The sequence below is a fragment of the Rattus norvegicus genome, chromosome 4 (assembly GCF_021556685.1).
Source record: "Rattus norvegicus strain SHRSP/BbbUtx chromosome 4, alternate assembly SHRSP_T2T, whole genome shotgun sequence".
Taxonomy (NCBI): Eukaryota; Metazoa; Chordata; class Mammalia; order Rodentia; family Muridae; genus Rattus; species Rattus norvegicus.
In genome coordinates this window covers 21,140,453-21,547,500 of record NC_141537.1, presented here as the reverse complement: position 1 = coordinate 21,547,500, position 407,048 = coordinate 21,140,453, and the positions used below count along the sequence as shown (strand labels likewise).

General features: G+C 37.9%; 1 protein-coding gene, 2 long non-coding RNA genes and 1 other non-coding gene across 14 annotated transcripts; 3 read left to right on the top strand and 1 right to left on the bottom strand.

Moving 5' to 3' along the window:
- The first annotated feature begins 61,287 nt into the window (after nucleotides 1–61,287).
- Nucleotides 61,288–312,973, top strand: Sema3e (semaphorin 3E). Of its 8 annotated transcripts, none has more exons than XM_087656439.1 (18): nucleotides 61,592–61,726; nucleotides 61,803–62,000; nucleotides 190,574–190,734; nucleotides 208,012–208,071; nucleotides 210,924–211,043; nucleotides 260,423–260,516; nucleotides 272,587–272,706; nucleotides 273,782–273,924; nucleotides 275,411–275,525; nucleotides 275,948–276,017; nucleotides 279,477–279,621; nucleotides 281,976–282,198; nucleotides 286,412–286,503; nucleotides 289,025–289,066; nucleotides 289,255–289,421; nucleotides 293,232–293,299; nucleotides 294,455–294,594; nucleotides 308,747–312,973. In XM_087656439.1, exons 2-18 carry the CDS (start codon nucleotides 61,886–61,888, stop codon nucleotides 309,197–309,199), a joined length of 2,328 nt encoding a protein of 775 aa, XP_087512565.1. In that variant the 5' UTR covers nucleotides 61,592–61,726; nucleotides 61,803–61,885; the 3' UTR covers nucleotides 309,200–312,973.
- Nucleotides 96,851–96,969, top strand: LOC120102552 (5S ribosomal RNA). The gene has a single exon (XR_015687300.1). It is a non-coding gene; the product is annotated as a 5S ribosomal RNA (ribosomal RNA).
- A 16,580-nt stretch (nucleotides 312,974–329,553) lies between the features above and the next one.
- Nucleotides 329,554–376,508, bottom strand: LOC147994708 (uncharacterized). 3 transcript variants are annotated; one of them, XR_015685922.1, is made up of 4 exons: nucleotides 376,444–376,508; nucleotides 374,457–374,546; nucleotides 331,111–331,213; nucleotides 329,554–330,654 (listed from the first exon to the last, which is right to left on the bottom strand). It is a non-coding gene; the product is annotated as an uncharacterized LOC147994708 (long non-coding RNA). The 3 variants fall into 3 exon arrangements; XR_015685921.1 differs by having other exon boundaries at nucleotides 329,554–330,642; XR_015685920.1 differs by lacking the exons at nucleotides 329,554–330,654; nucleotides 331,111–331,213 and adding exons at nucleotides 361,596–361,852; nucleotides 366,676–366,722.
- On the top strand, nucleotides 371,403–392,670 carry LOC108350655 (uncharacterized). Of its 2 annotated transcripts, XR_015685924.1 has the most exons (5): nucleotides 371,409–371,953; nucleotides 378,578–378,699; nucleotides 381,944–382,149; nucleotides 391,503–391,584; nucleotides 392,435–392,665. It is a non-coding gene; the product is annotated as an uncharacterized LOC108350655 (long non-coding RNA). The 2 variants fall into 2 exon arrangements; XR_015685923.1 differs by lacking the exons at nucleotides 378,578–378,699; nucleotides 381,944–382,149 and having other exon boundaries at nucleotides 371,403–371,953; nucleotides 392,435–392,670.
- The last annotated feature ends 14,378 nt before the right edge of the window (nucleotides 392,671–407,048 follow it).

Sequence of the window (407,048 nt, the reverse complement as noted above, 5' to 3'; positions counted from 1 at the left end):
TCTTCAGTTAAGCTAGGCTTGCTGACAAGCTAGCTGATAGACAACAGATGATTTATAAAATATTATTTTGAGAGTTTAATAGACTCTCCATGAGTCACTTGGCATCGATGCACATGGTGAAATTCTACCAGAATTTCTTTACATCACACTGAATTGTTATTTAAGTGGTACATGACACATTATATACAAGCTATCCATTAGGACAATTTAAATCTCAAAGCTTCCTTCTCCAATTTACTTTTCTCCCCCGTTTTTGAGTATATCCCTTTTAAGTATACTAATTGTGTCTGTTGAAAGTAAGGTAAAATGAAGTTTTATTTCTAATTTTGCTACCATATTTTATTTCATTTTTACCCAGTTGAACACTGAATGTTACTAAAGTTAGAAAAAAAAATTTTAAGCCAATCTATCTAGAAAGCAAAGTAGAAAAGAGGATAATTTTAAAATTGCATGTCTTTTATGACTATGTGTGCCGAGTGATATACACCAAGTAACTCACAACAGAGCCTTTAGATAGCTCAACATGTAACTCAAATATTCTACCCAAAATCCAAATATCTACCTCAAGAAAAACTATTTCAATCTCAAATATGTCTGTCTTAATGTGTTTCAAAATATTCTTTATTATGTTCTAAAATTAGATTAAGGTCCCGTTACAGTGTCACATGTGCTCTAAAAGTGTGAATCACAGACTTGGAATGGGTAAATTATAAGTGTATCCAAGAACACTTCTTCACAGTTTTTCTTATGTCTGCTATGTCACACCAAACTGCCTTTAACACATTTGCTCATGCCTGTCTCTTATTATCTCCTTCTCTATACATCCCAATTTATGCATATCAATTTTATTTATGGCATACTCACTTCAGAGTTATCTACTTAATAAATATCAACTTCTGACCATTCTGAAAATATAAATACAAGTTTATTACACTATTCAAACTAACTTTGAACTGAAAAGTCTCTGTCCTCACTCAATGAACTTCAACCTACAGATTATGAGACAGAAACCTAACTTGGAAACTGGCTGTTACAACTAACAGCTGTCTCTCAGACAATGATTGAAGTGGGGCTTCAGCCACTGTTCAAACTACTTTCATATGAGGGCAATGGCCAGCTACACCTAACACAGCTGTCTGGGACATGCTTAACAAAACCTGCACACATGGTGCAAACGACTTCCCAGTTCTAAGATGATGGATAAGAGCCAACTGAATTTTGCAAGAATTGATCTATTACAATTTTTATCTCTTAACCTTTCAAGCCACCAGAAGCAGAAGCTGAAACTGAATGTACACTATGGTTAGATTTCATATTAACTGGATCTAAAGGTATATATTCCACACATTAGTGATATCAAGTCGCCATATACTACTTGCTAGAAAAAATGTTTGTTGCTCATAAAATATGAGAAAACAATTGAAGTAATCAAGATTACATTTTGGAAGAATCAAGAATTCTTAGTGTTATACACGTGAAAGCCAAAAATCAGAGACAAACCAATAAGGCTATAAAACAAAGCAAAAGAGCTAATATTTTAATAGAGTAAGATTTGAAAAAAAAACTGTGATACTCTGTGAGGTATTATCTTTTATGTTGCTGAGATGCAATTACGTTTGTAATATTATATTTCAAGGAATCATAGTAATATAATTGGTAAGGTCTAGTTTTTGCAGAAGAAAGTGCATGTAACTTTAGAATTAATCTGTTTATAAGTCATTAATACTTTTGATTACTTTAATGTCAATTTTTCCAAATGTATTAATTTGTTTTGGTAACTATTTATGTCTATTTGGGGGGAAAAAGGTGCTTAATTTTAAAACCCATTTCCAAGTGGAAACCTACAATCTCTGAAATAAGAAATGATAACTGGAGCTTGGTCCCAAATGAATTTGAAACAGTGAAATCTATTTCTAATTATCCATTGCTAAGCAGATCCAAATACTAACTCAAAACACGACTATGTGCCATAGACTTGATCATATATGACCAAAACATGTGATTTAAGGTTATTAGACATTACTATTATCTTGTCACAGAATTGTGCATGCTACCTACTGTATATTGCAGTTGGGACAAAGAACTCAGACCTCAAGGTGGGAAGGGGGTGGGGGTGGGAACAATCAAAAGAAGAGAAAATCTTGCTTTATCAGAGTTCAGTTGTAAAACCTTTCTAAGAGGCCCAGATATAAGAATCAACATCACAGCAAACTTTGACTTACAGGTTTAATTGACACAGAGCCGTGACATATGTTAGGGATCAACACAGAAAAACAATGCATTCATACGAGGTTGTGGTGTGAAAGGGAAAAAAAACCCTCATGTTCCTAAAATGCTTGCTAAACGTTCAGTTTATTTGTACACAAAATGAAAAATAATCCTGACTTCTTCTGACCAATATGTATTCTCGATGAAATATTATTACTTCAAATGCCACATCTGATTTAAAACAAAATAACAATGCAATAGAAACTAGATGTAACTTTTTTTTTTCATTTCGCAGCAAGAAGAAAGGTCTCAGCAAACACTTCCTCTGGCAAGGGTCTTCTCCCTGTGAATCACTAGCAGGTGCTAATTGGCAAAAGAGAAAACAGTTTGCAATAGACACCTTTCTCCATAAAGTGTTGAGCTGCAAAAATCAAGTTCTTTGAACTTTATTGGCTGTTCAACAAATAGGCTTTTCATGGAAATAAATGCTCTGCTTCGTGTCAGCATCAAGGGATATCATTGGTAACCGTTCAAATGGGGTAAGTTCTGCTGACTTCCTTTCATAACAGGCTTAAGTCCTAGGGCCAGACAAAGAAAACCAAACTGTATTTTAAGTAGTTAAAAGATATATTTGGACAGTGACTAGTTCCACTGAACAGCAATGGGACCTGAGATACAGGAGTAGTTTCACATTTATTATGCAGTGAAAAGGTGTGCCCTATATAGAAATACAAGCCTCTAACATCATTGAAAATGTATGCAATATCTACAATAAATTCTTTGAAAAGGAAACCTTTTAAACACTATATCTAAACCCAAATGCTAAATGACTTCATGTGTATACATTTTGGGTTCTAAAAGTTTTATTCCCCCATTTCATAACATAATTTTATTTTTTATTTATTTATTTTATGCATATGAGTACACTGTAGCTGTCTTCAGACACACCAGAAGATCAGATTTCATGACAGACGGTTGTGAGCCACCCTGTGGTTGCTAGGAATTGAACTCAGGACCTCTGGAAGAGCAGTCAGTGCTCTTAAAAACTAAGCCATCTCTCCATCCCATAACATAATTTTAAAATGACATTTAGGGAATGGTTACCATTTCATTTAATAATCCATAGTTCCCCACTTAAAAACTCATCCCAGTAGGAAGTTTACTGTTTTGTCACAGTAGATATAAAGCAAAATCATTTGTTAAGATGTACCTATAATTTAGAACAATTTAATCAGTGTTTACCTGTGTCAAACGTTAGGCACCCTTTATAACAATAAACTCAAGCTCCTAAAGATAATAGAGATTTCTTTGTTCAGAACTACAAAGTCTTCTTCTTTGTTGGTTGGGGTGTTTTGTATGTTTTATAAGCCATAGCTTATGAATAAACATTTGTTCAATTTCTATCAACTGGATCCCACCTGGATCTTGTCTAGAGACGGGAGTGAAATGAGTTGAAGTTTTACAACAAGGCTGTGTCGATAATGATATCCTATGGAGCTCTGGAAATATTGGCTATGGCATACTACGATTCACTCTGAGTCATAGCCCAATCTTACTGTAGATAGGCGAATATGTTCTAAGGGTAGACAAACTATATAGAAAACTTTCAGCACCTCTTTTCAAACAAAACCGAAATGAGCTTTCTGGGAGCTTAACATCCGGCAGGTGATAGTTGCAATCTGCTGACTGATGAATAATGCAGTGTGGCTGTGCATATAGATGTCGCAGCACAACATTACTAGTGCACACAGGATGACATGTGGCGGATAGGTTCGTGTCTTCAGTGCGGTTACTACTGAATTAGAGTAAGAGCTGCTTTTGGACAACTAAGCCCAAAGCAATGGGAGATTGGTATTATAATGATAACAGAAATACAAAAAGTTCATCTTAGTAGGTGTGTTGTCCCAGGAAGCGTTTGTGAACCCCAAAGAGCACCATGGAGCTGATTCCAATCCAATCAGACCAGGGTCTCTTTATTCAAGCAGGAGCTTCGGCTACACCACCTGTCAGAACGGGATAGTGCAGCTGCGAGTCTATTTATAGTGCAGGTATTTATAGAGGCACAGGTAGGTATCTGGCTTGGTACTCATCTGATTGGAGGGCCATTATGGCCTTCAACATGATTGGATGGTGCTGGGAGCCAACCTTAACTTCTGTTTTCCTCCTGATTGGTGGTTGTTAAGAAATGAAGTGCCAGAGGCAGGCTTGTAACCTGTAGGTGCAGATTTGTTGGGGAGTAACTTGGAAACCGGTGCCAGATTCTGGCTTGTTGGGGAGTAACCTGGAAACTTGTGCTAGGTGCCAGTTTGTTAGTTAACCCGAGTTCAACCTTAGGTCAGGTTCTCTAAGATAGAGTCTGAACCCAAAAGATCTGGTCTCTCAGGTATACATTAGTGTCAGAGCTGATGAAGGCTAGCTTTAAGTAAACTAGGATAAGATGCCCCATGATGCACACAACACCAGAAATGTCATATAGAATCTAAAATATCAAAAGTAGACAAAAGCAATGGCTGGAGGAAAGGTAGCTCTTACACATGATGTCTATCAACATTCGCAAAGTGAGCTGGGCCTGAGGAAACACCAAGTAAAAATAATTACTAAACCCACCCAACATACACAGATGAAAATGTGGGTGAGCTTGATCTGGGAATATCAGTCAGTGGTAAATGTTTCCATTCTCTGGTTGAGGGCTCAGTTTTAGTCTCCAGGTCTTCAGCAGGGGAGGAGAAAGAGGAGGAGATAAGTTACGCTAATGCATCCGTACAATAGCATGTCAAATATAACTCTCTGTCTTACCTGAATGGTGACATTCCTAAGTTTAATTATACATTAAATGATATGGAGATAGTTAAAACTAAGCAATGGAAAGAAGATTAGGAGAAATGGGAGAGAGAGATGAAGAAAGTATTCAGGAAATGCCAAGCAAAGAGGGAAAATGTGAAAAGAGACTAAAGGCACAGAAAGTAGATTGAGAAGTTCCAACACTCATCTTTCAGCCTACTAGAATGATAAAATGAAGAGGAGGAGCTTGCAGTGAAACCAATACATTCTGAGGATTATAATATTCAAGTTAAGTATAAATCTTCTAGTTTAAAAGATGCATAATCGCCTTGCACATATGTACCAGATATGTAGCTTGGTCTTCATGTGGGTCCCTAGCAACAAGAACAGGTGTCTGTCTGTGGAATCTGTTGCCTTAATTTGACTGTCTTGTCTTGTCTGGCCTCAGTGAGAAAAGAAGGCCCTAGCCCTCAGACTCGACGTGTCAAGGTGGGGGATATCCAAGGGACCCCCACCTGCTCAGAGGAAAAGGGAAGGGAAGATCGGGAAAGGAGCTGTGAGATGGAGAACTAGGAACAGGGACAGCGATCAGGATGTAAATTAGATTAATTAATTAATTAATTAATTAATTAAATGAAGAGGTATATGAAAAATGTAGCACTGGACATGTAGAAATCTATAATGTTTCCTTTTATTTTCTGTTGTCATTATTATAAATAAAATGTTGGGGATTGAAATACATCCCCAAAAGTTTTACCTTAATTTATATATGTTTATAATATTAATATTATTATATATTGTTAATAAAATATTGATTTATTGTTAATTAATATGTGTGTTATGTGTAACATTATATATAAGTTATATCATATGTAAATATGATTATAAACATAACTGCATATATACATATATATTGTAAATATTTTATTAAATAATATTATGATTTGCTTTAATGTTGCCTACACAGACTGCAGTCACTTAAGAATAAGCACCGTTTTAAGGGCGATAGTTTTGAAACAGAAAGCTATATGTGAATTGATACTTTATCAAAAGCCTTAGTATCTCAGACCTGAAGGTAGGAAGAAGGGAATTCACTAGCACTTGAAAGGAATGCCCTTGAAAATCTCCATGAAAAGGGCTTTCTGTTTTCTTAAAATAGATAATTCAGATAAGTTAATTTGAAAACATGAATCAAGAGGTAGACTTAATTATTCATACTTTGAATTATATAATGAAATTTTATAAAGGTAGTATATCTCATTGAAGAATTCAGAAATTGTCATGAGTACACTTATAATTTTCTAAGAATGATTTGAACATATTTCTCAAAGGCTTACAATTCCATAAAGCAAAAAGTTTCACCATGAATAATGAAATGGGACACTAAGCTGGAGGAAATCAAGCATCATCTATAAGTTGAGAAACATTTTCATCAGACAAAAACGATGTGGGTATATGAAATTTAAACAGAGGATGGAGTATCTTACTGTGACATATGTTCCAATGAGAAAGGTCAAGATATGCCCTTATGCCAAGGCACCCTGCTGAGGGACTTAGATTCTGACATTAGTGTTCCTTTGAGGGAAAGCAGTTGTTTTAGTGAAAGTATTATCTGGTACATTGTTAACCCAGTAGCTTAAGTTTGCTGAAAACATTAATTATCCCAGCATCCTGTGAGTCACTGAAGTAATGAAATTCAAGATGGGTTGATTTGACATTGTTAAGGGTCTTCAAAGAATGTGGAAGGGCCAGTGCTGATTTGAGGGACCAGGCCAGCAGGAGGAAGTATAGAGAATGCTACAGGCAAAAAGGCAGTGAGTCATCTCCAGGCGGCTGTTGGCTGAGTCACTCCACTGGGCTTCTCAGTAGCTTGTATTTCTCCAGGCAGTCATGGCCACTCTGTCTTTCTCAACATTCCAAATCCACCATCTTTTCCTGTCCTTCCTTTTAAATGATCTCTTTTGATGATATCTATACGGTTCTTTTTCCCTAATTCCAAACAACAACAACAACAAAAAAGATGTGTGTACAAAGGTCAAGGAAAGTTGATAAAGAGACAAAATATGTAGGTATACCTAAAGTTTTAAAAGTCTTAAGCCTTCAACACTGTGACAATAATTTGGAACAATTTAATAAATTATGAAATCAGATTGTGTAAATTATATTAAATGTGGAATTAGAACATATTTATAAAACCATCTCATTTGCAACATGTTAAATACATATTTATAAATTATTTCCTAAATTTTTTAAGAACAAAAAGGAAAAAATGTTATTTCTTCTACCATTTTCAGGGTGTTTTCATTTTGAAAAACTAAATGTAAAACCATATATACAACTTTTAGTAAAGAAAGCTACAACATACAGCATAGATATCAATAAGTATAAATTTAAATAGAATGTATATCTAGACTATTTCATCTGAGGATGTGTGTGCCTACTGATCTATATCATGTCTATATATGTGTAGCACCTATGAAGAACAGGCCAGAAGGGGACTTTGGATCTCTTGGAACTGCACTTGCAGGCAACTGGGAGCTCCCAAGAGAATTCTGGGAACCAAGTTTGGTTCCACTATAGGAGCTCTTAACTTCTGATCTATCACTGCAACCCTAAAACATCGCCATAATTTAACTAACTTTTATTGTTGTTTATACTTTGAATAATAAATATTCTAGTTCATGTGAAGTATTGTTTCAGTGTAACTTTTACCTTCATTTCCTTAATGATGATAATAATAATAATAATAATAATAATAATAATAATAGTAATTTTCTATATGGTTGTTGAACTATTCTTGGACAGATGTGTACAAATCCATGTATGAATTATTACTGCCCTTTTGAAAGCATCTTGGTATTTCTTCGAAAAATTATGCAAAGTTACCTTGTGATGCACCGTTCTACTTCTAGACTTCTATGGGTGTGTCCAAAAGAAATGAAAATAAGTGACACTTGTATATGAATGCTCAGTGGCATTATTGATAATAATCTAAAGAGTAACCACTGAAAAATATCCATTAACTGATAAGTGGATATTTAAATATACTAGCTATAGTACTGAGAAGCATTCCACTATTAAAAGGCGAGAAAGACTGATATTGTGTGTGTGTGTATGTGTGTGTGTGTACATGCACACACACACACAAAAATAAATATGATAAAAATATTTTAAATTAGTTATAGCTATGCAATTGTGAATATAACAAGAAACACCACACTGTACTGATTTAGTGAATATTGAGTGTGAATATTCAGTGTAAATTGTATCACAAGCAACCTGTTTTGCAAAAGAGAAAATCCAGGTAGTCTGTCTTGACTCAGTTTGGGCTTTATTGCTGTTAAGAGACACCATGATCAAGGAACTTTTATAAAGGACAGCATTTAACTGGGGCTGACTTATAGCTACAGAGGTTCAGTCCAGTATCATCATGGCAGGATGGCAGTGTCTAGGCCGATATGATGCTGGAGAAGGAGCTGAGAGGTCTACATCTTGGTCTGAAGGCAGCTAGGAAGAGACTTACTTCAGTGAACAGCCAGGAGGATACTCTCTTTCCCACTGGGCAGAGCTTGAGCACAGAGGAGAACTCAAACTCCACCCCCAGAGTGACATACTTCTAACAAGGATGCACCTCCGCCTATAAGACCACACCTCCTAATAGTGCCACTTCCCACGGGTCAAGTGTATTCACACCACCACACTATCCCATGATTACATAAGGACTACCCATGCACATGACTTAGCTGCTCAGACGCCATAAATAGAAAGGTCACTATAAGCTCTTTTGTCTATAGTCAACTGGACTATAGCGAGACCTTGTCTCAAAAGCATTGTCTCAAAAGCATGATGTTATCAATTACATCTCTTTAGTTATGACATACTGTGATGTGTAGAGGAATGACTAGGAGGTAAAGCTGATAAGTGAAGTGTATGTGTCATGAGAGAGACCAAATGAGTACTGGGTTACTGGAACTGAATTATGGCACGTTAGTCCTAGACGTTGAGATATTGATGAGGTATAAAAGATTTATATGGAAAAAAAATGACACTCAAATTGGTCTCAAGGTATCATAGGAGCCTAGCTGAGTAAAAGGATACAGCTTGCTACAGAGTATTGCCCTTCCATTCCCCAAACCTCCAACGATAATTTACTGCTGACAAGCGTACTGTTATTATTAGGCCCTTCTGCCAGCCACAATTGACTAGACTATAAATAAATCCTTGGCCAAAACTGCTCCAGATGTTTTCTCCAAGGAATTGAGAATTGGGATTTAGGTGGGTGTAATGTGAACTGAGGGCTGTAAGTTTAAGAATTACATGTCTGCCATCATCTATTATCTATACGGAGAGGACAAGAAAGTCAATCGGGGATGACTGATATTTAAAAAAATGGTACCCAGAGAGAAGAGACAAGATACAAAAAGCAGGCACTACTTGGATACAGAGGGCTCTGTGGTCCCATTTCTTGGTTTAAGTAGGGGTTCCTCAATTTTATTAGTTACTCCCAAGTCCTTCAACACAATTAACCTTTCCAAAAAAGGAAATGAATTGGAAGAAGGGATAGAACATGAGGCTGGAATACTCCTTCCTAAAGAGTTAATATGGCACGACCACAGAAGTTTGAAATCAAGCAGTGCAGTATTTGCTTTAGTAAATTTTATGACTTTATATTACAATTATTTACTATGATATTAGAATAGTACATCTAATCACTTCCCACTAAACAATATGTTCTTATTAATATCTAACAAACTTCATTCAACCCATGATGATGATTTTTCCCACCCAGAAACTTTTAAATATCAATGATATTATAAGAAATCAGGACACAGAAATCCCTAGCTATTGGGCAGGAAAATTTTAAATATAAGTGAGGTAAGCACACATGACTACCTGAATTTATTGCTAGAGTACACACACACACAAAGACCAAAAAGTGTAGCATTTATAAGTTATCCCAGCAACCCTGCGGTATGATGGGAGGCAAAGAAAGGAGCATCAGGAGAATCCTCTATCATCTAGAGCTAGATAGTTGAAAGCCACCTAGGCTAAGTACTCAGTAACAGTAGAAAAGACATCAAGAAGGTCCTATCCCATCACGGTGGTAGTCAAGAACTCTCTGAATGTTGTCAGTTTTGCTCTGAACTACACACACACACACACACACACACACACAGAGAGAGAGAGAGAGAGAGAGAGAGAGAGAGAAATCTAGATGCCCTCAGATGCACACAGCATGTATACATACAACAATGACAAACACTTTTTAAATTTTTGTAACTCATTTAACTTCGAGGCTTAGATTTTGTTTCTCTCAATGTTCAGAGCAATGCTTTAAAATAGTTAATATTCAGTCCGTATACATATTAGAAATTTCAATTTAAAAAGCTTTAGAAGCGAGAACTGATAAGGAAGCAGTCCAATTAAAATCCTTAAATTGAACAAGGATTTGAAAAGTTACATGAGAATATGGAGAAAGATTTTCAGAGCTTGAATTAGGTAGTATGAATAGAAAGAAATGGAATAACATTAATAACTTTCTTAAAATTTGCTCAAAACTTTTATAGTCTTCTAGCCAAGAAGGAAAAATCTTCCAGTTCATTTTACTATCTGAAACTTTGCCCGATACCTTTTTTGCTTGGATTGATCCATATGCATTTTAATTAACATTCAATTCCTCTTTCTTATTATCATTCAGAAGAACTTAGCAAAGAACATGACTCCATGCCATTCATCTTAGTCCCTCATACACTCCTCACAATAGTGGGAGCAAGTCCCTGACACCGGGACAGCTGCCATGGTTGGCATGTGGTAGATAATAAAAGGAGGACTGAATCTCAGCAGGACACAAAGTCATTTGTACTTACAAATGTAACTTACACAGAGTTTTGAGCTCTGTGTCACCCATGCTATTTTTTCTAAATAGGAACATTTCACAAGAGCAAGGCTGATGGATGCAGACAGTCTAGTTGTTAATTTTCATAGCTGATGTTTTTATTATTGTTGTTCCAACTGAAGTAAAGCTGTCAGTTCACTCTTCACAAGCAAATCTATTAAAATTACATATAATTTTATTAATGTGTTGCAACATGGTTCTGAATCTTAAAAATGATTATAACCTTTCTTACAGTATGGCTATGAGACTCTTTCAAAATGTTTATCAATTGCTTGAGGCAGTACAGATGGCATACTAGCAATTGCTCCACAGCCCATAATTCTAGATTTCTCTATAACTCTAGAGGTGACATAGAGGAATAATTGCTCTTACAGAGAACATAGGTTCTGTTCTCAACAGCCACATGGAGTCTCACAATCAATCTTACTCTAGTTCCAGGGAGCGTTTTCATCTCTGTAGGGACCAGGTCCACATTATGGCACATAAATGCAACCAGGCAAAATACTCATACATAAAATCAAACAAATATATCTATTTTTTAAATTAAAACATCACTCAATGTTATTTAGGCAAACCTTAATTTTTGGCATTGATGAAAATATTAAATACAAAATAGCATCATATGTACAGTACAATTCTAAGTCTAATTTTACTCAAAGGTACCTCTTTTGACCTTCTCTATCTTTGCATTTGTCCTTTGGGCCTTTTAGTTGGTGTCTAGGTTTTCCTGATCATTTTGTCTCCAAAGCCTGACGTAAGGTCCATAAACAATAGATCCTCACAAATGCTTGATAAATCCATAATTTTAGAATATGTATTTCTTGGGTTCAGGAATATGGCTGAGCGGGTGAAAATGTTTACCAAACAAGTGTGGCAGGCTGACTTTGGATCCCGGAAACCTTTGCAAAAGCAAGGAACAATGGTACCTATCTGAGATCCCAATACTCCTGTGGGATGGTGGAGTCAGAAGAGGGGAATTCCCTGGCAGCATGCAATCCAGCAGCAAACAAGAGGGGACTCAACTTGAGGATGATGCAAGATGAGGAATGACACCATATCTTGGGTTATCTAATATCCAACCAGGGAAATACATGCACCAGCACACGTACACATAAGCACACAAAGAATTAAATAAAAAGTTTTCAAGTTTCATCTATTGTCAGATCCCTCTCTAGGTAATATATGATAGACTGTAGTAACCTAATTTAGCAACAAACAAAACGAAAATCCTACTCTCATGAAACAAATATGTTGCATATAATCAAACAGGTAGACATCTGCTTGATTTTCATCCCAAGCATTAAGATATAAACTCTATGTTCTGAAATATTGGTATGTAGGTGTTTTTCAGTTCCTCTACAGTCTTAGTTTTAACCTCATCCCCTTCTGTTAAAAGATGATTATAGTCTCAAAAGGCATAGGTTGCTGAGGTAAATGAGTAACACAAAACACTTGAGTAGTGTCTGACATGCCTAAGAAACACTGCATCATTCTGATTTTTCCTAGAAGCTATTGAAATGGCTCAGCATTAGGGCAGGAAAAATGATCGGATAGAGAACTTCAATAAAACTCTGAGGTTCAAATCTCTGTAGGACTATGACCTAGGAGCTGACAAGAAAGGGACTTAGAGGTGGGTAGTACAAAAATGTTGCAGGATCAAGGTTGCAATTAAAGGAAAGAAAGACATGACAATGAAGGTGACCAGGACTCCAGCAGTGTAGAGGACCAACTAACAATGAAGGGAAACCAATGGCCTCAAGCTTTGACCCTCTGAATCACTCAAGTGTAAGTCATTGAGGCTTATAAAAAACGTTAAACAAGAAATTAACTTATTCCTCTGAATTTCTACCTGAAAATTCAGTGTTCTTGATATTTCTGCGCCCCCTGTACTATCCATTTGAAGTCTCTCAATTTGTTTCCATTTTTATTGTCACCAACTAGAAGTAGGTCTTTGTTGGTTAATTTTGTATTATTCTTGCACTTGCTTTACCTATGGTCTAGTTTATATTTTGTTCTATCCTATACATTTCTATCTGAAATGTGTCTCTGTCTGATTCACCCTCTCCCCTCATACTTGATCATAAAAATTAATATTGGTTACTATGTCAGAAGAAAGCTAACTGCTTAGGCCTGATGTTAGAGGTCTTTCTATATTCATACTGAAGACCCCCCCCAAATGTACTGTTAAAAAAAAGAGAGTATTCTCTGTTCAAAGCATCAGCCCTTGCCTCTTTTCTCACCTTAACTGAATTTTCCCTCTACCCTCAACGCTTTACAACTTCTATTGCCTTCCAGAAGTTCTGCCTTTGCCAGCTGGTCCTCGGGATGCATTGTGATTTAAATTTTGAGGAATTATGCCAAGAGAGGAGTTGGAGAGGGGTTGCCATACTATATGGGTGGGCAAAGAGTTTTGCTTTGATGGGGAAAGGGGGAAATAAGCAGGTTTTTATATGAGAACACTCAGCAGGAGAGAAAATCTACAGCTTTGACACCCCTTCTTTTGGAGGACTGTCTCAGGATTCCACTAAAACCATCTGGGAAGAGGATAGGAGATGAAGTTTAAACTGTAACCATGCAATTAGCATGTGTATGACAGGTCTGAAAGAGTGCTGCTGCAGTGTTCTTCCCCCAGAGGCCAGCAGTATGGCTTTGCTTTTAAAAATGGGTGACCCAGATTTGTACATGAATGACTTAGTCTCTGCCTTGGTCCTCTACATAACCTCCCCACCCATGGACTCTCTGAATTCCTACCATTGTTGAAACAAATAAGGCTGAGGTAGAGAGAATGGCTACTGTGCTCCCTGCTCAATAAACAGAGCTGAATGCCCTGAATGCGGGCACTAGGGACCACCTCCAGGGTAGTCAAGCAGTGGGAAGTGATCGCAGATGCATATGCTTTTCCATTGTGGAACAACTAGCAAGGTCCTGATGACTGGGATTACATTTTCCATTACTGGTCACAGACCTCCCGCCCCCATCGCCCCCATCGCAAGTCAATCTAGAGTTCAAGAGGAGGCCTCTGCATCCCTGCATTTGTTTCCATGGAGGTGTAGAGTGTAACAAGTGGGTTTGCCTTAGTGACTGTGCACCGATTTGTTGATGTTTTAAAAACAATAGTTCTCTTGGGCTGAATCCAATGTTTATCTTTAGACAACTGAAAACACTGAATAGGCTTAGCATTTTTTAAATTGTGTCTCAAGTATCTGAGGGCAATCTGCCCCTCTGAGGGAAAGAACTCGGAATGCAAACAATTCTTCTTAGCCTGGGAAGCACATAGGCATTGGGAGAAAATGACTTTAAATTTTAATATTAATTCATTTTTTCTCCCTTTAAATTTCTAAGAGAATTTTTATTAGGTCAAGTAAGAATTTCCATAGGCATTTTAGGAAATACCGATGGAGAAAAGATTAGAGCACAAACACAAAGTATCTTGATATGGAACAAAAGGAAAGCTTGCCATTCTTGCATTAAGAATGCAACTAACTGGGCTAGAGAGATAGCTCAGTGGTTAACTGCTCTTCCAAAGATTATGAGTTCGAATCCCGGCAACTACATGGTGTCTCACAACCATGCCTGAGCATTGCCTGAACAACCATCCTGTAATGAGATCTGATGCCCTCTTCTGGTGTGTCTGAAGACAGTTACAGTGTACTCATACATAATAAATAAATCTTTAAAAAAGGAAAGAATGCAACTGGTAGAAGCATTGTGAGTTTAAGGTCACCTGAGCTATGAAGTGATGAGCTGTGCAGTGCAGGTGGAAAAAAAGAAGAAATGAATAAATGAGAGAGACAGACACAGAAAGACAGACAGACAGACAGACACACACACACACACACACACACAGAGAGAGAGAGAGAGAGAGAGAGAGAGAGAGAGAGAGAGGTTTGTGAAATATGAGAACATATGGAAAGTGAGAAGAAAAGATTTATTCACCTGTGCACTTTGCCCCTGTCTTCTCTTCCCTTTGCTAATGGTCCTGCTTCTGCCCTGTCCTTTCTCTCTTCTAGGGCCTGAATGTTCTTGCAATTCTTACAAGATCTCTGGATCCAGCAGCCACAAAAGGCAAGGCTTGATTGTCCATCCTAACACAGCAATTATCAAATGCCTAATGCTGAAAGCAGGGTGAGAGTTATTCATTGTGGCCATAGAGGGAAGATGAACAAATAGAGTGCTCCACAAAACCCTTGTCTATCTTCCGGGTACTAATATGGGCTTTGTTTATGTGAAGAAACAACTGGGGTGGGTAGGCCAGAGGTATGCTTACTGAGCAACCGCAGGCAAAGTGTGGTCTGGTTCTGCAAGGTCTGGTTCTGCGAGGTGGTCCTGAGGAAGCTGTTATCACAGTCATTGCTTGAGGGAAACAATCTGGTTCTTTTGAGATGATTACTTCTGCTCCAGGATACAGCCTCACTATCATGGATAATTGCCCCTATTTGGATGTCCTCTGTCCTGCTGTCTCCTTGATTGCTTGGGAGTAGTTTGAGTTATATACCACAAAGATGTTTATCAATCAGTCAGTCCCCTTGTCCAAGTAATCCAAGGTGACTCAAGGGGGAAAGGTTAAGAAGGCAAAAGAGAACCACAAAACAGAGTGACCCCAGTGACCAGTGAAAAGCTGTGATAGCTTCCACAGCCTAGGAATCTATAACAAAATGTAAGCAAGAATTAAAAGAAAAAAAAAAAAAAGCACCCATCATGTCATGCCCAAAGGAAACTCTAATCTGCAGACTCCAAAAGGCAGTCTGGGACTATAGGAAGATCTCTGGTAGGTAGCTTGTTTTACATGCAAAAACAGAGCCCTGCACACCCAAGGGAAACTACCTTTACACATAGTTTTCCTAAGGAATGCACAGCAAGGGAGATATGGGATTGCATATGGGAGTAGGGGATTTCCCTTTAGTAGAATGAAGCAGGAAAACAGGTAAAGCTCTCTGTTCAGATTCTCCCTGGTCTGTCTATCGCATTCACCCCAGATGTGGGCCAGGACCCCTCCCAGATGGCTTGTAAAGAGAACCGAGAAAAGGAAGAGCCAGCTCCTTCTGTTTGGTTTGCTTTAGGATAGCTGGGTTTTAGTTTTTACGAGCTACATTTGTGAAGTAGAAGTGGTCAGAGAACAAACTGTGGAAGTCGGTCCTTTTCTTCTTTCATGCATGTTTCAGGAATCAAACTCATGGCAGCAGACTTGGTCACAAAAGGCTTTCTTTGCCTGCTGAGCTAACCGAAGAGTTCCCGACCTTTCTCTGAACGTTTTGACCATGTGACACTGGTAACGTTCTACTACTGTCTTCTTTCCTATCAGTTCTGAATTGACTTAGCTCAGCGACTGCATCTCATTCATATCTGAGACATGGAGATAAGCTCCAAACCATCTTCTTTATAGACGAAGGCACTGAAGCAGAGAGAGCAGAACTGCCTGACTAGAAAGCATTAAAAACATCAGACGTGAGACCAAGTACTATATCTTTTGACTCAAAGTAATACAAATACCTAAATGGCTCTTGAAAAAAAAGTACCTAAGCATAATTGATGCGTATAGCATTCAACAGATGGTTCATGAGTTAAGATAATAATATAATAAAGAAGTTATAAATCAAGAAGTTATGATTTTTTTGGCAAATCGAATCTAAATGTGTATTTAAATTAATTTAAAACAATGAATAATCCTATTCACATTTAATGGCTAAGTAAAATATGTTGACTTTAAGAATTTCTGTACATTTGTAACGTAGTGAGGTAATAAGTATATTACATTTAGTGAAAAGATACACATTTACAGAACATATAATGGTGTGAAATTCTACAGCCACAGAGAAATTGGTAATTTTACACCATAGTTGGAAATCATACTGTTAAGGCCAGCTGTATTTCTTTTTTCGCCATATGAAATTTTAACTTATACTCAATGAATTTCAGAGGTTTTATAAAATTCTGGAGACATTCATTTCGTGTTATATACTTAATTTTTCATAGTGACTATTTTTATTTTCTTTGGAAAAGATGATGTAAATATTAATTTGATAAATGACAATAGAAATTATAACCTGTTTTTATTTTATTTTTGTAAAGTTGATTGTCAGCACAATAGTTAATCATCCAAACCAATCCACATGATAAATACATAAAGTTACATATTTATAATTTTATTTTTCTTCATTATTACACATACTAAATATACTGTCATTTTTTTGTAAAGTAGCTCCCTCTTTTAGTGTTACAATTAACACTGTTGTTTCTAAATCTGTATATGTGAATTATAATTCATGCAAACATTAGCAATGCAATGCATGTCCACGCTTCAATGTTTCCTATATTCCCATTCTAAAAGATAAGCTCCTCATACAAATGTAATATCTCAAACTCGTGATTCAACTTCCTGGTCTCTATCTCTTTTATCTTATGAGCAGATGAGCCTATCTGCATATCTTATACAATCTCTTCCTGTTGCCTTTCTCGCAGTTAGAGAGCTAGCTATAATCTCTCTAATTAGACCTGCTGACCCCACTTCCTGTACCTATCACACAGCTATGTTGACTAACATCCCATGTGCAGGATCCCTTTCCATCACCTTGCTCCCGTCCCCTGGGTTGAACGTAGGTGTCCTAGATTCCTTCCTTTTCCCTATGAAGTATGCTACTGTTTCCCTCTGGGGTCTGCAAGTCATAAACTGTTGCAGCTGCTTCCTGTGTTCTGCAACGTCTCCTCCTCCGTGCCTCACCTACCTAACATACAAGGACATCTTTCCCAGTCAGTGTTTTCCTAGAAAGGAGGAATCTTGGTACCAATAAAGTGGACATAGGTCAGATGAGAGCTACAAAGGTGTTTGCCAGTATGAGCAATTTTCTTGTGAAAGTGATCCCTGGTCATAGGTCAAACAATTAAGCTTTGGCTGTCTGCCAGAATAAAGAACTATCCCATGAAAGAAACACTATAAACATCCATGACAAAAATCCCCCTGAATCCCATCAGAGAAGGATTTGAGTTTATAGCATTTCCCCAAGAGAGTCTACAAATACAAATTAGTGAACACACACGTACGTGCACTTGTATATGTTCATACACGCATGCATGCATGCATACACACACACTCATACACTTAAATATCTTAAATCATAAAATGTAAAGTTTTTACATGGTGCTTCTTTTCATATGTTCACAACATCGTATAGGATAACATCAAGGAATGGGAGTCCAGAAAGATCGGGACTTTGAATACATTGCTCTAGAATAAATCTGTGCTTACTTGAATTCCAGTGTAACTAACATTAAGAATCCAGATCTTTCAAATCTTGAAATAGATTTTTTTTCCTATACCTCAAGTGGTTCAACACCGTGTGTTTCTTCTTCTTCTCCAGAAGGCTTGAGAAGTTCAGGTGTGGCACTAAAGGATCTGACTTTACTCAAAGGGACAGTAAAGTGCTCGGTATTCAGTGTAACTTAGTTTTCTTCTCTTTCTCTTCTGCATTAAATAAAGGTCAAACATTTCCAGCAAGAAATTGTTAATATTACACTGGACTGTAAATATTTTAACTTATGACCTGAGTTTATTTTAAACGTTGTGTTTCACAATGTGCCGTCTGTGTAACACACCATCTTGGAAAGGTGTAGGAATTCAAATAACAAACACCACACTTATCTCAGCCCTTTGATTTCTGTTTGAAGGAACTGGGTATTTTAGACTTTCAGGCAACCAAATGATTTGCTTTAATGAAGGGTGGCAACTATTTTTACAACGTAACACAATTTCACCCTTGCAGCCAGTGAGTGTTATGCTTAACACAAAACACACTGCTCATCATCTCTCCTCTAAATGGTGCTTCAGAATGTTTATTTTAAGTAAAGAAAATGTCTTAAATATTTCTGGAGCTCACTATTTAAACAAAAAGTATACAAAATACACGTTGGCATGGATATTACACAGACAATTGTCATCCCAGCAGGCAGGCAAGGAGAGAGTGAACGGAAACTTAAAAATCAAAACTAAACAAAATAAAAGCCACATACTACCCCAAACTGAGACACAGACTCCCAAGAGATAAAGAGCCACCGAGGTGGAAATGAATTACTCCAGTACACATTTAAAAGCTTCTCTCATCATACTCCTGCTCTTGTCCTTGAGCAGAACTGGAGAAATTTCACCCTTGTCTTACATCCTATTTATTGAAAGTTATTTTCTGATCGACAACTTCAATAGCTTTCAGATCAGCTATACTTACATGTATGAAGAATATAAATTTTTGGTAAGTACGTAAGACAATCTGAGTATGTAGCATACAGTAAGTAGTTTCATTCAACTACGTTGTTTTAAAACGATTACAATTTTATTATTGAAAAGGGATCTTATTTAGGTTTTAGGTCTTTAAATTAAATAGGTTCTATAGGTGAGTTGCCGAATAATGTTGGGGAGGATAGAATGCTTCTCTGACCCATTGCTCCAAACCATTTACAGAATGGGGAAGCATTTATGCATCTACCATAAGATAAAGTAATCTTATCAGTAGCTCCTCAGACTCGCCGTAAGTTTTCAGAGAGAAAATATCTGATTACTCATTGATAGTTGTTATCATTCTGTCTAGGCTTTGCTCCACAGTTACCTGGCAACTGCCAGGTATGCCTGATTCACTATGAAAGGGGCTGCTTGCCCCCTCCTCCCTCCCTCCCTCTCTCTCTCTCTCTCTCTCTCTCTCTCTCTCTCTCTCTCTCTCTCTCTTTCTACTACCCTCTCAATTCCCCTCCCATGCCCTGAGTAAGCTCTATTCTATACTATACTATACTTTTGTGTGGCTGGTCCCTCACGGGGAAGAGATGCCTCAGTATGGGCTCAGGGAGGCAGCCCCTTTCCCCACACCCGACTACACATCCACCAAACATTCTCTTTCCCTATCTCTTTATAAAACACAACAATAGTCTTGAGATATTTTTGGACTCGTGAGGGAAAGAAATCATCTCTAAAGTAATTACTGACCAAAACAAAGACGATTGAAAACCATAAATTAACTAATAGGAGTGAGATAGGAAAGAATTACAATATTTAAAAACTCAGAGAATTAAAGTATCCGAAAAATCAGAATAGGTGATGAACTCACCTATTATCAGTTTGACAGGAAAAGAGTAAGAAACAGACTTCATCTCATGGATTCTTTTAGCATGCAAGTGTATGGAACCAGTCATTGCAAATGATAAGAAGTGCGAGGATAAAGCTCTTGGTTTTGTTGAGTTTCAGATGATCCTTGTAGTGAGAAAATGTATGCTGTAAATTTGCTCTAATGAAAACGCCATGACTCCTGGAGTGGTGAGGCATGCCTTTAATCCCATCAGGAAGGAGGCAGAGGCAGGAATTTCTCTGAAAGTCTAAGTCCAGTCTTAAAATCTTCACAAAATAAAGAATAAAGTAAAATATCTATTTTCTAATAGCTTGCTCTACAGAATAAGTTAGAGGACACCCACAGTTACACACAGAGAAACCCTGTCTCAAAACAACAACAACAAAAAAGTATGAATTAAGATAAATGAAATAGTGGTTCAAGATTTCCCAGACCTCATTTTATGCCTCATTTATAAACTTTTAAACTTGAAGATATTGTTTTAAAACTTTATTCCTCAACTTTCACATTTAAAAATTATGGCTTTAATAATATTAAATAGGATGGTGGTGGTATTGTTACCTTTGTAGATGTGCAATAAATTATTGTTGATTATTTATATTCCACACCACAGGGGGTTAGCCAACCTTCTGATCTTTGTCTACATGATTTTGGCTATTTTAGAAACCTTCTGTAGGTATAAAGATGTGTTGGTCTTTCTGTGCCTGAAGTGCCTGATAGACAGTAATATCCCGCAAAATACATCTTACATAGGTATAAGGGAACCTAGAGGATGGCATTTTTGCTTTCTTTTTTAATCCATGTAAGTTTAATGAAAATATGTGCATGGTGCTTCCATGGATACTGTAAAATGTTAGTTCTTAGTAGTCAGGTTGTTGTGTTCTACAAAAAAAGGAGGAACCAGGAATATGTTTTACAGAGCCAGGTATGGTGAGGTGGAAGGGTGCTTCACTGGGCCCATGCTGAGGCATCCCTTCTCCCTGAGGTACCAGCCACACAATTGGTATAGTATAGAATAGAGTTTATTTAGGGCCTGGGAAGGGGAGTTGAGAAGGGAGGAGAGGGAGAGGGAGGGGGAGGGGGAGGGAGGGAAGAGGGCAGGGGAGAGGGGAAAGGGGAAAGGAGAGAGAGGGGTGAGAGGGGAGAGGGAAGGAGGGAAGGAGGGAAGAGGGAAGAAGAGGGAAGAGGGAAGAAGAGGGGAGAGGGAAGAGAGAGAGGGAGAAAGAGGGAAGAGGGAAAAGGGAGAGAGGGAGTGAAGGAGAGAGGGAGAGACAGGAGGGAACCAGAGGGGAGAGGAGATGGTGGCCAGGAACACGTGAAGAGAGGCAGAAGGGAGAAGAGAGATTGGGAGAAGGGAGTAGATGAGAGAAAGGAGTCAGAGAGAATAAAAGAGTAAGAACGCGAGGAGGAGGCACACAATCCCTTTTAGAGTAAGCCAGGCCTATGTGGCTGTTGCCAAGAAACTGTGGAGTGGAGCCTAGAAGGAATGCTAACACAAGAGAGGCAGTATCCTGAAGGACAGATGCCTTATGGACACATCTTCAAACCATCTTTTCCTTTGGCTCCAGATAACACCTCTTTAGATAAACGCAACTGAATATACTCAGGACTTGTGCTGTCTACTGTAGTTATGATGAAAGCTAAACATATTGTGAAGCACTCCAGTTCACCACTTTAACCTCTCCAACCGGTTTCATTCCTATTACATAAAGTTCAAGATGCTCAATTAATAGAGCTAAACATTCATTGAGATGAATGCAGGATCTCTCGTTTTTGAACTCTGATCTTAGTTGGAACATGCTTAGTAACGGACAACTTAAACTGAGCACACCCAGGAACATGACCTCCAAGTGCTGCTTTGTAGACTGTATAGACTTCTTGAATCAAATTCCCATGTGCCCTTTGTTTATGTATAGCACTGAACTGAGAATGATCACAGTGTTCTCCTCCTTTCTACATAGTAAACTTTTCTCTACTTTTTTAAATTATCAAGTTGTATTCTCTATTTAGTATTAGCCTACATTGTATTTAGTTATATATATTAATTCCTGGCTAAGGACAATTTACTAAGTGGCTGTCAACTAACAAGGAGCTGATTAAATCCTGATACTTAGACTACTAAAATCCTCTAAGCTTATTGACCTGAAGGGTATGAAAAGGAAGGAGAAACGAAACCTCTAGAGGATCAGAGTGGGAGTTCCAAGACTCTTTACAGCCTTAGCAGCCCCACCGGGCAAAAGGACCTGCTTGGTGCTAATCACTGTCTGCTACTCACTTAGAGCTGGAATCTAGGCTGCAGTCCCTTCTAAAAATGTTTATTCCAACAACATACGATTTTACCAGTTATTTTGTTCTTCGAATTGCTCTTGAACTTTTTATATTAAGCTTAACTGACAATTTCCAAAACTAACAACTAAAATAATCACATTACAATTTGTGACTTTTTCAATACTTACCACATTTAAAACAAACTTATAAGTTACAGTTTAAGATGTTCAAAGAATACAGTTTTAAGTAATTAGTCTAAGCTCCACATTTTTCAAATACTGAACTGGTGCCCAGAGTGGCAAAGTTATCTCCTAAGGTTTCTGCTATCTAGCGCAGAGTGCATACCTATCCTCTGATCCAATAAAGACCTTAAGTTTGCGTTCTTCATTGCATAATCAGGTAGCTGTTACAGATGCTTCGATTATTTACGCTCAGAATAAAGATTACACCACGATTTAAGCAATACTGTAATCTGAGTAAAGTTACCTGGTTCGGGCCAAATCTGTAGATACACTTTTTAGATAACCTACTGCTTGACATCCTCCCTGCTCCTCAATTTGTTCTTTGTTTGGTTTCGTTTCAGAAATGTGTGTTGAAGGAACGCCAGGAGGACACAAGCACTGTGATTCCGAGAGTGTTCAGTCTTCGCTTTGATTTATGGGCAAACGCTGGCCCCCGCTCCTACTGAGTTTTGAATATCTCCAGTCTGTAGAGCCCTGGGAAATAGGGGAGAACTGCCTGCTGCTTCAAAGCCCTAGGTAAAGTGGAAAGTCCACATTCCATCCATTCTTCCCTGGGAGGGAGTCTGTTCCTGCTTCAGAACAGGTTGCAGCTGAAACCACGAAAGGATTCCCACAACCCTTAGGTTTTATTAATCCCGAAGCTCTGCCCAGTACTTCTCTAGATCACACCTGGGCACCTGCCCCTTTCACCTCGGGCAAATCAGATGTGAGCCCCTGGTGCTTTGTGAACTTTCTCACAGCTCCTTAAACAAGTGTTGCTACACCCTTAGAATTTCAGTACAGTGAACTTTCAAAAATCTGAAATTAAGGAAGTAACAATGGAGCCAAAGCTGTAATTAAAACGCATGACTCCCTGTAACTTTTAATAGAACTTTGAGATTTTTCTTTTTTTTAAAAGATAGCCAATAACTCACAGTATGCTGGAAATCCAATAGGATTTAAATTATTTGGTAGCTAAAATTGATTTAGTATTTCTCTTGAGAAAACATGCAAATAACGAATCAGTCCTACCAAATCGACTCAAAACTCTAATTATTAAAATACAGGCTATGAAGATAATAAAAACTTCTCAGTTCAGTAAATCATCTCAATAATTATATTAAAGGAATAGTTTTGACACAGAGATGTATGATATTAACACAGTACTGTCCTAACTAAAGATCCTAAAATGTTTGTGAGTACAGGGAGCAGTAAAACAATTGTCCATAGATTCTATATTTTCCAAAACTAAGGGGTTATTTTATTTTTAATTTGTGGTGTGTGTGTGTGTGTGTGTGTGTGTGTGTGTGTGTGTGTGTGTGCGCACACACACGTAGTTAGACTCACAGGTTAGTCACCTGATATGGGTGCGGTGGAAGTAGATGGTCTCCTAACCTTTTTTTTTTTTTTTTTTTTTTTTTTTTTTTTTTTTTTTGAGCTGAGGACCCAACCCAGGGCCTTGTGCTTGCTAGGCAAGCGCTCTACCACTGAGCTAAATCCCCAACCCCAACCCCGGTCTCTTAACTTTTGAGACAACACTTTATCACTAAGTTTTCAAAAAAAAAAAAAATTGCCCTATGAAATGTTCAGGTTCAAGAAATGGTCTTTTATGTTTTGCTTCTTTGCCCATGAAGGTTTATGTATTGACACTGTAGTTCCTAGTTATAATCATCTTTTTCAATGCCTTTATCTTTATATATTTGGGAGTTTCGCCTGAATGTGTGTCTGGTCCCTGAGTGTATGCCAGATGCTTTTGGAGGCCTGGAGGCCGGGAGACAGTGTTAAATCCCTTGGAACTGCAGTTAAAAATTGCTGTGAACTGTCAGGTAGGCACAGAGAATGAAATCCAGGTCATCTGGAAGAGCATCCAGTGTTCTTAACCACTGAGCCATATTTTCAGCCCAGTCAGTTTATTTTTAAGGGAAAAAGGAACAGACTTACCATTGCTACTATTTTGACTTATTTTAATAATTTTCCATTTTGTCTATTAATTAACAACTCCTCAGTTAATGCATATTCAATATTTTTCTCTAACTGGTGGAAATTACAGAGAACCTTTCTGTATAAATGTTTCTATGTAGTGGAAAGAATTTCTTAGCATATCACATATTAGTGCTAAGTAATTAGAAATTGTCACATTATACCAACACTCCTAATTTATTTTATGTATGGAATTCAAAAGTTTTGATTTTGAAACTGATAAGTACAATAGTATGATTTAGTATCTTTGTTTTTCTTACAGACCTGAGAAAGCTAGTCATACAGTACATTCAGGTTGAGGGGTCTTTTGGGAAATATGGGTTTTATATGATCCTAATATTATATTACATTTTCAACAATCATAATGTGCTTTATGTATCTATTAAATGAACAATGAATGTACCATTAAGCAAACCAGCGATTTCACACTGTGATTGCCAAAGTCAAAGTATCGTTTGGATTTTCTATTTAATATTGGTTTGTACTACTGTTATATTTTCATCTACTTTCTTGAAAGCTTTCATTCTTCTCTTGGATCTTCTATGTTCAATATTTAAATTTTTCTTTCTTTATTCATTCAGAGTTCTTCTGTATGAACCTATTAGAACATATTGCCAAAGTCAGTAGGAGGCCAAGCAGAGCAATTCAGGAGAAGCCAAGAGAAGCTAGATTGAATCAATTAGCTTGGAGAGGAGTTTGAGCCAGAATAGCTGAGTTGAATCAGTCAGCCAGAGATCATACAGAACTAGGAATGGGTGAGCTTATTCAGCAGTAAGATTCAGAAGCTGAAAACATTCTAGGCCTAGATAGGATTGTATGAAGGCTAGAAGCTTCCAGGACTTGGTCTAGGTTAACAGACAGATGCAGTAAGCCTCAGAGACAATAATTTCATAATGTGAATAAAAGTTATTTTATTCTTCTAAATGAGTATATTATCTGATTGATGTATAGCACCAGGACACAGTCTCTTTATCATTTCACAAGGACCAATCATTTCTCTTTCTCAAAGTCTTTATTCTGCTGTGTTCTTTGACAATGCACTTGATAGATGTGCATATTTTCCTTGGCTTTTCTGGCCATGTATGATCATTTCAGAATCAGTACATTAGGCCCCAAAATATGGCGTAGATTTTCAACTAAGGGCTTTGGGACTCATAACAGAAATGGGTAAATGATGCATCTATTTTGTGGGTTACCATGGTAGCTTTTGAAATGAGTTACATTGCTTCTCAAAGTTAAAGATATGGTGAATATGTGGAAGTAGAAACACAAGCCCTCTCATATGATATTGGATTTGCTAAAACAAATGTTTTTATTATCTTTTATATTAAGAATGGCAAAAAAAACTCAAGTTTTTTTCACATACTTTTGACAAATACCAGATACTATCAGTAATTGGTGTGGGTAGCCACTTTTATATAGAAATAATCCAGAAAATTTGTCTTGATATAGAAGACAAAAGTATGGAGAATTTGTGTAAATCTTCACATTTTTCACATTTGCTTCTACATTACAGAAAGATCATGAGTAGGCAAGAAACAGTGAGAGATGTTGAATATAAGCACTAACAGTAAATTTCAACTATTACTTTAAAGCAAATATTGGCCACATAAAATCTATATTACAACTAATTAGCACTACAAAAATAGTTTTAGAAATACTTAAAAACAGTATGTTTTTATACATGGAAAACACTAGTTTTGTCCCTAAAGTCTCTCCCAGTATATAAAAAATTTTCGAGTTGAGGGTACTGATTATTTTAGATAATAAAATTTCTTTTCCAGAGAGCAGTGCTATAAACCTTTCTCAAACTTTATAAGGAATCATAAAGGAATATATAAGGAATATATAAATCTAAAAGTATGTTTATTTGTTACATTAAGCTTTTATGCCAATGAACCCCATGTATTCATGAGCTCTCTGGATAAAAATAATATCCATTTTATATTTTGTAAAAAATGACTACCAGCAACTTATATTCTTTAACTTAAAATTAAAATGTTAAGAAAGCACAATTTCATCTAATTTGTTTTATAACAATCAAATAAAATTTATAAAATGGCTCATAAAAGACTGAACATGGTAGTGACAATCTTAGGATTTTGGTTTCTTTGAAAATCATATTATACAAGTATGTTTTTGTTTTAATTTCAGGTGTGGGATATGAAAGTGTTTCATACCTTTTGCCTCAGCTGACTATGATTTGCCTCGTGCTTTAGCAGAAGCATTTTGTTTGTTTGTTTGCTTGTTTGTTTGTTTTGCCAGCTGCAGATAGTCCTGTGACTGTGAAACATCTGAGAGTCTGAAGACTGTTGAGAGGGTGTATAAATGCTAGGGTCCTAATAGGTGGAATTGTTGTTGGGAGGTTGTTGATTGGTTGTTGTTCATTATTATTCGTAGCAGTTTGTTAAGTAGTTATTAAGAAAACAAGAAGAAATTAGGTATCTCATGGTCAAGGTTAAACTTGTCCTAAGGAACTTGGCATTCCTAATCAGTAGGAAATAGTCTACTGATAATGTTGTTAACCCCCTTCTATTCCCCGCCTTTATTCAGGGATGTCTTTCCTCTTCCTTCTATTCTTTTTTTTTCTCCTCTTGCCTAGTGCTAGGGGCATTGAAAGAGTGGAAGAAAATGAGTGTAGAAAGGTGGAAGAGAGACGAACCCATAACATAGCAAAAGACCAGCTACAGCTTATTGTTAGGCTTAACAATAAGATTTTAATACTTTAGTAGGCACACAACCTACACGTTAGCGAGGGAAAATAGGAACCTTCACATCTATATAGCAGTAACATTTATTTCATTTAAAAAATTAAAGGAGATATATTTATGTTGCTGTATAGTTTGAGAAGGAACACTCTAACACACAGGAGAAAAAGAAGCAAAAGGAGTGTCTGGAGGAGGATGCAGAGAAAGGGAATGCTGGGAGAGTTTGCCCTCTTATTTTTCCCTGTTTGTTCAGTTCAGGATCTCAGTCCATGTGATGGTCTGTTTACATTCAGGGTGAGAGTTCCCTTTTCAGTTATGCTTTCAGGATATATTCTCTCTCTCTCTCTCTCTCTCTCTCTCTCTCTCTCTCTCTCTCTCTCTCTCACACACACACACACACACACACACACACACACACACACACACACACTTAAGTTGTGCCTCATAAACGCCTTGCATGTTTTAATTCAATCAAGATGATAATTGAAATCAGCTCTAAAAGTGAAGTTGCTTTTAACCCTAAGCTGGAAATGCAAGTATGAAAGCATTGTGTTGTTGTTCCACTGATTAGATGATGATGTCACCAGTGCTATGATGATATGCTATGATATCATTGTTCCACTGGAAAGGAGATTTCACCTCCTAAGTTATTTCCTGTGCTAGAGAAGAAGCGGATGTGTAGGATCTATAAGCTCATGAACTGAATTTCCATGGAAAAGCATTTTTGTTGAGGATTCTGAAGACTTATTGACTGACTGGAACTTTGTGATCCTGGAGAGTTGTAATCCCTGTGATGCAGTACCAAAATTATGTTGGGCTATTGTGGAAATAAAACATTGCTTTGTTTCAATCTACCCCAAACTATGTAGACTTCCAGTCTGAGCTTTGCTTTGAGTGACTACATTTTACCAAATAACATTTGACTCCATTTTGATTGTATATTCAAAGGCAGAATGACCTTTTATTTCATTTGCACATATACACATCACCACTTGTTCACCATCAAACATAAAGCATAGACTGATAAATAACTTATACAAGTTAAAAAGGTACCATTTAGGAACTTGTCAAAGTAAATTAGAAGCATATAGGCATACTAACTTAATTTTGAAGTTACATCAGAAGGCTGGAGAAATCATTCAACAATTAATAACATTTTGTGTTCTGCCAAAAAAAGTGAGTTCAGTTCCTGGTAGACAAATTGCAGTTTAATAACATTGCCATGACAACAGCCCCATCAACCTGTCATCTAAACATCCAATGAGGGTGAATAACTAACAGAGAGATTGTCAGATAGGGAACAATTCACATTTACATATGGCTTCAGATTATCAAGTTACCAGACTCAATAGCTTCCATGTAATTATTGGATCAACACTCTTTACCATTTGACTTCGACAACAAATATTATTCCACCTTACATCAAAAATAAAATGAAACAAAACACTCTCTGTGTTTTATAATAGAGAGACAGAGGAAGAAAAGGAGGAAAGAAAGCAAAAACAGCAAGAAGCTAGAGAAGTCAAAAGACAGAAAGAAGAGGAGGCTAGAGACTTAAGGAGAGATAGGAGACAGGAAAGAAATCTTCACAGAATCCTGGCCACCAGAGTAGAAGAGGCTAGAGGACCGAGAGGGTCTGAGAGGATAGTACCTGGCAACAGAAGAGAGACCTAGAATAGGGACCAGTGTGTGTGCTGCAAGGAGAAAGGGCACTGGGCAAGAGAATGCCCTAATAGGCCCAAGAAGAAGAGAGCCCCACACCCCAGAGTGCTGGCAATGCAAGAAGAGGATAGTGAATAGAGGGGTCAGGGTTCAGAACCCCTCCCCAAACCCAGGGTAATTCTCAAATGGAGGAGAAGCCCACCTATATTTTAGTAGACACAGGAGCACAACATTCGGTCTTACTTCAAACCTCTGTCTTACAAGAAATCATGGTTTCAAGGGGCTACAGGGAGTAAGCAGTATTCATAAACTACCTGAAGAACGGTGGACCTAGTCATGGGCCAGGTATCCCACTCATTCTTTGTTGTACCAGAATGCCTCTACCCATTGCTAGGATGGGACCTTCTCACCAAATTTTGGGCCCAAATCCATTTCCTCCCCGAAGGGCCTGTGGTTAAAGGGCGGAGAGGCCAGCCCTTACAGGTCCTGACTGTTAAGCTAGAAGCTGAATAAAGACTCTTTGAACAGGCACAGCCATCTTGACTCAAGAATCAGCTAAAGCAATGATAAGCAAATGCATCAGTGGACCCACTTGGGAGTGAGCAAATTGACTCAAACCATCTTAAAGACTAAGTACCACGTTCTAGGGCTAAAACACCTGGTGGAGCAAATTGTCCATAACTATATTACCAAGGCAAAAGGTAAGTATTTGCAGGAATAAACTTGACTCTGGAAGGAGGCTCTGTGGGGACCGGCCTGAGACCTACTGGGAAGTGGGCGTCACTGAAATAAAACCAGGAAAATATGACTACAAGTATGTCCTAGTGTTTGTAGATACCTTTTCAGGATGGGTAGAAGCCTTCCCCACTAAGCAAGAAATGGCCTCAATAGTTGTCAAGAAGATACTGGAAGAAATCTTTCCCAGGTTTGGGATACCCAAGGTAAACGGGTCAGACATCGGCCCTGCCTTTGTTGCCAAGGTCAGGTATTTAGAGGATGATTGGAAATTACATTGCATCTGCAGAACTCAAGAGCTCAGGACAGGTAGAGAGAATGAATAGAACTCTAAAAGAAACCCTGACCAAGTTGACCATGGAGACTGTGTGGTGGTCCTCCCCTTGGCCCTTTTCTGAGTTAGGAACACCCCTTTCCACTTTAACCTAACTCCTTTCAAAATTCTGTTTGGGACCCCTGCACCCCTGACAGTGTTGGGAGACGTATTTAAACCCACTTGTCATAGTAACAATGACTTATATGCTAGGTTGAAAGGACTACAGCTGGTACAAAAGGAAGTGTGGTCACAGCTGGCAACTGCCTTCGAGCCAGGGACCCCGAGACATCCCATCCAGTCCAGGTCAGAGATTCAGTCCACCTACAATGACACCAAGCCCAGACACTTGAGCCTTGCTGGAAAGGACCATACCCGGTGCTGCTGACCATCCCAACAGCTGTCAAGGTAGATGGAATAGCTGCCTGGATCCACGCATCCCACATAAAGATGACTTCTCAGGCAGAAGAGAAGGGCAGCAGTCAAGATTGGACAATTAAGGCCACTGATAACTCCCTGAAGCTAAAAATTATTAGGAAAACTGAAAATGGGGCTCATCCCCCTGACGGTGGTACTGTATCTTAGTTCTTATACTTAATGTTACAAACCCTGAAATGAATAAACGATGTACTGAGTTACGATTTTAAGATTAAAACCATGGCAAAAGAAAAAAGGGGGGAATGAAGAAATATGTGCCAACCTGACCTTATCCGACCACCCAGCTGCACCACGCCCCCCCCCTGGACTTTCCGAGGCCAGGTGCAGAGCGGGATGAGATAATTGGCTAATTAAGCCAAAAACAGCCCCTTGAGCAAATCAACCAATGCCTGAAGACATCCTTTCTCCTGTGTTACATCAATCAGAGTAAGCCAGCTAGCCTTGTTGCTGAGGTCTGCCCTCTGTAAAGTATAAAAGACGTGTGCTTTTTGAATTTGGGGTTGACTCTCCCTGTGAGGATGAGCAACCCCACATGCATGGATCAGTAAACCTCTTGACATTGCATCGGTCCATCGTCATATTGTGTGCAGTGGGTCACGCTCCTAAGCTAAGACCACTTTGGGGTCTTACAACACAGCATTGATCTTTCTATACATACCTATTGATGAGGAGCACACATTCTTAGTATAATCAGTCCAGCCAGTTAGATGTAGCGTAAATCTAGATAGTAATCATAACTTTATACATATAACAACTAACATCAACCTATCCCTACGTTGAATGTCCATTGCATGTTGATTACCTCAACTTAATATTTATACAGAAAAAGCAAACCCCTATGAATGTGGGTTTGACCTAATAGGCTCATCGAACCTTTCATTTTCCATAAAGTTTTTCCTTGTTTTCCACCATTCAGTACAGCTCACTGGACTCCTTATTGTCCATCCATGAGCTTTATCTAGGTGGTCTGATGCTTCTATGGCTCAGCTTGACCCTATGATCTTATGGCTTATTTGCTCTAGATATCCCTAACAGGTCTCTGAATGAGTGTGTTAATATTCTACCTCTCAGTTTTAAATGCTCTCTCTCTCTCTCTCTCTCTCTCTCTCTCTCTCTCTCTCTCTCACACACACACACACACACACACACACACACACACATCCAGTGAATTATAGTTCAGTTGATTTGCTTCAACAGGAACAATCTATTTTTTTTCAGGAATTGTCAAATAAATTCCAAAACTAACTATTATTCAATAAAGACTAAGTGTTAAAAGCTGAAGATTTTATATTTTAGATCATTTGAAAATTATGTAATTCTGAAATAATTTCAAGAAATCAAAACTTATCCGGAGATGACATTGAGATGGAGCATTTCATAGGTCCAGTACCTTCTACTAGAAATTGGGATAGCTCTAATGAAAAGTTTTCACTTGTGGGAGTCAGAGTTTATATTGGTCAAATTAACCATCTTTTCAGTGCTGACTCTAAAATCATATCCTTGCCCTTCCTGTGTGAGCCAGTGCCCTGAGCATACCTTGGATGTTGGCTTCATATCCAGTCCCACAACACCCAGAGGAAGTCCCACTCCCACATATTCTAACACACCCAGGATCACAGGACCATGGGGAAGCTGGAATTCTAGTAGATCAGACACAACCAGGAACACTACAGCTCTGATACACTCAAGAGCTCTGTTGAGACCACAACATCTTTCCCAACACCCAGCATAACTGGGACCCCCACCGCAACAAGGAAAACACAAATGCCTGCCCAGCCAGAGGCATGGGTTCTTTTCAGCTTGCACCTGTGCCAGGAGCAAACCCAGGGCTCTGGCTCCCCACCCACTAGTGCAAAACCCTGAGAAAGCTAGACCATCAGGGGCGCTGACAAAAAGAGAATCTCAGGAGTTGGTCACACTAGGATTTCTGGATCCCAGAGGCAGCTTGATTCCCAGGAGTTCTGACACTCCCAAGATTTCAGGATCCTAGGATCTCAAAATCACAGGATCACAGAGACAGTTGGATTCTGAGGAGTTCTGACACAACCACGATAACAGGAGGGACAGGCTCCAGTCAGAGACAGCAAGGGCAGGTAGTACTAGAGATAACCAGATGGTCAGAGGCAAGAACAGAAATAAAAGCAACAGAAACCAAGGCTGTTTGGCATCATTAGAAGCCAGTTTTCCCACCACAGCGAGTCCTAGATACCCTGGGACTGCTTTTCACACTGGAAAAGCAAGATTTGGATTTAAAATCACATTTAATAATGATATAGAGAACTTTACGAAGGACATAAATAACTCCCTTAAAGAAATACAGGAGAACATAGATAAACAGTAGAAGCCCTTAAAAAGAAAATATAAAACCAAATGTAAGAATAATAGGTATAGAAGAGAGCAAAGATTCCCAACTTAAAGGGGCTGTAAATATCTTCAACAAAATTATAGAAGAAAACTTCTCTAACCTAAGGAAAGAGATGCCCATAAACATACAAGAAGCCTACAGAACTCCGAATAGATTGGATCAGAAAAGAAATTCCTCCCATCACATAGTGTAGTCAAAACACCTATCAAAAGCAATAAGGGAAAAAGGTAAAGTAACACATAGAGGCAGACCTATCAGAATTACACCAGAGTTCTTACCAGAGACTGGAAAATCGAGAAGATTCTGGGCAGATGTCATACAGACCCTAAGAGAACACAAATGCCAGTCCAGGCTCCTATAGCCAGCAAAACTCTCAATTACCATAGATGGAAAAAACAAGATATTCCATGACAAAATCAAATTTACACAATATCTTTCCACAATCATTGTATTGACACCAGGGCCCCCAATGGAGGAGTTAGAGAAGGGACTGAAGGGGTTTGCCACCCCATAGGAAGAACAGCAATATCAATTAACCAGATACCCCAGAGCTTCCAGGGACTAAATCACCAGTCAAAGAGTACACATGGAGTAACTGATGATTCTAGCAGCATATGTAGCAGAGGATGGCCTTGTTGGCTAACAATGGGAGGAGAGACCCTTTGTTCTGTGGAGGCTTGATGGCCCAGTGTAGGGGAATGCCAGGGTGGGGAGCCAGGAGGGAGTTGGTAGGTGGGTGATGGAGCAGGGAGAGGGGGGATGGGATAGGTGGTTTCCCGAGGGGGAACTGGGAAAGGGGATAGCATTTGAAGTGTAAATAAAGAAAATATCCAATGAAAGTAAAAAAAAAAAATGTGCTGTACAAAGCATTCTGACAAAGATTATAATAAATCTTTTTTTCAAATTTTACTCTGAAATAAAATATATAACTTTAGAAAAGAGACTCATACATAGAGAAAAGGTAATAGAAATGTTTGTTTTATATTACATTTACTTAATCCCTCTTACCAAGTAACAAATTTATTTTCAATCAGTCCTATTATAAATCTAATTAATTGACTTTCCTCCTGTGCTTAGGTCTTTTATAAAGAGCCACTGTCCTTTTAAAAAAGTACAAAATACCTCCAACAGACTCTGTGTATTCTTTTTTTGTTGAAAAAGTTATATTTCATGAAATTTGTTATAAAGTGTCAAAATTACATTGCCAGGTAATTAAAAGCTTAAAATAAAAGCATACCTTCTGCCTTCCCATCTTAAGGAACACTTACTTTCCTTTTCCCAAGCTAGGTGATAGGGCAAGGTCCAACCTGCATTCAAAGGGGCTCGATTTTTTCTGTATAAATATTCAGTTGACAATCGTTATGATCAGTTTTATATTCCAACACTTTTGTTTCTTTCTTCCTTTCTCTAAATTTGCCTACCAAAAACTCTATACCTAAAACCCTTATCGCTTTAGATGACTTAGTCAATAAAACTTGTTCTTCCAGATGTTTAGGCTATACCCAGCTGTTTACCTCATACCCCATATCCAGTGGATTAGTAAATTCTGACAGTTCAAAAAAATAGGTCTAGATTCCAAGATGGTTTTCATCATTTTCAATACTCTGTCTTTTTCTAGTCCAAGAAAACGTCATCTTTTCTAGACAAAGAATTTGGTTTGCTAACTGGGTTAGTTTTTCCTTGCTCTCTGCTCCCTTTAGACTATCCTCAAAGGTCAGATGAGTCAAGCTAAGTTAGAATTACTCTCTATCTACAACACAGTCACCCTTATTTTATCCTGAGCTTCTACTCTGTCTTGATCCCTCAAGAAGTATCTCCTTTACTCTTGGCTATTTCTCTGTCAATTTCCTTTCCAGGTCTCCTCACAGTCTGATTTACCCTATTATTTCCCCAAGAAGCAGAGTAAGCATAAAATGATGGATGTTTTTCTTTCCCCTTCAGGCCTTAGTTCAACATTATCCTAAGGGACAGCTTTACTGTCTACATGATATTTTATTGTTTGTTTGTTTTTTTATCACCTTGGTAGCCCATATGAATTTATTTACTTCTTATAAAAGTAAGCCTCAAATACACAAGCTGGCTCCAAACTCCCTAGACAGTTGGAGATAACTTTGAACTCATGATCATTCTTGAGTGCTTGGTGGCAGGCACACAAACATGTGTGCCCCAATAACCCAATTTTTCACTCCAATATTTTCCCTGTATTTCAGTAACACAATATAATCTTATTTATTGTGCTTATTGTCTTTTCCTTCTTCATAAGAATAGTTCTTTTAAGTTTCCAGGGACTAAGCCACTACCCAAAGACACTGACCCTGGGCTCCAACCTCATAGGTAGCAATGAATAGCCTAGTAAGAGCACCAGTGGAAGGGGAAGCCCTTGGTCCTGCCAAGACTGAACCCCCAGTGAACGTGATTGTGGGCGGTAATGGGGGAGGAGGGGGAGGGAACACCCATCTAGAAGGGGAGGGGGAGGGGGAGGGGTTAGGGAGATGTTGGCCTGGAAACCGGGAAAGGGAATAACAATTGAAATGTAAAATAAGAAATAGCCAATTTAATAAAGATGGAGAAAAAAAAGAATAGTTCTTTTAGGACATTGTTCCTTGAGTCTATTGTCCATCTCTCACTAACTACACAACAATATTTCAACATAGTTGGGGGTTAATGTATGTTTGGCAAATATATTATAAAATTTCCTTTTTGTCTATTCTTTTACTTCATTAAAAATTGAAATATTTATTCAGAAAAAAATGTGTATGCAGCTTAACCTTAATAATTTGAATTAATTTGGAATCCAGAGACAAAAGATCTTGTGTTCAATGTTTTTATTTCTCAAGATATAAACTACATATCTATAAGATTAAAGAAAATGCCCACTTCAAGGCATGATCTAGCTATATTGAAGGAAATTAATCAAGTCAAGGTGTTTTGTAAAGTTCCTGCTTACACTTATCATTGATTGTACTAAAGATACTGGAGTGGATGAGAAAATGTGACTTATATCTTACATAGTGAATCTAAATTTTTGTCTACAAATAAGACACGAAGTGCTGTTGCTTCTGGAGACTCCCTAAAACCTGGACTACTCCAGTCTCAAGAAAGGAATGGCAAGATTCCTGTTTTATCTGAGACGGTGCCATGGTCAAGTGCACACTGGACATGTCTTACTCTATTTGGTAGTTACTGGTACTAACTAGAACCTACTAGAAATATAAACAAAGAATACTATTCATTCTGATGAGTATGATGGGAGACAGAGGAAAATAAAATAGTGTTATAAATAAATTCTCTCTGAAACCCTGGGCAGTTCAGGAATAGTGAGGATACTTTGAGTGGATTCCAGCTCTACAGATCCCTAAAGGCCTTCAGGGTGTTTACTTTCCATCAGGTGTTGGCCTGTGACTCAGGTTGAATCACCAGAAGGTAACTAATTCAATTATTTCCATTTGTAAGGCTGCAGTAACCTCTTTGGTCTCAGGCTGTTAGATTCCTCTTTTATGTTGGTGAAATGACTTCAAACTTTAAAAAGTAAAACATAATTCTGAACTGTTTTAAGACTTGTAAGTCTACTGAGGGCCCAATCCTCAATTACAAAAAGTGGAAAAAATTATTACTCCAACTCTCCACTTAGAAACCACTCACACTGCTACTAGCTTGAAGAAAATGAAAAATGAGGATGTTAACCAGCAATATGGTAACATTTCAAAAACAGCTTTACTCATAATACAAGAGTTTAAAAAGGAATTAATCTCTTGTAACTCTAATGTTTATTTCTGTAGGCTTGTTATGATCTGTAAATATAGTTGAATGGGTCTGAGTTATTCTGGAAGAATATATTTTATTGCTGTTTGTGGAAATGTTTGCAAGGCAATGGCAGTAATGTATTCGAAGACTAGAGATGACTCTGGCTTAGTTCCCGGAAAATACAATATTCTGTAAAGAAAAGCAGAAATAATCAGTTTCTTATGCTACCCATTCAGGTGCCCTGTGTTTCATGCAAATTTAAACCAGATACTAAAGAAAATGTATCTAAATAGGAAGAAATGTATCTATATGTATCTAAATATAAAGAAATGTATCTAAATGTATCTAAAACACACAGAAATAACTAAATATCTACTAACTGAACAATGTTTTGGGGATAAGAAGTTTCAAAGCAAGAAATACATAATTGTCATAGAATTGGTGGGAAGTGAATGTTTCTAGAATTGTTAAACTAAAACAAATTTGGAAGATTAAACAAAAGATCAATTTTACCTCCATGTACATCATCATCAAATAATTCCTCTCTGAATTCAAGGGTAATCAGAACTGCTAACCCCCACTCTAGTGGGAATGTGCCTCCTTTATAGAAAGCAGTATTATTCCAGGTAGGTTAACTTCAATTAAAACTATGTTATACACACACACACACACACACACATGTACACACACACACACACACACACACACACACACACACTATATGTAATTTTAGGCAAACATGAAATAAGATGATCGCTATTCCTGGTTGTCAACTTGACTCTATCTGGAATGAACTACAGTCCAGAATTGGAAGGCTCATCTTTGATCCTAATCTTGACTCAGGGAGATAAAAGTTTCTGAGCTGGATCTTGGCATGGAGATCTTGAGGCAAAGGTAATCTTAGGAGCCTCAGGCAAGGAGATCTCTGAGTTCAAGGTCATCTGGGATAAAGCAAGTCCCAGATCCAGGCGTGGTGGTACACACCTTTAATCTGGGACATACCTTCTGCGGGAGATCAACTTAAGGATATTGGAAGAAGGAAGATGCTCTCTTTTTTGCCTGCCTGCCTTGTGGGACTGAGCCACTGCTAGATCCTTGGACTTCCGTTCACAGCAGCTGCTGATCACTGTTGGGTTGTTGGACTACAGACTGTAAGTCATCAACAAGTTCCCTTACTATATAGAGATTATCCATAAGTTCTGTGACTCTAGAGAACCCTGACTAATACTGGTTGTAGTGGTATTGTACTCGTTGGTTTATGTGTCAACTTGACACAAGGTGAAGTTATCAAGAAAAAGGAGCCTCAGTTGAGGAAATGCCTACATGACACCCAGCTGTAAGGCATTTTTTCAATTAGTGATCAAGGGGGAAGGACACACCCCATTGTGAGTGGTGCCATTCCTGGGCTGGTAGTATTGGGTTCTATAAGAGGGCAAGCTGAGCAAGCCAGGGGAAGCAAGTCAGTAAGAAATATCTCTCCATGCCCTCTGCATCAGTTCCTGCTTCCTGAGCTGCTTGAGTTCCAGTCCTGGCTTCCTTTGGTGATGAACAGCAATGTGGAAGTGTAAGCTGAATAAATTCTTTCCTCCCCAACTTGCTTCTTGGTCATGATGTTTGTGCGGGAATAGAAACCCTGACTAAGACAACAGAGTTTTAAAACACATTTATTGTTATTGACCCTCCCTCCTTCCACCTCTCTCTGTGTTGCCCTCCCACTCTCCTCCCCAGGTATATCTCTGACACATATTTTTCCCATTTCCATGGCACCCTTATCCTATTTCCTTCTTTAGAATGAATTCCCTTCCCACTCCCCACCCCTGTCTTAGTCCATTTATGTTTTTCTGATATCTGTAGTTACTCCAGCTTAGACTACAAAAAACACTCCGGTGTTAAGCGTGGGAAAACACCTTTCCCCTTCTAGGTCGGGGGAGTCCAAGAGACCTCCTATCCAAACAATATAGGCCATTGCTGTAGTCCTTAGCTCACTTTCACGGGGGGAGGGGGAAGGTTAGGACTCTACTGCTGAAGACACCACATACTTCAGGCAGACTTAAAAGCATACTTCCTTACAAGTAGCTCATAGTGTCAGAAAATGCTATGCAAGCTGCCAAGGGCGCGGAGGTGGTATCGTGTTGGTAACCAACAGCTACCTTATTGGACTTCTGTAGGAGGAAATGCAGCATCGCCCAGGTCTGCCTACACTGCGCTTCTAAGTAAGCAGCATGGCACACCATGCTCCTATAGTAGGCCCGGAAGTCAGAAGGCTGACTCCCCGCCCTCCCGCCCGCTGCATCCTTCGAAGTCAAATTGACTTCTTGCTCCTCCTCCCGGAAGTCAGATCACTGACTTTGATATCCACTCTGTCCCCGAGGTCAGACCACTGGCTTTCCCTTACAGAATGAATGCCCAGACAAGTGGTCAAACTGAGAACAAGTGATAGTGCAGTGACCAGCCCCAGTTGATACATATATAATACAACTACACCTATGGTTAAGAGACAGTTGTGGAAGGGAGGAGTGAGGGAAGACTGAAAGAATCAGAGGCCCAGGACAGTTGCTATAAAATAGTCTCAACTTTTTTTTTTTATTAAAAACAAACAAGGGGTTGGGGATTTAGCTCAGTGGTAGAGCGCTTGCCTAGCAAGCGCAAGGCCCTGGATTAGGTCCTCAGCTCCGAAAACAAGCAAACAAACAAACAAAAACAAACAAACAAACAATAACAAAAAGAGGACACAAAGTGGAGGGGTAAAGGGAGGACAGAATCGATATGGGAGCAATTGAGTACGGAATTCTCGAATGACTAATAAGATGTTTTATTACTGAAAACAAAGGGGGAGGGGGAGAAATGTGCTTCATAGAAATTGAATGAATATGTGTAAAAGTATCTGTCAGGCAAATTGAGATTTGTTGACACTCAATACCTCAGCAAAATGCCTAAAATTAGTCGGATGGGTAGATTGTTTTGTTTTGTAAAATGGTGATATAACACCATGGGTGACATGTTGGCACATGCTGAAGTCCCCCTAAACATCAATACATGCAACAGACTTAGTGCAAAGATTTATTGGTGGGGGAAGGGAAGAGATCCTGGAAATGGCTAGAGACAGAGAAAGGTGGGGAAAGAAAAGGACAGGAAGAGGGAGAAGAGAGAGAGGAAGAAGCGGGCAGGAAAACATAGGGCATGCAGAGGGAGAGAGTAAAGAAGGGAGGGAGGGGAGAGAGTATAGGAGATGGAGAAAGACAGAGTGTGTGGTAACAGGTGGTTTTCTTATTCGCCTGGCTTGTACTGGGCCAGCAGAAACCAAGCTGTTGCTAGGTGGAGCCTAGTGGAATTGTCTGTAAACCAGTGTAGAAAATCCCACATTATTGTTCAAATATTTAATTTCCAAGTACAGTCTTCTGGGTTTTGCATTGCTTTGTTTGGAGTTGCTCTGTATGGCTCTGGCTGGGCTGGAACTAGCTCTGAGGAGCAGGCCACCCTCAAACTTGGGAGTTCCCCCTGCCTCTGCCTCCCAAGTGCTGGGCTTAATTAAAAGCATGTGCCACCGCATCCGATGTAGGTCTTCTGTTTATAAATGAATGAAAATGGGATATATAGAACACTCAAGGTATTGAATTATGAAAACACAATAAAAATGATCAGTTCTGATTCATGAATCTGTAAGATAGGTTCTTAGTGAATTATTTATCATCAGGAGTTCCTTAGCCTCTGTGGGCATTTCTAATTTTACAGTTACTGGGGCACACTATCTCATCTGTTATCAGCTGACAGCCAAGGTTGGTGGTCAACCCCCAATGAAGATGCTACTCCAAGAAAGATGTCTTACATCACTTTGTAATGCTTTGTTTACTTTTCCTTTAGTCAAGACCCTTCTAGTTATCTTAATCAAAAATCTCACTCCACTTTACAGCTAAACATTCTTTGCATATTATCCCTAGGCCAGGTTCTCTGGGGCTACAACTACCGACTAAATAAAATTGTCTATTTATTTATGCATGTATTTACCTGCTTTATGACCTACAGATTCAACGAAGTCACCACTCTCTGTATAGTTTAAACTGGAATTCAATATACTGATACCTTTCTGGACCTTCTTTCTTAGAACCACCATCTTTGTTAACCAGAGGCAAGGAATCTTGGTTGAGGGAATGGGGATCAGGGAGGGAGAGGAAGAACACTTCTTGCAAGGCCTCGAAGTATAATAACCTGGGCTCTGTGCCTCCCTTCCCCGGTTATGCTAAAGGACCTCCCAGGGAGATGTAATTGCAAGCTCATCCTTAACACCTCTCAGCCTGAGGGGAAAGAAAGTAATTTCCACTGTGTGGAGAGTCCAATCAGGGCAAACTTTGTAACTCCTTTGTTCCCTCAGCCTCTTCTGACACAATTGTTTTGTGTCTCTTAATGGTGAGAACCAGCGGCCTATCAAGGCTGCTGTAGCAGAAGGCCAGCACATATGTGTACCAGAGCTACTCCTGTTGTTTTGTAAAACAGCTAGGAGAAAAGCGCTTGAAAAGAGAAACCAAAATTTCAGTAATCGTAATCTAATAGCTATTATACATTTTACAGGTATATGTGTCACTATTTCATTATCCGTGAATATTGTAATGACTTTGTTTTATGTATCAGCATACTGAAACTTTTAAAAATATCTTTCATTGAAAATAGATTCCCCCCACCTTACATAATGTATCCTGATTCTAGTTTCTCTTTTCTTTATTCTACTCACTTCCTACTTCCCTGCCTGTCTGAATCCACCTCCTTTTTGTCTCTAACTAGGAAACAAACAGACTTCTATGGGATAATAATGAAGTAAGATAAAAAGAAAACGAACCTGATAAAGATATTTTTCCCCCAGTTGAAATGAGCCAATTCAAGCCAGATTAGATTATATTACATGTAGGTTTATTGGGAAGCTGCTCTCAAGCGGGTTCACTGATGCCAAGGACTGAGGCCAGGGAAGTCTACATCTTCAGAGAAAAGGAGTAGGGTGGGGGCGGGGAGAGAAAGAGAGAAGGGGATGCTCACAAAGAGAGCTAAGAGGAAGAAGAGAGAAGTGAAGGAAACATCAAAATGATGGGGTTATATAGCCCTCTGCGGGAAGGGCACGACAGCCCCTGGGCTGGAAAGTTCAGGATTGTGGGTATACAAGATAGGAATTAAGGAATGATGGGAGAACCTGAAAGCCAGGTCTGCTTTGATATGTAAAATATGCACCTCAGTCCCTTGTCTGAGGGTCTGAAACTAAACAGACAACACCAAGAAGAAGAAAACTCGACTAATCAACCAACCAAACAAGGAAACCCAGCTCATTGGAATTGAACAAAATAAGAGAATCCAAGAAATGGCACAAAAAACAAAGACCCACTCCTTGGCATACTCAAGAATCCCATGAAAACACCAAACTGAAAGCTATAATCTACATATATATGTGCAAAGGGCCTGTTGTGTAAAAAGTGAGACAAAAAAATATAAATACAGTGTAAAAGTAAAAGATAAAAAGGTAAAATTAGAAAAGAAACGAAAAAGGAAGATTCCCAACATGACACTGAGACAAGGAAGCCCCGCGGTTGTGTAGCTGAGTTCTGTTCTGTTGGCCATCTACTGCTGGGCATGTACTTATCCTAAAGACTAGTTTGTGGGCGAGGTATGGAGGGCATGTTTCCACTTCTTTTAGGTCTAGGACCCCAACAGGTACAAACCTGTACCGATCCTGTGCATAGTATATTGAACATTTTATATATGCTAGAGTGTTTAGAAATTTTCCAGCAAAAATTTACAAGAGAGCAATCCATACCCTATTCCTGCTCATTTTTAGTGATTTTCGGTAAAAAAGAGCTGTTATATTTTACATAAAAACACACATAGACACACACAGATGTACATATGCAAAGACTACACCATGATCCTGGAACTGGAGCTTAGCTTATGTATTTTACGTATTACATCAACACAGTTTCTCAAGCTTGGCTGACTGCAGTGTAGTTTATAGATGCTTCAACAGCATTAACATCACCTGGAGTTTGATTGAATTGCTGAGGTCCAATGCCCAGCCTCAGAATCGGCATTCTATGAATTTTTCTAAACAGTTTTTAAATACTCAAATTTAAAAATGAATGACAGTGAACATAGATCAGCAAATTTCTGCAGATGGTTTTTGTAATTATTCTTGGTTCTGTGAACCGTCCTCTCTCTAAACTACCCCACCACCGGAACTTTGTACCAGAAAAGTGCCCATTGGTCACTTGTAAACAAATAAGCAGCCTCTGACCCATTCTCCAATTGTATTTTCTGAGCATGAAACTAGTTTCAAGAAATTTACTATTTATCCTGTCCTTTTTCACTAGAGTGTAAGATTCCTCTTAGCCCATGTCCATTGCACTGACAGGCAATCTGGGTACTCTACTTGCTGACCTTGGAATTGAAGCACGCTACTCTTCTGGAAGGTGATTATTTAGAGAGACAGCTGAGTAACTGAGAAGATGAAAGAACAACTGCAAGTAAAAGAGATCCAACTTCGCATGCTGACAGGAACCGGATATAGATCTGTCTTATGCTGATGGGAACCGGATATACGGATATAGATCTCCCCTATTCTGACGGGAACCAGATATACGGATATAGCTCTCTCCTATGCTGACCGGATCCAGATTTAGATCTCTGCTATGCTGATGGGAACCGGATATAGATCTCTGCTGAGAGATACAACCAGAGCATGTCCAATACAGAGGCTAACACTAGCCGCAAACCACTGAACTAAGAACAGGACCGCTGTTGGAAGAATTAGAGAAAGGATTGAACGAGCTGAAGGGGTTTGCAACCCCTTAAGAACAACAATGCCAACCAACCAGAGTTTCCAGGGACTAAACCACTACCCAAAGACTATACATGGTCTGACCCAGGGCTCCAGCTGCATGTGTAGCAGAGAATAGCCTTGTTGGGGCACCAGTGGAAGGGGAAGCCCTTGGTCCTGCAAGGTTGGGACCCCAGTGCAGGAGAATGTCAGGGGGAGATAAGTGGGGATGGATGAAGGGAAAACCCTTACGGGGGAGGTGGAGGGGAGGTATAGGAGGCTTATGGGAAATGGGAAAGGGAATAACATTTGAAATGTAAATAAAGAAGTATATCAGAGAGAGAGAGAGAGAGAGAGAGAGAGAGAGAGAGAGAGAGAGAGAGAGAGAGAGAGAGATCCAACTTCAAACATCTGAGGACATTAAGGTAAATCGACAATAAAAAGACAACTCGAAGAAAAGATTATGTCCTTCATGATTTATAATCAAAGCCTTGCATGTACTACATGCTAATCCTAAAGGTATTGAAACATATGGTGGAAAAATTGTTATGTACATTGTTCCCCTCAGGGACTCACATGGTTATTTTATTTGTATACACTTATACAAATATTAGTACAGTTATAGTTTTATGCTACTTTCAAAAACCATGAACCTTAAGGACATGTTTGAAATGATGTGTCTTGGCATTTTTTAAAAAGGCTACAGAAAATAGATGTCTACATGCTAGGAGAATGAGTGATATTCAACTTAACATGCCAACCCTAAAAATTCCAGGAATGTGTGTGTCTTCAGGCACGACTCTATTTACAGGATCCGTGAAATAAGTAAAGGGATCAACTGAAGCGTAATGTTCAGGCATGCTGGGCACCTGTACAGATGATAGAAGGATAATGTTCAGGCATGGTGGGCCAAGGGAGGGTAATGATCTATTTTTTTATTGTCAAGGTCATTCACTCATGTATAGAGAGTATAACAAGCAAGAAATGTCTTAATACTTCTGGTATTTTACTGAAATGAAAAATAAAAATAAAAAAGTAAAGTTAGACACAGCAACCAGAAGAATGCAATGTCAGAGTTACTGTGACCAAGAGTGTCAAGACAAGAAGTTTGCTGACGCCATCCAAAATTGCTGCTAATAGGGACTGTACACTTTGTCCTTGAACACAAAGTATGTGCTAAAATAAAACTTCTTTACAGAGGGATAAAGACAAAGATGACACAGCAAATACTAAAATACCAAAATGAAATTTCTAATTGTGTGTGCTGCTGGGAAAAAGCTGTACCATTTACTAGCTCAATTCATCATGAGCAAGAAAGTGAGCCTAATCATCTTCATTTTAAAAAATATAGTGTTTCTTTCTAAGTCAGAGGTAGAAAGAACTGACTAGTGGGTGGTTAGTTAAATTTTATGCATTTTCAAATCTAAATTCTAAAAACATCATTACTTTATGTAATTAGATTTGATTTTCACCTAACAAGTTAAGTTATAAACATTTATTCAAGTTATCAGAGTTTACAGAGAGGCACAATGTACATCTGTGAATTTTTGTTTGTTTCTTAACATTAAGCTACTTTGGGTGTTTACTATTCATAGATGAACCATTATTAAAGGTCTGACTACTAACATCTAAGTCGATGACATATAACTTTCAAAATGTAATTTTGCACAATTTCGTAGGAGACAGTTTTATTTATGAAAAGGGAAATACGTTATTTATTTATTCATTACATCCCAATCGATGCCCCTCCCATGGTCGCCTCTTCACAGAGTCCCTTTCTCCCTCCCTATCCCCTTTTCCTCTGAGGCATGGTGCCACCCTGGTTATTCTCCCATAAGCTCATCCAGTCTACATAGGGTTAGGTATATCCTCTGCCACTGAAACCAGACAAGGCAGTCCTGTTGGAGAATGGATTCCACAGAGACTTAACAACCTGAGGGACAGCCCCCGCTAGAGTTGTTGGGGAACCTACATGGCAACTGAGTGGCACATCTGCTATATATGTGCTGAGGGGCCTCAGTCCAGCCCCTGTATGCTCAAAAGGCAAATTAGTAAGCCAGCTATGATAGTTACTCATTAAAATTACTGGTAAAACACTAAAAAAAATTTTTTAAAATTAAAAATTGAATATAACCGAGCTAATATTTTATTGTATATAAAGTCTAAACTGAGTTAATTATAATAAAAAATATTTCAAAGAATTTATATAAATTATCTTAAAAGCAAAATATATCTTAAACGACATTATTTCAATTTAAAGTAAAAACACTGAATACAATACACAGATAACATGAAAAACTAATTGTTTATAATGAAAATAAATCATACATGACTTTAAAAAGGTTTCTTTTCTCTTATTTCATTAGTGTCTTAGTCAGGGTTTGTATTCCTGAACAAAAAAGCAAGTTAGGAAGGAAAGGGTTTATTCAGCTTACACTTTCACTTTGCTCAAGTTCATCACCAAAGGAAGTCAGAATAGAAACTCACACAGGGCAGGAACTTGGAGGCAGGAGCTGATGCAGAGGCCATGAAGGGGTGCTGCTTACTGGGTTGCTTCTCCTGGTTCGCTCACCTTGCTTTCTTATAAAACCCAGGACTACCAGCCCAGGATGGCACCACCCACAATGGGTTGGGACCTCCCACCTTGATTACCAATTGAGAAAATGCCTTGCAGCTGGATCTCATGGAGGCATTTCCACAAGGGAAGCTTTTTTTCTTTGTGATAACTCAAGCTTGTGTCAAGTTGACACACAAACCAGCCAGCATAATTAGTGGTTGTAAAGTGGCATACAATATATTCTGATTATATTTATTCCAGTCTCTCAGTTCTTTCCAGTTCCATCTCCACTTTAATATTTACCCAACTTTTTGTCTCCTCTCTCTTTCTCTCTCTCTCTCTCTCTCTCTCTCTCTCTCTCTCTCTCTCTCTCTCTCTCTCTCTCTCTCTCTCTCTCTCTCTCCGCCATAAAGTCAAATTTGCATTGTCCAAGTACTCTTGGCCGTGTTGCCTGACCTGCATGATAACCTACGCTGGATCACAACATTAAAGAACATTCACTCTTCTCTACTAGCAGTTGTCAAGCGCATGTAGCTTCCCAGCTAGAAATACAGCATCATGCCCACTTCACCCACTTCTTACTGGGATTTTGAAATGCTTGAGTTTGTGCAAGTCTTAGGCATGCTGTCACAACATCTGTGAGTTCAAACATGCATCTGCTCTTTAAAGTCTAGAAAACACTGGGTTTCTTTTTGTAGCCATCTGCCATCGTTGGCCCTTACAGTAATAATTCTGCCTCCTCTCTTTGAGATCCTTGAATCTTGGGGAAAGGAATTTGATATGGAAGTCCCACTTGGATCTAAGTACTCTGTACTCTGTTATTCTCTACACATTGGCCAGTTGTAGTCTTCTGTATTAACTGGCATCTACAGCAACAAGACGCTTCTCTAAAAAGGATGGAGAGATGAGGGTCTAACAGTATGTTATTAAGATTTACTACTTGTTTTAATACTCTGCCTGTTTTGCAGTGCAATGCAACTAGGGTCTCCCCTAGGTCTCATGATCTAGGCATATGTCTTGGCCCTAAGTTGGCAGCAGCTATGGGTTCCCTTCCATCACACTGGCCTCATATCTAATCACAGAGTAGTTTGTTACTCCCATAACATGTGTGCCACTATTGTCCCAGAGGCCGCCGTATCTTACCAGGACAGTCTCCATGTTAGCTCATAGGGTTCACAGCTGAGTGAGAATGATGGTTGATTTTTCTCCTCAGGTAACATATATTAACATTTCAGTACTAAGAAAGCTAGAGAGTAGGTATGAAGTTTCCAGGTTAGCCCAACTTTATTTTCTACAACTCAAGTATGTGGTATTTTATCAATAGAGTCTCACCATCGAATTCTGGAAGGTAACAAAGAACACTGGCTTTGTGACTCTCAAGGCGTTTGCTTTTTATAGGTAAAAAATTAAGCTCCATATGGAGAGATTTTTCGTATCAACTCAAGTGTCTAAAAATTTTAAGTTTTTAAACAATTTTAATTGATGGAACATGTAAACTGATGTTACAGATGATCAGAAATGTCAGAAAGTCTGTCTTGACATTTTGTTACTTTGTATTTTTTTCTCTGAAAGGAAAAAAATAGTTCTAGTAAGCTGTTTCAGTTTCAGTTTTAGTAAGCCAAGTTTTAGAACAGAACATGATGCCTTAACTTAATTTTCTTTCCAAATTTTTCCATCATAGGACTTCAATGACATAAATCTAAAAATTAAAGAAGTTCAATTTTTATATTATTCTACTTATCTTTAACCTTTACTGAGGCCTAAATGTCATACAATAAAATGCATTGAATACATATAATTTGATAAATATGACACATGAAAATCTTTATAATCACGATCATGGTGCTGGAGACAGTGACTCAGCAGCAAAGCACATTTGGTCTTACAGAGGACCCAGGTTCAGTTCTTAACCCCCACCCCACATCAGTCCATAGGCACAGACACATCTGGTACACACATATCCACAGGCAAAATACACAGGCACACAAAATAAAGTAATTAAATAAAAATATCTTTAAAAATAACAAATATTTTCATCATCTACAATATTTTGGTTGCGGTTTCTAATATTTGTAACAGCTGATTTTTAAATGTTTTTCTTTTAAATTTGTCTTGTGCTGTGGTGTGTGAGTGTATGGATGAGTATGTCCGTGCGCTTGTGTGTGAACATGCATATATTTTTTTATGTGGATGACTTTGGAGGTCAGAAAATGGTGCTGGATCCCTTGATTCAACTGGACTTACAGGCAGTTGTGGGTCAGTGGATGTGGGTTCCAGGAACTTAACTCTGGTTCTTGGCAGGAATGGAAAGCACTTTACACAACTTCACTATCTCTTTAACCTACTACACAGCCCAACTTTAACTTAGTGTACTTGATATATTTTATTTTATTCATTCTTTTCATTTTACTAAGTTTGTATTACATATCGAGATACATAAGTACCTAGATTTTAATGATAGTAATGTAATGAAGGAACACAGATTCTAATAGTAATTAACATTTCCCCCAACATGTAGCTAATTGATATTTTTTTAGATTTCTTTTTTTTTTTTTTTTTTTGGTTCTTTTTTTTTGGAGCTGGGGACCGAACCCAGGGCCTTGTGCTTCCTAGGTAAGCGCTCTACCACTGAGCTAAATCCCCAACCCCTTTTTTAGATTTCTTAATTGGTCTTTTTTTTTTTTTTTTTTTTGCAACAGTCAAATTCTACAGAAAAATACTCAAATAGACCAACTTTATAGAATACATTCTTTTTAGCAGATGTATTTCTCCAGCAATTTTTTCCAAAGGCGTTTTATATTCTGATATTCTGACCACATGGAAATGTGCTAAGGTTATTCTTCTATTGATTGTGGGATATGAGCTGATTCATTCTGAGAGCTGTATTGTCTTTCTGTGAAGGTCATTCACTTCATTAATGGGACGAAGAGGTGTTGAGTTGCCTGGTGCATAGATCTCTTTAACACTACATAAGAGTTACTCTATACCTTCAGTAATGCCTCTGAAAATATAAAACGTTTGCAAATGGCATAAGAACTACAGTGCTAGAATTATGAAAAAAAATCACTTATGCTTCCTGTAAGGCTATTTTCAGAAGTACTCCATAGTGGTAGTTTTAAGAAAAATAATATTTTATTTCATTATTCATATGGCAAAAATAAACCTTGTGTTCATAAACCTTCATGAAGATCTTTTTCTTTTAATCATGTATTATTATTATTATTATTATTATTAGTAGTAGTAGTAGTAGTAGTAGTAATAGTAGTAGTAGCATCAGCAGCAGCAGCAGCAGCAGCAGCAGCAGTAGCAGTGTACGCTCTCATCTTGCACACTGAGGTCAGATGAACTTTTCTGAAGTTGTTCTGTCTACTTTGGTTCCATGAATGAGACTCCAGAGATCAGATTTGCAAGGCAAACACTTTTCCTTACTGAACCATTTTGCCCATTGAGCTATTTTTCATACTTCAGACAGAAGAAGGTGAACTTATTTCAATAATTTAGAATTCCCACTGCAAAATAGAATATAGACTTTATAATCTCTAAAAATAAATATTTAAGTGCATTTATATCTGTCTCAGAACACTTAAGTTTTTCACTACATTTTACATATGTTCTAATGTTCCAAACAGATAAATATTTTGATTAAGGACACCATCCAGCTGCCTGATATTAAAACAGAATTCATACCCTCCCTTTTACTCCAAATATTGGTCTAGGAATTTTTCATATGTTAAAACATCACTGTAAATATTTTCACATAGTTTAAATATAATAAATTAATGTTTAACATCACAAAGAATAATTATATTTAATGTTTTTTAGTGATTATGTGTTCCTGAATCTTTTGCTTTTAATAAGAAGACTTATTTTCATATGAACATGAAAGCAAACAGATCACAGGCCCTGAAGCAGGAATGTGCTTAGTGAGGCACAGACTTTGCAGAAAGCCCTAAGTGTGGCATGGGGAGCAGAAGAAAGGGAGATAAAGATAAAGCAAAAACCCAAAGCAGTGGCCTGGATCAAGATGGAATTCTTAGACTGTTATATGGGTTTTACTCTTTGGATTGGCACTGAAAAGAGAAGAGATCTAAATATGAAGACAAGTAGATGAAGACAAGTCTTACAGACAGAAAGAAAGTTACAGATCAAACTCGTGCTTTGAACATGCTAAGGTAAAGTTGTTGATTGAGCATCCAAACAGCGATGTCTGGAAGATTCTGAACGTAAAGATCTGGACATTAAAGAGCTGCGTGTTTGTGTTTGCAGATACAGATTGGTATCTCATCTCTTAGATATGACGGAAAGTCATGGTTTTGCTTGGGATTACCAGTCGTTGAAATCAAAGGACCAGCATATCTAGGAGATAAACATGGATTTGCTACAGGGATTTAACATGAAGCCTTTGTGGAGGTTGGCCCATAAATCTTTGTTGGGTGGTTTTCTTCTTGCTAGGGGCTTGGATTTAGCAGCCAGGGGAGAATGGAAAATGTGGAGACAAAAAGCAAGCTGGGACTAACAGGCACGAACAAGAACGCAAAGACGAATGGAAACCAGCCTGGCTCTGTTGCCTCTGACATCAGTAACGCCGATGTTTTGCAGAGGCCTCATCAGACCTTCATCCTGAAGCTAAAGACACACACCTGGCCCAGGAAACGGAAAAGCTGAAAGAGCAGCTATGTAACTAACCCATCAGTTACCCGTTTCCACTCTCCATACTTCCTAGGAACGCCCTTTTTGATTTATGTGCCCGGAAATAGGTAAGAAACAGAAATCTTAGAAAGGTAGACCACTTTGGCAAAAATGAGGGGTTGCAAGTCTATCCAAAGGGGTTCGGTCCAAATGGAGAAGAGGTTAAACCACAGTTCTAAACTTCTACTACTAGGACATTTAGACGTGAAGAGCACAGACATTTCTAGGAAGATTCTTCCCTAGTAAACAATGCATCATTTTTTATTCCATCATAGTTATTAGTGCTTGGAAAGACGTGATGATTGGCATCTGTGTTGTGATTTATTGGAGATGAACCATGAGGATGGGAGAATTCCCCTATAGAGAGTGCTTGTATCAGACACCTGGACATCCATGTCATCGCCGCACTATTCACGGTAGCCAAGTTATCGAATCGGCCTAGGTGCCCATCAATGGAGGAGCCGTTAAAGAATACGTTAGTTTTACTCAGCCATGAAGAAAAATGAAGTCAAGTTGCTTGTAGAAAAATGGATGGGAATGGAGACCCGCAAGAGAAGCATAGGTTTCTTCTCTCGTAGGTGGACACTAGGCAAAAGCCAACTGGTGGAAAAGAAAGTTAAAAGGGATTATCAGCCAGTGGTCATGGCACACACCTTTGATCCCAACACTTGGGAGGCAGAGAGGCAGAGAGGCAGAGAGGCAGAGAGGCAGAGAGGCAGAGAGGCAGAGAGGCAGAGAGGCAGAGAGGCAGAGAGGCAGAGAGGCAGGTGGATCTCTGTGAGTTGGGCCTGGTATACAGGGCAAGTTTCAGGACAACCAGGGTTACACAGAGAGACCTTGTCTCCAAAAGCAAAATAAAACAAAACAACCAACCAAACAAAAAGGTGGGGGTATTATGAATGTGGAAGGAAAAGGAAAAGGGTCCGGGGGAAGGCAGGCAAATAGAGTAAGTACAGGAGAAAAAGGCAAAGTGCAGCACACACACAGATGGGAAAGTCACGATGCAGCTCCTTATTTTGTAGGATTATTGTTAGTACAAAACAAAAAGCTCACACCAGAAGCCACCGTCACCATGCCACAACCTGAACGTACAGCATGATGCCTTTATAAGAAACAAAATGTATCATAATTATATCACTATTTTTTGTGGGTCTGTGTATCTGGTGGATTAATTTATTTGCGTTTTTCTATTGCTGACATTAAATAAAAAACTAATCACAGAACCGACTTAAAGCAAAGCGTGAGATGAACGAGCGAAGACAGCATGTACCCACCCAACGTTTTGCATGCTTTTTTTTTTTTTAAATCAAAGTTTTAAAATGGAAAATAGATACTTATCTGAAAGGTAAGTTAAGAACGGTTCATTTTGAAGGTAGAAAATGTAACATTTGTGAAGCGGAATACTTCTAAGACAGAGGAATCATTTAATTTTATAAAAAGAATTAAATTAATGCAAGGAATTATGCAGAAGATTGTGGTAGAAACGGGACATTCTAGGAGAAATATTTAAGTTGAAAATTTATTCAGACTATGAAAATTTATACTTGAATTATTTATACCTTAGGTCAATGGTAATATTGTTACATACAAAGAAAACTGCACCACACAGGCTTCTGAGAATTTATACTCGAGTGTGAGAAAACTAAAGGATGTGTCACATTGTAATGCAGTAAGATGCAAAGATGGCTGTGTTGGAAATAATTGGAAAAGTAGTCGCTCTTGCTTTAAAATTCACAGCATGCAGTAAATATTTAATTTGATCTTCACCTTTAGTTTTTAAAACACATTGTTTCTTGTATTTCAGAGATTTTTAGCTATTTGTAGGAGTATGATGCACTCATTACATTTTTTACTTAAGTATTAATATTTCATGTGGCTGTTTTTGTGAAATTCTATACAGCTTCTCTTACGATGATGTCAAGCGATCCACCTTCAGATGATTAAAAAATATGTAAAAAATTCTTCTGATTAATTCTAACCACAGTTCTAGGCTCATACACTAATCTCTCCCTGGAAACATGCTAGTTTTTGGCCTTGTGCACCTCAAAGTCAAACCGTAAATGGAAACATTGGTGTTGGGAACATCGGGCAGTGACACTGGTTTTATTTTTACTATTTGGCAGGTGAGTGAAATGACATGAGGCTTAGGGTACTTGATACTTTCTGGTTTTAGTTTTGAATTATTTATTTCCCATTAGGAAGCAGATTACATAAAGGATACATGTGGCAATTACATAGTTATCCCAGAGAGGAGTGCTACTAGAGGTGGTGTGGGTACCGGTATTGTACTCACCAACCAGGCCTTCTTAAATATAGAGTTTTCCAAACTACCAACATTTCGACTGAATTTGTTTAGGTTAACATGTTAACCCACACACCCTCACAAAGTGTACTTCTGTACCTAACACTTTAGTTTATGACTTATCTATGATTATCTTTTAATAATTCTAAAATAGTTAGTCAAAATTATTTCTCCAGGAGAAATTGTAGTACTCTTGGGCCTTAAATATTCTATTCAAGTATTTAAATGCTTGGCTTCTTACCTGGAAATCACCCATTCTAAAAACGTGAAGCACAGCTATATTCAAAACATATACATTTCTGTTCTCACTGGACAATGTATTTTTTTTAATTTTGTAACAGCAAAAACACAAAAATTGAGTGTACAAATCAGTTAGTAATAGTCAATTTCCTTAATAACTAAAACCACGCAGTACCAGGCTTTGCCTGCGTATGGTGCTAGTGCTATGTTCAGACATAAGTCTCAGAAATACCTGGCAGTGCAAAATTATCACTCAGCGCCCATGGAAAAGAACCTTAACAGATTTGACGGCACCGACAGCATACCTGAGATCTGGCTTCATGTGGAATCTGGCTAATTCACAGTAATGATTTTGCTAAGTTATTTGTAGGAATTACAGTGAAGTCAAAGGTTATATGAAATGTCTATTCCAGATTTCCTCTCCCATCTCTGGATCTAACTAATGGCTTCACTGGCACTTTTATTTGCTCATACATTGTTTTCTCTCTTCAGTGGATAGTTATTGGTTATATGCTAAGAAAAGCAAGGTCTTGCAGGAAAAAAGGAGTCACTGATTTACATGTGTGCCTATATTATATTTTTTTTTGTACTGACTATTGCAATTGTTTTGAAGTCTAAAAATTACTTTCAAAATCAAAACGTGGCTTATTTAAAATATCTTGATTTTCCATTACAGCCTTTGCGAATTTTAGTGTTGGTTTCCAATCTGGCAAGGTACCTGGCTGTAGGAAAATATTGACTATCCGTTTCCCTAATTAAAAAAAAAAATTTCCAACGATGTGCGGCTTGGTCTTCATGTGGGCCCCCCAACAACTGGAGCTGGGTCTGTCCCTGACTCTGTTGCCTGCCTGCAAATTCTATTTCCTTAACTTGGCTGCCTTGTCTGACCTCAGTTGGAGAGGATGCTCCTAGTCCTGAAGTGACTTGAGTTGCCAAAGAGAATTGGAACCAAGGGGGAACCTCCCCTTTCTCAGAGGTGAAGGGGAGTGGTGAGGAAAAGGCCATGTGAGGTGGTTACTGAAAGGAGAGGGGGCTTCAGTAGGGATGTAATATGAATAAATAAATATATAATAAATAAATAGCAGTATGGGTGTTCTCAAAATCTACTATGAGATTCTAGACAAAAAGGGTTAGACAACTCCATTGCTACAGTTTATAGTATTTAACACTGGTTTCATACTTAATCTACTTTTAAGCAGATGAAACATAAAATATTGTCTTTTGGTTAGCTATTTTAGTAATAACACTGTTGGAAATTGTTGAAATTTTTCCCATAAAATATCATAAGTATCAGTAAATATACATGATTTATTATTTAAACACTTTCTTGGAGACATCTTTCTCTCTTTATAATTCAACAACACATATGTATATCTGGGTGTCCATACAGTATGTCAATATGCTTATAAAAACACAATAACCATTATTACCTCATGGTTCTTCCTAAAACTTAGTTACTTTAGAATGTATTCTTTCATAGTTTTCTCCTCCGTCTTCAGTTCCAGTAATTGCTAAGTCAAGATGACTAGTTAAAACATGCTTGCCTAAAATGGTCAATTTTCTGCCTTCTGACTCAGCCAGGAATGGAGGAACATCCGATGATGTCAATCCCAGGTGATAATTGTTGAGAGGAGAGCAGCAAGCACCTAGAGAACTTTTTGTTTCAAAACTTAACGCAGTGTGTTATTAACATGTCTTAAGGCTATATTACCTGGGGTGGGAGGACCTGAAGAACCGTGACAAAATTTTGTCTCCATAGTATTCTCTGAAGAGTGAGAGTCTTGGTTAGAACTCACACTCTGGAATCAAGTTGGATTTAAGATGGGAGTTGTTTCCCCTTAGAGAGCTTCACCACAGACAAGCTATCGGTATCCCTGTCCTAGAGCCTCCTTATGTGTATGAACCAATGAAAAGGCAATGCCTTGCAAAGGGCTGCTCTCAGAGTTCAGTCAGATTCCACACAAATGCCCCTCATGTGGCGGTGAGCGTGTAGAAAACAACACATCAACAGTAATCATTACTTTCACTCTGTGACGTTGAACTCAATGCTGTTCATTGAGGAAGTTAGCAACGCCCTGGGAAAAGCCGCTCAGCAGAGACAGCGCCAAAGCTCAAAAGGTCACAAACAGATGCCACAGCTTTTATGGAAAACACTGTGCAATATTCTTTCAAAGTTACTGTGTAGCTTTTAAAATGCAGAGCTCTGTCATTTAAAAAATAATTCTCTGTGATCCCTACAGAAATAAAACCTGTGTCTAAAAATTAAAGGCTTTCCAGAATGAGTCACATCCATAGTAATTTCATTTTGCCAAAGAAGGGGGCACAAGTAAACACCGTTCTTAGATTAAAAGCCATTAAAGACTTGTTTTACATTATAAAATACCTCAAAGGAGATGAAACCAAAGTTTAAGTCATAAGCAAAGAATTTGAAATTTTTATAAAGTATTTTTTTTTAATTTCCCACTCCTCTTCCTAGTCCTCATTTCCTTTCTCCTCTCCCTCTTCCTCTCCCTCTTCCTCTCCCGCCTCCTGGAATGGTTAGACTCAATCAAGGCTGATTTACTGACTTCTCATCTAAATGGTGACATTAGAATGATTGTCAACCTCATTCAGACAAGTGAGTAGCTTGGGCCCTGAGTGGCATTCATTGATGTCTTGCCTTTCCTTACCACCAGCAGAAGCATACAGCGGAGAAGAGTTTAGGCATCTATTTTGTCCTCTACATTTTAAGTAACAGGATGGGGGAGATAGGTAACATAGTCACACATCTTATGAGACAAGGCAGCGTAAATGAAAGGCCAATAAAAAGATCAACAGGTTTGGTCTGTAAAATTTAGCCTTAGCAGTGGGGAGCAGCAGCTGCTGCGTTGATGAGACACTTGAGATGCTCTGCACTGGAGATCCTTGGCATAGCCGGACTAGCACAAGTAGAAGAGGGATTACTGAAGCCCAAATTCCACGGCTACCAGGAAGAAATTTTATCTTGAGGTTTGAAAAGGCTCAATACCACTGCCATTGTGATACTATGATCTATTAATAGTATCATGATGTTCTTGAAGTGTGGTTCCATGTTGCTTGTGGATAAAGAGTGTTTGTGACATTATTTCTGAATACAGTCCTCAACTGGAAAAGCTGAAGACCCATCCCACCATTCTAACAGTGACTCCAGAAATCAACCAATCTCTTGTTTAGCCTCTAGGAATCTCAACCACTTTCTGGCTTTATTAGTGACATCTGCTGATGTCAGTGACAGACAGCAAAGGGAGATGATGGCTTTGGGATGGATTGTCTGAAAGCATGATTACCAAAGGAGTAGGTAAAGTATATACATATTTAGCCAGGGGAGTTTGTGCTATGATATGGTAAAAAATTAAAAGCAAAACAAAACAAAAAGCTTAGCATAAGTTTTTGATTCCTGCTCATATAACATCTGTTATACTCCTGAGTAACTTTCTCAGGAAACTTCCTCCAATATGATGATCCAAGATGCTTCAGTTTCCTGCCCCAGCATTCATTGTTTAGTCTTCCACACCTGTCTCAAAAAGACCTGAGAAAGCAGAGTTTTGGGGCATGCCTGTTCCACTGTCTCAGGCTTGATGTAATACCTATAGCTTCTGTTTGTATTTCTTTGGTCAGAATTAGGCAAATGTTTTCACAAATTACCCAGAGACTAGGCAGATTGTCCTTCATATGTGAAGGAAGAAAGATGAGAAATTTCTGGTTCTATTGACAAAGTATAGTCTCCCAAGGTGCACAATATACTTTTTAATTTTTTTAAAAGATTTATTTATTTATTACATGTATATGATTACACTGTAGCTGTCTTCAGACACACCAGAAGAGGGCATCAGTTCCCATTACAGATGTTGTGAGCCACTATGTGGTTGCTGGGGGTTGAATTCAGCACCTCTGGAAGAGCAGCCACTGTTCTTAACTGTTGAGCCATCTCTCCAGCCCCACAACATACTTTTAAACTGTGCAGACACACATGCTCTCAGCTTGTATTTTGTTTGGCCTATATTTTGAACATCTTAGTAGCTCATCAATGCTATGAGGTAATTGTTTCATTTTATATAAAGTTGTTGGATTTTAATTACTTATGCTATAAAAATAAAAATGACTAGTGAAGCATCCTGACGTCTAATGCTTAGATAATACTGGTGAGAGGATTTCCTAAACCAAATTCAAAGTCTGAGTATAACATAGGAATCTGTCAACAGATATTCCACATGATTCACAAGATGGGCAACCACTATCTCAGTGAAGGATTGTGTGAAAGTCCAGGTGCTTTTCTGCTCATAAGACTGGGATCCAGTGATTGACCTGTCTATACCAACACACTTTGGAGGGAACTGGAATGTCTGATCTTTATTCCCCCAACTTTACCCCTTATATCTAGTTTGAAGTTGTTCTTCATATAATAAGATTAATATTGCCAGGTGGTGGTGGCTTATCCTTTAATCTTAACGCAGAGGAAACAAAGGCAAGCAGATCTCTGACTTCAGTCTGATTAGACTACAGACTAATTCTATGACAGACAAGGCTACACAAAGAAATTTTGTAAAGAAACAAAAACAAGGGGCTGGAGAGATGGCTCAGTGGTTAAGAGCACTGACTGCTCTTCCAGTGGTCCTGAGTTCAATTCCCAGCAACCACATGGTGGCTCACAACCATCTGAAATGGGATCTGGTGTCCTCTTCTGGTGTGTCTGAAGACAGCAACAGTGTGCTCATATACATTAAATAAATAAATCTTAAAAAAAAACAAAAACCAAAACCAAAACAAACAGAAAACCCCCAAAATTAAACAAAGAAAAAACAAGCCAAAAATCCAACCAACAAACCAACCAAACAAAAAACGAGATTACCACCAGTGTCAGATTTAGAATGAGACATTATGTTTGACAAGAATAACTTTATTACTGGCATTGTTTACCTGTAGCAACATGGCTGCTCTGGCAAGGAATTACATCCAAATATCTTCTCTGTCTGGGTGATCTGCCTGAAAAACACATTTTTAATCCCTCTGTTTGAATATAAACAAATCCTTAGTACACACCTTGAATCCCAAACAATGAAGATAAAGTTAGTTTGAAGAAGGATGCATCCATGTTTGAAATCAATGTCTACCTCAGGGGCAGACAAAGTGATGAATCAGAGAAAGAATTGACAGAATGAGTCAGAGAAGGTATTGCAGAAAATCTTAAAAATATCCATAGATCCTCGCTAGCCAGGATCATCCAGCCATATGGCTTTAGCAAGGCAAATTCATCTCAGAGGCAGCTGGTTCTAGGGCACCACGGCATGCTTCTTCTAGCTATTCTCTGGTCCCAGCAGCAGCGCTCTCCTGACTCTCTGCTGCCTAACTCTGCTCACATTCCCAGCATCTGCCCCCTAATGGTTATAGTATCAACTCCTTGCAACCCCTTAAAATCAAGACTCAAATAACTTATATTTAGCAATCAGATTTATATCTTAAATTCTCTTTCCACAAAATGTCTATACAATAAACTCACAACTATTGATAATGATATAAACTGCCCACCTAGATAAGATAAATTTACCTATAAAAATCCACCCTGTAAGAAATATTCATAACTACCTGTGGTCCTTTGAGTCCACAAGGATTTGGGTTGTCCTTCTCTGCCTCCATCGTGGTTCTTCCCCTTTCTCTCTCTCTCCCCTTACAAAAACTCTATCCCTGCCCTACTGTCTCACTGCCAAATCACAGGCCCTGCCTCACCTGCCTAAAGACAACAATTCACAGATAGGATATACTCAATTCTTATCAGGAAAGCACAGGAAAGAGAAGGTATTTAAGAGCAGCACAGGAAGAAGGGTGAGTCAGTGCGGTGACTACAGAGCAATGGAATTGAGATCATTCATGCAGTTGAGTGAAGGTCAACAGAGGCAGTTGAAGCCAGAGAATGAGAAGGAGCCAAAAGATTAGAACAAATTGCCAGAGTTAATCTGAGGCTAAGCAGAGCAATTCAGTAAGAAGCTGAGAGAAGCCAGACTGAATCAATCAGTTTGGAGAGGAGTCTGAGCCAGAACAGCCAGATTGAGACAGTTACCCAGAGTTCAGGATGAACTAGAAAGGGTAAGCTCATTCAGCAGCAAGCTTCCAAGACAGCAACTACGTCAGGTTAATAAAAGATGTATTTTGCAGTTACCCATTTTATTCTCCCACATGTTTATACAGCCCAGACTGACAACCTGTAGCATCCCAAATCAAACATGGAATCATCAGATATTTCTGTTTATCCAAAATACCCACAATTCACAGGGATACTTTACTTACTGTTGAATTTATTTTAATTTTTCAATTTCAAATTATCCACAGTACTTGGGATTCTTCCTAAGTATTGTGCCTTTCATGTCCTGATATGTCTATATTATTCTTGGATTATACATAATTACTTTAAAAAAAATCCACTGCCCAAAATGTCATCCTGAAATGAGAATATGAATGGCAAACCCACTTCTGACTTTTTATTTTCTGAAACTAATTATTCTTAGTTTCTTTCAAAAAAGTGAATGGCCAATTTTGTCTCAAAGACTATTCCAAAGGATTGTCTGAAAACACATGGTGGAAGCTGGAGTTTCAAGAGTACTGAATGTTTAGTTTAACAGTCATTTCAATTATTAATTTATTTCACATTATCTGTATGCTTTCTATAAAACACACACGGAAAGGTAAAAGGCCATAGAAAGGACTAGAAGGAATGCACAATACAAACATGAGAAGAACAAAACAGAGCATATTTTGTGGTGTTCAAAAAAAATGGATTACTGTGGTAAATGTTTTGAAATTGCCTCATCCTTACTTTGAGGAAGTAAGAAATATCAGCATCAATAATATTTATTCTCCCATTTACTTTGAGTCTTAATGAGATGGCTGTGATGGTCTTGCTTTAACTCTATAGCAGACACAGAATAGACACTGCGATGTTAGGTAGATGTCAGTTGAATAAGGGTATTAATTTTAGTAAGTAATGCACAGACCCTACATTTAATTTCCCTGCCCTTAGATAATGCTGAAAAAGCTATCTGTGCTCTTGTTACTTGGATTCTGGAACAGAGTGAGATGATTGTGAAGTTACAGCATGTCCCAGTTATGTCTGTAGCTAATCTGCCTGGCTTTTAAACTATGCAAGTGCCTAGGAAGACCACCCCGCGTTAGAAGTCTCTACATTATGTTGTTTCAGTGGTAAGTACTGTCTAGTGTTTGTTATCTTCTGTGAACCTTGCAAATCTAATTATTTATAATCTTTCTCGACATTTACCTTTTGTTAAATATACTCTGCTTGTATAAGGACATGATATCCTTTAAACATGGGTAAAGAATGCCTGGTTGGACTTCTTGCTTATATACAACGTAGGATATTGCAATGACCTAATTTATGTTTTCGTTATAATCACATGATTTTAGGCACATAATTCTGACAACCTGCCCACAGCCATTGCTATATGTAATAAAGAATAAGAGGGAAGTCATCGTAGCTGATATCGTTTATTTACCATTCAACTCTCAGCTGTCAGACCAAACAGCGATTGCAGTTTATTGCTGTCTTGAAATAATACAACTCGTTTCCATGCCAGCAGCTCTAGAATGGTTGGTTTAGTTTTTGGAGCGGATTGAAAGTAGATTGAAAAGCTGGCCTATTGTGATAAGTTTATTTACACAAACACGGCGTTATGAAAATAAACTCTGAGAGTACACAACACTGACTTCCCAGGTATTTCAAGTTCATTAGCCACCAGGTAGAGAATTTCAACTTCACCCACAGACACCTCATTCAGAAGACCAACACCTTGACCTTTAATCTTTCTTAAATGTGAGGGGAGATATACATTTTTGCTTTGGGAAAGTGAATCTACGGCAGATGTTTTTTTTCATACCAACCCATTTTTGAAACGATGGAAAAATGACATTCCCTCTTCCGCACCCCCAGGCTCTTGAAATATGCACTTTCCTCAAAAGAGTCAAAAGTAACATTCGTAAGATGGAAAATACAGAAAACTTGAATTGTGTGGAAACAGTGAACAAATTAATTTGGCTCCTGGAGAGTGGCAGATTTAGACCGTGGTTTTATTCAAAGATCACTCTTGGTGAATGAGCATTTCAACGTCCTTCCCGAGGCCACGTCTCAGCCTTTCACAAGCTCAAATAATCGGAGTATCCTGCAGGTCTTCCTGGCCCCGCCCCGTCAGGGTGAGGACCTGTCTCCCTAGGCTGGCGGGCGGGTCAGAGCCCGGGAGATGCGGCGAGGCACGTGGGCTGGAGACACTTCCTAGAAACGCGCACGGGCTCAACCCTGCCTGAACTTTCCTGTAAACAGAGCGCTGACAGGCGGCATCCCCACTGGGTGGATCCCGCGCTCCTGGCGCAAGTGGCACTTCTTGCTTTTAATTATCGAGAGGAGAGGCGAATACGAACTAGCTGCACGGCAAGTCAGTGCAGGAGGCTGACTTCTGCGAGGCTTGCGGGGAGGCTGGGGGAAGAGCTGGGGGAGGCTGCTGCTCTGCTCCGGCTGTTTTCTCAATGAATAGCTGGCGGGGAGACTGAAGCTAGCCACAGCCTCCTCCTCACTCCGCGGCTGGGTGACGGCGACAGCTCCAGCCGGGACCTGGCTCTCAAGACGCGCTCCTTGGAATGTCCTCTTGCTCTGCGCTTCTAACCCACGGGTCCCCAGGACAGAAAGGCTTTCCGGATCCAAATATTGGTCGGCAAATGGTACTTGGGAATGGTATTTTCTGATGACAACCCCTTCTGTTTGTGACAAAGCCTGTCGCCCGCAGTTGCCCCTGAAGAGAAGTACGAAGTAAAACTCAGTCCTGCCTTAAAGTGTGGCTGAGGGACCAGAGGAGAGTCAGCACGCACCATGGCACCGACCGGACACATCCTCACCTTGCTGCTCTGGGGTCACCTGCTGGAGCTCTGGACCCCAGGTTACACTGCGAACCCCTCCTATCCCAGGCTACGACTGTCTCATAAAGGTAGGTTACCTTTCCTTATCCTTTTGTTAGGAAAATGCCCAAATAGAAAGTCACTTAACATAGGTCCACGATCCCCACCCCCAAGACCCCCAAAGCGCACCTGAAACATATTGCGACACTTCACCCAGGATTGTAAGCACCTCTAGTTAACATATCCTACCTCATCTGGGAAAAGTGTTACATCGCATGCCAACTTGGAGGTGTTATTTTTGCCCTAGAAATATCAGATATTATTCTGGAGAAGTTCACTCACCACTGTGCAGAACTGAGAAGGTGGGGCGCAATTGCTCAAAGCTGGAAAGGCTAAGTCCACCAAGGGAGCTGTAGGGATTGAAACACCACTACTTGCATTATGGCAGGTATATGGGACCGGCTTTAAAAGTAGAGGCACACTTTGTTGTTACTGCCACCGTTGTTCTTGGATGTTTTGATTGTTTCCTTTATAATGAGATTGAGAGGAGAAAAGAAAATTCCTGAGGAATAAATGATATCCCCGTGTAATTTAAATGACTAGCAAATAATAGAAATTAGCCTTCACGCTGAGTTGGTTATTAGAATATTTTAATGTGTGGCCAAATAAAGTAGTTTTCTGGCAATCATGGTAAATTGACTTATAATGATTAAATATTGCTATGCACTAGCTATTTCTTAAGTGTGCATTCATGTATTTTTACTGAATGTCTGGCAGAGTGTTTGTTTTATTCTATGCACAGCTACATCATATTCATAAATAAATGATCAAAAGATAGGTTTTGCATCAGGAGCAGTCAAAACCAATCATGAGTCTTCCTGTCACCAAACAAATAAAGAGCAAGACCTGTTTTAAGAGGAAGTGATTTTGTTGACTTAAAAGGAATTTGGAATAAATTATTGGGAATGAAGTATTCATTGCCACCACCAATTAAGGCAGAGAACAGATGCAATAATAAGGATTACATAAGAGCCATTTTATTCAACCGAGTAAGCTTTTAAATTGTCTTTCACTACGGAAAGAAGAGAACCTGCGTTTTTGAATACAAGACAGACTATTTAGCAGAGGATGGAACCAGGAGGTCTGAGTTTTGTATGACATAATTGGCCTTTTTGTTTTTTTATCGTACAGCAGTAAATGTAATGGTGACTCTAGAAATTTCCCATCTTAATACTTAAAACTACGACTATCTTCTTGATTTAAATAATGTCCTTGTAACATTATGTACTAGGTACCAAAAATGGATTAAGCACAAATCACAACACATTTGTAACATGTTTAGAATGTAGTGTCCTTTAGCCCATGCCTTTTGAGTTGGGATGATATATTATGATGGGTAGCAAAGCCTCTATTTCTAAGAAGTTATAGCCAGACACATCAAAATGCAAAATTTGATGGGATGGAGAAATGAGGATGCCAGAAAAGAATGTTTCTTATAAGTAGTATTTATCCTAGAGCTATTATGCATGAGTTATTTCTTCCTAATTTCTTTTCCTGAGTGTACACTGTTGATATCACAAAAATTACAGGAAAATGTATGGACTTGGTAAGTGCACTGTTAAGTGAGGTGAGCCAAACTCATGCCAGAAAGCACTGGACGTTCGTTCTTTCTGAAGTGTGGATCCCAGCCTATAACATGTGTACTGTGTGTCTGTACACAGCAAGCAAGTGTGACCAACTCTAAGTGGAGTGTAAGATTTAGAAAGCAGAGCAAGAGAGGGTGACGTTAGGCAATGAGGAAGGATGGAATGTAGGCAAAGGGACACGTGAGTCATGAAAGGATACAGGGCTTGTTTTTTTCCCTTCTAGTTTCAACTTTGCCATAGTTTTTTCCTTTTTTTTTTTTTTTTTGTAGTGGATAACTGAAGCAAAACGTAGAGAAAAGGAAAACAACAACAGCAGCATAGGCTGTTGGTTTTGACATGCTGCTCTTCTGTTAAGCCTTCTATTAACCTTTATACCTCAGGCAGACTTGGCTTTTGGTAGCTTAGTCTCAGTATGTTTTCCAAACTGCCTCATTTGGTTCTGCACGGGAGAGCTTATAATTGGGTCAGCATACTAAAATTCCATGGTAAAGTTGATCTCATTTAAATATATATTTTTTTAATCAAGCTCGTCTTCAAGATGTCTCTCTTCATCAGGGAGATAAGTGTAACTGATTTTATGAGCCGTGTCATATGCTGTGGAAAGGATCTTCATGTATTTGCGTGTAGCAGACTGAAAACTCTCACAAGATTTTTCTTTGGCATTTCTTCTCTGTTTATTGGGACTGGCTAAACAGACAATTTTATGATGCTGGTTTTATATGAAGACAGTGTAGCGATATCTGTGAATAAAATGTTCTTACTTGTGAAATTTAGGAGAGTCAGCTATGAGATCACACCAGAAAGGGAACCTGGAGCAGCAAATGCTTGCCGTACCACAGGTTCCTCAGTGACAGGAAAAGCAAGGAATGTCAGAGCAAGGACATCCAGTTCAGTCAGCACAAAATGAACCATTCTCCACACTCTGGAATTCAGCAGACCTTCCAAGAGTCTTCCAATATTGGGAATCATGCAGTGCAGATTAATCTTCTGAGGTATTGAATGGTGACAGTAATTTTGGGTTTTTAGTAGCAGGAGGAATTAAGTAATTAATATTACCAGTGGTTTGTTCAGTCTTTCAAAGTAAGATATGCAGGTGTATGTGACATAGCACCTCTGTGCTGCTGCCTGACCCTATGGGATGACACTGTCAGGTCCCTAGAGGACCCATGTTGTGTGTATCCATCATTCTTCTCATGGCAGTGGTCTATGTTATGTGTCAGGTGGGAGAAGGGCAGCCAGTTTTCTTTTACTCTCCACTTCCAGCAACAACAGCAGCAACAACAACAAAATCTCCCCTCCCCCATCCAGGAGGAGATTTAACTGTCATATACAAAGCTTGAGTTAATTTCTACAAAAGTATATTCACAAACGTGTCTAGAGGCCAACTGGTCCTTTCATTTTTTGTTTGTTTGTTTGTTTGTTTTTTCTTTTTTCTTTTTTTCGGAGCTGGGGACCGAACCCAGGGCCTTGCGCTTGCTAGGCAAGTGCTCTACCACTGAGCTAAATCCCCAACCCCATGGTCTGCTCTTAAACCTTTGAAAAAGAAGGCTTCTAAGTAGGAAGGCAATACAGGATAGAGAGCACCGTCTGGCTAGTTTCTAAGCATTTTTCACCTGTGATGGGACTGTCTTCAGGCCTCAGTTTTTCTTACCATCTCAATCTATCTTATTATTTAGAAAATGTGTCAATTTAGGGCAAATATAGGACATGAAAGGATAAGACATCCTCTATTCAGAAAATACATGTATCTCTTGGTGAGTTTTATAAGAACAAATAAGTTTTGTTAACAAGTGAAAACATAAAAAAAAATTAGGTGGCAAGATGCTATCTCTCCCTGAAAGAATATTTTTCAGTCAAGATTAGAGTTGAGGTTGACTATGTAAGGCAAAAAATTTAACATACAGTGGTAGTCATGCATCATGTGCATCATAGTGGTTTATTCTAGCTAAGGAGCCTAATATTGGTGAGATTAATGGAGAGTGAACTTTCTGTTCAAAGAGTTTTCATAGAAACTGTTTGCAACTCTCCTCAAAGACTGAATGGAAAGAATGAGGAGGAGCCCTGGTGAACTGAGTTTCTCCATAACCGTTCTTTCCTTATCTGTCACCATCCTGCATTAATGAGGTTACTGGGAAGGCAAAAATAACCTTCTCGAGAATGGAATTGAGAGAAGGAACAAACAAAGAAACAAATTAGCAAAGAACCAATCACGAGAACTGTAGAAAGCCCCAGTTCAACAGAGACTCCCATCAAGGACAGTCAATCAGGAGAGTCTAGAAGATAGGAGTTCAAAGTCCCCCTGAGGAATGACAGTCACAGAAGACAAGGAGTGATTGCTTCAGCAAGACAGAGTTCTCCTAGGATGTTTGGGGAAGAGGCAGTTAAGTCAAGATATGTTGACATTATAAATGGAGAATTAGGCTTTCAATAGATACCCATGAACATAAAGCTTGCAAGTGTTAATCAGTATGTCTGAACTCAGACATGCTAACTCTGAACACCCAGGTCTGTGATAGTTCAGAGAGCTCAGGATTTGACATCAGCAGCCTCCACATCAGGTCCTCCTCCTCCTCCTCCTCCTCCTCCTCCTCCTCCTCCTCCTCCTCCTCCTCCTCCTCCTCCTCCCCCCCTCCTCCTCCTCCTCATAATGGCAATTCCTGACTCAATGAGCAAAGTACTGACCGCCATGGTGCCTTCTCACAGAGGGTTAGAGAGCATCTTCTGTCACTATACTTGTGAATGTTCTTCGTAATCTAAAATTGTGTATATCATTAATAGTTCTTAAGCACTACTGGGAGTTGATTATTTTGGAAGGCAGCATGTTCTAACCCCAGGGAGTGGTAGGAAATTAGATATGGGTGAGTGTTAAGTTAGTGCCGCCCTACAAGGAAGAATTAGGTCTAAAGTAATATTAAAATGTTGTGGTTGGTCCTCAGGGACTGTTCATCCTAAATGCCACCTTCGGCCCTTAGTTATGCCATGTTAGTTATGTCTGTCTTCACTTTCAACATTTTCATAGCCAATATTGACTCAGATTTTAAAATTCTTTACGTTTATCAAACCAGGGTGCTAAAATGCAATGTTAAGAAAAGCTTTGTCTGAATGTCCTAGAGACTGGTGTTTTATTTTCTCTCCAGAAAAAAAATTGAAAGAAAATTAAATATAATAAACAAGGCAGTGATTAAGTTGGTATTTTATGACCCAGCTCAGAGTTTTGGTTTTAGCCAGTAACTAAGCATTATCAATAGTGATATTAGTCACACATCTCTGGGTGTTAATAAATAAAAACTGGTCATAAGGCATGATTCATAACCACAGTAGTTAAATAGGACTCGGGAGTAAACATTAACCCACATGCCAGACTCCATTAGGGAGTGTTGGTGAGAATTAAATGATGGTTTTATTAACAAATAGTTTATGGTAAGAAATAAACATAGAACGAAATGTGAGGAATTACAGTATGTTTTGTGGAGTTGGACTTACGGAAAAAAAAAAAAGCTTTCTAAGACGAAATCTATGTAAGGGTGTTTTCTTCCTTGACTAATTTCAAGAACTGACATCTTTCAACTGAGAACTTGCCTTCCTGTGATGAGCTTGTGGCGGTCACGGCAATTATTATTCAAGAACAGCTCTGCCTATTCAAGTTCTCTTGTGTAGATCAAGCTCTTCCCACCTATTACCTGGGTGCTCTAACCTGAAATCTTACAGGTTAAATCCCAATGGCCCCTAAAAAGAACAAGAGAATCCACTGATTTGCTTGAGTTTTTTTTTTAAACTGAGAAGTGAATTTCCACATCTATAGCTGGCTTCTTAAAATTCTCAGTCATCTCTGCTCTGTGCCTAAGGGTTTAGCAGTGCAGGAATGGTAAACAGAACAAGTACTTTAGGCTCAGACATTCCAAAAACACTCACACATTCTTATTTTGATGGGCTCAGTCCCCCTAGGTTTTGACAAAGCATGCCTAACTTAAATCTTGCTTGTGGTTCAGCAAGTAACTTATGTTTTGTGACCAAGAGCCTCCTCAGCTTTAAAGCAGGGCAGCATTTAATTTGCAGATGGGGAGGGATCAGGGAAGACAATACAAATCGATGTGGCACAATACTTTAGCCTTAGGAAGCCTTTCAAAAATAACCCAGTGAACCAGAAGAAACTTGAGAGAGCATCATCTTTGCTGGTTCCCATTTTAGATGTAAAAGGAACCACAAGCAAACTCAGCTTTCAACTTAAAGTAAGGGAAAATACTTACCCATCACAGGGTTTTTTTTTTTTTTTTTTTTTTTTTTTCTAAAAGCAAGAGTTTTCCAGTTCTGACTACTGTAGGTGCCTACAAATTGTTGGGAATGTGGGAGTCCCTTGCATTTATAAGCTACTGTAGAATTACTTTGTTAATAATTTAAAGGAAGTTGGAACTTTACCAGCTGGCACCTGGGAGACAACAGACCAAATCCTAAAAATACCTACCCAACAAAGGTAATTGTGGCCCCGCCATTGTAAAGCACAATAGCGCTGATATTACAAAAGCCAGACCACACCGAGTCATGGTAGTCTAAACAGTGTCCGGCAGGCGGCTATCAGCTCAGCATGTGTTGTTTGCTTTGAAAGTGAAAGAGAACCTCTGCTCTGTCTTTCCTGGCACAAACTAGGTAAGGTGGCTGGGACAGGACTCACTCCTTACACTTAGGTGGAATTCGGTTAATGCCCATTGCCATACAAGCAAGGCTAAATGGCTTAGACACTGATTTCCAAAGGTGAGTGGAATGGGGTGGGGTGAGAAAGGTTCCAACGGAAACTGAGGTGTCCTGATGAGTGTTTATGACTTCTTCAGTAAAGGATACTTTAGAGGAGGGGCTTAGCCTGGTCTTCCCATTCATCTCCTTTCCCCTCCTGAGCGAAACAGCAGGGCTTCAGGAAGTCCTTGGAGGCATCTCTCATTTTCCCACCGTTGCAGCACAACCTTCTATGTTTTTAAAAACACTATTCTGCATGCACGTGCCAATCTTGGGTGATCACACTCCTCTTTTTTGCCGGCTCGATCCCCTGCTACCCAATGCGCACTTTGGCACCATCTCTCTCCCAACTCTTTCCCCAGACAGTGATTCCTTATCTTTACCTGACTTTAGGCCAAAGAAATGAAAACAGGTTGTAGTGGATGAAACATATTCATTCATCCTCAGTTTACCTTGAAACTTCATCTTATTTTTGTTCAATTTGATAACCAGAAAGTAAGATCTTTTTAATTAGAAAAAAATGCAATTATTAGGTACTCAAAATTTGCTGTAACGCATCTTATAATGAAATACACACTAAACAACCAAAAATTGTCCTGTGTTTTCAGGGCCCGACGTAGCTGACGCTGATAGGTGCCCTGAGATTGAGGCAGTGGGAGCACAGGGCGGGGCCGATGAGGATAGTAGGAAGCAGAACCTGTTAACTGACATCATCTGTTAAGGACACTTGATTTTAGGTGACAGAATATTATCAATGCAAACCTCTATGCTCTGTGTTTTGAGCTTTAGCTTGGAAAAAACAGAATGAGAAGAAGGTTTAGTCGGAGGTTATTGTGGAGGCGTAGAGTCTCTAAGAAGAAATTCCACTGGTGATTTCAGGTAGGCATAGCTCCACCGCCAGATAGAGCGGCCACAAAGTATAAAGAGAATAAAAGAGGGAGAGAATAGCAGTCAGCTGGGCCTGCTGACCCGTCCTCTCCTGGAAAAGAGGGAAATGAAGAGGCCTTTAAATTGTGAGTTCAAAACATACTGTAGATCAAAAGGCCAAAACAAAAACGTGTTCACAACGTTGCTCCCAGCTATTTACTGCTCCTGATTGCTCTTTTCCTGAGTGAAAAGTTTACTGTGGACCACGTGCTGTCTCAGGCCCCTCCCAACTTCACAAATGCAAAGACTCCTTTCTTCTCCCGATAGACCTCCCTGTGTGTTTGATTTCTCCAGAATCTTTAAAACCTACACACCTGGGAAACAGTGTGCTCTATTGGGAAAAGCACAGATGAATGGTGTTTAAGTTTCTGGATTTGAACTAATAGTGTATCTTATTTATGCTTCGTTTTTCTTGTAAGTCACTGAGCTCTGAGACTTATTTTCCTCAGCGCCAAAAAGAAGCTAATGGAAGTGTTTTGTCCCTTGTGATCATTACAGAAAAATGTATCACATCATAGAAATACAACTTGATATTGTCACCTGGATACTGTTCCTTACTTTATAGAATTTTAAGTGCCTTTAAGCTACTTGAAGTCAAGGGAGAATATTTTGTGATGCAATTGTATAGTGAATAAAATTACTTATTCAAGTCATTTTCGAAACCTATAGTTATTGAGTGGGTGGTTACTATGGTGGTTTTCTTTGTTTTCAAATAAAAACATTTTTAGTTGACTTCTGCCTTATGGTCAAATGAAAGGCAACTTGATTTAGGGCTACTGCTAAGTACAGTATTTGTTTTGTTTTGTTTTGTTTTGTTTTGTTTTGTTTTGTTTTGTTTTGTGATAGGGTTTCTTGGGGTAGCTGCGGCTGTCCTAAAGCTCACTCTGAAGATTAGGCTGGCCTTGAACTCACAGAGAACTACATACTTCTGTCTCCTGAGTGTTGGATCACAGGTGTGAGCCATGACACCCGCTAGTATCTTAATGTCCAAAATTGTAGGATTGGGGGTTGGGGATTTAGCTCAGTGGTAGAGCACTTGGCTTGCAAGCTCAAGGCCCTGGGTTCAGTCCTTAGCTCTAGGAAAAAAAAAAAAAACAAACAAACAAAAAAACCAAAAAAACTCAAAATTGTAGGATTGGTCATGATAAATACACTCAGAAGTTGAGCAATCTTACTATTCCCTGGTTTTTCTTTTTTTTTTTTAAAGATTTATTTTATTTATATGACTACACTGTAGCTGTCTTCAGACACAGAGAAGAGGGCATCGGATCCCATTTCAAATGGTTATGAGCCACCATGTGGTTGCTGGGAATTGAACTCAGGACCTCTGGAAGAGCACAGTGCTCTTAACCGCTGAGCCATCTCTCCAGCCCCTGATTATTTTTAATTAAGCATGATGCATATGTATTTACTGAGCACAGCATAACATCTAAATATGTTTTATTCATTACTGATGCTGTAAATTGGGGCACATATTGCTATACTAAGTGCAAAACTTTAGTCAATTTCAGAGAAAGAAGCATCCTGTGAAATTCCAGAACATGTATATCTCGCAAAGATACGTTTTCTTGGACTAATGACAGTGTCACCACTGTTTATCCCTAGGCTCTGAATCTTGGTCTCTCACCTTGGAAATTTAGAAAATTTTAACCATTCAAAAAAGTTGGATTCATTCAACACTACCTTTTTCTGCGAATATTTGTTGAACTTTATCAGTGTTTTAGAGACTAAGAAGGTGGCTAGGGTTTTAGGACCTAAGGAGACAGTTTTCTTAATATAAGCGGTATGCTGGGTAAGTTTCTGGAGGGAGTAAAGGTTTGTCAGGTGAAAACCAAGGAAATACAAGCACAGTATAGATTTTAGTTAGTAATTATGTATCAGTGTTGGTTTATTAGTTGAAGTTACCATTAGGTAAACTATTAATAAATGGAAAACTGGGTCTAAGCATTATGGGAAACTAGTGTACTCGTTTCAAAACTAATCTTCCTGTTAACCTAATATTATTCTAAGATAAAGTTTTCTCTCTGTCTCTTTGTCTATCTCTTTCACACACACACACACACACACACACACACACACACACACACACACACAGTCTTATGCCAAACCCTATTCCCAGAAGGCTAAGATGTATTTGTAAAGAGACTTACAATGATGAAACAAGAGATTCTAATGTATTAAGTATTAAGGTGAGGTCTACAGAGACAGAGCTTTGATTGATAGGGGAGCTAGAACTTTTATCTTGATGACGAGTGGGTGGCGGGCAGGTCAGAACCCACGAGCCAGTTGCTGACATCATTTCTCTAACTTCTAGCCCCTGGCTATGCTCCCACAGTTCTCCCAGTCTATAGGATGATCGCGCCAGAGACATGCTCTACTATATATCTACTTCCCCATTTTGTCGTTTGTGTGTTTACCACACACACTAATATCACCTATGCTGTTTGCCCAATCACACTCCTCCCCATACAGTTTCTGTGAGAATTTGAGAAATTTTTCTTTATTTAGTATGAGGGATATATAATTACTGAAACGAACTACTTTAGTTACATTTATTTATTTATTTATGTACATGTATGTAGGCCTATGTGTCATGACAAACTTTTGGGAGCTAATTTTCTCCTTCTATCGTGTGCTGCTGGGAATCTGACCCAGATTGTTAATGTTGGCCACTTGTACCCCTGGAGCAATCTTGCCTGTACAGGTGCTGAAATTTTTGGTAGCAGTTTTTATTGTTTAGTTTGTCTCTAATGAATGTTCGTTATGTAATATGACTTATTACATATTGTAATGTCTATGATATAATTGCTGTATATAATGACATTTATATTACCTATTAAATTTTTGGCTGGATGACACTCATAAATATGTTCATATCAGACATCACAGAAAAGGAAATGATTGGTCTTGGGAGCACATCAGTGAAAGGAAAGATAGAAAAATTTATTATTTACGCCTTCTTCAAAAGGGTTTCTATTTGTAAAGTTCTGGAAAGGAGCCCAAAATGCTTTGAAACAACCCAGAATGCACTTGGAAGACCTTGTCTGAGGTTTGCACTGAAGCAGTGCACATGTGGGCTACACACGTGATTCCTTCACTTGCTCCTCAGCTCTTGTTTGTTCCAGACACCATCTTCCAAGGCCAATGCAACATCCTGCTGATTCCCACACTGATACATTCTGAAGAAACAGACACAAAGAAACCATAAAAGAAACAAGTGACTTCAACTCAAGGAGTCTATGCAAAAGAACAGTAACTTGTTCAACACTTAGGTTTTTGAACATGTCCTTCATAGGCCAAAGCATTTTGTTTTGATTTGATTGTGCGAGGATATTTGATGAACAATTTGATCATGGTACTCTGATTTTTCATTCTAAAGATCTTAAAATAAGATATTGAGATGGAAAATATTAAGATATTTTCATTTTTACTGTTTTTGTTTAAGGATTTTGTGAGTTTAAGATAAGATATTGATGGTCATGGTTGACCAGTTATACTGTTTTTTACAAGCTAGCAGGTGGTAAATGGAACTCATTTCTCATCCAATTTTAAGAATTTACATGGAATTTTCTGATTGTATAAAATAATACGTCAAGAGATAATTTTGTACTTAATTCATCATAGTCAGCTAAGAACATATTTCATTATCTCTAATATTTTTCTCTATTTTTAAATTTTGGTAGCAGATTAATTAAATACAATCTACATAAGTACAGATATAAACTAATGGATTTAACCAGTTTAGAAAAAGTGTACATTTTCGCTGTTCTATAAAAAGTAAATAAGCACAGAATTGAGAATCATTTAATTAGTTTTAGTAACTAGAATAAAAGATTTAAAAATAACTCAAAAAATTGTTTGTGTGTGCAGGGGTAGCTTGGAGAGAATTGTGGGTTTCTGTGGTGATTATACTTTGTGCACCTGTTCATGGGGAAGCCAGAGGTCAACCTTGTTTTGTTTCCTCAGAAGCCACCTACCTTGTTGTTTGAGTCAGGGTCTGTCAATTGTCCAGAGCTTGAATGAATCTAAAATGGTTGACTAGGGAATTGCAAGGATTGTCCAGTCCCTGTCTTCTCAACACAATTACAAATAGAGACACCACACTCAGCTTTTGTAAGTAAAGTCTCTGTGAATTTGAGACACTCCCTGGTCCCTGTAGCAACTTATTTTCAGGCTGATATATCATATATGTTTATCTATAATCTCTGTGTGTGTGTGTGTGTGTGTGTGTGTGTGTGTGTGTGTGTGTGTGTGTCTATCTATGCATCTCTCTCTGTAAAATGTAAAACTTCCATATATAGAGAGGAATTTTTCAAAAGATAATAAAAGGCAACAATGATTGAGAATAATTCTATTATTGATGAACATGTAATACTTTTGCACTCATCTTATGCAAACTCACGAAATCCTTATGCAAAAACAGTAAAAATGAAGAAAGAAAAAAAGATCTTTTCAAACGTAACAATGTAGCACTGGGTATGTTGTACATTTTTCTGGCTGGATAAATAGTATCCAAATGGCCAAATTTGCAAAATTGGGAAGAATGAATACCAAACACTAAGCATGGTGTCAGCTTAGAATTTGGATTAATGTGACATAATCATTCTTAGAAGAACCAGCACATCACTAAATTGAAAAGAACACTAAAGAAATGTTCACAGTCAAATGTTAAAAGTTTTACTTGTCAGAATATTCAATTATCTGTACCACTGCATATTTTCATTACGATGGAATCTCAAATTAGTTCTTTTTTTGTGTCCAGAAAGAAAAAAGTGAAAGAAGATATAAAACACTGGAATGGATTTCACAACCACTTTAAATATCAATTTCAATACTAATTTGTTAAAGTCATGAGAAATGAGTGTTTAAATGTCTATGATATTAATATACTTTAATTTTATGATAATTTCTATAGCAAATTTCAAAGAACTATAGGAAGAAGAAAATATTATCATTCAGCCAATTATAGTCCATTTAACAGAAATAAATTTTATCCCCATCATTATATCTCTCACTTAAGACTAAGGTTATGCATTGAACATTACTTTTTGACAGATTTTCTTTTTTTGCCTTTTTTTTTTTACTCGCTCCACAATATGTATACCCAAATTGAAATCAGGTGTATCGTTAGCGCCGTACAGAGACTTTTTATATTTGAAGGGGGAAAAAGACAATGATATCAATCTTAAGAATAAATAAAATGAAAAAATAATGAAAATTGGAAATAATAGGGAATTGCATATCAACGTCTTTAGGCTAAAGACGGAATAATTGTTTAGAAAGACATCAGATCCTTTATAGTGCTGTAAAATAAATGATGTACTAGGATTTTATTATGTGCAGTTTCATTTAAGCATGCGTAATTACCTTTACTAGATAACTGCATTTCTGCATTAGTCAACATGTAATACACACCGTTTGTGGTTCTGGGTTAGAAATGCTCTTTCGCCATTTACTGCTCATTTATCTCCACTGGATCATTAGAACAAACTTTGGTGTTGCTTACTATTGAATGTCTTCATAGTGATCAGTAATAAATAGGGAACTGCTATTGGTTTAGTTCTGTGGTGGGTGAGGAACTGCTATTGGTTTAGTTCTGCGGTGGGCGGGGAAAACTCCGGCCAGCAAATGGCCTCCTGGGTATGCTTGTCAGGACCACCGTTGTTGTAATGTCATTGTAGCATCCCACTCCTGAGCCCACCCGCACCCCATCGCCCAAATTTCCATTCATACTGCTAGCCACCGAAATTAGCCTTTGTCTTCCCAGCCTGCTTGCATACTCTACAAATAAGCCCAGCTGCTCCCGCAGCAGGTTGTTTGCGCAAACTCCCCCGTCCTGCTCTCCAACAGGATGGCAGCCAGGGTAAAGAGTAACAGCTGGGATTGGCTTACTCTGGCATTCAAGTAATTTGGGGTGGGTCCATTCCTAACTTTATTTCATTCAGATTTATACTCCTTCCTTCTGCTGATCATTACAGACAGATAAATGATATTTTTTCCTAAAATGTTTTTCGCATCTGCTGATATATCTGTCCATTCAAGGCAGGAAAAAATTATTTTTCGGATAGCTGTCTTCGTCCCTATTTAAAGACTATTTAGAAAACAATTAAGGGAAGATGAATTAGTGTGACTTTTAGACATAATAAACAGAAGTTGTTTCATTGGTTGGATAAGGATAAAGTGAAATAATTTTTAATGTCTTCAGAATAGGGCTTGACACATAGTAATTGCTAAGTTAGTATTTGATAGGAAGGAAATAGAGAATGAGGGAAGGGAGTGAAGAAAAGAGGAAGGGAGAGAAGGAGGGAGGAAAACAGGAAGGACCCGAAAGGGGAGGGAGGATGGAGCTAGGTAGGGATGCAGAGTTGAGTAATAACTGCCTGATTGAAAACCTAACTATACCTAGGCAATTAAAACCAGTATGACATATTTAACGTTTTCTTTATTGACTTCAAAAGTAAAGGAAAATAAAATAAAATCACAAGTGGAAAAAAAAAAAGGCATTGGTCTAGGAAAGCCGTTCCACTTTCATCCATGTTGAGAAAGTTTTTGAATGTGCAAAGTCCCCTGATTCCTGCCGGTTTTGTGTGGCAACCAGGTCTGTGGCCTCTGAACAATGGTCAGGTGCCCACACACCTGCTATTTGTACTGGTTGAGGGTGGCCGTTAACAGTCTAGTGAAAAGAAAACAATTGCCTACACAGTCTGCAGTGTGAATTATTGCCTCTTGGTTCACATCACTCCATCTTAAGTTATCCTTTAGTGTCTCCAGGGCATGAGTCTTGTCGGATTGACAGATGTTTAAAGGTGCTTACTGTGGTCCTCTCTTTATGGAGATTACGGACATGGGCCATGCTCGCTCTGGTCCTGTTCCTGTTTTGCCAGTGCTTGCCAGTATTCCTTGTCACCATAATTCCTCATCCAGGAAGGCCTGCCTTGCTCACAGGAGAGTCGTGCTTTTTAATTAGCAACCTTTATTTCTCAGGGCTGCCTGTAGTTGACGTGCCTTACTTGTCAAATATGCTTTCTGTTCATTTACACTGAGATGGCTGTCAGCCCTTCTGAGAGCTTTGCATAGCCCAAGGAAAGCCAGCTTCTTTCTTCTTTTATTTATTTTATTTTACATGTGGGGTTTCTTCGTTGAAGTTAAGGGAAACCCTCTTCTATTCTTGTCAATCTGTGTAGATCCTAAAAGCCTAGTAACCACACGTGGTTGTTTTTCCAAGGAAAGACATGAACTTCAGTGAGAGATCTTTCGTCAAAATTGTATGTTTTGCTTAATTTGCCTAGCATCAGTTTTTACATTTATTATCTTCAGAAAGTTAGAAATGACAAGGCTTGCACTAGTTATAAAAAATGCTTTTAAAGTTACTTTCTCTAATATAAAATATATTGATTATTGACTCTATCTAAATAACAGTAATCAGAAAGAGACGCAAGAGATTTTTTTTCCCACTAGATTATGTATCATATATGCTTTTTATGTTTATGGGATATGTGGACCAATAAATGACATTGCTTTTTGAAATAGATATTGTGAAATTATATAATTATAGTTACTGAAATGTGAATGTAAAATTCCTTAATATGGAGAGACAGAATCTTTCTTCATAGCTAAAGTAAACAGGAGACTTTGAAAATGTCTGAGCAAATTTTTATGTGAAAAGAATCTGGAATGGTCACCACACCAGAATGGCAGAATTAAAATACCATCATGGCTGTGATTGCTTAATTTCGTAACTTTAATTTGCTGTCGTTTTGTAGATTTGCCAGTCTCTCTGAGTATTCATAGCAAGTCCTGTGTTTTAAAAAGAGGCATATAATTTCTTTCAGAAAAAAAACCATTTTTTTATTAACTCCTTGTAATTCAGACAGAAAACTAAAGGAACTCACTCTTGAGATTTTACACGTGGTAAGTACTCTGAATCTCTTCTGAATTAAAAAAGTTCTAGTCTAACCCAATTTCCTTGTAGTTCTGATTCCTTTTTTCTTCTAATACTTTGCTTCACTCAGTGCTGGGTCTCTATGTTAGTGGTACACACTTTGCACGTAGTTTTCCTTGTTTTGATACACAGGAGCAATGCTACAGGACTGTTCTGTGAGTAGTCAAACATCACCATGATAATGTTAGTTTCATGTAACTACGCTTTCTCACCTTCATACTGTCCTTTTTTATATTAATAAATTAACGAGGGCTTCAAAATTCTACACTGTGATAAAGAGATTTTAACATAAGACAGACACACCCATGTGCAATGTTCCCATTTTCTTCAGAAGGTGAAGTTTATAATCAGTAACACTAAGGAGTTTTCAGCTGTCTTCGGACTATTTATAATTTCTTCCTTACACGTTATGCGCATTGTTGAAAAGACTGAGCCTTTGCCGCTCTTTCCATGTTATTTAATGTGGCAGTCATATAAGTTTGAGGAAATGGAAAAAAATCACACACATTCATATTATTATAAAAACTGTTCCTTTTCTGAATATACTATCATTTATGCATGCATTTTTATTACTATTTTTATTTACTGTATAAATACTCATATGTTCTTATTTGCCTAGCTCCTAACACCTAACCTGCTATCAACTGAAATGATGCTTTTGCCATGTCCCGGTAGAAACTTTTAATAATATTTCTCCATGTTTTTATCCAAACATTTCTTCAGGCACTTTAATATACCTACTTTCTATAAGCAAATTGTATTCAAGGGTCAACGCTAAGTATATGCCAGCTTTGATTTATGTGGGTATTAAATATAACCCATAAATATATCAAGGTTGGCGAGGAAAATTGTCTTGCAAAATATTGCATTGCGTTCATCATCTGAACTATTCTGTTCAGGAGTCTGCAGAAATTCCTACAGAATGCAGAACAAAGGCTTCGCGTCTATTATTCATTTTATCCATTATCAGCTGTGCAGGTGATGGGAGTGCTACTTTCCTCACGATCCCGGACATCTTGCTGGGCCAACCGTTATTGTAGTTCATAGGCTTTGTAGTGGGGTAGGGCTCCCTCGGCGTCTTGCATAACACCTTCTAATATTATGAGAGTCAGTTTTCAGGGCAGAGGCTTCCAGGTCAGTTCCAGATAGATTCCTTCAAGCCCTGTGTTTAAAGTGTGACATGTTCGCAGTAATCTTTCCGTTAATTTCTAGGAGGTGACCAAGGTAGTGGCAATTCAGGGAAATTGCTCAAGCTTGACATTATTTTGTGTGTATTGTGTGATAGTCTATTGCTCTTGGGAGAAGCATTATCACATTGGGTAACATAACTCCACTTAAACTATATTCACATGCATATGTATATATTAGCATATTTATTCATATAGATATAAATTATAATACACACCTATATATGTGTGTGTGTGTGTGTATGTATGTTGTAAAAATCATGTTTCCCTATGGTATTTTCAAACACCCATGTGCTATTCCCTTCCCTCTCAATCCCCTCTTACCAATTAAAGCCTCTCCTCCCCATTTTTCCCTTTTCCCTTTGTAGCACTCATGTAATATCCTCTCTCTAGGGCCTCTTCTCCGGCATGGGTCTGTTAGACCTTTCTGTGCCTGTTGTTACTCTGTGTTGCATGCTAAGAGTGAGGATTTGGAGCTAGGAACAGTAGAAAAAGAGAACACGTGACATTTGTCTTTATGGGTCTATATCTGTCTATATAGGTCACATGACTCATTATGCTTTCTAGTTCTATCCATTTATCTGAGAATTTCATGGTTAATTTTTTTTTATAGCAAAACTAGTATTCCTTGTGCATGTGTGCCACACTTTCATTATTCAGTCATCGGTTGAAAGTCATTTGTGTTGTTTCAGTTTTCTGGCTTTTGTGAATGAACTGGCAATGTGCAGGATTGAGTCAGTATCTCTGTAGCAGGATGTCAGGGAATGGTAGAGCTGGGTCGGATAGGAGATCTACTTGGAGCTTTTTGAGATTTTCCCACAGGTCTCTACAATAGCTGCAGTAGTTTCAATCCTACTAACAGTGAGGAGAATTCCCTTTTCCTTGAACCTTGACCAACATTTGTTCTTAGTTTTATTCTCAATTTATGCATTTGAACTGAGGTAAGATAAAATTTCAAAGTTATTTCAGTTTGTATTTCAGTCATTTTCTAAGGATTATGAACGCTTTCAAAGCTGTTCCTTTGCCATTTTAATTTGTGCTTTTGAGAGCTCTCTGTTCAAATCCGTAGCACATATTTTAATTGAGTCATTGCATATACATATTTTCATAAATTTTAATGCTTATTTTTATTCACCTATAGGAAGCAGCGTATGAATAATTTTTATTTTCTCTTTATTATATAGTTATACTTTTCATTGATATTTATAATTAGAATGCTAAAAAGTATTACTTTTATTTTAAAAACCAAAGTCATAGACCAACTTGCCTTCCTTTAGCTGACTCAGAGACGGTGTCTTCATAATTGGATGTTGTCTTCTATAATGATCGTCTGTCCCTCCCTTTTTGTGGTTCATGAACTGCACATGGATTAACCCAGCTAGCCCAGTCCCAAAGGAACCGAGGATAATTAATCTTCATCTCCTTACTCTCCTCCTGCCACCGTCAGTCCATCTGCTCCTGTAGAGTGAGATAGCTGCTTAGGTGGCTGCTGCATTGTTTGTCAAACCCTTTTGTAGCCTTCGTAGTTCCATCAATGGTTTGGAAGGTGAGCATTATAGCGGGTGTTTCACGATTGATATTGTCCTTACCAGTAAGTGAATCTCCTTTGCATAGTATAAGCAGAGCGATTATTAAAAATTCAAAACATTTCTGCTTCCGTTCCTCAAAATAACACTAATGGAACAGTGCATAATGCATTTTTACAAAGATGCATTCTTGGCACGATTATGCTGTGCTCTTCAAGATTCAAGACCTGTTTATACCTTGACTTCTTGCTGTCTATCTCCTAACATTTCATTTGGTTTGATATTTAGACAGGGTCTCCTTCAGTTGCTAAGGCGGTTTCTCAAACTCATAGGCAACCAAAAACCAAAAACCAAAACCAAAACAAAAAACCCCAAAAAACAAAAACAAAAAAACCAACCTCCGGTATTCAGACATCAAGTAACTGAGATGACATGAGGTGCCATGACAACCAGCTTGCTCTGCATCTTCTTCTTCTTTTTTTTCTTTCTCCATCTTTATTAACTTGAGTATTTCTTATTTACATTTCGATTGTTATTCCCCTTCCCGGTTTCCAAGCCAACATCCCCCTAACCCCTCCCCCTCCTCTCCGTCCTCCCCTCATTGCCGCCCTCCCCCCAACAATCTAGTTCACTGGGGGTTCAGTCTTAGCAGGACCCAGGGCTTCCCCTTCCACTGATGCTCTTACTAGGATATTCATTGCTACCTATGGGGTCAGAGTCCAGGGTCAGTCCATGTATAGTCTTTAGGTAGTGGCTTAGTCCCTGGAAGCTCTGGTTGGTGCTCTGCATCTTCTTTACAGAAGACTTCTCTGGTGATACTGAACTTGAGACCTGTCCAGCATTTCTTGCCTCCAGGTCTCTGTGCTTTCTGTCTTTGCGCCTTAAAATGCCTCTTGCTCTTCTCCCCACACTCCCTGCCACTATGCTATATATTACCACCCTCCTATCTTTTCGACTTGATGTACACATAACCAGTGCACTTTGTACCTACCTCAGTTCTGTCCCAGGCATACTTTGTAAACTGAATACTGCTTTGCATCATGTTTACCTAGTCTTCCTTACCAGCAATCCAATCTTCTTTGCACAGTATACGTGGAGGGTTCATTAAAAATTCAAACATTCTGCTTCCATTCCTCAAAATAACACTAATGGAAGAATGCATAATGCATTTTTAGAGAAATGTAGAGTAAACTCGTCAGGTATAGGGACAGTACTTTATCCACTGGTACGTTTATAGGCCCTATTAGAAGACCTATGAGAAGCAGCAGTGTAATAAATATATAAAGTCATCGAATGGGCTGTGCAGGGCTAATTGGCCTCTCCACAAGAAATGTGGAGAAGTATCCACATTTTACACAAAAGATTCTTTTCTCCAGCTCAGAAGATAAACAGCCTATTCATAAATAGCTCCAGAATTACCCACAGTTATGTGCCCATATACTTAATCATCTCTATGTTGATATGACTTTTTTTTCTTATTGTGAATGAAAACTTTTCAAGCATTACTTTGTGTGAATTCCAGACTTTGCTCTGTCTGAGTTCCAGATCAATATCTTTGGCAAGACCTGGTACGTAAAGCGAGCTTGTCAAAAACTCTCAGTGGCTAACAATTTTCTCTTTCATAAAATCATTTAGTTACTAATGTATTCAAATTATAAATTCCACAAATGAAATGGAAGCTCTTTATGATCTGTGACTTGGTTACGGAAGAATACTTTGGGGGTTAGTTTTATCACTCTATGGTTAACCTCCTTAGAGTTTATATTAACCTTCATATAGGAAATGGAGATCAACATTCTCAAAGGAGGGTTATTAAATTTACGCTTGCAAGGTGAGCATTATACAGGAGCTTAAAGCATTAAAAATATGAAGATTATAATGGCTATCAAATATTTTAAATTCTAGAATATATTTACACATTTTTATTATTGTGTTTTTTATTGAAAAGATTGATTTTTAAGATATTTAAAATTTTAACCACATTAATTATTAAAACAGACAAAGTATGTTATTGGTTAGAGTCTTTGAAGACTGTTTCTTGGTATGGGTGGGATCTCTTCTAGACCTTGATTGGTAGATTGGATTTGAGTCAAGAGAAAACCAGCAAAAGGGCCTAACTGCACAACCAAGAGGGAGAAATTGACTCTCTAGTTGTGGGTTTTCAGGGAAAGTTGCACACTTGAAAAAGAGCTGGACAGTCTCTGGAACTAGTAGATCAGAGGTACTTTGTCAGCTTTTTCCCTTTAATTAAAATCTTATAGAGGCGTTAAAGTGTGACAAATTTGTGATTTTTGTAAGCATTAAAATTACCATTGCTTCTTCATCTTTTTCTGGTTAAATATTTCATTGTAGAGTTCCTGAGTTCTGAGAAGTTTGGTATTTCTTTTTGATGAAGAATTTCTGTATACAAAAGTAGGAAAAGTGAGAAAAAAAGTGCACACAGTTTAAAAAAAGATATATAATGATGGTTTACCTTGGCTAGATCACTGTAATAATCAAAGACTTATTAGTCATCATAATAAGTTTATGATGACTTTTGTCATGGCTTTTGTACACATTTAATCTGTTTCTCAAAAGATAGGAAATAGAGTCATATCCAATTAGCAGTTACAATTCATCCCAGCTTAATATAATTATTTAAATGATAGCATCACAGATTTAGAAGACCCCCTGCAGGTTGTGCAGTATTTTCCAAGGTAGTGTTTAACCCCACAGGACACAAGTGCCTTTTTCTTTTTCTTTGTCAGGCTTATCTGCTGGGCTACCTTTAAGCAGGGTTGTTCAGAAGATCTCCTGATGATTAAAAAAAAATGTTCCTTTTAGTGGTTAGATATAGTGGGTATGTCTGATGCTGCTTGTATCCTATAGCTAAAACTGGTTCCTTAAGATGTGATTGCCCCTGAAGAGCAGATGCTCCCATATTCAAGTAATGCCATGTGAATCTTCTCCTCATTTTAATTGGTCAATAAAAGGCTAGGAGAACTTATGATTGGGCTGTGAAAGGAGTAAGGTGGGACTGGAGGTTCAAGAGGAGGTCACAGATGGGAGAGAGAAGAGGATAGATGGAGACTACCATGGGCCAGAATCGCATGGTCAGGAGAAGCAGCAAGTAACAAGGGGCTTTGTAGCTGGGGAATAAGATAGAATAGTATTAGATCTGCCCAATCTAGACATTTGGCTTATCAATAAACTATCTGGATTATGTGTCTTTTATACTGGCTTATTAGAACACTAATTCCAACAACAGTTGCAGAATCTGGAGATAGTCTGTTCTAGCTTAATGTTGACCTCTGGTTTGTCTAGCAAATCTCACAGAACAAATTATTTATGATATTTAACTTAGCCCTTATGTGTTTGCCATTGAAATCCATTTTCCCTAGCACTGTATGGCTCATGCATAGTAATAGAAGCCCTAATTCATATTTGATATGATGTGCCTTTAAGGTAGATGAGTGTGGTAGATCTGTGCAAATCTCTCTCCTCTGTTTAAAAACAAATAAGAATGAAAAAGAAGTAGAGAGGGGTATAAAGGAAGTAGAAAAGTAATAACAGCATTAAGACCAATCCTGTATTCCTTTTCCAAAACTCAAATATCTGCCTTTTCCTCCCACGGTCTGGTGGCTACTCTATCTGTCCATACCTAGCACCCACCCATCTGAAGTCAATTTTTGTTAAACTCAAGTTTTCTATATTTTTCTTATCCTTCTTTTACGCTGTTTCCAGGTGCCTAGATGATGTACTTTTCTCTCAGTAAAGAATCCACAAAACCTTTCACAAGAATTGAATGTTATACTTAGGTGATATAATTAGAATATTTGTGTTCAAAATATGACTATTTTGAAGAGTCGAAATTAATGGCAAAATTAATGATAATTAGGTAAAAACTTAGGATGCTTGAAAAGTACAGCATACACAGTAAGTATAGAAGCATTTGAAAGGCAAGGCCACTTCGCCTCAGTTGTAGCTTATTGTCTGTAATGTGGCAACTGCTCCTGTAATATGGTCTAATTATGTCAGGGCAGGAATTGTGTCTGGTCCTTTGTTTTGTTTCCTTGGACTGTAATGTTTTCTTTAATGAAAGATGTTTGTTTAGTGGGCTTGTGTTGATTCAACCAAAATAAATTTTCTTTAATAGCACAAAGTCCGAAAGTGTTTTACATTTCTGAATCTTCTCATGTTTCACTGGGTATTCTTGTTAACAACTTGCTGTCTTTTGTAAGTTAGTATAGTTTTGTAGCTTGTTTTAACCAATTGAATGGAAACAAAAATTATAAACAAAATTGATGAATGCCTCCTTGAACATAACCCGGGAGCCTCATTGTTTAGAGAGTTACTGTTACATTTTCTTTCTCCTACTCCTATAGACAGTTTCAAACACATGGGCCAAGGATAAATCTTTTCTGCTGTGTCTAGAGTTATTGGTAAAGCACAACTGAATTGAATACCTGTTTGGATATGTCAAATGTGATACACATGTGTGTTTGAAACCATTGAGGATCTGGTTGTTATTTTTTTTTTCTGCCATAAATTGTCCCGTCTTGACTGACAACTGGCAACATACTTGTTCACAAAGACAATATTTTGGCAATTAAATATGACTAAGTAAACTGTTTTCTCAGCAATAGGATCTGATGTTTTTTGAAATTTCCTTGGTTTCTGTTGTTATCTCTTCCTTTTCATTTTTGATTTTGATAATTTCGATACTGTCTCTGTGCCCTCTGGTTAGTCTGGCTAAGGGTTTATCTATCTTGTTGATTTTAGCAAAGAACCAGCCCCTGGTTTTGTTGATTCCTATATAGTTCTCTATGTTTATACTTGGTTGATTTCAGCGCTGAGTTTGATTATGTCCTGCAGTCTATTCCTCTTGGGTGAGCTTCTTTTTAAACGTTCTAAAGCTTTCAGGTGTGCTGTCAAGCTGCTAATGTATGCTTTCTCCAGTTTCTTTTTGCAGACACTCAGAGCTATGAGTTTTCCTCTTAGCACTGCTTTCATTGTGTCCCATAAATTTTGGTATGTTGTGCCTTCATTTTCATTAACTTCTAGAAAGTCTTTAATTTCCTTTTATTTCTTCCTTGACTAAGTTGTCATTGAGTAGAGCGTTGTTCAGCTTCCGTGTGTATGTGGGCTTTCTGTCATTTTTGTTGTTATTGAAGACCAGGCTTAGTCCGTGGTGATCTGATAGGATTCATGGGGATTATTTCAGTCTTCTTGTACCTGTTGAAGCCTGTTTTGTGATCGATTACATGGCTACTTTGCAGAAGGTACCATGAGGTACTGAGAAGAAGGTATATTCTTTTGTTTTAGGATGAAATGCTTTATAGATATCTGCTAAATACATTTGGTTCGTACTTCTGTCAGTTTCACTGTTTCTGTTTAGCTTCTGTTTCCATGATCTGTCCATTGATGAGAGTGGGTTGCTGAAGTCCCCCTATTATTGTGTGAGGTGCATGCGTGCTTTGATCTGTAGTAAAATTTCTTTTATGAATGTGGGTGCCCTTGCATTTGGAGCATATATGTTCAGAATTGAGAGTCCTTGTTGGATTTTTTCCTTTGATGAGTATGATGTGTCCTTCCTTATCTTTTTTGATAACTTATGGTTGAAAGTCGATTTTATTCGATATTAGGATGGCTACTCCAGCTTGTTTCTTTGGACCATTTGCTTGGAATTGTTTTCCCAGTCTTTTACTCTTGGGGACTGTATGACATCTGTCCAGGATCTTCTAGCTTTCATAGTCTCTGAAGAGATGTCTGGTGTAATTCCAATAGGTCTGCCTTTATATGTTACCTGACCTTTTCTCTTACTGCTTTTAATATTATATATATATATATATATATATATATATATATATATATATATATATATATATATATATATATGCTTTCTTTGTTTTGTGCATTTGGTGTTCTGAATATTATGTGACAGGAAGAATTTCTTTTCTGGCCCAATCTATTTGGAGTTCTGTAGGCTTCTTGTATGTTCATGGGCATCTCTTTCTTTAGGTTAGGGAAGTTTTCTTCTATTATATTGCTGAAGATATTTACTGGCCCTTTAAGTTGGGAATCTTTGCTTTCTTCTATACCTATTATCCTTAGGTTTGATCTTCTCATTGTGTCCTGGATTCACTGGATATTTGGGGTTAAGAGCTTTTTGCATTTTGCATTTTTGTTGACTGTTGTGTCAATGTTTTCTATGATATCTTCTTCAACTGACATTCTCTCTTCTGTCTCTTGTATTCTGTTGGTGATGCTTATGTCTATGACTCCTGATCTATTCCTAGGTTTTTTATCTTCAGGTTTGTCTCCCTTTGTGATTTATTTATTGTTTCTATTTCCATTTTTAGGTCATGGTTTATTTTCTTCAATTCCTTTACTGGTTTGGTTGTGTTTTCCTGTAATTCTTTAAGTGGTTTTTATTGTTATAGTTCTTGTTTCCTCTTTAAGGGTTTCTATCTGATTACCTGCCTTTTCCTGTATTTCTTTAAGGGAGTCATTTATGTCCTCCTAAAGTCCTCTAACATCATCACGAGATGTGACTTTAAATCAGAATCTTTGTTTTCCGTTGTGTTGGCGTATGCAAGTCTTGCTATGGTGGGAGATCTGTGTTCTGATGATGTCAAGTGGCCTTGGTTTCTGTTGCTTAGGTTCTTATACTTGCTTCTTGACATCTGGTTATGTCTGGTGTTAGCTGGTCTCTGACAGTGGCTTGACCCTTCTGTAAGCCTGTGTGTCAGCACTCCTGGAAAACCAGTTCTTTCTTGGCTGAATTTGGGTCCAGAGAACTGTGGCACAGGGTCAGCTCCGAGCATAGACAGAAACTGGAAGCCCCCAATGCCTTCATTAATTTCTATCATTATTTATTTTCCTGATTTCATGAAATGTGAGGAGTTTGACTTACTTACATGATCTCATTTTTATAAAAATAAAATAAAACTCTCATTTGAAGCATTACAAAGGGCTGGGGTGTGTTTTTTAGTAGAAGATTGCTGAGTTACCACACCCTCCTGGATTCTTCTGCTGCAGCAACTAAAAAACAAATGAAAAAGCAAAATAAGAAGCTTGAGTACGGAGGGAAGCTCTGAACTGGGCATTTAACTTGGTATGTAGTAGGTATGATATAGATCCTTGGGGATTTTAGTCAGCAAGAACTGCATTTTTTGTTTTTTCCTTTGAGCAAAAGAAACTGCATGGTAGAGGAAGCAACCCTCCTCACTTCCTCCTCACTTCCACCTCACTTCCTCCTGACTTCCTCCTGACTTCTTCCTCACTTCTGCCTCACTTCTTCCTCACTTCTGCCCCCCATTTTCTCATCACTTCCATTTGTCTATCTCACATTCTTGTATTTTGCTTAGACATTCGATGATGATTACCAACTTCTGTTCTTCATTTCAATATGTGGATATTTTGTATCTCAATTTCTCTAAAAGATATCTCATCCTTAGAAATGATTTGATTTAAAAAGTAAAATTGTTTTATATTTTTAATGGAAATCAGTGGGAAACCAAGATGAAATATTTAGTTTTCAGAGCAAAAGAAGTTGTCTTTGGCAAACAGAATTCTCTGAAAGGTATGTTAAGTTAAACGAACGGACTTTCAGAGTTTGTTTCTGTCTTTTCTGAACTACTAATTTTAAGTTTATGAAATCCTTGCATACATTTGACTGCTTGGTGTTAGGACCAAAAGTTTTTGTTCTAAACAGTTGAAAAAGGGACTGTAGATGACAAAAGAATAATTAACACGGAAAACTGATACACTTAATGCAAGAGCATTGCTAATCGTATTCTCCACTGATTATTTTTAGACCTGAATGCTTGTTCTCATGTTTCTGTAAGTCTGTTGCTCTATGCAGATGGTAAATAGGGCTCTTGTTGGTTCAGTGTTGGATGAAACGAGTAAAGAAAGGGTACTTTATAAAACAGTAACCAATTCATATTGTATTGTGGTTTTACAGTGGTCTCCTTAAAACAGTGCGATACTGTTAGCCTTGTGGTTAGCTTTCATAAAGTTTCATTCAGAGAGGAGAATTGATAATTCTTTCCTATGCATTATTTCTGTATATCATTAGTTGTTTTCCTTTATTTTATTTTCTTGTTAGGAGGAAGGCAGGATGGGTGAAACGCATTCAATGGATGCAGAGAAAGGACAAGTCTCCATTGCTTTCAGAGTGGATGAGAGTTACTGATATTAGGCCACTTTTCCCATCTGAATAAAAGTAGCCATTATTAAACATCTATTTTGTGGTCAGAGCTCTAAATGACCAGTGAAAAACCATAACATTTTATTATCCGCTCATCAACTAAAAAAGGGTCAGTTTAATAAAGACATATAGCCAACAGATGACATGTCTATACGCTGAGTTTACTGGGTTCTTAGGAGAAGGCTTTAAAGGATTGTTCACACTTAGTATATCAAAATGCCTTCCCCAATGGTAGGAAGGCTGCTCTTCATCCTATTTTTCTGAATGAAGCACTAGCTATGGGAAATGTTACAAGGATGGAGAACTCTTACTTATGAGGTTACCGTGTGAACTCCAAAGCATCAAATCTAAAGACTTGGTCCTCTGAGTTGGAGTGTGCCTATCCTAGAAACAGATGCTTATCTGACTTACCAGCCCATGGAAACACTTGGAGCCCTCTGGTTCTTAATACTATGCAAATAAGGTTTTAGTAGAACAAACAAACATCCAAGCTTACTTTTAGTATTAGAAAGGAAGTGGGACTGAGGGAGAAGATTTTGCTTGCCTGGTTTTCTGGTTAGTTGAAGTAGAGTCATATATAGCTGTGTCACCTCCAATATTGACTATTAATCCTGTGTTTCAGTCTGTTCAGAATTGAGTTAATTTAAACATTACATTTAATGTTCGTATTACAGAGCGAGGCATAGCACAACCTTAAAATTGTAAGCATGAAAATTAGCAATAGCATGACAGCACAGTTAAGGAAGGAAATGCTTTACTGTGAGGATCTGTAGAAAATCTAATAGAATTACTGCCCGGATTAAGTTTATATTTCTGTGGGAGGAATAGACTCTTCTCTCTTCTCCTTTCCTTCCCTTCTCTCCTATCCTCTCTTCACTTTTTCCTCTCCACCCCCATCCAGCCTCCTCTGACTTTACTTTTTGAATAGTATGCAGAGTGAAATTAAATATTAAATCAAGCAGTTTCAGGCCAGAGCACTGCAGGGATTCTCACACACAGTGTGTCAGGGAGAATGTCTCTGGTAAAGTGGTATTCAAGTAGATATTAAGGGAAATGACATAAGTGATGTCAGAGAACATCATAGGTAGAAGAACTGCAAGTGAATGCTTTGTACATCTGTCATCCTTAACTTTAACAATAAAGTAATCTCTGCCACTGACTTATTCTCCCAAATAGAAGCCTTCCTGTCAGATACTTAAAAGAACGTGTTGGTTCACACCCAAGACATATCCCAAATTCACATAATGCAGTCACAAAAAAGAAAAGGCAAAAGCTGGGTAGTGGTGGCATATGCCTTCGATCCTAGCACTTAGGAGGCACAGGCATGTGCATCTATGAGTTCAAGCCCTGTCTGGTCTACAGAGCTAGTTTTAGGACACCACAGCTACAAAGGGAAATCCTGTCTAGAAAAAGCCACCACCACCACAACCACCACCAATAGCAATAACGTCAACACAAAGAGACAGAGAAAGAAATGACAAAAGAAAAAGAAAAAGAAAAGAACAAAATTCCACCAGAATAGGTAGCTTTTATAAGGAAGCAGGACTGACCAGTCATCCATGTATGTGAGCAGAGACATTTTAGTTTGGTTTAGTCTCTCTAGCTTGTTTTTGTTTTGTTTTGTTTTGTTCTTTCTTGTTTGCTCTCATGATAAAAACTTCCTTGTCAAGAAAAAATATATATTATAGTTTGTGGTTTATTTGACTCACAGTCAAGTTTAAAAACTCTACAAAAGTACTTTGACTTATTTTTAGTTCACTGTATAGCATTCACATGGCTGTACTGAAAATCTATTAGATGATTAATACAAACATTTCTTTTAACTATCATTTTGAAAATATTTCATTTTCAGATTAACTGGGTAGGGATCAAATATTAATTTTACTTTATATGAATGGGTAAAAATACATATTTAATTTCAAGAAGGAAATAACCTGTTGGGTGTGGTGGCCCACACATTTAATCCCAGTACTCAGGAGGCAGAGGCAGGTAGAGCTCTTTTGAGTTCAACATCAGCCTGGACTGTAAAGTGAGTCTAGGAGAGCCAGGGCTATACAGAGAAACCCTGTGTCAAAGAAACCAAAAGAAGAGAAAGAAATAACAATCTGTAATGCCAGATTGTTTTTCATGAGTCTTATGTCACAGAGAAAACACGTGACTTGACAAATGAAAATGACCACTTGAGTGTTGCTTGTCACTCATGGCTGGAAAGATCCAACCACCTTAAAGAATGGGCTGGTGTGATTTTTGTTAGCATCATAAGCTAGAATTTTGGTATTTCCTCCAGGATAGAATAATTACTTCTATTCAGAATAGTCTACTTCAGTCAAACTTTAAAACTCAGTGAAAAACCAGCCACCTACAAAACTTTTCATAATTTAAGTGTCATACGATGTGATCACTTGTCTTTGAAAACATGAAGACTGAGACAAGTTAGGAACATACATTTGTTAAGGAACACACATATTACTGAGAAATTATTACACATATTACACTTTTTCTCTTATTAAATAGAATTTATATCTTTAAATTGAATCATCAACCCATTTTATAAAGTTGGAATTGATGCACATGACTTCTACATAACCTGTTTGTATTGCTGGTGTAGCAACCTTCATGATGGTGCTGTATGATAAAATATTTATGTAATGAAAGAGAGAAGATATAGAAACAATAACATCCTGTTTAAGTGACACAAAACTGTCAACAGTAATTCTATACTTTCTCAAAACCTGTAGTTGCTTTCCAGGTCTTTTGTTTTACGTATTGGCAAACTTACCTTAAGTTCTTCAAATGAAAGAAATTTTAAGCTACAATTTGCACCACCATCTATTAATTCTAACATGGTTTATCAAACAATGACATGACATTTCTACCAACTGTGAAAGCGTTTTGGATCTGTAACTATTTTGGGTTGATATCATTTGAAACATTTGATTAATATACTATTGGTTCTGCAGAAAGATTCAAAGCTTTGTATATACATTAAATATGTGACATAATCATCAAACAATTCATGTGTTTCTGAGGGACAACATGACTGCAAGTTACAATACTGCTCATGAAGAGAAAAATTGACCAATCAATTTTGGTTTATCATCATGATTTATTATACTCTACAGAAGAACTAAGAAGGTTGTCCTTAAGAACAATGAATTCCTACAGTTTGGTATTTGTATTATAATGAAAAGGTGCATCCTTTGGACAAAAACATGAAAAAGCTCATGCATATAAATTAGTTTTTAAGGGTAATGAGATTATAGATATTTTAGTGCTCCTTTTAGAAACCCTTTACCATTTTGGTTTTAGACCTCTTCCTCTTACTTTATGCATTTAAGCGCTTTGCCTGCATATATATATATATATATATATATATATATATATATATATATATATATATATATAATGTTTCTACTGCCCATGGCATTCAGGAAGAAGGATCCCATGATGCCGGGCTTACAGATGGTGATAAAGCACCTTATGGATGCTGGGAAAAGAACCTAGGTCCTCTGCGAAAGCAACAAGTGCTGTTAAGCACTGAGACGCCTCTTCAAGGCTCCTCAGACATTCCTTTTAATGCTATTAAAAATGATACAGTAATACAGATTAAAAATAACACAGTGATATGAGCCTCAACGAAAAGTGACAATTTACAGGTTGACAAATGTCACCATCCCTTAATTGTTCATCAAGCACTCATTCTGTCAACTCCCTTTCGGTGCTGTTGAATGCAGCTGAAACGTTTGCCTGGAATGTCTATCTGCTCATCTGTACTTCTGAGTAAAGCTTCCAAGGGCTTCCAAGTCTTCCCAGGATAAAACCCCTAATGTGATTTCCAAGGCTCTGCTTGCTGAGATAGATGCCTTGTGCCATTTCACCATCATTCCCAAGAGTCTGCTACTTTATCTCCTGGAGAATTTCTTTCTGCTTTACCTTGTGCCTTTCCATGTTCTCTTCATTGCCACTCCTTCTCTTTCCTAGATCCTATTCAGCCTTCAGAATTTAGCTTCAAAGTCAGTTTCTCAGGGAAGGTCCTGTGGGTTTTCCCCTTTGATCACTGAAAACCTTCTGTTTCTTGTTTGTTATAAAACGGGGTCTTACTATGTATTCCTACATGGCCTGGAACTCACAATAGAAAGCCTTGAATACACAGAGTTCCCTCTGCCTCTTGAGTACTAGAATTAAAGGCATGTATCACCATGTTTAGCAGTGATGTGTGTGTATGTGATATAATATCTATCATATATATATGTATATATCTGTGTGTGTATAAAATGAATGATTATATATGTGTATATACATAAATAGAACATAATCTAATAAACCAGCTTACATTTCATTGCACACTAAAGCAGCAGACTAAAAATTATGGATTTTGAAATTTCTACACATAGCTAATAACAAGGATAGACCATTGAAGTTTTTTAATTTACTCCATTTAATTCTTTCTGCCACTCCTGTTTGTATCTAAAGGTTCTTTGAGATAATTGCTAGGGCTGGTTGATTGCTCAGCAGTTAAAAACACATATTTCTATTGTAAAAACTGATGTGATTTTTACCATTAGCATTAGTAGACTCATAAGACTTTTAAAACTCCAGATCCAGGCAATCCATCACAGTCCATCACTTTTTTTTGTTTGTTTTTGTTTTTGGCCGGCACTATTACGTGCACTCATGTACACACACACACACACACACACACACACACACACACACGTGCACACGTGCATGCACGAGCACACACATCTTAAAAATTTGTAAGAGAAAAAGTCCTCAGTGATGTGGAGAAGATACTTAAAACATTCAGCATCGACACCGCCCGGATCTAAAGGGACCTGATCAAATAGCTCCCTGCACCCAAATCCTGTGGGAGGGAGAGCTAGACCTTCAGAGGGGCAGACACACCTCAGAAGCCAGAGGAGACTACTCTTTGCCCACATTTCTGAATCTAGAGGAAAACACCTAGCACCATCTGGGCTCCCTGTGCACAGGGTCCTGAGAGAAGGTGGAGCAGGCCCTATGGTTGCTGCCTTCACGGAGAGCTGAAACCTGGCTCTGTGGAGTGACTTCAGGCCTGATACCAGAGGTAAGACCAACTTTTCTGCTCCAAGTGACCTCCCTGGTAGACTCAGGACACACGCCCACAGGAACACCTGAAGACCAGTAGACAGGAACGACTACACGCCTGAAAGCAGAACACTCTGTTCCCATAACAAGCTGAAAGAGAACAGGAAAACAGGTCTACAGCACTCCTGACACACACGCCTGTAGGATGGTCTAACCACTGTCAGAAATAGTAGAACAAGGTAACACCAGAGACAACGTGATGGCAAGAGTCAAGTGCAGGAACCCAAGCAACAGAAACCAAGACTACATGGCATCATTGGAACCCAGTTCTCCCACCAAAGCAAACACTGAATATTCAAACACACCAGAAAAGCAAAATATAGATTTTAAATCACATTTGATCATGATGATGGAGGACAGCATTTTTAGCAAATGGTGCTGGTTCAACTGGTGGTCAGCATGTGGAAGAATACAGATTGATCCATTCTTATCACCCTGTATAAAGTTTAAGTCCAAGTGGATCAAGGACCTCTACATCAAACCAGATACACTCAAACTAATAGAAGAAAAAGTGGGGAAGCATCTCAAACACATGGGCACTGGAGAAAATTTTCTCAACAAAACACCAATGGCTTATGCTCTAAGATCAAGAATTGACAAATGGGATCTCATAAAACTGCAAAGCTTTTGTAAGGCAAAGGACACTGTTGTTTGGACAAAATGGCAACAAACAGATTGGGAAAAGATTTTTACCAATCCTACAACTGATAGAGGGCTTATATCCAAAATATACAAGGAAATCATGAAGTTAGGCTGCAGGGAGACAAATAACCCTATTAAAAATGGGGTTCAGAGCTAAACAAAGAATTCACAGCTGAGGAATGCCAATGGCTGAGAAGCACCTAAAGAAATGTTCAACATCTTTAGTCATAAGGGAAATGCAAATCAAAACAACACTGAGATTCTACCTCACACCAGCCAGAATGGCTAAGATCAAAAACTCCGGTGACAGCAGATGCTGGAGAAAAAGGAACACTCCTCCATTGTTGGTGGGATTGCAGACTGGTACAACCATTCTGGAAATCAGTCTGGAGATTCCTCAGAAAATTGGACATTGAACTACCTGCGGACCCAGCTATACCTCTCTTGGGCATATACCCAAAAGATGCCCCAACATATTAAAAAAACACGTGCTCCACTATGTTCATAGCAGCCTTATTTATAATAGCCAGAAGCTGGAAAGAACCCAGATGCCCTTCAACAGAGGAATGGATACAGAAAATGTGGTACATCTACACAATGGAATACTACTCAGCTATCAAAAACAATGACTTTATGAAATGCATAGGCAAATGGATGGAACTGGAAAATATCATCCTGAGTGAGGTAACCCAATCACAGGAAAACACACATGGTATGCACTCATTGATAAGTGACTATTAGCCCAAATGCTTGAATTACCCTAAATGCACAGGACACATGAAACTCAAGAAGGATGACCAAAATGCGAATGCTTCATTCCTTCTATAAAAGGGGAACAAGAATACCCTTGGGAGGGAATAGGGAGGCAAAGTTTAGAACAGAGGCTGAAGGAACACCCATTCAGAACCTGCTCCACATGTGGCCCATACATATACAGCCACCAAACTAGATAAGATGGATGAAGCAAAGAAGTGCAGGCTGACAGGAGCCGGATGTAGACCTCTCCTGAGAGACACAGCCAGAATATGGCAAATACAATGGCGAATGCCAGCAGCAAACCCCTGAACTCAGAATGGGACCCCTGTTGAAGGATTCAGAGAAAGGACTGGAAGAGCTTGAACGAGCTTGAGACTCCATATGAACAACAATGCCAACCAACCAGAGCTTCCAGGGACTAAGCCACTACCCAATGTCTATACATAGACTGACCCTGGGCTCCAACCTCATAGGTAGCAATGAATAGCCTAGTAAGATCACCAGTGGAAGGGGAAGCCCTTATCCTGCCAAGGCTGGACCCCTAGTGAATGGGATTCTTGGGGGGAGGGCAGTAATGGGGGGAGGATGGGGAGGGGAACACCCAGCTAGAAGGGGAGGGGGAGGGGTCATGTGGCCGGGAAACCAGGAAAGGGAATAACAATCGAAATGTAAATAAGAAATACCCAAGTTAATAAAGATGGAGAAAAACAAACATTCAGTATCTCTTTCTTGAAATTTAGACTGACAGCATGGCCCCAGTCTTTCTAGTGATCATGGTTTATTATATATTCAGAGAAAGAAACTGAATTTCATTGAAAAAAGACGGGCAAAGCATACTGTTTGTTCTCTTGTGGACATAATAGTTGTCTGAATCTCTACTTTTTTAAGGTTATGTATGTTAGATTTTCAGTTATTTCACATGAGGATGATTCAAATACAGAATCAAAGGAGCCCGGGGCAGGCCCTCAGCATTTTCTCAGCTGTTGGTACAGCATTCACCTCTAAGCTCCTTTAAAAGGGCCATCCTTCTGAACTATTTTCTGTTTTATTTCAGCAAGCAGAACGTGGCATTATTGTCACCCATGTGCACTTAGGACTAAAGGAAGAACTGAGAGCATTACCGCCATCATTGCACTTCCCAAAACCTAGCTTCCGGGAAAGAAAATAAAACCATTCAGTTTTTAGCTTTAACTTCACAAAGTTCGTGGAATCTCAGCTTAACAATCTTGTTCTCAATCTAATATTAGTCACACAATATGCAGATGAATGCACATATTTTAAAATAAGAAGGCCAAATATTTTTGAAAATACTGTATTTCCAACATAGCAGATATCCCATCATCAATTTGAGGTTTTTAAAAAGAGTGACTGATTCGTTGCTTGATTGTATAGATGTGTGTAGTATGCTTGTGCCCATGTGCTTTTTGTGGTTCCTTGCACAATAGATGAGTGTGAAGGCCAAGGGTTGACATGGAAATGTAATGTCTTTTTTAATCACTTCTTTATGTTAATTTTTGAGGCACAATCTGTCCCGTAACTAGGACCTAGCCTTGACCCTGAAAACCTACCTAAAATAACATTATATTTATGAAACAAGTTGCACTTATATATTTTGGAATATATATATGCTTGTAACAACAATCAATGAAAAAAGAGGGATTTTATATGCATGAATTTTAAAAAAGAGTAAAGATAGGTACATGGGAGGGATTGGTGGCAGAGAAGGCACAGGGAAATATGTAATTAATAATTGTTGAATTATAATATGAAAAATAGTAATAAACACGATTAAATATTTTTAGATATGAAGATTAACCTAGTGAAAAATGTCCTTCCTTTATATACTTATTCAACGAAGAGGCATAGCACACTGGAGAGACCATTTTTCGGCTTAGCGTACTATCCCCAGTTTGTCTGTTCTCGTACATTGCCTTCAGATTGATCTGTCAGTCTTCTTGCAACCCCACATTCTACTCATTTCTGCCTGTCTGCCCTTTTTTCAGCTGATGCCCCCTGTTGAGCAAAAGGCATTCTTTGATTTGTTTGTTTAAGGTGTACAATTTCTTGAGACTCTCTGATATGCTCCCAATAATTGACATATTCTGTTCTTGATAACTCCTGGACTATTATGTTTTTAGGTTGATTTATTCATTATTTGAAGTAACCTTTGAAGCCACACTCAGATTTTAGTAGGTGCGCATTGAGTTGCATTTCTTTATGAAGAACTGTGGCTTCATCTTTGTTGGAAAGATGAAAGAAGAAAAGGCTATGGCCATACCACCCTGAACGCGCCCGATCTTGTCTGATCTCGGAAGCTAAGCAGGGTCGGTCCTGGTTAGTACTTGGATGGGAGACCGCCTGGGAATACTGGGTGCTGTAGGCTTTGGGGTTGGGGATTTAGCTCAGTGGTAGAGCGCTTGCCTAGCAAGCGCAAGGCCCTGGGTTCGGTCCCCAGCTCCGAAAAAAAGAAAAGAAAAAAAAAAAAAGAAGAAAAGGAAGTAAAGATCAGCATCAAAGGAGTTTTCAAATGAGTCTGTGATGCAATCACACAAGATTGATGCGAAACTGATGCTTATCATGATATGGAGCATTCTATAAACTTATCTTGTAAAACGTTTATTGTTTTAAAAATGTCTGTTAATATACATGGGTTTACCCCTCAAATTTAGAGACAATTAAAAATTGCGATATTAACCACTTCTTGTTTGGAAACACCCACAGTCTCCAACACGGACTGACAAAGCTTCATGCGAATCAGGCTGTACCTTGAAGTAAAGGTTTGATTTATTAGGTTTATTTCATTCAGTCGTTCTGATATTTTCATAGCATCAGCTGGTTGTGTGAAAATGGGATACATGCACATTGTTAAGTAGCAAGCAAGTAATACCCAGAACATATATTTGTTTGATTTGATTTAATTTGATTGAACTTGGATAGAACTATTTTCAACTTAAATTCAATTACTCAGGACCAACCATGTAAGCATTTAATGCCTCTATGTCAAGTTTGGGGCAAAGCTAGGTTACTTGCATTTGAACACTTGGTATAAATGAACTATTTTGGCGTCTGTTCGTTTCAAATGATTAAATTGTTTCTCTCCTGTGTCTCATAGTCACATAGTAACTTTTGAAAACACTTTACCCTCTAGGTGGGATAACTAGTTCCATAGCTTCTTAATGAAAGGAACATTGTGCTACATGTAGCTAATGTCTCCTCTAGATTTACTGTTTTAGCAAAGAGCCAGAAGTGGAAAATATTAAGCATTAGCAACTTACAATGACATCATTCTGTGTTTAATTAAAATGTGTCCTCTATTTCACCAAGGTGTTCGCTTCATACAGCCTTATCTGATTTCACTTCTCTTAAACTATTTTTAGTTTTCATATTTGATACTTAATTTCTGAAGACTAATGAAATGGTACCTCAAAACATTTAGGAAAATTGAACTCAGGAATATCTTGCATAAATTTTATCTTTGGAGAATCTGTTTATAAGGAAAAAATTATACTGTTTCTTATACATCACTTAGCCGTGTATATTAAGTGCCACATACTTTTAGGTCCTATGGATAGAAAGGTATATAACACAAGAAGAAAAAAATGACATAAAATTAAGTTCATGACTTATGATGGAACAAATGCTGAAAGACATTGAAGCATCAATAGTTCCCATAGGCTTTCTGACCATACCATTTCCATGCAGTTGACCCCTTTAATACAAGGTTTCCCTAATCCCTGTGTAACCTCTGCAGTACTTGAAGCATCAGACTGGTGTTCTTAATCCAGGATTGTCAGTGAGGCTGTGTAATAGCATCATCTCACCATTGATATAGATACAGAAACACTGAGCAGAATATATATATGGGCAAGCAAAACATGGATGAAAAAAAACCCACAAATTTACCTTATAAAAGACATTTTGATGTTTTCTTTCAATAGACTACAATGGGATATATAGATACTATTTTGCTTATTGGTTTTTGTTTTTGTTTTATCTATTGAGAAAGGGTCTCTTTAGCTCTGGCTGTTCAGTAACTCACTATGTAGACCAGGCTAGCCTCAAACTCAGGGATCCACCTGCATCTGCCTGCCAAGTGCTGGGATTAAATGTCTTAGCTCTGTTTTTTTGCTCATGTGATAGTAAGATATCAATGTTAGAATAAATATATGGATTCATCTCTAGTAAGGAATATAGTTATTTCTTAAGTGAACAATGGTACTGATAACTCTAAGTTGAGCATTATCATTCTGTCTCATAGAGTCAAATGGTCAGTAAGTGAATTGGTCTACCCATTGGTCTATTCATTCACTGAGATATTTGACTAGCATGTGGTGTTAAGTGGGCAAGCTATAATCAGGGCAAATAAAAGGAATGCTGGTGCAGAAACTTTAAGGTGAGAAAGATTCCTATATTCCTTCTTGTCAGCAGTCATTTCACCTAATTAGACTGACTCTTGATAGCTGTACTTCTGTGCCTAGAATGATTTTCGGGAGCACCCAACAATATTCACAGGTTCAGAAAAATATTGAAAGATCCAAATTGCACAAAGGAGATTGAAAATCACTAGAATTGGATAGAAGAGAGACTGATGGAATCATGGATTTGAATGAGGAGCTGGGCATTGCTGAGTAACTCAATGCTGGAGATGGGCAAAGCCAGGACAGAAAGATGGCTGGTAGGCCACGTTTTCTTATAGAACAGTTATTCTTATAGTATGCACATATACATATCAGAGATAGAGAAATAAAGTTTTCCCTTATACATACATATTATATAGTTAAATTACAATAGTGTTTGTGTGTTTCTGTCCGTGTCCGTGTCTGTGTGTGTGTGTGTGTGTGTGTGTGTGTGTCTGTGTGTCTGTGTGTCTGTGTGTCTGTGTGTCTGTGTGTTTGTCTGTATCTGTCTCACTATCACCTGTGTTGATTCACTAAGGGATCCTGGAAGTAATGACACTTAAATAGCAATACCTTTATTCACCAAATACCAATCTTATTAAAAAGAATTAAGGATCCTTGTAGAAGTGGTTTGACTAAAACATAGAAAACATAAGATGAATCTTAAATATTCATGTACAAATGAAGAATGGAAGGAAAGCAGGGAGGAATACAAGTAAGAGATTAAGAAATGGATCCCTCCATCTCTGGAGGACTGGAAAAATATGTAAGATCGATGAAATGTGTTATACACACACACACACACACACACACACACACACACTATTGGGATCACATTGAATTTTAGAAGTAATCACTAGACAGTGGATTTCTCCTCTTAAGATGAGAGTATGGTGTTGAGCAATTTAAAGTTGATTTAAATACATAGACAAACATAGGCCTAGGAAGGAGAAACGTGTATTATGAAATAATCCTTACTGCCCACTTTAAAATATTTTTCAAACTCAATTCATGGGAGTCATCTGATAAAATTTTGATGTGACATAAAATGCTAGGCTATCTAAATTACATACCCTAACAGACAACTGGCAAGGCTGTGTGTTCCCTGTCTGCCCCACAGTGCTATAATTATTTCATTAACCTAGGAGGTAGTTTTATTAATCTTTGAAATTCCATCACTGATTAGCCTGATTCCCTTTCCACATTTCAATCACCATCCTTGGAAATAGTCCCTTTGTTTACACACATTTGGCACAATTCCCACCTCCTAATTTGATCACCTGCACCTGGAAAAACTGGTAATTTCATTCGACAACTCAGGTGCCCTCATTAAGGAACAAAGCGTTACATAAATGCTACCGAACAAATTTGAATTGTTCTCGCATGAGCGCCCCACTTTCCGACACACAGTATGTTCTGTGAAAAACACAACACAATCGTATCTTTTGGCCGAGAGTAGAAACACTCCATACTGTCTAGAGGAAAACACTGTGGAACTGGAATGAGCTGGCAATGTTCTTTCCATTTTTGGCATAGTTCAACACGAAGGACAACCTCTGCCACCAAAGTGGCTGGCATGATTCTGTGTTAAAAGACAGCTGGCTTATGGACCTTTAAACACATGCATCGGCTTTCCCCAAATGTGAAATGAAACAGTTTTGCTTGTGACTTTCGCCATTGAAATATAATTTTGAGAACTATTCATATGCTGTACACAGAATTTGCACAACTCCACTTATGGACTGCGTTTTATGCTATGAATTGCCACGGTCCGTTTTGACAAGTTTTAAAATATAGTTGTTTCCCCTGCAAGGTGTGTGTGTAGCTCTGACTTGATCCTCGTTTTTAGATGCAGACTTGATTCTCAGGGTCGCCCTACTCCATTAGGGAACCGTTCAAGCTGTAGTGAGTTGCAATATAATCCAAATCTATAGCTTCCTCTTGTACCTCTTGGTAATGAAGTGGTCGTGAAATCTTCAAGGCAGGAAATCAGTGCTCATCAGTCATTTTCCCTGCTGCTTCTTACCTTCAAGACGAAGTCACCAGGTGCTATTGGCTGTGTATCCAGAGTAGGGAATTCTCTTAATCCATGCTTTGTTGTCTGTTCCTGCAGTCCCTATCTTTACTGTGGACTATGTACTTCTACCTGGCTCCAGATTCTCCCTGTTCTCTGAATACCCTTCCCCTTCCCTCTCCTCGTCCTCTTTCTCATTCTTTTCACCTCTTCTCCTCCCCTTTCTTTCGTTTTTCCTCCTCTCCCACCCAGCCTTTTGACTTCTCACTCTTCTTAGCTTAGAGAGCTGATTCTCCCTTCACATCTGATGGCTCACTACTGTCTAGTGAGTACATTTAGTCAACAAAGTACCCCCAAAGTTAGGACAAATCATCTTGACTTCTGTTTACCACGAACACCTGCTTCTCTGGTATTCCAGAAACCTTTACCTCTTGCAGATACATTTTGAAAATATCCGCTTGACTTTGTCATCGTTAGCAAATATCTTTCTCTGTTTTCTAGATATCCTCCACTTCTGCCTCACATCCCTAATTGATTAGGATTTACTTCCACCTGCTCTTCCTATTTTAGCCACTTCCTCCGTGAAAATTGCTCCCAATTTCCATACCATCATCTGAGTCACTTTCATGAAATTTAATCGTGTACACCAACCACATACTATTAAATATGTATTCTTGGACAACAAATCCGACCTATCACACCGTCATCCTTTTATGTCCATTCATCAAGCTACAACAAATAAAACTCATAAATAATATAGTAGTGTCTGGAAGCTTCAATGCCTTTATCTGGATCCACCCAATTGAAAGGAGATGGTAACAAAAACAAAGTGCCTTAGGATATTTTGTTTGAAAAGGACATCTCATAGACTATGGAGATTACAGAATAGACAAAAAAGCACTTTAAATTATTGAGATCTTTTATGTAAACATAAAGATTATCACTCAAATAGAAATGCAAAGTAACTAAATCCTAAACATCCCCTTTGTACTCTTTCCTTTTTGGACGTATGTAGTGTACATGTGTGTATGTATATTTTTGCTTTTGTGGGGCCACCCATGTTTTTGCGCCTGTGCGCTTATGTGGAGGGTAGTGTTGGAAATGATCCCTTGCTCTTCCACTCATCAGTTTAGGTGGTGTCTCTCAATCAAACTCAGAACTCACAAATATGGTTTGCCTTTCCCAGCAGATTTCTAGGGGATTCCCTGACTCCATCAGATTATGGAGAGTTACGAAGCCCATCTGTGATAAAAGTGGGTTTCTGGGATAAGACCTCACTCAGTACAATGCTTGAAGGACAGTTGCTTAACCATTGAGCCATGTCCCCAGCCTCCCTCCTCCCCCACCCCCTAGTTTTACCATTTTCCATGTAAATGATATGTTAATGGCATTATTATATTTAGCATTCAGAGTTTATGCTAGATATAATTTTATTATGCTGTTTGCAAAGTGCTAAAACACACATTAATTAACCCCACGGTACACTGGAGCACAAATACTTCAATGAGAACAGAACACAGTGTAAAACAAAAGAAAAGCACTGTTGAGGTCGCATTTTCTTATAATTTTATGTACAAGAATGAACTAGTGTCACATCCGGAGTTAACATTAAAAAAATGATTTGAGTCATTGCTATTGAACCAAATCCTAACATTACTTCTGTTCTATTGCTGCGTTAAAGTTATCAGGTTGAATGTATAGTTTGCTTCCTGTCTCAAAGTATGTTTTTAATGCAAATTTTTTTCTGCATGATTAAAGTACATGGATACAAGTATTCATGATACCTGTATCTGTTAGGATGCTGTATGTTTCATGTATTTCAAACAGGACTCAGTTGTTTAACGATGAGTATGTTATTACCTCAGAAGACACCCATTTTGCATAGGTAGGAATGATCCAGTTTTTTTCCATTCCTTTGCCCTCCAAGTCTTGATTCATCCACTTGGACTTTTAAGTTGGTTATTTAAGAACTGCTCCATAGCTTCAGGCGTAAGAGGTTCAAGACAGACAGAGTATTTCTTTCATACAGCTGTGTTTTGGTTTTATTACAAAAACTAATCATTTCCTTGTCTTTTGTTTTTACTGGATAGAAGTATAGCACATACCTCTGGCAAGCCAGTCATTGGCTAGAAAAAGGTAATACCTAATTGGCTTAGACTAATCAATATTCTTTATTTTAGTGTTTCTCTTGCACATGGTAATTGGAAAGTGAGCTGTAGGATTCAATGGTGGCTTTGTCATCAACAAAGAAAGCAGTGCCTACAGGTAGGCAGTCTGCTGTTCTGATAGTCATCAAACATGTTCATTCACTAGGCCTTGCTAATGAGCCTACAAGTCTTCACCGCAGGGAATAAAACACACCGAATGTTATAAATGAATCTAGGTATTAAATGTATTTTTTGGACATTTATAGAAGGGTACACAGTAAACCTCTGAGTAACTAAAGAACAGAAGAGATGTTCTAAGGGACTACATTTGCCTTCTTTAAAGTTATATATTTCTGTGTGTCAGACTTTTTACAATGAGATCGTGTCATTAGTCTTGTAAATTGGAAACAATGATTATAGTGTGCCTTAGCTGTATATTAAAATATAAAAGCTCCTGGATTAAAATATTCTTCCTGCAATTAAAAAGTTAGAATAAAGCATAATGGCAGACAGTGTTCTGCTAGTCAGTCATCCAAGAAAGCAGTTTCTGGAGGTGTAGGAGGATGCTTATTAAATACAATGGAGAGAGATATGATACTTAAAAAATATTAAAGGATTTATACCAGTGTAAGCCATCAAGTCACTTTAAAACTAGTCATTTCTGAACCTATTAGTTCTTGACCAAACAGTATGTAGCCACTGTCCACATGAACCTATTTAACACTTGAAGTCTAGCTAGTTGAATCGATATGTGCTTGTACCATAGGAAACAATTAATTTCAATACACTAAAATATGTCTTGAAGCAATATTCTGGATATATTTGGCTTCTCTAATACAATATTAAAATTATATTTCTCTGCTCCAATGTATTTATTCACTCATCACTTACTATTTATTCACTTGTTTCTTTGCTCCTAAAGATGTAAAGTTATACAAGTGACTCACCCTGTATCTGTGTCATTGTGTCAGGCTAGACCAGTGGTCCTCAACCTTCCTAATACCACAACCTTTTAATACAGTTTCACATGTTGTGGTGATCCCCAAACCATAAAAGCATATTGCATTAAAGCATAAAAGCATAGTACATTATAACTGTAATTTGGTTAGTGTTATAAAACATAATGTAAATATCTGATATGCAGGATGTCTGGTATGTGACCCCAAAGGGGTTGTGACCCGTAGGTGGACAATTCATTATTGGTCTATAAATGTCATGATGTGAGTGGATGAGACTTCAGGTGGTAGGGATGACTGACCTCAAGTCAACATTAGTAGCAACAGCTAGATATCTTGGGAGCAATGTCTATTTTAATAAGTACAGATAAAGAGAATCTAGACGGATGTGGTCTATATAAAAACTAGATAGGTAGGGAAGGAACACTCTCAAGAAACCAGAAGGAACTACTTTTTAAAATCTGAATAAAGGAATGTTACTAAGAATGCTGTGAGATTCCATCAATCAGATAAACTTTTGGGTATGATAATAAAGAAAAATCCAAATGCAATTAATTTAATTTATCGAAATGGTAATTGAATGGGTCAATGTGTTATACTCCACTGCACTTGATTCCGACCTAATGATGACATTGAGCTTAACAAGTGGAGGGAATTTCTACCTCTTCTCAGTTCAAGAACTGTAAGCTTATGAGGTCCCATGCTTAAAAGAAAAGAGAAAGATACATTCACTGGGAATTTCTGATAATATTAAGCCTGAGACTCAGGGGCTTATTAGGCCTCATGAGGCGCATCTGGCGAGCAGAATTCTAGGACAGAAGGATGCCCTGGGAACCTCAGGAAGTAACCGTAGGGATTTCAGAATAAGCTGTCATCAGAAGCAATATTTTGTGGATATATTTCTAAAATTATATCCATTTATTACTTATCTACTCATTTGTATATTTTAGCTCTGAAAATATGTGAAAATACGTACATGATTCATCCTATGGCACCGCAGCTAAGATTTTATGTCCCCCCTCCCCATCAGAATCACTTTCACATGCTTTTCATGATAATCACATCCAGAGCAAATGTAGGCTTCAATTTACAATATTTGGGAATGATTGGGGGGACATGCGTTGCAGTACTCAGGAATGAGGGACACTGAATATTCAGTGTGTACATTCAGGACTCTAATTATACAAGCATCTCCCTCTTTAAAACCTTCTGAGATCAACTAGTATTTCCATCTCCTCCACAAAATAATTTCTGGATGAATTTGAATATCAGCTTCTTAATATCCATTTGCTTAGTGTCCTAGTTGTCTCTTGTTGCTATGATCAAAATCTTAACCAAAAACTATTTGGGGAGGAAAGTTTTATTTTGCCTATACTCACATTTCATAGTCTATCATTGAGGAAAGACGGAAGAAACTCCAGGCAGGAACCTGTATGCAAAAACCATGAAGGAACGTTGCTTGTGGGCTTGCTCATCAAGGCTTGTTGAGCTTGTATTTTATACACTGCAGGATCACCTGTCCCCGAGTTTGTGAACCTTCCCACATCAATCACCAATCAAGAAAATGTCCCACAGACATGCCCACAGTCCAAACTGACAGAGACAATTTTTCCATTGACGTTTTCTCTTCCCAGCTGAAACTGGTTTGTGTCCATTTGACAAGAATATCAGTTTCAAACCCAGGGATTCAATTCTTAAATTGTTCTTACCGATGGTTGTGAGGTGCCATATGGGTGCTGGGAATTGAACCAGACTCATACAAATGCAGCTTGTGCTCTTATCTAGCACCAAACTTCATATCTCAATACTGAAATTTGACTCCATTCCTTTCATATAAAAGCTGACTTTAAGTATTAATAATCAGAAAAATTAGATGCTTTCAGACACTTTATATGATATATGTAAGATACAGAAATCAGAATATTTTTATAATCTCTATACATATAAATACGTGTATATGTAGATATTCATGCTTTCATAATGCATTAATGCAATCACATAACTATATGTTTTTAGACAAATGTAGTGTCTTTATCACATCATATAATAATATAGAATTTATGAACTTGATCGTCAATAAGCAATGTATCTAAGATCATTCCATTTAAGCAATATATATCTACATCATTCTATGAAAGGTTACTTAGGTTTATTTAGTATGTAGTATTTAAAATGTCCTTCCACAAAGTCTGAGGGAAGCCACTCTGTTTACTTATGAATAAATAAACTATATTTTTATTCATGCTCTTAGGCAGTTCTGAATTTGAGAAGTTGATGTCTGTTATTCTCTATACTTACAAATAAAGCAACAATTTCCAGCAAACATCAACCCAGATCAGTCGGAAATATGTCACTCTGGCATCGGAGTATACCTGGCAACCTTTCATTTCTGTCAATTGGATTAGAGCAAATGACATTGAATGAAGGATGTAAGGAAAGGAAGACTTCCAAACTGCATAAGTAGCTGTGATAACAATTTACTATTGAATAAAAATCTCAAGACTCTCTAGATTTTGTGAAATACAGGCTGTGGTTGTTAGAATGATGGAATCTGAATGTCAAGATGACTGCGGCAGAATTTCAGCTTCATTCTATAATACACAGACACCGGACTAACTACCACCTCTCTGCCTTTCTGGTAAAATCATACAGTTCTAAAAATAGTGGAAGAAATTTCCATTTGTTTCACAGAAGGTCAAACAAACAAATGGACTATGAATTCCCTTAATTCCCTCTGATACCTATAAGAACATAAGACTGAAACACAGTATATAGTATATGGTGGAGACATTTGTGTCCAAGTCATTGCTAGTCACTGCTCACCATGGCCAATATCTGTCCTTAATCAACTAGTTTGACAAGCACCAGCAATTTCTTTTGGTAGGGGATAGCAATCACTTCAAACACACCATGTTGTAGACATATTTGATACATTTCACAGGGGACATGTTATTTATCAAATAATAAACAACACTTACACTCCATATTGCATAAGCTGTCAGATTTATTGCAAGTGGTCTTCATCTAGTATCTAAGTTGGCCTTTATTCTCTTCACGTATTAGTATATTCCTAACGAATAAATGTGAAAATTAAGTTTGTTTTAATTTTCAGGAGAGATTGCTAAGAAATCTATAATATATTTCCTGTAAGCCTTAAGCTACCTAAAATTATATTAAATCAAAAGGGTCTTTGAACATAGGTAATGTCTTTGCAGGAAGGTTTACCATACAATTAGTGACATGCTTGCACTGTTGACATTTGCTTGTTGTGATGTACAGAAGATAGTTTCTGTTTGTTATTTTAGGAAGGAGTAAAAGAGAGAAAATCATTTCTAAGGAGATCATCATATCGAATCATTCTCATATAGATGTCTATTTTAACCCATGTTTCGTGGGCTTCAGGATACAATGTAAAGATGCAGATGCTTCAGTAAGTACAACCTTGAGACTTCTAGTGCTGAAAGAACTAAGGAAACCGTGTATTTGTCATTTGTTTTCCTTTCTCTCTCTTCATGAGTCTCTGACCCTTTAACTTGAATATAGCAATTTCAGAGCTCAAGGAAACCTGGACTCTGTATTTATGTTGTTGACTATAGAGATTACTTCCTTTGCTGGAGCATGGTGGGTAATGACAGGCCGTACACAAGAAAACGGAAATCTGTAGATTTTTATTATAATGTTTAGAGGGAGATAAGTTTACTTAAAACAACCTCTATTATAGCCCTTTCTTTTTCTTGCCCTTTGTATGAGGAAGGGTAGTACTGGTTAAAATAGCATGCTAAACCACTTGGGTTGCTCTAAAATGATATAGACCTGATATATTATATCAACATCACAAACAGAAAAGACATTCACCATTCTCAGAATCTGTGGTTTTAAGGTCCCAAACTCATCTGACATCTGATAAAAGTATGCAGATTCTCCTGAGGAAGAGAGACCTTAGGTTATACATAACATTTGGCAGTAGGCAGTGAGGGCTTCAAGACCCTCAGATGTCCTTCAAAGCTACTGCTAGAATCATAACTTCTATTTTGGATCAAAATCATTGTTTCAGAGATAATAAGATGATACAATAAGATAGATTTGAGGACAGAAGAAAGAAATACAAATTATCTCTACAATGTAATGTGTGTATCTATTTGAATAAATATATGTAATAATACATTTACCTTTTTAATGTATATAAATTGTGATCAGGTAATCCAGCCTCTGCCTGTCAATTTTACAGACATCGTTACTCCTTATGACAGTACTATGGGATGGAATTTAAGGTGATGTCATGATGGATGTCTTATTTATATCTACAAAGATTCTTCCCCTAAAAGGTTGCCTTCATATGCTTTAGTACATGAAAAATGTGTTAGGGGAGGTATGTCATTTAATACATTATTATCACCATTTATGGATCAATTGCTAGTAGCAAGACATTGATTGTATAATTTCCATATATTTAAAAAAACTCTTAATAGCTCTAGTTAATGGTAGAGTTCTTGTTCATCCTGTGTTCATAACTATTTGAATATGAAGAAATCTCAAAATAGATATCCCCTAGAAGACTATCGATTATTGAGCTAGAACAAATATCAGCACAATTACCAGGAAAAAGTATATATATATATATATATATATATATATATATATATATATATATATATATATATATGCCCTCAACATGTATTGAGTATCCTATACAGTAACAAACTTGGAGGGTTCATTAGTTTAAAAGAAGATAAATGCTGGATATATCATCATGGACTGTGTATTGCAGGGACAAAGAAACTACAAAGAAAAGACATATCTGAAATGAAATGTAGTTCTGGATAGTACAGTGAAAGCTATGGAGGATTTGTGGAGAAGAGCCTTGTGTAATTGTGCTCATCAGAGAAGATTACTCTGTGAGTAGAGCATTGTAGCAGAGACGTAAACAAGGAGAAAGACTTAACTAAGAGAAAAGGAAGAGATCAGTGATGAATAAGGGAACAACATGCCCGTGTGGCCCAGTTCCAGAAACTATTTAACATTTGCAGAGAACTAAAAACAATGTTCAGTTCAGGAGCATCAGATAATATGATATTAGATAAGCAGTGAGGAATATTGTCAGGTATACTAGAAATGCAAAAGAGATCTCACTTAGTTCTTCTTGGAAACAATGTGTATGCTGTTTTATGAAGAGCGGATGGGAGAGTGGCCAGATAGGAAGAAGAACAAAAAAAGAGATGATGAGAAACTGAATGTATTTCAGTAATCTAATTCACTTAACATGCCCTGACACCTATCTATGAAAAATGCATTGTATATCAAACTATAGGAACTGGTGACTACGTATGGTTTCTTTGGGAATTGATGTTGACATCACCCTCATGGCTAAGTATGTTGAACATTTTAAGTGTTTCTCAGCCATTTGAGATTCTTCTAATAAGAATTATTTGTTTAGATCTGTACCCTATTTTTAAGATTGGCTTACTGGGTTTCTTGAATTCTTTGTATTCTCTGGATATTAGTCCTCTATCAGATGTTGCGTTGGTAAAAATAGTTTTCTATTCTGAGGGCTGATGTTTTGTTCAGTTGATGGTGTACCTTGCCTTACAGAAGCTTTTCAGTTTCATGGGGTTCCATTTATTAATTGCAGATCTTTGTGCTTGTGATATTGGTATTCTGCTCAGGAATTTGCCTCCTGTGCCAATGTGTCCAATGCTACTTCCCACTTTTTCTTCTATCATGCTTATTGTATCTGGTTTTGTTTTGAGGTTGTTGATGCATTTGGATTTGAGTTTTCTGCAGGGCGATAAACATGGATCTATTTGTGTTCTTCCACATGGTGACAACCAGTTAGACCAACAGCATTTGTTGAAGATGTTTTCCTTTGTCCATTGCATACTTTTGGCTCCTTTATTAAAAGTTAGGTACCCATAGGTATTTGGATTTATGCTCAAGTCTTCAATTCAGTTTCATCAATCAACTTGTCTGTTTTTATGCCAATACCATATGGTTTTATTACTATATCTCTACAGTAAAGCCTAAAATCAGTGATGGGGATATCACCAGCAGTTCCATTATTGTCCAGGATTGTTTTCGCTATCCTGGGTTTTTTGTTTTTCCTTATGAAGTTGTCCATATCAAATGCTCTTTCAAGTTCTGTAGTTCAAGAGTTGTGTTGGCATTTGGATGGGAATTGCATTAAATCTGTAGATTGCTTTTGGTAAGATGGTCACTTTTACTGTGTTAATCCTACCGATCAATGAACATAGGATATCTTTCCATCTTCTGATATCTTCTTCAATTTTTCTCTTCAAAGACATGAAATTATTCTCATACAAGTCTTTTAGTTTCCTGGCTAGAGTCTCTACAAGGTATTATATTATTTGTGGCTAATATGAAGGCTGTTGTTCGGTTGCTTTCTTGTTTTTATTCTCATCACATTTGTCATCGGTATATGGGGGGGTCACTATTCTTTTTTATTTTTTAGTTAATCTTTCCAGCAATAAGTGGTGAAGGAGTTTATCAGTTCAAGGAGTTTACCAGTTGTAGAAGTTCTTTGGTAGGAATTTGGGGGTTACTTCTGTATACTAGGATAGCAATAATTTGACTCCTTCCTTTCCAATTTGTATTGCCTTGATCTTCTTTAGTCATCTTACTGCTCTAGAAAAAGTGAAACCCTGTGTGGACAAACAAACGCAACCAACCAACCAAACAACCACCTAAGGAAGGAAAAAGAAAGAAAGGAAGAAAAGAATAAAGAAAAGGGAACCCGTATTACCATCGAATACTTGATTTACGGTCTTTCCCCTCTGCTTTAGCTATGCTGTAATATTCAGGGCCTGCTGTGGTAAAAAAGGTGGCCTCTAGTGGAGACATTCTGTCCTGGTTGTTATTGTGTTCTTAAGCTGGTGTCTAGCATCTGACTCTCAGGCAATTATAGGTCTAGATTTTGATTTCTGCATTTATCTTTGTTGGGTAGGTATTTTCTTCCTTGGTTTCTGCTTCCTCTGAATATTCAGGGAGTGAGATTGTTGCTCATTGCTTGTTTTAGTAGCCGGGTATGTTCACACGGAATGCCTGCTTGTGTTGCTGTGCTAGGGGCTAGCCTGGGGGGATTTGGTCTAGAACAGTGAGAGCAGAGAAGGTAGTGGGCAGGCTACCTGGTCTTCTAATTGGAGTGGTCTGTGGTTGAGCAGGGGTGTCTTTTTGAGGTTCGGACTGGGACATATTGAACAGTGTGGGAGGGAGACCCAGAGAGATATACAGGAGACATAGGCATGGGGTGGGAAGCCACAGCTAGTGATTTGTTGCAGTTCGGGAGGAGACTGAGGGATTGGGTGTAGGAAAACAAAGAGATTATAGAAGGTCTGTGCACAGCCCAGTTAGTTTTCTGGCAGGTGTGACCTCTTGTTGACAAGGGCTTCTGATTGAGTTGGGGGCTGGAGTGTCTGAAAGAGTGCAGGCAGGGAGTTAAGTAGGGTATACATACATGAATGAGATTCATAGTAGATGTGAGCAAGGAGGAAGGAAGGCTGCAGCCAGTCTTCTGTTGCAGAACTAGGACCAAATATGAGAAATTAGGTCTAGGGGATCAGAAAAAGTGAATTAGGTCCAAGGGCAGCTAACTTGCTTATAACAGGCAGTCATTGCCTGTGTCACGAAGTCCTTAAGTTGGTTTTAAAACAAAAATCAGAGATAGGAAAGTCCAAGAGCCTTCCTACATTCTAGTATGTCTTTGTACATATTACTAGGGAAGACTCAACAATATGAATAAACCCTTTATATAATTTCCAAATCTACGATTCAAGCTCCCTTCCTAAATCTGATTCTCCTAACACAAGTGCCTTTGCTGTAGTAAGAAGACAACACAACAAACGGCATATCTCTTCTCGGAGGTCTCCTTAGAGCATTGAGGAGATTTCACAAGAGTAAGCCTGCAAAATTTCTTTACTATTTCCTAGTCTAACATGCCAAACTTTAAGTGAGTCACTGAAAAGGATGGCATTGACAAGGTAGTCAGAAGTAGACATTTGACTGCAGAGCTTGGAATGCAATGCAGTGACTCAGCGAACTTGGGGAGAGGCAGGACAGGGTGAATATGGCTGACAGAATGCAGGTCCTGGCACCAGGCAACATCTTCCTTCTTGTGTGTTTGTCCTTGGGTCTTCACCCTAGTACTGCTTTTTGTCTATCAGAGATGAGCCATTTTTCAATATCCATGAACAAACGGAATTCCAAAGATTATATAGCTGAAGGTTTTAAAAAATGCATCACACTAACAGTATGTAGCCTTGCAAATGAGCTAAGACCATATAAATATTGCATATAAGTACTGTTGACTTAATTAAATGGTAATAAATGTTTAATCATATTCTAATGTCGAGATCAGAGAAATTATTATTTTCTGATTAATTTAGAATTAATTTCTATATTAATGTAGTTATGTCAGAAAAGGAAGTCGTCACAAGGAAAGGGTAATTTTCTTTTTAATGTAACTGTACCTATAGACATTGAAACTAAAATTAAGATATCTTATTTTGCATTACTTATCTTCCAGTGTGTGTATATTCATGTGTACAGGTATCCTAACATCATCTAATGAAGCAGAATTCTTATCATTGAAAGATATGGTTGAATGTTGTTTTGGTGTATTGTGCTGGCAAGATCTGGTAGAATTGACACTTTGTATCCAGCAGTGATAGGCAGCATAAGGGGCTATAATTTGCATCTAAGGTATTATACTTCCAAATCCATCTTTAAAACCACAGACTTTATTCCTTTATTAAGTTGTATCTACTGATTTTTATTATTTGTGTATATAATCTTACTTAGATGCCTGATTTTAACCCATTGTTTAAAATTAAACTTTACTGTTTCATTTACTGTTTCTGTTTTTTATCCTTGAGCATTTGAAAAGGATATTTGCATTTATGATTAAAAACGGAAATGCTATTCTTTGTACTCCTGGACCATTAAGGGTTCTTTAGAAAGTAATAATTCCTTACAGACTTCCTTCTAACAAGTCAGCATTCTTTAGATTTGAATTCTCTTCCGTTTCTTAGCACATCAAGAATAATAATATTGGGTCTGTGTAGTTAATTTAATTACTTTCCACTTTGAAATGGCAATAGGATTTCCTAGTATGGTGGGAGTCCTCCAACCATTGCCATTGATAAGCACGGGTCACAAAGTTTGTGAATGAAATAGAAGCATGCCAGCTCATGTCCAGCCACACACGGTAGCAGATGACGTCACGCGGAGTTTCAGTGCATTGCCTGAGCTTTTTACTCCAGTAGCAGCATGATGATCAGTGGGCTAACTCATCATCCTTCTCCAGCTCTAGCTCATTGCTTGCAGTGGTCTGAAGATGTAATATCATTTTATATCTTTATTGTTTTTTAAAAGAATTTTATTTATTTTCTTTTTATGAGTACACTGTAGCTGTCTTCAGACACACCAGAAGAGTGCATCAGATCCCATTAAATGGTTGCAAGCCACCATGTGGTTGCTGGGATTTGAACTTAGGACCTCTGGAAGAGCAGTCAGTGCTCTTAACCACTGAGCCATCTCTCTAGCCCTGTCATTTTATAACTTATTTGCACTTAGGTATGTTAATTATCTTTACAGTTTTTCATGCTGAAAAGGTCAATGTTCATTAAATTAAAAACTCTCAAGATAGTAATTTGAAAAAGATTCTAAAATGTTAATTTAATTAATTAAACTATTATACTATGGATAAAAAACAACCAAAATGAGATATGTGTAGTCAAAACTCAGATGGCTGTATGGATACCACAGGTCCTTCAAGTGGGGAATTTGTGATGAATTTACTTCTCTTTCCTTGTGACACAGAACTTTAAATTACAAAGAGACTATTTCTGGACCCTTAAAAGGGAAAAGTAAATATTTTTATGAGTACTGGGTTTCAAGAGACTGTGTTTAGAAAGGTTTTAAAAACAGTTTGTAGTCTTAATGGTAGGATAATGCACACTATAGGAACATAGATAATACATAGATAGATGCTTTTATGTTTAAAAAACATCTGAGAAGTCGGACACATTAATTTTGATGCAGATTTTGGGAAAGATGCTGAATCTTGTGACGTTCTAAGTACTTAAACCAGGTACATTATGAAATAAATTAGTATTTTCATATTGTTTTTGAGAGGTAGGCATAACAATAAATTTCATAGTAGGTACGTACAACGTTTTTATTTATAAAACTGTATTAAATATTAATTTAATTTTTCTTAAAATCCAAATTCATAAGAAACCTACTACTTTAAGTTCTATCAGCTTCCACAGATGCACACATATATGAAAGACATTTGAATGATGTTACCCTATAACTTGGGAATAATCCTTCCCCACGACACAATAGGCTGTAAAATTAAAGGTTTGGGGCCAGGAATGGATTACTCCATTTTGAGTTATTACACATCTAAGACTCCCAGACATTACAGGCCATTGCGATTGCTCTTAGTAACTCTCTAGCTTGATGGTAAGATGCTATTTCCAAAGCCATCCTACACTTGAGTCATAAGGTATGGGGAAATCAAATTGGTACTGACCCTGAAGCTTCATCCCTGTTGGCTAGGTATCACAGTCCTGGAATGTGCTATTTACTTGGGAAAATAATCAACAGTAGTCTTACTCAACTGTGAACCTTGTAAGCTGTAGTCACCAGTGGTCTGGCAAGATACACCAGCTGGTACAGCAGTGATGTGACTGTATTGAACACAGCTGACTACTCTCTAATTAAATGGAACTCATGTCTGATCCCACGTACTGCAACACGTACATCCAGTGCAAGCTTTTTGTGATTGACTAGGTTCTAGAGGAAAGCTAATACTATTATTTGATGGATTTACAAAGTTTCATGAACCCAATGTGCCAATATTCGAATAAGTTCATTTCTGTTACGTCTATATTTTAATCAAATTTATACACAGGTATGTCTATTCTGAAGTCATCTGCTTTTAGTTACAGTGGATCCTTGGTTTCCATTTTTTTTTCTTTCCAAGGAAAAGGTTTGTCCTGTAATAGTTGTGGGAGAAATAAGATACATTTTAATTTTATTGAATAACAACTATTACATATGTTTTATGAATTTATAGGGCTGTTTAAAGCCTATCTTTGCTTTGGATGGTGTCTTGTAATCAACCAAATTATGAAGTCTGTATTTTAATAAACAAAGAAGGAAAAACTAGTTGGCAGAGCGATAGAAACAATGCAAATGTGACAGGGCCATTCATCCAAATCAAATTATCAGAAGCTTAGGAAATGCTTAAAGCTATGTTCTTTATATGCTTAACGCTATGCCCTTAAGTATCTGCTACATGGTTAATGGAATGTGTTCCTTCCTTCTTTGGAAATCACAGAATATATCCCTCTTGTTCCATGAAGAACTTATACATTGGTGTATTTTCCTGCCTTCCGTGTTGCAATATGGTAAAATAATTCCTCCTTTTCAATTAATCAAAGTCAGAAAAATCAAAAGACATAGTCTTATATTTGGCCTTCAGCAAGAAAGTAAGAACACTGTATGTGGTAAGGCTTGCCCATCACTGACAGTAGGTCCCCTTCACAGCTGTGCCATTGACTATGCCCCATCCCAAGGAATGATATAACTTATAGCAAGTACTTTGACTTGAATGTCTTATAGTGAAATGTTTCAGAAAGTAGAAAACATAAATATTAGCAAGTTGTTGAGTATGCTGAAGATTCTTTTGATAACCCTTTCCATTTAATTTTAGAAATAAAGCTGGTTATTTCACAGCCTAGGTTAAGTAACATCAAATGTTACGGTATTAAATCTTATAAAATGCTTTCCCATTAGTTTGTCTCTATAGTCATGTAGTGGGAGCTTCTATCTTTGATTTGATTCTGTCTGGCATGGAGTTGCTAACACTGATACACTCCTCTCCAAAGAAAAATTTTATGATTTTCCTCCATCCCTCCTGTTACTCTCTACAAATCTAGCACCATGATGAAGATATATTCTTTCTTTTCTTGCTTTTGTAGTAATGATATTTTTCAGGATAAAAATAAATTCATGAATAAGATTTATGAAACCAATGCACGTTCCTAACAGAAGTGAAATGGTCACTGGTTCTGAAGTCAACAAACATGATGAACCACTAACTAGAGAAATAAAAATAAATTGGAAAAATAAACATTTCTCACCTTGTTACTGCTCCCTAGTTCAGGTTACCATTCCTTGTATTAGTTAGCTTTTGTTATTATAAAGTGGCCCCTCTTCCAAATGTACTGACTGAAAACACTTGCCTTCTGCATTTGGAGTTCATGATTCTGCTTTTGGGATGAGAGCAGCACATGTGTTTGACGATGGCCTCACTGGTCTTTGCTGGCCCTGACCAGCTGTGAGGATGACTGGAGTTAATGATCCAAAATGACCTGAAGCACGTCTGGCTGTTTGCCTGGGGACTCTCTGTTGTTGTCTGAGGTGCTTCAGTTCTGAACAGAGCAATGAGTTCTGTTACAGAGTAATGCAGGGTTGGATTCAAAGTGGTCCAAATTGGTCTAAAGATTAGAGCCGGAGCAAAAAAAGAGAGAGATGCCGTAAAGGTGTGGGCTTGTGAAGACTGCTCGTACAGTCTCTTCCTGCATTTGACTAAAAGTACATATGACTAAGCTCAAGTTTATGCGGATAAACATGCCCTAAGGTGCAGATACCAGACAGCTTACTGTCTGCAATTTACTTCACTGTATGTTTTACTTCCATTTGCTTTGTGTGCGTGTGTGCGTGTGCGTGTGCGTGTGCGTGTGTGTGTGTGTGTGTGTGAGCGTGTGTATGAATGTGTGCATATGCCTACATCCTCTCCTCCTCTACACCCACCCAACTTGAAGTTCTTTCTCAGAAAAGAAACCCTAACTGCCCCAAACCTAATATGACAATAATTCCTCCAGAAATAAAGAACACAAAATAAAACACCCCCCCCCTAGAAAAGCAAACAAGTAACACCAACCCTCATCCCCTGTCAGATTCTAACCAAAACAAATGCACTGCCAGCACATAGCAAAATGGTGGGGTACATTATGTGTTGTCCGGTGACTCTTGAACATGAGGCCTGTCTAGGAGTGGCTGATATGCCCAGTGTCACTAAGTGATTTTCCCTCTCCCAGCAGATATAAGTGGCAGGCCCATTATTAACCCTTACCCTAGTGGCTAGGTTTTCATTCGTTTATTTTTTTTAAGTAAACAAAATAAAATATAAAAATATCATGTTGAAGTTAGACAAGACAAAGAAAGAGAAGGGAAAAGAGCCCAAGGGAAGGCACAAGAATAAGGGACTCACTATTTGCACATTCAAGAACCCATAGAAATATGGGTTGGGGATTTAGCTCAGTGGTAGAGTGCTTGCCTAGCAAGCGCAAGGCCCTGGGTTCGGTCCCCAGCTCCAGGAAAAAAAAAAAGGAAGAAGAAGAAAGAAAAAGAAGCCATAGAAATATAAAAGTGAAAGCCATAATATATACACAGATGACCTGATACAGTCCCATGTAGGCTTTGTGTATGTTGCTTCAGTCCCTCTGAGATCTTATGAGCTTTGATTTGTTGACTTAGAGCACCTTGATTGTTTTGTGGTCATCTTTCCCATGCTGACTCTTAAACTCTTTCTGCCACCTCCTTTTCCTGGGCTCTGAATGGAGGGATTTGATGGAGACCTTCTTTTTAGGACCGAATGGTTTATGGTTTCTCCCTCTTAGTGTAATGACTGCTGTGGGTCTCTGTGTTTATAATCTGGACTTCTTTCTCCCCTCTCCTGTGGGCATTGCTTTTTTTGCTGTTAGTATTTTTGCTTTTGGAGTCGTTTTGTAACAGAGATTTCTTTCTCTGGTCCTATTTGTCTGGTGCTATTCCTTTGCTATTTCTTCCTTTTCTCAAATTCTACTGAAATGCTTTGAGAAGAAAAACAAAATTATTCTCATTCAATAGCTTCTTTCTTTAATTTTCAATAGTTCTGTGAACAAACTTTAGGCAGAACTTTTAGGCAGAACTATTCCCTAGTGATACACATTCTGGGTTAAGGGTTTTTTTCTCCATTAATTAATTTACTTAATTAATTTGCGTCACTGCCTGCCCTTCTGGTACCTTCCTCACAGAGTTCCTCTCTCATCCCCTTCTCTTCTGAGAGCTACCCTGGGTATCTCCCCAACCCTGGCACATCAGTTCTCTGAGGGATTAGATACACCCTCTTCTACTGAAGCCAGACTAGGTAGCCCAGATCGGGACTGGATTCCACATTCTGGCAGAACTAGTCCTAGGGATACAAATTCTGGGCTAATGTTATTCAATTCAAACCCCCGTGGGACTTGAATTGCTTTGATATTTGTTTGGTTCCGGAAGAGCTGAGAGAAGTCAAGGTTAATACTTGAAGATTAAGGGGCAGGTTTAGCATTTACATAAAAATAGGCCACAGGAAATTTTAACATTCGTAATTATAGTTCATTTAAAAAACCTTTCCAGGAAATTGCACGTAGCTTTAAAAATGGATTCTAGAGGGGAATAATAAATCGATCAGGGTTCTAAAGATCATTTTTTTCTATAAACACTAAATGATTAACTATTTTTGTAATAAAATTATGAGCCCAAGAAGAATATAGTACAGAATTGTGTATATGAGCTAGTATCCATTTTTATCATTCCCTAAAACTAAGGATATTCCGAAGCATATAGATGCCAATTTGCTTAAGTATGACTGAATAGTTACCTGAAAATGCTAAGGTCAGCAAGATGTCACAATAGGTAGTAAGCAATAGAAATTATCCTAACTTTGAAGAATACTTAATTTCAAAGAACAAATGAAATTATAAGATCTGTACATCACTGATGCCTTAAAACAAATAAATACTTTATCCTCCTGTTATATAACTGTCCAGACACTTTAAGGCAGTCATACACTATTTTCTTCTATTTCCAGAACTTAGAAGTTCTGGACACTAATAAAACACTAATAATTTCAACTAGTGTCATTTTTATGCAAGAATTAAACTGCTGCATATTTGTACAGGTACTGATATATGTGTTATAAAGCTAAAAATCATTAAATATAAAATTCTTTGAGTGTGTTCTATTTATTATTAGAGTAATTCCAAATGGAAGCGAGTGACAAAAAATGACAATGAAACATGTCCTGTGTCACATAGAGTCATGGCAACACTGTTTTCTCCCTTCATATTCCCCCCACGTGTGGCCTTATTGGTTTATAGTGATATAGGTAGATACTGGGATACATACATACTTTAGTTTAGACAACTGGCAACAGATATTAACAGGGATTAAGTTCCAGCTTTTAGTCATAGGATTGTCTGATGTTTCTAGTTGGTTGTTCCTTGACGATAGAATCTAGAAAAACCCAGGAGAGAAACTTCTGGCATGCTGTGAGGGATTACTTAAATTAAGCTCATTGAGGTAAGAAGACCTAAGCTTGATGAGAGACATCATGCTGTGGGTGGACCTAATGGAATACAAAGGAGAAGATGAACCATGGGAGGAGCATGAACACTCCTCTCTAGCATTCAACTGTAGAACCCTGCAGTCACAAGTTTAAGCTCTTGCCTCTGTGACTACTCGTACCCTGGAGTTGCCACAATAAACCTTTCTCTTCTGTTGCTTTTGTCCAACTATAACTCTACAGGCACAAGAAAAGAAACCAATAGCCATGCTAAAACTATACAAGAGACAGAAATTTCATAGCTAATTCCCTCCCCTGATAAAGTTGCTCCGCTTATGAGGACAATTTCTCCTGACTAACCACCTCTTAAGATGGCACAGTGGGAAATCAATGTTAACATGAATTTCGGTGGCAATGTTCAAACCGTAACAATGTGCTTATTTTCCATTTGAATGTGAGACTTACAACACCACTATCACCACCCCCGCCATTAGTTGTTCTTTCTTTTTGTGAGTATCAGTCTCACTGTGTAGCTCAGGTTACCCTAAAATTCACTTTGTAGCTTAGGATGGCCTTGAGCTTCCTGTAATCCTACTTCCTTGTCTGCCTCTGTTATTTCACTAATATCATTTCTTGACAGTTATAATACTTAGGATACTTACAGAAATGTGGTTATAACTGAAGGCTGAAGGATAAACTTTTGCTAAAGATCACCTTAGATTTTTGCCTAATGTTAGAGCCTTTTGTATATAACCATCTTCTAATCCAGTTAAATAGCGTAAAGGGAATATTTTAAGGAATAGGAAAGCTAGGCATAAATATATCAATTTCCTGAAGTCCCGAATGTAGCAGATGTCCCAGCAAGGATCTGGGTTCATTCTCTTTTGTTCTGTGCCATTTGATATTTCTGTTCCATCAAGATTGACCGAAAGTGGAACCATAATTATTTGTGGGCATTTATTTGTTAGTTCTGAACACCAAAACTGGCTTATCACTGTGCAGCTGGTTTAAGTTCTAATTTTCTTTGTACCCCATAAGCGGCAATGTATCACCTAACTATCACTTTACCAGAGATAGAATTAATTCAATGAAAGCAGGAAGAGCTTAAAGCCTAGTACCGTATGTTTGACTACTGTTGTAGTTTATATTCTTAAACTATTATATTATATTCTTATTTATTTTTTATTTCATGTGGATTGGTAATTTGCTTGCATGTATATCTGTGTGAGGGTGTCAGATCACTTGGAACTGGAGCTACAGGGATTTTTGAACCACCGTGTGGATGTTAGGAATTGAACCCAGGTCCTCTAGAACAACCGGTGTGCTTAACCTCTGAGCTCTCTCTTCAACCTGTGTCTCATATATTTTAATAAAGAAAATATTTTACATATCTCAAAAGTATAATTTGGTGGTGACATGACATTATTAATCATTATTAATGAAGTTACTTGTAAGAGTTCTACTGTTCCAATTTTAGGTTATAATAAAATTTTATTATAATAAAAATGTCATTTTATTATGGCCTGTCATAGCTTTGGTTTTCAAGTGTGTTTTTATTAAAATACATCAGAATACTTGCTTCATCTCTGAACTCTAGCCATAATGTAAGAAACCCATCTGGTATATATCTTTGCTAATGTTAGTAGCACTAATATTTTTTATTCAGCATAATTTAGTAACTGTAGTTTTTAAAATTAGGTAAATATACATTCCTTATGATGTTTTCCCTCTTTAAAAGCTATATTTCAAATTTTAAGGGGAAATTACTAAGTGAGTGCTCTCCGAACAAGTCTTTATTTACCTTTTGAAATCCAACTCCAGTAGCGCAGAAGATCATAAAACTGTTTGGTAAAATATTGGTACCAGTTTCTGTAGGTGAAAGCAATAATGGGAAAAACTTTGTTTTGAAATGTCAAGATTGGTGGATTTCTCCATATTCATAATTACCCAAATCATCTAGATATGGCATAATCACTCATGCCACAATTGATCTCTGTGATTTCTTCAAATCCTTGCTTTTATAGAAATAGTTGTAGTTGTTTCAAGGCTCCTTCAGCCATACACAACTTATATGGCGATCATCTACCTCATTCCTTCTGCTTTGCCAGCTATGAACTTACAAATGTAGCAGTTACTGGGAATAATATATTTTCAATAACAAATCAGTGCATGGTGTAATTGGACAGTGGCGTCAATTTTGTGCTATTCTCTCAAAACCTAAAAAATCATATTTTGCAATGCACTCTACTTAATAGAAAATTCCTCTCTCTTAGTTTCATAACCTGTTCAGGCATAAGTACAAATAAGAAGATAGATATACTGGAAATATGTTTTGGAGATTCCAAACCAAGTTCAATCCCTGTTTCTGTGACTAAAACAAGAGCTGCGTTTCATCCCACCTACCCAGCAATCTTAGGGCCGAAGCATGGCAGAGCAGCACACGTTGGCCTACCTGACTGTTAGATAAGCTACCAGCATCAGTAAACTCTTTTGTCAGAAAATCAGGCAAGACACAGGAATATGTTTCTCTTGCTTATGCGATTGCCAATATCTTTATTTTTATAACGTGCAGAATTAAATTTATTTTAATGTATAAAATATCTTGAAAATATTTCCTGAATAACATGTCAAATAACAGTCAGTGTGCCTTTTCCGTACTTTGTCACTGACACTTTGGTGATAGCAAGTGACACTAAAATGAGTGACCACCACTTGTTAGTGTTAATTTTACATGGCAATGGATACTGAAATGTTTATAATATGAAATGGAATGAAGTTTAATTAATAATGTTGGGTAGATTAAATTCTATTTTGATGTGCCTTATTGACCTATACCCTTAGTGTGTGTACTAATTAGTGCTCCTTTTCATTATGTTCTCTTTGCAGATTCACCTAAATTAAGTTTTACTTATGCAATAAAAAGGGAAAAAGTTAATTTTAATTATAAATCATCTAATTGGCATGCAGACAGTACTTTAGCTATTTCCCACAGGACTCGAGCTATTTTGTGCCTCGTTGCAATACAGGCCTTAAGCTATTCTTTTAAACTGCACCATATAATTGAAACGCCACATTTGTTAAGTACATTTTGTATAAAAGCAAAAACACTTTCAAATAAAGTGCAATGTCATAGGCTTTATTAAATTTTCAATGTACGTCTTACATGTATTCACTAATTTATTAACTCAGTAATCAATTTAGTTTATTCATGTCATTATAGGACATCCGGACATGTCTTCCTTCCTTTAAGATGTTGGGTTGGGAGAGTTAGAGGAAGCAAATTGGATACCCTGTGTCCAGTGATTTAAAGGTAGAGGATGGTAAGATGGGGTGAGGTACTTGCCCAGCTCTAATCCCAGTGGTCTAGAGGCAGTGGAGAGCAAATATCTCTGAATTACAGGCCAGTCTGATACCTACTGTGAATTTCAAGCAAGGAAGAACTCCATAGTGGGACCCTGTCTCATAGAAAATAAGAAATTAATTAAAATTCAGGGCTGACAATTTGGTATTGGATAAATAATTGGGGTGGTCTTCCCCAAAGAAAATTGTCCCCTCTCAGCATTTCTTAGTTTCTTGTAGTGTTGTTTTGTACACACACACACACACACACACACACACACACACACACACACACACTCCTACAATTAAAGGAAAAGAGGCCATAAATTCAAAATAAAGCAATTGGCAACAGTGGAGTGTAGAAAGGTTTGGAATTGGGGCAAATGATGTAATTTACATTTTAATTTTATAAAGAATAGGAAAATGTCAGGGAGAATGACAGGGACCTAACACACATCCTCAGGCAAGTTCTTATTTTGATTCTCCTACTTCAGGAGGTGATCAGTTTGGAGTAAATTGACCCATATTAACAAACATGGCTACAAAGAAGCAAATAGGATTCACTAATGCAGAGTGAAGTTAACATTCTCTAAGATGCAGAAAATTAAAAGGCATCATGAGAATAAGAAACAGAAATCCAATTTTCAAAATAGTTTAAGCCATTATTTCAGTAGGGTTTTTTTTTTTTAACATGTCCAAATTATGTGAAGGTTCATTTATTGATTTTCAGCAATATACAGGCGATGATGATGATGGTGGTGGTGGTGGTGGTGGTGGTGATGATGATGATGATGATGATGATGATGATGATGCATCACAGCGAGACAGTCATGGACATGCTGCCTGCCAGCGTTCTTAGGTTCAGTCTCCACAAGGAAAACATGTTTGCCTCCAGTTGAAGAAGGAAATAAAGAAACTGGAAAGAAATAAGAATCATTTAGAACATGACCATTTCAGCTATCAAAGCATATATTTTATGTTAATGATGGGAAATGCTGTGTTTTCAAACATGATTCTTCTTTTTAATTTTTTAAAAAAGATTTCTTTTATGTCTGACTGCTCTTTCTTTTATGTATACCTGCATGCCAGAAGAGGGCATCAGATCCCATTGTAGATGGCTGTGAGCCATCATGTGGTTGCTGGGAATTGAACTAAAAACCTGTGAAAGAGCAGCCAGTGCTCTTAACCATTGAGCCATCTCTCCAGCCCCATAACCCCTCTTCTATAGGTGCATTAAGTGAGAAATGAATCAAGGCAAAGTAACTCATCATTCTCTTTCACCGTTTTAATATAGAAAGTTGACTCCATGTAGATTCACTCTGTGCCTATCAGGAGAAATATTGTTCGTTCACAAAACGACATGAACTGAACGGGAAGAATAATTTCAACACGTCAATTTAAGTGGTTTCCATTAATTTGAATGGTTTTCTGATAACAGCTCATCTTAAAAAAATAGTGCTTAATCTGGCTACAAAGTGAAGGTTTTAGTAATAAAATTCAAAAAGGTATAGTGCATGGGGGTTGGGAGTTTCATTGAACTTGTACCATGGTAATTGTTTTTACATTAATAGGTTTGGGAGTGCTGACAGTCTATTACATTTATTTGTCCTGAATAAAATTTTCAAGTATCATGAACCTTCTTAGTTCCTGTAATTTTCCTGATTGTTTGTGAATGTGTAGAGCAGTAAGGATTAGCTCTGTGTAGATGTTGGAAGTATTATTGTGCACATATCTGTACCCAGAGCCTAGAGGGATGTGGTACTCTCATGTCAGAGACTTTCACCTCAGCATTTCTCCCTGCATTTATTACTCTAAATATTATTTGTAAACTGACAGCTTACCCTTAAAGTTCGCTGTTGCAATTTAAAAGGAACTTGTGGAATTTTACCTTTTAAAGTCTTAAGTTAGGACTAAATATTAATGAAACAAAATAATGTTTCATTTTTGCATTTTTAAACATCTGTGTATTGTTTAAAAAGATGTTACTTAACCCCTCCTATCCTCCCTGGTCTTTCCTCTATTGCCCAGCTCTTTCCCTGTCTACTTTTCTACCTTTCTTTTACCCATGCAGATTTCCCACATTAGAGAATGCATGTGATACCTAAGTTTATCTTTCTGGCTCATAGCACTTTGCATGATTTCTCTTGTTCCATTCATCTTCCAATTGATTAAAATATGAAAAATCATCAAATCATGGTTTCTTTATTCATTTGTTTATTGATGGGCACTTGGGCTAATTGAATAATGTGTGTGCATGTGTCTGTGTGTGTGCATGTGTGCGTTTGCATGCACATGCACCCAAGTGTAACAGCATATTTAGGCTACAATGGGAGACAATAGGAGGTAGAATTCACAAAGCCAGAAAAAGAATAAATTCTTAGTGAATCAGAATGACTCACATTCAGAAACATTATTCATAGAAGCATTCATAGATATAGAATTCATAGAATTCATAGAAGCATTGTTGAAAGTCAGACAATATGTGCAAGTTTGTGAAGAGGTAAGATTTCTTGATGTCTACATTCTGACATCATGCATTTCACTGACTCTGAATCATACTTCATGCATAATGTAAAAGCATCTGATGAGTGAAAAATAGTATGATTAGTATTCCATGTGTTCGTGTGTAACAGTAGCTGTTATAAGGGTTTTAGATCCCTAAAATATAACTTTTTAATATTAATATTTTATAGTACTTAAGTACATGCAATATATTTTTTTTGCAATTTCACACAACCTATTCATACAAAACAGTAGATCTCAAGTAGATACAGTTTTGCCCCACAGTTTTGGTACTGCGTGCAGACATTTGCTATGTAATTTCTAAGGAATATGTCTTATAAAATGTCCAAGGAAAATGAGGGTGCTATCCTGATGTGAGACTTCTATCTGAATACTCCTTTCTTTTTCCATCTTACCTCTATTCAAAAGTTCTCTTTGTGCTGAACTTTATATTTTTCATTCTTATTGCTCGTGCTTGTTTTATACTTTAGTGACGAAGTGTATTCCATATGTTCTTTCATTATATGTCTTTATGATAGCCTGCTAGAGTTTTAAAATACTTCATACTGATGTGAATAGCCATATTTCAGTGTTTTCCACTACTACCTGTTACTATCTGAGGACGGCTGTATTACCTTTGTAAAGGCATGAACCTATGCTTTTGATGGAAATTTGGACTGCTCTCAGAACGTTCTGGGGCAAGGAATAATTTTTCATCACTATCTTTGTAAGTTGTAATGTGTTTTGTTTCATGATAACTTTATATGTGTGTATGTATGTATATATATATATATGTACATATATGTATAAAAGGCTATATGTGTATAAAAAATGTGTGTGTCTTGGTAGCATTTAAGTTTCCTATGAATGCAAATATTTATGTATTTATGTGACCTCTCTTTCCTCTCCCTTTCTCCCCCTCACTCTCTTTCTCATTCTTTCTCTCTTTGAAGATTTCTGTGGAGTGTCTTGTAGGCCAGGCTGAACTTGAACTTGTGATGTAGCGTAGGAGGAACTGGAATTCCTGATTCCCCTGTGTATATTTCTCAAGTGTTAGGATTAGAAGCATGAATCACCAAATCCAGTTCCACAACACTTTCTTTAGGACATATGCTTCTGAGTAGAATTTTAAACCCACAGGACATGTGAATGAATGTTATGAACAATATTTTTTCAGAAGTTATCCTCATCCTAAGGCCACCTATGTGTATGTGTGAATGTTTCCCTTGGTACATATGTTCATCAATACTTTAAATGATCTGATTTCATCAGTTTTTCTGATTTTTTTTTATGTCTCAGACAAATTCTTGCTGGTCTTTAGTATGTTATTCTTTTGAGGTTGCACATTTTTATAAGTTTATTCCCACCCATATACATATTTTTGTAGTGAAATTCCAGCCAAATTTCTTTTAACATTGGAATATTTCGATTTTATTAGGACTTATTGCACTTTTTATATGTTTGCCAATCCTCTTGTGCAATGTCAAGGATTAATTACCAGAAATACCAGTGGTTTCTATTTCTCAGTTTCACTAGAGATCTTTAATGAATGAATGAGATCCCTAATGAATGTATCATAGAAAAATATATACAATAATAGAAAGATATTCAACCTGGTAGTTATTCTGTGATTTAAAAAACACACATAAAAATGCCTTTCCTTAATAAGTAAACACAGTATTTCTCATTTCATGCCAGCTATCTTTATACTTCTCACATCGTAATTTCTTCTTTAAACTCAGAATATGTTATGATGCCTATTTGTGACAAACAATTGTTTAATCAATTTTAACAGTCAACTCAGGTAAAGAGACTAACAACTATAATGTCTCCAGCATGGGGAGGGGGTAAAAACTCTAATGAAATCATTCCTAATTTCTTTTCTATGTATAAGGAACCCATTGATATTACTAGGTACCACACACATGTGCACAGAGATCAGAAAATTAGCCTACTGGAATTGAAAAAATAGCAAAACAATTTGATTAGTTCTTTAAATCAAGGGTGTTGGATCCATGCAAAATATCATTACATATTCAATTGGGATTACAGGTGTTCCCACTTCTTCAATTTATGGGTGACTTTCCTAGTCAATCCCGTTCGCGTTTAATATTACCAGGAGCTAGATAAATGGAGACGGTTGATTTCCTTGGCAGTGGATGTTTCTTTAACGTATTTTCTGTGGAAGGATTTGTGTAACCTCAAACAATGTAAATAAAACTGTGGTCTTTACTTTGCAGACTAATGGACAAAAGTAAATGTACTGCAGAGTAGGGAGAGGGTGCTCAGACATGCCAATGCTAACACTGTAGATGGCTGAGCTTGTTGACTTAAACTACAAGCTCCTTGATTTTGAAAATGAAAATGGCCGAGTATAATTACTTAAAATTCACAGTTGAATTAAAATTGGTAAGGCAGTGGATACACAAAAGAAATAGAGGATGAAGGAATAAATCTCTTTCCCTAGATACCCCATGAACATTTTATTCTGGGGGAAAACATGAGCACCCATGCTTGTGGCATTGGTGCTGAAGCAAAGACTTTGAGGCATTTGTCTGGAGTCTAAAAGAAAAAGGATAAGGGCGGACAGATCATTTAAATACATTATTTTATCTTTGATATTGTGATCATAGCTCATAGATTTTGGGTGTAAAACAAGAGGAGTAATACATACAGATACAAAACATAACTGGAGACCAGTGGAGAGTTAAAGAACAATACCTCCACTCCTTTCAGTGATAAAGAGAATACTGAGTGATGAGAATTAAATCATTTAAACAATCCTGCTTTCATGTTGAGAAAATTACATGTCGATGAACTTAAAAGAGGAGAAGTGTTTTGGTCCATTTCGTTATCAGATTAAGTCATGAAGATTCTAGCCCAGAGTTCTTTGAGAACAGATTCACTTGACACCTAGCTACAGCCTTATGGTAAATAACAGCATCAAGATTTATAGACAGGGAGAGTGTATGAGTTTGTTGAGGAATTAAGGTTGGATGTTGAAAATATAAAGTAAAGCAATTTACACAAGTAAAATTCCAAAAGTGTATTTACGATTCAGGACTGAGCTGAAATTTGCCAGACAATATGTAGAGAAAAGTGGAGGTTAGAAAAAATGATATAGAATATTGGTATGAATGTTTCCTTCTGACTTAAAAACCAAAATTTCATGGTGTGAAAAAAGTTACTTTCCAATGTAAGAATTTTGTCTTAGACTGGAAAAAAGTCTTTTAAAGTGAGATGTTAATAAGTTTACTATGTGACAGTTCTGAAGGGCCCACGCTTCTGATTCCAATGTCTAGGAGACACATTGTATTAGCAGTTGTTTGGCAAAGGTAAGTTTTCTTCCTGTATTTGTTTTCAATCCAATTTAGACAGTAAGGAAGAGCAGTGGGAATCAAAAATGTGGTTGAGTCATATCCACAGGATCTAATGGGTCAAGGCCTGGAAGCATTAGGAAGTAATTGGATTCTTGCCTTTATTATTTCTCTTGCTCTGGGAATGTGATGTTGGTTTTCTATTCAGAAGACAGTATATAATATAGGTAGGGGCAATCTCCTAGTGCATCAGGGATAGTGTATGTAGTACCTACTGTTTCAGGAACTATGATTCTTAGCCTTCATAAGAATCCCGGTTCCCAAGTTTGCTGACCATCAGAGGGTCACAATCTAATAAGGTAAGGTAGTATGGGTCTTGAGGTCACATACATTAGAAATGGCAAGATAAACTCAGGATCAGAAATCAGAGGACCTACTCACTAAACATTGAGTGTAGATGTGAAAGTCGTAGAGATCTCCTCCAGCCTTTCTAGTAGAAGAAAGCATCTGAGTAATCCACCACACTGAAACCCACCTTCTTGTTTACCAGAGTCTTAGTCATACATAGGTTGGTGTGTTTTTAACTTCTATGAAAAAGACAAGTCCTGAAAAATAATAAATTATGATTGTGTATAGCTGGAGGTTTGTTTTTCCTCGTGACGTCTAAAGTGGAGAAAATGTAAAGTCATGGCATATTTCAGACACCTAAGGAGTTACAGCATCCATGGTGATGTGAGTTGTGATCAAATTCATCTCATTATGTTTATCTACTCTTCTACCTATTCGTGTGAGTGGAGAAGGGAAAGGCCTGGGAGCAGACTGTGCTGTAACTGAGTTAAAAAAAAGATTGATCTAGGAACAAAGACAGGAGCTGGTGAGACTGAAGCCAGGTCCGGAAGGGACTAATATACTACCCAGGGCAGCAAAGTTCATTCCTCCAGTTCTGGGTGCTTTATCTAGACTGAGAAATGCTACCAATTCCTCATTCCTCCGTATTTTATTTTCTGTTGAAAGATTGATGATTACTTTAGTATCGGAGTGGGTGGACTCTCTCATATGTCTGCTGCGGTAAGCCTGCTGGAGTCTGGCAGTGTGCCTCACCTGGCAGCTAAGAGGCAGGATATACCCTAGTGAAACTCTGTGGGTGGAAGAAAATTTGTCTTGGCCCATGTTTGCCTTAGAGAAACCTACTAACCACCATTTCTAGCAGCAACCCAGAAGTTTGGGCAAGCAGCCAATTTCCAAAGGTTAAGTATAAATCTTTAAATATGATTTGATAAGAATATAATACCATGCATTCTTCATTCGGGGAGCATTTGAAACAACATGTGTCTGTTCACAGCAGACCATGAAAGCCTTTGTACCATAAGTTGTCCTCCTTATTTAGGCTATGGATGAGGACTCTGCTGTGAAGATTAAAATTCATATAGTAATGGGGGCTAATGGCGTTGCTGCATTAAGTGTAGACTTTGTTAAAATGCTAACAGCAGCTTAGCAAGTGGGATCAAGGCAAAAAAAAAAAAGAAAAAAGAAACAGACTAATGATTGCGCTGATGGCATCTCTCAGAATTGGACTTTATGTTGTTCATGGGGGTGAACGATGCACTTTTCTAGTAACTATGACTTCTCATCGTCTAATTATTAGTAAATAGTAATTTACAGGGTAATGGATTAATAATTGCATACTATTCAGGAGATAATTTTAATGTTTATTAGAACTCAGAATTCTTATATGATTATTTGGATCCAGTTAACGTCTATGGGCTTTTAAAATCGTTAATGTATCTATGCACACACAAGTGACTGAGCTGCTCTTGGCTCTGTTGTTGCTGTTCTTCTTCTGAGATGAAGCACTATGTTTGCTCATGCTTCTTCAATTAACTCCACCTTGCACTTATTTTAAGAGCAACTCTGGTATTACCAATGAATATCAACCCAGACATTAATTTTAACTACTTTGCTCTTTGTCTTCCATGCAAACAATTCATCTCTATTGATAAATAATTGTACACACAGAACACAAACACTGGAAATCATGTTTCCTATTAATGTACTTATGGTTATCCTATCATTTCTTCAATTGAGAACCCTTATTAGATAATAGCAGAGACTTAGTATTGAGAATGCTTTGTATATCACCATGACTAGTTCTGTGAGTTTAGAAAGAAAATAAGCATTGGATTTTTTTCAACAATTATTATTTGTTCAAGTCAAAGAAACCATTAAATCTTGATTTTTTTTTTTTTAAAAAAAGTAGCCACTGGGTCTGGAGATATGATTATTGGCTGCTCTTCAGAGGCTCTGAGTTCAAGTCACAGAACTACGTAATGGCTCACAACTCTCTGTAATTCCACTCCCAGGGAATCTGATGCTTTCTTCCAGACCACATAGGGAACCTGGCACACATGTATGTGGTGCACACATATACAAGCAGGCAAAACACACATACACCTCGGATAAATGAACAATTGATTACTTAAAAATATCATCCAATCCAACCAATCATATAGGTGCTATGAAACAATGATTTGAAGTGTCTCGCTTAGATAACACACAAATATTTTAAAAATATGTCACATAGGCCCCATCACTTTCATGGTTACAAAAGCCAACTTGAAGGCTTAGCTTTGGCGCTTCTTATGTTATCTCACTTTTGCTGGTGTGTTAGCAATATGTCTTTCAGAAAACCAATTAAATCCTGGGTCAGGTTCCCCATAAAACCAGTACTACGTGCCTGCCCTTAGTAAGGCAATACATACAAAATAGTTAGAAAAAAAAGGGTACATGTTGGTGCATGCAGCTTTAATACCTGACGCTTGTTAAATTATCTGGGGTTCAGAGAACAGCACAGTGGAAAGTTTTCTCTTTTGTCAATGAAGCTTTCACACCTCCCAAAGTGGAACAATTTTCCACAAATCCCACAAGTAAATAGTAATCAGCCTAGAGTTTAGAGATGATAATTATTTATGTGTGCAGCTGTTCAAATGAGGAATTAGCATGGCTTCTAAGTGATATCATTATTTGATATCATATACACTGGATTTGTTCAAGCACTGTGATTTTCAATTATCTTCAATTAAGGTTTTAAATAAATGGTGACGGAAGGAAACAATATGAAGAATTTACAGATCCCTCTTAAGCATGTTTTAACCTTCCTGTCATTAGAAGCCCATAAAGAGTTACTATTTTCTACAAGGCAATTATACAGATGTCTGCGTCTAAGATGTCTTATGAAATCACAGGAAATAATTTAATTGGCACTTTACAGCATTTTTGGTTAATGTCTTCATTCTAAATGAACCTGTTATGTGAAGCAGAAAAGAGAAGTAGCAATTGAAGTGCTCTTCAGGGTGAGAGACGAAATGGAACATAGAACAAACCAGGGATTTTTGACCTATGTAACGTTTAAGGGTTATGGAGCAAAACAGATGAAACCAGACTGGAACAGAACCACTCTTGACTCTGAGGTTTTTCTCTTCTTTTCTTTTTGCCTGACACTTAACACAACAGTGCTTCTCAGCTCTGAAGTCAGCATGCCTGGTGCGTCATTTTATAGGTATGCAGAACAAAGAAAACAGTCATTCCCCTGCCTAGGAAAAGAGCCACATCTACCCAATCCCCCCCACTTCTTTCCACCTATGTCATTTTCTTTTCACCAGGAGGAGTTCACTTTACTGGTTTAGTACAAGCTAAGCTGCCTTAGCTTGCTGGTTTCCTCCAAGCATTTTTATGAGAATATATCACCGTGAACTTCTCTACCCATGAAATCACAAGCTTCTCATTAAAAAGGAGCTTGTTAAGATGATAGGAGCTGGAACTTTACCACACTAAGAGATCAGAACTGTAGACTTGAATTAATATGAGTTGGGCACATCACCACAGGCCCAACAGAATCAAAGTAAAAGTGTTTATGTGGTTGTAACCCTTAACTACATTTGTTCCTTTCACGAATGTAACATAGAAATCTCTAAATTTTTTCTTATTGATACTTTTGGCATAATATATTACATATGTTAGGGTATACATAAAATATGTGGGTCTTTTCTTTCTTTAAAACAAGATTTCATAGTCTATTTTGTGATGTAATGTTATGTGTGTGTGTGTGTGTGTGTGAGTGTGTGTGAGTGTGTGTGTTTGCACTCCATTGGTTTTTGTGATGTGTGTGTGTGTGTATGCTCCACATCATGAGTGTGAAGGACAGAGGGAGACAGTTCTCTTTTCCACTATGTATGAGTCAGAGATCAAACCAAATTTGCCAGGCAGGGTAATGAGTTGTATTTGCCATCTGAACGGTTTAGTTTTTTCGACTGATTCAGTCAAACAGCTTTACATTTCTTTGTGCCAGTTACCCCACACCAAAATTCAATTCATTCTGTCATTGTTATCACTAAAATACTGATAGCAATGGCAGCCACTTATTGAACATATACTACATAGAAAGTAGTATAAATTGTTTGATATCAGCCTTACAGGTTGTATACTTTGGGGAAATGAATTCTGTCAACACATAAGGTACTTTCCCTAAAGTCTTAAGATGGGTAAGCTTTCAAAAACAAATCTATACAGATGTAAAGAAGTGGATGTATTTTGAAAGTACAAGCTGCACAATTGCTTTCATTAAATTTTTTATTATGTCTTTTCCTGTTTAAATTTTTATCTATAAATTCATATCCATGACATACCATCAGAAGTCTATTTTGAAAACAGATCCACAAACCATCTAAATTTTATCATTTAGTAGTTTAAAGTATAGTGACAGACATGTTTTTAAAGCTGATCACAACACCAAGTAGTCTAGGGAAGAAAAAGGCAAAGCTAGGTGATGCACAGTGGTGAACACATGAAGTCACAGCCCTTGAAGAGAGAATGCAGGAGAATCATAAGCTTAATTCCAACCCAGGTTACTTGGGAACACACTGTCTCTGGAGGGAGACAAGATAAAATTAAGACTATAATCTTTGACAGCAATAAAATGACTATCTTCTACTTGCATTCTAGGCTGAATTGTTAATCTTATTTTTAGTCATGCTTTGGAAAAGGTCAACTTTTCTCTATGCATTTCATTTGCTTATTCAGATATTCAACATTTTAGAAGAAAATCACATTGATTTCTGTGTGCTTGCATCTTAAATCTTTGCATCTTTGTAAATATAAAGTAGACTTAACAAAGAAAACGATTTCAACAGCTACTAAGTCTCTAAATGTCCTTGGGGTTTTCTGTTGGGTTAGCTAACTTTGTATTGGAAAGTTCTGCTTCCTCCCTGGTTCTCAGGAAGTCCCTCCAAAGGACTTTTAGAGAGCTAAACCCTGCAGGGATGTGACTGACTGCAGCAGAAAGCTGATTTTGCCAAGCTCATCCAACCTGCTCTCCAAAGACTGTGCTTCCTCCTGTTTGCTCCTCTAGGGGCCTCTTCAGCAGTCTGTTTTTGTGCCCTCCCTTCTAGGAGGGCTCTTTGGGGAAATGTTTTTACCCTAACTTAGAAAACCCAAGCCACCTGCACTTAGTATATTTGACTCTCTTAGGATGCCAGAGTGCAGCTGTCTTTTTCCACGTTCTCTGAGGAACTGGAAGGTTGCATGAAGAAACGAATCCTATTTTGCTTCTTTCCAGCAGAGAGGAAGAATTGATGGAGAGAGCAGGACTTCCAGTACTTGCTGACTGCTGTAGCATCTTCTTCCATAATTTTGTGTACTCTTGCTTTCTTGACAGTGCAGCCTCTCATTCTCAGGTGTAATTTGTTTGCTTATTTATTCATCTTACTGACCTCCGCTGTGTGGAGAGGCTGGCTACTCTGCTGAATGCTGAAACAAGGCAAGGCACTTGACAGATATGGCCCCAGCTTCCCCTACTCTTAGAAACGTTAATTACCACCCTCATGCCACTTCAAAGCACTTCTGAAGAGTTGAGAGATGAGCCCAGCCCAGGCCCTTTAGCAAGAAACTCAGAGGTATAGCTAAAAATCTAGAGACTTCTTGTACTCTAGTACTTTCTCTAAAGTAGTGACATTAATATGCAGAATGTCTTTGCCTATCTCTCCATAAGCAAATTAACCACATGTATAAATTAATTTATTGCTTATGGATTTGCTCATCTGAAAATAACTGTCTTCATTTCAAGCACAGGCAATTCAGATAGGATGTAACCATTCTGATCGTGGACTCCATTTTTTTTTCCAGAAAAATAAAAAACTTTGTATTTACCTGAAACCTCTGTGTTTTAGATGACTTGGGATACTCAAGGACCAGTAGTGCTATTGAACTTTGCAAATGATAAAACACTATAAATTAATAGGATTTAGTAGATGTGTTCATTAGCTTTTGACTGCTGTAATTTAATACATGACACAATTCAAAAGGAGGAAAATTTGAGTCACGGTTTCAAAAGTCTATGGTCACTTGACTCTGTTGTTTTCTGAAGCTATGGTTGCACATAATGCCACAAGAGAGTCGTGTGGCAAAAAAAACCATACAACATCAGGTAGTAGGAGACAGGGAGATGTTCCTTTGATGGGTCAGGAGCACCAATTTGTTCTCTCTTTAAAATATGCAAAGATATATAGAATTTTAAAGCATTCCATTTATGTATTTGTTTGTTTGTTTATTTACTTATTTATTGTGAATCTGTATATGTGAGTGGGCTTGCACATGCTGCTGGGAAAATATGGAGGTCATCGGAGAGCTTGCAAAAGTCCATTTTCACTTTCCACCAAATGGGTACTGGGGTTTAAAGCCAGCTCACCAGGCCTGACAACACACATCTTACCACTGAGCTGCCTCATCAGCCAGATATATACTATCTTAACTTTGAGCTGTTTTTATCCATTAAAATTCATGTTTTTAACTTAAAAGTAATGGAATATCCAGTTTTGTGTAATTAAGAGAAGACTTTCCTCAAGTGTTGACAAACTGTCACCTTCAGATTTTCAGAAAGTTCTTTTTCCACCCAGTTGTTGTGTTTCGCCTAATAGCAAAGCTGCTCTCATCCTCTGTGCAATAAACTGAAATGTTCTGGACATACAGGAAACAGTGGATATCTGCTTATAGAAGAAGAAAGGGAGAATCTTTATTTTGTAAATAGATTATCAGCAAATCTCAGGTATTAGGCAGGTATGGTAGGTGCTTTTAACCCCGGAACCATTTCACTTACATCATTGTAGAGCAGAAAATCTTCACAGTACACCACCTTTATGCCATCATTCTACTGTTTGTTATGGGTTGGATATTTTGGGAAGACAGTCTCTGTGACTGGCTTGGACATGCTTTGTAGATCAAAATGAATTCACAAAGAACCACTTACCTCTTTGTTTTCAGAGCTAGTATTAAAGGCACTACAATATCCAACAGTGATTTGGATATTGAACCTCTCCCAGGGACATATTTTAAGACCCTGACAAGCAGTGTCTGTAACCACAAGGAAGGGGTAGAACCTTTAAGAGGCAAGGACTACATACAAAAGGAGTTAGGGGCCTAGGAAGACAATCTCCAATAGAAGGGAGGAAGAGGATCCTATGGATCTATCAACCAGAGATCTCCAAATAAGATGTCAGACTCCATGGCTCGAAAAGATATTTATTCACAAGAAGATAAGATTTCCTTTGATATTTTGACAGGGTATTACAACTAAGGAAACAAATATAGGTATATGGCATTGAGAACTACACAAAAATTACAGTTATATGGCAATCATTCTAGAGTAGTAAATGTTATTATTTTGTTCTTTTTATATTCCTTTCCTCAGTTTTATTTACTTATTTGTTTTTTGTTAAAATTTATTTCCATACAATATATTTTGATATGTTTGTCTCCTCCAAGGTCTTTTTCACTTCCCTATCCACCCAACTTTAACAAGACCAAAGCTTTTTTTTTAAAAAAAAATTGATATACTTACATAAGCAAGTTAAAAATTAAATATTGGTTTCACAATTTCAGTATCTTGTGAGAAGGAGAATGGGATTTGCAGATATGCTTGATGAAAAACATTTGGGGTATGTTGGGAGACAGACATCTAGAGTAGAGATTCCCCAAAAGGGACCTACAGACAGCCAACAAACATGAAAAGTTATTTAAGTGTTAATCAAAATCACCTTAACTAGAATTACGAAGCTTTAGGGAGAATGTGAAGAATCAGAACTGTCACAATGCTGGTGGGAACCTACAAAGGTAAAGACGTTTGGGGCAGCTTTTTCTCAAACATATGGAGTTGTTACAACCATGCAATCCTGCTAGATAGATATGAAAACATGCCTACATAGAGACTTATATTCAAATGGTTATAACAGCATTACTCAGGGTGACTGAAAATAGGAAGTTCCCAAATTTCCATCCATGAATAAACAGACACAATGCTATAGAGTAGCTACTCAGCAGAATGAATACTGACAGAAATGTTTCTTTAGATGAGTCTGGATGCAGGTTGTTGAGTTAAAGAGGAGAGGCAGAGAGGTTTTACTATGTGTCTCCATTCACAAAAGATACCAGAATACAGAAATTAATAGAGACTAGTTGAAAGTGGATTGTTTGCTTAAGGTTAGGAGGAGGATTTGGAGGACTCCTTGCCCTATTTACAGCAATAGTTAAACGACAGGAAGATTGTGGTTGAGGTTATAGAAATGTGCTAAACTCATCCACATTGGTGGTGGCATGTAGATCTGGGGCTACGTTGCAATCCAAAGGTCACTAAGAGTGATGGGATGAAATATGCTTTCCTCTAGACCACTGTTGCTCATCCTACGACAATTGACACCTGAGAAGAGATCACGATTTGTTTTGCATAGTTGTCTGGTACATTTAAGAACAGCTTAAACATTCTTTCTCTCTATCCATTAGAAGGAAAGAATCTCCACCTTTTGTTTTCTGGTTTTGACAATTTAATATGTTTCTGGACATTGCCTTGGGGCACAAAGAGAGGGAGGGTTTCTCAGTTAAAACAATTACTGTAGGGTTTTGGTTCTCTGAATCTATGACTTAAGACCCCTTCGACAAATGTCTCTAAAAATATTTAGATTATGATTCATAGCAGTAGCAAAATACAGTTAAAAAGTAGCAATGAGAATAATTTTACAGTTGGAGGTCACCACACCATAAGAAACTGTATTAAAAGGTCACACCATTTGGAAGGTTGAGAAGCACTGTTTTAAGGCTTAGAAATTGAAGAGGTGGAGAGCTACGGAGTAGAAAACTGCATGGCTATTTTTCAAAACAAATATTGAAGAATTTGATGGGGATATTTGACTATTTAAAGCATGACCAAGTATGTCTGAGTCAGCTGGGGATAACTCTAACAAGGTATTACAATGGCATGTCTTAAGTAATGGAAAGATATTTCTCACCATTCTGGAAACTCAAACCCAAGATTCTCTAAAGGAGGAAAGTAAGGGTGAGTTATCTGTCTTCCTGTTGGGCTGCAGCCTCTCCCTAATGATCATAATTACTCCCATCATAATTACTTCCTATGGTTCCTATCTGTTAATAGTCTTTGTAATTAGAGCAAATAACTTCACTATATTATGTGTGTGTGTGCATACACACATTAAATATAAAATTAAGTATAAAATTATGATTCCTTATGGCTTTTTTGGTACCAACCTCCTTACTGTTGTTTATTCCTCCTCATTTCCTCTCCTTCTGTACTATCCTCTGTCCTTCTTCACAACTTAAAGAATAGCCCTATAGTCCTCATTTCCTTTTCATATTAACTGTATCCTGCCCTTCATATCTCTAGGGCAGTGGTTCTCAATCTTCCCAATGCTTCCACCCTTTATACAATTCCTCATGTTGTGGTGAACCCCGCAACCATTATTTTCATTGCTACTGTAATTTTGTTGTTACTATGAAATGTAATGTATCTGTTGGTAGTAGGTGACCCCTGTGAAAGGTCATTCAACTGCTGCTCTAGGGCCTTTCCTCCACTCCTCATGGTCCCTTTTTATTTTCCTGTCTTCCACCATTACTCAAGGCTTTATACTCAATATGTAAAGAGTTGGAGTTAAGAAATACAAATAAGAAAATTGTGGCTTTTCATTTTATAGGTCTGGGTTACAAGTTCAATATAATACTTTCTAGATTCATACATTAATCTGCAGATTTCTTAACTTCATTTTCTTTATAGTTCCATTGTACTATGTATTGAATTATCAGTATCAATTTGTCAGCAGAAAGACATTTATGTTGTTTCCATTCTCTAGCCACTGTGAGCACAGCATCAGTGAACATGGCAGAGCAGGGATGTGTGGATGTCTTGGTTTTGAGAATGTGACAAGGGGTGGTGTTGCTGGGCCATAGTTTATATTGTTTTTAGCTTTTTGAGAATTCTGCACACTAATTTTCAGAGTGGCTGCACCGGTTTGCAAACCCAACGAAATATATGAGTGTCCCTTCCCTCACCTCCTCACCACCATTTGTTGTTGGTGCTCTATTTATCTTTGCATTCGGACTCCGGTAAGATGAAATCCTAAAGTTGTTTCTATTTGCATGTCCTTAATAGTTAAGGATGACAAACACTTTTTGAGATATTTTTTAGTCGTTTTTCTTTCCTCTATAGCCCATCTTTAAAATTGGGTTATTTGTATCTTGGTTTTTTTTTTCTTTTTTTTTTTTTTTTTTTTTTTTTACTTTTTAATGTAATCTGGGTATTAATCTTCTGTCAGATATGTAACCGGCAAAGATTCTCTCCTAGTGTATGGACATTTTCTTCATTAAACTTTCACTTGTTTTACAGAAGCTTTTGAGCATTATGCTGTCACAATTGTCAATGGTTGGCCCTAACCACTGGGCAAAAGTCCTTCCATACGCCTATACCAGTAGGGCATAGCATATGTTTTTCTTGCAGCAATTTCAGCATTTCCCAATTCATCTTGAAATCTAATCCATTGGAGCTAATTTTTGTGCATGACACTGAATATGGGTCTAATTTAATTCATCTACATGGGGACATTCAGTCTTCCCCAGCACCTTTAAAAGAAAATATTGATTTTTCCTTGAGCATGCATTTTTGCATCTTTGTCAAATAGTAAATAGCTTTTGTTACCTGCATTCATGATTAGATCTATTTTGTTCCACTGGTCTATGCTGTCTTTATTCTAGTGTCATCCTCTTTTTCTTACTAAAACTCTACAGTATATCTTGAAATGTGGAATTTTAATCTCTCCAGAATTATCTGTGCTGCTAATGGTTGCTCTGGTTATATATGATCATTTGTAATTCCATATAAATTTTAGGATACTTTATTTCTGTCAAAAATGTTGTGGTAGTTTTGGTAGGGATTGCAATGAATCTGTGAATTGCTTTTGAATGGGTAGTTATTTTTCACAATATTAATTTAGTCCATATTGATGCTAGTGCATAGCAAGATGTAAGTGAATAAAATAAGAATGAAATGTTGGATTTTGTTTAAAAGAAAACACTTTGAAGAAAAAGTCATAAAAGTTACTCCTCTCTAGGGTTCCTTGTGAGGATATTAGTGCATGGGTATAAAGATTCCACTCTCATGGGACTTTATTGAAAATGGTAGGGATTTCTCCCCATCCTTAATTTTTATAATGGCTTTATTTTCAGTTGTTTTATTTCAAAGTATGGTGAATTAACAAAAAATACCTACCCCAACTTATCTAGAGTATTTTTTCATATCTGGGGTGTTTAAGAGACATGAGAATCATTTTAATTTATTTGCTTTATTGGTATTAAAATATATTGGGACACAAATTGCTATATTTTTTAAGAACAACACTAGAAAAAGTGCCATAAGTGAAATATATACTTAATTTTATGTCAAGCAGTTTTGCAGTAGACTTAAAATATACATTGCTACCCATTGCTCAACATCTTCACATTGGGGCGAATAACAGATAATAGTGTCAGTTGACCAGGACACTCTTCTTACAAACTAAGTCATGTGATACAGTGATTTTTCACAGACATGGATTCTGTTACAAGCTGTTACTTCATCAAATCGTTGTACAAATCAAAGCTTTTGGTCCAAGTGATCAAAGCTTCATTTATATTTTTAGCAAATTATTCATCTTTTTTCCCCTCTATACATTCATCAACCTATATAAGAAACAACAGAGCAGGTATGTTTGCAGGAATTACCTCATTTATCAAGTTGACATTTTGGCTGCTCCACAAAATAAGCAGATTCCATCACTGGTATAGAGAGAAAAACTCAAATCGAATCTTGTGTGCCATTTGAGGACACATGATTAATGAGCATGTGCTCGGTTTTATTAATCTTTCTGAATTCTTGACATCTTACTCTCATCACATAACCTTTCATTTTGGAAACCACCTTTATGTTTAATGTAGATTTAATAAAAATGTAGGTTTGGAATTTTTCCTTGAATTTTAAAAATATACTGCTTATGAGGCTTTTATTCTTATGTTAAATATATCTATCTACCCTGTGCATATTATAAATAGCCATTTATTTCCCTAGGCTCTTATTAATAAAATACACTTGGTGAATCATGTTTAAATGAGTAACTGGTGCTAACACCTGAAGCATATATTTCTGGCCATAATTTCAGAATATGTAAAGCTATAATTGACGCTTTAAATTTTAGTATCAGAACAGCAATCATTTTAGTAGCTCCCATAAGACCTAGGAGAGGTTCTTGAATGCAGTCTTTGAAGCAAATGTGAGCAGTCTAAACAACCCTGTAAAGATGTGGTGGCAGCCATCCTTAGCCATTTTTATCTGAAGTCCAACAATGTGAGGGGTACTCAAATGGTGGAAACATTTAGAATATCTGCCAGTAAATAATTAACTGTTTGAAGAAAAGAAAGATTTTTTTTTACACTTTTAATTTGATAGGTTTTCATACACCATAGGGAGCTCAGGCAGAAAATGACCCATCACCAATACCATCTCTAAGAGAAACAAGTAAAAACTCCTCTAGTTAGATACAAATACGTCTAAGGAACATAGGTCAGCATTATGAACAGCTTAATGAGACTCAAGACTTGTTACAAATAGGAAAGAAGTCCTAAATTTTGGGACTGTCATATTTTAAATTGGAAAAGGTTACATTCACATTTAGTGGACTCACAAAGAATCAATTGCTGGAGTCTACAGAGGCACAGAAACAAGATGTAACTAGATTTCTCCTCAATGAGCTGTTGTGAGAGTTTCAGAACCTGTGAGAGACCACTGAATGGAACAGAACTTCACCCACAATAGGATAATTCATCATCACCCTGGAACCTAGCCTTTATTTTACAATGATAGGATAATTGGATTTTGTCTCCTTTTCAGCCTAATCCTTATCTTAAACCTAACCCTCCAAGTTGAAAGCCTTAATTTAAACAAGAACTAGACAGACATTCTGTAGAATCTGATACTACGTAGATTAGCCTTTGATGCCATACAGTTGTCATTCTTAGCCCTGCTATCCTTTCCAGGTTAGGGTCAGGGTCAGGGTTAGGGTTAGGATTAGGGTTAGGATTAGGGTTAGGCTTAGGCTTAGGCTTAGGCTTAGGCTTAGGCTTAGACTTAGGCTTAGATTTAGGCTTAGGCTTAGGCTTAGGCTTAGGCATCAGCGTAGGCATTGGGGCAGATAATGAATAAAACATTAGCAAAGTTGAGCCATTACCAGTACAGCTTTATGTATAAGAACAGGTAGCGACCTGCTTTAGTGGGCATACAGATTCCTGCTCTAGGCCAATTTGCATGTCGTGGGTTGTAACTATTTAACAATATGTGCAATCAGTCCTTTATGTCAGCCAGCCAGCTTTTGGTTGTTTTTACTGCTTTAAATAGGTGCTTAATTTTATTATCATTTTACATCATTTTGATAAGTTTCACGATATAGAAAACAAATAAAAGTACACTGAATATTAATTGAGATGAATCTATTGCAAGTTACAAATTACAAGACCACAACCCTAGAAACTGGAAGGCAATCTCCTAAAAGCTTCCAGAATAATAGTACCTAACGCTACCTGAAAACAGGAATCTCTGGAGTGTCATCATCAGTAAACAGTGGCATGCCTGATCTAGCTGGTATTTGAAAGAATAAAAATTCAGAGTACAAAATGTCCTTTTAGATACTCAGGTAGATTAAGCATACCCTTGTTTTGGATGGTGATCACACATAACTGTGCATATTAGATGATAAAGAGATTCTCTTAACTGTGTCTACTTGTGTGTGGAACCATAGGAAGTTTGAAGGGAGGAGGGGAGGGAGATAGGGAGGGAGGAGGCTAGTGGACAACCTTAGACTGTAGATATGGTTCCTTGGGTAGCATCTACCTTAGTTTTGAAACAGATTCTCCTTGGCTTGGAACTGGCTGATTAGGCTATTCTGTTTGAGGGCGGGGGAGAGAGAGAGTGGCAGAGAAAGAGATTTCCCCATGATTATGACACAGAGCAAAATTTAAGTAGTTAATATAAGTGTGACAAAGGGCATCTCCGATGTAGGGAAGCCTTCTAGAAAGGCCACCTTAGCTTAAAGCACAGCTGTGCAGCTAGGCATGTCTGGCCCCCATCTGCACTGCCCACATCAGCCACCCAGGCTCACTAGTTCCATAACACAATTTCCTTTTCTGTTACTTGGGTCTCTGTAGGTAGACTGGTAAAACTAAAAAGAGATTTTTTTTAATCAAAACTTCCCACTTAGAAAGTAACTAATCTTGTTGGAACATACAAAAGAGAAGGAACTCCTGGCTTACTGTCTTAGGGGAAGGAGCTGCGTGACACTAAGTTCTATTGTTTTTTTTTTTCTCTTCTCCAGCTACATAGCTTTTTTTCCCCTGTGTCTGTAATAAAAGGGTGCCTTAGGGTGAGAATGAGTTGGCGCCATATTGGTTATATCTATTGCACTGTATATGATTCCCTAAGGAAACTGGACAGATGAAGGAGAGAACGTAGGAAGTGACTGCAGGATTCAGTAAGAATTTTTTGTGTCTTGGGAAAGATGAACAGGAACGTTTAACAGAGTAAATGAGGAAGGACTGGAAAAACTAGCCGTTTATCTTGGAGATTGTGTGTGTGTGTGTGTGTGTGTGTGTGTGTGTGTGTGTGTGTGTGTAAGGTGAAAATGCATATATGCACATCTCATATGCAAGGAGGCTAGTGGACAACCTTAGACTGTAGATATGGTTCCTTGGGTAGCATCTACCTTAGTTTTGAAACAGATTCTCCTTGGCTTGGAACTGGCTGATTAGGCTATTCTGTTTGAGGGGTGAGACACCTCCCCAGCATGTACCAATATGCCATGCTTTTTATATAGTTCTGGGGATCAAAGTCACATCCTCATGCTTATGCAGCAAGCACATAGGTTACAAACTGTCTACACACCATCCACAGGATCTGCGATTGTGAGATTGTGTTTATTAACCAACACAAATGTGCAAAATAAAATATGGCGTCATCTTTATTTTTGTTGCTTTTTTGTTTATTTAGACATGAAGTGATTTCATCTCATTCTGATCTTAAAACTGGGAACATTTTCAAAGCCTACAAAAACCATATAATTTTTTAAAAAATCTTCCTTTTCAGCTGATGTTAGTGAAAGAATTATTCAAACAATAATTAGATTCCAGATATCAGGATTCCTGGTTGGGTTATTTCAACCAGGGTAGAACAAAGAAAAGAAAAAGTGGTGCCTTGTTAGCCTGGTAATAGCCCATTCAACCATTAATTTGGTTTTTTATATGTGCTAGTCCCTCTTCTAAGAATGAGATACGATTTGTGTCTGCCCTCCTATATTCATCTCTAACAGGGAAGAGGAATGGTAAATCACCTTTCCAGATGCAAAGTCTGTTGAATATGGCTTTCCATGGTCAAGGATCTGGATATTAATTCAACCTGATTATTAAGAATATGAGAAGAGCTCTTTTTCTTCATTTATGTTTTCAAGTTCAAAGAAGATGTGTCATCAACTTAGCAAGAAAAATAGTCTAGTAAAATGGAGACCCTTAAACTCTGAAATGAGTTTGTCCTTAAATATCTTAAAGTTTTCCTTTGATATATCTCTGTCAGGCTTCTCTAATTTGTGCATGTTTTTCCTGAGAAGAAACAGCAGACAGCAACATATGATGGCTTTCAAAACTCAAATTAATCACACCGGTTTGAGAGCCCAGAGCCACATGTCCCAGCTCTTGAGAATCCTCGGATGTAACAATGTCTAATATTTAGACTCAAGTTGTTTTCATAGGTGCTAACCTTTTGTCTTAAGATGATTCAAATTAATAAAATAATATACTGTAACACAATTTCCTATCATAATTTTTGCAGCAATAAAAGTAAAATACTTGTTAAATAGAAAACATTTGGACACCTTAAAATTTATGCATTTTTGTACTTAACATCTATTGGAAATTAAAATTTAACTAGGTTAATAAAGATTTGTTAGAGATATAATTATTTCAATGAAATAAAATAAGTGCACAAAACTAACTTATTGTTTAAAAATAAATTAGCTTTGCTTTTGAGGTGTGGCATGTTAAGAAAATATAATAATATGGACTGAGTGTATACATTCCCAAGATCTTTTCTCCTTGTTTGATTTTCGCTACAAATAAACAAATGCAAAGAAATAAACAAAATATTGTCCTTCAGTGCTTACTTATGAGTTGTTATAGTGGACATTAAGACAGGCTGCTTATGTTATTTTTTTTATTATAGTAGGTACCAAGATAAAACTTTATACTGGACTCCAAACATATTCTTTGTCATAAGAAGATGTATAACAATTTGAATAAAAACCTGTGTATACACACAATATATATATATATTGCATATATATATGTGTGTGTGTGTATGTGTGTGTGTGTGTACACGCAAAACACAATAGACTCCTGCTCACTGAATTCATGAATACTTGTGTTAAAACAATATATATCAGAAGTTGTTGTAAGCAGAACAAATGGCCCTCAGTTGTGCTTTTCAGTGGCTATATAGTGTGTCCTGGTCAGAAGATCCCATGATTTTATATTAATCAGGATCTAGATTTACAGCTTAGGAAAGGAAATCCAGACTAAATATGTGAAGCTTCATACACTGTATTGATAAACTCAGGCACGTAAGTCTTCAAAGGAGGCAGGATTGAGTGATGATACTCCTATGCCAAGCTGAGTACCTGCCAGGTTCATTTGAAGTATATTTAGGTAACTGAATCTTCACACAATTTTGTTTGATACATTGATGGTATGTGAACCATTATCTATGTCAATAAAATTAATTATGCATTTTAAACAAAATATGACTATTTTAGGATATATTTGAAGCCCTCATAAAACCATATGGTCCATAAATTAGATTGTTTATGATACTGTGTTAACTGAAGTCCCACATAAACATGGGCTGAGCCCATGTACCCATGGCTGAGTCACTAAGTGGGGATTAGTAAAGCTCATGAGAAAAAAAAGTTAGTGTTTGTTTTAATAATAACAACAATAACAATTGTATTCTATGATATTTTTATCCTTATGCTAAATATTTCTACAACATTGTTTTATTTAATGATTATATAAAGGCCACTTTAATTAATGTTCTCTTGAAAGTTTCAGAAATAAAAGCAAAACAGTCTCATGAAAATATTTTGATTACTCTTTGAAAGACTAAAAATATGTTTTGGATAATGTTCTTTTAGTTTCAGCTTAATGTTGCAGTATTTTCTGTGGAAGCTATAATCTAAACCACAATCCTAATATTATTTCTCTGAGTAAAAATTTTCCAAGTACTAGAATCATTTATCTAAAATAAATACTTAAAATATGCCTTAAAATAGAAAGAGCACAGTGTTTGCTAGTGAATACAGTTAATGAGTATGGTTCTGTTACTCATCATTTGTCCAGAAATAAAAACAACAAAAACAAAAAGAGAAAAAGCTGTGGAGGAATTCTTATTTATTCATTCATTCACTTTACATCCCAATATTAGTCCCCTTCTCAGTTCTGCCCCCCAATTCCCCCTCCTTCTTTAATAAAAGGGAGATTCCCAGGGTATCACCCCCATCCCAACTCTCATTTCTCTACCCCCACCCTCCCACCCTAACCTCATCTTTGGCACATGAAGTCACTGCCAGAGTAGGCGAATCCTCTGTCACTGAGGCAAGACAAGGCAGTTAGGGAACAGGATTCAAAGGATTCAGGGATAGTTTCCAATCCGGTTGATGGGGAAGCTACATGAAGACCAAACTGCACCCTGCTACATATGTGTGTGGGATAGGGGAGGCTGAGATCCAGCCTATGATCACTCCGGGAACCCCAAAGGTCCAGGTTAGTTGACTCTGTTGAACTTTCTTTATTCTGTAAGAACAATTCTTATGCCTAAACTTTGGTGTGAACTGCTTTTAAACCCCTGATATGATTTGGATACATGGAAAACAAACCCAAGATTAGGGCTAAGATAGTGCAGTGTTCTACTGGGGTGAAATGATGTTACATTGTAGGCTTAAATTTTTCAAAAGCTACTTTAATTATCCAACAAAACCAGAAATTCCCACTTCACGACACACAATCAGGGAAAGAAACAGCATAGATAAAATAACAAGCAAAACCTTTTCACCCTGATTGCTCCCTCCTCCTTCACTGGTCAAGAGGAGAGGGAAAGGCACTGCTGCTGCCTGTTTCCCCTGACATTGACCATAGCCTTACATAGTTCACTGTGTTTAGAGGAGACTCGTTGACAAATTACATTTCACCAAACTGGAATTGATATTGGGAGGTAATTGATGTAGAGTTTCCAGAGAATTGGTGTTGGGGAGAGTGGTGAGTTTGCAGAGTGATCTTAGAGACCACAGGGAAGGAGTGGAAGAAACAAGGCTGGGCGAGGAGAAGCAAGGGGATGCATGTGATGCCAGCCACTGCGTCCCAGAGGGAGACCATTGCTTTCACCCGCTTCTGACTTTTATGGAGCAGTTGCAGATGTGGGCTGCCCAGGGAAGGAGCTTGACCTTGGGCAAAGTGCCTCTCCCTCACAGACATCAGTAGAAAGCTTTTACAGCTGAACATTGTTGGCAGTACTCTCAAAATCTACGGGAGTAATTCCCTTCATTCACATAGGATGTCTTCTATCACATATCGTAGTTACTGTCATTCGACAGAGGCAAAGAAGGAAGAAATAACCCCAGAAACCCAACAAAGAAATCAAGGCAATTTAAGAGGATGGCAGAATAGGAGGTGAAGGATTACTGTAGGGTCCTGGATTCTGTGCTTATCCACTCCAGACACTAATAAATACTTTCTAAAGGAACAGCTCCCATTATTTGTTTATAATCAAGAGATTATCCAGTTATACGTCACTCAGCAAATAGAACATTAAGAAAAGTCACTCTGGTGTTTGTTAGTAATAAGAGGAACTTCTATGAATTGTTTCAAAACAAATATGCTGAGCCAAGATTCCTGTATTATTACTTGAGAAGTTTCATAGCGAGCACTTCTATTCTACTTTCTAACGGAGAAAATGAGATGGCCTACCCCCAGGCTATGTAAAGAACAAGCATATTAATACTTAGTAGCATGTCCCTTAGAATAATGATGTGCATCAAAGCATAAGGCCCACTCAGACATCATCTCCTTTTGATCAGTGCATTAATATCGGGCCAAGAAAAGCAGACATCACAAAGTATTAATGGATATATAACTTGATATTGTGTTTACATCATAATCACAAGATATAAAGAAGTATATGAGCTTTGTTCTAAAAGAATAAAGTAGACTCAATGTATCTTGATTTCTTCTTGTAGTTCATTTAAAAATGTCAAATATTGGAGGGATTCTTAGTAACTTAGAAAATGTTGACTCCTCCACGTTTGTGGCATGTGCGACTTTGTTTCCTGTGACTATATTGAAACACTAGAGGCAGTTTCACTCCATAAAGAAATGATTCTTTAACTCAGTTTCAGAGGTCCAAAAGGTAAAAAGTTTGGTAAGGTAATAAATTGGTAAATTGCTAATTTCTCCCCTTCCTCATATGACCCAACCTCCTACTGCACATCAGCACTTACTGAATGCTGGGATCTCGAATGCCAAGAAAATGATCACATTGCCAAAACAGAAGCAAAGTAGTGGCTGAGTCCCACAGTTCTGTCATTTGACCCAAGGTTGCCTGTTAACTTTTCATCTTCAATGGGCCACAGCTCTTAGTGCCAGCACCCTGATAACAAAGTTCCCAACCCATGAACACTGGGGAACAGCTCACTTCCAATCTCCAGAGTCGACAGATCTATATTTTTATTTCTCCCTTCTTTACTTTCTTCTAATTTATAGTTGAAAAGAGTTTGGGGGAAGATATGTAATATTTCTGTAAACTCTATATACATAATGCTTTTATCCATTAACCCATATTTATTGATTTTTTGTTTTTATTTATTCAAGATACATTTTATAAGTCTTCATTACTGTATTTATGATTATTTCCCTTTGTCTATCTCTTGAAAAACTTTGGTGATTGATTTTTACAAACTTTAACAAGCACACAAGCCCCACTTTCTGTCCATGAAACTCAATGTAAGAAACCAAACCGTGGATGAATGGGCTAGATGTGCATGGTACTCTCTCATCATTAGAGGTGACAGTTAAGCAATCCAATTAATGAGGGAAACTGCAGATGAGATGTGGTAAAAAGGGAACTGCTAAGTTTGTCCTCATCATGAGTGTAGCTGACAAGAATAGGTATGTTGAGGCCAAAGCTGCAGAACCTTTGAAAAGAGATATCCAAAGAATATATAGAGTTTTTGTGATGGAAAAGCATCCTGAACATAGTTGCTATATCCTTCCATCTTCAAACTCAATTTTCCTAATAATTTTAAACAGGATTTATTCCAAAACTTTAAACCCAATTTTTAGATGTCTACAAGTACACAAATATTAGGAAATTCATCTTCTTGGAAAAAGGCTAGGTTCAAGCCTATTAAGGAATGGTATAGAAATTACTGTTAATTAGTAGCCATTTTCTTCCAGACACCTTGTTTACCCAGCTTTGTGCTTTGCAATGTGGTAGAACTATTTTACCTTATTTTATTTTTGCAGTTAGTTGTAACCCTTCATTCTCTGACACTGAGGGGCACTTTTGCTGACTTGGAGTTGAAGGAGGTCTGTCCAAGCCTAATTACTGGCCATTTGCCAGCTCATTTTGTCCCCATTTAGTCTCCTGTCTACAGACAGAAAGAAGAGAGTGCAATCATATACAAAACTAGGGGAGGAGGAGGAAGGAGGGAGAGTAAGCAGGAACTCTTGAAGGTTTTTATTTTTAATACTCTGCCCAATTAAAGAAGTATTTCGATTCCCGATTTCTACTTTAGTGATCACACCACACATTTTCTTTCTTTATTTTTTTTACTTAAACCTACTGTAGCTAGTTCCCATCATTCATTAGCTTTGTCTGGTGCTCTGCAAAGCCACAGTGGACTCTTCTTTAGTCAATATCTTTTAGTAAATGGTGAAATGTTCTATACCAGTTGGATTACATACAATATAGCTATCTACCTAAACATTATAAATGTTAGAATGAAAACATGTACACATTGGGTTTGACCCAATGTTTGATAAATTTGAAAACAACATTTAGTCTAATGAGATACTTTACCTTCTTAACGTACTGTGTTATACATAATTTCTATATTTAGCTTTTGACAGTGAGATTTTCTACTAATTATCAAGAGCATGCAAAGAGAATATTCAGCACTCCTATTCTTCTGGTGCCTTCCTGGGTACCTCAGTACTGGTAGAAAGGTACAGGCATAGCCAAATACATTGACACAATCCCTGTGGCATTGTGAGATGGGATGCTCTCCACTGAGTATGTGTACTTACAAGGAAGGCTATGAGATAGAGGAGAAACAAGTGCACAGCTTCCAAGCACCTGAAGGCCTACTTCCCAGAAAGTTTTCAGATTCTTTAGTTGCTGCTAAAAGTACTTATGTCACATTCCAGTGATCACTATGTGAACGATTTCAAACAATCTCTTAGACTGATAGCCCTTCACATGGGGTAGAATGGGCAACTTGAATACTCTTTTAATCTCAAGCTTTGTCTGGGGGATTTCTGTAAAGACACAAAGGACTCACTATCTAAAAAGTATTTACTTCATCACTTCAGAGCATATTTTCCAGATACTTAAAGTCTTTACAGTTAGCACAGTGCACTAGGCCTCCCCTCCGGAAGACTTACTGCATACAGAAGATAATAAATTTTCATGGAGTTTCATTACATTATTTTGTTCTCATGTTTCCTTCTGAAATGTATTTGTTTTTAACATTAAAATTAAATTAAAAATTAATATTTAAATAATTTGATTTTAGTCAAAACATTTTGCCAGTAGAGTCAGTAAATGAAATTATTTAAACAACTCCTGGTTCGGAGGAGAGTTGCTTTAATAATAAGATACTTAATTTCTCTCAGGCTTTCAGTGCTGATATTTGTAGTTGTATGCATCCATACATGACAATTAAAAATGACTTGACTTGAAGAAGAAGCTTGACTGTAAAATTTATCATGCCGATCTTTATGGGTTTTGACAGTAACAAATTTAATTTTGTACTTGGCTATTCACTCTCAGATTTGAACCTGTAATATTAATTGCTTAATAGGTTAAATAATTGAGGTGAAATAGGCAGAGATTTAAACATTATACTCAACTGAACCATGGTTTCTCTATATCATGTTTACAATAGTACTAATGGACTAGTAAATCTTTGTCCTCTATGCTTACCGGCTCCAAGAAAATAGTGAAGCCTTGAAATCAGATGTTCTTGCACCCCAGGAACTACACAAAATGCTCCATGAACTTGATTCTGTTAAACAGTAGAAATCTGTTCTCTCATGGTTCTTGAGATTACAAGGCCAAAGTCAAGGTGCCTAGCTGGTCATGCTCCTCGTGAAGGATCTAGGGAGGCATGTTTCCTTGTCACTAGTAGACGTATCACTCTATTCTTTTCTCCCCTTGTCCCGTGGTGTCGTACAAAACATAAATTTCCTTGATCCTGTGAGCCTTCCCTCCCCAGCCAAGCTAATATTCTTTCACTTACCTTGATTGTTTATGGAACCATAATGAATCTAGCTACTGCTAATTAGCTGACTGATACTTTTGTTCTACTTCTGTAGAAAACATAGAAAACAAAGCAGAAATCTTGACTCGTGGCTTTTGTTTCCTCTGTGTTCAAGCATGTAAGAGAAAGCAATAGTAAATGGTGCCCTTCAGTGTTGTAATCTGCTTGTATGACTGAAACACAGACTCCTTTGCCCTTCAAGAATCTCAGTTCCTGTGAAGGCCTCAGGTATTCTAATAACTTGGCCGTTGGCAGTAGTCAAAGTTAACAGCTCTCAGCCATGACAACTCAAGACATGACAACTCCATGGCTATCAATGCCTTTGTGTTTTCTTCTATGAATCCTTTCAGCCTTTTATTAGCTCTTCATTTTCCTCTTGTTGTCTATTTCATGCCCCAGTTCCTCTTGGGATGTTGAACGGCTTCTTCATTTGTTGGGAATCAGGCTGATTAATTAACTACTACACTCAGTTGCTATTTTCAAGGTGACCTTAGAAACCATTACTAGGAATGTGTTTAGCAGCTGAAATAAAAACTTGGGCACTCCACTGGTGCTCAAGAATTATGGGATACTTAGTAACCAGACAAGCAGCACATATGACATCAGAATGGCAGAGAGCCGAGCCTTTTATTAACCCACTGACTGCCAGATCCTCTTTGTGGATGGTGCCAGGAAGGTTCAAGGGTTGGGGAGGTCCTCTTGCTTTTTAAGCTGTTGTAAAGGTGACTACCTTTAAGTCACCTGATGCTATGAATATAACACAGAGATTGCCACTTTTTGCTGTATTTGATGATCAATTTTTCAGTTTCCATGTCACCATTGTCATTGTCCTTGCTGCTATTGTCATCTCTATGTCCTGGTACCTCTGCTGCTTCCACTTCTTAATTCATGTTACCATATAGGATTGCTCTACTGAAAAGAGGCAAGAAGAGACAGCACAAGAGACATCTATACTGGGCCTGATGTTGAAACACCAGGCAGGCAGCACAAGGAAGTGTCTTTCAGCCCAGTTACTTTGGAATCCTGAGTAGCCTGTTTATACAGCAGCGGAAGGGATGGGTAGGCTGATCATAGCGACTTAGTGGCCCAATGATGGATCTTTCGTTTACATCATCACAGTTAGATTTGTGTTTGGGGCCAGTCATGGCCCTGTAGTTATCGACAATGACAGTAATCTCTCCAGTAGGGGATGGACTCACCTCTGGCCATATTGGAAATGGTTTCTCTAGGCACAAAGGATTCCAAAGAAATCTGGCAGAGGAAGTGCCTTTCAGAAACTCATCTTGAGGCATGGTGAAGGTGTTTGAGAAGCCTGATCCTGGCATGATTGTCTAGATTGATATTTACACTGTTAGCCCCTTTGCTTAAGTTGTGTCCACATTGGACACAGGTCTCTGACTGTGAAGTTGGGAAGAAATGCACATAATCGGCCTTTATGATGAAGTTCATGACAGGGGCAGCCAGTCATTGAGGACCATCTACCTTTTCCCTCATAATGATTCAGAATGTTAGCTGCTTTCTATAACACTAGTAAGCTACTCACAGAGAACATAGTGTTAAGTTATGATGCCTGGATTTCTTAAAGAAATAGTCTGCCAACGCCATCTCAGTCATTCACACAGTTGTCAGGTCTTGACCTGTGGCTTTAAAAGCTAATGTTCTTGATCCATTAACTATAAGCATGTAACTCAAGAAGGATGGAAAATTGAGAGGGGCTTCTAAAATGGAATACAGAGATAAAATTATTTGAATAGAGAGACATAGAGGGAGCAGAATTATATTTCAAGAGAGAACTTCTTACAAACTAGAGAAGGCACAGTATCCAGGAACCAAGGTCAAATTCTATTTACATGGGAGTGGAAAAGCAACGCTCTGTGGCTTTTAAAATAAAGACTAAATAGCCCAAGCACTGTTTTAAAGGTTAAAACTGAAAAAGTAGCCCATGAGTAGAGAGAACAACCAAAGGAAATAAATGAGAAAAATGTGAAAAATTGATGCCACTCAAAAGTTCAGTGAGGAGAAAATGTGGAAAGAAGGTATGCCATGTGATAGAGAAGTATCTGTAAAGTCACTGAAGGAAGAAGGAAGTTTCTTCTTTTTTTTTAAAGATTTATTTATTTTATATAGGTGTGTATACTGTCGCTGTCTTCAGATACACCAGAAGAGAGCAACAATGTTACAGATGGTTCTGAGCCACCATGTGGTTGTTGAGAATTGAACTCAGAACCTCTGGAAGAGCAACCATTGCTCCTAACTGCTGAGCCATCTCTCCAGCCCCAGAAAGTTTCTTCCTGATATGGAAAGAAAAATGATGTGCTCAGGTGGCCAGGTTTATTAAAGGCAGCATTCTAACTCAACGGTCATTACTGTGACACTTTAGGAAGAGATTCCCTGAGGCACCAGGGAAAAGAAACAGTACTAATTTCTTAGAGTTCAAAATTGCTTATTGTTTTACCCACAGATTCAACTCCAATTTCAGGAGACAACAAAAATTGTCTTCAAAGTTCAGTGAGAAATGATATCTAACATCGAAGTCTTTATACAATCAAATTATTAATTAACCCAAAGGAGGGTAATTAACACAAAACATAGGACAAACATGCAAGTCACTAGGGAGATCAGTTTCATTTGCCATTTCATAGGACACTGTCACATGATGTACCCTCCCAAGACAGGATAATAAACTACAAGAGAACCATTGAGTCAGGAAGGACTTAAAAGACCCTCTGAGCTCTCAAGGCAGGGTGCAGGTCAACAGTGGGTGGTGCAGTGAGCTGCTGCAGGGCAGAAGCACAGGAGACATCTCAGGGCAGTGACTCTGACGGACATCCTGATCCATTTGGAATTGCTGACAGAAGGCCTCAGACAACAGCTGGAGAGTTGGGAAGTGCACCCATGAGACAAGGAAAACAGAGAACCTCGGCCCACAGAAATGAGGGGTAGGTGGAAAGTACAGTGTAAGAGGACAGAAAGAGGGGATATCGAATCCCAGGACTGAAAGATCAGGAAGAAACTTTATTTTTATGTCTTATAGAGCTTTATTCAGAGATAACTTTTAAGAACTCACACTGCCATAAGTAACCAGGAGCCTTTTGTTCTCCATGACACACACTGATTGTTTAAATTCATTAAACATGCCACCTGCTTCTTGGAATGTGGCATAGCCCCTCACAAATATTCTCTCCAGATTCCTAGAATTGCTAACTCGGTGAGTAATGAGACAATTTAGCATTTCCTCTCCCTTTCACTAATACTCAAACAGCAGAAATGTCTCAGCTTTTGGCAGAATTATGCCACCTTCCCACGGATAAAATTTGCCTGAGTTTCACCTTTCTACAGTTTCTCTTTCTCCTCCTCTGCTGTGAACACTTTGTAGATATCATCCCTTTAAGTCTCCGAGATAGGCTCAAGGTAAATGTCTCTAAGGTTTGAACTCCCAGTTATACAAAAAATTACTGCTGTAGCTTTCATAGAGCACACAATGTAGCTAAATATAAGTTAAAACATATGCTTTTCCTGTAATCTATTTTTACTGAAATAAGTTTGTTTTTAATTGTTCACAAATATTGGATAACAGTTTTTAATTAGTACATAAATATGTTTATAACTCACAAATGTGATTAAGCAAAAAGAACGTTTAAGTGTGAATTTTGCTATTTGAGATACCGTTTCTCTGTATAGCTCTGGCTACTCTAGAACTTGTTCTGTAGATCAGACTAGCCTAGGCTAGCATAACTCTACCTGCCTTTAAGTGTAAATTTTTCAGAATGAATTTAAAGACTTTTTTCGAAGAGGAATGTGTGAACTAGTTTTGATAAAAAATTCATAATAACCATGCAAATTATTCAAAATCCAATTTCTGGTTGCCTTGTAGATATTAAGCAAAGGGAATTTTTACAAGCAAGACACATCCTTGCATAGCTGTGAAATAGTATCCTTCTAAGCTCTTTTGTTTGTTTAGGAGAATTTCATAATGTAACATTTTAAGTGTAACACTTTCTACCACTCTCTGACTCCTCTCAACCCCTGCCAATCCCTCTCCCAATATTCATGTTCTCTTTTTGTAACTCACAGCATCCAACAGTTTCCCATATGTGCATGGTTTTATGTCCACCCAGGAAAGAATAGCTGACCTACCAAGAGTCATTTTCCTATAGAACCTGACTCTCCCTACTCTAGGCAGTGTCAGATTTATCAATTTGTAGTATTATCAACATTCCGTGAAATTTCATAAGATATACTTAAAATCATAGATAACATGTAGAAACACTAAAGAAAAACACACTCAATAGCAAAGTTTGTTTTTTTTCTTTTTTATTGGATATTTTATGTATTTACATTTCAAATGTTATCCCCTTTTCTGGTTCCCCTCTGCTTCTATGAGGATGCTCCCCCTCCTACCCACCCAGTTCTATCTCAACACCCTGACATTCCCCTACACTGAGGAGATGAGCTTTCTCTGGGGACCAAAAGCTTCTCCTCCTTAACTATATAATAACTCATGGAAAAACTAAGCAAGAAATTTCTGCCAAGGAAATACAGGAATTTGCGGGTTGTGGGGGACAGAAGAAAGGCTGACTTCAAGGTAGCAGAATGACTCCCTCAGTATGAGAGAGCTGATGACATATAAGTTACTAAATGTAAGTAAGAAGAGGAAAAAAAAAGAGCTATCTTCCTAGATGAAGTTTCAAGTACTGGTAATGAAGATTTTCTGTTCATACAGGAATTTCTTTGTACTCCTCAGATTCCCCACTAGCCATATTGTCTAACCTCTTCCTTGAATATTTTCCTTTGTGTCTAACTAAAAGCAAACAGTCCATGGATACATCTAGAAATGATTCAATATCTAAGCCATAAGTATTTGAAGGCAGAGAGGCCAGATAGATCTCTCAACCCTCCTCAGTACTGTTAGGCATAGTGAAAAATCTGCAGGCTATGCTAGGTGCACTGGAGTGCAGATACAGATCTGCAATCTCTGAGTCTCAACTTCTATGCCATATTCTCTCTAGCTCTTTCGCCTGCTGCTGTCTGCTCTCCTCCTTCTGTATTGTTGTGCCTGCCTACCCTTTATGACATCTCGTGCTTTTCATGAATCTGTACTTAGCAGATGAAATGTTGCAGATTTGCATTTCTCTATTGTCCCAACTGCATTTCCATCAATTCAGAGAATGTCCTTGGGAGTAGACCGAAGACAGGAGGACTAATTTTCTTGAAAATAACAGAAAAACACCCATCAGGCTGTTAAGTCCAAAAGACAATATAGTAATAATCTATAATATGCTATCTTTCTTTTTTAAAGATTTATTTATTTATTTATTATATATTTCTTTTATATTATATCTCCTTAAGAAGTGGTTGATGTGATTTCAATGTCTGTGGAAGGCTGTATTCCCTCGAAGATTCTTTTAAGATTGTGATATGGTTTGTCCCTAATGTGTCCATGTACTGGAGACTTGATCATCAAGTGACAGTGTTAGAGGTGAAAGAGTCTTTAAGAGCTTAGACCTAGAGGAAACAGTTAGGTCACTGAAGGATCTGCCCTTGAGAAACTTTACAATGGTTTTCTAGGTACTTAACTGTTGAAATATATTTTTAAATAATGAATCCCTTCAGCAGGCTCACTACCTGCCTCAATGGCTTATGTTTCCAAATGAAGGACTTTTCTATTTTAACATACCTTAAACAGCACAATAGCTGGGCCACTGCCTAACCTCCAAGCAGTGAATCCCAGTTATTACTTACCAATTCTATGTTCTATCTTGGCTGCCCTGGACCCAGTTAGGCAGCCCAGTGGGCTCAGACCTCTCTGTACTTCACTTTTCTCAGACATGTCTTTCCTCTCATCCACACTTTTCCAGCCTGGTGGATCTCTCTCCCTTCCTCTTCCTCCTCTCAGTTCTAAACTCGAGAATCCTAAAATCATGCCTCTCTCTGTCCTTTCCAGCCACTGGATGTTGTCTTCCTTATTTTCCAATCAAAACCAACTGGGGTCAGTTCCTAGAAGCTACATTTAGTCATTCTCAAGCAAAAAGTTTTAGAATACAAGGACACCTAACTTAATTAATTCTCAAAGAATTGTCTATGAAGTGGTCTATGAGCTCCTTTTCTAATTCATTGTTGTGACCTAATCAAGGGGCCCTGAGGTTTCCAATACCATGAGTTAAACATACCTCCCTTTTCTCTTTTTCCTTCCTTCATTCCTTCTTTCTATTCTTCCTTTCTTCCGTTCTTCGTTTCACTTTTGATTTTTCTAGAAAGGTTTTCTCTGTGTAGTCCTGACTGTCCTGGATTCTTTGTAGATGAAGGCTGGCTTCAAACTCATAAAGAGTTCCACCTGCTCCTAAGTGCAGGCCAATACCTCTTTTCTTTATGATTTCTTATCTTTAAGCATTACCTTATAGCAACAGAAAGTGCACTAAGGGAGACCAAGGCATGCATACTGGTGTGTAAATGCGTCATGAGAAAACCTTCTAGGAGAACCAGGTCAAGTTGAAGGATTAATACAAGGAAAGATGAGAAAAGACAGATAAACATGTGATCACAGGAGAAAATGCCCCAATGTTCTAACTTCCTGTGAGAAACTGTAGGATATAAATCAAGTACAAGACATGCCAGATTAAGGAAAGGAACTTGGTGTTTTTATACCCATGAGCTGATCTCATATGGGTTACTGACTGAAATGTATTTGTGGGTCCTACTCTAGGTCTTTTTCATATTTACAACACAGCTGGGTAACTGAGAGCAGTGGCCTGAATAGACATGAATCTAAGAATACAGGAATGAAAGCCTACTGTGTTAGAAACACGGGTAAGAATATGCAAGCAGAAGAATAAACAGTGGCTATAAAAATAAAGCACTGATAGGCACTTGGGCTAACATTATTGCTTAAGACAATGAGAAACCTGATTTGTAATTTCTCAAAGAGCAGCCAGGAGAGATATCATCCATCTGAAGATACTTTTGACTTAAATACTTCTCTGTGAAAAATGAAAGCATGTACTCAATAATCAAATGGATTATACATACACACACACACATACACACACACACACACAGATACATATACATATACTTCTTGTCTCTGTTCTGAAGGTCCTCATACTAGGGAGCTTAATAATTTATTAAGGTTTCATCAGTAGTCTGAATAGTGTGTTCCAAATTCACATAAGAAAACCCTAAGTTCCCAATGTGAAGTGAAAATACTTAGGGTAAGTAAATATGAAAATCATGTGGGTTCTTAATAGGATTAATATCCTCTGTAGAAGTAAGTGAAAGCAAGCCCACTTTCTATGTTGTGCAAGAAGCTGTAGAGATGGTATTAGAGGCCATGTAGATATCCATCACTGGGAAATGCATTAAGTGACACTTTTGGTCTTGGGTCTTAGACTTTCTAGGATCAAAAATTCTGAGAACAGAATTTCTGTTGTTTTATCTATCTTGTCCATGTTACTCTGTAGGAGAAGCATGAACATTCATCTTTGAACATGATTTGTTTTATTAAAGATAAAATAATACTTGAAACAAAATTATGCAATCTTGTAATACTATCTCTTTCCTACCTAATGAACAATAATGCAAATATAATTTATTTTGTATATAATCTTAGTATATTTGTTATTATAAATTGTACAAAAAGTCAGAAATGTGTGACTTTTTTCCCCCAAGTTGAACCTGTGTGTTACATATGGTATTTCTATGAATCTTAGTGGAGATTGACTTTCGAACTTTCCAGAAAGGACTATGATTTACATATTGTCAAGAACTACTGGAGAGGTACCTATTAAACTCTCATTGACATTTTGAATATTGATACATGGGTCCTAAAGGTCTTAAATGTCCAGGTATTTAAAAAAGAAAAGAAAAGAAAAAGACTGGAATTTCTTTTTACTGCTATGAAAACATTGCATTTACAGGCACACCATAGAGTGGGTTAGCCATATGGTCGACACATTCACCCCTCAACCCATGCCTCATACTCATAGAGTGTAAAACTGTGTAAGGCAAAGTGCTATTGGTACCCAGCTAGCAATGCTGGAATGATTTCAACTTACTTTCTAAGTCTGGTGCCTGTTACTGATCAGTTACACAGAATGTTATCTGGCCAATTTGTTGTTACCAGAAAGCAAATCCTATTTTGGGTTTAGAATTCTTCTTGGTGGTATTATCTTTAAATGAACTCAACAATACCTTCTATACTATTTATCCCCCAAAATGGTTTCTGCATTATGTAAGTGATACTTGTATCCATTTCTTAAGTTGGAGTTAGCAAACAATGCTGAAGGCATAAATGACTGGTTTCTTACGATCTGTTCCCCTTATCACTGCAGACTGTCTTCAGCTTTTTTTCACTGATGCTCCCAACACTCTATATCATGAATACGGGATCTTCTTACTTTGTTCTATTTCCATGGGTAAAAGGAAGTGACGGAATGATAGGTGTTGCAGAAAGTACATGAGCTTTCATTATAATTGATAAGGAGGGAGGAAAAGAAAATGAAAGAAAACCACCATTGAGTCTACTGCCAAACTTTTGTCTCCAAAGTATTTTCAGTGGTGAGGGGCCTTGCTAGCAGAGACAGAAGCAGCTGGCCTCTCAGAGCCATTCTTGACATTCCCTATTTTCTAATGACCTGAAAGAAGAGCTGTAATTGGCAATAAATGTGTAGGCAGAGGAGAGAGCTCTCTAGCCCATGATGTCTTGGGAGCTAATTCTACACAGAACACAGATGAGACATATTTCTCAAGAAGGAAATCATTCTGGCAATACCTAGGACAATGAATAGAAGATCTGAACTTATAAGCCTCTCTAAATCTAGCTAATTCATTAATTTGCCATCCACCCAGTTAAAGAGAACCTATATTGACAAGGTCTTAGGCTTGTGTAGTATTTAGAGCCGAATGAGTATATTAGGTCATACCATTCATGTCTCAGTTCTGAACATACCCATCATGCTTATGTAGCAATGTTCTCTGAGATTAGCCCTCTGTCTTGGAGGGAAACTCATTACAACACAGGATGGATCAAGAAAATTCCTTTTGCACAGAATGTTCTAGGAGGAGGCAAACATTCTATTCTTCAAGGAAGCTAGTTAAGCTCAGAAAATAATTAAAATGTTAAGTGGTAGTTATTCAAAAGTAAATAATGTGAAAGAAAATCCCTGAAACCGACTACATACATTAGATTCCTCAATTCCTACACATACATATGTTATAAGGTCTGCTGAGAGGTCAGTCAGAGAAACTGAGCTCTCTGGAAAAGACACCCTCCAACTTGTCGTAGTGACCTTAGGTTGTGCAGTATGTTCCAGGTCTCCAGCTTTGTTGAGCTGTCACCTATGCTCTGAAGGACTTTGGGGCTGTAGCTATCCAGATCATTTCTGTTCCTGTAAGTAACCCCTTGCCCATATCCCTGCAAGTAAGCCCAATGAAACTCAGGGTTCACTTAGTTGGACTTTAGTGGTCTCTTCGGAATTCCATTGCACTGAGACACCATGATCAAGGTAACTCTTAAAAAGGACAACGTTTAATTGGGGCTGGCTTCTAGGTTCAGAGGTTTAGACCATTATCATCATGGTGGGAAGCAGGTCAACATCCAGGCAGGCATGGCATTGGAAGAGCTGAGAGTTCTGTATCTTGATCTGAAGGCAATCAGGAGAAGACTGTCTTCCAGGCAGCTAGGAGAAAGCTCTCTCAAAGCCCACACCCACAGGGACACACTTCCTTCAACGGGTCACACCTATAGATACCACTGCTGTTAGCAGAACACTTAACACATTATGTCTTATTGTTTTGTATTATCATTAGACCACCGAAACTAATGAATCCTGCGTGTATTTATCTTGATTTATATACACACAGAACCTGAACCTAGAATAATCTGAGATAGTAATAATTACTTCATTGAAGATGTGCTATCATGCGCCAGATACAACTTACCTAAAAGCAATGGACCAAGGGAGACATTTAAGGAAGTGAAATAAAAATGTGTAAATAATTTTTACGATTCAAATATTAAATAAAATAAAAATGTTAATTAATTTTCTCCAATTTGCGTCCAGTGCTTCATGTTTCCCAGCAAACTTTCTGCATACCTCCCTTCCATGCTGTGACCCATTACATGCAGACTTTGTTTATATGTACTAACTCCAAACTCCCAAGTCACAACTTTCACAACTATTTTTGCTTTCAAAACAAAACATGTATTTCTTTAGATTTCTGATCCTTCTATACATTCTCTTTTCTTTTCTTTTCTTTTTTTTTTTTTCGGAGCTGGGGACCGAACTCGGGGCCTTGTGCTTGCTAGGCAAGTGCTCTACTACTGAGCTAAATTCCCAACCCCACATTCTCTTTTCTTTTTAATTGCATACTCTTGCCCCTTGTGTTTCCCTGCTTCTAAAAAAAAAAGCTGTGGAAATTCCAGCCTCGAATAGAATTAGCTACTCTAGTTTCTCTAGTTTTCTCATCAGAATCCAAATCCATTCTTTTCCACCATAACCCTCACTGTACAGACTTGTTCCCATTCACCTCCCATCAAACCTTGTGTTCTTGCATAGAGTGAAGTCACACATAAGAAACATGACATCTCACTTTTTTTTTTTTTTTTGGTTCTTTTTTTCGGAGCTGGGGACATCTCACTTTTAACTGCATGCCCATGGGCATACATCTGAGCCTTGGCAGATTTGTATGTGCATTCAGAGTGTGGTGTCCAGCCTGAGCCTTTCCTTCATAAAGACACCTTCATCCATCTATCCATTCTCGTTCTCTTATGCCTGCCTTTCCCCCGTCTCTTCTACTTAAGGAAAATTTGCTTATTTAGCCTTCTATCCTCTCTTTATTCTTGACCCCATTCTCTATCACAAAGGCAGTAACTAGGCAAAAAAAATCCTATCTTTCAGAGTGGAGAGATGCCCGTAGTTAGTGCACTGCCAAATTTTTACTTAACAATGGACTTCTTTTGAGGAAGTGTAGCAAAAGCAGCATTTCCTGAAGTATGATTGTAGGGAATTTTTTCTTTTAAATTTGACTGTTATTTCCTTTTCTAAAACTTCTGGGTGAAGGAAGGTTTCAATGTTGTTGAAATTAGTTCCAGTTCTTAAAGTGATATCACATCTCCATTAGCTCTTCCTCCGTAGCTGCAAAGCCAACTTGTATGGAGTGCATGAAGGCCACAGAGAAAAGGCTTTCATGCTCTGTCTAGCATACGGCAGCTGCAAAAACACATGATTTGGAGCACCAAGGCTATTGCTTATGTCTTTCTCCACTGCTACAGATGTGCTGTCTAAATGCATTGGCTTGTAGACCCTTGAAGTATAAGGTTGAGCCTCTATGGGAACGCTGAAAAAGTGTGTTCCTTTAGTTTTTCAGTCACAAAGCTAAACTGTATTCTGGGAAGTCAAATGTTCTGTGGGGCACACACAGTTCTCTGGCTATAGAAAGTTCCTTTATGCAAACTACATGATGCACTATTTATTACATGCTGTGTGACCATCCAAGGTACATGTATGTCATGCCTATGACTTTACAGCCTTCCTTCTATGTCTAGACTTGAGTGTTAAAGTTTTGCTGGAAGGAATCAATGGAAACAAACCCTCTCAAGCATTCCTGGAGTCTCCGACAAAGTTAAAGCACAGTTGGGCTGGGGAAGGAGGAAGACTCTATTTCTACTTCAACAGATATTTTGCCTCCATTGATGCTTAATGTTAATTTGTGTGCTGAGAATATCAGAACTCACGGCCTAATCATTACATTAAGTGTATTCTCTCTCTTGTAAGCACTTACACGATTACTTTCTAAAAAAAAAGTTTACATAAAACCGATGTATCTTTTTCAACCAAGTAACCGAACCTTATCCCTTGACAATACATGGGCCAAATGCTAAAGCAGGCATTTGTTATGATTTGCTGAGTGCCATTTCCATACTGAAGTGTTAGTTTCACCTTGTTCTTATTTGAAAAACACATTTCCTCCTAAGGAATCAAGCCTTAGTCTTAGAAATGTTTTCCAAGAAAAATCACGTTGGAAAAAGTGAGTCATAAAGTTTTAATTTTTTTATCGTTCACCTTTCTATCAAAAAAATGTTAAAGGCACCTAGTTTACGTGCTTATTGAGAAAGAAGTTTTAGCTCTTTAAAGGAGAGTACAGCCTTTGCTTTAAAGGATAAAGGCTGAGGAGCCAGAGTCTATGACTATTTTTCATCAGTGGACCTGAATATAAAAGTATGAAGATGCTCTTGAAATTAATAACTGAAACTATGGTTGGTGTCTTATATGTTATTGTAGTTAATAACGTTGGCATTTCATCTGGGCTCTGCCCCACAGTTACCTGGCAACAGCCAGGTGTGTCCCACTCATCATAAAAGTGGCATTTCCCTCTCCTCTCTTGCTCTTGTCCCTTATCCTCTTCCTTTTCTCTCCCTATTCTCCTCCCCCTCTCCCCATTTTTCTCCACCCTCTCTCTCCACATGCTCATGGCCTGCCTCTATTCCTCTACTCCTCTGCTTCCCCTCTCTGCCTTTCTCTCCCCTCCTCTCCCCTCCCCATGCCTTGAATAAACTCTATACTATACCTTCCTATGGCTCCTCCCATAGGGGGGTAGGGATGCCTCAGCATGGACCCACAGAGGCGCCTCCTTCCCCCATACCTTACTGCACCTCCACCGAACATTCCTTCTCTCTATTGTTTTATAAAACACAACAAACAACCTAAGAGAACCATTGAATTTAAAAAATGCTTTATACAAAGATTCAGTATTTGGACAAAAGCACAGGTACAAATGCAGGTTATGCAATGGGACATTTGGCAAATATCCACTTCTTCAGCGTTGTGGTGTGAAGATGCTCAGGACAGGGATAGGCCAGCTCTCCTAGCAGACAAGAGGGAAGCATCTAGGCTGCCAGAAGGAATTTCAACTATATTTCTTGATACTTGGCGTTGGTGTTTTAATCCGTTATGAAAGAGTATCCCACTCCTGTTAAGCTTCCATTTACTTTGTCTTAACCTCTTTTCCTCCCGTAAGTGAAGCCCTTTGGTGAGTTTTAAAACACCTGCAGAGCAGCTGTTCCAGGAGGTGTCAGCTCCTCTCCAGGGACCAGGACAGGGAAGAGGAGAAGGAAGGGGAGAAGGGAACGCTTAGTACCAGGAGAGGTCACAGTGTGAGCTCAGAGCCCTCACCCTGCTCCAACCAAGGCTGCTGCTTAGTTCAATTATCTCCTCTCTGCCTTGGCAAGGTTAGAATACTGTTCAATTAGCAGACCTTCTGCTGGCAATAGAGGTCTTCTTGAAGGGAAAAAAGCATGGGTTGGGGAAATAGATTTTATTCATTTTTTCTATATTTTTGTTTATTGTGTGTACACAAAGAAAAAACTATATACGCTGACAAGGGAATTGTGTCAGTGATAATAATTGATTATTCAAATAGAAATTCATTTCACCTTCCACTTTCTAGCTCTTTTGATTAACACACACACACACACACACATTCACACACACACACGTGTCATATGTGGGGTGTGCGTGTGTGCTAATGGAGTCAGATCAAAAAGAAAATTTCAACTTCATTAGAAATAGTTGTACAATGTCTACTTAATAATGCTATGTAATATAATCTTACTTCATTGAGAATAAGATTAGGATTTTGTGGGTGTTTTGTTATTTATTTATTTAATTTATTTATTTTTGATGTTTTTTTTTTCGCCACACAGGAAGTTTCCAGTTAAGGAGGGAAACAGAATGTAGGCTGTGCATTTACTGTAATATTGAGTCTCCCAAGAGAGCACATATCATGAATGACACTGCAGCACCTTAAGTTTTGTTCTTTGTGTTTTAAGGAATCCAATGCTTTAAAAAAAAAAACAGTAAAAATATTAGAAGCTAATATCCTCCCAACCATGAAGCAGGGGTGCCTTTACATTAAATGCCTGGAAGAGATTTTGACAGCTCTGAAGAAATTTGGATCAAAATAGCATGACAGTTATCGGAAACACATATAATTGGTTACTGGGAGTTGAACTCCTAATTTTATAAGACCTAAAAGTATATGGAATGATGGCTTTTCTAATAGTTCATACTGTAGTAGTTACTGGGGGTGTGGGGAAGAGGGTGATCTTATGTTGATTGGGAATACAGCTGCCCGGGTTGTTTAGATTTTTAAATAATACTCACCAATAGTTTGCCTTTAATGATAAAATATAACCTAATGCTGGTTTCGCAAATTTTACATTTTGTAACAAAGTCATCTTCATTTAGAAAGGATGCCTTCTAAATGCATAAACTTTAAAAGGTGTTTGCACTCTATATCTTTAACAAAAATTGTACTCATGAGTTCTTGTTAATTTTCTTTTGTAAATGTGTAATTCTGTTTTGCTTCAAACTTATAACATTTGTGGCTCCTCCAGTCCGATTACCCTGGGAATCATACATGGGTATTTGGAAGTGCAATCGGAAGGGGCAATTATGCTCTTCAGAGGACTTGTCAGGGAACCGAGCTGAAGGAGATTAAAGTAGATGTGATGGTTGCAGGGGTCACAGCCTTGATTTTGAGCCAAGACTTACTATCACTGTTTTAATTGAGCCTGAAAACTCAAAGGCTACAATGTGGTGGCCACCTATTACCATAGAAGACATGGCTCACTAATTGGAAACGAGCGATCACAGGCTTCTTCCAGGAACAAAGACTCAGAGCAGCCAAATATGAGTGGCAGTTCATTAAAGCAAATGTGCAGAGACTTGCAGGCTGCAATTGAGGCGGAGCTTTCCTTTTTACCTCTCAAAAATATGAACTCCTCACTGACTCTTTCTTAGAGGCGTGCACATTCTCATCCTAACTTTTATCTTAGTTTTAGTCTTGCTATAAGAGGATGAGAAAAGTCTTTTCCATTAGCGATGATGAAGAAATTTCCCATTAAATGTAATTTTGTATCTCCCAAATACATTTTAAAAATTATATTGGTAGGTTATCCTACCATATTACTTTCATTGCCATATCACGAAAGAATTAAAATCCAGGAAAATGTATGTAGTACGTTCTCACCCAAAGCACAGAAGTGGGCACAAGGTGGCATTTAGAGCATTGTACTTAGCAGAATAAGTGCATTTTGATTGATACACTTCTTTTCTCACCACATTCTCTTATATGTACAAACCTCACATAACCAAGTGCTAATGTCAGCTGCTATTAAATAAGACTAAGTTTTCAATTAAAATAATTTGTGGTGCTTTAATAGGAGACATATATTTTAGGCTTACTTCTTCACCTCAAAGAGATGTCAAGCACAACTATATTTAAAATATAATTGAGATTTTTTACTTTTCTCTCTTTAACATTATATAATATAGAATACAATATAGTTTATTTTTGGAGTGTGCTAGCTTTCTCTTTGCTAGTCCATAACCAGTGCTTATGCACTCAGGGCTGAGTGAGCTTGTCCACAGCCTGCATTTCATCTTTCTTGTTGATTAATTCTTGATGTTGATTAATTTTAAAAAATTCTGTCCCAAGTAATTTAGCAGGGATAAATGCTTTTTTAGGTTGCTTGCCCATTTTTTCCCAAAGATTCTTTCTACTTTAATGAAGAGTGTCTGTGCATGCTTTCTCCAAACATGGGGTCTGAAGGAGATCATATAAGTGTTGCATGTACCTACCAGCCCCTGCCCAGAGATCAGCATATGAAACACACACACACACACACACACACACACACACACACACACACATTGTTCAATTTCAACCTGCCTTATTAGCTCAATTGCTGGGCACTGCTAATCTACTGTGGCTAGCGTGCTGTTCCGAATACTCTTAGCTCATCACCTCTCAACCTACCCTAGCTTCAGTTGTTCAGCTACCTTCAGTCCCATTTCAATAATCCAACCTCCCCTGTAGAGGAGGCCTATAGCTGCTCTGCCGAAGATCTCACATGGCTGGTTGGCTTTTCTCTCTCCAAAGCATGGCAAAACTCCTTTCTTTTCCCCAGTATCTGCTAGCTTGCCTGCAGGTAACCTGAAGTCCCGCCTCCCCTCCCCCCAACAATTAGCCTCTAGCATGTTTATTGATGGATCAAGAACCAACTGTAGAACAGGACCTTAGCATCAGAATCATTCCTACATATAAGGATGAACAGGGAAAAGGAAGGTGATCAGCTACCCAATAACCAACCATTGGTCACCTCAGAGAACACTGAATACCCCAGTGACTACCACCCACGTCAGCAGCCTCCAGATCTGGGTAGTAACAAGATTAGTGGATAAAAGTCCCAATAAATAATCTATATAATACTCTTACACCGATGGCTCAGGAACAGTGTGAAAGAGGTGTAGGAATGATTTAAATGCCAGATGATGAGGTATGGGGAGAACCCATGAGTACTCAACCCTACAAAAGACTACATACAACAGTGCTGTGAGTGGAAGACGTGTTCCTTCCCAGTCAAGAGCACACCAAATTATTGTCCAGTACTAAGCAATCTTCCCTAAAACAATATATACAAGTAATATTATATGGATTCAACAGATTATATTTGGAAATACATGTGAATATACAAATGAATATATGCATATAACAATAACTGAGGGAAATAGGGAAGGGGAAGTTAAAGGAAGAGAAGGGAATATAGAAGCTTTGAGAAGGGCGAGATGTAATTAAAATATAACATCATAAATAAGCAATCATCCAAAAAAGAATCATTAGGCAAATATACTTTACAGGGTTTGAATACATCCTAGTTACCATTTTACTGATCATCAACTTTGGGATAAAAAAAATGAGATTAACAAATTATATGCTTTTATCTCTGGCATCATATGTATATTTCTTGATCATGAAATCTTTGTCAGAGTTTACAACACTAACAGTAGTCATTAGTCATTTCTTTGTTGTTGCTATCAGAAAATAGATGGAGGTTGTCTTCTTCATCCCAACCTCAGTTGGTGGAGATCCTAATTATTTCCTGCTCAGAAGTATTGATGAGATTAGATAAATTTAGAGCTTTTAAAAATGCCCACCTGAAAAACATTTAGCCACTGAGACTAATTAAAATTGTTAAAGAAGAAAATAATGGCGTTAGAACAATCTCATGCTTCTATTTCTTGGTAGTCTAAAATACCTACATTATTTTTCATTATATAGTAAACATATTTAAGATGTTTGCTGGAAGCATCTCAGTGTAATATTCATGTTAATGTTCATTGTGATAAAATACCTGAGGCAACCGATTAAAAGGAAGATGTGTTTATTGCATGTTATTAGTATCACAGTTTCAGGCCAAGGTCAACTATGTTGAGTTTGTGTCTATGGTGAATTGAGATATCACGAGAGTGAGAATTTGCTAGAATGGAGACCCTTACCTCATAATGGCACGACAATGGAGAAGAGGGACTAGCATCCCAGTAGTATCATTGAAGACATCCCTCCAATCGTCAAACTTCCTTCCACTGAGCACCTCCTACCAAAGGTTCTACCATCTCCCAATAACACAACACACAGAGGATGCAGCCTTTATTTACTACCTAGATCTTGGATGAACATGAAAGGTTCAAAACATAGCAATTGGAAAGTATTCCCTCCTGTTATAGTATGACTTTTTATGACTATATTATTTAAATGTGGCCTCAAGTATTTTAAATTATTAGTTTTATTAAATCAAGGATTATGTTAGTTGAATTTTTGTTTCTTGATATCTAAATGAAATAAATTGCTCATATAGAGGGAGATGTATTTCTTCAGAGTCTCAGCCCATGATTGGCTGCCCTCACTGGTATGTAAGAGAGAAGGTGTGTGAAGCCTGTGGAAGAGGTGGCTGCTCTCTGTAGAGTGGCCGGGAAGCAACAGAAGGGAAGACATGAGAAGCAGAGGGCAGAGTTCGGTCCTTAAGAGCAACTCACAAGAAGCTATTCCTTTCAGTGAGGTCTCATCTCCCAAGATTTTATCACCTCTCAATAGCACATAATATTTAATATATTATGTATTAAATATATATTTAATATATAAGGGATAAGTCCATTAGTGATGCCGGAGACCTCATATCCCAAACATTTTCCAAATCCAAAGGCCACATCTCAGAACAGTGCTGCATAGTGGACCTAGGATGAAGCCCATGAGTCTTGGAGAGTACTTTTAGAATACTAAAGTATAATAACAAAAATTAAGTGTTTCAGAACACAAACATTTATTCTTTAACTTACTTTTTACATAATTATGAATGATTAAACACCCTTTCAAGCAAGAAGAAAATAAACCTTCTGTCAACTGAAATAAACGTTAGCTGTTATACAAATATGTATTTTAATATAAGTACGACTATTTCTTTAGTCATTGTAAAAATGGATTCATTCACAGATTTATACGTGAGAGCTCTCTTATGGGCCATATGACAGACAGTCCACCACATGTCACCCAACCAAATTAGAGAATACACAGAAACAGTTAGGGAAAGCCCCATCTCCTCTTCAGATTCCAAAGTTCAATTTGGCACACATCATAAAGAATTTTGTCATTTGAGCAAAATTTTTGATTAGGGTTAAAAACACTAGCAGTGGCACTGGGATAATCCTATCAAAACTTTATTTTCTTCATGGAAAATAGAGAAATTCAGTTTCCTTTCTAGAAGATGAATGTACTGGAAACCTTAGAAATAGTGTGGCATTTCTTTTTTGTTGAAAAATGGAAGTTTACAAGTACACTATAGTGACACGTTCCTACTCCATTGAAATACTGACCTGTATACGAAGATGACATGTTAAAAATCAAATAAGTGCAAGAGTTCCCTAGAAATAGGAATCCCCAAGTAAACTAAAATATAAAATTATGCTAGATTTTTCTTTCAGAAATACCGATCAAAAGAAATGAAGAAACTATAGATATCATTTATTAAGCCAGCACTCTTCCCTTGAAAATCTTAAATAGAAAAGGAATGGCTTATTTTTTATTTCTCTAAGATAATATTTATTGCTTGCCTAATTAAAAATGGAATGGATTTGGCAGGAGCATGTCTCACGAATAGGTTTCTGTTTGAGTTTTTATATTCTATCTTAACATTCATTCAGAACACTGGCAGCACCTCTCAGGAATGTGCTCTTAACATTTCTCTTCTCATATTACCATGTTGATATAACCTCTTCTTGATCTTTTATGCAGTTTCAAAGAGAGATCAGTCTCACTTTACAACTGGTATTAACTTGGGATTAGAAAGTGGTTAGAATATTTTTACCATGTCTGGAATTCTGGCAATTCTTTGTACCTCATTGCCAAAAGGGTAGGCCCTCTGATTGTGTGAATACGTATTTACACCTATTTAATAGAATTTTTCTATGTAGAAGTTCCAAATCTTCATATCATACTGGAATTTTGGGGGGATTTTTTTTAAAAGCTCAGTGTCAAACCAAATACACCTCACATTCTTGGAAAGGAAGGCAGAAATCAGCGTTTTAGGGCTGTGGGCCTGCTGCAGTGTGCAATCTGAAGTAAATGTTCTAGAATTAGTGAAGACAATATCAAAATTAACACGAAGGATCTGAACACAAAACAAACACTGAATTTACTGTAAATATAGCATTTTTTCCTACCAGATTGAAGGTGATGAAGTAAATATTGTACTGTGTCATGTAGGATTTTGACATCATGCAGACATGTATACATGTGTCACAGAGGGTGTCTGCCTCCAGAATAGAACTCTGAGAATGTAGGTAGGAACCTACTCTGGCGATACATCAGATATATGGATCAGCTTGACCTTGAGACAGTATCACGAACCCTGTGTTTGTGTCAGCTTCCGTGGTCTCCCTTTCTTTCCTCACAAACTGACTTCTAACCTGACATTGTCACTTACTTCTCACTTGGGAATCACCCTCCCTCCCGTTGGTTCTTCTATTTTTACATTTATGGTAGCCCTACCTGAAGTGTTCAGAGGAAACATAGTTATCAGTTGACACAGGATTATGACATAATCCTTCCCAAGGTTTTCAAAATTGTAGTAAGTTCTTCTGAAACAAATAGCAAGCTTGTAAACGTTTAATGACAGGAGTAACTCCGAAGGGATTAAATGATTAAACAGTTGATCTTAAGGAATCTCCTCACACATCTTTCAAATTCTACAACATGAATGGCCCCACCCTTTCCAAGATCACATGTATGGGATGTCACTATTACATTAAAATGACACTATTAGTGAAACAAAATGCAAGTTAATTGTCATCTTAAAGAAGACTATATTGTAGTCAATGTGCACAAAATTTCTTTGTCATATTTTACACTCTTCCTACATAAAATACTAAGGACATAATGAAGTAAATACTGTAGAGTGAAACTTTGAATAAGTCCTTAAGCTTTGGCCAAAAAGAACTATGTTATTATGTCAATCAAATGTTTAGTTAACCTATTAGAATTGTTCATAGTTCTCAGCATAACTATTTTAAAATCAGAGGTTTTTAATAATTTAAGAACAGAATTTTGTAAACATATGAATGGTAGAGTCATGGAACTCTGGGTGTTATAATTGTGCTTTACTAAGCAAGCTGAGACTTCATTTTGAAATGGCAGTATTTTGATTCTTAATTCATATTAATCCTGCATCAATAGTAAGAACTGAATCTGAAAACTCATTTCTTCATATACTTGCATTAATTTTAACTGTCATCTTCCTTTTCCTGATTAGGGTATTTAGCAAAACATTAACATGCATGAAAGTTTATATGCCATTTGCTTGCTTCTGATAGCTGCACCACTGAGGTACACCTTTCAATTTTTCTGTCTGTTGTTATTGTTTGTCTCCCTGTGTGTCTATGTGTCTCTATGTCTGTCTCTGAAACACACACACACACACACACACACACACACACACACACACACACACACAGGCATGCATGCATGAATGCGCATACACAAATACGGATGCACACAAATGGATGCACACACACATGTATGCACACACACAGATGCCCGCACACGCACATGCACGCATGCACCTCCATTAAGATAGTAAATCTTAGTCCTTAACCAGGAACATCACAGAGAATTGCACCATTGCACTACCTCCTTACTGGGCAACGAGGGTTAATGCATTTCTCTTTGTTCTTGACAATGGCATAAAAAGAAAATTGACTTTTTGTTCTCAATTTCATGTGGAACTTCTTTTTCCAGATAGGAGCAATGACCTTGCCAGAAGGATCCAAGATTTTAAAATCACATTTGACTGGATGATGGATGGCCAGCTACCTGGTTGCACGCATCTGTTCTGGCAAAATCAAGGCTAGGAGTTGGGCAGCTCCATGTTTAAATATTTTCCTCTTGCCTTCATCTGGCAGAAACAATACTTTCAGAAATTCGCTTGACATGTTCAATGGCGATATTGTAAAAGAAACAAGTGTCTTGGCATATTTGGCAAATCAGTTTTTTTGTTTTCAAGGATATACTATCACCTTTATTTATTGGAAATTAATAGAGGTAGATGTTTTAATTCATTTTATTTTCTTCAAGTTTTATGCTGTGTGGTATTTTCTGAGTTTACGAAGTTGTCAAATTTCTCTGGAGTATCTATCTGCTGGTCTGTGAAATGGGACTGGGGCCAGTGGTGGAAGCGACATAACCCCTTGCAGACCGCATCTCCCAGTCTCTATCACACCACACAGGAGACTTTCTATGAATAAAATTCTCCCACAGCCTCTGGATTCCAAAGAATTGATGGGTGGTCTTCTAGCTATTATTTGCTTTGTGACAGGGTTTTCTGGGAAGGGAGTTGGTGCTGAGAACATGTAGAAGAGGTAAAAACAGGGGAATTTGTGAACAGCTTAGTTACTAAGGCAACTTTTGTGAAAGAAAGTCATCAGTGAGTTGTACACATAGGGGTGGCTTGTCTCTCCTCTTCGTATTGATTTCAGCCTCATCTGAAGAAAACCCACGCACCCATGGGGCCGATTACCTACCAGGTGGCATCTGGCTCACTGAGGAACAACTACAGTAATTGAAAGACATGTGATGGAAAAGGAAATAAGGTTTCTGTGGCTGTATAGCATTTCCAAATCAATCAATCAATCAATCAATCAATCAATCAATCAAGTAATTACAAATACCCCACAACCTCATTTTGACACCCCCATAAATAACCACTGCCAGTATTATTTTCTTCCGTATTGTGATGTGAGCAAGTAGGTTTGATTTTAATTTCATTAACAATATTTACAGGATCATAGTTTTTTCTCAGTCCTCATGGATTTGAAATTCATTACACTTTTATCACTTTTGTAACTATGAGAGTGAAGTGTTACTATAAAAAAGTATTTAAGATGTACACTAGTCATTACTGTCTACTATTACAAAAATTTAAAAACTATTGCTATTTAAAGATACAAATGTAAGACTGAGTAGTCCTGGAACTATTCATATAAAAATATTTTTTGAGATAAAATTATTTGAGTTGAGGAATGATTTGTTTCGATATACATGAAAGTATGGCTTTGTATCAGAGATGGAGATTGTAGCATAATGGTAGTTTTGTTATGATGCTGAAAAGCCACATAAAACCATCCACCTGTGTGGAAATGGACTCTGTTCCTATCCTTACAAAACAAAATAAGTACCAGGTTATATGTAGAAAAATCAATAACAATGTAAGGTTTAATAGCAATAGTAAAAAAGCTTAAGGAATATTTGGCTCCTTTTTGTACTTAGAATTTAAATGTGATGCGTAGATTGGAAACAGCTCTGTGTGACTGATTTTAGATAGAATTTCATAAACAAATAGATAATGAAATGAAGCAAATTTCCTGGAGATATAGGACAGATTTCTTCCTGTAAGCTGAGATGTGTATGAGGGGAAATAAAAACTATGAAGTTAACCTAAACATTTCTTTGTAACCAAATCAAGTTTTCTCTTTTAATTTACACACACACACACACACACACACACACACACACACACACACACACACGGTATTTTCACTGATACAGTGACTGGATACTTACAGAATTTCTATTTAATGTTTAGCCATATTGTGAGAATAATGATATCTTTATAACATATTCAAATAAAAAATGTCTATTTCTATAGGGTATTTGCCATTATTACCCTTTGTCTTTTTAAAAATATTTTATTAGACATATTTCTTTACTTACATTTCAAACATTATTCCCCTTCACGGTTTCCTGTCCATAAGCCCCCATTCCCTCCCCTCCCCTCCCCCATATGGGTATTCCCCCTATACATTCCCCTTACTGACCCCCATATTCCCCTGCACTGGGGGTCCAACCTTGGCAGGACCAAGGGCTTTCCCTTTACTGGTGCCCCAACAAGGCTATTCTCTGCTACGTATGCAGTTGGAGCCCTGGATCAGTCCATGTATAGTTTTTCGTTGGGTTTAGTCCCTGGAAACTCTGGTTGGTTGGCATTGTTGTTTTTATTGGGTTGCAAGCTCCTTAAATTCTTTCAATACCTCTTCTAATTCCCTCCAAGGAGGTCATATTCTCAGTGCAGTGGTTTGCTACTAACACTGACCTCTGTATTGGACATGCTCTGGATATGTTTCTCAGGAGAGATCTATATCTGGTCCTTTCAGCATGCATTTTCTAGCTTCATCAATCTTATCTAGTTTTGGTGGCTGTATATATATGGACCACATATGGGGCAGGCTCTGAATGGCCATTCCTTGAGTTGTTGCTCTAAACTTTGCTTCCATATCCCCTCCTATGGATATTTTCCCCCCTTTTAAGAAGGAATGGGAGCATCTGCATTTTGGTCATCCTTCTTCTTGAGCTTCCTGTGGTCTGTGGATTGCATCTTGTGTAATTCGAGCTTTTTAGCTAATATCATTTATCAGTGAGTGCATACGAAGTATGTTTTTCTATGATTGAGTAACCTCACTCAGGATGATATTTTCTAGTTCATTCCATTTGCCTATGATTTTCATGAAGTCATTGTTTTTGATAGCTGAGTAGTACTCAATTGTATAGATGTACCACATTTTTTGAATCCATTTCTCTGTTGAAGGGCATCTGTGTTCTTTCCAGCTTCTGGTTATTGTAAATAAGGCTGCTATGAATATAGTGGAGCATGTGTGTTAGTTGTATGTTGGAGCATCTTTTGGGTATATGCCCAGGAGAGGTATAGTTGGGTCTGTAGGTAGTGGAATGGTCAATTTTCTGAGGAACCTCTAGACTGATTTCCAGAGTGGTGGTACCAGTTTGCAATCCCACCAACAATGGAGGAGTGTTCCTCTTTCTCCACATCCTCACCAGCATCTGCTGTCACCTGAGTTTTTTATCTCAGCCATTCTGACTGGTGTGAAGTGGAATTTCAGGGTTGTTTTGATTTGCATTTCCCTGATGACTAAAGATGTTGAACATTTCTTTGATATTCCTCAGTTGAGAATGTTTTGTTTAGCTCTGTACCCCATTTTTAATAGGGTTATTTGGCTCTCTGGAGTCTAACTTCTTGAGTTCTTTATATATTTTAGATATTAGCCCTCTATCACATGTAGGATTGGTAAAGATCTTTTCCCAATCTGATGGTTGCCATTTTGTTCTAATGACAATGTCTTTTGCTTTACAAAAGCTTTGCAGTTTTATGAGATCCCATTTGTTCATTCTTGATCTTAAAGAATGAGCCATTGGTGTTTTGTTCAGGAAATTTTCCCCAGTGTCCATGTGTTCGAGACTCTTCTCCACTTTTTCTTCTATTAGTTTGAGTGTATCTGGTTTGATGTGGAGGTCGTTGATCCACTTGGATTTAAGCTTTGTACAGGGTGATAAGCATGGATCGATCTGCATTCTTCTACATGTTGACCTCCAGTTGAACCAGTACCATTTGCTGAAAACGCTCTTTCTTCCATCGGACGGTTTTAGCTCCTTTGTCTAAGATCAAGGGACTATAGGTGTGTGGGTTCATTTCTGAGTCTTCAATTCTGTTTCACTGATTTATCTGCCTGTCTCTATACCAATACCATACAGTTTTTATGACTATTGCTCTGTAATACTGTTTGAAGTCAGGGATGGTGATTCCCCCAGAAGTTCTTTTATTGTTGAGTATAGTTTCGCTATCCTGGGTTTTTTGTTCTTCCAAATGAATTTGCAAATTTCTCTATCTCTATAAAGAATTGATTAGGAATTTTGCTGGGGATTGCATTGAATCTGAAGATTGCTTTTGGCAAATTGGCCATCTTTACTATATTAATCCTGCCAATCCATGAGCATGGGAGATCTTTCCATCTTCTGAGATCTTCCTCAATTTATTTCTTCAGAGTCTTGAAGTTCTTGTCATACAGATCTTTCACTTGCTTGGTTAAAGTAACACCAAGATATTTTATATTATTTGGGACTAATCTGAAGGGTGTTGTTTCCTTAATTTCTTTCTCAGCCTGTTTATCCTTTCAGTAGAGGAAGGCTTCTGATTTGTTTGACTTAATTTTATACCCCGACACTTTGCTGAAGTTGTTTATCAGGTTAAGTGGTTCTCTGGTGGAACTTTTGGGGTCACTTAAGTACACTATCATATCATCTGCAATAGGTTATCAATGCTGAAGATAAGAAAAACAAGACTAGATGCCTAGAACAAATGAAACTCAAGATGGATGATCAAAATGTGAATGCTTCACTCCTTCTTTAAAAGGGGAACAAGAATACCCTTGGCAGGGAATAGAGAGGCAAAGATTAAAACAGAGACAGAAGGAACACCTTCAGAGCCTGCCCCACATGTGGCCCATACATATACAGCCACCCAATTAGACAAGATGGATGAAGCAAAGAAGTGCAGGCCGACAGGAGCTGGATGTAGATCGCTCCTGAGAGACACAGCCAGAATACAGCAAATACAGAGGCGAATGCCAGCAGCAAACCACTGAACTGAGAATAGGTCCCCCCGTTGAAGGAATCAGAGAAAGAACTGGAAGAGCTTGAAGGGGCTTGAGACCCCATATGTACAACAATGACAACCAACCAGAGCTTCCAGGGACTAAGCCACTACCTAAAGACTATACATGACTGACCTTGGACTCTGACCTCATAGGTAGCAATGAATATCCTAGTAAGAGCACCAGTGGAAGGGGAAGCCATGGGTCCTGCTAAGACTGAACCCCCAGTGAACTAGACTGTTGGGGGAAGGGCGGCAATAGGGGGAGGGTGGGGAGGGGAACATCCGTAAGGAAGGGGAGGGGGGAGGGGAATGTTTGCCCGGAAACCGGGAAAGGGAATAACACTCAAAATGTATATAAGAAATACTCAAGTTAGTAAAAAAAAAAAAAAAAAGAAAAAAAAAAAGAAAAACAAGACTATTTATATGTGCTGCCTTCTAGATACTTTGGGATTCTTTTTATATACTGTAAGAGATAATGGGATTCTTATAACAAATCTGTCAATCAATTATCATGACTTCACAATAGGGAGTTTAATCACTTATCATTTAACACATCTTTAGTATCCCTTAAATAAAATGTATGTAGTGGTTTAAGTCCGAATGATACCACAGTATTCAAAGTGAAGTGTATGTCACTCCTGTGAAACTAATTTTATATAAGAAGAGAGAATAAGTATATATGAAGAACAAAATGAGAAAAACAAGGGCAGGTTCTGCGTTTGATAAACATTGGAGTCCTCTGAGACCACTAACTAAAGTTTGCAAGTGTGAAGCTGCATAAATAAATACAGATCAGGAACTACAAATCAGGATTAAAACTTTAAGGATGAATGAGCTTTAAGAATCTGTCGTGCCCACCTCGGCCGGCAAGGAAGATGTAACACAGTTGGATTCTTCTCAACAGCCTTTATTGCAGGACCACCTCATTGCTGATATGGGGACCTTGAGCGTCAAAAGTGCTCGCCTTATATACATAACAGGCTGGGGCTATGCTAATTGTCTTTCAGGGATTGGCGGGGCACGAATCACCCCACTAGCACCCCTGCTACTTGTCCTCTAGGGATTGGCGGAGCATGAACCACCCCATTAGCATAATACCGCCCTGGCCAGATTGCCACCAGGTGCAAACCAGCGCATGCGCAGTACTGTTATTTACCACAGGAGGACGCAGGATCACCTCATTATCCTATGGCCCTGGCAAGGGGACAAGCCTGTGCATGCTGATAAGTTGTTTACATCCAGACAGGGCTGGATGTTGGTGCCATCTTTGTTTTACCGCGCTGTACCCTACAAGAATCAAATATTTATTTTCTTTGTTGATCAACATTATTATTTTATCAACATTATTAGAAAAGTTTGGTGGAAAGGTCAGTATAGTTGTTGCTACAGAGAGGTGTAGAATTCTCGTAAAACCTTTTAAAATGTATTTTCTATATACTCATAACCTATATACATCACTTTAAGATGACTGAAATGATCAAACTTAAAAATAAAGAAATATTTGATACTTGCTCAACTAAGTTGATAGTGTGTTTTAAATTCAAATATGAATATAGATTGTATGAAACTTTGCTGGTTTATCACATAGAATGTGTGTGTGTGTGTGTGTGTGTGTGTGTGTGTGTGTGTGTGTGTGTGCATGCGAAAGCACATGTGTATGAAATGTACACCTGAGTTCAGGTATGTGCCTTCCATGAGGTAAGAAAACAACTTTTGGGAATCTGTTCTCTCTTTTCGCCTGGCTGAGGAAGGGACTCTCTTCTGTTTCTGCTGCAGCTTCGCACACTTCAGGTTAGCTTCCAGATGATTCTGCTATTTCTATCTGCTCTCCCATCATGCTGGGGCTAGCATTACAAGTATACTATGCATCTAGTCATCAGGCTGTGTGGCAAGCACATGTGGCACTGAGCAATCTCTTCAGTCTAACATAGAATATCTGTGAATTAAGAATAACCTGTAATATATTTACATCATAAATAATAGCGATGATTTCAATTATGTATATATTAGTCAAATTTCCCCACATATATGTATTTAAAAAGTGAATTTTTGGTAGTGCTAATTGCCAATAGTATTAGTTGTTAAACATGTATATTAATTAAAACAGACAAATATTAAGGAAACTAGCCATGATCCACTTATTTTAAATGTAATTTTAAGTATGATACAAATTTATAAGACAATAGTATCCTACTATTAAGTTAAAATGTGAGATAGATTCATCTGTGAAGTGGCTTTAGGCTAGAAAAATGGGATTTTAAATATTCATGTAAAATTAATCTTGTCATAAGGTATGGTCCTATGTATGCCTATAATCTCAGCACTTGAGAGACAGAAGAAGGAGGCTTGCTCTATGTCAGAGCATATTCTAGCTGCAGAGAGAGTACATCAGGTACCAGGTCAGCCAGGACTATATCATAAGGGCCTGACTAAAACAAACAAGCAAACAAACAAACATCTGCCTCACATTTAGATATCTAACTCTTTCAAATCAATAAAATATAAATAAAGGCAAAGCTGTATTCACTGTTGCATAAAGCACATATACACTTTTGAAAGATAAATGTTTAGATAATGGTGAAAGCCAAACTATAACATACTATTAATACTGAATGCTGCTGTGTCCTTGTCCAGTTTCAAATGGCACCAAGGCAATGAAGAAAGGACAGACACAGGGACACAGAAAAGCTGGCATCATGTAGTCTGGACTCTCCAATGGAGAAACATCAGCAGCACTGGAAGCTCCGGTCATATATTACACACAGGGAAACAGGTGGGAAGGGTACCTGCATACAGTGTGACGATGAGGTAGATTTAGATAGTCTCTGTGGGAGTTATCTCTGTAAAGGAGCAGGCTAGAGACATTGAAGTGGGAGGAAGCCGTGGTGGGAATTTTCTGAACTTTCCACATTTGCACAAGGACTGCCATCCCTCTAGGAAGAGTACCTCATTAGGTCGAGAGAATCTTTGCCACTCCCATTAGACTGAGGCAATGGGGGGGATCTTTGATATAGCGATGCCCATGTCTATAGCCCATATTCACACAGGCCCGCACTCAGGGCTTTCCCTCTTTCCCACAGAGAAAATCTTGTAAAGGCTCTAAAAATCTAAGTGTTTCCTCAGAAAGTATGAAAGACTGACTTTATAGAAAATGTTATAGCTTTTCACATATGTTCCAGGCTTCCTTAATCTATGTTTTGGTTATGTAATATTTTATTGTACATTTTCCCTCAGAATTCTGGAATTCTCTAAACAAGGTATAGTCAAGAGTAGGTTAAATGTAGACTTTGAGTCATTTTTTTCTCCTATGTTGAATAATGAGTTTACATTGTGGGTAAGACTAAACCCTTCTCATTTCCACTTAATGCCACAGCTGAACAAGTTTTTCTAGTATTAACTTTTCCTAGTATTCCAAAAGCTGGAAATCTTCCTTGTCTGCCTTATAGCCAGAACATTTTGTGTATAAGTCTTTATTAATTCAGTATGTCTTGAAAAGTGTTCATTGCTGAACAGGTTGATTATGTCTGATAATAAATACCATTTGAAGGCAAAATTGAAGGGGAAAAATCATTCTATTTACTGAAGTAAAGACACATCGCATTGAAATACTCTCCAAACATTGTCAGAATGCAAATTTTAACACCTATTGAAATACCTTCCTTCATCCCTCAACTGTAATCTACAGAAAACATAAGTGTTTGAATATCTTATTCCTTAGTTATGCCACAATCAATGGAAAAACAGCCAATGTGTACAATGAGGGGAAAACAATCACACAGCATGAATCTTTAGGCACTAGCTAACTTTATTTAGTGCATCAGACAATTTATATATTGAGAGTTAACGAGAGACACCTGAGTAAGTGAACCCAAGGCAAGCCATATGTGGTGTTTTTCATAGAGGCACATGAATGAGAACAGCTGAAGAAAACTGTCTTTTAACCACTACACGGAGAACAATTCTGTTTTGAAGAAACACTGCTCTTGTTTTCTTATGAGCACTCGGCATTCCCCTTGCATGGTTCCATTCTTGGACTGTGTTCCAACACACTTCCTCTTGCTTTATTTTTAATAATTAATCTTGTTTTTCTGAGACAGCTGTGTAGACCAGGATGGCCATGAACTCACAGAGAGACCGGAAGGATCCTGTCCCCAGCTGCTATGCACTTCCTGTGTCCTATGCGTTCCTGGCGGGTCCCTCTCTGGCCAGTTATTGAGGAAAAGTGTTGGTCTCACCTGTGAACTTAGGAGTGACAGCGCTCCTGGGAGACCAGCTTTCTCCGGGTGGGATTTGGGTACGGAGGGCTGTGGGACAGCCTTAGTTCTGGGGCACAGATCATTGCTGCACTGTTTTAAAAGCAAAATAGAAAGAAAAACATTCCTGCTATTAGTGATCTGAATGTTCTATAATTACTATCTGTAGTCTCTATTTATTTCTACTTAATAAGTGTTCAAGCTATTAGATATCACTAGATAATTTTCAAATAAAGTGTGTTTTAGTGGATTCTGCTTTCCCTTTAACATTCTTCCACACTTCTTTTTAATCCTTTTAATGTCCCTCCTCCACTGTCCTTTCTGTTTTCATGTCACATGTCACACGTCACACGTCACACGTCACACGTCACACGTCACACGTCACATGTCACAGATTGTTTCCCCAATTCTTTAGTACTTCGTCTCACCCTCTCTTGGTCTATTTCTACCTTTTTTTGCTTTTCCTATTTCCATTAGTTGATAGACACACGTACATATAACTTTCAAATGTAGGATCCACATTTGACAGAGAATATGTGGTTTATGTATTTCTGAGATTTAGGGACAATGCTTCATGTTATATATTTCAGATTCATCCATTTTCCTCCAAGTGTCATAATTTTGTTTTATTTAGATCTGAGTAGAGTCTTTCTCCCTCTCTCTCTCCCTCTCTCTCTCTCTCTCTATATATATATATATATATATATATATACATATATATGCTACATTTCATCATCTTTATTCATGTGTTAGTGCATATTTATGCTGCTTACATTTCACAAATAAACATGGATATGCAGTTGTCTCTGTGATAGAGTGTGAATTTCCCTGGGTATGTTTGGTTTAGAATCATAGTTATATTTTTTAACTTTTTGAGCAACCCCAGATTTTCTTAATGTCTCAACTGCTACTAGCAATAAATAAGGGTTCTTTACTTCCCCAGACACTCAACAGAGTTTGTTGTTACATTTCTTCATGGTAACCATTCTGATTTGGTATACTGAGCACCATTGAAAATGTCTATTGACTATCTCTTCCACTTAAGCTTTCAAGTTCTGTCCTCACTATGCTTACTGCTTCGTTTCCCTCATTCTCTCTGTTTGCTCATTAAAGAGCTATCTGCAAACACTCCTTCATTGCTCCTTTCTGATTTATAGTGTGCACACCCAAAAGTAGCCAATGATTTTAAAGGAAATATGGTAATACCATTGGAGAATTCAGAGCATATTCTTTCCAAGTTTATAGTAGCATATCCTAGGTACACGCCCCTCAAGGACCACAGAAGAAGCTCCTCCCTGGATACAAGTAGAGAATACCACCAAGATATTCCCATAGAATTCCTTCATTTGGTCTTCAGTGAAATAAAATATACTCATGATTAAAGGCATAGATGGCGTTCGTAAAAACCAATTTAACTAATTGACGTTTAGGTGGTATTAACTCTACTGCTTGATTTTCCTCAGTTAAATGATTCAAATTCATGCATTTGTACGTATGTTTAATGAAAAGGTAGACAGTCATTCTGTGTAAACATGTCCCCAGTGTCTTCCTGTTTACAGAATTCAAAGATCAGAAAGCCAGAATATTCCATAAAATATTAAATGCTTACCATGTGTGTAAGATAAGAACTCAAGGAATCTTAAAAGACGATTTACTGTGTACCCTTATGTACATTGAGATTATTTTATTGTGTTTGAAAGTAGGAATTAGGGGAGTGGGGAGGGAGGGGAGAAAAAAAAGAATGTAGGAATTAATTGAAAATTTTAGTTCACTGAAATGCCTGTTGTTACATTTGATTTGTGACAAAGAATTTAAAAATTCAATGAGTGCATGAAAGGCTAGCATTGCCTATTAAGAAAAGAGCAATTTACAAATCATGGCAATCCCATTATTACAACTTTCAAAAAGTTAGTTGATAGTATTTTGGCTTTTTGCACAGTTTGGGATACATATATGTGAAGGAAGAACTCTGCTAATAAACTACATTCTCAACACAACAGTTCGTTCCATTTTTAAAAATTTAATATTTTTCAACATTGTTACTGGCTTTTATTACTCATCTGTCCTGTCTGTTAAAATCATCAAAACGTGATGCAAAAAAAAAATTTCCCATTTTAACTGTGAAATTGAAGTTTTTATTGGCTATTTCCATATTTTGTTTTAAAATATGATTTTGGTTGAGTAAACTTCCAGAAACACTAAATAAATCATTGATTTGGGAAATAATGGCATGTTTAATTACAGGACCAATTCTCACAGAGCTCTTACTTTGTGAGTTGACAGTGGAATGGGAAGTGTGTATTTAAGAAGGAAGCAAATCTATTTAAACTTGTGAGTTAGATAATATGCATGCTGTCCTGCAACTGACGCCTTACACACAGAAGCGCAGCACTTAAATACATTTTAACTGTGGAGAATGGTGCCTTAATATATCTATGTCAGTGAGTTTTAACACGGTGAGCCTTGCAGGTTAACAAGAAAGGCCCGGAGAGGAAATGACTAAATCCTCCGTGTAAATCTTCATTGACAGCTGATAATTAGCATGCAGCTTAGCTGCAATAATTAGTTCCCTCTTTAGAAAATTTCCGGATGAACTCAGAGTTGGTACATTTCGTTCTGTCTTATTTCTTTGTCCTTCTCTCCCAAGTGATTCATGTTATTTTTAGGAAGAAAGAACTTAAGATGCCACTCGTCTCCAGAGTCAGCACTGTCCATTACTGATGCCATCTTGTGGGGATTGACTGGGATTAGAGTCCCTTTGTCCCGTTCTTCCTGTAGATTTTGTCCCTTTCCTCCAGACAGCTTAAAGGCCATGGGGGATAAAGAAGAGAACCACTTCCTGGTAAATATGTCAAGTCCATGGGATATCTGAGGCTAAGATCAGAGAGAAAAGTCCTCAGGAGAGAGGGAGCCCCTTCTTGCCAGTCCAATCTGCCTCGGTCTGCATCAAAACAGATTTTGAAACTCTAGCAAATTAGGAAATTAACATGTTTTCTAAGAAACAAAAACATGTAAATCTGAATATGACACAAACTGACAAGTAAAAGCCATGTGAAAACCCCCATATTGTTATGCAGCTCTTTGATAATGCAAATTAAAGGTATATAAAATTGATATTAATGTGATTTTCTTGTTTTCTTTTTAATTATATCGAATCAAAAATATTAAATTACAGGAGAGCTTCCATTCTAACTTGTATTCTCTATGAGGCGGTGACAAAAAAAATATTTCAGTTACTGATACAATATAATTCCATCATCAACTACTATTTTTTTGAGATCTATTTATTTCAAGTATTTTATGTATATGGGTGCATTCTCTGCATTTCCGTGTGCATATCAGAAGAGGTTCCCTTATAGACAGTTTTGAGCTACCATGTGGGTGCTGGTTATTGAACTCAAGAACGCTTAAAGAACAGCCAGTGCTCTTAACTCATGAGCCATCTTCCAAGGCCCCACCCATTTTAAATAATTTATTTTTTGTTTTATATGCAGTGGTGTTTTGCCTGAATGTATGTCTGTGTGAAGGTGTTGGGTCCCTTGGAACTGGAGGTACAACTTATAAGTCACCATGCGGGTGCTGGGACTCCCACCCAGGACCTCTGGAGGAACAGTCAATGCTTGTAGCCACTGAGCCATCTCTCCAGTCCCAACCAGCCTTTCTTATAGTAAATTGTAAAATATGCATTTGATGCATCATTCATCAAATCTTTATTAATAAAGGACAAACATTTAATAAATTCAACAACTGTTTTACTTTTGGTGTCAGGAACAGTGGAGAGACCGAGTTGCCTGAGCTCACATTTATGACTTCATTTGCAGTTTAAAAATCTGTACTTAGACATTTTTCTTTACATTATGGCATAAGCACATTTTTCCTTCCTTTCAAACTTCAGTATGTGACTTTCTTTCAAATCTACCTTTTACTTTAATTGATGTTAAATGCATACATTTTCGTGTCTATATGTATGTTTATATTCCTAAAGTTGACAATCAACAATTCTTGCTCAAATTTTGTACCAAAATCAACCAAATAACGTTAGCCATGCACTGATTTACTATAACTTCCAATTTTTAAATGTAAAAAATAGAGTTTTCCTGAAGAACAGTAATATTTATTTAATGCGGGAATATATATCTAGCTCTTTGAAGATGACCCATGTCATATATTTATTAATTTAATTGAAAATATTTATGTATAAAATTTATATATAAAATTTCAGATCCATAGGTGAAGAAGTTAAATTTGTAAATAAAATAGTGTAGTTAATGCAGAATAAATATAAAATTAAATAGACATATCCTTTTCAAAAAACAGTTTGATAATGGAATGCCTGGGTCTGTTATTACAGACATATGTCTAAAGCTAAGTCTTTGTTCATAATCAGTACTGTCAACTTCTGAGGCTAAGTCAAAGATGTATGACTGCATTTTAGGAAAGACAGCTAAAGTGTACTAAAAATGTTAGAAGGTTAATGATAAGAAAAATCGGGGTCTTTGTCCTATGAAGACGAGTAAGAAGATGTAAACCATTGCAAGGATAGGTTTTGCTTATTTTTCTGGTTCTGAGATGCTAGGTCAGTTGACCAGCCTAGGCTGCTTGGTGAATCATAGCTGGTGCTGTTCTGTTGTATGTGATGATCACGGTCAGCAGCAGTTGATACATTTGACACACTTAGGGTTTAAAGAACATAACATATAATCCTTTGTTCTTTTAAAATGTTTTTTTTAACTTAAAATTTTAAAATCCCTTAGGAATTATTATAGGAAGTATCTACATTTCATAACATAGAATTCTTTGGGCTGGAGAGATGGCTCAGTGGTTAAGAGCACTGACTGCTTTTCTAGAGGTCTTGAGTTCAAATCTCGGCAACCACATGGTGGCTCGCAACCATCTGTAATGACATCTGGTGCCCTCTCCTGGTGTGTCTGAAGACAGTTACAGTGTACTTATAAATAAATAAATAAATAAATGAACAAATCTTTAAAAAATTCCTCAACTTGTTGCTTAAGATGTGTGGAAATTCAATTTTATTTATCATAACTGTTCTGGCATCAATTTTCCCCAGAGGGAATATGAGTGAGTTGGGATAAGTATGGCTCAAATTGTGTAATACAAGAAAACACCTCATAATATAATCATCCATTAAAAATTATAAAGGTAGAGAAGGATAAAAATATAAGGAATGCAACCCAGAGAGGTTTAAAGGCTGATCTTTAACTGAGATCAAACTCATGACTAAAATTTGTTTCTTCAGATTCTGTATGTAAGAATTTGGTTGTAATGCACATGTATGCTGTACATTGATTATTATGTTTTAATAAGTAATCTGACTGTTATATTCTTGTAATAGCATTTACCTTTTCAAGACATTAAATTTGGGGTTGCCTAATTTTTTTCACTAATAAAATAAAGTCAATGGTAATTTAAACTATTATAGAGTGGCAGTTCATTGTGTATGTGGGAAATAGTAAAAGTCATTACAATTTAGCAAGTACATCATTCACATGGGTTAATGCATATTCCAGTTCTTTCCTTTTGCTTCACTTTGTCCAATCTCTATCTACAATAGCATACGTGTACTTTTGAATCCTTCGGGTTCCTTAGGACTACAGAGAAGCAAAAGGGGTTAGAGAAGAAGTTAATCCAACACAGTAAAAGATGATTGGTGACACAGTAAATGACATTTCTTACTATTCAAAAATAAGTAAGAATCTTTAATCATTTAGAATTATCATAAGCTTACAGAATTGGAAAACTCATAACAAGTAGAAGTTAATATCTATCTTTTCTTGTATATGGAGAGGTAATGAGGTGGTAATGACCTCATTCAAAACTAAACAAGATGCATAGATGGACTTAATTCATGAAATAACTTCATAGGTTCTCATTCCAATTGCACATTTTCAATAAACAATCTTGACTTTATCTAGTAAACTCTGATAATAGTTCAGGCAAGGAAACTCCTATCAGAAACCTTTTATATATTTCATCTATTTTTCCAAGAAATTTAATTTCCTGAGCACCTCTATAGCCTAAAATGTAATAACTAATGTGCAGTCATTCTTCATTTGGACTTAATTATTATAGAGAAACTTTTATTGTGAACAGAAAATGGTAAATATCAGCAAATTATCAGACTACCTGGGGAAATTGTATGGAAAAGAGTCCACTTAGTAGGGTTCACATGAAATTAGGAACTCTCATTTATAACAACTAACTCATAATGTCATCTAAGAGCTTCTTTCCATGTTTCTCCCATGATATTAAAATGTACTTTCTAACTGTTGAATGCCTAGTAAGGAAAACAGGATTACTTGTAACTTTAAATACAGCACCTGGGTTTTTTTCCTTTCTTCTGTAATTCATGGGCCTCTATCAAATCTCTCTTGAATTCCAGTTTTCCTTACCAACAAAATACTTGGTACTCCTTCAGTCCTACCCTCAACAGAAGTGCTATGAAATTGATCTGGGGCTGAAAAATGTGCTTTCTCGTGTTATTCTAGGACTCACAGATGGTCCATCTAACAATTCCTTGTAGATTAAGTTGCATAAGTTCTGAATAGTAAAGAAGAGAGTTTTCTAGTAGAACAGCTTCATTCATAGATTCTTTTCAATTTAATACACATTATAATTGCTACTATCAGTAGAAATTTAATGTCAAGCCATCAAGTATTTTGTATACACTTTTTTTTCATTTATAATGTTTTTGTTGTATATATTAGTTAGATGTAGTATCTTTTACAAGGACATTTTTGCACAAGGATGTTTTGTATGTTGAAAGCATTCCTCACATGCCGCTAATCTTCCTCCACAAAAGCTGTTAAGGCTCACTAAATTCACAAGAATTCACAGGTCTAGCTCAATCAGTGAACTCCAGATTCAGTGAGGACACCTGACTCAGTAAATAAAGTGGAAAAGGGTCTTGGAAAAATCTAATATTAACAGAGAGCCTCCACATGCACACAGTTGTGTGTGCACATATACCCATATTCAAATGAATGCATATGCATATGTGCATACCATATACATGAGCATGTACAAACACATAAATAAGAATATAACAATAAAATAAAATATGTTTCTTCTAAATGTAGTTATTTCACTTTCCTTTTATCTAGTTTGGGTCTTCAACTATTATCATCTCGTTTCCTGGCTGTTTTGGTTGGAGATAATGGGTCTGATGGAATTTCTATGTGCTTCTGATACATCCCTCAGAGGAATAACTCATTAAAACTGTTTTAGTTACAGTTGTATTGGTTTGAAAAGACTCCATAACCAGGACAACTGTTATAAAATAAAGCACTTAATTTGGGAAAAAATAGCCTAAGATTCTTTACTTAGGCCAAGTGGTTCAATAGTTCATACAAGATGTATATATGGAATTTTAGAATCTTCCAACATTATTTAATTTAAACCCTAAATTTCAAGGTAACTCTACTCCACAGAATTTTGAGCAGAAAACCAGATAAGAAACATGTTCTTTTTTGTATTATTGTTTTCATTTTGTTCATTTGAACCAACTCTCACTAAGTAGCCCAGGCAGGCCTTGAACTCTCAACCCCCTGCCTCCTAGATTCTTAAAAGAGAGTAAAAGCAATTTCATATTTAGTGTTATATTTCATACTTGCATTTACTGCTTGTGAGTGTCCCATTCAGTAAGGATCTGCATGCTCCATGAGCTGATTGGTATTAAATTCTTCAAGATGAGTTTCGATTTTCACTATTTCCGAAGGAAACTTCTGCCATTCTGTACTCAGTCTGGTTGTGGGGCCACTATTCCTTCACATCACCTAAACCTCTCTCAAATGTACAGTTTGGAAGTCCTAAGCACTGAACTGGCATATTAAATTAAAGATAATACCCCAACAAACAAATGTACAGATGAGAATCGCCGAATTCTGGTTTCTTTAAATTTAATATATGTACCCCAAATATATATTGTTTGTAATTCCTAACATAGACAAGAATGCATGAAGATAGACTGAATCCCAGTCGTAGATTCCCAATGGGTTTCACAGTAATCAGAATTGTGATTACAATTCGGTTCTTGCCAGGGTCATGCAGTTTGATTTGTGTTTGATTTTCAATATCAGTTTGAGGTCGAAATACGATTTTTCAGAGTTGGAATCTAGTTGGTAAGTAGATAGACTTGGGTATACTTAGTCTAATTGCTATATCTTCTTATGCAAAGAAAGGCTTTAAAATGCCCTTGCACTGTATTATTGTACAATTATATATAACTGCACTATAGAGTACCTATTGTGATGAATAGTTTCGTCCATATTTTAAAAGCATCCAATATTTACGTTACAACTAAGTCTTATTTAGTTATTCAGATTAATAAATTAATAAACATCTTAATGCTCACATATTAAAATATTATATCATATGACTATATAGTCAGACTCCCTTGTATCTGTGGGTATTGTTTCCAAAGATTCAACTTCAGACATAAATTTTTTAAGGTGTTATATCTATCCAGAACATACCAGCACTTTTCTGCTTATTCACCAGACAGTAACGTGTGACAGCAACTCACAAAGCATTTATTTCGCATTAGGTAGCTTAAGATTTTAGAGATGACTTAAGAAATATGGAAGAATATGCCTAGGCTATAAGTAAAAAATAGTTCAAATTTATAGAGAGGTGTTGGAGCAGTAGAGTATTAGGAGACCTAGGACAAAATCCATGTGGATACAGAGGACTGACCGGATAATTTTTATTTTCCTTGAGTAATTCAATTTAAGGATTCTTATTTATGGAACAAACATGCTAACTGAGCTTTGAGAAAATCATTATTGGCAGCATTATGTGTTTTTATGTACCTCTTAAACCTCTGTTCATTTCAGAACTCTTGGAACTGAACAGGACGTCAATATTTCAAAGCCCATTTGGTTTTCTTGATCTCCACACAATGCTGCTGGATGAGTATCAAGAACGGCTCTTTGTGGGAGGCAGAGACCTTGTCTATTCCCTGAACTTGGAACGCGTCAGTGATGGCTACAGAGAGGTATTGAAACACCAAGTGTTTAAAGTGGGGAAAGTAGAGGCGGGTGGTATAAGTGTGTGTTAGCTTACGTTTTTCCTGTTGTCTACTACTTTGAAGTTTTGAGTGGTTACGTAATTGAAATAAAATATTCATTAAATAGGAAACAATCTGGGGAAAACTTGTAAAGTATCATATATGAATTTTCTAGCCCATCAATGATATCAAGATGCACAGAGAATTATTTTCCTTGTGATTTAATCTTGCCTAGTGAGTGAGTTTTTTACCACACCCACTGTCTTGAGACCTGGTTTGCAGAATCCTAGATAAGTAACAGCGCCTCTAGACTCTAGTTATTGTTCTAATATCCAAACATGGCTCTGTCAGTATAACTATCTGGGTGTAGTTGTTATCAAGATTGTTAACTCAGATAAATGTTTCTGAAGCTTGCTAGAAAGTAGAATATTAAAAAAGTGGTGGCATATGTCTTTAGTCCCAGCACTATGGAGTCCCAGAGGCAGGGGACTCTCTGATTTCAAGGCCATTGTGCTTTATGCAGTGAATTTCAGAACAGCCAGGCATTGTCATGAAAAAAAAAACAACAACAACAAGATAAGAATGTTGAAATATATTCCAAGAATATGTTGAATATGTTGAAAATGGTTAACTGTGGGGAAAAGAACAGCTTATACAAAACAGAGTTGGGTTACATTTTCAAGGTTGTATCAACGTGACATGAAATATGAAGACGTTTAAATCCTATTGTTTGGCATTAGTATGTGTTTGAAATAATCCACTTGGTTTATGTTTTATTTTTATGTTCATAAAATTGGGCCAAGTATGCGTGTTTTCAAGTTTGAAAAAAAATGACAAAAAACAGGATCCCCTAGTCTTTGCCAAATCCTAATCCCTAGAGGAAATAATTTAAAATGGTTTGCTATTTTTTTGGGGATCTTTTTTAATTTTGTGTAAGATGTGCACTAGGATTTGGGCTTAAAGCTAGAGCTTAAAGATAAAAAATATAGTTAGCACTCAACATCTTGGGTTCAACCACAGCCTTCCTCATTCCCTGCAGACGTGAAAGCCAGCCTTTTTGTATTGTTGTCCATTGATAAAGCTGGTGTTTGAATTTATGTACTATTTGTTAACTTTCAAGGAGATGAACACTTGCTTGCCTCCTTTTCACTAGACACATTCAAGCATCTTTACACCATCTGTTGCTGAACCCCTTGACCGATCCTTCCTTTTCCCAATATGCAGAGACTGAAAGTTTGGTTAAATAATCATAGCCTGTTAGAATGATTAGAACAATGAAGATAGTTCGTAACATCTTCACTTCCTTCCACACATCCTTCTTTTCCCTTTTCTCCTTCCTTCTCTTCCTGAAACATTCCTGTTTTTTGGGAAAAGTAAAATTGTGTTTCATATCATGCTTTAGTTTTTGTTTCTTGACACACCCGTAAGATGATTTGGATCACAAAAAACTAAGAGGTTAGATTAGACTTCTTTCAACATAATTCAGATCATATGTTATTGGCATACCCTTCTCACTTATGAGAATGTTCAGCTGTTTATGTAGATGTTCAACTGTTTAGAGCTACATCCTTCTGGCTTTAGTCTCACATATCCGAATCATATCCTCTTTGACCATTCTGAGAAAATAATTCAAAGTCAACTTTGATTAATTATATATACATATATTATATCTACATAATTATTTATTATATAATGCACTTATATAATATATAATGAAGATATATTTTATTTATATATCTTCATTAAAGTTAACAGATACTGCCTAAATTTAAACACCAAATATATGGATGCAGAGAGTACATTGAGTTGGATTTTGTATTTTAGAAGGAAGAGAGTGTTATTAAATTTAGGACTTTATGTCATATATATATATATATATATATATATATATATATATATATATATATTCCTAAATGTATAAATACAGTCTACTCTATTATTTTATGGCTGATCACTTGTTTTGGATAACCAATGGTACTCATTTGACTTGAGATAAGCATATCGACTTCCCTCTTCTCTAAATGCTTTTGTATCTGGATCCATATATATCCACATGACCTTCCCACTAAGTTGTCCAGATTATTCCCTCACTTATTGGATTGTCTCCTTCACAGCTTATTCTTTCTCTTTCCATGTTACTCTCAATAATGATATGCCTGTTTACTCAGATTTTCTGTAGTGGAATCTATAATGGAGAGGCAAAAAAAATAAATTAAGTCTTATAATAATAAGCCTGTCAACATCCAAGCATTGATTTATGAGGAACTGAAGAGGCCCTACCTCCCACTGCTGAACAATTTGCTACTGATAGGTTCAGAGAAAGTGGGACTCATTGCCAGCAGTTGGATTCCCACTGAGATCCCATAAACCTCCAGTGGAATTCAGTGCACATAAATGGCACTTATTAAATTAAGTAGTCACAAGACCAAAGTGAAAGTCATGAATATTGGAAAGGAGGCAGTAGGGATGAGAAGACAGGCCTTGACACAGGAGGGAGATACGATGGTAGAGGGGAAAGTAATCAGATTTAATTTTATGCACGCATGAAATTGTGAAAAAGTAGTATCATATGAAGCCCAATGAACCATTATTAAAGTTGCTAGTTTGTTGATTGAGGGGATGGGGTAGCAGGTATAAATTTGTGGGATAAACTTGCCAACACCAGTTCAGTCTCTGAAAAACTTAGGATTGACTCCTACAGTTCTTCTCTGACTCCGTATGCATTATGGGACATGACCGCCCCCCTTCACAAGATAAAATTTCTTTTTCAAAATGAAAAAGGTAATTTCTAATTTACATGTTCCATTTTAGTCTTGTAGACTGTGAGTCGTATTTGCATGACAGACATGGTTCTTACATGGTAAGCTTTGGACTGGATCAGGTCATCTCACAGGAAGATCTTTCAAGTTACAGTCAGCATCTTAGGACACAGTCTCCTAGTGATTTTCCTCAGCTGTTGTCTTCTGAAGCCATCACTAACCTGGTGTGATGTCCCTTCCAAGTAGGGAAAATTGGATTTCCTTCTTATTTCCCATTTATTGTTTTGTCCTAATTGTACCCTCAGGTCTTTAATGCCAGAAGATGAGATTTTAATGGAAGAAATGACCCGTAAAAATAATATAAGAGTAGGGGACCTGGAGCACACTGGGGTTTTATGAACTGATTCTCAAGAAGGCAATAGTGTAGCATGAGGCCATTGCGCTTCAGGGCGCATCTAGTGAAGATGCCAATGAAAGTATTTTATAACACTATTAAATTGAATGTCTTTTCTGGACTGAAGGAAACATCTTGATTTTTGTGGTGCTTAAAGCTTACATGTTATTTAGAGCTTTTTCAATGTAGATAATTCAACAAACATGTCAGGCCGCTAAAGGTTCCTCTCAGGGCTACAGCAGGGGCAGATACCAAGCAATTGCACCAGGGTTTATGCCTACTTGACTCTAAGGTAACGTCTTCAGTACACACTTCTTATTCTGCACTTGTCCTGACCATTTCACTCAAATAATGAGACAACTCCTGGGGACCCAGTAAGTCCTGTTCGATTGTTTCTGCTTATAGGAGCATCATGGTGAAGTACACTTCACGGCCTATCAGTTTAAAAGGAATGGGCTTAGCATAAGTTGAGTTTTTCAGTGCTCTCAGTTCTGAAAATCTAAATGGTCTTCTGATTAAGCTCTCCCACTGACTTTCTGATTGGATAAATGTCAACAGTTAGAGTCTCAATGCTTTCTGGTTTGTCAACATTTGGATTATGCCTCCGTTCTCTTGAACCAGTTCTATTAGGAAGGGTGGTTTTCTGTGTATTTTAGGATGTTGAAATGAATCCACAGTCTTTACCCAGTAGATACTAATAACATGTGTGGTCATTTGAATGAGAAATATCCTCTATAAGCTCAGGCATTGGAATGCTCTGTCCTCAGTTAATGGAGAAATCTGGGAAGGCTTAAATGGGGGAATCTTTCTTTGGAAGTATGTCATTGGGGCAGACTTTGAGAATATGTACCCTAACCCAACTTTCAGTTCTCCCTGTCTCTGTTTCTCTGCCCCCGTCTCTGTCTCTCTGTCTCTCTCTCTCTCTGTCTCTCTCGCTCTCTCTCTCTCTGTATGCATGTATATGTCTGTCTGTCTCTTTGTCACTGTCTATCTGTATCTTTTAGTCTATCTGTCAGGAGACCATATCTGCCTGCCGGCATGACTCATCACCACAATATATTCTTATCATTCTGAAACCATAAAGCCAAAATACCTTTTTCTTCTATAAGCTGATTCTGATCATTGTGTTTTATCACCAAAAATTTGCCTCTAATGGTGTGCAAATAATCTCCAATGACTTGATAATATAAGAAATATCTCCAAACATAGTCAGATAAAGTATTACCCTCAGTCAGTCTGATTATGTAAATGCAGGAATAGACCCTTCCATTAACATTGTTACAACCACCAAAACCAACACATAGCCTAGCTGTATATCTACTGATTAAACCACATCCATTTTTCCATTCTTTAGATCGAGGACTTTGAAAAATACACCCAAAGCCTATTTTTATTATCACATCTTACTTCTTTATTTCTTAATTTAAATGTGTTTAAGATGTAATAAATGTGATATGTAAAACTAAATAAGTAGCTCAGATACCTTAGAACAATGGTTTTCAACCTTTCCAATGCCGCCATGTGTTGTTCCTCATGTTTTGTGACCCCCACCACAAAATTATTTTCATCTCTACTTTATAACTGTACTTCTGCTACTGTTGTAAATGGTAATATCTATTCTGATAGGAATGTAAATATCTGATATGCAAGTATCTAATAAGCGGCCCCATGAATGGTTCATTCAACCCAACAGGTTGAGAACCGCTGCCCTATATGATATAATAACCACTAATCACCTCAAGATGAGACTATCACCAATCTTGTTACATAGGTGACTGTATTTTTCTTCTCTCTACATCTCTATCCATATTTTGCCAAGAAAAGTAGGTTCTATTCCTTGTTTTTAGAATTATTTTGTCATGTACTTTCTATACATTGCTTCTATTGGTATAGGTAATTTTAGCTATGATTAAAACTGACATGCAACAATATATTGTAATTTCCAGGGTTGTTTCTTCCTTTCTGTCAGTTAATCATATTTTGTAGATTTAGTCCCATTCATCATTCTTGTTGGTTCTTTGCAGTTAGAGTTAGGAAGGCAACCAGGGTGTCTAGCTCTGATTTCGAAATTCAAATCTTGACTTGGTCTATATAACTGTGGGTGAATTGCTTCACTTGGTTTGACCTCTGTTATACACTTGTAAGAGGCAAATATTAGTCTCCTTTGAGTATACAAAATTTGTTGATTTTAATGAAAGACCATCTGAGGTTTTTAGTTATGTAATAAATAGTAGTTATTATTTATTTTGAGACTGTGGGATATTTTCCCTCATGTAAATATAACATACTTTTCATTCCCAGGTCAAATGACAGTAGGTGAGTTCTAGTTTTTTACTTTATTAGTGGTACTAAGATCATTCGAGAATGTGTCCCCTGCTACACAAATATAGGAAAACATCCAAAGAAAGCATGCAGTAGAATCACTAACTTAATGATACATGAATGTCACTCATACATGAAGAGTGATGCAGTTAACTTTGCCAAATCTTCCCCAACTAGTGTATGAGGTGCCAGTTCACTGCAAATTCACCCACATTTTCCCACTGGTTTCTGTGACCCACATGTTCTTCAACATGTTTTTGACTCATGTATCACTGCATGAGCATATTACTAGCTTTAGAACTCCAAATCACATCTTAGTTATTTTAACTCACTTGATTATAGTTTTAACATTTATATGGATGATATATAGTGGAAAACTTAGAACTAGTGGTGAGAAAAATAAAATAACATTTTATAGTATCAAATATGATAAGTGCTACATGAAAAATAAAGCACTTTGAGATGGGGAAGGGTATAGAGGATGCTATGGAGAACAGGATGCCAGAAAAGATACTTTCTAAAGAAGAAACTTGATAACACACTGTACCTCAAGGCTCAGTAACTAACTTTGGCTACTGAACTAGACTAAAGGGCAGGAGAAAGAGGTTATGGTTGATTTGGAAAACCAGATCATTGAGACAGTTAAGCATCAGGAACTGACTGGCTGCTGTGGTAGATGGTAGGTCATGTTTGAAAAGAGAAAGACAGGAATATAAAAAGAGAATTTCCCATTTAGAAGAAGGAGCACCAAGGAATGATTTGAAATGATTACAAGCGTGTAGGGGTGATAGGTGTGTAATTCTACAAACTTCTGAGTACAAGTTTCTTTGTACTGCTCTATTTCAAGATTTTATTAGGAGAAATTTTAAAAATTTAGACAATATTTAAACCAGAAGAGGCAAAAATCAATAGAAACATCTTAACCAGAATAAGAAAGTCACCATTCCTAGTGACAGCTGGTAGGGAGCCACTGGTCTCAAGGGGGAAATTGGTTTTAATTAGAGGAAGATAAAGAGGAAAAATGGTCAAGGTAGGGGGAATGTTGTTAATGGTATTCCAGAGGATTTAACAAAAGGATTTAAGGCATTTAGAGGGGTGAGGTCAAATTAAAGGCCATACAGTTGTGACTCTAAGTATTGATTATTGACCCAGGGTAAGGGTCAATGGCCCATCGTGACCATAGTCATCAGTCAACAGTGATGTGTCATGATGAATTAGCCTTGACAATCTCCCAGGAAAGATGAGGAACTACTAATCTTCCTTTAGATTGTTGAAATCATCAAACACCTTGATCCTCACTGTCAGCCATCAACCATTTCTGTGATGCTTCCCCCCCTTCCCCTGTTACCCATAGAGGATCCCTCTTCTTCCATAAGGTGACAATTGTTTTGTATGTGATATGAATTCTCCTATGCTTATCTGTCTTTACAATTGGTTATTTTCGATCCTCATTTATATTTTTATATCCCCCCCTTTCTGTAAAAATCAAACAAACGTACATTTGTGTAGGAGTTCTTAATGTTTTGGGGTTCTGTTACTGTCTGTCATATGTTGAATGTCCAGTAATACTTACAAGTGTAAAATAAATACATAGAATTGCCAAGGAAATGTTAAGATTATTGAGATATACAGAATTCTAAGATTTCTGAACAAACTTGGAGTGAATATTCTGAGTAAAAGTTAGATCATGAAAAACTGTTACACTTAATCTTAGCTTGTTCACACCCACACATAGCTAATTAGATCACTTCTGTTTATTCTTCCTTTCATGATGTTTTCCCATTTCGCCTAAATCCAAACATTTTTCATCATCATCATCATCATCATCATCATCATCATCATCATCATCATCATCATTATTATTATTATATTATTATTATCATTATATTTGCAGAACGTTCCCTGGTCTTTCCTCACCCTTCTGTATAATTTTGATTCCCACATTGAATTAAGATTGACTATGCTCTGGTCCATCTGCATGATAAAATGGCTTCTACGTGAAGAGCTTGAATTAGATCCATCTACAAAGATGTAGGCAAATCAATTAACAGTGTGATGGTTTAATGAGAATAGCATCCATAGTGTCCTATATTTGAGCACTTGGTTTCCAGTGAGCGAAACAAAAGGATTAGGAGGTGTGGCTTTTTAGGAGGACATCTAATACTCTCCGTCTCACAGTTTGTGGTTTAAGATGGGCGCTCTCAGCTACACCTGCTTACCTGTTGCTATGTATGGTCTATGCCCACAACATGTTGATACACTCTTATTTTTCTGAAAGTGTGCACCCCAAATAAACTCTTACTTTTATAAGTTGCCTAGGTTATGATGTTTTGTAACATAAATAGAAAAGTAACTAATACACATAGACAGTGAAAGAGTAAAAGTGTGTGTGTATACACATATATATATACACATACATGTATGTGTATATATACATGTATATTAAATCTAAAACAACCCTATAAATCATCATCTCTGCCATCTCTTATAAATCCTATTGTATTTATTGCCAAAGCTACTTTAGAAAATGTGTTTTCTAATTTTCATTAGGCTAATTACATCTGCCTTCTGTGACTACCACCTTACTCAGTTCTTATCTGTGCACTTCCTGCCCCCTCCAAATACTGTTTTACTTGTACCAGTAATTTCAGTCTTAACTTTACATTTGTAAACATTTAATGATCTTATAAATCATGTCCATGCCTTGACCCCACCCCTGAAATGAATTGAGGAATGCATGTTACTACTTAAATCAACCCAGGTTACTGGAATGTATATGTAGATCTTATGACTATGAGAAACAGTAGTCAAATTATGTAGTTATAAGTATTTAAAAATATATTTTAAACAGAAATATGTGGACATGTACGAGTGAGTTTTTCCACTCACATGTAAGAACCTATCATTTAATAAGCCTTCTGAGTTATGCAGTTCTTAGGAATTGCTATTGTTTGAAAATTGATTTCATTCATTATACTTTTCTAAGCACGTAATAATTTTGTTTTTAATCTGTAAATATCACGCTGCTCAATTCTTGTCATATTCATGAAGCACATTTAACTTTCTCTAAAAAATAAAATTGAGTCCTAACGCAAAATATTTCATCCTAAGATTTTCCAGTTATAATTTGTTACTTTACCTGAGAACTCTGCACTGTTAAAATTTGTATATCACTCTCTCCAAAGTCTCTAAAATACCCCCAAATGATGTCAGCAATTTTAGATTTCAACTCTGTTCTCATCATCTCATCCCTGACATTTTAGAAAAATTTAAAAGGCAGGCAACCTCCCACTGTTTAAAGAAAAATACATCTAAAACCCTCTTCTCTAAGAGAAGATTTGGCTGAACTGGAGAAAAACATATTCTGGGTGAAATATATTGCAGCATCCTGACATTTCTGATCAAGATGTGACAATATCGTGATACTAACATTGACAGAAGAGAAGAGTTAAAAGAGAGAAAACATTTCCTTTGCTTACAGAGCAGCATCCTTCCCTGGCCTTCTGCACCGGTGTGGTCTATGACGATGCTCAATCCTCAGATTCTGTTCTGGGATTGGTCTCCATTTACAGAAAGTCAGGGTTCCGCAGGCTTAATATTAGACAAGTTTTGTCACAGTTGCTACCATTTTCCAGTTACGATTCTGTATTGAGGAAGAAATTCTGATTTAGATAGTCTGAAACAATACGTATACATCCTTCCATTCTACTTTCAATGTATTTATCAGTGTGGTAATGTCAAGTTGCAACCAGAGAAGATAGTGATCGTTTATATCATGTTACATTTTCTGACCAGCAGATTCATACATAGCGGCGATACATTTTGTTTTGCATTAATATTGAATGTTGTTAATTTATTGAACCCTAGGATTGTTTGTTAAATATTTTAAGGCTTAAATATGTAATTCATAGATAATCCTTGATATGTTCGACAATATAATAGCAAACCCACAGATTCTATAACTAGATTGCCTGGAGTTCCACCTTAAGTCTACTGCTTATTAGATTATTGATTCTCAACCATAGACAGACTGAGCCTAGTACCGTTTTCTTACCTTTTGTGAGAGGTTTAAATGAGTTAGTACATATCAAATAAAGTGTCTGAAATGTAGTAAACATTATGTAAATACTTGCCATCAGTATGATTTTAAGGCATCTGATTTTAATGTGTCACTATTTCTAAGTGAGAGGTAGGAAAGAGAGCCGGGGTTAGAGATACAGATGAGAGCAGGACCCAAAGTGAGTAGAAGATGGGAATGAAGCTGCAAATGAGTTAGATAACTGACGGCTTTGCTGCTGGGACTCAATCTTATGATTCATGTCAGTGTAACTGGAGCATCCTGAACACCAGGCAAACATAAAAAGAATGAGAGTTCACTTGTGTTTATGCCGCAGCAGCATGCTGAATAAATGAAAGAAAGAGACCTGAGACCTGAAGGTAGGCCGTAGTAGCTAGACCAGGAGACCAGGCACAGCTCTTCCCATTGCACTTCATCTCTAGAGCTCTGTAATTACGGCCCTGGTCTCCTCTGTTGGTCTCCCGTGTGCCATCAGACCTCCTGGCTGCACCGTTTGTGATTACGTAGCTTCCCTTGGTTTTCTTGCCTCGCTGAGCTGCCTTTTACCTTAGCAGTGCTTAAGACCCGATGGAGTAGTGTGTCGGTGATGACAGCATGAAGAATTAACAAAGAACTTCACTACTTTTGGTTATTTATAGCAGAGCAGAACGGAAAGCCCTAGGAGGCTTCAGGGTCTAAGCCCAGGTAGCAGAAGGATTATCTGGGTCCTGTCCTTATCTCCTGTAGCTGTCTCTTCCAGGAAGACAATTACTATGACTTCCTGAGAAGCAAACATAACCTCTAGATAACATCAATTTTGGGCTAAAGCATAAAATTTTCTCTTTCCTATGAAACATCAGAAATGGATATTTTCTTTATATAAACTATATTTTATGAAGTCACAATTTAACCAATATCTATCAATAAACCTTTAGTTAAAAAGCTTTGGAAACATATTTTGCTCTCTAAATTTCTAAGTCTAATCTCGTTTTGTTGATTTTGAGCTAAAATTGTGTTATGTAATTTGGATGTCTGTACTTATGACTGTCCTTAGAAAATTCTGTTTTAGAAAACTTTACACAGTTTTCACATTTGTTCAAGGTTAAAAAGAATCATGTAGTTTAAATTTAGTTTTTGACTGAGTGGATGAAAGCATTAAAATATAATTTGCATATGAAATTTTAGAGGGTAATTCACATTAATGATAGCAATTGAGAAAGTTTTGTATTTAAAGGAGGACATTTATCAGGTCATTGATGTTTGTGTAACGGGCAAGTTCTGTTTGAGACCAAATACTTTGGAAAATAAGCCTTTCAAGTATTGATTTTATCTAGAGCCCAAAAGATCATAGTTGTGACTTATAAACAACTTGGATAATGACAGTCATTATAATTAAGTGCAAAGTCAAAAGCCCTAGGAGTGATAATGTGTGTGAGGTTAAGGATTACCATTTATAAGCCATTAGAATTATTTTAATGTGTTATATACAAACATTTTTCCTTTTAATGATATTTATGACATATAATTTAAGTGTATAGCAACAGTTCCTTTTATTATACATAGATAAAAATATATAGAAAGTAAAATCAAATTACAAAGCACTTACTAAAATATTGGAAATCTGAATATAATATTGCATGGAATTATAGTAGCATCATAGTTGTATAATTTATATGAATTATAATTTATGATAATTTACTTACTTTTAAGTATAACAGACATTCTAAAATTTTTAAATGATCCTATCTTTGTTAATTTGTTTTTGGTCCACTAAATCTGAATGCATTACAACAGTGAGCTGTTAAATCCTTAATCCTAGTGTAATTATGAAACTCAATAGGGAGCCCAGAAAAATGACTTAGTAATTTAATTTATATTTTATCTTATTCCCCTCCTTTGAGATGTGCAAGAACAGCAAATGGCTGTTAACGTGGAGGGATGACTGATTTATACAGCAGAAGTATTGTGATAAAATGATGTATATTTAACCTTTTACTTTTTGTACTTTTTTTTAGTACAAACAACTTGGAAACAACATTACACCCTGTTGTTTAACTGCCTTTAAAATGTTTTGTGCAGAACAAATAACTTAGTTTTATGGGGATTTTTGGATGCTAAATAGTGGAGCAGAACCAAAAGACATCCGGACTGCCAAAGCAAACGGAGGAATGAATTTCCTTACTGCTTGGCAGAGCATTTACACATGACGACTTTAAAAATATAACTTCTTATTTTCCTTGAAGTCACTTTGTCTTTTTCTGTCATCCAGTCAACTTTTGTACAAAGTCCTGAGAATGTTAAGCTATTAAAATGTGCAAACAAAATCCCTCCAAAATAAACCCCAGAACAAACAAAAGTTTAGGGAAGAATTTCCCATGCATGGACTTTGCTACACTGTTGATAAGCCAGTCTCATTTCCTTCTCTCTTTTTTTTTTTTGGTTCTTTTTTTCGGAGCTGGGGACCGAACCCAGGGCCTTGCGCTTCCTAGGTAAGCGCTCTACCACTGAGCTAAATCCCCAGCCCCTCCTTCTCTCTTTAATTAGAATGATTTCACCATTTTCCCCTGGTGATGCTACTGTCATTTTTACCAGTTATGATCCTAACAATCTCTTGAAGCTTGATTCACTGTAACTATGCTACAGCATCCCCCTACCCCGATAAACCTGGACATTTTTACTTTTCAGTTGACTTTTGTTAAGACATTTTCATGTCTGTGAACTGTATGCCTCAGAGTTCATGGTGAGATCTTTTTAGCTGTATTGTCTTTATAAAGAATGTGATAAAGATGCCAGTCATCAGACACTGAATAAATAGACTATCTAAACCATGGGTCCAACTGACATTCACAGGCTTTGTTCCCTGGATTGTAGTAAGAGAGCTAAAATTAAGTATATAAATCATTGTAGTGTTTGCACAAACAAGAATGTCAAGAGGGATCAAAGTAAGAGAAATATTGTCTGATGGAAAGATATCTGGAAAGGTTTAAGTTGAGAATTGCTCCGTAAAACATGCTTGCAAGGTTGGCTTTATCATCTTTAGAATAATTGCCCCTAGTAGATTTGCTCGAGGACCAATGCTTACTGTGAAAATGTTAGAAAGAGTATTTATTGTCGTGACTCCTCCATAATAAACCCCCCCTTTTTTGTTTGGTTTAAACTGCTAAGGGCCTGAGGTTTTACATCATATTTGATGCATGCATAGTTTCATGCACTTCGTCATAAAGCATTACCCTCCTGGGGAAGAGACAAAAGGACACTGACTAGTCAGAACTATCAGGGAAGAACATCTCCGGGTTAAGTTCTCTAAGCAGCAATGCCTAGAAACCTCAGCAGACTAAACAATGGATGCTTTACATTTAAGGATCTCCAGCTCAGAAAATCTTTTCCTTTAGATAGAGCAGCGGGCTGTCAGCAAAATGTCTAAATTTTACTCAGAGAGACATCTTCCTTTTCCTGACCAGGGAACAAATTTCCCTTTTACCTTGCACAAAAATTTTGTCTGTGTCTCTCCTACCTATTTGGAAAGATAGTCTACAGTAAAAGTCATGAGAAAATAAGTAGAAATGCTGTAGGGGTTTGCCATCAAAACAGTAAGCTTGGAAATAATCATTATGAAGACATAAGAGAATATGTAATAATGTTCTCAGAATCTGGTTTAAAGAAATCAACATTTTATAATGAAGATAAAGTTCATAAGGAAGGATGATAACATTTTGATGAGTCCTATATATTCTAGGTATGTTAAGGTTTAACTCATTATTCTGAGTTACTGACCTTTATTCTAATTTGTTTATATCAGTAAACTGTTATAAAATGGCTAACATAGGAAAATGAGCTTTTACCCTGTTTAAGATGTATATTCGTACATATATATGTATAGAAGTCTATACATATTTTAACACATCAATTTGCATAAATTCTGAATCCACAGCAATGTTATAATTATCAACTTAGTAGAATATGTTTCATAAATCATTGGAGAAGATATCTTAGGGCAATTTTTTAAAAATATAAATAAATACTAGGTAAATTAAAGATCATAAATACTGCCGATTCACTTCTAGGATCCACACCATCAACACTTTTACATTATGTCTTGTTTAATTGAATGTGATCCACTGAGGCAGAAACGTGGAACAACAATGATAAGATTTTATGTATATGCTTTACGTTATTGTTTGTTTGTTTGTTTGTTTGTTTTTGAAGGTGATTTTCTTCTCTGGGTTACACTGATCTTTGTCTTGTCTTCTTATATACCAACACCAACAACCACTCCAAAAAAACCAATAGACTTTTGTGTAAGGTTCGTATGGTATACTCTGAAAGGTACAAATAAAATAATGATCTGAGTAATTGTCTGCAAGAAACTCTTGGGAAATCAAGGACAGGTCGAAATCACAGCACAGAGTGCTCAGTCAGACGATAATATACTTAGTCACATACAATGCCATTGCTACTGTTTTGTACATTCTCAACATGACTACTGCTTCAAGCCTGGATCAGGCTGTATCCTATGTGACTGACATGAGAAGGCCCCTGCACCCACTTCTGGAATAGAATCCCTTTTCATGGTGCATCAGCTTTTAAAAGAATATTTATATCTTAAACATAGGTGGGATTCAAATATGAGCATCGATTCTTAAAAACTAAACTGCTTAAAAGGGTGATTGGTGAAAGAAAGCCAGCCAACAATATTTTAATGAGTACAGGCCCTGCCGAAACATGACTACAAAGAATCCTGGCCGTGTTGTTACAAAAGACATACCCTGTACAGCCTGCTGTTTGATTGTTTTAGAGGCATCCCCAAAACTTGTTATTTAAACATTAATTCTCATTCTTGATGTTGACCAACTGTTTAATAAAAGGAAATAGCAAGTGTTCAGCTTGATAATCAAAATGTTTTTGCAGACAAATTTGACTCAGAACACAGACAGGAAACACGAGAAGTCTAAATGAGAGATGCGAGGCACAAAAATATTTCCTATCTCACATAGACTTCGTTAAAACATCTACAAGGTTGAGCTATGATTACCTGAATTAGAAATGTGAACACAATAACAATAGTAAGTATCTGTAAGAATATATGCAAGCATGAAAAATGTATGCAGTTACAAGTCACAATATTGTACTCCTGCATGATAAGTCAGATGGACAGAATAGAAAGAAGGAAAGAATGAATAGCTAAAGGTTAGGGGAACAGTGGAAGGAAAGAGTGAATAGCTAAAGATTAGTGGAAGGATGACTTTGAGTTACCCAGTGATAATGAACAATGGCTTTAGTAGTGTTACAAACTAAAACCTCTGTGTATACATTTATAGTGCCAAAGGAAAAAATAAATTAAAATTATCAGTGCAATGTGTGGCCCCTTGTAAATTGATTCTGTAGTGCAGAGAGGGGGGGAGGTAGAGGGGGAAGGGGGAGAGGGGTAGAAGGGGAGAGGGCGAGAGTGAAGGGGAAGCTGGGGAAAATATAATGACAAGGAAAACCACTTCTTTTAATAACCTAGAAATTATGAAAAAACTAGTTTTGTTTTGTTTTTTGTTTGTTCATTTGTTTTCCTTCTGTTTGCTTCAGTTTCAGCTTGTTATTGCTTGATACTGTTGACAAAGAGAAAGAAGGTGTTTTATTTCGTTTTTATATTCTTCTCTTTAAGAAAGAAACCAACACACTTGAGATATCGTGACAACTTCTTCAAATCCATGTGGAAGCAGGAGGGTTGAATAGTTTTGTTTTTTAAGGCAGTACTGAGACACAGGCCTTGTAGGCATGGCTGTCCATAAACAAGCTATTTAGCCACTCAAAGCTGTGTCTATGAGTTGTTAAGACGCAGCGATGCTTTTAAGAGCCATCCATTCTTTCATACTCGCCTATAGCAGAAACATTCCTGAAAGTCCAGAACATTCTGATTTCTGTGCTTGGTGGTATAAATGCAAAAGGAACTTGAAAACCAAAGGGGTTGCTTGCATTTGCACCACAAGTAGTCTGGTTGTCCAATAGAATTGATGGCAGAGGTTACAACAGGTGGAATATGGAGAGGAGCGGGTTCTAGACCAGTAGTTCTCAAATTTCCTAATTCTGTGAGCAACATAGTTCCTCGTGATGTGGTTACTCACAACTGCAAGGTTATTTTGTTTCCACTTCATAAAATGCAAATCAAAACAAACCTGAGATTCCACCTCACACCAGTCAGAATGGCTAAGATCAAAACCTCAGATGACAGCAGATGCTGGTGAGGATGTGGAGAAAGAGGAACACTCCCCCATTGTTGGTGGGATTGTAAGCTGGGTACAACAACTCTGGAAATCAGTCTGAGGGTTTTTACCCTCAGACATAGTACTACCTGAGGGCCCAGCTATACCACTCCTGGGCATATACCCAAAATATGTTCCAAAATATAACAAGGACACATGCTTCACTATGTTCATAGCAGCCTTATTTATAATAGCCAGAAGGTAGAAAGAACTCAGATGTCCTTCAACAGAGGAATGGATACAGGAAATGGGGTATATTTGTACAATGGAGTACTACTCACCTATTAAAAACAACGACTTCATGTAATTCGTAAGCAAATGGATAGAAATAGAAAATATCATCCTGAGTGAGGTAACCCAATCACAAAAGAACACACTTGAAATTCACTCACTGATAAGTGGATATTAGCTCCCAAACTCGGAATACCCAAGATACAATCCACCGACCATATGAAGCTCAAGCAAGAATTTGGAATACCAAGGAGTGGTTACTTCAGTCCTTCTTAGAAGGGAGAACCAAATAATCACAGGAGGAAATACAGAGACAAAGTTTGGAGCAGAGACTTGGGGAAAGGTCATCCAGACAGATCCATCCTATCTATTGTCACTAAACCCAGACAATATTGTGGATGCCAAGAAGTGCATGCTGACAGAAACCTGATATAGCTGTCTCCTGAGAGGCTCTGCCATAGCCTGAGAAATAGGGTCAGGTGCTCTCATCCAACCATTGGAAAGACGGGCCCACAGTGGAGGAGTTAGAAAAATGACTGAAGGAATTGAAGGAGTTTTCAACCCCTTACGAAGAAGAACAATATAAATAACCAGACCACCCAGAGCTCCCAGAGACTAAACCACCAAACAAAGAGTACACATGGAGGGACCCATGGCTCCAGCCACATATGTAGCAGAGGATGGCCGTGGGCCTGTGTAGGTTCAATGCTCTCATGTAGGAAAATGCCAGGGCAGGGAGATGGGAGGGACTGGACAGGTAGGTGAGGGAACACTCACAGAGGGAGCGAGAGTGGGGAAGGGATAGGGTGATTCCAGAGAGGAAATCGGGAAAGGGGATAACATTTGAAATTTAAGTAAATATCAAATAAAAATACGAAATATGCAGCATAAAAAAGAATTATTACTACGGCTATGAATCATAATGCAAATATCTGATATACTTGATATGTGATATTTGACCTCTGAAGGGGTCGCAATCCACTGTTGTTCATGCACATCCGGCTCTGGAGGCCTAGGCCGTGCAATGGACTGCCAGAGTAAGGACTGCTAAAAAGGTTTAGCGTGAAGTCAAAGCTCATAGCTAAGTTTCCTCAAATGATTATCTGAAGAAAATGAGATTTCATCTATCTTTTCAGAAATTTGAACAAAATGGGAACAAATGGAATTGTGGAAGAAAATGATGTGGTTTTTTTAAAATATGTTTTACTTATAAATACAGTTGCCCTAATGATACATTATCTTCCATTTCAGATATACTGGCCTAGCACAGCAGTAAAAGTAGAAGAATGCATAATGAAAGGAAAAGACGCAGTAAGTACTATTCACTGTACATTAAATAAACAGTCTATTCTTGGTTGCCTATAAAGAACTGAATTACCAAAGTTTTACTTTCTTTTCAAAAGATATATACAATTGTGTTCATAAAGGGAGGAAATATGCAATAGTACATTCTTCTATGAAACTAATTTCAATGTATAGTTGAAAGAACATAGGGCACCATCCTGACTGGAGCATGTACTTTTTAAATTCATTTCTTTTTATTGTACACACACACACACACACACACACACACACACACACAGACACACACATGTTTTGCTTACATGTCTGTCTGTACATACATGTATGTATGGCCCAAAGAAATTGTGTGGTTCTCTAGAATTCTTAACCGCTGAGCCATCTCTCTAGCCCCAAGTTGAGCTGTTGATTTATTATATTTTAAGAAACTTAGATTTATAAATTCCTTACACAAATGTTTTTCTTCTGATAATTTGGGAGAAAATAGTGATTCTCGGAGGTTTGATTTTTGTTTGATGGGAATAAAAGAAGACACACTGTTCAGATGATTTTGCTTCACTTTGATTAAGTAGTTACGAAAGCAAAAAGAAAATGAGACCATAAAGTGTGAGAAGATATAGCAGGAAAAATGCTTGACTCATTTTACAAAGCTTCTTGGGTCGCCCCTGGTGTTTGAAGCAAAGTGTATCTCATATCAATTCAGAGTCCATGACGTACAGGAATGAGAGGTGCTGTTCTCAATACTCCAGATTCTCTCAGACGTGGCAGAGAGGCTTCCACATGTAAGGAGTGGCCATCCCTGAGGGAAAATATATGCCTTGGAGAGAAGCCATAGGTATTTCCTTGAAAGCAAATGTATCTTTGTTTCTATTAAGCTAAAATATGTAAACGACTGACACATTATTAGTATCTCCCAGTGCTCTGTTGCAACTGGAGTGTAGCCAAGGAATGAGTCAATGCTCTTGCTGCTTTAGTCCACACCGTGATGCTGAGAAGGGAACATCCTCTCAGCCCATGTCAATCTGTGCTCAACTGAGCCAAAGTGTGGTCTAATAAGCTTTTCCCAAGGACAGTGTGTCAATAGAGGAAAAAGCAGATGCTTCAAGCTATGTGAGGACAAATACTTTTACCTTGTCTGCATGGTAAGATTCTGTTAACTGTGTGGGCTCACACTCTAAGCAAAATGTTACACATATATGAGAAGTCGAATATATATACATATATATATATATGTATACATACATACACACACACGTGTGTGTGTGTGTGTGTGTGTGTGTGTGTAACATCAATTAATGAAAAAAGAGTTCACGAATTTAAAAGAGAGCAAGGAAGAATACATGGGAGGGTTCGGAGGGAGGAACAGGAATGTATAAGTGATATAATTGTATTATAACATCCCCAAATAAACTAAATAATATACAATATTGCTGTGGCAAAAATAGGTTATCTGGGAAGAGATATATTTGCATGAGGGCATGGATGATCGAGAAAGAATGAAAATAGCAGAGGCACAGTGTCAGCAGAGAAAGAGTAAGTGCTCCCATCAATGTGAGGGCAGATCATTTTCACCATGTCTACATAGTCAGGCTCTCCTACAATCTTTAAATTTTTATAAAGAACCCCATCATTTTGCTCAATGAGTCCATTATCTTGAAAATAAAAATATAGTATTGATTATTACAAATTCAGTGCAATTCTGGTAAATTTTCTCATTGTTTGAAGTCTACGCAATGTCACTAAAAAGAAATTGTTGAAAATTGGGAGGAGAAACAGTGTCAGGCAAATCCTGTGTGTCAGAGTCGATGTTTGACTGTTAAGTGAGCTCAACAATGAATGAGTTAAATATTGTTCTCTGTAAACTTGAATTTAAAACTAGTGTTGCCCAACTAGAGCCCCCTGAAACATGGCCTGTGTGATTCTCTGATAAACAGAGTTGATCAGATGCAGCACACCCTCACACACCCCATTCTCTGTGGCTTCTTTCCTTCTGTTGCTGGTATCCTGGGGACAAGCACGAGTTGGCACACAGTCAGTATCTTTATGTACCAAGATGGTTGACCCTTGGACTATAACATTCTGCAGCAACAAGATCCTCAGAGTAATGTTACAGTCAAATGTTATTTCTAGTGGATGGTCTTATATATTTTTAAAACATTTTCCCCAAATTACATTTTATGTAAATTTATCACTTTGAGGCTAAAAGTACTATTTTGCCTATGAAAACTCTTTAGTGCCAATGGAAACTTCTACACCTGAGGGTGTATTTTAGTTTAAAAAATAAGTATTGGATTTTCTGTGTTAATGCTCACTGCAGGGATTATGGCAAATTGGTATTGTGGTTCAATCTTCATCAGAATTACCTTCGCTAGTTAAAAACCTTAAGAGTATTAAAAAGTTCTGTAGTACCCAATATCTACATCATATATTTTCTTAATAATAATGCTGTTTTTCTAATTACTGACTTTCTAATTTTATTCTGGTTCACTGTTTATATTGTTCTTTAAAAATGTCAGCACTGGGAATAATTTAATTACATGGGAAACATACTGGATGCAAATCAGTATAATTGAATCATTTTTAGATGCATTTGTGACCCTTGTTTTATTTCCTCAGTGTGATAGACTACCATAAAAATGGCCTACAGTATTATACAAATTATAAAAATTATGTCATATTTCGGTGCACTTTAAAGTGTGACTTACTCTAGCTCCTTTCTCCCAGGTCCTCATCTTCTTTATTCTGTTCCTTTTTTTTCCTCCCGATTCATTCTCCCGTTCTAGGACTGAGGGACAGCAAAGATCAAAGGCAGGTTAAACATTTGTTTTATTCTCACTCTGTGTTTCCTTTTGAATCTTTTTTAGAATGAGTGTGCCAATTATGTCCGGGTTTTGCATCACTACAACAGGACACACCTTCTGACCTGTGCTACGGGAGCCTTTGATCCACACTGTGCCTTTATCCGAGTCGGGCACCATTCAGAGGTAAGAAATCGCCTCAAAAAGAAAGACTGTGCTGTTTCCCTTACAAAAGATAAAATCACTGAGTTGTATTTATTTAATGTACGTGAGACAGAAGACTGATCTCTCGGTATCTTTAAAATTCCCATCAGCTCTCAACCTGTGAGCTAATTAGCCTACTCTGTATTTATTTGTGAATTTATTCACCAAACAATTTCATCTGCTTAACTTGTCTGCTTGGAACAGATTTTGCAAAACCAATGTGTGTTGTCTGCCATGCTCTTACATATATTTTACTAAATAAATTAAGCAAAACAGAGTCTATGTGGTGTGTGTTTACAGACAGATTCAGAAAGAGCCACACATAAACAAAGAGACATATGACCTCTATGAATAAAAATTTGCATGCTGTGCTTTACAAATGATACATAAAGCCTTTTGATTTTATAATTATGTTCTTTCCAGTCAGGCGAGGTAAGGAACACAGCAGAGGGAAAAGATTTCAAAGCAATAAAGGATGAATCTCAGTGTGAGAAAGACATGCATCTTATCCCCAAATATATCGACATTAGGCAATATGATGCTATATTAGCAATGACTCCATTACCACAGCTACTCTTAACAAGACAATGTGTGCCAACAAGGAGTCTCCAAGGTTAGGTAAACTCCTGGGTCCCGCAAGCCGAGTAAGCTCTGCTTTATCTTGCTCATAATTTGTAGCATGTTCCACCCCAATTTCATTCAGCAGTGTGTGGAATAGTACTCTGATTTCACGAATTGCTGCCTGTCATTTACACAAGAAGGCATAATTGAATATATTCCTTGATTTATCATGGCATATATATAGGTAAGGCATTTAATACTTACATCCTATTTATGAAAATGCAGTAGTGACTATAAATTTATAAAGAAGACCATTCATTTATAAGAATGCTTCTTTCAGATGGTACTTGTACTACTTAGTACAATAGGTATTAATAGCAAATACAATTAGCAATATCAAAGCACTTAATAGTTTCCTCTAGAGACTGCCCCAGATTGAGGTACTTTAGGAGTACCGAAATAGTATAAGTATCACACACAAAGACACCTCAATGCACTGCTTGGTACATCTTAGAGACACGGGGATGGGATTGGAGAATTTTAGTTAGAGATACAGAAGGGAACTCAGACTAGTGCAAGGTCAGATTGCATAATTGCACAGAATAAATTAATCAATATGCTTCCATGCGGACATATGCACATACATATTCTCTGTATATCTGCTAGCCATGTGATCTCTGCTGCATTTAGTTACTGGTACCTTTATTAATCCTTGACTCTCTGAGCAGAGGATTCATGATTAGATCTGCGTTATTAATCCTTTCAGTATTTTAAGATGCTTTGTTATCTCTATTTTTTGATTTTATTAGTTTTTTGAGAATTTCATGCAAGATACTTTGATCATATTCACCCTCCAAACTCTTCCTTATCCTCATCAATCCAACTTTGTGTCTTAAACCAGCAACAACAAAGAAATAAAATGATCAACCAACAAACAACAAAACCCAACCATGACCAGTTGTGTTGCCCCAAAATTCTTGGATGTGTGTGTCATTTAGAGAAATTGGCCTCTCCCTTTCCCAACTCCAAAGTTAGGCATGGGATTGTGTGCCCACCTCCTCTCTCCATGATGGGACATGGTCTGGCTTGAGTTTTTGCATGCTGTCACATCTACCATGTGTTCACAAGTAGAGCTGCCATCATGTATGCAAAGGATTCTAGCTCTTGGTACTCATTCACAACCTCTGACAATGATTTCTGGACATTGGGAGGAAGATGAGTGGTATATGTTCCATTTAGAGGTGAATATTTCCTCTGTGTTTGTTTGTTTTCAGAATAGTGTCTGTCTTTGCTTTTCAGCAAGTCATCTGAAATGCATCTCTATGTGCAGAGGTCTTTGACAAAAACATACCAATATTTCCTAGGATACCAAGACATGAGGTTCATCTATCACCTACCTTTATGTTTTACAAGTGAATATCATTGAATAGCATCATTTCTCCTGTCAGTCTCTTGTCCGTTTCCTGTAGAGGCTTCAGCATGCGTACATACATGTCACCTCACATGTCACTAACTCAGTTCACTTTTATGCAGTCATTTACTCTCCTTCTATCATTATGAGAATTCTGGGAACGGAAATCCAGTGATCAAGCTGGTGTTGCAGAAAGTCATCTCATTCAAGAAGTTTACTTTTGTTCCGGAAGATCAAAGACTATCCACCACTTCAGTTGAAAGTGTCCCTTTCTTTGTTGTCTTAGCAAATGGGTAAAATGTCTTCTGATCACTGGAGAATACTCTGGCAGTCATCACTCTGCTGCTCTTCTTTTCTGCTTACTAAGTGATAAAGACTGTTACTTTGCATCATAGCTCAACTTAAGGTCAATGTTTTTCTCTTTCTAGTCATTGGTGAGGGTCTGCTCACACACACACACATATGTGTGTGTGTGTGTGTGTGTTGTGTGTATGTGTGTGTCTATATATATATATATTATATGCATGTGTGTCATGTGTGTGTTTGTATGTATGTATGTATGTATGTATGTATATATTTCATGTATTGGATGACTTCGAACACAATTTATGCACAGCATGTAGAAATTCAGGGCACAACCTCAGGTCTTAGATACTGTCCTCATTTTCTAACTGAGTTAACATTTTAAGCCTTGCTGGTGATTTCTCAATAAGTCTTCCACATTGGTACTCACTACTACCATCCACAGGAACTAGGTATGCCTCAGGAGAAATAAGTCTTCGCCTTGCTCTTCAACAATCCCCAATGCATCCAAATAGTTTTTGTTAAAGTTTTTTTCCCTTGCTTCAATCATGCTGGAAAAGTTATTTCAATACAAAAATCTGTTGAATTAACAAAATAGAAGCATATGTAATTAAGCTTAATATCCACAGCATTGAATGTTTGATGTCATGCAGTCCAATATGAAAACTCTACATGTCATAAAAGGAATTTGTAGCTCCATGATAATAAGCGGTGAGGGATCTATTCCCACAGCACCTCTTGGAAGCTTGGAGCACTATGTGAGTAAATGCAAAGTTAACAATTATTGCAATGAAGGAAATCACTTAAATTAAAAGACTCAGAGAGGGTCATTACGGATGAGTTTGCAAATATTTGCCTAAGTTATATATGAAAAAATAATGGTGGGGAAACCTAATTGTGACCTCAATGGCATATGGTGGTACTTGAAAGTTTTCAGTATTGAGAAGACAGAATTTTGAGCAGAGTACTGGGCTGACCTGACTTTAATTTGCATTAATTCAAGCAGGAAAGATGAAGGGCACAGAAGCACTTGAGGAGCCTATCATAAGCATTCTGAGAGATCACAAAGTGTTTAGCAGTGTTGCTGTTATAGCTGAGACACATGCATGGAACTGAAGGGAGAGACTGCTCACCAACAGACTGTATACAACAATTTTTATTTAAGTGATAAAGGTAAATGGGAATGAGAATTAAAAGCAGCTCCAGTTGTATTTCTTGTTAACCAGGGAGAGATGTGGCCTTTAACATAGAAGCACTTAACTCTGCAAATGGTGCATTCCTTGAGGGCATCACGAATGCTCTGAATTTCTTAGATTTTTTCTTCCTTTTCATTCTCATTTACAATATGATATGAAAGATTTGATCTTGACCAAAATGGATGTTAACACAGATTTTATTAGTGAATTATCTAGGATGGAGATGATGGTAGTCCCTGAATGTCTACTATCCAACTTCAGATTTATTTCATCTCTCACAGATTATTTCATGTATATCCATGGAAACAGAGTGAGAAGAGATGTGGCATAATTAGGTTGGTATAAATTCATACTCGTATAGGAGAAATGACGATCATGATTAAATTGGCAGGCAAAGATCACCAGTCAGTTCTACAGGGAGAGCAGTTTTGATTACAGGAAGCCAAATGTGGCTGAAATAGTGACAAATTAAACAGAATACTAATGTCCATTTAACTTAGTAAGACTTGGCCATGCATTCAAAGAGTTAAGGGAAAAGGCATGGGCAAGTACTGAAGTGCAGAAATTACTTTTATCAGTGTACTAGATACAGATTTTAACTCTTTTACAAAATCAGAGGATAAAGGTACCATCTTAGATGTAAGGAAGGTCGAGAAGAAGCAACTGGCCAGAGACAAATACCAGAGACTATTCAATCAATACAGCCCAAGCGTGGCATACTAAGGGTTACTTCTCAGGACTGAGACTCAAGCAGGAGGTATATTTGATCATTCATTCCTCACTAGTTTGAGTGTTTTATTGTGTCCATTTATATTTGGGAGTAAGTGTATTTGCATGCCTACCAAACCTTGAGTATGATTCCTTGCCTGGGAGAATTTGAGAAAACAGCTAAATGGAAAGCAAGGGGTCCCTGGAGTTTGGAAGGTGATAGAGAATGAAAGTCCACAAAGATAAGTAAGGAGGGAATAGGAAGGTTGGCAGAAAACGAGAAGAGTGAGGTGTAAAGAATGATGGAGAATCTGTATGGTTTAAAGCTTCCCAGGACTGCCACACCCAGGAGACCTAGAGGTACTGAAGAGGGAGGGCATCTTGCTGAAGTGCGCATGCTTACGCCAGCCTCCTAGACCAGAAGACCAAGGCCAGGCAGCTCTTGGATCACTTGTATCTCTTTGCTTCGATTATTTTACTTTTAACTTTTATTTAGTACATAATATAAGTACGGGAGTACAAAAATGTAAATGTTGAATTACTCAGGACTGCTGGGATAGCGTAGTAGTTATGATGGGGCCTGTTCTTCCAGAGGTTCTAGATTCCGTTACAGATCGTGGTTAAGAAGCGTCTGTGATTCCAGTTCCGGGGGATCCAAAGACGTCTGCTGGAATTCACAGGCCTTAGACTGAACACTGTGTGCAGACATATGTGCAGTCAAAACATACTCCATACACTTAGAATAAAAATAATAAAAATAAAGAATAGGTCCCAGACCCCGTGGGAAAGAGACCTCACCGCCTGGTCAGGTGGGCACTCCTGAGGCTGCAGAGCAGAAGAGACCACCAACACTGCCCACCCCTGCCCACATCCCTGGCCCAAGAGGAAACTGTATAAGGCCTCTGGGCTCCCGTGGGGGAGGGCCCAGGAGCGGCAGGACCCCTGCCTGAGACACCGCCGGAACCTGAAGGAAACAGACGGGATAAACAGTTCTCTGCACCCAAATCCCGTGGGAGGGAGAGCTAAACCTTCAGAGAGGCAGACAAGCCTGGGAAACCAGAAGAGACTGCTCCCTGCACACACATCTCGGACGCCAGAGGAAAACACCAAAGGCCATCTGGAACCCTGGTGCACTGAAGCTCCCGGAAGGGGCGGCGCATATCTTCCTGGTTGCTGCCGCTGCAGAGAGCCCATGAGCAGCACCCCACGAGCGAACTTGAGCCTCGGGACCACAGGTAAGACCAACTTTTCTGCTGCAAGAAAGCTGCCTGGTGAACTCAAGACACAGGCCCACAGGAACAGCTGAAGACCTGTAGAGAGGAAAAACTACACGCCCGAAAGCAGAACACTCTGTCCCCATAACTGACTGAAAGAGAGGAAAACGGGTCTACAGCACTCCTGACACACAGGCTTGTAGGACAGTCTAGCCACTGTCAGAAATAGCAGAACAAAGTAACACTAGAGATAATCTGATGGCAAGAGGCAAGCGCAGGAACCCAAGCAACAGAAACCAAGACTACATGGCAACATCGGAGCCCAATTCTCCCACCAAAACAAACATGGAATATCCAAACACACCAGAAAAGCAAGATCTAGTTTCAAAATCATATTTGATCATGGTGCTGGAGGACTTCAAGAAAGACGTGAAGAACTCCCTTAGGGAAACACAGGAAAACATTAATAAACAAGTAGAAGCCTACAGAGAGGAATCGCAAAAATCCCTGAAAGAATCGCAAAAATCCCTGAAAGAATTCCAGGAAAACACAATCAAACAGTTGAAGGAATTAAAAATGGAAATAGAAGCAATCAAGAAAGAACACATGGAAACAACCCTGGATATAGAAAACCAAAAGAAGAGACAAGGAGCTGTAGATACAAGCTTCACCAACAGAATACAAGAGATGGAAGAGAGAATCTCAGGAGCAGAAGATTCCATAGAAATCATTGACTCAACTGTCAAAGATAATGTAAAGTGGAAAAAGCTACTGGTCCAAAACATACAGGAAATCCAGGACTCAATGAGAAGATCAAACCTAAGGATAATAGGTATAGAAGAGAGTGAAGACTCCCAGCTCAAAGGACCAGTAAATATCTTCAACAAAATCATAGAAGAAAACTTCCCTAACCTAAAAAAAGAGATACCCATAGACATACAAGAAGCCTACAGAACTCCAAATAGATTGGACCAGAAAAGAAACACCTCCCGTCACATAATTGTCAAAACACCAAACGCACAAAATAAAGAAAGAATATTAAAAGCAGTAAGGGAAAAATGTCAAGTAACATATAAAGGGAGACCTATCAGAATCACACCAGACTTCTGGCCAGAAACTATGAAGGCAAGATGATCCTGGACTGATGTCATACAGACCCTAAGATAACACAAATGCCAGCCCAGGTTACTGTATCCTGCAAAACTCTCAATTAACATAGATGGAGAAACCAAGATATTCCATGACAAAACCAAATTTACACAATATCTTTCTACAAACCAGCACTACAAAGGATAATAAATGGTAAAGCCCAACATTAGGAGGCAAGCTATACCCTAGAAGAAGCAAGAAACTAATCGTCTTGGCAACAAAACAAAGAGAGTGAAAGCACACAAACATAGCCTCACATCCAAATATGAATATAACGGGAAGCAATAATCACTATTCCTTAATATCTCTCAACATCAATGGCCTCAACTCCCCAATAAAAAGAAATAGATTAACAAACTGGATACGCAATGAGGACCCTGCATTCTGCTGCCTACAGGAAACACACCTCAGAGACAAAGACAGACACTACCTCAGAGTGAAAGGCTGGAAAACAACTTTCCAAGCAAATGGTCAGATGAAGCAAGCTGGAGTAGCCATTCTAATATCAAATAAAATCAATTTCCAACTAAAAGTCATCAAAAAAGATAAGGAAGGACACTTCATATTCATCAAAGGAAAAATCCACCAACATGAACTCTCAATCCTAAATATCTATGCCCCAAATACAAGGGCACCTACATACGTAAAAGAAACCTTACTAAAGCTCAAAACACACATTGCACCTCACACAATAATAGTGGGAGATTTCAACACCCCACTCTCATCAATGGACAGATCATGGAAACAGAAATTAAACAGTGATGTCGACAGACTAAGAGAAGTCATGAGCCAAATGGACTTAACGGATATTTATAGAACATTCTATCCTAAAGCAAAAGGATATACCTTCTTCTCAGCTCCTCATGGTACTTTCTCCAAAATTGACCATATAATTGGTCAAAAAACGGGCCTCAACAGGTACAGAAAGATAGAAATAATCCCGTGCGTGCTATCGTACCACCACGGCCTAAAACTTGTCTTCAATAACAATAAGGGAAGAATGCCCACATATACGTGGAAATTGAACAATGCTCTACTCAATGGTAACCTGGTCAAGGAAGAAATAAAGAAAGAAATTAAAAACTTTTTAGAATTTAATGAAAATGAAGGTACAACATACCCAAACTTATGGGACACAATGAAAGCTGTGCTAAGAGGAAAACTCATAGCGCTGAGTGCCTGCAGAAAGAAACAGGAAAGAGCATATGTCAGCAGCTTGACAGCACACCTAAAAGCTCTAGAACAAAAAGAAGCAAATACACCCAGGAGGAGTAGAAGGCAGGAAATAATCAAACTCAGACCTGAAATCAACCAAGTAGAAACAAAAAGTACCATAGGAAGAATCAACAGAACCAAAAGTTGGTTCTTTGAGAAAATCAACAAGATAGATAAACCCTTAGCCAGACTAACGAGAGGACACAGAGAGTGCGTCCAAATTAACAAAATCAGAAATGAAAAGGGAGACATAACTACAGATTCAGATGAAATTCAAAAAAATCATCAGATCTTACTATAAAAACCTATATTCAACAAAACTTGAAAATCTTCAGGAAATGGACAATTTCCTAGACAGATACCAGGTATCGAAGTTAAATCAGGAACAGATAAACCAGTTAAACAACCCCATAACTCCTAAGGAAATAGAAGCAGTCATTAAAGGTCTCCCAACCAAAAAGAGCCCAGGTCCAGACGGGTTTAGTGCAGAATTCTATCAAACCTTCATAGAAGACCTCATACCAATATTATCCAAACTATTCGACAAAATTGAAACAGATGGATCCCTACCAAATATCTTCTACGAAGCCACAATTACTCTTATACCTAAACCACACAAAGACACAGCAAAGAAAGAGAACTTCAGACCAATTTCCCTTATGAATATCGACGCAAAAATACTCAACAAAATTCTGGGAAACCGAATTCAAGAGCACATCAAAACAATCATCCACCATGATCAAGTAGGCTTCATCCCAGGCATGCAGGGATGGTTTAATATACGGAAAACCAACAACGTGATCCATTATATAAACAAACTGAAAGAACAGAACCACATGATCATTTCATTAGATGCTGAGAAAGCATTTGACAAAATTCAACACCCCTTCATGATAAAAGTCCTGGAAAGAATAGGAATTCAAGGCCCATACCTAAACATAGTAAAAGCCGTATACAGCAAACCAGTTGCTAACATTAAACTAAATGGAGAGAAACTTGAATCATTCCCACTATATCAGGGAATAGACAAGGCTGCCCACTCTCTCCCTACTTATTCAATATAGTTCTTGAAGTTCTAGCCAGAGCAATCAGACAACAAAAGGAGATCAAGGGGATACAGATCGGAAAAGAAGAGGTCAAAATATCACTATTTGCAGATGATATGATAGTATATTTAAGTGATCCCAAAAGTTCCACCAGAGAACTACTAAAGCTGATAAACAACTTCAGCAAAGTGGCTGGGTATAAAATTAACTCAAATAAATCAGTTGCCTTCCTCTATACAAAAGAGAAACAGCCGAGAAAGAAATTAGGGAAACGACACCCTTCATAATAGACCCAAATAATATAAAGGACCTCGGTGTGACTTTAACCAAGCAAGTAAAAGATCTGTACAATAAGAACTTCAAGACACTGAGGAAAGAAATTGAAGAAGACATCAGAAGAAGGAAAGATCTCCCATGCTCATGGATTGGTAGGATTAATATAGTAAAAATGGCCATTTACCAAAAGCAATCTACAGATTCAATGCAATCCCCATCAAAATACCAATCCAATTCTTCAAAGAGTTAGACAGAACAATTTGCAAATTCATCTGGAATAACAAAAAACCCAGGATAGCGAAAGCTATCCTCAACAATAAAAGGACTTCAGGGGGAATCACTATCCCTGAACTCAAGCAGTATTACAGAGCAATAGTGATAAAAACTGCATGGTATTGGTACAGAGGCAGACAGATAGACCAATGGAATAGAATTGAAGACCCAGAAATGAACCCACACACCTATGGTCACTTGATTTTTGACAAAGGAGCCAAAACCATCCAATGGAAAAAAGATAGCATTTTCAGCAAATGGTGCTGGTTCAACTGGAGGGCAACATGTAGAAGAATGCAGATCGATCCATGCTTATCACCCTGTACAAAGCTTAAGTCCAAGTGGATCAAGGACCTCCACATCAAACCAGACACACTCAAACTAATTGAAGAAAAACTAGGGAAGCATCTGGAACACATGGGCACTGGAAAAAATTTCCTGAACAAAACACCAATGGCTTACGCTCTAAGATCAAGAATCAACAAATGGGATCTCATAAAACTGCAATGCTTCTGTAAGGCAAAGGACACTGTGGTTAGGACAAAACGGCAACCAACAGATTGGGAAAAGATCTTTACCAATCCTACAACAGATAGAGGCCTTATATCCAAAATATACAAAGAACTCAAGAAGTTAGACCGCAGGGAAACAAATAACCCTATTAAAAAATGGGTTTCAGAGCTAAACAAAGAATTCACAGCTGAGGAATGCCGAATGGCTGAGAAACACCTAAAGAAATGTTCAATATCTTTAGTCATAAGGGAAATGCAAATCAAAACAACCCTGAGATTTCACCTCACACCAGTGAGAATGGCTAAGATCAAAAACTTAGGTGACAGCAGATGCTGGCGAGGATGTGGAGAAAGAGGAACACTCCTCCATTGTTGGTGGGATTGCAGACTGGTAAAACCATTCTGGAAATCAGTCTGGAGGTTCCTCAGAAAATTGGACATTGAACTGCCTGAGGATCCAGCTATACCTCTCTTGGGCATATACCCAAAAGATGCCTCAACATATAAAAGAGACACGTGCTCCACTATGTTCATCGCAGCCTTATTTATAATAGCCAGAAGCTGGAAAGAACCCAGATGTCCTTCAACAGAGGAATGGATACAGAAAATGTGGTACATCTACACAATGGAATATTACTCAGCTATCAAAAACAACGAGTTTATGAAATTCGTAGGCAGATGGTTGGAACTGGAAAATATCATCCTGAGTGAGCTAACCCAATCACAGAAAGACATACATGGTATGCACTCATTGATAAGTGGCTATTAGCCCAAATGATTGAATTACCCTAGATCCCTAGAACAAACGAAACTCAAGACGGATGATCAAAATGTGAATGCTTCACTCCTTCTTTAAATGAGGAAAAAGAATACCCTTGGCAGGGAAGGGAGAGGCAAAGATTAAAACAGAGACTGAAGGAACACCCATTCAGAGCCTGCCCCACATGTGGCCCGTACATATACAGCCACCCAATTAGACAAGATGGATGAAGCAAAGAAGTGCAGACCGACAGGAGCCGGATGTAGATCGCTCCTGAGAGACACAGCCAGAATACAGCAAATACAGAGGCGAATGCCAGCAGCAAACCACTGAACTGAGAATAGGTCCCCCGTCGAAGGAATCAGAGAAAGAACTGGAATAGCTTGAAGGGGCTCGAGACCCCATATGTACAACAATGTCAAGCAACCAGAGCTTCCAGGGACTAAGCCACTACCTAAAGACTATACATGGACTGACCCTGGACTCTGACCCCATAGGTAGCAATGAATATCCTAGTAAGAGCACCAGTGGAAGGGGAAGCCCTGGGTCCTGCTAAGACTGAACCCCCAGTGAACTAGACTATGGGGGGGAGGGCGGCAATGGGGGGAGGGTTGGGAGGGGAACACCCATAAGGAAGGGGAGGGTGGAGGAGGGATGTTTGCCCGGAAACCGGGAAAGGGAATAACACTCGAAATGTATATAAGAAATACTCAAGGTAATAATAAAAAAAAATAAAGAATAGAAATAAGAATAGCTAAGTCTTTTAAGATATAAAACTGATATTTTTTTCTTTCTTTGCAAATGAGGTGTTAACCAACACTCTAATCTTTTTTTCTTAACCCCTTTCCGTCAGGGTGCAATATTTCCACTTTTTTTGCCTTTGTTTTCTCTTTTCTGTTTTTCAGTATTAGTAGTTTTCAAACTTACATTTCCTTTAATATATTTTTTCTCTCTATGACTTTCCGCATTTTGTCATGCTGTGTCTTGATGAGTTTATAATTTTGTTCCACATTGTTTTAATCCTAATGCCATTTTTCTAATTTAAGTGTCTATGTAAATACTAAGTTATATTTCTATATATTTTCTGCTGTCTTTTCATTAGCTTCCATTGTCTGTCTGTATTCCTTGTTTGCTTTTCTTGTAGCATTGTACTGGATTCAGTCAGAAACATTTCTGTTACTTATTTTGAATAAACGTTTAGGAGGGCAGTAGGGTTCAAAATAGATGTCCACCTTCACAGTGTGGAACTCACCATTCTTTCTTTTTGGGACTCTTCCAATTTGTGGACACGTATATGTATATTCTCCTTGTTCTTATTCTCACTTTTTTAAGCTCAGTATTAATTTTCCCATAACTTTCTATATGTCTTCCTTGGATAATATCTTTACAACTTCCAGAAGCAGCTTCATGGAGCAACATGGACCTGATAACACAGAAGCTCATGTGTTCATATCCTACTCCAAAAGCCCTTGCCATCACGTGGAGATTGGGCAGAGCTGATGAGTTTCAGCTGTTTGTCTAGAATGGTGTTTCGGTTGTTCTTGTTCTTGTTGTTTCTTCCCTCTGTGCAAGCCTTGCCTTGACTCTCTTGTCCGTTCATTGTCCCGGTGCTTCTGCTGTGTTTTTTGGTTATAAGAAATCCCTTCCTGCATCTGTTCAGCCATTAAAGGCAATTGCAATAGGTGTTAGAGAGACTGATTGTGGGAACCTGATCGCTCTGTTTTTATGGAGAATGTACGGAAACCAGAATGCATGTCTTTACACAAATATAATGCATTCCCTAAACCACACATCTCTGTCTAGCTCTAATCTCTTCTTAAAATGGAACCCATGCAGGGAATGTAGAGAGGTTCACAGAATAAAAGGGAGAGCTTCTGATATAAAACCTGAATTTATGTGTGTCAAGGTCTTGAGACTCTTGAAAAGTTACAATGGTTTTCAGAACATAAAAGCTCTCTTACCACAGTGTTTTGAGTACAGTGGTGCAGCATTAGTATAGTCCTATTCATATGAGCTTTATTTTACATAACAAATTATTAAAACGGTAGTTACTTTCAAAACTACATGTATTTTTTTTCATAGTTTTCATAGGGTAGGCCATACGGTGCCACTTGCCTGGTTTCTCTGCTCAGCTCTGCCAGGCTGAAATGGTAGTGTTGCCGAGACTGTGGTATATTTGGTCACATTTTTGTTGATACTAGTTTGATTTGGTTTTTAGTTCTAAGACTGAAGTCTTCATCCTGTCGATAGCTGGCCTTACCTGAGAGAGGTCATAGCCTGTGAGCAGGCTTTTCTATAGCATAGAAAAACACTTGTCCAGGGTCAGAGAAAGTCATGCAATAAAAATTATTGAGGGGACTTACTTTCCTGTCACCCGTGCAACAGGAAGCAATAACAATCCAGGTCTGGACTCCCAGCCATTTCAAAGGACCCACCAACCACACACAAGGAAAGGGAATTTCCCATGGAGTCCTTACCTGGGAGTGGAAATCCTGCCTGACATTGGCAGTGTTCCCACCTTACACCTGCTCTTTTCATCTTTTATGGACAAAGAGAAGGTTTGATGAATGCAGATGGTTTTAAACTTTTGGGGAAAAGGCACGTAACGAAAGGCCTGAAAAGAAGCGAATCTTTTTGAACTTTATTTAGAGCTCCCCTTTCGGATTTTTACATGGGAAGTTGCATTTTTTTTCTTACAGGTTTTCTGAAGATTATGGGATGACTATATTGGCCACCTCCCGAGTCTGTATACCCAAATAAGGGAAATTTTGATTGTCTTTGAGGGCATATGTTTTTAAAATGGAGACTGCTGTCATGTTTTATAAGTAGAGAGTATTTTTTTCAGTGTAACTTTATGTAAAGTGTATTTATATCACTTTTAAAATATGCAGACAAGATTAGTCATGCAAATGTATTTTGCACCAAGGAAAATTAAAAATGAACTTTAGGAATTTCAGCATGTGATTTTGATAAGTTTCTCCTCCTGCGGAGAACAGCAGCTCAGCTATTTAAGTTTGTATGTTTGCTGGCCCTGCAATCACTAGAACCGTAAGTCTACCTCCAGAAGCCTACATACGTATTGGAAAATATGTTATAAACAGTACCTGTGACATTTTTGCCAGAGTGCATCTGAACCTTGTAGTCTATAAATTATTTCTTTTTCTTCTTGTGTATAGTTCCCATAACTTCATATATTTTTAGATATTATCTTGCATTTTTTCCTAACTTTGGAAACTATATTTTAATGGAACCTGAAAGAATGTATATACGAAACATTGTAAAAACATATTCATTATAAATACATACATTTTGTTGTTTTTTTTTATGTGCTTTCATACAGGGTTTCGATATGTAGACCATGTTGGCCTCAGATTTATAAACCTCTTTTATTTTTTTCCGAGCTGAGGACCGAACCCAGGGCCTTGCGCTTGCTAGGCAAGCGCTCTATCACTGAGCTAAATCCCAAACCCCTATAAACCCCTTAACACAGTCTCCTGATGTCTAGGATGACAGACATGTGGCATCCTGGCTAGTAGTGTGGCATTTTTATTGGGATATGTTTTTCTTCATGGTGTTTCACTGGTGCTGTTTTTTCAATATATTAACTTTTCCCTGTTAACAGTGCACACTAAGATCCCCACTGCAATATTAGTAAATATTTTATAATACTTTTAAGTATTCAAAAGTTGTCCACTAGCATTATCTACGTAAAGCAAGTATTTTATTTTAAACAACTAAAGTTAGTGTAGTCATAAACTTAATAGTATTTCTTTTGAATTTTACAAAGAAATATACCCACCCTGATTTAGAAAATTATTTTATTATTAACTCTTGTTTTTTAACCCATAAAACATGAGATTTCAAATTTATTCTTTTGATGTGTTTCTGTAAGATCTATTTAGTTTTTGGACTGGAGAGATGGCTCAGCCGTTAAAGGCTAGGCTCACACGCAAAAATAGGATCTATTTAGTGTTCTATGCTTAGATAAATATTTTACTAGTAGCTTAAAAATAAAGATAAGTAATTAGAGATAACTTTAAATTATTGCAGTCACTAACTACATGAATAAAATAGTTCTACACAAATATGCACTTGTATTTAAAAATGTTTATACTTTCACACATTTTTTAGATATTAAGCTATTCTTTGTTTAAGAGAAGTATGCAAAAACATAACTTATAAATACTGTAATGATTATATGTTGATACATATGAAATGAAAATATTTTGTTGATTTTCGATAGATAGCATATGGGAGTGGTTTATAAGTGTATGTACTGTTCAATACTCTCTTACATTTTGTTTGAAATAAGTGATAGAAAGGCAAATTGGTATTATTTTAAATTTATAGTTTATTTGGAGTTCAGTCTATGAAGTTTTTGTTCTCCAGTGTAGGAGGCATCTGCAAGTGTATGTGTAACTTTGACTAGACAATGTAATCCCTATGAAAAGCAATAACAATAGTGATCATTTGGGGCTGGAGAGATGGCTCAGTGGTTAAGAGCACCTGCTACATTCAATGTCCAGCCACCGCGTGGTGGCTCACAACCATCTGTAATCTAATCTGATGCCCTCTTCTGGTGTGCCTGAAGACAATCGCAGTGTACTCATGTACAACAAATGAACAAACAAACAAATAAGTAAATAATTCTTTTTAAAAATAACGATCATTTAGTGATATATTTTTAAGGTAGACTGTGTTGTACATTGGGGTAGATAGCGAATGTTAACTGCAGAAGAGGAAATTACACTAAGTCTGCCGCTATCAAACATAAATGCTAAAAGATTAGTTCTGTAAAAGGAAGACTTATTTTCTCCCTTTCGGCCATTTCAAATCTTATCATATCAAGGTATATTTGCTATAAGGTGGAACTGGAAGATGTAAACAGTAATTATCTAAGAGGTTATACATCTTCTCTATCAGAATATCAGTCACTCACTATACTGTTCCATTTGCTGCTTGTACATAAAATCTCAAATCACTCTGCATTAAATAGTAAGGAGGCCATGGCAGATGCCCATTATTTTTGGGATTTTTACAATCCCTAAAGTTGTGTTAAAATGTCTCAAAAGAAAGAGATTGTTCCTTGACACCTTCAGCTGTTTTCAGTCTCATCAGTTGTAAACTGGTTAAATTTCCTTTCTAGGGGAAAGGGAATCAGGGGTCCCCCTGCTAGGTTTTTGCCCATGAATGATTATCTTGTTACTGGGGAGGCAGTCCCCACTTTGCATATTCTCTGTGTGTGAGGCAGTCAGTGTGAAACCTCCTCTCTGTGCCAGGAGCCTGTGCTTTGAGATTTCAAAGACCAGTAGGATGTTCAACAGCCTTCCCATTGGCCACTGGAGAATGAGGGTCCAAAGGAGACGTATGCTGAACCAGAACTGTAGCTAATTAAACAACTGGCAGGCCCAATACCCAGGGAACAGTGAGTTCTTTTGTAAGGACATTTTCCTAACTTGAGTAATGAATGCATGGAAAGGGTCAATAAACAAAAACTTGAAAGTTTGCCAGTGCCAGCTCCATATTCACCACCTCCTGGGCACTCCTCCATCGGATTGTGTTATCATCCCTCAGAACATGAGCGCACACACACACGTGCACACATGGAGGAGAAGGCATATTTCTATTCCAATCATGCCAATGGGTCCTTTTATGTCATTGGGAGACATAAATAAAAAACTATTAATCCTGAAGTGACAGTGAACCAGGAGGAGAGCAGCGTGCTCATGCGGCTGGCCATCGAAAGGCCAAGAAAGCACTTGTGGCTGCTGCCCAGCCAGCATTGTACCTCAGACTTTATAAACCGGCAGCCATATGCCTAATTCGGTTCACAGATGTGCCCTGTTTGTCGCAGCCAGCATTTCTTGTTTGTTTTCTTTTACAGAGCGTATATTCGGAAAACGCTTGGGTTCACATAGTGAATTGTGATTTCTATTGGACCTGCATGAAAAGATCAGTGGGAACCCAAAGCTTGTCAGCACACTCCCCACCCAGAGGTCTAAGCTTCACAATGCCCCCATAGTTCGAGGTCCCCACCACTGCCACAATAAAGGCTTACCGGATCCAGCCTGCCTGTTTTCATTCCCACCTGGTTCTGACTGACATTGACATTTGTGACTTAAGCACTAGAAGGACAATAAACTTAAAACTCTTAAGTACTTGCTTAACTAAGTTAGCCACTAACTTTTGAGTGAATGAGTGAACTGTGACAGCCTTTATACTTTGATAACAGCGTGGTATTCTTTTAAGTTTCTATTTTGTAGCAATATTTTTTTAATATTATTCTTTAATCTTTTCTTTACAGTCCAGTTATTGTCCCCTTCTCCTTTGTCCCCTGACTGTTCCTCATCCCATAGCTCCTCCCCCCCAACCTCACCACCATCCCCAAGAGAATGTCCCCAACTCCCCCATAAACACTAGACTTCCCCACTTCCTGGGACCTCAAATCTCTAAAGGGTTGGTGCATCTTCTCTCACTAAGGCCTCACCAGGTAATCCTCTGCTGGGGGCTTCGTATCAGCTGCTATATACTGCCTGTTGGTGGCTCAGTGTCTGAGAGATCTTGGGGGTCCAGGTTAGTTGAGACTGGTGGTTTTAAATATGGTATTCTCAATAAGTTCAAGTTAAGATCCTTTGTTTTCGTTGTTGTTTTAATGCATAAAGTTTTGGTTAAATTTAGAAAAATTGGCAGAAGTATATGTAAAATATAAAAAGTAACAAATATAAATCTTCCCAATATATTTTGTTATATACATTTTGTATTGCTCTTGAAGAGCTTTGGTAGTAACAGGATAAACATTCATTTATTTTACATTTCAGTCTTTAGAATATGCATTATAACATCACAAAGAACAGAAACATTCTTTAGGTTCACTGCTAATTAAATTGTTAAATGCATGAATAAAAAGTTACATTCTTTTAAAAGAACCTGTGAAGAGGTTTCAAAATTTGAATGTATCTGTTAACCAACATTAGACCAAGAAGGGCATACCTAATGCCTCACAAGGTTATACCTCTTTCCTGCAGTCTCCTGCCAGAGAAGCACTTTCCTGACTATACCACTTTCCTGCATTCCCCCTGCCACTACCACACCCCCCCCCCATCCCAAGCAGGCACGATCCTGACTCTGTCACCATGAGTGGTTGCAACTTTTAGAGTGCAGTTGAATGGATCATATCACATTCTTGAGTTCAGCTTCCTTTGCTCAAAAACGTGCTCAGATTTTCACACTGTATAATCGCAGATCACATGCTACTTTGCTGTAGCATTTTGTAGAGGATAAACCTCAATTCATTTGCCTTCCTTCTTTCCCTGACCTTGCAGTTCAGTCTTATTATCAGTTTGTTGCTGTAAGCATTCTTTTTTGTTTTTTTGGATGTTTTCTTTATTTACATTTCATATGTTATCCCATTTGCTGGTTCCCCTGTAGAAACCCCCTATCCCATCCCTGTCCCTCTGCTTCTATGAAGGTCCTCCCTCACCCACCCTCTCCCTCCCACCTCCCTGCCCTGGCATTCCCCTACACCTCAGCATCTAGACATCACAGGACCATGCCTCTCCTCTCAGTGATGTCCAACAAGGCCATCTTCTGCTACATATGCAGCTGGAACCATGGGTCGCTCCATGCATAGTCTTTGAATGGTGTGTGGTTTAGTCCCTGGGGACTCTGGGCAGTCTCATTAGTTGATATTGTGGTTCTTCATATGGGGTTGCAAATCCCTTCAGATATTTCAGTCCTTTCTCTAATTCCTCCATTGGGGACTCCTTTCTCAGTCAGTTGGTTGGCTGCAAGCATCTGCCTCTGTATTTGTCATGCTCTGGCAGAGCCTCTCAGGAGACAGCTTTATCAGGCTCCTGTCAGCATTTACTTTTTGGCTTCCACTATAGTGTCTGGGTTTGGTCACTGAATGTGGAACTGACTGATCCCCAGGTATGGCAGTCTCCGGATGTACTTTCTTTCAGTCTCTGTTCCACACTTTGTCTCCTTATATCCTCTTGTGAGTATTTAGTGCCCCTTTCTAAGATGGACTGAAGCATCCACACTTTGGTCTTCCTTCTTCTTGAGCTTCATGTGGTCTGTAAATTGTATCTTTGGTATTGTAAGCTTTTGGGCTACTATCTACTTATCAGTGAGTGCATATCATGTATGTTTTTTTTTATGATTGGGTTACCTCACTCAGGGTGATATTTTCTAGCCCCATCGATTTTCATATGAATTTCATGAAGTCATTGTTTTTAATAGCTGAGTAGTACTCCATTGTGTAAATGCAACACATTTCCGTATCCATACCTCTGTTGAAGAGCATCTGGATTCTTTCCAGCTTCTGGCAATTATAAATAAGGCTGCTTTAGCACATGTCTTTGGTATATGTTGGAGCATCTTTTGGGTATATGCCCAGGAGTGGTGTAGCTGGGTCCTTAGGTAGTACTGTGCCCAAATTTCTGAGGACCTCCAGATTGACTTCCAAAGTGGTTGTACCAGCTTGCAATCCCACCAACAAAGGAGGAGTGTTCCTCTTTCTCCACATCCTCACAAGTATCTGTTGGCACCTGAGTTTTTGATGTTAGCCATCCTGACTGGTGTGAGGTAGAGTCTCAGAGTTGTTTTGATTTGCAATTCCCTAATGACTAAGGATGTTGAACATTTCTTTAGGTGCCTCTCAGTCATTTGATATTCCTCAGTTGAGAATTCTTTGTTTAACTCTGTATCCCATTCTTTTTTTTTTTTTTTATTAACTTGAGTATTTCTTATATACATTTCGAGTGTTATTCTCTTTCCCGGTATCCGGGCAAACATCCCCCTCCCCCCTCCCCTTCCTTATGGGTGTTCCCCTCCCAACCCTCCCCCCCATTGCCGCCCTCCCCCCACCAGTCTAGTTCACTGGGGGTTCAGTCTTAGCAGGACCCAGGGCTTCCCCTTCCACTGGTGCTCTTACTAGGATATTCATTGCTACCTATGAGGTCAGAGTCCAGGGTCAGTCCATGTATAGTCTTTAGGTAGTGGCTTAGTCCCTGGAAGCTCTGGTTGCTTGGCATTGTTGTACATATGGGGTCTCGAGCCCCTTCAAGCTCTTCCAGTTCTTTCTCTGATTCCTTCAATGGGGGTCCTATTCTCAGTTCAGTGGTTTGCTGCTGGCATTCGCCTCTGTATTTGCTGTATTCTGGCTGTGTCTCTCAGGAGCGATCTACATCCGGCTCCTGTCGGTCTGCACTTCTTTGCTTCATCCATCTTGTCTAATTGGGTGGCTGTATATGTATGGGCCACATGTGGGGCAGGCTCTGAATGGGTGTTCCTTCAGTCTCTGTTTTAATCTTTGCCTCTCTCTTCCCTGCCAAGGGTATTCTTGTTCCCCTTTTAAAGAAGGAGTGAAGCATTCACATTTTGATCATCCGTCTTGAGTTTCATTTGTTCTAGGCATCTAGGGTAATTCAAGCATTTGGGCTAATAGCCACGTATCAATGAGTGCATACCATGTATGTCTTTCTGTGATTGGGTTAGCTCACTCAGGATGATGTTTTCCAGTTCCAACCATTTGCCTACGAATTTCATAAAGTCGTTGTTTTTGATAGCTGAGTAATATTCCATTGTGTAGATGTACCACATTTTCTGTATCCATTCCTCTGTTGAAGGGCATCTGGGTTCTTTCCAGCTTCTGGCTATTATAAATAAGGCTGCAATGAACATAGTGGAGCACGTGTCTTTTTTATATGTTGGGGCATCTTTTGGGTATATGCCCAAGAGAGGTATTCTTTAATAGCATTATTTGACTGGAGTCTAACTTCTTGAGTTCTTTGTATATTTGGATATTAGCCCTCTATGGGAAGTAGGATTGGTAAAGATCTTTTCCCAATCTGTTGGTTGCCATTTTGTCCTATTGACAGTGTCCTTTGCCTTACAGATACTTTGCAGTTTTATGAGGTCCCATTTGTTGATTCTTGATCTTAGAGCATAAGCCACTGGTGTTCTGTTCAGGAAATATTCCCTTGTGCTTATTTGTTTGAGGCTCTTTCCCCGCTTTTTCTTCTATTAGTTTTAGTGTATCTGGTTTTATGTGGAGGTCCTTGATCCACTTGGACTTTGGCATTGTACAAGGCAGTAAGAATGAATTGATTTGCATTCTTCTACATGCTGACCTCAAGTTGAACCAGCATCATTTGTTGAAAATACTATTTTTTTCCCACTTGATGGTTTCAGCTTTGTCAAAGATCAATTGACCATAGTGTGTGAGTCCATTTCTGGGTCTTCAATTATATTCCATTGATCTTCCTGCCTGTCTCTGTACCAAAACCATAAAGTTTTTTTTTAATCACTATTGCTCTGTAATACAACTTGAGGTTAGGTATCATGATTCCCTGAGAATTTCTTTTATTGTTGAGAGTAGTTTTTGCTATCCTGAGGTTTTTTTTTTTCATTTTTTTCTTTTATTAGATATTTTTTAATTTACATTTCAAATGTTATTCCTTTTCCCAGTGTCCCAGACATATCCTGAGTTTTTTGTTTTTCCAAATGAATTTGCAAATTGCTCTTTCTAACTCTATGAAGAATTGAATTGGAATTGCATTTTGCAGACATGGATGTGCTTTTGTTGAGTCTATTGTAGGAGTACAATTGCTGGGTCATAGAAGATGCCTGTGTTGGCCTTCAGTAAATTTCAGTAGATGACTCTCAGTCATCATCCACTCATAGTCAATTCCCAGTCTATTGCACCCTCATACAGTGGCTATGTCTTCTATTTACATCGTATACCACAAGCTGACTATTGTCTCTTTATTCTGATGACTTTCTGGTGATATCACATTGTGGTTTTAATATTCGATGACTAAGAAAGTTAGGCACATTTTCCATTGCTAAGGTTTAGGATTAAGTAACCTTTGAAGCTTCAGTTTAAGGGCTGTTGGACATTTGCCGAATGACAATGTTGGTGAGACAGTTCATGGAATAGCTCATTGGAGTATCCAGTGTTGTGTGCAGTATACAGAAAGTCCTCTGTGAAGCTTACTTCCTCTCACAAGCAGTTCCATTTGTCTTTTTAAAAAGAGATAAAATTTAGGTGAGCGTTATACTAAAAATAGGAAGGGGGTAATGAAAGTGAGCCATAGAGTTAAATATAGGAATATAGGAACAGGGAGTGGAAATAAAAGCAGCACTAGGCTGGTTTGATGTTCCTTGTTTCCAGACAATAGTACCTGACATAAATCCCTGACACCCACATGGTGAAAGTAGACAGTGAACTCCCAAAAATTGTCTTCTAATCACCACATCATGCATTGAAACACAACACAACACACACACACACACACACACACACACACACACACAAGAAGTAAGTAAATGTAAAGAGTTTAAAACAGTATTTTTCAGGCATGGCATTTAAATTCTTCACTATGCAGCTAAGTCCAGAATAATGTGTGTTATACAATCCTGAGTGTAACATTAGGATTTAAAAACATCTGAGCTTCAGGGACAGTGTTTATATTGTAAAGAATATCTAAAGGTTCTCTGTAATATATTGTGTACATTACAGGGATTCAATAATACTGTCTTTTTAACATCAGTGCTTCTATTTACCTTTCTAAATTTGTATAAAATCAATACTATCACGAAACAGGATTATTAGAATCTTCTTAAACGTCACATATCTTTCAGTGATTAGTAGAGTAGTAATTACTACTTCGAAGTGTGCATTTTATTTAACCTTCCTTTCTTTACATTTGATATGTAATAGTATTTTCTTTGTAAAAGGACCCATATCTTCAGTGAACATTGTTCAACCTTTGTACTATGCAAAAAATCAGTAAAAACTTTCTGTATGTGGACCTCATGCTCATGCCAAGAGCTCACTGTTATTTCAGTTTCTAACTTTCCTACTTTGTAGGAAATACTATGGCAGCATGATAGTTTATTTCCGTTTTCCTATGGATATCATAGTAGAGGTTTAGTCATAGCATTATTACCTTACAGTGGAAATGGCTGATAAATTTAGATTTTAAGTAAACTACATAAAAGTAAGTCTTAAGATAGTAAAACTCTAATTTAAAAAAGGTTTGCCATTCACTTGAAGTCCATGATTATAAAAGGATACATTCTACCCTGGTGAAAGTTTCTTATTTTTGATCACATTTTTCACTTAGAAATTTGAATAATATCAGGTAGACGAATATATTCTTTTTCCTTACTACCAATATGGACATTATTAGTGAAGTGTGATAAAAGTTCTAAATTAAATCACACACAGTGTGATAAATGACAGACATGATATAGAACAGATGTTCATGGAGGAGAATTTGGTGCCCTAATTAAATATTTGCCCATCTAAAATGAGTTGCTAGTTCCAAGAGAGCAGTCAGAATTTTGTCAGATGATTTTTCCCTCAAATGAATAACAAAGCTTATTTTAAATGTCACTGAGCTCTGATCTTACTCACTCATGTTAACTATCCTAATTCTGTGTAGATATAGTTTCTTGAATGTGGATGAACTGAATAAGAGGACAGGACTGTGCAGCTGATCACTTGACTTTCTTAGAGGAGAAGCAGAAGCCATGGAAGACCCTTATTATCCTGCCGCTGGGATGAGCATTATTGGCCAGGCACTTGTGTTACTGTACATTGTATTAAACTGACTTCTGCATCCCTGCCACTCACAGTATCATCAGGTGTCATGGAGCGCAGGTTGATTCTCGATTTGAATCATGCTTCCTAAATACCTTTTCTTTATTTGCATTTAGAACAAATAGGCTCCGATGTTTACTGTTCTCATAAGCCCAGCAATGACCTTGTTTACTTCTAAGATTAAAATGTTGAACATGGTTCCGTGTATTCCCCCAGGTTCTCACGTGTCTGAAATATTTGAATTGGTATTCTAAGCTGAACTTACTACACAGATTCAGTTTTTGTTTGTTGAATAAAAATGTTAGGCCTTAGGGTTCAGGGGAATGGTACCGGAAAGGTATCAGTATGTCTTCTCCCAAATCTTGGTCTCATTAAGAGGCACCATTCAAATTACCACTGTTCAGTATGGTGGATGACAGGAGATTAATGCAGTACAAAACACAGGCTCTGGAACTATAAAGATGCAGTTTAATTCAGTAGTCTCCTACTTATTGTTTAACTATGACCTAACCTCTCTAAGCTTCAATTATCTCATATTCAACCTGAAGCTATTTTTTAATACCTAACTTGCAAGAATTCTGAAGTCTTACATGGGAAACTGTTGCCTTGGAACTGGGAATGTATTAAATATACATGAGAGTTAATTTATTTTCTGTGATGCTTACATAGATAATAATTCTGAGCTTTCAAATATATTCCTATTTCTAAGAACAAACAGGGACAGGAGATATGGCTCACCTGGTAAAGGCTTGCTTTGTGAAATCAAAGAGAAACAAATCCAGATGGCCAGCACCTGTGTCAAAGCTTACCATGGTAGTATATATCTGTAATTGTACCGAGGAAGGAGGGACAGATGAATTCCTGAAGGTCACTGGCCAGCCAGTTTAGGAGTTATAGAACCGGCCTCAAAACATGAGGTAGAGAATGGTAAATTAAGTTTCTCTCTCTCTCTCTCTCTCACACACACACACACACACACACACACACACACACACACACACACACACACTAATGTTCCCTGGGGAGTGCATAACATACAAGTTTGAGACTTCCTTCTGTTTGACACATCTAATTTAAATCCTTTTTTCCATTTGTTTTGACCTTATCTTCCCAGTTCTTTTCCCTCGTCTTCCCCTTACTCTTTCCACCAAACTTCATATATTCTTCCGAACAAAGCAACACCACTGAATCTTTATAGTGCTGCCAGTAGGAGTGGGATGTAGGACGATGGACTGGAACATGGGTACCTTTTCTGGGGCCACATTCTTAAAGAAAACTGATCTTCCCCCCGACCCCCAGCTGCCACCAGTAGCCAGTAGCTCCTCATCTAGGGGTGGAACTTGTGGACTACTCCTTATCCATGTTTAGATTTTGAATGGCTTATTCTTTTTTGTTTCACCTTTATTAACTTGGGTATTTCTTATTTACATTTCGATTGTTATTCCCTTTCCCGGTTTCCTGGCCAACATTACCGTAAACCCTCCCCCTCCCCTTCTCTATGGGTGTTCCTCTCCCAATCCTCCCCCATTACTGCCCTTCCCCCAACAATCACATTCACTGGGGGTTCAGTCTTGGCAGGACCAAGGGCTTCCCCTTCCACTGGTGCTCTTACTAGGCTATTAATTGCTACCTATGAGGTTGGAGCCCAGGGTCAGTCCATGTATAGTCTTTGGGTAGTGGCTTAGTCCCTGGAAGCTCTGGTTGGTTGGCATTGTTGTCCATAAGGGGTCTCGAGCCCCTTCAAGCTCTTTCAGTCCTTTCTAAAATTCCTTCAACGGGGGTCCCATTCTCAGTTCAGTGGTTTGCTGCTGGCATTTGCCTATGTATTTGCTGTATTGTGGCTGTGTCTCTCAGGAGAGATCTATATCAGGTTCCTGTCGGCCTGCACTTCTTTGCTTCATCCATCTTATCTAGTTTGGTGGCTGTATATGTATGGGCCACCTGTTGGGCAGGCTCTGAATGGGTGTTACTTCTGCCTCTGTTCTAAACTTTGCCTCCCTATTCCCTCCCAAGGGTATTCTTGTTCCCCTTTTAAAGAAGGAGTGAAGCATTTGCATTTCGGTCATCCTTCTTGAGTTTCATGTGTTCTGTGCATCAAGGATAATTCAAGCATTTGGGCTAATATCCACTTATCAATAAGTGCATACCATGTGTGTTTTTCTGTGATTGGGTTACCTCACTCAGGATGATATTTTCCAGTTTCATCCATTTGCCTATGAGTTTCATAAAGTCATTGTTTTTGATAGGTGAGTAATATTCCATTGTATAGATGTACCACATTTTCTGTATCCATTCCCCTGTTGAAGGGCATTTGGGTTCTTTCCAGCTTCTGGCTATTATAAGTAAGGCTGCTATGAACATAGTGGAGCATGTGTCTTTGTTATGTGTTGGGGTATCTTTTGGGTATATGGAATGGCTTATTCTTATGCAGGTCTTAATGCCAGTCATAGCTTCTGGGAGTTTATGGGTAGTGGGGTCTTGTCACATCTGGAAAATGCTGCTTAGTGGAACAGTGTTTTCATCTAGTAGCTCTGGTCCCTAAAATCTTTCACACATTCTTGCACATGATCCTCGAGCCTTTATGGATTGAATGGCTGATGTAGACGTGACATGTCATTTATTGTCATATTCTGTGTGAGTTGACCAGTTGTGAGTCTCTAAAGCAAATGCCATCTACACCAGAAAAAATCTCTAATGAGAGTGGAGAGCTGCATTAATCTATTGGCATAAAATACTTAGGGCACAATATAATACTAGTCACACTTAACAGAATAATTGTTGTTCTCTAGGGTCTATGACCTACCAAGCCACAGGTTCCAGGTAACAGTAGCAGATTTGAATTCTTTTGATTGTTGAAAGTTTTAAATCCCATCAAAAAGTCATCGGCTAATTCCATAGAATTCATACTGTACCTATTTTGCCAGTTAGTTGTGATCATACAGTCAACAATAATTACACATGGATGTAATTATTGATTACTTCCTTCCTCTAATAGCATGCACTGCATCTTCCAATACTCTGAAAGCTAGCCAGTAGACATGTGTCTTCTATGCCATTACCCGCTTGATGTCTTCATGCCTATGACTCAAGTCTGTTGTATATTCAGCAAAATTATCTTACTGTCTAGTTCTGGGGGGTCATCAGCAGCGATGGCAATAACCTAAAACAATTGTGGGTATCTGAGATACCCCAGTAAACAATGAGTTGAAAAGAAGTAATTCAAACATGACACTGGGCCTCTTGTTCAATATCCTGTGGAACTGGCAAGAGAAATTGTCTACCCATATAGAATAACTCAATTTAAACTCATTTACGTGTGTGTGTGTGTGTGTATGTGTGTGTGTGTGTGTGTGTATTAGAAAGCTGCTGAGTAGTTGGGTGTCCATATAGATTCTTCCAAATTACTTAGTCTTAGTAATCCCTATTCATACAGGTTCCTCTGTTCTGCCTTTCCACCACCATCACCACTAAACACTTCAAGCTCCATTTTTCTTCTTTCATCCCAAAATTATTTTAATGCTTTTTACTCCAAATTAGAGAGAAATTTTTGCTCAGTCTCTACTTGACCTGAGTGCTTGTTTCTGACCTCACTGTATCCCTAGCAGCAGCCTTTTCTAGTTTGTCTATGCAGTGTTTACTCTGCCCACATCTACATGCTTTGAAGCCATGCATGCATGCATGCATGCATGCATGCATGCATACATACAAATACACACACGTATTTGCATACATGCACACACACAAACACACACACAAACATCACTTTGTGAAGAAGTTTCATTTAACCCGTTCACTTTCCTTAATCTCTGCTACTGTCAATAGTATTTATAATCTTTCTCTGAAGGCTTTCCTCATTTAGCTTTTAGGACCATATCTCTCTGTGTTAAAAATAATCCCATGCATTTCGCCTTTGCTTTTGACATTGATGATCATAGGATTTTAACCTGGTGTGTACTCTGCAATTTATGCTTTCCTGGAAGTACTTTGACTTTATTATCTACTTTTAACTCCCACATTTTATCCCCACTCTTAGTCTCTCTGGAAAATCAGAACATACGTCTTATCATTATAGAATTTACAGTAATTTCTAAAGGACACTGTCAGATAATACCTTAATAAGAAGAAAAGTATAATCATTTTTAAAAGAATTTTTTTGACAGGAAAGGAAATGAATCAACATCCCCCTCATGTCTCTTTTACCTAATAAGAGAGGCTTAGGGCACACCAGCCAAATTGTACACCACATTTCAAAAACATTGTTTTCTCCACCGTCCCATGTTTTTCCACTTGTCAATCCTCATACTTGGACATCACAAACCCTCATTCTCTGCTTAGAGCACCCTAACTCATCCTACAGGACTCCAATCGAATGTCATAGCCTCTACAATCGGTGTCTTGACGTGTGCTAGTTGAAGTTAAGGACGTCTTCCCTTATGCTTTAGTTTTGAGGAAAATCCTAATTGCTAACTGTTATTTTCATGAACATCAGCCTATCACTAAGGAAGAGACTGGGATTTCTATCTCCATATCTTCATGTCTAACCATAACTCTGGCAGTAATTATGAAAGCAATTTATTAAAAGTATACTAAGCAAATATGTAAAGCTCATTATTCTGTTTAATCTGGTGATTCAGAATCTTTTATATTCTAGAAATTCTGCACATTGTGGAATTGATCTAAATTTGTAAAAAAAATGTTCTGAATACCCTTGCGGGTTTATTCTTTAAAATTAAGAGCAGGTATGATCAAATATTAATCTTTATTGTCTTGCATTTAAACTACCATTTATTGAACTATAAGAAATCTACACATATACACGTATAAATATGCATGTATGGTTATCTTCCCAACTCATTGAACTTGCTGCTCTGTGAATTTTCCCTCTTCATGTGACTACTTATAACTTTGTTCTGTAGAACTTCTATGGTGAGGTACTGTGACTTCTTCTGCAGCATCTCTCTGTACTTTTACTTGATATGGGTTGCAGGCTAGGCAAGGAAAACTTTCTTAGCTAAAATGTGTGTGTGTGTGTGTGTGTGTGTGTGTGTGTGTGTGTGTGTGTTTGTGTGTGGTGTGTGTGTGTGTGCTTACATACCTTAGGAAAGGGTCTCCAATGTGCCACCTGTCTCCCAATATTTAGTTTTTTCCCCCTGATTCCTTAGTCTTTTTAGTTTTATCTATTTCCTTAATCTTACCTCTGCTTCCTCTTTACTACACATTGGGAGAAAGGACCACTTGTACCCCATCCTTTGTCTTCTTGAATTTCTTGTTGTTGGAGTGTGATAATGTGTCACAGGATGGCCACCTTACTGCTGAGTATGTCTTGTCTTACTTGCTTTTCTGACTTTACCATCCTGCTGCCGAGTGAACTACTGGACTGCAGTCTTGAAAATCTCACGTGTTAGTGATATCCTCTTGTTCCTCCAGTCACTGGCACTTTCACCTGCCCATCTCTACACTAAGTACGCCTAACTGTCCTCTCCTATTCAATGACTCAGAAAACAAAAAGAAAAGCAAAACAAACAAAAAACAAACTTTTCTTTTGCAGACCAAATCTAAACTTTGATAGAAGAGATAGCATGAATCAGCTAGAGAGAGATGAAAATCAGCTTTTACAAAGGAAGGGAAACTATTGATTTCCCTTCGAAAATGCTGACCGATGCATCATGTTCTAGACCTACCGCAGTTTGGTTATCCCTTCACCGCTCAAGGGACCTCTGTGTCATTTCCTTTAATTTGATCATCTACAATGCACCGCGGGGGAAGACTGACTCTAACGCAGTCTTCCAAGACTTGTTTCCTTAGGCCATCCCCTCCTTTCTAATGAGCACAATGTGTAACTTGCTTTGGCTGCATTGAATATGACAACTGTGACAGGCTATCATTACTATGGTGATCTTATGTGACAAACACTGAAAAATCTTGTAGACTAGTTCCTAATCAGTTTCACATTGAATAACAAATTTTGTCAGTGTATGGTAATGAGACACCTTCTAGAAAGGAGAAGCTCTCCTCGTGCCTGGAGAAGGACATACTTTCACCAAGCTTCTAGAAAAAAACACCTTTACAACGTTGCTTAGCTCGTGTGGTTTTATTCAGTGTTGAGTACCTGAGACACAGCCTTCTCCCACAAAATTTCAGAGCTGACCATTCTGATAAAGGCACTGTGGAAAGCCCTGAGTTTCTTTGCATCTGCTTATCTGCTTATCCCAGTTCCTGTTTCTCACATCTTACCCTTATTTGCCGTATATGTGCATCACACACACACACACACACACACACACACACACACACACACACAGAGGAATGCTGAGGTCATGGACTGTGTATCTAGAGAACCACACATGCCCAAAGCCTACCAGTATATTAGTTACTATAGAGGGGCAGACTTCTCTCACTCCCAATGCCTACAGTAGGATATTGACATGCTGTGTGAGCAAATCACCATGTTACACTGAGGGAATTTTTGTTTGCCAAGCAGCTATATTATTCACTTTTTCCCTTTCCTCCATCAATAATCTTTTCATAGAGTTTTTCCTCAACCTTTGGTCATTTCTATATTCAATTTCCTAGTACAATTAATAATTGTTCATGTGAGTCTGAGCTTGCATAATTCACTTTATCATTTCTGGCCTCAACTCATTCTCAAATGATACAAAAAATAACCTACTCTATAAAACTTAAAAAAAAAAATCAGTGCCTTGCTAATCTTATCGAAATGAGTGAAACAATTTTATCAAAAGAGAAAGCTTGCATGAGTCTAACACACTACGCAGACCAATACTACCATGTGTTGGTAAGATCGTGGACATTTCATTAGATATAATACAAACCCAAACGTTAACTAGTATTATGCAGCAAATCAGTGGACTCCTCACAGGAAGAGTAGACAGTGTCACAATTCATGAGGCTTTTCCAGGAACACCAGCAAGAGACAAGCAAAAAGGTGGCAGTCTATCTAATATATCTGTTAACCTAGATACAAAATAGTATGTGGACATGGACAAATCTAACACAGGCTCAGACTGAAGCTTGACCCTGTGTAACAACTTACACCAAAGATAAAAACAGAAACAAAAACAAAGACACCAAACCCCACAAACAAACAGAAACAAGTCAAGAAACAAATGCTATTGGTATTTTCTTAAAACTATCATTTCTTTAGGTGGATAAAGTGTTCCTGTAGTAAGAAGAATTTCAGGGGACTATGGCAAAGAACAAAAGCAGACGCTTAATGGCAGTAAGATAATTGATGAATGGGAAGTTACTCACCTTGTTTCTAGACAAATCCAGGTCTAGTGGATATTCTAGCGAAGTTCAAATAGTATCAGAGAATCCTGAGACTGAAGCAACTCTCCACATCAAACGTCATCATATTGGAGACTAAAAATGGATGAGAATGGACCCAAATTTTTAAAAGAAAGTGAGGTCAGGGCGAGGGAGATAGCTCAGTGAACAAAAACATCACCATCAAACCCGAGAAACTTACTGAGTTTAAACCTTGGGACCTACAAGTTAGAAGGTGACGACCGGCTTTCATGAGTTGTCCTTTGACTTCCACACATGTTCCGTGGTCTTCACACCTCCCATTAAATAAATAATCTTATTAGGGTTTCTGTTGTGGTAAAACACCACGATGAAAAGCAACATGGGAAGAAATAGGTTTATTTCACCTTACACTTCCACACCATGGTCCATCATGGAAGGTAAATCAGGGTAGAAACTCAGGCAGGGCAGGAGCCTGGAGTGGAAGCAGTAACTGAGGCAGAAGCTGGGGAGGAACAGTGGTTACTGGGTTTCTCATTTTTAGCACTCACAGCCTATTTTCTCACAGTACCCAAGGTGACCTTGGGTGCCACCAGACAGTGATCTGGCCCCTCCCACACCAAGCATTAATCAAGAAGATGCCCTGCAGGCTTGCCAATAGACCAGTAATGACTGGATTGAGGTCCCTCTTCCCAAATGAATAGTTTGTGCCAATTTGGTATAAAACTAGCCAGCTTGTAAGTGCATAATGAAATAAAAATGAAACAAAACAACTAGTTTTTACTTCAAACAATAAGAAAAATATGAGCTCTATGAAATAGGAGGTTAAAACATCAGAGAATTTGATATGACTTCAACGGCACTTACCTATCAATATTAACGAAAACCATTTTCAGCTTTTTTCTGTTTATGTGCTATTATCACCTGCAAACAGTGAACTCTTTCACCCATCCTTTAAAAGAACTCAAAGAACAGAGATATATTGAAATCTCATCTGCACAAATTGTACAAGATATCTTAAGTTTTTGATATCTGTCATCTGTCTGTCTGTCTGTCTATTTTCACTACTGTGTACAGCCAGGTATGTTTTTATCTCACATAGGGCTATTTTTATACATATAGCTCTGGGTTTTTCTATATCCATTTCCCATAGATATTTATGGCAAAATTCTTAAGAAGATATAATGGTTTCCAACTGGTCATGTCATCTGGGACATGTTCTGTTTGTGGCCCAATGTCCTCCTGGATTGAAGAGGAATTATAGAAGTGTGTGATGTGTAGAGTTGCTGTGAAACTGAATAAAGGTAAATAAACTACCTAGAAGTAGTACTTGGAAAATAAATGCTCAAACATCAGCTATTGCCATTACCATCTCCCCTGTACTTATAATATCTTACTTTCCCCTGCAACATCTCCCGCTACCATCACCCTTTACAAATCTGAGTTTCGTTTTCTGTTTTCCTTTCGGTTATTAGGAGACAGGTTTTCTCTGTGTAGCCATGGCTGCCTGAGAAAAACCTCTGTAGACCAGGCTGGCCTTGAACTTGAGAGACCTGCCTGGCCTCTGTCTCCCGAGTACTGGGAATAAAGATGTGTGCCAGCACTCACTCCTAATGTGTGACATAAAATTCTTTATCTGCCTTCACTTTAAAACCACCCAAGCTGACAATCATATAGTCAATGTGTAATTTCCTTAAAAGCCCATTCTTCCATTCCTCCCTACTTTATACCCTGTCTGTTTCCTTTCTGCTTTTGCCTGTAATCTCATTTGTCACCTTGTTCTGCCAAGTGCATAGAATCTGACTGTATCCAACCCTCTCCCCAACCCACTTCTCTTTTTGTCGGCCCCTGCGCCGCCAGTGTGTGAATATCGAGCGTAGGTCTGTCGGATTGAAAGAAAACACGTACACGTACACGTACACGTACACGGGTCACCCATTTTCAGCGAGTGCCACCAAGGCTTTACTGAGATCTCCTTATATACCCGAGGCAAAAGCATTGGAAAACAACAAGGCAGGTGAAAATCCCCAACCAGGAAAACAGGAAAAGTCTGTGTGGTGGAAAGTTCAGGGCCCAATCAGGGGCTAAGAGCAGCTGCCAAGGGTGTAAACAACTTCTTGCTATAGCAGGCTAAAAGGCTCGGCGAGGGGGAAGGGAAACACCAAGGTAGGGCCCAACATCTTTTCTTTTTCATGTCAGAATCATTATCTTAACTGTCCTGTCAGCATGACATACTTTCCCCAACATTATTTCTGATGTCAAATCCATCTTCCTAATCATTGAGTCTCTGCACACATTTGTGAATTTCTGTTGGATCCCGAGTGGAAGAAATCCAAATGCTTTATCTCCAAATGCTGTAGCCAGTGCCCCTTGCAGCCAGGGTTTTTATGGCTGCTCAGTCTTTGTTCCCGCCTGTTTATTAATCTTGTGATATGTGTGTGTTGAAGCAAACAATATTTATTGTGACTGCTCTCCTTAATCTTTCACTTCTGTTTATACCGAAATGACTTATTTATTCTTCTAGGTTATTGTGTGTGTGATTATGGTAGTGATGAATAAGAGCTTTCTCTTAGTACCTGTGAGTTTGGATACGTTCGTTAAGAGATCTGAAACTATCAACACAGGATAAGATTACCTATCCTATTGTAACAGCAATGCGTTAAGTAAAACGTTAAGAAGTGAGAGAGAAACTATTCCCAATATTGGACTTTTAGCAAACTAGTGTTATTTAAGTCTTCATTAAATCATCTTATAATATTACTAATATTCTCCCTCCTCTCAAGACAAACCACCCTAATCTCAGGGCCGGAGATAGCTTCAAATGTTCACGTGATAGTTTTACTTAAGTAAGATTTTATTATAAGAGATTACATATATGGAACCCTTCATCAGACCCTTTCAGTTTAGTTCCTGTTTAATGCAGAGCTCGCTTTTTGTCTCTGATGTTCATTGGAGGATCATTGTACATTTAAATTATTATATTTAATGTTTGTTATCAAAACTAAAGAAAAACAAGCAGGGCACAGTGGTACACACCTTGTAACCTCAGTTCTCAAGGAGCTGAGGCAGGCAGATCTCCGTGAGTCCTTTGATACCAACCAGGTCTACATAGTGATGTCTTGTCACAACCAAAGTGGGGAAAGGAGGACAATATAAGAAAGCACTTAGTGTTGATGACATGCTCTGAGGAAATGATTAAATGACCATTTGTATAATAGCACAGTGTTGTACACAGAGTGCAGCACTCTTTGATTTGAAAAGCTGACCTATGGCGGAGTGGTCATTGGCGAGATATTTACTCTGCATTGTTTGTTCTTTACCCACTTATCAGATGCTTCTACTGAAAGGTCCTGGTCACCTAACTCAAAGAATTTATATAATTCTATTATATATAATAATCTCTTTCACACACACACATAATACAAATGTGTATATGTGGCAAGAGAAACAACTATATAGAGAGATTAGTAAATATGTAGAGAGACATAAATCCTTAAAATGAACTATGTTAAGGAGGTTGTTATTCTGTTTCCATACTAAAATAGCTCTCTTATACTTCGATAAGATGAGGATTTGGGAACAAAGAGAAAGGTTGGAAATTCAGGCTCAGGCCTTGTAGCAGGTGCTACACACATAGACTTTGCCCCACATACGGACATATGCAAAAATAAAATACCTCAATGCAGGCACATTTCTTGTTCTATTTCTTCTTTCCTTCAGAAAAAGCCAGGAGGCCCTTTATCAGGGCTCCTCTGAGTATTATAAACATCTTTGTCCATTAGCCCTATTTTTTCTACTTTTCTTTGTTGACACTATTATGTCCAGAAGCTCTGTGGCTTCAGCCAGGCTGAATGACAAGTCGACTGTTATAGAAGGCATGCTTTGCCATGCAGCTGTCCTGCCCCTACTGCACAGATGGCGGATTTATTTTCCCTTTTACCAGCAGTCCCTTTCTTCTCCGCACAGGACTGGGATCCTTTGTGATTGCGTATGACTCAATGCAGTAGTAGCACCCAGCCTTGAGGAGTTTTCAAATGTGCCCAAGTAAAGGGAACAGGGAGTGCAGAACTGAGGCCATTTAGAAGACTGTCTGCATACTAAAAAGGGGTATGACCTCATGAGAAGCAGATATTCATCATTTTATAAAAAGCATCTTTGTCCTAAGAGCAGAATTATGATCTTTCCTTCATTCTGCATGGTCAGAATAACAGTAGAGAACAGTCACATTGAGGGACGGTGCACAGGAGCAGCCAGCAGCAGAGAATACCCAGATCTCGCCACTCAGTTGGAGCTAAGATTAGTGCTTTCTTGCCATGTGTACAAGTCTGAATGACTATCAAAGGAACAGTTAAACTTTTGAATGTATAAATGTTCATTTATCTTCCTATATAATCCTCCTATATTATGTCAGAGATTATCATCTACAAATGATTTAATCTCATCCATAGGTAGGCATATATAATTTATATATTACACATATCTTAATGCCCTTGTGTATCATATGTTTAATAAAAAGCAGGCATATTATAACTCAGTTATTCAGTACTGACTTGCCAGTTATCTTATGTAATGAATAGAGAAATTGAATACCTTAAACTAAAAAACTAGTAACTATAATATGGTTTCTACAAAATTATGTACACAATAAACATATATCAAAAACTGTTTAAACATTGTCTCTAGTAATTGTTAATGTGCTTGGTATTTTGCTCTGTAAATGAAATGATGGTAGTTGGACCATGAAGCCAGTTATAAAAAAAGCTTGTTTTCTTCTCCTGTTGCACACATAGAGAACCTGCTTGGATATTGAGTGATTTGTTTATGTAAAGAGAATCCAGATAATCTGCCTATGAGGCTTCCTATGGAATGGTGTTTCTGTTTCAACTGAAGCTGCAGATCAGAGATCTTTACGGATTGGTTACCCATCAGTGATGGATTTTTTTTTATCCCATTAGTTAGTCATTCTCCAAAATCAAACACAGATGATAATAAGATGAATAAATCAGAGTCAGATGGATAATACAGTTGAAAGAAAACTGTGCTGGTATTTCAAGTAATAAAAAAATGCATTTGTTTTCTTAATCTCAATAATAGATATTTAATTGTGATTTTTTAAATTTATCTTTATTTAATTAAAACACAATTACATCATTTCCCTTTCTTTCTCAATTTCTCTAATCTCTCCCATTTTCCTTACAAATTCATGCACCTTTCTTTAATTATTGTTTTAAACACAGACACACAACTAAACATGTAAACCTAACTAAAGAATCCGTTAATGTTGCTCGTTTGTGTATAATTTTGGGGTGGATTGCTGATTTTGAATAACCATTTATAGGATTCTTCCTCAGGAAAGACAAATTCTCCCTCCCTTAGTACTTGTTAATTGTCTGTAGCTCTTCATCGAGAGGTGGAATCCTGTGAGATTTCCCCCAACCACATTATCATTGTCAGCTGATGTGATTATTGCTCAGGTCTTGTCTAGGCTGCCATATTGTTGAGAATTCATATATGCACCTTTCCTGTCACATCTAAAAGATACTCTCAAAGCCTGGTCCTCTTGGCTCATACACCCCCCCCCCTTCTATGATGTTTTCTGAAACTTAGCAGGAAGGATTTTTGTTGTAAATGAAATAATACAACTGTTTTCCGTATTTTCACCAACTATATCTTCCTTCTGCTTCCAAGAGAAGCTTGTTTGATGAGGGGTAAGAGCTAGACTTGTATGTATTTAGACTACAGTTAAGAACTCTACAAGCTTAGAAAAGTGGCCACAGCAAGTTCTTCCCTAAGATCTGTGATCTCACCAGCCTTGGGTAGCTGGGTAGGTTTACAGTGCCAGGCATGGCTTTCTTTCTGTTTAGTCGAGCTTAAATCCAATTAGACAGCTGTTGGTTGCTAACAGCATGTAAGTGCCACTGTTATATCATGAGAGCTGTCTTACTGTTTTGGACACTACTATTGTTTGTAAGCATCACAGCTGGGTAGGACTCTTGATTACATTCTTCCTTTTGTCAGCTAGCATAGCATAGCATAGCATAGCATAGCATAGCATAGCACCTTGCATAGCATAGCATAGCATAGCATAGCATAGCATAGCATAGCATAGCATAGCACCTTCTGCTATCATGACTTAGTCCTCAGGAGGAGGTTTTCAGGGCCGAACAGCTCCATTCCTGGATCCTCTTTCCAATATATATGGTTCCAAAATACTTCCTGAAGGCAACTCGGAAGGGTAACAGAATCCTAATAATGTTTGCAGTCTTTCGGACTCTCCTTATCAACAACCCCAAAGATGGTCTCTCATGCCCGTCACTAGGCTTTCTGGTGGGTAGTCTATGGCTCGTGGGAAGAAACATTATATCCTCAAGTGGTACAACTTTATAGGCAAAATGGACACACAGACACTCACACACACATTTTATATAATTGTAGTAAATATAGAATGATTAATGATTGCCTATGACTATTTCCAACATCCTCAGTGTTATTTATCTTTCCTTATTGCCCTTCCTTCTCTCTCCCAAACAACAGCCCCTTCCTTCTAAGTATAACTTTTAAAATGTGACCGTGCTGGCTAGTTTTACAAATACTACCCATGTATGCCTGTTTATTCTCCTAAGCTTGTTTATTCTTACTTCCCTCGGTCAAGTTGGCATCCTTTTGGTGACCCAGTTCATTTGGTCCTCATAAAATGATAGTATGCAATGAAAATGTCATGAAGATAGAAATCAATTGGAATGAAAGATAATAAGATATAAGTTAGCTAGAATATTAATGTTGAGTTCAAAAATTATAAAATTCTACTGTTAGAAATGATTTTTTTTTTGTTCTTTTTTTTCGGAGCTGGGGACCGAACCCAGGGCCTTGTGCTTCCTAGGCAAGCGCTCTACCACTGAGCTAAATCCCCAACCCCAGAAATGATTTTTATAATTTGTTGTGTAGTATATGTTAAATTAATTTATGGCACCTGGTTGTGAACCGAGAATTACTATGAACATATTGAAGAATACATACAAAACCTAAGAATTTTCCAAAATTCTGCAGTGTCTTATGGTGAACAAGAAGGTACTTGTACTCGAACAAATATTTGCAGAAGTTTCAAGAAGGACATAGTTTCTGTGAGCATGCTGGTACAAAGGATCCCATAATTGCTAATTTAAAAAAGATTTATAAACTAATAGGAAAGTGTTTTAAGGACATTTGTGTGTGTTGAAGGAAGGTTAGGGGCTTGTAAGAATGTTGATAAAAAACATTTGAAATCAGTAAAACTGAAGTAGGGCAAAAGTCAAACTTGGGACAGATGTGGCCCAGCTGTTTCTTCTTTGGAAGCTCTGAGACAATCAGTTCTCTTTATATTAGCTTAAGCAACCTCTCCAAGTACATATTCTTGAATTTTAATGTCCCCTTTACTCTAATAATCATAGTTCCTACTGCTATCCAATAGTGATTATAACTTGATTTTTAACTTACTTAGAATAAAGCAAGTTTAATATATTTTATATAACACACACACACACACACACACACACACACACACACAAAGAATACTTTATTCATATCCAGAGTAGACTTATGAGGTCAGTATTTATGGTAGGCTCACTGAGGTATTATGTACACATCATCATGCCAATAAAAATGTGGCCCTGGTGTGTTTAAATAGCTACTGTTCCTTAACACCTGAGAGGAACAGCATTCCTTCTGCTTCCTGAAATCAATGTTGAGAGAATATTTGGACCATGGACAATTAAAGATGCTGTAAAGTGCCTATTAATACAACAACATAGCCGCCTTAAGTAATGCTATAGGAAAGGTAGCTTAGACTCTGAAGAAAGTTGCATAATAAAGCATCGCAGGATATCAAGGATGTCATTTTAAAAGAATACATTTTTATGGGTAAATAGAGAAAAGGTATAGTGGGATTCTGTTTCCAACAGGAAAATCGCAATACAAAAACTGAAAATATTATAAAAAAGAATTTGTAAATTAATTGGGATATACCAATCCAGTGTTGATTAGATAGATGGGAGAATAAGGAGAAATAAATATGGGACCAAAGAAAGGTCCTGCCTGCTGCATGATGGGTTATGTTTGCTTGTTCCCACACATGCCCAGTAGGCAAGGGGCGCAAATTGAAGCTTAAAAGAATTTGAAAGGAGTGAGCACAAACTACAGGAATGGCATAATACTATTAAACTAAGAAAGAGGAGGAAATGAATACTCCAGGAAATAATTAAGAGAGATCCAAAAAGAAAGATAATTTTGACTTTAAATATAGATTAAAGTGAATGTTTGTATAAAACCTGAAAATTTACTTAGGTATGTTATACCTATATGATGAATGCTTTTAGTGGCAGTTTAGTGGCACTTGCCAAGCCCTTCCAAAAATATTGAATCAGATATAAACAAATGAACACACGTCTATCAAATTATGAGATAAACATTTTCTTAATTAAAAAACCCTAATATTCCTTTTTATGACAATTATGCATTGAGAACCTCTTAAAAGATACCCAGAAATGTTTGGCAAGGCAAACACATGCCCCTTCTTGTTTGCAGTGACAGAAATGAAGGAGACTAAAATGATTATGGATATAGAATAGAAAACACTCACTGAGTATTACAAAGCCTCCCATTGCTTCTGCATCTGTGGAAAAGTTGCTATTTACCAGGAGTGCTTCCTGACTTTTATGTGGAAGGAACAAGTAATTTTTGCAAAATTTCTTCTTACCTTTTAAAGTGCTATACAAACATTAAAAATTATCAGTGGTGAAAAAAATAAAAGAACGGAATAAAAAATACAATAGTATTAACTTTAAAGTCTAAACATTTCTGCACAGTTTTACTTCTTTCCCCCCTTTTGCTTGCTTGTGTTTGGAAAAGACTTCAAATATGTGTCAGTGTTTGAATTTGAACGTGAGAAGAGCAAAAACAAATAATTAACTCATATTGCACAAGTACTTGTGATACACATTGCTATCGTCCTCTCATGAGAAGAGTTAAGGTCTAACTTTCATGACTGAAAGTGCTGTATTAACATGCGATGTATGTTAGGAACTTCAGCTCTACCACTGCCTTACCCCTAACAATAGCAAAAGCTTGAAATGATTGTCAGATTTCTCCTGTATTCATGATACTTCAGTTTTCCCCCCCACATTTCTTTGAGAATGTCTAAGTGACACACAAAGGAAACATGATGCTATTAGTTTGAGAAACTAATTATTAGTTGAAACCATTTTATTTAATTGACATTATACTTCCCATCTGACAGAATTACTTACAGTTCTTGAATCAAACAGCTTTTAGGCTAGCTGGATTCTACGGGCCTGGTGCAACTTTGATAAAGGAAAAATCCTGCAAACAATTACCATTCATATTTAGACATATTTTTGAGGTATATATGTAAGCTGTCTGCTCATATTACTATGCTAAATGTTTTGCTTATTTTCAATGGTGGGAGAAATTCACAGGCAAATGGATGAAACTAGAAAATATCATCCTGAATGAGGTAACACAGACACAAAACCACACAAGTGGATATTATCCCAAAAGCTCAGAATACCACGATACAACCCACAAACTATATGGAGCTTAGAAGAAGGAAGTCCAGGGTGTGGATGCTCTAGTCCTACTTAAAAGTGGGAACAAAAAAAATAATTGGATATAGAGGGAAGGCCATGAGAGGGAGAGAGAAGAGGGAAAGAAAAAGTGGAGGCAAGACCAGGTGTAGGAAGAGGGAGAAGAGAGGTACAGACAGGAAATTGAACAGAAATATGTAGAAGTGGGAAATAGGCAACTGGGGGTAGTCACTAGAAAGTCCCAGATGCCAGGGAAGCAAGAGGTTCCCAGGACCCAATGGGGATATTTTTAGCCGAAATACAGAACAAAGGCTAGTTAGAACCTGTAGAGACCATATCCAGTGGTTAGGCACAGCCATTGGTTGAGGATGGAGCCACCCTCCCATCCCAAAAATATTAACTCAGAATTGCTCCTAGGATTCTAAATTCTACAATTGCTGCATTCTAAAGAAAATGCAGGGACAAAGAGTGGAGCATAGACTGAAAAAAAGGCCATCCAGAGATGGCCCCACCTGCATCCATCCCATCTGCAGACACCAAACCCAGACACTATTGCTGATGCCAAGAAGTGCTTGCTGACAGGAGCCTGAAAGGCTCTGCCAGAGCCTGACCAATAGAGATGAGAATGCGTGGAGCCGAACATTGGATTGAGCACAGGATCCCAGTGGAGGAGTAGGGGAAGGTCTGAAGGAGCTGAAGGGATTTGGAACCCCATAGGAAGAACAATATCAACTAACTGGACCTCCCATACCTCCCAGGGACTAAAGCACCAACCAACAAGCACACCTGGAAGCACCCATGGCTCCAGTTCCATGTGCAGAGGATTTCCTTATCTATCATCAGTGGGAGGGGCCACCCTTGGTCCTGTGGAGGCTTGATATCCCAGCATGAGAGGATTTTAGAGCAGTGAGGTGAGAGTGATTGGGTAGGTGAGCACCCTCATAGAGGGAAAGGGTGGGGGGATAGGATAAAAAGTTAGTAGATGGGGAACTGGGAAGGGGGACAACATTTGAAATGTAAATATATAAAATAACCAATAAATAAAAAGAAAGTATTGACCATATCACCCTGAAGCAAAAAAATATGCCCCCATGCAAATGCTGGTGATATCTTGTAAATTTAAACTATCTCATTCAGACTAAATTCCAGCTGTTAAAACACAGATAATGAAAAACCAGTGTAAGTAGTGACCGACATCCTCAAGAAGGTTAACTCCAGAATTACACATTGCTTGAACTGTGAACTTGATTGCTTGGGGGTCATGACAATGGCTCCATGCCTCAAGTTCTCTGGTTTAGTGACTGATTTTGTGGAAGACAATCGTATTTCTTGATTATCAGCATATATTTGTGTGCATGCGTGCGTGCGTGTGTATGTGTGTGTGTGTGTGTGTGTGTATGTGTGTATGTGTATTTATATATATACACACATGTACACACATACGTATACATACATAGATATATTTGCTACTGACATGGTGAAGACAGTATATATATATGTACATATATATATACACACACATACACACATGTACATACATACATATATATACATAGATATATTTGTTACTGACATGGTGAAGACAGTATATATATATATACACACACACACATATACACACATGTACAGACATATATATACATAGATATATTTGTTACTGACATGGTGAAGACAGTATATCTATATGTATATATATATGTATGTATATATATACACATACAATACATATGTATACAATATACATATATTGCTTTTATCACAACAATAGCAAATGATAGAATTTTGAAAACTTCTTATACAAACTTCAAATTACTTCATGCTGTTTTCAGCAGCATCCATAGGGAAAAGGATGTAATCTGTACAATTCCTACATCTTAAGTCTTTAATTTCATTTTTAAAAACTGCCGTGACTCACTCCGTTATTATCTGTTCACTTCAAACTTAACATTAATCCTGGAAAGAATCCATCATAAGTTGCAAAAACACCTATAAAATATATTATCTTTGTTGAATCCCTGGGGCAAGGAAGAACATATCTATTCTTTCATTGATTTAACAATCTAATCCCACAATGAAAGCCTAATCCATTAATGCAGAGAAGAATAGGACCATATTTATTGGCATTATAGACAGCTACATTAAGTATGCCCAAGGTACAGATGGTCTAATTTAGGTAAACACACACAAATCACACCTATGTTTTATAAGGTGTTCTGTAAGTATACTCTGAAGAAATCAGATAGGGAAATTGTCTTCTGGATGGGCAGCATTGAGTTGAAGAATATAAACAGTTGTGAAGCGTATACTTGGTGCCAGGTATTTATTTGACATAGGAGTTTCAAAGATGGCCGTTGGAACATTTCCTCGAGCCCAGAGACCTGCAAGGGAAAAAACAAGTGGATAAATATAATGTTTTTTTTTATATTGATAGATAAAAAACCAGTAGAATGCTATGAGCAGAAGTTAAAAGAGCATTGTGATAGGCTGTGGAATGACAGGGAATCCTGGGGTGCAAAGGGAAGACAGGTTTTGATAACTACATGGGCAATGTTATCCTAAATGCATGGTTGAGCTCACAAAACAAAAGATCCTTAGAAACTGGCAAGTCCTTCAGGATATCTGGTTTACAAACTGGAAGAGAAAGTGCTGGAGGAGGAGAAGCACTCCAGTATGCAGCACTGTGTATCAAAGCCAAAGGACTTCGGGCTGCACTAGAATGTGTGCAAAGTCAGCAGAAGCGGTCATGGGCTCTGATACGAAGACATTCACATTTCTGAAAGAAAAGGTCCTTAGGGAGCAAAGGTCTGAGATGTGGGTCATAGAATCTATCCATGAAGCTGGGTTAAAATCGGGAGGATAATTCGGAAAGGAGTGAGACAAATAAGTTCCAGAGAGCAGGCAAGGATGCTAAGGAAGGGACAGTGAATACAGAGGAAAATGTGTATGTATGTCTGATGACAATACAGCTACTGTCCTGTTTGGTTTCATCTCTGTACTAGTCTTTTACCTTGGAACATAAATGGTGAGAACCAATTTTCTGCATAAGGTAATTTGGCCCAAAGAGTGAATTTCAATAACAGATTTGTTCTTAATACTTGAAAGTTTATTAAATTAAATTAAATTCTTTATTGATGTTGAATGAAGATCAATTACAGATGAATTTGTTTTATTGTTCTTTAAAATATTAATGTATATAATATGTAAAATTAGACATTTAAGGATTTCCTATGATGCCTCAATTTGGATACATATAGTAAAATGTACTAATCAGGAAAAAAATGTATATATCTCCTCAAATACTGTGTTTCTCTCTGGTGAGAACATTGAAATTTTTTTCTTCTAACTTTTTTGAACAATGTTTTTCAATTGTCATTATAGATAGTTCCTATTGTGTAACAAGACCCCAGAACTTCCTAGTTTTATTGTGACTTAGTATTCATTGTTTCTATTTTTTTCCCTCTTTACTCTTCTCTTTTCACTGTAGTCTTTGTGGGTATTTGTGGGGTGCTAGGCGGATGTAACATGGTGCACTAGACTGCATTTACTCTGCGCTGGCTCGAGCAAAGCATCAATACACCCTCAGGGGTAAAATGCAGCCTAGGATGTGGGAGGCTGAAGCTGGGGTTCCCAAGCTTCTGGGTCTCCGGTCTCCGCTGAAAAGTGTACGGAATCCGGAAGGAAGGGTTGGGGGGTCCACGAGCCTGTGGCAAGGAGACTGAGCCGGGGGTCTGGTCCCCAAACTCTTGGACATCCAGATGTCACTGGATCACCGGGAATCGGGAACGGAGTGCACGCACAGACTTCCGGACATTCATTGCTGCTGGAAGTCACAGAAGACCAGAGAACCGAGGATGTCTGCAGGCTAAGGATGAGCCTGGGGTTAGCGAGTTGGGGAACTGTGGCTTAGCTCATGAGCAGAAGTCCTTAGCTAGTGGTGGTTATCTGAGAGCGCAGGGGAGCCTTCTATGGGAAGCTTAGACAGCAGGGCCCTGTAGACAAAGGTCTTCTTCATGTTCCCCATGGAGGTTCTTGATGAAAGAAACAGTCCTTGGTTCCGAACTGCTTATTGATTGCTCGTCATGGAAAATGGGTACATTTCCATCTTTTCAGGGTGGACCAGAGATCAAATTCCTTTTGCAGGAAGGAAAGTCCAGGAAGGTAACGTTATTGGCTAAAACCTCAGGGTCTCTAGATACCTCATTAGTACGGAGAACTCTGTTCTGGGCTACATGACCATAGGTCCCGTTTCCTATTTGGGAAGTGTGCACGTGTTCTAGGCCAGGAATCTGGCAGGGAGCAAGAAACCAGCTACCGTCTCAGGTGTGTGTGTGCCTGGGTGCTGGGGACTCTGAACCTGCTCAACTTTAACAAGTTTCCTGCCAGGATTCTCTGTCCCACAGTCTTGAGTGTCATGAGTCATTCATGATATTCTCCATTGTCATTATGAGATAAGGTTTAATGACATGGAAGCTAGACACTCAGAGAAGAGAATGATGGAAAAAAGACATGAGGCTGATGAATAGACAGAAGGAAGATGAGTGCTTTATGCCCAAATCTTGGGGACTGTATGGGTTAAAGAATATTTTTTACATTATGGATAACTTTGCAGCAAAGTTTGGGGAGAAGATGGTTAATCTAGGTCAATAGACCATTCAAGCAATTGCAAGGATGACAGAGATGTACATCTGTGATATGGGTGAAGGCTTGTGGGCTCTCATGCCTGGCAACTGAAGGGATAGGACCGTCAGACTAGATTGTGGACATGAAAATTTTCTAGTATAACAGCGAACTGAGCAAAAGAAAAGCACAGATAATTAGCAATTTTGACAAAATACAGATGTCATTGTGTGACTGAAGCAAAGATGTTTGAGGGATTGGACAGTGACAAGGAATTTTTTTAAAGATTAATTTGTTTTATGTATAGGAGTACAGTGTAGCTGTCTTCAGAGACACCAGAAGAGGGTATCAGATTCCATTACAGATGGTTGTGAGCCTCTGTGGTTGCTAGGAGTTAAACTCAGGACCTTTGGAAGAGCAGACAGTGCTCTTAACCATTGAGCCATCTCTCCACCCCCAGTGAAATGGATCTTGGTAAGAATGGGTTTGATTGTTCTGGTTTGCAATGCACATTGTGTGGAGAAAATAGTAATATTCTTAGAACACAGTGTATAAGAGACAAAAGGACAGGTAAACACCACGTCCTCTTGGGAGCTGAATTACTTTTTCTATGCTATTGTAACAAATTGGTTTTGTGGCAGAACTCTCCATATTGTCTAGCTTATAATTCTCTAAATGAAAGCACCCAAAATGCATCTTACTAGATGAGAGTCGAGATATCAAGAGGACTGCCCCATTGGGAACTCACTTCATCGTCATTAGCATCTTCAAGAGATCAGCCTTGAACTGGTACTGTCCCATTCATCCATCATTAAAGCAAGCATTGGTGACCCACACTTTGCCTATCATAAATTTCACCGGCTAATCCTGTTCTTAATCATCAAATCTCCTTTCTCAGGGCTTATGTTATTATATGGCATCCATCTGGAACATCAGGTAGTCTCCACTTCTCAAAATCCTTAAGTTGTGCCATCTGTAAAATGTCTTTGGTAGTATTGGTCTAGGAATTAAGCAAGTCAAGATTTCTGTGTGTCTGATTTTTTTTTGCTTGTTACAGTATCTGTAACTTAGTTATAGAAAAGAGATTGAGACATACTACAAATTGATTGCAACTGTGTCATTTTAGAAGACATCCTGAAAAGTCCCAGAAAAGATACAAAATTGGAACAAAATTGAGGCATTTCTATTAATAGTAGAGCCGATAGGATGCGCCTTCCAAAATTATCTGTCTCCTGGTTTGTTTATTAGGAACTGTATACTTGCTATCAGCAGACTGGTGGGTTTAAAATTAGACTGTTTTCAGTGTGTCCATAAAAGAGGCAAACTCTTTTTTAGGGTTATTTGGCCTTAACACTCAAAAACTGTTTTATGTCACTGACTCTGTATGTGACATTTTTATTTCTGATTTATTTCTGCTTTAACTTTTAATTGCTTTAAACTGTCAGAAAGCTTGTGGGTACAGATAACTTGCTTAGGCAAAATGTCTGACAGCCACTTATACATTTGTCATAGGCAACTGTGAGGTGGTGATGAAGTTGGTACCCGAAAAGGAGCTGAAATAATGACTTTTAAATTGTTGCCTATGGTCAGAGACTTAATTCAGAACACAGATCATCATAGTCAACTGGGTCCTTAGTTTCCTTTTACTATCAGGTGCTTAATAAGCTTATTATAATAGCTCTTGTGACATAAAAAGTGAACAAAGTGTTATGACTTCATCTGATTCAGTAATTCAAGAACAAAGTTAAAAGTAGGCATATAAAAATTAGATACAGTATTATTTTAAAGGCATTCTACAATTAACATAAAAATACTTGGAGCACTCATATTAAAATTCTGCAAGAAGACTTCCCCATATTCTAAGCAGCAAGTGTGGAAACAAACAAGCAAACTTCAAACAAACAATGACATTTCCATTAGTGGACAAAAAAGAAATTACAAATCTTTTTTTTTTAATTGAAATGATAGATTGAATAGACTTTTAGGGTAGCAAGGATATAGACTTTTATTAGAGAGGTAAAATCAAATAAAGAAGTTTAATTTGTTTGTTTTTTAAAGTGAGCATTGTTGAACCCAGGTTTCGCCATGATCAAATAAATATGAAATCTCCACGAATAGGGGAAAGTGTTTTTGGTCACAGTCTTTCTGAATATTGTCTGGCATGAGGTGTTGATTTCTGTCTTAGTAAGGGTTTTACTGCTGTGAATAAATACTAAGACCATGCAAGTCTTATAAAGGCCATCTGACTGGGGCTGGCTTACAGGGCTAGAGGTTCAGGCTATTATCATCAAGGCAGGATCATGGCAATGTCTAGGCAGGCATGGTGCAGGAGGAGCTGAGAGCTCTACATCTTCATCTGAAGGTTGTTAGCGGAATGCTGACTTCCAAGCAGCTAGGATGAAGGTCTTAAAGCCCACACCCACAGTGACACACCTCCAACAAGGCCACACCCACTCCAAGAGGGCCATCCCCTCTAATAGTGCCACTCCCAGGGCGAAGCATATACAAACCATAGCAGTGTCTGAGACTGTATTAGGATTCAGTGTTAACATTCATCTCTTCTCGCTGTGGAATTTGATTTAACGAGTCTGTCTTCTCACAGCCTCTGACAGGGCTAGATGTTGCATTGGTGTGCCCCACATGGGATGAACATTCTAGCATTAGTATCCATTAACCGAATTATTTTCAAAATGTCAAGGCTATGGGTTTCTTGGTTAATCAGACATGTGCTGAAATCCAAAATTCAGTGTAAGCCTCAGGAGCCTATATGATGATTTCCACTAGGGAAAACTCTCAAAATGTAAAGGAATTTTAACTTCATTAACTCCTGTTCCACAAAGCTAAGAAAGTTTTGATGACTATTTCTTTAGCATTTCCTACTTCTCTCACTTATGTGAAATTTAAACTCTTGGTTCTTCCTCAAAGAAATCAGCACTGTTCTTTTTACACTCCCCAACTCCTTCAGTGTTTGTGCTAAGGTGTCTAGTACTATCTGTTAGAGACAATAGCCTCATTAGCATCTTGAGACGAGAAGGTAAGTACTATAGAGGTTCAGCTTATGCAAGATCTTGACCTTAGCAAACATGCCTGTATTTTCTTTATGAGTTCTCTATAACCTTTAAAATGTATATGCTTTATGTTGTTTGTTTTTTTCAAATCCGTCACAAAGTGACAGGACTTAAGGGGCAGGCAAAACCCACACTCACACACTTGCTATCTTGAATGGTGTGCATGGGTTTGCACTGTAAGTTTATACAAAACTCTCCCCATCAACAATAGCTTGTAAGATCAACAATTCCTTCTCACTTGGCCAACTTTTTTTTCTCTGAAAATTATTTTCCGTGAACACTTAAAGAAGGAGCTCCTAATTTACTGCCACCCATACTGTCTTCTACGTTGTGCACAACACCTGAACAAGAACACATTTCTGCCGAGCCCAGTATGGCAGCCACAACTCTATGCTTTTCTACAGACAGTGTTTCACATTCAAAGGAAAGACTCGATAGTCACAGGGGTCAAAGGGTTTCGGCATTTACTGGAAGGGTTTTGAAATGGAAAGGCCAGGACAGTGATTTTAGATGACCATACAGAGAGAAAAGGCAACATGTAGAACAGGAAACAGGAGGTAATTGGGTGACAGGTAACTCAAAGTGAAGCTTAAGAGAAGCATACCCAACTGTGGTCAGTTGCCATGGGTGTGGGTTCACTGCTCTAAGTAGACTGCACAGACCTTACTAACAGAATGTTCTATTGCAAATTACGTTTTTTCTACAAAAGTTTCCACAGTTGTTGTTATTGCTACTTTCCTATATGCCTTTCATGTACCCAAACCACTTATGACAGACTTGCTGGATATTACATGTGTATAGATATAGAAAGATATAGATATGGATAATATAGATAGGCTGGATATATAGATATAGAAATAGATATATATAGAGAGAGATATAGATATAGAAATAGAGATGGAGATAGAGATGAGGGTTGTGAAATCTAGAAACAGCCAGAGAAAATTTCTGTAAGTATATTCATGAAATCGAAGCCAATTATATAATAGTATTTTTGTGGAAATATCTTATGTAATTATGTATGTGAAATGTGAAAACCAATATATAAATTAAAAATGAAATAGTGACTATGACATTGACACATGCATTGAAATGAACAAATTATGAATTAATAATTCTAAATTATCAGTATTGATTATTTAAAAATAACATTTTTATTAAAATAAATATTCTAAGCTATTGGTAGTAAATTTTATTATTACTTTTTTCCAAATTATTCCAAAAGTTAATAAGCCACATTAGGGATAAAAACCTCAATTCTCCCTTTATCACTGGATCTCTTTTTCTGTACCGTCTTCATCCTGTTTCTTCTCTGGACTGTTTAATTGACTTATCTCAGTGTAGCTAACGTTATCTGACTGATGGAGAAAACCTGCTAATTTCTCGCTTCCCTCTGACAACAGTGAGTCTGCCTGAGGATCTGCCAAGCCTTTGCTTATTTATAAAACGCAATGTGTAACTACACATCTTCCTGTTATCAGGGTCCTGATGAGACTGTGTAAACTGTTAGTGACCTAACTTTACTGTGTTTTCTGTGTGCAAATAAACTCTTACCACAATTGGCACCTTCACAATGTCTTTTTCTGTTTTCTTTCCAGGACCCCCTGTTTCACCTGGAGTCACACAGATCTGAGAGAGGAAGGGGCAGATGTCCTTTTGACCCCAACTCCTCCTTTGTGTCCACACTAGTTGGTAATTATCTTTGACACACACATCAGATGTCAGTCATGGTGATTTAGAGTGTATTTTTCAACTTCCATACGTTCTTAGGCATTTCTTTATATGCTTTGCCTTGCGGAATCTGTCAGCTTAGGTACCTGGAGAAATGTACTGAATTTCAAGTCCTGCTGTCTTTGGTAATCTGACTCTGAAATAACTGCACGTGCCATAAAGTACCTGTGTCTCATGATGAAAATCGATCACCTACAAATACTCAAAACACAGTGATCTTTATGGATCTTTATTTTTGCATTCAGAAAATATAACTTGATAGTGGCTTTATAAAAACAGAGCCAAGGAAAATCAACTGTTTTAAAATATGTCTGAAATACCTTAAAGAATTGTGTGTGTGTGTGTGTGTGTATGTGTGTGTGTGTGTGTGTGTGTGTGGCTGTTGTATGCTTATGTTGCATTTTGTTATCCATAGTGTTCAGCAAAAACTCAATCTAAATTTACTTATTTAAATTTTTATCTTATATTTATTCTCTCTCTCTCTATATATATATATAGAATAAATATATATAATATATATATATAGAGAGAGATGTGTGTGTGTGTGTGTGTCTGACCACTTGTGCACATGCATACAAATGCAGAGGTCAGAGGACAATACACAAGTGTCTACTCATTTTTCTACCATGTAGATGCTAAGATCTAAGTCATGTCATCCAGTTTCCTGAGCCATTTCCTTGTCCCCACTCATCTAAATTCTTCATAAGCTAAAATGTAAACTATAGTCTTATCAGCTCAAATTCACACTAAATGTGTACATTGAAAGAATTCAGTAAGATCATGCAGTGTGATAGATGTTTCAGTTTAATTCGGATTAATTAAGTGACTTGGCCAAACACCTCTCTTGTTACAATGAAGAAGCATGCTTTTCTGTATTGTTTAGATTTGAAAACCAGGCCCTTGTCAAAATACTTCAGAACTGCAACAATGGAACGACTTGAGAATTTCTCTACTTAAAATGAATGGAAGCAATTCCTGATACCTAACATGTGAACTAAGAGTCCTCAGTATTGAAAGGCTCTGAGGGTCCCTATGAACAAAATGCTATTATTATATTTTCAGTGTATATTTTCAGTATATATGCTCATTTCTCAGTACCATCAACATTCATTTCTCTTTGAAGAAAATAAGAAACTATGAGTTGTAGGGTCATCATATTCTAAGTAAACTGATAAAACTTGGAATACTTTGCTGATGTTCAAAAATATACTCTGAAGGGCTGAAGAGATGGTTTGTAGTTTAAGAGCACTGGTTGCCTTTGCAGGTTCAAGTCCCAGCACTCACAGTGTCTCACAACCTTCTCTAATGCTAGTCCCAGGGCATCTTGGTGTCCCCGACAGACACCACACCCACAGGTGCAGACACACATGCAGACAAAACACCTACATAATAACAATTAAGATTAAAAATGTAAAAGTAAAATATGCAATACCTGATTTCGACTGTACCCTGGTGAATCTTCGAGTGTTGCAAGATTTTGAGCTTTGCCTTCTGCTCACTACACTTTTCTTTCGGGATCATTGTTCTCAGATACAGACAAGAAAAATTTTATAGAAAAATAAAATCTGATGTTACCTTTATTAGTCAGAGGCTCTAACATTAACGTTATCATTAAAAAATTCTAAAATGAGAATTCCGCATAGTTAAGTTGAGACTTGACTAAATATGTGTTTTTAAAAATGTACACTTTTTAAAATTGTCTAATTGAAATTATTTTAGCTCTTTCATAAATTTGTACATAAAATGTGGGGTGTGTGTATGCTTGTGTGTGTGTGTGTGTGTGTGCATGCATTTACATAGACTGTGAAGAGACCCTAAATATAAAACCAGAGATGTAAGACACCTTAGACAGTAGTAATCACAACATTAGGAATGGCATTCTTGTTGAATACTATATCCATAATTGCTAGACATTCCACAGGAATTGGCAGGGTCTGAGTAAAAATGCTTACATTTGATAAACTGAACGTCTGGATGGAGTACAGACTGAGAAACTTTGGCAAACAGCAAACAAATTTTGAGATATTTCTCTTATTAAAAAGAAATTGGAGTTTGGATATTGCACACCGTGAGTTCCTATACAGTGAAATCCTTAAGTGTTTGGAAGTGAAGACCAATCATTCCAACATTTTGTTTAAGTGGGGAACACAGTCATTTCCATAGTGATCTCTGCCACTCAAGAGACAGTCTCTCTGGGGCTTGTTTATTCATGGAATCAGGAATTTAAGGCTGAAGTATTTAAGTGGGGGAGGATTACTGCAGGGCCATTGCCAAGTGAATTTGATTGAACTACTAAATTGAATTACTCTGTGCTGAAATGTGAAGTGCTTGCCATCTGAGGGCTGTTTTATTTATTCAGAAGAGAAATCAAATAAAAAATAGCTTTCCAAGCTAAACACAAGCTATAGAACAATCTCTCCAATGAGAAGAAATAAAAATAAAATTCTTCACGTTTGTCCAATCTTCCTCATCCCAAAAGTACTTTGGAGAGATCATTTACTCAGTGTGGAAAAGCTGTAGCCACTAGACTGGAAACCAGATAACCTATGTGAGCCACCACTCTTTACAAGATAGGAAATAAAAATAATTCACTTAGTTGAAAAAACAGAAGAAATTGAGCTGAAAAAAAAATTGGAGCTCCCTAACTTGGAATCTGACAAGTTTGGTGTTGCTTGCATGGGCAGAGAATAATGTATCAATCATTCCTTGTGACTTTGCTCAGTGTGTATCACACGATGGATAATACCTGTTCTCGTGAAGGTCAACATAATGAGAAAACACTGATAGCAGTATTCCTGAGACTACGAGGTCTCAAAGAGGAATAATATAATTTTTATTAGTTCTTTGAAAAAATTTCATACAACATGTTTTGGTCATGCTCACCCCTTCCCTGTGTCCTCCCAGGTCACACTACATCCCTAACCACCCAAGTTGATGTATCCTTTTTTCTCATCCCCATCAACTCCAGTTTGTTCTGCCAATGTATTCTTGGAGGGGTGATGTTCAAGTGGCAAGGAATCAACTGCTCATATCTCTGCCTGTAGGGGTGGGACTCCTTGTCCATCTCCCCTGTCCATGTTGACATTTTTGTCTTGTTGAGCTTACACAGGCCTTATGCATACTCCTAGGACCACTGTGAATTCAGATGTGTGTATGTTCCATACATGGATGGAGGCTTCTATAATAGTATGTATCTATATGACTTCTTCACATGGCTTGCAATGTTATTTACTCTTTCCTGTGTTCTCTATTCTGCACTTTACTCCCCAATCCAAATATCCTTCTAAAACAATTAATATTTTATAGTATTTCTTAAAATTATTTATTGATCCAGAGTCTCACTATGTAGCCTGGCCAGTCAGGAACCCAATATGCAGACTACACTGGTCTTAAACTCACACGCATCCATTTGTGTCTCCGCCTCTCAAGTTCTGGGAATAAAGGCGTGTACCAATCCGTTTGTTTATGTTTTGACTTTAGAAACAACTTTAATTTTAGTGTAGTAATTCACTTTACTTGAGATTCTCAGGAGGAAAACTGAATATTATTACTAGGCAAGCAAAAAGAATTCAATATGCATGCTTTCATTAAACTAGGAAATAAAATGATAGCAGTTTCTATGTTAAAAAGAATTCAATAGTCATATGGAGTCATGTTCCCTATGATCAGAATCTAACCAAACTGAAGTTAAACATTAGTATAGCTTGTCCCCAAATGTCATTAAGACCTGATTTATTTTGGTGACCTACATAGAAGTTCATGCTTCAAGCACAGTATTTTTTATGTGTTTAACCAATGTCTTCCCCCAGGGTACTCGCAAATATATTATCAAAAGCTACTTTAATAACCGTTAAGTATTTAGCAGTTTAAAAGCTATTGCCATTCTGAAATTTGCACTAAACTCAGTTGCTGTGTTACTTCCTTGTGGCTTTCTAATACCTTGAAGAAACTTAGCACTTAGCTTACTTAATAAGATAAAATAAGCACATTATTTGGTAGTCAGCAAAATCAGAATCCATGAACTGTTTTCTCTGTGTCCCACATTTTCTTTTCAGCCGTTCTGTTCTGTTTAAGGCAATGTACCTTAGGGTCTCTTGAACTCTCTTTCAATCATATGGATACTTACGTTTCACATATTGCTTTTTCCATTAATTTTGTTAGAATTTCTGGTGTATTGTAATCCTATCACACTTGAAATATGTGTCCTTATTAAGATGAAAAGAGCTAGTTATAGAAGCCACTTGACTGTGTCACATTGTGTGTGTGTGTGTGTGTGTGTGTGTGTGTGTGTGTGTGTGTGTGTGTTGTAAGCACATATGTTTATGTGTGCCTGTGCCTCTATTCATATGTGTAGCAGATGGAGGGTGTTGGTTGTTCTGCTTTAACAGTTTGCGATTCTTTCCTTTAATGGATGGTTTCTCATTGACCTGGAGTTAGTCTGGTGTCCATCCTGTCTCCAGTTGTCCAGTTCTGGCCCACTAGGCATGTGTGAGGGCATACCAGATTTTTGCATGCGTGTCCCAGATCCAAATTTCTGTACTCATGCCTGTCTAGCCACTGCCCTAACTCACAAAACCATTTCCTCAGCTCTGCATCTGTTAACTCTTAATAGGACATCCTCAGGGACACAAGTTAAAGACTTAATATTTGATTTCAGTAAATAGCCAGCATTAAAAATTATTTTGGGAGCGGCAAGATGGTTTAGCAGAATAAAAGTGGATCCCACAGGGGCACAGATAGTCTGTGATTTCCACCTGTGAAACACACTCACATTCCCCTTCTTATCTGCACATGCTCACACATGTGAGTGTGCATGCACACACACACACACACACACACACACACCATATACAATAAGTTTCAAAATGTTTTAAAAGTGATTCCTTTTATGGTCCCAATGTGAGTTTTTCAGCAAATAAAATTACAAAGTCTATAAACATTAAAAATTTTGTGGTTTCATTAAAAAATTATATTTAGAAATATAACCTATTACCAGTTCTATGCATTAAGCATAAATGTTAATAGAACAGAACGTAACTGAAGCTCACCAGAAAAACATAAGCAATTGTGTCAAGTTCTTAGTGGCAAAGAATAAGTAATCATTTCTGCTGAATTAAGTATATTTATATCAAGAGCTGTGAGGAATGAATATTTATTTCTTGAATTCACCCCAACTGCAGAGAGAGAGATGTCTAGTTACTCTCTTACCACTTTGCCATTCCAAAAGAATGTCTTATTCAAGGCTGCTGTTCCCTCACATTGGCAAAATGCCCATGTCTGCATGCTTCCTGCAGCTTCTGGCCGTGCCTGGGTCTCCAAAGAGCTATTTAAACCCTTTGCTTATATTATAACTATTCCCTCAAATAAAAGGCAAAGGAAAAGAAACACTCAGTGTCTCCCTAAAAATATCCCTACTCTTCAAGCTCATGTCTTCATCATGTCCCTCATGAATTTAATTGACCGTGACCGTATTGATTGATGTCACTGGTTGCCTCCCAAGAAAATACAGACACAGACGTGAGTATCGGCTAATGAGCACACTTTTCTTTTACATTTTTGTCCCTTCTTAACATTGATGATTATGGCTAGTCAATTGGCAAGATGAAAAAAACCAAAACGCCCCAAACAGCTAACTAACTAATGACATTTCACTCTCTGTGGGCTTTCAGGATGGATGGTCACTTATCATTCAGAAGGCCGATGAATTGGTCATCATTATGGTTCTTAGAGCATGCATTTATAAGATAAGTAGGAGAATCCTCTGAGTTAAATAAAATAAGAAGGTTGCAAATAACTATTGGGAATTGCACTTCTTAAAATACTAAGGGGGGGCACTAGGTCCAAACTACAAATAGAATCCCATTATAAGAATAAACTTATGCAGAAAAATGTTTATTGCATATTTTACCTTCGCAGTGTATTTGTTTTCATATATAACTTAGAATAGTCTCTCTCTCTCTCTCTCTCTCTCTCTCTCTCTCTCTCTCTCTTTCTCTGGAATTTTGAATTTGCAATTTATTATATACACAGACTTGCAATAGCCACAAGGTTTTGAGACTGCAACTACTGTGGACAAATGCCAGAGCAATAATGGAATTTCAGGCTTCATGATTTTAAATTATGAAATTATCCTAATGTCACAATATTAATTAACAGAATTAACAGTTTTATAATGTTCTTAATTGTTTTTAATATTAAGATTAAAATAAAATTTCAAGAATTTCTTAATTCATATAAATGTCTGATAGATTCCTATCAATTGATATTTTTTTCCTTGCAGTCATTCTAAAACATTAGTCGATGAATTTGAGGAGAGGCGCAGAGGAGTTTGAGGATAGAGCTGAGGAAATAGAAATGATTTAGTTACTGTACTCATGAGTGAAATTCTAAAAACATTTTTTCACGTAAAAATAAATCCAGTCTTACCCTGAGAACGTTCTATCATGTTTCATAGCATTTTTAACACCTAAAGGGAGGTTTAGATACATGTGATTGTTAACTCATTGAAGTATCCATTGATTCAATAAACGTTTATCTAGTATCATCACTATCCAGACATTGGCGGAGTATAATTTCAAGAACACAAAGAGCCAATTGAAACACAGCAGATGATTGATATGTTAGAAGTGAGCAGGGTGCTCATGGTGGCACCAAGCAATCCAAAAAGGGTTTGTGAAGGGAATGAGGAGTCGCCATAGAAATGGCCCAGGGAGTAGAGGTGAGACCCCATGGTTTCCACTGGTGACCAGGACTTTGAGACAATAAATGGTTTTCTCAGGGCCAAATTGAAGATATGGAGCTGGACATTCAGCTGGTTTCCAGTGCAGAGTTATACCCATCATAGTCATCATAATGTTGCCTATAGGTAGAGATTAGTATTGGATATAATAAGTTATATCCTCCTGTCAAAATGCCTTGAAAACATGTGTCTTCTGTTCATGTATAACCAGTTAGCTACCTAAAATAAATACAATATCACTTACCATTCAAATCTAGTTCTATATCAATAAGAAATGCCATTTGGCATAAAAATCAAAAACATCAAAATAGATTGGATATAAGTTAAAACTTTGTCTAAGACAATACGTCAGAGGGCACAGAAATCTAAAGCCTTGGACGTTTAAGCTCTTACTATTGAACCACTAAAAGACATTTTACTCCATACATAACTCTACTTCCTTTCTTAAGTAAGGAAAATAACATTAATCTAAATCTCATTTGATGTTTCATTCTAGGAATAGCAAAATATTGATTTGACACTTTAATGACACCAAATATTTATAACTTTAAGAAGTATTTTTAAAAATATTTACTTTCTCTAAGTATTTATTTTCTTTAATATAATAAGGAACAGTTTCTCTCATGTAATTAATTATTAATTAATCATACCTAAAGCTTAATTCTAATTTATTTATATTTCTTGGTAATGTATTATCTTCTGTTTAGTTTTTTTTGGGGGGTGGGGGGTGCAGGGAATGGTTTGGCAAACACAGTACCTACACACTATAGCTTCCTTTTGTTGTGTTTTCACAGTGATAATAAACATGAAAGCAGAAACGTTTCCTTCTGAGGATCAGCTAACATGCCAACCAAAACACATTTGGTTGTTTCCATAGCTTATGGTGTTTAGCACCTGGTTAGCTCCTTTGAAGTTTAAATTTAAAAGTTTATATTTAGTTATTTGAATTTTTCATGAAGTATTTTCTTTCATCTAACTACAAAAGGAGAAATTGGGTAAAAATGAATGTATATCGTCTTGGAGCACACAGCCTGCCAAGATGAGATATTATTTGCTAACGTCATGCTGCCATCTACTGGCTGATATGGTCATTGTTTGGCCTTAATCAGTACAAGTAGAATTTTGAAACTGAAGGAAAAGAAAATAATCACAATATTTTAACGATCTATTCTTCACAGAAATAGATCTGTATCTCAAAGTAAACTCTATCCCTCTTTTATCTTATTCCCTCATCATCACACCTCTCACTTTGCATGCGTTGATAATTGACAGGTACACAGCAGGCCTCTCTCCACAGTAAAACTTGCTTTCTTGAGAAAATTCAATATAGACCCAAGGGCGAAAGGAGTGAACTGGACACTCTCCGTTTTTCACCCTGATTCGCTGCTTTCGAACATTCTGATCATTTGCTTTTCCATTTCTTTCCTGCTTTATGAAAATTATGCCCTCAAGTGAAGTCCTGTGAGCCCATCCTGCATTCATGCTGGAACGTTTACTTATCCAAGCATCCAAGCTGTCGAGAATCAGAGATGGACAATGTCACTGTCGTGTCCAGAAGACTTTATTTTTCGGGCGATCTCAGGGTTCTCTAGCCTCGATGATCTTTCTGCATTCCTTTTTTGTGATGGTTCCTGATCCTCTGTAGATGTTTCATGTGGGACTGATACTTCAGAGCCACTAAGTCGGCCCTTTGATCAGTTATGGATTTCTGTAAGAGCCTCTGTTCACGGCAGAAAGACATTTCTTTGATAAGCAGTCAGAGCTGCTCTGATCTGTAGCGATTAAGATTCGTATTTAGAAACAGTTGGATCTATGTTGATTTACCTAAATGGTAATAATATTTTCTTCTCTAAGGTCTGTGGCCTCTCTATCTGTGAGTTCTTGCCTAGGTTTCGCTACTGAGGGAGAAAGAGAGAGCCAGTTTTCTGGAGGGTCTCCTGATTTCCTATGCTCAAGAGGTCAGCCCTATCTACATTTCTGATCATGTGATCCATAATAAATGAGTTCAGTAGAAAACAGACACGCAAAAGCACACACACACACACACACACACACACACATACATATATATACAACAACAATAGTTACAAAAGAAAATAGCATAAATTTGAGAAATTGATGTAGGGGAAATGTAGTATAAGTTAAAAGTGGAAGACGCTTATAGGAAGATGTCATGCATATATATCTATATATGTAAAGAATTATATGCATATAATTGTACATGATATTATATAATTATATAATACATTATGTACAATTTTACATATATAACTATATTATTTGTTGTCAATGTATTATATGTTCTACCACATATAATATATGTATATAATATTTATAAATATATAAATATATAATATATGAATATACAATATATTATATTATAATTATTATATAATATATTATTATATTATCATATATTATTAACATATAATATTACATATACTATACTATATGTTATATATAATAATAATAATTGTATATATAGTTAGTACATTCCACTAAAGTAGCAGTTGCCCCCCATAAAGTAAAGCAAAACATTGTCATAACATTTTCAGAAAATACAAAAGCTTTTATATTAAAAGTTTGACAAGATGTTGAGTATATGTCCAGACTGAAGAGCAGGCTGCTGACAGGAACGCTATCTGCTACAGTCGGGAGCTTCCTTTACTTGCTCCTCTACGTGTCCCACCTTTGCAGACTTTGATTATTTTCCTCCACATAGCCCAATAGGATAACTTCTTAGAAATCCTGAAGTCCTGGCTACAGAATTATGATAACTAGACTTAATGAAAGGGCAAATACTCAAGTTAGAGTCCATAGAGTATGTTTCTACTTGCCCGTTTCAAGGCAGCTTTAGAAAATTGTTTCTGCCTACGTTGAAAACTGAATCTCGCATGGCTTTGCTGTACACTGCAAATAGGAGACTGAAAATAAATAACTAAGGAGTAGATTCCTTTGTGAGAAGACTACATTTACTTTTACCATATACAGTTTTTATCCACATATATTTTTAAACACCAATCATGTGCTTTGGAGACAGAAAAGTGTCTCATTTATATTTGCTATTTTTAAAAAATAATGAAAATTGGTTTATTGCAGTAATAGTTATAAATACTTTTAAGAAACTTTGAGTTTGATTTATGACTCCTTAACCTATTTCTCACTGGTATAACAAAACAAGTATTTTTTTAAATCAATACTTAGTTCATGTTGGAAAGAAATATCTTTATGAACTGCCTCTTATATAACTCAGTTGACTACTTTTCCAACTTTCTACCACAGAAATGCATGTGATAATTTGAAATTTTTAAAAAAGTTTTAATCATTTTACATTAGACAAAAGCAACAACACAAACTCTGAAACAAATCCCGTAAACTAAATTTGTAGGCAGTATCTCCAATTTTCACAATTGAGTAAATATACTTGGTTAAAAAAAATTTAGATTTATTTATTTTACGTATGTGAGTACACTGTCGCTCTCCTCAGACTCACCAGAAGAGGGCATCGGATCCCATTACAGATGGTTGTGAGCCACCCTGTGGTTTCCAGCAATTGAACTCAGGGCCTCTGGAAGAGCAATCAGTGCTCTTAACTGCTGAGCACGCAAGCCACTGATTAAATTTTTTAATAGTAGTAGCATTGTTTGTATTTCAAAACTTATAGCAAAAGTGACATATTAAATTAGAAGTAGGATTATGGTGAACTTTTTTAAACTTTGAAGTTCTTTAAATCACAAGTGTACATCTGCACTTAGGAACACAGTTTCAGTATTTGAAGAGCATCACTAGGGGTTAAGGAGAAGCTGAATTAGTGCAGTGCTTTGCCACAGGTATGAGGACCTGTGTTTGAGTCTCAGTATCTAAACAGCCCAGCCTGGCATGTTTTCTTAATCAATGGATGCACAGACAGGAAGACCAGTAGTCAGTGAACCCAAATCCCAGTGAGAGAACTCGTCTCAGGTAGTGATGAAAGATGATGATGATGATGGTGACGATGACGAGGATGATGAGGACGGTGCTGGTGGTGGTGGTGGTGGTGGTGGTGGTGGTGGTAGTGGTGGTGGTGGTGAAAAAGAAAAATGAAAGAAAAGAAAAGAAAAACTAAGATACACAAGGAGTATCATCCAAATTTGACCTCTGACTTCTCCATACTGGCAAACACATTTGCAGTCTAGTGCATGCCAACACACATGCTTAGGAATGTATACAAGTGTAAGAAAAAAAAAAAAAGAACCCAATAACGTATTTTTCAAGCATCATCTTTTCTGTATATATTTTTAATGCCAGCTAGAGTTCTGGGCACACAGCAAGGGAATAATTTAACCATTCTAAATGAAGTTTCTATTTCCAGAGATATGCTGTGACTATTTGCTTCTTTGCCAGAGACATTCATCTGGGATAGATCAGGACAGCGAGACTAGGCATGCCCAGAATAGGCCTCCTGGGCTAACTGATGCACACAGATTATGTCATCTGTGGTTAGGAGAAGGAAGAACATTCAAAGTCCCCATGCCTCATAGCTGATAACATTTCTAAGGTTCAGTCATGCCCTCTTGTTTCCTATTTGTTTAGGAAAGAATGTTGTTTTCTCCTCCTAAGCTACTGTTGATGTCTTCATTTCTTTCTCTAAAAAAAAATGTTGTGATTTCTTGAGATCTCACAGACATTTGAATAATCCTAAAACTTTTTTTTAATCTGTGGCTTCTTCTCGTGCTGTAGCTAAGGTCAGTCAGTCATGCTGCTCTGACTAAAGATAGATAAGTCTTGAGCTCTTTACCACTCTCTTCTGACTCAGCTATAAACTCACCTGTTGGATGATTGCAGATACGACTCAACAGAAGCTGTACTTAATGTGGTAAAGTCATATCAAAGGCATCAGATTTGATGTAAGAAGCACTTGAATTAATGGAACAACATGTAATCCCGATACAGTGATAACCTTAGAACAGTTAGCATGGGGGTTGAAAGAAGCATACTAAAATAATATGGGTCCAGGCAATACCACCAAATAGGTCTCAGCTGGGATCACCAGTGTCCCCCAGTGCCTTTCTCCTAATAACACTGAGTGTTGCTGCTTCTTGGGTTCAGAAAGAAAATGGTGCCCGGGATTCACAGCCAAGAGGCTGGGCATCACTTTGTGGTTGCTTTATTTATTCCTGCCCTAGATAATAGTGTTGGTGGCCTTACATTGGCTGTGTGTTAAACTGGTATGTTTGACATAACAGTGTCTTTACCTCACTCTCAGATTGGAGGACAGACATTGACTTGATTTCCTCTGGGTCGCTTCTGTAGGTAATGAACTGTTTGCTGGGCTCTACAGTGACTACTGGGGCCGAGACTCAGCGATCTTCCGCAGCCTGGGGAAGCTCGGCCATATCCGCACCGAGCATGACGATGAGCGGCTACTGAAAGGTAGAAGTGAGGAATCAGAGTGGAAAATACGTCTACAGGCCATGGCTGAGTCTGCCGTTTTGATAATAAAATATAAACTCAAAATAGCCTTTCTAGCTATCATATATGTTCTCGGCCCAAAATACATGTTTATTACTTTATGCATAAAATACCTTAATTATGCAGTAAATTTATTTAGTGCAATGCTTGGATATTAAGAGTTAAATGAACAAGCTGGCTATAGGAAAAATAGAGACTCATTTAATAGCCTCTGCCTGTCTCATTAATTGGCATTGCTGCTGCATTGATTGTGCCCCCTGCTTGCTTTAATAGGATCATGCTGTACTTTAGAGATAAATAAAACTTTAGGAGCATCCAAACCATCTCCTAACCAGATATTCAGAAACACACACACACACACACACACACACACACACACACACACACACAATCTTACATATAAACTTGCACATATACAAACATATAAACATAAGTATTACATACATGTTCATATATATGAGTTTTATATTTTGTCCCCATACTGGTATATCTAGGAGTGAAAATATGTATATATATATATAATTTAATATATATAAAATTTAAATACTCAGTACCATATCAATCAAAGCCACCTACTCAGATTCTGTAGACTATAAAGGCAAAAGCTTAAATTCCTCACTTTAATAAGTGGTCTTCAAATTAAAAATAAATATGAAATACTTTTAATGTGGAGCTTAACATGTTCATTTATTTAATATAGATTGAGACAAAATTCATGGATGGTTTCCATAATGCTTCCTGCTTTTCTTCACTCAAGATGTTTTGTTTGCAATGAACGCTATGACGTTCACTGAAACCCCGACTCTTAGATTTTCTATTTAAATTGCATTTTAAAAAGTTTCTTGATTTGCACATAAACTGAGAGTAATGATCTAGGTTTCAATAACTAAAACTTCATCTAAAACTTTCAAGAAGGTTTTTTTCACACGTGGGTGAAACTTTGACAATCAGTTGATAAGTAATTTATCCGGGTGACTTTGTCATTGTACCATTACATGCATAATTTTTACATTCTAATGTGTTTTTTTTTCTGTAGAACCAAAATTTGTAGGTTCATATATGATTCCTGATAACGAAGACCCAGAGGACAACAAAATGTACTTCTTCTTCACTGAGAAGGCATTGGAGGCAGAGAACAATGCCCACACGATCTACACCCGAGTGGGGCGGCTGTGCGTGGTGAGGCTGGCGAGTCCGTGCCATTATGCTTTCTTACCGCAGTTTACATCACTCACCTCCGGGTGTAGAGCCAGGCATTTGTTACATTGTAAAACACTGTTTTGGCATTTCATTGGTTCTCAGGAGAATTTCCTACAGGACGCTTTGATCGTATTTGTCTCCCATTTCTCAACCCTTCAAAGATCCACAGCCATTCTGTACCCATGAGGCTTTGCGTTCTCTTGTCAGTTTCTACTAGAAATATATAGTATCTTGTAATATTCTGTAGACCGTCTTAACCGGGTAGTTGCTAAACCAAGGTTCCTGTGTTATAGCCATAGTAACTTTAGTGCGAATTAGAGTTTCACTGTAAAAGAGGCTCATCTCTGGTGAGTTTTCTCATTTTCAAAGCCATGTTACATAGTGACCCAAAATTAGCACTTAATACCTTCCAAAATAGCTTGTTATATTTTTAAAAATATTATGTGCATTTGTTCATTTGCTTATGTTCATAGATGTCTCCGTGTGTATTACTGTTCATGCATGTCGTAGCATGTGCATGGATAGATAGAAAAGATCCATTCTCCCCTGCCCCCATGTGGGTATTGGGGATTGAAGTCAGATCCCCTGGATTTGTTGGGAATCCCTTAACCTTGGGAGCCACCATGTTGGCCCAATTCTACTGTATTTTTAAATTCTATTTAACCAATTTTTTAAATTAATATCACCATCTTTTGGGGATGTATATGCTTGGATATGAACCAATCAGTTGCTCAGATCTGGAGTAAAAATGCAAAGCAAACACAAAACTGGAAGAATGCAGTTGCTTTGGCATTTAGTAAGATATTTAATAAAAATAACATACATTACATATAAATACACACGTACGCAGCTGGGAACAACCATGAAATCCTAAAGTGTAGCGATTGCAAATAGCAGTCACCTTGACTTGTCTCTTAAGCCTTCCTTCCCAAGGGAAGTAAAAGGAATGTTCCATTCAAATTTTTGAGACAGGGTTACTACACCATAAAGGCAGTATTTCATCTGGAAAAGGCAACCATAGTGATACGTATGGTAGTTAGACAATATATTGAGAGTACTTGAATGAAAGTACTACACTGAGAGATATCTTAGCAGTTAAGAATAAGCCTTGCATTTGCAGAGGAGCTCAATTTACTTCCCAGCACCCACAGCAAACAGTGAATGATCACCCGTGACTCCAATCCTGGGGATCAGTTGACCTCTCCTGGCCGGAGCACCCTCATACTTGTACTGGGTGAAACTCAAGTTAAAACAATCTTTGCTTTAAAAAGTACTGCATTGAGAAGGCAATGCCAGGGGGACGTGAGAAGGAACTATTTGCTTTTTGAGAGTTTTTTTTTTTTGAGAGTTTTGCTCGATTTTCTTATACAAAGGAAAAGAGCCAAAGCATCTGCTCACTGCACCATATTAAAATGTGGCTGGTAAATATCCTTTAGGTCCTCATTTGTCCATTTTGATTTCGCAGAATGACATGGGAGGACAGAGAATCCTGGTGAATAAGTGGAGCACATTCCTCAAAGCACGGCTGGTTTGCTCAGTACCAGGGATGAATGGAATTGACACACACTTTGACGAATTAGGTAACAATTACTGGAGGATCTACATTTCACTTTTCTGCACACATGCCCCTCTACAACCATCACTTTCTAAGGCATAGGTGAAAAATATGTCTCCTGTGGTATTTGAGCTCTATACCAAGAAGACAAATGTCTATCTATTCATTTTGATCCAGTCACCCACCTCCTAGGGCAGAAGGGTTGCAAGACAAAATGACCCATCTCTCTTCTGTAGAGGGGCACTGTTGGGTCCTTCTCTGCCACTCAGCTTACATCACCCAGAACAGAGCAATAAATAATTCATTGTTTTATCCTGGTCACAGCTGTCAGATGGGCAATCGGGTCTTAAAATCTACAGCTCTGTATTATTTTACATAAAAACATTTTCTTTGCATGCACAGAAGGTTAAAAGTACAAAATGATGGAATGCTTTTTCGCTCTTTCAGAGGATGTGTTTTTACTGCCTACCCGAGATCCCAAGAATCCAGTGATATTTGGACTATTTAATACTACCAGGTGAGAACTTTACAGTCAATAAAACACTACAGAAGATTTGCCGCACCACAGGTCCGTTTGTGGTGTACATTACTCAGAAACACTGGTGTCCCCATTGTCATTCCCATCCTCTGTATGCTGTAAATGTCCAGTTTCTCCTGCGTTCCCTTCGACTGTAGCTGTCTGTCATTCAGGTTCAAAGCCAAAGTCTCGGTCTAGACATTATCGTTTTGTTTGTAGCATCCCGTTATCCCTCTGCAACTACATTTCTGGTTCCTTGAATCACTCATGGACAACCATTTGATGCTTCTGATTGGTCAGGTTATGAGATATTACTTATGCTGTCAAGTCTAGCGTAATCCTTTTATTTATTTCTCAGATGAAAATTTCTAATCCATTCAGGCCTTCAAAGTGCTCCGGGAAATGTTCAGCTTCAGTTTAGGGGTATTTTTTTTTTGAATCTATGTTTATTTTTCCCATAGCAAACAATACCTTGACAGATCTCAGCATTTATATTGGCAGTTCTTAGCACTGGGTCTTTTATTCACTGTGACTGTTGGAAATGACTCTCCCTTCCAACTTCAGTTTATATCAGTGCTCTCATATGTAAAATAACTTTTATTCACCTGATGTAATCGTCATCTCTGAGGCTTACTGCCTCCATCTGCAAACCCAAGCCTAGTCCTGGACGCTTCTAGCCTCCCCACAGTCTTACTAGGCCTAGAATGGTTTCAGCCTTTAAGTCTCACTGTTAAGGGGGCTGGAGAGATGGCTCAGTGGTTAAGAGCACCTGACTGCTCTTCCAGAGGTCCTGAGTTCAATTCCCAGCAATCACATGGTGGCTCACAACCATCTGTAATGAAGAGTGCCCTCTTCTGGTGTGTCTGAAGACAGCTACAGTGTACTTTATATAATAAATGAATAAATCTTTAAAAAAAAAGACTTACTGTTAAATAAGCTCACGTACTCCTAGTTCTTTCTGATCTCTGGTTGGCTGATAAACCCCGCTGTTCTTGCTTCTTCTCCAAGATGACTGATTCGATCCGGCTTCTCTCAGTTTCTCACTGAATTACTGTCCTTGGCCTCACATTAACTTTGGCAATCTGTTCTAATTTTCTGTCTTTCTTTCTGTTCTCATGGGAGTTGGGCATACCCTATTCTGGCAGATCTTTCTGTGATTTGTCTCTTTGTCTGCCACTCAATTAGACATCGCTTCCAAACTTGGGTGCAAAGTACAAAGTAACTTTATCTTCCCCATTTGGGCTGAAAAGTAGGTTTTTCGAGTGGACAACACAATCTCAGGTTCACGTTGGGATCAAATACCCCGCAACACTAATACTTGCTACCCATGTCCAAGAAGTGATCCTGAGTCCTTAGTCAGAAACGTTGTCACAGCTTTGTTCTGATTGTCTTCATCCTAGGTAGATGCATACTGAACAAACCCTTGTCATCTGCTTTCTGTCCTAAATGCAGTGCTTAAGTTTAGAGCTTATAGATGTGTAATTTTTCTCTTTTGTTTGTTTGAATTTTATGTATCTATGAAAGAGTACTGTAAAGTAATATATCACTTATATTCATATGTGAAATAAATACTCCTAGAATGAATTGTGTATGTGTGTGTGTGTGTGTGTGTGTGTGTGTGTGTGTGTGTGTGTGTGTGTGTATTTCCCTGGATGTCTTTCAAAAAGAAAATGGCAGCATTAAGAATAAAGAAGAAAATATCTCAGTATTTCTGTAGAAAGGGAGTGATATTATTTAGTACTTAATTACCAAAGAATTAACCACAAATTGCAATATGATCCTGTACCTGGTGCTTACTTGTGGTCTTTCTATGCTTTTCCTTAGGTTCCACAGGTGATTTTTAATGATCACTTTGAATTAAAAAGATTGAAAAGTTCTTTGAAAAAGTATCTCATTGTAACAAGACCTTTTCTTCCATACCCTAATATGGAAAACAGTTCTATTAACTATACTTTGATGTAAATTTAAAAAGTTAACATATACTGGTAGTCAACACAATACACAGGCAGTCTCTTTTACTTCATTTTTCTTATTCCAGAAAATAATTTTCGCATCACATGATAATTCCTTAAATGGTAAACTCTATGAGATAATCTGTATATTTTCCATTGGTTAAAATGATCAGTTTAAAAGCAAATCTCCAAAAATGATAGCATATTGGATCATTCAGAGAAATCAAAGCCATGATTTCCTTCCACGATTTCAACTTTGTTCAATTTATATATGAATCTGAGAGTGGAAAAAAGCTCCCAGCTGTACCTGCCATGGAGCCTGATATTTGCAGAATGGTGATCAAAGGTTTATTGCCACTTCAGCCGAGACTGTCTAGTTTTTGCCAGTATCACAGGCATTTCCAATTGCTTCAAGGTGTGTTATAAAATGTGTGAATTGATGTCCTAAGACAGTAACATGACTGCTGTTCTACAGCTGGCCCAGGGTGCAGGAAATACATTTGCACAGAGTTTACATTTACTAAAGCTCCTTCACAAACATCATTTATTTTAACTCACATACTATGGAGGCTTCAGAATGGTGCACTTCTTTCAAATGACGGCCCTCTGTTCTAGTAATATCATATACGCTTTTGAGTAAACGTGATTTCAGATGCTTCTAATGACTTGCACTAAATGATGATCTTAGTCCTTTGAAGGCAGAACTTCTTTCCATTTTAAAAATCATTGATCTCTGCTACATATGTGTATCAAGTATCTGAGTTTTATATAATTTTTCCATAACTGAACAACTCAGCGACCTATTTACAAAACCCCGGGCTGCAAAGTAGGGCAAAGGTTACCAGGAAATCTAGTAACATACAAAAGAATTTGTAGTGAAAAAAAAAATAACAGCACAGTGATTAAGGGAACGCTATCTACATTCAAGATGTAGTAACTAGAAATAATTCCTTTTAATGACAAATTCAAATTGCTAATAATATTTTAAAAGGACATAAAGAGGGAGGCTGAAAGATGGCTTATCAGGAACAGAACTCGCTTCCAAGCCTAACAACCCGTGGTTTGATCTTTAGAGCTCACACAGTTAAAGGAGAGAATTGACTCTTGAAAATATCTGACTCTACATACACACTGTAGCTCATGCCGTCCCTAAAGAAGAGTGTGTGTGTGTGTGTGTGTGTGTGTGTGTGTGTGTGAGAGAGAGAGAGAGAGAGAGAGAGAGAGAGAGAGAGAGAGAATCAAGTGAAAATAATTCAAATAAACTAAAAACATATAGGACTTAACAATTACAAAGTGAAGTTGCACAATTTTATCTTTAAAATGTCATTTACTCATTTAGTAAGTGGAAAATGAAGGGATGACAAGTCTTTTAGTCTTATTACTTCAAATATTATAATAGCTAAGATTTCTAGAATATTCTATAAGTGCTCTTTACTCAAAAGACTTTATGCTAATGTACGTATATTGATATATTTGACTAAATGAATTCTTAATTTTTACTTTTCAGCAATATTTTTAGAGGCCATGCTGTATGTGTGTATCACATGTCAAGTATCCGGGAAGCCTTTAATGGCCCATATGCACATAAAGAAGGCCCTGAATATCACTGGTCACTGTATGAAGGAAAGGTCCCCTACCCAAGGCCTGGTTCTGTAAGTGTAATCATTGAACATACTTTTCTTATGTTTGAAGTCTTCGCTTCACCTGTTCTATCTTACTTTGCAGCTTAAGTGCTTAAGAATTTCATATCTATAAAAATGTTCCAATGTAAAGAGCTAACAATGACACATTGAATTTTATGCTAATTATTTAATGCAAGGGACATAAGCTAGCATTACAAGCTACCTAAATGGCTACATCTTAGCAGCATTGGCAGACCCCACTGATATGCCAGTCCAATAACTGAATTTTCAGTTGTACATGTGCTGATAAGCATGGAAATATTCAATAAAATGGGCACAGTGTAGTTTTCTTTGAGATTTGAGAGGATAATTAGTATTACTTGTTACTTTAAAACAATAAACTCTTTTTTGGTTCTAATACTTTAATATCTGTGTTCACTTCTCTGTTCCCCAGGACAGACTTGCTATTTTGTTCCATTAGCAGAATAAAGGAATTTTCAATGTTTTGCTTCTGCAGTCATACTACCAAAGCCCTAACTATTTATATCAACTTCTGTCCTTTCTACTAGGACATGTCTAAAGCTCACAATAATGAAGACGGTGATATAAATTTAAGCTCATTGATCACATAGGCAACTAGGCTGAAAAAGTTTCCACTGCTGTGTATTTTATGTGAGTCACAGTGTGCAAATATTTAGCTTGTCAATCAGGTCCAAATCTTCATTTTAGCAAGCAGCTGGAGAGATTGGGAGACTATGCTGATTCCATGATTACCCCAACTCACAGAGAAACGGTTTTTGTAGGGACAAATCTCCAAATGACAGCAAACCTCACCTCCATTAACAAGTGTAAAGCTTTATCATGATAACCACCCTCACTGACTTAAAGTTATTACTTCCAATAAGACATAAAGTATATTTATTTTGCTCTATTGCTTGAAATTGCAACTTAAATGGGGAACCCCAGTACTCTGGCTTAGCTGAAAATGCTTCTTGAAACCACATGGCCTTAGAAAATGTTGGAGGAACTGATTGGTTGTTGAACTTCTTCCAAGGTAGACCAAAATGTTTCCACTAACGTATTGTGCAAGTGCATGCAAGTGCACAATTCATGTCAAATTCAGGCATATGGACTGATTTTTAAAAACAAACAATTATAAATGCCCCCCTTTATGGAACCTGGTTACTTAACTACTGCATTTATATATTAAATTAGAAAAAAAAAAAGCCAAGATACTCTTGGGCCATGCTGATTCTGGAGGAACACATGTGAAAGTGAGAAGCAGTTGTTAGCGAGCAAAGACCAGCCTGAGTACGCCTCATGATGGTCTGGATTGTATGTCTTAGCACTGCAACATTTAAGAGCAAGTAACTAGTTGTTCCTTTTGCCGGTTTGAAATCTGTATAAAATAATACAAAAATCACGCCGATTATATCAGGACAAGACAGAGAGTCTCTCTTCTTAACTAGTGATGATGGAGTTGAAATAGCTCTGAACTAAAATGCTAGAATTATGATGTCAGAAAGCAGAAACCATGACCCCATTGGTTTCAATAATGAGAACCCTATTTTGTACAATTATGGTCACTTTATTCATTCATTCATTTAGTTTTAAAGGCAAAGTCCCTCTTTGTATCTAGGCTGCCTTTAGACATGTGACCCTCTATTCCTCAGCTCCCCAGAAGCTTTAAACATTTATTAGTAAAAGTCGTGGTTTTGATGAATGGTGGGTCCTCTCTTATTCTTTTCCTCTTTTCTCTTTTCTTTCCTTTTCTGTTTCGCTTTTTTTTTTTTTGGTTCTTTTTTTCAGAGCTGGGGACCGAACCCAGGGCCTTGCGCTTCCTAGGCAAGCGCTCTACCACTGAGCTAAATCCCCAACCCCCTGTTTCGCTTTTCTATTCTCTTTACTTTCTCTTCCCTTTTTCCTTTTGTGCCACATTATATTGAATCCAGGGCTCCATGTATTCAAGAACTCTACCACGAAACTATACCAACAGCGAACGACGGATTCTTCAGCCTATAATTTGACTTCAAATAAGAAACAAAATTTAAAACCATGAAAAAATATTTCGCTCGTTCATATTTTTGCATCCATTTGCCATCCACGAATTGTCCTGTACTGTATATATTTTCCATTCTGTGGAACTCAATGTTCTCTGTGTCTTTTCAATGATGAATTTTAAAAGTAACGTGGGTATTTTCTTTTTGAAACTGTTAATGCTGAATCCATTTCAGCAACAAAAGATGCTGAGCCACCATATTATGACGGGACGCACTGTACATTGTGTGAGGTTATTTGGCTTGTGTGGTGCTCCCTGCTAGTGGTCACATATTTGCTCTTTAGGTGTAAGAGAAAAAGAACAAATTAACCCGTGCTCATTTCAGTGTGCCAGCAAAGTGAATGGAGGAAAGTATGGATCCACCAAAGACTACCCTGACGACGCCATCCGATTCGCCAGGATGCATCCACTAATGTATCAGCCCATAAAACCTGTCCATAAAAAACCAATACTGGTAAAAACGGATGGAAAATATAACCTGAGGCAACTAGCAGTGGACCGAGTGGAAGCGGAGGATGGCCAGTATGACGTTTTATTTATTGGAACAGGTAAAGTCCTAAGAAAGCATTGACACATTGCAACTCGCACTCAGATAATGTGTGTCAATCTGCACATGTCCGGTTGACACACTGACCCATTTGCACACTGATAAAGATGAGATGACTAAATGAATTTGTAACTTCAACTAATGCCATCATGTTGTCTTATTTATGGTAAGAAACTTGCAAGTTGTTCTGAGGAACACAATGTGCATGGTGACTTAACCTTAAAACTCCTCTTCCCTGTGTGAAGCTCTGCACTGGTCACAGCAACGACCATAAAAAGCATTCTTTTTTAAATTATTGGATATTTTCTTTATTTACATTTCAAATGTTATCCCCTTTCCCAGTTTCCCCTCCAGAAAACCCCTACCACCTACCCCTGCTTTTATGAGGGTGCTCCCTGACCCACCCAACCACTCCTTTCTGCCTCCCCACCTCGACATTCCCCTACACTGGGGCATCAAGCCTTCACAGTACCAAGGGCCTCCCCTTGATGCCTGACAAGGCCATCCTCTGTTACCTATGCAGCTGGAACCATGGGTCTGTCCATGTGTACTCTTTGGATGGTGATTTAGTTCCTGGGAGCTCTGGTTAATTGGTATTGTTCGTATGGGGTTCCAAACCCCTTCAGTCATTTCTCTAACTCCTCCATTGGGGACCTTGTTCTCAGTCCAATGATTGGCTGTGAGAATCTGCCTCTGTATTTGACATGCTCTAGCAGAACCTCTCAGGAGACAGCTATATCAAGTTCCTGTCAGCATGTACTTCATGGCATCTACAATAGTGTCTGGGTTTGGCGACAGTATGTGGGCTGGATCCCCAGGTGGGCCAGTCTCTGGATGGCCTTTACTTCAGACTTTGCTCCACACTTTGTCTCTGTATTTCTTTCCTTGAGTATCCTTGAGTATTTTGTTCCCACTTCTTTTTTTTTTTCTTGTTTTTTTTTTTTTATTAACTTGAGTATTTCTTATATACATTTCGAGTGTTATTCCCTTTCCCGGTTTCCGGGCAAACATCCCCCTCCCCCCTCCCCTTCCTCATGGGTGTTCTCCTCCCAACCCTCCCCCCATTGCCGCCCTCCCCCCATAGACTAGTTCACTGGGGGTTCAGTCTTAGCAGGACCCAGGGCTTCCCCTTCCACTGGTGCTCTTACTAGGATATTCATTGCTACCTATGGGGTCAGAGTCCAGGGTCAGTCCATGTATAGTCTTTAGGTAGTGGCTTAGTCCCTGGAAGCTCTGATTGCTTGGCATTGTTGTACTTTTGGGGTCTCGAGCCCCTTCAAGCTCTTCCAGTTCTTTCTCTGATTCCTTCAATAGGGGACCTATTCTCAGTTCAGTGGTTTGCTGCTGGCATTCGCCTCTGTATTTGCTGTATTCTGGCTGTGTCTCTCAGGAGCGATCTACATCCGGCTCCTGTCGGTCTGCACTTCTTTGCTTCATCCATCTTGTCTAATTGGGTGGCTGTATATGTATGGGCCACATGTGGGGCAGGCTCTGAATGGGTGTTCCTTCAGTCTCTGTTTTAATCTTTGCCTCTCCCTTCCCTGCCAAGGGTATTCTTTTTCCTCATTTAAAGAAGGAGTGAAGCATTCACATTTTGATCATCCGTTTTGAGTTTCGTTTGTTCTAGGGATCTAGGGTAATTCAAGCATTTGGGCTAATAGCCACTTATTGTTCCCACTTCTAAGAAGGACTGAAGCATTCACACTTGGATCTTGTCTTCTTCTTGAACTTCATGTGGTCTGTAAATTGTATCTTGGGTATTCTGAGCTTTTGGGCTAATATCTACTTAGTGAGTGGAAATCATGTGTGGTCTTTTGTGATTGGGTTACCCACTAAGGATGGTATTTTCTAGTTCCATCCATTTTTCTAAGAATTTCATGGAATCGTTTTTAATAGCTGAGCAGTATTCCATTGTGCAAATGTACCAGATTTTCTGGATCCATCCCTTTGTTGAAGGACATCTTGGTTCTTTCCAGCTTCTGGTTATTATAAAGAAGGCTGCTATGAACATAAGACTATTATGAACATAGTGGAGCATATGTCCTTGTTATAAGTTGGAGCATTTTTTGGGTATATTCCCAGGAGTGGTATAGCTAGGTACTCAGGTAGCACTATGTCTAAATTTCTGAGGAACCGCTAGACTGATTTCCAGAGTGGTTACACCAGCCTGCAAATCTCACCAATAATGGAGGAGTGTTCCTCTTTCTCCACATCCTTGCCAACATCTGCTGTCACCTGAGTTTTTGATCTTAGCCATTCTGACTGGTGTGAGGTGGAATCTCAGGGTTGCTTTGATTTGCATTTCCCTGATGACTAAGGATGAAGCATCCTTAAAACACTGCTTTGTGAGGTGTCAAAGACGACTTTGGCCCAGAAGAGGATGTAATCCTAAGGCCCTCTGTTCATGCTTCTCCAGGTTCCTGCCTTTTCTTTTTAAAAAATAAAGATTTAAGCAAAAAATATTAAACTAAATTTAATAGACCCACAGTGTAGGCTGTATTTTATCACCATCAATAAGGTTAATAATATGCTCTGACAGTTCAATATTATATAAAAATCAGACTTCTGTAAGAAACCTAAAAGTACCTGATTGCTAGTCCACACCTACTGATTTCTGATCATTAAAAAAATAAGTGAAGAAAGTTCTAAAAAGCAAGACTGGAGTGTGATTAAAATACTTTAAGTGTTTTGTTTTAAATGCCTTAGAAAGCAGAGCATATATTCAGCAAACCAAAAGCTATTTTTCTCATTTGATTAATCAAAGCTCATTTAGAACATTCACGAAATATCTTCTACATCATATTTAACTCATTGATACTGTCACATTGGGCCAGTCTTCCAAAAACAAATTAAGCTATTAGAGACAAGTAAATTGGAAAAGCCAATAAATAGTAGATTTCTCCCCAATAATTATCAGGCATAAGTTCTAATACAATATTAGGCTGTCATTATTGCCAAGTTACTGCTTCCAGATGAATAAATCAACTTATATTTTGCTTTTTATCTGATGTCATAATGTATTATGTGTGCTTAATTTTCAAAATGTGACCATTTTTATTCCCTTTTAGTTAATGATAAAGAAAGGTGATGGCTATAAGGTTGATTATAGTTTTATCAACTCATATATAGGAGATGACAAATTCTATGTATGACATCTCACAAAATTTCATGGATTAATACTTCTAAAAGTCTAGTATATTTTTTGGACTATTATTTTTTACCCATAACAAGTTATATGTATGGGTAAAATTTATTTATTATTACATTTTTAAGCAGATAGAACAAAGAAAACATCAGCAATAATAAACATAAAATGAAACTAAACTAGAAATACAGTTTTATAAAACAGCAGGCAGATATGTAAGGTGAGTAGATGGTCATGGATTATTGATTGAGCAGACTTTGCTGGACAGAAAGCCCCAGGTGTTATTGTCTTTGCATGCCTAGTGCAAGGATTATAGGGGTGCAGCTCTGACCACCTTGTTACAGGAGTATTGAGGCTGAACCCATATCCTGAGGATTACACGGCAAACAGCTTCCACACTGAGAAATTTTGCTAGCCCATTCTTTCAAAGGTATATGGCTGTATGTATTCTAGATTCATTGATGTGTACAGTTTCTCTCAAGCTAAAAATTTAGAGCAGACCATCTAAAGGAACGAATTATATCAGAGAAAATAAGGAGCTGAAAAAATCTTCTAGGGCCTCTGTTATTAACATACATTGAACTTTTATTACCCCAAACCAGATATTTGAAAAACAGTATAGGTAACTCTTGGAATGCAGCCCACTGGTAGCAGATTTGCCTAGTATATGGTACACTCTGTGTTCAACACCACCAAAAGAAAACAATGTGTGCCTCTCTTGGGAAAAAAGCATATCATACTTTCTTCCCACGTAGGGGGCTTAAGGAGAGTATCATTTTGCCTGATACATAACAAAAGAAAATTCTGAAATATGAGAGTTTGATTTCTGAATCTATGATTTTGTTTTTGTATTAACCTAATTATTTGAAAAACACTATGTATTACTTAAACTTTTGGTGAGGTACGCAAAAATTGCTCCTTGCTAATTGAAGTTATTGATGTCTAAGTAGTCACATGATTTTTAACTGGCAGTGATTCTGTGTTTTGCGCAATCATATTTTCAGTTCTGTTTGCCATCTGAGTCCTTACCCTTTCCACGTTGATTATTGCTGAATTTGCTTTTTCGCAGACACAGGAATCGTGCTGAAAGTAATCACAATTTACAACCAAGAAACAGAGTGGATGGAGGAAGTCATTCTGGAGGAACTTCAAATATTCAAGGTAATGTTATCAGCGATAAGGCCAAGATTCAGATAGCAGGCACAATCAAAGCTGAAAGCCAAGAGAAAGCTGTTGTACTGGTTTCAGGTTTTCTCTAGTGTCTTTTGAATGCAGAGAAAAGTAAAGTGAAGGATAATTTAAAATCTAGTGCTTCTCTCTCCCTCTCTCATAGTCAGAATGTTCAAAAGTGCCAATAGTCATGCAATAGAAAAATGTATCAATAACCCACCACTGTCCCAAGGGCACACTTGTCACACATGTGAATACCAGAGCAACTACTGAAGACTCACATTTTGCACAAACATATTATTAACACTATTGCTAAGTGACACATTTCAGATAGTGCACAGTGGCAGGAGGAGCATGTGGTGTTTAACTGTAAAATGTTAATTACACACAAAAAAAAAGTCATCAAGAAATTGAAATTATATGGACAGAGTAAAACAAATTTTTGACAATATATTTATTCATTCAAACTTATAATCAGTATATATATACTGTGAAGTGTTACTAACAAAACAGATACCGCATTTAAGCCCATACATCAATTCCTGACTCATATTTCTGTCCTCATGGATCTTGCAAATTTCTGATCACAGTCTTTTCATCTGAACAAGTCACAGCCTTGCTTTATGTGTGTTTCTGTTTAAAGGAACACAGTCTACATCATTGCTGACATAGTACTGAGCTCACCATCAATACCATTATAACTCATGGTTGGATGTAGCTTAAGTCATACGTAACTGTACATTATATCACACGTGCACTGTATCACAGCTGTTTTGAGTTTTGGAAACACTTCATAGCGTATCGGTGTCATGCTTGCGGCACATTTTAAACACCAAAAGAGTACCGAAAATGTTACTAATAAAACAAAACAAAACAACGCAAAACAGTCTATGAGATGCACACTCACTTAGACCAGAGACTGAAGGATCTGAAGAGTCACCATATTGACCCAACTAGGAATGTGTATATTCCATACTGCAGCTCTTTTACTGGTGTGTTCCTGCATTTGTCTGAAAAAAAGAAAAGCACATACTTCAGGTATTGATATTAGGATTACAACGCAATTCAGCAGGTAGACATATCAGAATCAAAAATGATGATGACTATGTACGACTGTAGTGGGTTTCCTTTGAAAGAACTGGCTAACGAAGAATGAGACGTGCTCCCTTTGCTGTCCTTCAGACTGGTCATCCCTTTTGCTTTTTACTGAAATAGCCTCCCTTCTACCTCAAATACTCCAAACACACTCGATGACTCTTCACTGTAGGTATCTACGTAAGATATAATTTCACATTTGGGACAGATAACTCTTATTTCTAGTATACAGCAGTGTATCTTTCCCACAATAACCCTTTAGGAGAACTGCTACCTGGATGAACACTTGAATAATGCCCTCCTGTGTAAAGAGTTTCTTGTCTAAATGTTACAAAAAAAATATTCACACACACACACACACACATACACACACACACACACATAAATAAATAAATAAATAAATAAATAAATAATGAAAAAATAAGACAAAAGTTGCTAAGGCGTGAGAGATGTCTCGGCCACAAAAAGTGCTTGTTGCCAATACTACTGTCCTGACTTTGAACCCTGCGTGCTGGAAGAAAAGACCACATTGCAGAAAGAAGTTCTTTCACCTCCCTACATACACCATGGCACAAGGACAGGCACTCAATAAATGCATTCAAAGAGTAACTTAAAAACCAACGGGGGTTGGGGATTTAGCTCAGTGGTAGAGCGCTTGCCTAGGAAGCGCAAAGCCCTGGGTTCGGTCCCCAGCTCCGAAAAAAAGAACAAAAAAAAAAAAAAAAACAAACCAACATACACTATCCAATTGTTTCTCTTAAAAATTAATTCTTCAAAAGGATAAATATTTCCAGGGTGAATTCCATCTTCCTGACATTTCTCTGCTCGTAGGATTAACATAGATTTCCTTGTGCTCATTAAAAGGCTCGGCTGTTAAATAGCATTGTTAAACTAACCTGAGGGCTGCTAATGCTATACCCTGGACTGTCTTTCCTCTATTGTTATCCTAAGAAAATGAGGGTCTTAATCTTGGTCAAAGATATACAGTGATTTATGATTAATCCAATACATACATGCTCCATACGGGCTTGAGTTTAAGTAATCAAAAAAAAATAAAGTTTACTAGCCATAACAAGTATTCTAAAACGTAGTTTACTTCTAATGGTTTAAGCACTTTAGTAAAGTTTCCTTTATTATTCTAAAAATGAATGATTGGTGAGTAACAAACACCATTCAAAACAGTTACTATTTATTCTGGAGTCCAGGAATAAGAGGATAGGATCCACAGTTGTTTGTCATATGCCCAGCTATTAGAAAATAATTAAAAGGTATATTCTAGTCATGTTTGATTTGCACAGTGATTTACAAAAGCAAGAGATACAGGCCGCACACATAGAACTACTCATAACTATTCTGACTTCTTGTTAAGCAGCTATTTCTGTATTTACTCAAGGTGAATTTTTTTTATTCATTTTAGGATCCAGCCCCTATCATTTCTATGGAGATTTCTTCAAAGAGGGTAAGTTGCCTGCATGTCTGAGTCCTCTCTGTCTGTTAGTTAAAAACCAAAGTGTTTAACAATGTGAACATGTGACTTATGTGAGGAAAGGAGATGGCTCACTGTTTTCTGTTATTACTGTAGGAACCCAGGGGCTATTTCAGGGATCTCTGTAAAGTCACCTCTGCTAACCTTCTTGTTTCCTGCAGCAACAGCTCTATATTGGGTCAGCCTCTGCTGTGGCACAAGTCAGATTCCATCACTGTGACATGTACGGCAGCGCCTGTGCTGACTGCTGCCTGGCTCGAGACCCTTACTGTGCCTGGGATGGTATCTCCTGCTCCAGGTACTACCCGACAGGTGCACACTCAAAGAGGTGAGCCATTCCCCTGAATGTTTCCGTTACTCAGGAAATAAATAATTTTCTGCTATTTTTTTTCCTTTTTGTCTCCATTCAATGAAAAAAAGCTTTTTTAAAAAATCTAAACAAATCACCCTACTTATATTCTGATCATAAAGGTAAGCATTCATATGTGAAATTTTTCTTCACGTACAGTTGGTGCACTACCGTGCATACTGACCAGACATGATCATCCTATTCGGAGTTTTCCTTTGTAGCTCACTTTGCATTAAATCTCCCCCTCCTTTTATCCCCCCACCTTCCCCCACCACCGCAAGACACAATGAAGTTCAGATAAACTTAAAGCATAGAAATGGCAGCCACCACCCTTGAAGGATTCGGAGACTTAAAAAGAAAATAAATAAATAAATCCTAAAATATGCCCTGCCGTTTCCCAGGTCCCCTCAAGCAGCTGGTCTTCATTTATTTCATTTAGAAAGTGAATATTTTTAACTCCTAGGCAAACGCACGACCTGTGTAATTAATGAAACCTGTGATTTAATTCAACACAAATGAAAGGTACCAAGAGACCTCTGAACGCTAATGTCTATGGCTTTGTGAAGTCATCGCCATTTGCAAGGAAAAGTAAACTCAAGCTGTATTTAAACAAGATTTTAGGCTCACAGAGCACTTTGAAGGGCATTTTTCTACTCAAGCTTTATGAGGCTGTATACATATTAAAGAATAAATAAGAAAAGAGTCTTATATAATAAGCAGGCTGCTTTTTTTTCCCTCATGGGGTACAAATAACACAGAGAATGATCTATAATTCCATCAGAAACGAAATTTGTATGAATTCCAATAACTTTTTCCATTTAATTTTGGGTTATTTTTCCAAATATATTTTGAATTAAATTGAATCTAAATCAGTATATTTCTCCTTTTAGGATCATACAAAATTTTTCTCTCATATTCTCCCTGCCTCCTCCTCCCCCTCTCTCCACTCCTCCCCTTCCTCCCTCTCTTCCTCCCCCTCTCTCTCTGTCTCTCTGTCTGTCTTACACACAAAAACATAACAGTCTTCACCAATTCAAAACTTTTATTTATTTGACTCTAGGAAATTAGCATCCTAAGAAGGATTTATAGACAGAATAGAATAAGCCAAAAATGAAGTGGGCCTTCCAAAGAAGTGTGGGTAAAATAATTTACCAACTGTCCTAAGCACGTGAGCGACTCATTTTGTGAGTACAAAGGCTTGTAGGTATTCCAACCCATTCTTGAAGAATACAGCTGCAATGGAGCGTTAAAGGATGAGGATCCTTTGTCGACCTGCTGCAGGTGCACTGTCCTGCAAGCTTGGCATATGAAGAAACAATGCGTGACCTTTGTTACAGGAAACCAAAGCCTCAGGTGGCGAGTGGAGCCACAAACAGCACTGGTCGTGGCTCACCTCTGAGCACTTTGGGTACTTGACCAAGTGCAATGTACAGAATGTTTTATTGCATTCTCTATAAAGCTGAGCACACTCTTACAAAGGAGTTTATGGGGGTTTTTGGTTTAAGAGAATTAATTATGCAAAGGTATGGCGTGCTCAGATGGACCATGCTAGTCCCCGACCCAGGAGAGAATGAAAGTCCGGGGCTCATCTGAAGGGATTGCTTTAAACTCATGGTTTTTAAATTTTTGATTAAATTTATGCTGAACTGACACAAAATAGAGATTTATAAGCTATAATAAGATGTTGCCAAATATGTCTATGCTGTGTAATGAATTAATCAAGGTAAATACTCTTAGCTCATCAAAGCTTTATCATTTAAAATCCTCTCTTTAAACTTTTAAAGTCAAGGTGTGTGTGTGTGTGTGTGTGTGTGTGTGTGTGTGTGTGTGTGTCTATGGACAAAGTTCATCCAATGTTTCTCTAAATTCCTTTATTGTCTATCTTTAGTCATGCCACAACAGGATAATTTACAAATATGGTAAATTTTTGATGCACCGTCATTGGCAATCATTAAAAAAGCTGTTTGTAAACCTTGCACCAATTGCTTATGAGTTGCCCACAATAATGTTAAATTGTAACCGTTTCCCCGAGCTAGTACTTCTTTTGCTGTGCAGCTTTTAAAAGTATGAAACCACATGGTTAGTAATATTTATAAGAATAGGTTAAAAGAGTAGCTTAGAAAAGGTTAGATAAATGTACAAAATATCAGACACAGGATAGCAGTAAGGCATACTATGCAGAGTCTGGAGCCTTGCTTTTAAATGAATTAACTCAGGTCATAGTACTAGAGATCTTTCACTGTGGCAGATTCCTTTCAGCCACCACTCACTCCTGAAGGAAACGCTTTTGGGTAAGTTCCAGCATGTGGAGAGAAAGTAGTTTGCTTTTATAGGATCATGTCTGCCTCAGACCTGAATAGAAGCTGGAAGAGAAAACTGGTCATTTACATAAGCATTTTTTTTTCTGCTCGCAGAGTGAAAATGAGTCAATAAGGGAAATACTTTACTTCACAATCTGGCCGCTTCTTTAAGTGACCTTCCAAAATACACTATAATCTATGGACTTGGCTCTTTTCCTCCTGGCTCTCCGTTTGTCTATTTCCAGTGTCCTCTGTAAAAGTTTCTAAAAGTAAGGGATATAAAAAAATATGCAGCCTTAAATAATGTGAGGCTCCTTTCCTCAAACACTCTCCTTCCTTTGATCATAACACAGGTTTCATTTGAACGTGGTACAAAGGACAATTATATTGGGGTACTACAATAGGAAATGGAAGCTCTCAGGCAGATGTAACCTTTTCATAAATGCACAAACACATTTTAGAATTATTTATATACCGTTCGAATCTCTTATCTAGAATGATCTAGAATGTTGTTTTCATTATCCTCAAATGGCTAGTATAATAATCTCAATCAAACACCATCTCTGCGATATGGAAACTCTTTCCTTCCTCACTCTTTTATATCCCCTCTCCCATAATCACCATTGAGCAGCAGAGCAAAGCCATGGTCCTCTAAGAGAGGAAGCAATACTGACGGTTGAAGTCACACCTTCACTGGTGTCAGTTGTGACTAGTTGTTCACAGTAGCATAAGAGAAAAAGAAAAAATTCCCAGAAATTTCTTACCTTTGCTTTTATTATTATAAGGTTTTGTTCAGTAGCCCAAAGCAATGATAGAATGATATATGAAGAATTTTGTAAACTTCTGGGCCTTCTGGCTATGTTCTCTGATTGGCAATCCATTTTAAACAAAATGAAACAAGTATTCTTCTGTACATAGAGTATAACCCTGAAATTTGATTGACAATATCTTCAGCTTTTGCCTTTCCTCATGTGAGGAAAACTTTCATCCCTTGACTGGCATTCCATTGGCATTTAGTGAAGAGAATTAAGTGCAGTAGCAATGAAAAATGGAGACTCTAATAAGTTGAAATAGCTGGACTCAAATACCTTTTCCCTCCTTGTGCTTCATGATATCTAAGAGCACCTCCTACTCAAATAACTATTCCTGTTGGAATTACCCGCATAGACCCGCTGTCAACCCTTTGCAAACTAAACGTTTCTTGTTGTTTGATAATGCAATGAGAAGTGTATTAAATTACCATTTGGAGATCTGGAATTCAAACTTAATATAAACATTTAAAGAAGAGTGTTGCAATACATCTTCTAGCCATCGAAAATACTCCAGAGAAGTCAAAGCATAAAGCTTGGCATTTATGCTAGTTTCATGCAACAGATAATTTATTTTTTCTCTGACAACAGAACTTTGCCGGAATCTTCGGGGTGGTTGGCTGTGTTTTGAAACACAGGAAACTGAAATCTCAGAATCTCCTACATTTCCTTTCTTCCAGGAGATTCCGCAGGCAGGATGTTCGGCACGGCAACGCCGCCCAGCAGTGCTTTGGGCAGCAATTTGTGGGTAACTATTAGAAAAAAAAATCAATCGTTATGATTTACCCAGCGTATGCTGAAGACGAACTGCACATTTCTTTAAATGAGTCATTTTCCTGAAACACTGTATTTGTTTCCCTCCCTAAATGTAAAAATCAGTGTCTGGTATTATACAGAACTATCAGAACTGGCTCCAGATCCAACCACTAAAACAATCTGACATTAGAGATCAAGATTGAAGAACGTTAGGACCAGATAGCGGTGACTGATAGCCGTAGCCCTCAGGAGTTAGCTCTGCATAGCCTTGGCTGCCCTGGAACTCACTCTGTAGACCAGGCCCATCTTGAACTCAGACTCTGCCTGTCTCTGCCTCTGTGAGTGCTGGGATTAAAGGCCTGTTCCACCACCACCCAGCTCAAATGTATTTTACCTATGTATGATGTAACGTGTATTATCTTTAGAACAAATGAAAACTCTTGCCTCTTCTGCTACAGCAGAGTAATTTTAGAACTGATATTAGCTGTCCTCAGATTTATGCAAAAATAAGAAACTTAAACAAAATAGAAAAAAATGAATATTTTTTTGGGTCATGTCACAATGGGCGACACCAAACTGGGCTTTATGTTATTGGGCTCATTGAGAAGCAAGAGACCATGGATGCCATTACTGGGCGCCAACATGGTTATCCCACTTTATATGTTTTTAATTTGTTTGTATCTAAGCAGACTTGGGATTCAGTGCAGGAACTCCAGCTTCTAGGATTATGAGTAAGAGAAAGTATGGCCATAATCTTAGGAAGTTTAGAGGTCAGTTTTGAATGTGAGGGTGAAAATTCTTAGGAAATCAGATGATGCCTTGTTTCTACATATTATACTCAAGCCTCTCCCTGCCTTATCAGGAAACATTGTCACTGATTTCCAGTGAGTTTCCCTTTGATGTAGTTTATCACTGTGGTTGCTGCCCCATATTTTAGAGCCAACTTCCCAGACGCCACATTCCAATCCACTTCATCATCTACTTGCCTTCTTAATTTCCATATTCTCAATAACTGACTAATGACTGCATAGAAATGAGCAACCAGGAAAGAGCTATTTACATTGATGTATGACCTGAGTAGAGTTTTTAAAATTAGCAAGAAAATCCCCAACCTCAAAGCTGATGCTATTTTACCTTTCTGTTGTAGGAGACGCTTTGGATAGAACTGAAGAGAGGCTGGCTTATGGCATAGAGAGCAACAGTACTTTGCTGGAATGCACCCCACGATCACTACAAGCAAAAGTTGTCTGGTTTGTACAGAAGGGACGTGACGTAAGAAAGGAAGAGGTAACTCATAGCTATGTATTCCCACTTGGTGTCTTTCCTAGAGTGTGGAACAAGAAAATAGGTGATTTGGGTGTTTAAAATGAAATCATGTTGAGCTAAATATGCCTTACTCGTTCTAGAATATAAAACACCCAAACTTGATGGAGTTGTAGATCCCAAAGCTGGAGAGGGTAAGGTAGGTTAATCTTGGGGGCTTAGGGTCCAGCCAGGCTTCTTTCTCATCTCCAGGCTAGTGAAAGTACCTGTCTCAAGAACACAGCATGAAAGGTTGCTAAGAAATGATACAATGATTGTCTCCCAGCCTACGAATGCACTCCTACCCACATGCTTCTCAACACACATACAAACCCAATTTGTAAAAAGTAAATTTTCTTCATTATTATTGTACTTATAAAATTACATATTATAAGTGTAGATTTTTATAAACATAATGTGTGCATTTCAATTAGATTTTACATAGTGTATGAATTCATATTTTAAATTATGCGCATTGATAATTCCTGTATTTCTTGCTAAATGTACTTACATCCTCATGATAAATGTCATGGAAATATATTAAACTGTATCTACCTACCAAGGCAGCATTCCTGAAAAATAGCAAACCAAACATATTAACATATAAAATAATAGTGATGTCAATATTAATAAAGATTTAAATCAATCTGAGACACTGACACAGGGCTCTAATTCACTGGAAACAAAGGCAAGCCTCACCACTCTCCACATTTGGAGTGGTTTTGATATTTTTCCAGGTCACTTAAGGATTACGGGCAGTTACTTCTGTACTTAGAGAGCCAGGGCCAGAGGCAGACTTGAAGCACACCTGGAATGGCCTGGAGATGGTTATAAGAACATAAAGGTGATGGGCGTGGACTGGGCTGCATCCAGGGCTTAGAGCCTCAAGGAGGAGAGATGGCTGATGCTTATTGAAGATTTCAACTCTGTTTTCACAAGTGACATTTCCAATTAGCAAGAAGAATGCTCATAGCAGTGGGAAGAATTCATCCTGTTGAATACAGTACAGATGGTCTTTGGTAAGGAGACATTTTCAAGTTGAGTGATTGATGGGATTCCTACAGCCCTGCCTTGTGCACAGAGAAGAGCCAGGAGCTCATGTCTGATAGGTGATCAGTAGAAATGACTACTACAGCCTTTTCACTGGTGATAAATCTGTCCCTGAAGTCTAAACTACGAAGTCCCCAGGAAATACTTCTTTTTTTAGGCTTTGATAAAACTAAAAACCTAACACCTGTAGTCTGTAGTCATATAGTACATTTTTGAGACATATGAGATTTATAAATTCTGGGTTCCCTGAATATTCATTACAGAAGAAGACTTGTACCAGTTCAAGCCGGATGGAGACCTGGCATTGCAAGACGGAAAGGGGCTCAGATCCACTTCTAATCTAAAAGTGTTTGCAATTGGTAACTACTGGCAAACAGAAGCTCGGTTTTCTCCAATGTTGTGTCATTGGGTATATCAACCACTCCCAGGCAGGTCCTATGTCAAGGGATAGTTGGACATCACGAAGCCAAATCCGTGCTTGTTTTGTTTCTTGTTTTATTTTGGATTTTTTGTTTTGTTTTGTTTTGTTTTGTTTTGTTTTCACCCAATATTTCTGCCTGTTCTTGAACTCCCTCTGCACATGAGGCTGGCCTGGATCTTAGATTTTTGCATGTCTCTACCTCTCTTGTGCAGTGATTAAAGGTGTGCACTATTGTAACCAGCATTCTTTTGGAATCACTCTCTCTGTGTCTCTGTCTCTGTGTCTCTGTCCCTGTGTCTATCTCTGTCTCTGTGTCTCTGTCTCTGTCTGTGTGTGTGTGTGTGTGTGTGTGTCTAATTTTTTTCTTTTGGGTGGGTAGGTAGGTGGGGACATCCTGGGTGAGGGGAAGCACATGATCTTAATATATTGTATGATAAAAAATTTAAAAGCAATAACTTAAGAAGAGCTTCAATGTGCCATGGCTCATAGATAAGAATGGAAGTTTACCAGGAAAGAAAAGCTCTCCTGAATTTTCATGGCAGAGTACCATCGCACAAACATATAGGCAAAGCTAACGCAGCATTCCTCACCGAATTAAACTGTTTATTCACTGCCAATACATTTCCCCTTCTCAAATGTGAGATGAAATGCCTTGTAAATTACACTGCAACACTTGGCAGGAGGGGGGTCCTGGGAATAGTCCACAGTTCCTGCAGTCAGAAGGCTTCAGAAGACAGAAGTAATTCTTTCATCAGTAGACTTCTTCACTCAGTGAGCTCTGGTTCTCATTTGGAACTCAATGTAATATGCCTCATTTGGAAGTCATTCCGACATGATGCATCCATCAACTCTGAGCTTCTCTCCCGTCTTACTGATTATGTCTACCTTCTTTCCAACTGCATGCTAATTTCTCTAACATAGAGAGCTACTGATCTATAGAATTCTGCATTGACTCTCTACATGAAAGTCATAGCACAGTCAAAGAGTTAATCATTAAGCATAGCGATATATGCATTTAATTATTCACAAGTTACTATAAAACAAAACTGCTGAGTTCATCAGAGGCCAAATGCATAGATTCTATAATTACTTAGAAAGTAAGCCCTGAGTTTCATTTCATGGAACCTTTGCATTTATTATCATTTCTATGTCTTATTTACTTTGAGACATAGTAATCATATTGCCAAATGTCGACCATAATGAAGTATATTGAAGTTTGCTTAGTCAAATTCTTAGCTTTTATGAGGTTTCTGCGTGCACCACTCCTGGCAATAACAATCAAAATTTATTCCTCACTTCATAAACTTGGAAAAGATTGTTAACTTCTCAGACCACAGAGTATAAACCCCTTCCTCCTATTCAACTTAAATCCTTGATTCTAAGAATTTTATTCCTTTGAAGTGTCCATAAATACCTCTTATACTGAACCTTGTGGTGTGGATCGAATATTTGATCATGTTATTCTTTAGAATGTGTACACCTGCATTGCCATACATCTAAAATCTTGTGTGTGTGCCCTCTAAACTCTGGGTACCAAAATTTCTCTCAAATATATATCTTACAGTTTCCAGTTTCCTTAAATACACCATGTGGGAACAATCCCTGTGCATTTTATTAGATCTTTAAATATTAGTATGTCTTTCAAACTATTTTATTCGGGATGTATTCCATTGTTAATTATTTTTTAATAGTTATTAAGCATATTAAATATTCATTGAATAAGTTAAATATACTGGTTGCTCGACATAGCATTGTGATATGCTAAGGAAAAAAATCATTAGAATACATTTGACCAAAGAAGTTGTTCTTTGTTGCAAACCTACTGACCATGGATCTATGCTACGTGCCTTCCTTATTATTGCTAGATCTCTCAACTGAATAGTAGACATGATTATTCTCTTCTTATACTTAGAGAAACTGAAGTTGAGAGGGTTTATACACAATCAGTGACATACCCGATGTTTAAACTCAAGATTTCCTGACTCAGTGTTAGCTTATTGTCATCCGTTGTCCGAATATGGAGGAACTGTATAGTCTATGACAACCATTCTAAAAACATAGTTTATAATCAAAGTAATTGAAACCCAGAATGTGTAATAACTCACACTTAATAAAATAAACTCAGGACTAGGTCTTGTTCTACTAAATGTTCTTTCTACAAAATGACAAAATCTTCTGAAGTCAGAATATAAATACAGTTTCAGATGCTTGGGGGTGAAGAGCGAGTGGGAAACATCTCAGAGCAGTAGTACAGACATTTGACATCTGCCAGTGTAATCCCTACGACCCTTCAGCAGGCTGCTTCAGCTTCCCTGACAAAGCCATTTTCCTTCATGTTTAAGAATCTAAAAGCCCTTGCCACAGTTTGAGCTTTCCCCACTTTAAGCTCTGATATCAGGAATAACTGTTAATAGGATATGCAACAGTGGGTTTTCATCTTTCGTGTGACTTCTGAGTCTTCTTCTATTCTGTGTCTTTTGGTTAAAAAGAGCTCTTGCATTTCCGTGAGCTGCTGTATCCCCTGCGCTTGTGTGCTTTCCAATACCCTAAGCATTTTGTGTCCATTAATTCTTCTATCCTCTGCAGTGCTCTGGGGCTGAACCCTTGTAGGTAAAGAAACTGAAGCAAATAGAAATTGGGGAACTTCCGTAAGAGTCCATGGGCTGTGAAGTTATTGTGTTTTGATCAGTTTAAGAGGGAATGGAGAGAGAATGGACAATGAACGATTAAGAACTAAGGGGAACTAACATTATGAACAAAGAGGAAATCATATTTAAGAGAAAATTAGATGACAGATTATAAAAGAAATAGAAAATAATTAATGATTATAGTTACCATTCATTCAATGCTTCTTGTGTGCCCTGAGCTGTTCTGAGCATTCTACACACAGTAACCTACTTAAAACCTCCAACATTTCTCTGAAAAGGTATTATCATATACATTAAGGAAATGAAATGAAGTTTCCAGTATTTTTAGAGTAGAGTGGTTTAAATGATTAGAAACGGAAAGGTCAGACAGGGATATGATAGAACTTATGAGAAGAAATTGGGTAGGATATGGTAATCAGAAACATCTTTTGCAAAATGCTGGAAACGTACTCAGTTTCTAGCAAGAACAGTGTATGGGAAAGCTACAGAAGAAGCCATCAAGCAATAGGGTTACAGACACATGCATCTGGGTTGAACGAGAAACAGCACAGAGGGTTGTACCAGAGCTAAGATGAGAGAAGAACTGGAAGACAAGGGGAACCATGAGTTTGTTTCTTTTGAAATATGGGACTTGGCTCTGTTTATAGTTGGAAGGAAGAAGCCAGAGGGGGGTAGGATGTGCAGCTAACTGGGGAAGCCAGATAAAGAACATGTGTGAGAGGATCTAGTCAGAGAGAAAAGTGACAGGTTGTATTCTAAAGGAAGGGAAAGACTGGGCTAGGGAGATGACTCCACCATTAAAGGCAAAGCTCAAAAAGACAAGAAACAATGACGTCTCTTCCTCTGACCGGGGATGGGTGGGGGACAATAGTTGACTTAAGTGGATAGTGTGATTTCATCCACAGATGAGGGGTAGATGTCTAATGGTCTGCTGTCATTAATTAAATTTGGTATGTACATATGTTTTTACATACCATTTTCATTAAAGATAACAGACCAAACTTTACATGAAGCAGATGTAAATTGTTATTTTCTTATGATTGCAAAAGAAAACCACTTTTATAAGGAACTCTACATTATTGCCTTTCCCTGGTTTATTGATCCATAATTCCTACAATTTTGCATACTTGCAAATATAAGACCCCCAAATAATTGAAGATTTTCAGCCCTAGCATTATTAAGGAAAAACAGTATTTCTTGTTAAAATATTTAGCTGTAAAATTTAAATATTTTTCTTCCCTTAAAATGCATAAAATTATATTCTAGAACTCAGGAAATTGTAGATATTTTAACACACATTATTTGCTAAGATTTGCATGCTTAATAGTTAAGAATAGTGACAGTAGTGACCATGATTCACAAGAAATAAGGTATTTACTATATCGCTCTTCATGAAAAAATATTCTGACCCTAGATTTAAAGGTTGATGAAAATCCTGATACACTGAAGCCTTACCATTTAGTAGTATTGCCAAAAGTGTTTTGTAGAAAACACCCTATCAGGAAGCACCAACTCTTCCCTGTCTGGTGAGCACTAAAATGTCATTACATGAATTCTCACTAAAACCAAAGCAACAGTGTGAACAACATCTTTGAAATTCAATCTTCTGGGATTTTCTCTTTGGTCATAAAATATACTAATGATCCTGTAAGAAGACTAGATTTCAGCAGTAAGCTGAAAACGTGTCACAAATTTCTTGGAAAGAATTTGGGGGCAATGTGAAAACAGAATACACCCGGTGCCTATGATCAATGCAATCCCGTGTAGGACCTCTGTTTTGGTGAGTAGAGAGGAATCATCATCTCCCCTCTTAGTATTGATGTTACCATTGTGAATACTTAGTTTAAAGGGAATTGCATGTTGTATGTTTTAAAAAGAATATAACTTCAATGTACCGTACTGTGAGCATTGCACAAAATGACATCGGCCCCATATCTTGAATTGCAAATTATTCCCAATATTGTTTTAATATCATTGCCAAGGTTACCATTTTTAACTCCACATTTAGTCAATCCCTTATGTACAAATTAATCAAAGTCACTTAAATTCTGCTGAAAAATGCAATATTCATTTTTAACCTGATGATCAGTGACTCCCCCCACCTAACTTAAGAGTTCTTACTTCTGTATTTACTGTATATAGATAAATTTTATCTTCTAAAGTAGAAGAGTTACAGAGTATAAGGCTCCATGTTTCATCCACCATCTTGGTTGCTACTTGGCTCATTCTCCTTTATAAATACTAACCAAGGACAAGAAATGTAAGGGATCAAAGACAGCCATGTCTGTGCTTCTGACTTTACACACATGAACAGAGAGTATGGCATTTGCTTTGGAATCAGCGTTCTTTGCTTTTTCCTGTTTTCACAACACACAGCGCATAAACTATAGCCTCTTTTGAAACATCTGCTTAGTAATTTTGATGTTTCTTGTTTTAACCCATTAAAATATTTTTTTAAACAAGTAACATTTTGCAGTTGGCAAATATTCAGACCTTCAGTTTCAATGGAAATGAAAACTCCATAATATACTATGTCCTAACTATTTTCTTGTTCTGAGATAGTCATTTAGCTTGCTTAGTGATCCCAAACAATTCCTGTACTGTGAATAGAGAGCCCGAATGCACCCAGAGCTTTAGAGAAATCTCTCTTTGGTTAATTCTTCAAAACAACACTGAGAATCTTTGGCTATGAACTATATTGTCCTGCATCTATGGAAGCAGATGCATATGTGTTTTCTCCCTCTGACATTGGTCTTGTCAGGCTTTTGATGAAACCAGCGAACATGGCCGTACAGGAAGCCCTCTGCAGACACATGTGGATAGTGTGCTAAATCCCTTCATTTTCTGACTGCTCTTGTTATAGAATGCAGCTTTGGTGGTCTAGAAAATTAAATGTGATCACGCATTTTGATCCAGGTAGGGCAGCTTTGGTTGAACTGCCCTTGGGCATCCCCCCTTCATCTGCAGTGAGATATCCACCTTAAGGAAATCAGTGCATTGCATTCCCTGCTGCTCTCTGTACGTCTCTCATTTCATGATATACAGGGGAGAGTTCCACAGGACTCAGTGCCTGAAATATGTACTTCCCCAAGGGGCACATTTCAAAGTATGCTTTAGAGATATAGTGAATTTTAGAATCGCTCATATGTTCCTCGTTCCTTTGGCCAGTAGGAATCCCAGTGTTAAGCTGCACTTGTAGGACAGTTGTACAGTTCCCTCTGGTAAGCATTTCTATATTTGAACTTTCTCCTCTTTCCTCTTTTCCTCCATTCTGATATTCTTGTCTCTGGACAGCTAATGACATTCATTTAAGACTTAGTTTTGATTCGAGTTTCTGAGTGCCCGTGACCCCAGTGATTATGTACATGTAGACCCAGAAACCAGGTTAGTTTGCCAGTGCAAGTTGCTGATTACTCGGAAACCCTAGACTTCTCTTCATCTCTCTGGCTCTTCTTCTTGTTTTTGATTCTTTTTCGCTCCTGTTAGATAAATTAGTCAATTTTGATTAGCTATTAACAAGTTGCTATGATTTGCCTACAACATTTCTCTCGTTTGCTTTTATAGTCCCTGGATCACCTCTCCACACTCCCACCTTCTTCCCGAAATGCCCATTGGAATGATCTAAAGCAGTCCAAGTCCACATCTGCATAATAGATAGCTATACAATGTAGTAGACACGGATGAGCTGTAAAGGTAACACTGTTGTCGTACATGTCTTACTTCCTTTAAAACTCCTCACCACGATGTATACCACATCCTTGATTCAAGGATCTCTCCTTCATTCTGGTGGAAACGGAACATCATACAAATATATATTCATTGTAACTTCTGTTGTGTTAATAACAGTCATTTCTGCAAACAACACTGATAGACCCAAGCATGAATCTGTCAGCATTGTTCATTTCTGTGACTATTGCCAGTGTGTGTGTATGTGTGTGTGTGTGTGTGTGTGTGTGTGTGTGTGTGTGTGCATGCGCGTGTGTGTGCGCATGCGGGTGCACGGGGTGTATGCATACATTGCATGGTGTATGATGTGTATGTGTCAGTGAGGTCATGTAGGTGATGGTCAGAACACAAATTTTAAGACTGAGTTCTCTACTCCTTGGGTTACAATGATCAAGTGTAGGCCATCAATCTCACATAGCAAGAAATTTTATTCTACAAGCCATTTTGCACATCGTGGATGTTTTAAATATGGTGGTTACTCAAATTTCAATTCTTATTCATGATGACTTTCAGTGTCATCATTTGTTAGAAAAAAAAACAACTTTCATTTTTTCACATTTGTTCCCTGTACCATCCTAGACTTCCACAATGGAGACAAGAAGCAGTTCACTCTCTAGTTGGCAATAATCTCTGTCATATATATTAGAGCATAATTTAGGATAAAAAATTTTACTTTTATCTTACCAGATATATTTTTTTCTCTAAGTCAACCATTGTTTATATCCAATATGGGTCAGATATGTAAAACAATATATTGTTGGCCTTTGTTTTTTGACAAAATTGATTTTGTTACTTGGTTATAATGTATTCTGTGTTGATCCAATTTAAGGTCTATGTCTGCCTCTTTCCATTGCAAGACATGGAACCACGTGGCTTGTACACATGGGAGCCACTGCTTTCTTCTGACCAGCTCCCAGATGTGCACAGCTCCTGATGCAGTTATGTTTTTATTTGATATAATGGCACATCCTGAATCAATATTTGTAGTAAAGAATATTAAAACCATTTTTAGTAAGAAATGCTGTGTTCATATAGATTGCCCAGAAGAATATTTGATAGAATGATGTATTATTGTGCCATCTTCTTGACCACAGAAATCTGGACTGCAGATAGAGGACAATCACAGCTGTGTGAAAACAATGCTGTAATCAAGATTTGATGATGGGTATGACTAAGTTAGCGAAAGCAGAAGAATTAAATCACAGAAGGAATGCAAGTGCAAATTTCTAAGTCGTATTTATTTTTAGGTATCCATTAACCGCAGAAGGCACATTCAACTTTTAAGGCTATGTAACTTACACAGTGGACACTGGGAATTGTAATAGCACTTATTCCTGGGGGGAAAATGTGAATTCTCTGTAACCAAGAAGGGCAAAAAAAAATTTACGAGAATAACATCATTTTTGTTGTGCAAATAACCAACGTAAAACAATTCCCATGGTAACTGTCGTGTTTCTCTGATATGGTCTGGGCTTTATATGCCTACAGTGACTTGCTTCTCAAACTTCAACATGTAGTTATGGATGAAATATTACCTTATGATATCAGACATCAAACATACCCCTAATTTCACTGAACACAGGCTTAGAGCTCATCTATTTTTCATTAAGTGTCTGACTAGGTGCAAGGTGAGTTTTTCATGTGCTATTCACTCTAACAGGAGACAGGAGGGAGACAGAAGATGATACTCACTGTAGGTGTTTGTAGGTGCATGTTTTTTCTAGTGAAGCCAATGCCCTAGACCGTCCTTACTTATGTGTGCTGCAACTGTCTTTCCTGAGTCATGGGCTGTTACCAGAATCATGCTGTCTTCCTTGCTATTCAGATCACTATTAGGGAGTTCTAGGAAATATGAGTGTTAGATCCATTTTCACGGACATACAGCACCCAAGGGCAAATTGATACATTTTGTTTACACTGTATTCTGAGCCCAGCACTTGTTGTGTAATGACTCATGAAAAATAAGAACACCAGTTCCCTTCATGACCTTGTCACATGATTAAAGAGAGGAACATTGTTTTGAAAAGAAAATGACTTAAAGAATATGTTAAATATCTTATGCGTTACGAACACCAGTGATGGTGAGTTGTAAAATGACATGAAAGATTCTTATGAGCTGTAAGGGAGGTATTATAAAGCAAATGAAATTTAAACCGAGGCCTAAAATGTAAATGAGCTAGCATACACTAGAAAAGATTTCACTGAAGAAAAGAAACACACACACACACACACACACACACACACACACACACACACAAAACCACCAACCGAAGAGTACACATGGACAGACCCATGGCTCCATCCGCATATGTAGCAGAGGATGGCCTTGTTGGGCATCAGTGGGAGGAGAGGCCCTTGGGCCTCTGAAGGCTCAATGCTCCAGTGTAGGGGAATGCCAGGGCGGGAAGGTGGGGGGGGAGTGGGTATGTATGGGGAGGACCCTTATAGAAGCAGGAAGATGGGGACTAGGATGTGGTGTTTCTGGAGGGGAAACCAGGAAAGGGGATAACATTTGAAATGTAAATTAAAAAATACCCAAAAAGAAAAGAAAAAAAAAACAAAACAGATGAAAGAATGTTGGGAATGCTTTGCTCCTACGAAATCATCTTGCTGGTGTGTGAACTGGCCCAGTGGGTAAACATGCTTGTTGTCAAGGATGAGGTTGCTTATGGGACCCACCTAGTGGAAGGAGACCTCTTACAAGCTGTCCTCTCATTTCCACATGCAGACCATGGCACATGTGCTCTGTGTGTGTGTGCACATGCACACACACAATAATACATACACACATATATACATATATATGAACATATGTATGTACATAGGCTAGAAGAGAAAACATGGTGGCAGTACCAGGAATGAAAGCAGACAGAATTAGGGAAAGAAATATTTGATTCTTTAAGTATTCTGGATGTCCCCGTCACCTGCTCTCAAAGATGTAATGTCTGCTTGAACTCTGACACATCTTAAAGGGTTTATTATATATTTAGAAGAATGGAGAAATGAATGCTTTGTATTCTTGTTGTATTGATCTTTCAATATTTGAAATAAAACATTCTTATATTGTTGAAAATTTTTGCAAACAAGGAATTTAAAAGTCTGCATACCCTTAAAATTATTTAGTATGATGATTTTTTTTCATGGAAATGATTGTCTCCATAAGATAATATGGAACAATAACTATAATGTGTGTGTGTGTGTGTGTGTGTGTGTGTGTAAAACTTTCTTCCTACTGCACTGTATGTCATGTAATTTCATATTCCAACACTTATTTCAAATGCTTCCTTTTTCTACATTGTACTACATAGGGATGCTGTTTGGGCTCATTTGATTGGGACATACCATCGGTGTGATGAACCCATCTTTACTTTTCTTACATCTGGGAAACACTTAAGTTTTGAAAATGGTTCACATTTTATGGTAAACACAAATATTAATACCGTGCTCCATCTTCCATATGATAAGAAATACAGTTTTTAAGTAAGTATTGGCCTTGGGATAACAAACACAGTGACTTAAAACATACTCGTGGGAAAGTCGCTAACCTCAGAAATGATCACTTTGGCTCCCTGCTGTGGGAAACAGCTTGTCATGCTGGTCACCTGAGCGACTCACATCTTCATGGACAAGCAAATGCTCTGAAGAAGCGTAGGTCCTTATTAGTTTGTTAAAGAAAAGATGAAGGATGCCAGGGAAAACCTCTGTGATACATGTATGTGCAACATTGCATGTGCACATGTAGAGAGGAGGTGAGGAGGTACAAAGATCGAAAGGAAGGAGAAATGTCATGTGACTGGACGAGGATATATGCAGTATATAGCCGTTTCTCAGGGCTACATCATGCCATTCATCAGCAGACATCGAAAATCCTCCCAGTCAGTGAAGAGAGCAGAGTTCCTCCAACACTGCTAAGGAGGATCTGATGGAAAGAATGGACAGAAGGAAGGTTCGGGAAGTCTGCTGTGAGACCAAATGAGACAGAGCAGTGTGGAGTCTAACACTGGCATAAAAACCAATGAGGACAAAGCATCTTTTTCTGGTCACCACTGAAGAAATGTTCATATGGATTTGTTACAAGTTGTCTATGAGGATAGACACATAGATAGGAGATAGATAGATAGATAGATAGATAGATAGATAGATAGATAGATAGATAGACAGATAGAAGGCAGAGAGATAAATATAAGTATTCATTGATAGAGTTTGCGAGTCCTGGAATGATTATATAATTTTTAGAATTGGGAAGTGGCAAACGGAAGGGGTAGTTTCAGTGGAAGATTAGTATATCATAGTTGCTAAAGACCGGTATAAATCTTAGTATTATTTAAATTAACATAAAGGCAGTGGACTGTCTGTATAATGTGTGACATTTTAGGGAAACTGGTTGAAACAAAGAAATAGAAAGGTCACAATACATGGAATTTATTTTTGGAAGACTAGGAGATCTGATGATAAAACAAAGAACTAAGGAAAAGAATCATTCATTGGGGTTGGGGATTTAGCTCAGTGGTAGAGCGCTTGCCTAGCAAGCGCAAGGCCCTGGGTGCGGTCCCAAGCTCCAAAAAAAAAAAAAAAAAAAAAAAAAAAAAAAAAAAAAAAAAGAATCAGGGCAGGGTAATGGCACAGGTAACACCCACTCATGAGCACACGCAACATGCAAATGCCAGAGGAGAAAGGCACATCAGCAAATGCAAGGTTTTAAAACCAGTGGAGGCTGCCTTTGAATTGGTATCATCAATGGTGCTGCAGACACAGGTTGAAACAGATGTGGAGTTAAGGGGAAGATTCACAGTGAACTCAGGCTGTATCAAAGTCTAGCATAGAAGGAACGAGATCGCAACACAAGCCTCTTGAGAGCTCATTGGCTGTCTGTTGGATGTTTAGTATCGAGTTATTTACTTTGTAGTTTAAAAAATAGCTTCTAGATATTAAATTCCCATCTCAATGCTAATTTAAAAATAACTTTAGAAAAGAGGTCAGTAGGCTGGGGTGGTGTCCACAATATTCGTATCACCAGCTATTACCAAAAACCATCTGCTCATATGCAGAGAAGATGCCTTCGGCTTGAAGAGAATCAGGAATGAAGAGTGTAGTGTATTTGGAGCTCCTTTTGTCTCAACTGTTACACTCTCAAGCTTCTAATTCATCCTGTGGAACTAGAAACATATTCCAATTGAAAGTCTCACAAATTAATATTTCCATAGGTATGAAGGATGGAGTCTCTAATTACAGGACCAACACCATGTTGTCTTTATGTGAAAGGTCCAGTTTTCAGTCTGGTGTAATCAGGCCTAGTCCTGATTTTGTAGTCTCTGCAATGGCGACAGCAGCTTTTTGTTTGGTATTACCCCAGAGTACCCTCCCAGTGTGGTCTGGATTGCCAATCTACCATTGATCATAAAATCACAAAAACCACAAAAACACATTTGCCTTACCGAGCACCATCTATCCAAGCAAGGTAGAGGTGGCGATGGACAGCGCTGTACAGAGCATACAGCCTTCACAGCAGACTTTCTAGTCTCTACATTATTCCCTCTTTCATGAAGAAAAGTAAGTCAGAAAATAAACATAAAGGCCACCAGTCACCAAATTAATAGCCATACCTGTATTTGAAATTCTGCCCAATATTAAATCATATACAGGTATTGAAGACACAGTAGGACCCACCCATCGAAAGCCTTCATATGGCTTTCTTCTCTGAATTTTATGTATCTATTTATAAGAGGTAATTATGTCCAAAGCAGACATGGGAGTTATGTGATCATCAATCATATCATAAAACTTGCCCTAAACTGTAGGTTCCTTTCCAGTGGAACTTTGATTTCATTTGTTTGCCTTCAGAAGTTGTTAATAAAGTCTGAACAAGGATATTTTGATGCTTGCTGAAATGTTTTTGTGGGTGGTTTACAGGAGTCAGTCAATGAAAGAGTCCCATCATTTAAACAGCCCTGTTGTTTATATAGCGAATCTTCACTCCGCTTTATTGTTAACTGCTCTGCTGATATAGATTGTTTTTTCTCCTCTTTAATGAGATTCGTTAGGGAGAAAGCTCTCTCTTGCGCATGTGTTTGGCTCCTTAATGTATTGGTGGGAAATGACCTCACTATTATTGATAAATGTGGCTTCCAATTTAAGTAAGTGCAGGGTTCATTTAATTACTTGGCACGTTTGTGGACCACCATAATTGTATGGTGTGATCAGGAATGTGTAATGGGAAAAAAACCAGGTTAATGTTTTCTGGACTATACTCATTGCTATTTACTTACTTGTTTGCTTGATTTGGGTTTTTCAGGTAAAGACGGATGACAGAGTTGTTAAGATGGACTTGGGCTTGCTCTTCCTCAGAGTCCGCAAGTCGGATGCAGGGACCTACTTTTGCCAAACGGTAGAACATAGCTTCGTCCACACTGTGCGCAAAATCACCTTGGAGGTGGTCGAAGAGCATAAAGTGGAGGGGATGTTTCATAAGGACCGCGAAGAGGAAAAACATCACAAGATGCCCTGCCCTCCCTTAACTGGTATGTCTCAGGGGACAAAACCCTGGTACAAGGAATTCTTGCAGCTGATTGGCTACAGCAACTTCCAGAGAGTGGAAGAATACTGCGAAAAGGTGTGGTGTACAGATAAGAAGAGGAAAAAGCTGAAAATGTCTCCCTCCAAGTGGAAGTATGCCAACCCCCAGGAAAAGAGGCTTCGCTCCAAAGCTGAGCATTTCCGCCTGCCCAGGCACACGCTGGTCTCTTGAGGGCGCCCTCTGCTGGCTGCCGAGGAACCTAGAATGGAAACATTTTTGTAAAGGGGGGGGGGGAAGACTGAAAGCATGCAAAGTGTTTCTATTACTTCAAAGAGCATTCTGTCGTACTGAGAGGCGAGAAAGGTGTTTTAAGTTATTCCGCATACTCATTTGACTGTGCAAACCTCTCACAGTACTAGTACTTAAACCAGTGTCTTGCTTAAAAGGCTTCACATTGTATTTATCAACATGATCCGGGCTGTAACTTTGAGCTTGCTTTTCAGGGAAATTATTTTGCCACTGGGATATGTATTATAACTATAATGTTAAGCAAAGGTTATAGGTTTTCATAATCGAGAAAAATGTAAAACTAAATCAGCTCTGATCTTTCTGGAGTCTTTTGTTATTGTTAGATTTTTGTTTTTGTTTTTGTTTTTTTTTGTTTTTGTTTTTGTTTTTTTCACTTTGCAAGCATGAGGTAAAATGTACAGAATATCAGATACTGTAGGATTACCATGTGAACTTTTTGGTCGGTTGCTGTTTTCTTTTTTTTTTTTTTAAGCCATAAATTTTAAGTAGCTGTGTTGTGGTTGCTATAAACTGTAAAAGAAACCTCGGTCCATCCGTTCTTAGGCTTGTTCTCTTCATGGAACACTCACTAAACTATATTAAAAATATTTCTGTTTTATAAACAAGACATATCCTTTAAATTTCACCTTGGTGTGGAAGGAAGGAAGATAATCTCTCAGAAAGATATTTTTAAATGTTTTCAAACCATGAAAGAATTCTGTTTAAACGGTCTGTGCTGCCCTCTTGTGGTCGAAGAGGGCATCGTCTCTGTCGGTACTGTTTTCCTGCAAAGATTTGAAAAACAAAATTTATGAGTAGATGAATCTAGTTCCTTTTTCTGAAGACAAGATTAAAAATTTAATTGTAAATCATAATTTAATATGGAAACAGCGTGCTTGTGGATAATTGATAACTTCACAACACAATGGAGATATTAACTGCATTTGAGCTCTGAAATAGTAAAAAGTAAACTTTCAGTCCTTCCCTGAGACAAGAAGATATTCTGGAAGTATGTTTTACCTGTAAAGAAACTTTCAAAGCATTCTCTCTCACACGTGAAACCTTTCTATTTTATATTTGCTTTGAGGGTTCATGTTACTGCTGATGTCTTCAGAGAACCATTATCTTGGTCTTCTACATATTTCCAAAATTTATATTTTTCAGAATGTTCATTTCTTGAGATCTTTCCTCTTTGTACTTTGAAAAGTTATCAGTTATCCTTTCTAAAAAAGTATGAGCTTTATGAAACTTTTTAGTTTGGTAAGAGTGAAGCACGTGGTGTGTGCATGACAAACTTGAAGACTTAGACGTGAATGTAACAACTCTTTATGGCAGCTTTCTCTACTGGTGGATACCTGCTGCATAATCAAGAATATAAAGTGTTGGGAACCTCAGAGGGATTTCTTTATCACTCTAGGATGAAAGACCACATAAGTATCCCATAGAAGTTTTTAAGTTCAGAATTTCTAAAACATCTAACAAATATAAATACAGAGAAATTTAACACGCTCTGAAAGGTCACATGTCATTGCATAGAGACCACTGGGACCAATAGGAATTGGCAAAACGGAGCATTCAACGCTTTTAAAATACTGTAGCTCATGAACACAAAGGGGGCGAGGGCAAACTGGAAAATTAAAACCATAAACACACCTCACTAGTTCCTAAGGAAAGTGTATGTCTGGAATATTCCAAGGGAACGGACAAATCTGTGGAGAAGTTTTGAAATGACCCTTCCACTTAGAAAATCACAGGGAAGGGGAAGATTTTCTCTTAATAAGTAAAGTAAAAATAAAAAAGTAAAAAGAAACAGAAATCCATGAATGCATTTTAACCTTAATTTACTGACAGGCAACTAAAGAAGAAAATGATCTTGCCGTGAGCTAAGCAGAATGTAAAGTTGTTTTTTTTTTTTTTTTTTTTTTTTTTTTTTTTTTTTTACCATTTAATCAGCAAATGAAGATGAAGACTATTGAACCAAAACTCACACATTAATCAGGAAGAAATATATTGATTTAAATGAAATGTGATAAAATTTTTAGGTGGAAATTTAGGGGGAGTACTAAATTATATATAAATATGTATTTATATGTACATATAGTCATGTATTATACATCCTCCTGCACACCTCTTTATTGTAAGACAACAAGGGATGGACACGGAGAGGTAGACACAGAGACACAAAGACATAGAGGCAGAGACAGGGGGAGAGCGCGTGCAGTTTCCAAGGATATAACTGTCCCTCTCTTCTGTGACCCTCCTTGCATGCATTGCCTCCGAGTAGTATGAGATGTGCATCACTAAGCTTTTGAAAAGTTCAAACCAACTGCATACAAAATCTAATAACTTTTGAAAATCGGAAGCCTGCTACGTAAGTGTCACTAGTCTTCAGTTGGGCCTGGGGTTAGAATTCAAATAGACTTTCCTTTGAAAAGAATTCCTTTGAAAGAAGCAATGTTAACTCCCCCGTGAACTCAGGCAGAGTGTCTGGGGCTCTGTCAAAGAAGATGACAGCTCACCTTGAGACACCCAGATCTGACCTGAGCAAACAAAACATGTCCTCAAAATACAAGACTGACCCAAGACCCTAGCCTCCCATCCTTGTTCCAAAGGGGCCCTCCTGTATGACCAGTCTCCTGCTTCTCAGGCCCATGGTATCATCTAAAACAAGTAGCCTCTCCTTCAACATAATGTGACCTACTTAGCTACAGATCCAGACACACGAGGAACACCACACTTTAAAAGATGTCGGGATTTCAGAAGTCTTCCCCATGTCGAACATCCTGCAATGCTATCTTTCTTCTTTTGTGTCAGATGCTGAATGTTGTGGAGAGAAATTTTCAAGGTTGAGAAACCGGAAAGACAGCAGAAATAAATCCTAACAAATCCAGAGCAGGGATGAGAAGTCTACACTTGTTTTGTGAATTTCGATGCACATAGTACCTGGGGAACATTATGCTAAGTGTCTTCCTCTCCACAGTTGACTAAATCAGTAGGACATCTTACTGAGTATCTAGCAATTGTTGTGGGGTGTAGGGTTTTGTAAATCTTCATAGTAATTATGAATATTTGTAAAATTTGTACAATATAACAAATCATTCTGGATGTTAGTCTGAAGCATGAGAGAAACAGCAGTTATTGTCCTTTAAAATGAAATCTTTAGCCTGTCAAGCGTATGGAGTACTGAATGCTATATAGGTATTTTATATCCCAGGTAAATGTCAACACTCTTGTGACGAAAACTGGTCGCTGGTTTCTTAGAAATACTCTGCTCATTTTCCAGGCCAACGATTGCTGATTCGGATCAGATATAATTTCCATATTCCTTATGAACTCTCTTTTGCTTGTTGCATCATTATTTTAACCGCTGGTTTTTCGCCCAGTTGTCTTGGAAGAACAGCTTCCTACATTGGCTTTCATTATACATAAAATAGTTTAGCTCTGAGTGAGAGCACAATGCCAGAGTGTCTTTGTCTCTATGGTATCTTTTGTCGCTTTTGCAGCGTCTGTAAAGCATGTGCCATATTGTTTCTTTCCACTGATGATAAGCTCCGAGACTCATTCTCAACTGGTAATAGGTTACAGGGGACCAGTGACTGTGTCTCCTTGACTATCATGTAGAGCCTCCACCCAATACTACACAAAGTCTGTATTATTAAATGGAATTTCTATTTCATTTTGGCTTAGAAGAAAAAGAAATAAATATTCTCCAAAGCATTAAGTGCTATCTATCTGAGAATTATTTTCTGCCCTCTTTCTTCGATCCTCTCTGCCTTCCTCCATCTTACTATCCCTTCTTCCCTTTTTCTTCCATCCCTGCCGACCTGCTTCCCTCCGTTCTTCCTTTCCTCACTCCCTCCTGCCATCACCTATATCTTCTATCCCTTTCCCTCCTTCCCACATGAACTTATTTCCTACATCCAGCCTGATGTGAGCTCTGGTGCCCAGCTGAAGGACTTTTTTTTTTTAACTTAGAGAAAAATTCAATGTTCTTTCTGAGAGAAACCGTTGTCAATTTTTTCCAAGAAGGAAAAATATCATTAATCTCCCTTAATAGCAGGGGAGTTTATTTAAGCCATGCTAGTTTTCAAGAAACACCAGAGGGGAAGGAATAAACCTTTCAGCAGTCTCTTCTCTAGACAGGAGTTGGGAAATGAGCATGCCCACAAATAGCAACTATTCGTGAGTTGGGGGCAGGGGCAGGAGATTGTTACAAGCCTCAAGTTCTCTCTTAATGTACCCAAACTTCTGTCCTCTCCAGTACATTTTCATAGTAGGAAGAGATTGTTTAAATGAAGTTTCACATTAAAAGAATCTCTATTTGAGAGGGTTTTTTTTTTTTGGTGGTCAAATTTTATGCTATTGGAATGTACAATGTTTAAAAAAGAATTTGGTGCCAAATTCAAGACTAGTGGAAAACTCATTGTGGTTCTACCATGATATAAGGGTATAACTTGAGTATGTAAACACAGAGCTACCATCTCTAAGAGAAGAGGAAAGTTCGTCCTGGAACCAGATATGAGTGACCACTGACTTGGAACAGGATTTAGGTTGCTACAAGTACCGTGTTCCAATATAGTAACAGATTCACAGTTTTTAAAGTAGGAAAGCAATGAATCAAGCCTTCTTCAAATGCATTGGTAGAAAGAACTGGCTGGCAAACTACAGACAAGTGAGGATGCATGAGGTGTACATTTCGGATATGTGCTGATGGCATTCATTTTAGCTGGGTCATAAGTAGCAGTCTATTAATATACTCCAAAAGAATTTACCTGATAGCCACAAAGATGTGAGTCAGATACACAACCAAGGATTAGCTAACTGTCAAAGAGCTAAAGATAGCCCAAAGTAACTTGGTTTCAGCCTGCAACATTTTCATTCTCCACCATCATAGACATTCTAGACAGTTAACCAATCTTGAGGAATCTTCAACATGAGTCCCGTTGCTTGTGGACTTTGTATTTAAGGTCTACACTTGAAGCTTTCATTTTTCTGTGTGTCATTCAAGGCCTACTATATAGGACCCATTTTCTGTGTAGCACTTGATGAGACCATCTAAACTGCTTAATGTGTATAATGTCTTTAGTAAAAGGGAAATCTTATGTTAATTAAACAAGAGGTTTTGTTTAAACAAATGTTTTTGTTAGTTTTGCTTCTGATCTACGGGATCTAATTCAGAGCCTTAGACAAGCTTAGACTCATCAATCTTCTGGAGTCAGAATAATAATGTCAGAAGAAGAGCAAGGTCCAGTCTGGGATCTCCCCATAATCTCTCACTGTACGTAAAGCGAATTCAATACCTATGGAACTTAGTGTTCTTGGAGGACTTCCCAATAGAAATAGGGGAGTGTCTCTGACTCTTTCACCTGCTTTGATATGTATCCTTGATATGAGGGTTTATACCTAGTCAAATTGTAACTTGTTAGGGCATGTTTGGTGGATATCCCTGGGAGGCATTTTTTTTGGGGGGGGAACAAGAAGAGTGACATGAATCTAGGGACAGGGCAGGTGAGGACAGGGATTGTTGGAGTGAAGGGAGAGGAAACAGCAATCAGGATCTCTCTCTCTCTCTCTCTCTCTCTCTCTCTCTCTCTCTCTCCCCCTCCCTCCCTCCCTCCCTCCCTCCCTCCGTCCCCCCCCACACACACACCACAGACAGATAATATGCCTTCAGTGGCTTTTACTGTCTCCCCTCCCGTCTGCAAAACAGGAAGGCAGGACTCCCATTTTCTGGGTAGCGCAATATGAAACCAGGCACATATTTGTCTTTGAGCCTTTGGCCTGGAATAGCAGGCAATTGAGACCTAGTATTCAGTAGAAACTACAGGGTCTGGTTTCTAGACCAAAATTCACAGACATATTCTTTAGAACTACACTGAAATTAGAAGAGCTGTGAACAAAGAAGACTTACCTGAGTTTCAACCAAGTCAACTCTAGCCTTGGAGGAGCCAGTCACATAACCATCCTTCTTCCAAGGTAGGGCACACTTCTATGGCTGTGAGATTCAGTTGTGGCTCAGTCTCACATCACATTTTAGACAAGGTGCTTTCGTCATTAACTGTCATCCAACCTTCTGCAATACTGTATCCCTAGGCCAGTCCTCAGTGAAAGGATTCCATAAGTGTCCTACCACTAAACTGAGTCCTGCAACCCAGCAGGGCAGATTTGTGTTGTGTCCTGCACCATGCCAGATAAGGTGCAAGCTCAATGTACGTCTAAAATCATCCTCACATTTGGCTTATCTAATCTAAATATCTTCTCACAGCTACGCTAGGAGTCTTTTCTCCAAGACAGCTCTAGATCCTGTCCACAAGAAACAAATATAATCATCATATCCCTGGTGGCTAAAACCATCTTAAAGCAAAAAGTAGGAAGCAGAAAACACTACATTACTTAATTCAAATTGTAAAGCCATCGTCTTCAAAATTGCATGGCATTGCCTTTGAAACAGTCACATGAAATAAAAATGTATAATGGAGACCATAGAGTTAGACCACAGCACTTATACAACCATTGTATAATTTTCAACAGTGGTCTGAACAAGAGACAATCTTTTTAAAATAAATGTGAATGTTTTGGTATCACCATCCTAGGTAGTGGGGACAGGAGACCAGACTAGTTTTAAAGTCTTCATGTACTCTCTTTTACTCTTCCATCAAATATTATATCCAAACCATGGTTCCCCTCTCTCCCCTCACCATGTCCTGACTCCCTTCTCCTCCAGATCCACCCCCTATCCCTCAGAAAAGAGTAGGCCTCGCAGGGACGTCAAACAAACACGCCATAGTGAACCACAATAAAACCAGGTACATATTATAACATCAAGGCTGCACAAGGCACTATAGTGGGAAGAAAGGGATTCCCTGCTCCCACTCTTAGAATTTCCACACGAAAACCAAGTGAGTTATCCACATAATACACTCAGAGCACCTAGGTCCTCTAGAATTTTTAGGCTTCCCTGGTCTCTGCAAGTTCCCATGAGTGCCCATTGGTTGACTATATTCATCTTGTTCTTTTTGTGTCCATTATAGGCACAAATATTTTCCAACCTACTTTAATAAGCATTCAATCTCTTCTCTAGCCCAGCAGAGGCAATGGAAGAGAAAAGTTATTAGGACATGGGGGAATTAGACCTGTTTAGAAATAGCTCATCAGGGGTGAGTTCAATCTCCTTTGTAAGGATATCAGCAGTTCAGACCCACAGCAAATACCTAATGTGAGCCAGCCGCTTCAGTCCAGTCTTCTTGGCAGGCAAACACCATGCACTAACCAGTAGCTGCAATTCAATCCTGAAGAAACCAGGCTTGCCAACCCTACTGAGGCTAGGCTGCAGACATTGAAAGAAGCTTCAGGAGACTTATGAGCAGTTCTTTGGTTTCTCCCAATGGTATCACCATGAGCAGAGCTCAGCAAGGCAATGTAAAGTGAACCAAAACATGTGTGTCTTAGTGAAGAATAGTGAAGTAGAACAAAGCAAACCAATCCTGGAGCTCCCACTGTCTGTGGGGATACTATTTATATTCCTTCATTATGAATCTTTTCACAAGTCAGCTATAGCAATACATCCTTTCATCTGTGTCTGCTTCAGCAAAACATCATTTGACTTAACTGATTTTCCAAATAAACCTGAAGTTTCCACTTCAGTCCATGACTCTTCTGGTTTCTCCAATGCTCCCTCCTCCTCAGCAGGATTCCCAGAGCTTCACCTAATATTTGGATTAAGTCTCTGTGGTCTCTGGTAAAAATTCTGTTAGGCTCCAGTTGTATCATACTCTGCAGGCAGGATAAAGTAGATCAAAGGTTTGTGGTTGCATTGGTGCAGCAATCCCTTCATTTAAGGGCCTTGTCTGGTTATAAAAGATGGCCAATTCAGTCCGTGTGTTCCCCATTACAAGGAGTCTTTGCTAGGACTACTCTCATAGACTCCAATAGATTTTCTATTGCACTAAGTTTCCACCTTACCCCTCAAATATCCCCCAATTCCAGTCATTTCTCCAAGTATTTTCTCTCCCCCTATACCTGATCTCTCCTGTTCCCAACCCCACTGGTTCCAGTCCACCTTCAAAATCTGTTCTACTTTCCTTTCCCCCCAAAATCCTTGAGTCCCCTTTAAGCCCTCTTTGCTGCTTTGCCTCTCCAGATCTGTGGACGCTATCATTAACTAATGTGTTTTACTTTATGCCTGATATCCACTTATAAGTGAGTACATAGCATAAACTTTCTGTGTCTGGGTTATCTCAGAGTGATTTTTCTAGCTTTATCAATTTTCCTGAAAATTTTATGTCACTGTTTTAACATCTGAGCAATACTCCATTGTGTAAATGTACCACATTTTCTTTATCCATTCTTTGGGTGAGGGACAACTAGGTTGTTTCCAGTTTCTGGCTATTTTGAAGAAAGGTGCTTTAAACATAATTGATTGTCTTTGTGGTAGAATGGAGTATTCCTTAGGTATGTTTTTTTCTGTTTCTATTTTGTGGAATACTTTGAAGAGTATTGGTATTAGGTCTTCTTTGAAATTCTGCACTAAAACCATCTGACCCTAGCCTTTGTTCCTTTGTGAGGCTGTTGGTGATTGCTTCTATTTTCTTAGGGATTGATAAGTCTATTTATATTGCTTATGTGATTTTGATTTTACTTTGGCAAATGGTATCCATTAAGAAAAGTTTCCATTTTATGCCAATATTGTGGAATAGAGACTTTTTTTTTCTTTTTTTCAGAGCTGGGGACCGAACCCAGGGCCTTGTGCTTGCTAGGCAACCGCTCTACCACTGAGCTAAATCCCCAACCCGATTAGAGACTTTTGAAATATGGTATAATGATTCCCCCAATTTCCTTGATGTTTTTTTGTTATGTCCCACTTTTCATTTCTGGTTTTGTTAATTGAATATTGTGTCTTTTAATTACTTTGGCTAAGAGTTTGTCTATCATATTGATTTTCTCAAAGAACCAACTCTTTGTTTCACTGAGTCTTTGTATTGTTTTCTTTATTTTTATTTTGTAGATTTCAGCCCTGAGTGATTTTTTTTTGCCTCTTGGGTATGTTTGCTCGTTTTTGTCCTAGATCTTTCAGTTGTGCTGCTTTATTGCTTGTATGGGATACTACTAATTTCTTTATGATGACACTTGAACTTTCCTTTTAGCACTGCTTTTATTGTGTCCCATAAGTGTGGGTATGTTGTGAATTCATTTTATTGAATTGTAAGAGATCTTCAATTTCTTTCTTTATTTCTTCCTTGACCAAGTGATCATTGAGTATAGAGCTGTTCAGTTTCCATGAGTTTGTAGGCTTTCAGTTGGTTCTGTTGTTCAAATACAACAGTATTCTATCATGAACTAATAGGATTCAGGGGGCTGTTCTAGTTTTCTTGGATCTGTAGAGACTTGGTTTGTGATCAAATATGTGGTCAATTTTTGAGAGTGTTTTTTGAGGTGCTAAGAAGAAGGCATATTCATTTTGTGTTTGGGTTAGGTCCATTTCATGCATAATATCTGTTAGCTCCATTATTTCTCTGTTTAGTTTTTGTCTGAATGACCTGTCCATTGATTATATTGAGGTACTAAAGTCTTCCAGAATTAATGTGTGAGATTTAATGTATGATTTCAGTTTTAATAATTTTTCTCTTACAAATGTTGGTGTCCTTGCTTTGGGGGTGGGTGAGTCCAATGATATTGAGATATATTGATAAACAATGATTGTTAACTCCTAATGCTATTTTTTATGTGGCAGTTTTGGTGTGTGTATGTGTGTGTGTGTGTTTTCCTTCTTTGGGACTTGCTGGTTTGAAATTACTTATTGTCTGCGATTTTGTGGGAGTAGTTACAATTCTTGGGTTGGAGTTTTCCTTCTAATAGTTTCTGTATGGTTGGGATATAATATTATTTAATTTGAGTTTTGGCATGAAATATTTTTCTTTTTTCATCTATGGTGATTGAAAGTGTTTGTAGGTATAGTATGACTGCTAGGTATAGTAATAGTAGTCTTTTAGTGTCTGCAAGATACAACTCTTCAAATCCTCTTGCATTTAGAGTCTCCATTGAAAAATCAAGTGTAATTCTAATATTTCTAATTCTGCCTTTATATTTTACTTGACTTTTCCCTTGCAGCTTTTAATATTCTTTCTTTCTTCTGTATGTTTAGTGTTTTGATTATTGTGTGGCATGGGACTTTTCCTTTATGGTCTAATCTATTTGGTGTTCTATAAGCTACTTGAACCATTATAAGCATATCCTTCTTATAAGGGAAATTTTCCTTAGGTTAGGAAAATTTTCTTCTATGGTTTTGTTAAACATGTTTTGTGTTTGTTTGAGTTGGAATTCTTCTCCTTCTATTCCTATTATTCTTAGACTTGGTATTTTACATAGTGTAACAGATTTCCTTAATGTTTCATATTAGGAATTTTTTAAATTTAACATTTTCTTTGACCAGTGAATCTATTTCTTCTATCCTATATTCAACCCCTAGAATTCTTACTTCCAGGTCTATATTCAGCTGGTGATAGCTGCATCTGTAATTCCTGTTTACTTACCTAGATTTTCCATTTTCAGAATTCCCTGTTTGTATTTTCTTTATTGCTTTATTTCTATTTTTAGATCTTTGGCAATTTTCTTCACTTGTTTGATTTTTCTTGGCTCCTTTAAGTGATTTATTAGTTTCCTCCAATTCTTTGTCTTTTCTCCAATTTCTTTAAGAGTATTTTTAAAAATTTCCAATTTAAGGAACCCTATTATCTTCATCAGGTTCTTTTTTAAGATCACTTTCTTGTGCTTCAGATGCATTGAAATATTCATATCTTGCTGTTAAAGAATAGCTGAGCTCTGGTGGTGTGATACTGCCCTGGCTATTGTTGATTGTGTTCTTACACTGGTGTTTAGGCATTTGAGTTTGGGGTGATTATAGGTCTAGATGTTGATTTCTGAGTTTGTGTTTGTTGGGTGGGTGTTTTGTTCTTTCTTTTCTATTCCATTTTTGGTCTTCTGTTCAATGTGGTCTGGATTTCTGGTGGTTTTCTTGATCTCTGATCCACCTAGGAGTCTCTAACCAGCTTGGGGACTTGAATTCTAGCAACTAGCGTGGCCTTTGTTGCAGCAGGGGTGTCTGTTCTTCTGAACGGTGTGGCCTGCACCTAAGTAGCTAATGTCTGTTGGAATCAGAAGCAGGGGTATGGCTGTGCGGGAAGGAAAAGGGAAAGGTGTGAGGAGGGGGTAAAATGGGTCTATGGGAACCAAGATTAGAGAGTGGAGCAGTTCAGCTGGCATAGGTTTTCCATAAAGAGACACGAGGACCAGTGCAACTCTTAAAGGGGTGTACATTTAATTGGGTCTGGTTTACAGTTTCAGAGGTTTAGTTCATTATTACAATCGGAAGCATGATGACATACAGGCAGACATGGTGCTGGAGGAGGAGCTGAGAGTTCTGCAACTTGATTTGAAGGCAACCAGCAGAGACTGGCATCCTCAGGCAGCTAGGAGAAGCTCTCTTCTACAATGGGTAAAACATGGGCATATGAGGAGACATCTAAAGCCTACCCCAACATTGACACACTTCCTCTTACAAGACCACACCTACTAACAGTACCACTCCTTATGACCCAAGCATATTCAAACCACCACAGGGTCATTCACCTCTCCTTCTCACTGGTGCATCCTGTACATGGAGAGGTAGAGTTCTTCTGGAATTGGAATGCATTCTCTCTTGAACATCTGATTCTCTTACCTCTTCCTTTCAAGTTCTAAGATTATAGGTAAGTCTCAAGTACCAGACTATAGGCAAGTCCCCACAACTTCATAGAATATTTCTTGAAAAACTTAAGAGTGGGTAAAGTTAAGGTAGAATTGGGGAGTAAATAACAAAACATCAGCAACAGTCAAAAAATAAATATTTTATAAGTACCTTTTAGCCAGGCTATGTATATTTTGCAAACATGCTACATTTATTTCTTCTAAAATAAATTGAAACCCCTTTGACATAGTTATCTTTAGGTACCCGATGATGTATGGAATGAGGAAACTGATGTTATTTATAGATTCCAAATTGTAGGATAGAAGTTACACATGGACATTTGCACAAAAGAACAGGGAATCTCAGAAATCCTGTGTGTCACCCGTGTTGTTTTCTATTAGAGCACCCCTTCCTGGATTTCTGTCACAGCTCCCCTCTTCAGTTTTGTCTTATTCATTCTATACCCATAGCAGAAATCATTATTTTAGAGCATGAACTGGATCCTGTCTCACCTCCCCCTGAGCCTATGAAATAGCTCCAATGCTGTGGATATAAAGCTCAAACCCCTAAACTTGCTTTTATCTTTTTTTCCTGATTTAATAATATTTAGCTTATGTCAATATTTATTCTGTTCTACAATCACTTTGCCATCTTTCTCATCCTTAGTTTTTTGTCTTTTGTCTGCTTCATTATTCTTCCTAAGGTTTTACCACAAACCTTCCTACCCACCTGTCTTAGAGTTTTATTGCTGTGAAGAGATGTCATGACCATGGGAACTCATATAAAGCATTTGTAAAAATTAAAAAAATATATCATTTAATTGTGTTGAGTTAAAATTTAAATGTTTGTTCCACTATCATACTGATGCTAAACACAGCAGCATGCTGTCATACATGGTGCTGGAGAAGTCACAGAGAGTTCTGAATCTGGATTGTCAGAATGCAAGGAAAGAGAGTGACACTGGGCCTGGGTTGAGCTTCTGAAACCTCAAAGCCCAACCCTGATTACACACTTCATCTAACAAGGCCACACCTTCAATCATGTCACTCTCTATGAGTGTAAAAGGGTTATTTCCAGTCATACCACCACACCACCTCTCCCTAAGCAAGACTGCACTACACCATGACCCCACAGTTCCTCCCTACTCAAGCTTTGCATGTGGCCACTGCTTTGAAACTTTTTGGGAAAGTTTCATAGCAGCAGCAATAATGCTTTGTTTTCTCTTGTTCCTGGACTTAGCAAAGCCATTGATCATTGACACTAAATCACTAATTATATCATGAATAAATTAATCTATTGGGCCATAACTGTCATGAAGTGATACATGAGTATTCTGAGATTATGGTTAATTTTCATTCTGGAGCAAGAACTGCTTGGCTTTTATTAATTATTAAAGAAATCATTGACCCAAAGTTCAAGAACAAGTCTATTATATATTCCATCTAATTATAGCTTGTAACACAAAAACATGGGGATATCAAATGACTTTTTAAAAGAGAAGACCCAGCATGAGAAGAAAGCACAGAGCATCAAATATTTTATTCTCACATACAGGACACAACATCCTATCCTATCCATTTAAATTTAGCATAAGATATTTAGATGAGTGAACAAATCATTTGAGTACAACAGCAATGAAAATTTGTATTTATTGTAGCAGTCTGTAAAGATCTCAGCTTATTTACCCATGAGTCCAAGGTAAAGACAGAGAGCATATAGCTTATGCTGGATAAAAGGATGAGTGAACACACAGACAATGGATGAGCCATTAACCAATAATTGGTTGTCAAGAGGATGATCACATAATTTTGACACACGTTTAAGACATTTTTAAAATGCAGACAATATTTAGTCTCATGCATGGTTGGGTGTGAAAGGAAGAAAATTCCAGGGCTAATTGACATAGCAATGTCTTTAGAGGTTTGGGTGAGTTCTATTGTTGGTTATCAACCAGAGAAGACTGCTTGGGCGTAGGTTTAAGACAATATGAAGTAATTGTCATCTGGCATCTACACTGGCTACTGTAGGACCCAGCATTTCTTAAGGTGAGATTTTAAACACAAAACCTGTATTCTGTGTTTCCATAGTTTACTTACAAAAAAAAAAAAACAGTTATCAAGAAGCAGAACTACAGAAGCCAAAAAATAAAATATGGGCAGTGCATTTAGAGACTTTCCCAGATTAATTAGGTCTTTGTTTTTATTTTGCTTAGCAGTCATGCCACCATGCTGAGTTTTACAGCCTGAATGGTATTTCCATCACGGAGTCAGTTGAGCTAAGGTCGGGAGCAATGTTACAATTTCCACACTTTATGTTACTCTGGACATTGATTTTTCCCTCAGGAAAGTGCTTTAAATGCTTACTTTTATATACAAACAGGTAAAAAAAAACCCTCACTCCAATCACATTTCATCCTCAGGCAACACTCCACACTGGGATTGAATCAATACTGACACCCAGAGCTTAGAAACAGCAACATGCAATCTATATATAGGAGACAGAGAGGAAAAGAATTCCACCAATGGAGACAGCTGAGTCTGCTATTATATCATCTGGTGAATTATCAAAAGTCAGGCTAAAAAAAAATGAAAATTTAAATTAAAATTAGTAGACTGGGCAGACTTCAGTTTTCCTGCCTATTAATCTAGAAAACTATTTCAAAATCTAATAATGCAAAATATTACTCAAAATACTTTCAGAAATAAAGATTATTGGGTTGGTGACTATATGTTGGAAATTCTTCTACAAAAGTATATAAGAAAGTAATATTTGGAGCAATTGTCTGAAAATATGCTAGTCCTACCAGCTATTTAACAGCAGCAGAAGGCGAAGTACAGACACACAGGGGAGCATACTTTCATCAGTGGTCCTTGATGAACAGATGGCAGCCTGTAGTCATTGCCAAAGTTTTCCTCGAAGGCCTCTTTCTAGACATCTCATCACTATTTGTAGGAGGCAATTGCTGAGATAAAGAGAATCAAGAAATCTAAGGTGTGTGGAAGGAGACCTGGGGGTAACTGAATGATCACAGTGATAGATAGCTAGAAGAAGCATTTAGCTTCCCCACTTCCAAAGGATAAAGCATATTTCATTGTTGTTTCTTGGAGGAATGCATTTTTCTGAAGAGAAACAGAGGATGATGAGATCTGGGGGAGAGGGAAATGGAGAGGGGAGGAGTTGGGAGGGGTAGAAGGAGGAAAAACAGTGATCAGAATGTACTGTATGAGAAATTAATATATTTTCAATGAAAACAAACAAAAAATCAATAAATAAGAAAATGGGGATTTAGTCGTGATGATGTTAGAAGGCTTTTCATTTATATCATTTTATCCTATAAGATGTGATTGCAATGGGAAATCTTCTAAAATATCTTTCCAGAGGAAATTCACAACATATTCATGTGAAGAACATTTTTTTATTTAAACTTTGCTAGATATATTATTGCTGTATAATTGATGTGAAACAGGCTACATATATTTCTAGCACACAGTTTATGCATAGATGTATTTCTATGGAAGGTTCACAGTCACAGAACGAATATATTCACTGTCTTAAAAGGCTTGCTCTTATCTTGGTATAACTAATTTCTCCTAACACTACCCCAAAGCCTGACTAGGTAACCACTTACATCATCAAATACACAATTAGTAGAATTGTAAGCAAATGGGAATATACAGTATATTTTCTCCATGTCTCATTATCAGACTTCTCCAAAACTGACATATCTCTATAATTTATTGCTTTTTATTTCTAAGTAATTATTCTCTGAAACATAAATATCTGACTAATAGACACTTAGTTGTTTAAGGTGTTTATTAAAAGGAATATAATACTTCTGCTGTACTATTTATTTTCAAGTGTTTTAAAGCACATACACATGTATTTTTTTGGGACAATTATAGGGGAGGAACTTCTAAATTGTATATCTGATGTTCATAGAATTATAAAGTATAAAATTATTTTCCAAATTGCACACACACACACATAAACACACACACACATATGTATTTGTGTGATGTGTGTACCTGAGTGTGTGTGTTCACGTGTACATTTCTGACCATCACAATTGATATACTATTTAAAATTTTCTTCTTTCTTAGAGACAAAATATTAAAGTAGGGTTATTTCTTATTTCCTTGTAACTGATATGAATGCAACCTATATGTTTATAGCAACAGCCACTTCAAGAGGAGACAATTTATGACCTGGTACCATAAACATAGTCAGTACTAAGCACTGGTGGGGACCATAGTGGAGTTCCTATCTGCTAAATTCCAGTATAATTCCAAACTGCATTCTAAATCATATTTCTTTTTCCCTTTTACTTATAATAGATTTTTGTATATAATATATGATGACTATAATTCTCCCCCCCTCACAGTTCCTCTCAGTCATCCCTCATATCTAAATCGGCCCATTTTCTAACTCTCATTAGAAAACAAGGAGGATTTTAAGGAATAATGGTGGTAGGCTTAGATTTTTCAAACCCGGCTTTAATAAGGGTGCTTATTTGATTCCCCACCACCACATTTCTAGCCCACCACCCAAAGGTAAGACAGAAAAGATGGTATGATAAGGGGGTGTGGGCCTGTTCAGAAGTAGTTCTCTGGGGCGATTCCAATCTCCATTGTCAGGATCTAGCCATCCAGCTTAGTGTTGGGATACCAACAGTCTAGTTCAAAGGTGCCACAGGGAGCAGCATCCAGCAGAAACCACTAGACTCATGGATTCACGTGAGTGAGTGGGAGTGCCAGGCCCAGCTGGAATGTTCAGGAGTTTTCTTCTGTGTGAAGATGCAAGGCAAGACCAAGGAAGCATCGCACAGTTAGCTATGCAAACATGCCGATGCTGTCCGCTGACTTCTATTTATACTCCAAATGTCACAAGTCCACTCACCCGCCTTGCCTCAGCAAAACATGTGAGTCTACCTCAGCGAAACATCACATGAGTCTGCATCACGTTATACAACCAGAAATTTCCACTTCAGATGACACAATAAAATAAGATAAAAGAAAAATTACTATATCATAACAGGAAAAAGCAAGCATAATGAAAAGAGCCTTAAAAAAGAAACAAGAAATAGATATAGGCAAGAGATATAGTGTCCACTTGTTTGGACACCCAGGAATCTATAAAAACAAGGAGCCACAAAATATACCAAAAGGAACAGTAAGGTAGAGAGAAAGAGATGGAGAATGATAGAGGAAGAGAAATATATATATATATATATATATATATACATATATATATATGTATACACATATTTAATTTAGTATATATTAAATTAAATTTAAAAGTCATGTCAGGATATTTTAGAAAAGGAACCTCCAAACATGTCATTGAGTTTGTTTTCGGTTGGTCATTTACTGTTAGAAAGGCAGCAGACCCTTAAGAGTAGTTTATTTCTTCCAGTGAAATTTCCTTGAAGAAAGCTAAATTGTCATTTGCAATTGGTTATTCATTGGAGAGCGCTTCTGGATTAGGAATGGGGCAGGTATCCACTTTTGCTTTCAGTTCTAGGACCCCATTTGGTGCAGGTCTATGCAGGTTCTGTGCACACTACCTCAGTCTCTGTAAATCATATGTGTGCTGATCCCAAAATTTAGAGTGCCTTGTCTCCTTGGTATCCTCCATCTCCTCTGGTTCTCAAAATCTTTCTTTCCTTGAGTGGAGGTAGACAATGTGAACACATCAAGTTTAGGGCAGATAATTTCAAGGGTTCCCAGTCTCTGCATTATATATGGCTAGGAGTCTCTTTATTTGTTCTTTTCTGCTGTAAGTGGAAGCCTCTCTGATGATGGCTGAGCAAGGTACTCATCTATGACAATAGTAGAATGTCATTAGGAGTTATTTTATTGCTATGCAAATTTTTCTAGAACTACAATATTGTTTTTACTCTAGATCCATGGGCTACTCAGTCTCAGATTCTTGGTCACCCAAGTAATGTTAGGTATGAGTCCCATCTTGTGAAGTGGGCCTAAAATCAAATCAGATGCTGGTTTAGTTACTCCCACAAGCTTTGTGCCTCCATTGCAGTACCCTTTTTTATAAGCAGGAGAGCATTGTATATCAAAGGATTTGTGGCAGGATTGATGTTTATCCTTCTCAGTTGACAGCATGAAGAGTACCTTCCTGTACCAATGATGCTAACACATATGGATAAAGGTTCTATTCAGGCACCTGCTTGAATTCTCCAAGTTCAACGAGTTGTGTAAATGTTGTTCACAGCAATGGTGCTTGCTATCAATTTGTAGAAAGCAATATCCTCAGCCATTTGGGGATTGCCTGGGTTGTTTGGAGGATTCCCAGGCAAATTCTTTGGCCAAGAAATTAATTAGATGTAACCCAATCTTGGAACTGGAAGCCTCATTTCATAACAAGAGATGTCTAATTGAGGCTGTGTCTCCCCCATTATTTGGCAATTTTGTTCAGAAAAAATTAGGAAGTTTCTACTGTATTATATTTCCATACTACACCAAAAATGGCCTTTAATTTAACTGTCTCCCCTTATATTTCCTCTCTTGTCCTTCTTTCCCTTCTTGATCCTCCCATTATTATACTCTACACCATCCTCCATTCTATCTATTCGCTTTCCCTTTTCTATAAAGATATATCTGCCTACTTCTATCAGTCCCATACTCTATACTTAATCTCTGTGATTCTATAGATTGTAGCTTGGTTATTGCTGACTCAACAGCTAATATCTACTCATAGGCACATACACACAGTATGTGTCTTTCTGGGTCTGGGTTACTTCGTTCCAAATAATTTTTTCTAGTTCCATCCATTTATCTCAAATTTCATCTTTTCATTTTTAAATGACTGAGTACTACTTTGTAATGCCAATGTACCTTATTTTGTTGATCTAGGTTGGTTAAAATTTCTGGATATTAGAATAGAGCAACAATAAACATCACTAAGCAAATGTCACTGTGTCAGGATGAAGGATCTTTTGGGTGCATATCCACAAGTAGTATAGCTGGATCTTGAGGTAAATTGATTCTCATCTTTCTGAGACACCACCACACTGATTTGCATACTGGCTACACAAGTTAGCTCTTTTAACAGCAATGGATGAATGTTCCCCTTGGTTCCACAACCTCACTACCACCCACTGTCATTTTGAAAAAAAAAAGTTCTTAGCCATTCTGACTGGTATAAGATGAAATCTCAAAGTAGTTTGGTTTGCATTTTCCTGATGACTAAAGATGTTGAACATTTCTCTAAGCGTTTCTTAGATACTTGAATTTTGTCTTTTAGGACTTCTGTTTAGATCTGTTCTACATTTTTGCATTGGATTATTTGTATTCTTGATATCTAGTGTTTTTAGTCCCTTGTATGTTTTATATAATAGCGTTTACTATTCCATAGTTTTGTTTCATTTTTTAATTCATTCTCATTCTGCAGGGTGCAGCTTTATTCCATTGATGATGTACAGAAGCTTCTCAGTTTCATGAGATTCCAGTCATTAATTGTTGACCTTAGCACCTATGCTAATGGAATTCTGTGCAGAAAGTCTTCTCCTATGCTACTGAGTTCAAGGCTATTTCCCCAATTTCTCTATATCAAGTTCAATGTATTTTCATTTTTTTTCCTTTGAGGTGTTTGATTCGTTGGGAGGTGAGTTTTGCCCAGTCAGAATTGTAAGTATCAATCCATTTGGATTCTTCTATATGCAGCCATTGAGTTTGATGAGCAACTTTTAATGAAGATGTTGTCTTTTTCCAGAGTGTATTTCTGGATTCCTGAACAAAAATCAGGTATTTGTGGGTGTGTAGATTCATATCTGGGACTTTAGTTTGATTTTATTGATTGATATGTTCGTTTTTGTGTCATACCATGTTTTGTTTGTTTGTCTTTTTTATTAGTGCAACTTGAAATCAAGAATGTATCTTCAATAGTTGGAAAGTTTTTATTACACAGGTCTTTCACTAATTTGGTTAGAGTTATCCCAAGAATTTTATATTATTTGAGGCTATTGTGACAAGTGTTTCCCTGATTTATTTCTGAGATCATTTGTCATTTGATATAGGACAGTTTTCTGAGTTAATTTTGTATCCAGCTACATTGCTGAAAGTATTTATCTTGTATGAATTTTTCCATGGACTTTTCAAGGTCACTTATGTATACCATCATATTATTTGCAAATATTCTTCAGCTTCCTTTGCAACTTAGATTGCCTCAATCTCTCTTAGTTGCCTTACTGCTCTAGCTAAGATTCCTAGTAAAATATTAAAGAGATATGAAGAGAGTGAACAATCTTGTCTTATTCTTGATTTTACTGGAATTACTTAGAATTTCTCTCTATTTAAGGTGTTGACTATGGACTTGCTGTAAACTGCCTTTACAATGTTTAGTTAGTCCTTGGTATCTCTTCTCTTTCCAGGACTTTTATTATCAAAGTATGTTGGATTTTGTCAAAGATCTTTTCTGCAACTAATGACCATGTTTTGTACTTCAGTTTGTTGATTTGTAATATTACATTTATTGATTTACAGATATGGAACTATATCATTTTATCTTAGGAAGTTGTAACGCCCACCTCGTCCAGCAAGGAAGACGCAACACCGTTGGATTCTTCTCAACAGTCTTTATTGCAGGAACATCTCATTGTTGATACAGGGGACCCCGAGGAACAAAGGCACCAGCCTTATATACAAAACAGGCTATGGCTATATACTTGTCCTCTAGGGATTGGTGAAGCATGAAATACCTCATTAGTATGAGTATCACTCCAGCCTGAAGCTGCCAGAGAAATGCTAAGGACATGCACTTTGTGGGTGTAAACCACAAACAACCACCAGATGTCAGCGCCATCTTTTATCTATATGTGCCACTCCCTACAACTCCTCCTTTTTTGTATTATTAAAAAAGAGAAAGCCATTAGGTGGAGGTAGTGGTCTGAGAGAGATCAGACATGTCTCACAGAGTGCCCAGCTCGGCTATGGTGGGCCACTCTTGCAGTTAGGACTGCACCCCAATGACAACAAATGAACTTATGCTGTAACACACCATTCTGGGCTATACGTATGTTTTTATTGGGGGAGAAACTGGGCAGAGGAGCATTTGACCAGCCCATATGTTCAAACGGGGTGTAGCCACCTCTTTCTATGACTGGTCTAGATCAGGGTGTCACGTCAATATTGTCATTGTTCCTGTCTTAGGTCGTTCCTCTCGGCAGCTCGGCCTTTTACGTCACTGGGTTACCGTATCGCCACCGGGCCCCTGCCTTAGGTTGGTCCGAGCCCGAGGAAAGTTGCCCGTCTCTGGATACAATGACTTCACATGACACTGACAAAATATGATCTAGGGCGAACTCTTAATTTTTCAAAGAGGCCAGCCATATGTTGGGAGAAGCACCACTTTCAATGGCAACCATAGCCTGGTAAACAATCGCTTTGTGTCTGGCATGCTCTCGTTGTAAACGGCAAAAGAGCCATAGACATACTCCACATCCCAAGAGGACAATGGCCCCCCAGGCAAACATGCCAGCCCATTCTTTGAAAAAGGAGAAAGCATTGGTAATCCATGAGGTGAAATCTCCAAACGTGACGTGTTCCAATCTAGTGTTGCTAAGGACAGCAATCTGCATCAGCAATTGTCTCGATAATTGCTCTGCTTTCATGTACCAGTTTCCTTTCAGATAATTTGAGATTTCTTTGCTCTGTTGAGAATACTGAGAAAAGTTAGCTTGCAAAGGAGTAATACATGGAAAACTACAATTATGTATCATAATTAAAGTTGTAATGTTCAATTCAGCAGAATTATTGACTGATGTGTCTCCACTGCCTGAAGAGACTCCTTGGATAACTATACTCAAAGCAGCCAGGATGGCCCCAGTGCTCATTGCACTGTCACTCATAGGATCTAACCAATTAGCTCATGTGGTCCTTCGCAGCCATATACAAGGCTGAGAGGAATTTTTAAAAGTGAAACATAATGTATGCAGCAAAGAAAGATTAGTGGCAGTATACCGTTGGGGCAATTCTCCATTTGGCACTATAGAGGGAACACCACGCAAACAGGAGGTGGAGAAAAAGGTTGGCAAGACAGTAGAATTGCTATGAACTGGCATAAGTACTGGCCAGGATCTGGCAATAGCCCACAGCATGGGTGAATCAACCTGGATTACCATTCCCAGTAGTAATAGTAGGGTTCATAGTCTCATCTTCAGGAATAGCAGGAGGCAGTTTTCGAGTCAAATGCTCAGGCACCCAGATTGGATTGTCTTGATTCTGTGGAAAAACACAAACAGCTCCCCTAGATCTCGAAATTATGGGATCTGGGCCACACCAGTCACCAGATAAGACATCCTTCCACTTCTGTATTAGTCATAGGTTTAGTAGTAGCATGGCGATCCGCAGCAGAGCGGCCATGCACATCCAAGATTAAAAAGCTCAAAGTAAAAAGCACTAATGACAACTGTTCTCTTAATGTTCTGCCATAGGCAATTCCCCCTTTTTGTTTTTGTATAAGATCTTTTAAGGTACAATGTGCTCTTTCCACAATTCCTTGACCTTGGAGATTGTACTATAATCCAGTAGTATGCTTGACCTGCATTGTCTGGCAAAATGCCTGAAAGGACTTTGCTGTGTAGGCAGGCCCGTTGTCTGTCTTGAGACTATCAGGCTTTCCCCAGGCTGCCCACACCTCTAAGCAATGACTAATGGCATTACGAGCCTTTTCATCAGTCATCAGAGTGGCATGTATAATACCAGAACAGGTATCAACAGAAACATGAGCATACTTTAAATTTCCAAATTGAGATATGTGTGTGACATCCATCTGGCAAATTTTTAGCAGAATCAGACCATGAGGGTTAATTCCCACATGAGGAGGGTGGTGAAATTGAACACAATTCTGGCAATGTAATACCACATCACGAGCTGCAACTCTAGAGATTTTAAATTTTTGTTGAATAGTGAAGGCAGGAACATGAAACTTTTGATGAAATTCTCTAGCGAGATCAACCGGAGCTGTATGAAAAATAAACTCTCTACGAGTACTAGCATCTACCAGGGCGTTATTGCTGGCCATGGGACCAGGCAAATTAGTATGGGCTCGAATATGTTGTATGAAAAATTTATTTTTTTGGCCCAAATCAATTTTTGTAATTCTAAAAGAATTTGACATACAGTACTAGTCGACCTAATTGGCCCTGCAATTTCAAGTGAGCGCACAGCATTAACTACATAAGCAGAATCAGAAATTAAATTAAAAGAATCATGAAATCTTTTAAAAACTTCTAATACAATTTTACATTCTGTAATTTGGGGGTTGCCTGGACTGTATTGAATTAATACTGGTTCTTGAGAATCAACCATATAGGTACCTACACCTGTTTTGGAGCCATCTGTATAAATATCTAACGCTCCAGACAAAGGCAGTGACCTTAGGAAAGATCACTGGATGTTCAGTAAAAAATTGTAACAAAGGATCCTTAGGATAATGATTGTCAAACTCTCCATCAAAACTACAGCATAATATGGCCCAATCATCTATCAAGGCACAGAATGTTTCCATCTGAGCTGTAGTATAAGGTATAATAATTTTCTTGGGTAAAATACCAAAATGCTGAATGCAAGATTTAACACCTAACATAGCAAGCTGTGCAACGGCAGAAGGGTAATGTTCAAGGGTCTTATTAGGAGAAATATGGGGATAAATCCACAGAAGTGGTCCTTGTTGCCATAGCACCCCTGTAGGCTGAGGAAAGGTTCTCAGTATACACAAAAAAAGATCTTCCTTTTCCTTGTACCTTGTTGCATTGCCTTTTCCAGTCTTTCTTCTGCTTTCCTTAAGGATAATCGTGCTTCCTTGGTTAAAGCACGGGGTGACGTAAGCTGAGAATCCCCTTTCAGGATCTCATAGAGTGGTTGTAACACTACATTGGGCATTTTAATATGTACATAGGGTCGAATCCAATTTATGCTTCCTAGTAATTTCTGAAAGTCATTAAATATTTTTAAATGATTTTTTGGTCAAGTGGCTGACAAAAGAATTGTAACCAGTTCACCTGGGACTTTCAGGACCTCAGTAGCAGCCCTTTATCAAACTGTCTCAGTGGGCTAAAGGCCCATGGAAAAGAAAACATTAATCTTGACCTTGGTCACAGCCTCTAATTGGAGTAAGCTGAAGAGCCGGTGCCAAGACATTTCCTCTTATCATCTTAGAGTAAAGCCTGTTCTGTCTGGAAAAACAAAGTTACTCACAGTCTGCTGTAGACTTTTTTTGAAACTACTTCAGGGGCTACCCTGTCCCCAAACCTGGGGCATTTTGACCAGAGAGGCAGGAACTGGCTGTTGAGGGGATAGGATCAAAGGCACTCTCGATGTAATTTAATGTTGGAGACCAACTCCTCTCTTGGAATAAGGCCAGCAGATAAGGTAGGCTCCCTTAAAGAACTTCTCTTAATGAGTGCTCTCCTTCTGTGAGCAAGTGTTGAAGGTCAGGTCACTAAAGGCAGCAACTGGAATATTTTTTTTTCTGACCTTGTTCTTTGAGGGATGGATAAATTCCTTTCTAGTTCTTGTTTTCCTTAGAGTCCTCCTCCGCCTCACTCTCAGCCTTTTCAGATCATTCCTCCTGTAGCATTTCTAACACAGCCTGTCCCTTTTTTATAGCCTGCTGACAGCATTTCTGATCTTCTAGACATCTATGCACTAAGCGCTTTCAAGGTTCCTTGCTCCCAAGCAAAATCTAAATCTTTCCCCAGCTTATCCCAGCTGTCCACCATGAGATTCCCAGAGACAGCGAACCAAGGTGCAATGGCATCACATTCACTAAGAAATCTCTCTATAGTGCTTCTTTTCATCCTAAGCCTTTTTCTTTCAAACAGCTCTTGAAGAGCCAGAAAAATTGGGTGAGACCAAGAAGTCTCCATGCTCACTGCAGCAGCTCCGCAGCTAGTTTCCCTGCCCCCTACTGTGTGGGCTGCGAGCACAAGCACAGATAAAACACTATGCTTCAAAAAATAACGTTGGCTATCAACCAACACACCGCCACTAGAGTGGGGTCCATAAAATTAAATTTCCTTTCACTACACTTGCTCCATAGCCAGAGGCCTTATCTGGGGAACTTTTATTTATGAGCGGTTTCTTCCTCAAGGTCTGCCAAGTCATTCTCACTAAGCTCTGAGTCACTAGATATTCCCAAGGTCAATGCCTTTAAAGAGGGAAATAATTTCTTTGTCTCTAGGTCCGGACTATCACTCCGGTCTTTCTCTATCCTCTCCTTGGTTTTTTTCTGTCTTTTCTTTTATTCCCTTTCCTCCCTTTCTTTTCTTTCCTTCCTTCAAAACTTTCTCTTCCTCTGACATACTTTCTTGTTGCTCTGTAAGGATTTTTTTGACCTGTCCTAACAGCTTCTTCACAATGTTTATCTTCTAAGCAGGCATGGACCATTCGCCAAAGCGACTTTGTCCCTGGTTTAAGCTTGCCCTCTGTTGTTTCCCTATCCAGATCTTTTCCTAACTTGCCCCATGCTCTCAAAGTAAGAGATCCTGACACTATAAACCACGGAGCACAACAGTTACATTCATCAAGAAAGCTCAACAGGATTTTCTTTTCGATTTTAAGCTTATGCTGACCAAGAAGCTCCTGAAAAGCTGACAGGAGCGGAGTAGAGTGTGAGTTTCCCATGCTTTACGAGCTTATTTACGATCGATTTACGGGCAGGGCAAGCTGACGTGTTTTTTTACACACGGTCTTGTAGTTCATCATTAGTGGGCTCTTCCCAGCAAATGCACTCGTGTCCTGGACGGTGGCAATTCAAACAGTAACAACACCACAACACAAAAAGGGTAAAAGGCAAAAGTGCTAGTCCAACCCACAGAGGATCAATTGGGGATCAACATTGCTGTGTTCCACAAACCCTTTTGCCTCTAAATCAAGGCTTTCATCATCATTGCTTACTCCAGAGAACCTTATTGTCCCTATTAGGGAATTTTATAGTCCCTATTACCCGGGAGCTTTATAGTTCCTTATCCAGAAGCTTTATTGCCCCTTCTGGGAACTTACCGACATCGCTGTCCTGGATTGAAGAGTTCTGAATCCACGAGAAAAGAGAATTTTCTTAGGTCACCGTTTGGGCCACCAGTTGCAACACCCACCTCATCCAGCAAGGAAGACACAACACCGTTGGATTCTTCTCAACAGCCTTTATTGCAGGAACACCTCATTGTTGATACAGGGGACCCCGGGGAACAAAGGCACCAGCCTTATATACAAAACAGGCTATGGCTATATACTTGTCCTCTAGGGATTGGTGGAGCATGAAATACCTCATTAGTATGAGTATCACTCCAGCCTGAAGCTGCCGGAGAAATGCCAAGGACATGCACTTTGTGGGTGTAAACCACAAACGACCACCAGATGTCAGCGCCATCTTTTATCTATATGTGCCGCTCCCTACAGTAAATAATTTAAGGAGTATTGTCATTGACTTTGAAAGTCTAATTATTTCTTGCAGTCTACCCCTTTTAGGTCTGATTTCTTCTTTTTGTTTTAGAGCATTCATATATGCTGTTAAGTGCCTCGTATAACATGTCTCCTTTTTTTGTCTGTTGGTTTTTAATGTAGGCACTTAGTATGAAATGGCCTCTTAAAAACTACTTTCATTGTGTCTCATTAGTTAGGGTAAGTTGAATATTCACTTTCATTCACTTCTAAGAAGTCTTCATTTCTGTATTAATTTCTAGCTGTACCCAGTTTTTAATTAGTAGAGAGTTATTCAAATTCCATGAGTCATAGCTTTCTGCTGTGTTGCTAGTAAACTTTAATTAGTGGTCTTCTGATTGGATGTAGGACATTGCTTCAACTTTCTCATATTTGTTGAGACTTGCTTTATGTCTGAGTATGCAGTCAAACTTGGAGAAAGTTTCCCAAGGTGTTCAGAAGGTAGATTATTTTGTTTTCGGGGTTTTTTTTGGGGGGGAGTGAAATGTTCTGTAAATATCTATTATGTTAATTTGGTTTTTAACATTTGGTAGCTCCAGCATTTCTCTGTTTAGTTTTTGTGTGAATGGCCCTGTTAGTGACAGTGGGCTACTGAAATCTTCCATTTTCACTGAGTAAAGGCCAATATATGGTTTAAATCGTAGTAATAGTGTTTTGATTACAAACTTGGGTATCCTTGTGTTTTGTGCACAGATATTAATTGCAAGGTCTTGAGTTTTTCCTTTGATGACCATGTAGTACCTTTCCCTATCCATCAAGTATTAGATCCATTTCCTTGGAGTATCTTTCTCCATCCGTTTACTCTGAGTATGTTTATCTTTGATTTTAATGTGTGTTGTTTTTAGATATATCATGGGGATAGATCCTGTTTTCACAACCATTCTGCTAGTATGTTACTTTTTATGGAATTAAGAATATTGAGATGCAAAGATATCAATGACGTGTTAATTGATTTCTGTCATTTTGTTATTCTCTCTCTCTCTCTCTCTCTCTGTGTGTGTGTGTGTGTGTGTGTGTGTGTGTGTGTGTGTGTGCGCGCGCGTGTGCATGTGTGTGTTTCCTCTCTCTTTTGATTTGTGGCTCTGGGATGATTTAGTCCTTTTGTTCTCTTAGTTGAGATTGACCTTTTAGGTTATAACTTTGCTTCTTGTACCCACTTTAGGGCTAGGTTTTCAAATAGATTTTGCTTAAATTAGTTTTCAGCATGAAATACCCCATTTTCTCCATCTTTATGATTAAAAGTTTGACTGGATATAGTACTCTGTGTTAGCATCTATAGTCTACTAGAGTCTGTAGAACATCTGTCTAAGTTCTTTTGGATTTAATATTTAAATTGAAAAGTCTGGTGTTGTTCTAATAGGACTGCCTTTATATGTTACTTGGTATTGTCCTCTTGAAGCTTTTAATACATTTTCTTTGTTCTGTACATTTTGGGTTTTGAATTATGTGTTGAGGTGACTTGAATATGAATGGCCACCATAGGCCCTTGTATTAGAATATGTAGTCATTGGAGAGTGGCATCACTACAGAATGATTAGGAGATATGGCCTTGCTAGAGGAGGTGTGTCCTGTCACTAGGTGTCTTAGTTAGGGTTTTATTGCTGTGAACAGACACCATGACCAATGCAAGTTTTATAAAAGACAACATTTAATTGGGGGTGGCTTACTGGTTCAAAGGTTCAGTCCATTATCATCAAGGCAGGAGCATGGCATCACCCAGGCAGGCCTGGTGCAGGAGGAGCTGTGTTCCACACCTCCATCCAAAGGAAGCCAGGAACAGACTGAGCATCCTCAGGCCACTAGGAGGAGGGTCTCCAAGCCCACCCCCACAGTGACATATTTCCTCCAACAGGGTCACACCTTTTAATAGTGCTACTTCTGGGCAAGCATATGCAAACTATCACTTTCCACTCTCTGGTCTCCATGGGCATGTTTAAATACATGAGTTTGTGGAGGTCATACCTAAGCATAGCATAATAAAAACATGCATTTAGACCAACTTCTAAAGTCCCTTAGGCTACAGCATTATCAACAATGTTAAAAATCCAAAATTCAAGGTCTCTTCTGAGATCCATCCAATCACTTAACTGTAATGTGGAATTAAGACAGGCAACCAGCTGGGCAAACTTCAAACTCTGCCATCTCCATGTCTCATGTTAAAGATCTTTTCCCAATCTGTTGGTTTCCATTTTGTCCTATTGACAGTTCCACCACAGAGCTCCTACAGATGATAAACATCTTTAGCAAAGTGGCTGGGTATAAAATTAACTCAAACAAATCAGTAACCTTCCTCTACTCAAAGGATAAACAGGCTGAGAAAGAAATTAGGGAAGCAACACCCTTAACAATAGTCACAAATAATATAAAATACCTTGGGGTGACTCTAATCAAGCAAATGACAGATCAGTATGATAAGAACTTCAAGTCTCTGAAGAAAGATATCAAAGAAGATCTCAGAAGATGGAAAGATCTCCCATGCTCATGGACTGGCAGGATTAATATAGTAAAAATGGCCATCTTGCTGAAAGCAACCACAGATTCAATGCAATCCCCATCAAAATTCTAACTCAATTCTTCACAGAATTAGAAAGAACAGTTTGCAAATTCATTTAGATTAACAACAAACCTAGCCAGGATAGCTAAAACTATCCTCAACAATAAAGAATTTCTGGGGGAATGATCATCCCTAACCTCCAGTGGTATTGCTGAGCAATAATGATAAAAACTGTAAGATATTGGTACAGAGACAGTTAGGTGTATCATGGTGTATCAATATATGAATTGAAGCCCAGAAATGAACCCACACACCTATGATCATCTGATCTTTGACAAAGAAGCTAAAACCATCCAGTGGAAGAAAGACAACATCTTTAACAAATGGTGCTGATTCAAGTGGAGGTCAGCATGTAGAAGAATTCAATGCCTCGTACAAAGATCAAGTCCAAGTGGATCTTGGACTTCCAAATAAAACAGATACAATGAAACTAATAGAAGAGAAGGTAGGCAAGATCCATGAACACATGGTACAGGGAGAAATTTCCTGAACAGAACACCAATGTCTTACGCTCTAAGATAAAGAATCGACAAATGGGATCTCATAAAATTGCAAAACTTCTGTAAGGCAATGTGCAACATTCTTATTCATCAGAGAAACTCAAATCAAAACTACTTTGAGATCACATTTTAACACCTGTCAAAATGTCTAAGATTAATAATACAAGTGATAGTTCCATTGCTGGTGGGAGTGCCAAGATGTACTGATGCTATTTAAATCATTGTGGACATCGTCAGAAAGTTGGGAATTAATCTACTTCTAGATCCAGCTATATTGCTTCTGGACATATTCTTAAAAAATACTTGATCATACTATAGGAACACTTGATCAAACATATTCACTCAGAATAGCCAGAAATTGGAGGCAACCTAGATGTCCATCAACAAAAGAATGGATTAATAAAGTCTGGAAGATACACAATAAAATATTATTCAGCTGCTAAAAACTGACATCATATAATTTGCAGGCAAATGGTTTGAACTAGGAAAAAAATCATCCTTGAGTCTGGCAACCAAGACCCAGAAAGTAAATATGGTCTGTATTCACTTCTATCTGGATATAAACCTTTAAATAAATTGTACCATAGACCCAGAGAGAATAGAGAACAAACTAGGTGGGGATGCATGATCTAGCTGTGTTGGGCAAATAGAATAGATTTTATGGGTGAACTGGAACAGGATAAGAATAGAATGATTAAGTGGGAAGGGCAAGGGCAGATGTAATTGATTCAGGGAGTGAGAAGAGAGACATCTAGAATTGAAAAGTATTTGAAGGATGGTAGAGAAACCTAGTGCAGTGGAACTTCCTATAACATATGAAAGTGATCCTAGTGAATTCTCCAAATAACAAGGCCCTTAGTGACCATCTTCTGTCATCAAATGAAGTTTACAGTGCTAGGGCTGGGTTCCATCCAATTGTGATAATGACCAAAAAGGGTCCCATGGAAATCCCCAAAGAACTCAGGATGCTGCCAAGGCAATAGGTACCTTTACCTATGCTGAGAGTATATCTCCATTAATAAATACAACATGCACACAATTCATGGCATATGGAGAGGACAAACTTTTACCAAATAGAACCTTTACCCCAAGGTCCTAATGTCTTTGGTATGAGATGGTACTCTTTCAGCTACTAAAAGAGAAACCTAAGCACCAGCACAGCCACAGAAACTTTTATTTATGATCGGTCCTGCTGTAAAATATGCTTACTAATGGTGATATAAAACTTGTGGGAGTAGAGGTAAGACCAATTTTCTCCTCCAAGTGACCTGCCTGGTGGGCTAAGGACACACAGAGGCAAAATTCCTCTAGGACAAGACACTTCTGGTTTTTAGCTGGAGCCCAAACCTCACTGATCTCGGCCCACAGCTCCCTGCTCCCAAACCCCATGGGAGAGAGCTCACGGCCCAGACAGGTGGACACTCCTGAGACTGCAGAGCAGGAAAGATCACCAATACTACCCAACCCTGTCCACATCTCTGGCCCAAGAGGAAACTGTATAGGGCATCTGGAAACAGGAAGATAGGGGCACTCAAGCCACAGGTCCCCTGTGGTCCAGACACCTCCTGGATCTGAAGGGACCCGGTTAACAGCTCCATGCACCCAAATCCCATGGAAGGGAGAGCTAAACCTTCAGAGGGGCAGACACGCCTGGAAAGCCAGAAGAGACTACACTCTGCCCACATTTCTGACTCCAGGGGAAAACACCTAATGCCATCTGGGACCCCTGTGCACAGGGCCCCGGGAAAAGGTGGAGCAGACCCTTCTGGTTGCTGCCTTCACTGAGAGCTCAAACACAGCCCCCCACGAGCAACTTCAGGCCCTGGAACACAGGTAAAACCATCTTTTCTGCTCCAAGTGACCTGCCTGGTGGACTCAGGACACATGCCCACAGGAACAGCTGAAGACCAGTAGACAGGAAAGACGGCACACCTGAAAGCAGAACACTCTGTTCCCATAACTGACTTAAAGAAAACGGGAAGACAGGTCTACAGCACTCCTGACACACAGGCCTATAGGACGGTCTAGCCACTGTCAGAAATAACAGAACAAGGTAACACCAGAGACAACCTGATGGCAAAAGGCAAGTGCAGGAACCCAAGCAACAGAAACCAAGACTCTACATGGCACCACTGGAGCCCAATTCTCCCACCAAAGTGAACACTGAATATCCAAACATACCAGAAAAGCAAGATCTTCATTTTAAATCACATTTGATCATGATGATGGAGAACTTCAAGAAATACATAGAGAACTCCCTTAGAGAAACACGGGAAAGCATTAAAAAAAAAAAAAAAAACAGAAGCCTATAGAAAGGAATCACAAAAATCCCTGAAAGAATTCCAGTAAAACACAATCACACAGGTGAAGGAATTAAAAATGGAATTAGAAGCAATGAAGAAAGCACAAAGAGAGGCAATACTGGATATAGAAAACCAAAGGAAGAGACAAGGAGCCATAGATACAAGCATCACCAACAGAATACAAGAGATAGAAGAGAGAATCTCAGGAGCAGAATAGTCCATAGAAATCATTGACACAACTGTCAAAGATGATGTAAAACGGAAAAAGCTACTGGTCCAAAACATACAGGAAATCCAGGACTCAATGAGAAGATCAAACCTAAGGATAACAGGTATAGAAGAGAGTAAAGACTCCCAACTCAAAGGACCAGTAAATATCTTCAATAAAATCATAGAAGAAAACTTCCCTAACCTAAAGAAAGAGATGCCCATAAACATACAAGAAGCCTACAGAACTCCAAATAGATTGGACCAGAAAAGAAACTCCTCCTGTCATATAATAGTCAAAACACCAAATGCACAAAACAGAGGAAGAATATTAAAAGCACTAAGGGAAAAAGGTCAAGTAACATATAAAGGCACACCTATCATAATTAAACCATATTTGCTCCAGAGACTACGAAAGCCAGAAGATCCTGGACAGATATCATACAGACCCTAAGAGAACACAAATGCCAGCCCAGGTTACTGTATCCTGCAAAACTCTCGATTAACATACATAGAGAAACCAAGATGTTCCATGACAAAACCAAATTTACACAATATCTTTCTACAAATCCAGCGCTACAAAGGACAATAAATGGTAAAGCCCAACATAAGGAGGCAAGCTACACCCTAGAAAAAGCAAGGAACTAATCATCTTGGCAACAAAAAAAAGAGGAGAAAAGCACACAAACATAATCTCACATCCAAATATGAATATAACAGGAAGCAACAATCACTATTCCTCATTATCTCTCAACATCAATGGACTCAAATCCCCAATAAAAAGACATAGATTAACAAACTGGATATGCAATGAGGACCCTGCATTCTGCTGCCTACAGGAAACACACCTCAGAGACAAAGAGAGACACTACCTCAGAGTAAAAGGCTGGAAAACAAATTTCCAAGCAAATGATCAGAAGAAGCAAGCTGGAGTAGCCATTCGAATGGAATCGAATTCGAATCGAATAAAAACGATTTTCAACCAAAAGTCATCAAAAAAGGTAGGGCAGGACACTTCATAGTCATCAAAGGAAAAATTCACCATGAACTCTCAATCCTAACTATATGTGCTCCAAATACAGGGGCACCTACATACAATAAAGAAACCTTACTAAAGCTCAAAGCACACATTGCACCTCACAGAATAATAGTAAGGAGATTTCAACAATCCACTCTCATCAATGGACAGATCATGGAAACAGAAATTAAACAGAAACATAGACAGACTAAGAGAAGTCATGAACCAAATGGACTTAAAAGATATTTATAGAACATTTTATCCTAAAACAAAAGGATATACCTTCTTCTCACCACCTCATGGTACTTTCTCCAAAATTGACCATATAATTGGTCAAAAAACAGGCCTCAACAGATGCAGAAAGATAGAAATAATCGCATGCATCCTATCAGACCACCACGGGCTAAAGCTGGTCTTCAAAAACAATAAGGGAAGAATGCCCACATATACATGGAAATTGAACAATGCTCTACTCAATGATAACCTGGTCAAGGAAGAAATAAAGAAAGAAATTAAAGACTTCTTAGAATTTAATGAAAATGAAGGTACAGCATACCCAAACTTATGGGACACAATGAAAGCTGTGCTAAGAGGAAAACTCATAGTTCTGAGTGCCTGCACAAAGAAACAGGAGAGGGCATATATCAACAAGATAGATAAACCCTTAGCCAGACTACTGAGAGGACACAGAGAGTGTATCCAAATTAACAAAACCGGAAATGAAAATGGAGATATAACTACAGATTCAGAGGAAATTCAAAAAATCATCAGATCCTACTACAAAAACCTATATTCAACAAAACTTGGAAATCTGCAGGAAATAGACAATTTCCTAGACAGATACCAGGTACCAAAGTTAAATCAGGAACAGTTAAGTGATTTAAACAACCCCATAACTCCTAAAGAAATAGAAGCAGTCATTAAAGGTCTCCCAACCAAAAAGAGCCCAGGTCCAGATGGGTTCAATGCAGAATTCTATAAGACCTTCATAGAAGACCTCATATCAATACTGTCAAAACTATTCCACAAAATTGAAAAATGTGGAGCACTACCGAATTCCTTCTATGAAGCCACAATTACTTTTATACCTAAATCACACAAAGACCCAAAAAGAAAGAGAACTTCAGACCAATTTCCCTTATGGATATTGATGTAGAAATACTCAATAAAATTCTTGCAAACTGAATCGAAGAGGACATCAAAAAAATCATCCATCATGATCAAGTAGGCTTCATCCCAGGCATGCAAGGATGGTTTAATATACAGAAAACCATCAACGTGATCCATTATATAAACAAACTGAAAGAAGAAAACCACATGATCATTTCATTAGATGCTGAGAAAGAATTTGACAAAATTCAACACCCCTTCATGATAAAAGTCCTGGAAAGAATAGGAATTCAAGGCCCATACCTAAACATATTAAAAGCCATATACAGCAAACCAGTAGCTAATACTAAACAAAATGGAGAGAAACTTGAAGCAATCCCACTAAAATCAGGGACTAGACAAGGCTGCCCACTCTCTCCCTACTTATTCAATACAGTACTAGAAGTACAATCAGACAGCGAAAGGAGGTCAAAGGGATACAGATTGGAAAAGAAGAAGTCAAAATATCACTATTTGCAGATGATATGACAGTATATTTAAGTGATCCCAAAAGTTCCACCAAAGAACTACTAAACCTGATAAACACCTTCAGCAAAGTGGCTGGATATAAAATTAACTCAAATAAATCATTAGCCTTCCTCTACACAAAAGAGAAAAAAGCCGAGAAAGAAATTAGGGAAACGACATCCTTCATAATAGTCCTAAATAATATAAAATACCTCGGTATGACTTTAACTACGCAAGTGAAAGATCTGTATGATAAGAACTTTAAGCCTCTGAAGAAAGAAATTGAAGACCACAGAAGATGGAAAGATCTCTCATGCTCATGGATTGGCAGGATTAATATAGTAAAAATGGCTGTTTTACCAAAAGCGATCTACAGATTCAATGCAATCCCCATCAAAATACCAATCCAATTCTTCAAAGAGTTAGACAGAACAATTTGCAAATTCATCTGGAATAACAAAAAACCCAGGATAGCTAAAACTATCCTCAACAATAAACGGTCTTCCGGGGGAATCACTATCCCTGAACTCAAGCAGTATTACAGAGTGATAAAAACTGCATGGTATTGGTACGGAGACAGACAGATAGACTAGTGACATAGAATTGAAGACCCAGAAATGAACCCAAACACCTATGGTCACTTGATTTTTGACAAAAGAGCTAAAACCTTCCAATGGAAAAAAAGATAGCATTTTCAGCATACGGTGCTGGTTCAACTGGAGATCAGCATGTAAAAGAATGGAAATCAATCCATGCTTATCACCCTGTACAAAGCTTAAGTCCAAGTGGATCAAGGACCTCCACATCAAACCAGAATCACTCAAACTAATTGAAGAAAATGTGGGGAAGAATCCCGAACACATGGACACTGAAGAAAATCTCCTGAACAAAACTCCAATGGCTTATACTCTAAGATCAAGAATGGGATCTCATAAAACTGAAAAGCTTTTGTAAGGCAAAGGACTCTGTTGTTAGGACAAAATGGCAACCAATAGATTGTGAAAAGATCTTTACCAATCGTACAACAGATAGAGGGCTTATATCCAAAATATACAAAGAACTCAAGAAGTTAGACCGCAGGGAGACAAATAACCCTATTAAAAATGGGGTTCAGAGCTAAACAAATAATTCACAGCTGAGGAATTCCGAATGGCTGAGAAACATCTAAAGAAATGTTCAACATCTTTAGTCATAAGGGAAATGCAAATCAAAGCAACCCTGAGATTTCACCTCACACCAGTCAGAATGGCTAAGATCAAGAACTCCAGCTACAGCAGAAGCTGGCGAGGATGTGGAGAAAGAGGAACACTCCTCCATTGTTGGTGGGATTGCAGACTGGTACAACCATTCTGGAAATCAGTCTGGAGGTTCCTCATAAAATTGGACATTGATCTACATGAGGACCCAGCTATATCTCTCTTGGGCATATACCCAAATGATGCCCCAACATATAACAAAGACACATGCTCCACTATGTTCATAGCAGCCTTATTTATAATAGCTAGAAGCTGGAAAGAACCCAGATGCCCTTCAACAGAGAAATGGCTACAGAAATTGTGGTACATCTGCATAATGCAGTATTACTCAGCTATCAAAACAATGATTTTATGAAATTCATAGGCAAGTGAATGGAACTGGAAAATATCATCCTGAGTGAGGTAACCCAATCACAGAAAAACACACATGGTATGCACTCATTGATAAGTGGATATTATCCCAAATGCTCAAATTACCCTAGATGCACAGAACTCAAGAAGGATGACCAAAATGTGAATGCTTCACTCCTTCTTTAAAAGGGGAACAAGAATACCTTTGGTAGGTAATAGGGAGACAAAGCGTAGAAGAGAAGCAGAAGGAACCCCCATTCAGAGCCTGCCCCACATGTGGCCCACACATATACAGCCACCAAACTAGATAAGATGGATGAAGCAAAGAAGTGCAGGCCGACAGGAATCGGATGTAGATCTCTCCTGAGAGACACAGCCAGAATACAGCAAATACAGAGGCGAATGCCATCATTAAACCACTGAACTGAGAACGGGACCCCCATTGAATGAATCTTAGAAAGGACTGAAAGAGCTTGAAGGGGTTTGAGACTCCATATGAACAACAATGCCAACCAACCAGAGCTTCCAGGGACTAAGCTACTACCAAAAGACTATACATGGACTGACCCTTATCTCCAACCCCATATGTAGCAATGAATAGCCTAATAAGAGCACCAGTGGAATGGGAAGCCCTTGGTCCTGCCAAGACTGAACTCCCAGTGAACGTGATTGTTGAGGGGAGGGCAGTAATGGGGGGAGGATGCAGAGGGGGACACCCATAGAGAAGGGGAGGGGGGGGTTTAGGGGATGTTGGCCCAGAAACCGGGAAAGGGAATAACAATCGAAATGTAAATAAGAAATACCCAAGTTAATAAAGATGAAAAAAAACTTGTGGGAGTAACCAACCAATTTCTGATTTGACTTAACATCCATTCTCTGAGATCAGACCTATACTCAACAGTTTTTGGGTTCCCAAGAAACAAAGATTAAATATCCCATAGACCTAGGGTCAAACCAAATACAATTGGGCCTAAAAAAATTATAAAATGACTTGTAATCCTATTTTGCCATACTCATAGATAGATCAGTGTCTTTGGCAGTCATCACCAGAGTAGTTTCCTCCTGCAGTAAATGAGAACAAATACAAATACACAGAGCCAGATGTGTGTGTGTGTGTGTGTTTTTGTGTGTGTGTGTGTGTGTGTGAGAGAGAGAGAGAGAGAGAGAGAGAGAGAGAGAGAGAGAGAGAGAGAGAGAGGGAGAGAGAGAGAGAGAGAAACTTCTAGGTCTTTGGAAGGTTAGTTTTGTTGGCCACACAGGCGAAAGGATGTCTTGCTAAAGCAAACACATGAAAGACTGTTTTCCTGAAGCAGGCACAGGCGAAATGATGTTTTGATACCAAACACGTGAAAGAACAATAGATGTAAGAGTATAAATATTTCCTCACAAAGAATGGGCCTTGGTTTGGTTTGCTCTGCCACCACATTCTTGGTAATAACATGCATGTGTTGACTCACCTTACATAACATTGTTGAGTTCGACTTGTGCTGCCTTTGAGAAAAACTCACCCAAGAACTGCTTGTAAGGTTTCTGCAGCAGCTTGTGTCACCTCAGGCTGTTTGGTGAACCTGCTGGTTTTTTCAGGTGTAATATTGAAATATAGCTGCCTGGTGTCTGCTTGCTGAAGGACTGAACTGTAGCTACTGGTTTGTGCCTGGTTTCTGCCTGCCCAGAGGACCAGTCTGCAGCTGCTAAGTCGTATTTGATGTTTGCTACAGGACTGAAAAAAGATTAAGCTCTTCCCCAAAGACTACTGCTGAACAGGTCATTTTATCCCATATCCTAATAACTTTTCTTTTCCACTATCTCTGCTGGTTATAAAATGACTTCTAATCCTATTTTGCCATACTCATCGATCAGTGAGCTAGAAGAGAGGTTAAACTCTTATTACAAGTAGGTTGCAAAAATGTATGCCTTCAAAAAGAGAGCTCCAAAGTCAGGTAATCCCATGAAAGAAGAATCAGAAAAGAGAAGAGGAGAGAGAGAGGGGATGAAAAACTCCAGGAGAATAAATTCTAAAACAGGAGAGCAAATTTTATATGGACTCACATAGTCTGAATCCATAATCACGGGGTCTATACAATTTGCACCAGGTCCCCTACTTATATAATAATGAGAGATCAAATTTTGGATATTCAGATTCCACCTATGTTTAATTCAAGTACAATAACAGGTTAGTACCTATCTGCAGTTTCCTGGTTACCCCACAACAAAACCTTAGCCAAGCTCGAGTTTCCAGGGTGCCCCCCAACAGGACATGACTCTCTAGGTTATTCCCAAAAATTCATCAACTAGCAGTATTTTCCAGGTTATTCCCCAACAAATCTGCACCTCTGAGTTACAAGCCCACCCCTGGAATTTCACCTCCTAACAGCCACCAATCAGGAGGAAAGCAGAAATTAAGTTTATGTTATGGCTCCTAGCACCAGTCAATTATGTTAAAGGACACAGTAGGCACTCAATTATGTGGAAAGCCGCGATAGCATTCGCCATTACAAGATGGCGCTGGCTTCCGCTGCGCCAGCCCAACTTCCTTTCAGGAAACTAGCTGTGTGCACATGTGCAAGAGTGTGTTCGCGCCAAGTCTTTGCCCACCCCGGGGCGAGCCAATGAGATCATGGGTAAGCAACCAATCAGGCGTGGACATGCCACATTAGGGTGTATATAAGCAGCGCCATTCTGGGGCTCAGTCTCTCCTCTTCAAGATGCAATAAACGCTTTGCTGCAGAAGGATCCTGGTGTCCGCACATCGTTCTTGCTCGCGAGACGTTGGGCGCGTGACAAATTAGATGCTTGCCAGGCCAGAAACACTCTCTTCTTGCGTGTCATTTCCAATAAAACATTGTCCTGATGGGTGTTCGGGGCTTTTTCTCCCAGAACTGACCTGTGAGTTGGTAGTAGGGTAAGCCCCAAGCTTGGGCTTGTGAATAAAGAGCTAGGCATGATTGCATCGGATCGGCTACTGATTGGTCTTTCGGGATTGACAAACGCTTCCTGGTACTATACTAATAGATTTCCTTAGTGTTTTTATGAGACTTCTGGACAAGCGGGTCTCTAATTTTTGTGTTTCTCTTGGGGCTCTTCTATTTTTTTGAACTTTTAATTGATTCTCTGTGAATTTCACATTATGCACCCCAATCTCACTCAATATTCATCCTGCATCCTTTCAATCCCCATAACCTCCTCCCAACAAAACAAAACCCAAAACATTTTATTGAGGGGGCAGTGGTAGTATGTCACATAGTGTCACACAGTGTACCTACCTTTTTGTCCACATATCTTTAGTTGCAAATATTCATTGCAATAAGTAAATGCTCTTGTTTGAGGCCTTTGGTTTCTACTACATTACCAATACTCAGAGGAAGATCCACACAGCTAAGTTTACAACTTGTGAAAAGAAATAAAGAAAAGCTTAAGCAGTGAAAGAAAATATCAACAGAGAAAGCTGGTACAGATGTAACTGAAGGAGGAGGCCATGTTCCAGCCTTAATCAGGAGCATATCTTTGAAGCTTCTGCCATTTGGTTCTAGCTTTAGCATCTAGGATAGAAGACTGGGTTATGGAATCTCTCCCTCCATGACTAAGGAAAACTTGCTGAGGTCAGGTGGGTGTCAGGGATTTCCCTGCGCAGAGACTCAGAGAAGCCATTTTGTGAATCTGGATTGCTTTTGTGACCCCAGAATGCTGGAAATGCCAGAGTCAAGGGATACCTGCTAACGAAAGCTGCAGACTGGTTGTGGAACAAACCCAAGAGTGAAAAATGTGTTTCAATCAACAAAGAAGAAAAAGGTTGGAGATCTGAAGAACACTTTGACACCAGCCTTAAAAATGCAGAATTTGAATTATGTCATGCTGAGTTTTGGTCTTGCTTTGGCTTATTATTTCCTTACTATGCACCCTCTCCTCCCAGAGTATAGTTTGTGCTGTTTAATGTTGGAAGTATGTAATCTGCATTGTTATTTTTATTTTACAGTGGATTATAGTTAAGATATTGCTATGAGTCTCAGAAGAGACTTTAAACTGTGGACTTAAGTGTTGAGACGGTGATTGATAGGCTGTGAGACTTTTGAAGTTGGACCAAAGACATTTTCACAAATCTTTATTCCACATGATATGACTATACTTTTATTGATGCCGAGGGAGTGGAATGTGGAGGTGTGAATAATAATGTCTGCATAGGTTCATATCTTTAATTCTTAGTTTTCAGGGAGTGGCACTGCTTGAGAAGAATTAGGAGGGATGACCTTGTTGGGGTATGTCTGGCCTTGTTGGAGGAAGTGTGCAACTGGGCTTTGAGGTTTCAAAAGCCCAAACCAGGTTCTTTTTCTCTCCCTGCTGCCTATGAATTTGGATGTAGAACTCTCAGCTAATTCTTCAGGAACATGTTTGTCTGTGTGCTACCATGCTCCCAGCTCTGATGATAATGGACTAAACCTCTGAAATAACAACTAAGCCTGCATTAAATACTTTTAAAAAATAAGAGTTGCCTAGGTCACAGCAAAAGAACATTGATGAAGGCAAGGTCAATCTTACCTGGTTGAATCTATTTGATGAATGCTAGTTGTATCTCAGTAGAAGTCTCCTTTAGGTTAGGAAATTTTTCTTCTATGATTTTGTTGAAAATGTTTTTGTGCCTTGTATCTGGGATTACCATTGCTTTTGACCAAACTACCCATCTTGTCTATAAAGTGTTCAATTCCTGAGATCCTCTCTTTCACCTCTCAGATTCTTTTAGTGAATTTGCCTCTGAGGCTCTTTCTCAAGTTTCTAAAGTTTTTATGTCTAGATTTCCCTCACTTTGGGCTTTCTTTATTTTATTACACTTTCACATCTTGAACAGTTTTATTCATTTCCTTCCACTCTTTGTGTTTTAGTTTCATGGATTGATTTATGGTGTTAATTCAGTTCCTCTTTAAGGACTTCTCTCCTATTTATAAAGGATATTTTACAGTCTTTTTGTTGTGCTGCAGCTATGTTTTACTTCTCAGAGCATACTGTGGTAGCATTGCCTGATTCTAGTGGAGGCATATTGTCCTGGGTCTCAGAGGTAGGTGTGTGTGTGTGTGTGTGTGTGTGTGTGTGTGTGTATGTGTGTGTTTACATATATTTACAGATTCAGTCTTTCCTTCAGATGAGCCCCTTGATAGGCATCCAATTCCATGTGGTCAGATCTAATAAACATATATACATGAAAGTAAACCTAAGTGAATGGGACTCAGCAGGTAGGTGTGTGTGTGTGTGTGTGTGTGTGTGTGTGTGTGTGTGTGTATGTGTGTGTGCATGTATTTACATATAATATATAAAAATAGTGATTAAAGAAGAAGAGGTCATGAACTGGAGGATAATAGAGACAGAATATTGAAATAGTTGAAGAGGGAAGGGTGGAAATTATGTAAATACAGCTTGTCTTACTTAAGGTTTTATTGCTGTGAACAGACACCATGACCAATGTAAGTTTTATACAAGATAACATTTAATTGGGGCTGGCTTATAGGTTCAGAGGTTCAGTCCATTATCATCAAAGCAGGAGCATTGCAGCATCCAGGCAGGCATGGTGCAGGGAGGAACTGAGTTATACATCTTCACCCGAACGAAGTCAGAAACAGATTGAATTTCCCCAGGCAGCTATGGGGAAGGTCTCCAAGCCCACTCCCACAGTGACACACTTCCTCCAACAAGGCTGCACCTTCTAATAGTGCCATTCCCTGGCATGCTTATGCAAACTATCATGCAGTACTAATGTATGAAATTCTAAGAAGATCTTTAAAAATTAAATAAAAATTAAATTAACAAAGAAAAATGTGTCCTTTGGAATAAGAAGTAAACTTGACATAAAAATTTATGTATGAATTTCCCAATGTTTGCTGTGGACGTCACTCAGGAAAATGTAAGAAGGTATCCAATAAAATATTATCCTACAGCAGCATACCCACAGCAGTTTACTGTTTCGTTTTTACTCTCAGGAGTGATATAGCAGATATATTCTTGGTAGCAATTTGAAAATTAGCTTGGAGTTTATTTTTAAATGTGAGAATGTCTCATTTCTTGTGCTAATTAATTCTATTTGAGGAGGACATACATCAGAAGACTGTGAATTTATTTTTTCCGGTTTGCCATGTCTATATGTAGGCTAGCAATAGAAGCATTTCTAAACAAGGGATGTTGGAACTGCCTTCATTTGGCTATATTTTATGCTACAGCTTGACGTTGCTGGAAAATACTATAGAATATTTCTATAAAAATCCGTAAATTAAATCCATAAACAGAAACATGTTATTGGTGAGATCATTCCTTAATATGTTGCATGTGTCTCTTTATCCTTTAAGGTTGAAATGTGGAAAAATCTGTATTTTACTCAGTGTAAGACTGTTGTCATGTTACACCAACTTCTGGACCATGAGACTGTCTTAATTCAGGTTTTTAGTCTCAATATCTTGCCAACATTTTTTTTGGTTCTTTTTTTCAGAGCTGGGGACTGAACCCAGGGCCTTGCGCTTCCTAGGTAAGCGCTCTACCACTGAGCTAAATCCCCAGCCCCTTGCCAACATTTTTAACATAGACAACATGGATGGATGGATAGTACATGATAGATAACTGTTTTAGGTAAATAGGTGTTTATAGAAAGGAATTTTTAATAAAGGGAGCTTTCTCAAAATGTATCAAACATTATTCTCTCCAATAAAACCCCCAAAGACTCCATACTTTGTATAGAGCAAAGTAAACAACAGAGACAGGGCATCTGAGATACTGCATCTTCTCTACTAAGTTTGTCTACAAATACCAATAGAGTAAACTCACAGAAGTATCTGCTCCTTTCGGGCTTCTTATGGTTTCACTCTAAAGCATTTCCCCAAAGGCTCGTGTGTTGACTATCTGGTCCCCAGTTGGTAGAGCATTTGTTGAGAGGTGAAAAAGTTAGAGACCTGGCTTCATCTGTAGATGACGAGATTGGTATTTCTCATCTGATGTTATTACAGGAACAGGTAGAATGTTCGAAGGTGAAGCTCATTGGAGTAAGTAGCTAGTTAGTGTCTACCCCTCAAAATATGTCATATAGTCAGGTTCTCTCTCTGCTTCTTAAATATTCTTAATAGTTAGTTTATTTCTGTGTATGTGTATGCATGATGTGAGCATGTGTCACATGCTATCACTGTGCATGTAAAAATCAGAGGACAACCTTGGGGATCAGTTCACTTACTTCTGATCATATGTTGCCAGTAGATCAGGCTCAGGTTGTCAGACCTAAGGCAATCATCTTTACCTGCTGAGTCATCTTGCCCCTTCCCTCTCTGCTTTTTGTCTTGCCTACTTCAAAACAAGCAGCATCTGCCATGTACCCCTGCCGTAGTATGTATGGCCACACTATGCTTCTCCTCAGACTCAAAGTAATGGATCCAGGAGATCTCAGACTGAACAACACTAGACAATAATACCGAATAAACCTTTCTTTCCTCAAGTGCCAGGCACATCCCATGTATTTTGTCACAGTGACAAAAATTATCTTGTTGTCTTCATCTCCTGATATGTGACAAGATGGAGAATCTAATATTCTTGTAATGCAAAAGAAGTGATGTCTTTACTGTTTTTAGTAACACTTGGGTCTTTATCATTAAAAGTCCTAGAATACAAATATCACTTTAAAAAACAATCCTGATTAAAATTTAGTGTTGTTAAATGACTTTGACATCTTTTCAAGTTAATCACAATCCCTTCTGGACACCCTTGACTAGTCCCCCTCACTCAGTTCTCTCACAAGAATGGAGCCCAACATCTGTGGGAGCCTCAAGGGATCCTGTGTTATTATATTAACTGTGCCATACTCTAGTTTTATAACTAAACCATACCTTATATAATCCATTCATTTCAGAGTCCTCCTTTTAGTTATGATGCTATTAAATTGAAACTTTTGGTTTCTCAAGATAAAGGTTACATCACCTTAGAAGTCATGGGTGCTGACTAACTTTAGAACATGAATATATCCCTGACTCAGTGCTCAGATTACTCATTCTACTTCAAGTATCGGGTTGACTCTTTCACTTCACTGCCTCTGCTTTCTATGCCTTCCTTCACCTTATTTCCAGCAAATGCAATGACTTCTGATGATTTACTTGAACTCCTAGAGTTTCTTTTGGATTTCTTTATCTAATTATTATTCAAACCCCTCTGTATGTATATACCTTGTGAGGGAGTTGATTTCTTTACTTACACATAAATTCAGTTATTATTAAGGATGACTTACCTTTTTCTTCAATTTATACTTGTGTGTGTGTGTGTGTGTTTGTGTGTGTGTGCACGTCCGTGTGTGCACAGTCCACATGTGTGCCACAGCATACATACGAAGGTGAGAGAAAAATTTCAGAAATTGGTTTTCTCCTTCCATCATGTTCCAGGAACAGAACTCAGGCCATCAGGCTTGGTGGCAAGTACCTTTATTTTCTAAATTTTCTCGCCAGTTCGAAAGTAGGAATAACTTCTATGGCAGTCATCTACCAATCTTCCCTGCAGTATAAGGGCTCTTCCACCCCATGTGTATTTAAATTCTTCTGTCACTGAATAAAAGAAAGATTTGTTTTGGCTCATACTTTGGGGTTAAAGTCTCATTGGAGGCATAGCGGCAGGAGCTGGAAAGCAGCTTATCACATTGAATTCACAGAAAGCAGAGAAAGAGAGAAATGATAATGTTCTGCTCATTTTCTTCTCTTTATCACAAAACACAATCTATTCAATGGTACCACACATATTAGCTGGGTCTTCCCATCTCAGTTCACCTAATCTAGAAACACCTTTAGTAACATGCCCAATTTGTGTCCCAGTTGATTCTAGACCTTGTCCAGTTGACATTCTATTATATGTTTCTATAATTTGGGTCCTTAGAGGAGAATAGAAGAAAGTTATAGGGTTTCCCACTGTTTATAAATTATTAAGATAGCCTGCTATTCTTACAGATGTGAGCAGAAGACATAAAATCATGGATTAGATGAGGGAAGTCTAAGTACAATGTTGCTACAAGTTCCCCTTGCTTCCATCTCCCATGTTCCATGGAAATGATATAACATGGCTTAGGTAGATATTCCACACTGTGGAATGGATTCACAACAAAAGAATACCACTTCTGAGATTCTGTTTATTTTTTATCAAACTTTGGCTTCATAGAAAGGGATTCATTACAATATCATTCAAGGTCTTTTTTGCCAAAGCAACCTTGAAAAATTACCATATAAGCTTTGCATTTAGACTTTAGCTGCACTCAGATATAATATTCAAAGATGTAAGTACATAGTCCTTGGTAAACTGCTTCTCACAATGGTAAGGTTCATTCCTGATACCTCCCCATCTACTAGCTACATTCCATAAGGCAGAAAGAAAGGTCTCCATTTTCTCTTCTATTATTGAACATCTTAATTTATTCTCACAAGGATCCTTAAACATTAGAACTCTTCCTGTGTGTCCAGAATGGGATTGAGAGGCTAAATCTTTTAAATTCATACTCCATTTTAGAAAATTTAAACTCAGGTAAGCCTAACTCAGGCTGGTGCCTAACATTGGTTTCCTAGTTCCAGTTTCTAGGGAAATCCCAACAAATCCCGTTTTTCCAAGTTGATTGCCAACAAGCTGCCCCCTGCCTAATGACTACCAATGCAGAGGGAAGCAGAAATTAAGTTTATGATTTGACTTCCAGCACCAGCCAATTATACTAAAGGCCACAGTAGGTTTCCAATTAGATGCTTGCCATGCTAGAAACACACACACACACACACACACACACACACACACACACACACACACACACACACACATACCACCTGCTGCTTTCTATAAAACAGATAGATGGGCCTTGCCCAGATAGATGTTTGGGGATCCTCTCCATCAAAGCCATCCTGCTTGAGCTTGAGAATAAAGACCCTGTTATGATTTACATCAGATTGGCTCTTGTCTTTTAGGGTAGGGGGAGTTCACTAACACTTTTCTGGAACTAAGAATTTAGAGGTTTAAGAAGGGCAACTGACAAGTCCATATTTTTCACTTTTGAACTTGTAAAAAAAAACCCATAAAATTCTATTTGTTCCAGTCTGCATGTCTGAAGGTTCTGCTGTTTTGAATTTATCATGATATCCTTCATGAAGTATTTTGAAGACTCCCTAAGGATATCATTAAACTGCAATGAACAAAAGAAGTCCACCAATCAAGGATAGTGTTTACAGTCCATGTAGAAATATCCTCTAATTCCAAGACTGGCTCCAGGCCGAGCCCCCCATTAACTCTGGTCCAGTTCCTTACATAGCCAGTACCACAGAAACTTGAATACACTAGTAGGAGGCTGTTTTTCTCTTCTGCACTGAACTTAACTGATGATATCTTTTGAGAAATGAACTTACTTTGGGAAAGTAATAGTGCTTTCTAACATCATCCCTTTGTCCTGGGGCGAGCAGGGAGCTACATTTTTCTTTGGTATTCAGCCTTAAAGACAATGCTTTGCTTTTTGTTTCCATTTGGTTTTATATCACCTCCGTAGTAACTTAGTTCTTCCCCTAGGCATTTTATTAAAATAAGCTGTATTCTTATAATCCATTAAAGAGACGGGGGATATGTAGCTTCTAATACAGTAACCATTTGTTCAGGCAAACTATCTCATTAGTAATTGTCAGTTTTTAAAAGTAGATGCTGAGGAAGTCAATTATCTTACAAGGTTTGGTAGACACAATGTTCCGTGTAGTAAAGGGTACGGCAGGAAGGCTGAATACATTTATTTTCAGTGCTTATCTAGTTCTCATAATGAGCAAGGACCAATAATCCAACTATAACATTTTATGTTCCCAGAAACCCCAAGTGATAGGACACTTTTTACAGATGAACATATTGGCTTGCTCAAAGTTAAAGACGGAAAATTAAAAAGCAATATAATCTGCATAACCCTAGACTAGACTCCTTTAAAACCAATGCCATTCATGAGAAGCTGAATAAAATGTGTCCTCCTTTCTCAGTGTTTAATGACTGGTTACGATAACCTCTCCTCTGAGCTTTCACCAGACCAAGCAATGATGCAGTTTCAGTCAGAGCGCTTCCACTTATAGCCCTGGAAAGGGAATGATGAGAAGAGAGAATGTAAAGTTGAATCCAAGTCTGATATACACTTCTGTGATAAAAATTACAAGAGAATCTAAAGATACCAGAGCACAGAACAACCTGTTCTCTGAGGTTATTATTCAGAATGATGGTTGTTAATAAGCAGTGTACAAAAAGAAGCTTCTGGGGCACTTTCCTCTCCTTTGACATTTCTTTTTTTATTTTTAATGTTTTTTTAAATAGATATTTTAGGGCCCTTGCACTTTTCTTTTCATTTACAGATTTCGATTTTGAAATATAAATGCAACTGAGAGGGAGGTGAGTCCAGGAATGAGAACAGCTCTCTTTGCTGAGATTTAATCAGTAGATCTGACTGTGAATTTGTCAAGTGAGTGGGCTCTGTAATAAACTGTTTACTTTCCCACTTATCATAATAGAAAGGGCATGAACCAGAAAGTCGTTGCAGAGTGCCTTGTGACTGGCGCAGGGAGGGGTGGGGAAGCTTCTCTGCACATCCAGCCAGTGACTCAGTTCTGTGAAATTCATCATCATCCTTTTCCAAGATAAAGTCTCACAGTGTTAGACAAGATGGATGAAGCAAAGAAGTGCAGACCGACAGGAGCCGGATGTAGATCTCTCCTGAGAGACACAGCCAGAATACAGCAAATACAGAGGCGAATACCAGCAGCAAACCACTGAACTGAGAATAGGTCCCCTATTGAAGGAATCAGAGAAAGAACTGGAAGATCTTGAAGGCGCTCGAGACCCCATATGTACAACAATGTCAAGCAACCAGAGCTTCCAGGGACTAAGTCACTACCTAAAGACTATACATGGACTGACCCTGGACTCTGACCCCATAGGTAGCAATGAATATCCTAGTAAGAGCACCAGTGGAAGGGGAAGCCCTGGGTCCTGCTAAGACTGAACCCCCAGTGAACTAGTCTATGGGGGGAGGGCAGCAATGGGGGGAGGGTTGGGAGGGGAACACCCATAAGGAAGGGGAGGGGGGAGGGGGATGTTTGCCCGGAAACCGGGAAAGGGAATAACACTCGAAATGTATATAAGAAATACTCAAGTTAATAAAAAAAAAAATCAAAAAAAAAAAAAAGTCTCACAGTGTTTATCCATCAGTAAAGCAGGCAGATTCTGAGTACAGGACCTGCTCCTTACACTGTTGGGCTGTGCTCAGTTGATCTAGATTTTTTTTTTTTAGTTGATCAACATTTTTTTTTCTATAGTTCAGTTTAACACCATTTCACCCGGTAGTGTTCCAGAAGATAACATTCCTTGATTTACATATAGCACTGGCTCAGGGATTTTTCCATCCTCCTAATTACGGGATTTTGCTTTGCTTTTCTTCTGAGGCTACCCTCATTGTGTCATAATATGCTGTGTGGTGCACTTGTTTATGTAGAATGATTACCTTCCTCATTGAGCTGTTCTTGGAGATTTCGTCTGTTGTATGTGTATCTCTTTATGTGTTTGATTTTTCTTTTGGAAACTGATGTAAATATGCTTACTGAATAAAGAGGGTAAATGAATCTTATATTAAGAATTTTCCTATTAGTAATCCTGTTACTATTTTCTTCCATAGCAATAGGCTTCTTATATTGATTAAATTTTTCGTATTTGTCTGTCTGTAACTTACAAATATATTTATAACTTGATATTATAAACTTAACATGGATTATATTAATGAATTTAATACAATGATCTACATATTAAAGCTATACATTTAAATTTCCCTTTTATGAACTTCAGTCCATTAGTCTTTGGTTAATTTTTAATATATTTTAAATTCTAAACTTTGTATACTTTAATTTCTCTAATAAATACCAGTTTGGCTTCTATTCCACAGTAAAAAATAGTTTCTGCATAAATATAATTCAGTATTTTCTAAAAATTGTTGCAAACAGATTTACTTTGAATTCAAGATTCAATGGTTAGTAGGTTATATATGTATTAAAGTTAAAAATTTTGCAGCATTATAAATTTAGTAATCTATTTGACAAGTATTTCCCAACTGCTCAACAGAGGTGAAACAAAGATGATACACCACTGTGAGAATGTGGGCATGACTGAGATGCTGTCTCTTGACCTAGGAGCTTAGGAAAAATAAATAAATGAGATAATAATGTTGTTCTCTATCATTTAAACTTCAGCTTATTTAATGAATCATTCATGACAGAGGTCTAAGTGATGGATTACAATGTCCTTTTTTTACTTTACCTAAAGATGACTTTACAGAATCAGAGATATAAAGTCAAATAGTTCAGAGAGAACTAGTCAGTGCTAGTTTACTCTTATTACTTTCCTTTTGAAGATGCTTAAAACAACTATCAACTGAACCTCAAAACTGGCTGTTTATCAGGAATGGGGCCCTGGGCACCTGGCTGCTCCCACAGCTGGAAACAAACTCAGTGTATTTTTCTGGTAGCAAGTGAAGACATTAGTAGACAGTTGGTAGAAGTCACTCTGTGCTTGGCTTGAGTCATGAATGTTTGGGAAAAGTCTGGGAGAGTGGCTACTTTGAATGCTGAGGCTTCCTCCTGACAAATTCTGTCATGAGATGTTTTCTAATTATAGTCTGAAGATTTCTAATTTGCTTCCAAGTGTGAAATTTGGAGTTCACATTCTAGAAATGAAATCCATTTAAACTCCCACTCTTCAGTACATATATAGACCCAGGTCTGTGATATGCTATCTTAATTAAATTTGGCTGAATTTTCTCTTTGACACTGTCTGAGGCACTATTGTAGTTGCTAAATAACCATGAAAGCAGCTTTCTTTTCCTATCTTTTAAAACTCTTCAGTGTCTGGAATATAAGTGGACAAATATTACGTATATTTTCTACATTAATATTTCTTCTTACCTAGCATCAGTTTTTCAGTCTTCAAAATGAACATCATGTGGGACTTTGAAACCAACAAAGAAAAAGGAAAAATGTCAGCCAATGAAAAATACTACTTATCGGCGGATCCCGGCCCGCAGCAGCTCTCTGCTCCCAAACCCCGTGGGAGAGAGACCTCACCGCCTGATCAGGTGGGCACTCCTGAGGCTGCAGAGCGGAGGAGACCACCAACAATGCCCACCCCTGCCCACATCCCTGGCCCAAGAGGCAACTGTATAAGGACTCTGGGTTCCCGTAGGGGAGGGCCCAGGAGCGGCAGGACCCCTGCGCCTGAGACACCAACGGAACCTGAAGGAAACAGACCAGATAAACAGTTCTCTGCACCCAAATCCCGTGGGAGGGAGAGCTAAACCTTCAGAGAGGCGGACACGCCTGGGAAACCAGAAGAGACTGCACTCTGTGCACATCCAGACGCCAGAGGAAAACACCAAACGCCATCTGGAACCCTGGTGCACGGAGGCTCCCGGAAAGAGCGGCGCAGATCTTCCCGGTTGCTGCCACAGCGGAGAGGACTTAGGCAGTGCCCCACGAGCAAACTTGAGCCTTGGAACCGCAGGTAGGACCAGCTTTTCCCCTGCAAGAAATCTGCCTGGTGAACTCAAGACACAGGCCCACAGGAACAGCTGAAAACCTGTAGAGAGGAAAAACTACACGCCCGAACGCAGAACACTCTGTCCCCATAACTGGCTGAAAGAAAACAGGAAAACAGGTCTACAGCACTCCTGACACACAGGCTTACAGGACAGTCTAGCCACGGTCAGAAATAGCAGAACAAAGTAACACTAGAGATAATCTGATGGCGAGAGGCAAGCGCAGGAACCCAAGCAACAGAAACCAAGACTACATGGCATCATCAGAGCCCACTTCTCCCACCAAAATAAACATGGAATATCCAAACACACCAGAAAAGCAAGATCTAGTTTCAAAATCATATTTGATCATGATGCTGGAGGACTTCAAGAAAGACGTGAAGAACTCCCTTAGAGAACAAGTAGAAGCCTACAGAGAGGAATCACAAAAATGCCTGAAAGAATTCCAGGAAAACATAAACAAGTAGAAACCCATAGAGAGGAGACACAAAAATCCGTGAAAGAATTCCAGGAAAACACAATCAAACAGAGGAAGGAATTAAAAATGGAAATAGAAGCAATCAAGAAAGAACACATGGAAACAACCCTGGATATAGAAAATCAAAAGAAGAGACAAGGAGCTGTAGATACAAGCTTCACCAACAGAATACAAGAGATGGAAGAGAGAATCTCGGGAGCAGAAGATTCCCTAGAAATCATTGACTCAACTGTCAAAGATAATGTAGAGCAGAAAAAGCTACTGGTCCAAAACATACAGGAAATCCAGGACTCAATGAGAAGATCAAACCTAAGGATAATAGGTATAGAAGAGAGTGAAGACTCCCAGCTCAAAGGACCAGTAAATATCTTCAACAAAATTATAGAAGAAAACTTCCCTTACCTAAAAAAAGAGATACCCATAGGCATACAAGAAGCCTACAGAACTCCAAATAGATTGGACCAGAAAAGAAACACCTCCCGTCACATAATAGTCAAAACACCAAATGCACAAAATAAAGAAAGAATATTAAAAGCAGTAAGGGAAAAAGGTCAAGTAACATATAAAGGCAGACCTATCAGAATCACACCAGACTTTTCGCCAGAAACTATGAAGGCCAGAATATCCTGGACAGATGTCATACAGACCCTAAGAGAACACAAATGCCAGCCCAGGTTACTGTATCCTGCAAAACTCTGAATTATCATAGATGGAGAAACCAAGATATTCTATGACAAAACCAAATTTACACAATATCTTTCTACAAATCCAGCACTACAAAGGATAATAAAGGGTAAAGCCCAACATAAGGAGGCAAGCTATACCCTAGAAGAAGCAAGAAACTAATCATCTTGGCAACAAAACAAAGAGAAGAAAAGCACACAAATATAACCTCACATCCAAATATGAATATAACAGGAAGCAATAATCACTATTCCTTAATATCTCTCAACATCAATGGCCTCAACTCCCCAATAAAAAGACATAGATTAACAAACTGGATACGCAATGAGGACCCTGCATTCTGCTGCCTACAGGAAACACACCTCAGAGACAAGGACAGACACTACCTCAGAGTGAAAGGCTGGAAAACAACTTTCCAAGCAAATGGTCAGAAGAAGCAAGCTGGAGTAGCCATTCTAATATCAAATAAAATCAATTTTCAATTAAAAGTCATCAAAAAAGATAAGGACACTTCATATTCATCAAAGGAAAAATCCACCAAGATGAACTCTCAATCCTCATCTTCGGTTGGTTTATACACACATGTGCAATTTCTAGGCTTGAAAGTAAAATGATGCTATCTGGTGCTGGATAGAGGAGCCTTATTTTTTATTATGGCAGCTTGCTATTTTTGTAACATGGTGATTTGGTTGAACACAATAAAGTACAGTAGTAACTGATCTTCCCTTCTTCCTGGATGAGTGAGGAGATGATTAAATGTTGATGTCAGCATCCTTGAGCATATTCAGATGAGCTTCTGCTTCTGTTGAAAAGGATGCTGTGTTTGATTGTGGTCCGAAGCTTTGAAGCACTACTTGGCATCTCCTTCCTTGGAGGTCTCACTGTTTAAACATAACAGATTTGATAGCTTGTTGGTAAGGTGAGGTCCAGCTTGTCTCCACTAGGTCATCTTCATGTGAATCCGGTGGTTATACGGTTTTGTTTTAGGGATATTTCATTTTTCTTAATAATGGTTTTAGCTGACATTCATGGAGAGAATGAATCCTTAGAACTGTGCCACTAGTGAAAGGAAATCCTGTCTAGAGTATGTTTCTTTACAAAGCTGTGTCACACCATCCTTTGGGCCCTCTGCTGGAAAAGTAGAATCAAGTCTCAAATAATGCCTTTTAAATTGTATCCTCTAGTATTATAGATGTAGGACAGTACTGTATCATACCTCTGTGCATGTAAAATAGCTTGTACCTGCTTTATGATACGTAGTAGTAACCGTGCTTTATCAGAGCTGTTTTTAATGATGTTGCTCAGAATGTTTTCTTTCTAGATGATGATTGAGAAGCTAATTAAAAAAAAATGGTGCCAGGTACCACAAGAGTAACAGAACTGTGCTGTTTTCTCGGGTTTTGTTTTTTTACTTTTTTTTTTAATGGAGTGTGCTGGATGTCTCTACAGTTTTGTTCAGATGACTGCAGAACCTGGAAAAGCGGTTGCTGCTGTTGATGCATAACACACTGCTATTATTGGTCTTTTTATATAAATATGAATATATATATACAGATATATAATTTGAATTTTTTGAAACTTTAGCTGTGCTGTCATCTTTGGAAAAAAGTATCCCCGTTTACTGTGTTGAGTTGGCACTATACAGAAATTAACAGCCATATTGGTCTAGAAATGTTGAACTTAAGTTTTTTCCATTTGTACAGGTGTAACACACTGTATTAAATATGTAAGGTCTTATCTACGTGGGTTTGATTACAAAAACTAATAAAGTATTCTCTAAATTAAAAAAAAAACTTACTTTGTGTCCAAGTATGTGGTCAGTATTGGAGAAAGTTCTATGAAGTGCTGAGAAAAAGGTATAGTCTTTTGTAATTGAGTGAGATGTTCTATAAATATTTGTTAAATCTATTTTGTTTATGATATCAGTTGACACCAGCATTTCTCTATTTTGTCTTTGTCTGAATGACCTGTCTATTAGTGAGAGTGGAGTATATTGCTGTGTGAGGTCTATATGGAATTTATGCTGTAGTAGTGTTTATTTTATGAACTTAGGTGCCTTGTGCTTGGTGCATAGATATTAAGAGTTCTGATAGCCCCCTGGTGGATCTTTCCTTTGATGAGTATGAAGTGTCCTTCCCATGTCTTCTGATTAGCTTTGGTGTAAAGTCTATTTTGCTAGATATTGATATGCTACCCCAGTTTACTTCTTAGGTCTGTTTTCGTGGACTATCTTTTTCTGTTCCTTTACTCTGAGGTAATATCTATTCATGATTTCAAGGTTAGCTAAAGAAAGGATCCTGTTTTATAATCCATTCTGTTGGTCTGTGTTTTTTTTTATTGGGGAATTGAGACCATTGGTGTTGAGACTTTATCAATGAGCAATGTTTGTTGATTACTGTTATTTTGGTTTTTTGGTTCTTTTTTTTCGGAGCTGGGGACTGAACCCAGGGCCTTGTGCTTCCTAGGCAAGCGCTCTACCACTGAGCTAAATCCCCAACAACTGTTATTTTGTTATGAGGTGAGTTATTTACCCTTTTTGGATTTGCTGAGCTAGAATTATCTTAGAAATGGGGACAGAAAGGAGGCATAGCTTGTGGCCTGCTACAGAAGTTTGGGAAACTGGATTGGGCGACAGGGGAAAGAGTGAAGGTCTCAATAACAAAGTAAAACAGAGAATCATTTCTCAGGTAATAAAAACAACCAATGGGCTTAGTAGCATCTGCTGCTCTCGGTATCAACTAATTCATTTTAAATAAAACTATGAATAAAGATTAAAAAAAAAAAGAAAAATACTACTTATCAAAATATGGCCCATCCTGTATTTACTAATTATTTTTTGCTTACAATATAAAGTAGTCAGAGAGAAAAAATAACAATAGCAACAATAATAGTAACTCTCTAAAAATATTGTTTTTTGTTTATTATAACCACAGTACTTGAGAAACAACTTAAGGCAGGAAATACTTATTTTGTCTCTGGTTAGGAGGGTTTCAATGTATCCTTGATAAAGACACAATGGAATAGCTCGGCTCAAGGTAGTATGTAGGATGATCTCATTACACAGGTGAAGGCAGGTACAAGATAGAACAAGGCCTGTCATTGGATGAGAAGGAAGGATGGGGGAGGAGAAAAGATTGAGGGAAAAGAAGAAGACTGGAGGAGAGTGGAGAGGACGCTGCGGAGAGAACATGGAGGCTGATATAAAGATTCTTTTCTATGTATTTATAGGTTGTTATGCATATTCTATAGGGATGGATGTGTATAGGGCTTGTATGTTTAGGTGGGCAATTATATCTTACCAATTGAATCAGAGGTTACTGTGTTGTGTGTTCTTTCTTGTGGCAATTTGAGTTTGGGAGAATGTGTGGTGGCAGACACTGGGCCGCCACAAAGTTGGGATGTATATTTCTGGCATGGCGAAGCCTGCCTTGGGAGCTGGATGGGTAGAGAGATTGTTGTGAGGCTCAGAGAGAAGCCATCAGCAGTGTTATATGGGATAGAGCAAAGAAGGTGAGAGGCTTTGCTGACAGAGATTAAGATATCTATTATATACCTTGGGGCACTATGGTACCAGACCTAGAGTGAGATAAAAGAAAGCTTTTTTTTATATAATTTTACAGCAACAGTAGTAGGCACATGTGTCATTGTCTACTGATGTCAGAGTCTACCAGGAATCAGAGAGCAAGGCAAGAACCAGGAGCCCATATAGCCTTCAAAGCCCATCCTTAGTGAACTACTGCTACTAATCTCCAAATCCTAATGCCTCCCTAGGCTCTGAAAGAAGAGTGCTAGTTGTGGGTAAAGTGTTAAAAATATGCGCTTGCCTAGCAAGTGCAAGGCCCTGGGTTCGGATCTCAGCTCCGGGGGAAAAAAAAGAAAAAAATATGAGTCTGGTTTATGATTGGAGGTTCGTGTTTAAAATTTAATACATATAAATTATAACATTATAGGTAGGGCTGAGTGTTTATCTGAAGGGCATAAAAATATACATAGAATTAAGTGAAAGTGAGGTTATATAGGAAAGGAACGTTTGTTCTGGGGCAAGTCTCTGTAGCAAGGGACCTGAGTGGGTCTCAGGAGCCATTGCTAGAATAGTGAGCAATATTGTTGTTCCTCTTTTGTATTTTCCATAATTTGTGAGATTTTGTTCAATTCTCAAATTGGTAAGAGTGGAATTAACTTGGAGAAATTTAGATCAGTCAGGTATTCCTTGGATATATCAATTAAGTAGATGAAAAGATCATGAAAGAGAATCTTGTTACCCATTCAATCTCTGAAAGACAGGCTGAGAGTTTTAATATTGTCCTAATAAGAAAGACCATGCTTCCACCAGGAGAACCCCATGGCACTTGTGAAAAGCAGAAATGGAAAGTGTATGACCCCAATTGACATATATCTACCTCACATCATTAAATGCTCATTGGACATGATGGCACCTGCTGCAACTGTAAACCCTGCACTATAAGGCTATTATGTCATCCTCATTTCAACTGAGAAGCAGTGTATTTCCTAAGACTTTACAGCATAGACTAGAAAACCAGACAGAATGAATTCAAAGTTCTATTCTGTATCTTGAGAATTGTAAAACTCTGGCAATTTGTCCACCCTCTCTATACTCCATTTATCTGTAAATGAAACAGAGCAATAATGACCTCTAAAGACTGTAGCAATGGTTATTTGTGCTGATATATATATATATATATATATGTATATATATACAGCCATATTATGTTTATTATTAAAACTAGGTAATACACAGAATATACACATCACCCTGTGATAACAGGATAATGATCAACTTAGTAGATTAATTTGCCCAGTAATTAAACAGCAGCAAGGATTTTTTTTTAATCAAGGAAAGAATAAAACTCATATACAGTAGACAGTGAAGGGTAGCATCAGTAGAGTGTATGACATCAGGTAAACAAGCACATAAAATTGAAACACTGAAAGTTAAGGACAGAGCAAAGTGTGGAATCATAGAATCAACCTATTAAGGAATCAAGAAGTTCACAGAATCCACAAGAAAGGCAAGGAAAATAAAACAGATTCATCAATTCAGCACCAAGAAAACTCGTTTGAAATAGTACTTATTTGTCTGCCCAAAGCTTTTCATCATTGAAGTACCAAAGAAACTATTCCAGAATCAAGGAGCAATTAACAGTTTGAGCCACCTCAATTAAAGAGTTACAGTTCAGAGATTGCATCAATCTCAGAAGAGACTTTGAACTTTGGACTTTTTACACTGATGAGACTGTGATACACTATGGGGACTTTTGAAGTTGGATTAAATGCATTTGTATAAAGGTATGGCTAGGTCACCCTCCCCCCCATAGACTCATGTGTTTGAACAAGGTTATGAGGGTCAGGGAGTGGAATGTGGTGATTTGAATAGGTTTGGCCACCATAGAAAGTGGCACTATTAGGTGTGGCCTTATTGGAGTAGCTGTGGCCTTGATGGAGGAGGTGTGTCACTCTGCGTGTGGGCTTTGGGGTCTCTCGTGCTCAAGCTCTGCCCAGTGTGGAGTCAGAGCCTCTTTCTGGTTATCTGTGGGGGACAGTCCCCTTCTACTACCTGCAGATGGAGATTTAGAACTCTTAGGTCCTCCAGCACTATGTCTGCCTAGATGTTGCCATGTTTCCCACCATGATGATAATGGACTGAACCTCTGAAACTGTAAGCCAGCCCCAATTACATGTTTACCTTTATAAGAGTTGTCTTGGTCATGGTGTCTCTTCACAGCAATGGAACTAAGACACAAGTGCACATAAATAAAAGTAAAATAAATCTTAGAAAAAAAAAGAATCATCAGTATATTCAGAAATGGGAATAGTTGGATTAAACTAGATCTATCAATTGACATATTGTTGTTGCAATATCCATACTTACCAAACTTAAAATAGTATCACTAAAAATTAAGAACCATTGATAACATTTACTTTACATTCAAATATTCTAAGTACTATGCTAAAACATTTTTATGTATAGGATACATTTTTCGAGAAAACTACAAGAGTATAAAATGTCCAAATGGATAAAATTTTCCATCTTTAGGAGTCTATGCACAACACTTAGAATAGAACCTGGTACATATGACATACTTCCAATGTGTCATACGGTATTTGATTTCAAATGAGGTGTTGATACTTCACATAACATGTTCAACTCAAATAACTATAAATTTTGGAACTGGGATTTGAAGTTAGGTAACCTGACCCCAGAGCCCACAATTGATCTCACAGTTAACAATGAACCCAATCCAGAAACACACCTGGAAATGCAGGGTTTTTTGTTTTTTTTAACTTTGTGCTCATTTACCATTGCTATACTTCCCTTTGTTGCCAGAGTGAAATATGTCATGATATGAAACAGAGAAGAAATAATCACTAGTCTAGTTCATATAAACAAAGATATGAGAACAAAGTACTATGAATTCCAGAGTTTCACATTGCAAAAATAGGGAAGGCTGACTTTCGTGTATGATGGAGGGTTTGAAGCCATATCTTTGTGATCCTGTGAAGTAGTAGTCAGAATACAATCAAATTAGTGCTTACTCTAAAGAGAACATGGAGGAAGAGCTTCAGAAATCTGTTGGGGAAGACAATGGAAGCAGGGGATGAAGATCACGAAGCCTAGCAGCATGTATGAATTAAGATGCCATAAATAAGCCCATTACTTTGTGTCTAAAACTTCATTTAAAAATGAATAGCATTAAACAATATCGACAAGAAAATCTGTGCTGGGCTCGAAGTGAAAACACACGCAAAACCAGAGTTGGAAGAGTTCTCTGAAAGCTCAGCTGGCTCCAGCAATCGGCGAGCTCATTATGTGTGAAGCTCGGAGCATGTGAGGACCGATAGCATAGAGAAAAGAGAGGCAGTTGCTAAGATAAAGCATGTGAGTAGCTCAGTCCTGGAGCAGCGACTTAGCTTGTAGCCAGGCCTGAGCACAACTCGCTGTAGTAAATGGAGAATGACAAAAAGGTAACAGGGAGACTGTACTTCACTTTATCAAAAGAATGGGGTCACAGACAAATTAAGGTTTTCAATAAGAATGCTGGCGATCTGATTGAGGAGAATAAGCGATGGGTTACAGGAGACTGCAAACAATATAGGGCAGAGATGGTTGGACTGTATAAGGAGGTGGCAGCAGTGGCATTCACTTCTACATTCACAGGGTGTAGAAGTGTCTGAGTTTCAGAGTGATGGACAGATAGATCCAGTAAAATGCTGAAGTCTGTTGTTAAGGAAAGTGGGTAAAATAGTAGCAAGAGTAGTTCCCCAAAAGAAGAAAACAGGAAAAGTAGATTTTGGCAGGGAGATAGAAAAAGCATACTGTAATTACAGAAAATATCCAAAGAATTATTTTTTTAGGTGAAGGAGTAACAGATGCATATGCAATGAAGGGAAATGACCTACTTATTTATTTATTATTTATTTATTTATTCATTCATTTATTTATTTATTTTTGTCTGAGCTCTACAGCTGGGAAGTAGTCCTGTGAACCAGCACTTTAATTTCTATCCATAGTTTCTATAGTTTATTTCAAAAGGCATACAGAATCTCTCCCCACTCTGTCTCTCTCAGAAGTTATGAGTGACTAAATTGATAATTGCTCTTTTGAATACATATGAGCTGGGATGACTATGCATCTTAATGATTGAGATAAAAAGTCATATGAAACTTGTTATTTCTTTTTTCTTTTTATTTTATTGATATCAAACAGAAATTTAGGTCAGTAAATTGTGGGCTGTCCAGTGGCTGTCATCTATGGCAATGGGGAAAGAAGTACTCTGTGAAATGAGAGATTCATAACTAAATCTGAAACTCTTTGAAAGTCTGTTTTCACTTTATTTAAAGAAGATTAAAATGGTTCAGTGACTTTCTCCTATAGTGCATGCAAACCCCTTATGTGGTCAAAAATTACTACCTGGATTCCATTACAAGGAATTCATGTCTTTCAGCAATGGCTTCCGAACAGGTTCAGACCATCTTCACTTCTTACTTATATAGTAGCATTTTTTTTAATTTACTAGCTTTCGGGTCTACTTCTCATTGTTGCTGTTTGAGTGTCCCTGGGCACCTGTATTAGCAACTTGCATGCTCTCAAAACTTCAGCCCAATTGACCTTGACAAATAGTGGCCATATATTTCAAGTGCTGTAGAGTTTTATTTCTGACAAGTATTTAAAATTAAATTTTCACTTCAATACTAAACCACAGTTGTGCTGACAAAGTAGTTCATCCCAAGAAAATAAAACACAGTTCTCTCCACTGATGTATGAACTTGATATGCACTCATTTCATAATGAAAGGAAAAACAGTGAAGTGATACCTGTCATGAAGGCTATTTCTGGCCTAACTTTGATATTGAGAATCCTGCATTATCATATGTAGGGCAGCTTTTCATGCCCAGCAAGCCAGCTGTCTTAGATTTTCTATGATAAAGACTCTCTGGATTTTTAACAATAATATTTTTTCACTCAGAAAAATTTCAATTATAGAATACAACAGAAAACACAGAACCGAGACAATGTGTTCTACATGATAATCAGAAAATTATTCTACTCTTTGAGCAAGAAAAACTTCACAAATCAGATGTGTGACTAAGTAATCTCTTAGCTGGTGTGATACTTACAGAAACCTGTATGGACTGAAGCATATTTAATATTTTTACTCCACCTCCCAACAAATCAAAGGTCATATGAACTCAATGGTCTTCTACCACAGCAATTAAGTCACAGTTGATAGTATAATCAAAATAGATTTAATATCTGTCAAATGATTAAGATTAAATAATAAACTATTAAAAACAGCTTCAAAATTTAAAATTCCGTTCCTCCGCTACCAGTGTCAGGATCTTTGTGTATTTTATCATAAATAGAAATGCCATTCAAGAATGAAAAGTATAATAGACTTTGCTCATTTTGGATTTGTAGTTTGGAAGAGTTTTTAAATATATATTTGCCAAAAACATTTCACTTAAAATACCATTTTACTGTGTAAATAAATGAACCCATTTTCCCCCTGAAATCTCTCATATATAAGCAGTAAGCTTTGCCTACATTTCTTCTTTCTTCACTGCATGCGCCTCATTGTCTTAGGGCTAGCACTGCTGTTTCTGTGTCTGGCTTCCAGTTGTGATGGAGAGATAGACAAGAGAAGGAGGCCAGCCAGCGTACTGGAGCTGTGTGATTGCGGTGACTTGTTAATTCTGCAGGAGCCTGTCACTCTGGTCTGAGAGCTCCTCATCTGTGGAGGGTCTTGTCATATGTCTCCACACTAATGACCCTGTTTGGCTCTCAACCATTTCTTCTAAGTGTAAGAAATCCTGACCTCTTCTAACCTTCTGTCTCTTTTAACCTTCCCATGCTTCTGAAACCCTAATTCCTGCTCCAGTTGACCAGTTCAGATCATGCCTGCTCTTGATAGAACAGGGTGTGCTCTGACTTAGTACCTGGAATTGGCCCACCATTTAAACACAATCACTGGGATTCTGGTATGGACTGTGGGTATATTATTTTTAATGAGTATAATCTCTTCCAGAAAACAAGGAACTGCGTGGTATGTCAAACAACCAAAGGCACTTGGTTCATCCAAGGCAGTAGAGCTCCTACCCAGCACCAGCATGTTTCAGCGTCAAGAGACCGTGACTCCAGATTGCTGAGGAGAAAGTGGCCACTGCAAAGGTAATGGGATGGAATGACTATAGCTATTCAAAGCACAAGTGGAAGTCCAGAAGTCTGTGGTACCAAGAATCAATTATTTGAATCCATAGTAGAGAATTTTGAAGATCCTGTGCCCAAATTCAATTGTATTTCCAGTATCTTTATGATGTCTACTTTATGGGCGATTTTGTCTTACCTTCTGTTATCAGATAGCATGTCTCAGTTGCCATTTACTTTTAAGTCTTTTTTTTTAAGTTTTGTATTATTCATTTATTTATTTGTGTAACATACATCCTGACATCAGTTTCCCCTCCCTCCTTTGCCCCCAGTCCCTCCACCACCCTTCTACCTCCTTCCGTCTACTTCAAGTCCTTTTTACTTAAGAAAAGGACCTCCTATGGCTATTAACCAGACATGACCTATCAAGTTACAGTAAGACTAGGCAACTCCCTCCTGTTAAGGCTAGAGAGGAAGTCCAGTAGGAGAAAAGGGTCAGTTCCTAAGGCATGATACAGAATCAGAGAAAGCCTCTGCTCCCACTGTTAAGAGTTCCAAAGAAGACCAAGCTCTAGAACCTGTACACATCTCTGCATCTTTTAGAACCTATCACCAAACTCTATTAATGAAGAAAGTGAAGGGCACTTTGTGTTTCGTGGTATTATAGAAGAGATTTAGTTGTTTACACAAGGATGAAGGAATTACCCAGTTTGTAGCTCTTGAGGAAGTAGAATTGTGGATTCCTTCACATTCCCCATTATGTGCTGGGAAGTGAGGTCATAGAGGCAAAAGATGGACAGTAAAACAAAGATTAAACCTCTTGTGTATAGGGATGAATTTCAGGGCCAATTGAAGAATTATATGTCAGCTTATTGTAGAACTTCCCGTTAAATCTATACTGAATGAATCCTCAAAAAGGCTTTGAGCTAGATTGTAGGCATAAATTTTTTGCAACCTACTTTTAGTAAGGGTTCAACCTCTCTTATAGCCCACCACCCAGCAGAGATACTGGAAAAGAAAAGTTATTAGGAGGCGAGCGAAGTGGACCTGTTTGGCAATGGTTCTTTGGGGGCAATATTGATTTTTGGCCGCAGTTCAGTCCTGTAGCAAACACCAAATATGACTCAGCAGCTACAGGCCGGTCCTCTAGGCAAGCAGACTCCATCTACAAACTGACAGCTACAGTTCAGTCCTTTAAGCAAGCAAACACCAGGCAGCTGTAGTTCAATCCTGAAGAAAGCGCCAGGCTTACCAACTGGCCTAAGCCAAGGCCATGAAAGCAGCAAGCTGCCACAGGAACCTCAGGAGCAGTTCTTGGGTGAGTTTTTCTCAATGGTAGCATTACCACAAGTTGAGCTCATGTAAGGAGAACCATACATGCATGTCTTTAATGAAGAATATCAATGTGGAGCAAACCAAACCAATGTTCAGTGCTCATCTCCCACTGTCTATGGGGTTATATTATACCCTTCATCAAATGTCCTTTCACATGTTTGCTATATCAAAACATCCTGTCACCTGTGTCTGCTTCAGGTAAACAGTCTTTCATGTGTTTGCTTTAGCAAGATATCCTTTCACCTGTATGGCCCAGGAAAACATCTTTTGACATAACTTTCCAAAGAACTAGAAGTTTCCACTTTACTAGCTCTTGGTATAATCCCATCTTCTGTATGGTACACTTTATATCCCCTTTGATTCAGAATTTTTATAGATAACTCAGTTATTTTTTTTCTTTTTTCTTTTTTTCAGAGCTGGGGACTGAACCCAGGGCCTTGCACTTGCTAGGCAAGCGCTCTATCACTGAGCTAAATCCCCAACCCCCAGATAACTCACTTATATTCAACACAAAACACACAGAAATGTAGGGAAGCAAACTAAGGCCTGAATATCAGCCACTGTATACTCTTCAGTACTTTCTTCAGCACAGAAGAGCTCAAGCTAAATATTGACTGAGACTATGCACATTCATATAACTCCTGTTTAATAAAGCATGCATAGGATATTCTTTAATACCCCACATGTACAAATAATTCAGCTTCCTCAGCATGCTCGAGAGACTAAAGACTGTACAGTAAAAATCCAAAGCCATCCCTCAAGGCGAGAACAAAGTAAGAGTGACCTTGCACATGTTCTCAGAACACTATGTCTTCAGAAGTAAGCGAGGCAGGAGTATGAATATGTGTGACTCAGTGGATGAACACCCAAGCAAAGGACATCCACAGTGAACAGAGATCGAATCAAACAATTTCAACATCAAGGTGAAACAGAAAGAGCTACAAGAACTCAGTTCTGAAAATACAACCCAACAAGCAAATTGTCGGGGGCAGGGTTGCCATTAAGTCCTCCGTGCACTTGAATAGCTCGCCTCAGGTTTTTGTTTTTCCTTTTAGATATGGAAAATCTGAATCCATCATTCCATTTTAGGTCTAACATTCTGCATTTCTAACTGTCTTTCTGATGCTCCTAATGTCTGGTCTTCAGAGTCAAGTGAACCTAGATAATGATGTCCCAATTATGTAAATATCAAAGGAGCAAGGATCCTTACACAAGTAAACTTCAAACACAAAGCACATGACCTAGAAAAGTTCTCTTGAAAGCAAATCACCCGATAAATTTGCAATCTCACTTATATTTTCCCCTTCAAAAAAGGAGCAAATAACAACAATAATAGGTAATTCTGATTTAATCTTTATGATGCATCTAATAGATTTATGATGCTGATTTAGTAGCTTTACATGTGTTGGTCATTTAAACTTTCTTCACAAAAAATCTTTGGAGTAATTAGGGAACATATCTAAAACAAAACTTTCAAAAGAAAAATAATAAATAAAATAATATAAGTAAACATTAAATACTTTTTCACAGATATTGGATTGTAATTCATTACAAACATTGGATGAAACTATCTTATTACTTGAAATTAGTTGTATTAACTTTTCCTAGGGAGACGGGAACAAATGATTATTCATCCCAGATAGTTCATTGATGCCAGAACAAAACACAATTCTATCTAAGTCTAGGTTAGTGAACCACTGAGTTGACTGGAGTTACTACAGGAACATGTGCGAGGGATTATTTTATAGATGTTTTAAAAGCAGCTACATCACCACCAACTCTACACTGGAATGACTGACAGTTCATGAAAGCTACATCCCGGACCTTCTTGCACAACCTGCAGGCAGTGTACCACTCAGAGCATCTGCTGCTCCTACCAATTACTGATGTGTATACAACCTCAGAAAGGGGACTTGTGAATCTTTTCAGTTTCAAGAGTATCCAGTTATGGGTGAATTTTATTTACACCCCGATTATTTTTTGAGTCTTAAGGAACCTTTCTCTCTTAGGGAGAGAAGATTTCAATTCAATGGGAACACTTACACAATAAAATTCATATGCAAAACATATAGATATGCCAGTAGGACTGACATTTACTATAATTCACCATAAGCCAATATCAAGGGATTGTATTGAGGAGGTAGTTATTGAAGCACAGTTTCTCTGTGTAGCTCAGGCTATCCTGGAACTTGCTCTCAAACTCAGAAATTCATCTGCCTCTACCTCCTGAGTGCTGGGATTAGAAGTATGAGGCACCATACCAACCAAGATCATTCTTAAAGAAAATTCTAATATGTTATAACTTGTAAACTTATAGACATAGCAGATAAGAGCATGAGGATTTAAGCATTATAATCAAGAATATGCAATTCCAGTTGTGATTTACATTACAGTATATTTATTGTCGTTTGCTATTAAATCCAGTAGTCAAAAGTAAATCTTTGTCAATTTGATAGACAGTCAGAATAGAATAAGGTGGAACTTACAGGTAAGTAGAAATAAAGAGTTCATGGACGCTGGTCAGTGGTATCAGGTCTTCACTCAGCATGTACAGGATATTGGTTCTAGCCTCACCCCTGGAAAAAGAAGTAAAAGGAAATAAAAACTGTCAAATGTCAATATGTCATTCAGTGTCATGACATCATTTCTGATATAATAAACTTCAGTTCCAGGAGGTAGCAAAAATCTCCCAAACACTTGGATATTTCTCTTTGGAAGAGGAGTTTGCTTAACTAAGTTTCAATCCAAATGTTTGCTTTTCTCTGAATTATACATTCCTACTCCTGGTTTGCTGTGTGAGGTTGTTATTGGTACTTCCATATTTTCTGGTTAACGCAAACAAGAGTAATTCTTTCCACTGCATTTTCCATTTACAACTTAGTTTCCAGGAGGCAGTGCTCATCATATTTTCCTTACATTTCCTTAGAAATATACTCTACTATAATAAAATTTGGGGTGGGTAAATTCTTTAAAAGTACAATATCTGAACTCAGTTCTTTTTTGAATTCACTAGCAAATCCTATCTTTATACCTAATAATATGATACTTCCTCCACAACTGCAGATCACACTGTGTTTGCTAGGAGATGCTAGAGGAGATGGATGAAATTCTGTGAAGAATCATTTGACACATGCCTATCTGCCTTTGGCTTCCTGGAGACAAAACTCTTAGTCAAAGGTCAATGTACTCCTGGTAGGAAATTTAACAATTGAAATTGCGAGTAAGGACCGAAAGAGCTGAAGGGGTTTGAAACCCCATAGGAATAACAATAATATCAATCAACCAGACACCCCAGAGCTCCCATGGACTAAACCACCAACCAAAGAATATACATGGAGGGACCCATGGCTCCAGCTGTTATGTAGCAGAAGATGGCAATGTTTGGCATTAATAGGAGTTGAAGCCCTTGGTCCCATGAAGGCTCCTTTCCCCAGTGTAGGTGAATGCCTGGACATTGAGGTGGGAGTGGGTGGGTGGGAATGGGAGCATCTTCTTAGAAGCAGGGGGAGGTGGGGAGGAGATAAGAGAGGGGGGAAAGGGGATAACATTTGAAATGTAAAATACATAAAATATCCAAGGGAAAAAAAGAATTAAGAGGAGGAAGATTTGAAATACTATTATGCAGTAGTATACCCTACTATAGCTAGCAGGTACTGGGCTTTGAGCCAGTGATAAAGTCCCTAAGATACTTGGATCTAATTGGAATGCTGTAGATGACCATAGGGCAACAGTAGAAGTTATCCACAAAGCTAATGGCTAAATGACAGCAGCAAATGAAGCTAGCTGTTAACATTATATTCAGAGTTAACAAAACTGAAAGGTAACTGGTGTCAATGAAGACTTTAGTTATCATTCCTGCTTGTCTCAGACATGAGTTCTAGGCTGAACAATTACTCTTAGCTGACTACAAGGTTAATCTAGATATGACTGAGGTTCACTATATCCTCCTAGGTTGGTTCAAAGGGCTTAGTGTAGTAGTCCCAGTATCAGCCTGGAGTAGATTAAGTCTTTAACCTTTAATAGAAACCGTAACAAATTAAGTCCTGGATGTTGGGTTTGTTCTCTTGTCCAGGTTCTCCAAGGTGTTTATTTTACTCTTATTCCACTGAAACCAAAAACACTCATCTCTCTCTCCTTTTCCCATCCCCCTCTCCTGCAACTGTCAAGACTCCCCAGTCTGCCTAGACTGTTGTTTACTCCTTGGAATTCCAACAAAAACACCCTCAAGCTCTGTTCAGTGTTCATTTTAAAGTTCTTTTATCCGCACTACAAAGTTGCAAGGGGACCCTCTGTCTTCCAGTGATAAAATAGCTTCAAAGGCACTCACCCAATGAGTTCTGTATCCTGTCATTTCAGTTACTCTGCCTGGGATTCCCCCCATCAACTCCTTACATAGAATTCTGTCTTTTCTAGAGAACTCCCTCCTTCACAAGTCTTTGGTCTTTCAATAGGACCCTCTAAAATTGTACTTACGTCATTACAAAGCAGTCGAACTAGTGTTGGTCTAATCTTTCCTCAGCGGGTATCTCAGAAGGACTGGCTTACATAAGGCAATGAGGGCAGGGACAGAAAAGCTTCCTTCAAGTTTCATTGTTTACTGCTCTCTTAAGTAATGTTTCGTAAGGCAGGAAAGTCATAAATTGAACCCCACCCACCCCTACCTCTTAGCAACCTAATTGCTTTCTTTCCTAAATCACTAGTCTCTAGGACACAAATTATTTCCCTGAGTGAGTCAAAAGGGAAGAAGGGACATGTCATTTCGTCAGAATATAAACATGGGCTTTTATCTGAGGACAACATCTCCCGCAGGCCAACAGCACTCAATTTTGTGCATGGTGAAACAGAAAACAGGAACAAGAAAAGGAGTACAAATTGTCTCCAGGCTTTTAGAATTCTAAGGTAGAAAACCAAAACCAAAACCAAAACCGACCAACCAAACAAACAAAAACAAAACAAAACAAAACCCTTGTACAATCCTCCTGAATCAAGATCAGGACTACATTCCCTCTTATAGTTACAGCAAAATGTGGTTAAAAAACAAAAAAAAGACAGATGGACTCCTTGTGTTAAACCTTCACCTTCTTTCCCTTACAAGTCATCTACCATGCTAGCTTCTACAGAAAGATAAGAGGCACACATAGCTATATGTATCTTAAAAGAAAATGCCAGTCATCCAAGATGTAGCAGATTATAAACAGAATGAACTTTAGTGCTTGAAGTTCTTTGTACAGAAATAACTTAAGTATAGATCCCAAAGGATGAAAATTAAACATTGAATTATGTTAATGTAACTCGTCACATTATGAGATTAAAATTAATTGTGTAATTAAAAGACATCGTAGTGCACACACATACACTACAAAACAAAACAAAAACTAAAATAACAATAACAACAACACAACAACAATAAATCCATGGGGTTCTTTTTGTGTTGGTCAGCTACTGCTGGTCTGCCTTGGAGGTTTGATATACCCAGTCACAATATTAAAATTTTATGTGAATGGAAGGTTGAACATCCGGGTGGTGATGGGAGGAGAATCTCCAAATGCTAGCCATCTTGTGCTTGGTTCTTGAGAAAGGATCACTTTCTAACCTGGAGCTCATGCACCAGGCAAAATTGTCTGACTGAGAGTCCCAGGATCTACCTGCATCCATTCACAGAACTGAACCTTGAAAGGAGAAGTGAGCACCACTTTGCCACAGGCCCTTTCCTGTGGCACAGAGATTAAACGTGGGTCCTTGCCGGTCACAGAGCACTTTCTGATTGCCAAAGGACTATCACTTCTGAATTTAAAGTCTATAAATAGCTGAATGCAGCGTAAGACTCTGAAAATAAATCCTCTGACAAATAACAGCTCTGAACTCTGCAAAAGACACATAAAAAGTTACTCTAGGCTCTGGAGCCTTATCAAAAGCATGGGGATTTCAGAGGAGTAAAGAGTTTGAAGCAAGTATTCTGCAGAATGAATTCGCTATTCTGTTGTGTCTTTGTCCTGGAAGTAGAGAGCTAGTTCAGTTTACCTTTGCTCCAGAAATGAATTAAATGATCTTCAAAACATGAGTTTAGTACTTGGTTACCTCCACTTTAGCACCATACCTTTCCATCCCCTAGGCTTCTGTTTTTCCAAAGGATGTACAGATGTTGTTCCACTTCCTAAAGATTCACAAGATACAACTGACTTTGTAACTGCAGATTCAAAGCTTACGTTATCAGCCATAAATGAGACATTTCATCTCTGCCTGCTTTATTTCTCTCTCTTATCTCGATTACATGGAACTCCACAGTAGAACAGGGTTGTGCTTTAGGAGAGTCCTTAACCCCAGTCAATATTCATTAATGGAGTGGTTCGGCAGTGAGTCAGATAGACTTGTGTCCTAGTCGAGATTCTTGCTATTGTTTAGCCACATTTTACTGGGTTGACTTCATATGTGCTTCTGCCCATTTTTTAAAAAAATTATTATTATGATTCTGAAGGGAGGAATAATGTACTCGTTACAATTATAATTCTCTTGTCTTTATGAGGTAAGTCAAATTTAGTTTAAAATTTAAATATACACTAAGTTATTAACAAGCATCAATCCTTTTTAATATTTGTCTTCCTTACAGATGCCTGTCTAATGTTCATTTTCAAGAACATTTCTGGGCGAGATTCTTAAAGTGCATTAGTAATCTTCGAAACCTTTCTCCATGAGACCCATATGCTCTTTCTCTTTTCTTTCACAAATCATGTAAGTCTTAATTCATTTCAAGTGTGATATAAGATTTTATCATATTGTAAATATAGAAGTTTCAAAATAAATAATAATATCTTTTCAAATGTATCCACTAGAGTCTAAAACTCACTTCGATGGTTTGAATGTGTTTGACTCGCATAGACTCATGTGTTTGAATAATTGACACACATAAGAAGTGGTACTATTAAGAGGTCTGGCTTTGTTGGAGTAGCTGTGGCCTTTTTGGAGGAAGTGTGTCACTGTGGGGTGAGCTTTGAAGTCTCCTGTGCTCAAGCTATGTACAGTGCGTCAAGCAATCTTCTGCTGCCTTTAGATAGAGCTGTAAGATTCTCAGCTAGTTCCTTCTCCAATACTATATCTGCCATGCATATAAAACTGCCATACTTCCCACAATCATGACAATGAACTGCATCCTCTGGAGCAGTTAGCCAGCCTTGATGAAATTTTTTTCTTTATAAGAGTTGCCAGGCTCATGAAGTCTCTTTACAGCAACAGAAACCCTAACTAAGACACTCACCATAGATCCTTCAGGAGACAGGTAGAAAGGAGTAATTATGTTTCCTAGATTGGAACATCAGTCTGTCTCTTTCTATGCCGTATTAGAGACTTTTCTTTTCAGGCCAGAGGACAAAAGTTAAGCTCTTCTTTAATTGGATGTACAAAGACATGCTGTTCTCTCATAAGGGCAAGTGTGGAGGGGCAGGTAAGAAATTGGATCTTTCAAAGCAGATCTTATTTGTAAGGGCAGTTTGAAGAGACGAGCTTGAAGCAGGGAACCAGGAAAATAGACCTAGGCTGAGAGGACTCAGTGGCAGGAACATGTGATGCTTGAAATTGAAACTAGAGTAGTTATTGAAGCACCGGGGAGTGGAAATGACAGTCTAGAATGTGAAAATACAAATGATAAGTAAAATTAGGTTTGGCAAAGGCATCTGCCAAGAGATTAAGAGCTGAATATTCTTTATGGACTTCTACAGACAGTTTCTTTATATGTAAAGTGCTATTTAAACAACACTAGATTCAGGCTGGGGATGTACACACTAATGTTTAGCCCATGGAGTGGCAGATGGACTAATCCAAACATCCAAATGAAGATACCCACTTGACCAGCTTTATTGTACCATTTCTATAGAGTAGTAATCTTTCAGTGTGATTCTTTTTCACAAACACAATTTCACATGTGGAAGAAATGAAAGTTTGATCTGAGGTGCCAATCATGTGTTCTGTTAAACAATTCCTGCAGGCCATCTGAGGTTTATCATGTTCTTCATGGCTGCTTTAAACTTTGTGTATAACCATTCTTCAAATTGATACTAAATTGGGAGAGCCTGATTGCAACTTGTTAGAAATTAAAATTTTCACATTTTGTATATGAAATAAATGTCTGTCCCGTATCTGATTCATTTCAGAATGAATTAAAATTCCATTTATTTTAAATCAAATTGACACATTTTAAAATTAAATTTATATTCCATATTTAGGTCCTTTACTTTCAGTTTAAATTTAAGTTTATCTCAATATAAACTAATTTAAATTCATTTTAAAATTTAGATTTTGGTAACTGTGGTTATAATTGATCAGCTTCCATTTAAGATTAAAAAAAAAAAAAACAGATACGTAACCTAAAAAGATAAAACAAAAGTAGAAGTTTAGGTAGTAAACTGGGTTCTCCTATCATCCGTAGACAGAATAGAAAAAATATAGGGTATAACTAATTCAGAAAACAAGGCTTGTAAAGTAGGCAAGAAGTACATATTTATGGAAGTCTATTTTTTTTTTGGTTCTTTTTTTTGGAGCTGGGGACCAAACCCAGGGCCTTGTGCTTCCTAGGTAAGGGCTCTACCACTGAGCTAAATCCCCAGCCCTTATGGAAGGCTATTTTACACTACAGGAAGGGACATTCCTCTTTTGAGAAGGTGTGAAATAAGGAAGGACAAATCTGTGAAGCAGTCCTATCCTGAGGCAAACTGGTAGAAAAACTCGGGAATGGCTTCTCTGGCTGTTGTGCATCAGGTGCTGTGGTAATACCTAGTTATCTAAGACTTCTCTAAGACAGCCTTGCTCTTGGAATTTGGGTGACAAATGTGAATATGAGGAATAAATACAAGTATACACAGGAGACTAGACCCTTTGTCAGACGGCACAAAAGACTGTGACACTTAAGAACAATGTTTTCATTCAACAACGTGTATACAGTATCTCGTGACATAGTTATGGTGTAGAGTAGTAGCATCTTGAGGACTTTGGTGGCTTGAGTTCCTGTTGGTCAATATATTCTGCCTTATTAAACACTTGCTTTCAGAATACCTGATTCTGATGGGGCTTTTAAAATTTGTTTTACAAATACCTATGACCTGAAAATTTCCACAAAACATTCTCTTATTTCAATCTCATAATCATTAATAAATCAATATCTAATCATTTTCTAAGTTTAGAATAATTATTATAATTTTTGACATCTAGTGTAGGGAGCTGCGACCTGCCGTGCCTCAAAGATGGCACTGGTTTCTGCCTTCCACCCTCCCGATGGTGAGCGCTCCTTGTAGTGAACAAGTCCTTATTTGGCTATGCCTGCCTGGCCTGCTAGCTTCCGCATAAAGACAGCCTATCGGCATGACCCACGTAGCACGTTGGGGTTGGTTGGCGTTGGGTACTTAAGCTGATGTAGGGCGTTCTCTGGGGTCAGAAGATTATATCAAGGTTCCTGAATAAACTGCTTGAAGAAGATCTCCTCTGGTCGTGTCTTCCTTGCTGGTCGAGGTTGGTCGCGACAATCTAGCAATATTGATTGCATGCTTCTTATCAGATGCCTTCTATGAGATGACTATTTTCGTATCACTATTTCTATAAACTTTATTGTATTCCAAATAATTTCATAATGATACTGTTATATGACTTTTAACTCCACAAAATGCATGAAAGTGTTCTATAGGTACATATGCAAGAAATGTTTAATGTTTTTTTCCATGACTAAAAAAGAAAATTTCTCTCAAAACATAGTTTATTTAGGGGCTTTTTTATTAAAAATGGAAATAATCACTTTTCTTGACAATGGTACATTTTTATAAGAAAGTTTGAGCATCGTGCATACACACACACACCCCTTATTAAACGAGCTTATATTAAAATAGTAAGAATGGTTGTTTCATATCACAGAGGCTCAGAGTGCAAATGTTATTAGGGCCTTGAGGCATGATGCATCAGCATTCACTTTAGTCCCACAATGACTGTCTCACAGAACCCGAAAATTGCTCACTCTATGAGGCTTACTGCTTCAGCAGTAATAATCTGGAACCCAAAATCTAGAAGGCTCTTGGAGAGCTACTTTCCGTAGTCAATGACGGAAGCCTGGAAAGCCTGGTTCTGATTCCAGTGCAAGAGGTGCCAGCAGCAACAGCAGATGCCACTGTGATTATTCAATTCAGCCAAGCCAACAAAAGAAAAGTAAGCCTCTCTCTGCTATGTGCCCATCCTTTAGAAATATGGCTGCTACCAAAAGATTCTACGAGCCCATGGGTTTGGTCATCCCATATCAATTAAGCATTTAAGACAATTCCTTGGCCAAGGCTCCCTATTCATGTGATTCTAATCTGTGGCAAGTTAATAATCAAAAACAAAAATCACAGGCAGTAACCTAATAGCATCTGGAGGCCAGCTCTTAATATTTACTTGCTAAAATAAAAACTATAAAAAAAAGCTATAGAAGCATATATTTCATATATTCAGACACATAGAAGTTATAATCTAATCAATTATCAAATACTTTATTAGTATACATTAATAAAAATATTTCTTCCTTTTTTTAAAAAGTTCAGTTGAAAGTCATAAAAATATCAACAATTAATTTTTATCTATGTCTATGTGCTCTGTTTATGGTCCAGATGAAATGTTTTTATAAGCAATAAAGTAATATATAGATATAGATATACATATAGATATAGATATAGATATAATTTTAGATTTATTTTGGAAAAAGATTGTGTTGTGATTACCTGTTCAGACAATTTATGTTTTATTGACAGTGATTTTAAAAATGAGTTTGAAAGTTCTAAGAAAATGATAACACAATCCAAGTGTCTTGGTAAGGCAAAGGCTTTAATTTCTGCAAAAAGGTTGTACAGCCATGTCCAGATAAGCCTGTAAGTGCAACTAGACAGAACCAACTACAGAACAACTGTTTTGTTTTTTTTTTATTAACTTGAGTATTTCTTATATACATTTCGAGTGTTATTCCCTTTCCCGGTTTCCGGGCAAACATCCCCCTCCCCCCTCCCCTTCCTTATGGGTGTTCCCCTCCCAACCCTCCCCCCATTGCCGCCCTCCCCCCCACAGTCTAGTTCACTGGGGGTTCAGTCTTAGCAGGAACCAGGGCTTCCCCTTCCACTGGTGCTCTTACTAGGATATTCATTGCTACCTATGAGGTCAGAGTCCAGGGTCAGTCCATGTATAGTCTTTGGGTAGTGGCTTAGTCCCTGGAAGCTCTGGTTGCTTGGCATTGTTGTACATATGGGGTCTCGAGCCCCTTCAAGCTCTTCCAGTTCTTTCTCTGATTCCTTCAACGGGGGTCCTATTCTCAGTTCAGTGGTTTGCTGCTGGCATTCGCCTCTGTGTTTGCTGTATTCTGGGTGTGTCTCTCAGGAGCGATCTACATCCGGCTCCTGTCAGCCTGCACTTCTTTGCTTCATCCATCTTGTCTAATTGGATGGCTGTATATGTATGGGCCACATGTGGGGCAGGCTCTGAATAGGTGTTCCTTCTGTGTCTGTTTTAATCTTTGCCTCTCTATTCCCTGCCAAGGGTATTCTTATTCCCCTTTTAAAGAAGGAGTGAAGCATTCACATTTTGATCATCCATCTTGAGTTTCATTTGTTCTAGGCATCTAGGGTAATTCAAGCATTTGGGCTAATAGCCACTTATCAATGAGTGCATACCATGTGTGTTTTTCTGTGATTGGGTTACCTCACTCAGGATGATATTTTCCAGTTCCAACCATTTGCCTACGAATTTCATAAAGTCATTGTTTTTGATAGCTGAGTAATATTCCATTGTGTAGATGTACCACATTTTCTGTACCCATTCCTTTGTTAAAGGGCATCTGGGTTCTTTCCAGCTTCTGGCTATTATAAATAAGGCTGCTATGAACATAGTGGAGCACGTGTCTTTTTTATATGTTGGGGCATCTTGTGGGTATATGCCCAAGAAAGATATAGCTGGGTCCTCAGGCAGTTCAATGTCCAATTTTCTGAGGAGCCTCCAGACTGATTTCCAGAATGGTTGTACCAGTCTGCAATCGCACCAACAATGGAGGAGTGTTCCTGTTTCTCCACATCCTCGCCAGCTTCTGCTGTCCTTGGAGTTCTTGATCTTAGCCATTCTGACTGGTGTGAGGTGAAATCTCAGGGTTGTTTTGATTAGCATTTCCTTTATGACTAAAGATGTTGAACATTTCTTTAGGTGTTTCTCAGCCTTTCGGCATTCCTCAGCTGTGAATTCTTTGTTTAGCTCTGAACCCCAATTTTTAATAGGGTTATTTGCCTCCGTGCGGTCTAACTTCTTAAGTTCTTTGTATATTTTGGATATAAGACCTCTATCTGTTGTAGGATTGGTAAAGATCTTTTCCCAATCTGTTGGTTGCCGTTTTGTCCTAACCACAGTGTCCTTTGCCTTACAGAAGCTTTGCAGTTTTATGAGATCCCATTTGTCGATTCTTGATCGTAGAGCATAAGCCATTGGTGTTTTGTTCAGGAAATTTTTTCCAGTGCCCATGTGTTCCAGGTGCTGCCCTAGTTTTTCTTCTATTAGTTTGAGTGTATCTGTTTTGATGTGGAGGTCCTTGATCCACTTGGACTTAAGCTTTGTACAGGGTGATAAGCATGGATCGATCTGCATTCTTCTACATGTTGACCTCCAGTTGAACCAGCACCATTTGCTGAAAATGCTATCTTTTTTCCATTTGATGGTTTTGGCTCCTTTGTCAAAGATCAAGTGCCCATAGGTGTGTGGGTTCATTTCTGGGTCTTCAATTCTCTTCCATTGGTCTATCTGTCCGTCTCTGTACCAATACCATGCAGTTTTTATCACTATTGCTCTGCAATACTGCTTAAGTTCAGGGATAGTGATTCCCCCTGAAGTCCTTTTATTGTTGAGGATAGTTTTAGCTATTCTGGGTTTTTTGTTATTCCAGATGAATTTGCAAATTGTTCTGTCTAACTCTTTGAAAAATTGGATTGGTATTTTGATGGGGATTGCATTGAATCTGTAGATCGCTTTTGGTAAAATGGCCATTTTTACTATATTAATCCTGCCAATCCATGAGCATGGGAGATCTTTCCATCTTCTGAGGTCTTCTTCAATTTCTTTCTTCAGAGTCTTGAAGTTCTTATTGTACAGATCTTTTACTTGCTTGGTTAAAGTCACACCGAGGTACTTTATATTATTTGGGTCTATTATGAAGGGTGTCGTTTCCCTAATTTCTTTCTCGGCTTGTTTCTCTTTTGTGTAGAGGAAGGCTACTGATTTATTTGAGTTAATTTTATACCCAGCCACTTTGCTGAAGTTGTTTATCAGCTTTAGTAGTTCTCTGGTGGAACTTTTGGGATCACTTAAATATACTATCATATCATCTGCAAATAGTGATATTTTGACTTCTTCTTTTCCAATCTGTATCCCCTTGACCTCCTTTTGTTGTCTGATTTCTCTGGCCAGAACTTCAAGAACTATATTGAATAAGTAGGGAGAGAGTGGGCAGCCTTGTCTAGTCCGTGATTTTAGTGGGATTGCTTCAAGTTTCTCTCCATTTAGTTTAATGTTAGCAACTTGTTTGCTGTATATGGCTTTTACTATGTTTAGGCATGGGCCTTGAATTCCTATTCTTTCCAGGACTTTTATCATGAAGGGGTGTTGAATTTTGTCAAATGCTTTCTCAGCATCTAATGAAATGATCATGTGGTTCTGTTCTTTCAGTTTGTTTATATAATGGATCACGTTGTTGGTTTTCCGTATATTAAACCATCCCTGCATGCCTGGGATGAAGCCTACTTGATCATGGTGGATGATTGTTTTGATGTGCTCTCGGATTCGGCTTGCCAGAATTTTATTGAGTATTTTTGCGTCGATATTCATAAGGGAAATTGGTCTGAAGTTCTCTTTCCTTTTTGGGTCTTTGTGTGGTTTAGATATAAGATTAATTGTGGCTTCGTAGAAGGAATTCGGTACTGCTCCATCCGTTTCAATTTTGTGGAATAGTTTGGATAATATTGGTATGAGGTCTTCTATGAAGGTCTGATAGAATTCTGCACTAAACCCGTCTGGACATGGACTCTTTTTGGTTGGGAGACCCTTAATGACTTCTATTTCCTTAGGAGTTATGGGGTTGTTTAACTGATTTAACTTTGGTACCTGGTATCTGTCTAGGAAATTGTCCATTTCCTGCAGATTTTCAAATTTTGTTGAATATAGGCTTTTATAGTAAGATCTGATGATTTTTTGAATTTCCTCTGAATCTGTAGTTATTCATTTCTGATTTTGTTAATTTGGACACACTCTCTGTGTCCTTCGTTAGTCTGGCTAAGGGTTTATCTATCTTGTTGATTTTCTCAAAGAACCAACTTTTGCTTCTGTTGATTCTTTCTATGGTCCTTTTTGTTTCTACTTGATTGATTTCAGCTCTGAGTTTGATTATTTCCTGCCTTCTACTCCTCCTGGGTGTTTTTGCTTCTTTTTGTTCTAGAGCTTTTAGGTGTGTTGTCAAGCTGCTGACATATGCTCTTTCCTGTTTCTTTCTGCAGGCACTCAGCGCTATGAGTTTTCCTCTTAGCACAGCTTCCATTGTGTCCCATAAGTTTGGGTATGTTGTACCTTCATTTTCATTAAATTCTAAAAAGTCCTTAATTTCTTTCTTTATTTCTTCCTTGACCAGGTTATCATTGAGTAGAGCATTCTTCAATTTCCACGTATATGTGGGCATTCTTCCCTTATTGTTATTGAAGACCAGTTTTAGGCCGTGGTGGTCCGATAGCACGCGTGGGATTATTTCCATCTTTCTGTACCTGTTGAGGCCCGTTTTTTGACCAATTATATGGTCAATTTTGGAGAAAGTACCATGAGGAGCTGAGAAGAAGGTATATCCTTTTGCTTTAGGATAGAATGTTCTATAAATATCTGTTAAGTCCATTTGGCTCATGACTTCTCTTAGTCTGTCTACATCTCTGTTTAATTTCTGTTTCCATGATCTGTTGATTGCTGAGAGTGGGGTGTTGAAATCTCCTACTATTATTGTGTGAGGTGCAATGTGTGTTTTGAGCTTTAGTAAGGTTTCTTTTACGTATGTAGGTGCCCTTGTATTTGGGGCATAGATATTTAGGACTGAGAGTTCATCTTGGTGGATTTTTCCTTTGATGAATATGAAGTGTCCTTCCTTATCTTTTTGATGTATTTTAGTTGAAAATTGATTTTATTTGATATTAGAATGGCTACTCCAGCTTGCTTCTTCTGACCATTTGCTTGGAAAGTTGTTTTCCAGCCTTTCACTCTGAGGTAGAGTCTGTCTTTGTCTCTGAGGTGTGTTTCCTGTAGGCAGCAGAATGCAGGGTCCTCTTTGCGTATCCAGTTTGTTAATCTATGTCGTTTTATTGGGGAATTGAGGCCATTCATGTTGAGAGATATTAAGGAATAGTGATTATTGCTTCCTTTTATATTCATATTTGGATATGAGGTTATGTTTGTGTGCTTGTCTTCTCTTTGTTTTGTTGCCAAGTCGATTAGTTTCTTGCTTCTTCTAGGGTATAGCTTGCCTCCTTATGTTGGGCTTTACTATTTATTATCCTTTGTAGTGCTGGATTTGTAGAAAGATATTGTGTAAATTTGGTTTTGTCATGGGATATCTTGGTTTCTCCATCTATGTTAATTGAGAGTTTTGCCGGATACAGTAACCTGGGCTGGCATTTGTGTTCTCTTAGGGTCTGTATGACATCTGTCCAGGATCTTCTGGCTTTCATAGTTTCTGGCAAAAAGTCTGGTGTGATTCTGATAGGTCTGCCTTTATATGTTACTTGACCTTTTTCCCTTTTAATATTCTTTTTGCTTTTAATATGCTTTTAATATTCTTTCTTTATTTTGTGCGTTTGGTGTCTTGACTATTATGTAACGGGAGGTGTTTCTTTTCTGGTCCAATCTATTTGGAGTTCTGTAGGCTTCTTGTATGCCTATGGGTATCTCTTTTTTTAGGTTAGGGAAGTTTTCTTCTTTGATTTTGTTGAAGATATTTACTGGTCCTTTGAGCTGGGAGTCTTCACTGTCTTCTATACCTATTATCCTTAGGTTTGATCTTCTCATTGAGTCCTGGATTTCCTGTATGTTTTGGACCAGTAGCTTTTTCTGCTTTACATTATCTTTGACAGTTGAGTCAATGATTTCTATGGAATCTTCTGCTCCTGAGATTCTCTCTTCCCTCTCTTGTATTCTGTTGGTGAAGCTTGTATCTACAGCTCCTTGTCTCTTCTTTTGGTTTTCTATATCCAGGGTTGTTTCCATGTGTTCTTTCTTGATTGCTTCTATTTCCATTTTTAATTCCTTCCTCTGTTTGATTGTGTTTTCCTGGAATTCTTTCAGGGATTTTTGTGACTCCTCTCTATGGGCTTCTACTTGTTTATTTATGATTTCCTGGAATTCTTTCAGGGATTTTTGTGATTCCTCTCTGTAGGCTTCTACTTGTTCTCTAAGGGAGTTCTTCACGTCTTTCTTGAAGTCCTCCAGCATCATGATCAAATATGATTTTGAAACTAGATATTGCTTTTCTGGTGTGTTTGGATATTCCGTGTTTGCTTTGGTGGGAGAATTGGGCTCCGATGATGCCATGTAGTCTTGGTTTCTGTTGCTTGGGTTCCTGCGCTTGCCTCTCGCCATCAGATTATCTCTAGTGTTACTTTGTTCTGCTATTTCTGACAGTGGCTAGACTGTCCTATAAGCCTGTGTGTCAGGTGTGCTGTAGACCTGTTTTCCTGTTTTCTTTCAGCCAGTTATGGGGACTGCTTTTGGGCGTGTAGTTTTTCCTATCTATAGGTCTTCAGCTGTTCCTGTGGGCCTGTGTCTGGAGTTCACCAGGCAGGTTACTTGCAGCAGAAAAGTTGGTCTTACCTGTGGTCCCGAGGCTCAAGTTTTCTCATGGGGTGTTGCTTATGAGCTCTCAGCAGCAGCAGCAGCAACCAGGAAGATCTGCGCCGCCCTTTCCAGGAGCTTCTGTGCACCAGGGTTCCAGATGGAGTTTGGTGTTTTCCTCTGGCGTCAGAGATGTGTGCAGAGTGCAGTCTCTTCTGGTTTCCCAAGCGTGTCTGCCTCTCTGAAGGTTTAGCTCTCCCTCCCATGGGATTTGGGTGCAGAGAACTGTTTATCCGGTAGGTCCCTTCAGTTTCTGGTGGTGACTCAGACGCAGCGGTCCTGCTGCTCCTGGCCCTCCTCTACAGGAACCTAGAGGCCTTATACAGTTTCCTCTTGGGCCAGGGATGTGGGCAGGGGTGGGCAGTGTTGGAGGTCCTTGTTTTGTTTTTTAATTCCTAACACAGAAGGTTCCTGTGCCTCACTCACGTGGTCATAGCTTTGTCTTGTGATACTGCCTAATTTACATCAAAGCTGCTGATGAGCAAAGTTGAGAACAGGATGTAACCTTGGGCCTGTATTTTGATTTTAAGAAGAAATCTTGGGGATTTGAGTATCTGCTGAGTGGCTTCTTAAATGGAGTTTTATCATATTTAACCCTTATTCAACCCTTTGATAAGAAATGTGTGTACATTTCTTACAATACTTTCCAAGTAATGTTTATCAAGTTATACATTTTGTTAAATTAGTCAGCAGCAGCCAATCAGAGTGCTCCTCAGCTGCCAAGCACAGCTGGTATTACTTTATTTCTAAGACCTTGACCTAGAGCTTTAAAAGAAACAAGACTGAAACAGTCAAGAGTTACTGGGAAATGTCAATTTGCTGTATAGAAATATGTTTACAGTCACTTCTAAGGAAGAAGGATGTGTTAGTTAGCCCTCTTTTGTCTGCCTGACTGGTGATACCCAAAGACCAGGGGCTCCTTGACCTCATCCAGAGTCTGTTTATAACTAACTCAAAGATTACTAACCTCTTCAGGCTTGTCACTACTGCTCTCCATCTCTTCACCAATGGTGCCTTTCTATGCTGGCTTCTTGCTCCTTTCATCACATGTTGACACAGCCATCATGAAAAGGCTAAACTGGTGAGCATCTGGGCCTTTAGCAGACTGCAATCCCTGACCACCCTGCCTCTGTCTTGTGAAAGGGGAAAAAATTAAAAGCCTTGCTTTTCATTTGGTCTGAGGTATTTGTTACTGGAAACACAGATGGATTGAAACTACTACTAGGGTTGCTAATTTTTCCCTCTTAAACAGATACCATATGATGTAGTATTGCCCTATTTGTAATTTCTATGTGCCCATGAGTATGTGTGGGTTGTTGTACTTTGAGTTCTCTTGAAAAACTTGAACAATCAAAAACACTTACAGAATATATAAAGCACTTGCTAAGGAAAACAACTATTTTCCAAATTTTTCTGTATCTTTATGTTAAAGTTTGAGTGTCAGTGAAAAGCTAAACAAAAACTGTATTTACTAATATGTTATTTGAAATTATAATACTTAAGAAATCGTAATTACAATAGAATTTGTATTTTATCCCAATTTATTGTATTGGATATTCTATCCAAAGAAATACTATAAAATGACTATATAAGAAAATTACAGAGAGACTACTATGATTAAAATAAATTCACTCTTCACTTCTATTCATATACTATAACTCCCGGGTCTAAAAATATCTTAATGAGGCATCACCTCTGACTCCATGTATAGAAGAAACTATGACTGATACTCTTACAGAGAATATAACTGAGTCTGTACAAATAAGTGGAGATTTCTCTACACTGTTTAAAAGTTAGGGTTGGCCCTTAGACTCTAACACCATATTGAAATCAACAGGAACAGAAACATTTAATATGGTATCCATGTCTGCCTCAACAAGCAAGCACTAAGGACATAGGAATCTCAGGCCTAAACTCCATGCCTGCTCATGAAATAATGGTGACTACTAAAGAACTAATATACCACAAAGTTTTAGGAACTGTGTCTAAACACTGATCACTATTAATTATATTTAAAGAAACAGTCTATCTCTCATGTACTTAACTTTTGTAGCTTGACTTTTTTTTCAATTTTAAGAACTAAATATTTAGATTGTTTCTAAAATTCTAAAAAAAATGGAAGTATAACTAAGGTTGACATATTTATAAAATGGAAAAGAAAGTTATTTTTTCTGGTCAGGCCAGTTTTCTTACTTAAAAAAATTTTTTTTCAAAGAATTTTGTGCAAGTGATGTACTGCCAGAGTTGACTTTATTATTAAGGAACATTTTATTTACTGATTTTCAAAAGCCATTTATGTAACCTATAATTGCCAGTATTTTTCTTGCTACAATTTTGTGACTCATGAAGGATGTGAAGAGGAACCTTGATAAAAATGGCTTGTTTTGCAACATGATAATTGTAAAGATTATAATATACTTGCGAGTCTGTCAACAGGAGTTTCAAAAGGACAAAGTTAAGGGGAAGAGAGCAGGCCATACCTCAAACACAAAGTGAGTAACATTTTCTTCCAAGTAGTTTTCATCTTTCTTATAAACAATATCCCTTATCCTTCTTGTCTCCCACCTCATAAACATAAATTGTTCCAATTTTTGATAGACTCCATTCTGTAACCTGTGCTCATTTTCTTTATCTTTCTTCAGAATAATGCCAGAGCAGTCTGACCCCCAAAGGACACATTAGCACTTCGAGACCTATTTCCTGTTCTTCTTTCCTCATACTGCAGTGAGTCAATAAATCTCTTTTCAAGTGGGCTATTTTTGATCTGTATTCACTGGATTTGAAATCGTCTTTAGCCTGAAATGCAGGTTTTAAAAGCTTATAAAATGGGGCTGTCTATGGCAGGTCCACACAGTTCTTTGTACAGCTGGGCCATAGTCTAAAACTTGGCCGTAACTGCTCTTTAACTAGCTGGGAAGGTGGGAAGTCAGGAAGGACAGTGTTTCAAATCTGTGCTAAAGTGAGGTTGATAAACTGGCAGTTTGTCCTTAAAAGTACTCTTGTTCAATGCTTTGGCTGTATAGATCGATATTGTACTTGAATTGCTCTGCTCATCAGCCTACAAGTCACCTATGAGATTGAAGAAATAAAAACTGTTTCCTAGACTTATATTTTAAGTCACTGCTAAAATAGTAATTTATACAAAATGCTGAATTTATACAATACTTCATGTCCAATTGTTTTCAAACAGACTGTAGAAGGGCACGATGTTATTTCAGAATATATAGATGCATATTTTATGAAGGCAGATAATTTTAGAAAATATAGTCTACTTCTGACAGAATGCAGCCAATATTCGAGCATCAATGCATTATAGACAAGCAAAGCTGCTACACTAGAGAAGCATAAAATGGCTGTAGGGTTTGTGGAACAGCTGAGTAAGAGTAGCTGTCAGTGGTCCTTTAACTTTTAGCTTTGTACTTCTTGGTTGGTTTTGCTTAGATGTTTAATTTATTTATTAGTAATTTTTATCTATTGAGAATTTTATATATGTGTTCAATGAAAAATGAACAAAAGCTCCCCTTTTAATTCCAACACACCTGCTCAGAACTGAACCTCTTCTTTGATTTTTAAGGCAAACATCCACTGGAACATGAGACACTTATTAGGGCCGCACCCTCAAAGAAGAATAATTGTCCTTCTCCCAGCAGCTGTCAACTGCCAATTGTTCCTCAGGGAGAAATGGGGCACGGAGAGCATCTCTCCTTACATGTTGGTGATTTAACTGGCTTAGTGTTGTACAGGTCTTTTGCAGGTAAACAAATCTACTATGAATTCTTGAATAAAATATCGATTATGTTCAGAAGACAGTACTTCACTTCATTCATTTCTCCCCATTCTTCAGTTTTGTTTATTTTAAGTTATTTTATTATTTAAAAATTGTGTATGTGGTGGTTTGAATGAGAAGGCCCTATAGGCTCATGCTTGCTTCCTGCGTTATTCCTGCTTATTACACTCTTCAGGAAGAATCACGGGATGTGGTCGTACTAGAGGAGGTGTGCCGCCAGGCTCATTTTGTTAACTTCTAAACCCCCTTGAGCTGGGCCTTAACAGCCCACTTCGACATTTCAAAAACCCACTTCAGTCTCTCTCTCTCTCTCTCTCTCTCTCTCTCTCTCTCTCTCTCTCTCTCTCTCTCCCTCTTTTTCTTTCTCCCTCTGTGTGTGTGTGCATGTGTGTGCGTGTGTATCTCCGTGACTGCTGAACAGAATGTACGCTCAGTTACTGCCCAAGTGCACAGCCTTCCTGCCTACTGCCACAATGACCATAGAGTTGCCCTCTGTCTTAGTTAGGGTTTTATTGCTGTGAACAGTCACCATAATCAATGCAAGTTTTATAAAGGACAACATTTAATTGGGGCTGGCTTAGAGGTTCAGAGGTTCAGTCCATTATCATCAAGGTGGGAGCATGGCAGCATCCAGACAGGCATGGTGCAGGAGGAGCTGAGTTCTACATCTTTACCCGAAGGAAGCCAGGAACAGACTGAGCATCCTCAGGCAGCTAAGAGTAGGGTCTCCAAGCCCACCCCTACAGTGACACACTTCCTCCAATAAGGCCACACCTTCAAATAATGCCACTCCCTGGGCCAAGCATATGCAAACCATCACACCCTCTGAAACTGTAAACCAGCTCCCAGTTGAATGATTTCTTCTATGTTGCACTGATTACTGTGTCTCTTCACAGCAGCAGATAAGTAATTGAGACAGAAGTTAGTATCAGGAGTGGTTTTGCTTGTAAAAGATCTGATGAGGCAGTTCTTGGAGATTTTGGATGTGAGCAGGGATTGATGGACATTCTAGCTGGAGCTTGGAAGACAGTAGTAGTGCTGAGAGCATTGTGGACCATCAGGGCCCAGCTCAAGAGGTTTTAGAGGTTAACAAAATGAGCAACCAGTCTAAAGACCACCCCTGTGATATTTTGGCAAAGAGTATGGCAGCTTTCTGGCCTTGCCCAAACTTTTTATGGAGGCTAAACTAAAAAAGTTGGGGTCAATGCCATTAGCAAAGGAGATATCAAGACAGCCTTATATCGACTGCCATGTGGTTATTAGTGAACACTCATATATTGACCTATAATAAAAAAGGAATGTCACAAAAATAAATAAACAAATGTAAGTTTAAGTAGAGTACCATGGAATGCAATGTTAGGACTAAGTCTTGTGCTCAAAGATAAGAAGTTTAAAGAAAGGCCTGTTGCTGAATGACAATGCCCTCAAAGCAAGAGACCATTTGCTTAATCCTGTAACACATGAAAGAAAATGGTCCCAGAGAGGAATTTCTTTTACATAAAAAGCTGCAACAAGTCAAAGCTTATGTAGATACAATTTAAGGATGGGCCAAAGTTACAGGCCTAAAAACCAGAATTCAGCAGCTAGCTCTGGCTTTATCAAGAAAGATACGGGACTAAAGGGATTGTTGACTATGTAGCTATTGAGAGTATCTGATGCCAATTTTGTGGCAAGAGAGTCCCTTTATGGAGGTGTTGCATGGTCATGCATGAAGGGGTAAGTGTGGAGCCTGGATGGCATTGGAAATGTCTGGATATTTGGAGATGCTAGAGCTGTGGGATACCTGCCAAGGAGAGCTGGGGACAGCATGTGTAACCAACATCCCAAAAGGGAAGTGTTGGTTAATTATCAAAGTTGGGAGAAATGGAGGACCCAAAAGACTCATTTAAACTCTGGGTTACTAGACACAAAGCCGCAGAATTTGGAGTTTGCCCTGCTAGGTTTTGGGTTTGCTTTGGTCCAGTGTTTATTCACTATGGCCCCTTCCTCCTCTTTGGAATAGTAATGTATAGTCTGTGCCACTGGATGTTGAGAGTATGCAATTTACTTTTTAATTTTAACTTTACAGAAGGTAACAATTAAGAAAGTACCTGGGGTCTGAGAAAGGATTGTGGATTTGGAGCTTTTAAACACTCTTAAAACCATGAAACTTTATGGAAACTTTTAATTTTGAACTAAATGCATTTTGCATGATGTTATTATAGTATCAGGCATACATTTCCTTCCATAAAGATAGGCTCAACTTGAATCTAAAAGTGCTAAATTGTCCTGAACATCTGAGCCACTGTCTCACCAGTGGGCACATCTCTCCTAGTAGGTATTTATTATATGCTTTATTACCAATATTTTCAAAGTGTTTTTAGAGTGTGTGATGGTTCCCATATGCTTCCCCAGGGAGTGTCACTATTAGAAGGCATGGCTCTGTTGGGATAGATGTGTCACTGTGGGTGTGGGCTTTAAGACCCTCATTCTAGCTGCCAAGTCAGTATTCTGCTAGCAACCTTCAGATGAAGATGTGGAATTCTCAGCTCCTCCTGCACCATGTCTGCCTGGATGTTGCCATCCATGTTCATGCCTTGATGATAATGGACTGAATTTCTGAACCTGTAAGCCAGCCCCAACTAAATGTTATCCTTATAGAGTTGCGTTGGTCATGGTTTCTGTTCACAGTAGTAAAACTCAAACTAATACAAGTAATGTATAAAATTAGCTCTTCAACAATAAGACAGCATTTGTTTTTACATTTCAAAAAAGAAAAATAATTTGATCCCATTACATTAAGAAGCTCAAAATGGAGATGTAATGTGTATGGACTACATTTTTGAGCATATTTCACCTTGCTAACCTTTATTTCATCTTTATTATTATTATTATTATTAATTGTTATTATTAAATCTTTTTTACAGTCCTGTTGTCCCCCTCCCCCAGTCTTCCCTCCAACTGTTTCTCATCTCATTCCTCCCTCACAGTCTCCAAGAAGATGCTCCCATCTCCTCTCACCCACCCCACCACTCCCTAGGGCCTCAAGTCTCTTGAGGGTTAGGTGCTTCTTCTCTCACTGAGGACAGATCAGGCAGCCCTTTGTTGGATATGTGTCAAGGGCCTCATATAAGCCAGTGTTTGCTACCTGGGCAGTAGCTCAGTGTCTGAAAGACATAGGGGATGCAGGTTAGTTGAGACTGCTGGTCTTCCTATGGGGTCACTCTCCTGCTCAGCTTCTTCCAGCCTTCCCCTAATTCATCCATAGGGTTATTGGCTCTCTGGAGTCTAACATCTTGAGTTTTTTGTATATTTTGGATTTTAGCCCTCTATAGGATGTAGGATTGGAAAAGATCTTTTCCCAATCTGTTGGTTACCATTTTGTCCTAAAGAAAAAATTTGTCCTTTGATTTACAGAAGCTTTGCATTTTAATGAGGTCCCATTTGTCGATTCTTGATCTTGAGCATAAGCCATTGGTGTTTTGTTCTGGAAATTTTCCCTAGTGCCCATGTGATTGAGAATCTTCCCCACTTTTTCTTCTATTAGTTTGAGTGTATCTAGTTTGATGTGGAGGTCCTTGATCCACTTGGACATAAGTTTTGTACAGGGTGATAAAAATGGATCGATTTGCATTCTTCTACATGCTGACCTCCAGTTGAACCAGCACCATTTGTTGAAAATGCTATCTTTCTTCCACTGGATGGTTTTAGCTCCTTTGTCAAAATCAAATGACTATAGGTGTGTGGGTTCATTTCTAAGTCTTCAATTCTGTTCCACTGATCTATCTGCCTGTCTCTGTACCAATACCATACAGTTTTTATGACTATTGCTCTGTAATATTGCTTGAGGTCAGGGATGGTGATTCCCCCAGAAGTTCTTTTATTGTTGAGTATAGTTTTTTGCTATCCTGGGTTTTTTGTTATTCCAAATGAATTTTCAAATTGCTCTTTCTAACTCTATTAAGAATTGAGTTGGAATTTTGATGGGGATGGTATTGAAACGGTAGAATGCTTTTGGCAAAATGGCCATTTTTACTGTAATAATCCTGCCAATCCATAATTGGATGTCTTTTCATCTTCTGAGATCTTCTATTTCTTTCTTTAGAGACTTAAAGTTCTTGTCATAGAGACCTTTCACATGCTTTGTTAGAGTCACACCGAGGTATTTTATGTTATTTGGGACTATTGTGAAGGGTGTCTGTACTAGCTAGTTTTGTGTGTCAACTTGACACAAGCTGGGAGTTATCACAGAAAAAAGAAGCCTCAGTTGTGGAAATGCCTTCATGAGATACAGCTGTAAGACATTTTCTCAGTTAGTGATCAAGGTGGGGAGGACCCAGCCCCTTGTAGGTGCTGCCATCCCTGGACTGGCAGTCCTGAGTTCTATAAGAAAGCAAGCTGAGCAACCCAGGGGAAGCAAGCCAGTAAAAATATCCCTCCAAGGCCTCTGCATCAGCTCCTGCTTCCTGACCTGCTTGAGTTCCAGTCCTGACTTTGATTGGTGATGAACAACATGGAATTAAGCTAAATAAACCCTTTCCTCCCTGACTTGCTTCTTGTTCATGATGTTTGTACAGAAATAGAAACCTTGACTAAGACAGTGTCATTTCCCTAATTTCTATCTCAGCCTTTTTATCCTTTGAGTAGAGATAGGATACTGATTTGTTTGAGTTAATTTTATACCCAGGCACTTTGCAGAAGATGTTTATCAGGCTTAGTAGTTCTCTGGTGGAACTTTTGGGGTACTTAAGTATGCTATCATATCATCTGCAAATAGTGATATTTTGACTTCTTTCTTTTCAATTTGTATCCCTTTGACCTTTTGTTGTCTGATTGCTCTGGCTAGGACTTTGAATACTATATTGAATGGGTAGGGAGACAGTGGGCAGCCTTGTCTAGTCCCTGATTTTAGTGGGATTGCTTCAAGTTTCTCTTCATTTAGTTTAATGTTGGCTATTGGTTTGCTGTATATTGATTTTACTATGTTTAGTTATAGATCTTGAATTCCTGATCTTTCCAGGACTTCTATCATGAAGGAGTATTGAATTTTGTCAATTGCTTTTTCAGCATCTAAAGAGATGATCATGTGATAGTAGATTACTTGTTGAATCCCTCTGATAAAGCCTACTTTATCATGATGGATGATCATTTTGATGTGTTCTTGGATTTGGATTGTGAGAGTTTTATTGAGTGTTTTTGCATTGCTATTCATAAGGCAAATTGGTCTGAAGTTCTCTTTCTTTGTTGGGTCTTTGTGTGGTTTAGGTATAAGTGTAATTGTGGTGTCATAGAAGGAATTTGGTAGTGCTTCATCTGTTTCTAATTTGTGGAATAGATTGGACAGTATTGGTATGAGGTCTTCTATGAAGGTCTGATAGAATTCTGCACTAAATCAATTGGGTCCTGGGCTCTTTGGGTGGGAGACTTTTTTTTATTAGATTTATTTCTTTACTTACATTTCAAATGTTATTCCTTTTCCCGGTTTCCTGTCCATAAACCCCCATTTCCTCCCCCTCCCCCATATTAGTGTTTCCCCAATCCATTCCCCTTACAGTCCCCCAACATTCTCCTGCACTGGGGGGGTCCAACCTTGGCAGGACCAAGGGTTTCCCCTTCCACTGGTGTCCCAAGTAGGCTATTCTCTGCTACATATGCAGTTGGAGCCCTGGGTCAGTCCATGTATAATCTTTGGGTAGTGTTTTAGTCCCTGGAAGATCTGGTTGGTTGGCATTGTTGTTCTTAAGGGGTTGCAAGCTCCTTCAGTTCTTTCAATCCTTCCTCTAATTCCCTCAAAGGGAGTCCTGTTCTCACTTCAGTGGTTTACTGCTAGTGTTGACCTCTGTATTGGACATACTCTGGATGTGTCTCTCAGGAGAGGTCTATATCCAGTGATTGGGAGACTTTTAATAACTCCTTTAATTTCTTTATCTGATCCTGATTTAACTTTGGTACCTGGTATTTGTCTAGAACATCGTCCATTTCGTCCAGATTTTCCACTTCTGTTGAATAGAGGCTTTTGTAGAAGGATCTGAGGAATTTTTTTAAATCCCTCACATTCTGTTGTTATGTATCCCTTTTCATTTCTGATTTTGTTAATTTGGACACACTTTCCGTAGCCTCTGGTTAGTCTGGCTAAGGGTTTAACTATCTTGTTGATTTTCTCAAAGAACCACCTCCTGGTTTTGCTGATTCTTTGTATAGTCCTTTTTGTTTCTACTTGGTTTCAGCTGAGTTTGATTATTCCCTGCCTTCTACTCCTCTTGGGTGTATTTGCTTCTTTTTGTTCTAGAGCTTTTAGATATGCTGTCAAGTTGCTGATGTATGCTCTCTCCTGTTTCTTTTTGGAGGCACTTGGAGCTATGAGTTTTCCTCTTAGCAATGCTTTCATTGTGTCCCATAAGTTTGGCCATGTTGCGCCTTCATTTTCATTAAATTCTAACAAATCTTTAATTTCTCTCTTTATTTCTTCCTTGACCCAGTTTTCATTGAGTATGGCGTTGTTCAACTCCTATGTATATGTGGGCTTTCTGTTGTTTTTGTTGTTATTGAAGACTAACCTTATTCCCTGGTGATCTCATAGGATACCTGGGATTATTTCAATCTTCTTGTATATGTGCAAGTCTATTTTGTGACCAATTATATGGTCAATTTTGGAGAAGGTACTGTGAGATGCTGAGAAGGTATATTCTTTGTTTTAGAATGAAATGTTCTATAAATATCTGTTAAGTCCATTTGGTTTATAACTTATTAGTTTCTCTATGTCTCTGTTTAATTTCTGTTTCCATGATCTGTCCATTGATGAGTGCAGTTTGTTGAAATCTCCCACTATTGTTGTGTGATGCACAATGTGTGCTTTGAGCTTTAGTAAGGTTTCTTTTATGAATGTAGGCGTCCTTGAACTTGGAGCATAGATATTTAGGATTGAGAGTTCATCTTGGAGGATTTTTTCTTTGATGAATATGAAGTGTCCTTGCTTATTTTTTTGATAATTTTTTATTGAAAGTAGATTTTATTCAATGTTAGAATGGTTATTCCAGCTCGTTTCTTCAGACCATTTGTTTGGAAAGTTGTTTTCTAGCCTTTTACTCTGAGGTTGTGTCTGTCTTTATTTCTGAAACAGGTTTCCTGTATGCAGCAAAATACTGGTCCTCTTTACATATCCAGACCATTAGTCTATGTCTTTTTATTGGGGAATTGAGTCCATTGATGTGAAGAGATATTAAGGAATAGTGATAGTTGTTCTCTGTTATTTTTATTGTTAGAGTTGGTATTATGCTTGTGTGTCTCTCTTCTTTGGTGTCGTTGCAAGGAGATAATTTGCTTACTTTTTCTAGGGTGTAGTTTCCTTCCTTGTGTTGGAGTTTTCCATCTATTATCCTTTGTATGGCTGGATTTATAGAAAGATATTGTGTAAATTTGGTTTTGTCGTGGAATATCTTGACTTCTCCATCTACCTTAATTGAGATTTTTGCTGGCTATAGTATCCTGAGCTAGAATTTGTATTCTCTTAGGGTCTGTATGACATCTCCCCAGGATCTTCTGACATTCATACTCTCTGTTGAGATGTCTGGTGTAATTCTGATAGGTCTGCCTTTATGTGTTACTTGACCTTTTTCCCTTACTGCTTTTCATACTCTCTTTGTTTTATGAGTTTGGTGTTTTGAATATTATGTGACAGGAGAACTTTCTTTTCTGGTCCAATCTATTTGGAGTTTTGTAGGCTTCTTGTATTTTTATGGGTATCTCTTTCTTTAGGTTAGGGAAATTTTCTTCTATAATTTTGTTGCAGATATTTACTAAGTTTATATGTTGGGAGTCTTCACTCTCTTCTATCCCTATTATCTTTAGGTTTGTTCTTCTCATTGTGTTCTGGATTTCCTGGGTTAGGAGCTTTTTGCCTTTTACATTATCTTTGACAGTTGTGTTGATAATTTTATGGTATCTTCTGGCCCTGAGATTCTCTATTCTATCCCTTGTATTCTGTTGGTGATGCTTACATCTATGACTACTGATCTCTTTCCTAGGTTTTCTCTCTCCAGGGTTGTCTCCCTTTGTGCTTTCTTTATTGTTTCTATTCCATTTTTAAATCCTGGATGGTTTTGTTCAAATCCCTCATCTGTTTGGTTGTGTTTTCCTGTAGTTCTTTAAGGGATTTTTGTGTTTCCTCTTTAACAGCTTCTACTTGTTTACTTGTGTTGTCCTGTATTTCTTTAAGGGAGTTATTTATTTCATTCTTAAAGTCCACTATCATCATCAAAAGATGTGATTTTAAATCCATATCTTGCTTTTCCAGTGTGTTTGCATATTCAGTATTTGCTTTGGTGGGAAAACTGGGCCCTGACTATGCCAAGAACCTTTGGTTTCTGTTGCTTAGTTTCAGTGCTCGACTCTTGCCATCAGGTTGTCTCTGGTGTTAGCTGGTTTTGCTGTCTCTGATGGTGGCTTGACCCTCCTATAGCCCTGTGTGTCAGCACTCCTGTAGACCTGTTTTCTTTCAGCTAGATCTGGGAACAGAGAGCTGTTCCTGGGGTTTGTGTGACCTGAAACCTCCAAGCTGGTTGCTTGGTACAGAAGAGTTGGTCTTACCTCTGCACTCAGGTGTGTAGGTGCTCCTAGTTACTGGTTTTCAGCTTTTGGCACAGGCAGAAACCTGAATGGTCCTGCACCTGACTGCTCCTGGGTTCCTGTGCTCAGAGGGCACAGATGGTATTAGGTGGTTTCATCTTGGGTCAGGAATATGGGTAGAAAGTAGTTGTCTTCTCTGTCTTCTCAGGACTATCTGCACTTCTGAGGGTCCAGCTCTCTCCCCCATGAGTTTTAGGTACAGTGAGCTGTGGGACTGGTTCAATTCAGTTCTGGGCACGGGCAGAAACCAGCAGATTCCTGCAACTTACTGCTGCTATATTCCTATATCCAGAGGCCACTATGCTGGTTCCTCTTGGACCAGGAATGTGAGCAGACATGGTTGTCTCCCCTGAGATCTCAGGATTTTCTACACTTCTGGGAATTCAGCTCTCTCCCCAATAGATTTGCTGTGTCACAGTTTTTGACTATGGGATGTCAACTCCATCCCTCCAATTGATGCCCTATCTACTTGGAATGTACTCTACAAGTTCCCTCTCTCCATTGTATGACATTTCATCTAAGGTCTCTCCCTTTGAGTGATGAGCATCTCTCACCTCCCAGGTCATTTGTACATTCAAGAGTGTCCCCCCAACTCCTACACCCCAAATTGCCTTTCCAATTCTTTCTGCTGTCCCCCGGGGCTTCACTCCTGTTCCTCCCCGTGCCCCCAGTACCTGATCATGTTCACCTTTTCCCCTTCCCATCTCCTCTCCCACTCAGGTACCTCCCTCCCTCCCTTTGCCCCCATGTGATTGCTTTCTTCTCTCTCCCAAGTGGGATTGAGGCATCCTTACTTTGACCATTTGCTTGTTAACCTTCTTGAGTTCTGTGGATTATATCCTGGGTATTATGTACTTCATACATGTTCTTTTGGGTCTGAGTGACCTTATTCAGGATATTTTCTAGTTCCATCCATTTACCTAAAAAATTCATGATGTCTTTTTTCTTAATAGCGGAGTAGTATTCCATTGTGTAAACAAACCCCATTTTCTGTATCCATTCTTTCATTGTGGGACATCTGGGTTGTTTCCAATTTCTGGCTATTACAAATAAGGCCACTATGAACATAGTGGAACATGTACACATGTGGCATGGTGGGCCATCTTTTGGGTATATGCCCAAAAGTGGTATAGCTGGGTCTTCAGGTAGATCAATTTCTAATTTTCTGAGGAGACTGCAGATTGATTTCCAGAATGGTTGTGACAATTTGCAATCCCACCAGCAAATGAAGAGTGCTTCTCTTTCTCAACAACCTCACCACCATGTGCTGTTACCTGAGTTTTTGATCTTAGCCAATCTTATTGGTATAAAGTGTTATCTTTGGGTCATTTTTATTTGCATTTCCCTGATGACTAAGGACTTTGAACACTTTTTAAGTGTTTCTCTGCCATTCCAGATTTCTCTGTTGTGAATTTTCTGTTTAGTTCTATACCCCAATTTTTGATTGGGTTGTTTGGTTTTTGAATGTTAGCTTCTTGAGTTCCTTATATATTTTGGATATTAGCCCTCTATCATATGTGGGGTTACTATATTTTTTTCCAATCCGTAGGTTGACAGTTTATTCAACTAACCATGTCCTTTGCCTTATAGAAGATTTTTAGTCCCATTTATCAATTTTTGGTCTTAGAGACTGAGTCATTGGAGTTCTTTTTAGGAAATTCTTCCAGTGCCAATGAGTTCGAGAATCTTTTCCACTTTCTCTTCTATGAGATTCAGTGTATCTGGTTTTGTGTTGAGGTCCTTGATCCATTTGGACTTGAGCTTTGTGCAAGGTGACAAATATGGATCTATTTTCATTTTTCTACATACCAAATGCCAGTTAGACCAGCACCATTTATTAAAGATGCTTTCATTTTTCCATTGTATATTTTTGGCTTCCTTGTCAAAGATCAAGTGTGTATAAGTGTGTGATTTTATTTCTGGGACTTCAATTCTATTCCATTGATCAATGTATCTGTCCCTGTACCAATATCATGCCATTTTTTTATCACTATGACTCTGTAGTATAGCTTGAGGTTAGGGATGGTGATTTCCTCCAGAAGTTCTTTTATTGTTAAGAATTGTTTTGTATATCCTGGGTATGTTGTTATTTTCCAGATGAATTTGAAAATTGCTCTTTCCACGTCTTTGAAGAATTGTGTTGAAATTTTGATGGTGATTGCATTGAATCTGTAGATTGCTTTTGGTAGGTTGGACATTGGTAAATCCATGAACATGGGAGATCTCTCCCTTTTTTGAAGTCTTCTTTGATTTCTTTCTTGAGAGACTTGAAGTTCTTGTCATACAAATCTTTCACTCATTTGGTTAGAATTACCACAAGATATTTTATATTATTTGTGGCTATTGTGAAGGATGCTGTTTCCTTAATTTCTTTCTTAGCCTATTTATCATTTGTGTAAAGGAAGGGCACTGATTTACTTGAGTTGATTTTATATCCGGTCACTTTGCTGAAGTGGTTTATCAGCTATAGAAGTTCTCTGGTAGAATATTTGGGTTTGCTTATGTACACTGTCTTATCATCTGCAAACAGTGATACCTTTACTTCTTCTTTGCCATTTTGTATCCTCTTGACCTCCTTTTGTTGTCTTATTGTTCTAGTTAGAACTTCAAGTATTATATTGAATAGATATGGGGAAAGTGAGCATTCTTGCCTTATTCCCGATTTTAGTGGGATTGCTTTAAGTATCTCTCTATTTAATTGAATATTGGATGTTGGTTTGATCTACATTACTTTTATTATATGTAGATATGGGCCTTGCATTCCTGATTTCTCCAATGCTTTTAACATGAAAGGGTGTTGTATTTTGCCAAATGCTTTTTCAGCTTCTGTGAGATGATCATTTGATTTTTTTGTTTGAGTTTGTTTATATCGTGGATTGCATTAATGGATTTTCATATATTGAACCAACCTTGCACGTCTAGGATGAAGCACACTTAATCATGGTGAATAATGGTTTTAATGTGCTCTTGGATTTGGTTTGTGAGAATTTTGTTGAGTATTTTTGCATTGATATTCATAAGTGCAATTGGTCTGAAGTTCTCTTTTTTGTGTTTGATCCTTGTGTGATTTAGGTATCAGAGTAACTGTGGCTTTATGGAATGAATTAGGTAATGTTCCTTCTGTTTCTATTTTATGGAATAGTTTGAGGAGTGTTGGTATTAGCTGTTCTTTGAAAGTTTGGTTGAATTCTGCACCAAAGCCACCTGGTCCTAGGCTCTTTTTTGTTGGGAGGATTTTAGTGACTTCTATTATTTCCTTATGGGATATGGGCTTCTTTAGATAGTTTACCTGCACTTTATTTAACTTTAGTATGTGGTATATGTCTAGAACATCATCCATTTCATGTAGATTTTTCCAGTTTTGTAGATAGAGGCTTTTTTAGTAGCCTATTTTTAATTTAACTTTTAATTAATTTTTAAAAATTTCTGCAGTTTCTGTTGTTATGTCTCTTTTTCATTTTTGATTTTGTTAATTCTGGTACTGTCTCTGGGCCTTTTGGTCAGTTTATCTAAGGGTTTACCTGTCTTGTTAATTTTCACAAAGAAAAATTTGGTTTTGTTGATTATTTGTATCCTTCCCTTTGTTTCTATTTGACTGGTTTCAGCCCTGAGTTTGTTTCCTGCTGTCTACTCCTCTTAGGTGTATTTGCTTCCTTTTGTTCTAGAGCTCTCATTATGCTGTGAAGTTGCTACTGTAGGAGCTCTCCAATTTCTTTAAGAGGCCACTTAGTGCTATGTATTTTCCTATTAGCACTACTTTTATTGTGTCACATAAGTTTGGGTATGCTGTGTTTTCATTTTCATTGAATTCCAGGAAGTCTTTAATTTTTTCTTTATTTCTTCTCTGACCAAGTTATTGTTTAGTAGAAAGTTGTTCAGTTTCTATGAGTATGTGGATTTTCTGTTTTTGTTGGTGTTATTGAAGTCTAGCCTTAGTCCATGGTAATCTGATAGGATGCATGGGATTATTTCAATCTCCTTATATCAGTTGAGGCTTGTTTTCTGACTGATTGTATGGTTAATTTTGGAGAAGGTACTATGAGGTGTTGAGAAGGTATATATTTTGTTTTAAGGTGAAATGTTTTGTATATATTTGTTAAATCCATTTGGTTCACAACCTCTATTAGTTTCTTTGGGTCTCGTTTAGTTTCTGTTTCAATGACCTATCTATTACTGAGAGTGGGATGTTGAAGTCTCCCACTATTATTGTGTGGGGTTCAGTGTATGTTTTGAGCTTTAATAAGGTTTCTTTCATGAATGTGGATGCCTGTGCATTTGGAGCACAGATGTTCCGAACTGAGACTTTTTCTTGATGGATTTTTGCTTTGATGAATATGAAGTGTCCTTCACCGTCTCAGTTGAAAACTTTTGGTTCAGTCTATTTTATTGGATATTATGATAGAAATTCCATCTTGTTCCTTCAGCCATTTGCTTGGAAGACTTTTTTCCAGTCTTTTACTCTGAGGTAATGTCTATCATTGTTATTGAGGTGTGTTTTTTTGTATACAGCAAAATGCTAGATCCTGATTGCATATCCAATCTGTAAACTTATGTCTTCTTATTGGGGAATTCAGTCTGTTGATATTGAGAGATATTAAAGACAAATTGTTAGTTCCTGTTTTATTTGTTGTTGTAGGTGGCATTATGTGAATGTGACTCCCTCCTTTTGGTTTTTACCATGAGAAGATTAATATCTTGTTTTTTCTTTGTAGGTACTCTCCCTGCATTGGAGGTTTCCTCCTAGATTCATCTGTAGGTACTGATTGGTAGATAGATATTTTTAAAATTTGGTTTTCTCCTAGAAGATTTTGGTTTCTCCATCTATGTTGATTGAAAGGTTTGCTGGGAAAGTTGCTTGGGTTAGCATTTGTGTTCTCTTAGGTTCTGAATGACCTCTGTCCAGGTTCTTGCCACTTTTAGTGTCTGTTGAGAAGTCTGGTGTAATTCTGAAAGGTTTGTCTTTATACATTACCTGGCCATTTTTGCTTACAGCTTTTAATATTCTTTCTTTGTTCTATGCATTTAGTGTTTTGACTATTATGTGATGAAAGGATTTTCTTTGGTGGTCCAGTGTACTTGGTGTTCTATAGGTTTCTTGTACATTTATGGCTCTCTGTCTTTAGGTTGGGAAAGTTTTCTTCTATGATTTTGTTGAAGATGTTTTCAGGTCCTTTGAGTTGGGTATCTTTGCTCTCTTCTATTTCTATTATTCTTAGATTTGGTCTTTTCATTGTGTCCTGGATTTCTTGGATGTTTTGAGTTAAGAGTATTTTTTTGTTTTGAATTTTCTTGGATAGTTGTGTTGATCTCCTCTTAGGTATCTTCTACATCTAAGATTCTCTCTTCTATCTCTTGTATTCTGTTGGTGATGCTACATCTGTAATTCCTGACCTCTTTCCTAGGTTTTCCATTTCCAGGTTTGCCTCTGTTTGTGTTTTCTTTCTAAACACTATAAACCTATTTCTAGGTTTACGTTTTGGACTGCTTTGTTCAATTCCTTTACCTGATTGATTGTATATTCCTGTCATTAAAGGATTTGTTTGTTTCCTCTTTAAAAGTTTCTACCTATTTACCCATGTTCTCCTGCATTTCTTTCAGTGAGTTCTTTATATCCTCCTTAAAGGAGTCTATTATCTTCATGAGATAAGATTTTAGGTCAGTTCCTGATTTTCTGTTGGTGTGTTGGTGTATCCCGGGCTTGCTGTGGTGGGAGAAGTGGGTTCTGATTATGCTAAAGTATATTTGCTTCTGTTGCTTATGGTCTTGTGCTTGCCTCTGGACATCAGGTTGTCTCTGG

What these genes read in the sequence shown, in the direction of transcription:
- Sema3e (XM_087656439.1), top strand. Translation starts at nt 61,886, where the DNA reads ATGGCACCGACCGGACACATCCTCACCTTGCTGCTCTGGGGTCACCTG. An exon ending in TAATGAAAGGAAAAGACGCA is followed by an intron (nt 208,072 to 210,923) that starts GTAAGTACTATT and finishes AATCTTTTTTAG; the next exon opens with AATGAGTGTGCCAATTATGT. An exon ending in CGTTTTATTTATTGGAACAG is followed by an intron (nt 282,199 to 286,411) that starts GTAAAGTCCTAA and finishes GCTTTTTCGCAG; the next exon opens with ACACAGGAATCGTGCTGAAA.